The sequence below is a fragment of the Typopeltis vanoorti genome, chromosome 6, assembly GCF_054136105.1.
Source record: "Typopeltis vanoorti isolate ZY-2024b chromosome 6, IOZ_Tvanoo_1.0, whole genome shotgun sequence".
Classification (NCBI taxonomy): Eukaryota; Metazoa; Arthropoda; class Arachnida; order Uropygi; family Thelyphonidae; genus Typopeltis; species Typopeltis vanoorti.
The window spans coordinates 57204000-57716114 of NC_143554.1; the positions used below are offsets into that span (position 1 = coordinate 57204000).

Genomic DNA, 512115 nt, shown 5'->3' on the forward strand with positions numbered 1-512115 from the left:
TGTAAGTCCGTAATTCTTTTAAATTCATTTTGCATGCACTTCGTCATTTTCATCAACTCTGCTTTCTTGGCGGGATCCAATATATGGTAACATGAAGATTCATGTCTTATAATCTGATACAGTTTCTAATGATTCTTTTGGTTACTTTTGCAGCATCTGCAGTAGACTTCACACGGATGCTGTGACAAGGATCTCCAAGGATAATGAATTGACTCATGTATCTTCTCATGAGCGACTTTCTGATCTTGTAGTTGAAGCTGCTAATAATGTACTTCATGATTACACCAAGTAGTCATGAAGTACATGATTGTTTGGTGCAACAGCAGTAGGCAGTCTGGATTTATCCCAAGACATCATCATCATCATGGAGCTACTAGTATAGTACTACTACTACTACTACTACTACTATACTACTACTACTACTATACTACTTTGATGTGAAGGACTAGTAAAAGGTGAAACTGCAGCCAAGCAATAAGAGTGAAAGTAGGTTCAATATCTTGTATCATACTTTGTGCAACTTAATAAGAATAGATAATTTAGGTGCGACAGAACAAGGAAATGATATTTGGCTATCTCCACTTGGCCATGATTCTGTGTTATTTTGTTGAGTGTCGACTAACTCAACAGTATTAAGAATATATTAAGAATATAGATCATATTTTAACTGGAATTAACATCAGACGTCGAGCAAATTGCAAAAAACATTGTCACTGCCTGTGGTTCCCCCATTTCTGTTACTGCATCTTCACTTTGTTGCGATCCTTCTACCTGCACTGAACTCTGCATTGATGAAGTAAGTTCTGAGCTTTGGTAGGATATATGTATACTTGAATGAGAAACAGAAACCTCACTTTGTTGATGATCAGTTCCTGACAGTTCTGACCTTCCTTCGCTTGTGAGCGACTTTATTGCCCTGTTAGTATCTTTTCGTGTGTCTAGTTCCTTCATTCTGCTGATGCATTGGTCTTTATGCCCTTACTATTAGAATTACTAAGAAATCTACTCCGAGATATTTCTCTTTTTGTCGTACTTAACGGTTGCAATTCTTTGATACTTTTTTTTTTTTTTTTTTTTGTGATTGCACGTCAGCAAGTAACAAGGCCTGGTTGTATGAATCGTGTTTGCTCGTCTCCTGAAGATTAATATTGGAAGTATCCAAGTGTGCAATTTCTGTGCAACCTCTGTACAGATCTGAACATTCAGACTTTTAGCAGCACTAAGTAGCTTTGAAATTTGGTTTGCGAAATGTTCACTTCACACTTGTACATGAAATCAATAATATATTATCATTTTTAAATCTGTATTTTATATCTTTGAGAACAACAAATGGATTATATAGAATTATCTTATTTTGATTTATTTCTACGCCGAAACAAGACGATTCCAGTTTTGTCCAAAAAAATAAAAATAAATAAAAATAAAAATAAAAATAAATGAATAAAAAATGATAATTAAAAAAAAAAATGGGGATATGTTTATGGGTGCAGCGACTTTCCTCTCTTTGCTGCAGTTATTGAAGATGTTGGTGCGCTCCGGTTGGCAGGAGGATTTGTTTTTGTTATTTTTCTGAAATGTGTGGAAGATATTTTATGGAATATGGTAGTTTTGAATTGTATTGCTCCTCAACTGTGAATTTGCATTGTTTATTTCAGAAGGCTCTATTTGATTACTTATATTGAAATAACTATAATAGTATGGTAGTAGTATTATAGCTATTTCGAATTTTCTTACTGATTATGCTATGAGTGAACTTATTTGAAATTATTCAATTCATCGTAATCATGACGATACGCAGATTTTTGAAAGTTTTTGGAAACGAACTGTTAGTTATGGTATGTGCTTAAATTATACTTTGTATTCTTTGGTATTTTTTTGGGAAGAATGACTTCTGATAATGAGAAGAATATGAACACTTGGTTTTTACAGACTTCTTTCGATTTCTGTCCATCGAAAATCTTACTGAAAGTAAGTTCTTCGATGATAAATTGTTTCGTATGAAATAATAAGCATACTTATTGCATAATTTTAGAAAATAAAATCCGCGATATATTAAGATCCCCCCCCCCCCGTTGATTATAGCACAGATAACTAACTAGCTTATAGCATTATCAAAGAACAAAAAAAGCTATTCTTTTATTTATTATTTTATTTTATTGTTGATATCGAATTCATGAAATATAAAAATATTTTGATGGTGCTACATATATATCATTTTAAAGTGCATTTAATAAGATAAATACAGTATACTGATAACTAAATTGACTTTTGCTCCCCTTTAAAATAGTAACCAGTGCACTTAAACAGATGGTTTAAAAGCATTTGTTGATTTCAGTGTTATTAGATCTATCAAGTATTTTATAGATCCCATTCAATACAGTCGAAATTTTAGTCATTGTGAAATGAAATACCTTTCTTTTATGGATAGAGTTATTTGGATACAGTATCTATTTTTTTTTTAATATTTATCAGAATGAGCTTTACTTAGTTTCTTTATCAAACTTTAACTCTGCAGCCATTAACCACCCAAACACCCATGTGGATGACATATGTCAGTCATCTTAAACTTGATTGTAATTTTAATGGCTACTTTGCAACCATGGCAACCATGATGTGAATATGCATCAAGGCTGGTTGAGGGTTAGTAAGCATCTGTCTGATCAGTGATTTCTTATCCATTGAACATTTTCACTAGTCCTGTAGTCTATTGGATTATGATTACTCTGCATACCTCTGTGGTTTAGTTGAAAGAATGGTCATACTATTTAGTCAGAAAAAATCTAAAAGGATGTGAGGATCAGTTATAAGAATCTTGGGTTTTGTGAAGTATTCCTAAATATCCACAGTCAGTTACTTTTTTGCATGATAACTTTCCAATCTTATGTAACTTTTTTTTTTTTTTTGTGGAATCAGAACTTACTTATGATATTACCTGATCATCTTAGAATTGTTCTGACTTTTAAAGTATTCCACTTAGGCTTCCCTTGCTTAGACATCCCTTGATTTTTCTCTTGCTTATTTAGAACATTACAAATTGTAATGTTGTAAGTAACGATCACTGATCTTTAGGGTAACATTATATATATATATATATATATATATACACACATACACACACTTCGCAGCACAGTCACTTAAAGCAACAGGCAGATCCATTGATGTATTTCATTTTAGTTGCTTTTAATGGTGCTAATAGCTTGATTTGATTGTCTCCTTAATTGGAATGGTAAGTATTATCAAAGAAATATATTATATTAGAAATACCTGGTAAATTCATTAATACTAGTTTGTTTATTGTAGATAATATTTTTATGAAGCCTTTAACAGAGACATAAGAATTGCCATGTATGCAGGGATGTTTTATGGGCAAGGTAGTAATTAACCTAGTATATTAAGGGAGTACATGCAGAAGGCAACCTTTGGAAATATTTAGATTTCCAAAGGTTGCCTTCTAAATGTTTAAAATCTTTAAAATTTTGGGAGCTTGCTGCTGCATTCATACATTTTTTTTTTTTTTTCTGAGTCAGTTAACGTTTTAATGTTAAAATTGACTGAAGGGAGAGTTTATCCAATTTGTCAACCCCTTCTGGATGTCTTTGGGCAATGCTGTCTTAATTTTATGACCTTTAGGTCATCATCTAAAGTTACTTTAGAGAATGCTTATCATATTACACAATTTGCACAACTTACATGCAATACATAATACAGCATGCATACACAGCTGCAGTCTGTAATGATTCTAATGTGTTCCTTAACACAGGCAGTCATGTCTGGGTCTAAATAAAAGTATTGCTTGTATACATTATATTACATATGTGTATATCCAGAACCTTACTGATGCCCTTGTGTTTTATTAACAACACAGAAAAAAAAAAAAATTAGCAAGTGTAATCTTATAACAAATATGAATTTAAAAAACTTCCAGACATCTAGAAAATTTAGAATTCTTCATTTAAATCAACAAAAGGAACCAGCCATCTTTTACCTGTGCCCAGAGAGAGCATAGACAAAATATTTGAATGCTTATTTAATATTCTTCCACACAGAAGTTTTTACTTCTGCGTTCAGTACTTTTAATTATAACTGAGCAGTAACAATGCAAGTAACAATTTTAAATATTGTTAATTTAGTCTTTTGCACAGTAAGTTACGTAGCATAGCACATGGCACCAGTGCAAAGCAGAACAATGGTGCCCAAGGCATCATTGTTTAAAGAATTTAACCAGAGGGACTTAATGTAGTGCAATGTCTGTGAAATGTACCAAATTTGCATTATCAAATACAAATTTGGTGTAATTTGCATTACCAAATGCAAATCGAATTTGGTTTGAAAGTGATAGTGGTGGTGGGAAAGTATGCTTGTGAGAGGAAAGATCAAACGTATGTCTTGAGTTGCAAGATTAAAGTAGTGGATGGAACTCAGAATATGCTTGAAAATATGTGCGTGTGTGTGTGTGTGTGATTTAATTGCAGATAGGATTGAAAGAGATTAAACATGACACAGTTGAGAGAGAGAGGAAAAATATTGATTGAAAGAATAGCATGACTGATTTAAAGAACGAAGAGTTGGCTGTAATGAGGGATATAGTTCAGTTATGCAGAATGATACACAGGGTGAAGCTGGAGCAAATGCAGAAGTGTGGTGAGTGGGTCAACTGGTAACTTGAATCGTCGTACAAGAAAAAACGACTTGACAAGAGAGAAAGAAAAATCAAGGAGCTAGTCTTATGACGATTCAATCATAAGAGGTTGATTGACGAGAGATTGACAAAATCATGCTTTCCATGTGTGAAAATTAATGATGTTAGTGAGGCTATTAGAGCACAAAAGGGTAAGTGAAGGAGATGATGGCATTGGCCAGAACAAATGATTTGAAAGGAGATAAGTATGGCATGAGAGAGGACATGAAAGAATTACTGGGCAAAAGAAAAGTGAGAGGTTAGGATAGTGAGTCTGTTGCTGCCGTATGACAGAGTAGATCCGAGGAGGGCCATAATAGTGAATGACTCAATGCATAGGTTATGCAGGAGTGATGTGGAGTTTGTGAATGTGTGGAGTGAGTTTTCTGAGTTCAAGGACTTATACAAGAAGGATGGCTTGCATCTGAATGGATTTGGTGTTTGGAGACCCGAAAAAGTGTCGCTGAATGAAGTGTAAGTGGTTATGCAAAATGAGGGAAACTAGAGCTTTAGGGGTAGGGGGAGGGAAGCTGTTGAGTGGATATGCAGACATCATTGAGGCAGTTGAGTGTAAGCATGTGTGTAATATGCCTAAGTTAGTACCAATGGTAACAAACCAGAATGGGATAGTTAGTATAAAGCATCAGGATAGTGGTGAGTCTAAGAGGCTTTTGCACTTGTACACTAATGACAGGAGCATTCTGAACAAGGGCGAGGAATTTTTGAGATTGGTTAGTTCATCTTGGTCAGAGGTTATTGACATTAGTGAAACATAGCTAAAAGAAGATGTAGTTAGTAAGATAAAATGTGAAGGGGTATAGTGTGTGTGTTCAGGGAGGATAGAGAGAAAAGAATGAGGTAGGAGTGTTATTGATGATAGCTGATGAACTGCAACTAAAGAGAGTAGAAGTTCAACTGCAGGCTAGTGAAAATAGCACATTTGAGGCTATCTGGTATGAGATTAAGGCCAGCCATCAGAACAAAATATACAGTTGGATGCTGCTATAGACCAGGGGCTGGAAAAAAATGATGGTGATAGTATGCATTGGCGAATAGACTCAGTGGGGTGGAGGACAGGTAATGATTAGGATTTCAACTATAGGATCATAGATTGGAAAGAGGAGAGGGCATGGGAGGAAGAAAATGGAATTTATGCGGTTACTAAGGGATAATTACCTGAGACAGCATGTGATGGAATATACTTGGGGTTCAAGAGTACTTGATCTGGTAATAATATCTGAGCATTTGTCTATAACAAATATGACCACGTTGCCACCAATTGGTGAGAGTGATCATATTGTGTTTACCTCAAAGGTGGCTAGATGTGTGGAATTTTCACCTAAGATGGTGTATATGTTGAATTACATGGCTGGTAAGTATTGACAAGCTTAGAAGATTGCTTAGGTCGGTGCCATGGCATGTAAAACTGCAAGGGTTTGATTGTGCATGGGAAGTGATAAAGTAGGCTTTGAGGGAAGTAATGGTGGATTGCATACCTAGAGTCAGGAGAGTAAATCAAGTGGGAGTTAAATGGATGAATATCATCCTTAAGCTGGAGCTGCAAAAAAAAAAAAAATTGTGGATGGAATTTAAGGAAAAAGGTGACCAGTAGGCACATGAACAATTCAAGGTACTGTACCAGTAGGGTAAGTAGTGTGGTAAAAAAAGGCAAAAGCAGAGTATGAAAGAAAGTTAGTAATGCAGGCTCAAGATAATTCCAAACAGTTCTTTCAATATTCTGCAAATAAAAGAAAGAATGTATATGACAGAATGATTTTAATGAATGTCGATGGTAGGGAGGTAACTGAATTAGTCGATATAGTAGAATTACTAAATGAACACTTTGCAAGAGTGTATCATCCAGGTGGTGATATTGCAGGAATGAGAGAGGCAAAAGCTTGTATGGAAATGGAGGTAAATGAAATGGAGTTGCATAACATATAGAACCTAAATGTGAATACAGCTGTGGGATTGGATGGTATACCAGCTCGAGTTTTACGTGAAGCTCAGGGAATTGTCAGTGCCCTTTGCCATATTGTTTAAGAGTTTAATCTAAGTCTCAGTTCTGGGTTAGTCCCAAGAAGGTGGAAAGAGGGAAAAATAGTTCCATTGCATAAAGGAGGCTCCAAGACTGATGTAGCAAATTACCGACCGATTAGCATATCAGGAGTTGTTAGAGTATTGGAAAAGTTGGTCAGTAGCAAAATGCAGGAATGGATAGATGGAAATGGGATACTGTATGAAGGGTAGGTCATGTCTCAGTAACTTGTTCATGTTTTATAATACAGTTACAGTTGAACTGGATAAAGGTAATGGTTTACAGTGATACTGCTTGACTTTGCAAAGGTCTTTGACAAAATACCACATGGAATTCTAATCAGTAAACTGCAGCACATGGAGATGGATATAGAATTGTTGATATGATAAGAGAGTGGTTGATGGAGAGATATCAGGAAGTAGTTTATTTAGGAGTAGAGTCCTAGGCCTGTGACCAATGGCATGCTGCAGGGTTCTGTTCTTGGAATGCTGCTGCTGCCTAATTTGTACATTAACAATATAAGGAAAGGATCTGAGAAGACCTGTTCAGTTATTTGCCGATGATGCAAAGTTGGGTAGAGCAATAGTTAATACAGATGATATCAGAAATTTTCAGGATGATTTGGATAGATTGGAAGACTGGCCAAAGGAGAATGGATGTCAGTTTAATGTGGCAAAGTGTAAGGTTATGCATTTTGGGATGAAAAGATTACCAGCTGTATACCATATTGATGGAACTGTACTCTAGGAAATTGATGAAGCCAGAGACTTTGGAGTCTTAGTGGATAGGGAGTTAAAGGTTAGTGGAGCACATAGCAAAAGTAGCTAAAGCAGCTCATCAGATCACTTGGTTACTGAAGAACTTTGATGAGCAGAGACAAGCAGGTTATTGTTCCTCTTTATTGAGCCTTCATAAGACCCATCTTGACTACTGTGCACAGATCTGGATGCCAGGATTTCTTGGTGATCAGGAGGAGGAGGTGGAGAGGATCCAGAGGTTAGTGACCAAGATTGTAGCAGGTCTGTGGAATGAATCTTATGAGAACAGGTTGAAGATTTGTGGGTTACAGAAACTGGTTGATAGGCCAAAAAAAGGGGGGAGGATATGATTGAGACACAAATTACTGAGTGGTTTTTACAAGATAAATTCAGAGGAAATTTTTCAGAGCAGGTCTGGTGATGAATACTAGGGGCCATCCATGGAAACTGAGTAAGAGTAGGTTAGCAGTGGTGTTAGAACTAGTTTTTTTGCATGGAGAGTAGTGAATGAGTGGAATAGGTTGCCCGAGTCTGTTGTGGGTGCCATGACTGTGAATGAGTTCAAAGCAAAGTATGATAGATACTGTGCAAATGTTGGATAGTTCTTGACATGATTTTAGAGTCTCCCTCGGTAAGTCTAAAGACTCCTTGGAGTAGCCCATAATAATGACAATAATAGAAAAATAAATTATATTCTTACTTTAAACCTTTATACAAGTGTAAGCAAAAGAAAGCTTGTGCTTAAAATATGATTATGACTGGGATATTTGTATATAGAGGCTGTTGATTCATATCAATTGCATCATTATCCCATAATACATGGCACATTTCCTTTTGGACATATTTATTGCTGTGTGCTATGGAAAGGGTCACTACCCAGACTAGTTTCTTCCTTTAATAAGGTCTTATCAGTGGTAGCTAGACTCTGGAAGATACTGAAGTTAAATCAGTGGGGAAGTCATATTTTAAAATGGTATATCATCATATTATTAAAGTCCTCTGGATCAAAGAAAGTTGTAGGAAGTTTTTTTGACCTGGCTACAAACTAAGTTATAATAGACAAGAAATTATCTTGTTTTAATTCTTTATCTAAGCATACTTCTGTGTTGTTAATGTGTAGAATTGTAGATAGTGGCATAGCGTGAAGATGAGGATTAAGTAGATTGGATGATGCAGTGTTTTCCTGCTGAACCATTCTTATAATTGGTAATAAACCATTCTTTATTAGCATTCAGAACATATCCACTTATTTATAAGTGAATATGTTATGAATTTGAGCAGAAAAAAATGTGTATTTAAGTTTTACTAATATAAGTTCATCTTCATGTTTAATAGAACAAAAATGGCACAATGAACTAATCAAATATTGGTTTAATAATTCCAGTATTTCTCTATTTCACAGAAACATCATCTGGAATGCAGTATAAAAGTTATAAAATTACAATTGTACATAATTGTGTTTTTACACAATTATAAAACCACAACAGAGCATCCATACAGAGAGTGCCCTTACACTCTTAGGAGTGTAGTACTCCTATTTGGCCTGGGGAAACAATCTTGCAAAGTTTTACATAGGCATGTTTATTTAAATTTATTTATTTATTTATTTTAATCTTCTGCTGCTGATTCTCCCCCCCCCCCCCCCAAAAAAAAAGTCCTTTGTGTTTGTGGTGAAGCATAGTATTTTTTTCCATCTGATTTTACACACTTTCCAAGGCATGACTTCTAGAACTGACTGACATATTTGTGGCAGCAGATAGATTTCTTGTGGTCTTCAAGGTGGGTGTTAGTGCAGGATCTACCACTTTGTTCATAATACAACAAGTTGCAAGAACAAGGGATTTATATTCACCTGGAACAGAGAGTTGATCCTTAGGGGTGCAGATAAGGGCAGCCAGTTTCATATGAGATATGAAAGCAGTTTAGATGATTATATTTCTTTAAAGTTCTGGCTATTTTTTCTGAGGTGTCCTAGATTATTTATGTATATAATCTTTGAGGTAATAGAAACAATTTTTTTTGTTAATCTTTTTTGGAATTGTGTCCAGTGGATAGAAATATGAGTGAATTAATTAAAAAAATGTTGTGAGGGAAGTCTGGTTGGAGGCTCTTAAGGGTTATTGTAATACCATATTGATGGGGTGGGGGCAGTGGTGAGCTATGGAAATTTTAACAACGGGCTCGCATCGTCGAGCAAAAAAAAAAAAAAAAAAAAAAAAATTATTCTTTTATAAAAAAAAAATTTTATAAAAGAATAAAAATTTTTTTATAAAAAAAATTGTTTATTTTTTTATAAAATATAAAAGAATAAAATCTTTTATATTTTATAAAACATTTGATTGGCTACTGGTTTTACCATACAATTGGCTACCAGAAGAGAGAAGGGTAAAGATAGCGCATGCGCTTATTTTATTTTCAAACTTGGGCGCATTCGTTATAGAGGAGTTGAAACAATAATTCCAAATAATCTATAATGCCAAATAGACTAATTTTTGTTAGGTTATAGTATGAGTTTGTCGCTTAATATGTTTCAAAAAAAATAAAAAAGTAAACAAGAAGAACAAGGGGCTCGCAAATTTGAGAAAAATTTAACAAAGGGCTCACCACTGGGTGGAAGAAATGATGGGAAAGTTTGTGTATGTATCTGGTGTATGTAAGTATGTTTTTTTGTAAACTGTGAAAGGAATGTCATTGGAAAGAAGTATGATTAGAGTGTCTAGGAAGAACGATGTTTTTTTTTTTCTATTATAAACTGGATTATAGGATGCTGGCTTTCAGGATGGAGTAAGCCTAATGTCTAATTTGGCTAAATGGAGATTATTTGCTAATATACATCATCAGTCTATCTTAGCCACATAGAAGGTTTGAGAATGACAGTATCAAGAGCATGTTTTGTAAAATGCCCCGCATAGAAATGGGCTAGAGGAAGAGAGAGAGAGAGAGAGAGAGAGAGAGAGAGAGAGGAGAGTTTTGACTTATAATGGGAACATCAGAATGGAATTGAGTACCCCCCCCCCCCACATTGTAAGTCGAGGACCAACTGTTTCATTCTCCAATGTATTGGGCATTTTGTAAGATACTCTTGATACTGCCATTTTTTTCTCAAATTTTCTGTCTGGAAAAGATATATTGATGATGTATTATCTTAGCCAGATATTCTCCATTTGGCCATGTGGATCACCCACATTATTACTCTTTCCTCCATTTCACAATCAGCATCATAAAAAAAGATAATTAGTCTCTGCGCTTTTTTAGATGTTAATCATACTTCTCAACAGTACTTTCTTTTTCAGTTTACAGATAATCTACTCACATGGGTAATGAATACACAAATTTTCCCATAATTTCTATCCCCTTTCCCATCATAAAATTCCTTATTACAGAATCTCCAACTTCTGTTCCAGTGATGCTTTGTTCACATATGAATTCTCCTTTATTCACCATACCTTCTTATCCAGTGGCTATGATGCCAAAAAGATTAACAAATTAATTATTCCTCTGGTCACTTCAATTCCTTTCACAGATTATTAGGATGCTGTTACTTTTCCTTATATCTGGGGTGCCTCAGGGGGAAAAAAATCCAGAACTTTTAAAGAAATATCCCTGGGCTGCTTTTAAATCTATGAGGCTGGCTGCTCCTCTCTGTTCCAGATGTGTACACCTGGAACATAGCCAGATATTCTCCATGAGGCTGGCTGCTTCTCTCTGTTCCAGGTGCATACAAGGTCCCTTATTCTAGTAACGTGTTGTATTATGGACAAACTGGTATATCTATTTACATCCACCTAGAAGACTACAAGAAATATGTCTGCTGGCATAACTATAGTCAGTGTGGTTTTGGAATCAGCAGCATATTTGGGAAACTAATTCTTAGACCACCTACTCTTGTTGAGCGGGTGGTCTAAGAATTAGCACCACCCACTCTTATGACTTTCAGGCTTCTGGTCTAACTTCCACTTATTGTTTGTGTGTTTCTATGTATGATATTACAATTTTTATATTCTATTCCAGATCTCTGTGAATGACAAAATATTGCAACTATTAAACATGTGTTGATTATTTCATTGTACATGAGCAGTTGGAGACCATTGGGCTAAGACGATTAAAAGCTAGCGCTATTCTCACTGAATGTGTAACTATTTTTAATGTATCATCTGAGTGTCTCTATAGAGTCATAGGACTGATTGTAGGTGGCCCACACCAACCATTATTCTTACACATGGTTGATTACTTTTTATTCACATTGTAAAATGAGTGTAAAAACTCACTAGCAAAGTACTCACATTAGAATAGTTACATGAAATCACAGTTGAATGTTTAATTAGCTAAGGCTGATTAAAGCACAAATATTTGTGAAAATGTAGTTCTCATGCCTTTGCTAACTGCACACAACTTGCTGAGATACCCCCCCCCCACACACACACACTGTCCTCTCCCCATCTGGCTGTCATGTGTTGAAAAATTTCCTCTGAATTTATCCTAACCTTCTTAATACCTTTTTCATCATATCCTCTCTTTTTCTGCCTGTTAATTGTGTATACTCTGTCTTAGGAGCATTCCACAAAATGTTCACCATGTCGGTAATCAGTCTCTGGATCCTCTCATCTTCAAGAAATCCAGGTGACCAAATTTGTGGGTAGTATTCAAGATGTCATAACAAACCTTTGTCCTAGTAACAGTTCCTGATCACCACAGATAAGCCCTTTGATAAAATCACTCAATTGTTATAATCACTTTTTGTATTCCCTTACTTTCTCATTGTCCAGTATTATATTAAGGAATAAATGTATTTCGGAATAATTGTTAATTACTATTAATAACTATCAAATTGTTAATTATTGTTTTGTTACAGAATTTCAAAAGTATTGGTCATCACAACACTACACTACAGCATGTTTTCAAAGATGTAAAGTGAGATAATGTCTACTCATCTATTAAAAGAGATCCTAAAAATAAACCAGGTTTGTCATAAAATCTTCTGTCTTCATTTGGCTTTTTTTTTTTTTTTTTTTTGAAATGAGTAGTTTATTCTAGCTGGATACTATCATCTTGACATGAGTTAACGGAATAATCTTAGATCTTGTTTGCATAAATTTCTTTGGATACATGAAGGCATTTATATTTGAACATAGATGAAACATGAAGCAATTTGAACTATGAATAAATGTCTTTTTATTATCATCTATCATCAGAGACCTCCTGGGAGTCAAGTACATGTTGAGGAAGGCCATACATTCTCATCAGCTAACACACCTTTTCTTAACTCATTCACACTTAACTCACCACTTTACCAGGCAAACTGTTCTACTCACTTACTGCTCTGTAACTGCTCACAGACTTAACTTTCACAAATGCTCTACTCTCCATTCCACACAGTGAGGAATTCTTTCAACCAGTATCCTGTAACCTCTTTCAGAAATTTCATCATCATCAAATTCCTGCCATGTACCCTCAAGGGGCGTATAGGATATGATAGTACTACATGAAAAATTTACATCATTACTAACTTCCTATCTACAATTTTCCCTGAGATCAGTCTGTTACTTGTCAAGACTCCAATATTATCAGATCTTATATTTCTGTCGTCTAAGGCACTTTGTACCATATCAATCCACCTATATCTTGGTGTCTTCCCCTGGGTCGTTTTCCTGCCAACCTAGCAGAGAATACTTGTTTTGCCAATCTTTCCTCGCCCATTCTGTTTAAATGACCATACCACCTTAGATTAGCTCTGCTAACGCATTCCTAGATGCTGACAATGTCAAGTTCTTTCCTAATATCCTCATTTTTAATATGATATTGCCATTGATGCCATCTGTTCACGCCACTAATCTTTCTCAGGACTCTCATATCTGCAGTCTCTAGTCAAGTGTTTTACTTCTGACCCAGCTCTCAGACCAATAAGTTAAAATTGGTTTGAATCTTGTATACAGCTAATTTAGTGTTCTGACTAATTTCTCTCTTATTCCATATGAATTTGTTCAATTGACTTCCTACCATACTAGCTTTGTTGATTCTGTTGTCCATTTCCAAATTTAATTTACCATCTTCTCAAAAAATCATGCCTAAGTAGCTGAAATGTTTTACTTGTTCCTCAGGTTCTTTGTTCACAACGCAGTTGACATTTTCAACGATTCTGCCTATTTTCATTGTCTTTGTGTTTTTATTGCTGCCCTTCATACCATATTTATTACAACAATTATTCAATTTAGTCAAGGAATCTTGCAGACTTGTAGCGGATTTATTTAGAAGTATAACATCGTCCACATAAAGCAAAGAGCTGACATTAACATCTCCAATTTTGATATCATATTTAATACCACTTTCCTTCATAATGTGATCCATAGATAACGAATCACAGAAGGGATGATGTACATCCTTGTCTAACACCAGATTTCACATTAAACCATCTTCCTGTACTTCCTTCAATTCTAACTGCTGACTTACAACTCAAATAAAGACTAATTATTGCTTGATACATACATACATACATACATACATAGCTCATGGCAAAAACATGATGTTAAAAAAGAGAATCATGATGTCATTATATATTAACAGAATTGAAGAATTTAAAATATTTTAAGTTAAAACTTTGAAGGAAAACACAGATCTAATCCAAGAAGTTGGAAAATTAAAATAAGAGTTAAAAGTAAAAGTCTTAATATGTTATAATAAGGAAAAGAAACATATATATCATTATAAATTCAGATCTAAGTTCGTAATCCAGGTCACCATTTCAGGAGCCGCTTGTAAAAAGTCATTCTGATAAGCACGGAAGATGCATTCTGTTACAATATGTTGCGTAGTCTGTCGTGGAGCACCACAGTTACATTATGAAGATGTTTGTCTGTTCCATTCCACACAGTGAGGAATTCTTTCAACCAGTATCCTGTAACCCCTTTCAGAAATTTCATCATCATCAAATTCTTGCCATGTATCCTCAAGGGGCGTATAGGATATGGTAGTACTACATGAAAATTGATATAATGCCTTATTGACACCATATAACTGTAGTCTATTGAATAGCTTCTTTCTCTTGGCACATTGTCATATGCCTTTTCCAGATCGACAAAACTTAAATACAGATCTTTGTTATATTCCCATTCTTTCTCAACTGTTTGTCGTAAAGTGAAGATCTGATCCTGACAGCCTCTATTTGGCCGGAATCCAGCTTGTTCTTCACCAAGCTTTTCTTCCACACTTCTTCTCAATCGTTTCTCAAGTATACTTGCATAAATCTTGCCAGGAACATTCAGTAGGGAAATACCTCTGTAATTCTCACATTCAGTTTTATTTCCCTTTTTATAATGGGTACTATGAGAGCTCTACTCCAATCATTGGGAATTCATCCCTCTATCCAGGCTTTCTGAACTATACAGTGCAGCCACTGTAAGACTTTTATACCACTATACTTCAGCATTTCTGGTCGAATAGCATTTACTCCTGCTGCCCTTCCACATTTCAAGCCTTTGATGGCTTTTTCTACATCAAGTATTGATATGTATTCCTCACTGTATGCCTGTTGAGTGTTTTTTACTACTGCTTTATCACTTTTTTTTTATTTAGCAATTTTTTGAAGTAATTGCTCCATACATCAAGGATATCTTTTTCTCTCATTTTCAAGTCACCTTTATCATCTCTAACTCCTTTTACAGCACTCTTTCCTCTATTTCTAATTAGGCTTCTTCAACAACCTTCAAAATATTTTGCCACCTTCTTGATATTTATTTTCTGTGTTCTTGCCAAAGTCATCGTATGACTTTTGTTTAGCTAGTTTTACACAGTTTTTCGCTTTCTTACATTTGTCTGTGTATTCTCTCAGAGCACAAGCTGACTTATTTGCCAGGAATGTTTGATGTGCTTTCTTCTTTTCCTTCACTGCCTCTTTAACTTCCTGTGTCTACCATGGAGTTCTAATTTTTATATCATTGCAGACAAGCTCACCACCTGCCTATCTGGCTGAATCAGTGTTTTCTTCCAGGCTTTCCACTGAATCTCCAAGGTTTGGTTGCTGTTCTCAAACTCTTTCATTTTTTCTTCAATAATCTTTGTGTATTTTAGTCTACAGTTCACATCTGAGAGCTGCTCAACTTTTATTCGCTTTAAAACTTTCTTACGTGTTATTCTTTTCAATATGAAATTCAATTTTATCCTGATCAAGACTAAATAGTGAAATTTCAGAAATTTATAGGTTTCTATCATATCATCCCTCTTTCTCCTGCTTACCAGAGCATGCAGTACACATGCTCTGAATTTGTCCTCATTATCTATGTTCTATAATCCCAACATCTTTGTAACTTTTATTTTTATCCTCTTGACATATTTTTCATCTCCTTGAAATCCAAGTCGACAAAATTAGCATACACTAGTACAGATGCAATTGTATTAAGGCCTTGTAAAGTGGCAAAATGATTTCCTTTATGTTATACATGTTTGTTTCAGCATTGAGATTACCCTCTGAGTTGTATTTTCAATTTGCACTATAACACCAAGATAACATTCTCATCAGTTACTCCAAACATATTCCCACCAATATGTCACTGGAAATTTCATCATGCCAAAGTGCATAACTCTACACCATTGTTCTTCAACTTTCCTTTAGTAATCATCCCCTAAATGACTTTTTTTTTCTTTTCCAGTCAAATTTTTTCCAATCACTCCCTGAACTAAATTTAAAAGAATAACATATATCATACTCATTAATTTTTATTCATTGGGTACCTGTGCCTGGTGATTTTTGCTGAATACCCAGTGTTTGGTTTGATGTTATATAGCTTAATTGTAATGTCTCTTTTTTGTACATATATGAAGTCTGTTTATTTATTTTCTTAAGATTTTATTCACTGAACTAAAACCGCTTTCACCTATATAAGATGTTGGAAAATTATAAGTACTTCAGTTGTTTTAGGCCACATTATTGGAGAAAACAATTGTTTTTTTTAGCCCCACAAATCAGTAATTCCATCTTTTGGTGAAGTTATACCTATATTCTTCATTACATCTTAATTCAATTAGTTCTTGAATTTCTTCATCAGCAGATTCAACATTGCATGTAAAATTAATTTTTGTTTCCCAATGAAACAATTTTCCCCCCTCCAGGTGGCTATATTGCTACCATTGTGAAATCTACTTTGCACTTACCAACATTGAATTGACAGCTATTATCATTTGTCAACAGTTCCAGTCTATTCAAGTCATTCTGTTTATGTATTGCATATCAGTATCATTAATATACATTAATGAACAACAACAGTTCCAGTCTATTCAAGTCATTCTGTTTATGTATTGCATATCAGTATCATTAATATACATTAATGAACAACAACAGTTCCAAGGACTGATTGCCAGGAAAGCCCACTTGTCACTTTAAATTTTAAGTCAATAGTTTATATTACAATCCTATATCCTGTAATTTATGCAGCAGCCTTACATGTAGTATCCTGTCAAATGCCTTGGCAAAGTCCAACAGTCACAGTGTATCTATTCCCTTTATCCAACTCAGCTGTAACATTATTATAAAATATGAGCAAATGACTCAGACATGACTTCCCTTTAGTAAACCTGTGCTATTCCTTACAAAGTATAGCTTCTATGTGAACTCATTTCTGCATTGTTATTAATAACACTCACAACCATGCGAACCTATTAACCTCATACACTCGATCAATCTTTACCACCCTCTCCAGAGATACCAATAGGTCTAGGTGCATCAGGTTTTGCATTACCATTGGAAATGGGATTATCATACATACTTTCCATTTCTGTGGGATCTTTCCTGATCTGAGATTTAAATTATGCAACCAGGTCAAGGGCCTAACCATTTGAGCTGAATATTTCTTTAGTATACTTGCTAATATTCCCTCTATCCATATTAAGTTTTTATCCAGACTATGTAACAGCTCTAGAACCTCCTCACACATCTCGATCTCTTCACGCAATGTGGTGGTAGCACTGTGTGTCATGTTGCATACACCAAATTGATAGATCTTAGCAGAGTGAGCAGTTGCATCTGCTTCTGACATAAGCATACTGTCTGTATTCAGTAAAGTTATTCTCTTGCATTCGTTCTTTCTTTTACTTGCAGCATAATAAAATTCTTTTGGGTTGCCTTTAGCCTGAACAGCCAATTTCTTTTCATATTCAGACTTTGCTTTCTATACAATACTTGAAGCTTTTCAGGCCTGCATCTTATATTGTACTTCATATCTCCTCACCTTTCCATGTGTTAAGTCTTAAGTGCTAGGAGAAACTCATGTTAGAGGATTAATGAATGAAAACAGCACTAAGAAAGGAAAAGGCACCAGTGGGGGGGACCCCCCTTTCGAGTCTTCAAAATTTGACTCATCAGAATTCAAGGAGAACCGACCTTCCAGTCCGGAACTCAGGGGGGGGGGGGGCGCATGGCAGAGCCCCCTAGTATATATATATGACTACTACTATTAACTCGGAGTTGGGATATGTTCATTTTAATATAAACTGACTAAAAATCCGAGAATTATAACAAACTGAGATTTATTTGAAAACGCAACATGTTTCATTGGGATTGATTTCATCAGGCATTAAGAACATAGAAAACTATTAAAAGACACTGAAAAAAAAACATTGAGGCACTCTAAAGCTATACTATTCGACTGTAAATTACAGTTATTATGAACTTGAGCTATAGTCCGTGTTAAAGTTCTATTGTTGTATAGTTGTGTGTGTGTGGAACCACGCGATCTACAGTATCTGATAGTAGAGCTGAAAGAGTCAGGCAAATTATAGCAGAGTTATTGTTCATACGAAGAGGGTCCAAAGTGATTTCTTTTGACTCGACAATGCAGCGTTCTACCTCATCATGGCAAATGTGTAGGTTTGAAGTTGTTGTCCAATTTACTTCATGTTGGCGGCTTTCATTGTTCATGTTTATTGAAAACAGGACAAGAGAACGAGAGCTACTGCCCTATCAGGCCATGTCCTGATAGGGCAGTAGAATATTAAAATGAATATATATATATATCTGAAAATATTAGTTTGAATGACTATAATACTGAGATTAAAAAGAATAAAGTTTAATGCTGAGATACTACTAGTTTCGTTGAACAAAATTCAAGTTCTTCAGGTATCAAAGACAAAGAATCATGTAAAATAACAGAGACATAATAAAATTACATCAACAGAACTAATATAAAAGACCGAAGTACAGTTTAAAACCTAATTTTTTTCATAACATTATCTACCGAGTAAATATGTAAGCCTATATATATATATATATATATATATATATATATATAAAACTATCCATTTTAAAACTTCTGTTGAGAATTTAATGTTAGTAATACAAGTATATTGGTTAGCTTTGATATCACCTCACTCTTCATCACTATTCCCTAACACTTCATCACTTGTTATTACTGATCTGTTTTCCTTTACTATTTATTCTGGATATTTCTCTTGGAAGCACAAAATTTATAAGCAGATAGAGGATACCTCTATTCATTCTCCCCCTCTCATCCCCCTCCTTAGCCAATTTTTTATGGAATATTTTGAAAAACAAGCTCTTCACTTAGCTCCTTTCAAACCTTTCTGATTAAGATATGTGGATGATGTTTTTCCCCATTTGGCTTCATGGCCCATATATATTATTCTCTCCTCTCACCTCAGTAGTCTTCACCTTAGAATTCAGTTTACCATGGAAAAGTAATTGATAATAGTTTAGCCTGTCTTTAGACACCTTGGTAACATGCCTACCCAATAGTAGCCTGTCTCCTTTTCAGTATACAGGAAGCTCACCCATGCATTCACAAACTTTCTCATCACCCCCTCTCAACAATGTGGTATCATTAAAACACTAACCAATAGAACCTATAATCTTCGTTGCAGTGAATCCTCTCTTAGAGCAGAACTTAATCATTTACATGGCATGGTGTATATGATCAAGTTTGTTGTTAATGATACAGTTCCTACAGTATCAAAAAAATAATCAATCCTTCTTCTAATCCTTGACTCTCTCTTGAGAAAGAGTTTAATAATTCTGTATCATCCCCTCTGTCTGAGGCACTTGAGAAAAAATAGTCTTAAAGAAATACATCTCTGCATGACTTTCAAGCCACACTGAAAGCTTGCTACCCTTATTCCGTTCTAGTAAAGATCGGATCCCTCATCTCTCTCTCTCTCTCTGTGTGCCTGGAGTATTTGAAGTGCCCTATTCCTGCAAGTTGACCTATTATGGCAAGGCAAGAATATCAGCCAACATCTGAATGGAAGCACAAAAAAATACACCTGCAGTCATGATTATGGTCAATCAGGTCTTGCAGACCATACTTTAAATACAACTTATAGAATCAATTGGAAAAAGACCATGTGCTCCATTGCAGTAAATTTAGAAGAGAAAGACATTTTTGGAATCTGCAGTTGTTCTCAGAAATCAGCCTAATTTTAATTAACATGGTTTCATTAAACTTCCTAAAATATTGAAAACACTAATACTTGGAAATCCCTGTTTACATCCTAGGCCATCAACAGGTGTCCACCTAGTTAGGACTATGTAGTCTTTTGTTTGTGTTTCACTTAGTTTTGTGTGTGCGTGCATGCACGTGTGTTACAAGTCTCATATTGTACTCCTTGATGATGTCTCAGTGAATAAGATGAAAATATTTTTAATACTTTCTCAGTGCTTTTCACTCTATTAAGCTTCTAACATGAGATCCTCTCAGTGAATAAGATGAAAATATTTTTAATACTTTCTCAGTGCTTTTCACTCTATTAAGCTTCTAACATGAGATCCTCTCTATTATTCTCACAATATTACCTCCGCATCATCGTCTTCTTATTATGATTTCTTGATATGATTTCTTAATAAGGTTGCAAATTCATTTCACTTTACCATATTTGTTCTTTGAACTCTAGAGACACATTCAATACTTCATTTAAGCATTTTTTTTTTTTTTTTCAAGCTTCCCAAACAATGCTGATATCCTTTCCATTTAGTTACTGATATCAGTACAAGTCGTTCTCACTTTACGAATTCCTGCTTTATAAATTTTTATATTTACAAAAATTTTGGATCGGAATTTTCGTTTTAAATTGTATGCAGCAAAGGATGTAATGATTGTATGAATGTAATGATCAGTTAGAATGAGCCTCAGTCACTCATGAGGCTGGGAGACGTGTTGTTATTCATAGTTTTCTTCAGTTACATCTGATTTTTTATTTTGTTTTCTTTTTAACTTTCACTGTGATTGCAATAAGTAAAGCACATTGTCTCAAAGAGACTTTTGAAATGTTAATAGAAGCAACTGATAAAGATGGAAACTTTTCTATCAAAGAATTTTGGAAGAGATTCAACATTTTAGTAATTCATTCAGTTCAACATTGTTACCAATTCGGGTAACACGGAGTGCCTGGCATAAAGCTTCCAAAAAAAACTATGAAAGGAGTATGGCATAAAATTATTATTAAACCTCAGTTTAATGATTATTTTGAAGGCTTTGAAGACCCAACAAAGATTGTGAATTCTGAAACTCAAGCAATCTTAGGTATGGTTAATCAGTTGCAAATGGAAGTTTCAGAAGGTGATGTTAATGAGCAGCTTCAATCTCGCACTATGCAACTCTCACCCAATGATCTTCTTGAATTAGAGGAACAGGAAAGAAACAAAGAAGAAAAAGACAAAGAAGATAATTCATATGAAGCTCCAACTTGGTTTTTCACTTTAAAAGGCCTAGAAGAGGCATTTAAGCTTCACGAAAAAGCTCAAGCAATCTTTGAATCACAAGATTCAGACTTTGAACGATTTAGTAAATTTTCTTGTGAAATGAATAATGCTTCTGCTTGCTATTGAGCTATTTTAAATGAAAAGAAGCGAAAGTCAATGAAGCAGATGACACTTGAGGCCTTCTTTGAAAAAAAAAGATGTACCGAAGCTTCTTAACATATCTCCCACTACCTTGACGGCTGCCAATTCACCCGGTGATATAGAAATGAGTTAATTTTTTTTTCAAAGAATCTTTTTTAATTAAAAATTTTTCTTATGTTATTTTTTAAATATGTAAATCTTTGGGCAGTAAAGTCTTTTCTTATTTTTTAATATTCATTTTATATTTTAGGTATTCCTTCCTACGTACGTAACTATTGCTAATAGCATTATATCTAAGGCAAATAAACTCCCTCTTTACGAATTCCCAATTTACGAACGGTTGCCAAGAACCAATTAATTCATAAAGGCAGGAACTACCTATATTATGACATCAGCCATAGTATTCTTCTGAGTTAGTGATAACTTCCTGCCTTATAGTTCAGTAAGTAACCTTTCCTAATTGGAACATTCATATGCTTATCTACAGTATTTCCCAGATAAGTCCTGGATGATTGCTGTAACCAATTTGTGGCAAAACAATTTCATCCACTTGAGACCACTTCTGATGCTGTGATCAAATCTAACACTGTCTTTGAATTCTCTTTCATATGTTGCTTGAGAAAGTTATCTTGCAACCGTTTAATAAATTCTTCTTTTTATCATGAGTTGTTTTCTCTGCCAACTGGTCAGTTTGGATAATTTGTCACCCACTTAGTGTTCTTTGCGATAATTTGGTGAACTGTGAACTCACTTGGCTAAGTTTCTCTCTGTTACACACATTTACACACATTCTCACTGTTCCTCCTATTTTCCTGACTACATTAGGCTTCATCCCCAATAAATAATTTCTCCATTTACCCCTATTGCCATTCAAGTGCAGGCCAGGCCGTCCATCTTATCCAAGTCTTGGCTACCATCAAACTCATTTCACACATCTAAACAACACTCACCTATTTCTTCTACACAGCCTGCACGTTGAATAATTTGTTATCGCAGCCCTTCTTAACTCAGTACTGTCTCATCACAGTAATAGGCTAAAAATTTTTACTTTCTCACTCTTCTTTCTTGCTTCCAGCAATCCTTTCATATCCTTCTTTGTATTTACCACTACTTAAATCATTTGTTTTTATGAGTACTGCCATCTCTTTTACTTTTCCATTTCTCATTTGCATTTGCCCCATCTTTAGTCTTCATCCCCAGAAAACATGAAGTAGTGACTGTTAAGTGCCAATTTATTGAGCGAACTACCACCACCATATCATCCTCTCTTTTTCTTGCCCTCTGTATGGCTTACCTTATTAATATTCATTTGCATCTTGATAATCTCCCAAGCTTTGCTGTCTCTTATTTTGCTACATATTTTTCTTATGTGATATCACTCCAAGGAATTCAAGGGGTTATTACGGGAAAGTACATTATTCATTCCTCCATCTACCACAAAGCCCTTATACATCATCTACTCTCAAAATACAGTATGTTTTTCTTTCTTTATTTTATTTTATTTTATTATTTTTGTCTATAAATTATATTTGTTCTCAGGTTGATTTACCTGTATGCATCACAAAAAACCTGAGTTTATAGAATAAAAACCCTACTACCTTCCTATGAGATCAATTAACTTGCCTTCAATTGAAAAAGGCCATCTAAAGATTTCTCTTTTCTTGAAGAGAATCAAAATCAGCCCTTTTCTAATTATTATTATTATTACTGGCAACTCCATGGAGTCCTTAGACGGGAAAGTTCGTATATGTATTTACCTGTGTGTGGGGGTGAGGGGTTCGGTAAACTGAGAACGAAAGGGTGTCATTGGGAAGATGTGTGATTAGAGTATCTAGAAAAGGCAGGCTATTATTATTTTCTTTTTCTGTAGTGAACTGGATTCTTGGGTGCTGTCTGTTGAGATGGAGAAGGGAGTCTAATGTGTCTGAGTCATGTGGTGAAATAGAGAACACATCAGATAGAAGGTTTGAGAATAGTAATATCAAGAGCAAGTTTTTCGAAATGCTCTATATTAGTGAGAGGGGAAGAGAGAGGAGAGTCCATGACTGTACCCTCAATGTGTTTATAAATAGTACGTTTACAAATGAAGTAGCCAGAATGATTAAACTTCTCAAGATTTGGGAAACTCTAATTCTTAGACCTCCTGCCCAACACAGCTGAGGCTATCCAACAGTTCCCATAGAGGGTACCCCTCATAGGACTTCAGTCTAATATTTTCCACCTAGTGTTTTTGCAATTTTAATATTGTTTCCCCTGAATGTCTCAGACTGAGTTGAAATATAGGGTTGATTAAACATTTAATTATTTATATGCGCTGTATTTATTCCATTAAACTCCATATTAGTTCAAGCCAGCACATAAGTCTAAATAGTCAATAGTATAAAGCCTTGATCAGACAATATCTGGATTATTGTGCTTTGATCTGGTCACTGGGATTTGAAGGAATGAAGAAACTGGTGCAAGTTACCTCACCACTGCCCTGCATCAATTATAAGGATAACCAATACAGAACATTGGTGATGACCTTTTCTCATTTATTTTAATGATATCCAGTAAGTCAGTAGGAGTTCAATAAAGCAATTTGTGGTGTTGCATCTGATTTCATCTAGAAAGTTATTTTTTATTAAATAAAAAATATTCTATTTTATCTGGTCTGCATTTACTCTCCAGTTGGCATAATGTATTCATGTTAGTGGGCAAGCATTAGGACATCTATCAGAGCATGATGAATAGGAGACAAGGAGTGATATTTGAGACATTTAAGATTTAAGCTGTTAGGAGGTATTTATCTGGATTGGCATCAGATAAGGGTAAGGAACAAGAGGCTATTCCTGGAAGTTGTGGAAGGAAGTAGCAAGTAAGAAGTAAGTTTTTTGCTTGGAGAGTGCTAGCAGCAAGGAATGCATTGCATGAGAGGTGATGAGGTGTAAGACGGAATGAGTTTAAGGAGTGGTATGATACTTGTTGTCTAAGGCAAACCTCACATGATGAATTATGACTAGAATGATAATACTTTATATAACATATATAAAAAAATTGTGTAATCCTTTATATTTTCCTGACTCATTTATGTGGGATTTGATTATTATTTTTAAAGTTTTCAATGGATTTTTGTAATTACCAAAATCCTAATCTTGCATATATTAACTTTTAATAAAAATTTGTTTAACCAGTGTTTATTGTCTTTGAAATATTATGTTCAACAACATGCAGGCATAAAAATTAGTATTTTGTATAATTTCAAATTATACAAATTATTATTATTATTTATTATTATCTGAGACCTCTAGGGAATTCAAGGACTTATTGAGGGAGGTTATACATCACCCAAACCAACTGTCATACTTACCTTAAATTCATTCACATTAGATGCATGCACTATCTTTCAAGGCAAACTATTCCATTCACTCACTGCTCTGTGAGAGTAAAACCTAGCTGTTATCTCTTTCTTGACTGTGAACAAACTTAACTTTCATGGATGCCTCCATGTTCTCTCCCCCACCTTCCATAAAAAAGAAAACTTTCATTACACGATATCCTATAACATCAATTCAGAAGTTTATAGACATCTGTCATATTACCCCTCTTTCTGCTGTTAACTGCAGTCTGTAATCTGCATACTCACAATATGTCCGCATAATCTAAATCTCATAATCTGTATATAATTTTGTTACTCTTCTTTTCACCCTTTCCACAGCTTCTTTATCCCCTTGGAATCTGGGAGACCAAATCTGCACACAACAGTTCAGGTGAGGTCTTATCAAGGCCTTATAAAGAGGCAGAATGATTTCTTATCCTTACAAGTCAAGGTTCACTTCAACATTGCAATTATCCTGAGTTGTATTTGCAATTTTTGCTATTTGACCTTTAAACTTCAAATTCCTATTCACCATTGTGCCAAGACCCTAGCCTCATCGATTTCATGTAGCATAACTCCTCTAGTATAATATTCTGCTGGGAATTTCATCGCACCAAAATGTATAACTTACGCTTTTCATGATTAAATTGATAGCCATTTTTGTTTGCCCAAATTTCCAGCTTATTCAAATCATTCTGTAAGTGCTGGATATCAGTAGCATTCCTGATTTCCTTGCCTATCTTCGCATCATTGGCAAACAATTGGATATCTCCTGTTAGACCCTCCCCAATGTCATTAATGTATAGATTGAACAACAATGGCCCATGGATTGAAGTCTGAGGTAAACCACTAGCCACCTTAAATCTGCTTAATGATAAAATTATGCCAAACATTTTTCAGTAAAATGGATCAATTTATATCAGAATTGAAACTACTGACAAATTTTAGTAAAGATCCCATACCAAATTTAATTAATATCCAGCCAGCCAGAGTGGAATTATGGGTCTGGATAGATAGACAAAATAAATTTGATAGGTAATATATATATATATATATATATATATATATATATATATATTAACATAACATATTCATCATCATTATCAAATTCCTGACATACCCTCAAGGGGTGTACAGATTTATTCACATAAATCTGTGAACACTTTTTAGTCACTTTATAAAACCCTGCTATATAACACTGAAATATTTCCAAAATGGAGACTCAAAATTTCTTTATGAGGGCTTTTATTACCAAGATGAAGAAATAAAAATCAGTAGATTCTGCTAAATAAAAGTATAAAATGTTAGATTTGACACTAAACATGAAACTTCTCAAATAGTAAGCAGTTTTAAATAGTGATATGGATGGATTCAAAATGGGTAATTGGACAGCAAAAGTTATTAGTGCTGATGGTTCCACAAAAGATTTTACTAAGAAAGAAATGAAAGAATTTTTTTATCATTAGAGAAGCTGATTCATATATATATATATATATATATATATATATATATATATAAAAAAAAAAAAAAAAAAAAAAAAAAAAAAAAAAAAAAAAAAGGAAAATTTGGTCCTTGATAGAGATGTAAAAGATGTAAACAGCAGAGTTGGTAGTGGATACCCGACATATGTTTTAGGAAAATATGGAGAAAAGGACAAAGCTAATATGGTAAGTACCTGTAGGATTTCTGTTCAGGACATGGACTAGTCATTATAAACACTATGTCCTAACATATAGGTATACAAGTTCACATATAGAAGATACATGTTCAGGATACACAAGCATACATATCCTGAACATGTATACATATATGGGAAATTTAAAATAGGAAATGAACACCATTTATCATGAAGGTTATTTTCTTGATCATAAATTAGTAAATAATAATATTTTTTGGTTTACCGATCAAGTGTTGATCAATTTTATTAACTGAACCAACTAGTTTCGCCACACTTATCTGTTGGCATCTTCAGGGCTTACATAGAGGTTTAAACAATCTCATAATTATGCATAACTGCAAACTGACAAGAATAACTGTAAAAAACTGACTAGAATAATTACAAATAAAATGGTATCGAACGTGAGTGAAACACGTATCGCGTGTACAAGATCATCTAGCTGTTGCTGAGGAACTTTCTGTAGTTTGTATTAAAGTTCATTTCTTCCGTTTTTAAGGTTCTGATTAGGGTTTTCCATATCTCTGGGAGTATTAGGCCTTGATTTCTGTTAAGGTTGACAGTAGAACGGGCGACTGTGGCTGCCTCTTTGAAAATTCTTGAATGGTAATCTTCCTCTATGTAAGGGGAACAGCTTTTGTCCCACTCGATGACATGGTTAGTTGTAGAGAAATGAGACGATAGGCCAGAAATGTCCTATTTCTGGCCAAATTCTTGATGATTGGAGTAGGGCTCTAGTTCTTATTTGGAAAAAAAAAAAAAAAAAGCATAAAACCGAATGTGAGAATTGAATGTTCCATTGTGAAAGAAAATCATTGAGAAAGTGCAATCTAGGTATATGTCAAATTAGGGTCATTAGGATGAAATATTTGCTTTGCTGTATGACAAATAGTTGAGAAATTATGGGAATATAACCGTGATCTCTATATAAGTTTTGTACATCTCAAAAAATTGAATAAAAAAAGAAAGAAAGGAATACTAGTTATAAGGAGTAAATGGACATCATACAGTTAGTTTGTATTTAAGTTGAGGTCAGCTGTTTGTAGGAGCTACAAGAAGATGGTTGAATGTAAGACAAGGAGGCATGCTATCTACACTGCAATTCATTATATAGATAAATGAATAGCAGTGTTTGAACAACTGGATCTCATTATGAAGGAAAGAGCCATTAAACATGATATCCAAATTGGAGATCTTCCAGTTAGCTCTATTTTCTTGCAAGTGATGTTATACAGTATGGTACAAAAGAAAAAAAAAGTGCAAATTAGTGATGTGAGCAGTAACAACATTAGCTGAATCATGAAAAATGAAGATATGAAGAACTTCAATATTGCTGGCCTTGAAGAATGTACAGGTAGAACTAATGTAAGGTGGTATAATCACTTAAACAGAATGGAGAGGAAAGGCTAGGAGAAAGAGGAGAGATATGATAGAAATCTATAAAATTCTGAAAGGGTGTTGTAGGATATTACTTGATGAAAATTTTCATTATACAGAAAGGTTGGAGAGGATGTGGAAGTTAAGTTTGTGGTTAAGAAAATTGTTCCATTCACTCATAGAACTGTGAGTGAGTGGAACAATTTTCATGTTGAGGTCATGAGTGCATCTAGTGTGAATGTTTAAGGGGGGAAGCTGGTGTGATCTCCCTCAATGAGGTCTTTGATTCCCTGGAGGTCTGATGATGATAATAAAAGTGTTTCATGCCAATGGTAGAAATAAAGACCCAGGCTAGGACCAAAATCCAGCAGATTGATGTTAGAGGTGCATGAGAAGACAACAGGATGATGAGGATACATTATCATAAATTTGATAATGAATATGACATCCTTATGTCATATTCATTTTAAATTGCTGTTTAATTGTCATCCTAGTGAAAGGATAACAATTTTAACTTGATTGTAATATTCTGGCTGAATGCTTTTAACATCATCCAGTCATAACAAAGTTGTCTCTGATATAGCATCATGATGGAAAAGATCTGGATTATGTTGCCGTAACCCTTGCTTATTATTACTGTAGTATTTCTGTCTCTTTATGCATAGATTTTTAATTAAGATTATGAGATTATGAATGTTTTCTTTTTTTGCAAGGATCCAAGTGTGCATTGTTATGCATATTATCTGATTTTTTTATTTTATTTTATTTTTTTTAATATAGAAATGGCCAGTACAGTTGGATCAGAAGATACTCCTTCCACTACGCAAAGCCAAACTCAGGTTGGAAGTGGAGAATCAAACCGGCAAAACAACTTACAGAGGATTGCTCATAAGAAAGCACAAGTGAAAAATTGGCCAAGAAATAAAAAACTTGAGAAGTTAGCTATATATTCTTCCTGTAAAGTATGTTGATTTGTATTCATGATTTATTACATACATAAATGACTCAATATTTTAATGTAGCTTTTCTTTTCTCACAGTTTCCGATAGTACAGCATTTCGTTATTACTGATGCTTTATAACTAGTCTATTAAGTGATGTGTGAATTATTATGGAATTAAGTACTGCATAATTAAGCTTTCTCATCTCTCACACAAAAATGGACAGTGTTATTAAGCAAAAGCATTAATTTATGCATTATATCCTGAATCTATTTAGACATGATTTATCTTATTAAAAAAGTATGAAAAGTATCCAGCCATGTTGTCGTTGATAAAATTAGATTGTAAACAGCATATAAACAGTGCTACACCTCTTTCCAGCAATCTAAGCAAGAAAGAAAGACTACTCACATGAAATTCCTTAAAAACAAGATTTTGATAGCTATTTCAATTTGAATTTCATCTAGGATGCAAAAAACTTTTATAAGACCATTTTAACTGAAAGGTAAGTTTTTTTTTCTTTTGAATACTTGGATTTTTCATGCTGCAAGATAGACAAATCAGCCAGAAGGATGCATACAATTACTTGATATAACAGACTCCACTCATACAGCTGTGACATGCCATTGAGCCTAACATACTGAGATATATCAGGAGATTGATGAAGATAGTGCCACAGTTATACTTTGTTGAAAATGATACTTAGAAAATGAATTTATTAGTATCAGATGCCAATAAAGTCTACTCCCCCTGTAGCAAACTTATAGGGATTATGGAATAGTTTGTTATGCTGGGTAGTTTGCTATTACAAATTCTTCATCATCATCATCAAATTCCTGCCATGTACCCTCAAGGGGTGTACAGGATATGATAGTACTACATGAAAAAAATTACATCATTATTAATTACCTATCTACAATTTTCCTCCAAATCAGCCTGTTACTTGTCAACACTCCAACATTATCAGATCTTATATTTCTATCATCTAAAGCACTTTGTACCGTATCAATCCACCTATATCTTGGTCTTCCTCTGGGTCGTTTTGCTGCCAACCTGGCAGAGAACACTTGTTTTGCTAATCTTTCCTCGCCCATTCTGTTTAAGTGACCATACCACCTGAGATTAGCTCTGCTAACGCATTCCTGGATGCTGACAATGCCAAGTTCTTTCCTAATATCCTCGTTTTTAATATGATACTGCCATTGATGCCATCTGTTCACGCCTATAATCTTTCTCAGGAATCTCATATCTGTGGTCTCTAGTCTTTGGTCAAGTGTTTTACTTCTGACCCAGCTCTCAGATCCATAAGTTAAAACTGGTTTGAACACTGTCTTGTATACAGCTAATTTAGTGTTCTGACTAATTTCTCTCTTATTCCATATGAATTTATTCAATTGACTTCCCACCATACCAGCTTTGCTGATTCTGTTGTCTATTTCTATATTTAATTTACCATCTTCACTAAAAATCGTGCCTAAATAGCTGAAATGTTTTACTTGTTCCACAGGTTCTCCATTCACACACAGTTGACATTTTCAATGATTCTGCCTATTTTCATTGTCTTTGTCTTTTTATTGCTGACCTTCATACCATATCTATTACAACAGCTATTCAATTTAGTCAGAGAATCTTGCAGATTTGTAGCGGATTTATTTAGAAGCATAACATCATCCGCATAAAGCAAAGAGCTGACATTAACATCTCCAATTTTGATATCATGTTTAATACCACTTTCCTTCATAATGTGATCCATATAGATAATGAATAACAGAGGGGATAATGTATATCCTTGTCTCACACCAGATTTCACATTAAACCATCTTCCTGTACTTCTTCAATTCTAACTGCTGACTTACAACTCAAATAAAGACTAAGTATTGCTTGATATAATGCCCCATTGACACCATATAACTGCAGCGTATTGAATAGCTTCTCTCTTGGCACATTGTCATATGCCTTTTCCAAATCGACAAAACTTAAATACAGATCTTTGTTATATTCCCATGCTTTCTCGACTATTTGTCGTAAAGTGAAGATCTGATCCTGACAGCCTCTATTTGGCCTGAATCCAGCTTGTTCTTCACCAAGCTTTTCTTCCACAATTCTTCTCAACCGTTTCTCAAGTATACTTGCATAGATCTTGCCAGGAACACTCAGTAGGGAAATACCTCTGTAATTCTCACATGTAGTTTTATTTCCCTTTTTATATATGGGTACTATGAGAGCTCTACTCCAATCATCGGGAATTCGTCCCTCTGTCCAGTCTTTCTGAACTATGCAGTGCAGCCACTGTAAGACTCTTATACCACCATACTTCAGCATTTCTGGTCGAATATCATCTACTCTGCTGCCTTTCCACATTTCAAGCCTTTGATGGCTTTTTCTACTTGAAGTATGGATATGTATTCCTGACTGCATGCCTGGTCATTGTTTTTTACCACTGTGCTGTCATCACTGCTTGTTTCATTTAGCAGTTTTTCAAAGTAATTACTCCATACTTCAAGGATATCTTTTTCTCCTGTTTTCATGTCACCTTTATCATCTCTAATTCCTTTTATAGCACTCTTTCCTCCATTCTTAAGCTTCTTCAACAACCTCCAGAATATTTTGCCACCTTCTTGATATTTATTTTCTATATTCTTGCCAAAGTCCTCCCATGACTTTTGTTTAGCTAGTTTTACACAGTGTTTAGCATTCTTGCATTTGTCTCTATATTCTCTAAGAACACAAGCTGACTTATTTGACAGGAATTTTTGGTATGCTTTCTTCTTTTCCTTCACTGCCTCTTTAACTTCCTGTGTCCACCAGGGAGTTCTGATTTTTTTATCCTTACAGACAACCTCACCACATGCCTCTCTGGCAGAATCAATCAATGTTTTCTTCAGAGTTTGTCACTGAATCTCCAAGGTTTGATTCCTGTTCTCAAACTCTTTCATTTTTTCTTCAATAATCTTTGTGTATTTTAGTCTACAGCTCACATCTGAGAGCTGCTCAACTTTTATTCGCTTTAAAACTTTCTTACATGTTATTCTTTTCAATATGAAATTCAATTTTATCCTGCTCAAGACTAAATAGTGATCACCTCCAATTTCAAATCCTCTGTACACTCTGGTGTGTTGCACCAGGGAGAAAATATCACTATCAACAATAACATAGTTAATGAGACATTTCTTATTCCTTGCCTCTTCTCTCCATGTGAATTTGTGCACATTTTTATGTTGCAACATGGTGTTAGTAATAACCAGTCCATGTCCTGAGCAGAAATCCAACAGATATTTGCCATTATTATTAGCTTTGCTCTTTTCTCCAAATTTTCCCAAAATACTTTTGTATGTCTCACAATCATTTCCTACTCTGCTATTTAGATCCCCAACAAGTGCAAAATTTTTGGCTAAGTTTCATAGTCATTGTCAATACAATTACAGGAAAACTCAAAAAAGAACAGTTTAATTGAAAGCACGTGATATTATATGCAATATCGGCTGCAGGAGTATAGCTCCATCTGCATTAATAGATATTCAAAATAAACTACAATAAATTTATTTAATTAATTATTTTTAAATTATAAACAAAATTTAATTACAATTATGGAACATGAATGGTGAGTACCGGTTAATATAACTTCCCAAAATTGAGAAAGAAACCTTTTTCAATTTTGGGAAGCAAGATTGAGATAAACAAAGTTTCCTCAGTACCTGGTTATGTCCCTTCCATCATGTGGTCTGTCCTTTTCCATATATTTCCCCTCCCCCCCATGCTCACACTCAGAAACTTAGTGTAATTATATCATTTAAAAAATGATCATCCCTTAAAGTACTAAAGGTCATCAAAAAGGCCATCAATAATGGTTAATAAATTCTATGTAACAGCCTAACCAAAAGGGAAAAAAAATACTAGTTTGGGAGTTGCCATTCCATTTAAGAGATTTCAGAAGAAAATAGCAAAGTACTAATAGAAGTCCAATTTTAGAGTAGTTTGTTTTCAAGTAACTAACCTTCCTCAAAACTTAGATTTATCTGTTCTTCTAACAATCCTTTTTCCCTGTTTGCTTACCCAGGATTTTGTAAAGTCTTTAGCACCTCTTCAATTATCCACATTGACAAATAAAAAGAAAAAAAAGATCTGCAAAATTTCACATCTCCACATGGAGAAGACACAAGAAAAGCCTCATTGACTTAGTCATTGTTGATAGTGATATCATCATACTGGTTGGATACAAGAGTACAGAAGATTTGAAATTGGAAGTGACCATTACTTAGCATTAAGCAGGATAAAAATTGATAACATGTTGGAAGAACAGTATGTGAAAAAGTTTTAAAAAGAACTAAAGTTGAGCAGGTTTTACAGATAAATTGTAGACTTGACTATACAAACATTATTGAACAAAAAATGAAACAAATTGAAAACAAGAACCAAACCATGGAATCTCAATGACAATCTCTGAAGAGGACATTGATTCAACTCGGGAGGTATGTGGTGAAGTTGTCTGCAAGAATAGAAAAATAAGAACACCATGGTGGAAACAAGATGTAAAAGAAGCAGTCCTAGATGAAAAGAATTCTAGTAAATATGTTAGCAGATGCGTTAAAAGAATACAGAAGAAAATTTAATAGAACTAAGCTATGTGTAAAAGTAGCTAGACAAAAGTCATGGGAAGACTTTGGTAAGCGTATGGAAAATAAATACCAAGAAGGTGTCAAAATGTTCTGGAGGCTATTGAAGAAGCTTAGAAATGGAGGAAAGAATACTGTAAAAGGAATCAGAGATGATAAACTTCACATGAAAACAAGATAAGGATATTCTAGATATCTAGAGTAATTACTTCAAAAGACTGTTAAATGAACCAAGTAGCGACAGAACTGTACTAGAAAATTTTCAAGAGGAATGCGAAGCGGAATACACATTAATATTTGATTTAGAAAATAATGTTGAAAATTTGAAATGTGGAAAGGCAGCTGGAGTAGATGATGTTCGACAAGAAATACTTAAGTGTGGAGGTATAAGAGCTTTGCAGTGGCTGCACAACATAATTCAGAGGATCTGGTCAGAAGGTTGAATTCCTGATGATTGGAAAGCTCTCATAGTACCATCTGTAAAAAAGGGAATAAAGCTGATTGTGAGAGTTACAGAGGAATTTCTCTACTAAATGTTCCAGGTAAGATTTATTCAAGCATACTTGAAAAGAGGTTAAGAAAGATTGTGGAAGAGAAACAAACTTAGAGAACAAGCTGGGCTCAGGCCAATTAGTGGTTGTGAAGATCAGATTTTTATTTTAAAACAAATAGTTGAGAAATTGTGGGAATATGACAATGATCTGTACTTAAGTTTTGTAGATCTAAAAAAGGTATATGACAAGGAGCCTAGAAAAGAGTTTTTCAAACACTACAATTATATGGGGTAAACAGAACAACATTATACAGAGCAATACATTGTCTATATTTACTTTGTCAGTCAGCAGTTAGAATTGATGGAAATATAGGAAAATGGTTTCATGTAAAATCTGGCATACGACAAGGATGCAGATTATCTCCACTCTTAATCCTTTCTTTTAGGCTTACACGGTGATCCGAATGAACTCAGACCACGCACTCAACACCTTACACCAAATCAACTGGAAAAGCACCTGCTCCTTACACCACACAAAAACCTGGTACGAAATGAAATTTAAGGAATCCTGCGAAATACTGATAAACCACCCAAATATCAATAACAAAGATGGCATGAAAATTCCAAGGATCTGGATGGCACACATTCAGCCTACCTAATATGAAAGATCCAGCATAAGTCAGGACTCTAGCCAATCCGTAACTAGTATTAGAAACCATTCCATACCAACTGGCTGGAATGATGTTAATATATATATATATATATTAGACAACACTAATAATAGGACTCTAGCGTTGATGTATAATTTTTTATTTTTTATTTTTTATTTTTATTATTTTTTTTTTTTGTTTCACCAGAGGTCAGGCCAACAATTGTGGTAGTGGTTGGTCAGTGTCTTTAACGAACCACTTTGATTGTAGTATAGCTTGTTTCCTGTGTATAGTTGTATTCTCCAGAAGATGACCTTGACATAAAGGTTGAAACGTCGAATGTAGATTTTAGTTATATTAAACTAAAGTTTTTATTCAAACACGGTAGTTGTCTCCATAATTTTCAAAAATGTATCTCCACTCTTATTCATCATCTATATGGATCACATTATGAAAGAAAATGGTATTAGGGGCCTAATATTAGAATTGCAGACGTCCAACTTACCTCTTTGCTTTATGCAGGTGATGTTGTACTCCTAAGAGCACATCTACTGCAAGTATCCAGGATCATCATCATCAAATTCCTGCCATGTACCCTCAGCGGGGGGGGGGGTACAGGATATGGTAGTACAACATGAAAAATTTACATCATTACTAACTTCCTATCTACAATTTTTCTCCAAATCAGTCTGTTACTTGTCAAGACTTCAACATTATCAGATCTTATATTTCTATCGTCCAGTATTTATATTGTCCAGTTCCCCCATTCTCATATTGCACACATTACTCTACTTGAGATTGCCTGGCATTCAAGAAGATTAGCCTCGTATTTTGTGTTTGAATACTATGGCTACTCCTTCTTTTCCTTGATTGTCATTGTCTGAATATAACATTTTGTATATATTGCTCAGAAAGATCTCACCAGGTTTTGTCTTTTTTGTTTCAGTCACACCTATTATGTCGATCTGGTACTTATCTAATTCCTCAGCTAACTCCATTTCTTTGCCATTCAGGCTTCTTATGTTGATAGTACCGATCTTTAACTCTGGTGATGTTGAGTTGGGATATGCTTTCAGATTTGTTCCAGTAGCTGACTTTTCGCTGTTTGCCCTGGTTCCCTGGCAAAAACAATGGGGAGGCCTTGTTTAACTGGACGGCGCCCCAGCCAGCATGAAATTTTGTCATGTTGTACCATCATTTTGTATATTGATGTAAACCAATAAGAATACAATTTGGTTGGCTAAATCCCAAATTGCCAGCCCAACCACGAGAAGGTGAAGATTGGACATTAGGTCAGAGGCCCTGGTCGGTTCTCTGCATTCCTATGTGGAGGTCTCCTCTCAGTTATACCGCTTTGACCCTTAAGCACTCCTTTCTCTTAAGTTTCTAGGATTCTCTGACTAAATTGAATAATAGCTTTAACAAATTTGGCATGAAAATCAACAATAAAAAGACCAAAACTATGAAAATAGGCAGGAGCATAGAAAATTTCAACTGCCTTCTGAAAGGCGATCATATAAAACAAGTGAAATATAGCTATTTAGTCACAGTTTTTAGTGAAGATGACAGTTAAATCTGAAAATAGACAACCGAATAAGAAAAATTGGTATATGATTAATAGCCAGATGAATAAATTTCAATAGAATAAGAGAGAAATTAACCAAAACGTTAAATTAGCAGTATGTAAGACGAAGTTAAAACCAGTTTTAAGTTATAGATCTGAGAGTTGGGTTAGAAATAGAGCACTTGATCAAAGACTGAGACCACATATGAGGTTTCTGAGGAAAATTAAGGGAGTGAACTGATCGTCCCAATGGCAGAATCATATTAAAAATGAAGATATTCAAAAGGAGCAGAATGTGTGAGCAGATCTAATCTGGGGGAGGGGGGGGGGAATGGCCACTTAGATGGAATGGAATTTCCTACCATCAAGCAAAACAGGTGCTTGATGGCAGGAAAGAGACCCAGAAGAAGACCAAAGTCTAGGTGGATTCATTCAGTCAGAAGTGCCTTAGAAGCATGAAATGTTACATTATGGCAATATTGGAGTGCTGACCAGTAATAGACTAATTTGTAAGAAAATTGTGGATAGGAGATTAATAATAATAATATAAGCTTAATCATTCAGTGTTGTTATAGTAACCTGAACACCTCTTGGGGATACATAATCAGGAAATTGGTGATATACAGGTAACCCTCGTATAACACAGATGTCAGGTTCCACAAAAATGCCGTGTTATATAAATCGCATTATGCGAGACTCAGATTACATAGAAAAAGTTGGGTTAGGTTCCGAACCTCCTTTTTTTTTTTTTAAGATTATATGAACAATGACATATGCAACAAAAATATATTTTTATTTAATTCAGGTAATTCATATAAGTTAAGAAAACATATAAACTATGAAACAAATACATAGTATAAAATTATAAAAAATTATAAATTGGACGTAAACTTCATTGCACATAATACATAAATGTTTTAGGCAAAATAAAATAAGCTGCATATTTTAATCATCATCACTCTCTTTAAAACTAACATTTCGTAGATGTTCTTTATTTACGAGTGGCCAGACGTTGTCATCACTTGAAATCTCTTGGACATCATTAGTATAATTCTCATTGCATACTTCGGCTGGTTTAGTTATCAAAAAATAAGTAATAAGACCTTGCTTATCACTATGCTGCAATTTTTTATTAAGTTCATAATACAGAGCTAAACAAATATCCAATTGTTTAAATTGGATATTTGTTTACGGAGCTAATCAAATATCCATTGAGAGATCATTATCCATAAAATAACTTTCTTGCCAAGTCCAATCTTTCTGCTAATTTTTTTAAACTGAATTCTTTAACGGATTCATCACAATCAGAATCTTTGGCAGAACTTTCCTCTGCATTTGGTTTGACATCATCTATTTTGTACCAGTTCCTCCTCATTCAAATCTATTTCCCCATCAAGTAATTCAATATTGAAGAGATTGGAGCACTTATGAAGAAGTTCACGAAGTTTGAGTCTCGTGCTGTTCGAAACCGAATGTATCTTCAGTCTTGTTCATTTGTTACCTTGGCAGTTTACAGTGGGTGGGTTTATCCCTATTAACAAAACGCGTGGATTGCAAAAGCGTTCTAAGTGGCCATTACTATAAAAAAATATATATTTTTTTTGTTACATAAAAAAAAGCATTACATATTGTAATGCTTTTTTGGGAAGAACTCACCAAAAAATAAAGTGCTCAGCTTGAGATTAACACACTTATGATTTTTAATGCACTTTCCTGGCAGAAAATGAAGACTATTTCAACAATAAATACTTTATATGGTAAACAATTGATAACTTTACAGATTCGTGCTAAAGGGTATAAATTCGCTACTTATAACTACATGCGCTATATGGGTAGACAAATTTAACGAAGATAAAATTTGATTTTTAAGTTGCACGTTGAAAAATATATGAAAAGATAAAGGGTTACTACAGTTTGTAGACCATCTTATATTGAAACTGCATTGTATAAAGTACCACATTCAACAAGGGTTACTACAATTTGTAGACTGAGTTATATTGAAACCACGTTGTATAAGTACCGCTGTATATGAGGGTTACCTGTATACATATATATCACTCACTCTAGAAGAATTTAAAAAAAAAATTAAATTGGTCTGCCACTATATAATATCTTGCACTAGTGTTTCATAAGTCACAAAACTTCAGCTAACATAAAATGCATTAAGGATATCTTGCACACACCTCAGATACACCAGTGGGACAGTAAGTGTCTTCAAACTAGATACTTCATCAGTGAACAGCAAGCATATTCAAAAACTGTATTCTTGATAATTCAGGCTATGGTGAATAATATATGGTAGTAAAGCCACAGATAAAGCGTTCACAACTTTCAGTTTAGAAAAATGTCCTTCACTTATAATCCCTTGCCTTTGGTCTATTCTCATTGATTGTTTTGAATTGTTAAGTCCATCATGCAAATTTCCTGATAGCTCAGTCAACAAAGCTAACCACAAAATTTCCAGAATTAAAATTGACTATAGGTCACATCACTCAAGATATATTGCAGACTTCAACCATAGAAATTACTGTTCCTCAAATTAATTCATTTGTCAAAATAACTTTACAGATTTCACAGATTTTATTTCCTTTACAGATTTAGTCTTTATGCACATATAGGACTCTAGGTTGTTTTCCAAATTGTTGTTATTATTATTATTAAATATTCCACCAGCAGATGAGCTCATCCTTTGTTCAGAAAACAGAATTCTTATCTTTTACTGGCATCTATGTTATAAATTTGTATATACTTGTTTGTACATACTGTACTATACTGATACCCCTTGAAACAGCCTCAATATGGAGACTGAAACATAAGTAGGGAAAAGACCACAACCCAGGAAACGGTAAACGAAATTGGAAAAAGGAACACATAATGAAGATTGCAAAATGGAATGTGAGAAGCATTGCACACAAAGAAGAACTTGATAAAAAATTAAACCAAGCTAACATAAAGATATGTATAGTAACAGAAACAAAGAAAAAACAAAAAGGTACAAAAGAAACAAACAACTATATACAAATCTACAGTGGGGTAAAAAAAAGAAGAGAGAGCAAAAGCAGGTATAATGATTATGGTACATAAATCCCTAAAGAACAGTATTGTATATTACAACTATTTGAATGAACGACTAATAGAAATTAGACTCAAGACATTAAGAGGCTACCTAACAATAATTGGTGCATATGCACCAGAAGAGGGAAAAGAAGAAAACAGTAATATATTTTATAAAGAATTACAGAATGCCATAGATAAAACAAACAAAACTGACTATTTACTGCTAGCAAGAGATTTAAATGCCAGAATAGGAAACAAAAAATACAAAACAAACATAGGTAAATTTGGCGAAGATACATGTAATCAGAATGGTCGCAGATTGCGTGATTTTGTTATTTATAATAATATGAGAATAATGAATTCAATGTTTAAACACAAGGAAATACATAAATATACTTGGTCAGCCAGAGGATACAAATCAGTAATTGACTACGTTATCACAAATTTTAAATTAGCAGAGTTAATTTTAGACGTAAGAGCATATCAGAGCTTTGAATTAAACTCTGATCATTATATGGTATCAGCAAAAATTTGATTTAAACCAAAGTGGCTAAAAACACATAGAATTGAAAATTCTTACTAGCCAAGCTACAATATTTCTTCATTACAGGATCCTCAAGTTAGACAACAATATCAAAAATGCACAAACTTAAAAACAGAAACCACACATGAATCAAGTGACATAGAAGATGAATGGAAAAATTTGAAACAAATTCTCACAAAAGCAGCAACAGAAACCTTAGGAATAAAGCACAAATGGATTAGAAAAAGAGGACTATGAGACTGGAACAAAGAAATAGAAAATATAATAAAAATCAAAAAGGACAGTTACCAGAAATGGCTAAATTCCAAAACAATAGAAGCAGAAATAGAGTATAAAAGAAATAGTGCAATTGCAAAACGAGAAGTAAGGAAAAAACATAGAGAAAGATGGAACAATTTCGTAACAGAACTAGAAAAGGATTTATTTAAGCCACAACCCAAAACCTATAAAGTAATAAAATACATGAATAAAGAAATAAAAAAAAAGATAAAAATACAAACAATAGATTTAGAAAAATGGGTGACCTATTTCCAAAATCTCTGGACAGGTGAGAACAATGAAATAAAATTATCATCATCATCATCAAATTCCTGCCATGTACCCTCAAGGGGTGTACAGGATATGACAGTACTACATGAAAAAATTACATCATTACTAACTTCCTATCTACAATTTTCCTCCAAATCAGTCTGTTACTTGTCAAGACTCCAACATTATCAGATCTTATATTTCTATCATCTAAGGCACTTTGTACCGTATCAATCCACCTATATCTTGGTCTTCCTCTGGGTCGTTTTCCTGCCAACCTGGCAGAGAACACTTGTTTTGCTAATCTTTCCTCTCCCATTCTATTTAAGTGACCATACCATCTGAGATTAGCTCTGCTAACGCATTCCTGGATGCTGACAATGTCAAGTTCTTTCCTAATATCCTCATTTTTAATATGATATTGCCATTGATGCCATCTGTTCACGCCTCTAATCTTTCTCAGGACTCTCATATCTGCGGTCTCTAGTCTTTGGTCAAGTGTTTTACTTCTGACCCAGCTCTCAGATCCATAAGTTAAAATTGGTTTGAACACAGTTTTGTATACAGCTAATTTAGTGTTCCGACTAATTTCTTTCTTATTCCATATGAATTTATTCAATTGACTTCCCACGATACCAGCTTTGCTGATTCTGTTGTCTATTTCTATATTTAGTTTACCATCTTCAGTAAAAATTGTGCCTAAGTAGCTAAAATATTTTACTTCTTCCACAGGTTCTCCATTCACAACACAGTTGACATTTTCAATGATTCTGCCTATTTTCATTGTCTTTGTCTTTTTATTGCTGACCTTCATACCATATCTATTACAACAGCTATTCAATTTAGTCAGAGAATCTTGCAGACTTGTAGCGGATTTATTTAGAAGTATAACATCATCCGCATAAAGCAAAGAGCTGACATTAACATCTCCAATTTTGATATCAGGTTTAATACCACATTCCTTCATAATGTGATCCATATAGATAATGAATAACAGAGGGGATAATGTACATCCTTGTCTGACACCAGATTTAACATTAAACCATCTTCCTGTACTTCCTTCAATTCTAACTGCTGACTCACAACTCAAATACAGACTAAGTATTGCTTGATATAATGCCCCATTGACACCATATAACTGCAGCGTATTGAATAGCTTCTCTCTTGGCACCTTGTCATATGCCTTTTCCAAATCAACAAAACTTAAATACAGATCTTTGTTATATTCCCATGCTTTCTCGACTATTTGTCGTAAAGTGAAGATCTGATCCTGACAGCCTCTATTTGGCCTGAATCCAGCTTGTTCTTCACCAAGCTTTTCTTCCACAATTCTTCTCAACCGTTTCTCAAGTATACTTGCATAGATCTTGCCAGGAACACTCAGTAGGGAAATACCTCTGTAATTCTCACATTCAGTTTTATTTCCCTTTTTATATATGGGTACTATGAGAGCTCTACTCCAATCATCAGGAATTCGTCCCTCTGTCCAGGCTTTCTGAACTATGCAGTGCAGCCACTGTAAGACTCTTATACCACCATACTTCAGCATTTCTGGTCGAATATCATCTACTCCTGCTGCCTTTCCACATTTCAAGCCTTTGATGGCTTTTTCTACTTCAAGTATGGATATGCATTCCTGACTGCATGCCTGGTCAGTGTTTTTTATCACTGTGCTGTCATCACTGCTTGTTTCATTTAGCAGTTTTTCAAAGTAATTACTCCATACTTCAAGGATATCTTTTTCTCCTGTTTTCATTTCACCTTTATCATCTCTAATTCCTTTTACAGCACTCTTTCCTCCATTCCTAAGCTTCTTCAACAACCTCCAGAATATTTTGCCACCTTCTTGATATTTATTTTCTATATTCTTGCCAAAGTCCTCCCATGACTTTTGTTTAGCTAGTTTTACACACTGTTTAGCTTTCTTACATTTGTCTCTGTATTCTGTAAGAGTAAAAGCTGACTTATTTGCCAGGAACTTTTGATATGCTTTCTTCTTTTCCTTCACTGCCTCTTTAACTTCCTGTGTCCACCAGGGAGTTCTGATTTTTTTATCTTTGCACACAACCTCACCACATGCCTCTCTGGCAGACTCAATCAATGTTTCCTTCAGAGTTTGCCACTGAATCTCCAAGGTTTGATTCCTGTTCTCAAACTCTTTCATTTTCTTTTCAATAATATTTCTGTATTTTAGTCTACAGTTTACATCTGAGAGCTGCTCAACTTTTATTCGCTTTAAAACTTTCTTACATGTTATTCTTTTCAATATGAAATTCAATTTTATCCTGCTCAAGACTAAATAGTGATCACTTCCAATTTCAAATCCTCTGTACACTCTGGTGTCCTGCACCAGGGAGAAAACATCACTATCAACAATAACATAGTCAATGAGACTTTTCTTATTCCTAGCCTCTTCTCTCCATGTGAATTTGTGCACATTTTTATGTTGGAACATGGTGTTAGTAATAACCAGTCCATGTCCTGAGCAGAAATCCAACAGATATTTGCCATTATTATTAGCTTTGCTCTTTTCTCCAAATTTTCCCAAAATATTTTTGTATGTCTCACAATCATTTCCTACTCTACTATTTAGATCCCCAACAAGGACCAACTTTTCCTTTTTCATTGTGTCAGTTGCTTTTTCTAAAGCCTCAAAAAATTCCTCCACTTCTACCTTAGTAGAGCCTTCTGTGGGACCATAGGCACAAATAAGTCTCATTGTCCAGTTCCCCATTCTCATATTTGCCCACATTACTCTACTTGAGACTGACTGCCATTCAAGAAGATTAGCCTCGTATTTTGTGTTGAATACTATGGCTACTCCTTCTTTTCCTTGATTGTTATTGCCTGAATATAACATTTTGTATTTATTGCTCAGAAAGATCTCACCAGTTTTGGTCTTTTTTGTTTCAGTCACCCCTATTATGTCGATCTGGTACTTATCTAATTCCTCAGCTAGCTCCATTTCTTTGCCATTCAGGCTTCTTATGTTGATAGTACCGATCTTTAACTCTGGTGATGTTGAGTTGGGGTTTGTTTTCAGATTTGTTCCAGTAGCTGACTTTTCGCTGTTCGCCCTGGTTCCCTGGCAAAAACAACTGGGGCCTTGTTTAACCGGGCGACGCCCCAGCCGGCATGAAATTTTGTCATGTTGTACCATCATTTTTTATTTTGGTTTAACCAATAAGAATACAATTTGGTCGGCTAAATCCCAAATTGCCAGCCCATCCTCGTTCGTTCAGTATCAAAGTAGATACCCAACAGGGTGCACCACGAGAAGGTGAGGATTGGACATTAGGTCAGAAGCCCTGGTCGGTTCTCCGCATTCCTTTAAAGGCTATGTGGAGGTCTCCTCTCAGTTATACAGCTTTGACCCTTAAGCACCCCATAAAATTAAATAAAATTTTATAAGACAAAGAATGACCTAATAGAAAATATCACAATGTTAGAACTGAAAAATATAATAAAGAAGATGAAAAATAGGAAAACACCAGGAGAAGACAATATAAATATAGAACTATACAAAAATGCAGGTGAAAAATTTAATGAAAGACTTCTGAAATTTTTTAATATGGTTTGGATGTCTGGAAGAACCCCTAACTCTTGGAAAAAAGCACTGGTTATCCCAATCTATAAAAAAGGAAATAAAGACAATTGCAATAATTATAGGGGAATTAGCCTGCTGAATACAGGATATAAAATATATGCAGGAATATTGAAAGAGAAACTAAGCAGCATTGTAGAAGACAAATTACTAGAAGAACAAAATAGTTTCCGAAAAGGCCAATCCTGCATAGATCCAATTTTTACTTTGAAATTATTAATAGAAAAGAGAAGAGAATTTCAAAAAGAAGCACACGTGGCCTTTATTGATTATGAAAAAGCCTTTGACAAAATTAGCAGACAAAAATTGTTTAAAATATTAACCGATTTAAACATACCAAACCAACTTTTTACCGTCTATTTAAGAAATATATACAGGAAATAAAATAGCAGTTAAATTAGAACACATCTCAGAATGGAAAGATATATCAAGAAGAGTACGACAAGGATGCACCCTCTCACCTCTGCTTTTTCAATATATATATATAAATGAAATATTAACAATCTGGAAACAGCATAACCCATTTGGTATACAAATGACCCTGCAAATGAAGATAGATACACTACTATTTGCAGATGATCAAATAGTATTAGCTACATCAGAAGATGACTTACAAAGATCATTAAATGATATTTCAAAGCAATATAATATGACAATCTCATCTCATCTCATCTTCTTTATACCCTCTTTTTACCTTGCGGTGTCGAGGGTCCATTGATCATCGGACCTCAATCCGTTTGCAGGATAAGGTGGTCAGCCCTATGCCCCGGTATATCCTATGGCCTGTAGTGTTAAGTTCTCAAGGCCAGTTTGCCTGCTTTGCGGGATGAAAAACCCCAGAATAAACTGGGGAAAAAACCCTGCTGTCCACGCCCAAGACTGGCTAACTTGGCTATGGCTGAGGAAGATCCTTCAGCTCCTCACATCACCGACGGGAATCGAACCTAGGACACTCCTTCCCCAGGCATATGGTTGCGAAGCGCATAACCACTAGGCTAACCGCGCGGACTAATAATATGACAATATCTAAAGAAAATACAAAAATAATGGCATTCAAAGGAGAAAACCCAATTAGAAGTAAAATAGTGATAGATAATAAAATACTAGAACAAGTAAACACTTTCAGATACTTGGGATGTGATCTATCTTATGAAGAAGAAAAAGACATAGACACTAAAATATCAAACTTTGTCAAAGTAAATGGCATAATAAATAATATATTTAAGCCATCCCTAGTACAAAAACACACTAGAATCAGACTATATAATGTCTTGTCAAAACCAACTCTACTATACGGAAGCGAAACATGGACCATGAAAAGGAAAGATGAAAAACAAAATCAAACAGCAGAAATGAAGTTCCTCAGAAAAACAGCTGGATATACCAAGTGGGACCACAAAACAAATGAAGAAATCTTACCATCCCTGAAAATAAAATCAATTAATTACTACATAAGACAGTATAAACAAAAATGGCTAGAACATTTAAATCGAATGGACAACAGCAGACTATCAAAAATATTATACAGATACAAAATAAGTGGAAAAGAAGAATCGGAAGACCAAGAAAGAGGCATGAAACCAGAACAGGCCACTTGGCCTAAATTTCATGTTAAGAAGAAGAATAAATTTTATACTCTTAGATTGTAGTTTAATTCATATATCTTTTTTTTTAATGTGTTTTTAGAGATATTATAATATATGACCTCTGGAGTCACTTGACACTGCAGTTGAGATCCAAGTTAAACTTATTCATAAAGCCTTATCTCAGCATTTCAACTTCAGTCACCTGCTCTGGGTGTTTTGATCTTTCATAATAGTTCTAAATAAAAATGTTCCTTGTCTTGCAGTTTTTTTTTAGATGTGCTATATGTGGAATCGCATTAAGAAAAAAAGGTATTAGAAGTTTGACCATAACAAACGTCTTCCTTCCCAAACTTCCACCCATTTAAAATATTAGTGTACAGGTCAGATATCTCGTGTTCAGCACACACACACTGTTATCAAACTGGCCTTATTTGTTTCAGCAGTGATACAAAACATCCCAGATAACAGATTTGTGTATTATAATCAACTAGAAAAGACCTGGCCTAATCACATAGAATGCTATTTTAGGTTTACTCTTATAAACAGTAAAAGCCCAAAATTTTCATGATAGTGATCTGAATTTCATAGCGAATGATGTCACAATCAGTAAACAGAGGAAATTGCAGAGAATAAAACAAGAGACAATTGTGGGAAATAGAAAAAAAGAATTGCTGGAAAAACAAGTGGAAAAGTACAAATGAAAGCAACGGTAATGGTAGACATAAGGAAGAAAACTAGAAGAGTATGGAATTATAAAAATGCAAATCCACAATTAACATTCAAATTTCGAAATGTTACATGAGCTTAATGTTCCTTACCTTAAATCTTTACAACAGACTAAATAAGTACCCACTGGATTTCTGCTCAGTGTACTGACTAGTCATTACTAACACCACATCAAGATGTGCACTAGTTCATGTAAAGAGAGAAGAAACAAGAAAAATAAAAGCTTCACTGACTGTCATTCTTGCTAGTGATGTTTCCATGCTGAGTCAGGATACAAGGGTATATAGAGAATTTTAAATTGGAAGTGAACTACTTACTTTTAATTAGGACAAAAATGAATATCACATTGTAAAGAACAATATGTAAGAAAGTTTTAAAAAGAGTTAAAGTAGGGAAGCATTTAAAGGTAAACTGTATATTCAACTAAAAAACACTATTCAGGAAAAATGAAACGAAATATTTTTTGAATTGAGTTTGGCGAATTGAGAAGATGATCTCAATTTACTCCATCATACCATAGCAGTAGACACAAACTTGACTTTTTCACTGTTCTGTTTTGCTTCTTCTAGCAACTATTTTATATCCCTTTGCATTTGATACTTTTTTATTTTTAAATGATTCAATCCAGCCAACATTAATTTTTTCACTTCTTTGCATTCTACAAGCATCATTAATATCGTTGATCTTTGCACTAGGAAAGCACAATTTTGTCATGCATTTATCAAGCACACTCCAATAATGGAATCACTATGTAATATTGTCTCTTGCTCATTTTTATTTTACTTATTAATACTCTCCTTACTCTTCCCTTATGCTTCTTCAGTTGTTGTAGCTCATGTTTGTTCTGTCATATGAAAGACCCCTTGTAATGGTTCTCTTTCTCTCATTAAAGCCACCATGCTATTCTGAACTTTCACTACTATTTTTTCTAATGTTATCTTTCTTCCAGCTGTCATTCTTATGTTATTTGTACTTTGTCTGTCATCACTCATTTCTATATTCCTCTCTTCATTCTCTACAACATCATGTTTTTTTTACATTCACCATAGAGCTTACTTCTGACACACTTTCTTACCATTTTCACATATGACCACAAACTGGTCATTTCATCATTATTATCATCAAATTCCTGATATACCCTCAGGGAGTGTATAGGATCTTATGATAGTACTACATGAAAAGTTACATCGTTACTAACTTCCTATCAGTAATTTTCCTCCAGAAAATTAGCTTGTTATCTGTCAACATTTCAATATTATCAGATCTTATATTTCTTTCTTCTAAGACACTTCTTGCTGTACAATCCACCTACATCTTGGTCTCCTTCTGGGTCTTTTTTCTGCCATCCTGGCCAAGAACACTTGTTCAGCTAATCTTTCCTCTCCCATTCTGTTTAAAAGGCCATACCACCTGAAATTAGCTCTAACACATTCCTGAGTGCCAACAATGTTGAGTTCTTTCCTAATAGCCTATTTTTTAATATAATACTAACCATTAATACCATCTGTTCGGTCCCCTAATCTTTCTCAGGATTATCATATCTGTGGTCTCCAATCTTTGATCAAGAATTTTTATTTCTAACCTAGCTCTCTGAGATCCATAAGTTAAAATTGGTTTGAACACTGTCTTGTATACAACTAATTTAGTATTTTGCTAATCTCTCTCTCTCTCATTCCATATACATTTATTCAATTGACTTCCAACCATACCAGCTTTGCTAATTCTGCTGTCTGTTTCCAAATTTAATTTGCCATCTTCACTAAAAATTGTGCCTAAATAGCTGAAATATTTTACTTGTTCTATAGGTTCTCCATTCAGGATGCAGTTGATTTTTCAATGTTTGTGCCTATTTCAATTTTGTCTTTGTCTTTTTAATGCTGATTTTCATACTAAATTTAATAGTATAACATCTGCATAAAGTAAAGAACTGAGATCAGCTTCTCCAATCTTGATATCAGGTTTAATACTGCTTTTCTTCATAATGTGATCCATATAGATGATGAATAACAGTGGAGATAATGTACATTCCTTGTCACACACCTGACTTAACATCAAACCATGTTTCTATACCTCCTTCAATTCTATCAATTCAAATAGACTATGTATTGCTTGAAATAATGGCCAATTTAAACCATATAACTGGAACGTTTTCAACATCTTTCCTCTTGGCATCTTCTCATATGCCTTTCCAGATCTACAAAACTTAAATATAGATCCTTGTTATATTCCCATGATTTCTCAACTATTTGTCTTGAAGTGAAAATCTGACCCCGACAACTTCTATTTGGCCTGAACCCAACTTTCTCTTCTCCAAGCTTCTCCACAATTTTTCTTAGCTGTTTCTCAAGAATGCTTGCCTGGCTCTTACCAGGAATACTTGGTAGAGAAATTCCTCTGAATTCTCACATTCAGCGTTATTCACTTTTTTATAGATGGGTACTATAAGCACTCGACTCTAATCATCTGGAATTTGACCCTCTGATCAAGCCTTCTGAATTATAAACTGTAGCCACTGTAAAACTTCATCATCATCAAATTCCTGCCATGTACCCTCAAGGGGTGTACAGGATATGATAGCACTATATGAAAAATTTACATCATTACTAACTTCCTATCTATTGGGTTAGCAAATATAACTGACTAGTATGTATTACATATATTAAATAAAATGTGTTTCATTCCACTCTGAAAAACCGAATGAACTTATTTGCCAACCCAATACAATTTTCCTCCAAATCAGTCTGTTACTTGTCAAGACTCCAACATTATCAGATCTTATATTTCTATCTTCTTAGGCACTTTTTACCATATCAATCCCCAATGTATCTTGGTCTTCTCTGGGTCTTTTTCCTGCCAACCTGGCAGAGAACGCTTATTTTGATAATCTTTCCTCTCCCATTCTGTTTAAGTAACCATACCCATCAAGAATATCTTCATCGGTTTCATGTCTCCCTTTATTATCTGTAATTCCTTTTACAGTAATCTTTCCTCCATTTCTTAGCTTTCTCAATAGCCTCCAAAATCTTTTACTAGCTTCCTGATATTTATTTTCAATGTTCTTACCAGTCTTCCCATGATGTTTTGTTTATCTAATTTTACACAGTGCTTTGCTTTCTTACATTTTTCTCTGTATTATATAACACAAGGTGACTTACTTGCCAGGAACTTTTGATATGCTTTCTTCTTTTCTTTGACTGCCTCTTTAACTTCCTGAGTTCACCAGGGGAGTTCTGATTTTTCTATCCTTGCAGATTACTTTACCAGATGTCTCTATGGCTGAATCAGAGTTTGCTTTAAAGGTTGTCACTGAATCTCCAAGGTTTGATTCTTGTTTTCAAATTCTTTCAGTTTTTCTTGAATAATTTTTGTGTATTTGAGTCTACAGTTTACATCTGATATAGTCCGACCACAGAAGGGAGAGCTCTCGTTGGCAGACTACCAAGAAGAGTGAATTCATGTTGAAGGGGAGAAAGAAATAAGGCGATGAATGAATTGGTCACCAACACGCGAAATCACATGCTTTATACGTAAAATTTTCCAACTGTTGTACAAGCAAAATAGTTACCACTTTAAAAACTACAATGATCATAAAAGAGAAGTTAATTTTCCGACGTGTAATAATAAACAACTCATCCCACAATAGAGATTGATTACCCTATTATCGGAATGGATTCTCCTTCTGTTGACATGTGCAGAAGTGTCGAAGGGGTCTCGTATCTGTGGGCGTACTATAGCTGGTCAACTTTGATTTGTTTGAAAACTTTCTTACACACCCTTTTTAATATCAAGTTCAATTTTATCCTGCTCAACATTAATTGGTAATCACTTCCTATTTTAAATCTTCTGTATACTCATGAGTCCTGAAGCAGTGGAAAAACATTACTGTCGACAATAACATAGTTAATGAGACATTCCTGTTCCTTCCATCTTCTTTCCATGTGAATTTGTGACAGTCAGCAGCCGATCGCAAGTAAACCTATGCCCACTAATGAACTCTGCAATCTAATTGCATTAATGGTACAAGAGTCGCTTGAGGCCTGAAAACAGGGGACTCAATGCCATTATTCTGAACTTTCCAGCAGAAAACGGTAAATGATTAAGAGAAGACGTCAGCAAATTAGCAGGTGAATGCAACTTCGATCCCAGAAATATTGTCAAATGCCATTGTTTCGGACCCATAAACAAAAGAAAGGACCGAACAAACTTTCCACATCTCCATAGAAGGATTGTGCCATTGATTGGGACATGTGTGAAGAGGGCAGAAACATCAGAACTGACTAATAAATCATCTTTTTCCAGTGTGATTCTTTGATTTTATTTACAAAGTGTTGTGTGTTTTTAATATAGGAGGGGCAATGACCTACAAATTCCTTGAGTGTTGACACTAGTTTCTTGGCGAGGTGATAATTGGGGCTGTCTATACCTTCGACTATCAGCCGGAGTGGTGTGTTTTGTTTGTGAATCTTTGGTAGATTGTAAATTCTCAGGGAATGAGTGTAGCACAGAAGTAATTTTTTAATGGTATCTTCGGGCCATGTGGTGACTGATTTAAGTAGCTTCTCTGTTTTCTTTTTTATTCGATTGGTAGGGTCATAGTTAACAAGTTGATAGGTGCTGTTGTCCTATATAGGGGAAACAAGATGCACAATTCCTATCAGAAAAAAGGAACATAAGCGACACATTAAATATAATAACTATGGTCAAGCTGGTCTTTCTGATTATGCCGTGAAACTTAGAAATGTCTTGAAAAGCACTTGTTTATATCACACCAAAACATGGTATAAACATAAATTTAAGGAGGCCTGTGCGATTCTTATCAATCACCCTTACCTTAACAATAACGGTGGTCTAAAAATCCCAAGAATATGGAAGGCACATATTCTACCCACTTAACCTTTCTCCCTAAGAGTCAATTATAAATAGGACCATAGGTAATCCAGGATCCTAAATCTAATATAACAATAGTCATGCTATATTAGGACATCATTTTTACTGTAATAGGAAGAATGTTTCTCTAATGTTGTCTTAAATAGAATATAGCTTTGATGTAGTTAATTTATTTTATTTCATTTATTTATTGTAATTTTATTTTATTTTCACCAGAGGTCAGGCCAGTAGAATAACCATTGATCAAATCATCGTCTTTTCAGCATACTGTGTGAAATGTAATTTAGCTTGTCTCTCTCTCTCTCTATATCTCTCTCTATATATATGTGTATACTCTAGATGATGACCTTAATATGAAGGTCGAAACATCAGCAAATTAAAATCATTATTCATAATATGGTTGTAGAGTCCATAATTTTTATAAAATGAATGCTGATCACTAAGGGAAAGGAAACAACAAAAGGGAAAACAATGAAGGAAATGCAGTCAAAATTCTATGAAGTCATAATAGCACCAACAATATTATATGGTTCAGAAAGTTGGATAGAGAGAAAAGAAAGATGAAAATAGAATACAAGTAGCTTAAATGAAATTTCTTAGAGCAAAAGAATGTACAAGAATGAATAGAATACGAAATGATGAAATAAGATAGGAATGAAAAATACAGGCAATGAATGGTAAAAGGACATCAGAAGATTGGAGAGAACATGTGCAACAAATGGAAGAAGGAAGGCTACCAAAGGAAGTAATAAAATATAAACCTAAAGGGATATCCAGTATATTCCTCTGGATGCTGGAATGGCCCTTTTAGTCTATATCTTAAAAGAATAACAAGAAGACTTTTGTTTAATTTGCATGTGTTTGCTTGCTGCTGTCAGTATACCAGTGTAACCATTCTGTATTTTTCATTAAATTTTGTTACTGAATTTTGTTTTATTTTATTTAAAACAAAAATAAATATTTATTTTAAATAAATTAAACAGGAGTGTCTTAAATTTCAATTATATTTCATTAATAATGTTGTCAGCTTAAAATGTGTAAGAACTATTCTTTTAGAGAAAGAAAATTAAAAAAAAAATTAAATGTTTGGTGACATTAAAAATAGTTGAATTTGATATAATGAGGTAACCAGATTTTTAGCCGAAGGAGACTTTAGGTCAGATGCCCTAGAAACTTCTATATGATATGCTACATATCTTATGCTTTTTATATACAATCCACTGTCACTGTTGTAACAAACTCACGTGTATAACAGAGTATTGAAAATTCCCAGATGAGCTCACATAGGTACAGTGTTAAACTGTCCATTATAACAAGTCATGTGGTTCTATATAGAAGTTTGCTGTACTGAAAGTTCACTGTAACTATATATCATATTTGAGGCAAAAAGTCAAAGTGTTTAATTGGGAAAATTGAGATTAGTAGTGGTTGAGGAAGCTATATACGAATTTCTGTTAAAAAACAAATTTAGGTTTTCGAGTGTAAAGATGGAAACATATCATTGTGGTTGGAACTGACACTCCCATATTTGAAGTAGATCCGGAAGGTTTTAAGAGGTTCCCACTCCCTCACAACTGCTTTTCTAACTTTTTTTCTTTCTTTTTTTCTTTTTTATTTTTTTTTATGGTGATTAGAGATAAGTTGATTTTGCAAAGGATATGAATATGTGCATTGATTAATGCTTCGCTGAGGCATTTACATGGACTAAATTCATTTGTGTGTATGCATCTATACTAAAGTGAATGTAGCTGTTCATTAAGAGTGGTAGTATGTATTGCAAAGGCACTATACTAACAAAACTCCAAATGATATGCTTTGTGCTCTCATTTATAATGATCTATTTTCCAGAAAATATCTGTACCCTTTCATATTAAAAAATATATATCTTTGCAGTGATTTTTTTTAATACAGTGGTATCTCAGTAATCCGAACTAATAAAAACCTTGGTCGTTCGAATTAGCGAATTTTCCCCCAAGAGACAACAATAACTAGCGTTTAAGACAAAAATAATAAGATTCTAATGATACATCAATTTAATTGTGTAAATAAATGTAACTGATAGAAAAAAAAAGTCACTGTACTATAATGTAAAACTTAAAAAATAATACAGTATGCAAGTTTATTTTAGTAAAAAATTCAGTTTGTACATACCTGGATTATTGAGGATTTTGATTAAATAAAATTGCATAGTTCAGTACACAACTTAATTTGCATAAAAAATATCACTTTCTTGTACACAATACAAAAAACATAAAGTTTCACAAAATAACACACACAAAAAAAAGTTTTTTTATTTCTTTGTAAAAAGTCACCGATTTTGTTTTGCTTCTTGGAAGCTAAACTTTTTTCGAATGCTTCTTCTCGGAGCTGCATTAGCAACAAAATTTTGTGCAATGGCGTATCATTCTGCATAGCCCATTCTATACACGTATTAAAACTGTCAACTGCCTCTTCATGTTTTACTTTTTTTTCTTCAAGTTCTTTATCGTCATCATCATCTTCTAATTCATTCTGTAGCGTCATATTTATAATTTCGGCATCTGATTTGATTTCAAATTCGGTGATTCATGCTGTACAGTATAAAAAAGCGAACATGAACACACAATAAATCAAAATAGGCCTACAATATAACCGTACAATCGACAGTATGAAAAAAAATGCTGTACTGTAATAAAAATAGTTAAAATAATAATTGTTAAATAAAAATAATAGTGCATAAAATAATAATAAGTAATAAATAAAACTTTTTTTTTCCTTTCAAACTGCAGTTCTGGAGTACTGGAGGGTTCGGACTTAAAGAGGTTCAGATTAGTGAGATACCACTGTACGTACATGTTATATTAATATAATAAGCAGGTATTAATGTAATAACATTGGTCTTCATATTGAAGAACAGTTTTATCACTGAAAAAATGAAAATTCAAACTCATTTGTACTCAGGAGAAACAAATATAGTTAAAAAAAAATTCTGTGACTTGTATTGGCTTATTCAAAATATAAATATTGTATAGTCTTATTTTTTATTTTGTAGGCTGAAGATGGCTGTAAATGTAATGGCTGGAAGAATCCTAATCCTCCACCAACTCCTCCTCGGATAGACGTAGCACAGCCAGCTAGTTTGAGTGATCCTTGTCGTAGCTGTGGTCATGTTTTAGGTATATTTTTAGTTTTTTATAATTAAGATAAAGTTTTGGTTTAAGTAAGGATGCCTTCTATAAAATTCTAACATATAAATTAACTCTTTCTTGACTATCATATCAACTATGCAAATCCAACTTGTTTTGATAAATAGGCTTGTAATCCAAATCTTGTCGAGTGAGAATTCCATTACTTGTAATAGTAATTTGGAAAATCACACTATGGAAAGTGACCACGTTATTTTCTTTTATGAACCTATACATACCAAAGCAGTGGTTTTTTATAGCCAAGATTTGTGTTCTATCGATTTTCTGGGCAAAAGTATTACCATTTCGAACTAACTCTTTGAAGTGAATTCTCTCTTCCCCAATCCTAATTGTAGGTTCACCATAACAGTACTTCATGGTATGAAAAACACCAGAGGAACAAAATAAATATTTTATTTTGCTGGATTTCTAACTACAGTCGTACCTCGGTTAACGTTACCTCTGGTAACAAAGCCACGATATAATGAAGTCCACAATTTCAAGCCCCATTTTACGTAAAAATATTAAAATTTTAAGGTCAGCGCCTGGCAAACATCCGATTGGTGAACGACGGCGACTCGTCACGCACTCTCAAGTTGTGGGGGGTGTCAGTTTTAACAGTTTCGCGCATCACCTATGTAAATTAGTTGTTGCTTATCCTTCGTAGGGTGTGTTTCAGTGTGGTGCATTGCAATAAATGATGTATGTTCTCTGATAGCATTATTATAGATTTTGTAAATATTAATATTTAGTTAAAATGTCAGAATCAAGGAAAAGAAAAGCAATTTCTTTAGAAGCTAAATTAAATATCGTACAACGTGTTGAAAGGGTGAAAGAAAATCCTATGTGGCACATTCTTTAGGATTAGTGCAGTGAACTTCAACAACCATACTTAGTCAATCAGAAAAAATAAAACAATCTGCTCAGAATTATACAGATGTTACAGCAGCAAAATTAACTTGCTTCAGGAGTCCAATTTTAGAAAATGGAGAAAATGTTAAGTTTGTGGATAGATGATATGTCACAACATCATATGCCTTTAACTCAAATGATGATTCAAGAAAAGCATTATTTTTGTTTAATCACCTAAAATCTAAACAAACTGAAGAAATTGTGGAAAATTGCAGAAAATCTTCTCGTGGTTGGTTTGAGAAATTTAAAAAACAGGCCAGAATTCATAGTGTAAAATTATCAAGAGAAGCTGCAAGTGCAGATGTTGAAGCTGCGAATAAGTTTCCAGAAAAACTAAAGGAAATAATTGAATGTGAAAATTTCACCAAATTTGGTGTTCGATGTTGATGAGAAAAGCAATTTGTCCTGGAAACAGCTACCATCAAAAAGCTTCATTTCAATCAAAGAAAAATCAGCAGCTGGGTTCAAAGCAGCCAAAGACCATTTAACATTACTCTTTGGATCAAATACCTCTGGCGATTTTAGATTAAAATTGTGATTAGTTTCTTAACCATTTTTGTCCAGAAGTGAAACGGTATTGCCCAAGAAATAATTTTGAAGGGAAAGCTCTTTTGTTGTTGGACAACGCTCCAGGACATCCTACTGACCTTAATTGTACGTAGGAATGCATGTGTCAAAGTTGTCTTTCTTCCAGCAAACACAACCTTCCTGATTCAACTGATGGATCAGGGAGTAATAGCAACATTTAAAGCTTGTTATCTGCATGTGGGAGGACATCCTACTGATCTTAATAGTACGTAAGACACATGCATTCCTGTCAAAATTGTCTTTCTTCCAGAAACACAACCTTCCTGATTCAACTGATGGATCAGGGAGTAATAGCAACATTTAAAGCTTGTTATCTGCATGTGGGAGGACATCCTACTGATCTTAATAGTACGTAAGACACATGCATTCCTGTCAAAATTGTCTTTCTTCCAGAAACACAACCTTCCTGATTCAACTGATGGATCAGGGAGTAATAGCAACATTTAAAGCTTGTTATCTGCGTATGGTACATTAAGCAATTTAATTGAACTAGAAGATAAAGAGCAAATGTAGATTAAAGCTTTTTGGACAAACTACACCCTTAAAGACGCAATTGAAAACTTTAATAGCTCTTGGAAAGAAGTCACTCAAAAATGCTTAAATGTAGTTTGGTGCAAATTATGGCCAGAAGTTGTACTAGAAGAAAATAACATTCAAGAGATTAGAAATGAAGTTATCCAGATGGCTCAATCATTAGGTTTCGAAAATGTAGACAAAGAGGACGTAAGAAATTTATTAAATGCAGCAGATGATGGTTTTTCAGTGGAAGATTTAGAAAAACTTGTTAGCAACAAAGCCAAAGAAAATGAATATGAAATTAAAGAAGTTCCTACTGAAAAAAGTGTTAGCAACCAAAGATTTAAAAAGGTGCTTTGAATGACATGCAAAATGTTTTAAATTTTTTCAGTGAAAATGATCCTGATTTAGGAAGAAGTGTTATTGTTAAGCGATCATTGTTAAATGCAATAAATCCATATAGGCAATTGTTAAATGAAAGAGAAAGAAAGCATAAACAATCAACTTTAGATCTTCATCATCAAATTCCTGACATGTATCCTCAAGGGGTGTACAGGATATGATAGTACTACATGAAAAATTTACATCATTACTAACTTCCTATCTACAATTTTCCTCCAAATCAGTCTGTTACTTGTCAAGACTCCAACATTATCAGATCTTATATTTCTATCGTCTAAGGCACTTTGTACCATATCAGTCCACCTATATCTTGGTCTGACTCTGGGTCGTTTTCCTGCCAACCTGGCAGAGAACACTTGTTTTGCTAATCTTTCCTTGTTTAGGTGACCATACCAGCTGAGAATAGCTCTGCTAATGCATTCCTAGATGCTGACAATGTCAAGTTCTTTCCTAATATCCTCGTTTTTAATATGATATTGCCATTGATGCCATCTGTTCACGCCTCTAATCTTTCTCAGGACTCTCATATGTGTGGTCTCTAGCCTTTCATCAAGTGTTTTATTTCTGATCCAGATCGCAGATCCATAGGTTAAAACTGGTTTGAATACAGCTAATTTAGTGTTCCGACTAATTTTTCTCTCATTCCATATATATTTATTCAGTTGACTGCCTACCATACCAGCTTTGTTGATTCTGTTATCTATTTCCATATTTAATTTACCATCATCAGTAAAAATTGTGCCTAAGTAGCTGAAATGTTTTACTTGTTCCACAGGTTCCCCGTTCACAACACAGTTGACATTTTCAATAATTCTACCTATTTTCATTGTCTTTATCTTTTTAATGCTGACCTTCATATCATATCTATTACAACAGTTAGTCAATTTAGTCAGGAAATCTTGCAAACTTGTAGCGGATTTATTTAGAAGTATAACATCGTCTGCATAAAGCAAAGAGCTGACATTAACATTTCCAATTCTGATATCATGTTTTAATATCACTTTCCTTCATAATGTGATCCATATAGATAATGAATAACAGAGGGGATAATGTACATCCTTGTCTCACACCAGATTTCACATTAAACGATCTTCCTGTACTTCCTTCAATTCTAACTGCTGACTTGCAATTCAATTAAAGACTAAGTATTGCTTGATATAATGCCCCATTGACACCGTTTAACTGTAACGTATTGAATAGCTTCTCTCTTGGCACCTTCTCATATGCCTTTTCCAGATCGACAAAACTTAAATACAGATCTTTGTTATATTCCCATGGTTTCTCAACTATTTGTCTTAAAGTGAAGATCTGATCCTGACATCCTCTATTTGGCCTGAATCAAACTTGTTCTTCACCAAGCTTTTCTTCCACATTTCTCAACCGTTTCTCAAGTAAACTTGCATAGAACTTGCTATGAATACTCAGTAGGGAAATACCTCTGTAATTCTGACATTCAGTTTTATTTACCTTTTTATATATGGGTACTATTAGAGCTCTACTCCAATCATCGGGAATTCATCCCTCTGTCCAGGCTCTCTGAACTATGCAGTGCAGCCACTTTGACTTTTATACCACCATACTTCAGCATTTCTGGTCGAATAGCGTCTATTCCTGCTCCCTTTCCACATTTCAAGCCTTTGATGGCTTTTTCTACTTCAAGTATGGATATGTATTCCTGACTGCGTGCCTGTTCATTGTTTTTTTATCACTGTGCTGTCGACACTGCTTGTTTCATTTAGCAGTTTTTCAAAGTAATTACTACTCCATACTTCAAGGATATCTTTTTCTCCTGTTTTCATGTCACCTTTATCATCTCTAACTCCTTTTACAGCACTCTTTCCTCCATTTCTAAGCTTCTTCAACAACCTCCAGAATATCTTACTACCTTCTTGATATTTATTTTCTATGTTCTTGCCAAAGTCCTCCCATGACTTTTGTTTAGTTTTACACAGTGTTTCGCTTTCTTACATTTGTCTATGTATTCTCTAAGAGCGAAAGCTGACTTATTTGCCAGGAACTTTTGGTATGCTTTCTTCTTTTCCTTCACTGCCTCTTTAACTTCCTGTGTCCACCATGGAGTTCTGATTTTTCTATCCTTGCAGACAACCTCACCACATGCCTCTCTGGCTGAATCAGTCAGAATTTTCTTCAAGGCTTGCCACTGAATCTACAAGGTTTGGTTCCTGCTCTCAAACTCTTTCATTTTTTTTTTTCAATAATCTTTGTGTATTTTAGTCTACAGTTCACATCTGAGAGCTGCTCAACTTTTATTCGCTTTAAAACTTTCTTACATGTTATTCTTTTCAATATGAAATTCAATTTTATCCTGCTCAAGACTAAATAGTGATCACTTCCAATTTCAAATCCTCTGTACACTCTGGTTTCCTGCAGCAGGGAGAAAAACATCACTATCAACAATAACACAGTCAATGAGACTTTTCTTATTCCTTGGCTTTTCTCTCCATGTAAATTTGTGCACATTTTTATGTTGGAACATGGTGTTAGTAATAACTAGTCCATGTGCTGAGCAGAAATCCAACAGGCATTTTCCATTATTATTAGCTTTGCTCTTTTCTCCAAATTTTCCCAAAATATTTTTGTATGTCTGACAATCATTTCCTACTCTGATATTTAGATCGCCAACAAGGACCAACTTTTCCTTTTTCATTGTGTCAGTTGCTTTTTCTAAAGCATCAAAAAATTCTTCCACTTCTATTTTAGTAGAACCTTCTGTGGGACCATAGGCACAAATAAGTCTCTTTGTCCAGTTCCCCATTCTCGTATTTGCCTACATCACTCTACTTGAGACTGCCTGCCATTCAAGAAGATTAGCCTCATATTTTCTGTTGAATACTATGGCTACTCCTTCTTTTCCTTGATTGTCATTGCCTGAATATAACATTTTGTATTTATTGCTCAGAAAGATCTCACCAGTTTTTGTCTTTTTTGTTTCAGTCACCCCTATTATGTTGATCTGCTACTTATCTAATTCCTCAGCTAGCTCCATTTCTTTGCCATTTGGGCTTCTTATGTTGATAGTACCGATCTTTAACTGTGGTGATGTTGAGTTGGAGTGTGCTTTCAGATTTGTTCCAGTAACTGACTTTTCGCTGTTTGCCCTGGTTCCCTGGCAAAAACAACGGGGGCCTTGTTTAGCTGGACGCCGCCGCAGCCAGCATGAAATTTTGTCATGTTGTACCATCATTTTCTATATTGGTTTAAGCCAACAAGAATACAATTTGGTCAGCTAAATCCCAAATTGCCAGCCCATCCTTGTTCGTTCAGTATCCAGGCAGATACCCAACAGGGTGCACCATGAGAAGGTGAGGATTGGACATTAGGTCAGAAGTCCTGGTCGGTTCTCTGCATTCCTTTAAAGTCTATGTGGAGGTCTCCTCTCAGTTATACATCTTTGACCCTTAAGCAGCCCAATCAACTTTAGATTCGTATTTTAAAATGTTGTGATTTTATCTGTTTGGTATGTAATATTGACTTTTTTTATTTAATAAAGCTTTTCTTGTTTCAAAAAAAAAGTCTTTCATTTTCTTTATGTACTAACATCCCTATTATGGCCATAGTATTTTTACCTCTGAGAACAAAGTTTCACTTAACAAAGTAATTTCGTGCAACGCATCCTCTTTGTTAATCGAGGTATGACTGTAGTATCTTCCAAGCACAAATTATAACTGGTAAATTATCCAGCACCCAATTAGATTTCTGTAGAACCTATTTAAATTGTAACTGAGAAGGAACGAATGTCCTATCATGTGTCCTCTAGGGGCTGGATAAAAAGTAAAGTTAATTCAGAAAAATCAAGTTATATGTAGTCTTATAATGACTGTGGCATATCTATGGCAAATTAATGAAGGCTAGGGAAGTGTTTTCATAGCTGATTCTCACTCCAGAAATAGTCTCTCAGCTGTGCTGTAGTGACATCCCTCCAGCAAAGTTGTTTTCCATTTAATCATGTTTGAAGTATCTGGAGCATAATTCTGCCAGTACAAGTTTAGAACCACTATGGTTTGTCTTAGTTATGCTATTCTGTATAATCTTCCAGAAATGTTATCGCTTAAGCTTAATTGATTGCATTTTTACTTCATTTTGTGTTAGGCCTTGCAAGTTTTTTCTCATTATTTCTACCTTTAATCTAGTTTGTAGTCTATCTGCAAAAGAAACCTTTCTAGTTTCTGGTTTTGAACTAATTCTTTGAAGTTAATGCCAACTGTCCATAGCTGGTAGTGACTTTCATTACCTGGTGAAGTACCACTACCCTTCTTATTGGCAGCCTCAAGTGGCGAAGGCTATGTTTGGTCGCCACAGCAGCAGTTCTGGTGACTCTGTCCCTCCTTCCCTCTCGTTTTCATTTAGTATGAACGATACCCTTCAAGGGCATGCCAAACGTACTTTGATGCTTGTTGGTTGGACAGACCTGGTTGCAAGTTCTCTTCCATTTTTTTGAGGGTACATTAATAAAATCTTCAGTACTGCATGGTGGCCACCAGTTAGCATATGACCTGAACACTAGCATTATGGTAAAGAGACTGGTCACTCTCTGTATGGGTGTCATTTTCAGGAGTCTATCTTCTCTCACTGTATGTCCCCCATTCTTTCCTTTCATTCAACAGAAATCAAAATTGAAACAGATAAACAGTGATGGTCACACTGTGATCAAAATAAATTTCCTTCGAGTAATCTATTTAAATAAATCAAACCAAAGATAGATAGAAAGATATCAACCAATGCTACTGCGTCTGGGGCTGCAGTCTGGGCTCCTGATGATAAATATGCTATGAGGACTCATATTAACTTTTGCAACTCACTATCAACAGTACTCAGAGAAAAATGGATGAGCTTAAATGCATGCTTTTCAAAAACAATATCCAATATAGCTTGTCTACAAGAAACAAAACTGACCTTCAGCAAAAACTGACAAAAATCTGACCTTCAGCATCAAAGGATACACAGTTCTTAGGAAGGATAGAGAGGAAAGAACAGGTGGCAGGCTTGCTACCCTTTTGAAGACCCCCCAGAAATCAAATTCAAAGAAATCACCCTAAATCAATATTTAAATAATAACAGTTCGACGGAAGCTGACGCTGTTGAAATACACCTACCAAACCATTCTATTTCAATCACAAATGTCTACCACTCTGATAATACAAATATTGATACAGACATCATTGAAAAGCTAAGCAAATCTCCAACTGATACAGCCATTATACTTGGTGACCTAAATGCAAAAAGCCCAACTTGGGGCTCCCCCTATTTAGACCATAAAGGTCAACAATTGAATGACCTCTTTACAGATTTGGAACTCACAACAATTAACAATGGATAGAGCACCTATCTCTAAAACTACAGGAACTGAATATGCTATTGACATCTTCTTCTTCTTCTGCAGCTTCTCCCACTTAAGAGGGGTCACTGTTTGTTATGAGTCTCCTCCACACCTTCCTGTCTTGGGCTGTCACCACATCCAAGTTCTTCATCTTCAAGTCCTCTTCTACCAGCTCCCTCCATCTCTTCTTTGGCCGCCCACGCTTCCGCCTTCCTTGCACATCCATCTGCATGACCCTTCTTCCCACATATTCGTCCTCCCTCCTCATCACATGACCAAACCATCTCAACCTTGCCTCCTGTATTTTCGCTCCTAAGTTCGTAACTTTCACTGTTCCCCTGACATAGTCATTTCTCAGATGATCCTTTCTGGTCACACCGCACATCCACCTAAGCATTCTCATCTCTGCTACTTCCATCCTGCTAATGTTATTTTTCCTCAGGGCCACAGTTTCTATAGCATATGTCATAGCTGGCCTCACTACTGTCCTATAAATTTTGCCTTTCAGATTGATCGGCACCCTCTTATCGCATAACACTCCAGCCATCTCCCTCCAGTTCCTCCAACCTGCTTGTATCCTGCATCCCACTTCCTTCTCACCTCCTCCATCTTCTTCCACTGTCGAACCTAAGTATCTAAAGTCTCTCACCTTCCTGATGACATTTCCTTCCAGCTCCAGGTCTGTCTCCTGGCCACCACCCACTGCGCAACACATATACTCTGTCTTACTTCTGCTCAGTCTCATACCTCTCTCTTCCAGTACTTTTCTCCATCTTTCCAGTTTAGTTTCCGCTTCTTCTCTTGAATCTACACACAGCAAGATGTCATCTGCATACAACATTGTCCAAGGTGCATCTTCTCTCACCTCCTCTGTTACCACCTCCATCACAATATTAAACAGAAACGGACTTAATGCTGACCCTTGATGCAAGCCAACTGTTACTTGAAAACTTTCTGTCTGTCCCAAACAGGTCCGAACACTTGTCTTCACATTTCTGTACATTTCCTGCACCAACCTGACATATTTCTCCGGCACCTTCTTCTCCCTCAGACACCTCCAGACTTCTTGCCTTGGCACTCTATCGTATGCTTTCTCCAGATCAATAAATTCCAGATGTAGCTCCCTTTGTTTCTCTCGATATTTTTCCATCATTTGTCGTAACCCAAAGATAGCATCTGTTGTTGATCTACCAGGCATGAAGCCAAATTGTTCCTTTGCAATCTCCACCTCCTCCCTCAATCTACCATCAAGAACCCTTTCTAGGATCTTCATTGTGTGGGACATCAACTTTATTCCTCTGTAATTTTTACAGTCTTGTGCATCCCCTTTACCCTTGTAGATGGGAACAAGAGTACTCTCCCTCCATTCCTCGGATATATTTTCCTGTTGGCAAACTTTCATGAACAGGTCCCACAGCAGGTCAATTCCCTCTTCCCCCAGTGCTTTCCATGCCTCCACTGGAATTCTGTTGGGGCCCACCGCTTTTCCATTCTTCATCCTCTTCATGGCCTCCGTCACTTCCATTCTTCTGATGTTCTGCACCATCCCCTCAGAAGGCTGCCCATCTCCTCTGTGAGTCCTTGCATTTTCCTCATTCAGAAGTCCCTCAAAGTATATTTTCCATCTGTTTCTTATGTCCACATCCCTCCATAATACTCTTCCTTCAGCATCTTTGATCTGCCTCACATGTAAGATGTCCTTAGCTGCTTTATTTCTACATTTTGCTAGTTGGTAAATTTTTCTCTGTCCTTCCTTTGTTTCTAATTGATCATACAGATCTTGATATGCCATGGCCTTCACCTGTGCCACAACTCTCTTGGCTTCTTGCTTTCTCTCTTTGTACACCTCTCTGTCCTCTTCCACTCTTGACTCATCCCACTTCTGCTTTGCCTTCCTCTTAGCTGTCACTGCCACTTGTACATCATTATTCCACCACCAACCCTCCTTTTGCTCTCTAATCTTTCCAGATGTCTCACCAAGCACCTCGATTGCACAGCTCAGGATTACTTTTGAATTATGTTTCCACCAATCTTGTACACTTTCCAGTCCATCCGAAATCCTCTCTAACACTCTCTCCCTAAAACGATTCCTCACACTCTCTTCTTTTAAGCGAAACCACTTAATTGTCTTCATCCCATGGCAACCAGAAGTTCTTATATTCGATCTTATTTTAAAGTCTGCGCACAGCAGTCGGTGTTGTTGTGCTACTTGATCTGTTGGAATTACCTTACAATTTGTCACAACCTTAAGATGTTTTCTTCTAGTCAAAATGTAGTCAATTTGTGAGCTGTTGTTACCACTTCTAAATGTTATCAAATGTTCTTCCCTCTTGAAGAAAAACGAGTTCACAATTGCCAGATCAAACGCTACTGCAAAGTCCACAACCCTCTCTCCTTCCTGGTTCATCATTCCCACTCCGTGGCCACCATGCACCCTTTCACAGTCTCTATTCTGTCTTCCTATGTGCCCGTTCAAGTCTCCTCCGACAATCACAACTATTAATTATAGCATTGCATCAAGTGCACAATGGAAAATTTTGGGAAATGCCATCAGTGATCACAGACCCATAATAACAACACTAAACTTTAAGATTGATCAAGAACAGCAAATCAAAAGGACATGGAACTTCAGAAAAGCTGATTGGACAAGATTTACTCAAACCTTGGAGAGCCTCTGTCAAGATGAACCTGTCTCTGGAAACCTTGACAGAAAATTACAAATCCTTACTTCACACATCAGTAAAATACCAAGAGGCAAACGAAAAAATACCTGGATACCATACTGGAAAGATCACAATATTGATTCAGTGATTACAGAATTTACACTAAGTGAACTAAATTCATCAATTGAGAAAACTGCACCTAATAAATCTCCTGGTTATGATCTTATCTTTGGTCATATAGTCAAATACCTTGGCAAAAATGCCAAAGAACAACTTCTGGACATTCTCAATACCTCTTGGTGAACAGGCATACTTCCAAAAAGAATGGAAAAAAATCAGTTATTGTATCCATCCTGAAACCTGACAAAAATGCTGTAGAATGTCAAAGCTATAGACCTATCGCATTAACTAGCATACTTTTTAAAATTACTGAAAGAATCATACACTCCAGGCTTATGCACTGGCTAACAAAAAATAAGAAAATCAACTACTACCAAACTGCCTATAGAACCTGTCATTTGCCAACAGATCAATTATTCCACTTCTGCCAAACAATAATAGACTCATTTCAGGAAAAACCAACAAAAAAGACAACTGCCATATTCCTTGATATGACTGCTGCTTTCGATCGTGTTTGGATCAAAAAATTAATACAAACAGTACATGATATTGGAATTAGAGGAAACGCTTTAATCTGGATTGCTGATTTCATTAGAGGAAGAAAGATCAATGCAGCAATATTAAGATTGCAGAGAACCTGGGCTGGTGTTTCCCAGGGCTCAGTACTCAGTCCCAGAAGAAAGATCAATGCAGCAATATCAAGATTGCGGAGAACCTGGGCTGGTGTTTCCCAGGGCTCAGTACTCAGTCCCTTACTATTCCTTCTATATGTCAATAACATTCATCTCTACCTTACAGAAGACACAAAAGTAACTTGCTGTGCAGATGATATAGCCACCTGGCACACTAATGCTAAAATCAAAGAATCAAAGGATTAGAGAAATGGTCAAATGAACTTAAACTCAAAATCAACCCAGACAAAAAAAAACTAAGCACCTTTAGTACAGACAGGAAAAATAGACATTCCTGCAATCCCAAAGTCATGATCGACAAGCTAATCGAAAAAGTCACAAATCCAAAATACCTTGGTATTACACTTGATCAGGAATTACGTTTTGCTCAATACATCTCTAACACTTCCAACAGAGCGCTAAAAAAATTAAATATACTGAAACGGCTTTGTGGAACAAATTGGGGTGCAAAGCCAAAAATCCTCAAACTACTTGCACTACACTAATAAGGTCAATAATGGAATATGCAGCACCTGTCTAGTCACCTTCGGCCTCATCGGTAAAGAAAAAATTAGACAAAATACAAGCAAAAGCATCCAAGATTATCATTGGTGCAGTCTCATCCACTAACAACATCAGAGCCCAACAGGAATGTGGGCTTGACCTGCTGGAGTACAGACGAAAATTTGCCACCATAAAATTCATAAATAATATCAGAAGCTACCAAAGTGATCATATCCCCCTAAAAACTTATGAACATTGGAATCAAAATGCAGACTTCACAGGTCGTCAACTTTACAATATGATGACACTATCAGGAAGGAAATAGGACTTGATCAGCTAAATGCCCACATAAACAAAGAACCTCTATTTTCCAGTCTTTTACCTTCAAATACCTCCATTAATCTAAACCTTACCAAACTCTGTATAAAAAAAGAACCAAAAGAAATGCTCAAAGAAAAAGGCCTAAATACTATCAACCTTCTTTCATCCTCCAAACAGGTTATTTGTTATACCAATGGATCATCAGACACCAATATGATTAATGGAGGCACTGGTGTTCTCCTTCTACTCCCGAAAGGTGAAAAAGTTTCAATAAAAGTTGGATCTGGGAGAATCGCTTCCAATTTTACCAGCAAACTCTACACAATAAATAAAGCACTTGAAGCCTACTTAAAACTATCATCATCTCAACAATCTGAAGGTATTATAATTTACAGGGACTCAAGATCAGCTATGGAGGCAATCAAAAATGGCAATACCAAGCTCACACAAGACATCCATAAATTCTTAAATTAACTAAAGCGTTTAGGAAAAAGTTACATTTTGCAATGGATTCCTGCTCATGTAGGCATTGATTACAATGAAGCAGCTGATAAATTGGCAAAAGAGGCCAGAGAACTCAACCAAGAAACCCACATGATAACTCTTGCTGATGCCAATACACTAGCAAAAGCTAAACTAATTCCACTGAAATCAGTGATACAACATCAAATTCCCAAAATCATTGCTGACAGAAAGATCTCCACCATGATAGCAAGACTACGAATAGGACATTATAGAGGAATGAAGATCAATACAGATGATACGAGAACATACAGAAACTGCCCCAATACTGAACCGATACCCACTCACATCTTTACCTGTCCAGCAATTACAGCAGCCTTGCAAGAAATAGATCCTAATCCTGAACAACAGCTCTATACAAACAATTGTCGACATAGCCAAAGCAGTACAAGGAGCACACGGAAACATCTAAGACTCTTCAAAGGACAAGACAACAACAACAAATCATACCAAACAAAATATTTCAGACCAGAATCTTTATCCCCCAAAAAAATCACTTTTCACATCCACTTTACAAACGTCTGTGACATGCATTCCAACATAGACAACATTCATCACTACTTGTAGATATCCAGACTAGGCTAGACCTCCTGCCCTTAACAAACCCAAATTGCAGCTATATCAACCACAATTCACCTTCAGTGCTCAAATTACTTTTCACAATTCATTTCACCACAAGGGTGGCACCCATGCCTTTTTGTAATCTGACCCAGAAAATGCCATTTAGAATCCCCTGCTTCTGACTTCCTCCTCTGGCACTAGATTTCCTTGCCTTAACTTAATAATATTCATTTGCAGCATTTTTACTAGATTCTAAAAACCACTCTCCTCTTTACTTTCCCCTCAACCATGTACTATACAGCTATACAAATAGTGAAGTAATTTTCCTAAGTAACCTTAATGTCTACAACTGCCACTGGCTCTCCTTCACCACCACCACTTGTCAAGCTGGATGTGATGTGAAGTTTTTGCTATAAGCAATAATTAGCACAAATTGTACATCTACCTACCCAAATTTCTGATAATATGCCTCCCTCCACTTTCCTAATATTTTCTTGGTCTTTTTTAAATCATTTCTTACATATACACCATACAGATTACCTCTCCTCTTGGCAACTCAGATCACAATCTTGTGCAAGTTTCCACTTCAACTTCAACCCCCAACCTCATGTCTTTTACCACTACAAACGTACCAAGTGGACGACCTCTGCAGCTATTACTTTTCCTTTCCATGGCCTCACTATTGCTTCTGCTCTTCTGACCTAGAGCTGCATTCAGCAAATCACAGAAATTATCTTTACTGGCTTGAAGGCTATTCTACCCAAAATTCTCTTTCCCTGGTTCAACAGAAGATGTATGAGAACAGTTGGGAAAAAAAAACCTCATCTTACTGCAGGTGGCCTTGCGATGAGAGCTAAAACTTCATACTCAGCCTATACTGAATCATGCAATAAATGTAGAACAACTATCAGCAAATTCATAGAGACCAGTTTGCTTCTTGTCTAAATGAAAGCTGCTGTGCTTTCTGGTTCCTCACAAAGGCCATTGAATGCAACTTCTACTCACCTGTGCTTCCACTTCTCTCTCTCTCATCCAGATAGCTTGATTTTTCCTCCAATTCCTGCATTGATATTGAAGGCACATCTCCTCTTTCCATGCCAGTAACTGAGCATTATACATCCTGTGGTCTTTCAGCAAAAAGACGAATACTAAATAACCTGAGCACTTCAAAATCATCTGGTCCTAATGGCATCTCTTCAGTTGTACTCACATTGTGCTCCAGAGATAACACCAGTCCTCTATCATCTCTTCTGTCTTCTGTACTCAGCTAGCAAAACATGGAAGCAAGCATATGTCCAATCCATTCCAAACAAAAAGGAGATAAAAGCAAACTGTTCGACTACTGAACAGTTGGCATCATCTCAATCCTTTCCAAAATAATGGAGAAAGTTATCAACAGTCAACCTCCTGGCCAATTAGAAACTCACCAGTTAATTAATCAGCAACCATCAGTATGGATTCAGTTAATCCGGTTCCACCTACATCGGCCATTACTGGGCACATGCATTGAAAAAGTGCAGAGAAACATGTGCTGTTGCCCTTGACATTTCCAGGGCTTTCTGTCATCTTTGGCATAGAGGCCTGCTTTGCAAACCTCTTCATTCAGTCTACCTGCCACCATCTACCAGCCAGATTTTTTTGTTATTGTTCACCACATGTCATTCTGGATTTCTGGATGGCAACCTCTCTTTGAGCATTGCCACCAACTCATGTCTCAGTACATCATAGTACACATAAAGAATGGATTACACCATTTTCTGGGAGATTCTGTAGATATCATTCCTTGTTCAAACTTCTGCACTGTTACTGAGAGCTAAATCACCACTGATTGAGAATTAAATGCTCTTAAAGAATTACAATGCAATAAAACAATGTTATTATAAAAGTAGATAAAAGGCAATGCAACAGTGGTTATGAATTCAGACAAATACATAGCAAAAATGAACTACCTACTAAAATATCAAAATCTCCTCAGCCTTAGACTTGGATCCCATTTGGCGCGTGTGCGCGCTCACACACACACACACACACACACACACACACAAAACCAATGACGTAATTAAAAAGTTACTCAATTGGCCAGAAGAATTGTAGAAATCTCTAACATTAAACATCCTTTAGTCCCAAAAATTTATCATCGTCATCATCATCATCGAATTCCTGACACGTGTCCTCAAGGGGTGTACAGGATGTTATGATAATACTTCATGAAAAACTTATATCATTACTAACTTCCTATCAACAATTTTTCTCCAAATTAATCTGTTATCTTTCAAGATTCCAACATTATTAGATCTTATATTTCTGCCTTCTAAGGCACTTTTTACTGTATCACTCCACCAATATATCTTGGTCTTCCTCTGGGTCTTTTCTCTGCCAGCTGGGCAAAGAACACTTGTTTTGCTAATCTTCCCATTCTATTTAAGTGACTATATCTGAGACTACTTCTGCTGACACATTTCTGTATGCTCACAATGTCAAGTTCTTTCCTAATATCCTAATTTTTGATATATTGCCATTGATGCTATCTGTTCATGTCTTTAATCTTTCTCAGAACTCTCATATCTGTGGTCTCCAGTCTTTGGTCATGTGTTTTATTTCTAACCCAGCTTTCAGTTCCATAAGTTAAAATTGGTTAGAACACTGTCTTGTATACAGCTAATTTAGCGTTTTGACTAATTTCTCTCTTATTCCATATAAATTTATTCAGTTGACTTCCTACTATACCTTCTTCCTTTTCCACTCTTTTTACCTTGTGGGGTTGAGGGTTTTCTATTCATTTAACTGCAACTGTACACAAGGATAAGGTGGTTAGCCCTATACTTCCTGGTGTGTCCTTTGTCTGTAGAAGCATTGAGTTCTCAAGGCCACTTTGCTTGCTTGTAGGATGAAAAACCCCAGATAAACTGGGGAGGAAAAACCCTGCAGTCCATGCCCAAAACTGGCTAACTTGGCTATGTCTGAGAAAGATTCTTCATAATGTGGTCCATGTAGATGATGAATAACAAAGCTAATGATAGTATACATAGTATATGTACACTATCATTAGCTCTGTTAATGATTATGTACATCCATGTCTGACACCAGATTTAACATTAAACCATCTTTCTGTACCTCCATTCTAACTACTGACTTACAGCTCAAATAAAGACTAAACTATTGCTTGATATAATGTCCTATTGTCACCATATAACTGTAGTAATTTGAATAGCTTTCCTCTTGGCACCTTGGGAGGACAATAAAATACAACTAACTACAGGACTATCTCATTGATACCCTTATTAACTTGTTTTTACTATATGAATGTGAGAGTTGTATATTGCTAAAGGAAGATGAGAAAAAGACTATTGGTCTTTGAGATGAAGTGCTACAGAAAACCTTTGAAGATACCATACACATAACAAATGATGAGGTTAATCTGGAAAATCTGCTCTATTGGTAGAACACAATAAAATATTGTCATTAAAATATGTCAGAAACAGCTTTGGTGGCTAGGTCATATGTCCAGATCAGATAGTTTACCTAAAATCTCACTAGAGGGATTGGCTTCTGGTAAGAAAAACACTGGGGTGATCTAAAATCACCTGGATATTAGAAAAAATGGACTAATTTTTGTTCTCCCTTGTTAGGACTGTTACCTTTATTAGTGTCCCAGTGATTGATGTAGACTATGTATGAAGAGGAAAGACGAAAAAAAGATCATAAGAAGAATAGAATTCTTTCATTCAAAATTATATGATGATTCCCAAGACTTAAACCAATATGAAAACAAAAATGCCATAACCCCAAATGGAAGAGGAAGAAATATGCCCTGATCTTTTAAAATAAGTTTGATATGCAATGGGTAACATGAGTAGCAGAAGGACACCAAGTGAAGATAAGATATTGACAAAAGTTCTGAAAGTAGGTGATGAACCAATCATGACTATGTTAAGGAAAATTTATACACTTATGACAGAAGAGAATACCAAACAGTTGGAATAATGCTATCCTTATTACAGTTTCTAAAAAGGAAGACAGAGAAGATACTAAAAATTACTGCCCGATCAATCTCCTTACAACATATACAAAGTTTTTACAAAAACCATTAACAACAGAATACAAAACAAACTAGATTTTTTATCAGCCTCCAGAATAATCAGTATACTGAAAAAACTACAAGCACTATTGATCATACATATATGTAATAATACAAATCATTAAAAGACAAATGAATACTAAAACTAGGTCTAGCATTTATTAATTCTGAAAAGGCATTTGATACAGTCTCAGCATTAGCTATTTTAAAAACCCTAAAAGTTCAAGGAAATGAAAAAACTTACATTGATATGCTTAGTCATATATTTAAAAATTCAACTGCATGTATAAAATCAGTAATCCTTTCTGTTACATGATGATCAGCATTCATTTTAGAAATTATGGACTTTACAACCATGTTATAAATAACTCTTTTAATATCCCGATGTTTTGATCTTCATATTAAGATCATCATCTGGAGCATATACAAATATACAGGACAAGCTAAGTTATATTACATACAGTAAGCTAGAGAAACAATGAATTGATCGCAAGTTATTCTACTGGTATGACTGACCGCTAGTGAAAAAAAAAAATTTATAAACTACATCAAGCTAAATTCTATTTCTGATAACATGAATAAACACTCTTTCTTACAGATAGTTTTTTTTCAGTAACAATGATGTCCTGCTTTTAACATTACAATTGTTATTTTTGATTTAGGATCCTGGATTTTCTACAGTCCTGTTTATAGTTGCTTTTAGAGAGGAAGGTTCTGTGGGTTGAATATATGCCTTCCATATGTTTGGAATTTTTAGACCATCATTATTGTTCAGATTGGGAGTGATTGGTAATCTCACAGGCTTCCTTGAATTTGCATTCATACCATGTTTTGGTGTGATGTAGACAATTAGTGCCTTTTCCAGTCAATTCTTTCTAAGGTGTTCAGGGCATGATCCGAAAGGCTATCTTCACCATAATTATTATATTTGATGTGTCGTTTATGTTCTTTTTGTCTGATAGGAATTGTGCATCATGTTTCTCCTATATATGGTATGTTACAAGTGCAATAAATACGGTATACTCCAGGGTAGGCCAGCGGAGGGAGTGGGTCTTTGGATGAGTTGAGTAAGCTTTTTAATTTTGCAGGAGGTTTAAAGGTGGCTTTGAGGTTGTATTTTTGTAGTATTCTGTTTATTTTATCGGTTGTTCCTTTAATGTAAGGAATGGCTATAGTTTTATTGTAGTCTGGTTTGTCTTTGTTTTTTATTGAGGTCTTGTAGAGAATTTTGTTAATGGTGTTTTGGCTGTACCCATTTTTTTGAAAAGTATTGCTGATAACTTTAAATTCGTCTTTCAGTGCCTGTTCACTGGAGCAGATCTTCAAAGCCCTGTTTTTTAGAGTGAGATTATTAGCAACCAAGGAAGCCTGTGAGATTATTACCAACCACCCTAATCTGAACAATAATGATGGTCTTAAAATCCCAAACATATGGAAGGCATATATTCGACCCACAGAACCTTCCTCTCTAAGAGCAACTATAAACAGGACTAGAAAATCCAGGATCCTAAATCAAAAATAACAGTTATAATGCTAAAAGCAGGACATCATTGTTACTGAAAGAAAACTCTGTATGAATGAATGTTTATTCATGTTATCAGAAATAGAATTTAACTTGATGTAGTTTATAAATAATTTTTTTTTTTTTCACTAGAGGTTATGGCAGTAGAATGACTTGTGATCAATTCATTGTTTCTCTAGCTTACAGTATGTAATATAACTTAGCTTGTCCTCTATATTTGTATATGCTCCAGATAATATTAAAAGGGTTATTTATAACTCGGTTATAAATAACTCTTACTGAAATGACTTAATGATCTCTCAATCTATCCATAATATAAAATTTCCTATTAAAAAAAAGGGGGAGGCAAGGAAGTATTGTTTTGCCTAAATTATTTACAGCAGCTCTAGAAGAAATTTTTAAAAATCTGGGCTAGAAAAATAGAAGAATTGTAACAAATAGTAAAAACTAATCACCTACAATTTGCTGATGACAGCAACATTTTATATGCTTGTTATTGCCCACGAAGGCTCTGCAACCTCCTTTATAATTGTCTATAATTTAAGGGAGTTTTGGTCTAATCCTTCCTTGATGTGTGCTCAAGAAATGAGCACACATCAAGGAAGGATTAGACCAAAACCATTGTTGGAATTTGGACCTCAAGGAGTGGTATTAGTTAGAAGTTGCTAGTTCCTAGCCAGGGACCTACACTGGTCCATGTTCATCAGTTCTCAGAATGGAGGCCATTCCTGACATCGAGAAGATGCCTGTGTAGCTGCAGCTTACTAGCTGGAGACGGTTGCTGTGGTTGATCTTTGGGTACTTCCTTCCTTGCTGACCAGACTTCATGGGTATGTTCCTACTGCTGTGAAGAAAAAGAAAGTTCAGTAACACAGGAAAGATTCACCCTAAGCTCTCAAATACTTTGATCACACTGGGGGAAAGGAGCAAGAAGAAAAGGAGAGAGAGAAAGAAGAAGAGGAACCAGTCTGCAGATAATATAGCAGATGTATATTATGTGAAGTAGGCTTGGTCTTGCATTTTGGCTACCTTGGGTTTGCCATTCCCGTACTTCTTAGAGATGAACTTACTAATATCTTACATATTTTGATACAATACCTTGTATCAAATAATAATACTTACCATTACTTGAAATATTGTTGTCAAGTCTTTTATGGGCTGTTTGTTTAATTGCAGGAAAAATATTGTTTGTGAGAATGATTATTATAATTACATTTTGTTTTTCTGCAACAGGTTGCAATTTTAATTTTTAAATTTATCCAACTTCTGTTAACTTTCTCACTACTGAATAATGAAGTATTGAAATCATTATAAACTTATGAAAAGTACTTCAAGATGATTTTTAGAAGTATCTTTAAAGAGACAAATTTTGTTTATTTGCTTGATTACATTTCATCATGACTACATATCCAGGTCAATTATGGCCTGAGAATACCAATAGTAGAAAAAAAAAGCTACAGAACCAGCAAGTATTAACATTATAGAAACCATTTTTCATATTGCTTTTATGGATTACTATTTTACTAATCACTGATTAGTTGAAGGAAAATAATAAAATGCATTTAAATTTTGTTGCCAGAAATTTGCAAAATTCATGTGACATCCCTAAGGTTGTAATTGGCCCATAATGTAAGTTTTATTGTTATCATATTATGAGTATAAAAACCACAAATATAGGGAAGTATAAGTGTGTTTACAGAATACCAAGTTTCACCTACCACAGAGAAGTGACTGACATTATAAGTCAACTTTAAAGGATGAAAATGAAGTGAAAATATCAGAAGACCATAAAATTCTAACATTTTGGATTATTATGGATCATGTGTCATGGTATGCCTAAAGATTTGTTTTGTTTTCTATAGGAAAAATAAAAAACATAAGTACAGAAACTGTGAAGTGATTTTCAGCTAGGACTGAGTAAACAAAAGGTAGAACGAAGAGGAAACTTTTTATAACTTGGACATATGTCATTAATTTGCACCAAACAAAATTGTTTCATGATTATCTGGAATAAAAAAATTTTTAACAAAAAAATGCACTCAAGTTGTAATTAGGCAAAATTAAAAAAAAAAAAAAAATCATAATTCTGAGATTACTTTTTTAAGGCATTATTTGTGATTACATAACTATTGTATCTTCTTGTATTCTTTTGTCAGTTTTGCATATATCCATTGATGGCTCCTTTATTGAGCAATAAAAAAAAAGCATGCATTTATAGTATGGAAGTTTTTGTGATGCCATTAATTACAAACTAGTAATTACAAGATAAGATGCAAACCAATAATGAAAGGTATAGAAATATGAAAATATACTGTATGTGGTTTAGTCAGTCTAATATAAGTAAATATCTGTATTTATGATATATATCTGAAATAAATGTTCCTTGCTTGTCCATTCTCCCCTCCCCCCTATGGACCAATTACAGCCAAGTTATATGGCTGTAATTGGTATCAGTCCATTGAGTCAAACATTTGAAAAGGAAGTAGAGAAACAATATATATATATGTATATGTATGTGTGTATATATATATATATGTATATATATATGTTAAAATGTTAAAAAAAAAACAAGTTTATAAAATTACTTGGTATCTTTAATATATATATATATATATATATATATATATTATATTACATAAAATCATTTTTAAAATGATAAAACATTGAAAGATAATAAAAGTAGAATGGAAGAAAAATACAGACATGCTTGGCTTTCTGCAATACCATGATCTCTCAATTGTCTACTCATGTTGGGAAGTCAGTTTGCTGGCTGTTTAAGTTAGGGTATGGTTAACTGTTCCAGGAGTGAAGTACAGTTTAACAGAAGGTTTGGTTATTTGAGAAATCACCACACTCTGATTAACAGTGGAAATGTAAACCACTGATGTTATTAATTTCTTGCTCATCTATCCATAATTCTATTATATGAAATTTATAAAATAACTCAAAGATGTCAAGTGAATTACATAATTGTCTTAAATCATCTTATAGGTGCCCATGTATCACATCTAGATACAGAGCCAGAAGATGAACTTAATCGTTTGCTTGGAATAGTTGTGGATATAGAAAATCTTTTCATGTGTGTTCATAAAGAAGAAGATGCTGATACAAAACAAGTCTATTTTTATCTCTTTAAGGTAAGTCCTGTAATTGGATTTTAATTGTACTTGTTTTGCATAAAATAAAATAGTAAATTAGCAAAATTAGATGGACAAAATTCAAATATTGTTCTGAATAGTACTCTTTCAGCAAGTAGAATGAGGTTTGAGAGATGTGCAAGCTTTCTTTCCTGTGTGCAATATGAAATTTTCATCTGTGGCAGGTCTTAGCATAAGTCATAAGGTAAATCTATGCATGTGTGAACATAAGGGTTTACTGCTTATAAAAAAAAATCAGAGATACAATTTTTCATTAGTGTATGATTTTTTTATATATATAATTATATATACACTCATACCCCGACTTACGTGGTTTCTTATACGTATTCCCGTCCACTTCATGCCTCACCATTAGTCATATCTTTCAGGCACCGGCCGCATTTGCCAGTGTCGCACATGCTGTGAACAAGCACTGATGTGTTTCACGCGGTCTCCATTCATAAATGATTTTTATAGTCTACAAACCTTGCGATTGTTTAATGTTATGTTCTTGATAAAAATTTTATCACATAAAAAATAATAATGTCATCCAAAAGAAGCAAGTCCGATTCTTCTACAGCTAGCAAGAAAAGAAAAACATTGACTTTGGAAACAAAACTCAACATTATTAAGGATTTTGAAGGTGGAATGAAAATTTGTGAGCTAGCAAAGAAGTTCAATCTACAGGAATCCACAGTAAGAACAATCATAAAAGAAAGGTTTACAGATTTTGGAGGACATAGATTCTAATGAGGAATGAATTGTAGCCACAAGGCAAGGAATAAAAAAATCATTAGTTTGCTATGAAGAAATTTTGCTTGACAAGAAAAAGACATTATGCCATCAGACGAATCTATTAGATTTTATGACACCATCGACATCGAAATAACTTTCTTTTTTTTTTATGTACGCAAAACTACAATTATGATTATATTTCTTAAAAAATATAGGTGTTTTTGTAAACCTTTGGTCTCAATTGTATGTTTGTATATATAAATTACATGCAAAATTATATCCCGAGTTACGCGAATTCGACTTACTCGCTTTTTGTTGGTCCCACCTACCGCGTAACTTTGGGGGTTTTACTGTATATATATATATACATATATATATATATATATATGAGATCGGCATAAAAAAATTATTATTATTGGAAACCTCCAGGAAGTCAAGGGCTTATCAAGAGACACTACACACCATTTTGTCATACTTTCTCTTAAATGTATTCACACTAGATGCATTCACTGTTTCAATATGCATGTTGAAACACGAAGTTAACTTCCATGGATACTCCATGTCCTGTCCACACACCTTCTATATAACAAAAAATTTCATCAGCTGATATCCTGTAAAACCTATTCAGAAGTTTACAGACTTTATTGTATAACCCCTCTTTCTCTTGTTTACCAATGTCTATGGTCCATATATTCTTAATCTCCCCCTTATAATCTTGATATCATCTTGGTAACTCTTCTTGATACAAAGAGTAACTCTTCTTTGTATCCTTTCCACAGCTTCTCTATCACCTTGGAACCCATGAGACCAAATCTTTTGGTTCCAAATCTGTAGGTTCAGGTGCAGTCTTATCAAGGCCTTGAAAAGAGGCACAATGATTTCCTTATCCTTACATGTCAATGTTTGATTCAACATCACAGTTATTCTGAGTTGTATGTTATATTTGCAACTTTTGCTATTTATGTTTGAACTTCGACTTATCCACCATAACCCCAAGATCTCTATCCTTGTCAGTTTCTCCAAGCATAATCCCAACTTGGAAATCTCATCATGCCAGAGTGCATTACTTTACGCTAACATTGATTGATAGTCATTGTCATTTGCCCACATATTGAACAGCAGTGGTCCTAGGACTGATCTATGGGATCCACTGCTCACTTTAAATCTGGTAGTTATTCCCAACCACACACACACATTCCACTTTCTAATACTTATCCGTCAACCACCAACCATTCAAGTCAGTAGCTTATGTTCTAGTCCCAAGGTCTCCAATTTATACAAACAGCATCATAACTACATGTGATATTCATTATCATCAAATTCCTGACTTGTATCCTTATGGGGTGTACAGGATATCATTTTCAAGTTAATAAAGTCCAAATTTATGTCTGTTATCCGTTAAGACTCCAGTATTATCAGATCTTATATTTTTGTCTTTGTCTTCTAGGACACTTTTAACTCTATCAATCCACCTAGATTTTGGTCTTTTTCTGTTTGTTTTTCCTGCCATCTGGGCAAAAAGTTAGCCAAACCTTTCTTTTCATTCTCTTTAAATGACCATATCACTGGAGATTAGCTCTGCTAACACATTCCTGAATGATAACAGTGGCAAGTGTTTTCTTGATATCCTCATTTTTGATGTGATACTGCTATTGATGCCATCTGTCTGCTCCTCCATTCTTTCTCAAAACTATGATATTTGTGGTCTCTCTCGTCTTAGATCGAGTGTTTTATTTCTAACTTAGCTCTCGGATCCATAAGTTAAAATTGGTTTGAACATGTCTTGTATATGCTGTAGCTAGTTTTGTGTTTTGACTAATTTCTGTCTTATTCCATATAACTATGGAATAAGAGAGCTTAAATGTTTTCATGTTCTGTAGGTTTTTCATTTAGGAGCAGTTGATGTTTTCAATGTTTCTACCTGTTTTCATTGTCTTTGTCTTTTTATTAGTGATTTTCATACCATGTTTATTACAGCAGTTATCCAATTTAGTCACGGAATCCTTCAGACTGCAGTGGATTTATTTAGAAGTATAACATACATAATCAGCATAAAGTAAGGAGCTGAGATTAACATCTGCAATTTTAATATCAGATTTAATGCCTCTTTCTTTCATAACGTAATCCATATAGATGATGAATAACAGTGCAGTTAATGTGCATCCTTATCTAATACCTAAGTTAACATCCAACCATCTTTCTGTAACTCCTTTAGTTCTAACTGCTGCTGACTCACAACTCAAATATAGACTAAGTATTGCTTGATATAGTTCCATTTATACTATAACTTCAGAACACTATAACACTACAGTTATAGTGTTCTGAATAGCTTTTCTCTTGGTATGTTGTCATAGATCTACAAAACAGTTAAATACAGATCCTTGTTATATTCTCATGTTTTTTCAAATATTTGTCTTGAAATGAAAATTTGATCCTAATAATCTCTATTTGGCCTATATGCAGCTTGTTCTTCTCCAAACTTCCCATCCACATTTTCTTATCCCAGGAACACTCAGTAAGGAAATTCCTCTGCATTTCTCTTATTCAGTTTTATTTCTCTTTTTATAGATGGTTACTATGAGAAGTCTACTCCAGTCTATCAGAATTTGAACATTCTGAAATGTGAAGTATGACTACTGTTAAAAACTTTTATGCCTGTATATTCGAACATTTCTGGTCAGATTTCATCTACTCCAGCTCCTGTTCCAAATTTCAGGTTTTTTATGGCTTTTTCTTCTTTAAGTATTGATATGTATTACTGACTGCATTCCTGTTGATTGTTTTCTATCACCATGCTGTCACTGCATGTTTCATTTAGCAATCTTTCAAAGTAATTACTCCAGGCACCTAGAATATCTTTATTTTTCATATCACCTCTGTCACCCCTGATTCCTTTTATAGTACTCTTTCCTCCATGTCTAAGCTTTTTTTTTAAATAACCTCCAGAATATTTTGCAGTCTTCCTGATATTTATTTTCCATGTTCTTATCAAAGTCTTCCCATGACTTTTGTTTAGCTAGTTTTACACATTGCTTCACTTTCTTACATTTTTCTGTGTATTCTCTAAGAGCACAAATTGACTTCCTTGCCAGGAATTTTTGATATGCTTTCTTTTCCTTGACTGGCTCTTTAACTTCCTGAGTCCACCATGGAGGTTCTTACTTTTCTATCTTTGCAGACAATTTCACCACATGCCTCTCTGGTTGAATCCGTCAATGGTTTCTTCAGGGTTTACAAATGAATCTCCAAGGGTCTTGTTCTTGTTTTCAACCGCTTTCATTTTTTTTTTTTAATAATTTTGGTGTATTTGAGTCGACAGGTTACATATGAATTATGCTCAACTTTGATTCATTTTAATACTTTCTTACACATTCTTCTTTTCAGTGTGAAATTCAATTTTATCCTGCTCAACACTAAATAGTATGGTGATCAATTTTAAATGCATATGCTTTTGTCCTGAACCAGTGGTAAAACATTGCTATCAACAATAACATAGTCAATGAGACCTTATTTCTTGCATCTTCTCTCCATGTGAACTTGCACATTAATAACAGGTACTTACCATTATTATTAGCTTTGCTCTTTTCTCCAAAGTTTTTCCCAAAACATTTCTGTATGTCTGGTAATCATTTCCTGCTCTGCTGTTTAGATCTCGAACAAGAACCATCATAGTTACCTTTTTTATTGTCAGCTGCCTTCTCTAATGCCTGTAAAATTTCCCCACTTTTTCCTTTTGTGGGACCATAGACACAAATAAGTCTCATTGTTTAGTTCTCCATTCTAATATTTGCCCACATCAATATCTGATATTGCCTGCCATTCAAAATTATTCTCATGTTTAGTGTTCTGCTCATGTCAAGTTGGGATTTGTTTCTGTAGCTGACTTTTTGCCATTCATTCTGGTTCTGTGCAAAAATAATGGAGGACTTGTTTAACTGGGCAATGCCCTAGCTAACATGAAATTATGTCATGTGCCATCATTTTGCATTATGGTGTTTTATGTGGTATCCTACATTATAATCATTTATGATTGCATAAACTGATCGCTTCACAGATTTTGAAGTAAGACAAAGAATCAGTTCTTTTGTTGTTCCAAGAGATAACATAACTAAAATTTGAAGGAAACAACTTATCTGACTTGGCCATATCAGCAGATCAAATGGTCTACCAATGCAACTTCTTGAAGGACTTATTTCAGGAACTTGAAAAAGAGGCAAGCCTAGAATAAACTGGATGGACAGTACAAAAAGTTGGACTGGCATTTCACTTACAGAGCTGAAAGCAAAGTGTCGATCAAAGACTGAGTAGAAGATTTTTGTGAGGAACATTTCCTAATATGTACTCCACAGTCCTTTGTGGACTAAGGGATGATGATGTGATATCCTATCATAGCATATCCCTTTCCTTGATCCAACTTAGCAGAATAAGATTATTATAAAATATGAGCAAATTCTCAAATGTGCCGCCCCCCAAAGATCAGTAGATTACCTGACTGTCTTAAATTTTCAATTTTTCGAAAAACCACCCACACTGATAGATATTTGCATGGCTCTTCTCATCACTTCCCTCCTCAGAAACTGGTCATCATCTCCACCCTTGCCCATCGAGCAAGATGTCTCACTTCCACAGAAGAAGACCTTCAAACAGAGCTTAACTTTCTGAAAAACACCTTCTTAAATAATGGATATTCATCTCGTAACATCACTAAACGTTTGAGACCACGCCAACAACCTCGACAAGAAGATGAATCCAACCCTATCACTCATATGCAGTTACCATTTATTATCAGCTCTCTTACCCCAAAACTATCTAGGATTATGAAGAAATTCAACATAAAGACCGATTATACTACTCTGCCAAAACTTCGTTCTTTTCTGAGTCGACCAAAACACAACTAACTGCATTTTCCTGGTGTTTATAAAGTTATGTGCGACTGTGGTCGACCTTATTTTGGCCAGACAGATAAATCTGTTTCACTTCGTCTTGAGGAAAATAGACGTGATATCTCCTACAGTAGAACACGAGCGAGTGCCCTTTCCAGTCATGTTCTCTTCTCCGCAAACTCTAACCTCGAAGAACGGCCACACCAAGTTGATTGGGACTGCACAACCAATTTATATATATGCAAGGATGAATTTGAAAGACGAATTATAGAATCAAAAGAAATAGTTCTGGACCCTTCACACTTGAACAACAATCTAAGCTACAATTTGCCTGATTCCCATAGCACAGTAATCCAATATTGGCACTCTAAAATTAGCTGTCACACACACATTCAACTCATGCCAACAGTAGCACGAGGTCACCTATTCAAATATGACTGTTACTATTCTGCTTCTTTTTATTAAGCTGGAAAGTCCATGTTTTTTACCATGTTATTTTTATAAGTCTTATGTTATTTCTTACTCACCTGAAGAAGTCGGAACACCGATGAAACTAGTCGTGATTTTTTAAAGGTTTTTGTTATACTTTCTCCGGTTCTAGTCAGTTAAATTTTAATTTTATAAATGTATACTTCCCGAGTCAATCCTAATTACAACAATATATATATATATATATATATATATATATATATATATATTTTTTTTTTTTTGAGATTTTAATGTTTTCATCTTCGTCCAGATTTCCTTTTCCAATGTTCTGATCTAGCAGGTAGAGATGTCCAGACATTTTACATCACCATTCATCTTACACAAATTGTTCACATGCCTACTATATAACCCCAATCACTCTCCAAACACTCTAGACCTCTTCATTACTATTGACCATACTAAATATGCTTTAATGTTTGTCCTTTTGCATTGATTGCTTCTCCCATAGTGTAACACTCACACAGTCACTCTCATCCATGTTTTGTCTGGCATTATAAGAATGCCATATGAGATGATCTCTGTGACTTCTGTACCTCTTTTTCTTGGTTGGATTATTGTTTATCTTTGGATTCAGACATTTGTACTGAACATATCACCAAAGTAATTATTTTAACATTTATTCCTGATTCCACTTTAAATTCTTGTTCATTATTTAATCCTTGGTACTCCAAGAAGTGAGCCAAGACTATACAAGAGAAGAACCAGGCATCACAGTTGGTTTTTATCACAGCTGTGTTTATTTCCTCTTTATAATGAAGCCTGAAATACTTGAAAGCAGGAAGCTTGCATCATGTTCAAATGACAGTTATTCTTTCTGGTCCTTTGCCAAAGCCATTGCATGCAACTTTAATCTAATGTGCTTCTGTCTCTTTTGATGGTGCCATTGCATCATTACCCACAGAAAACCTTCTGGCTTCATTTTCCTCTAATTCTCGTATAGATAGTCTTCTTAAATGTCTTCTGTCATTCCAAATACACAATATTCAGTTGCCTCTTTGAATTTTTGCTAGAAAAAAGAATCAAAAGAATGTTGTCCAAACTGGATACCAAAAAAGTCTTGTGGTCAGATTTTATTCTTGGATTTATACTGAAGATTTGTGCTCCATAGTTGACTACTCTTCTTTATCACTTTTTTATTCAACTATTTCACTGATATCTGCCCTGTAGCTTACAGATTAAATCGTATTCCATCCAGGGCTTCCAATTTTGCTCAGTAGAATTTTTTTCTAAAATAATGAGAAAACGTTGATGTTCAGTGCTATGTTGAACCCTCTCCACTAACAAATGAATGCCATTATGGATTTTACTAGTCAATCAACAGGGAATCTTCTAGCTTATATCATCCACTTTTGGACAAATGCAATGAAAATTTGGGAATATTAAGTGTTTGCTCTTGATATCTTTAAGGAATTTGATTAGGTTTTCCATAAAGTTTATTAAATAAGCTCCAATCCAATTATTAAATAAGATCTGTATTCTGACTACCACAGCTGGATTTGCCAGTCTTTTGTCTGGATGCATATTTCACATTATGGTGCTTGGAATCTTTATCCCCAAACTTTGCTGCTAATATACATGTGTTCACATGTTTTTATTTACTTTTCTCCTTCCATGCATATATATATTCTTCTTCCTTTTTCATTCTTTTACCTTGCGGTGTCGAGGGTTTTCTATTCATTTAACTGCAGCTGTACAAGGATAAGGTGATTAGCCCTATGCCTCCCCTATGTATCCTTTGTCTGTAGAAGTATTGAGTTCTCAAGGCTGGTTTGCCTGCTTGCGGGATGAAAAACCCCATATAAACTGGGGAGAAAAGCCTTGCAGTACACGCCCAAGATCGGCTAACTTGGCTATGTCTGAGAAATATCCTAAGCTCCTCATGTCAATGATGGGAATCGAACCCAGGATACTCCTTTCCCAGGCATATGGTTGCGAAGTGCATAGCCACTCGGTTAACTGTGCAGACACATATACATATTATTGATGATCTTTCCAATTGACTTGAAATCTTATTCATAGTTTGGCTGATGACACTGCACTCCTCTTTCTCATTTTGACAAGCCTTTCTCTATACATTTCACAAAAACTTCTGAGAATATCAACTTCTGCTACCCTAAATTTTGATCTTCAAACCATTCTTCAATGTGGTTCTGATAATTTTCTTAATTTTCATGCTATTTAAATTGAGATCTCTTTTATTTCTTGTTTTAAAAAAAAAATCTTGTATTACTGTAAAATGAGATTTCTCTCATTAGTTGTTCTGACCTTGAATCTGTTTTAGTATAAACAAATTAGGTTTTTCCCTCTTGCTGAAAGCATTAATTTACCTTTGAACAGTTAATAACTCTCTAGAAAGAAGGCAGAATTGTACCACTACACAGGCATGGTTTGGACAGAAGTTTCCAAATATAGACCAGTCTATAATTACGGTTGTGGTCAAGGTGTTGTAGAGATTGGTTAGGAATAGAATACAGGATTGGGTTGATGGACATAGATTCTTTATGATGGTCAGCATGGATTTGTAAACAGTAGATCCTGTTTTAGCAATTTACTCATTCTCTGATAGGGTAACAGGTGTGTCAGATAAGGGAGAATCATATGTGGTGATATCCTTGGACTTTGCAAAAGTATTTGATAGATTATTTGGTGTAGAGGCTGCAGAGGATAGGAATAGATATCATATTGGTTAGATGGATTGGAGATTGGCTCTCTGAACAATACCAGCAGGTTATGTATGATGAAGCAGTGTCTCAAAAAAGGAGAGTAACCAGTGGCATGCCCCCAGGGTTCTGTTCTTGGACCCTGCTATTTAACTTGTTTGTAAACCATGTTTCATGTGGACTGAGTGAGGATCTTCATTGTTTGCTGATGATGCAAAGTTGGGAAGAATTATAAGTAGCACTGCTGATGTTAATTCTTTTCAGGAAGATTTGAATAGACTTTTTACTTGAACAAAGGAATGGGATTGTAGTTTTAATATCAATAGGTGTTGCATTTTGGGGTGCAGAATAAGGCTGTGCACTATATTGACTGTGCCATACTACAGGAAGTGGATGAGATTAGAGATTTGGGAGTGATGGTTGAGAGTAGGCTGAAATTTAGAGGGCGTATTACTAGTATTGCAAAGGCTGCACATCGCAGTACTGCTACGATAAGAAATACTCTAACATGTAAGGATAAGGAAATGATTGTGCCACTGTGTAAGGCATTGGTCAGACCAAACTTGGACTGTTATGCTCAGATCTGGTCACCTGGTTTTCATTGTGATGTGGAGACATTGGAGAGGGTCCAGAGGTGAATGACTGAGACATTACCAGGACTTTCGACTGCTGGCTATGGAGAGAGAGAGAGAGAGAGGTTGAAAAAATGTGGATTGCAGAGTTTGGTGGATAGGAGGATGTTTGATAGACATTAAAGAGGTGTATGAAAGACATTAAAGTTAGTGAGAGGATTTTATCTGATTAATCTAGATGACATTATAAAAAGAGTATAAGGTGAGAGGGGAAAAACCAGAGGTCATCCATAGAAGTTATGTAAGAGTGTGGGGAAGAATGGTGTGAGGAGTAGATTTTTTACATGGAGAATTGTCAGTGAATGGAACGCATTCCAGAATGTGTTATTAATGCAAGGAATGTTAAGGATGGATTTTAAGATTCGGTATGAAAAATATGTTGTCAGTTGAATGAACCTCCCATGATGAGTCTGCTAACTCCAGTGGAGGGTGCAATAATAATAATAAATACATACAATAATTTAATACCATTCTCACATTTAGGGTTGTTTACCTAATGAGCCCACTAATGACTGAATACAAAGGAGAGCATTTTGGTTAATTAATGATTCATCTCTCACCAATTCGCTCTACATCTCTTTCACAAAGAAAGCAAATGAATTTGTAGGAAATGCATAGCCTACAGATATTTCCATGGATGCTGTTCATCATAATTGGCATCAATAATTCCTCCATTCTGCAAAGACTGTTAAAAATGTGCACCCCCCCCTCTACAGTTGAATTCCAAAATCACAAAACAGAAGCTTTCTTCCTTTTTTTCATTTCATTCTCTCTACTGCTGCATTTTTGAACTGCCTTTCCTGTTATGTATTTTCTAAAACGTATAATCGACAGGTCTTGAAATTTGTTTCTTCTTTCTCCTTGCTTCTGTCCATTCATGGCATTAATGTATTATACGTTGAATACTCTTGTGATGGGATTATGTGATGAACATTAAATAAATAACAAAATAAAAATTAGAAACTCATCTGCATAAAATAAAGATCTGAACTGAATTGCTCCAAGATAAAGGATTGATAATCTTTTATCAATTTTTCTGCCTCTATCTTTCATGCTGTGATCCATGATAGCTGGAGTGGAGATGGTACGCACCTTTTATCTTACATGTGAAATATGTAGCAAGAAAAGAGCATGAAGAGAACAAAAGTGTTTGTACAAATGCAAGTGAAATTCTGAATGGAGATGGTGAACAGATTATAGAGGGTATACAGTACACAAATAATGTTCATATCAGAAACATTTGAAGGGTAGGAAAAATAGCAACCACAGCAAGAAATTTATCGCCTATAAACATTTACAGATACTCACTATAATGAACTTCTAAGGACCACAGACAGTTTATTTTAATGTGCAGAGGTTCACTAGTGAATTTAAAGAAAAGATATTGAACTCATCTCACTCCTTTTCCATGAAACAAAGGAAATGGCAAGAAACAACCAAGGAAATTGCTGGAATTAATAAACATTGAAATCACAAGAAATAAAAACAAAACAATGAAATTGCAAGAAATAAAATAAAAAAAAATGAAAGAAAGAAAACCAAAAAACCTTGCAGGCAACATGATAGCAAAGAAAATCACAGGAAACGGAACAAATGAAATGGCAGGAAAATCATTTATTGATCACAGAAAAAGGATTGGCAGAAACAACTATACTTTAAGTGCACAAAATAACAACATGAAAAAGTGCAAATGATAATGAGAGAACTATAAGAGTATGTAATTATAAAATAAAAGAAAAGAAACCATGAGAAATAAAATAAGAAAGAAAACCAAAAAACCTTGCAGGCAACATGATAGCAAAGGAAAAAAGAAAAAAGTCCGCGTGGTTAGCCTAGTGGCTGTGCACTTCACAACCATATGCCTGGGGAAATAGTGTCCTAGGTTCGATTCCCGTCGGAGATGTGAGGAGCTGAAGGATCTTTCTCAGCCATAGCCAAGTTAGCCAGTCTTGGTCGTGGACAGTAGGATTTTTTCCCCCAGTTTAACCTGGGGTTTATCATTCTGCAAAGCAGGCAAACCGGCCTTGAGAACTCAACACTATGGATGTAGGATACACCGTGGGGGGGGGGCATAGGGCTGACCACCTTATCCTGTGAACGGTTTGAGGTCCGATGATTAATAAACCCTTGACACTGCAAGGTGAAAGAGGGTAAAAGGAAGATGAGATGGGAATTATAAAAATGAAAATGCAGAATTAATGCCGAATTTTGAAATGTTATGCTAGCTTAAATTAATATTATTTACCTGAAATCTTCATAATAAACTAAATACAGGTAACCCTCATATAACACGGTTTCGATATAACGGGGTCTACAAATTGTAGTAATCCTTTATCTTTTCATATATTTTTCAACGCGCGACTTAAAAATCAAATTTCATCTTAGTTAAATGTGCATCTGCCCGTATCGCGCATGTAGTTATAAGTAGCGAAATTATATTAGGAGAAATACTCTTTAGCACACATACATCAATTATTTGCCATATAAAATATTTATTGTTGAAAATTGTCTTCATTTTCTGCTAGGAAAGCGCATTAAAAATCATAACTGTGTTAATCTCAAGCTGAGCACTTTATTTTTTTGGTGAGTTACATACAATATGTAAAAAATGTATTTTTATAGTAATGGCTACTTAGAGCGCTTTTGCGATATGGTTGAAAACAAAATTAACGAATTAATTGATGGAGAAATAGATTTAAATGAATTAGTAGATGACTTCGAACCAAATTGCAGGGAGAGTTCTGCCGAAGATTCTGATTGCGATGAATCCATTAAAGAAATTAGCAGAAAGATTGGACTTGGCAAGCAAGTTATTTTATAGATAATGATCTCTCAATGGAGCGCTCCAGAAAATTCACAAGACAATTGGATATTTGTTTAGCTCCATATTATGAACTTAATAAAAAAAATTGCGGCGTAGTGGTAAGCAAGGTCTTATTACTGACTTCTTGATAACTAAACCAGCCGTTTAGTAAATTCACAATATGCAATTAGAATTATACAAATGATGTCCAAGAGATTTCAAGTGATGATAACGCCCGGCCGTTAGTAAATAAAGAACATCTACGAAATGTTAGTTTTGAAGAGAGGGATGATGATTAAAATATACACTTTATCTTATTTAAGTTAAGGGATTACATCCCATATCGTTTCTTAGCCGAATAAGAAACTCAAGGAGTTTCATGCCGAATATAGCAGAAACTATATAAAGTTCGGCGATTCCAAGCGTTAGCAAATACCTGGATACTGCAGCAACTGACCCTTAAGGTAGTGCAAGTAGAGGCAACTCATGTCTAAGGTGGAGCAAGCTCCGATCACTATTCTTGATATTTACCCATAATGTGAACTTAGCTCCTAGGAGCTGTATTACTGTTCTACATTATGAGAGAAGGTCACTACCCAGACCGGTTTCAACCTTTATTGAGGTCTCATCAGTGAGTAGGTAGACCTAGTTAGTATCAAGTTTGTAGCGAACAGAACTTACAACCCTTCTATGAGTATTGCCGAGAGGTGTCCTAATAAATTATTAGATATATGAAGAGACAAAGGCTTCAATTCGGCAACATATAACTTGTTTAAGTTAAGGGATATTACATCCCATATCGTTTCTTAGCCGAATAAGAAACTCAAGGAGTTTCATGCCGAATATAGTAGAAACTATATAAAGTTCGGCGATTCCAAGCGTTAGCAAATACCTGGATACTGCAGCAACTGACCCTTAAGGTAGTGCAAGTAGAGGCAACTCATGTCTAAGGTGGAGCAAGCTCCGATCACTATTCTTGATATTTACCCATAATGTGAACTTAGCTCCTAGGAGCTGTATTACTGTTCTACATTATGAGAGAAGGTCACTACCCAGACCGGTTTCAACCTTTATTGAGGTCTCATCAGTGAGTAGGTAGACCTAGTTAGTATCAAGTTTGTAGCGAACAGAACTTACAACCCTTCTATGAGTATTGCCGAGAGGTGTCCTAATAAATTATTAGATATATGAAGAGACAAAGGCTTCAATTCGGCAACATATAACTTGTTTAAGTTAAGGGATATTACATCCCATATCGTTTCTTAGCCGAATAAGAAACTCAAGGAGTTTCATGCCGAATATAGTAGAAACTATATAAAGTTCGGCGATTCCAAGCGTTAGCAAATACCTGGATACTGCAGCAACTGCACTACCTTAAGGGTCAGTTGCTGCAGTATCCAGGTATTTGCTAACGCTTGGAATCGCCGAACTTTATATAGTTTCTACTATATTCGGCATGAAACTCCTTGAGTTTCTTATTCGGCTAAGAAACGATATGGGATGTAATATCCCTTAACTTAAACAAGTTATATGTCGCCGAATTGAAGCCTTTGGCTCTTCATATATCTAACACTTTATCTTATTTCGCCTGAAACATTTATGTATTATGTGCAATTGAAGTTTACGTACAATTTATAATTTTTTATAATTTTATACTATGTATTTGTTTCATAGTTTATGTTTTCTTAACTTACATGAATTGCTTGAATTAAACAAAAATATATTTTTGTTGGATATGTCATTGTTTATATAATCTTTAAAAAAAAAAACTTCGGAACCTAACCCTACTTTTTCTATGTGATCTGAGTCTTGCATAACACAATTTATATAACACGCCATTTCTATGGAACCTAACATCCACGTTATACGAGGGTTACCTGTATTTACAATCCGTAGTATTAAAAATAAAGTGTCACCTGAGAACTTCAACAGGAATTCAACTTTATAGTTGGTCACTTTTGATCACAAAGAGGAAGGGAACACAAGTGAACATTATTCTGCTTTAGTATAAGTCAACCTTGAGGAGAGGGGTAAAGGGAGTATTGAGATGGCTGGTGTCTGATGTGAATGTTAGCTTCTTAATTGAACAAGCACAAAGTGTTGACAGCTGATATGTAGTGATCAAAATAAATATAAAAATGGAGGAAAGCTCACGTAAAAATCTTATTAATGCAAAATTTTCACCTAAATCTAATCTTCAGTGCAAGATCATTGAACAGCATATAAATAATAATAGAAAGTTCTAAAAAGTGCCACGTAAATAGTGCTTAGGTGGTGCTTTTTAGAATATGGTCAATAATTTCTTAATTTATGAAAAAAAAAAAAAAACAACACACATATACATAAATGGAATCAGTACTTTTTAAATCTTCTAATCTTTCCTATCTCCTACAAAGGAAATGCACTTCATCTCGGGATTCACTTCACCTTAGAAGAAGTAAATAACCAATTAGCCTTTTTAGATCTTCTGATTCTTTGTCAATTAGATGAAAGCTTACATTTTTCAGTTTTTGGAAGAAGACTATACAGGCCATTATATCCATGCTGAATCTCACCATGTAGTTAAACAGGCTGCAACTGTTAAGACTTTAGTACAATGTGCTCATTCTTTGTTCTTCAGACAAATTTTTACAGAAAGAATTACAACATATTAAATTTGCCCTTCTATCAAATGGTTTTAAGGATTCTTTTTTCAAAAAAGCTTTTAGTATTCCTTCCAGTACTAAAGAAATAACTCTTAATTCTCTCGATTATATGCAAGTCATATCTGAATGCATAGTGAAAGTTTTAAAACCAGTGAATAGTTTTGTTGCTTTTTCTGTCAAAAAAATCTCCATCTTTCTCACTTCTCTTAAGGACAAGTTTCCACCTTTATCATACATCTGGTAGATGTATGGTTTACCATACATCTACCAGATTCTTTGCTCCTGTGGATTATCATATTTTGCACAAACCGGATGACCTGCTTTTCTTGTCTAGAAGAACACGCAAGGTCTTCAAGTCTTATGTTAAATATCATGAGTCTGGACTTGCTGAGTATGCTGTCTGCACTAAACATAGTTTATTGGAACATGATGAGCCCTTCATAAAAGTTGTTTCCTCATAGAACGTCTTTATAAAGAAACATGAAACTTTACTTCATTGTTCTAACTTAAACAGATCCAATAGTATTTGTCTATCTTCTTTGTGGGACATAGTACTTTTTAAATCTGCTAATCTTCCTTAACTTCTTTATTATTAAACGACTGTATTTAGTTATCTTACATTAGCTATTTAGGTGGTGTTTTTTAGACTTGTCTGTTATTGTTTATCTGCCATTCTATGATTCTGTACCAAAGATGGCTATGATACTTATGCAGACATTTTACATTAAATAAGTTTTTACATGGTTTTTTCTTCTATTTTATGTTTATTTTGATTATGCCAACTCATGATATTCCATTAAAATGAAATAAATATAAATTGATACTATTCTTTTAGGAGTGGAAGTGCTGCACAATGTACAGTATTTCTTTAATTCAAAGTTTCAGTAAGGGTTATGAAATTTTTGTAACAGCACATTTTATGTTTGCCAGAATTTTTTATCAATCAAGTAAAAACCCCAAATTTCTGATTTAGAATTTTTGAGGGTTTGACCTAAATTTTTGATTTGAATGGTTCAGTTTGTACATATTTAGTGCATGATGAAGTTGCAGGTAAATGACATTATTTTAAGCTAATCTAACATTTCAAATCTAGAATTAATGCAACATTAATTCTGGAGTTTTGTTTTTATAATTTCATGTTTTTGTGTTTTTTTCTTGTGTCTCGCATTATTATTTGTATTTGTACTTTTTCATGTTGTCATTTTAAGTTAAGGGGATAATAAATCCCTCATTATTTCAGAGCTGAATAAGAAACTTGAAGATCGAAATCTAAGAGTTTCATGCCGAAGAACTTTCGGCAAGTCCAAGCTTAAGTCAACACCTGGTAGTACAACACTAGGGCAACTCGTAGCAAAGGTGGAGTAAGTTTCGATCACTGTCTTTAATATTTTCTCATAATGTAAAACGCAGCTCCTAGGAGATGTATTACTGTTTTACATTATGAGGGAAGGTCACTGCCCAGACCGGTTTTGACCTTTATTGAGGTGTCATCAGTGAGTAGGTAGACCTGGATAATACCAAGGTTTAAGTGAACCGAACTTACATACTTTACTATACGAATTGCCAGAAAGGTGTAAAGTATGTAAGTTCAGTCCACCTTTGCTCCAAGTTGCCCTAGTGTTGTACTACCAGGTGTTGACTTATGCTTGGACTCGCCGAAAGTTCTTCAGCATGAAACTCTTAGATTTCGGTCTTCGAGTTTCTTATTCGGCTTTGAACTAATGAGGGATTTATTATCCCCTTAACTTAATTAATGTTGTCATTTTGTTTGCTTTATGTATGGTTCCCACCATTCCTCTTGTGTTGTGTCATCAGTGTACAATTTCTGCCATTTCCTTTTTTTTTATTTTTAATTTTCTTTTATGTCTTGCAATTTTAATCCCCCCCCCCCACACACACACCACACGCAATTCCATTTACTTCCTTCTGTCATCAGGGTCCAATTTCTTGCTATTTCCTTCATCATCAAATAGTTTACAGCATTTGCTAGGAAATTAAGAAAATTCATTTGCAAAATTCAGTTCGCTGTTGTGAACTGAATTTTGTGCTTTTTCTGAATTTTGAGTTTTTTACTGTTTGCAGTAGCAGATTCAGCTAGCATTGGTTCTGCAGGACTTAGACTAGAAATTTTCTGCATTTTGTTATAGTGGTGTTCTCTATAGTCTGCATCTACAATAGGTGCACACTGTTGTTTGCTATAGTGTGCATCTTTTATAGCAGGAAATGAAAGTCTATTAAAAAACAAATTATAATAGATATGGAATTATATTCTTGTTTTAATAATAATTCAGCTCATTACCAAGTGAAAAAAAATCTTTCCACAGTATATTAAAAACAGTGTTACTTTAGCCTTTGTAGTACTTAAATGTACTTTGAATTTGGCTGTGTACTTTCAATTTATGCCTTTGAACAAATCAACAAAGTAGTCTACTAAAGCAGATTTACTTTTTCTATGGAAAAGCAGGATAAATATATTTTATTGCCAACTGTCACTAGATGACAGCTTTTGTGCACTATAAAATGGTAGTTTTATGAAAGGAACAATAAATGTCAATATTTCATAGCATAGTAATTACAATAAAACATTAAAATTATGATCAAATAGCTAAGGTATCCGTGATGTTATAATTTGTGTCAGTTTTACAAAATCAGATTGGGGAAATTACAATTTAGCATACTTCACATAAAGAAGTAAAACTTGGGGGATATCAGTGTTAGAGTGGGAAGTAACCCATGGATCAGAGGGAGACTCCATAATCAATTAACAATGGAATTTTACTAAGAGACTTCTGCATGTTTAACAATATGAAAAGCAATACTTTCTTCAGGCACAAAAATATACATAAGTAACATGGGAAGCAAGAGAACTAAATCAATAATAGATTACATTATTATTAGCAACAAACTAAATAATAATATCAAGGATACAAGGGTTTTAGAGGGAGCGAAATTGATAGTGATTGCATGTTAGTTGCAAGCAGATTTGAATTTCATAAAAAGAACCACATTCTTCAAAAAAAAAAAAAAAAAGATAACGAACCAACATCTAATAAACAGTTTAAAATTCACCTCCTAGAACAGGAGAATATTAAAAACTCATATAAAAGCAGAATAAGAGATAAAATAAAACCAACCACAAACAATATTGAAATTGACTGGTAAACTATAATCTTCATCATCATCATCAAATTCCGGCCATGTCCCCTCAAGGGGTGTACAGGATATGATAGTACTACATGAAAAATTTATATCATTATTAACTTCCTATTTAATGAGTACGGGTGTAATATTACAATATTGAAATTGACTGGTAAACTATAATCTTCATCATCATCATCAAATTCCGGCCATGTCCCCTCAAGGGGTGTACAGGATATGATAGTACTACATGAAAAATTTATATCATTATTAACTTCCTATTTAATGAGTACGGGTGTGGCAAACCCCAGGTACCTGATGCTGGACCATGCCTTACTTCATGTAATATACATCTGTTATATTATCTGTAGACTGGTCCCTCCTCTTCCTCCCTTGATTCTTTCTTTCTTCTCTTCTTGCTCCTTCCCCCCGAATGCTATTAGAGTATTCGAGGGGAATCTTTCCTATTTTTCTATGTCATTCCGTCTTGTGCTAACAGGACATTATCAAACACTGTAACATGATCAGGCCATCAAAAAATGTTCATACCGCATCGTCCGCTACCAGCACTCCTATCTCAGTATCTCCCATAATGCAAAACACATCTCCTTGCGGATATGTCCAATGTTATGCATTAAGGGAAGGGCCACAACCCAGACTAGTTTCGACCTTTATTGAGGTCTCTTCAGTGGGAGCCAGGCCTAAGTGGAGATACCAGGCAGAAGCATTAGCAGGTCATCTCTACCTATAGGAGATGCCAAATGGTGTGCCACCCTTTTTTAATAAATTACTCTGGATTTAGAGAAAGATGTTGAAAGTTTATTTTTCACTTGGTTAGAGTATAATAAATTTAGTTTAATCCTTCATCCAAGTGCGAGCAAACAAAGTTTGCGCCTGAAAGTATCTTCAGGACTGGGGTAAGGTGGTACAACACCGGACAACTCGTTGCAAAGCTGGAGCAAGCTAATATCGCTCCTATCTCAGTATCTCCCATAATGCAAAACACATCTCCTTGTGGATATGTATAATGTTATGCATTAAGGGAAGGGCCACTATCCAGACTAGTTTCGACCTTTATTGAGGTCTCTTCAGTGGGAGTTGTACCACCTTGCCCCAGTCCTGAAGATACTTTCAGGTGCAAACTTTGTTTGCTCACACTTGGATAAAGGATTAAACTAAATTTATTATAGTCTAACCAAGTGAAAAATAAACTTTCAACATCTTTCTCTAAATCCAGAGTAATTTATTAAAAAGGTGGCACACCAATTGGCAACTCCTGTAGGTAGAGATGACCTTGCTAATGCTTCTGACTGGTATCTCCACTTGGGCCTGGCTCCCACTGAAGAGACCTCAATAACGGTCGAAACTAGTCTGGATTGTGGCCCTTCACTTAATGCATAACATTAGACATATCTGCAAGGAGATGTGTTTTGCATTATGGGAGATACTGAGATAGGAGTGTTGGTAGCTTGCTCCACCTTTGCAAGGAGTGCCCTGGTGTTGTACCACCTTACCCCAGTCCTGAAGATACTTTCAGGTGCAAACTTTGTTTGCTCACACTTGGATAAAGGATTAAACTAAATTTATTATACTCTAACCAAGTGAAAAATAAACTTTCAACATGAGTGATCAGTAGTACTTCATGCAAGAATGTTTGATTATGTGTATTGTGACCATTAATTAATTCAGTTATTACTTAGAAGATTTGTTTTAATGAGTGCCGTTTATTATTTAAAGTGTTTACAGTTACAAAATGTGTTCACATATAAGTAGATGAATAAAGAAGATTATCGGTAAGAATATTCCAACCATTAATATTCCTATGCAGAATTATGTGTGAGTTTCATCCTAGAATATCCTTATATTAACAGTAACTATTGCGGAGATTAGCTGAAGTGTAGATTTAAAAGTGTATGCTTGTGAAGATGTGTTACTGCATTTTTATTGTATTTGAAACTTAAGGAACTATGAGATATTGATGTGAATGATCACTAAGGAACTTTATTAAATTGTTAAATGAACTGTGAGAAGATTGTATTACAGATAACAGATTTACCATTGTCTGAGTTTGTATGACTGTATTATCAGAAAGGCTAAAGTGTTTATAATAACTCATTTAGTGATTTGATCTTAAGTGTAAAATTTGTGATTCTAAATTATATGTTTGTTTTGTTAATCTAAAGTTGTATTTTGCCTGAATCTCTTTTACTGCACCATTCATAAAATATTCGAACCAAAGCGGGTAAATTAAGTAAGTTAAATATACTCGGCCAGTATATATAATAACAACATATAAAGGAAAGGTAGTTGAGATTTGGCTTTTCTTCAATTCTCGAACTAATTCAGATATAAAGTGGCGCAGTCTTTAAATATGAATTTTCTCTATATTTGAATTAGAAATCAACTTGCAACCTATCAACTAGTTAAGAACATCTTAATAACTATATATCGGATCCAAAGTATAGATTAAGACGAAGTAGGATCCAACAGTGTTGAATACTATGGCTACTCCTTGTTTTCCTTGATTGTCATTGCCTGAATATAACATTTTGTATTTATTGCTCAGAAAGATCTCACCAGTTTTTGTCTTTTTTTTGTTTCAGTCACCCCTATTATGTCGATCTGGTACGTATCTAATTCCTCAGCTAGCTCCATTTCTTTGCCATTCAGGCTTCTTATGTTTATACTACTGATCTTTAACTCTGGTGATGTTGAGTTGGGGGGGGGGGTTCAGATTTGTTCCAGTAGCTGACTTTTCGCTGTTCGCCCTGGATCCTTGGTGAAAACAACAGGGGCCTTGTTTAACCGGGCGACGCTCCAGCCTGGATGAAATTTTGTTATGTTGTACCATCATTTTTTATTTTGGTTTAACCAAGAAGAATACAATTTGGTCGGCTAAATCCCAGATTGCCAGCCCATCCTCGTTCGTTCAGTATCCAGGTAGATACCCAACAGGGTGCACCACGAGAAGGTGAGGATTGGACATTAGGTCAGAAGCCCTGGTCAGTTCTCTGCATTCCTTTAAAGGCTATGTGGAGGTCTCCTCTCAGTTATACAGCTTTGACCCTTAAGCTCCCCATTATCAGAACCTGTAAATTTAAATATAGGAGTAAGACAAGGCTGTGGCTTATCTCCAATTTTATTCAATATTCAGAATCCTAAACAGAATCCAAAAAGAATCCAAACTTTTGGGATGGAATTAAACTAACAAATAATATACAGCTAAATACAATACTTTATGCAGATAATCAAGTACTAATTTTTAATTCAGAAGATAAACTCCCAATTGCAACTAACCATCTAAATGAAATATCAAAAAAAATTAAAATGAAAATCTCTTAAACAAAATCAAAAGCTTTGGCAATGTGCAGAAACACCATTCAAAAAATCAAAATAATCTTTACAATAAAATAATAGTACAAGTTATGGAATTCAAATACTTAGGAAATTATTCTCGCAATACAATACTGATTCACTATTGGAAGCAAGACTACAAATTTACAATAGAATGAATGGCATAATTAAAATAAATTTTGGAAAACAAATGACTAAAGAAACTCAATTAAGATTACATAATATGACTTCTAAAACATCTCTCAAATTTGGAATTGAAACTTGGATTCTAAAACAAAGAAACAGACAAAGATTGGAAGCAGCTCAGATGAAGTTGCTAAGACCTCTCCTGGGAATCACTAGATTGGATAAAAAGAAAAACATAGAAATAAGAGAATGATTAGATACAAAAAACATCACACAAGAAATAGAAGAATACCAGCAAGGATGAATAACAGTAGGATTCCTAAACTAGCACTAGAATATAAACCTACAGGAGAGAGGTTTTGGAATTTCTTTGGTCTCATGTTGGTTGAGTAGTCGAGAGATGGAGTGCTCCCTTCCATTTTGAAGGAAAGTGGTTCTTAAATGTTTAAGTTCTTTGGCTAGTTCGTCTTTGTCAGTGATGCGTTCTACAAGCTCTTGCTCCTAGTTTGGAGATACTCAATTTTTGAGGTCTATAATGATGATGGGATGAGACATGTAGATATCTGTCAGTATATGTTGACTTTTGAAATGTAGAGACTTTTAATTTGCCTGATTCCTTAATTAGTAGAAGGTCCAGAAATGGGAGTGAATTGTAAGATGCTAATTCATAGGTGAATTTTATGTTAGGGGTGTTGATGATTCATATATATATATATATATCATATAGAGCTTTTGATGCTATAAAATTTTAAGATATTTTGAATGCAATAGTCAAAAGAAAAAATAAAATCCCAGATAATGAAGATAATCAAAAATTTTGAAAAATCTACGGAATGCTTCTTTGAGAATACACTGAAAGTTTCTGGGTTATAAAGTCTAGTTGAGAGATGGAAAACAGGCTATGATTGAAAGATTGTAAGTTATTAAAGGAATTTTATAGGTTTGGCATAGAAGACATTTTTCAGTACATTCCAGGAAGGGAAAGAAAACAAGGTATCATCCCTGGAAATTGTGTAAGAGTATAGTTAGCAGTGGTGGTGGTGGATTTGCTTGGAGGGTGGTAAATGAATGGAATGGGCAAAAACGGTTAAGAGTACTTCGTTGGTTAAGAAAAGTACTTTATTTTCAGCAGGTTTGCTGAAAGTAGTTATATATGTGGTTATGCATTTTGCACATCTAAAAAACAAACAGTTGAAGAATACCAGCAATGAACAGCATATGTCAATATAACAGTATTAAGTCACAAGATAAGGATAATAAGCAAATAAGTAATATTTAATTATTTGTTAATATTTTGCTGGTATTATGTCCATTGTCTTCAGAGCACTAAAATAGTTTGTCACAGTACATAAATGGCAACAATTTAGTTAACAGTGGAACCAGTTTAAAACATTATAACAGACATCACAAGGAACTAAAGTTCTATGTGGTGCAGAGTTGATATTTAATAAATGTCAGTTCTGCACCACATTTAAACCATGTGTCAAATTGGCAACTCTCATCCATTCACCTAATGACACACTCTCTTTTATCACATCTAGCAATGTATGAAATTCCCTGTATTTGTTACTGAGTTACTGTGGACAGTCAGGAAGAACTGTTGACATCTGCCTCGCCGAACCTAAAAAATACATTTGGTACTATCATTATGGCAAATCAAGACCAGCAGACCATGTCTTGCTTATCCCTTTACACAGGATCAGATGGAATAAAACAAAAGTGCCACACAAAGTCACATTGTTTTTGGAATCAGCAGTGAAAACTTAAAAGCCAAGTATGGCTGTATCAGTTTACCAAAAATCTGGGAGACAGTCATTTTAAGATCCAATTAATACTTTCTCTCTGTTTATCCAATAGATGGTGCTAATTAGGACTTGAGTTCCTCATGTTACAATTTTTTAAACTGGTCCCACTACTTTAAAATTGTTGTTTGTGTACTGTAACAAACTGTTTTTGTTTTCTGAAGGGGCTGGATATAATACCAGTGCAATATCAGCAAATAAGTTAAATGAATATTAATTATTTTCTTATTTTCTCGTGTTGTGAATTAATACTTGTTAAATAATTGACATGAATTTCCAATACAAGCCCTTGCACTCATTTAATGAACAAAATAGCAGATTTATGGAAATGGATTAATTGCTCCATTATTACTAATCTTTATAAGAGATCAAGTATGTTATAGACGATTCAGCCTAAGAAGTACAGGAGGTGTGAAATGGACGAAATGCAGTAGGTGCCTCGGTTCGGTGTTCAGCTTTTAATATTAGACCTTGGCTACATAAGGTACCAAAGAATAAAATTTCAGATACTGTGGGTAAGTAACAAAATATAAAACCATACATCCAAGCAGAAAATAACTAATTGATACGTAAGTAAATATCAGTTAAACCAAGTTAAAAATGTGACATGGAATAAACATGCTAACTATCCTAAATTCTGTTAATTACTTTTCTTTATCAACAGTGTTAGTTATATACTCCTAGAGTGATAGCATTTAATAAAATGCTATCACTTTGTCAGTGATAGCATTTTATTAAATGCTTTGATTTTTGTAACTATTGCACACACACACACATATATGTTCACTTTCTTTCTAGCTTTTGAGAAAAAGCATATTACAAATGACAAGGCCCGTTGTAGAAAGTCCTTTAGGTAATCCACCTTTTGAAAAACCAAGTATTGCTAAGGTGAGAATAATTTAATTTTAATTCCACATATTTCAAGTTTTTATCATGTGAGTGGTTGAACATTTGTAATGTAAATTTCTCTTTGGTATTTAATTATATGGGAGTACAGCTATGTGTATTAAGCAATAAAACTTAATATAATTTCAAGACTAAGATTTCATTTAAGTTTTCACTGATATGTTAGCAGTTTAGTTGTATACTAATTAGGTACATAATAAATCAATTATGAAGTGGCAGAGCTAACATATATGTGAAAAAAAACAACAACAATAACTTGCATGTAAATGCATATGCTGTACAGGTGAACATGCAAAATACAGTTCTCTATATAAACACAGTCTGCCTATATGATCCAGTTGGCATTTGGATTGAAAGGGAAAGTAATCTTGAATCAGTATTTTGGGAATCAGACAAAAGAGGAAACATCAGACATCTTCTCCTTCCTTTCATGTGACACTTCTTTATAAAAATTATTTTAAAAAATGTATGAATTAGTCTGTTTATAAGTGCTGATCAAAAATATCACTGAAAAATTTTTGTAAACCAGTAAAAATATCCAAGTAACATTGAGGAAGACAGATTGTGAAATGCCATTTGCAGTGCTAGTGGATAGGAGGATGAGTGATATGATTGAGATGTATAAGTTGGTGTACCAGATTTTTATGTCTCATATCGGAGGGGGGGGGGTAGAGGCAGGGAAAAACCTGTAACGCATTAGTGTCCTATGTACTACATAACAAGTTGCATAAGAAGAATGTGGATATTCTTCATTGAAAAGCTGGAGGTTGTAGTAGTTGAACAATTTGTGTGGAAGTGTGTTACAAAGGTCAGAGGCAGATGGAATAAAAGAGAAAGAAGCAGGTTCAATGGGTTTGTAAGTGGACTGCAAAGGATGTTGGGCAGCTACTGCTTTTATTTTAAGAGACCTGGTGTCATTTGGAGGAATGGTGATGCCAGTTTGGCAGAGCAGAAAATACTGTGGAAGTACTTATAGAAAAGATAGTTGAAACAGACTTTGCAATAGTGGTGAAGTGAAAGAGGGTTATTATCAACTGTGAATAACCCTTCTGGAAGGCATAAAGAATTTTTAGATGTTTTTGATGCAATATCCAAAACTTAAAAACCAGAAAAACACATCACAGGATGGATTAGTCAGCACCTTAGGATGAAATGTAAGCGCTGATAAGTCTGGAGCCCTGATGAATGATGGATTGATTTGGAAGGAACTTGTTGATAGAAACTAGTAATAGTAAACTTAATCATGTTTACTATTACTTCTGTGCCACATCCCTCAAGGGTATATATCAGGAATTTAATTGTGACAGTAAAGGATCAGTGGCATTTCAAATAATATCACTGTATAAGTGAAGTCATTCTGTAGAGATTGAAGTTTCTGAAACAATATTTGAAATTGTTACTGTTTCAGCTACAAAAATGAATTGGTGTTTTCAGCATTCCTCATCCAAAAATAGTGTTCATGTGTAACTAGAGCTGACAAATGCTAATGTTGTAAAAAAAAAAAAAAACTAAATAGAAGACTGAATTAAAGACTAATCAACAGATCCATTAATCAGGATGCTGTTTATGGACAACTTTAGTTTGGCACACTAAAATATTCATTCTCGATGACACAAACTATCTTTTTCTTGTAGTAAACATAAGTAGAACCTATTGTCACAGTGTCATGGAAGTATAACTTTGCATCTATCATAGTCAAGTAAACAAATGAAAGTATTGACAGATTATTTCTGTAGGATCATTTTTTGCTGCACTTTTATAACAACCAGTGAACAGGCAAATGTTAGACTTCTTTCAGATCCATAATAGTTTGAAAATATATATGTCGCAAGGAAATGATGAAAATAGGGATTTGATCAGATCCCTAAGGGATATGATCAGATCCCTAAGGGATATGATCAATTCACGGAAGATGTTAAAATAACAACTCTGTGGGGTGATTTCCCTGAAGAATCAAATAATAAGGACAAATCCCTTAACTGTTTTAGTGAAAAGATGAAATAATATTGTTTAGATATTAAAAGTATTTATTTAGTAAACCATGCATTATTAAATGTAGTATAGTTAATACAACAATAGTCATTTAAGCTGATATTTTTAAAAACAAAAAGGATATTTTTAGTAAAATTTTAAACATTTTTCGTGGATACAAGCTTCCCTCTGGCGTCCGTGCCGGCCAAACATTACGCGAGGAAGGTTGTGCTCATTTTTATTATTGTTTTCTATATTTCGAGTTTTATCAAGTACCTACCATAGAAAAATGAGTTCAGATATAGAAAAAAATCAAACTCTGACTGAATTTGTATCTGAAGAACAGTTCAATGAAACTGTCAGGATGTTTTTGAACAAGCGGCATGAAAAAGAAAAAAACCTTTGTGGACTCGCAAAAGGATAGAAGAAGCTGTCACAATCATTGAACAATTTAAATTAGCACCACTACTTAAACTGCAACAGACACATAAACAGTACTATTATGGAAAAAAATACGATGTTATAGAAGTAGGTACTAAAAAATCTTTGATTTTGAAGAGAAAGTCTGAATTCGATCCAATTGTGAAAATAGTACCAACAGAAAATTTTTACCACATACTTCGGGAAACCCATCAGTCAACTGGCCACGGAGGAAGAGATAAAATGCTGTATAGTTTGAAATCGAAATACCTAATACCTACTTCAGTTGTACTGGAGTTTTTAAAGCTGTGCACGGTATGTCAGTCTAAAAAAAAAATTTCCAAACAAAGGAATCGTTGTTTGCCCAATTATATCTAGCGACTTCAATCATTGTGACCAAGTCGATTTAGTTGACTTACAGTCGACACCAGATAGAAATTACAAATGGCTATTAAACTACCAGGACCACGCGACGAAATTCAGCTTTCTTCGACCGTTGACTACAAAAAGAGCTGCTGAAGTAGCAATGAAGCTATTAAAAATATTTTTGGAAGTAGGTTGTCCTCATATACTACAAAGCGACAACGGCTGTGAGTTTACGGCTGCTGTCATACAAGAATTAACAAGCCTGTGGCCAATGTGCAAAATTGTAAATGGTAGGCCTAGACATCCAGCTAGTCAAGGATCTGTTGAGCAATCAAATCAAGATGTTGAAGCTATGTTACGTGCTTGGCTAATTGACAATGACACAAAAAATTGGGCTATAGGTTGTTACTTTGTTCAATTCCAAAAGAATTCCTCTTTTCATCGAACCATTAAATGATCACCTTACAAAGCTTTATTTGGAACAGAACCAAGAACAGGACTTCAATCTAGTCATATTTCAAAAGAGTTGCTTGAAAGACTTGTTACTGAAGAGGACTTGGATCTACTTCTTAATCAGCAGGACCATGACATTATTTTAACACCAGAAGACTTACCAGCAGCTTCCTTAGAGAACAACAACAACAACACTTCAAAAAAATCCACCAGCATCTGAATTAATTGATTACAATGCTTCAACTTCAAATGATCTATTAATAGTTAAATCAACCAACAATAACACTTCAATGTCACACGATCTACCGGCAGCTGATTTACTCACCAGAAAGGCTATAAATTTAGAGGATCTACCAGAAATTGAATCAATTTCTTTATTGACAATAAGACAACTCGAACCAGTTAACAACTCTACTTCAACTCCTGCTTCAACAGTTAAAACATCTGTGGTGTTACTTGCATCAGAAGGGGAAGCAGCTGTCAGCGACAGTAAAGCATGTTGTGTTGTTTGTAGACTGGAATCTACTGGAGCCCATTCATGTGACATTTGTAAAAATCCGGTGCACTCAATATGTGGGAATACAGTAGGAGAAGAAGGATATGGATCGAAAATTCTATGCTATTTATACCAAAAAGAAGAGAGCATTAAAGATCAAAGGGAAAATGCTGCAAAACACCTGAAAAGATCAGCTGAAAAAATGAAAGAAGTTTCTTTGAAGAAATTTAAAGACGTGTTAGTGAATTCTACAGTTTTGGTGTATGTACCTAAGGTAGATAGAGGCCCGTTAGATGGAAATAATATCGTGGGGATCGTATTAGATATAAAAAATAATTTATACCAAATTGGTACCTCAGTCGGAATTATAAAAGATTGGCTACCTAGAAACGCTCTTCAAATAGCTACTACAACATTTACCGAAACAGTTCCACAGATTAACATAAGTCTGCGTGAGATTGCAGGAAAATTATCCGTATTTGGAGGTCAAGGATTTAAGAAGTGTTCCTGTGAGCAATCCAAATTACAATGTAAAACAAAAAGATGTGCCTGTAAAAAAAGTAACGTACTTTGTAACTCAAGATGCCACAAATCAACAACGTGTTTTAATAAAAACGAATAAACATTATTATTTATTAATTACATTCACGAAAAATGTTTAAAATTTCACTAATAATATCCTTTTTGTTTTTAAAAATATCAGCTTAAGTACCTATTTCTTTTGTTAATTAGTTTCGAATAAATAATTTGTGTTTCAATGACTATTGTTGTATTAACTATTCTACATTTAATAATGCATGGTTTACTAAATAAATACTTTTAATATCTAAACAATATTATTTCATCCCTTCACTAAAACAGTTAAGAGATTTGATCAAATCACTAAAACAGTTAAGGGATTTGAACAAATCACTTACTTTCTTCAGGGAAATCACCCCACAGAGTTGTTATTTTAACATCTTCTGTGAATTGATCATATCCCTTAGGGATTTGATCAAATCCCTATTTTCATCATTTCCCTGCGACATTATATATATATATATATATATATATATATATATATATAAGTATAATTTCCAAGCTACTGTTCCATTTCAAAACTTTTGCATTAATTAAAAGAAATTTACCGTATTAAAATTAATTTAAAAAAATTGAAAACAAATCTATCAAACTATTTTTTGATATTGTTTTCAGTTAATATATAACTTCCAAATTACTCACAAAAAAACTTCACAGGAACTTTTCACACTGGAAAACTATCTCCACAGTTACTGAATAGCATTGGGAGACCAACTGATGAAATGTTTAACAAAATGATAGCATATATAAAATTTTTTCCTTAATCCAATTTTTGTAATAAGCTTCCATCATGCATTGTGAGAAATGTTCTTGCATGTGAATTTTTCACCATAAAATATAAAATAGCTGTAGAAAATATGGTAAATGTCTTTTACTTGTACCTTTAAAAGAGAGATTATGTATGTATGTATGCATGAATACTGTCTTACTGATAGCTATGAGATGTTCAGATTTTATTGTAAGAAATTAATAAATTGCTGATGCATTGAATTACTTATTATGGTCAAAAGTAGAAAATTCTGCCTGTAGTAACTTCTTCATTGCATCATGGAAGACTTTATATAATTCCTGGAAGAAGTTTGTGATTTGTGTTCCAGTCCATCTTTAAAGCATTAGCAAGTTCCACCAAGTGAAGAGAGCCTTCTCAGCTGATGCAATCCAGTTCATTACACAGATACTCATTTCTGGACTGCATGTCAGATGCTGTAGTTTTGCAGTCTAATTCTATTCAAGCCACATGTTTGCAGTCATCTTTGTGACATAGAACATTGTGTTTGAATGTGTGAGGACTGATATTGTAAATTTGCACCAGTGTTGGATGTGCACAGTTGTTCAGAATATCAGTGTAGTACCCACTAATCATGGTACTACATACTACCAGCAGACCTTATCCATTCCACAAGAAACAATCCTGTGAATGCATCACTAGAGCCTTTGTAACTCAGTTGGTATAGACAAAGCCCTTTGATCGGAAAGACCTGGGTTTGATTCCCATCCGTGACATGAGGAACCTTTACCTGCTCATACAGAGGTAAGGTTTTTTTTTTTTCCATCCGGAAACTTGGTTTTTCATTCCCCGGAACAGGCAAACCAGCTCATGAACACACATCTACAGACATAGAACACACTGGGAGGCATATGGCTAACCACCTTATCGTTGGGTTACAGTTGCGGTTGCAAGAATACTCACCTCGGCACCGTAAAGGTAGAAGAGGAAGGATTAAGTAAGTAATGCATCACTATCAGGATAATTAATCATTCCAGTTAAAATTATCTCCATGCATCTATGTTCAAACATGTCTTTCAGACTGGAAGGCTGAAAAAAAGCACTACTCTAGCATTCTTCTTAGAGGAAATCGCTCACTTACATACTCTCCTTCCCCCCAACTATCCTGTTAACCCTGTTTGAAAAGTGAACTCTGTTTGGATCCAACTTTTTCATGAGAATTGTTTTGACCACTACTACCACCACCCAGTTTTGCATGCCATTCCCATTTTATAATGAGAAGTAATGGGCTATGTTCAAACTCACTATTTTGAACTCCCTTAGGTGGTTTACCATCCCCTTTCATTTATGTCAGAAGTTCTGTTTGCCACTATTAAGTGACCCTTTTCTTTTATACCACTTTACAATCAGATGTCATCATTATGGTGAATTCATTTTCTGTAACAAATTATAAACAAATTAAGTTAATACAACAGGGTATTTACAAAAGAGTAAAGTTCTGTATTGCGAACTTTGCATATTTAGAAAGCATTGAAAATTATTACTTACTGATTGGTTTAAGGAAAATAATTATTTAATACTGTGCTCTCTTTTCAGGGAGTAACAAATTTTGTGGTGTACAAGTTTGGTCATTTAGCAAAGAAAGAATGGCAAACAATGTATGAATTGGCTAAACTGTTTCTTCATTGCTTAAACCATTGGAAATTGGAAACACCATCTGCTCGTAAACAGCATTCTCCTAATGAAGATGTTTCAGCATATAAAGTTAATTATACCAGGTAAGGCTTGTTGCAGAACTAGTAGTGAATTGTTAATTGTTTTGGACTGTATGCCACCCAGGAAATTAACCTGTGGACATGCTGCACCTTATTTTAATCAAATGTATCCATGTGTAAGAAACAGATTAATTATGATGTAACCAAATAAACAAATTCAGTGCTGTTCAATATTTTGAACAACAGTTGAATTTGCTTATCATTTGGACCTATTCACAAGTGTCTCACTGTCTAGGCAGTATTCAGTTGAATGCGATGTGATGTGATAAAAGGGGTGAAATCTTTTGAGTTTTTTTACATTGGTCCATTTTTGAAACAGTTCTGATATCATCAGTTGTTTCATAAACAGGTGATAATAAATGTGTTCTTTGGTTATTTTTGTACTTTATATATATATATTTTTTCATTACTTTATATATATTATATATACTTTACACACACACACACACACACACACACACACGTGTGTGTGTGTAAATTTTAGTTTGGTTCTAGTCATTCAATTCTTTATAAAAATATATATGTTAACCAAGTTAATGATCATTCTTTCATATATATATATATATATATATATATATATATGTATATATACATGTTTAAATCAAGGGGATTTCTTCTCTTTGCCCCACTCATTAATACTTGCCTACTTTTCTAATTATTGTGCATTTTTTAATCTTCTTCACTCTTGTAATATAAAATGATGCTTTTAATCTTAATCTGTGGTATACTACTTAAAGATCTTTAAGGCCCCAGCATATCCAGATTGTCTTTTTTGGGAACATATTTTTTTAGGATAAGCCTTATATCCAGTGGTGAGCTATAAGGGGCTCGCACGAGCCCTTTGTTAAATTTTTCTCAAATTTGCGAGCCCCTTGTTCTTCTTGTTTACTTTTTTTATTTTTTCGAAAAAAAAATTTTTTTTGAAACATATTAAGCTACAAACTCATATGGTAATCTAACAAAAATTAGTCTATTCAGCAGTGTGTAGATTATTTGGAATTATTGTTTCAACTCCTCTATAACGAATGCGCCCAAATTTGAAAATAAAATAAGCGCATGCGCTATCTTTACCCTTCTGGTAGCCAATCAATTAATAAAAGTTTTTGTTTGAAATATGTTTTTTTTTTTTTTCTCAACGATGCAAGCCCTTTGTTAAAATTTCCATAGTTCACTACTGCTTATATCTAAATATATATTTTTGTGTGTAAATTGTGCATGTTCTCAGGCAGACAACACCAGCCACCATCTTGTGACCTTAACACTTGTATTATTATCTCTAATATTCTGAGTTCTATGGTCAATTTTTTAAAATGTGTGGGTCTAAAAACCTTATTTACCTATGGCAGGGATTGACTAACTTGAAAACTGGTTGAAGAAAGGCTTAGGAAGAGTTCCTCTAGTCAGTGACTACAATCAAACTTATAATGATCTTTCTTTGAGTGGCCTATGTGTTCTATGGAAATGTCATTTCCATAGAACACAGATATCCTATTTGTGTGTATGTGTGTAAAACTGAAAATTTATGAGGTCACCTTAGTAATAAAATATTTTTAATAATTAGATAAAATTAAGGATAAAAATAATTTATATCCACAAACTTTTTTCTATTTATTCAGTCTACTTGGTTCACAGATTTTGATTTGCTTCAAGATTACATTAGCAAACATTTAAAGGATGATATTATTATTATTAGACCTCCTTGGAATCAACATGTCTCTCACAATGAACTTTAAAATTCATTAATACTGTAATTTATAATATACTTATTCACGACACATTTCAGCAGGGTATTTCACTAACCTGCCACTATGTAATAAATTACTTTTTTTTACTTTTTTTATCTTACCCTTATAGAACTTCCAGGGACAGTCTCTCATTCTTTGCCTCTTAACCTTTTCTGTGTATATAATCCTTTCTGTATTATATCTATAAAATCTTCTCATTAACTTAGCTTACATTTCCTTAACTTCTTCCCATAACTAACATTTTATAATATTAATATTTCCCTGATGAACTGGGTGACCAAATTAGCACACATGTAATCTGTGTTACATGTGTGTTAATCGTTACATGGTCTTTTACAGAGGTATCACCACCTCCTTATATATGTTGTCAGGTATCCTCCTGATCTTAGTAGCTACGACTAGTACTGTTGTACTAGTCGTAGCAGCTCTTTCTATGTGCCTTTTGAGCTTCATTTATTCTTCATCATCATCATCCCAAATCTCATCCACCTCATGGAACATTTCTGCTACATGGTCTTACACTTTCACATTCCAAAGTGCAACAACTCGAGCTTAAGAAAATTGCATCTCTGCTCATCTGTACAAGCTCAGGCTATTTAAATTTTCTTGAGGGGGAATCTACATCACTCCTTAAAAATCTCCTCAACTTTGTATCATCAGTAGACTGAATAATCCCATCACTTCCCATGAAATATCATAACAAATAACTTGAATGCTGCTTTCCCAAAATAAAACCTTATAGAATTCCACTTGTTGTTTTCCTTTTCTGGGATGTTGTTCCCTCTAGGCAGTTTGCTAGTATGGGTAGTTGGGGAAGGGCAACATGAATAGGACATTACTGTTTAAACTAAGAAGAAGAAGAATGCCTGCCTTCTGTACCTTGGGTTCTCCATATAGTTCCAGATTTAAAGGTTGCATCAATTTCAAATTTTTCTTGAGATCTGTAGGACAAGTGAGCATATTGCATAAAAGATTGTTGATCTCTTCATGATTTGTTTAAATGGGATCATAATCTAATGGAACATAAGGGGAGGAATATGAGAGCAAGAGTGAAATCTTACATTAAATCAGCTGTATCCATGATGATAGTTGAGCTGCCCTTGTTAGCTTTTAGTATTAAAATATCCTTGTTCTTTTTTATATTAGAAAGAGCTCCTTTTTTTTTCCCTGAGGAGTTGATGTTTGCTTTTAGGAGAGCGAGAAGAGAGAGAAGAATCACAGTCTTTAGTCTGATGTCATTTGCAACAAGTTGTGAATGAAAGTAAAGGACCTTCTCTATGTTGCAAATAAAATCTACTTAGGAATGTGTTTTAGCATGATAGCAAAATTGAACCCTTTCTTTAAAATGCTATCTACTGCTTTTCTTGATGTTTACGAACACTTATTCATCAGGTAGGGTGACGTTTGAAAGAGCTCCATGCCTTTCATAGAGGACAACTGCTCTACTCTCAACATAAAAGAATTTACCATGGTTATTTCTTCACAAGGCACACTCAATAGGAATCAAGGATTGATTAAATGTGATATTTGAAAATCACACATTAGATCTTTCTACATGTAAGACGAACTTTTCAGCTAGCACACATTACTAAAGAATAGTTAACCCTTGACAGCTCCCGTGCTCCACATGGTTTCTGTTTCAACTTATATTGTAATAACAGTTCCTACATATTCTGTATTTTAGTAATGTTAGCCTTTTATTGCATTTTTGTTCATCCTAACCCAGAAGAAGCCACAAGTATCTGTTGTGAAACTAGTTGGTTTTAATTTTTATATTGTTACAGCCAAATAAATCCAACATATTTCTCTTGACTAGTTGGTAATCAGAAACATCTATCTCTTTTGATTTTCCTTTGGGATTCTTCCTATTTCAAGATTCATTTAACAACCACATTAGGGATATATTCAATACCTTTGCACATTCCTTTAAAATACGCTGTGATGTATATATTGCAATATGATGAACTTACTTGACATGTAAGTTATTTAAAGAAAAATGCAATATTTAATATAAAACATATTAGAATGAATATGTGAAGTGAGAAAGGGATGACAACAGATGTTACAGAATACTTTGTTTCTATCACTCTCCAGCAAGTTATTAGTACTCTTAGGAACCCATGGAAAACTGTAAACATGATCAGTAACACAGCCATAAACAAACTTAGCCAGTTGGCAATGGAGCACAAGGCTTGTTACAGGGATGTAAATTACAATTATAACTAAGCTTTGTTATTTTTTTGTTAACAGTTAATAATATTTGCATAAAAATTGCAAATATTATTATAACTGTTTATTAAATAGATTGTTCATGTGAAGTGAATATAAAAAAAAAATGTATGTAAAAAAGAATGAATCAATTAACAAATGAATACATGTGAGTGTGTATAAAGTGTGGGTGTGTATTTTCGCCGATATATATGTATGTATGTGTGTGTGTGTGTGTATGTATATATATATATATACACATATATATACATACATATTTATGAGATTAAAATTTAATTGACTATAACCCGAGAAAGTATAACAAAAACCTTTAATAAATCACGACTAGTTTCATCAGTATTCCGACTTCTTCAGGTGAGTAAGAAATAACATAACACTTATAAAAATAACAAGGTAAAAAACATGGACTTTCTAGCTTAATAAAAAGAATATATATATATATATATATATATATCAGGCAAATATTCCAGGTATGCTAAGTGTGTGGTGCTCTTTCACGAAATAGCAACATAACCAATATTATATTTTTGCATTTATTCCCGTTAAAGCCTCCCCTAGTTGTTTCCTGGCTTCGCATAATTCCTAAAATTAAACACAATATATAACGCTTTATGAAGAGGATACTTTTTGATGTGTAAACATCGCATCACATTTGCGTGAATAGCCTGAGTTTGTAGTCACAAATACATACATCTTTGAGCCCTTTCAACAGATGTACGGATGATGCAGCAGGTCAAATTCTTAGCATTCTAGTGATTTTAGCTCACTCTGCCCCACCCAGAAGGTGAGGCAGAGTGAGCGCTGGGACAATAGCACCTAGAAATCAGTGGCTGTGATTGGTTATTGTGGCAACCAATCCAATTGAACATTGTCATTTGTAATGAGTTGCTGTTTTTGCTTTCTCAGTTTCATCTGTTTTGGGTGCATGAAGTGTGAACTGAAGTTTTTATATGTAAAAACAACTTCTCTACAAGTTGTTTTTATATATAATAAAGTCAAGTTTTTAATATATAATTTTACATAAATTTATAACTTTTTTTGTCCATATTTACAATGGGAAACCTTGTTGACATTCTAATGATGTCCTATTTTCTGCCAGAACTCAAGCACCCCTTGCAGAAGGGGTGCTTAAGGGTCAAAGCTGTATAACTGAGAGGAGACCTCCACATAGCCTTTAAAGGAATGTGGAGAACCGACTAGGGCTTCTGACCTAATGTCCAATCCTCACCATCTTGGTGCACCCTGTTAGGTATCTACCTGGATACTGAATGAACGAGGATGGGCTGGCAATTTGGGATTTAGCCGACCAAATTGTATTCTTATTGGCTTAAACCAATATAGAAAATGATGGTACAACATGACAAAATTTCATGCCGGCTGGGACGTCGTCCGGCTAAACAAGGCCCCCGTTGTTTTCGCCAGGGAACCAGGGCGAACAGCGAAAAGTTAGTTACTGGAACAAATCTGAAAACAAACCCCAATTCAATATCACCAGAATTGAAGATCAGTATTATCAACGTAAGAAGCCTGAATGGCAAAGAAATGGAGCTAGCTGGGGAATTAGATAAGTACTAAATCGACATAATAGGGGTGACTGAAACAAAAAAAGATCAAAAGTGGTGAGCTCTTTCTGAGCAATAAATACAAAATGTTATATTCAGGCAATGACAATCAAGGAAAAGAAGGAGTAGCCATAGTATTCAACAGAAAATATGAGGCTAATCTTCTTGAATGGCAGGCAGTCTCAAGTAGAGTGATGTAGGCAAATACGAGAATGGGGAACTGGACAAAGAGACTTATTTGTGCCTATGGTCCCACAGAAGGTTCTACTAAAGTAGAAGTGGAAGAATTTTTTGATGCTTTAGAAAAAGCAACTGACACAATGAAAAAGGAAAAGTTGGTCCTTGTTGGCGATCTAAATATCAGAGTAGGAAATGATTGTCAGACATACAAAAATATTTTGGGAAAATTTGGAGAAAAGAGCAAAGCTAATAATAATGGCAAATACTTGTTGGATTTCTGTTCAGGACATGGACTGGTTATTACTAACACCATGTTCCAACATAAAAATGTGCACAAATTCAAAATGAGAGAAGAGGCAAGGAATAAGAAAAGTCTCATTGACTGTGTTATTGTTGACAGTCATGTTTTCTCTCTGGTGCAGGACACCAGAGTGTACAGAGGATTTGAAATTGGAAGTGATCACTATTTATTCTTGAGCAGGATAAAATTGAATTTCATATTGAAAAGAATAACATGTAAGAAGGTTTTAAAGCGAATAAAAGCTGAGCAGCTCTCAGATGTGAACTGTAGACTAAAATACACAAAGATTATTCAAGAAAAAACAAAAGAGTTTGAGAACAGGAACCAAACCTCGGATATTCATTGGCAGTCGCTGAAGAAAACATTGATTGATTCAGCTAGAAAGGCATGTGGTGAGGTTGTCTGCAAGGATAGAAAAAATAGAACGACATAGTGGACACAGGAAGTTAAAGAGGCAGTGTAGGAAAAGAAAGCATATCAAAAGTTCCTGGCAAACAAGTCAGTTTGTGCTCTTAGAGAATACAGAGACAAATGTAAGCACACTAAACACTGTGTAAAACTAGCTAAACAAAAGTCATGGGAAGACGTTGGTAAGAACATAGAAAATAAATATCAAGAATGTGGCAAAATATTCTAGAGGTTGTTGAAGATGCTTAGAAATTGTGGAAAGCATGCTATAGAAGGAGTTAGAGATGATAAAGGTGATATGAAAACTGGAGAAAAAAGATATCCTTGAGGTATGGAGTAATTACTTAAAAAAAACTGCTAAATGAAACTAGCAGTGATGACAGCTCAGTGATATAAAAAAAACACTGACCATACATGCAATCAGGAATACATATCCATGTTTGAAGTAAAAAAAGCCATCAAAAGTCTGAAATGTGGAAAGGCAGCTGGAGTAGATGATATTAGACCAGAAATGTTCAAGTATGGAGGTATAAATGTTTTACACTGGCTTCACTGCATAGTTCAGAGGGCCTGGACAGAAGAACAAATTCCAGAAGATTGGAGTAGAGCTTTCATAGTACCCATATATAAAAAGGGAAATAAAACTGATTGTAGAGGTATTTCTCTACTGAGTGTTCCTGGTAAGATATATGCTAGTATACTTGAGAAATGGTTAAGAAGGATTGTGGAAGAGAAGCTTGGTGAGGAACAAGCTGGATTCAGGCCAAATGGAGGCTGTCAGGATCAGATATTTTACGACAGATAGTTGAAAAGTCATGGGAATATAACAAAGTTCTGTATTTAAGTTTTGTAGATCTGGAAAAAGCATATGACAAGGTGCCAAGAGATAAGCTATTCAAAACGCTACAGTTGTATGGTGTCAGTGGATCATTATATCAAGCAATACTTAGTCTTTATTTGAGTTGTAAGTCAGCAGTTAGACTTGAAGGAAGTACAGGGAGATGGTTTAATGTTAAATCTGGTGTCAGAGAAGAATGCACATTATCACCTCTGTTATACATTATCTATATGGATTACATTATGAAGGAAAGTGGTATTAAACCTGATATCAAAATTGGAGATGTTAATGTCAGCTCATTGCTTTATGCAGATGATGTTATACTTCTAAAGTAAATACGCTACAAGTCTCCACAACCTGACTAAATTGAATAACTGTTGTGATAGATATGGTATGAAGATCAGTAATAACAAGACAAAGATAATGAAAATAGGCAGAAGCATTGAAAATATCAGCTGCATTGTGAATGGAGAACCTGTGGAACAAGTAAAACATTTCAGATACTTAGGTACGATTTTTAGTGAAGATGGTAAATTCAATATAGAAATAGACAACAGAATCAGCAAAGCTGGTATGGTGGGAAGTCAGTTGAATAAATTCATATGGAATAAGAGAGAAATTAATCAGAACACTAAATTAGCTCTACAAGACAGTGTTCAAACCAGTTTTAACTTACGGATGTGAGAGCTGTGTCAGAAGTAAAACACTTGACCAAAGACTAGAGACCGCAGATATGCGAGTCCTGAGAAAGATGAGGGGCAAGAATAGATGGCATCAATGACCATATTATATTAAAAACGAGGATATTATGAAAGTACTTGACATTGTCAGCATCCAGGACTGCGTTATCAGAACTAATCTCAGGTAGTATGGTGACTTAAACAGAATGGGTGAGGAAACATTAGCAAAACAAGTGTTCTCTGCCAGGTTGGCAGAGAACACAGAATAAGCAAAGCCAGTGTTGGTAGAGCCAGTTTTACAGATAAGAAATAAGAGAGAAATTAGCCAAAACACCGAACTAACAGTATACAAGATGATGTTCAAACCTGTTTTAAGTTATGGATCTGAGAGTTGGGTTAGAAATAAAGCACTTATCAAAGACTATAGACCATAGATATATGAATGCCAAGAATGATTAGAGGAGTGAAAAGATGATATCAGTGGCAGCATTTATGCCATGTGTTCCAATATTAAATTATTAAAAAGGAATTTTGCATTGTTAGCATACATGAATGTGTGTGAGCAGAGCTAATCTAAGGTGGTATGATAACTTAAATAGACTGGTGAGGAAAGTTTAGAAAAACAGGTGTTTTGTAAGAAAGAGACCCAGAGGAAGACCTAGGTCGATTGTCAGAAGTGCCCTAGAAGTTTGAAATGTTAGATATGACAATATTGGAGTGCTCACAAGTAATAGACTAATTTGCAAGTAAATTGTTGATAGGAGATTAATAATAATGTAAACTTAATCATATAGTGCTGTCATAGTTGAACATTCCTTGGGGGGTACATATCAGAAAATTGATGCTGTTATGCTAGCAAGCACGCACTAGCATTGTATACTAGGGTTTCATTATTCATTACACTATAGTAGTGCATACAGTAATTTTATGTTATAATTTGTACTTTGTATTATTTCACTATAAACAGTGAGTAAAATTAGTTAAAAAATATTACAAAAAGGACTGACACACAGTTAACTTCAGGCAGCATGTTAATTGTTAACATATCCTTAAGGTTCATATAGTGATTTCCAACTTACGATGGGATCATCAGAACAGAACCCTGTCACAAGTTAAGGCATGACTGTATCTGCATGCACATATATTGATTCATTGGTTTAGTTATTCATTTTTACGAACCCTTTTTATATTCACTTTATGCATATAATGTAAAATTGTATATATACGTTATATGCAAATGTTTTAATTTAATTTTTATTTTATTTCTAATTTTGTATTTTCATATTAAATTTTCTGTTTGATATGAAACAAGTAACAAGTCTTGCACTCTGCCTATTGGTTAAGTTTGTTTATAGCTGTATTATTATTTAGTATGTTTGCACTTTCCCATGGGTTCCTTACAGTATTGTGAGAGTGATGGAAATAAAGCCTGTTGACATTCTATTCTCACTTCATGTAACTATCTGTTCATTTTTTGTGTTCACTCTGATGATATGATAAGCTACTCTTCTTCTTCTTCCTATCCAGGTTCTAGGCCAAGTGGCCTGTTCCGGACTCAGTTCATCTTCTCCTTGGTCATCCCCTATTTCATGTTCCCCTATGCTTATATGTTAAAATCTTTTTTGGTAATCTTTCTCTCTGCATTCTTGCTATATGGTCTAGCCAGATTTTCCTATATTTAATCACTGAGTCTGTTATGGAATTAATTTTAAGATTTTTAATTACAGGAATACTTCAATTATCGCGATTCTCGATTTATCATGGTTTGTAATTTGATACCAAAATTCCAATTATTGCACTCCAAATTCGAATTATCGTGGCCGCGAGATGTAACCCACTACATATGCAACCGATAACTGGAGAGTCATCACTCTCCAGTTATCGCTCTCTTGTAGCGCTTCGTTTTTATCCGGCGGCGCCTGCTCACCAGTAACTGTCCGCCTTTGCCTGAAGTACGTGTGGATATTTATTTCTCTTCTTATTTACCCCTACAATGAATGCTAAAAGAAATAAGGATGATATCAAGTCTACAGCTATCAAGAAGAAATGTAGAGTGAGCAGCTTAGAAGATAAGTTGCATATGATCAATAACTATGAAGCAGGCATAACCAAAGCCAAAATTGCAAGAGAGTACTGTCTAAATGAATCAACTGGTCGCCATATTTTAGACCACACTGCAAACTATAAGCAACTAGGACAAAGTGCATCGACCTCGTCTGGGTCCCAAACTAGAGAAACAGAAGCCATCTTATGATTGAAATGGAAACGCTATTGTCAGTGTGGATAGAAGATTGTAACCAAAAGAGAATTCCTCTTAATCAAATGACTATAAAAACAAAAGCATTGAATTTGTTTGAAACTTTAAAAAGAAAACAATTAGAAAGCAAAAATGATTCAGCGTCAATAGTAGAAGAAACTTTCTCTGCAAGTTCAAGGTGGTTTGATCAGTTCAAAAAGTGATCGAGCCTTCATAGTGTTCGTGTACAAGGTGAAATTGCAAGTGCTGATGAAAAAGCAGCAGCTAGTTTTCCTGGGTGAATTGCAACAGATCATTGAAGAAGGAAATTATACCGATGATCAGATATTTAATGCTGACGAAACAGGCTTTTTATGGAAAAAAATGCCCACTAAAACATTTTTAGCAAAAAATGAAAAATCACGGCCTGGCTACATGGTTTTGAAGGAGCTTGTAACACTTACTATGTGGCAATGCTTCTGGAGATTACAAGATGAAGCCTCTCTTTATTTATCATTCACAAAATCCTCGCCCGCTTAGAAGTTTAGATAAAAATTTTCTCCCTGTTCATTGGAGATTCAATAGAAAAGCTTGGATGACAAAAACTATTTTTGAGGATTGGTTTAAAAACTGTTTTTGTCCTGAAGCTGAAAGGTACTGCAAGTCATTAAATCTTGATTTTAAAATCTTGTTGATATTAGATAATTCACCTAGTCATCCAACAGCACAATGATTTGTGCGAAAATGTAAAAGTTATTTATTTATCATCTGATACCACTTCCATCATCCAGCCAATGGATCAAGATGTAATCGCATCCTTTAAGGCATATTACCTATGAAGAACTTTTTCACAAGCAATAGAAAAGACTACAGAAGATGAAGCTATGACTTTGACAGAATTCTGGAAGGCATTCAATATCAAAAATTGCATTGAGAATGTCAAGGAAGCATGGAGTGAAGTAATGTGTAGCAACCTGAGAGCTGCGTGGCAAAAGATTATTCCTCATTGTGCAAATGATTTTAAAGGATTTGAAAATGAAGTAACCCATATTATCGATGACATAACTAAGCTTGGCTTCGATCTAGGACTAAAAGAAATTGAAAAAAGTGATGTTCAGGACCTGCTTCAGTCACATGATAAGGAGCTGGATGATGAAGACCTAATTTACCTCAAGAGAGAACGTGCTTACAATGCTCAAATCGATGATAATGACGAACAAATTGATGTGGCACTGAAGGAATTTACCCTCAAAGAAATGGCCGAAATGTTTAGAATTGCTGAAAATTTTAAAGCAAAAAATCTTGAACGGCGATCCTAATCTTGAGCGATCAATAAAGTTCGTCAGGAAATTGAAAATTCCATATCTGTTGCTACCAAATTTTATACGAAGAAATAAGAAAGAAAAAATTCCACCAGACAACTCTACACCAATTTTTATCCAAGAAAGAATAATTGTATGTACTCCTTGTTTTTCTAAATGAACCTTCATTTTTTACTTAATACATTTAACACATTTCTTTTTTACTTCATATATAAAATTTAATTAATAGATTTGAAAAATCCTTGGCAATGATCACCAATTTTATATGCATTATTTATCCCGATTATCACGGATTCGATTATTGCGGTATTTTTCGTAGCAACAATAACCGCGATAATCGAGGTATTCCTGTATTTCACTATTTCTTTTTTTAATCTAATAGGGTTAGTTTTTTTGTTTTTCTAAGGAATTTCATTTCTGCTCCTTGAATTCTCTGTATATATCTCTTTCTCCAAAGGTCCATATCTCACTTCCTTGGCTACTGTTTTCTAGACTCTTAAGTCTTGTGTGTTTCTGTATGTAATTAGGTTTAAAGGTTCTGTTAATTACTCCATGTGATTTTTATAAAGTTTGTCATCTTAAAATCAATATCTGTTTTCATATATGTAAGATAGTTTACAGCCTAGGTATTTGAAATTATTAACTTGCTCAATTATTTTATTATTTATTACTATTTTACTTCTGACAGGGTTATCTACATAAAAAGCCATGACTTTAGTTTTCTCTGTTGATATTTCCAGGCCATATTGTTGTATAATATTATTTAAATTATGGATTGATTTCTGCAGTTAGTCTTCAGTCTTTCCAAAGATGATCTGATCATCAGCAAAGAGTAGCATGTCTATTTGTTGTATGTTAATTAATTTAGAAGCCACATGTATTTACTTCTCTCCATTTTTTGATAATATTGTTCCATATATATATCATCATCATCAAATTCCTGCTATGTACCCTCAAGGGGTGTACAGGATATGATAGTACTACATGAAAAATTTATGTCATTATTAATTTCCTTATCTACGATTTTCCTCCAAATCAGTCTGTTACTTGTCAAGACTCCAACATTATCAGATCTTATATTTCTATCGTCTAAGGCACTTTGTACCGTATCAATCCACCTATATCTTGATCTTCCTCTGGGTCGTTTTGCTGCCAACCTGGCAGAGAACACTTGTTTTGCTAATCTTTCCTCGCCCATTCTGTTTAAGTGACCATACCACCTGAGATTAGCTCCGCTAACGCATTCCTGGATGCTGACAATGTCAAGTTCTTTCCTAATGTCCTCGTTTTTAATATGATATTGCCATTGATGCCATCTGTTCACGCCTATAATCTTTCTCAGGACTCTCATATCTGTGGTCTCTATTCTTTGGTCAAGTGTTTTATTTCTGACCCAGCTCTCAGATCCATAAGTTAAAACTGGTTTGAACACTGTCTTGTATACAGTTAATTTAGTGTACCGACTAATTTCTCTCTTATTCCATATGAATTTATTCAATTGACTTCCCACCATACCAGCTTTGCTAATTCTGTTGTCTATTTCTATATTTAATTTACCATCTTCAGTAAAAATCGTGCCTAAGTAGCTGAAATGTTTTACTTGTTCCTCAGGTTCTTTGTTCACAATGCAGTTGACATTTTCAACGATTCTGCCTATTTCCATTGTCTTTGTCTTTTTATTGCTGCCCTTCATACCATATTTATTACAACAATTATTCAATTTAGTCAAGGAATCTTGCAGACTTGTAGCGGATTTATTTAGTAGTATAACATCGTCCACATAAAGCAAAGAGCTTACATTAACATCTCCAATTTTGATATCATGTTTCATACCACTTTCCTTCATAATGTGATCCATATAGATAATGAATAATAGAGGGGATAATGTACATCCTTGTGTGACACCAGATTTAACATTAAACCATCTTCCTGTACTTCCTTCAATTCTAACAGCTGAGTTACAACTCAAATAAAGACTAAGTATTGCTTGATATAATGCCCCATTGACACCATATAACTGCAGCGTATTGAATAGCTTCTCTCTTGGCACCTTGTCATATGCCTTTTCCAAATTGACAAAACTTAAATACAGATCTTTGTTATATTCCCATGCTTTCTCGACTATTTGGCCTGAATCCAGCTTGTTCTTCACCAAGCTTTTCTTCCACAATTCTTCTCAACCGTTTCTCAAGTATACTTGCATAGATCTTGCCAGGAACACTCAGTAGGGAAATACCTCTGTAATTCTCACATGCAGTTTTATTTCCCTTTTTATATATGGGTACTATGAGAGCTCCACTCCAATCATCGGGAATTCGTCCCTCTGTCCAGGCCTTCTGAACTATGCAGTGGAGCCACTGTAAGACTCTTATACCACCATACTTCAGCATTTCTGGTCGAGTATCATCTACTCCTGCTGCCTTTCCACATTTCAAGCCTTTGATGGCTTTTTCTACTTCAAGTATGGATATGTATTCCTGACTGCATGCCTGGTCAGTGTTTTTTAGCACTGTGCTGTCATCACTGCATGTTTCATTTAGCAGTTTTTGAAAGTAATTACTCCATACTTCAAGGATATCTTTTTCTCCCGTTTTCATGTCACCTTTATCATCTCTAACTCCTTTTACAGCACACTTTCCTCCATTCCTAAGTCTTCTTCAACAACCTCCAGAATATTTTGCCACCTTCTTGATATTTATTTCCTATATTCTTGACAAAGTCCTCACATGACTTTTGTTTAGCTAGTTTTACACAATGTTTAGCATTCTTGCATTTGTCTCTATATTCTATAAGAGCACAAGCTGACTTATTTGACAGGAACTTTTGATATGCTTTTTTCTTTTCCTTCACTGCCTCTTTAACTTCCTATGTCCACCAGGGAGTTCTGATTTTTTTATCCTTACAGACAACCTCACCACATGCCTCTCTGGCAGAATCAATCAATGTTTTCTTCAGAGTTTGCCACTGAATCTCCAAGGTTTGATTCCTGTTCTCAAACTCTTTCATTTTTTCTTCAATAATCTTTGTGTATTTTAGTCTACAGTTCACATCTGAGAGTTGCTCAACTTTTATTCGCTTTAAAACTTTCTTACATGTTATTCTTTTCAATATGAAATTCAATTTTATCTTGCTCAAGACTAGATAATGATCACTTCCAATTTCAAATCCTCTGTACACTCTGGTGTCCTGCACCAGGGAGAAAACATCACTATCAACAATAACATAGTCAATGAGACTTTTCTTATTCCTAGCCTCTTCTCTCCATGTGAATTTGTGCACATTTTTATGTTGGAACATGGTGTTAGTAATAACCAGTCCATGTGCTGAGCAGAAATCCAACAGATATTTGCCATTATTATTAGCTTTGCTCTTTTCTCCAAATTTTCCCAAAATATTTTTGTCATCATCATCATCATCATCAAATTCCTGCCATGTACCCTCAAGGGGTGTACAGGATATGACAGTACTACATGAAAAAATTACATCATTACTAACTTCCTATCTACAATTTTCCTCCAAATCAGTCTGTTACTTGTCAAGACTCCAACATTATCAGATCTTATATTTCTATCGTCTAAGGCACTTTGTACCGTATCAATCCACCTATATCTTGATCTTCCTCTGGGTCGTTTTCCTGCCAACCTGGCAGAGAACACTTGTTTTGCTAATCTTTCCTCTCCCATTCTATTTAAGTGACCATACCATCTGAGATTAGCTCTGCTAACGCATTCCTGGATGCTGACAATGTCAAGTTCTTTCCTAATATCCTCATTTTTAATATGATATTGCCATTGATGCCATCTGTTCACGCCTCTAATCTTTCTCAGGACTCTCATATCTGCGGTCTCTAGTCTTTGGTCAAGTGTTTTACTTCTGACCCAGCTCTCAGATCCATAAGTTAAAATTGGTTTGAACACAGTCTTGTATACAGCTAATTTAGTTCCGACTAATTTCTTTCTTATTCCATATGAATTTATTCAATTGACTTCCCACGATACCAGCTTTGCTGATTCTTTTGTCTATTTCTATATTTAGTTTACCATCTTCAGTAAAAATTGTGCCTAAGTAGCTGAAATGTTTTACTTGTTCCAAAGGTTCTCCATTCACAATACAGTTGACATTTTCAATGATTCTGCCTATTTTCATTGTCTTTGTCTTTTTATTGCTGACCTTCATACCATATCTATTACAACAGCTATTCAATTTAGTCAGAGAATCTTGCAGACTTGTAGCGGATTTATTTAGAAGTATAACATCATCTGCATAAAGCAAAGAGCTGACATTAACATCTCCAATTTTGATATCAGGTTTAATACCACATTCCTTCATAATGTGATCCATATAGATAATGAATAACAGAGGGGATAATGTACATCCTTGTCTCACACCAGATTTAACATTAAACCATCTTCCTGTACTTCCTTCAATTCTAACTGCTGACTCACAACTCAAATAAAGACTAAGTATTGCTTGATATAATGCCCCATTGACACCATATAACTGCAGCGTATTGAATAGCTTCTCTCTTGGCACCTTGTCATATGCCTTTTCCAAATCGACAAAACTTAAATACAGATCTTTGTTATATTCCCAAGCTTTCTCGACTATTTGTCGTAAAGTGAAGATCTGATCCTGACAGCCTCTATTTGGCCTGAATCCAGCTTGTTCTTCACCAAGCTTTTCTTCCACAATTCTTCTCAACCGTTTCTCAAGTATACTTGCATAGATCTTGCCAGGAACATTCAGTAGGGAAATACCTCTGTAATTCTCACATTCAGTTTTATTTCCCTTTTTATATATGGGTACTATGAGAGCTCTACTCCAATCATCGGGAATTCGTCCCTCTGTCCAGGCTTTCTGAACTATGCAGTGCAGCCACTGTAAGACTCTTATACCACCATACTTAGGCATTTCTGGTCGAATATCATCTACTCCTGCTGCCTTTCCACATTTCAAGCCTTTGATGGCTTTTTCTACTTCAAGTATGGATATGTATTCCTGACTGCATGCCTGGTCAGTGTTTTTTATCACTGTGCAGTCATCACTGCATGTTTCATTTAGCAGTTTTTCAAAGTAATTACTCCATACTTCAAGGATATCTTTTTCTCCTGTTTTCATTTCACCTTTATCATCTCTAATTCCTTTTACAGTACTCTTTCCTCCATTCCTAAGCTTCTTCAACAACCTCCAGAATATTTTGCCACCTTCTTGATATTTATTTTCTATATTCTTGCCAAAGTCCTCCCATGACTTTTGTTTAGCTAGTTTTACACACTGTTTAGCTTTCTTACATTTGTCCCTGTATTCTGTAAGAGTAAAAGCTGACTTATTTGCCAGGAACTTTTGATATGCTTTCTTCTTTTCCTTCACTGCCTCTTTAACTTCCTGTGTCCACCAGGGAGTTCTGATTTTTTTATCTTTGCACACAACCTCACCACATGCCTCTCTGGCAGAATCAGTCAATGTTTCCTTCAGAGTTTGCCACTGAATCTCCAAGGTTTGATTCTTGTTCTCAAACTCTTTCATTTTCTTTTGAATAATATTTCTGTATTTTAGTCTACAGTTTACATCTGAGAGCTGCTCAACTTTTATTCGCTTTAAAACTTTCTTACATGTTATTCTTTTCAATATGAAATTCAATTTTATCCTGCTCAAGACTAAATAGTGATCACTTCCAATTTCAAATCCTCTGTACACTCTGGTGTCCTGCACCAGGGAGAAAACATCACTATCAACAATAACATAGTCAATGAGACTTTTCTTATTCCTAGCCTCTTCTCTCCATGTGAATTTGTGCACATTTTTATGTTGGAACATGGTGTTAGTAATAACCAGTCCATGTCCTGAGCAGAAATCCAACAGATATTTGCCATTATTATTAGCTTTGCTCTTTTCTCCAAATTTTCCCAAAATATTTTTGTATGTCTCACAATCATTTCCTACTCTACTATTTAGATCCCCAACAAGGACCAACTTTTCCTTTTTCATTGTGTCAGTTGCTTTTTCTAAAGCCTCAAAAAATTCCTCCACTTCTACCTTAGTAGAACCTTCTGTGGGACCATAGGCACAAATAAGTCTCATTATCCAGTTCCCCATTCTCATATTTGCCCCCATTACTCTACTTGAGACTGACTGCCATTCAAGAAGATTAGCCTCGTATTTTGTGTTGAATACTAAGGCTACTCCTTCTTTTCCTTTATTGTCATTGCCTGAATATAACATTTTGTATTTATTGCTCAGAAAGATCTCGCCAGTTTTGGTCTTTTTTGTTTCAGTCACCCCGATTATGTCGATCTGGTACTTATCTAATTCCTCAGCTAGCTCCATTTCTTTGCCATTCAGGCTTCTTACGTTGATAGTACCGATCTTTAACTCTGGTGATGTTGAGTTGGCGTTTGTTTTCAGATTTGTTCCAGTAGCTGACTTTTCGCTGTTCGACCTGGTTCCCTGGCGAAAACAACGGGGGGCCTTGTTTAACTGGGCGACGCCCCAACCGACATGAAATTTTGTCATGTTGTACCATCATTTTTAATTTTGGTTTAACCAATAAGAGTACAATTTGGTCGGCTAAATCCCAAATTGCAAGCCCATCCTCGTTCATTCAGTGTCCAAGTAGATACCCAACAGGGTGCACCACGAGAAGGTGAGGATTGGACATTAGGTCAGAAGCCCTGGTCGGTTCTCCGCATTCCTTTAAAGGCTATGTGGAGGTCTCCTCTCAGTTATACAGCTTTGACCCTTAAGCACCCCTCCATATATATATGTGTTAAATAATATGGGTGATAAAGAATAGCCTTGAAGGACTCCTCTATTTATTGGTTTCCAAGTAGATATGGTATCATTTTGCTTTATTGCTTTTTCAATATTGTGGTATATATTCAATAGAGCATTGTATAGTTGGTTTGGAATGTGGTATTCCTTTAGAGTTTCCCATAATTTATTTCACAGAATTCTGTCAAACGCTTTTATATAACACAGTCCAACACAATTTTTGCTGACTTTTATATGAGACTTGTTTTTTACTAATTTGGGTGCGCTGATTTCAAATATCAAACCCATTTTTCTCTATCACGTCAGGTTTTTCCTCTATGGCATTTTCTTTTTTCTAATTTGTAAGTTTTTGATAGTTTTAAGGAGGCAGTACTATTTAGAGGATCAAAAAAATCGATTTTTTAATATTATTTTCTGAAAATATGTACTTTTAAAAATCTGTTCCTAACTTTTTATCAAGAAATTCGAAAAATTCCCGAAGATATAGCCTATTATTCAAATCGGTGCGCAGATCAGAATCGGAGTGCTCACCGCTCTCGCTTGTTAGTAAACGAATAAATGCGTAAGAACCTGCAATGGCACGTACTGGTGCTTTGAATGCGAGAGATAGGCCGATAATTAGATACATAACTACTTAACAATATTCATTAAAAATTACAAGAATATTTATAAAAAAATAACAATTTTACTTACACATGAGTTTCAGGGAATAAATTTTTGTTTGTAGCATTTTCTGCTGTGTGTTCTGTTTTGGCAATCCCTTTGAATACTCCAACAGTAGTCGGCCATCATGTGAGAATCCCATCTTCCTTGGTACCGATCTTCTATAGTTTTTAAGTCTTGATGAAATATTTCGCCTTGTTCATTGCTTACAGCACCTAAATTCTCGGGAAATCTATCAAGATGACTGTATAGGAAATGAAGCTTTATGCTCATGTTGCAACCTAGGCGCTGGAAATTTTCAAGCATCGTTTCCACTAGATCTTTGTAATTGCACGCTTTTTTTTTTGTTTTCAAGAAAATTATTCGCAACCATCGTAAATCAAGTCCAGGCCTCTTTCTCAATTTTGTTCATAGAGTTGATGAAATTTGGGTCTCTCATTAAAGTTCTAATTTGCAGTCCATCAAATACACCGGCTTTAATTTTTTTCATAACTAAGTCGTGGAAATTTTTCACATATGTATCGGAAACAGTCAATTTGTAAATCTAAAGCTTTAACATACTGCTTCATAAGACCTAGTTTGATGTGTAGAGGTGGAAAAATGATTTTTTCTCTGTCGATTAAAAGTTGATTTATAACATTCTGTTCTCCAACATTTAAGGATATTCTAAGAGGCCAATGTTTCTGACTCCAGTGTTGGTTTCTAGCAACACTATCCCAGAAGCATAGAAAACATGGAAACTTTGTATATCCTCTTTGAAAGCCAAGGAAAAAGTTCACCATTTTAAGATCCACACAGATGATCCAGTTATGGTCTGTATATTTTAATAACTTCAGGACCTTTTTAATGTCCTCATATGTTTCCTTTAATTGGACTGAATAGCCAATAGGAATTGAGCCATATACATTCCCATTGTGTAGTAAGACACACTTGAGACTTCTGCTTGAACTGTCGATAAATAAACGCCACTCATTTGGATGATATTGTACAACACTCATTTCAGTTAGTAAACCTGACACATTGTTACAGTAAACAAACCCACACTCGTGTTTAAAATGTTGTACAAGATTACTTTCCCTGCTACGATAAAAAGTTATCTTCATATCTTGCTCCAGTAAGTTTTTTTCATTTAATCTTGAAGCTAACAATTCCAATGATTCCTTTGATAGGCCCAAATCTCTTACTGAGTCATTCAATTCCACTTGAGTAAAACGTTGCGGTCCAGAACTAGAAATTAAATTTTCATTGTCTAAATCAACATCTGGGTCTTGCTCTTCAAGTACATCTGGCATATCCTGATCATGCTCGTTCTCAAGTAAAGGAACTCCTTTATAAATTGGCACAGCTATTTCATTGGAATGAGCAATTGGCCGAATTGCTGAGTTGAGATTTGGATACACAATTTTTTTTTTATTCTTTTTATTATATCCAGAAGTCTGAACTAAACAAAAATAGCAATCATCTACGTGATTTTTCGGTTCACGCCAAATCATTGGAATGCCAAAAGCTAATTTTTGGCATTTTCCCTTGCTCCACTGTCGTAAATTTTCTACACATGACTTACACACTTTATTTGGAGCCCATGAATTGTCCTGATCTGCAAATTTTACTTCAAAGTATGCAAAGTACACTTTCTTAATGAAATCAGTGATATTTGTCCTTTGACTGGGAACAGTAAAGCTGCCACAAATGTAGCAGAAGGAATCTACACTATTGACACATTTTCGAGTAGTAGACATGATGTATTTTCTTCACCGCCGACTAACATGCAATTAACAAGACAAAAAAAACCAGACACTTTATTGAAACGTTATAAGCGCTCATCATACTTTCACGATCGATTAACGATTGACTGATTTCGATCGTTCTTTGTCCACTATGACGCATATAGCATTCCTTTGTTTTAGGCAGTTGTCGTTGCCTACTTTTCATCACCTAAATGTATTAGGTCGGTTATCTGCCTCTCTCGCATTCAAAGCACCAGTACGTGCCGTTGCAGCTTCTTATGCATTTATTCGTTTACTTACAAGCGAGAGCGGTGAGCGCTCCGATTCTGATCTGCGCACCGCTTTGAATAATAGGCTATACTTCAGGAATTTTTCGAATTTCTTGATAAAAAGTTAGGAACAGATTTTTAAAAGTACATATTTTCAGAAAATAATATTAAAAAATCGATTTTTTTGATCCTCAATAGTACTGCCTCCTTAAAACTATCAAAAACTTACAAATTAGCAAAAAGAAAATGCCATAGAGGAAAAACCTGCCGTGATAGAGAAAAATGGGTTTGATATTTGAAATCAGCGCACCCAAATTAGTAAAAAAGAAGTGTCAGATCATAATCAGCAGAAAAAAAATTTTTTTTTGTTGGCCAGTGTAATCAATGAGAGCTATGTCTGTTTCAATATTGTATTCTCTGTGTTTTTCTATAACTATTTTTAAAATAAAAGCCAAGTCTATACATGATCTTCCCTTACGAAATCCGTTCTGTTTTTCTCCTAACTGTGATTCTGTATAGAATATTAATTTGTTTGTTAACATCTTTGCATAGATTTTATAACCTGTATTGAGGAGGCTGATGCCACGATAGTTATTGCAATCTGTTTTTTGTCCTTTTTTGTAAATTGGGATCACCAGAGCTCTATCCCAACTTTTTGGAGATTTTCCCTGTTTGTATATTTGGTTTATAAGTTTTAGAAATCTAATATTAAATTCTTTACCTTCAAATTTAATAAGTTCTGTGTTTATATTATCTTCTTCTGGTGACTTGCCTGTTCTGCTTTGTTTGAGGGTGTTTTGTAGTTCTTTGTATGTAAATTCATATATATTACTGATGTTGTATTTCAAGGGGAATTCTGATATCAAGGAGTTATCATGCCATAACCAATGCTAGAAGTATAAGAAATAAGGCGGATGAAATGGTTGCACTAATTGTGTCTGTGCACAAAAAGATTGTCGGAATAAGTGAGACATGGTTAGATGAGGACGACATCCTAACAGGAATAGAGATGGAAAGGTATGATGTGTTTCGTGAGGATAGAAGGGGTAAAAAGGGAGGGAAGTGCTATTGATGATAGAGCAAGAATTATGTCCATACAAGGTAGAGATGCAATAGGGAAATAGGGCCAGTGGTTTTGAGTTAGGTATGGTGTGAAATAGAGGTAAATAGAATCAAATACTTGGTGGGATGTTGCCTGGTAATGTGGATGGTGGTGATAGTGAAATGTATAGTCAAATAAGCCAAGCAAATAAGAAAAGGGTGATCATTATGGGTGATTTTAATTATCGCAATATGGACTGGAATGAAGAGATAGCAACTGGAAGTAAAGAATTCTTGTGTAGAGGCTTCAGTGCTGTGAGGACATTATGTTGGAGGTTTAATGGATTTTTTACAACACTCAGAAAGAATTAAATTAGATTTTAATACTCCTATATTTCGTCCTAGTCACTAGGACATCTACGGGGATTACAAAAACAATTAATGTAACATGCACACAAAAACTTACATTACTATGCCCAACCACGTGGGTGACACTAAAGTCCTATCTAGGTGGAGCGCCCTCTATGGGCGGTAGTAGGTGGCCTGGAATGTAAGGTGGGACCTCTGGTGATGAGTGTTTCCCAAATCTTTGGAAGCTTAATGCAACCGTATTTGTTAAGATTTGGTTGGTTTCTGAGAGCTGCTGCTGCTTCTAAGAAAAGTCTCTCTTTCTTGAATTTGCTATGGTGGAGCATGGTGGTTTTCTTCCATGATACTCTGTGGGTGGTGTCCAAAACATGGTCAGCCAAGCCTGAATGGCCATAGTTGTGTTTAACGATGTACGACTTGTGTTCCTCCAGGCGGATGGATGCTGATCTGCCTGTCTGTCCAAAGTACGCAAGCTTACAGGAACAGGGTACTTTGTAAACTCCAGGCAGAGAGAGAGGGGGGAGCTGATCTTTCGTAGAACGGATAAAGGTAGCAAGTTTGCGGTAGGGCTTATATGCTGTGTGTACGTTATACTTTTTTAGTATCTTGGCTATTTTTTCCGAAGTGCCTCGGATGTAGGGTATGGTGATGGCATTTTTAAATTCTTGTTGACGGGAGGGACGGGGAATGGGGGAGGAATTAATTATTTTTTTGATACTGTGTTCACTGTAGCCATTGGAGAGGAAAGTTCTGTGTATGTGGTTAAGCTCAGTAGTGAGGGCGGTTCCCTGGAACAAAGATTGTGGGCTCTCTTGGTAAGGGTTTTAATGATGCCATATTGTTGTGAGGGGTGGTGGTGGGAGAGTTTGTGAATGTATCTGCCTGTGTGTGTGGGTTTTCTGTATATAGTGAAGGCTAGTGTATCATTGGGCAGGCGCGTGATTAAGGTGTCTAGGAAGGGTTAACAATTGTTCTTTTCCTTTTCCATAGTAAACTGGATTCTTGGATGTAGGCTATTGAGATGACAGAGGAAGGAGTCTAACGTGTCTGGGCCATGAGGCCAAATGGAGAACACATCATCTACATATCTTAGCCAGATAGAAGGTTTGAGTGGGGCTGAGTCTATGGCTCGTTTTTCGAAATCTTCCATATAGAAATTGGCAAGGGGGGGTGAGAGGGGGGGAACCCATGGCGATTCCTTCTATCTGCTTGTAGATTTTGTTATTCCAAGAGAAATACCCAGAGTTGATGTCAAAGGAAAAGAGATCTAAGATGTCAGAGGGGAAAACGTTTTCTAAGAGAGATAAAGTGTCAGTTAAGGGAATATTGGTAAACAAAGAGGAGATATCAAAGCTTACCAATATGTCTGTATTGTTCAAGGTTAAATTTTCTGTGAGGGCTTTAAAGTGGGTCGAGTTTTTTATATAGGAAGCTGAATTTCCGGTGAGGGGGGACAGAGAGTTGGCCAGCTGTTTAGACAGTCTGTAACAAGGTGCATTGGTGGCATCTACTATAGGTCTGAGTGGGGAATTGGGTTTGTGGATTTTTGGTAAACCGTATATTTGGGGGGGACGGCAGCGGAAAGGTTTCAGTTTTTTCGTGACGTCAGGGGGCCAGAGGTTACTTTTTTAAGTAAGATTTTTAATTTCTTAACTTGTGTTTTTGTGGGGTCGTGTTCTAGCGGGATGTAGGTAGCGCGATCGCGGAGGATAGTGTTCATTTCACGATTGTATTCGCTGGTATTAAGCACAACCGTGGCATTACCCTTATCCGCTCTGGTGATGACGATACTTTTTTCTTTGCATAGTTGCTGGAGAGCCATGCGTTGGGCATAAGATAAGTTACTTTTTGGAGGTGAAGAGTGAGCGAGGATGTTGGCAACGTCGAGTCTGATGTTGTTGGCTACCTCCGACGGTAAGCGACCGATCCCCCGTTTGACGTTAACCATTACATCGAGCACCGGCACTTCTTTCGGGGCGACGGCAAAATTACGGCCGAGGCTAAGGGCGCTGACGGCATCCTCGTTGAGCCTTTTGGAAGAGAGGTTAATTACTGTCTGGAGCGGTTGAATTTGTGGTTGTGGTCTAATTTAATTCTTTCTGAGTGTTGTAAAAAATCCATTAAACCTCCAACATAATGGAAGTAAAGAAAATGAGTTTCTTGAGTTTTTGAGGGATAACTACCTCAGACAGTATGTAACAGAGGGCACACGAGGATTAAGGGTCTTGGATTTGGTCATCTCATCGGAGGATGTAATTATAAATGAGGTGTCAAATCATCACCAATTGGTGAAAGTGACCATGAGGTGATTACCTGGGTGGTTGCCAGCAGTGCAAGGACCCCTGTGAAAAAAGGGTATATGTGGATATACAAGGGGGGGGGGATTATGAAGAGCTCAGGAGACAGCTTGCAGGTGTAGCATGGAATGAGGAGTTAGCTGGAAAAGAGATCAATGCGGCTTGGGGGATTTTCAAAAATTATTTAATAGATGCAATGTCTAAATGTATACCACGGGTGAGAAGGTTAAATAAGGTAGTTGTGAGATGGATGAATAAAGAGATTAAGCATGTGATACAGAGAAAAAGAGCATTGTGGAGGCAGCATAAGAGAAGTGGAAGTAACCAATTTCATGAGGTCTACAAAGACCAGGCAAGGAGGGTGACTTGGTTAGTGAGAGTAGCTAAAGAGAGGTATGAACAGCAGTTAGCTAATGAAGCCAAAAAGAATCCTAGGGAGTTCTTTCGATATGTAGCCAGCAAAAGAAAGAATGATTATGGAAGGATGACATTGATTGGAGGAAATGGTATAAAGACAGCTGATGCAGAATGAGCAGTTCATAAAGATCTTTCAATCTTGTGAATGTGACTTCATGGAGAGATTGAGAGCAGTTGATGATGGGGAGGAGAGACTGACTGTAAGTGAGCAAGAGGTGTTTGGGGAGTTGAGTAAACTAGATATAAATAAGGCTGTGCGACTTGATAATATATCACCGCGTATTCTGAAGGAATGTGCCAGAGAGTTGACATCTGCCTTGACATATTTTTTTAATACGAGTCTTGCACTTGGTCAAGTTCCTAAAGAGTGGAAGGAGGGCAAGATTGTGCCACTTCATAAAGGAGGTGATTGAACTCCAGCATCAAACTATAGGCCTATCTCTGTGTCAAGTGTTGTGGTTAAGTTGTTGGAGAAGCTTGTGAGAACTAGGATCTAGAGTTGGGTTGACAACAATGGTATAATCTTTGATAGACAGCATGGATTTGCTAAAGGGAGATCATGTTTTAGTAATCTACTTACTTATTACAATAAGGTGACTGCTTCCTTGGACAGAGGAGAAGGATACACAGTAATATACTTGGATTTCGCAAAAGCTTTTGATAGAGTACCTCGTGATAAGTTGACAGTCAGACTAGAGCAGATGGGGTTGGATATTAGATTAGTGTATTGGGGAGACTGGCTATCTGATAGGTATCAACAAGTTGTGTATGGGGGTGCGATATCCAGGAAAAGGAAAGTCACTAGTGGAGTGCCTCAGGGGTCTGTTTTAGGGCCAATACTATTTAACTTGTATATTAATGATATTGGCGAAGATTTGGATGGAGATATTCAGTTGTTTGCAGATGATGCAAAGTTGGGACGAACCATAAAGAGTAGTGAAGATTTTGTGGCCTTGCAAGAAGACTTGAATAAATTGAGTGATTGGGCAAGCAAATGCGGATGTGAGTTCAATGTTGCAAAATGTAAGGTTTTAAAATTTGGATAACAAAGATTGGATGCAGAATTTATGCTTGGTGAGAATATATTGTTGGAGGTAGAGGAAATAAGAGATCTGGGGGTGATAGGGGATAAAGATCTAAAATTTAGGGGACACATTGCCAAAATTGTGAAGACAACTTCTGGGAATGATGCGGAGGACACTGACATGTAGAAGTAGGAAAATTCTTGTTCAGAGTCTTGTATAAGGCTTTGATTAGGCCACACATGGACTATTGTGCCCAGATTTGGTCACCGGGTTTTCAGAAGGATGAAGAGATGTTGGAAAGGGTCCAAAGGCAACTGACTAAGGTAGTTTCTGACCTCTGGAATGTTGAGTATGAGGAAAGATTGAGAAGAGCAAATTTGCAGTCTAGTGGAAAGATGGAAGAGGGGAGATATGATAGAGACCTATAAGTTGGTAAGGGGTTGTTATAAGATCAATGGTGGAGAAGTTCTACAGAGAATAATGGGAGAAGTTCTACAGAGAATAGTGGGAGATCAGGGGAGAACAAGAGATCATCCCTGGAAACTGTATAAAAAGGGTGTGAGTAGGGGAGTGAGTGGCAGGTTTTTTTCGTGCAGAGTTGTGAATGATTGGAATGCCTTGCCTGAGAGTGTAGTGTCTGTAAGGAGTTTGAGTGTGTTTAAGACATAGTATGATGAGATGTGTGTGTGTGTGTGTGTGTGTGTGTGTGTGTGTGTGTGTGTGTGTGTGTGTGTGTGTGTGTGTGTGATAAAAGGACCTCCCAGATGAGTCTTTGACTCCATGAGGTCTTGTTTAATAATAATAATAATTGTTCAGTACAAAATGTAGAGTACAGTGACAGGTAGATCCATTAGCAAAAGCATTTTGGAACATCAAGACCATATCCGTCTTATCAAACCACAGAAATCTGACCTCGTGCAACACAGAATTGAAAACCCAAACCATAGCATCCATTGGAAAAAACCAAACTTCTACATAGATCTCTATATAAACATGAACATTTATATAAAGAAAGTGCTGAAGCCTTACGTCACAGACCCAACTTATGGAAATACTCCTGCCTGTTTTCTTGTTTGATTATATCGATTTTTGTTCTTTCTTTTAAATTGTTATTCATTTGTTTGAGGATTCTATATGCTTTAGGTCTTTTTAATGTACAGTCCCATTTTAATTTTGCTATAAAATTTTCATACGTTTCTCTAATTTTTTTTCCCCACATGCTTTCTTTGCTATTGCTCTTTTCCTTTTATATTCAATGAATGATTCATCTGTCTTTAAATTTAACCACTGTTTATATGCTATCTTTTTTTCTTCAATTATCTGTTTGATCTCTTCATCCCATTGTCTTAGACCTCTGTGTCTTATCCATTTTCTTTTTGTTCCCAACCTCTCTTTTGGAGCATTTTTTAATATATATTTGATGTTTGACCATTCTTCTTCCACTGTCCTACTTTCCTAGATTTTACTCAACGATAAGCTACTCATTATCAAATATAAGTGTTTTATATTAAAAGACTATTTTTTTTTTTGCATAATTTATGTGTATAATAAGTTAATCATATCTTTAGATTATGTTAGTATTAATAATTAAACATAGAACACTTTTTGAATTTTGCCAAGGCATTTTGACAGGATTCCACACTGCAAGTTGTTATACAAACTCAAGCAAATGAGCACGCAAAATAGGCCTGTGGTTAGGAAGGTGGGTGGCTGACTTACTGACAGATATCACAAAGTAATGTATTAAGGTGCCATGTTAAAAAGGAAGGTGACCCATGAATACTGCAGTTTTCTGCATTTGAGTCATCGTTGTTTAACTTGTATATAAATTTCTGGAAAGTATTGTAAATTATTTGCGAATAATACAAAGTTAGGAAATGATATTATAGATATTTCCAGTACAGAATCCTTACAGGCTGATCTGAATAAACCAGTTCTTTAGGCAGATGGCAGTGAATGTCATTTTGTTGCTAACTGTACTGTAATGCAAATATTATGAAATATAAAAATGTAAGAGAGTACTTGAAGAAATAAATGACTGAAGTCACGTACATTGGAAAGAAATATTTATTAAAAGCCCAATTTTCAGTCTAGTTTCAAGAGTGAAACCACAATCATATTCCCAAATTTATCTCCAAAGTAATTAATAATTTTCACCATCATCCTGTTCCTTTTTGAAATGAAGTTGCAAAAGTCTCCATTCCTTCAAATCTCCTTCCATCTGATTAGCAAATTAAATTGATTCTTACACACTCCTTAGGATAAACATCTGCCTCTCTCCTCTCCAGGAGTTCACAGAATCCCTTACTTATGTAGCCCGTCTTATTATGGGCAGACAGGTCAGTATGCTCAAATACATCTAGAAGAACGTCAGGATTACATCCAGGCTCATGAGTTCTGATGTCAGGTCTTAACATTCATGTCCTATCTATTAGATACAGTATTCATTGGAATAAGACAGTTTTCCACAAAAACAAATTTTTTTATTATAAATATTGAATGAAGAAAACTGTGAAGACCACATTCATTATCCTAACCCGAACAAACATGACTCTTAAAATTTCTCAGTTTTGGGAAGTTGGTTTATTCAGTTCTTTCATGATCATGTTAAATAATTTATTAATTGATAATTTCAATGCCTTTTGTTGAGTTATTATTGTTAGATTGGAACTCTCCTCTTGCAGTGAATATCATGTATTATATTATATCGTGTGTTGTAGTTTTCATTTATTCTATTGTAATTTGTATCTAACTATTCGCATTAATAATAGTCTTGAAACTAGACCATAAATTCTGCTTGTAATAAATATTTCTTTCAGCATAAATGGCTTAATTTATTTTTTAGGATATATAAGATAATGCATTTTGCATGGAAAGGCATTGCAGGAAGGTTGTTATTAGTAATTTGCTATAAGTCATTATTGAAGCCAGGAATGATGATAGAGTTAAAATTTAGGGGCCATATTGCTGAGGTGGTTAAGTCAAATAATAAAATAACTTCTTTATTTCTGCAGGTTAGTTGTATTCAACAATGCAGTTATCCAGCATAATGGCTTTGATAAGACCACATCTTGATTACTGTGCTCATATTATTTTATTTTTATTTTTGATGGAGGACAACTGTGGAAAATCTGTTCTGATAAGAAAGCATATGTACTCATTGTAATGATATTTTGATAAGATTATACTTTTAAAATAGAGATATTTCAGTTTTTGTATTGCAATTTCTTCAGTGTAGAATAAACAGAAAATAGAAAATACCAGGTATTGTCAAAGTCTTCTTTCATTATGTGGCAAATAAAAAGAAGAATGATTACTAATTGAACACTTTACAAGAGTGTATTACCCAGGTGGAGATATTGCAATAACAAGAGAGGCAAGTGTTTATGTGGAAATAGATGAACTGGTGGCACATAGGATATTATAAAACCTTGATGTGAATACAGCTATTGGATTGGATAGTATACAAGCTCAAGTGCTATGAGAAGGTGCTAGAGAATTGCCAGTGCTTTTTGACCACATTGTTTAATTTAAATCTCAGCTCTGGGTTGGTCCCAAGGCAGTGAAAAGAGAGGGAAATAGTTCCACTGCATAAAGGAGGCTTCAAGACTGAGGTAGCAAATTATCAATCGATCAGCATCTTGGGAGTGGTGGTCAAAGCACTGTAATTTGTTAAGGCAGAAATCCAGGCATGGGATAACATATAGGGATATTATCAAAGACTTCTTTCATTATGTGGCAAGTAAAAGGAAGAATGATTATGAAAAAATAATTTTGATGAATGCCAACGACAGGAAGGTAAATTGAAGCAGATGAAATAGTTGAATTCTGAAGGTAGATCATGCCTCACTAACTTTTTATAATGCAGTGATAGCTAAGTTGGATAAAGATAATAGCTATGTGGTGATACTGCTGGACTTTGCGAAGGCTTTTCACAGGATACTAATGAACAGCTTACCTGCTGTGTACCAGATTGTTAGGTTAGGCATTTTTAGGGTGAAAAGCTTATTGGCTGTGTACCACATTTCTTACAAATAAATTGTAGCACATGATGATGGATATGAAATTGAAGTGGATAAGAGGATTGATGGAGAGATACCAGTCAGTATATTATTTAGGAGTAGTTCAGTAGAAGGCCTGTGATTAGTGATGTGCCTTAGGGCTATGTAATCAGGCCACTACTATTTAATTTGTACATTGATCATATAGGAAATATTCATTTGTTTGCTGATGATGCAAAATTCTGTAGAGCAATAAAAATTATAAAATTTTCCAGAATGATTTAAATTAACTGGCAGTATTTGCAAAGTAGAGCAGATGTCAGTTTAATTGGTAGATTGTTAGGTTATGCATATTTAAGGTGAAATGCTTACCAGCTGTGTACCATATTGATGGAGCTTTACTCCAGAAAATTGATGAAGCCAGGGATTTGGGAATGTTAGTGGATAGGGAATATTTAGAGCAGGGGTTTCCCAACCTTTTTGTTTCCTAGAGCACATTCTAAAAATACCAGTAGGGTGACAGACACCATCTATTTTTTCAAGCAAATTTTTTGAATTCTTTTGTTAAATGAATACATACAAAGTTTACATTATAATCAAATGTTTTATTACTTAAAAGTTTACACTATTATTATTATTATGGGGGTTCTTAAGGGTCAAAGCTGTATAACTGAGAGGAGACCTCCACATAGCCTTTAGAGGAATGTGGGAAACCGACCAGTTTTCCCACATTAGCAATCCACACCTTCTTGTGGTGCACCCTGTTGGGTATCTACCTAGATACTGAACAAACATGGATGGGCTGGCAATTTGGGATTTAGCCTACCAAATTGTATTCTTATTGGCTTAAATCAATATACAAAATGATGGTACAACATGACAAAATTTCATGCCGGCTGGGGCGTCACCCAGTTAAACAAGGCCCCTGTTCTTTTCGCCAGGGAACCAGGGCAAACAACGAAAAGTCAGCTACTTGAACACATCTGAAAGCACACCCCAATTCAATATCACCAGAGTTAAAGATCGGTACTATCAACATAAGAAGCCCAAATGGCAAAGAAATGGAGCTAGCTGAGGAATTAGATAAGTAGCAGATCAACATATTAGGGGTGACTGAAACAAAAAAGACAAAAACTGGTGAGATCTTTCTGAGCAATAAATACAAAATGTTATATTCAGGCAATGACAATCAAGGAAAAGAAAGAGTAGCCATAGTATTCAACACAAAATACGAGGCGAATCTTCTTGAATGCCAGGCAGTCTCAAGTAGAGTGATGTGGGCAAATATCAGAATGGGCAATTGGACAATGAGACTTATTTGTGCCTATGGTCCCACAGAAGGTTCTACTAAGGTAGAAGTGGAGGAATTTTTTGAGGCTTTAGAAAAAGCAACTGACACAATGAAAAAGGAAAAGTTGGTCCTTGTTGGGGATCTGAATAGCAGAGTAGGAAATGATTGTCAGATATACAAAAATATTTTGGCAAAATTTGGAGAAAAGAGCAAAGCTAATAATAATGGCAAATACCTGTTGGATTTCTGCTCAGGACATGGACTAGTTAATACTAACACCATGTTCCACCTTAAAAATGTGCACAAATTCACATGGAGAGAAGAGGCAAGGAATAAGAAAAGTCTCATTGACTATGTTATTGTTGATAGTGATGTTTTCTCCCTGGTGCAGGACACCAGAGTGTACAGAGGATTTGAAATTGGAAGCGATCGCTATTTAGTCTTGAGCAGGATAAAATTGAATTTCATATTGAAAAGAATTACATGTAAGAAAGTTTTAAAGCAAATAGAAATTGTGCATCTCTTAGATGTGAACTGTAGACTAAAATACACAAAGATTATTGAAAACAAAACGAAAGAGTTTGTGAACAGGAACCAAACGTTGTAGATTCAGTAGCAAGCCTTGAAGAAAACCCTGATTGATTCAGCCAGAGAGGCATGTGTTAAGGTTGTCTGCAAGGAGAGAAAAATCAGAACTCCATGGTGGACACAGGAAGTTAAAGAGGCAGTGAAGGAAAAGAAGAAAGCATATCAGAAGTTCCTGGCAAATAAGTCAGCTTGTGCTGTTAGAGAATACAGAGACAAATGTAAGAAAGCTAAACAAAAGTGATGGGAGGACTTTGGCAAGAACATGGAAAATAAATATCAAGAAGGTGGTAAAATATTCTTGAGGTTGTTGAAGAAGCTTAGAAATGAAGGAAAGAGTGTGGTAAAAGGAATTAGAGATGATAAAGGTGACATGAAAACAGGAGAAAAAGATATTCTTGAAGCATGGAGTAATTACTTTGAAAAATTACTAAATGAAACAAGCAGTGATAGCACAGTGATAAAAAAACCCTCAACAGGCATGCAATCAGGAATACATATCCATACTTGAAGTAGAAAAAGCCATCAAAGGCTTGAAATGTGGAAAGGCAGCAGGAGTAGATGATATTTGACCAGAAATGCTGAAGTATATATATAAAAGTCTTACAGTGGCTGCACTGCATAGTTCGGAAGGCGTGGACATAGGGACGAATTCCCAGTGATTGGAGTAGAGCTTTCTTAATACCCATATATAAAATGGGAAATAAAAGTGAATGTGAGAATTGCAGAGGTATTTCCCTACTGAGTGTTCCTGGCAAGATTTATGCCAGTATACTTGAGAAACATTTGAGAAGAATTGTGGAAGAACAAGCTGGATTCAGGCCAAATAGAGGCTGTCAGGATCAGATCTTTACTTTATGACAAATAGTTCAGAAAGCATGGGAATATAACAAAGATCTCTATTTAAGTTTTGTCGATCTGGAAAAGGCATATGACAGGGTGCCAAGAGGGAAGCTATTCAATTCGCTTCAGTTATATGGTGTCAATGGGACATTATATCAAGCAATACTTAGTCTTTATTTGAGTTGCAAGTCAGCAGTTAGAATTGATTGAAGTACAGGAAGATGATGTTAAATCTGGTGTGAGACAAGGATGTACGTTATCCCCTCTGTTATTAATTATCTATATGGATCACATTATGAAGGAAAGTGGTATTAAACATGATATCAGAATTGGTGATGTTAATGTATGTGCTTTGCTTTATGCGGATGATGTTATACTTCTAAATAAATCTGCTACAAGTTTGCAAGATTCCCTTACTAAATTGAATAACTGTTGTAATAGATATGGTATGAAGGTCAGCAATAAAAAGACACAGGCAATGAAAATAAGCAGAATCGCTGAAAATATCAACTGTGTTGTGAATGGAGAACCTGTGGAACGAGTAAAACATTTCAGCTAGTTAGGCAAGATTTTTAGTGGAGATGGTAAATTAAATATGGAAATAGACAACAGAATCAACAAAGCTGGTATGGTAGGAAGTCAATTGAATAAATTCATATGGAATAAGGGAGAAATTAGTCAGAACGTTAAATTAGCTGTATACAAGACAGTGTTCAAACCAGTTTTAACTTATGGATCTGAGAGCTGGGTCAGAAATAAAACACTTGACCAAAGACTAGAGACCGCAGATATGAGAGTCCTGAGAAAGATTAGAGACGTGAACAGATGGCATCAATGGCAATATCATATTAAAAACGAGGATATTAGGAAAGAACTAGACATTGTCAGCATCCAGGAATGCGTTAGCAGAGCTAATCTCAGGTGGTATGGTCACTTAAACAGAATTGGTGAGGAAAGATTAGGAAAGCAAGTGTTCTCTTCCAGGTTGGCAAGAAAATGACCCAGAGGAAGACCGAGATATAGGTGGATTGATATCGTACAAAGTGCCTTAGATCAGCGCTTCCCAAACTGTGGGCCGCGGCCCCCTTGGGGGCCATAGGTTTTGTTGAGGGGGGCCGTGAAATAATGAAAACCAATTTAAAATGTTTTAAGACTAAGTAGATTTTTTTTTATTTTAAAAGAAACGTATTTAACTTTTATTATTTATTATTTCTTTTTTGTTATTTTTTATATTTTAATGGAAAAATTCACACATTGGTGTTGGTTCACAAACTTTGCGTCCTGCATATTTCGGTGCTTAATGAATATTAATAAATATTGCTTATTCATATGTTTCATTTCAAAGCAGTGGCTGATTGTATTTACTTCAAATGCTCTCCAGGGAAGCTCCAAATCTTCCTGTCCCTTTCATCAGGCGTTCCTAATCAGGGACTGTTGATATTGACTTTATATACATATCTAAACTCGTTTTATATTATGACTGTCATCCGAGCTAGTTTTCTGTTACCAATAAAAGTTTTGCATATACTTCACACATGAAAAAAAACTTAAAGAAGTTCATGTAGGGAGATAGTAACTCGCTTGTAGTGGTAAACAACACACCCTCCCTAACAGCCACTATACTGCAGAGGCAATAAAAACAAGTACTTTTATTATGCCAGTGAATAAGGTATGAGGAGTCTGTGTAATATATTTCTCAACAAATAGCGCAATTAGAGATAACTGGGATAAAAACACACTAATTAATGAATCGCATGCCCATCATACAAAAATTATGCTGTATAGACTGAAACAAAACCATATGTTGCAGGGGTAAACACAGTAACTAAAAACTATTGTTATTAATTAGATGTGTGTGAGTTCGATTTCCCAAGGCAGCAATAAAATTCAACCGAACGTGTTAAAATTCGTAAAAGTGTTAAAACTAAGTAATATATATATATATATAATGAATGTTATGGCAGTTTCACATATGGAATTCGGTTGAAGAGAGTTAGCATTTCAACTCAATTGTCGGCTATGCTTTTATCTTTCGGTTGCACGATCTTTTGTTAATACCGCACCAATCATATGCACGTTTTAATAACCTGCCTTTGCTGTCTGTTTCGCGTTAGGCTTAATTACCGTAAAGGGAGAAAAGTCACAAAAGAGAAAAATGTTCCGGTCCGGGGATTCCCTTATTCAGGTAATATTCACTAATTTCATGTTATCAGTCTGCGGTGTGCCCAATATCGGTAAGTGGTGATATTATTTGATCTATCCTACATTAAAAAATTTAACCCTGAGATGGATAAGTGGCTGATAAAAAATAAAAAAAAATTCCCACGAACAATCAGAAGAAGCAGAAACAGACTCAAAAAAAAAAAAAAAAAAAAAAGACAGTATTTCATATTTTACCAGAACAGCCCGCATCGTCTTCAGAACCAAATGGTAAGAGGCAAAAAATGTAATATATGCATTTGATTTTTGCAATATTCGCTCTGTATGTTTTGTATTGAATATAAATACAATAAATATTATAATAATATATCTCTCTATTACGATTTTTTTCGAGGGGGGGCGTGAAATATTTTAATTTTTGCAAAGGGGGCCCCGACATCCAGAAGTTTGGGAAGCACTGCCTTAGATGATAGAAATATAAGCTCTGATAATGTTGGAGTCTTGAAAAGTAACAGACTGATTTGGAGGAAAATTGTGGATAGGAAGTTAGTAATGATGTAAATTTACAAGGGGGGGGGCGTGAAATATTACGATTTTTTTCGAGGGGGGCGTGAAATATTTTAATTTTTGCAGAGGGGGCCCCGACATCCAGAAGTTTGGGAAGCACTGCCTTAGATGATAGAAATATAAGCTCTGATAATGTTGGAGTCTTGACAAGTAACAGACTGATTTGGAGGATAATTGTGGATAGGAAGTTAGTAATGATGTAAATTTTTCATGTAGTACTATTATATCCTGTACACCCCTTGAAGGTACATGTCAGGAATTTGATGATGAAGATTACATTATATAAATATTTAAATATATATATGTAAGTTAGTGTGATCTTTGGCATTGCATTTCATTGGCCAGTGCTTCATAATTAAGAGAATATGATGATATTCTAGTTTAAGAACTGGAGTATCATTTTTATCTGGAATAAGAACTGGAATATCATGATGATAAATACTCATCAAGATGCTCATCAGTGAGTCGTGATCTATATTTTGATTTTATGATATTCATGGTTGAAAACAATGATTCGCAGAGGTATGTTGAACCGAAAAACAATTTTATCTTGTACTCTGGTCTTTTTAAGAATGGAAACTTTTTTTTCTATCCACTAGATTCCAGAAGTTTTCATCTGTTATATGGGATTTTAGTTTATTGTCATTCTGAAGATCCAAAATTTCTAGCTCCAGTTCTTCAGCATTTACTTGAACAAGCTTTGCAATGCATGCAACTATTTCCATTATATTTACTTGACAATTATAAGGATTGATAAAAAAGGAGATCATTGGTTCGATGATATTAAATTCCTGAAATCTCTTTTCAAACTGTTCTTTAAGCACTTAAAGATGTTTAACAAATGGTGACAAGTTAAATTCACTGTCGCCTACCATTTTTTTCATTTTTGGGAAATGAACGGGAGTTCCAGTCTGCAGATGTGATATCCACAAATCCAGTTTTGCTTTAAATGAGTTTATAAAGTTTGGAAATGAATGATCTTTCTTGCAGAGTGCAATAAATCCATTGATATTGCCAACCATTGCTGGTGCTCCATCAGTAGTTATCACAGACAGCTTGTGCAAAGGCATATCTATCGACTTGGCGTATATTCTGAATGTATTATAAATATATTCACCCGTCGTTCATCCTTTCATGGGTAATATTTTCAGTAGATCTTCTTTTGCAGTTAAGCTACTAAATGCCATTCTCACCATAACTGCTAACTGTGCTGTGTCTGATACATCTGTTGACTCGTCAAATTGTAAAGAGAACCAGTTACATATTTCCAAGTCACTTTTTAACTGAGTTTGTATGTCCATTGAAATTACATGTATTCTTCTTGTGATGGTGTTATTTGGCAATTGTAAATCTTGTATTGCTGACATAATCTCACATTTGTTAGAAACTCCCTCAAATAAACAATCAGCACCAGTCAAAAATGCTTCTTTTAACAACTCGCCTTCTTGGAACGGTTTTTCTTCTTTGCGAGCATGTGAGAAATTTTTAAAGAAGCAGTGGTGGCATTTTTAGATGTTACCACATGTCTAGTGAAAACCGACTGTTGGGCAGACAGGCTCGATTTTAGTTGATTTATTTTTTTCGTTCTTATTTCAGATTTAAGTGGATAATTCGTATTAAAAGTGGCATGCATTGTCTGGAAGTGACGTTCAACATTATGTTTTTTCGGAATTGTAATGCTACTGTTGCACATTGTATGAGTTTAATACTCATCATGTGTCATTAACGCATGTGTCATGTAGCATGCCATGAATTGTGGCGTGATGTGCACGTGATTATTTTAAACTATATAGCACACGGTTGAACAGCTGTAAGCACACACAAATTGGTCGACGGGCACCATGGTGCATAGGTTGGGAACGCCTGATTTAGAGGATATATTGAAAAATTAGCTAAAACAGCTCATTAGATTACTTGGTTACTGAAGAACACCCTGACAAGCAGAGATAAGTTGGTTATTACATCTCTCTCTCTCTCTCTCTCTCTACGACCTTGTTATGACCACTGTGCACTGATCTGGTCATCTGGATTTCTTGAGGATTCAGAGGCAAGTGACCAAGATAGTGGCAGGTCTGTAGAATGCATCTTATGAAGATAGGTTGAAGATTTACATAAGTTGGTTAATAGGCAGAAAAGGTGTGATATGATTAAAGCATACAAATTAGAGGGTTTTACAGGATTAATACATTGGAAATTTTTCAGCTGGTGGTGTTACCAGTGTCATCTTTGGAAAATAAGCAGGAGTGTAGTTAGGAAGAATGTGAAGACTACATTTTTTGTTTGAAGCATTGCAAATGAGTAGAATAAGTTTCCAGAGACTGTTGTGGATGCCATGACTATGAATGATTTCAAAGCAAAGTATAATAGATATTGTGTGAATACTGGATGAATTAGGGTCTCCCGTGATGAGTCTATGAACTCCATGGAGTTGCCAGTATAATAAAAAATAATGTTAACTCTCTCCTTATTATAATAGCCCTACTTTTATGACCTAATTTGTTCATGGGATGACTGCTGTTAAATGAGAAGTCACTAATTTCCCATAGGGAGTGTCATGAATTGTGGTTATGTTCTTGGAAATAAGTTTCAATATTATTAACTAATATTGAACTAATAACTCTGTAATATAATATTTTTTGTATTCTTTAAGATAGTGTGTATTCCAAGTGTCAGGAATAACGAACATTTGGAACAAGTTTTCTGTCGATTTCATTCTGGATTCTTGAAGGCTGAAAATTTCTCACTTCTTGTAATGATTTCTGCTTCTTTAAGGAATTCATATTCTCAGATTCACTTTTTCCTCATTCTGGACATTTTTGAGGGCATAAATATTTAATTTGCTGTAAATAATTTTAAACTAAATGAACAATAAATGAGAATTCTGTAAATTACAGCAGTTCGTCTCAACCTTATACTTCTCTTCTGCATCTGTAATATGATCTGGGCACAGCGACTCAGTGACAGTTTCATATTCATATCAGTTAAAATGGGTAAAAAAAATAAATAAATAAAAATTCTAACACTTGAGATTAAAAAAAAAAACAATTTGCAGTTAGTTAAAATGGCCAGTTTGTGACCTTGGGAGAAGGAAATCAATCCTGATTGTTTCCCTTCTGTGGTCCAGCATTTCATATAGTCATAATAGAAATTTTTTTTTCCATTTGGAAATGTGGGGGTCATAAAGCAGGGATCTGCTGTATTTTAATTTGTTTAATGTTTTAAATTCTCTTTATTTTTTCCTGTCTTTTGCTTAATGGATGTGATATGTTTTTACTCATCCATCTTGAGATTTTTTGAGGATAAAGTCAGTCATAAAATATTGTGTTAGACTGTCATGGTCTGTTTTAATATCACCTAACTTTTCACTAGTGTATCTTTGACAAAGAGACCCTTGACCTTATCAAGCTGCATTTCTTCTGACATAATTGAATTATTTAGATTCACCATACATGTAGGTTATTTCCTGTGGAAAGGAAAACTATTATTATTATGTGACACCTCTAGTGAGTCAAAGACTCATCGAGGGAGGGCACCTACTCTACAACTATCTCCACCACTCAATTCACCAACTACAGCGAACCACACCTACCATCATCATTTACACCAACACCATCTACTGCCCACCACCACTAGTATTTTCACAGATAATCACAACCATCCATGCCCATAGCAGGATTCGAACCTGCAGCCTTTTGGCTGGAGAGTGGATATACTAACCACTCAGCCAAGGCTGGCTATACAATCAGTGAGAGTTAAATGGGACTGCCATAGGTTCCCCTCTTTCCACAACTCTAGGTAACTTCTATATGGAGCATTTTGAAATCGAAGCTCTTGACACTCATAGTGAAGGATTTATGGAGACACAACACACGTGTTAGAATGATTACTTTACTTAACATTAAGCAAGTATAAATCAACGTTTCGGCCTCTGTATTGAGGTCATCATCAGGAAGCATACATATATACAATATACAAACTACATGCCGTTGCATTTTACAAAAGTAAAATGAATCTAAATGTTTCTTAATCATTTATCCTAGCCTGACCTCTGGTGGGGAAAAAAAACAGCATTACATTAAACAATTTCTACAGTCCTTTTGTATTAAGATTTTCTTCAGTTTGGGGTTGTTCCGGTTGCTATATGGGTTGAAGATGGGTCTTCCATATTCTTGGAATAATTAATCCATCATTTTTGTTCAGATTTAGATGATGTTATGGCATTTCACAAGCTTCTTTGAATTTTCTTTCATACCAGTTTTGGTGCAGTGTAGGGACTTAGTGCCTAACCAGTCAAGTCTGCGGCATATTTGGAGTGCGTGGTCTGATAGGCCTGTTTTTTACCATAGTGGAGGTATTTAGTGTGGCTTTGTGTTTTCATCTTTTCTGATTGGGATGGTGCATCCTGTTTCCCCTATGTAAGGTAGGTTACAGGTACATCGAATTTTGTAAACCTTTGGGTGGGCAAGGTATGGAAGAGTATCTTTGAGAAGCTAAGTAAATTTCTTAATTTTGCTGGGGGGGGGGGTTCGAAGGTTGTCTTGATGTTGTACTTAAGTAGTGTTCTATCTATTTTTTCTGAAATTCCCCTAATGTAGGGTATTCTTGTAATCTTTTTTGATTTTAATGGCATTTTTATGGAGGATCTTGTGAACTGTTTTTTTTTATTGTAGCCATTTTTTATAAATGTTTGGTTAATGATTTCAAATTCTTGGTTCAGAGCAAATTGTTAGGGCTTTGTGTTTGAGGGTACTGATGACTCTAGTTTTTGTGTTGGATGGTGATGCAAATTTTTATGTGTGTGTAAGTTTAGGGAAGACATGTGACGAGTGTCTAGAAAAGGAAGAGAGTTGTTTTTGATTTCAATGGTGAATTTGATACTTTTGTGTTATTTGTTAGGTAGCTTAGGAATGTATTTAATATTTCATGGCCGTGGGGCCAAATGGTGAAAATATCATCAGCATATCTTTGCCAGACTTTGGGTTTTAGTCTGGCTGAATCTAGAGCTTGTTGCTCAAATTCTTCTGTGTAAAAGTTAGCTATTGGGAGGGGGAGTGGTGACCCCATGGCTTTACCTTCTTTTTGTAGGTAAAAATTATTTTGCCACATGAAATAGCTGGAGCAGAGTATGTTGGCGAAGAGGGCCGTGATATCAGGTGGAAATATGTTTTGTAAGAGAAGAATAGTGTCATTGATAGGGACATTAGTGAATGTGTCAGTCAACAAAAATCAGAGCTGCCAAGCTACTTAAATCCCAATATTTGGAATATTCTAGAGAGGATTACAGATTACTTGCCAAAGCAAGTTACTTAAGAACAAAGAAAAATTAATAGCAAAGTTTCAATCACTAAAATAACAAGAAAGCAACAGACAATCCGGACTCTGTTTTTTTTTCCTCACTAGAGGTTAGGCTAGGATAAATGATTAACAAACATTTAGATTAATTTTACTTTTGTATAGTGCAATGGCATTTAGCTTGTATATTGTACATGCATATGTTTCCTGATGATGGTCTCAATACAGGGGTTGAAATGTGAATTGTTACTTGCTTAATGTTAAGTAAAGTAATTATTCTAATATGTGCATTGTGTCTCCATAAATTCTTCACTATGAATTCTGCCCACCATGTGACCTTAAAAAAAAGCTCTCAATACACAGCCACACACACACAAAAAAAAAAAAAAACAGTTTGGCTTCACTGCATTAATGATGTGCTTGCTGTTTAACATCATGGTCCAGACACATTAGATTTTTGGCACATCTTAACAGCCAACATCCTAAAATAAATAAACTTCACTATAGAGAAAGAAAGTGACACTAGTCTCCCTTTTTTTAGATTCTCTAGTGACACAACTTCCTAATGGCTCATTATTGTCCTCTATCTATAGTAAACCCACTCATTCTGGTGGGTATTTACACAATCACACCACCTCTCTTCCCAACAGTTATGGTATCTTCAAGACTCTTAATTACCAAGTCAAGGCTTGTTCAAATTACACGTCACTTGAAACTGAGCTTAGGGACCTTCGCAACACCTTTTTAGCCCATGGCTACAGTTCATATAAAATAGATAAAATATTACATGGTCATCCCTCCCCACCCCTACTACACCTATCATACAGGGTGTGGGAGGGGAGGGATGAGGGTGAATCAAAAAAAATAGCTGAAGTTCATTGTAAAGATGATCTCCATTCTACTTTCATTTTTGTTCTAGGTGTTTATCAGAACTTCTCAGCCCCCCCCTCCAACTCCAAGTATGCCTGAAAGAGAGACTCAGAAGACCTGAGAAGAGCCGCTGGCACCACCATTTTTTTGGTGGTGCCAGCAGCTCTTCCTACCCCCAAGGTCCATGTAAAAGGGCCTATTTTCCAAGGGTGATTGGATCAGGAGGACAAGGCGATAGTCTCTAGTTATTCTGTATATTATATTTCTGAGTATGAGATGGTTTATGGTATCATATGCTGCAGTTAGGTCTACAAAGACTACTCCTGTGTCTAGTTTTTGCTCATAACCATTTTCTATATATTGAGTGAGGTTGAGAATTTGTGATGCGCAGGATTTGCCTGGTCTAAAGCCGGCCTGCTCAACAATAAGATGGGGTTCGATTAGGGGTTGTAGCCTATTCAAAATTAATCATTCATAGAGTTTAAAGAGGTTGCTGAGTAGTGATATAGGTCTGTAATTTTTTGCTTCAGTTGGGATTTTCTCTGGTTTCAGAAAGGCCACCACTTTGGCATGCCTCCAGATAGTTGGTATCCTTAGGGTTCTGAGGCAAGTGTTGTATAGGTTTAATAACCATTCTTTAGTCCTGGTTCCAAAATGTTTAATCTGTTCATTACAGACATCATCAAGGCCTGCAGATTTTCTAGGTTTTAATAGGTTTCTGGTAGCGTTGAGTTCAGTGATGGTGAAATCTGAGTTAATCATATTTTGTTCCTCACTTGGGGTTCTAAGTATCTTATTTTTTGTGTTTTTTAGTGAATTTTCCATTCAGCAGCAGCTGGTGAGCAATTTGATTAGCTGTTACCTGCAGATGCTCATATGGTTTAGTGAAATCCTTCCTGATTCTGTTGATAAAGTTCCATGCCTTTCTGCTACTATGGGTCATATCAGAGCTTCTATTTCTTTTTTCCATGAGGAACACCTTTCCTCTGCCATCTTGGAGCATAATTTTTCTCCTGCTTGGATAGTCTTTTCTGAGAAGGGGTTGGTGTTGTATACTTGTAAGTAATCAGCATACTGGGCTTGCATGTCACTGGAAAGGCCTGGAATGTAGTTTGTGTGGCATCCTCGGGGGTTGTGTTTGGTGGAGATTTTCCTCAGTATTTTTATGAATTCTGGATACTCTTGAGGGTTTGGAGGGACTTCTTCTATGGAGCGGTCAAGATCTTCCATGAAACCATTCCAATTAGCTTTTTGGAAATTAAATTGTCGTCTGTAATGGAAGGTGTTACTATTTTTACTATTTTGTTTATAATTTTATTATGCATAATAATAAGATATGCTTGTCATGAGGTTGCAATCCAGAGATTTACTACTTTAAATACTATTCCTTTTTTTATTATTTCTAGAAAGAATTTTTCTAGAAGAATGTGTTCCAGTGGTAGGGATTTGCAGATTATGTTTACTTTAGCTCTGTATCGGAGTTTTACTGACAGCTGGGACCACACTGTCTATATCATCACACAATGCTGTCATATTGCTCATTGTTAAATTACATTCTTGTATCTGTTTCATCTTTTAAATTAATTACCTTGCTAAATAGACGATAGTTTTTTTGTATTTGTGAAGTGACATGAAGATATTCTATGTTTGATGTTCTATGTGTATGTATATATATATGTGTGTGTGTGTGTGTGCGTGCATGCGTGCGTGTGTGTGTGTGTTAGAGAGAGAAAGGTTGTAAACTTTACACCTGCGGAGATTCACATAAAAACGAAACTCACAATACGATGACTAAAAATTCTTTTCAGTAAATAGTATATTTTTATATGTACTCGGTATCTTTTTTTTCATTTAGCATTATAAAATATCGTGTTTTTAGTCCAGTGTAATTTGCATGGTACAGCAGTGCAGATTTCATATTCTTATATGATAATAAATTATTTATAATGATTATCCTATCCATTAGGTATTGGAAAGAAACCTGTATTATATTTGTGCTATTGATGCATAAGGATTAGATAATCTGGGAACCCTGCTTTGGAGACCAAACGCTTTTTGTCATACCATCTCTCCAATGACCAAGGTGGTTGTGTTACATTGTGCTGTGAAAATTACCTACTTAAATTTATTATTGAATTTTATAATTTCAGTACCATTTATCATATTTTAACTGGTTCTCAAATTATTTTTTCCAAGAGTGTACATGAATGAGGCTGGGTATACACATATATTGTCTTGAAGTCATAGAAGAAACTTGACTGTTTGCAAAGTACTGAAAAATATGGGGGAGGGGAGAGAAAGCTATTGTGAATCATGTTCTTCCTGTCTAAAGTGTCAAGATTTTTTTTTAACCTTAAATGAAGGTACCTCCTTACTACAGTCATTGCAACATTTGTCCCCTCTGACCAACTCTAGGTTCAGATTTTATCTAGTATGTAAGTTAGTCTCATATGGAGGTAGCAGGGCACTTTTCCTCCTGAACACACATTTCACAATACACTTGCCTCTTGTAGTCTTAATTGTTTCAGCTATACTTTCAGCCAGCTCCATGTAGATAAGCCATTATGACACCACTCACATGCTATATCGATAATTTAGAGTTATTGTAATGTTTCCATCTTCACTAATAATAGTGTTCCACTCTTTACATGCCAGTTATAAATTTGGTGACAATGACAAACATTTTTTAGTGTAGTACCATAACAGCTCATCCTAGGTTAAAAAGAAAAAAAAATAATAATAATAAATAAAAATTCTAACACTTGAGATAATTAAAAAATAAACAAAGCACAACACAATTTGCAACCTATCTTTACATTTTTTGTAAAATAACCACATTTTCACAGGCATATATGACACTATATCTCAGGGGTGGCCAACTATGCATTCAGTTTGGAGCCAAAAATAATTCCAGTAAGACTTAGAAGAGCCGCAAACTTTGACCGATGCAGTGGTATGGCAATTAGTGAGTGTGTGTGTGGGGGGGGGAGGTAGATGGTGGGGAGATGTGGATGCAGAAGCTATGCCTGTCCACCACAACACATTAGTTACACTTCCGACACATCTATCAGCATCATTCAACATATTGTTGCATGAGTCCATTGACAGTGCTTGTTATCATCGAACTCTTTTTCAAGTGCTTAGAAATGGCGCATAAAAAACGTAAATATGAAGAGGAACACAGTAGTTCTAGGTCAGAGTAGGAAGAGGAGTTTCTTTTTGTGAAACCACAAAGTAAACCAGTGTATGCCATATGCCAAATAACACTTGCGCAATTCAAAGCCAGCAATCTCAAGTGTGATTATGACACATCACAATAATTTTAGTAAAGAATTTCCTCTTGGCTCTGATCTGAGGTGAACTAAACTTTCAACTTTGAAAGAACAACTCCATGGTCAGAATAAATTGATGTCCATGTTTACTAAAGAGGCTGATGTTACTACCGAGGCTGGTTTTATTTCAGCATTTAATATCGCACAGGCAAAACTTCCATACATGGAAGGAGAATTTGTCAAGAAGCATATTGCACAAATAATTTCAGTTTTAGACCGAGATAATAAAAAACTACTCAAACTGATTGAACAAATGCCGGTCTCCAGTCATACAGTTGAAATGAGTATTGCATTATCAGTGCTGACATTGTAAATAACTTACAACATAGTAGTGTGGTAGTAGGAGAATTAAATAGTAGTGGAGAGGGTGATAATAATGTGAAAAACTGTGCTGCATTTAATCTGGCTTTGGATGAATCTACATATATTTAGGACAAACCACAACTAGCTACATTTGTCTGCTTTGTATTTGTATCTCATGACCTGGACTTCAAGGAAGAGTTATTGAATTTGATAGCGTTGAAAGATACAATGTGGCTCTGACATCAAAGAAGCTCTTGATGTTGCACTAACAAAAGCTTCAATATCGCACAAAAAAATCATCAGCATTTCAACTGATGGTGCTTCGGCTATGAGCAGTAAAACTAAAGGGCTCATAGGGCTCCTTGAGAATGATGAATCATATCCTTGTTTCCTACCTGTATGTTGCATTATTCACAGGGAATATTTAGTTGTCAAGTTTTAAATTTGAATGCATAATGGAAGTAATTCTAAGAATTGTCAATTTTATTCATTCAAGTGCTAAAACACACCAATAATTCAAAAGCTTTCTCAATGAGTTGAATTGTGATGAGATTCCTAATTATGTATCATTGTTTTGCTTAGTAAGGCGGCTTTCAGTTAGCAATGCATTAAACAATTTTTTTGTTGTTGTTAGATCCAATCAAACAGTTTCTTAGAGAGAAGGAGAAATTTTTCCCTCATCTTGAAGACACTCAGTGGTTGTTAGACATGGCATTTTTCACTGATCTTTTCCAACATCTACAGATATTAAACGTTTCACTTCAAGGGAAAGAAAAACTAATAACCGATCTTGCACAGACCGTGCTAAGCTTCCAAAGCAAACTGCAACTTTTCCAGAGAGACTTGGAAAATAAAATTTTTAATCACTTCCATATGTCTAAAGAAAACACTGACAAATCTGCCAGGAGTGGAATTAGAAATGGGATTTTATGTTAGCAAATTAAATGATATGGTCGAAGAACTCAACAATCGATTTTGCGACCTTCGAGAACTTAAGCCAACATTCGCTTTTTTGAAAAATCCTTTCCTCGCGAATGTGCTTGAGTGCAGTTTTCCTATTTCAAAACCAATTGTGATGGATGTTGCAGATACAGAACTGGAGCTTTTGGAACTTCAAGAGGACTGAAGCTACAGAAGCAAAGTGGATGTTCGCTAATTGAGTTTTGGAAGCAAGTTCCGGACCAATGGTATTCAACACTTAAGCAATGTGCCAGAAAACTGATCTCCATTTTTGGAACCACGTACTCCTGTGAAGCACTATATTTGACTTTTAAATTTATTAAATTTAAATATAGATCTGTTTTAAATTATGAACATTTAGCGAGCTTAGGAATTGCTTTAACTAATTAAACACCTAATTTTAAGGAGTTTACTAAGAAAATAGATACAAGGAAGGCCTCTACTAGTAAATAAGTAACAAAATTATTGTGTTTCAACATCAAAATTATTCTAATTGTTCAAAGTAAACTTCATTTAATGTGTTTTGAATTAAACTTTTTATTGCAGTAATTTTTATTAACCCTGTTTTTCTCTCCCTCTTCTCTTTTTTTTTATTTTGTTTTTTCCTCTTTTTTGTTGTGTCCTTCTATTTTTGTTTATTTTTTTTCCTGGTACAGCGTGAAGAGCTGCATGACATATGGATGCGAGCTGCATGTGGCTCACGAACCATGTTGTGGCCACCCCTGCTATATCTAGTAGGTGTGTGTGCGTGTGTGTGTGCATTTATCACATGCAAGTAAACTGATTCTTTTTCTCTTATAGATGGCTGTGCTACTGTCATGTCCCTGCATTCTGTGACAGCTTGCCTCATTATGAGACAACAATGATTTTTGGAAGAACTTTATTAAGGTCTGTGTTTCAAACAATGAGAAGACAGCTGTTGGATAAATTTCGTGCTGAAAAGGACAAAATGCCTCAGGACAAACGCACTCTAGTTTTGACGCATTTTCCTAGGTAATGTTAAATAAGTTTTGAAATAAAATAAATGTAAATAATTATTGTTTTTGCTCCCCTCTTATGCTCTAGCTATAAATAGTCATATGCTAGAATATGAGGATACTTCTAAGAGAAAATTTTTTTCCAACTACAAAATAATGCCAGAAAGTTTTTTACAAACAGAAAGAACGTATTATATCTTAATTTGAGTTTATTGAGCTTAACTCAGAATGAAAATTATCAGTTAATTAGTATATCTATATTAGTTGTAACCCAGTCCTTATATGTATTGCTTGTAAGTAAATCTTAATTGAAAAATGAATTAAAAATGTAGTTAAATAGGTAAAACAACAACAAAAAAAAAAAAAAAAAAAAAAAAAACAGCATGCCTAAATGGATACTGATGTTCAGTTTAGCAAAAACAGTGAACATCAAGAGCACTCCACTGAGTTCTTTTAATGAAAATGACATTAATGAAGCCATGAAGAGTTATGGAAAAACAAAAGTAATTTGCAGTTATTTTCTCACTAACTTGTTAAAATTGCAAATAAAATTAGTGATTGTTCTCAGTTAAACATAACCATTCCCCATAATTTAATAAATTGAAATTACAGCAGCTTAGTCTGTGAATCCAGTATATTAGGTTTGTTAGTTGCATGTTTTCCCTGGTTGGCTTTGTTTCGAAGTTTTTATGTTCTGTTGAACAGGTTACTAAAGGCTCCTCGCATCATTTCAACTATAATTAAGGTGTTGTTTTATTAGGGATGCTTGGCAACAATATCAACAAATTCCTGATATGTCTCTCAGAGGATGTACTGAATAGTCATCATCATCATCATCATCAAATTCCTGCCATGTACCCTCAAGGAGTGTACAGGATATGACAGTACTACATGAAAAAATTACATCATTACTAACTTCCTATCTACAATTTTCCTCCAAATCAGTCTGTTACTTGTCAACACTCCAACATTATCAGATCTTATATTTCTATCGTCTAAAGCACTTTGTACCGTATCAATCCACCTATATCTTGGTCTTCCTCTGGGTCGTTTTGCTGCCAACCTGGCAGAGAACACTTGTTTTGCTAATCTTTCCTCGCCCATTCTGTTTAAGTGACCATACCACCTGAGATTAGCTCTGCTAACGCATTCCTGGATGCTGACAATGTCAAGTTCTTTCCTAATATCCTCATTTTTAATATGATATTGCCATTGATGCCATCTGTTCACTCCTCTAATCTTTCTCAGGATCTCATATCTGCGGTCTCTAGTCTTTGGTCAAGTGTTTTACTTCTGACCCAGTTCTCAGATCCATAAGTTAAAACTGGTTTGAACACTGTCTTGTATACAGCTAATTTAGTGTTTCGACTAATTTCTCTCTTATTCCATATGAATTTATTCAATTGACTTCCCACCATACCAGCTTTGCTGATTCTGTTGTCTATTTCTATATTTAATTTACCATCTTCAGTAAAAATCGTGCCTAAATAGCTGAAATGTTTTACTTGTTCCACAGGTTCTCCATTCACAACACAGTTGACATTCTCAATGATTCTGCCTATTTTCGTTGTCTTTGTCTTTTTATTGCTGACCTTCATACCATATCTATTACAACAGCTATTCAATTTAGTCAGAGAATCTTGCAGACTTGTAGCGGATTTATTTAAAAGTATAACATCATCCGCATAAAGCAAAGAGCTGACATTAACATCTCCAATTTTGATATCATGTTTAATACCACTTTCCTTCATAATGTGATCCATACAGATAATGAATAACAGAGGGGATAATGTACATCCTTGTGTGACACCAGATTTAACATTAAACCATCTTCCTGTACTTCCTTCAATTCTAACTGCTGACTTACAACTCAAATAAAGACTAAGTATTGCTTGATATAATGCCCCATTGACACCATATAACTGCAGCGTATTAAATAGCTTCTCTCTTGGCACCTTGTCATATGCCTTTTCCAGATCGACAAAACTTAAATACAGATCTTTGTTATATTCCCATGCTTTCTCGACTATTTGTCGTAAAGTGAAGATCTGATCCTGACAGCCTCTGTTTGGCCTGAATCCAGCTTGTTCTTCACCAAGCTTTTCTTCCACAATTCTTCTCAACCGTTTCTCAAGTATACTTGCATAGATCTTGCCAGGAACACTCAGTAGGGAAATACCTCTGTAATTCTCACATGCAGTTTTATTTCCCTTTTTATATATGGGTACTATGAGAGCTCTATTCCAATCATCGGGAATTCGTCCCTCTGTCCAGGCCTTCTGAACTATGCAGTGCAGCCACTGTAAGACTCTCATACCACCATACTTCAGCATTTCTGGTCGAATATCATCTACTCCTGTTGCCTTTCCACATTTTAAGCCTTTGATGGCTTCCTCCACTTCAAGTATGGATATGTATTCCTGACTGCATGCCTGGTCAGTGTTTTTTACCACTGTGCTGTCATCACTGCTTGTTTCATTTAGCAGTTTTTCAAAGTAATTACTCCATACTTCAAGGATATCTTTTTCTCCTGTTTTCATTTCACCTTTATCATCTCTAATTCCTTTTACAGCACTCTTTCCTCCATTCCTAAGCTTCTTCAACAACCGCCAGAATATTTTGCCACCTTCTTGATATTTATTTTCTATATTCTTGCCAAAGTCCTCCCATGACTTTTGTTTAGCTAGTTTTACACACTGTTTAGCTTTCTTACATTTGTCTCTGTATTCTGTAAGAGTAAAAGCTGACTTATTTGCCAGGAACTTTTGATATGCTTTCTTCTTTTCCTTCACTGCCTCTTTAACTTCCTGTGTCCACCAGGGAGTTCTGATTTTTTTATCTTTGCACACAACCTCACCACATGCCTCTCTGGCAGAATCAATCAATGTTTCCTTCAGAGTTTGCCACTGAATCTCCAAGGTTTGGTTCCTGTTCTCAAACTCTTTCATTTTCTTTTCAATAATATTTCTGTATTTTAGCCTACAGTTTACATCTGAGAGCTGCTCAACTTTTATTCACTTTAAAACTTTCTTACTTGTTATTCTTTTCAAAATGAAATTCAATTTTATCCTGCTCAAGACTAAATAGTGATCACTTCCAATTTCAAATCCTCTGTACACTCTGGTGTCCTGCACCAGGGAGAAAACATCACTATCAACAATAACATAGTCAATGAGACTTTTCTTATTCCCAGCCTCTTCTCTCCATGTGAATTTGTGCACATTTTTATGTTGGAACATGGTGTTAGTAATAACCAGTCCATGTCCAGAGCAGAAATCCAACAGATATTTGCCATTATTATTAGCTTTGCTCTTTTCTCCAAATTTTCCCAAAATATTTTTGTATGTCTCACAATCATTTCCTACTCTACTATTTAGATCCCCAACAAGGACCAACTTTTCCTTTTTCATTGTGTCAGTTGCTTTTTCTAAAGCCTCAAAAAATTCCTCCACTTCTACCTTAGTAGAACCTTCTGTGGGACCATAGGCACAAATAAGTCTCATTGTCCAGTTCCCCATTCTCATATTTGCCCACATTACTCTACTTGAGACTGACTGCCATTCAAGAAGATTAGCCTCGTATTTTGTGTTGAATACTATGGCTACTCCTTCTTTTCCTTGATTGTTATTGCCTGAATATAACATTTTGTATTTATTGCTCAGAAAGATCTCACCAGTTTTGGTCTTTTTTGTTTCAGTCACCCCTATTATGTCGATCTGGTACTTATCTAATTCCTCAGCTAGCTCCATTTCTTTGCCATTCAGGCTTCTTACGTTGATAGTACCTATCTTTAACTCTGGTGATGTTGAGTTGGGGTTTGTTTTCAGATTTGTTCCAGTAGCTGACTTTTCGCTGTTCGCCCTGGTTCCCTGGCGAAAACAACGGGGGCCTTGTTTAACCGGGCGACGCCCCAGCCGGCATGAAATTTTGTCATGTTGTACCATCATTTTTTATTTTGGTTTAACCAATAAGAATACAATTTGGTCGGCTAAATCCCAAATTGCCAGCCCATCCTCGTTCGTTCTGTATCAAAGTAGATACCCAACAGGGTGCACCACGAGAAGGTGAGGATTGGACATTAGGTCAGAAGCCCTGGTCGGTTCTCCGCATTCCTTTAAAGGCTATGTGGAGGTCTCCTCTCAGTTATACAGCTTTGACCCTTAAGCACTCCTGTACTGAATAGTATGATATGAAAAAAATTATATGATTACTGCTATCAACAGTTTTCCTCCAAATTAATCTGTTATCTGTCAAGACTTCAATATTATCAGATCATATATTTTTTATAAGGCATTTTTATTGTATCAATCCACCTTGATCTTCCTCTGGGTCTCTTTCTTGTCATCTGGCAAAAAACTTGTTTTGCTAACCTTTTCTCTTCCATTCTGTTCAACTGGCCATATCACCTAAGATTAGCTCTGCTAACACATTCTTGATTGCTAACAATGTCAAGTTCTTTCCTAACATCCATGTTTTTAATATGATGCTGTCATTGATGCACTTCTCTAATCTTTCTCAAAACTTTTATATCTGTAGTCTCCAGTCCTTGATCAAATATCTTATTGTAACCCAGCTCTCAGATCCATATGTTAAAAATGATTTGAACACTGTTTTGTATACAGCTGATTTAGTGTTTTGACTAATTTCTTTTTTATTCCATATAAATTATTCACCAAACTTCCTACCATACTAGCTTTGCTAATTCTGTTCTGTATGTTCATATTTAATTCACCATTTTCGTTAAAGATTGTACACAAATAGCTGAAATGTTTCAGCTGCTTAGGCACAGTCTTGTTTGAAATGTGTGAAAATTCTTCTTTGTATTTTTAATCAACAATCTTTATTGTTGATTTTCACACCTACTTATATTTTCATACTATACTAAATAGCTGAAATGTTTCAGCTACTTAGGCACAGTCTTGTTTGAAATGTGTGAAAATTCTTCTTTGTATTTTTAATCAACAATCTTTATTATTGATTTTCATACCAATTTTATTATGGCAATTATTCAGTTTAGTTATGGAATCCTGAAGTCATGTAATGGATTTATTTGGGAGTATAAAATCATCTGAATTAAGTAAAGAGCTTAATTCAGAGTAAAGAGTAAAAAAAAAATTAACATCGCCAGTTTTGATATCAGGTTTAATGTCATCAAACATCTTATGTGATTCATATAGATGATGAATAACAGTAGAGACAATGTGCATCCTTGTCTCACACACATGATTTGATATCAAACCATCTTCCTGTACCTCCTTCAGTTCTAATTTGTGACCTGACTCAAATATAGACTATGCATTGCTCAATATAATGTCCCATTTACACCATATAACTGTAATGTTTTGAACAACTTTACTCTTGGCACCCTTTCATATGCCTTTTCTAAATCCAAAACTTAAATATAGATCGTTGTTACATTCTCATGATTTCTCACCTATTTGTCTTAAAGTGAAAATCTGATTCTAAGAATCTTTGTTTGGTCTTAACCCATCTTGTTCATCTCCAAGCTTCTTTTCCAGTATTTTATTTAGTCTTTGCCCAAATGTGCTTGCATAAATATTATCAGGAGTACTTTGTAGAGAAATTCCTATGTAATTCTCACAGTTTATCTCCCTTTTATGAATAGGTACAAAGAGAGCTTTACTCCAATTATCTGGAATTTGACCCTCTGGTAGCCACTGTAAAACTTTTATATCTCCATATTTGAATATTTCTGGTGAGTAACACCTACTCCAGCTGCAATTTCACATTTAGAGGTTTCTGATGGCATTTTATAACTTAAATATTGATATTACTCCACTTTGCATTCCTCTTAAATCCTTCCTACCACTGTGCATTATTCACTGCTTATTTCATATAGCAATCTTTCAAAGTAATTACTCCAGACATCTAGAATATCTTCAGTTTTCATGTCATCACCTCCTGAGAAAAAACAGAGCTTTTTCAAGCCACTCGGCCTTGCTCTTATATGGAGCACTGAAATTCCATAAAGACATTTACAAACATCCTTGACTATGGTAGGATTTGAACATGTACACTATCCATGCAACCAAATTGGCAAGCACAGAGATTATGATATCATCATTATCAATTTCTGAATATGTACTCACAAAGTGTACAGGCTACTATGACAGTACCACATGATTAAGTTCATATTATTACTAAATCCCTGTCAACGATTTTTCTCCAAATTAGTTTTTTACTTGTCAGTACTCCAATGTTATCATGCTTAACAATTTGATCTTTTAATTCACTTTTGACTCAATCAATCTACATATCTTGGAAACACCTGTTTATTACTTTTCCTCTCCACATGTTCAGATCGGAGTAGTAGCTCGCTCATTGCAAACCTAGCTATCTGGCGACGCAAGCAAAATTACCAGCAATTTCATTCCTGCATGTCATCAAATGTGTCACTTTTTATAACATTTTCTTTGATTTTAACTAACCCTGCATTGAGGAGAGGGGAATAAGTGAAAAGGAATGTTCTTTTCAGAATATATTAAAAAACAGTAATTAAAGAGAATGAAAATATTTGATTATTAGTTACTATACTTGATTTATTAAAATATGTAAAGAATAGCAGTTATAAGGAAGAGAAAGAATAGGCATGAATAAAAATATTTTCAATACTGTAAAATGGATTATGAATTATTTATATCTATGATATTATCGTGCGCTTGTGTTTAAGTATCTGGGAATGGAGTGAAGAATACGTGATCCTATAAACTCTAGACTTTCATATTTGCATTTATGTCATTAAGACAGATTATAAATGCTAACTTCGCTACTGTTTTGATCAAGTGTTTTATTTCTAACTGAGCTCTCAGATCCATAATTAAAACTGGTTTGAACACTGTCTTTATACTGTTAGTTTGATGTTTTGGTTAATTTTTCACGTACACCTTATAAATTTATTTAGCTGGCACCCCATCATACTAGCTCTGCTTATTCTATTGTTCAGATTTAACTTGCCATCTTCACTAATAACTGTGCTTAAATAGCTAAAATATTTTACTTCTAAAGGATCAGAACGCAGCTGAAGTTTTCGGTGTTCCTGCATATTTTCACACTTTTGGTCTTTTTGTTTCTGATTTTCATACAAATATGCTGCGGTGCATATTTGGTGTGATAATCAGAAACAAAAAATTTAGTCAATTGCATAACATGCAATTTACCCTGGAGATTTACACTGTATGCATTTAGGAATACATCATCATCTGCATAAAGCAAAGAGCTAAGTTTGTATCTCCAATTTTAATATCAGGTTTAATGCCACTTCCTTTCATAACGTAATCCATTTAGATAATGAATATGAGCAGAGATTGTGTGTACCTTTACTTGTTTATTTTACACCAAACCATCTTACTGTATTTCATTCAAATCTAACTGCTGACTTGCAATTTGTGTATTGCTCTGAATTATGTTCTGTTTACTTCATATATTTGTAACGTTTTGTAAAGCTTTTCTCTAGGAACTTATCATATTCCTTTTCCAGATCTACAAAACTTGTCCATTTCCTTATTATATTCCCATGTCGTGAAGTGAAAATCTGATTTTGACAATCTCCTATTTGGCCTGAACTCAGCTTGTTCTTAAGTTTCTTTTCCACAGTTTTTCACTGCCTCTTCTCAAGTATGCTTGCATAAATCTAACCTGGAACACTAGTAGAAATATTCCTCTGTAATTCCTACATTCAGCTTTATTCCCCTTTTTATGGATGGGAATTATAAGTGCTCTACTCTAATCACCTTTGAATTTGACTTTCTGAGTAGGCAATGAATTATGCACTTGTAGTCACTTCAAAACTGTCATGCATCTATAATTTCAGTATTTCTGGTTGAATATCATCAACTCCAGCTGCCTTTCTTGTTTGCATTCTTGAATTTTTTCAACTACTCATCTGTCATTGCTTGTTTCATTTAAAAGTCTTTCCATGTAATTATTCCAAATTTCTAGAATATTATTATTATCTTGGACCAGGGGGTAACTGACACCAGATGCACTCACTACTTCAGAGGCATAGTATTCCATTCAGTCACTACTCTGTGAGAGAAAAACCTAACTCTTACTCCTTTCTTGACTGCAAACAAACTTAACTTCCATGGACCCCCCCCCTCCCGTGTTCTCTCCCGACCTTCCATATAGTGAAAAATTTCATCTGACAATATCCTATAACATCCATTCAGAACTTTATAGACCTATCATATTACCCCCCCCTCTTCTCCTATTAACCAGAGTCTGTAATCCACACACTCATAATGTATCCTCATAATCTTAATCCCATAATCCATATATAATCTTTGTAACTCTTCTTTGTACCCTTCCCATAGCCACTTTATTCCCTTGGAACATAGGAGACAAATCTGCGCACAATGATCTAGTTGTGTCTCATCAAGTCCTTATAAAGAGGTGAAATGACTTCCTTATCCTTGCATGTCAAGATTCTCTTCAGCATCACAGTTATCCTCTTGAGTTGTATCTGCAACTTTTGCTATATGACCTTTGAAGTACCAGTACACAGTACACCATTGGTCACCTTAAATCTGGCAGATTCACATCCACCATATACCACTTTTTTTGATATATGTCTCTCAACCATCCACTGATCCAAGTCAAGAGTTTATATTTCCCATATTCTCCAGTTTATGCAACAACCTTTCATGTGGTATCCTATCAAATGCCTTAGCAAAATCCAACAGTATCATAGTGTATCCATTTCCTTTATCCAACTCTACTAACATTGTTATTAAATATGAGCAGATTTCTAAAATATGACCTTTCTTAGTAAATCCATACAGTTTGTTTGTCTACCCATTTCTGTGTGCAAGTTCTTACCAATACTCTAAAATCTGGTGTGGTATCTGGTATCTCCTATCAGATACTGATAGGTCAGTAGTTAGACACATCAGTTTTTGCACCATCCTAGTAAAAAGTATAAAGTCAGCCTGGTTGGCTGAGTGGTTAGCGTATCTGCTCTCCAGCCAAAAGGCTGCGGGTTCGAATTCCGCCGTGGTCATGGATGTTTATGACTGTCTGTGAAAATACTAGTAGTGGTGGTCGGCAGTAGATGGCGTTGGTGTAGATGATGAAAGTAGTTGGTGGATTGAGTGGTGGAGACAGAGAGTTGTGGGAGTAGGTGCCCTCCCTCCCTCGATGAGTCTTTGGACTCCCTGTCATGTAATAATAATAATAATAATAATAATAATGGAATTATCATCCATTCCTGTGGGGTGTTTCTGAGCTGAGACTCAAGTTATACAAACATGAAAGGCCTAGCCAATTTGGTTGAACATTCCTTTAGAAAACATGTTGATATTCTATCTATCCCTATTGACAAATTCTTATCCAGGTTATGCAACAGGTCTTCAACCTCATTTTCATGCACCTCTAACTCTTCATTAAATGTATCAGTAGCACTGTTCACAATGTTACAAACACCTAGTTAATATATCTTAGCAAAGTGAGTCCCCATTAATTGAACAATCTCATTAGCTTCTTCTACTAGAGTGCCATATGCACTCACTAAAGTTATTCTTCCTAATTCATTCTTTCCTTTGCTTGAGGCATAACAATAAAATTCTTTGGATTGCTTTTTGTCTACATAGCCAGTTTCTTTTCATATTCTGATTTAGCTTTCCACACAGTACTCATTACTTTTCTGGTCTGCACTTTATATATATTTTATAATTCCTCTTACTCTTATTCTCACGATATTCTTTCCACATCATCTTCTTGTGGATCCCATGCTTAATGAGGTTGCACTTCCATTTCACTTTCAACCTAATTCATTCTTCGAACACTAGGGATACGTTAAGATGCCACCTAATTTAATCACCTTTTCAGATTTCTATGCATTACTGACATTTTTCCCATTCAGTAACTGATACTGTGGGACCAAAGATAGTATTCTCCTAAGTTGATCTTATCTTCAGTTTTCATATCACCTTTATTGTCTTTGATTCCTTTTACAGTATTCTGTCTTTCATTTCTAAGCTTTTCTGGATGCTCCAGAACAGTTTGCCCCTGCCATATATTTATCTTATCTATTCTTATCGAAATCTTCCCATAACTTTTGTTTATCTGCTTTTACACATAGCTTAGCTCTATTACATTTTTCTCTGTTAAGAGAGAACAGTGTAAGAGAGCTAAACTAAAAGAGCACTAAAATGTTCTTTTAGGACATCGGACATCTTCCATATCTTGAAGTTTGCCCGCCTCACTTTGCTAAGAACTTTTGAATGCTTCTTTAACTTCTTGTGTCCACTATATCAAAGATGTGGTGGACTATCAAAGATAATCATCAATGTTTTCTTCAGAGTTTGCCTTGTGTTCTTGTTTTTGATCTATTTCATTTTTTTTTGAATAATGTTTGTACAATTGCATCTACAAGTTACCTATAAAAGCGTTTAACTTGAAATATTTTAAAAAACTATTTATTTTTATCCTACTTAAAAATAAGTGATGATCACTTCCTAATTCACATCCTCTGTATCTCTTGTATTCTGAACCAGCATGAAGTGCCATTGTGTCACTAATGATTAGTCTGTATCCTAATAGCAATCCAGCAAATACCATTATTGTTAGCTTTTCCCTTTTGTTCAGATTTTTTCGAAATGTTCCCATATGCCTGGTGGGATTCATTTCTACTCTTCTCTTTAGATCTCTAACATGGACCACTGTTTCCCAATTTTTATATCTTCATATTTGGTGCTTGATATCACTACCTTTTCCTTATCTTGATCACTTTTGCCTGAATTTAACAATCTTAAATTTATTAATAAGATTTCACCTGCTTTTGTCTGTCTCAGAAATGCCATTTATGTCAATATGGTACTTTCCAGTTCTTCTGCAAGTTTGATTTCTCCATTAATACTTTTTATGTAGATGGTTACAATCTTTAGTTCATCTAATATCAGACTTTTTTTAGATGTTGAGTTAGAGTTTGTTCCAATAGTTAACTTTCACTGGTTGTCCTGGTTCTCTGATGAAAACAGCATTGGGCCTTGTTTAACTGGGTTACACTTCAGCTGACAGGAAATCTCATGCTGAAGTGTAACCCAGCATGACAAATCTTAAACCAGAAATACAAATCATTACCATCATTTGTACTTCTGTTTTAAGCTAATAGAGAGTACACTTTGGTTGACTAAATCCCATATTGGTAGGTCATAGGTCATCATTCTTCATATAGTATCCTTCATGAAGTATTCAGTGGATACCTACTAACAGGGCATACCACGTGAAGGTGAGAATTGCACATTAGGGCAGATTCCCCAGTTGATTCTCCACATTCCTGAAAAGTGGTGTGTTGGACTTCTGCCGGTTATCTGCATTTGATCCCTAAGTGACTCCTGAAAGATTGTTATGGTTTTTTAAAAATGGCAGCAATATTCAATATCCAAAAATTAAAAAGAGCTTACTAATCTATACGTGTTATGTCTTATGCATACATTGTAGGATAGTAATTTCAGTATTAAGTTCACTGTTGGTTGGGATGCTTAATGGTCAAAACTCTATAACTAAGAGAAGACCTCCTTCTCTTAGTAGTCTTTAAAGGAATGTGGAGAACCAACCACGGCTTTTGACATAATGTCCAATTCTTACCTTCTCTTGGAGCACCCTGTTAGATATCTACCTGGATATACTGAATGAAAGAGGATAGGCTAGTAATTTGGGACTTAGCTGACCAAATTGCATTCTTATTGGCCTAAATCGTTGTGTAAAACGATGATACAACATGACAGAACTTGAACTTCATTCAGCTGGGGTATCGCCTCATTAAACAAGGGCTCATTGTTTTTTCCAGGGAACTAGGGCAAACAGTGAAAAGTCAGCGGCTGTAACAAATCTTTAAACACATCCCAACTCGACATCGCCAGAGTTCAAAATTGGCACTATCAACATAAGAGGCCTCAATAGCAAGGAAATGGGGTTAGCAGTGGAATTGGATAACTACCAGATTGACATAATTGGGATCACGGAAACAAAAAAGACAAAAACTGGTGAGATGTTTCAAGGTGACAAATACAAAATGTTATATTCAGGCAATAACAATCAGAGAAAAGGAATAGCTATACTATTCAACACTAAATAAGAGGATAATCTTGAATGACAGTATCAAGTAAAGTAATGTGGGCAAATATCAGAATAGGGAACTGGACAGTGAGACTTATTTTTGCCTATGTAAAAATTTTCTCCACCTTTACTAAGGTAGAAGTGGAGGAATTTTTTCATTGTGTTAGCTGCTTTCTCTAAAGCAGCTAACACAATGAAAAAGGAAAAGTTGGTCCTTGTTGGAGATCTAAACAGCAGAGTAGAAAATCATTACCAGACATATAGAAATATTTTGGGGAAATTTGGAGAAAAGAGCAAACCTAACAATAATGGCAAGTACCTGTTAAATTTCTGATCAGGACATGCACTGGTTATTACTAGCACAATGTTCCAACATAAAATGCATACAAATTCACTTGGAGAGAAGATGCAAGAAAGAAGAAAACTCTCATTGACTGTTATTGTTGATAGCGATGTTTTCTCACTGATGTGGGACAAACTGTACAAGAGGATTTGAAATTGAAAGTGATCAGCATTTAGTCTTGAGAAGAATAAAATTGAATTTCATTTTGAAACAAAGAGCATGTAAGAAAGTTTTAAAGTGAATAAAAGTTGAGCAGCTCTCAGATGTGAACTGTAGAATAAAACACACAAACATTATTGAAGAAGAAATGAGTTTGAGAACAGGGGCCAAACCTTGGAGATTTAGTGGCAACCCCTGAAGAAAACATTGATTGATTCAGCCAGAGAGGCATGTGGTGAGGTTGTCTGCAAGGATAGAAAAAACAGAATTTCCATGGTGGACACAGGAAGTTAAAGAGGCAGTGAAGGAAAAGAAGAAAGCATATCAAAAATCAAAAGTTCCTGGCAAATAAATCAGGTTGTGCTCTTAGAGAATACAGAGACCAATGTAAGAAAGCAAAACACTGTGTAAAACTAGCTAAACAAAAGTCATGGGAAGACTTTGGTAAGAACATGGAAAATAAATATCAAGAAGGTCGCAAGATATTCTGGAGGTTGTGAAAGCTCCGATATAGAGGAAAGAGTGCTGTAAAAGGAATTAGAGATGATAAAGGTGAATGAAAACCTGAGAAAAGACATACTGTATTTGCCAGCATATAAGATGCACTTTTTTCTTTGAAAACAGGTCTGCAAAGCAGGGTGCATCTTATACATTGATACTCAGTTTTTTATTACTTTCATTTCTGGAAATTTTCTCTGTTTCGAGTTATGCGATTTCTTTCTTGCTTTCTTGCGGTGTGTGAGAGCATTTCAGTTATGAATAGATAAAATTTAGTCTAGGTGGACTGTTGAAGAAGCCTGCCCTGCTAGTATGGGATCAGTTTCATTCTCACAGAACAGAAGATGTTAAAACTAAACTCATGGAATTGAAAACTCAGTTAGCTGTAATTCCAAGAGGTCTGACTAGTTAGCTTCAACCTTTAGATGTCTGTATTAATAAAACCATTTATGGGATTTATAAAGGAGAAGTGGAACAGCTGGATGCAGTCTTCAGATTTTGAGATTGCTCCATCTGGAAGAAGGAAGAGGCCTAGCATTTTGCAAGTTTGTGAGTGGGTCAAAGCTTCATGGGATACTGTGAAAACTGAGACAGTGGTTAAATCATTTAAGATGTGTGGCATTGGTAATGCACTGGATGGTACAGAGGACAATTTGTTGTATGAGTACTCAGATTCTGATTTAGAAGAGGTTTCAAGTGTCTCTTCATTTAACTCTGGAGATGAATTTCTGGGTTTTGATGAAGAAGATTAAAAGGTGGGTACTCTTTCCTAGTTAGATTAGGTATTTATTGAAAGTAGACCTACTTATTACTTTATATTTGAAATACTGTAAATTCATTATAATATTCAGTGATAAAGTTTTTTTTCCTAAAAAATGTGTACAAAAAAGGGGGTGCGTCTTATATGTCGGAAAATACAGTAAACGATATATGAAGTAATTACTTCGAAAAATTGCTAAATGAAACAATCAGTGACAGCAGAGTAGTAAAAAAAAACTCAACTGGTGTGCAATCAGGAATACATAACAATACTTGAAGTAGAAAAAGCCATCAAAAACCTGAAATGAATAGATTATTCGATCAGAAATGCTCAAGTATGGAGACATAAAAGGCTTACAGTGACTGCACTGCATAGTTCAGAAGGCCTGGATAGAGGGAGGAATTCCAAATGATTGGAGTAGAGCTCTCATAGTACCCACATATAAAAAGGGAAATACAACTGAATGTAAGAATTACAAAGGTATCTCCCTACTGAGTATTCCTGGTAAGATTATGCAAGTATATTTGAGAAACAGTTGATAAATACTGTGGATGGGAAGCTTGGTTAAGAACAATGTCAGTGTCAGGATCAGATTTTCACTTTTGACAAATAGTTTAGAAATCATAGAAATATAACAAAAATCTGTATTTAAGTTTCGTACATCTGTAAAAGGCATATGACAAGGTGGCGAAAGAAAAGATATTCAAAACACTACAGTTGTATGGTATGAATGAGGCATTACATCAAGCAATACTTTGTCTTTATTTGAGTTGTAGGTCAGCAGTTAACATTGAAGGAAGTAAAGGAAGATGGTTTGATGTTAACTGTCAGACAAGGATGTACATTATCCCCTCTGTTATTCATCCTCTATATGGATCATATTATGAAGGAAAGTGATATTAAATCTGATATCAAAATTGGAGATGTTAATCTCATTCTTTACTTTATGATATACTTCTAGTTAAATCCTCCAGTACAAATCTGCAAGAATCCCTGACTAAACTAAATAACTTGGTGTAAATTTGGTATGAAAATCAGCAATAGCAAGATAAAGACAATGGAAAATAGGTAGGAACATTGAAAATATCAACTGCATAGTGAATGTAGAACCTATAGAAGAAGTAAAGCATTTCAGCTACATAGGCACACTTTTTAGTGAAGATGGCAAATTAAATGTGGAAATAGACAACACAATTAACAAAGCTGGTATAGTAGGAAGTCAGCTGAATAAATTTATATGGAATAGGTTATAAATAAAACACTTTTATTTCTAACTTTATTTCTATTAAAACACTCCAAAGACTGGAGACCACATATATATGAGAACTCTGAGAAAGATTAGGGATGATGTTATTAATGAACAGATGGCAATATCATATTAAAAAATGAGGATATTAGGAAAGAACTTGATATTGTGAGCATCCAGGAATGTGTCAGCAGAGATAATCTCAGTGATATGGTCACTTAAATACAATGGGAGAAGAAAGATTAACAAAACAAGTGTTCTTTGCCCGGTTGGCATGGAAAAGGCCCAGAGGAAGACCAAGATATATATTGGTGGAGTAATAATACTATTTGTTCTAAACTTTTTGTCAAAAGTGAAAATCTGATCCTGGCATTGACATTGTTCTTAACCAAGCTTTCCATCCACAGTAAAAAGTGCCTTAGAAGACAGAAATATAAGATCTGATAATGTTGGAGTCTTGACAGATAACAGATTAATTTGGAGGAAAATTGTTGATATGATTTAGTAATAATGTGAGTTTTTTATGTAGTATTATCATAATATTTATCCATTGTCAACCATGAAACACACCATGTCACAATATGAAGTTAGAGATGTGGTTGAGACCCCTGCAACCATCAGCTCTTATAGCTACAGGGAATAAGAGCTTGAAACCGGGAATTGTAAGACAAGACCTACTAAGGTAGTGTATGAAGATAATATCCCAAACCCTCCAGGGAGGATATTCTCAGATGTCCTTTGTCTGAAAACCAGGAGCAATCTCTTGAAAATAGTAACATGGAACGTCAGAACACTCTACGAGGCAGGCAAATTAGATAACCTACTCCAAGAATTAGAAGTGATGAAAGCAGATATTGCAGGTATCAGTGAAGTGAGGTGGACAGATACAGGCATAATAATAAGAAAAAATCACACTATAATCTACTCTGACAGTGACTTACACCTTAATGGAGTTGCGCTTGTCCTAAGTAATAGAATTGCAAAATCTCTACAGGGATATTGGCCCATAAATGACAGAATCATAACAGCCAAAATAACTGCACAACCATTCAACTTGTATATTATCCAAGCATATGTGCCAACCCAAGATCACCCAGATGAAGAGTAGGAACAATTTTATGAAGACATCCAAACTGCAATCTCCAGTGCTAAGTCAGATGATGTTATTATAATGATGGGCAACCTAAATGCAAAAGTGGGCTCAGAAAAAATCTCATTCTGCATGGGAAACCAAGGGCTTGGAATCAGAAATGAAAGTGGTGAGAGATTAATTCAATTCTGTGAAACCAATGACCTAATAATTGCCAACACACTGTTTAAACATCCTTCCAGAAGACTATATACCTGGAAAAGCCCTGGGGACATCTATAGAAACCAAATTGACTATATAATAATAAGCAAAAGATTCTGAAATGCAATAACACAAACAAAAACATATCCTGGAGCAGACATAGGATCGGACCACAACCCAGTGATTGCAAAAATCAAAATAAACCTTAAGATACCAAGCCAACCATTCATAAGAGAAACATATAATTCAGACTAACTTAACAACCAAGAAGTTAAAGACTGCTTTATAAAAGAATTCACAAAATCCCTTAATAAGTCTGACACCACAACTCACACAGAAAATAGAACACCAGTTGATGAAATTAACATGAACTGGCAAACATTCAGAATAGCATCAATGAAGCAGTCAAAAATACACTCCCACAATTAAAAAGGAAAAGGAATAAACTTGGATGAATGAAAAAATACTGACGTTGATGGAACAAAGAAAAAAGTTAAAGAACAAACCTGAATATAAAAGCATGAATAAAGAAATAAAAAAAGGATGCAGGAAAGCCAAAGAGGAATGGATTAAATATAAATGTATAGATATAGAAAACCTTGATAGAAAACACAGAAGCAGAGAAATGCATGAAAAGATCAGAGAAATGACAAGCAGGACAAATACAGCAAACCATGCAAGTGTCATTAGAGACTCAAGAGATCATATTCTAATGGATAAAAAAAGAAATCATGGAAAGATGGATTGAATACATAAGGAAATTATATGAACAACAAAGAAATGATATTCCTAAACAGACTGATTTAGAAGGACCATCCATTTTACTCTATGAAGTTGAAAATGCCATCAGAAAACTAAAACCACATAAAGCTGCAGGAATAGATAACATCTTGGCAGAATGGTTGAGGGCTCTCGATGAAGGAGGACTGAAATTTCTAAAAAATTATGCAATAAAATATACGAGACTGGATTTCTACCCAAAGATATTAATCACTCAATTTTCGTTCCAGTTCCCAAAAAAACAAAAGCTACAAGATGTGAAGAGTTCAGGACAATCAGCCTCATCAATCAAGTGTCAGAAGCCCTCCTCTGCATTGAAAGAAATAAAAGAAAAATAAACATAGAAATAAATGATACACAAAGTGGCTTCAAGGAAAATGTAGGTACAAGAGAAGGTATTTTCAACATCAGAACCATCATAGAGAGATATCTAAAAAAAACAAAAAGATGTGTACCTCTGCTTTATAGATTACAAAAAGGCATTCGACAATGACCAACATGAACAATTAATTGAAATCCTTTTAAAAATAGGCATGGATGGAAAAGACATTAGGCTATTAACTAATCTTTACTGGGAACAGACTGCAGTGCATCTTTGAGAATAAATAGAGAGACCTCAGAAGAATTCCCAGTTCAAAAAGGTGTGAGACAAGGCTGCGTCTTTTCTCCGATTCTCTTTAACCTGTACACAGAAGAAATATTTAATAAAATTAGTAACCTCAAAGGAATCGCTGTAGGGGGCAAAATATTAATAACCTAAGATATGTAGATGACATGGTTCTTCTAGCTGATAACAAATATGACCTCAAAACTCTTATAGATGAAACCCTCAAGTATAGCGAACAGTATGGCCTCAGTTTCAACTTTAAAAAGACAAAAATCATGATAATTTCAAGAGAAAAGAAAATAACAAAAAATATGCATCAATATAAAAGGAAATAAATTAGAACCGGTGCAAAAATACATATACTTCGGATACTTGATCACAGAAAATGGAAAGACAGAAGATAAAATTAGAAAAAGGATTGAAATTGCAAGTCAACTTTCAACAGGATGAAAAATCTACTATCATCTAGAGAATTAAATCTGAAAACAAGACTAAGAATCTCCAAATGCTACATATGGTCTACATTATTATATGGAGTAGAGACATGGACACTCTCCAACCTGAGTGTGAAAAAACTGGAGGCCTTTGAAATGTGGATGCTGCAAAGAATTATGAGAATATCATCATCATCATCATTATCATCAAATTCCTGCCATGTACCCTCAAGGGGTGTACAGGATATGATAGTACTACATGAAAAAAAAATTACATCATTACTAACTTCCTATCTACAATTTTTCTCCAAATCAGTCTGTTACTTGTCAACACTCCAACATTATCAGATCTTATATTTCTATCGTCTAAAGCACTTTGTACCGTATCAATCCACCTATATCTTGGTCTTCCTCTGGGTCGTTTTGCTGCCAACCTTTTGCTGCCAACCTGCAGTTTTTCAAAGTAATTACTCCATACTTCAAGGATATCTTTTTCTCCTGTTTTCATTAGAATATCATGAGAATTCTTTCCATGAGAATATCATGGAAAGACAAATGAAGAGGTACTTGAGATGGCAGGCGTAAACAGGAGCCTGATGAAAGAAATTAAAAAGAGAAAAGTCAGATATTTTGGACATATTCTGAGACTGCCTACAAAGGACATTTCTCGAAGGAACTGTTGAGGGAAAGAGGAAGACAAAGACTGGAGTGGATGAAAAATGTAGAAGACTGGGACCTATCTCTCATATGAGGAATGCAGCAGAGAGGTGCAGAATAGGACATGGTGGAGACACATGGTAGTCAATCTCCTGGAGGAAGAAGACACCTGACAGGACAGGATCATAATATTCTACACCCCTGGAAGGTGTAAGAATATTATGTCAGGAATTGGATGAGTTCACTGTTGATTGATAAAGTAAAGTTCCTTTCTTTAATTCTGTAATTGGACTGTTTTTATTGGCATACAATTCAAAATGAATATCTTTTCTCACTCTATTTGAGTTGCTTTTATTGGTAAAATAACTGAATATTATTTGATAACAAATAATAATTCCTTTCAGGCTTGATGGATTTACTGAAGTTTTGTATTTAGCATTACTGTTTAGTTTATCATAATTTAGTTACACTATGTTTAATGGCAAGATTCGACAGAAGGAAAATCTATAAGTAAACGCATCTCTGAACATCAAAACCACATCCGTCTGGTCAAACCACACAAATCTGGCCTCGCTCAACATGGAGCTGAAAACGCTAACCATAAGATCCAATGGAAAAACACCAAGCTGCTACATAGATTCTTATTTAAACATGAGCGTTTATATAAAGAAAGTGCTGAAGCCTTACGTCACAGACCCAGTTTTAATCACAATGACTCTCTCACTATCCCAAAGGTCTGGGAAATTATTATCCTCAATTGAATAAAATAAATTTATCAGATATATTTTAATTTAATTTACGACAGAATTTTTATAATCCTCAAACATGCTACTGTATACATAGAGGGATTCCAATGTAAGCATGCACACTAACTGTTCCTTGGAGTGTAATTCCTAGTATTGTTTGTAATAACTGTACTGATGATGTCTTAAGATGAAATATCTGCATATTATTAAAAATATTTACCACAGTAATTAAAATAATATCCACATATTATTTTAATTACTGTGGTATACATGTGGATTTTTAGTTATGAATACCCCACAGATTTCAACTGTATAATAGAACTATCTATTGCAAACATCCTTCATGTGGGATTAAATGGGGAAAACTACAGTAATACTAGAAGCCATTAAAAATCTGAGAGACCAATTTTTGGAGTCGGCATCAGGCGAAGGACTCCCTGAACCTCAACAAGGATGGCTATATTAAATTATCAAACATTTTGGGGCTAATCATTTCAACACCATCTTCTGCCCAAGAGTAGAGCATATTAAATTCAGCTTTAGAGGACTCTGTGAGGACGTTATTATTTATTTATTCATTTATTCAAATTATTTCTTTTTCCGGTACAGTTAGAATTGTTTGTACAATTACTCAATTATTAATATCTTGTATTGTGACGTGTGTTGTGTTCTGGTTACTAATTATCATATTTGATTGTGTGTTATAAGTTCATACTTATGATGAAAATGGGTTAATTTTAATTATTTATAAGTGTGTAAATTATAAGAATTAAAATAATTAAAACTTAGGAATTGTCTTCTTGAAGAATTTCTATGTTTTTGTAGGTTTTTGTCCATGTTAGAGGAAGAAGTATATGGGGCAAATTCTCCTATTTGGGATCCAGACTTCAAGCAGATTCATTCAAATATACCACAGAATCTTTCTGCAGAAAAAAGTAAACTACATATTTAAAAATTTCCTTTCAAATAATTAAACTGATGTATTTTTTTCGGCTCCTATGTAAGGTATTATCAAGACTGTGTATTGTAGGAAAGGTTTCTGTTAGCCTGAATACCAAATTGATTTTTAATGTGTCAAATACAAGCATTTTAAAATTTTTCTCTGTTTACCATTAAATGTATCAACTGCTGAACTTGAAGAAATTCCAGTAATTTCAACAAGGAACAGCTAACAAGCAAAAATGTTTGAGTACCTCTTAACTAGCCAGAAATCATCTGACCTCAAGATGCAGGCGTTTACAGGTTGTTCTTATAAAGCCTAACTTTTTATGTATAATTTAATATATACAAGGTGTTTCTAATAAGTATCACTATTCAGAACAATCTGTAGAGAGAGAGAGAGAACCAGTAGTTGAAAAAAACTTCAAACTTGGTGTATATATCCTAACCAGGTTCTGAAGATGAGTTTTGGCTATAATAAAAAAAATGGGGCCAAATGGGGAAAATGCTGCAGCAGAATACAGATGCTGTGAAAAGGAAAAATGACACCAAATGCAGTGTGATGCATGGTTTGTCAGTTTGAAGAGACAGGCAGTTTGACAGTCAGCCAGGAAGAGGGCATAGTTCTAAAATTATGCAAATTGTTAAAAACGTTGCAACTGCAGCCAGTTGAGCAGTCAAATGTGAATGCTGTAGGTTCATGCAGTGCATGTGCTGTAGCAAGACAATTAAGTTTGTTACAGTGGTATGGAGAACTGTGTGTCAAATGTTGTTATGCTTCCCATATAAACTCAGCCACAGCCAGGAGTTGCAAATGGGAGACACCAGGGTCCAAAAAATGTTTGCATTGATGTTTCTGGCATGCATAGAGGTGAATGAATATTAGTATGTAACATCGTATGGAATGATGAAGTGCGTTTTCATGTTTCTGGAACAGTAAACACTCAGAACTGCTACATTTGGGCTACAGAGACTCTTTGTGCATTTCAACAAGTAACCTTACATTTGCTAACAGTCACAGCATGGGAAGAATTTATGGCCAAGTTTGTTATCGGGTTGTTTTTCTCGGAAGAAATCCATCGAACCAGACTGTTACGTATGCATGTTATTAAGACATATATTAAGATCAGGTTTGCCATCCTGCAACTGTAGCAAAGAGGGTGTCTGAACATGGAAGGTTTGATGCAATATGGAGCACTTCCCCACATAAGATGTGGAGTTAAACAATTATTGTGTCAACATTTCACAGTGAATAGCATAATTAGTTGCTCATTTTTTATGAAATGGTCACTGCGTTCACTGGACTTTAAACCCTGTGACTTTTAGCTTTGAGATTACCTCAAAAAAGCATGGTGTATTCAGGCAGAGTTCATTGCCTTGCAGATTTGAAAGACAAAATTACACATGACATGCAAAACCTTTCGACATATCAGTTGCATTCTGCTGTAGACAGTGCTGTATGGCAGAATCAGCTATTGTCCTGCATCTCTTCTGGATCTCCTTCACAGCTACTTACAGCATGTCAGCTGCATGTAATAACTTTTTTGTACCACATTATTTAATGAAATTAGTGAAATAAACATCATTGAGTAATTCATTTGTCATTGATTCTGTATCATTTCACAATCGCATATGTCTGGTTTACATTTAATTTTCTCCCACTTACAGTGCTATATTTTCCCTATTGGTCATTTTTGAGCTTTTTTTTTTTTTTTTATTGACAAAATCTTTTCTCAATAATCTGATTAGGATGCCAGGTTTGAGGACATTTTGTGTATTGGTTCTCTCTACAGATTGTTCTGAATAGAGGTATTTTAATTTGAAACACCTTGTATATTGTATGTCTGTTAATATCTTTGCCAGTGGTTTGGTCCCTACAAACATTATTTTAGAAGTCTATTTTGCAGTCGTGCTCATACTTATCTGCACAATATATACTAAGAATATCAGCATTTCAAAGAAGTCTTGGTAATAAGAAATACCTGTGTGTGTGTGTGTGTGTGTGTGTGTGTGTGTGTGTGTGTGTGTGTGTGTGTGTGTGTGTGTGTGTGTGTGTGTGTGTGAGAGAGAGAGAGAGAGAGAGAGAGAGATTCTAGCTATTCCATAGTCAGAATTTCACAAATAAATTGCCAGCCAATATATGTTGGAACAAAATTTTTGCTAAGCTTTTCAAACTGTTCTCAGAACTTTTTGCTTGATGAAAAGTGTCTGTCACCTGTAGGTTGAGTTGCCATTAGGTTTGTATTTCATTGGATATGGGTGACATTTTTGTAAGGTAGTTGACCTTGACAATCAAGAGACAACACCTTGCTTTTTCCAATTAAAGGATCTCTAGATCATGAGAGATATGCCACTAGCTTAAACCACAAAGAAGTGGTGAATGCTGAATCTGAATTCTCACATGGTAATTTTTAACATAACATGCAACCGTTATGGATAAACAGGAATTTGAATTCATCAATCCATATAATGAAGTGATTAATTAAAGAGCATATAAGAAAAGGCAAACCAGCCTGCGAACATACAGATCTACAGGCACAAATACTTGCCCTTAGGAAGATGCAGCAGAGGAGTGCCAGCTGCATTTATTTGTCATGATCCCTAATTAGGGAACTACCCATCCTATGGGACAGATGGGTTGAAGAAGAATCCACATGTTGTTCTGAAATTGATCAGCAATCAAAATCCATTCACGAAACCATCAAGTTGCATTTCCAACTGATGCAAGAGATGGATTTCCAAACAGATGCTCAGCTGAAATATTTATATAGTTATTTAGTGCACTGTTTTCATTGAAATGAATACTTCAGAATCTTTTAAAGTTTTGAGGATAACCCACTTCCTTAAGCTTCTCTGTTCATAGACAGTTTATTCATATAAAATTCTGAAAATTTCAACATTTGGGATCTGTGTTGGAATCTTTAAACTTGAATTTCTCTTTGCTATTGCAAGTTTTTCTCAGTTGTTTCTGGGTGTGGAACACCCATTGTTCTTCCCAATGAACACTGTGTTTATTAACATGACCACTAAAACTGCTACATGCATTATGTGGTATGATATGTATATAGTGACAGATGACACTTCTCTAATACCATCTGCTCTTACTATTATTATGTAGATACCTCCATGGAATCAGAAGATGCATTGTGGAAGATTTATTATTCACACAATACCTTATCATACCTCTAACTAATAACTAATTCACTGATGAAGTTACGTTTTGCCCTGTCATCATTGTTATATCTTTTATCTTTATTCTTTACGTGATTGTCTTTCTTATATATACTTTGGCTTCTATCTGCTATCTTTAACTTCATGTATCCATAAGTCATCTATCTTACTTGAATATGTGATCTTATCGCTTATCTAGCAAATTTCTCAATTTTAGGCCCCCCAGAAATACCTGTTCCCTGATCACTATAAGCTATCCTTATTCACTCAGGCAAATTTATTTACTGCACCAGCCTGGGCCTTAAGGGTAGAGTTAAACTCATCCTAAGGATAGTTATAGGGTATCAGGTGCCACTAATATCATTTACTAAAATTCAGAAGCCTTAGGTTTTTCTAGTTTATTTGCAGTCGTGCCCCCCCCCCCCTTTTCCTTTCTTGATTGGGATATCCCCGCGCACATACATGATCACAGATTCGTAATTTTATGAAGGGTCAGTCAACATGGTCAGAAATACAAGCATAAAAGATATCAAACAATTTTAATGGATTCATTATTAAATATAGTACAGGAACAAAACAGATATTAATAATATTAATACTAAGTTAAACTCTTACTTTCCTCTCACTCTCTCATTCTTAAAACAAACATGGATTCTAAATCTTTACAATTCAATTTCCTCAACTTATTTGACATTTTAGTTTACAACTCATTAGGTCTGCTAGGCATTTAGCACATTATTGGTTTTCCCTGAGTGGGTCACAGCAAAATATCTAATAAACTAATAGTTCTTAAAATTCAGTCCAAAAGTATAGTTATTCACATAAATTTCAATTCTTCACAATTCCTTTTATCACAAATTCGAAATACACTCTCTTCCGTACTGTTAGTCAATTTCTCTAAAAGGGGCTAGAACATTTAAAGTACTTATCTTCACTATTTCGGTTTCTCTCGGGGTTTTCTCTGTCTTTCTTTCTTTCGGAATTCTGGCTATCTTGATTCTACCACCACATGGGATTCACATGCTCTTCCTGAATCGGGCGCTGTTTCTTTGCTATGGATTTACGTCAATGCCTTTTCTCGTTGACGGCCTACGTTCGATCTTGCCGTGTTCTGTGGCGGTGCCATGCTGGAACTTCTTGAAGGTCAGCTCTTAAAAATAAGAACTGAACCACGATGAACACTCGAAGCACACGGTGAGAATACAGAAACAAACAAAATGGGGCAGTTTCAATTCAGTGTTGCGGGTTTTATACGCTCCCCAAGAGCACCACCTTTCTGAGTTTGATTTCTCCTATTGTCCTTCCGATTGGTCCCCGACTGGGTGACCTCACCGATCCTCATACGGGGGCTTTCTAATTCCAGGAATGTATGCATCATGAAATTTTCTCAGACGTAACACCCACGGGCACTTACGCTGCTCTTGTAGCGTTAGGGCGACCTTTGCCCTATCTTGTTGAATAATTTGCATTCTTTTATGTGTAGAATATTACTGATAATTTCTCTTATAACTGCCCCTTTTTTGTTGATTTACATTTGATATATATATGCATTAACTTTATTTTAAACAGTTCTAAATTTAATTTGCAGGATGTTATTTCCTTTAAAAACATAGTTACTCCGTGCTAAATGATAAGTATGTTCAATTTATGGTTAATTTCTGTTAGACTTTGGAATGGTGACATCATGTAGAATGAGGTCGCCTGTTTCAGATCTAACACCACCCTCCAAGCAAAAAAATGTAGTCTTAACATGCTTGCTTGCTTGCTAACTATATTGTTAGACAACTTCCACTGGTAACCCTTTATTCTCTCACTTCTTGCCATGTACTGCCAGCCTGGTTGGCCGAGTGGTTAGCATGTCTGCTCTCCAGCTAAAAGGCTGCGGGTTTGAATCCCGCCTTGGGCATAGATGTTTGTGATTGTCTGTGAAAATGGTTGTGGGTGGTAGATGGCATTGGTGTAGATGATGATGGTAGTTGCGATTCGTTGTAGTTGGAGAATTGGGGGGGGGAGACAGAGTTGTAGAGCAGGTGCCTCTCCCTCGACGAGTCTTTGGCCTCCCCGGAGGTGTTATGTAATAATACTAATAATAATTATCAGTCCTATAAAACCGCTTTAATGTCTCCTTTTTTTTGCCTATCAGTTAATTTTTGAAGCCAACAGACCATCAATCTATTCTCATTGGAAGCATTTCATAGACCTGCCACATTCTTTGTCACTCACCTTTAGATCCTCTCCACCACTTCTTCATTCCCCATGGAATCCATCCAGATATGTGCAGAGTAGTCCAGATTTGGCTACTCTGCACATATCTATGGCTATAAAGCTTTATATAGGGGAACAATATCCTCTCTATTACTGCTTATTAGTGTCTTCTTCAACAACCTCGTAATCTGCTGTGTTGTTTTAGTTACGTTTGCAATATGACCTCTAAACTTCAACTCCCTGGCCTCTTCCAATTTCCTGCAGTTCATTTCCATCAATACAGTACACAGCTTGTAATCTCTTTCTAAAGCACATCAATTTACACTTGGCCACATTAAACTTTCAGCTATTTATCTTTGCCCGTTATCCTAGTCTGTTTAATGTCTTCCTGCATAATCTCTGCATCACTTTCATTTGCCATTGCTCTTTCCAGTTTAGTATCATCAGCAAACAACTAAATATTTCCTGTCAGATCATTTCCTATATCATTGACATACAAATTAAATAACAGAGAAAACACTGAGCCCTGTGGTGCATGACTGGTCACTCGCTTTCTCCTGGACTCAGCTCCTCCATAAACCACTCTTTTTTATATTTCCATTAGTAACTCTCTAATCCAAATCATCAGATTCATATTTATCCTCATTTGCTCTAGTTTATGCAGTAGTTCTGTGTGGAATCTTGTGAAATGTTTTTGCAATATCTAGCATATCACTGAGTAGCCATTTCCCTTATCCAACTCTATTGTGACTTCATTATAAAAAGTATGCAAATTACTAAGTAAGACCTACCCTTCACAAAACCACTTTGTCCATTATAGAGTATCATATTCCTATCTACCCAGTGTTGGATTCTGTCTTTCACCAATTTCTCCAGTACCTTAACTACCACTTCTGAGATGCCGAGTTTGCTACTTATCTCTTGGAGCTTCCTTTATGCAGTGGGACTATTTTGCCCTCTTTTTCACTCTGTTGGCATCCTCCCAGTAGTGAGACTTAAATTAAACAGCTTGGTCAGAGGAGCTGATAATTCACTTACACATTCTCGTGATACATTGGCTGATATGCCATCTAATCCCATGGCTTGCATTTGTCTTGAGGTTCAGCAATATTTTAAGCACCTCAATTTCTTAAACTTATATTCTTCTATTGGTTAATGTCACATCTGGTATTACTGTGCCACCACCTGGATGGTATACACCTGCAAAATGCTCACTCAGTAATTCAGCTATTTTGTTTGGTTCTGTTACCTCACTGCTATCAGCATTTTTTAAAATCATCCTTCCACAGACATTCCTCCTTTTACTTGCCACATAGTGAAAAAAACACTCTTTAGAATTTCTTTTCGTCTCATCAGCTAGTTTTCTCTCATAATTAGCTTTGGCCTTCCTTACCATACTGGTCACTTTCTTGCCTGTGCCTTATACTGCTCATGGGCATGTTGATCACCTCTTTCTTCATAATTCCTACCTCCCTCCACAACCTTTTTTTTTGTATGTAACTCTTGCTTAATGAAACTATTCATTCATCTAACTCCTACCTGATTTATTCTTTTGACTGTGGATATACATTCTGATACTGTTTTCTTCAAATACCCCTTGACCACTGACCATGCACCATCAGCACCTCTCCCATCCAACTTCTTATGCCATGGCACTGCTGAAAGCTGACTCCTCAGTTTATCATAATCACTTGCTTTGTAATTTCACATATATCCCTTCTTTGCAGAAAATTCTGCAAGTCTGGCAATCTCCTAGTTTAAGACTACATGATCTTTCTACAAGTGGAAGCAGCATAGATACATCGGTTAGTGTTAAGTTCTGATGCCATGATCAGATCCAACACTCTCAAACCTTGTATCCCTTTCATTACATGCTGCTTAAGGTAATTATTTCAGCAGCTGTATAAATTCCATTTCTTTTCCTGCCTGTGACCATTTCTCATCCCATTCTTTCTTCCCATAATAATTACTCTACCTGTACTCATCATTTTTATTTGCAAATCCATTTCATCTACATTCTCTCTTGTACCCCTCCAGATTATAGCAGCAACCAGTTACATATTTAGTCCTATTGGCCTCTATTTCACACCAGAAGATAGCTTCAAATGTATTACCCTTTGAATCCCTGTTCCTGATGTATTTCTACTCATTTTGAATTTAATTCTTCTGCTATCATTAGCACCCCCCCCCCATATTGTGTTCCTTCTGTCCTCTCTGAAGACACCATATCCCTTTGCATTCTGTTCTTATGACCATATTATTCTCAGTTAACCAAGTCTCACTAATGTCTATAACTTTTGGTGAACTTATTATTTCTATACTCTTATTTTGAATAATTCTAGCATTAGTATACTTAAACTGTAATACCCCCTTTCATTCCACAACCTAGACCCACACTTACTGCATCCCTCCTACACATTCTGATTTCTCTGACTGTACTTCTGAACTTTCATTAAACAACACTATCTCAAGACTCCTGGCACCAAATCCATTCAGATTCAAGCCATCCTCATTATATAAATCCTCCCATCCATCAAACTCACTCCACACATCCACAAATTCCACACCATTCCTCCTGCACAATCTGTGCCCTGACTCATTCGCAATCATAGCTCACCTCTCATATCGTGGCAATAGACTTGCAACTTTTATTTTCTCACTCCTCTTTTTTTGCGTATACTAGCACCTCTCATATCTTCTTGTATATCACACTTGTCATCTGCTAAATCACTTTTACCAGCCAAAATAAACATCTCTTTCATCATTACTCTCTACAACCTTATAGCATATCTTATAATCTTAATCTTGGCACTAGGAAAATGCAATTTTGTCACACAATCTCTTATCAGTGAATCACCATACAAAATCCAATCCTATTCTTATGCTTTTGTGCTCTGCTTTCTCTTCCCTTTCTTTTGCTTCTATGTCATACCATCTGCCAGGCATTTCTCCAACCACTCAAATCTCATGTTTTGTTCTCTTAAGAAATCTACGTGTAAGTGCACTGTCTTTTCTATTATCATCTGGTGATTTGCACAGTCACTCGTACTACTTGTAACACAAATTACACCAACTGCATTGCCACGTACTTCATCTTCCAACTCGCTGCTAACATTCTTCTTACTCTTCAGACTTCTGGCATTCACTCACTAAATACTTTCAACAAACTTATTCTCCAGTTTCATTTTTCTTCCATGAAGAAGGCCATACATTTTGTACATGTTGCTGTGAACATAGTTATGCACATTAAAATAACTTGCCCTATAGCAAATGCTATTATAACAAACGCACTCATGAGAGACGATTGCAAAGCTCTATAGGAGTGGTGCTATGCGAAGAGAACTTCACTATAATGAATTGTTGCTGTAGTCGTATAAGTTTAAATTAAAGATGCCAAGAAATTATATTCTTGGTTTCATCCTTTATCCAATTGTAAGCAAATAAAGTTTGCATATGAAGTAACTTCATGACTGGGCTATTTGTGCATAGAGGCTAATGACTTCATGAATTGCCTTAGTATCCCATAATTCAACGCACATATCCTTACAGACATGTATTATGCTATGCATCATACATATGCGACTGACCACTACCCAGACTAGTTTTGACCTTGATTCAGGTCTCATCAGTTGGAGACAAACCTAGAAGTGATACCAAGGTTCAAGTAATGCAGAAATCATATTTCCATATACGTCATCATCATCAAATTCCTGCCATGTAACCTCAAGGGGTGTACAGGATATGATAGTACTAAATGACAAATTCACATCATTACTCGCTTCCTATCTACAATTTTCCTCCAAATCAGTCTGTTACTTGTCAAGACTCCAACATTACCAGATCTTATATTTCTATCGGCTAAGGCACTTTGTACCGTATCCATCCACCTATATCTTAGTCTTCCTCTGGGTCGTTTTTCCTGCCAACTTGGCAGAGAACACTTGTTTTGCTAATCTTTCCTCATACATTCTGTTTAAGTGACCATACCACCTGAGATTAGCTCTGCTAACGTTTTCCTGAATGCTGCCAATGTCAAGTTCTTTCCTAATATTCTCATTTCGATATGATATTGCCATTGATGCCATCTGTTCACGCACCTAATCTTTCTCAGGACACTCATATCTGCAGTCTCTAGTCTTCGGTCAAGTGTTTTACTTCTGACCCAGCTCTCACATCCATAAGTGAAAACTGGTTTGAGCACTGTCTTGTATACAGCTAATTTAGTGTTCCTACTAATTTCTCTCTTATTCCATATGAATTTATTCAATTGACTTCATACCATACCAGCTTTGTTGATTCTGTTGTCTATTTCCATATTTAATTTACCATCTACACTAAAAATCGTGCCTAAGTAGCTGAAATGCTTTACTTGTTCTACAGGTTCTCCATTCACAACACAGTTGACATTTTCAATGATTCTGCCTATTTTCATTGTCTTTGTCTTTTTATTGCTGACCTTCATACTATATTTATTACAACAGTTATTCAATTTAGTCAGAGAATCTTGCATACTTGTAGCAGATTTATTTAGAAGTATAACATCGTCCGCATAAAGCAAAGAGCTGACATTAACATCTCCAATTTTGATAGCATGTTTAATACCACTTTCCTTCATAATGTGATCCATATAGATAATGAATAACAGAGGAGATAATGTACATCCTTGTGTGACACCAGATTTAACATTAAAACCATCTTCCTGTACTTCCTTCAATTCTAATTGCTGACTTACAACTCAAATAAAGACTAAGTATTGCTTGATATAATGCCCCATTGACACCATATAACTGTAGCGTATTGAATAGCTTCTCTCTTGGCACCTTGTCATATGCCTTTTCCAGATCAACAAAACTTAAATACAGATCTTTGTTATATTCCCATGCTTTCTCCACTATTTGTCGTAAAATGAAGATCTGATCCTGACAGCCTCTATTTGACCTGAATTCAGCTTGTTCTTCACCAAGCTTCTCTTCCACGATTCTTCTCAACCGTTTCTCAAGTATACTTGCATATATTTTAACAGGAACACTCAATAGGGATATACCTCTGTAATTCTCACATTCAGTTTTATTTCCCTTTTTATATATGGGTACTATGAGAGCTCTACTCCAATCATTGGGAATTCGTCCCTCTGTCCAGGCATTCTGAACTATGCAGTGCAGTCACTGTAAGACCTTTATACCACCATACTTCAGCATTTCTAGTCGAACATCATCTACTCCTGCTGCCTTTCCACATTTCAAGCCTTTGATGGCTTTTTCTACTTCAAGTATGGATATATATTTCTGACTGCATGCCTGGTCAGTGTTTTTTATCACTGTGCTGTCATCACTACTTGTTTCATTTAGCAAATCTTCAAAGTAATTACTCCATACTTCAAGGATATCTTTTTCTCCTGTTTTCATTTCACCTTTATCATCTCTAACTCCTTTTGCAGCACTCTTTCCTCCATTTCTAAGCTTCTTCAACAACCTCCAGAATATTTTGCCACTTTCTTGATATTTATTTTCCATGTTCTTGCCAAAGTCCTCCCATGACTTTTGTTTAGTTTTACACAGTGTTTTGCTTTCTTACATTTGTCTCTGTATTCTCTAAGAGCACAAGCTGACTTATTTGCCAGGAACTTTTGATATGCTTTCTTCTTTTCCTTCACTGCCTCTTGTCCACCATGGAGTTCTAATTTTTCTATCCTTGCAGACAACTTCACCACATGCTTCTCTAGCTGAATCAATTAGGGTTTTCTTCAAGGCTTGCCACTGATTCTCCAAGGTTTGGTTCCTGTTCTCAAACTCTTTCATTTTTCCTTCAATAATCTTTGTGTATTTTAGTCTACAGTTCACATCTGAGAGTTGCTCAACTTTTATTCGCTTTAAAACTTTCTTACACGTTATTCTTTTCAATATGAAATTCAATTTCATCCTGCTCAAGTCTAAATAGTGATCATTTCCAATTTCAAATCCTCTGTACACTCTGGTGTCCTGCACCAGGGAGAAAAACATCACTATCAACAATAACATAGTCAATGAGACTTTTCTTATTCCTTGCCTCTTCTCTCCATGTGAATTTGTGCACATTTTTATGTTGTAACATGGTGTTAGGAATAACCAGTCCATATTCTGAGCAGAAAATCAACAGGTATTTGCCATTATTATTAGCTTTGCTCTTTTCTCCAAATTTTCCCAAAATATTTTTGTATGTCTGACAATCACTTCCTACTCTGCTATTTAGATCCCCCAACACGGACCAACTTTTCCGTTTTCATTGTGTCAGTAGGTTTCTCTAGAGCCTCAAAAAATTCCTCCACTTCTACCTTAGTAGAACCTTCTGTGGGACCATAGGCACAAATAAGTCTCATTGGCCAGTTACCCCATTTTGATATTTGCCCAAATCACTCTACTAGACATTGCCTGCCATTCAAGAAGATGAGCCTTGTATTTTGTGTTGAATGCTATGGCTACTCCTTCTTTTCCGTGATTGTCATTGCCGGAATATAACATTTTGTATTTATTGCTCAGAAAGATCACACCAGTTTTTTCCTTTTTTGTTTGAATCACCCCTATTATGTCAATCTGGTACTTATCTAATTCCTCCGCTAGCACCATTTCTTTGCCATTCAGGCTTCTTATGTTGATAGTACCGATCTTTAACTCTGGTGATGTTGAGTTGGGATGTGTTTTCAGATTTGTTCCAGTAAACCGACTTTTCGCTGTTTGCCCTGGTTCTCTGGTGAAAACAACAGGTGCCTTGTTTAACTGGGCGACGCCCCAGCCAGCATGAAATTTTGTCATATTTCCATATACAAATAGTCAAAAGGTGCACACATTATTCTTAAAATACTCTGGATTAGAGATAAATGTTGAAAGCTTTTTCACCTATTTATACTATAAATTAAAGATGCCAAGAAATTAATATTCTTGGTTTCATCCTTTATCCAAGTTTCCAATTTATCCCGTTGCCACTGCTTGTAACACGAAGTACACCAATTGCATTGTCATGCACTTCGCCTTCCAGTGCACTGCTATCATTCTTTTTACTCTTTGCATTTCTGGCATTCACTCACAATGATGTAATGGAAATACAAGGTGAGTGATTATAACTTTCCTAGGAGACAGCTTGAAGCAGTACCATAGCATAAAACTATGAAGGGAAGGATGTTAGCAGTGCATGGGGGATAGTTAAGAGGGATCTGGAGGAATCAGTGGGGGGAATGAGCCAGCAAGCTCACAAGCAGTATGTTGACCAGACAAGAAAGACGATCAGGTGCTGTAAGGAAATCAAAATCAGATTATAAGAAGAAATTAGCTGAATAGGTCAAAGGAAATCCCAAAGAGTTTGTTCATATTGTGGCAAGCGAGAGGAAGAATAAACATGGAAGGATAGTTTTAACGAATGCTGATGGTAATGAGGTGACAGAAGACGAATTAGTTGAGTTGCTGAGTGACAATTTAAGGGTATATCATGTAGGTGAGGATACTGCTGTGACACAAACTGCTCTGAGCACAGAGGTTGGTGCATTGGAAATACCTAAGAAATTGAAGAATCTTTATGCAAACGCATCTGTGGGATTAGATGTGATATTGGCTTACATTTTAAAAGAACTTGCAGAGACATTGGTTTATGCCTTTTACTAGGCTGTTTGTCTCATCTCTGGCAAAGTTCCAAGAGAGAGGAAAGATGGCAAAATAATTTCTTTGCATGAAGAAGGATCTAACTTTGTTGTAGCAAATTATAAAATAATCAGTATTTCATGAGTGATGATAAAAGTTGGTCAAAAAGAGAATTCAGGAATGAGGATGAGCATGTGTTTGTGAAGCGTAAAACATGCCTTAGTAATCCATTAACTTTTTATAATTAGGTGACAGCTGAGTTGAATAAAGTGAATAGCTGCATGATGATCCTGCTGGATTTTGCAAAGCCATTTGAAAGGATACCCCTTGGTGATATGGATAAAATAGTGGTTCATACAAGATACCAAAAAAGTACACTTGTGTCCAAAGCTAAAACAAACTACATTTTTACCTGTATATGAAAAAAATTTTCATGACTGCAGGCAAATGTGAATATAAATTTATTGCTAGCATGCTAATAGATTATGTTAAACAAAAAATGTGTTATAAATTTTGTACAAATTAAATTGCAATACATTTTTGGCAAAAGTTACGGATTTCCTAAGGATGTAGTGAAGTAATTAAGGTATAGTGCTTACAGAAAATTATGTGGATAAACATTTCATTATGGAATATGTCTACTCCAAACTGCGATGCAGCTCTCACAACATCATACCATGATTAGCACCAAGTAATTGAGGATTTCTTGAGTGAAACTGGCCCACTCAGAGCAAGGATAAGGCCTTGTTTGCTTTCTGGCAGGGAATTTTCAGCAGCAGTACGTCTCCCTATTATGTCCCAAACATGTTCTATAGGGTTTGAGATCTGATAAGCATGCTGACCACTTGATTCGATTAATATCCTCGGCTTCCAGAACTATATCCAGTGCTCGTGTATGATGTGGTGCAGCACTGTCATCCGTAAAAATAAATTCCTTTGCCTACAGCACCACAGAACAATCAAACATGGCATTGAAGAACTTTGCTGCTATATCATTCACCAGTCCCTTTTTTTCAGCACAGGTAGTTCAGTGCATCTATTAAGCATAATGCCTTCCTGCACCATGACCCAGTACCTCTGTATCTATCCCTTTCAAGAGCATTTTTGCCGTGGTAAGCAATACCACTTCATGCCAAAAGAAAGACTAAAATGACTCGCATCAGTAGAAAGAATACTATAAAGAATAATATCCCATTGATGCTTTGACCAATTTTTATGGATACAACACCACCGAAAATGTGTTCTACCATGAACTTTGGATAATAGGATGCAGACTATAGGCCTTTGGGCATTTAGGCCTACTTGTTGCAGAGTTTGCCACAGTTTGTTGAGATATCCTCCTACCTGTGTTGACTTTCAAAGGTGACCTGTTGTGATGCGTCAGTTATGTTTTTGCTGTTATAACTGAAAATTTGTCTTCATGCTCTGTGGTAAAGCGAGGACAATCTCTTAGCAAACATCTGTAACACATTCCATTGGTTTGAAATGCTTCCCAGAGCCTGGATACAACAATATGTGCGATTCCAAACTCTCTGGCAATATCAGTAATTCTGCAACCTTCAAGCTTTCCAATAATTCTTCACATGATATCATCTAGATGATGTCTTTGAGACATTACAAGACATCCAAGTTTGCAACTTTATTCCTTCACAAAAAGAGCTTCCTTGATGTGCAATTTGCTTAGCGTTGCCTTTTATCCTGTTGAGTGCTACCATATGATCCCTTTGCACATGATTCAAAAATTTGAATGTATACCTGCTTTTTACTTGAAATCTACAAATTGCCACAAGCTGATTCTTCTGAATTTGCTGTTGTAATCGTTCGAAACAGTATTTGTCCTTTGGTTCTTGGATGCCAGTGTAGTATATGGAGGAACAGAATCCAGGAGAAGGCAGATGATTAGTGGTGTGCTGCAGGGCTCTGTGCTTTTACCAGTGCTGTTTAGTTTGTACATAAGTTATATAGGAAATAACTTGAATTGAGATATTCAGTTGTTTGCTGATGCAAAAGTTGGATAGGGTAATAGTTAATCAAGGTGATAGAGAGCTTGCTGGATGATTTGAATAGGCTGACAGTATGGGCAAAACGTAACAGATGTCAATATAATGTGGAAAAGTGTAAAGTTATCCATTTTGGGATATGAAGATTATAAGCTTTATACCACATTGAGAGAACTTGTACTCTAGGAAACTGATGAAGCCAAGGATTTGTAGGTAGTAGGTAGAGTTGAAGTTTAGAGGACACATTGCTAAAGTGGCCAGGATAGCTCGCAGGTTTACATGGTTATTGAAGAACATACTAACAAACAGAGATAATGGAATTATCATTTTTCTTTATGAAGCCTTGATATAACCATATCTGTATTACTATGCTCAGGTCAGGTCACCTGGGGATGAGGTAGTGGTAGAGAGGATCCAGATGCAAGTGACCAAGATGGCGAGTGGTCTGTGGAATACTCCCTATGAGTATAGGTTTGTGTGTGGATTGCAAAAGTTGGTTGATAAGCAAAAAAAAGGGGGGGATATGATATAAACATTTAAGTTACTTAAAGGATTTTATAGAATTAAAGCAGGCAAAATGTTTCAACACTTTCTAGAGTGAGAAGAACAAGAGGTCATCCCTGGAAGTTGGGTAACAGTGTGGTTAGCAAGGGTGTTAGGACTAGATTTTTTGTGAGTGGTGAATGAATGGAATGGGTTGCCTGAATCAGTTATCAGTGCTTTGTCTGTTAATAGTTTCTAGAAGAGATGGGATAGATATTGTGTTGATAGTTTGGGTCTCCCACAATGAGTCTTATGACTGCATGGAGGTGCCTGTGCAATAATAATAAATTTCATAGAGTTATCTATGAAATTTATAGATAACTCTATTTTTTTTAAATTTAATTTCATGTCGAATTTTATATAACTGTCATTGTTTAGGCTTCAGATTCTGTGGAGAAAGTACATATTAGAATCTATTTTCTGGTATTAAGCTGCACACGAAGTTAAAAAGAAACTTTTAGTTTGACTAGTTTCGTGAAAAAGCTTTCACTTCATCAGCAATAGCATGAATAAATTAACAACTCCAAGCAAAGTAATAACAGTTAACATTTCTAGTGAAGAATATTTGAAAACATTTAAACAATGGAAAGCATGCATTCACTGTTATGCATGTTCATGGGTTTCTGTATGCTGCTGGTGGATATAAGTGTAAAATCATCCCTAGTTTTTTGGTACACTGTAGAGGATACTTCATCATTCAGATAATTCTTTGAATACTCTTGTAAAAGTGGTAATCAGTGTGGAGCATTTGCCATTCTGCTAGATGTTTTGTATCTGTTGCATATGCTGCCTTTTTTTAAGGAGGTTTCAGATGATTTGAGATTTTATTGACTAGGTAGAAAATGACTTTTAGATTTTTTTGGCAAAGCATTCTGCTATTTTATCTGTGATTGATTGTATATATATATATAGGAGAATTATTGCTCCTTTATATTCTTGGTGTATTTGTTCTTCTGTTTGTTTTGAAGTTTGAGATATAATTTTTTTGACTTATGTTCTGTTGTATCCATTTTTTAGAAGCACATAATTAAGATACTATAGCTTTTGGTTTCTTTTATTCATATTCATGAAAATTCTGTAGGCTGTCTCAATAAGGGACAGACGATGCCTATTTTTCGTGCTGGGTGGTGATGAGAAGTTGTGTGTAGATAATGTCCTGTGTTAATTGGTTTCCTGTAGAATGAAAAGTTGAGAAAAAATTTGCTCTGATTTCCATTATAAAACCAACAATTTAATAAAAAAAAAAATATATATGTATATACATATATCCTGAATTTGCCTGAAGAAACAAAAAAAAGCTTGGAATCTGGGCATCTCCTTGTACTCAAAATATGTGGAATCCATAAACAAAATTTGCCATTGAGATCTATTGTTGATGCATGATTCTCTCCACCTTCTTTATTATCTAAGCATCTGTTAAACCTACTCAAACTTCACATCATACAAACATACTCTTATGTTAAGAACATAATACACTTCATAGAAAATATCAAAGACATCACATTGGCTACTACTGATATAATTGCAATTCTGGACATAGTAAATCTTTTCAGAAATGTTCCAAGAATGAAAACCTGTACAAATACTTCAAGAAATTTTTCCTTCTGACCCAGTGGACCTATTTAAACATTGCATTAATAGCACTTTTTTTCAAATTTGAAGGTTTTTTGAACAGAAAGAAAGATTACCTATGGGATCTCCTATGTTAGCTGAACTGTTCATGGAGTGATTTGAAAAAATAGCCTCTCCCCAGTATCAAGGAACACAGCCAAAAATTTTGGCAAAGATATGTTAATGATATTTTTATCATCTGGCCTGCTTCTACTACCCAATTAGATTTCGTTACCTTCCTGAAGAATATTCATCCTCAAATCAAATTCACAGTTGAATTAGAAAGAAATAAGCCTTTACCGTTTTTGGATACATTAGTAGGATATCAGGATTAACTTTTCAGGAAACTAATTAATTGGACATTATCTACATGTAACACCACCCTGCACTAAAAGTAGGCATTTCTACCCAATCAACAAAATCTCAAATCATCTTAAACCTCCTAAACTACCACATCCACTACTTAATAAAAACAGGTGTCTACGAGATCAGTTGCAGTTCTGGGCTACACTACCTAGGACAAACTAGCAGAACCAAGGAGATACACTGATTGGAACACATCAAGGATGTTGAGAATGAAAGAAAGTACAAACTGGGGATGGCAACACATGCAACAGATACAAAACATTATATTCTTCACTAGAAATGTTAACTGTCATTCCTTTGCTTGTAGTTTTTTAATTTATTTGTGCCATTTCCTGACAAAGTGAAACAAAGTTTTTTTCACAAAGCTTGTCTAATTTAAGTTAGAAGAGTTTTGTGAAATAGTTTCTTTTTGTGTTGTTTTGTGTGCTTTAATACCAGAAATAGTAATTTTTTATATAACTCTGACTTGACCTAATATCAGGAATATTTTAGAGCTACAAATCGACATAGATATCATTGTGTTCTATGAATTAATTTATTGTATTTTTCTTTGATTTATAAAAGTTATATTAAAAATATTATCAACAGTAGTACTGTTTATTCTATGTCCTGATATACTTTAGGGGACATTAAGATTTTTCTGTTGATGTGTATCAGTAGGGTTCAGTAACAATTTTTCTACTTATGGACCACATTACCACATTTACATCCACCTTAATAAAAGGGGGAACCCAGTAGCTAACTGTTAACTAGTAGGAGATTTAAAAAACAGTGAAATAAATGTTTTCAATATTTATTTGAAAAGTATATTTTCCAAGTTACATTTCAAATGAATTTTCTTTTCATCTTTACTTTAATATGCTAGGTTTGTGGAAGTAGATAGGAAAGACTTGTGGAAGTCTTTCCTATCATAGAATTATAATTAATTCTGTGATAGGAAAGTCAAAAAAAAAAAAAAATAGGAAAGTTAATCTCATGTGTTTGTCATCTTTTGTGACTCAGTTGTATTCAGTTCCCTCCAGTTTGTTTTCTCTTGGAGGATGAAAAAAAGTTTCTGGGAGGGAAAAAGTTTTATAATTCTATATAAGACTTGCTAATTCACCTTCTGTTGAAAAGCCCTTATAAAGACTGAATTGAGTCTAGGTCTTTCCAGCAAAAGCTATTATCACTGGAAAGAGTAGGATTTACTGACTAAAGCAAGTGTTTGCAGCCCATGGGTTGTAAGCCATATGTGACAGAGAAATTTTTGTCTCTCTTAGAGATTAGTTTTATTTTTTATTTTTTAATGAAAAGAAATGGAGAACAGTATATCTATTTTTATTTAAAAAAGAGCTTATTTCAAAAACATTCATATAAGTATTTTAAATCAGAAATATCATATCGTTTTCTTTCTTTTATTGCGACCTTTTTTTTTTTTTTTTTTTTTTGCAGGTTTGGATCTTGAGATATTCAGTTCAGTGCTATTTTCTAGTTCGATGCTAAAAAGATTGCAGACTCTTTGATTAAAGGATTGCAAAAATGTTCTTAGCTAGATAAAGAACATTAACTTTTGACTGATTAATAAACAACAGGTAAATTCATTATTATAATCCAATATTTCATCTGTAGTAACTGAAGTATTTTCAAGATGGTAAGGGTAAGCTAAGTAAATTGAACATGAGCACAGGATTTAAGCAAGCATTCAAATATTTTGACTATGTCATCTGGGTACATTCAGAGATAGTCAGTTAATTTTTTAATTGGAGAGTGACAGTTTCTTTCCCATGTATTTGGAAGTTCTTTAGAATTCAGGTTTGTTTAGCTAGGCTCAGAAAAGTTTGTGAAAACGTTTACCCTACAGGGAATGCTTCAAAAGCGAAAAGTTATTTTGAGTACCAGTGCTTGAAATGTTTTAACAAGAATAAAACTAATTTTGTGTGTCGATTTATTACAATGGATGAGACTTGCTTTCACCATTGCACACCAGAATCCAAACAGCAGTCAAAACAGTGAACAGAAGCTGGTTGTTCAGCTCCAAAGAAGACAAAGTCAGTTCCATCAGCAGGAAAGATCATAGCATCAGTGTTTTGGGATGCTAAAGGCATTTTGTTTAACTGGGGAATATTATTTCTATCTTTTAACCAGACTAGATGAGAAATTCGTGAGAAAAGACCTGGTTTGTAGAAGAAGAAAAATCATCATCTTTTTTTATTTATTTTATTTTATTTTTTTATTATTATTATTTTTATATTATTATTATTATCCCATGGTATTATTACACCAGATCATAAGAGGTCATGTATTTTATACAGCACCTTTTCTGGGTTGTTATAGAATTCACATTTGGAAATATTCGTACAGTTTAGCAAATGCATTGGTGATGCTTCCTCGATGTTACAGATTTTGCAGGTGGGGAAGACTTTTATGCCATTACTAAACTTGATTGGTCTTGTGTGGCCGGTCTTGAGGCGAGAGATCATGGTAGTGGCACTGCGATTAAACTTGGAGTTGATGGTAGCTCCTGGATTTTTTGCTGGGTACCAGTGGTGAGTCATGTCCTGAAGAATTGTTCTTTTTATGTTTTCTTTTTGGGTGGTTTTAAAAAGATTGAAATCTGTGGTATCACTTGATGTTGCAGCCAATTTTTCTACTTCATCTACAGTTTCATTTCCCTGTAATCCCACATGGGATGGGATCAATCGGAAGATTATTTCGGAATCCTTATGTAGGGATATAAGGGAATCTGGTTTTAAATATTGGTTTATAAGCAGTTTGTAATTGGTATATAGATATATATATATATATATATTTACAATTTTTCTTCACCCTACATGAAGAAAAACTTTTACCCTAAAAAATCATCTTTCATCAGGACAATGCACCTGCCCACAAAAGTGTTTTGGCAATGGGAAAATTGAGGGATCTGCACTCTGAATTGTGGAACATCCACCCTATTCCCCAGATTTGGCTCCCTCTGACTTCTATCTCTTTCCAAAACTAAAACTCTTCCTCGCTGGTCGGTGTTTTTCTTTGAATCAAGGGTGATTGCAGCTGTAGAGGGATATTTTGCAGATCTTGTTGAGAACCACTACAGGGGATGGGATAATGGTGCTAGAGCGTCACTGGAATAAATGTATTAGTCTTAGGGGAGATTATGTTGAAAAATAAAAATCATTTTGAAATTATAAATTTGTTTTTTTCATTGTTAGGCCGAGAACTTTTCAGGCCACCCTCATATATATGTGAAATATTTAAAGATTTTTTTTTTCCCCCAGGCTCCTGTAATGTAAGGAATTACTACTGTTTTAGAGTAATCTAATTCCTCTATTAGTTTGCCTGTTATTAGGTACAGGATATAATTATCTTTTTATTTTTTAGGATTGTATCCATTAGTCGATTAGCAGACAGTGTGCCTGACACCCTACATGAAGAAAAACTTTTACCCTAAAAAGATTCTGCTTCAAAAGTGAAAGGTTATTCTGGAAATCTGCTTAAGTTGTACAGAACACTGCTAATCTAAACAGATTTGGATGTAAAAGGTTTTCTCAATATTTGGGAGACTGCCATTAAAACAACAACAAAAAAAAAAAAACTGGCCACATTTGACTGTACATAGAAGGCATATTCAGAATACTTGCTTGAAATTTCGTGTTCTTATTCTTACTTTTTTTTATCATTTTTTATTCTTATCCTTGAGAATACCTCAGTTAATGTAAGTGAAATATTGGATTAAAATATTGAACTTTTTATCTGTTGTGTTGTTAATTAAGACCAAGTTTTTTTATTAATAAACGTAGGCTGTTCAATAAGTTATAAGATTATATTTATGCAGAAAACAGATTACCTTTAATCATCATCATTTACATGGTCTTTTTCGAAGTAACTACCGTGAGACACGATGCATTTGTCCCAACGTTGCATCCACTTCTTAAACACATGTGAAAGTCCGTTTTTTGAGAGTTCTTTCAAAACCGCCTTCACAGCTTTTACGCATGATTTGTTGCTTTCGAAACGGCAGCTTCTTAGTGGTTTCTTGAGCTGAGGAAACAGCCAGAAATCGCATGGTGCGAGATCAGGACTGTATGGAAGGTATGGTAGGATATCTATGTTGTTCTTTTGCAAAACGTCCACTACGCAACCAGCAATATGTGTGGCCTTGCATTATCGTGGTGCAATAAGAAGCCATTCTTCAGCAATGGACGCTTCCTTTTGACGTGCTGTACCATTGTCCGTAAAACATCCACATAGTTTGAGCCATTTACAGTATTCCGGGTTCTACAGCGTGTTGGTAAACAATGCCTTTGTAGTCAAAAAACATTATGGTCATAACTTTACCAGCCGATTTTAGAGTTTTTGCTTTCTTGGAGGTAGGCGAAGACTGATGCTTCCATTCACTGCTTTGTTGTTTCATTGTAGGGTCATAGTGATACAACCAAGCTTCATCTGCTGTAATGATGCATTTTAAGAAGTTGTCGCCTTCTTGTTCCAGTCTTTCTTTCCATTCTGTGTGCACATCCACTCGATGCTGCATTTGCTCCGGTATCAAGAGTTTGGGAATCCATCGGGTGCAAACACGTTTCAGTCCCAAATGTTCAGCCATGATTGAGTGAACACTTCCCACAGAAATATTCAGGACAACATGCAGCTGGCATACTGTAATTCTGCAATCCTCCTTGATGATAATCGCTGCTGTGTAGATCATTGTCTCTGTGATGGACGTTGAAGGTCTTCCCTCATGTTCAAGATCTTCCACATTTTGCCTTCCTTCCTTAAAAGTTTTGTGCCAGCGAAAAACATTTGCCTTCGACATTGCTTCATCGTGGAAAGCTTCGCGTATCATGTTAAAAGTGTCCGATGCTGATATTTGCAAACGCACACAAAATTTAATCGCATGACGCTGTTCCAAGGACGCTTCCATTTCGACAACTGGTCGCGGCTCGTAGGCACGCCGAAACAAGCTTGTGTTTAGTCACGTGACACTGGCACATCAGCCCGTATATGCCATCTATCAACCTCTTTTGTTAATACAGACAGCAACATTTCTTTATTCCACAGAAATTAATATTGTGATGAGTGGTTTGGCGACAATAAAATTAGTCTTATTACTTATTGAACAGCCCCCGTATATAACCAACACAAATAAACAAGTAATAATTATCATTACTAATTAAGACCTTTGCATCTTAAGTATTATTTCAGTTTCTTAAGTCTTAAAATGAGAAATAATTGCTCTTTTGCAATTTTATTTTGTGCTTAAGCTAATAGATATTAACAATTTCAAAACAAAAACAGAAAAAAAAATTGGTATACTATATTTTAAAATTATTATGAAAATGATAGCTAGAGGAAAAAATTAAGTGTGTTCTTTTTGATTTGAAGATCATTTAGCCATTTGGGAGAAAAAGCCTTGCTATATGGTTGCAAAGATTATTCCTCCTGCAAAACAACAAACCATCCAGAAGAACAACAATTAACTGACATTATACATTGGCCTCAGACTTAGTCACATTAGCCATAATGCAAACTAATGCATCCTAGCCTCTGTAGTGCCAGGCACCACTATATGCATGGTGGATAATTTTCATTGCCTTGTGCAATACCCATTTTGTTTAATGGAGGAATGTCTTAGCCATTTCATGGCTAAGACATTCCTTGGATTCAAAAGAAAATATTCAGTTTACTTTTTTCCCCCCTATTTCTTCTAGCAAGAAATATGAATGATGTTTTCACTTCCTTTAAATGTCATGGAATGACTTCACACGTGTGATATACATTGGTGTCCAAAACCCAAGGCTGAACACTAATTTTGAATATAACAACTGCAAATTCAGACAAATCAGCTTGTGGCAATTTGTGTAACTGATGATTTCAAGTAGAAAGCAGGTACACATTCGAATTTTTGAATTGTGCAGAAAGGGGACACATGGTAACACTCAACAGGATAAAAGGCAAAAGGCTAAGCTAATTGTGTTTGAAGGAAGCTCTTTTTATGAAGAAATCAAGTTGCAAACTTGGATGTCTTGTAATATCTCATAGGCATCATCTAGATCATAGGTGGCCAACAGAAGGTTCATGGGCCACATGCGGCCCTTAATGTGATTTTGTGCGGCCCACAGCAGGATAAAAATATATTAAATTATATGTATTATCAATTTAGCTATTAGTTTCGACCGCAGATTTTCTATTTTCTGATTGATATACTAGTTATATTCATTATTTCTGATGACGGAAACAAATTATATTCTCAACACAGAATCAAAATTGCTTTAAAAAGATTACTCAATTTATAAAATCTACTTCTCTGTGTGAGTTGTAGTAGTGGGAGTGGTAGATTTCTATGTGCAATGCATCATTGAAAGTCACTTGCTCTGCTCTGGTTACAGTGATCAGTTTCAGAGACTCAGTTTCAAGTATTTTATATTGTTCTTCCAGTAGTAAAATGATTTAACAAATATAGTAATTCAATACATATAACTATTGCCTTGAAAAAATGCAGTTTTATTTTTATTTAAGTTCTGTCTAAAAGTGTGTGGCCCGTGATGCTACCACTCATCATTTGGCCTGCGTATAGAATGAAGTTGGCCACGCCTGATCTAGATGATTTCACGTGGGGAAGAATTATTGGAAAGCTTGAAGAAAGCTGCAGTATTACTGACATTGCCAGAGAATTTGGAATCTCACATATCATTGTATCCAGACTCTGGGAAGTTTCAAACCAATGGAATATGTTCCAGATATTTGCTAAGAGGTTGTTTCCCTTCCATGGACCAGCATAACATAATTGATGCACCATGGCAGTTAAGCTTGCAAGTTGGCTCCATTCACCTACAGGTATTCAGATATTTCATCAAACTGTGGCAAGACATCTGCAACGAGTAGGCCAGCCTATACGTCCAAAGTCCTTTAGTTTGTACCTCTTTATACAATTCATTGTATGTGTAGAGCATGTTTTCTGTGGTGTTGTACCCATAAAAATTGGACAAGACACCAATGGACTAATCTACTCTTTACAGATGAATCATTTTAGCCTTTCTTCTGATTCTAGACAGCACTTGATCTGGTGTGAAAGTGGTATTGCTTACCATTGCAAGCATATTCTCGAAAGAGATAGATATGGTGGTGGTGCTGGGGTTGTGTAGTGTGGGGAGGGGGAGACATTATGCTTAATGGATGCACCAAACTACATGTGTTGGAAAAAGGGACTATGACTGGGGAACAGTATTGCAGTGAAGTTCTTCAATGCCATGTTTGATTGTTCCATCATGCTGTAGGTGAAGAATTCATTTTTATGGATGACAGCGTTGCACCACATTGTACACAAGCACTGGAGATACTTCTGGAGACCGAGGATATTAATCGAATTGAGTGGCCAGCACACTTCCCAGATCTCAATCCCATAGAACATGTTTGAGACACAATAAAGAGATGCATTGCTGCTCAAAATTCCACTCTAGAAAACAAACAAGGCCTTATCCTAGCTCTGAAGGAAAGTGGGTCAGTTTGCCTCAAGAAATCTTGGTGCTAAGCATGGTATGATGTGAGAGCTGCATCGCAGTTTGGGGATGGACGTATTCCATGCTGAAATGTCTCTACATATAGTTTTCTGTAAGGAGTGTGCATTAATTTGTTATCTACGTCCTTAGGAAATCTGTAGTTTTTGCCAAAAACGTATTGCAATTTAATTTATATGAAATTTATAATGAATTTTTTGTGTAACATAACTTATTAGTATGATGGCAATAAATTTGTTCGCATTGCTGTAGTCATGAGAAATTTTTCATACACAGGTTAAAATGTAGTTCGTCCTTAGGTTTTGGCACCAGTGAATGTGCTCATGGATGCACCCACAAAATGGCTATTCTTGACACTGGCTTCTAGCCAGTGTATTGACAAAACGTAATGTTTCATCAAATGAGCTGGCAAGTTATCTTTCTTCCAGTATTCTGTCAGGTATGCCTGGAAGAGTCTGAATAGTAGTATAGTACATGGAGATAACTGCATAGCCCACAATTTACAGAGATGGTGTGAAATTCTTGGTTTAGGAAAGAATCCATCACTGTATATTTCACATGCCTCCTGTTTTTGTTTTACCTTAACTAACAACCATTAAATGTTAAATAAAGAGAAGTAGATTACATGTAGAAAAAAGAGAAGCCTCCCAAAACCTTTAAGATCTGCCTCACAAATATACATGGCATTTTTTATGCGAATTCTATCCATGAAAGTTCATAAACCTATAGTACATTAGTACCATGGGTGAGCTAAGAATTTCTTTCTTTTTTTTTTTTTCCTGTTTTTATTAATTTTTGTAATTTTCATTATTCTTTTTATTCATTTTTTGCCTGGTCCAGGAACTCTGCTCTGGAAACAAACATGGAACTTTTTCAAGCCACTTCATTTAACATTTAACCAGTTTTCTTGTAGTGGGCAATAAAATTCATCTATCGCCTTAATATTCAGCTCAGTCATGTTCCATCTTAATAGAAACAGCTTTCAAACAAACACCATCTCACTTTTTCACAGTTACACACTCTGATTCTTTTTTGTCTCAGGGTGACATTTCTGTGTCAAAGCATCCAACTAGGGATCTTGTCATTTGTCTTCCACGACAAAAATTTTTGTCCTTTCAAATTCATTTGCTTTTCATTCTCTTAATGCCACCAATTCTGAACTTTTTGATTTTTCTTTAATTCCTTTCTACACGAGAGGTTGGTAGATCAACCTATAGTATGTATGGGTTGGGAAAGAAAGTACTTGTTCACATTATATTCGAATGACTGTAGATTATATTCCCTAGGGAACACATCAAGGGGAAGACTGTTCCATAATATAGCTGTTGCAGGGACGAAGGAGAAGAAACTTGTTCTGTCGGCTTCAAGGTGCACTGTGTAGGGATGTTGAGCAACAGCTTCTCATGAGCTTAGTACTAAGTGGGAATTATTGATGCTATTTCGGATGAACATTTTCCATGGAAATATTTGTAGAAGACACATAGTGCAGAGACCAATCGTCTGTGTAAAAGTGGGGGGAGTGAGTTGGTAAGACATGGGTTATTAATAAGTCTGCTCTCCTCTGTATGGAGTCGAGCAATTTGAGGGAGCTTTTGGGAGGCTTACCCCATATGTGGAGCTGTATTCGAAGGTTAATAGCTGTTCAGGGGTGAAGTAACGTCTTGAGCGAAAGAGAAATCCTAGTTTTTTTAGAAGCTGAGGATGCAATGGTTTCATGTTGGAGGCTTAATGGATTTTTTACAACACTCAGAAAGGATTAAAACAGAATTTAATACTTCCTATATTTCGTCTCAGTCACTGAGACATCTTCAGGGATTACAAAAAAAAACTAATGTAACATAAACATAAATAACAAACAATATAAAGCCCAACCATGTGGGTGACACTAAAGTCCTAACTAGGTGAAGCACCCTCTAAGGGCGGTTGTAGGTAGCCTGGAATGTACGGTGGGACCTCTGGTGATAGGTGTTTCCCAAATCTTAGGAAGCTTAATACAACCGTATTTATTAAGATTTGGTTGATTTCTGAGAGCTGCTGATTCTAAGAATAGTTTCTCTTTTTGGAATTTGCTGTGGTGGAGCATGGTGGTTTTTTGTCTATGAGATCCTATGGGTTGTATCCAAGACATGGTCAGCAAGGCTTGACTAACCGTAGTCGTGGTTGCAGATGTATGACTTGTGTTCCTCCAGGCAGATGGTTGCTGATCTGCCTATCTGTCCAAAGTACGCCAGCTTACAGGATCAGGGTACTTTATAAACTCCAGGGACAGAGAGAGGAAGGAGCTGATCTTTTGCAGAACGGATAAGGGTAGCAAGTTTGCGGTGGGGCTTAAATGCTGTGTGTAGGTTGTACTTGTTTAAAATATTGGCTATTTTTTCAGTTATGCCATGGATGTAGGCAGCGGTGAGCTATGGAAATTTTAACAAAGGGCTCACATCGTGGAGGAGGGAAAAAAAGCCTAACTTAGCCCTCATAATACTTATATTGCGACTTTGTAGAGCTGCTGACAGATATGATAATTCCTGTAGGATATCAATCATTAATGATTGATCTTTTAAAAAATTCCAAATTGAGAAGTTAGTTTAAAAAGCCCTTATGTTTATCGTTCGATGCAAAATACTTGCATAAAGCTGGGTAATTTCTCCACAAAGCAAGAGCCGTTCGTAAACTGCAAGCTTCCCATCATAGTCCAAACACACGGTCGATCTTTAAAATTTCGATACCAAGGTCTTTTGCAATCATATTTAATTCTCGTTGATTTTTTGGTGATTGATGATAAAAAGCATATAATTTATCCATAAATATTTCAAAATGATTTATTTTAATGTTTTTTATCAAATCATCTAATGCTAAGTGTAAACGATGAGCGCAATGCCAAATCACAACATTGGGAAATTTTTGTAGAAGTTTGATTGCAACACCTGATTTGTTTCCTAACATTACACTGCTAACATAGCTCCATCAGAACAAAATGCAATGAAATGATTTTTTATATAGTTATCAGAAAAGCCATATGAATTTAAAGTAGCAATTATAGTAGCATGTATACATTCCAAGTTCCACTGGAACAAAGATTATGGGCTCTCTTGGTAAGAGTTTTAATAATGCCATATTGTTGAGCAGGGTGGTGGTGGGAGAGTTTGTGAATGTATCTACCTGTGTGCGTGGGTTTTCTATATACAGTGAAGGAAAGTGCACCGTTAGGAAGGCGTATAACTAAGGTGTCTAGGTTTTTTTTTTTGTAGGTAGAGATGACCTGCTAATGCTTCTGCCTGGTATCTCTACTTGGGCCTGGCTCCCACTGAAGAGACCTCAATAAAGGTCGAAACTAGTCTGGGTAGTGGCCCTTCCCTTAATGCATAACATATCCGCAAGGAGATGTGTTTTGCATTATAGGAGATACTGAGATAGGAGTGTTGGTAGCTTACTCCACCTTTGCAACGAGTTGCCCTGGTGTTGTACCACCTTAACCTAGTCCTGAAGATACTTTCAGGCGCAAACTTTGTTTGCTCACACTTGGATAAAGGATTAAACTAATTTTATTATAAGTTGTCTAGGAAGGGTAAACAATTGTTCTTTACCCTTTCCATCATAAATTGGATTCTTGGATGTAGGCCGTTGAGGTGACTGAGGAAGAAGTCTAATGTGTCTGGGCCATGAGGCCAAATAGAGAACACATCAACATATCATAGCCAGATAGAAGGTTTGAGAGGGGCTAAGTCTATGGCTCGTTTCTCAAAATCTTCCATATAAAAATTGGCAAGAGGGGGGTGAGAGGGGAGAACCCATGTCGGTTCCCTCTCTTTGCTTGTAGATTTCCAAGAAAAATAACCAGAATTGATGGCAAAGGAAAAGAGATCTAAGAAAAGAGAACACATCAACATATCATAGCCAGATAGAAGGTTTGAGAGGGGCTAAGTCTATGGCTCGTTTCTCAAAATCTTCCATATAAAAATTGGCAAGAGGGGGGTGAGAGGGGAGAACCCATGTCGGTTCCCTCTCTTTGCTTGTAGATTTCCAAGAAAAATAACCAGAATTGATGGCAAAGGAAAAGAGATCTAAGATGTCAGAAGGAAAAATGTTTTCTAAGAGTGTTAAGGTATCAATTAAGGGGATATTGGTAAACAATGAGGAGATATCAAAGCTTACCAATATGTCTGTGTTATTTAAGGTTAAATTTTCTGCGGGTTTTAAAATGGGTGGAGTTTTTTATATAGGATGTGGAAAGTCCAGTGAGGTGGGGGGGTCAGAGAGTTGGCCAGTTGTTTTATAGCAAGGTGCATTAGTGGCATCTACTATACGTCTTAGTAGGGAATTAGGTTTGTGGATTTTTGGTAAACCGTATATTTGGGGGGGGGGGGACGGAAACAGAAAAGCTCGAGTTTTTTTGTGATATATCCGGGGGCCAGGACGATACTTTTTTAAGTAAGTTTTTTAATTTTTGAACTTGTGTTTTTGTGGGCTCATGTTCTATCGGAGTGTAGGTCAAGCGATCTCGGAGGATAATTTCCATTTTTCAATTGTATTCCGTGGCATTACCCTTGTCCGCTATGGTGATGACGATTTTTTTCTCTTTCTGTAATTTCATGAGAGCAGTGCGTTGGGCGGAAGATAAATTACTTTTTGGAAGCGAAGACTAGGCGAGGATGTTGGTGATGTCAAGCCTGATATTATTTGCTATCTTCAGCGCTAAGCGACAGATCCCGCATTCGATATTAAACATTGCATCAAGCACCGGCACTTCTTTCAGAGTGACCACGAAATTATGGCCGAGGCTTAAGGCACTGACAGCATTGTCGTTGAGCTTTTTGGAAGATAGGTTAACTACTGTCTGGAGCGGTTGCAGTTTGGCTTTCACCAGGTTGTTATCTTTCTTGATATGTTTATTTTTTATTTTTTGAAATTCTGTGTGGAAGCTTCTGAGATGCCAGAGAGAATAGACCAAAGTTCCGGGTTAAGTACAGCGGAGAGCTCTGATTGTAAGGAGCCAATGGTGGCGTTCATCATAGAAAAAGTACCTTTTTCCAGTCCTGTTGACCACATAACAGTCTTTGCTTACACCATTGCACGCCAAATGACTTCACAAATTGGGTTTTAAATCCAATTTATAAAGTCATCTCAACATCGTAGATTTAGACACATTCACACCTAGTTCTTTCCATGTGAAAATACCTTGCACTTCGAAAGCAGTTTTTCTTCACGACATTCTTCAGTCTCCTCTCAACTCTTGATGTACTGTGTATGTCGGTGTATAGAATGACCAGCATATAAGACGAGGCCTAAATTTTAGGCTATTTTTAGGTTTTAAGCTTATGTCGGTTGTTTAAGACAACCCCCTTCCCCAATTTCTTCTTTCTTGTATTAATGCAATGTTAGGTATTGTTGTTATATCCACTATTTTTATATCTATACATATCCGTTATTTTTTTTGCATAGCATAGATTTAGTAGTATTTAGATTTAGGGATGCTTAAGGGTCAAAGCTGTATAACTAAGAGGAGACCTCCACATAGGAATGCAGAGAACTGACCAGGGCCTCTGACCTAATGTCCAATCCTCACCTTCTTGTGGTTGGGCTGGCAATTTGGGATTTAGCCGACCAAATTGTATTCTTATTGGTTTACATCAATATACAAAATGATGGTACAACATGACAAAATTTCATGCTGGCTGGGGCGCCGTCCAGTTAAACAAGGCCCCCCGTTGTTTTTGCCAGGGAACCAGGGCAAACAGCGAAAAGTCAGCTACTGGAACAAATCTGAAAGCACATCCCAACTCAACATCACCAGAGTTAAAGATCGGTACTATCAACATAAGAAGCCTGAATGGCAAAGAAATGGAGTTAGCTGAGGAATTAGATAAGTACCAGATCGACATAATAGGTGTGACTGAAACAAAAAAGACAAAACCTGGTGAGATCTTTCTGAGCAATATATACAAAATGTTATATTCAGGCAATGACAATCAAGGAAAAAAAGATGTAGTTATAGTATTGAACATTAAATGTGAGGCTAATCTTCTAGAATGGCAGGCAGTCACAAGTAGAGTGATGTGGGCAAATATCAGAATGGGGAACTGGACAATGAGACCTGTGCCTATGGTCCCACAGAAGGTTCTACTAAAGTAGAAGTGGAGGAAGTTTTTGAGGATTTAGAGAAAGCAGCTGACACAATGAAAAAGGAAACGTTGGTCCTTGTTGGGGATCTAAATAGCAGAGTAGGAAATGATTGTCAGACATACAAAAATATTTTGGCAAAATTTGGAGAAAAGAGCAAAGCTAATAATAATGGCAAATACCTGTTGGATTTCTGCTCAGGACATGGACTGGTTATTACCAACATCATGTTCCAACATAAAAATGTGCACAAATTCACATGGAGAGAAGAGGCAAGGAATAAGAAAAGTCTCATTGACTATGTTATTGTTGATAGTGATGTTTTCTTTCTGGTGCAGGGCACCAGAGTGTACAGAGGATTTGAAATTGGAAGTGATCACTATTTAGTCTTAAGCAGGATAAAATTTGAATTTCATATTGAAAAGAATAACATATAAGAAAGTTTTAAAGCGAATATTGAGCAGCTCTCAGATGTGAACTGTAGACTAAAATACACAAATATTATTCAAGAAAAAATGAAAGAGTTTGGGAACAGGAACCAAACCTTGGAGATTCAGTGGCAAGCCTTGAAGAAAACCTTGATTGATTCAGCCAGAGAGGCATGTGTTGAGGTTGTCTGCAAGGAGAGAAAAATCAGAACTCCATGGTGGACACAGGAAGTTAAAGAGGCAGTGAAGGAAAAGAAGAAAGCATATCAGAAGTTCCTGGCAAATAAGCCAGCTTGTGCTCTTAGACAATACAGAGACAAATGTAAGAAAGCTAAACACTGTGTAAAACAAGCTAAATAAAAGTCATGGGATTATTTGGCAAGAACATAGAAAATAAATATCCAGAAGGTGGCAAGATATTCTTGAGGTTGTTGAAGAAGCTTAGAAATGGAGAAAAGCTTGCTATAAAAGAAGTTAGAGATGATAAAGGTGACATGAAAGCGAGAGAAAAAGATATCCTTGAAGTATAGAGTAATTACTTCAAAAAAAAAGTAGAAAAAGCCATCAAAGGCTTAAAATGTGGAAAGACAGTAGGAGTAGATGATATTCGACCAGAAATGCTGAAGTATGGTGGTATAAAAGTCTTACATTGACTGCACTGCATAGTTCAAAAGGCCTGGACAGAGAGACGAATTCCCGATGATTGGGGTAGAGGTCTCATACTACCCATATATAAAAAGGGAAATAAAACTGAATGTGAGAATTACAGAGGTATTTCCCTACTGAGTGTTCCTGGTAAGGTTTATTCAAGTATACTTGAGAAACGTTTGAGAAGAATTGTGGAAGAAAAAGCTTGAAGAACAAGCTGGATTCATGCCAAATAGAGGCTGTCAGGATCAGATCTTCACTTTACGACAGATAGCTGAAAAATCATGAGAATATAACAAAGATCTGTATTTAAGTTTTGTCGATCTGGAAAAGGCATATGACAAGGTGCCAAGAGAGAAGCTATTCAATGCGCTACAGTTTTATGGTTTCAATGGGGCATTATATCAAGCAATACTTAGTCTTTATTTGAGTTGTAAGTCAGCAGTTAGAATTGAAGGAAGTACAGGAAGATTATTTAATGTTAAATCTTGTGTGAGACAAGGATGTACATTATCCCCTCTATTATTCATTATCTATATGGATATATTCCCACTCCTACACTATCTTGAAGTCACTCACCAAATAAATGACTGACAGTATGGATTCTGCTACTGCTGATTAACAGGAGATCTACTCACATACGTCACCCATCTCTGGACGAATGCTATGGAGAGGTTTGGTGAATCTCAAGTGGTTGCACTAGATATCTCCAGAGCCTTTGACTGGGTCTGGCACAAAGGCTTACTAGGCAAACTACCATCATTCGGTCTGCCCCAGGGCTTCTGTAGGTGGATCCCCTGTCTGGACACACACACACACTCTCTGTCTGATGGTGGAATCTCCCTATCCTCTCACCACTCAATGAATGCTGGAATCCCACAAGATTCTGTCCTCTCACCAATCCTCTTCCTGCTATATATCAATGACCTACTGCAATTGACCTCCAACCCAATACACAGTTTTGCAGACGACATCACACTACACTCTTTGCTTGCATTTTATAAGCCTTACCCTACACAAGTCACCTCGACCTACAGAACATCAACCACGCAACCCTCAACTTTGATCTCCAAGCCATCCTCCAATGGGGTTCAGATAACCTCATAAATTTCAATGCCAATAAATCCCAGTTCCGGACTATTTCCCATAAAAAAGAACCATTTTTTCCCAATATCCTTTTTAATGATACCCAAATCTCCAGACAGTTTGAGATCTCACTCCTTGGAATCACCATCTCATCAAACCCCTCTTGGCATAAACATATCTCAAACATTGCATCCTCAGCCTCAAAAAAACTAGGATTTCTCTTTCACTCAAGATGTTACTTCACCCCCGAACAGCTATTAACATTATACAAGTCACAAATCCACCCAACTGTTGAATACTGCTCTCACAAATGGGGTGGGGCCCCAAAATGCTCGACTCAATACAGAGGAGAGCAATTAGACTTATCAATGATCCATCCCTAACCAACTCCCTCCCCTCTTTCCACACAGATGTTTGGTCTCTGCAGTATGTATATTCTACAAATATTTCCATGTGAAATGCTCATCGGAAATGTCATCAGTAATTCCTCCACTCAGTATTAAACTCATTGAAACATGTACAGCTGCTGCACAACATCCCTTCACAGTTCACCTAGAAACAAACAGAACAAGTTTCTTTTCCTCTTCCTTCATCCCTGCAACTGCTGCACCTGTGGAACAGTCTCCCACCTGCTGTGTTTCCCAAGGAATACAATTTAAAGTCATTCAAATCAAATGTAAACAAATTCTTCCTTTCCCAACCCACCACCCATACATGGTACTAATGTAGTATAGGTTGTTATTTTTAGAGGGACCTGTGGCATAGTATAATTATTAAAAAAACAACACGTAAGTCTACAGTAATAACTTTAATTAATAAATAAGGTGGATATTTCGTCTAAAAATAATAGTACATCTTCAGTGTTACAAACAGATAGGAAGATAGAATACGTTACTTGTGTTCTATTCCTGTCTGTTTGTAACACTGAAGATGTTATATTATTTTTAGTACGAAATATCTACCTTATTTATTAATTAAAGTTATTGCTGTGGACTTACGTGTTGTTTTTTAATAATTGTAGTATAGGTTGACCAACCAATGTATGGGCTCAACATAAAAATATATATATATAGATCACATTATGAAGGAAAATGGTATTAAACATGATATCAAAATTGGAAATGTTAATGTCAGCTCTTTGCTTTATGCGGACGATGTTATAATTCTAAATAAATCCCCTACAAGTCTGCAAGATTCCCTGACTAAATTGAATAACTGTTGTAATAGATATGGTATGAAGTTGAAAGTTTATTTTTCACTTGGTTAGAGTATAATAAATTTAGTTTAATCCTTTATCCAAGTGTGAGCAAACAAAGTTTGCATCTGAAAGTATCTTCAGGACTGGGGTAAGGTGGTACAACACCAGGGCACTCCTTGCAAAGGTGGAGCAAGCTACCAGCACTCCTATCTCAGTATCTCCCATAATGCAAAACACATCTCATTGCGGATATGTCTAATGTTATGCATTAAGGGAAGGGCCACAACCCAGACTAGTTTCGACCTTTATTGAGGTCTCTTCAGTGGGAGCCAGGCCCAAGTGGAGATACCAGGCAGAAGCATTACCAGGTCATCTCTACCTATAGGAGTTGCCAAATGGTGTGCCACCCTTTTTTAATAAATTACTCTGGATTTAGAGAAAGATGTTGAAGGTTTATTTTTCACTTGGTTAGATTATAATAAATTTAGTTTAATCCTTTATCCAAGTGTGAGCAAACAAAGTTTGCGCCTGAAAGTATCTTCAGGACTGGGGTAAGGTGGTACAACACCAGAGCACTCCTTGCAAAGGTGGAGCAAGCTACCAACACTCCTATCTCAGTATCATCATCAGTATCAGCTCCCACTGAAGAGACCTCAATAAAGGTCGAAACTAGTCTGGGTTGTGGTCCTTCCCTTAATGCATAACATTAGACATATCCGCAAGGAGATGTGTTTTGCATTATGGGAGATACTGAGATAGGAGTGTTGGTAGCTTGCTCCACCTTTGCAAGGAGTGCCCTGGTGTTGTACCACCTTACCCCAGTCCTGAAGATACTTTCAGGCGCAAACTTTGTTTGCTCACACTTGGATAAAGGATTAAACCAAATTTATTATATGGTATGAAGGTCAGCATTAAAAAGACAAAGACAATGAAAATAGGCAGAATCATCGAAAATGTGAACTGTGTTGTGAACAGAGAACCTGTGGAACAAGTAAAACATTTCAACTACTTAGGCACGATTTTTAGTGAAGATGGTAAATTAAATATGGAAATAGACAAGAATCAACAAAGCTGGTATGGTAGGAAGTCAATTGAATAAATTCATATGGAATAAGAGAGAAATTAGTTGGAGCACTAAATTAGCTATATACAAGACAGTGTTCAAACCAGTTTTAACTTATGAATCTGAGAGCTGGGTCAGAAGTAAAACACTTGACCATAGACTAGAGACCACAGGTATGAGAATCCTGAGAAAGATTAGAGGCGTGAACAGATGGCATCAATGGCAATATCATATTAAAAACGAGGATATTAGGAAAGAACTTGAAATTGTCAGCATCCAGGAATGCTTTAGCAGAGCTAATCTCAGGTGGTATGGTCACTTAAACAGAATGAGCCAGGAAAGATTAGGAAAACAAGTGTTCTCTGCCAGATTGGCAGGAAAATGACCCTGAGGAAGACCAAGATAAAGGTGGATGGATACAGTACAAAGTGCCTTAGATGATAGAAATATAAGATCTGATAATGTTGGAGTCTTGACAAGTAACAGACTGATTTGGAGGAAAATTGTAGATAGGAAGTTAGTAATGATGTAAATTTTTCATGGAGTACTATCATATCCTGTACACCCTCTCGAGGGTACATGGCAGGAATTTGATGATGATGATGATTTAGCATTTACACGAATCACCCTAATTAAAAGTGATTATCCCCAATTTTAATTAATTATTAATTTAGTATTTTTTTAATTTTAGGATTATTAAAATTGTTATCATTTAAAATCATGGAACCAGCAACAAAACAAAAGTATTGAGCTTGATTTAAAATAAGGGTAATTGAAATGCCAAAGCCAACTAATAATTGTGCTGCTGCAAGAAAGTTTGACATAACTGAGAAGATGGTAAGAGAATGGAGGAAGAAAGAAGATATTTAAAAAAAAATTACCAAAGAAAAAATGTGCAAGGAGAACGGAGATCACCCGATGGCTGCAACTGGAAAATCACGTTGCAGAATGGATATTCGAACAAAGGCAAAATGGTTATCTTGTTACAAGAAATATGATTAGGGCATATGCACTAAAATGGTCAAGATTGAATCCAAATGAAAGTATAGAATTTCAATCTACTTCAGGATAGTGTAATCATTTTATGAACAGACAAAATCTGGTCTATTCCCAAAGCATGGAATAAAGTAAAAGTAGAGACTGTAATAAAATCATTTAAAAAGTCTGGTATCTCTAATCTTATGGATGGTACAGAAGATGGTCTGTTATGGGATACTGATGACGATGAAAACAAAATCAATTCATCGGATTCGAACTGGGATCCATATGACAATCATTTAAACAATGAATCTGAAGAACTTGTTTCGACAGATGAAGAAAATTAACATGAAAATTGAGGTTAATAATTATTTGTTTTTTAAGACTTACATCTATTGTAATATTTTAAATGAATTTATGTAACAAAAAATTAATCTGATTTGTTTATAAACACTGCCTATTTTCTTATATAACGATGTATTGTAACTACCTAAATGTTCATCCAAGAAATTAAGCTTTGCTTATTATACTTGCCGTGTAAGACAATCCATGATTTCAAGGGGTTCTCTGTAGTATTTGAAAGTCATCTTATACGATGTTATATATGGTGGTTATTACCTCTCAACCGCTATTGCAGTGATTATTTTGAAAACCCTGGTTATTAGAATACTGTCACAGTACTCTGCTCACTTGTTCTTGAGAACATTTCAATTCCTTAGCTATAAACTATTGAGTTTGGCCTTCTTTGTGTAGAGACACCATACGAAACTTCTTAGCTTCTGATATGTCACTTGTTTGACCCATGTTTAGAAAATGATTAATTGAAATCCATGAGCAAACGATTCCTCACATGAGTCAATCTTGCAGCCTCTGAAATATATGCTATTTTTATGTTTTCCTAAAAAATTCAGGGAGATACAAAATTCCAAATTTCTCCGAGTAGAAATTTGGAATATTTTAATATTCTGAACCTCGTTAAAAATTATTCTAATTTTGTGAATGTTTTCAAATAGCAGTTTTCTTATAATTTATTACACTTTATGTGCTTATATGGTTATATAACTTACAAAGTACATAGATTTAGATGATGCTAATTCATATTTGGTAATAATTATTTTCTATCTAATAAATTAGAATTACAAATCATTCAACATTTTCTTTGATTATTCAAATTTTTTGATTTGGACATGTAAATATTATGTTTCACTGTAGAACGTGAGTAAGATAACATTAACTAGATCAGGAAACCTCATTACCAGAAGAATGTAGCATATGCCAGTGAGTATAAGTAATTACTTACATCATGAATCACACCAATCCCATTCTATTAAAAAAAAAAAAAAAAATCTGTTGCACTAACACAATTTATAAGAGCACAGAAATTTACTACAGCATCTGAAGAACTAAATAGAGAAATAATTTATCTTAAAAGCTTTTCCAAAATCTTCGTAATCACAAGTAATTGATTATGTTGATAAAGAAAGAGCTGTTAACCCCCAAAGTAAAGTATAAACTTTCTGTATGTTTCTGTTTATACACATCTATAAAGCTTTAAAATACAAAATTGTTTTTCACTGGTCATTTTAAATTATCTAATTATTTCAGGCTAGTTAAAAAAAAAAAAAAAACAGACTGACCAAAAAATGGTTCAACAAATTGCTTTCCATATTAACCAGGCTGTGACCAGGTGACTTGCATACATAAGCATTTCTGGGATTGTAATGTTACTTCCAACTAGTTTTCATAAAACTAGAAAAAAGAAAAATAGATACAAATAAATAAAAATCTCAAAGCTGGAACAACTGAAAAAAAAAAAAGTTATAATCCTTGACTTTAATTGCACGTATCCAAAATTATAGCAATCAAAACCAGTAGTAATACCTTAAATATTTAGTGTCAAGAGAATTAGATGAGCACCAGATTGACATCATAAGCGTTATCGCAACAAAGAAAATCAAGTGAGATTTTCCGTGCAAAAAAATACAAAATTCAAGCAATGATTATAGCAGCTATAGTATTCAGCACTAAAATGAGCATAATCTTCAACAGAAGGCAGTATCAAGTAGTGCAATGTGGGCAAATATCAGAATGGAGAACTGGACATTGAAAATTATTTGTATCTATGATCCCACAGAATGTTCTAATGAGGAAGAAGTGGAAGAATTTTTTGAGGCATTACAGAAAGCAGCTGACATACAATGAAAAAGAAAAGTTGATCCTTTTTGGAGATCTGAACAACACAGTAGGAAATGATTATAAAAATGTTTTGAGAAAATTTGGTGAAAAGAGCAAAGCTCATAATAATGCTAGGTAACTGCTAGATTTCTGTTCAGGACATGGACTAATTATTATTAACACTATATTCCAACATGAATAAGTGTACAAATTAACATGGAGAGGAAATATATGTGAAAAAGAAGTCTTCTTAATTATGTTATTGTTGACAGTCATATCTTCTCACTAGTTCAGGGAACAATAGTATGCAAACAATGTAATCACCATTCAGTTTTAAGCAGGATAAAATTGAATATCATATTGAGAAGAAAAGTGTTTAAGAAAGTTATAAAATTAATCAAAGTTGAGCAGCTTTCAGAGGTGAGCTGTAAACTCAGATACACAAAAATTATTTAGTTAAAAATGAAAGAGTTTGAAAACAAGAACCAAACCTTAGATTCAGTGGCAAACCTTAAGAAAGCATTAATTGATTCAGCCAGAGAGTCAGGTGGTGAAATTATCTCTAAGTATATAAAAAAATCACAACTCCAGAATATCTTGCCGACTCAGGAAGGTGACAAGATATTCTGGAAGTTATTGAAAAAGCTTAGTAATGGAGGAGATAGTATTTTAAAAGGAATCGGAGATGATACAGGATGCTACAAACACCTGTATAGGAAAAAGGAGGGAATTTATACTTTGGAGGGCAAGAAAGAGCTTAATTTACAAACTAGATGGACAGTAGACTTTAAGCATAGAGGTTTGGCAAACCATTCACATATTATAGGGAAACTGGAAATGTCTTCTTGAGAAGAACAGTGAAGTCAGTTTTTTTTTTTTTATTATACTGGAGTCGTAACCTTTAGAGATTAAAGTAGCTTTAATAAAATATTCAATTACTTTTCTTAGAAGATAGAAAATCATTGGGACATATGGTATGTGCATTATGCACTAATGTTTTAATGTCCAACTTCTGAGGCAGATGGTGAGAAGTAGTGTGAAAGCCTCCCTGTACTTATTTTCTTCATGTACTGAAAATTAAAGATTGCCATTAGTTTATCTTTGGATTAGAATGTCTAGGGAAAAAAAGGTTCTTTAATAGAAGAGTAAATTTCATTCTTGGGTGGACAGAATTATTTTATGAAGAAAATATAATGCTGAGGTCAGTTGAAGAGGAGATCCAAATTACAAAAATATCATTAACATATTGATGCCACATGAAGGCTTTGGTGAAAAGGTGATAAGTATATTGCTGTTTTAAGTGTTTCATGTAGTTGCTAAGGTAAGAGAAATAGGTGAACCTTTAGCAGTTCCTACAGTTTTGCTTGTATAGTTTATTTTTAGGAAAAACACTTTGTGTTTATAGCAAAGTAAAATAATTTTATGATAGAATTAAAGATCCATCCAAAGCTGAGTCACATATATTCAGCTTTGGTTGGATCTTTTACATCTATTCAACTTTATTTCATAGAAAATATATGTAGAAACTTGAAAGATTTCGAAAATTTGACAGACTAATGAAATACAATCCTCAAAGTCTGAGTTGCCATGTCTTGCACTACTTAAAAGACACACTCTGCCCAGGCATCCATGTTTGCCTTTTATTAGTGATCCAGAATTCTTTGATAATTTTATGATATCTGGAGAAAAGTCATTCTTTAGTAAGTAATGCATTTGACTCTTTGCTATTGTAGACTCTTAGAGATCACAGGAACCATTTATTAAAGTGATTGTTCCAAACACATTGTTCACTATCCAAACACTTGTTTGGATACAAAATAAATTGTTCACTATATATCTGTCAGAGGAATATTTGTGAGGAGTGAAACTACATGAAAACTGATTAAAAAAAATTATTAATAACAATTTAATTCCAGAACCCTTCATTTTGTATCTTATCATTTTGCAGGTAGAATTTGAAGCTGCATGTTTTATTCAAAACTTAACCTGCTCATTCCAATTTAAGTAAAAAAAAGGGAATTTTTGCTCTGTTATTTACTTACATGTTTATTTTATTTTATTTATATCTGACCCACACGCAAAAGGTCACAAGAGCTATAGCATATCAGCACTATGTGTTATCTCTTAAACGTAACATCAGTATTATAATGACATCTAATAAAATATGTGCTGTTGTGATCCAGAATAGAAACCATTAGTTCATGAAGCTTTTAACACTTTATTGCATGATCATTCTATGCCATTGCATCTTCAGAGATGCTACTCAGTTGCAAATAAATGAACTAAATAACCTTTTAGACAAAGTGCAATCTTGGGAAGAAGGCAATTAAAAAAAAAAAGATTGAAGTTCATTATGCTAGACATCCTAGGTTACAGGGTCAATTGAAAAAAATAAATGTTCCCTTAAGACCTATAGTAAAGTAGATTCCATTAGCTGTCCAGTTTACAAACTATCAAAATATTTCTCTGAAATTCCCTTCTCTTTTATTGGTAATCGTCTAACAAAAAAAAAAAAAAAAAAAATCTATATTTTTGTTAACCACACTCTTTTACAATTTCCAGGGTTGTGTGATCCCTTGTTCTCTCCCTTTCTGCCATGTACTGAAAAGTCTTCAGTGTCAATCCTGTAAAACCCCTTTAATAATTTGTATGCTCTTATCATTTTCCCCCTCTTATTTTCCTATCAGCTTGTTTTTGAAACCCACAGACCGTCACTATATTTTCATAAGGAGTATTCTATAGACTTACTGCAATTAGTTTTAACCCTGTCTACTCTTTTTAAAGCAAGGTCTTTGCCATTATGTGAGAAAAGCTTATACAAAAATTCAATGATCTTGGTGAAACCATGCTTTACCAATGAATTTGAACAGAAATGGACTGAAATTATTTCTTTTAGGGGGAAATAGTACTTCTCCACACATTCCATAGACAATGATTTTTTTTAAAAAATTAATACAAGAGGTTTCTGAAAAGTAAGGTAACACTCTTTTTTTCTTAATAATAGTGAATGGGAATGAGATTAAAAACAATGGATAGATAAATCCATTAATAACATGTAAAAAGATCGCCATTGCAGTGTGTGTGTGCTACTGTCACTTTACAACTAATTCCAGTTGTAAAGTGACAGTAGCACTCACACAATTAACTGCAAGATGGCAGTTAATTGTGTGAGTGTGGTCTAAAACAGGTGTCCATGAAGTTGATCCTTTTTTGCAAGCAAAAGAGGCTTCACCAAGTGACATTCATCATGAACTAGTTGCTGTGTACGATGAAAGGTGATGCCAAAGAAGCAGGTGTGTTTTTGGTGCAGTGAATTTAAAGCGAGCTGTGGTGACATTGAACATCGACATCAGGTGAGCAGGCCTTTATCGACCAAGACAGAAGAATACATTTCACACATTAAGGGTATCTTGAAGACCAGGGGGTGAAACTGCACGAAATTGCACAAGTGGTGAACTTGAGTTAGTCTACTGTTTACAAAATTGCTCATAATGTCCTTGGCTTTCAAAATATGTGCTCCCACTATGTGCTCTGACAATTATCAGAGAAGCATAAAGCAACATGCATGGAGATGTGTCTGAAGAATCTGTTACTATACAGATTCTTCATGACACCTGAAAACATCCATAATCTCCTGTTTGCAACTTCCTGCTGTCTGAGAAGTCATGGCCATAGATTTCTGAGAATGCCAGGGTGTTCTCTTTGTGGACTTCTTGCCAAATGGAGGCACAATCCAGTTTTATGAGAATGCCAGGGTGTTCTCTTTGTGGACTTCTTGCCAAATGGAGGCACAATCAGTGCAGAGCTTTACTGTGCAATGGTGGATAAACTGAAAGCCAACATTTGATGCAAATGACTAGGACTCCTGACAACTGGCATGATTTTGGTGCATGAAGTGCTACTCCATACACTGTGCACACTGCTTGTGAGTGGTTGTGCTTTAATCAGCAGGAAACTTCCCCCTCCCCCTCTTCAAGAAACCTTCTTTGTGGAAGGCATTTCACTACAGAAGAGGAAGCTCATCAGGAAATGCAATGTTGGTTCCTGGATGTGGGAATAGACTTCTTCAGTACTGGTATTGATAAACTGATGTATTGCTGAGATAAGTACATCAATAAATTTGGTGAGTTTGTGGAGAAGTAGTGCATATTCATTTATTTATCATTTATTTATTATTGTATAATTTTAACTTCGTATTGGTAAATATCCTCAGAAAAAAAAAGTGTTACCTTGCTTTTCAAAAACCCCTCGTACTTTGTCTCTTGTTTAATTTTGTACAGTTCTACTTGTTTCACCAGAAAACCATACTAAAGATACCTTTTGATACTAAGGTGAAAATTCTATGCCAAATAAAAAATATGTAGGTATTAAATCTATGGTGAGTTGTTATGATAAACTTTTAGTAATATGCTAAATGTAAACCGATCACATTTCTTACATGACGTAGAGAGCCCAAGGAATACCTACCAGGTGCAGTAAAAAAGAAACCTTTAATTCTTCAAGAGCTCATCAAATTTATACACAGGCTAGTAGATCATTACTTATCTTACAGCTGTACAAGGTCAAAATGTTTAGCTTTGTTAAATAAGGACATTGTTTGTCCATGATAGATTAGTTGCAATCCTGTCTCCTGCTTTGTCTGAGGTAGTTCACCATATCAGAGATATGGTGAACTACCTCAGATGTTTTTGCCAACAAGGTCTTTCGTGGCAGAAGCTTATACAGAAATTTGATTGTTTTGTTACCCACCATCAGTCTGTTTTCATTTCTTTTATTTAATTACTTCATTTAATTACTGTCTTCAGCAGTAATTAATACTTCAGACAGACCTCTAACTGTGGGGGTAATAAATGCTCTGCCTAAAGTTCTGGATTTTGGCATAGTTCTAAAAATTCTTCCTGTAATGAATTTTTTCTGTCCATAAATAAAGTGCTACACTATGTTTCCTCAGATATGGCTAACTGCCTTCATTTTTGAATTGTTCAAGTCCAAGCCCCCCCCCCCCCCAGAATTTGTCCTATCCAAGAATGAAGACCTTACTCTCTAAGGAGAAACACTAATTTTCTTATTACTAAAGCTGATAAAAGGGGTAAGCATTAGTAACTCAAGATTGAAATGAATATTAAGGGATGTCTGAAGAAATAGCCAACGTGCTTAGATTACTTCGCCTACAGGTATCCTTTCAACTTATTAACAAGATTTCTGCTTTTTTAGGCAAAAGAAAAATTTCAACCTTTATGGAGCGTATCAAATTCCATGGCAGTGTGAGAACAGTAGAGTAAATTCTCTTGGCCACACTCAATGAACAGCAGCTATTCATCAAAAAGAACACCTTGATTACATTAAATTCCATGAGCTTGAACAGTTAGGATTTGCAGAACATGCCATTTCCATGAAATATCAAATCCTCTGGAGGAAGATTCAAGTCCTTCATAAAAATAATTATCTTATGAACACCTATACAAAAGAGAGTTGTGAAAGCTTGCTTCACCATCCAATCTGAACAGAAATGATAGCAAAATATTCTTTGTTGGCTGACATGGGTTTGCTAAAAGAAGATCATGTTTAGCAATCTGCTTACTATAATAGGGTGACAAATGCATTGAATAAGACTGATGCATACGCAATGGTATGTTTAGATTTTGCAAAGTCCTTTGATAAATTGCAACATGACCAGTTGTTAATTAAACTGGAATGGATGGGCTGAATAGTAGATTAATCTGCTGGATTGGATATTGGCTGTCTGATAAGTATCAGTTATCTGTGAAGGAGCTATATCCCAGAAGTGGAAAGTTGCTGATGGTGGGCCCCAAGGGTCTATTTTGGATCATTGCTGTTTAGCTTGCATGCTAATGATATTGGGAAAGGTAGGCTTGAAATGGTGATATGCAGTTATTTTCATATGATACAAAGTTGTAAACTATGAGGAGTAGAGCAGATGCAGTATACTATACAGTTAGTAGAAATATGTTGGAGGAGGTAGAGAAGATGAGACCTGGGAGTGATTGTGGACATGGACCTAAAATGTGGTCGCAGCACAGCAGATTATGGGAATGACATGGAGGACACGGATATATAGAAGTAAGAATATTATTGGTCCAGTGTGGAATACTGTGCACAGATTTGGTCAACTTGTTTTCAAAAAGATGAGTATGTATTGGAAAGAGTTCAGTGACTATTGACTAAGGTGGTTTCTGGAATGTTATGTTTCCACACATTCCACAGGCAATCTTTTTTTTTAAGCTTGTCTCTTGAAAAAGATTGCCTAAGATCTCTAAGCTTGTAAACTTCTGTGCCACTTTTTATCATGTACATGCATTTTTGCCTTTGAGTCTTCTGGTTTCTCTTCTGATTGTTTAATTTGAAAGTGATATTGAGGATGCCTTTGATACTAGGGCAAAAATTCTGTGCTAAATTTCTCTAATTATGGCTTTCACCATGGAATCCAGAGGATCAGATCTGTATGCAGTTGTCTAGATATAGGCTTAGACACTGGAATAATAACCTTGTCCTTGATTGTCAGTGTTCTTCAACAGCCATGAAGTCTGTGTTGTGCTGTTGTGACCACCTTTACAATTGTACTGTAAATGTCAACTCCCTCTTCACAGTAATCCCCAAATCCATGACCTCATCTATTTCCTGTAGTTCAGTTTCATCAGTATAGTACACTGCTTGAGATGTCTTCATACCAGCCTTACACTTGGCCACATTAAATAGGCAGCCATTTGCTTTTGTCAGCCTGAAGTCATCCTGCAGGTTGATCTTTACATCGTTTCAGTGACTATTACTCATTCCAGCTTTGCATCATCGTAAAACATTTGAATATTTCCCCTTAAATTATTTCCTATATCATGGATGTATAAAAACAAGGCAGAGGACCAAGTGTCGTCACCTGCCTTCTCCCAAACTTAACTTTCCCATCCACCACTCTTTTATATCTGCCTTCAACTACCCTCTTATCCATATCACTAGCTTCATATATGTCCTCATTGTTCCAATTATTCAACAGAATTCGGTGTGGAATCCTGTTGAATGTCTTTGCAAAGTCCAGTAGTATCACTAAGAAGTCATTTTCCTTTATCCAACTCAACTGTCACTTTATTATTATTACAGGCAACTCCAAAGAGTCCTTAGACTTGTCGAGAGAGGCCCTAAACATTATGTCAAGGACTATCCAACATTTGCACAGTATCTATCATACTTTGCTTTGAACTTATTCACAGTCATGACACCCACAACAAACTCTGGCAAACTATTCCACTCATTCACTACTCTCCAAGCAGAAACTTAGTTCTAACACCCTTGCGAACTACACTCTTACCCAGTTTCCATGGATGACCCCTACTGTTCTCAGGTTGAAGATTTATTCTAAGGTTCGTTCCACAGACTTGCTACCATCTTGGTAACTCGCCTCTGGATCCTGTCCACCTCCACCTGATCACCAAGAAACCCTGGAACCCAGATCTGTGCACAGTAGTCAAGATGGGGACTTATCAAGGCTGAATAAAGAGGAACAATAACCTGCTTGTCTCTGCCCATCAAAGTATTCTTCACTAACCAAGTAATCCGATGAGCTGCTTTAGCTACTTTTGATATGTGCCCCCTAAACTTTTAACTACCTGTCCACTAACACTCCCAAGTCTCTAGGTTTGTCAATTTCCTGGAGTACAGTTCCACCTATGTGGTATACAGCTGGTAATCTTTTTACTCCAAAATGCATAGCCTTACACTTTGCCACATTAAACTGACATTCAGTCCAAATCTATCTAAATCATCCTGAAAAATTTTGACATCATCTTTATTAACTATTGTTCTACCCAACTTTGCATCATCAGCAAATAACTGAATGGTTCCTCTCAGATCCTTCATAAATCCATGATATAGGAAATAATTTAAGAGGAATTGTTGTCAGAAGTTTTTCCACTTGGTTATACTATAAATGAAAGATACCAAGAAATTATGTGTAAGCAAACAAGTTTGCGCCTGATGTATTTTCAGGACTGGGGCAACTCATATATAGAAGCTAATAAATTCACATCACTTGCTTTAGTATCCCATAATGCAATCCTGGAAATACTTCAGGCGCAAACTTTGTTTGCTTATACTTGGATAGTAGATTAAACCAAGTCTATAATTTTTTGTTATCTTTCATTTATAGTTTAACCAAGTGGAAAAACTTCCAACAACTATCTCCAATCCAGAGTACAGTGGTGCCTTGATTAACAACGAGTGGCTGTAAGAAAAAAATCTGTTGGTTAACGACTCTCGATTATGCGAACCTCTATCCGATCTAAAAAAACGGAATTTTCCGATTGCACTCAACCACCTGCTGGAAGACGTTGTCAAATAGAGAACAGCCATGCGGCATAGCTGTGAAGCTCAGATATGTTTGACCCATCATAGCCAGCTGTTTACGTTTTCTGTTTATTGTTTCTTTTGTAGTGTACTGTGCTTTTTTTAAAATTTGTGGTTATAAATGCATTTTATTATGAAAATGAGTATTTAAGCATTTATTTTTTATGTGTTGGTTCATATAGACAATAAATCGGCGGGTGCGTGTCACTGTTTGTTCACCATCGAAAGCCCAAATCAAATCTCATCTGTATAATAATCGTTGTATCTATAAGCTGCTTATAAACTTCAGATGAAGGACACAAATTGGTAAAGGATATTGTGGCAACTGCTCATGATCTTAACTTGGAAGTAGAAGACGAAGATGTTGAAGAATTATTGGAAATGCATGACCGAGAACTGACTACTGACGAGCTAAAAGAAATTTTCAAGCAGCAATATGAAGAAAAGGAAATTTCATCTGAAGATGAGGATGGAGAGAAAGAACAAATTACGACTGCTGAAATCAAAAATGTTTTGGCAAAGTGGGAGGAAGTTCAAAATGTTTGCTATCAAATGGAATCCAAACAAATCTGAGGTTATCAGAACTGCAGATCTATTTAATGAAAAGTCCATGCAGTTTTTCAGAAACATTTTTAAAAAAAAAGGCAGAAGCAAACAACCCTAGGCATGTTTTTACAGGTCCATTTGTCAAAAAACCCCAAAGTGAGCCCAATTGTCCTTCTGGTGAAGATTGATAATTAAAAACTGTTTTCATGAACAATTCATTTTATTAATGTTAATTTTTTTGTAGCAAATACATATACTGTATAATAAATAAATGATATTTACCATTTCTAATTATATGATGAGCCAAAGGCTTCATTTCGGAGACATAACTTGTTTAAAAATTAAGAGATATAACATCCCATATTGTTTCTTAGCCGAATAGGAAACTCAAAGAGTTTCCTGTCGAATATAGAAACTATATAAAGTTCGGCGATTCCAAGCGTAAGCAAATACCTGGATAGTGTTACAACTGACCCTTTAGGGAGTGCAACACCGAGGCAACTCGTGTAAAAGGTGGAGCAAGCTCCGATCCTTATTCTTGATATTTACTCATAATGTGAACTTAGCTCCTAGGAGCTGTATTTCTGTTCGACATTATGAGAGAAGGTCACTACCCAGACCTGTTTCGACCTTTTTTGAGGTCTCATTAGTGACTAGGTAGAATGGGAGTTCGTGTCTTTCATCATCGGCCTTTGGAGTATAAAGATTGATGAGTGTGAGCAGGTAGTAATAGGGGAAATTAAAGAAAGGTAGAGTAGGATAGTAGGAGATAAAAAGAGGCCTCAGTCAACCTGTTTAGCTGTATAACCCAGAGGTTGTGGCTAAAAGGTCTGTAAAACATAATCTTCTTACACCTGTTCTAAAAAAAAACTTAAAATTTACATTTCACTTTACCCGAAAAACATAACTTTAGATTACATTAATCCAGGTGTCCGGATACGTCATCTCGTGACCCCTAAAAAAAGAAAAATGATTGTTAAAATTTGGAACTTAGATTATTCTTAAACTATGCCTTACAACTGAAAAAATAACTGCGATAGCGTGATCCGTATTGAGGTGGACTTTATCAACCAGAGAACCAAAGAACCCGTCCCGAGTGATGCAGTCCACAAGGAGCTGCACCGCCTCGATGTAAGCCTTCGCAGCTAGGGTTCTCAGGTCTATCCCCGCCTTTGTGAACTAATAATCATAAACCTGTTGGGGCAAGAGTTTGTTTTTTACCTCCTCCTGCGTGAACTAACTTATTTTTCCTAGCTGTCGTAACCGTTGGAAGTATTTACGTCCAAACCACTCAATGTCTTCTTTGATCTCTGACTCTGTTAACTTTCTCAAAGTTCTGCAGAAGTACTTACTCTCGACCTCTGTCATGCCCAGATGACCCTTTACCTGGTTGGGCACGGCCGTGGCTATGTCCTCGATATAGATATCCTTCCATTGCATACTTATAATTCCTTACCGAAGGAGGAACGTTGACCCATCTTCTCTGCACATTGTTAAGAACACACTGTCTGCGGATTCGATGGGTCCTCTCCATTTCTTTATTATTGCATTCCCATTTAAACATATTTTAACCCATAACTAGTTTGATTTCTTCTACAGAAAAATTCTTCAGCCTCTTTCTGTATTGTTGTTTTGGTCTCCATTTCATCTGCTTCTGATTCTTCCGATGAGATTGTGTTACCTAAGTATTGATTTTCTAATGTTCCCTTCTTCTGGGCTTCGTGACCACTTTTGTGTACCTTCTTCTTTAGTAGTTTCCATTTCTTCCTCTGCTTCGTTTTCTTTCTCTGTATCTAAAGTGGTAGTTTCTTTTTGGTTGCGTTCCTTTATTTCTTCCACTGCGGTTTCTGTGGTGGTGGCTTGATCCTTGGCTGTTTCTTCTTCTTCTATTCTTTCTTTGCTGGTCGTTTCTGCATTCTTAGTTATGGGCGCTTCCTTCTTATTGGGTTTTAGATTACCTGTTGCTATTGTGTTATGTGCAGCCTGCAGGGTTGGGAAGTCTTCCCGTTCTATATCATTAATATTTACTGCTGCTGTTACTGTGGCTGGCGTGATAGCACCTCCCATCCTTTCTGCCTGGTTTCTGGATGGGCAGGTGTCTACTTTGTGACCTATGGTGCTACATTTAAGACAAGGTGCCTCACACTGTGGTAGGGCATGTCCTGCAGCCATGCAGTTCCTGCATTTGTTCTTGGGGCAGTCTTTACCTAGATGTTCCAGAGAACCGCACTTATAACACTGTTTCTTAACTCCAGGGTAGTTAACTACTAACCTGGCAGAGCCTAGAAAGACAAAATTGGGGACCTCGGCCTTCATTTCCATACGGAAAGTTACCTCGCCAGTCTTCCAGTCGGGGAAGTCTGTACCGTTAGCGATTTTTACGTCGCGTACGACTCCCCATTTCGAAAACACTTTGTTGATTATTTCGGTTCCCCCCCTCCAGATATTCTACAGGGAACCTCTCTATTCTTATTGTCTTGAAAACACTCCCTACTACAAAGGGAAAAAATTTTTTCCCTTGACATTCTAGTCCTTTACTTAACTTGTTCTTGGTTTCCACATTCTTTACTACTACATGGAAACTGCCTGCTCCATAAGGGGTAAAGCCAACTATATTTTATGCCCCTACTGCTTCGCTAAGAGCTTTCGCCAACATCCTCTTCGGTGTGTCGGCGTCCGCTTCGATGCCAAGGGTCCTGATTCACGGTGAAAAAGAAATCATGATTTAGAGAATAAAAAAACTAAGTCCCAGAAAGGAAGGACCTTCAAAACCAGGGCCAAGCGTTCCCTGTTTGCAGAAATCTCCTGCTAGACTAGCTAGAGGAAGAAGACTGCAAACAGGCACAAGGCAAAATTAGACAACAGTAGAAAAAAAAATAGATTGCAAACTATCTTACCACTAGTATCAGTGAATGGATTCTGGAACATGGAGTTCTCTCTCAGGGTTGCTGGAAATAGGAACTTCTGGCAATCAGTAGGTAGACATCAGGTAGACCTAGTTAAAATACCAAGTTTGTAGCGAACAGAACTTACATCCCTTTTAGGAGTATTGCCAAGAGGTGTCCTAATAACTTATTAATTATATGATGAGCCAAAGGCTTCAATTCGGCGACATAACTTGTTTAAAAATTAGGGGATTTAACATCCCATATTGTTTCTTAGCCGAATAGGAAACTCAAAGAGTTTCATTCCGAATATAGAAACTTTCGGCGAGTCCAAGCGTAAGCAAATACCTGGATAGTGTTACAACTGACCCTTTAGGGAGTGCAACACCGAGGCAACTCGTGTAAAAGGTGGAGCAAGCTCCGATCACTATTCTTCATATTTACCCATAATGTGAACTTAAACTCCTAGGAGCTGTGTTACTGTTCAACATTATGAGAGAAGGTCACCACCCAGACCGGTTTCAACCTTTTTTGAGGTCTCATCAGTGAGTAGGTAGATCTAGTTAATACCAAGTTTGTAGCGAACGTGTAAAAGGTGGAGCTTGCTCCACCTTTTACACGAGTTGCCTCTGTGTTGCACTACCTTCAAGGGTCAGGTGCTGCAATATCCAGGTATTTGCTTACGCCGAATCGCCGAACTTTCTATATTCGGCATGAAACTCTTTGAGTTTGCTATTCTGCTAAGAAACAATATGGGATATAATATTCCTTAACTTAAATAAGTTCATGTCGCCGAATTGAAGCCTTTGGCTCTTCATATAATTAGAAATTGATTAGGACACCTCTTGGCAATTCTCATAAAAGGGATGTAAGTTCTGTTCACTACAAACTTGGTATTATCTAGGTCTACCTACTCACTGATGTGATCTCAAAAAAGGTCAAAACCGGTCTGGGTAGTGACCTTCTCTCATAATGTTGAATAATAATACAGCTCCTAGGAGTTAAGTTCATATTATGGGTAAATATCAAGAATAGTGATTGGAGCTTGCTCCGCCCTTTCTATGAGTTGCCTCAGCTTGCACTACCTTCAAGGGTCTACCTTGAAGGTAGTGCTGCAATATCCAGGTATTTGCTTACGCTTGGAATCGCTGAACTTTATATAATTTCTATATTCGTCATGAAACAGTATGGGATATAATATTCCTTAACTTAAATAAGATATTTACCATATTTTTATGACATTTTAAATGAGTTTTATCTGCATTTTTAATATGTACTATGGTTGTGGGGAGGAGCCGGAACAAATTAATCGATTTTCAATTAAATCTTATGGGGAATCGTGCCTTGGATAACGTCAGTAATCCTGGAACGGATTACCGTCGTTAAACAAGGCACCACTGTATTTTAATAATAAGGTGTGACATCTTTTGGCTACTCATATATGAAAATATGACTCCTGCATTACTTCAACCTTAGTATCACCTCTGGGTCTAGCTCCCACTGATGAGACCTCAATAAAGTTCAAAACCAGTCTGTATAGTGACCCTTCCCATAATGCATAGCATTATACATGTCTGTATTGATATCTGCTTTGCATTATGGTATACTAAGGCAAGTGATGTGAAGTTATTAGTTTCTATATACAAGTTGCCCCAGTACTGAAAATACTTAAGGTGCAAACTTTGTTTTCTTACACTTGGATAAAGGATTAAACCAAGTGTATAATTTGTTGGTATCTTTAATTTATAATTTAAGAGGAAATATTCAGTTGTGTCAGGATGATGCAAAGATGGGAAGAGTAATAGTCAACGAAGATGTAAAGATCCCACATGATGATTTTAGTCTGACAAAAGCAAATGGCTGCCTGTTTGATTTGGCCAATTTATAAAAAAAGTTAATTACTAAGGCAAGGCCTATCATTAAGGTAAAGGCAAGACCTATCATTCACAAAATCATGCTGCCTTAATATTCTGTCTTTTATGACCAATACCTTAACCACCACTCTTAGCTGATTGGCCCATAATTTGAAACTTCTTTCTTGGAACCTCCTTTATGCAGTGGAACTATTTTATCCTATTTCCACTCCCTTGGCACCTTCCCAGAACTAAGCTTTAAGCAGCTTGGTCAGAGGAGGTGTTGATTCTCTTGCACATTCAATTACATCATCAAATTCGTGACATTTACCCTCAATAGGATATTATGATAGTACTACATGACGAACTTACATCATTACTCAATTCCTATCAACAATTTTCTCCAAATCAATCTGTTATCTATCAAGACTTCAACATTATGAGAGCTTACATTTCTGTCTTCTAAGGCACTTTTTACAGTATCATTCCATCTATATCTTGTTTTCCTTTAGGTCTTTTTCTTGCCAACTTAGCAGAGAATGCTTGTTTTGCTAATCTGTCCTTCCATTCTGTTTATGTGATCATACCACTTGAGATTAGCTCCACTAATGTTTATTAACTTTTCATCTTCCTGGGTGCTACCAAGTTCTTTCCTAATATCCTCATTCTTAACATGATATTGCCAATGATGCCATCTGTTCATGCCCCTCTGTGGTCTCTAGACTTTGGTCATTTTATTTCTAACCCAACTCTCAGATCTATAAGTTAAAATTGGTTTGAACACTGTCTTGTATACATCTAATTTAGTGTTTTGACTAACTTTCTCTTATTCCATATAAATTTATTCAGTTCACTTCCTACATACCATCTTTGTTGATTCTGTTGTCTGTTTCCATATTTAATTTACCATCTTCACTAAAAATTGTACTGAAATGTTTTACTTGTTCTATAGGTTCTCCATTTACAATGCAGTTGATATTTTCAATGCTTCTTCCTATTTTCATTGTCTTTGTCTTGTGACTGTGAAAGGATGACATAACATAAATGAGTGTTTGTGGTAGGGAGGTGACAGAAGTAACTGAAATATTTGAGTTACTGAGTGATTCTAATACATACTGGGCTGATATTCCATCTAATCTTATGGCCATGTTTGCATTAACATTCTAGTCTAGTACAGGAATATCTCTACCTGGATGGTATATACTTTCAAAATGGTCACTTAGTAACTCAACTATTTCATTTATTTCTGTCACCTCTCTATCATAAACACTCATTTATGTTATGTCATCCTTTAATAGTCATTCTTCCTTTTACTTTCCAAATAGCAAAAGAATTTTGAGATTTCTGTTGGCCTCTTCAGCTAGCTTCCTCTCATAATCAGCTTTTGGTCTTCCTTTCCATATAAGTCACTCTTCTTGCTTGTGCTTTGTACTGCTTATGGGCATGCTGATCACTATTTTCTTCATATTCTCTCCGCCTTTTGCTTTTTCTGCAACTTCTGTTTAATGATGCTATTCATCCACAACAGTATACATCTGACGCTGCTTGCCTCACCATTGCCCATTCACTAATAACTTCTCTCCTTTCCAAATTCTTTTGCCATCGCAATACTTTAAGCTGACTCCTCAGTTTATCATAATCACCTGCTGTGTAGTTCCATATATATATCCCTTCGTAACATTAAATTCTTCATGTCTGATATTCTTTCAGGTTAAGACCACATGATTTTCTTCCCCAAGTAGAACTGCATAACTGCATTGGTGACTGCTAAGTTCTCTGATGTTATGACCAGATCCAGCACTCTTGAATGTCATATCCCCTTCATTACATGCTGTCTCAAGTAATTATCTGTTAACATATGTTTAAATTCCATTTTTTTCCCCTCCTGCGGCCATTCTTTCTTTCACTCTTTTTCCCATAGTTGAAGTTCCCCATAATAATTACTCAACCTACACTTATTGTTCTGATTCAGTGGTAGACTACTCATCTTCCATATGTGTAGCCCGGGTTCCATTCTAGGTTCGCAGTCATAGCTCTTTGTCTCATCTCACCTCTTTCATACTCTGACAGCAGATTCACAATTTTTACTTTCATATTCACTTATGGCAGCCACTCATCTTCATGCATACCACACTTATTACCTTGCTAGATTATTAGTTCTGGTCAAAATAATCATCTCCTTCACTTTCTCTCTTTGCATCCTTACACACAGGAGAGAGAAACTGAAAGAGATCCTTACTGCATTGTTTGGATCCTTAATCTTGGCCTCCAGGAAAACACAATTTCATCACACTCTCTCTCTCTCTCTCTCCTCAAGCACTCATCGTATCAGGAATCTCCACATAAAATTCCATCCTTATTCTCCCTTTTTCATATTCTTCTTCCTCCTCACCTCTTATAACTTTCTTTTTATCGTCTCTCTCTCTCTCTCTCTCATTTCTCCTTCCTTTCACTTCTGTTCCATAAAATCTGCCAGGCATTTCTCCGCTCATTCTGTCTCACATTTTGTTCCATAGAGAACTCCATGTAAATATGCTATCCCTCTTATCTAGTCATTCTCTTCATTTTCTACTGTTTCATTTTTGCTATCACTTGTACCACATGCACCTCTGCTTGTATCCAACACTTTACTTGCAACAACTTTGCCATGATTCACACTCATATTTTCTCACCTTTTTCACCTGCTATCATTCTTCTTGTTCTCTCTACACTTAGTACTTGCTCCCAAAACACTTCTGATACACATGGCCACCAGTTTCACTTTCCTTCCATACATCTTTCATTCCACGAAGTAAATATATTTTGTATTTTGCACGTGTTGCATTGAACAAAATCAGATATATTGAAATTATCCACCAACATTCTACTTATATCAAAAATAATGACTCTTAAAACCATACCAACAAGCAAATACTCATAAAAATAATAATCCCCCCCCACCCCTAAATTAAATCAGTTATGGCTAATTATTTTCTAAAACAGCTCATCTTTCATCTTTAAAAAAAAAACTGAAAATTAACCCCAAAACTGGATGCTACTAAAGAAGCTCAGGAATGGAGGAAAGAGTATTGTATTGTAAAAGGAATCACAGATGGTAAATATGAAATGAAAACTAATGGTTAAGACTTTCTGAATATGTGGGGTAATTACTTTGAGAGACTCTTAAATGAAACAAGCATTGACAGAATAATGTTAGAAAATATTGAAGTGGAATGCAGTCAGGAGTACTTACAAATAGACTACTCAAAGATACTTCATGTGCAAACTTTGTTTGCATACATTTAGATAAAGGATTAAAACAAGAATATAATTTGTCTTTTGTGATATGACTAAGTTAGAATAATTACTAGATTTTTATTAACAGTTTTCTTCTAAATTAATCTGTTACTAATTAGGTCTCCAATATGGTCAAAATTAACATAGCATTCCAGTCTTCTGAGGCACTTTTAAATGCATCAATCCATGTGGGTTGGGTCTTTTTTTTCCTACTTTCATAGTTTGGTCTTTTTATTGATAATTTTCATGCCAAATCTCCAAGAATCCTGGAGACTTGCATTGAAAACAAAGAGCTAAATTTGATATCTCTGATTCTGATGTCAGATGTATCATCAATATAAGTCACATTATGAACTTAGTACACACACTTGTGTTACCTGATTTTACATTAAGCCACCATCCTGTACTTCTCTGAAGTCTAACCGCTGCCTTTCAACTTTAAATACAGATAATGTATTACTCTATATAATGTTCATTTTCTCCCATATAACTGAAGTGTTATAAGCAGCTTTTCTCTTGATACCTTTTCCCATATTTTTTGCCAGATCTACAAAACTTAAATACAGATTCTTGTTATTTTATCATGATGTCTCCAACTATTTTTTGTATAGCAAAAATGTTATTCTGATTAATGCCTATTTAGCATGAACCCAGCTTGTTATTCTATAAGATTTGTTCCAAAATTTTTCTCAGCCTCTTCTAAAACACACTTGAAATTAACATAATTAATTCTATTATTAAACAATAAATTACACGATAACCACAGTAATTAACTTTAATGAAATGAAAGTACAGATATTTCATACTGAAAATACAGTACATCATCATCAGTGTGTAGAAACAAGTAAATCAAAGGAATACAGGAATACAAGGTAAGTACATTAGTCAGTGGTTTATCAATCAAAAACCGTTTCTGTGTACTAAAAATTAATATTAATAATATTATATTAAAACTAAGTCCACGCGGTTAGCCTAGTGGCCTTGCGCTTCGCAACCATATGCCTGGAGAAGGAGTGTCCTAGGTTCGATTCCCGTCGGTGACATGAGGAGCTGAAGGATCTTCCTCAGCCATAGCCAAGTTAGCCAGTCTTGGGCGTGGACAGCAGGGTTTTTTCCCCCAGTTTATTCTGGGGTTTTTCATCCTGCAAAGCAGGCAAACTGGCCTTTAGAACTTAACACACAGGCCATAGGATATACCGGGGCATAGGGCTGACCACCTTGAGGTCCGATGATCAATGGACCCTCGACACCACAAGGTAAAAGAGGGTATAAAGAAGATGAGATATTAAAACTATTTTTAATGGTTACATAAGATAAAATAATATAAAATCTAATATTATCAAATATAATTAATACAAAAAAAAATCTGTGATTCATCTAAATTTCCAATCAGTCATTGAAAATTCACCCAACCAGGCTTCTGAATTTGTAATGCAGTCAAATAAAACTTTTATACCTCCATATTTGAGCATTTCTGGTTAATTATCATCTACTTTAAGTGGCTTTCCACATTCAGGCTTTTGATAGTTTTTCTAACTAAAATATTGATAAGTACTCCCGACTGCATTCCACTTCAATATTTTCTACCATTATTCTGTCAATGCTTGTTTCATTTAAGTAATTGCGGCAGACAGGAGACAGATCTGGAGTGGGAAGGAAATGTCATCAGGAAGGTGAGACTTTAGATACTTAGGTTCAACAGTGGAAGAAGATGGAGGAGCTGAGAAGGAAGTGGGATGCAGGATACACGCGGGTTGGAGGAACTGGAGGGAGATGGCTGGAGTGTTATGCGATAAGAGGGTGCTGATCAATCTGAAAGGCAAAATCTATAGGACAGTAGTGAGACCAGCTATGACATATGCTATAGAAACTGTGGCTCTGAGGAAAAATAACATCAGCAGGATGGAAATAGCAGAGATGAGAATGCTTAGGTGGATGTGTGGTGTGACCAGAAAGGATCGTCTGAGAAATGACTGTCAGGGGAACAGCAAAAGTTACGAACTTAGGAGCGAAAATACAGGAGGCAAGGTTGAGATGGTTTGGTCATGTGATGAGGAGGGAGGACGAATATGTGGGAAGAAGGGTCATGCAGATGGATGTGCAAGGAAGGCGGAAGCGTGGGCGGCCAAAGAAGAGATGGAGGGAGCTGGTAGAAGAGGACTTGAAGATGAAGAACTTGGATGTGGTGACAGCCCAAGACAGGAAGGTGTGGAGGAGACTCATAACAAACAGTGACCCCTCTTAAGTGGGAGAAGATGCAGAAAAAGAAGAAGACTCTTTGTATATAGAAGTTTTACTTTCATTAGCATCAGTATCCCATAACAGAAAATACACTTCCTTCTTCTGGGCATGTATATTGCTATGCTTCACAGCATGTGTGAAAACCACTATATACAAATAGACTGGTTGTATATACTTTATATCAGAGGCATAGCTAGAGGGGGGTGGTGGAGTGGGCGGTCCATCCCAGGCAGCTTTGAACATTTTTGAACTTTTGCAGTTAATTCTAAAATACAGTCTCGAGAACTCATTTCCAAACAGTGTAATACTACTGCAAATTTTCCTCACAATTGCTATAAGTGTTGCTAGTTGTGAGAGGAGTTTTTTTAAATAAAATTGATTAAGAATTATCTACATTACTATGAAATAGACTTCACCAATGTCATCGATGATTTTGCTAACAGAAAAGCAAGAAATATAACATTTTAGAATATTGAAATAAAGTTTTACTTCAGAAATAAACATAGCGTTTTAATTTATTTTCCTATACGTCGTTTTGACTTTTTGTAGTATTTTTGGTATGTACTGAGAGGGACAGCAAATTCAGAGACTGCCTCAGGTGGCAAAAGCTCTAGCTACACCACTGCTTCATATACAATCTTTGCTTGTATATGCTTATAAAGAATTAAACCAAGAATATAATTTCTTATAATTTGTCCCAGTCCTAAAACTTTCTACAGCTTTCTGTGATTCTGAGTATTTAATAATATGGTGATCACCATTTATCTACTTGATCATAGGAAAAATATGATTTCTGTATTAATTTAACCTGCATCTTTCTAGCTCCACCTCCTACTAATGAGACCTCAGTAAAGGTTGAAACTAGTCTGGGTAATGACCTTTCCGAACATGCATGTGCATATTTCTATATGGGATAGCTTATATTGCTTTGCATTGTGGGATACTACAATTAACAGCTTCTATATATAGTTAGACTAGTTATGAAGATACTTCATACAGAAACTTTTGCATATTCTTGGGAAAGGATTAAAATAAGAATGTAACACCATATATTCTTCATTTATAATATACTTATAACCCAGTAGAGTAGTAAAACTTTCTACAACTGCCATGTATGTCAGTATCCTATACACCCCTAGGGTACAAATCAGGAAGTTGATAATTTGCATTTAAGTTTTTCTTTCCAACCATGCACAATTAATAGATATTGTTTTAAAGTCTTTAGTGTAAGGCACATATTATTTAAGAGCCCATTTACCTCTAGTAGTTTAGAGGTAAATAGACTCATAAGTAATATGTGTCTTACACTAAAGACTTTAAAATAATTTTTTAAAGTGAAAATGGATGACTAGAACTACCAAGCAAGGGGGGAAAGTGGATATGCGGACATCAATGAGACAGTTGAGTGTAAGAATGTATATAATGTACCCGAGCCAGTACCAAGGACAAGAAATCAGAATGGGATAGTTAGAATAATGCATCAAGATAGGGGTAGTATTGTTCATCAAGATATTGTTCCTAATACTCCTAATGCTAGGAGTATTAGGAACAAGAAGGAAGAATTTTTGGCCTTGATTGGCTCTTCCTGGCCACAGGTTATTGGCATTAGTGAAACATGGCTGACGGAAGATGATATAGTTAGTGGGATAGAATGTGTAGGTTATAGTGTGTTTAGGAGGGACAGAGAGAATAAAACAGGGGGGGGGTGTTATTGATGATAGCTGATGAACTGCAGCCAAGGAGAATTGAAGTTGTATTGCAAGATAGTGAAAAGAGCTCATTTGAGGCTATTTGGTGTGAGATTGAGACTGGCAGAACAAAATATACAGTTGGGTGCTGCTATAGACCAGGTAATGGAATGGATGGTGGAGATAGTATGCATAAACAAATTGATGAAATGAGTGGAAGGAGGGTGATTATTATGGGAGATTTCAACTATGGTAACATTGATTGGATGGTATACCAGCACAGGTCTTACATGAAGCGTCTAAAGAATTATCAGTGCCCTTGACCATGTTGTTTAATCTGAGTCTTAGGTCTGGTTTAGTCCCGAAGGTGTGGAAAGAGGGGAAAATAGTTCCACTGCATAAAGGTGGATCCAAGACTACCATTGTAAATTACCAACCGATCAGCATTTCAGGAGTCGTTGTCAAGGTCTTGGAGAAAGTAGTCAAGGGAAAAATACAGGAATGGATTGATGAAAATGAGATACTGTACAGAGGACAGCATGGCTTTGTGAAGGGTAGATCATGCCTCAGTAACTTGCTCAAGTTTTATAACACAGTGACGGCTGAACTGGATAAGGGTAATGGGTTTACAGTGATGCTGCTGGATCTGGCTAAGGCATTTGACAGGATACAGGATTTGACATGGAATTCTAATCCGTAAACTACAACATATGGGAATGGATATAGGGTTGGTGACATGGTGGGTGGTTGATGGAGATATCAGAGAGTAGTTTATTCAGGAGTAGAGTCCAAAAGACGGCCTGTGACTAGTGGTGTGCCGCTGGGTTCTGTTCTTGGACCACTGCTGTTTAATTTGTTCATTAACGATATAGGGAAGGATCTAAGAGAAACAGTTCATTTGTTCACTGTTGATGCAAAGTTGGGTAGGGCAATAAATAATGAATGCAGAAGATGTCAAAATCTTGCAGGATGACTTGGATAGATTGGAGTTCTGGGCTAAGGAGAATGGATGTCAATTTAATGTGACAAAATATGAGGTTTTGCATTTTGGGGTGAAAAGATTAGCAGCATTATACCACTTTGGTGGAACTGTAGTCCAGGAGATTGATGAGGCCAGGGACTTGGGAGTGTTGGTGGATAGGGAGATGAAGTTTAGGGGGCACATTGCAAAAGTGGCTAAATCAGCTCATCAACTCACTTGGTTGTTGAAAAATACTTTGACAAGCAGAGACAAGTAAGTTATTGTACCTCTGTACCGAGCCTTGATAAGACCTCATCTCGACTACTGTGCCCAGATTTGGTCACCTAGGTTTCTTCATGATGGGGAGGAGGTGGAGAGGATCCAGAGGCGAGTGACCAAGATGATAGCATGTCTATGGAATGAACCTTATGAGAACAGGTTGAAGATTTTTATGTTTGCAGAATTTAGTTGATAGGTGGAAAAGGGGAGATATGATTGAGACATTCAAATTGCTAAAGGGTTTCTATAGGATTAATTCAGAGGATATTTTTGAGATCAGAACTGGTGGTGGGAGAAGTAGGGGACACCTATGGAAGCTGGGGAAGAGTGTGGTTAGCAATGGTGTTAGAGCTGGGTTCTTTATTTTTAGAGTGGTAAATGAGTGGAATAAGCTGCCATAGTCTATTGTGGGCGCTATGACCGTGAATGAGTTTAAGGCGAGGTATGGTAGATACTGTGCAACCTCAAAATCTGAAGACTGCATCCAGCAGTCTTCCGGATACAGTGTTCCACTTCTCCTTCATAAATCCCTTAAATGGTTTATTAATGCAGACATTTAAAGGTTGAAGCTGACTAGTTAGATCTCCTGGAATTACACCTAACTGAGTTTTCAATTCCTTCAGTTTATTTTTAACATCATCTGTTCTTTGAGAACAAAATCGATCCCGTATTAGCAGGGCGGGTTTCTTCAACAGTCCGCCAGAGTGCCTAGACCAAATATTATATATCCATAACTGGAATACTAGAATGTATTCCAGTAACTGGAATACATAACTAACATAACTGGAATGCTCTCACACACACTGCAAGGAAGCAAGAAAGAAATTGCATAATTTGGAACAGAGAAAATTTCCAGAAATGAAAGTAATAAAAAACTGAGTATCGACATATAAGACGTACCCTGTTTTTCAGACCTATTTTCAAAGAAAAAAGTACGTCTTATACGCCGCCAAATATGGTGTATTGTGGAAATTTTATTATTCATTCAGATGATTTTTGTATATTTAGAAATAAGCATTCCAGGAGATTTTAAATTTATCACTAGATTTTGTAGACCACCCACGTTATGCAATATTCACCAGGGAGAGATAAAATTTTGTCTGTTCTTGCTATGAGAGGTTTTTAAATAGTTCCATCCTCTTAATTCAATGGGGGTCTTGGAGAGCAATCACAATTAGCCCCATCTGGGTTAACTTAAGGCAGTTAACCCCAGAAGGGGCTAACCACTTGGGCATCAGTCATCTTTGCACTTTAGTTTCAATTTGTCTTTTGGTTGTTCATCTATATGAGATTGGTGAAACTGATGTTCTTTGGCTATATAATAATATAAAAGAACTGAGGCCTTTTCTCTGTCTCTCATGCTATCTATCTGTCTTTCTTTTTCCTAATACTATCAGGCTCTCTTGCACCCCTAACTAGTCTAGGCCTATGATGAGCAACCCTTTACTTTTTCACCTCAATAAAGAGTTCTGTGTTTGGCTCACACTGATGACATCGAGGTTTTCGGCAAGATAAGTACTTTGGTTTTCTTTTGTTTGTTTTTTACTTTGATTTTATTTTACTGGTGCTAGCGGTGGTTTTTGTCCCCACTAGCACTGGTTTGTTTTAAAGTAATTATTAAGATTGCTGGTAGTGCAGTTAATATCTGCATTACTGGATTACTTTTGGTGGTATCACGGCTGCCATTTTATAGTAGCTCAAATACAGCACTTGCTGGTAGTGTAGAATTATTTCTATATCACAGGATTATTTAATTTTCAGTCTTACAACTGAAAGTTTTTTTTTTTTTTCTTCTTACAATCAAACACAGAGGCTTTAGTCTTTTTCCCCATCTGAGATAATGGTACCAATTCCTCTAAGGGTGCGAACTCTAGGAATTAAAATTCCAGAATGTGAAGAAGCAAGACAGGTGACTAAGGTTTTAAAAGAGATAGTCAGTGCTAGTAAGATTTATTCTTTCACCCCGTATGACAGAGGGAAATATTTAATTGTAGTTAAAGATGTGGAAACAAGGGATGAACTATTATAGGGTTTTACTTTCGAAGACAGCACAGTAATTCCTGTAATAGTGGGAAGCCAGGCTAAAACAGTAAAAATCAAAAGATTTTCAATGGAATATATAGAGAACAGTAATGAAATTCTTATACAGACATTTTAGAAATGGGATAAACTTAGTAACTTACAAAAGGGTTTATCAGGTGGAGATCCAAACTGGTTTCCTGGTGAGGTCACCTTCACAGTGGATGTGAAGATGCCCATACCAAATTTGTTCAACATCAGTACACCCTGACTTATGGTAAACTATCCTGGAGTACAAAGGCAGTCCCTACGTTGTCGTTCATGTGATCACTTGGGTAGTAACTGCCCTAAATCTAAATGCTTCAACTGCATCGAGATCAGACATTTCGCTAATGAGTGTCTCAAACCCTGTCAGAAATGTGAAAGTTCTGAACGTCACGTTAATATTTGTCCTTTTAGAATTTTCACTGAAAGAGTGGGAGCACAGGTAGAGCCAATTAGAACATCAGAGAGGCTTTATTCCTGAAGAAAAATTATGTACCAAGAACATGGATGAAGGCTACCTTAATTCTGATACATAAAAGGTAGAAGACTTGACGAACTACTGACCTATCAGTGGTTTACAAAGTGTTTACAAAAGCTTAGCTCATAGACTTTGTGTGACCAGACCTAGCACAACCAAAAGAACAGGCAAGCTTTCAAAGGGGCTTTAATACAATGGACCATATTTGAGTTGTACGGCAGATTACTGAACGGTGTAATGAATATCAATTACTAATATGTCTTGGTTTTATTGACTATGAGAAAGCCTTTGATTCACTTAAAACTTGTGTAATACTTAAAGCATTACAAAACCAACAAGTGGAGGCGCTATACATCAGGACCATCAAATCAGCATATACCAATGCCCCAGCAGAATTCATTTCAACAGAAACATCTCTGCTGTGGAAATACAGAGAGGTATAAGACAGGGTGACACACTATCTCCAAATTTATTCACAGCATGCCTAGAAGAAATATTCAAACTTCTTGATTGGAAAGGGAAAGGTCAGAAGATAAATAGAAGATATTTAAGATATTTATCAATATTACGCTTCGCAGATGACAGTTATCTTTACTTCAACTGCGCATGAATTACAGACTTGTATCCATGAACTCCAAATTGCTAGCAAAACAGCTGGCCTAAAGAACACCCAAGTTATGTTCAATACCTATGTCCAACCAGAAATAATAAAAATCAATAATGAACAAATTAAACAAGAAGATCATTACATATACTTAGGACAACAGATATCAATTGAACAAAATATCATGGACAAAATTAAAAGATGCATGATGCTTGGATTTGAAAGCATTTGGAAAATTATTTTCAATATTCAAAAGCCAACTACTATTGTGCCTGAAGAGATTTTTAACCAGTGTATTCTTCCTATACTGACATATGGCTGTGAAACATGGACACTGAATGCAAAGGAAATTCGAAAATTAAGAACAACACAATTTATTATGGAAAGAAGTATGCTTGGTATCACAAGACTCTATTACAAAAGGAATACATGGATAAGAAACCAAACCAAAATCTCTGACATCATTGGAAGAGTGAAACATCTGAAGTGGCAATGGGCTGGGCATGTTGCTCTAAGACAAGATCAATGATGGACAAAAGAAGTACTATATTGGATTCCATGAGAAGAAAAATGACCATGATGCTGACCTAAATCATGGTGGGTTGATGATATCACCAGATTTGCAGGACTGACATGGGAAAGGAGAGCCATGGACAGACAGTTTTGGAGTAATCTTGGAAAGGCCTTCATCCAGCAGATCAACAATGGCTGATGATGATATCAGAGAGTCATGATGAAAAGTTCCCAGATCTTCCAATTCAGTCTAGTAAAGACAGGGCTTTTAAACAAACTACATTTGGTAAAATCACAAAAAGCTCGCAACCAAATCAACTAGAAATTAGCCATAAAATTCCAGATCTGAAGGTGCCACTTTCCCAGTCAAATATAGATGGAACAACATCAGTCAAAATTACCAATAATGAATCTGGTGTAATAGCTGAACAGATACAAGATGAAATGCAAAATCATGAAACTGTTTTAAAGGAGAAACTGGAGAAGAAACAGCAAAGCAAGTAAGACAACTGAAAGAGCTTAATATACAGATAAGGTCATCAAAAAGGAAATATGAATTAATTAAGATTGCTGGTAAGATGAATGCTGGTAAAAAAAAAATTGAGAATAAACAAAAAAAAATTAAAAAGAAAAGGAACTATGTCTAAAAGAAAAAGACGTAATAAAAGATGTAAAGATGGAGAAGGTTGCAGATCATCAAATGAAAACTCTTCAGGCTCAGAAGAATTTATGGACTATGAAGAACCATATAATGTTAATAAAGGGAAAATGAGAGATACAATTAAAGAAATATAATAAAGTTTATCGATTCAGCGTTTTCTCAGTACAATTATCATCTTCATGAAAATAAAATAACTAGCTTCCAAATCAAGAATGATAGGCATGAAATTGAAATAACAGAAAGCAACTGTAAAAAACCGGAAAACAGTTTACAAGAAGCAGGCTACACAATTGCGCCTTCATAGGTTGAAGACCTCATCAGGTTCATCAAAAATTTAGAAGCTAAAGACTTACCAGTGATACTTCATTAATCATATCATCTCATTTCTGCATTGCCTCATTAAATATACGAGGATTCTGCAAGCAAATTAAACAAGAAACTATATGGAAACTTATGCTATGCCATAATATCAGGTTTTTGTTTCTCCAAGAAACATACTTCTGCAGATATAAGAACTTTAACAGATAGATATCCACTTCTTTCTTATTGGATCTTTGGAAGATTTAACAGGTCTTAGGAGTTTTTTTTCTTGTCCCCTCCCCCTCCTTGGATCATTGTGTAATATCCAAAGGATGCAGGAGGGAGAATCTTGACAATAGACTGGAAATACTGTGGATGTGTAATAAGGTTTATAAATGTTTATACTCCCTCCATTGAAACAATTAGATGAAAATTCTTCCATGAATTGGAGCTATATTTATACAGTGCCCACTGCATCATAGCAGCTGGAGACTGGAATTGTATTGAAAACCCCATATTAGACAAAATAGGAGGATACCCAGGAGTGGAAAAGTGGGATATGCACAGTTAAAAACATGTCTCGACAATGTTCAACTACTAGACATATGGATGATTCACAATCCTAATCTCCATGCTTGCACATACACAAATCAAAGTATTGGTACCTCTCTTGATTGAATTTATATCTCTTCTTTCCTTATAAGTAGGATAATTCAAATAAAACATCTTGACATCAACATGTCAGATCATAATCCAGTTCTACTTAAGTTCCACTGCATGAAACAAGTAGAATAAGCTCTGGACCATGACATTCTTTCCATTAAAAAAGGTAAAATTTGGTATAAAAAAATCTTGAATCTCTTTTGCTGCAAACTTCCACAGTTTGGTACTTCCACATAAAACTTCCACAGTTTTATTTCATAACTTATTGAAGTTCCAAGGATACCCTAACAGGAGAAATGTTGCTTGGAGAATTGCATATGGCCACCTTCTAGTCAATACCATCAAATAGAGGTACTTTAACATTGGAGCAAACAAAGTTTGCACCTGAAAGTATCTTCAGGACTGGGGTAAGGTAGTACAACACTGGGCAACTCTTTGCAAAGGTGGAGCAAGCTAACATCACTCCTATCTCAGTATCTCTCATAATGCAAAACACATCTCCTTGCGGATATGTATAATGTTATGCATTAAGGGAAGGGCCACTACCCAGACTAGTTTCGGCCTTTATTGAGGTCTCTTCAGTGGGATCCAGGCCCGAGTGGAGATACCAGACAGAAGCATTAGCTAGGTCATCTCTACCTATAGGAGTTGCCAAACGGTGTGCCACCTTTTTATTAAATTACTCTGGATTTAGAGAAAAATGTTTAAACTAAATTTATTTTAGTCTAACCAAGTGAAAAATAAACTTTTAACATTTGAGATTCAATCTGTGACATCTGTTACTGATTGGAAGCAGTAGAACATGCATTCTACAGCTGCCCTCTTGCCCTGTGTATTGGAACAGATTATGTAATGTGTTGGGCATTCCATTACATTTTGGATGATTTAATTCATTAAATGGTATTTTAATAAATTAAAATACCATTTATGGAAGGTTAGAAAGAAAGATGGATTTGAAAACCAGCAATATGACATTCAAATGCTTTATATATTGTATTGTGGAAACTTTATTGTTCAATCAGATGATTTTTGTATTTAGAAAGAAGCATTCCAGGAGATATCAAATTTTTGGCTAGGTGGTGTAGACTACCTAGCCAAAAAAAGTATGCTTATCTACCCCTGGTGAATATTATGTAATATTCACCAGGGGAGATAAAGTTCTGTCTATTTTTGCTATAAGAGGTTTTTTTAAATGGATCTATCTTATTAAATCAATCTGGTCTTATGGTCAATTGCAGGTATGACTGGAGAGCAATCGCAGGCAGAGAAGGCCAACTGAAGGCAATTAACTGGGTATCAGTCATCTTTGAGCTTTAGTTTCAATTCATCTTTTGGATGTTCATCAATATGAGATTGGTTTAAAATGAAAACTGATAGCCTTTGGCTGTATGATGATATAGATGAGCTGAGGCCTTTTCTCTATCTCTCATACTATGTGTCTTTTCTTTCTCCTAATACTATCAAGCTCTCTTGCACCCCTTTAGTTTTTCAACTTAATAAGGGTCAAAACTGATCTGGGTACTGACCCTTCCCATAATGCATAGCTTATACATGCCCATCAGGATATGTGCTTTGCATTATGGGATACTAAGGCAATTGATGCAAAGTCATCAGGCTGTATATACAAGTAGCCCTGTCGTGAAATGACTTCGCATGCAAACTTTGTTTGCTTACACTTGGATAAAGGATGAAACCAAGAATATAATTTCTTGGCATTTTTAATATAAATAACAAACTACTGAAAAGCCTTAACAAAATCTGCATAGGTACAAAAGCTAGTTAAATAAAAAATTATAGCAAACTTTCCACTACGAGAAACAATTTATGTGGTCCTTATAAATTTGCTGTAGTGAGAATCAATCTATATGTGCACATATTTAGATGCTATTTAAGTGAAAATCCCCCCCCCCCTTTTTTTTTTTTTTTGTGAGACAGTAATGTAATTGTTGATGACTTTTAGTACATTTTGCAGCACATGTTAATTTAAATCACCAAGTCAATATATATTATAAGTTAATAAAATCCTAAAGATTCAGCACATATCTTATGATACATAGCAGATTTCCTTCTTGCAGGGAGTTTGGAATCATTGAACCGCCTTGTATAGAGAGTAAGATTATAATTAAATATGGTTATATTTATAAAAATAAAATGAAAATGAGATTTATAGCAGGCTTATGCTACCTCTGTTAAGAGTGATAATTATTTAAACACTGTTAATTATAGTTTCATTGCTGTACATTTTGTAAATGTTTATTTTTAGCAACCTCAGGTTGTACCAACAGTGAGGTGCAGGCAAAATCATTTGAGAAGTTATCAGTATCCACATCTCCTAATCGCTCTAATGAAGGCTTCACTACTTTTAATCTTAGTCCAGGCCTCTTGAGTGTTCCCAGAACTCCGAAGGCGACAACTACTTCTGATGAGCATGGTGATTCAACTTTTACCTAATAAATAATAATAATTTGGATTTAATTTATTTTGTGTAGTAATAAAGTAATTGTTTAGTTATTACTTTATTACTTTGTTAAAAACAAACAAACTAATAACTGTTATATTAGAGAATCAGTGCTAAATATTTAATGATAAAAATGCTTAGAACATTTGTAGAATACTACATGTGCTTATAATGAGTGGTTCTTTTTATTGGTTAAAACATGTAAGAGGAAACTGAAGGCATTGCACTTATATGGATCCTTAGACACTGATTAATGCTTATGTCTTTTTTAGCTTCAAGGAAGAAACATACATCTGGTGGTAATAGTTAAATAAATTTTTATTAAACTATTACCAACATTTCATCTTAGTCTCTAAAGCTTTTTCATAGGTACAGAATATGATATGCACATGCATGCAGACATACAGGAAGGTAAACACTGAATGGATTTAAAATGTAATAATCCTAATGTCCGAACTGCGATTCAGTGAGTGCAGTGAGGAGGATCCTAATCTCTCAGCTGATGGCCTCAAGATGATAGTCAAATTTACTTAGATTAGGTGAATGCTGTAGAGCTGTGGCAGATTCTAAAAATAGTCTCTCATATTTGTAGAGAGGATCTTTTGGTGGCCAACAGGTAATCGTAGCCTGTTTCTGGCAAGTCAATCTGAATATTATACCTTTTCAGAGCATGTAAGTTTTTTTTTTCTTGGGGTTGTCCCAGGTTTAAGGAATGATAATGGAATATTTGTGATCTGGGTTTTTGGATAGGATTTGGTTTGTTGAAAATAATGTAGTTTGTTGATTTTTTGGGGTGGAAAGCAAAATGGTCAGGGATGTGACTGATTTCTGTGAAGAGGCTGTTATGGCTTTCTAAGGATGCTTTTATTTGCTCGAGTTTCAATAACTATATTGTTTGGGAGGGTTGATGGATATGCCTACCTGTGAAAGTAGGTTCCCTTTAGACTAGAAAAGATAAGGATTTGTTCATTAGTCAAGAAATCAAAGTGCCTCAAAAAATTCCTTTGTTTCTTCCATGGAATTTTCTGCGAGATCAGGCAAAAATGTTTCATTGTCCAGTTTCCCATTCTGATATTTGTCCACATTTGATAATATTACTTGCCATTCAAGAAGATTATTCTAATATTTTCTGTTCAATACTATAGCTAATCCTTTATTTCCCATATTCTCATTACCTGAATATAACATTGTTGCTTAGAAAAATGTTTTTTTTTTTTTTATCGTCATTGTTTCAGTAACACCTATTATGTCAATCTGATAGTTCTCTTGATGCTTCTTATGTTAGTATGCCAATCTTGAACTCTGCTAATACTGAGTGCAAATTTGTTGTTTACAAGAATGGAAAACTCCGAATTCTTGGCATTCACAAGAAGTGAAAAAGGCAGTAATGAAAACTAGAAACCATATAGAAATGTTCTAACAACTAAGTCAGTAGATGCCTTGTGGGAATACAGAAAAACGTATGACAGCTGAGCTGTGTACAAAAGTAGCTAAACAAAAGTCATAGGAAGAGAAAGAAGAGGTTGGCAAGAGTAAGATAAATATCACAAAGGTGGCACTCTGTTCTGGAGGCTGTTAAAAAAATCTTAGAAATGGAGGAAAGAGTACTGTAAGAGGAATCAGAAATGATAAAGTGATATATTAAAATTTTCTCAATTCATAGAGTCATTACTTTGAAAGATTATTAAATGAAACAATCAGTGATTGAAAACATTCAAAAGAGATACAGTCAGAGTGTATATTAGTACTTGAGGTAGAAAAGGCCATCAGCAATTTAAATGTGGAAACCAAATGGAGTAGATATATTTGATCAGAAATGCTCAAATATGGAGGTACTGTTCTCACATTTGGAATGGTGCTCATAAGACCTCTCTAAAAATTCTTGTGACTTTTCAGAAGTGAGTAGTTTAGCTGATTGACAACCCTCTCTTAACATATTCTCTTCAGCCAATGTCTCACAGTTTTTGCGCGTTATATCTGTAGTAGAGAGGTACTGTTTAGCAGACTTGGCATCTGTCATGCTTCCCATTTCTTTTAAACCTAGTAACATGACCAACAGCTACCATCCTTTTAGATTTGATTTTCTGACTCGCCAAACCTTCTCCTCCCATTCCCCTTTCATTCCATCTGCCTTGATACTTTAGAGGAAAAGTTGCTTCAAAGTATTTCCAAATGACTAGAACCTCCAGATCTTTAAAAATACTATCAACAGATTACTTTGCTCTTTACCTCTTCCCCCCCCCCCCCCACAACTCATGCCTTGCAGCCTCACATCTGTAGAAGTCATATTAAAAAAAAAAAGATGCTTAAAAATTGAAGAATGGCTGTACTGTATGATTCAGAAGGTTGAACTCATAAAAATGGAAATAAAATGGAATGTGAGAATTACAGAGGGATTTCCATGCTAAATATTTCAGGTAAGATTTATGCAAGCATACTTGAGAAGAAGTTGAGAAAAATTGTGTTAGGGAAAGTTGGGGAAGAACAAGTTGGATTCAGATGAAATATGGTTTGTCAGTATCATTATTAGAACCAGGCAGAATTTAAATTATACAAGAATGTTTATTAACTGGTTTATATTTTTTATATTTTGCTAGATTTTAAACCAGCATTCTCAATGCAAAACAATATGTTACAGTTTTGTATTACAATTTTCTATTACAATTTGAAACAGTTCAAATTATAATAGAAAAAAGATCTAAAGTCCTAATTTAGTACCCTTTAATGTTGTATAAAAGAAGTTCTTATAGTTGTATAAAGAAGTTGATCTTGATGTAGCACATTGGTTTTTTTTCCCATCTAATCCTGTGTGAAGAGGTGTCCAAAGCATGCTTCTTCAGTCTTGACTTGCCATCCATAATAATGGTAGCAAATGTATTTCTTATTTATTTCTTGTTAATGGATCTTCCTGTCTGTCCATTGTAGGCCAAGTCACAGCAAACTTCATATGCTACAAGATGTGCTAGAGGATGTTTTTGTCCTTGGAGAACAAATCAGAGTTGCTTATTTGTCATGTGGTGTGAAGGCTATATTTTATTAGTACTTTGACCATCTGGATATATGGAATAGAAATAGTAATGTTTTGTTCATAAGTCTGGAAGTGTGGAGGGGATTTAGTATTTCATGCATTTTGTAGACACTGTGGCAGTTGGCTACAGTGTGACAAAGAAAGAAAGAAAGTATGACAAAGATAGTTGAGTTTTGTGGAAAGGGCTGAATCATTATAACAAGTGTGTGTGTGTGTGTGTGTGTGTGTGTGTGTGTGTGTGTGTGTGTGTGTGTGTGTGTGTGTGTGTGTGTGTGTGTGTGTGTGTGTGTGTGTGTGTGTGTGTGTGTGTGTGTGTGTGTTGGTTTTCTATAAGTGGAAAAAGAAGATAGTGAGCCATGTGAATGGTGAGTGACTAATGTGTTAAGAAAAGTCAAACAGTTATTTTATTTTTATTATTTTATTTATTTTTTTAATGTGAAGTGAATTTTTGGGCGTTGGCTATTAAAGGTAAATTACAAAGGAATCCAAAGTGTCTTTTCCATGGGGCAGCTAAAATCCCTCAATATCTTTGAATTATTCAAATTTACTATGTACAGATAACTTTACTAGGCCAGGAAAAATCTATTAACAGATTAATGATACTGCAATGCCCCCCCCCCCCCCCCCCGCTGCCCCATTAACCAACTTTTACATGGAGCACTTTGAGAACAAAGTACTTACCAGAGCTACTTTCAAACATGTGGTGTGGTTATAGTTCACTGACAGTGTGGTTGCTATCAAAGTGCTCCATGTAAAAGTTTGCTAATGAGGGGGGGGGGGGACATTGCAGTAGATTTATTAATCTGTTTATAGATTTTTCCTGGCCAAGTAAAGTAATCTGTACATGGTAAATTTGAATAATTCAAAGATATTGAGGGATTTTAGATGCCCCCATAAATACAGGATGGTTTAACATGATTATTTTTAAATTTGTTAATGATTTCTTTCTAGTGGAATTCCCTCTTCTGGATAACGACACACATTTTACTGTGTGGCAAGGCTTATGTGTTCGTCGCACATGTTGATTCAATTTTAGCGGTATAGATGCGGACACAGATTGATAAGAAAATAACTATTATTATTATTATTATTATTATTATTATTTGACACCTCAAGGGAGTTCAAAGACTCATCGAGGGAGAGTGTGCCAACAGCATTGAACAATTGAATCCCTTCCAACTACTAACTGTGCTCAAACTTGCTTAACTTTTTGCGAGCCATTAGTAGCAGAGGCTCTACCAATCGACCAACTTTTGCTTTGGCTATTTATTTATTATTTATATATTATAACTATTTATTAACTTAAATGCTAATATTTCGCTGGTATTATATCCAGCATCTTCAGAGCACACAAAGTTTTTTACAGTAGTGAGACAACCTCAATCCGGTGTAACAGTGGGACTAGTATGAGTAATTGTAGCATGCAACACAAAGACTAAAGTCCTAATTAAGCGCCATCTAGTTAAAAAAAAAAAAAAAAATCCGGTGTAACAGTGGAACTAGTATGAGTAATTGTAGTGTGCAACACAAAGACTAAAGTCCTATTTTTATTTTTTTTTTTAAATTTAGATGGCACCTAATTAGGACGAGTCCCACTGTTATACCAGATTGCGGTTGTCTCGCTACTGTAACAAACTTTGTGTGCTCTGAAGATGCTGGATATAATACCAGTGAAATATTAGCATTTAAATTAATAAATAGTGATTTTCTTTTCAATCTCTGTTTGCATCTATACCATTAAAATCCAATCAACACACATTTTAGGTAGGCTTTTTGATGCACCACTCCCAGTGTGAGAACAGTATTCTAAGATTGGACAAAGTTGTATAGGTTAGGTTCTGTTCAAGTGATATCTTGAACACAAAAACACACCAAGTTATGGGTTACCAGTTCACTATAGCAAAGTGTAAGGTTTTAAAATTTGGGAAGAAGCATAAATGGAATGCACAGTATCCAATTGCATACTGTGCATTCCATCTATTTAATAAGAATAGAGGAAGTGAGCGAACTGGGTGTGATGGTAGACAAGGACCTGAAATTTTGGGAATGCATTGCTAAAATTGTGATGACAGCACAATGGATTATGACAGTGATGTGGAAAAACTGACATGTAGGAGTGAGCATGTTATGGTTCCATTTTATATAGTTTTGATCACATTGCATATGGATTATTGTGCACAGATTTCATTACCTAGTTTTTTCAAAGGATGAAGAGGTAGTGGAAAAGGTCCATAGGTGATTTACTAAGGTGGTTTCTGGTTAAAGCAAAGATTGCGATGTTATTTTTCCTGTTTATAAGGCCTTGATAAGATCTCACTTGGACTATTGTATGCAGGTCTGGTTTCCTGGTTTCTGTTGTGATTCTGATACAGTAGAAAGAGAGAGAGAGAGAGTATATGCAAAGGAGAGTGTTAAAAATTATTTAAGGATTATGGAATACTGACTATGAAGACAGATTGAGAATTAGTAGACTGTAGGCACTGGCAAACAGGAGGAAGAAGGGTGTTATGACTGAGATTTACAAACTTCTGAAAGAATCATACAGGATTTCAGTTGATGGAATTTTTCATTTATGGTGGGTGGGGAAAGGACAAGAGGGCATCCTTGTAAGCTGAGAATGAATGCTGCTATGAAGGGGTGAAGGCTAGATTTTTCTCTCATGGTGTAGTGCATGATTGGAATGGATTGCCATTTGGATGTTGTGTGTGTGCAAGCAGTGTGAATGAATTCAAGAATAAGTATGATAGTATGTGGCTTCCCTCAATGAGTCGCTGATTCCCTGGAGGTTTCTCTTAATAATAATAATGTATGTATGTATGTATGCTAAGGCAACCGTGGCCCTACAGAAGTTAAAACAATTGTGGGGAGATAACAGAATAACAATCACAACCAGACTAAGACTAATTGACACCTTGGTGAATTCTGTCCTCTTGTATGGTTATGAGGCCTGGACTTTATTGAAGGAAGATGAGAGGAGACTCCTCTCTTTCGAAATGAAAACTTTCAGAAGACTTTTGAGAATTCCCTATACCGCTCACGAAACCAATGAAAATGTCCGAAAACTGATTGATTCAATAGATGGAAGAAAGAGGGAAAATATTCTGACAGTCATCAGAAGAAGACAGATGAAATGGTTTGGACATGTGGAGAGGGCTAATGGCATTCCAAAGCAAGCACTAGAAGGAATCATTCCAGGATCAAGGGTTAGGGGCCGACCTCGATTAAAATGGACAAACTCCTCCCTTTCTCAACTGACATCAAGAACAAGAGACTGAGACGACTGGAGGAGGCTAGCAAAGAGTATCACCTACCAGCCATGAATGACTCGACGGTTCATAGTTTCATATATGAAAGAATGATCATTAACTCGGTTAACATACATATTTTTATAAAGAATTGAATGACTAGAACCGAGATTTAAGTAAAAAGGTTTTAATACAAAAACACGACTAGTTTCAGCTTGTAACAGCCTTCGTCAGGTGACATTATAAATGAAAGAAAAAAGAAAAAACACTAAAGCTTAAATAAACTATGAACATCATAGAGAGTCTCTATACATAATTGACACTAAATCATTGTGGTTGTATTTAAAGCTGTTCTTTCGTTAGTTGTATTATTAGGAAAGTGCATGCTAGTAGCATCTTGTGAATGCCAGTACATGATTACGGCTGAATGACAATCTGGGAGGTTGTAACTCAAGTTATTATTTAGATGAACAGGATTGAAGATGATTTCTCTAGATTCCATGATTTTTCTCTCTAGTTCATCATTGCAACGGAAGATGTTAGTAGATTTTTCCCAGCATGCTTTGTGACTTTGGTTTTCATCATTAGGATTAGCCGAGAAAAGGATATGACTTGATAATGCACTGGCTCGCTGTCTCTTGTAAGTAATGTCCCTCATGTGTTCTTCCATATGCAATTCGACAGATTTGTCTGTCTGCCCAAAATAAGGAATATCACAATCACACAATATTTTATATACACCAGGGTATTTGAGTTGATGATGACAAGGTTTTGGCTGACTTATTAAGAAATGGATCTTTGGAAGTGAAGTAAACGAGGTTCTGATATTGTATTTTCTTAGAACTTTTGCTAATTTATGTGAAACTGTACTTATGTAAGGAATAGATATATTGCCTTTGAATCTATTTGTTTCTTCTGAGTGATATCTAGGAGGATTAAGAAGGAATTTTTCAATGATTCTCTTGGAATATCCATTAACTTCGAAAGAAGTTTTCAGATGGTTTATTTCTGTAAGAAGTTCATTTGGGTCATCCAGAAGAGAACAGGCTCTATGTCCCAAGGTGGAAATTATTCCACGCTTATGAGGAGGGAAGTGATGGGACTAACTATGCAGATATCTGTTGGTATGTGTGTGCTTTCTATATATATATATATATATATATATATATCAATATTTTAAGTTTACCAGAAGAGCGAGTCAGTTTGACATCAAGAAAAGGCAAGGAATTATCCGTTTCAAACTCGGCAGTAAACTTAATACTTTGATGTCAGCTATTGAGATGTTCGAGGAAAACCATAAGGGAATCATGTCCATGGTTCCAAATAATTAAGACATCATATACCTAGCATTTCCAAACTTTAGGTGTTAAAATAAAGGAAGACATAGCCTTGTTTCAAAATCTTGTAAGTAAATATTTGCGAGTACAGGGTGTAAAGGATTACCCATAGCCAGTCCATGATTTTATTTGTATATATTATCTTGAAATTTGAAGTAACCGGACCTGATGCAATGTGTAAGCAAGGCTAACATTTTTTTGGATAACTTGTCCTTCAGTAATGTTAGAACTTCATCTGTTGGGACATAATGTCCCAACAGATGAAGTTATGTCCAAGCTAGCCAGGATGTCATCTTCATTAACTGTAATATCCTTGATGTATGTAACAAATTCTGTAGTGTTCTTGATAAAGGATGGTGACTTGCCTGAAAAACTTTTTAGGTATTTGGCAAGATATTTTGAAAGATTGTATGTAGGAGAATTAATACTTTCTACAATTGGGTGTAATGGGGTGTTCTCTTTATGGATTTTAGGAACACCATATATGCGAGGAATTAACAGATGGAGAGTGCATAGAGATAAGCGAACGTTTTGGGATAATTCAGTTGTTGTTTTTAATAATTTGTTTGTACGATTTTGAAGTTCACGAGTTGGATCTCTCTCGCGTATTGAGTAGGTATCATTATGTAGTAATTCAAGCATTTTATTCTGGTAATCTTCAGAGTTGAGGATAACTGTTGCATTGTCTTTATCCACAGGAAGAATAATTATATCTTTGTTGTTTTTTAAACTTTTAATAGCTTTGCGTTCTGTTGAAGTATTGTTATCTGCAGGTGGTTTTGCATTATTGATAATAAAGATTGATTCAATACATAGAAGTTTTGCATCTTGTGGAGGGAGAAAAGAAGTAGCTTTTTCTGTTTTTGTAAGTAGTGTCTCCTATGGTATTAATTTTGGAGAAGGAATAAAGTTTAAACCTTTAATAAGGATGCTTTTTTCTACATCTGAAAGTATATAAGAAGATTTGTTGATAACAACTTTGTCAATATTGATGTGTGGTTTTGAGAAGTTCCTATTATTTTGTATTCTTTTTAATGTTTCAAATTTACTTATAAGATTTACTATGTTATTATATTTTATTGTAGCTGCATGAGATTCACAGTATGTATTAAAGTAATGCCAACTTTCATTATCTAGAGATTCTTCCAGTTTCTCCGCTATAGTTCTTTTTTTATTGAAAAGAAAAGAGTTTGTTTAGTATCCGAGATTCTTTCAGACAGTAGGTCTAATTTAGCTTTATGATAGATTCTCCTCGCACGTTAATATAACAAAGTAAATCTTATAAGTAAATTGGAAGCATTAAAAAGAATACAAAATTATCCTTCCTGCAGATTCATCCTCAACTCTGAAGATTAGCAGAATAAAATGCTTGAATTACTACATAATGATACCTACTCAATACTCGAGAGAGATCCAACTCGTGAACTTCAAAATCGTACAAACAACTTATTAAAAACAACAACTGAATTATCCCGAAACGTTTGCTTATCTCTACGCTCTCTCCATCCGTTAATTCCTTGCATATATGGTGTTCCTAAAATCTATAAAGAGAACACCCCATTATGACAAATTGTAGAAGGTATCAATTCTCCGATGTACAACCTTTCAAAATATCTTGCCAAATACCTAAAATGTTTTTCAGGCAAGTCACCATCCTTTATCAAGAACACTACAGAATTTGTTACATACATCAAGGATATTACAGTTAATGAAGATACATCATGGCTAGCTTGATCATAACTTCTTTGTTCACTAATGTCCCAACAGATGAAGTCCTAACATTACTGAAGGACAAGTTATCCAAAAAAATGTTAGCCTTGCTTACACATTGCATCAGGTCCGGTTACTTCAAATTTCAAGATAATATATACAAATAAAATCATGGACTGGCTATGGGTAATCCTTTACACCCTGTACTCGCAAATATTTACTTAGAAGATTTTGAAACCAAGGCTATGTCTTCCTTTATTTTAACACCTAAAGTTTGGAAATGCTAGGTATATGATGTCTTAATTATTTGGAACCATGGACATGATTTCCTTATGGTTTTCCTCGAACATCTCAATAGCCGACATCAAAGTATTAAGTTTACTGCCGAGTTTGAAATGGATAATTCCTTGCCTTTTCTTGATGTCAAACTGACTCGCTCTTCTGGTAAACTCAAAATATTGATATATATATATATAGAAAGCACACACATACCAACAGATATCTGCATAGTTAGTCCCATCACTTCCCTCCTCATAAGATTGGAATAATTTCCACCTTGGGACATAGAGCCTGTTCTCCTCTGGATGACCCAAATGAACTTCTTACAGAAATAAACCATCTGAAAACTTCTTTCGAAGTTAATGGATATTCCAAGAGAATCATAGAAAAATTCCTTCTTAATCCTCCTAGATATCACTCAGAAGAAACAAATAGATTCAAAGGCAATATATCTATTCCTTACATAAGTACACTTTCACATAAATTAGCAAAAGTTCTAAGAAAATACAATATCAGAACCTTGTTCACTTCACTTCCAAAGATCCATTTCTTAATAAAGTCAGCCAAAACCTTGTCATCATCAACTCAAATACCCTGGTGTATATAAAATATTGTGTGATTGTGATATTCCTTATTTTGGGCAGACAGACAAATCTGTCGAATTGCGTATGGAAGAACACATGAGGGACATTACTTAAAAAAGACAGCGAGCCAGTGCATTATCAAGTCATATCCTTTTCTCGGCTAATCCTAATGATGAAAACCAAAGTCACAAAGTCTGCTGGGAAAAATCTACTAACATCTTCCGTTGCAATGATGAACTAGAGAGAAAAATCGTGGAATCTAGAGAAATCATCTTCAATCCTGTTCATCTAAATAATAACCTGAGCTACAACCTCCCAGATTGTCATTCAGCTGTAATCATGTACTGGCATTCACGAGATGCTACTATCATGCACTTTCCCAACAATACAACTAACAAAAGAACAGCTTTAAATACAACCACAATGATTTAGTGTCAATTATGTATAGAGACTCTCTATGATGTTCATAGTTTATTTAAGCTTCAGTGTTTTTTCTTTTTTCTTTCTTTTATAATGTCATCTGACGAAGGCTGTTACAAGCTGAAACTAGTCGTTTTTTTATATTAAAACCTTTTTACTTAAATCTCGGTTCTAGTCATTTAATTCTTTATAAATATATATATATATATATATATATATATATATATGCAATTCCATTTGCAATCAAATAAAAATTTTTAATTAATTTTTTTATTTTAAATTTGCAGGAGAGAAAAGATCACTAGAAGAACCTCATCTGCCAGATTCTAAAAGACGAAAAATAGAAGGTAAACATAATCATTCTACTTGTGTTATTGAATATATCGTGGTAATCATCATCGTATCATGCTAACATGTATTGAAGTTACATATATAGTATGCTATGGTAATTCAATGCAATTAAGACTTCATTACCAGTTTTCTATCAAAAATATTCTTCTAGATTTTTACTAAAATAAAGAGCCAAAAGGCTTGCGTTCAGCGATGCAAAATTATAAAAGTAAAGTCGATATTAAATTCAGCATTTTTTCAAAGCCAAATGTAGAAACTATGAAAGTTTCATAAAAAATTTGACCAGAGAGCTTATGGGAATACACCCATTGGCATTCATGAGTTGCCTTAACATGGACCACGTAGAAGACATAAACACAGCCCATGCATCTATATATTCACCTTTTATTAAAGTGGATTTAATATCCACTTTACTTATATAATTTTGCATTGCCAAACTGAGGCCTTTTGGCTTTTTATATTAGTAAATACTTTCATGCACCAACTCTGAGTTCGCTTACAAAAAATACTCCTCTCCGACATTTCAAGTTACTTAGTTCTGAATGAGAGTTTTTGCTCTCTTAAGGTTTCTGCTTGGTCTCTTAAGAGAACCAACCAGTTTGAAAAAAACTGTTAGGACAGTAAAACCTTATTAAAATGGACCAATAAAAAGTGAATATATAGATGCTTGGGCAACATTTATGTCTTCTAAGTGGTCTGCACTAATGCAGCTCGTGAATGCTGGTGAGTATATTCCGTAAGCTCTCTGGTCAACTTTTTTACGAAACTTTCATATTTTCTACATTTGGCTTTGAAAAAATGCTGGATTTAATATCCACTTTACTTATATTATTCTTCTATATTTTTTTTATTCCATTGTTAACTTATTTTATCATTTATTACTTTTCCTCCTTCAAAGGCAGTATGTTGGTCTTCCTCTGAAAAAAATAATGAAGAAAGGAGCATGCCAGCAAAGGTTGGTCGATTGGTAGAGCGTCTGCTACTGATGGCTCGTAAAAAGTTAAGCAAGTTTGAACGCGGTTAGTAGTTGGAAAGGGATCAATCGTTCGATGCTGTTGGCACACTCTCCCTCGATGAGTCTTTGGACTCCCTGGAGGTGTCACTTATAATAGTAATAATAATAATTAAAGGTTTTAACTGGGTATTAAATTATAGTTAAAGGAGAATTATAAATGTTCTTCATGTTATTTGTATATCTAGTTGCATACACTGTTTTAAAAGGTTAATGTATTTTAAACTTTAAAAGGTTATGAGTAGTGAAAAACTTATTATCACTTCATCCATGGAATCAACAGACTCATCATTGAAGGTTTACTCAACAGAGAAATAATTATAATATCGAACCTAAAAATTCTTCACACTCTGTGCATTTACAATATATTCTGGTAATGTGTTTTTCATTTACCCACAATTCTCTATGTAAAAAATTTATCCTCCATGCTGTTCTTTACCACACTCTTACACAACTTCCAGAGATGTCCTCTAGTTCTTTCCCTTCTCACCTGCTATTTTTTTTTTATAATCCCCTCTATATATATATATATATATATTCAATAAAACAAATATACAATATATACAATAAAATAAATACAATAAAATTCCCTCACTAACTTAGATGTCTCTATCATATCTCATCTTTTTTTCTCCTATCCATTAAACTCTGTTATTTAATTCCTTTAGCTTCTTTCTCTATCTCTCTCTCTCTTCATAGCAAGCATTCTAAAATCCTGATATTGCCTTAGTCACTTGTCTCTGGACTCTCACCATTGTTTCACACTGAAATGAAACTAGATGACCAAATCAGAACACTAGTCCAAGTGTGGTCTAACTCGTGCTTTATACAGTGGCACAAAACCACCTACTTATTCCTGTGTGTGAATGTACTCCTTATCATAACAGCAATGTGTCTTCTAAACTTCAGTCTGCTTTCATTCATCACCACTAGAACTAAAATCTCATCCACTTCCTGAAGCACAATTCCATCAATATATTTCACACAACCTTATATCTCTGCACTCCAAGCCAGCCTGGTTGGCTGAGTGGATATTATATCCACTCTCCAACCAACAAGTTGTGTGTTCAAATCCCAGTGCAGGCATGGATGTTTGTGATTGTCTTACCTTGTGTACTGCTATAACCTTTTGATGTGGTGCAGTATGAACCTTTGCTGTCAATGCACCATTACCCTCTCCCCTCCAACCGGCCATGGTGTCTATAGACGCCCAGCTAATTCTGGATATGATTCTGTTACACCTGTTGAATAACATGGATAAGAAGTGCAATTTGGTCTCACTATTTGATCCACCTCAGCTGGTAGAGAGGTTAAAACCATAAATCATCATCACCGTCTGCACCCCAAAATGCAATACCTTGCACTTATTAATATTAAAACTATAACCCCACCCATTTGTCCAAGCTAAAAGTATTTAAATCTTCCTGAAGGTAATTCAGGTGTATCAGGTGTACCATCAGCTGTACCCCTTATAATTCTCTCAACTTTGCATCATCAACAAACAGCTGAAGATTCCCAGTCAGTCCATATGAAATATCATTAACAAATAGTTCATAACTTATTTTAATGTTATTGCATCACCAAAAAAAAATTAGCTGGCTTAGATTTCACCGATTTCAAACCAGCATCATCAGAGCAAAAGAACATGTTACAGTTTATATATGACTATGAGTAAGCGAAACAGTTCAACTTGTAATGGACAAAAAATCTAAAGATCTAATTTGAAGACTAGAATTTTGTATAAAAGAAGTTATTGTAGTTGTGTAATAGCCGATCTTAAGACCGTCTCCCAACTTTTTGGCAGATTAATGTAGCCATACTTGTTAAGGTTAAGAGAATGCGTCATAGCCATTGCTGATTCTGAAATAGTTCTCTTTGATTTGTAACAACTTCCATATATCAGATTGGTTTTCTTCCATTAATCCTGAGGGGTGTCTGAAGTAAAGTTGACCAGTCCTGACTTGCCATAATAATGCTTCTCCAAGGTGGACGTTTTAATTGTTTGTATTTGTTGTTGTAATATCACTAAAATAAGTTATTAATAACATTCAAACACCTAAGCCTGTCATCTAAATTAACAAATAAGTTAAACAGAATGGGCCCAAGAACAGAACCCTGAGGCACAAAACTGGTTATCCTCCTTTTTTTTGAAACACTGCTCCATCATACACAGCATGCAGATATCGTTCAGAAAGTCCATCTCCACTTCATCTAACCAATATATTATTATTATTATTTTATGGTATCTCCATGGAGTCTGGAGACTCATCACGGGAGAAGACCCAAATCAACCATCATACACACAAATCCTATCATACCTCTCCTTGAATCCATTTACCATCAGTGAACTCACAACCAATTCTGGCAATCCATTCCACTTGCTCACATAACACTTTTCTCCACCTAAAAAGAAGTCTAGTCCACACACCCATACTAACCACTCACTTATACAGCCTCATGGATGGCCCCTAGTTCTCTGACTATATTTGTCATATATTGAAAATTTTCAATATATGACAAATATGACCCTTTTAATATCGTAAAGATTTCTATCATGTCCAATCTTTTCCATCTATCAACTGAACTTTGTAACCCACATACCTTTGACCTGTTCTCGTAGGGAGTATTCCACAGACTTATCACCATCTTGGTCACTCTTTTCTGAATCGAACACCTCCTGTTCCCGAAGAAACCCAGATGACCAAATCTGTGCGAAGTAGTCAGGTAGTCAAGATATACTATCCATTCCCATCCTCTACAGTTTGTATGGCAACATATCATATGGTAATCTATTAAATGTTTTGCAGAGTTCAAGAATATCCCTATATATGAATTTCCCTTATCTGACAGTTATTATCTTATCATAAAATGCAAGTAAATTGCTAAAATAAGACCTACCCTTCACAATCCCATGCTGACCATCATAAAGAATCCTGTATCCAACAATCCAATCCTGCTTTCTGTTTTAACTAACCTCTGCAGTAACTTGACTACTGCATACACAGACTGGTCTATAACTGGAAACTTCTCTTCTAGTATCATGTTTGCAGAATGGAACTATTTTGCATTCTTTCCACTTTTAGGAACCTTTCCCACTGCAAGACTTTCATTAAATAAGCAGTCAAAGGCATAGCTAGCTGTTTTTCACATTCCTTAAAAATATGTGGGGATATGTCATCCATTCCCACAGCCATATTAACATATAACCTTATCAACACCTGATTCTTTCACCTGTAATTCTGCTGATACTTTTCTCCCTCTACATGCTGCACATCATCATTTACACCAGTATGATATGCATTGATGTAGTACTTATTAAATAACTCCGCTATGTTCATTATATTGGTCACTCAGCTACCATAATTATTCATCCTCTTTCTTGTCATATAGCAAAAGAATTCCTTTGAATTATCTGCAGCCTAACTGCCAGTCTTCTCTCATACTACATTTTTTTCTTTCTTTACCATGCTTGTCACCTTCCTAGTCTGCACTTTATACTCTTCGTTCATCTGATTGCCACCAACTGTCTTGTACCTTCTTCATAACACCATCCAGCACTGCTTATTTGCTTGATTTCACTGTTCATCTTTTTCACTCCATCCCTGTTATTCGCTCAGCTCTTGGTTTGCAGATGTATACTGCTTTATCATTTCCCATGATGTCAGCATGTTTTTTTTTTTTTTTCACAGCTCATCAACTCAGTTTTTGATGTTAATTGACTATGGAGCTTCCCATATTCACCCACCTTATAATCCTAAAAAATCTTTTTTTTTTTTTTTTTTTGCTAGTTATATTTTCTTGTTTCACCAAACAAATACCTCATGATCCTTCTCACCAACTTGCAACAGTGTTCAACACCTCATTAACAGTCACCTCCTCTCAGGATATCACCAAATCTAATACTCTAAAACCTCCAAGTTGCTTCCATCGCAACATACTGCTTCAGATAGTTAGCCCTCAGAAATTCAACAAATTCACTCTCCTTGTTCTCCTACACTATCTCCTCCTTCCATTTTATATTCCTGTAATTAAAATCTCCCCTCAGATGACCTTCTTTTTACATTTTTTTTTGCATGCCCAACCAATTTGCCTAAACATTTCGCAATCAGTACTCAACATTCCATGGACTATAGCAACATCCAATTAGAAATACTATTCTGTTAATTTCAACTTCACACTACACAGATTCATGATGTTCACATGTACTACTACTATTTTCAACTTCTACTCTTTGTGGGCACAGTTCCTCAGCTATCATTAACAGTATGCTCCTTCCTCTTTTCATCTTTATATCCCTCTAAAAAATTGTATATCTTTCCATTTCTTTTCTCAACAGTACATTATCCTCTGCCTTGGGGTATGGTCTTTTCCCCATGCTAGTCCCTAGCCGGATAAAGGAGAAGGATTGGGCACAAGTCTAATCACTATTCTTCATAAAAAATTTCCCTGATTATGGAAACCGAGAGCCCAAGAAAACTATTTTATCAGGTGTGTTGACCTGCAGGATTCCTGATGAGCACTATTCAAGTTAGCAAGAGAATAATGCATAGATGAAGTTTCAAGGGCAAATCCTACAAGAACCTCTGAAACAGATGAGGTCACCCCTTTCACCTAAATAGAAAATGTTAATTGCAACATGGTATGTTAGAACTATAATTGGAAAGACACTAGAAGTTATTAAGGAAATTGGCAAGTATGGAAAAGATATTTTAGGAATAAGTGAGCTAAAATGGACAGGCTTTGAAAGAGTGAGAACTGTAGATGGATATCAAATACTGTATTCATACTCAAATGAAAATCATAAAGAGAAGTGGTGCTTATATTTAGTGCAGAGACAAGTGAAAGCTTGATAAACCAGAATCCCATAAGTGATCAGATAATAATGCTTAGATTATATTCAAGATGTATTAAATTAAGCACAATTCAGGTTTATCCATCAATAAATGAGAAGGTTCTCGAAGAGAAGGAGAATTTCAGCTCACTTATTTCTAAAATATCTTTTCCATACTTGCCAATTTCCTTAATAACTTCTAGTGTCTTTCCAATTATAGTTCTAACATACCATGTTGCAATTAACATTTTCTATTTAAGTTGGCAAAAAAAATAATAAAGATGAGGTAGCAATAGGTAATGAGGCATGTAGTCCAAGAAATGAGAATGGTGACCTGCTGGTGGCATTTTGCAAAGCGAATAATCTTGTGATAGGAGGAAGTTTATTTAAACATAAAGATAAACATAAAATAACCTGGATATCACCAAATGGTAAAACCAAATTGATCATATTGCAATGAAGGGTAACTTTAGGCATTACCTTAAGTTACTCTTGACTGTCACTTATTGACAGCTAAAATTAAATTAAAACTGCATGGAATTTAAAAAATTAGAAATCAGAATGGAAGGATAAAATATATGTCTACATTAAAAATGAATGAGATTAAGAAAAATTTTTCTGTTAGGGAAAAAAATGGATTTGATATTTTGAAAAATGAGAAGCCAGGAAGTGAGAAAGAAGAATGCTTAGAACACATGATTGAAAGCAATGGAAAAAATTTTAAATGGTATACAATGAAATTGCAAGAGACGGTTTGGGTACTTCTTTGAGTGTCATCTCTTATCGGAGGTTGGCCAACCACGTTAGCAAATTTTGAGGCGATCCTCAGCAACTCTGAACAGTCCCCCAGAGCTCATGCCAGTCCACTGTCTGATGTCTTCCAGCCAAGATCTTCTTTTCCTTCCTTGTGCTCTTCTTCCATTTATCTTCCCTTTTATAATCAATAGAAGTATCTTATGTTTTTTTCTTAGAAAGTAGGTGACCAAAATGTGCAGTTTTTCTTCTTTTTATGGTATCTAAAAATTCACATGATTTCCTTATTTGTTCCTCTTCTTGATTGGATGTTTTGCTGTCCATGGGATTTTTAACATTCGTCTGTATAACCAAAGCTGGCAGAAGTAGGCATGTGGGCACTGCCGCAGTGGGCACGGTTCATAAGTTCATTTTTAAGAAACAAAATTTTTATCATAAAAACAAAAAATTCTTAGAATGATCAACATTAAAATAAATAAGTCCAGATACACCGAATAAAAATAAAAATAAACTTGTATATTGCCACCTCTTTGATCAGCCGACTGTTTACAATTTTGCAGTCAGAGCAGGCTAAATGCTTGCCTGCAGAATGTTGTGTCTACTCCAGTCTATCTAAAGTGAAACGGTGAACATTTTTTATGCGCAGAAACGAATTTTCGTGCAAAACATTTGTTGCTAGTTAACCAGTCATACACTACGCATCTCAGTAGGCTACTGACAGCAGCGCAGTACCGACTATTATTTCGTCTCTCTGTCGTGTTGTGTAATAATTTCTTGTGGATATAAAATAGAAATGGAATCAAAAATTAAAAAAAGTTATCCGGTACACAAAATCATAAGTGTCATGTTGCGAAAGAAGCAGATATTAAGAAACAAACTGGGGCTCTTAATAAATTTGTTTAAATATTAAGATATTCTGATGCAGATTGTAACTAACTCGATACATCAGAAATCAGAGTTGAAGAACCATGCATATCATCCGGTTTGCATGAAAGTACTATTGCAACTATTGAACAAGATAACAAGACTCATGATTTAAGTGAAAAACAGTTAGGAGAAAATTTAGTTGTAGTTGACAACGAAACTAACACATTGTTAGTCTCTGTAAATTTAGAAGATCCAGGTGAATGGGGAAATATTGATGAAAAATTACGAGTTGTTTTAATTGAAATGGGGGCCTGTTCAAAAGAAAAATATAATATATCCCAGAGATACACATGGTCGTAAATTTGGTGACACGTATTATAATAAAAAAATGGAAAACGGGGAGCTCGTGCCAAGAACATGGCTCATTTATTCCGAAACTTTAAATTCTGTTTTTTTTGCTTTTGTTGCAAACTTTTTGTACCTACTGAATCAGGTAGTCTTGTAGAAGGTTATAACGATTGGAGAAATGTAAGTACAACTTTGCATAGACATGAGACTAGTTTAAACTCACATGAAAAATTTCTTAAAATGGAAGGAATTTGATAAAACTTTAATAATCAAAACTACTATTGATTGCCAGACTCAAAACATCTATGAAATGGAAAAGAAAAACACTGGACGAGTGTTTTTAGAACGCTTGATTGAAATTATAAAATTCCTTGGTAACCAAACTTTAGCTTTTTGCGGATCATCTGATAAATTATATGAAAGGAATAACGGCAATTTTTTAAAATTAGTCGAACTGTATACGAAGTTTGATCCCGTTATGGAAAAATCATGTTGAAAGGGCCCTACATCGAAGAGTACACTATTTGAGTAAAGACAGACAAAATGAAATATTGGAAACTTTAAGTAACGCAATCAGGGATACAATTTTTTTATCAATTCGAAAATCTGAATATTATTCCATAATTTTAGACTGCACACCTGATGCAAGTAAAACAGAACAAATGACCATTATTATTCACTTTGTTTCCTGTGACAGTGGAATTGTTAAGATCAGGAAAAACTTTTTAGGTTTTGTAGATATATCAGATTCCACAGGATGTGGTTTATGTGCAACAATAATGGAACAACTGGAAAAAATGGAACATCCCCATTGAAGACATGCGAGGTCAAGGGTATGACAATGCGGCAAATATGAAAGGGAAAAAATATGGGCTCCAAAATTTCCTTTTGAACAAAAATCCTTGAGCTTTTTATGTGCCATGTGCTGCTCATACTCTAAATTTAATCATTAACGATGCAGCCAAAGTGAATGCAGATACAATTAGTTTCTTTGCAATTATTCAAGAAATATACAATTTCTTTTCATTCTCTTACAAACATTGGGCAATCCTTTTAAAGTTCGTAAATAATTTAACATTGAAACAGCCATCAAAAACGCGATGGGGAAAGTAAAATTAATGCAATCCGCCCTCGACGATATCAGTTAGGAGAAATTTACGATGCACTTTTTGAAATTTTAAATAATGAAAATTTTAATGAAGAAACTCAGCATAAAGCACAAACATTATGTGCTAAAATAAAGGACTACAAATTTATTTGCTCTCTTATAACTTGGCATGATTTACTTAACAGAATAAACCTGTGAGTAAAATGCTTCAAGACAAAAATATGAACATTACACTTGCGTTATAATCTATCGAAAACTTAAAAATATTCTTGCAAGGGTATCGATCAGATACAAATTTTAAAGAAGTTCTAAAAACAGCAAAAGAACTGAGTGAAGAGGTGGATGGAGAACAAGAATTTAAAACTGGTACAGAAGTATGACGACGAAAGAAGGCATGACAATTTGACTACAAGCATCATGGTGAAACACCACAATTGCCAGAAGATAAATTTAGAGTGAATGTGTTTTATACACTTCTAGACGTTGCAGTGTGTACGTTAATAGAATGTTTTGAACACCTAAAAACATATTAATTTCAATTTCTTGTATAGATTACTACAAATTAATAACGAAGATTTACGAAAAAATCGTGACGATTTAGAGATTCTCTTGAAGTACGGCAAATAAAGACGTAAATGCAATAGAACTATTTCTCGTGGAAAGGCTTAGATGTTGGTTATACCAATACAGCCAATCTGATCTTGCAGCACATATGATAATACACCATAGTATATGCAAATACGAAAGGCTTTTCATGGAATCAGCCTCAGCCCTAAGAAACAATCCAAACCTCAACAAATTTGGTTGCATGAGACTGCCCCAAATTTCAGAAACTTACATCAGAAGACCTTCAGCCCAAGAATACCAACATTGCCCGCTAGGGGGCACCACCAGGACTTTTAGGAGAAAGAATAGCTTCCTGCTTCGTCCTCATTTACTGTTGTGCTTGCTTGCACGTGTCTTGATTTTAAGTTCCTATGAAATTGGCAACGTGACGTTGCCGAAATATTGGAAGTATATTAAAATTTATTTTGATGTATATATCCTAGTATACGTTGTAATTTCCTTAAGCTGTTTTAGTAAAAATGCAATAGAACTATATAACGAGTTATGTGCTTTCTGGGATATTTTTCAGAAAGATAATTTAAATATTCAAAACCCTTTCGATATTCTTAATAATTTATTTTTCCCTAACTTTTCAATTGCTTTAAGAATATTAACCTTACCTGTTAGTTTAGCAAGCGGTGAACGTTCCTTTTCCAAGTTGAAATTGATTAAAAACTACTCAAGAACAAGTATGTCACAAAAAAGGCTTGTTAGTTTGGCATTAATAGCTATTGAAAATGATATATGTGTGGAATTAGACATTAAGACCATTATTTCTAATTTTGTGAATATGAAATCAAAAACCCTAAAATTTTAATTAAAAAATTTCAAGTATATTTATATAATTTTAATTTATTTTCTGTTATTCTGTAAAGATGTTATTTTTTGAATACTTACATTAAATGTTCTAATTATTTCTGAATTCTTTCTTATTTTCTCATATATCTTGAGTTTCTTTTAATTTCCTAAAAGATAGTTCCACTTATAAAAATTATTAAAAAAATTTTACAAGTTACTAAGAATTTACTAACTTGTAAAATGAAAGAATTTTTTAAACTTTAGTTCAAATAAATTTTAACTTTAATTAAAATTCATTTTAATTTTGTTAGCGATTCGGTGAGAAAGCTATAAACCCTGTATCATTATATTCAACGATTAAAGTGAAGTGACTTTGTCAAAATTTGCTTTAACTTTTGAGAATTTTTTGAATATTCCGGTTTTTAACAATTATCCTGCCTAGTCAACACCCCCGGTTCGTTACATTTAGTGAACCAACGTGTGGCTGTTCTGTCAAAATTTATTTAAGAAATTTCAAATAATTTAAATTTTTATTATCGTAAAAGAACCACACATGCCCGGATCATTACAGGGTCGCTTAGATAGAAATTGCATGCGGGCAACAAAGATCCTAGTGCTGGTTCTGTGTATAACCGCATCTCAAAGCCTTCAAGTTTTTTTTTTTATCAATGTTTTTTCAAGGTCCAATTTTCTACTGTACAGTAAACCCTTGCCGAGTGCAGATTTGCAGAACGCGATTTTGCACATACGCGTTATCTTAATTGTTTTCATTTAATTTGTCCAACGCTAGAATTTCATTCATACGCGGTACGCTGCAGAGCGTCGGCCAGCAACCCTGCTTTGCTCTGTCCGCTAGTTGAGTGACCCAGGCCGAGTTGCGATCATTTCACTTACGTTAGCTGAGCTGTAATCACGTATTTATCAGTGCTTATCCTCTTCTCCTTGTGCATTTGTATTTCTTTTAATTTCAAAAATTCAATATGACATCTAAGAGAAAGAATGAAGATGATAAAGTAGCAAAAAGATGCAAAGTTTTGACATTATCTCAGAAAATTGAAATTTTAGATAAGTTGAAAAATGGTACACGTGTTTCATTGCTTGCAAGAGAACTAGCTGTAAACGAATCAAGCAGAAGAACAATATGGGAGAATGAAGAAAAGATTCGGTCTAGTGTCATAGCTTCAGGCGATACTTCGGCAAAGGTTGCTCAAGTTTCAAGAAGAATTCCGCAATTGAAAAAGATGAGAAAAATATTAATAGCCTGGATTGACAATCAAGTAAACAAAAAAAGCTCAGTTGTGGATGGTGTTGCTATTCGAAACAAAGCTTTAGATTTGTTTTCTTTTGTTTTAAATAAAGATGGCCAATCGTCAGAGAAAATTGACTTTCAAGCAAGCAAAGATTGGCTTGAAAACTTTAAGCATCGTTTTAATTTGCACAATGTAAAGCTTCAGGGAGAAGCTGGCTCTGCAGATAAAGAAGCAGCAGAGAAATTCAAACCCCAATTTTTGAAATTCATTGAAGAGAGGGGTTACGTTCCGCAACAAGTTTTCATTGCGGATGAGACGGGCCTATTTTTAAAGCGAATGAACCTACATCACAAAGACACAAAAGGTTGCCCCAGGTTTTAAAGCTTTTAAGGATAGATTCACTTTGCTTTTTTGTGGAAATGCATCAGACGACTTCAAGTGCAAGCCTCTGCTCATTTATCGATCTAAAACGCCTCGTGCATTGCAGGGAAAAAAATTTGAGCAATTGCCCGTTGTGTGAAGTGGAATAAAAAAACTTGGGTAACAAAAGCCCTCTTTAATAACTGGTTTGAAAATTCATTCATTAAAGAAGTCAAACATTACTTAGAACAGCAATATCTGTCCTTTAAAGTTCTCCTAATTCTCGATAATGCTCCAGGCTACGATGCTGAAGCCCTCACAACATTGCATCCAAATGTAGAGGTTTTATTCCTCCCACCTAACAGCACTCCCTTAATCCAACCAAGGGATCATAAAAACATTCAAAGCCAATTATATCAGGCATTGAAAGTTTATTTTTCACTTGGTTAGAGTATAATAAAATTAGTTTAATCCTTTATCCAAGTGTGAGCAAACAAAGTTTGCGCCTGAAAGTATCTTCAGGACTGGGGTAAGGTGATACAACACCAGAGCAACTCGTTGCAAAGGTGGAGAAAGCTACCAACACTCCTATCTCAGTATCTCCTATAATGCAAAACACATCTCCTTGTGGATATGTCTAATGTTATGCATTAAGGGAAGGGCCACTACCCAGACTAGTTTCGACCTTTATTGAGGTCTCTTCATTTTCGACCTTTATTGAGGCAACTCCTATAGGTAGAGATGACCTGCTAATGCTTCTGCCTGGTATCTCCACTAGGGCCTGGCTCCCACTGAAGAGACCTCAATAAAGGTCGAAACTAGTCTGGGTAGTGGCCCTTCCCTTAATGCATAACATTAGACATATCCGCAAGGAGATGTGTTTTGCATTATAGGAGATACTGAGATAGGAGTGTTGGTAGCTTTCTCCACCTTTGCAATGAGTTGCTCTGGTGTTGTATCACCTTACCCCAGTCCTGAAGATACTTTCAGGCGCAAACTTTGTTTGCTCACACTTGGATAAAGGATTAAACTAATTTTATTATATATCAGGCATGTTTACACCTCTGCAAATAAAGCACTAGACGAAGGAAAGCACGACACACTAATGGCTTTTTGGAAGCGATTCAACATAAGCCACTGCACAGAAATGATTAAACTTGCATGGGAACAAGTGAATTCATCAACATTGAATGTTTGCTGGCATCAGCTCTGGCCAGAAGTTGTCAACAATTTTAAAGGATTTCCATCGATTGAAATTGAACCAAAGGAACGTGCGAATTGCAAAAGCAATTGGTGACGAAGGATTTTCAGATATGGAAGAAGGAGAAGTCAAAGAATTAATGGAAAATGACGATCGAGAAATGATATATGAAGAATTGGATGATCTTGTAACACCAGCCGACAGTGAAAGCAGCGATAGTGAAGAAGAAGATAAAGCACCTTTAACTTACAAGAAGTTAAACGAATTGTTAAAAAAGGCACAAGAACTGTCTGATTTTGCAATGGAGATTGACTCAAATGAAGAAAAAAGAGGACACTTTACGAAAGTCATTGAAAAACTCTGCGCCCCTTACCGCGAAACTTTTAAAGAATTGTGTCAGTCATTGTCCCAATCAAAAATCACTAGCTTTTTAAAAAAATAATTGTATCATGTACCTACTTATTAAGCAGTAATAAAAATCCTTTCAATTAACATTTGTTTCATTTTTCCCTTTTAATTACAACAATATTTAGGTTAGTTTAAATTATACATACTGTACATACTTTCTTAATTTGAACTATACCTAACACATTTTTTTCAATAGAAAGTTAACTTTGCAGAACGCGATTTGCCGTGCGCGTAATGTATTAATGATGTAACCCTCGCGTTCGGCAAGGGTTTACTCTACAGCAATACAGACCATACAAAGCATTTAATCATGTATTGCAGTTACATGGTGTTGATTTTATCAGGAGATTTTTATTTGTTTATTTATTATTATTATTTTTTTTTTTTTCATTTCCATTCTAGCTTTTATTTCCATTTCTGGTTGCATTCTTCATTTAACCAGCATCTGAAATTTTAAATTTGGTTACTCTTTCTATTTGTTTCCCACTTAAAAAAAATACTGAATTAAGAATTGGTTTCTTGCTTATAGCCATGAATTTAGTTTTAGTGATATTTATTTTTAATCTCAATTTTTCACTCTCTTCATTCACTAGTTTGAAAAGATTTTGAAGATCCTGAATATTGTCAGCCAGGAGATCTGTGTCATCAGCATATCGGATGTTATTGATGATTTCACCATTTACGTTAATCCCTTCCTCTCTTCCCTTTAAAATTTTTTGAAATATGGCTTCTGAGTATGTGTTAAAAAGGAGAGGCGACAGCACGCATCCTTGCCTTACTCCTCTTTTGATGTTAATGGAGTCTTTAATAATGTCATCAACTTAAACAGATGCCTTCTGGTTCCGATGATCCTAATGTCTTTACCATCTAATCCAGTACCCTTTTTAATAATTCCATCATTTCAGTGTGTTTTTGAATTTGTCAAATGCTTTCTCAAAGTTGATGATGCAAGCAAATACTTCCTTGTTTTGGTCACTACATTTTTGGAATAAGATTTGAGAACAAAAAAAAGAGCCTCACTGATGGTATCTTCACATTTTCTGCATGTTATTTTTTGAATTATTTTCAGAAACATTTTGAGAACATGACTCATTAAATTGATTATTCTGTGGTCATTAGAAGTTTTGGCATTTGCTTTTTTTAGGTAGCATGATGAAGGCTGACTGTAACCATTCTTCTTCTGCAGCTTTTCCCACTTAAGTGGGGTCGCTGTTTGTGGTGAGTCTCCTCCACAACCTCCTGTCTTGGGCTGTAGCCACATCCACGTTCTTCATCCTCAAGTCCTCCTCCACCATCTCCCTCCATCTCTTCTTTGGCCGTCAGCATTTCCTCCTCTCCTGCACATCCATCTGCATGACCTTTCTTCCCACATACTCTTCCTCCCTCCTCATCACATGACCAAACCATCTCAATCTTGCCTCCTGTATCTTTGCTCTTAAGTTCGTAACTTCACCATTCCCCTTACATAGTCATTTCTCAGATGATCCTTTCTGGTCACACTGCACATCCACCTAAGCATTCTCATCTCCGCTACCTCCATCCTGCTGATGTTATTTTTCCTCAGGGCCACAGTATCCATGGCATACGTCATAGCTGGTGTCACTACTGTCCTGTAGATTTTGCCTTTTAGATTGATCGGCATCTTCTTATTGCATAGCACTCTAGCCATCTCTCTCCAGTTCTTCCATCCTCCTTGTATCCTGCATCCCACTTCCTTCTCAGCCTCACCATCCTCTTTCATTGTTGAACCTAAGTATCTAAAGTCACTGACCTTCCTGATGACATCTCCTTCCAGCTCTAGATCTGTCTCCTAGTTGCCATCCACATTGCAACACATATACTCTGTCTTACTTCTGATCCATCTCATACCTCTCTCTTCCAGTACTTTCCTCCAACTTTCCACTTTAGCTGCCACTTCTTCTCTTGATTCTGCACACAGCACGATGTCATCTGCATACAACATAGTCCAAGGTGCATCTTCTCTCACCTCCTCCGTCACTTCCTCTATCACAATATTAAACAGGAACGGACTTAATGCTGACCCTTGATGCAAGCCAACTGTCACTGGAAAACTGTCTCTCCCAGGCAGGTTCGAACTCTTGTCTTCACATTTCTGTACATCTCCTGCACCAACCTGACATATTTCTCTGGTACCTTCTTCTCCCTGAAACACCTCCAGACTTCTTGCCTTGGCACTCTATCGTATGCTTTCTCCAGGTCGATAAAAACCAGGTGTAGCTCCCTTTGCTTCTCTCAAAACTTTTCCATCATCTGTTGTCGATCGACCTGGCATGAAGCCAAATTGCTCCTTTGCAATCTCCACCTCCTTCCTCGGTATTCCATCAAGAACCCTCCCTAGGATCTTCATTGTGTGGGACATCAACTTTATTCCTCTGTAATTCTTACAGTCTTGGGCATCTCCTTTACTCTTGTAGATGGGGACGAGCTTTCCCTCCATTCCTCAGGTATATTTTCCTGTTGACAAACTTTTATGAACAGGTCCCACAGCAGGTCAATTCCCACTTCCACTAGTGCCTTCCATGCCTCCACTGGGATCCTGTCAGGGCCTACTGATTTTCCATTCTTCATCCTCTTTATGGCTTCCTTCACTTCCACTCTACTAATGTTCTGCACCATTCCCTGATTAGGCTCCCCATCTTCTCTGTGAGTCCTTGCATTTTCTTCATTCAAAAGCCCTGCAAAGTATATTCTCCATCTGTTTCTTATATCCACATCCCTCCTTAATGCCCTTCCTCCAGAGTCGTTTATCTGCCTCGCATGTACGATGTCCTTTGATGCCTTATTTCTACATTTTGCCAATCAATAAAGCTTTCTCTGGCCTTCCTAATTGACCATAAAGATCTTGATACGCCATGGCCTTCACCTGTGCAACAACTGTTTTGGCTTCTTGCTTTTTTTCTCTGTATTCCACTCTGTTCTCTACCACTCTGGACTTGTCCCACTTCTGCTTTGCCTTCCTCTTAGCCGTCACTGCATCTTGTACATTATCATTCCACCACCAACCCTCCTTCTGCTTTCTAATCTTTCCAGATGTTTCATCAAGCACCTCAGTTGCACAGCTTAGAATTACATTTGAATTATGTCTCCATTAGTCTTGTACACTTTCTAGTCCATCCGAAATCCTCTCTGATACCTTCTCCTTAAAACGTTCCTCACACGCTCTTCTTTTAAGCGAAACCGCTTAATTTTCTTCCTTCCATGGCTTCCAAAGGTTCTTATCTTTGACTTTTAAAGTCTGTGCACAGTAGCCAGTGTTGCTGCACCACCTGATCTGTTGGGATTACCTTACAATTTGTTACTGCCTTAAGATGTTTTCTTCTAGTCAAAATGTAGTCAATCTGTGAACTATTGTTGCCACTTCTCAATGTTATCAAATGCTCTTCCCTCTTACAGAAAAAGGAGTTCACAATTGCCAGATCAAATGCTACTGCAAAGTCCAAAATCCTCTCTCCTTCCTGGTTCATCATTCACACTCCATGCACCCTTTCACAGTCCCTATTCTGTTTCCCTATGTGTCCGTTCAAGTCTCCTCTGAGAATCACCATCTTGTTTTCTTCCAGTTCCCTCATTTCTTCATCTAGCACATTCCAGAATTCATCTTTCTCGTCTGCTGTACAGCCAACTTGTGGAGTGTATACACACAAGACGATCAGTTGTTCTTCTCCAAGACCCAATTTCATTTGCATGATCCTGTTGTTCCTCCTGCTCACTTCAAGTACGTTGCCCTTCATTCTGCCACACACCACAATTCCGACACCATTTCTTTCCTCTTTATTTGCTCCAGAGTAGAACAGTTTATACTTGTCTCCTAGTTCCTTTGCCTTTTTCCCCTTCCACCTTGTCTCCTGCATGCATAAGATGTCCAACTTCCTCTTCCTCATCATTTCTGCCACCTCTCTTCCCCTTCCAGTCATGCTTCAACATTCTCTCCACTTGCTGGGCTCGCTTCTTTAGCCGCACCAGCCCTTGATGCAGTAGTCCTCGTCCACTTCTCGCAGCTGTAGGGCGATATGGCTGCGCATCGCTTAAGGGGTATGCCCTAGCCCTTGTATCACTTCCTTTTACACTCATCTGATCATAGCTAGAGCTGGCATTGAAGTTTTATGACCTGATGCCCTTCCTGATGTCAACCCTCGCCATTTATCTGGGCTTGGGACCGGCACATATTGGAGCTAGCATTGACCCCCTTCGGTGGCTGCAATAGGCAAAATGACATAGCAAGATAGGAAAATATCACCCCTAGCCCTCGAATACTCTAATAGCATTGGGGGTAAGGAGCAAGAAGGGAAGAAAGAAGGGGAGAGGGCCAGCCTACAAATAATATAACAGATGTATATTACATGAAGTAAGGCATAGTCCAGCATCAGGACTGTAACCATTCTTGAGGGATTATGTCTGTATCGTATATCTTATTAAATAGCTTTACTAATATAGTAATGCTATCGCCCCTTCTAATAACTTTACTATTTCTTCTGGTATTTTATCAGGGCCTAAGATTTTACCATTTTTAACTGAGTTCAGTGCAATTCTGCCTCTGATCCTAGAATGCATGGACTTTCCATCTGTTCATAACTATTTTCTGATTAGTAAAGTGGATTGGTTTTTGTCTGTTATTAGTAAAGAGTTCTACATATTTCATCCATTCCTATATTTTATCATCCTTTTTGGATATTATTTCTCCCTTTTTGTTTAGAAGGATACATAAGTTGTTTTTTCCTTCAATATACCTGAGGTCTCTTTCAGCTTTTTGTGTAGATTAAAACTGTCATGCTTTTCCAGTAGAAATTCTATTTCTTTACATTTTTCATTCATCCAGATTTCTATTGCTTCTTTGATCTTATCTTTAACAATCTTCTTTTTATATTTTGTTGGACTATGATTTGCATTGATCCATAAGAATTTCATCAGTTATCCAATCTTTCTTTTTTACTGCTCTATTAGGACACAAAGTATTGGCACATTTCTCTATGAAGGCAGATTTTAATTTGTCCCATGATTCACCAACCCTCATGGTGTCATTCTTCTTGATGAGTGCTATCTCTTGATTCAGATCTTGACTCAGTTTTTTTTCTTATCTGTAGGTTTTTTTAACTTTCCTAGATCAACAGTACAGAATATCACTCGCAACATATAAATGCACAGCTACTCATGACCTCCAAGCTATACACTGAATTGTGTAAGAATATTTATATTAAACATTTTGCACGTATCTGTCAAATCAGCTGCGAGCTCCGCATGATGAAAGGTGCGTTAATCAAACTCTTGCCGCATATATCAAGGGATTGCCGCAATTAATTTTGCTGCATTAAGCAAAACCGCGTTAAGCTTGTTGCAGTATGTTGCAGCAACATACTGCAACAAACTCAGTTCCCTTATATCTAATACTTCTTACATAAGTAAGAAGTATTACAAGTAAAAAGAAAAAAGAAAAAAAATGCAGCAAAGAACCTTAGAAGAAGCTCAGTAAGCTAGAAGAAGAAGGATATTTGTATACTACTCTGTCCCTAGTGGTGAAAATGAATATAGTGGTATTTTTCAACTATACTAATAAAACAGCATTTTAAATAGTTTATAAGGTGTTTTTTCTTATAATAGTGCTTCATGTTTTTTTGTGCTGGATACAAGTGTTCTTGAGCAGTGTTTGTGTTATTGCTCCTTGTTTTACCATTATCATTGGCATTTGACATTATGAAAATGGAGTCTGTAAGGAAGCACTTATCAGCAGCACAGAAAGCTTCAGCATGATAATCAAGTTCTGTCCTAGATTTTTCTTGGTGGATGTATTACAGGAACTGCTTTATGTATGTGCATCAAAAAACGTAAACAATTTGCGAAAGTGTGAAAATAAGGACATTATCAATGTATGTCGAGAAATGTAATGATAGGTTACAATGTTCAAAACAGGGGCTAGGATCACTGAGAGCAATCAGAAATCAGATGAAAGTGCTAGAGTAGTACAGGAAATGGAGAAAAGCAGAACTCAGACATGAGCTGATGAAAATTAAGAATGAAATGAAGCATCTGGAAGGACTGGACATCTAAAGAAGAGGTTGGCTGATGTGAATGAGAAGGAAGAAGTTAGTAATATGAAAAAAAAGTTTAAGGAGATAATATAACATTGTATAGTGTTGTACAGGAATTCCATCATTAGAGGTAAGTATGGTGAATAACAAGGTACACCAACACGTTTTCCAGGTGGAACAGAAACAAATTACTAATGCTATGATAGGAGAAAAGAACATGCATAAGAATAAGTGGTAGTAGTCCCTTGTACTTCTGTCCTCTGGAACAGTCTCCATTCTTACGGATTTTCTACATATTCTATGTTTACAAGTTTCTTCTTTCTCCTCATCCATGGTAACAAACATACAAATATAAACACCCCACTTTCTTTTAGGTCATCCCACCAACACTATCATCTACTCTAGCTGCTATACTACACTTCTCTCTCTTCAGACTGACCACTCTCTCTCTCTCATTTCTCTGATCTTGACTATGATTGCCATTGTCTCTGCCTTTATGCATTCTATTACTTTGTCCTGCTGTAATCACATCTTCAACCTTGTATCAACTTCCTCCTGTCCTTCCATTAACCTACTTCACAATCTCCCTCTGATTGTTAGCTAACTTCATCTTGAATCAGTAAACAGTAGTTTCTTTAAATGTCTAACAGCATTTCATTTAAATGCAATCCATCAACCTTAAACCACTCCAACTTCCCTTCATATTCACTCCATAAATTCACAAACTGAACACCCTCACACAACTTAGCCATCTTGCAATTCATTATCTCTGCTCTCCTTTTCAACTCACCATTATATGATAGGAGAAAAGAACATGCATAAGAATAAGTGGTAGTAGTGGGCAAAATGACTTAGATAGTGAAAAAGGGAATATGGATAGGGATTCGAGAGAGAGTTGTTGCAGGAGGTAAAGGATAATAGTGTTGTTAGGAAAGTGGTTAGCATGTTGTTCAGAGATGATAATGGTGAGTTGAAAAGGAGAGCAGAGATAAACTAAAACTGTTCAAACGACTCTTGATAATTTCGTTTGATAAAAAAATTGCAGTAACTAATGTAGGTACAAGTATTTATTAAACATTTACTTTGCATTCATTTTTTATCTTTCCTAAAAGAGTACCATATGAAATGAATTATTAATACAGTAATCGATCATGGACGAATTGTAATTTCTTACCATTGATTATTATATTTGATTAATGCAATTTTGATATACGCAGTAACATCGAGGGATTAATTAATCGCCTTAATCAAGGGATACCTGTAATATCTTGAGCAATTGAGATAACTTAATGTTTTAGGATGCCAAGGCCAAGATAAGATATTTGTAATATCTTGATGCAAAGAGTAATTTGGCAAGAAGAGGTATTTCATCTTATCTTGTTGACTTCACCATCAACTGCCTTAGTATCTGCTAATGCAATGTACACTTCCTTCCAGACATGTTTGTTGCTCTGTATTATGGGATGGATCACTACTCAGACTACTTTGTAAGTAATGGGATCTTTACCAAAAACCAGGCAATCTCTCAGATCGCTTGAACCTGAATGAGTGACCCCAAAAAATCATTCTAGGTTAGTTAATGTTGATCACTCCATAGGTGATTGCATTTAGTAACAAGCAAAACGTACCGAGCAGAGAAAGCACCTACTTAGGTGAAGGGTCTTAATAAGACATCATTTGAAGCCATGCCATAATCAAACATCTGTTGGAATTCTTGATCAAGCTGAAGTGATCAAGGTCACTTCAGGATACTAAGGTTGATACTATGCCAGTGTAGGGTTCATATATTTTCCATATACAAGTAGTAAAATAATGTATCATCATCATCTTATTAAATACTCTGGATCAGAAATAGTTATGGAATATTTTTCTGCATGGTTATAAAATATATTATACTGGACAATGAATTCCTTTACCAAGCGTAAGCAAAATTTGCATATGAAGATCTTCATGAATAGTCTACATATACATAGAGTTTGTTCACTTTATGTCAATTACCTTAGTATCCAAAAACATTATGGGAAGAGTCACTATCCAGACTAGTTTTGATCTTTATTGAGATCTCATTGGTGGGAACCAGACCTAGGAAGATACTGTGGTTTATTTTATTGCAGAAGATCTAGTGTATTTAATATGGTAACACACTATTTTATTACTTGTCTATTGCAAATATATGACTTCTGCATTAATTTAACATTGGTATCTTCCTGGGTCTGGCCTCTCACTGATGAGATTTCAATAAAGGTCAAAACTGGTGTGGGTAGTAATTTCCCCCATGTTTTTGCATTATGGGATACTGAGGCAATTGATGCGAAATCAATCACCTCTAGATACAAGTAGACTTGTCTTGGGGATACTTAACATACAAACTTTGTTTATTACAAAGACCTGCAAGTATGACTGCCCTTTGCATAAGATGTCAATTTCTTGCTTTTAACCCTTTCAAAAATTGGTTTTGGATGTGTTCATAATTTGCTTGCAGCTATTTTAAGCTTTGGTATAAGCATCAAAGGAAGATAAAGATTTGGATGAAAGCCTTGGAATATGCCCAGTTCCCCTGCAGCCTTAGCACACTGAAAATGATAGATAAATCTACCAGTGAGAATTGTTTTGATGATATTGACAGCATTGACACCATGTAATTGTAAGGATCTGATGATTTCACTCTTTGGAAAGTTAACCTGGAAGAAATCATTGTTTACAGAATGTTTGGTGTCATCAGGAGAGCAATAGAGATGGCAGATGAATTTGAAAAAAAAAAATGGGGTAGGGAAATTGTCAGCAAAAGAAGATCAAAATGGGAGGTTCTAAGAACAAAAGTTCTGTGATGTGGTACATCTAAGTGAACATATGCAAGTGTTCCTATGAGACAGAAAAAATCTGTGAGCAGTTGGGAATACTGAGGTGAGCAATGCCTGAAGAAGCTGAAATTTTAGTTTCCATTAAGGAAACTTGTTGTCCAGAGATAGACAGCAAACACTGTTTAGGAACTAAGGCTACATATATTTGTGAAGTGATATGAAAGGCCCAGGAATGTTTGTTGTTGACTGTGTGGGCTATTCACAGTGTTTGCACTGTGATGGAGTAGTGCTCAAGCATTACTCTTTCTTTTTTCTTTTTTTTTTCATAGTCAGTTCCCTTGTTCCACTGAGTAAAGGTAAGATCCAGCCTGGCTTGTAGTCACAGTTAGAAGAGGGGGGGGGATGTGATATCCCAGATCTGATAACCTATTTGGCCCTCTGAAGGATGCACTCTGAGAATGCCATTTTATGAATGATGAAAAATTGAAACAAGATCTTTGTGAAGAGCTCTGGTGTTGGTGTAAAGACTTTTAGGAAGATGGCCTATAGCATCTCACTGAAATAGGGAATGATGGAAACTTTTGTTGAAAAATAGGAGGCATTACGTTTATTGTCCCTTATTTTTTGTATAAGATTAGCTAACTTGTTTTCTGTTGAAAAGTTCTGATATAAGTTCTTCATGTCATATACAAGATTCAAACTGATGGAACTGTGGAGGCTCTATGATATATTAGATAATGAAGTGATAAAGTGCTAAAATATATACAGAAAACATGGAAATCAAGTTATCCAGCGTACTGCTTTACTATAGGTGTCCAAATATTAGATTTCTTATATACAGAGTGTTTCAAAAATAATGTCCCGATTTGAAAGCTATCGGCTTGATGTCCGTGCAGCAGGTGGAGGGCACATTGAGCATTTGTAATTCTGGTGAGTGAAACTTTAGGCCTTACTTCATACTTGGCAATTTATTTTGTAACTGTACCACATTTTCATTATTAAATATAATTATTTGAAATCGAGTCATTATTTTTAAAACACCCTGTGTTATAGAGTGCTCGTTTTTCTTTCTTTTTTTTTTTTTAATAGGTGATATTCCAGAAGATGTCATCATTGAAGTAATGCAGACTATTACTGATCCTCAGAAGATGCTGGGTCCAGAGGTAATTAACTTATGGAAATTGGACTATATGGATTTTAATTCAGTTTTGAGATTATTACTAAATTTTGTTGCATAATCTCTCAATTTTAATGTAAATTGGATCACTTTTACTGGTAGAATTAAGCAAAATGTTGAAATGATACAAAATTGAAAAAAAAAAATCAGTGACGAAAAAGGAAAAGAATTAGTTACTCATAAAAAATTGATTCATTTTGGTTTGCTTGCAACACTTTTCTTAATGATGATTACAATCATCTTTTTGGTAGGGGAAGGGGAGAAGCAAGAATGAAATGGGACATAGAGGAGCATTTTGCTATGTTTCTTCAAAAAGGCAAGAAAGAGCGACATAGAAAATATTTTTCATGTCGCTCTTTCTCACCTCTTTGATTGATTTTCATTGATGAGAGAGTTTTTAAATATGGAATAATTTTTGTGCCAGTTTGTATTTGAAATTATTAAGTAGAATGCATATACAGGCAGACAGATTACTATAATAAAATTTAAAAAAAGCATAGGGAGAAGACAAAATTTTTTAAACAAAAGTGCAGAAGTTAAGTCACCAAGAAATTATACAACTTTTTTATTTCTTAAGTGGTGAATGATTTTTGTTACCCATTATTGAAACCTCTAATTGGTATGATAACTAATATTTAAGGAATTGACAGCGTATACTAGAAATATAGATTAAATAAACTTTAATATATACATGTGGACAGACTTAAACGTGTGGACAGACTTATGTGTTCGTCGAACATGTTGTTTATTATTTTAACGGTATAATAGAACACAGAAACTAAGTAAATAATTGATTTATTAACTTGATGCTGATATTTCGCTGGTATTATAACCAGCATCTTCAGAGGACAAAAACACTGTTTGTCACAATACGCGAGACTAAAACAACATGGTGTACATTAACAAAATTGTAGCAGCAACACAAAGACTAGAGTCCTGATTTTGGTGCCCTCTATCTGAAAAAAAAAAAAAAAAAAAACGCTATCATATATTGCTAGAGTCCTAGAAAAGTGCTAGTTTTTCCTTAATATGACTGTCTCCCAGATCTTCGGCAAGTTAATACAGCCATATTTGTTGAGATTTGGAGTGTGTTTTAGGGCTTCTGTCGCCTCTAAGAACAATCTCTCTGATTTATATGGGTTTCTGTGTAGTACTTTTGTGTTTTTCCAGTTGATCCTGTGTGCAGGGGTATCCAGAGCATGGTCTGCTAGGCCCGACTTCCCATAATGATATTTCCGGACGTATCGTTTATGTTCGCTGATGCGGATATTCACAGTTCTTCCTGTTTGACTGTAGTAGGCTTGATTGCATGAGCAGGGTACTTGGTAGACTCCTGGATGTGATAAAGGAGGAATGCTGTCCTTGGGTGAGCGGATGAGGGTGGCTAATTTGCTACATGGTCTGAATGTAGTGCGTAGTTTATGTTTAATGAGAATTCTTGAGATCTTTTCGGATGTGCCTTTAATGTAAGGGATGGTGACTGTTTTGTTGTAGTTCTCTGTGGTGGATGGTGGGATATATACATGATTTAATATATACTGATTTAATTATATACTGATTTAATATATACATTCCGATATTTCGGCGAACGTCACGTTGCCATCTTCTTGGGAACTTACTAAAAGACACGTGCACACAAGTACTAATAACAGCAAATGAGACTGAAGCTAGGAAGCTAGCGTTTCCTAAAGTCCTGATGGTGCCCCCTGGCGGGCTATATTGGTAGTTCTTGGCCTTTGGGCTGAAGTTCTTCTGATAAAAGTTTCCCAAATTTGGGGCAGTTTCATGCATCCAAATTTGTTGAGGTTTGGCATGTTCCTAAGGGCCGAGGCTGATTCCATGAATAGTCTTTCATACTTGAACTTGCTGCGGTGTATTACTGTGGCTTTCTTCCATCTTATTCTGTGGCGTGTATCCAGAGCGTGGTCTGCAAGCCCAGAGTGGCTGTACTGGTAAAATCGGATGTAATCCTTGTGTTCTGAGATTCTGATATTTGCTGTCCTGCCTGTTTGGCCAAAGTAGGACAGTTTACAGCTGCAAGGGACCTGGTATACACCAGGTAGGTCTAGGGGGAGTGGTTGGTCTTTGGTGGAGCGGATAAGGGATGCCAGTTTTCTATGTGGTCTGTAACAAGTGGTCAAGTCATGTTTTTTTAGGATTTTTTTGATTTTTTCCGAGGTGCCTCTGATGTAGGGAATCGTGATAGATGACGAAGACGAAGCCGACATATCAACAAGTTTGATAAATTAACAAAGAACTCGGCGCCCAAACTACAAACCAACACTGTTGTTAACCTATCGTCAGCTACCTTAAAGCCAGAAGCACTCCACGCTCTGTCACGTGGTCACAACTTAGCCATTGCTCCTAGGAAATTACCAGCCGAGGAATTAATGATTCAAATTGAACGCGGGATTCGCCAACTGCCTAACCACATCGCCAACGATATCAGATTGGATGTAGCCTGTGTTCTCAACAAAGCAAAACCTCCAAAATCCAACATATCCAGTAGTGAATGCAAGTCACTACAAGAATTGAAAAGAAACAAAAAAATAGTGATCACCAAAGCGGATAAGGGAAACGCCACTGTGGTACTTAATCTTAAAGATTACACAGGTAAGCTCAAGGCTTTATTATTAGATCGTTCCACTTACCTCCCCATTGATTACAATCCCACCAACTCACAAATTAGAAAACTCCATAGGCTCCTTAAGAAGGTCACTTCTTGGCCTGTGGAGATTACCAACACACTAAAACCCTATAACTCTAGACCCCCCCCTCATATATGGGCTCCCAAAAATACACAAAGAAAATGTGCCATTACGTCCCATAGTTGATATCATTGATTCCCCCACTTACAAACTAGCCAAGCATTTAGCCAAAGCGCTCTCACACTATACTGGCAATACACCATCACACATAAAAAACTCAGCCCACTTCAAAGCCAGTATAGAAAACCTTACACTCCAACATAATGACATAATGGTCAGTTTTGATGTCTCCTCCCTATTCACGAATGTCCCCCTCAAAGAAACCTTAGAGCTAATCCAAGCTAAATTTCCTCCCGATATCTCAGCCCTATTTCAGTTTACAATGAACTCAGGCTATTTCGTTTGGCAGGAAAAATTCTACAAACAGATAGAGGGGACAGCCATGGGTTCACCACTTTCCCCACCCTTGGCCAACTTCTTCATGGAGATGTTTGAAGAGAAAGCCTTAAACTCAGCCCCACAAAAACCTACCATATGGCTTCGCTACGTTGATGATGTTTTCGCTATTTGGCCACATGGCCCGGATTCACTCCTCTCCTTCCTAACACACTTGAACAACCAACACCCTAGAATCAAATTCACCATGGAAAAAGAGGAAAACAATAACCTCCCCTTCCTAGACACACTAGTCACCCGCCAACCTGATGGAACCTTGGTTTTCTCAGTTTATAGAAAACCCACCCATACAGGCAGATACATTCACCAACAATCCCACCACCCCCCCCTCACAACAATATGGAGTTATTAAAACATTATTCAACAGGGCAAAAATAATCTGTTCTAATGATCAAGCCCTAACCACTGAACTAAATCACATCCGTGACACTTTCTCAGCCAACGGCTACCCCCTCCAAAAAATCCAAAAAATACTTAACCCAGTTATCCACAACCCACCACCCCCTCCCCTTCACAAAAAAGATTACTCTAAATCTATCACGATTCCCTACATCAGAGGCACCTCGGAAAAAATCAAAAAAATCCTAAAAAAACATGACTTGACCACTTGTTACAGACCACATAGAAAACTGGCATCCCTTATCCGCTCCACCAAAGACCAACCACTCCCCCTAGACCTACCTGGTGTATACCAGGTCCCTTGCAGCTGTAAACTGTCCTACTTTGGCCAAACAGGCAGGACAGCAAATATCAGAATCTCAGAACACAAGGATTACATCCGATTTTACCAGTACAGCCACTCTGGGCTTGCAGACCACGCTCTGGATACACGCCACAGAATAAGATGGAAGAAAGCCACAGTAATACACCGCAGCAAGTTCAAGTATGAAAGACTATTCATGGAATCAGCCTCGGCCCTTAGGAACATGCCAAACCTCAACAAATTTGGATGCATGAAACTGCCCCAAATTTGGGAAACTTTTATCAGAAGAACTTCAGCCCAAAGGCCAAGAACTACCAATATAGCCCGCCAGGGGGCACCATCAGGACTTTAGGAAACGCTAGCTTCCTAGCTTCAGTCTCATTTGCTGTTATTAGTACTTGTGTGCACGTGTCTTTTAGTAAGTTCCCAAGAAGATGGCAACGTGACATTCGCCGAAATATCGGAATGTATATATTAAAGTTTATTTAATCTATATTTCTAGTATACGCTGTCAATTCCTTAAATATTAGTTATCATGTCTAACCAGCGTATAAGCCTCTCAACTCTAATTGGTAATTTGTAGCTGGTAGTACAACAAAGTCATATGTTTGGTCCCTAGATCTGGATTCCCAAGTTATATAATCCATAGCCCATCTATGGTACTAATCATCCTTTTGTGGGGAGAATCGAGAGGAAAAGAAGAGTTACTTCTCAAGAAATGGATGGGCTTTCTTTTAATGAAGAAAAGCAAATTATGTAGAAATTACATAAAATATGAAGTTTTTCATCCTAGATGGAACAAACTTTCTTTTACCATTCATCTTGTTCAAAAAAAAAAAAAATAATAAAAGTACCTTCAGAACAGCAGAGATGCAGAGTAATGCACGATGGACATGTCCCGATCTAAGTTCCATAGAACCAATTTAAGCTCACAGTTAATCATTAGAAGCAGAAAACGATCACTATAGCAAACTGAATTTCCTAACAAATGGTATCACAACAGGAGATGAAAGAAATGTCAGTAAATATAACAAAAGACATTCTTTCTTTCTTTCAAGGTTGCATGGTCATCAGCATTCATTGTCTAGAATTTATGGAGGTAAAACACTTATGTTGGAGTGATTACTTTATTTACAATTAAGCAAATAATACTCAATGTTTCAACCTTTATATTGAGATCATCATTAGAAAAACATATATATGCACAGGACACAACCTACAAGACACTAAGGCAAGTAAAATTCAAATGCTTTGTTAATCGTTCACACTAGCCTGAATTCTGGTGGGAAAAAAAAATTACAATATATATATATATATATATATATATATATCAAACTCCTTCTTTTCCTTAATTGCCATTTCCTGAATACAAAATGTTATATTTAGGTGCAGTGGCAATCAAGGAAAAGAAGGAGTAGCAATAGTATTCAACACTAAATATGAGGTTAATCTATTTCAATGGCAGCCAATATCAAGTAGAGTGATGTAGGCAATTATGAGAATGGGGAACTGGACATTGAGACTTATATGTGCCTATAGTCCCACAGAAGGTTCTACTAAGGTAGAAGTGGAGGAATTTTTTGAAGTTTTTAGAGAAAGCAACTGACACAATGAAAAATAAAAAGTTGATCCTTGTTGGGGATCTAAATAGCAGAGTAGGAAATGATTGTCAGACATACAAAAATATTTTGGGAAAATTTGGAGAAAAGAGCTAGTTATTACTAACACAATGTTCCAGCATAAACATGTGCACAAATTCACATGGAGAGAAGAGGCAAGGAATAAGAAAAGTCTCATTAACTATGTTATTGTTGATAATCATGTTTTCTCACTGGTGCGGGACACTAGAGTGTACAGAGAATTTGAAATTGGAAGTGATCACCATTTAGTCTCGAGCAGGATAAAATTGAATTTCATATTGAAAAGAAGAAACATGTAAGACAGTTTTAAAGCAAATAAAACTTGAGCAGCTCTCAGATGTGAACTGTAGAACAAAATACACAAATATTACTCAAAACAAAATTAAACAGTTTGAAAACAAGAATTAAACCTTGGAGGTTCAGTGGCAAATACTGAAGAAAACATTGATCGATCAGCCAGAGGCATGTGATGAGGTTGTATGCAAGGATAGAAAAATCAGTATTCTATGGTAGACACAGGAAGTTAAAGATGCAGTAAAAGAAAAGAAGAAAGAATATCAAAAGTTAATAGCATATAGTTCCAGCATCATTATCATCATCAAATTCCTGCCATGTGCCCTCAAGGGGTGTACAGGATATGATAGTACTACATAAAAAAAACTACATCATTACTAACTTCCTATCTACAATTTTCCTCCAAATCAGTCTGTTACTTGTCAAGACTCCAACATTATCAGATCTTATATTTCTGTCGTCTAAGGCAATTTGTACCGTATCAGTCCACCTATATCTTGGTCTTCCTGGGTCGTTTTCCTGCCAACCTGGTAAAGAACACTTGTTTTGCTAATCTTTCCTGGCCCATTCTGTTTAAGTGACCATACCACCTGAGATTAGCTCTGCTAATGCATTCCTGGATACTGACAATGTCAAGTTCTTAATATCCTAATATCTTAATATTCTTAATATTAATTCAAGTTCTTAATATCCTAAGTTCCTAATATCCTCGTTTTTAATATGATATTGCCATTGATGCCATCTGTTCATGCCTATAATCTTTCTCAGGACTCTCATATCTGCGGTCTCTAGTCTTTGGTCAAGTGTTTTACTTCTGACCCAGCTCTCAGATCCATAAGTTAAAACTGGTTTGAACACTGTCTTGTATACAGCTAATTTAGTGTTTTGACTAATTTCTCTCTTATTCCATATGAATTTATTCAATTGACTTCCCACCATACCAGCTTTGTTGATTCTGTTGTCTATTTCTATATTTAATTTACCATCTTCAGTAAAAATCGTGCCTAAGTAGCTGAAATGTTTTACTTGTTCCACAGGTTCTCCATTCACAACACAGTTGACATTTTCAATGATTCTGCATATTTTCATTGTCTTTGTATTCTTATTGCTGACCTTCATACCATATCTATTACAATAGTTATTCAATTTAGTCACGGAATCTTGCAGACTTGTAGTGGATTTATTTAAAAGTATAACATTGTCTGCATAAAGCAAAGAACTGACATTAACATCTCCAATTTTGATATCATGCCTAATACCACTTTCCTTCATAATGTGATCCATATAGATAATGAATAACAGAGGGGATAATCCTTGTCTCACACCAGATTTCACATTAAATCATCTTCCTGTACTTCCTTCAATTCTAACTGCTGACTTACAGCTCAAATAAAGACTAAGTATTGCTTGATATAATGCCCCATTGACACCATATAACTGCAGCGTATTGAATAGCTTCTCTCTTGGCACCTTGTCATATGCCTTTTCCTAATCGACAAAACTTAAATACAGATCTTTGTTATATTCCCATGCTTTCTCGACTATTTGCTGTAAAGTGAAGATCTGATCCTGACAGCCTCTATTTAGCCTGAAATCAGCTTGTTCTTCACCAAGCTTTTCTTCCACAATTCTTCTCAACCGTTTCTCAGGTATACTTCCATAGATCTTGCCAAGAACACTCAGTAGGGAAATACCTCTATAATTCTCACATTCAGTTTTTTTCTCTTTTATTATATGGGTACTATGAGAGCTCTACTCCAATCATCGGGAATTCGTCCCTCTGTCCAGACTTTCTGAACTATGCAGTGCAGCCACTGTAAAACTCTTATACCACCATACTTCAGCATTTCTTGTCGAATATCATCTATTCCTGCTGCCTTTCCACATTTCAAGACTTTGATGGCTTTTTCTACTTCAAGTATGGATATGTATTCCTGACTGCATGCTTGGGCAGTGTTTTTTACCACTGTGCTGTCATCACTGCTTGTTTCATTTAGCAGTTTTTCAAAGTAATTACTCCATACTTCAAGGATATCTTTTTCTCCTGTTTTCATGTCACCTTTATCATCTCTAACTCCTTTTACAGTACTCTTTCCTTCATTCCTAAGCTTCTTCAACAACCTCCAGAATATTTTGCCATCGTCTTGATATTTATTTTCTATGGTCTTGCCAAAGTCCTCCCATGACTTTTGTTTAGCTAGTTTTACACAGTGTTTAGCATTCTTGCATTTGTCTCTATATTCTCTAAGATCACAAGCTGACTTATTTGACAGGAACTTTTGATATACTTTTTTCTTTTCCTTCACTGCCTCTTTAACTTCCTGTGTGCACCAGGGAGTTCTGATTTTTTTATCCTTGCAGAACAACCTCACCACATGCCTCTCTGGCAGAATCAATCAATGTTTTCTTCAGAGTTTGCCACTGAATCTCCAAGGTTTGATTCCTGTTCTCAAACTCTTTCATTTTTTTTTTCAATAATCTTTGTGTATTTTAGTCTACAGTTCATATGTGAGAGCTGCTCAACTTTTATTCGCTTTAAAACTTTCTTACATGTTATTCTTTTCATTATGAAATTCAATTTTATCCTGCTCAAGACTAAATAGTGATCACTTCCAATTTCAAATCCTCTGTACACTCTGGTGTCCTGCACTAGGGAGAAAACATCACTATCAACAATAAAATAGTCAATGAGACTTTTTTTATTCCTTGCCTCTTCTCTCCATGTGAATTTGTGCACATTTTTATGTTGGAACATGGCGTTAGTAATAACCAGTCCATGTCCTGAGCGGAAATCCAACAGATATTTGCCATTATTATTAGCTTTGCTCTTTTCTCCAAATTTTCCCAAAATATTTTTGTATGTCTCACAATCATTTCCTACTCTGCCATTTAGATCTCCAACAAGGATCAACTTTTCCTTTTTCATTGTGTCAGTTGCTTTTTCTAAAGCATCAAAAAATTCCTCCACTTCTACCTTAGTAGAACCTTCTGTGGGACCATAGGCACAAATAAGTCTCATTGTCCAGTTCCCCATTCTCATATTTGCCCACATTACTCTACTTGAGACTGACTGCCATTCAAGAAGATTAGCCTCGTATTCTTGTGCTCTTAAAGAATACAGAGACAAATGTAAGAAAGCTAAATACTGTGTAAAACTAACTAAACAAAAGTCATGGGAATACTTTGGTAAAAACATAGAAAATAAATATCAAGAAGGTTGCAAGATATTCTGGAGGTTGTTGAAGAAGCTCAGAAATGGAGGAAAGAGTGCTGTAAAAGAATTAGAGATGATAAAGGTGACATGAAAACTGAAGAAAAAGATATCCTTGAAGTATGGAGTAATTACTTTGAAAAATTGCTAAATGAAACAATCAGTGGTAAAAAAACCCTCAACAAACATTCAGTCAGAAATTCATATCCATACTTGAAATTCTCATATACTTGAAATGCTCAAGTATAGTGGCATAAAAGTCTTACAGTGGCTGCATTGCATGGTTCAGAAGGCCAAATTCCAGATGATTGCAGTAGAGCTCTCATAGTACCATTATATAAAAAGGAAAATAAAACTGAATGTGAGAATTACAGAGGTATTTCCGTACTGAGTGTTCCTGGCAAGATCTGTGCAAGTATACTTGAGAATCTTGCACAGATCTTGCCAGGTTGAGAAGAATTGTGGAAGAAAAGCTTGGTGAAGAACAAGCTGGATTCATTCCAAATAGAGGCTGTCAGGATCAGATTTTCAATTTATGACAGATAGTTGAGAAATCATGCAAATATAATAAAGATCTCTATTTAAGTTTTGTAGATCTGGAAAAGCTATATGACTAGGCGCAAAGAGAAAAGCTATTCAAAAGGTGTGGTTTTATGGTGTGAATGGGGAATTATATCAAGCAATGCTTAATCTTTATTTGAGTTGTAAGTCAGCAGTTAGAATTGAAGGAAGTATATTAAAATAGGTTGATGTTAAATCTGGTGTCACGCAAGGAGGCACATTATCCCCTCCATTATTCATCATCTCTATGGATCACATTATGAAATAAAGTGGTATTAAACCTGATATCAAATTTGTAGATGTTAATGTAAGCTCTTTGCTTTATGCTGATGATGTTATACTTCTAAATGAATCCCGTACAAGTCTGCAAACTTCTCTGACTAAGTTGAGTAACTGTTGTAATATGGTATGAAGGTCACCAATAACAAGACAAAGACAATGAAAAGAGGCAGAAGAATTGAAAATATCAACTGCATTGTGAATGGCGAACCTATAGAACAAATGAAACATTTCAGTACAATTTTTAGTGAAGATGATAAATTAAACATGGAAATAGACAACAGAGTCAACAAAGATGGTATGTAGGAAGTCAACTGAAAATATTTATATGGAATAACAGAGAAATTAGTCAAAACACTAAATTATTATCATCATCATCAAATTCCTGCCATGTACCCTCGAGATGTGTACAGGATATGATACTACTACATGAAAAAAATTACATCATTACTAACTTCCTATCTACAATTTTCCTCCAAATCAGTCTGTTACTTGTCAAGACTCCAACATTATCAGATCTTATATTTCTATCGTCTAAGGAACTTTGTACAGTATCAGTCCACCCATATCTTGGTCTTCCTCTGGGTTGTTTTGCTGCCAACCTGGCAGAGAACACTTATTCTGCTAATCTTTCCTTGTTTAAGTGACCATACCACCTGAGATTAGCTCTGCTAACGCATTACTGGATGCTAACAATGTCAAGTTCTTTCCTAATATTCTCGTTTTTAATATGATACTGCCATTGATGCCATCTGTTCACGCCTCTAATCTTTCTCAGGACTCTCATATCTGCGGTCTCTAGTCTTTGGTCAAGTGTTTTACTTCTGACCCAGCTCTCAGATCCATAAGTTAAAACTGGTTTGAACACTCTCTTGTATACAGCTAATTTAGTGTTCCGACTAATTTCTCTCTTATTCCATATGAATAAATTCATATGGAATAAGAGAGAAATTAGTTAATGCCTAAGTAGCTGAAATGTTTTACTTCCACAGGTTCTCCATTCACAACACAGTTGACATTTTCAATGATTCTGCCTATTTTCATTGTCTTTATCTTTTTATTGCTGATCTTCATACCATATCTATTACAACAGTTATTCAATTTAGTCAGAGAATCTTGCAGACTTGTAGTGGATTTATTTAGAAGTACAACATCATCTGCATAAAGCAAAGAGTTGACATTAACATCTTCAATTTTGATATCATGCTTAATACCACTTTCCTTCATAATGTGATCCATATAGATAATGAATAACAGACTGGATAATGTACATCCTTGTCTCACGCCAGATTTAACATTAAACCATCTTCCTGTACTTCCTTCAATTCTAACTGCTGACTTACAACTCAAATAAAGACTATGTATTGCTTGATATTATGCGCCATTGACACCATATAACTGTAGCCTATTGAATAGCTTCTCTCTTGGCACCTTGTCATATGCCTTTTCCAAATAGACAAAACTTAAATACAGATCTTTGTTATATTCCCATGCTTTCTCGACTATTTGTTGTAAAGTGAAGATCTGATCCTGACAGCTTCTATTTAGCCTGAATCCAGCTTGTTCTTCACCAAGCTTTTCTTCCACAATTCTTCTCAACCATTTCTCAAGTATACTTGCATAGAGCTTGCCAGGAACACTCAGTAGGGAAATACCTCTGTAATTTTCACATTCAGTTTTATTTCCCTTTTTATATATGGGTACTATGAGAGCTCTACTCCAATCATCGGGAATTCGTCCCTCTCTCCCTCTCTCTCTCTCTCTCTCTCCAGGCTTTCTGAATTATGCAGTGCAGCCACTGTAAGACTCTTATACCACCATACTTCAGCATTTCTTGTCGAATATCATCTACTCCTGCTGCCTTTCTACATTTCAAGCCTTGGATCTAGGAACTGGGTTAGAAATAAAATGACCAAAAGTCTAGATACCACAGATATGAGAGTCCCGAGAAAGATTAGGGGCATGAACTGATAGCATCAATGACAATATCATGTTAAAAATGAGGATATTTGGAAAGAACTTGACATTGTCAGTATCCAGGAATGAATGCCTTAGCAGAGGTAATCTCGCGTTGTATGGTTATGGTCACTTAAACAGAATGGGAGGGGAAAGATTAGCAAAATAAGTTCTCTGCCAGGTTGGCAGGAAAAAGACCCAGAGGAAGACCAAGATATATGGATTGATATGATAAAAAGTGCCGTAGAAGATAGAAATATAAGATCTGATAATGTTGGAGTTTTGACAGGTAACAGGTTGATTTGGAGAAAAATTGTAGATAGGAAGTTAGTAATGATGTAAATTTTTCATGTTGTGCTATCATATCCTGTATACCCCTTGAGGATACATGTCAGGAATTTGATGATGATGATGAAAATCAATTAAGAAACATAAAATAATTTTATATACATAATAAAAGTCTAATGATTAAAAAAAATTATAGTGGAACTACATTAAACACATCTCTAACATCCTCTTAAAGTTTTCTCGTGTTAGGGTTCTGCCATCATATTCTGGATGTAACATCAGTTGTAGAAGGCCCCCCCCCCCCTCTAGATTCTTGGAATTACTAATGTATCATTCTTGTTGAGATTAAGATGATGTTTCAGTATCTCAAAAGCTTCCTTGAATTTTCTTTCAAGCCAGGTTTCAGTGCAGTGTTGGGGCTTGGTGCCTTTCTATTCAATTTAGTAACCTATTTGAAGTGCATGGCCTGATAGGCCTGTTTTACCATAGTGAAGGAATTTAATGTGCTGTTTGTTTTCGTCTTTTTTTGATGGAATGGTGTCCTGCTTCCCCTAGGGTTGGTTGCTGGTACACTGAATTTTGGGAACTCCCAGGTGGTCAATGTAGGGAAGTGGATCTTTGGATGAGCTGAGTATACTTTTTAATTTCCAGGATGTCTGAAAGCTGCCTTAATGTTGTATTTATGTAGCATTCTGTCTATTTTTTTTTTTTTCTGATATTTCTGTAATGCATGGTATGGTTATGGCATTCTTGTAATCTTTTTTGTTTTTCGTGGTGTTATTATGGAGGATACTGTGAACTGCTTTTTTGTTGTAGCCATTTTTTTTGAATGTTTGGCTAATAATTTCAAATTCCTTCTTCAGTACTTGCTCATTGGACCAAATTATTAGTGTTCTATGTTTGAGGATGCTGACGATCCCTAGTTTTAGTGTTGGGTGGTGGTATGAATTTTTTATTTTTTGTATGTATTGGCCTGTGTATGGAGGTTTGAGGTAGACCTTGAAAGAAAGGCTGCCTGAGGGAAGATATGACAAGTGTGTCTAGAAAGAGAAGTGAGTTATTGTTTTCAATCTTGATGGTAAATTGGATACGTTTGTGTTGTTTATTCAGGTATAGCTGTTTTTTGCATGGAAGACTTCGAGCAACGATCTCTAAATTCACAAGCCTAAAGTTCAAAGTCTGACTCAGATATGCTGACAGTATATTCACTGTTTGGTCCCTCAGCCATTAAATATTAAATACATTATTGTCACTTGAACAAACAACATAAATATATCTGATTTACTATCAAGATTGAAAACAATAACTCTCTTCCTTTTCTGGACAAACTTGTTACACGTTTCCTTCAGGTGCCCTTTCCTTCATGGTCTACTGCAACCCTCCCCCTCCCCCCCCCCCCCCCACACACAGGTCAATACATACTCAAAAATTCATACCACCACCCAACACAAAAATGAGGAGTCATCAGCACCCACAAACATAGAACACTAATGCCAAATGTTCATAAAAAATTGCTACAACAAAAAGAAAAAAAAAAAAGTTCACAATATCATCCATCATAATACTACGAAAAGCAAAAAAAACGATTACAAGAATGCCATAACCATACTATACATCAGGGGAATATCAGAAAAAAAAAAAAAAATAAAATAAAATAGACAGAACACTACATAAATAAGGCAACTTTCTAACCTCCTGCAAAATTAAAAAGTATACTCACTTCATCCAAACATCCCCTTTCCTACCTTGCCCACATTACAAAATTCAGTGTACCTGCAAACTTCCCTAATAAGGGAAACAGGACACCATTCCAACAAGAAAAGACAAACACAAACAGCACATTAAATTTCTTCACTGTGGTAAAACAGTCCTATCAGCAATGCATATCATTAGCATACAACTTTAAGTGTAGCAGTCCCAAAATAAACCCTTAAGGTACACTACCAGTGAATTTCCTCTATGGGATATTGCATCCCCCCATTGCCAACTTATTGATTCCTATCAGTTAGGCAGTCTCCAATTTAGCACACTAATCTGCTATCCCACCCCATCTTCTCCAACTTAATTACAAGTTCATCATTCAGCATTCTGTCAAAGTCCTTTGCAAAATCTAAATATAACATTGTTCATCTGTCTTGTTCAGTGCATTTGTTACATTATTGTTATTTATTATCAGTACGTAGATTGCTAAAGAATGATCTTCCTTTAGCAAACCAGTGCTGTCCATCAAAGAGAATGCTGCTATTGTCAATCTTAGTCTTCACTGATTTCTCTAATAATGTAAGAACAACTTGGGATGAACAAGTTGATCTATAATGCAAACTCTTTGTCTTATCACTTTCCTTATGAAACAGAAAAATTTTGTCTTCTTTCCACACTCCTTTGGAACTTTAGCCCAATTTAAGTCTTATGTTTTAAAAAAAAAAAAAACATCAAAGATGTTAATTCCCTGGAACATTCCTTCAAAATATGTGGTGATATATCATCCAGTTATATAGCCTTATTAACATAAATGTTACTCACATCCTCATATACCTCCTGCTCACTCAATTAGTATCCCTCCTCCTTCCGTCATACTACACTCAAGCAGGGCCCATCCGAGAAAATTTCTAGGGCCACCTAAAGAAAATTTAGGTGCCCCTATACATTGTCTCTATATATTTTTCCCCGAACTATGTAACAAAATTTGGTGCCCTGAAGCTTAGCGCCTCCTAAGCGATTGCCTAGGTTCTGTTATGTCACTACTTTCTTTATATTACTTTATTTTTACTTTTATCTTTGCCTTGCTACACTTAAGATTTTAATATATTTTTCTATCTTAACTAACCTCAAGATCTAAATCAATCATTGCCTATCATGCACTATGTAGAAAGGCGGTCTAAAATTCTGGCCAATTCCTAGATTATTCACATGTATCTCTTAACTGATAAAGGTTCTTTCTTAGTTAGGAGCAAACCCTTAATGATTACTGTCTGAGATTGTCTCCTGATCAGACACTGGCAAATTTATTTGATACGCTGCACCAGCCAATATCTTAGGATAGAAGGGATTCTTATCCAAGGAGACCTTCCCAGACTATTATACAGAGGCAAAGAATCTAACACGAAATCTTATTAACAATATACTCTACTTCAGCTATGCAATCGTAGCTTCTAGAATATCATATCCCCCCCCCCCCCAAAAAAAAAAAAAAACTGTTGCTCATGCCTCACTTTGGCTACTTTCTTATAGGCTAGTTACTCTTCTGGCCTGCCTTTATTTCTCATTGTACTCCTCTTACAACTGATTATTAACACTCACTTGTGCTTCATTATCCTGTTCATCCATTTCACACCTATGTTATTTAATTTCTTAATGTAAGAATACATCCAGACATTGCCTCTGTTAAGATAGTTCTTGAGTAGACACAATTAATACTGAGCTTCTTTCTTTCTAATTCTTCATTCCATATATAGCTGTACACTGTTTCCTGAGGTTTCATACCATCAGCCTTAGAGTTCAACATACTCACATATCCCTTTCTCATAGAAGTCCTCGTATGGCAGTCACTACTCAAGTGATTATTTCATGGTCATTTTCATCAACTGTGAGAAAGTTCTTTCCTACGGTGTGAAGCAGAGGTGGATAGAATGAAACACAGTTATCCCTTGACTTACATCCAGGTTCTGTTCCATCTGGCAGGACGTAAGTTGATACATTAAATCAATAGAGTTATAGGGGTTAGGGACTTAACCCTAATAAGTATTGTGTTAAGATCCATCGAGTCGTTTCCGACTCCTGGCGACTCCATGAACATACACTCTCCATTCCGATCTGTCCCTGACCATGTCTTTCAGAACCTCCAAGCGCACTCCAATTGCTTCTTTAACTCCATCCACCCATCTAATTCTTGGTCTTCCTCTTCTCCTGCTTCCATCAACTTTAGCAAGCATCATCATCTTCTCCAGAGTATCATTTGCTCGCATAATATGTCCGAAGTATGACAATTTTTGCTGGATGATCATAGCTTCAAGGGAGTAATCTGGCTTTATTCTGTCTATCACTGATTTATTGGTTTGCTTTGCAGTCCATGGTATTCTTAGTAAGCGTCTCCAAACCCATAATTGAAATGCATCTATCTTTCTTCTTTCACTTTTTCTCAGGGTCCAACTTTCACATCCATATAGCACCACAGGGAATACCATTGCTTTCACGAATCTGATTTTTGTTGTGAGGCTAATATCTTTATCTTTAAAGATCTTGCTTAAATTTATCATTGCTTTTTTTCGAATAATAATCTTCTTCTAACTTCGTTGGTACAATAACCATCTTTATCAATTCGAGATCCTGGGAACACAAAATTGTTAACTGCTTCCATTTTCTCCCCATCTACTTCAAAATCATTAAGTTCACATGTTGCCATAACTTTTTTCTTTTTGAAGTTAAGTTTAAGACCATATTTAGCACTTTCTTCTTTAACTTTCATAATAAGTTCTTTCAAATCTTCTTTGCATTCTGCTAGCAAGGTGGTATCATCTGCATACCTCATATTATTAATATGTTTTTCACCAATTTTAATTTCAACTGATGACTCCTTCAGCCCTGCCATTCTTAAAATGTATTCGCTGTACGAGTTAAACAGGTATGGAGATAAAATGCATCCTTGTCTCACCCCTTTACCTATTGTGAAATACTCAGTTTCTCCAAGATCTGTTCGGAAGTAGCTTCTTGTTCATAATAAAGATTTCTCAGAAGGATAATGAAATACTCTGGGACTCCCATTGTTCTTAACACATTCCACAGTTTCACATGATCTACAGAGTCAAAAGCCTTTGCTATAGTCAAGGAAACAATGGTAGACATTCTTGTGATATTCCTATGCTCTTTCTATTATCCATCTCGCATTGGCAATTTGATCTCTTGCTCCTCTGCCTTTTCGAAATCCTGCCTGTTCATCTGGCATTTCTCTCTTCATGAATGGTTCCAGTCTTTTCTGAATGATCTTAAGTAAGACTTTACTTGCATGAGAAATCAATGCTATAGTTCTGTAATTTTTGCACTCTTGCATCGCCTTTCTTCAATAAAGGTGTATAAACTGATTTTTTCCATTCTCTAGGCCAGGGTTTCTCAAATTGTGTTCTGCGGAAGGTGAATAGGTGTTTCACGATAAGTTCTGGAATTTGTCATTTTAGTTTTCTAAGCATTTTTCATGAATAAATATTTTATGGTAGAAATATTCTGAGGAGAATAATATTCGTATGTCGAAAAGCTCAGACCCAGAACGCCTAATAACATCTGTGTATTGTTAATTTGCACACATCAAAACCTTTCAATATTTGGGAAAGGGAATAGTACTGTTTATGACGAGTCATAAAAATTGCCTGCAAACGGATTATAACAATGGGTGGCATATCCTCTGTTCTCAAAACTGAAGAAAATGACACATCTGTGTAGCAAATGTCAGTGACCAAGTGGCATATTTTTAAACATGGAAATATTTCATGAATTATCGTTCATTTTCACACATCAAAATCTTTCAACAATCGGGAAAGAGAATACCACCGTTTATGACCGATCATAAAAATTGCCTGCAAGCTGATTACAACAATGAATGGTGTGTTCTCAAAACTGAATGAAATAACATCTGTGTTGCCAATGTCAGTGACCAATCAGCAAGGAAGTATAAAGAAAATTTTTCCACTGAAGATCAAGGTAGTCTGTATCCAGTTCTCAAATCTATTAATACTGAATACTTTCTTTGCAAGTTCGTATTGCAGTGTGTAAGTGCTTGTTCTGAAACCGGAGTGCCGTGATTTTTTTAAAAGTAATAGAAATACAGATTTAAATTCAGATATGAATAAGAGGCAAGATTTTGATTTTGGTATTAAGAAATCTCTTATTGAAGGTGTTTTTGACGGACCAGATAGTGAGTCATCCACTAAGAGCGCCTACAAAGCGATCTCCAGGATGTACAAAAGGAGGGGAAAACTACCAGCACAGGAGAAAAAAGTCTGCATCCACTCGTAAGTACTTATAATAATACTATAAGTATTTATGAGTACTTATAATATTATTATATTATAAGTACTCGTTTTGGTGATCAGAATGGAATATATCAATGAAAATCAGCACAAATTAATTTAATGATGGTTTAATTGATTAATTAATAATTAATTACCAATTATTATTTAATAATAAAAAATCAGCTAAATTACCAATTAATTATTAATTAATACATTACAAAATAACCAAAGTGTTCCATGAAAATTTCAGGATTTGTGAAGTGTTCCGTCATAGAAAAAGTTTGAAAAACCCTGCTCTAGGCCATGTAGTTGTGATCCAAATTTGCTTGCATAGAGCCGTTAAATTTTTAACTGCCTCTTCTCCCAGGGCTTTGAGCAGCTCAGTGGGTATTCCATCTTCTCCTGGTGCTTTCTTACTGGATATCTGTTGCAGTGCCCACCTCACTTCACTCTCCACTGGTACTAGTTCCTGTGTATAATTCTGCACTTCAAATTTCTCAGTACTTTTGGAGTCCTTTCTGTAAAGGTCTTCTGTATGCTCTTTCCATCTTTCTTTGATGTCTTCAGCGTCTGTAAGATATCCTTTGTGTTTACTTTTCGATATTGCCACCTTGGCACTAAACTTTCCTGTTAGTTCTCTGATCTTTTTGAAAAGATCTCTTGATTTTCCTTTCTTGTTTTGGTCTTCTCTTTGTTGGCATTCCTGGTTAAAGTATTTTTCCTTGTCTCTTCTGGCTTGTCGTTGAAACTCTGCATTCAAATGCCGTACTTCCTGCAAATTTCCTGTGGCCTTCATTTTCCTCCTTTCCTGAGCAGTTTTGATGGCATCTTCTGCCATCAAAACTGCTCAGGAAAGGAGGCCATTTGGACTTCTTCTTCTTCTTACAAACTGTTGGGATATTCTTCTTTGCTTCTGTTTTAATTATATCTTTAATCTCTTCCCATAGTTCATCTGGTTCTCTTTCACATAAATTGAGTGTGTTGAATCTGTTCTGTATGCTAATATTGCATTCAGCTTGTATGTTTCCAAGATCGTATCAGATAGACATTTGTGCTGTTTTCAGTTTCCATAGTTTCACTTGTATTGTAGCCACTAATAATTCATGGTCTGTTCCACAGTCTGCACCTGGAAAAGTCTTGACAGACTGAATTGCACTTCTCCATCTTCTTTGTCCAAGTATATAGTCAATTTGATTTCTGTGTTGTCCATCAGGTGATACCCATGTGTACAATCTTCTTTTGTGCTGTTTAAAGCAGGTGTTAGCAACAAACAAAGAATTCTCTGCACAAAACTCAACTAGTCTCTTCCCTACAGTGTTTCGAATACCTAAACCAAAACGACCTGTTGTTCCTTGTTCCTCAGTCTCTCCCACTTTTGCATTCCAATCTCCAATAAGTAGCCATAAATCTTGCTTTGGTGCTGCATCTATCACTTCTTGCAACTTGCCATAAAATTCTTCTATGTCTTCTTCTGATGCCTCTGTAGTAGGTGCATAAACCTGAATGATGGTCATATTCATTGGATGTTCACTCACTCTGAGAGAAATGATTCTGTCACTCACTAGATTATAACCCAATACATACCTAGCCATCTTTTTCCTGAGTAAGAAAGATACTCCATTTTTTCGACTTGTCTCATGTCCTGAGTAATACACCATATATAGTCCCCTGACTGAAAATGGCCCATTCCTGTCCATCTAAGTCCACTTATTCCCAATATATCCAGCTTCTTATGCTCCATTTCCATCTTACCTTTGTTCATACTTCTAACATTCCAAGTTCCAGTCCTGTGGTTTTTTGTGAAACAGGGAGGCTCCCTTTTCCAACCAGTATATACTTATTTCTAATAAGTAGCAGTATACTTATTTCTAATAAGTATACTGCTATTTTAATTTTTAAACTTTATTATAAAACTGTACTGTGTGTTACTGCCACTATAGAACAGTAAAATAATCATCCAAATCTTCCTCCACAATCACATCTTCATTACCTTCCCTGTGTGAAGGACCAGGCTGTCGCTCTTCTGGTGCAGCCTTTGTTTTTATGATGAAAATGTCCAATGTGCTTTGCTTATTCCTCTTCTTCTTTTCATCATAAATTTGTTCATAGCAAGCAAACGCATCATGTACATTTGTTTCTATTATTAAGTAGCGTTCAACATTGGGATCCATGTCTTCAGCCATTTTGAGAACATCGCTAACTGCAAAGAACATTTCTGCTAGACCCTTCACTGTACATTGCTTAACTACCTCTTCCTGTTTCTCTTTTCCCCTCCTTTTCTTGTTTTTCCTCTTCTACAATAGTTGTCCTCCAGTTCGACCAATCCTTCAACTCTTCGGGAGGGGAGGGGGGAGGCTTTCTATGAGTTGAATTATGTCGTCATCATTCACTTCGAGATTCAGATTGTTTGCGACTCCCTATTACAAACTTCCAAAATCATGCACAACACTTTTTAATGTCTTTTTCCATATGTCACTCATACATTGAGAGGGCACTTCGTCCCAAGCCACAGCAATATTTTTAATAGCATGATAAATATTGAATGTGTTCCAGAATTACATGAGAGTCTGGTCATTTCCTTCAGTAGCAGAAATGGCTGGTGAAAAAGTTCTCCATAGATAATAAGCCTTAAACACTGCAAGAACTCCCTGATCCATTGGGTGGATCAGTGAAGTAGTGTTTAGAGGGAGAAACATGATCTTGAAGTTGGTGAAGATCATCATGTTAAGACATATAAGATGGATGACCTGGAGCATTATCTAGAATTAATAAAATTTTAAATTCTACATTTTCTTTCACACAATAACTTTCCATTTCACTTGCATAACAGTTAATTAAGGCGTCCTCAAACTATTTTTGAGTCATCCACGACTTCTTATTGCTCCAATAATATACTGGGAGTATGCTTCCTAATATTTTTGAAGATTCGTTGATTCTCACTGTGTCATATCACAAATGGTTTCAGTTTATATCCAGACACATTACCCATAATAGAATCGTAATACGGGCATTAAGAGCTTTAAAATTAGGTATAGATTGTAGCCTTTTGTGGATGAATGTCCGCTCGGGCATTTTTTTCTGAAACAAGGATGTGTCATGCATATTAAATATTTGCTGGGGCGAATAATTTTGCTCCGTAATAATTTTATCCAATTTTTCCACAAACTCCTTGGCAGCCTTCTAAGCACTTGCAGATTCCCATACATTTTCACATTATGAGTGCAAAAATGCTGCTTGAATCTCATGAACCAACTGGAAATAGCATTGAATTCGTGGTCATAATCAGGCCCTGCTTTCTCCTTCAACATGTTGAAGAGACTTAGTGCCTTAGCAGTTATGGTCACAGTGCTGAGGAGCAATCGCATTTGGTTCAGGTCCTCAGTGCATGATGCAAGTAGCTTCTCCATGTCACCGATAGGACCTTATCTTTGCTTCATCACTCTCGTCGATTTAATGGAAGCAGATCCTTTCCCAGCCTCGATGACTTTATCCTTATTTTTCAAAATGGTCATCACTGTAGAATGAGACCATCCGAAGTCATGTGCGATCACACTGACAGGCTTACCAGCTTTACGTTGCTTTATAACTTGAAACTTCGTTTCAAGATCAATTGTTCGCCTCTTTTTCTGTGATTCTTTACTAAGCTTCTTAATTGGGCATGCAGGGGCGATGTTGCACAAAATATTGTGAAATATTTAATGATAAATACACAACCCATTTCTCAAACACAAAATCAACAAGAGGAACGGTTAAAGACACTTGCCGACTGTCGAGAGGGAGATTGCTGCTGAAAACGCTGTTGCCACTGTGCATGCTTAACCTTATGCTCACTTGCGTCTTGTTCAAAAGTATAGCCGAAAATGTTATTTATTCCCTTATGGGATCACAGACATATCTTCAAAAGGACGTAACTTGAATGGACGTAATTCGAGGGATGACTGTATTTAGTTGGATGATTCTACAGATTTCTTAATATGGAGGACAGTGAGAAGGAAATATATAGGCAAATTAGCCTAGCAAATATGAAAAGAATGATCATTATGAGTGACTCATTTTGGTAATACAGACTGGAATGAAGAGACAGGGGTAAAGCTAATGTATTTTTGGAGTTTTTGAGAGAAAACTGTCTTAAGCAATACATAATAGAGGGCAAAGAAGGGTTTGGGATTTGACCACCGTATCAGAGGATGTTATTATAAATGGAGTGTTAAATCTTTTGAAGCAACATCCAACTAAATATTTCATCCTGTCCACCCCTGCCTCACACCATACCACCTCAGACCTACTGTCACTATTTGCTCCTTGCAAGTCCACCTTAAATGGTCATAACTTCTACTAATCAACAGCACTCCTCCTTCCTTTTCATCCTGTCTGTCTTTACAAAAAATGTCACATTCCTCTCATTGTGTCTGTCTCATCCAACTACATCTCACTTATTCCAACAATTTTCGGCGAATGAATTTAGTCAATGCAGTAGTTTTCTTCCCCTTATTTCAATACTTCTGACATTTGTAAAGAAAGATAATTGCTCATTCCTGGTTCCGTAACAAGTCCCTCTGACACAGCTTGTATGTACCTCCTTTATATCTCCCTTCAGTTTGTTCCTCTGTATTATATCATCACCATTCCTACAACCCTCCTCAAACCCAAAAGACTCCTCCACATCACAGGCATTCTCAATCCTTTCTTGTCTACTCACATTCACTTCTCTTGCAGTGTCTCCCTTTCAACACCATCCCCACCCTTCTTTATTTCCCTGTCTGTCTTGCATACCTACCTACTGTTTCATTCCCTTCACTCATTTCAACATTCACAAGCTCTTCTTCAGTTTTTCTGAAACTACTTTCCTGCTGTTACATATCACCTCTTACTTCCTCAGATTTTCGATACACTGCAGTCATTACTCTTTCTTCCAGCAACAGCCTCCCAGTTGACTCACACGAAAGTCATTTAAATGCAGTCCATATCTCCTATACTGTCTCATCCTTCCCTTCAAATTCATCCCACAAGTTCACAAAATGAACTCCTTTCTCTTCACACAGCTCTTCTAGCCTACCATTCATGATGCTCACTTGTCATTCTCATCTCATGGTAGCACACCAACTACTTTTGATGCTCCTGTTTTTTATTACATGTTGCAGCCTTCATTACCTAATGTGACTATTCCTTCCAATAGTTCAAGCTACTGGTGTATGTCACATGTTCATTCTCTTGCATTCTCTTAAGTGAACAGAGAGATTGATTTACTTGTAATAATTTTTAAAATTACTTATATGAAGGTACTTACAATGAGTGAAGATGGTTTGTAACATTATCTTGGTATTCAATAGGATTGGTCTTATTATGAAATGGACTACACGAAACAAATATATTAGAAAGGTATTTTCTGTTTGTTACATTTGAATTGGTGTTCTTTTATCAGTAAGTTTAATTTTTTCCTTTTTTTTTTTTTTTTCAGTTGCTGTTCTTTGTCAATAACACTTTTCAGTTGTCTTTTATCAATAACCAATATTTTCTTATGCATGAGTTTTCACATAGGATTATGCAAATTTAGTTTGAGAGGTATACAAAGAAATTTTTAAGGATGTAATATTTGAATTAGCAAAGTTAAGTTCTTAGAGCAGTCATTGTGAACCCTGAGGTATTAAATTTTATGAAGTTGTAGGTTGCATTTTAAGAAGTACTTGAAGTTCAGATATGGTATGGGTTCAACATAAAGACAGTGGCAAAATTAGTAGTTTATTATTAATCTTAAGATTTCAGATATTTTGGAATAATTGACTATTATTGATTAATTCATAACTACATGAAAATATACATACCAGCCACAGAATTAGAAACCTTTATGCAATGTATTATGCAAAATACCTGGTCATGTGCATCACCAAGCGTTCTAGGCAACTATTTAAGAATGATGCTGCTGCTGCTGGTCAGTAATTGTGAATAGTGTTGATCACAATGGTAAAAAAAAAGGGGGATCTTTTTTGGAGTTCGATCAAGGGCTTGTTGTAGATTCCCACTTGGCTAGAGCCATGATTCGGAAAACAGCTGAATAGACTGGTTTCTCAAAAGGTGAGTTATCCTAGCTGTTTAATCACTAGATAAATAACCCACATTACTTGTCTAAGAGGCATAACTGTGGTCTTAAGATAGTTTGTCGGGAACAAGATCAGCGTCCTCTGAAAAGGCTTATATGGACAAACAGAATCTCCTATTTACAGCAATTGACTAAAACATTTAACAAAGGCAAAGACTGTTCCCGACCCATATCTCACCAAACCATGTTCAGGGAATTGAAGATGATTGGTATTGGCAGTCTTATGTATTACAGAATTCAGAATAGGCTTTCAAGTAATTTAATTCTATGTCTTGGACAACATAAATAAAGCTTCTATGGGAAAAATGTCCTTTCTAGCATGATAACTATAAATTCAGCATCCACATTAGCACATGTCTTGAGCCAAGATTATTTATTCAGTTTCATTACAGGAAAAGTTATACTGAAGAAAAAATTGCATTTCGACATGATTGTCAGACTTCTGTTAGTGTTAGATGGAAAGAAATTTTCAAATGTTTTCATAATGAAAACATCTCTTTGGAGAATAGGAAAGCCATTGTGGTATTTATTTTGATACTGACTGGTTCAATTGCATATTAACACTAACAAGTAAAATCATTGATAATATGAAATAATTTTCATGCTTGTTATGCATAAAGAAAAAACTAGTAAAAAAAAAAAAGATATATTCTACTGAAAAATATAAGAGGCAAGAACATGCCAGCTACACTGTAAAATTCCAAGAAATAAAAACTGCTGGAACTTCATGTGTGTGACAAGCAGGTAAATTTTGAGGTAACTGTTATGTCTTTTACTGGAAATTTCACTTTATTATTATTTTAAAAATGCCAATTTAAGTTGTTGTTGTTTTTTTTTCACAAATAACATTAAACGGATTTAACATACTTTTATATTTTTTATTAGTATAAAATTTTTTCCAAGTTTCAAGGGCATCTTCAATATGACTTTCAAATTAAACAACAAGAACAGACACCAGTATATTCAACAATGAAATGGGCAAACTGCACATTTCATTGTTGAGTGCATAGATTTGGTCAGTATAGCAAGGTCTCACAACTCTATTTGTATAACATTCCAAGAGATTATTACTTTTATGGAGAACCTTCATTTTTTACTGATATTCGTTATGACACAAAGCTGCAGATCTGTTTGGCTGAAATACGATAATCCACACTGAAAAGAAATTTGATTCACTCCAGGGTAAGCTAAACACAGAAGTTTATCCTTAGCTGAGCCTAGAAAAGTAGATATCTTGGTGATAGGATAGAAGGACACTTGTTGGTGAACAAATCTAACTAGTTTGGCTATAACCATCTGAGGCACCTTTAACAAAGGGTGACACAATCGACTGCCTCTGTATCACTATTACAACGAGAGTCAGATGAAAAGGAAACCCTATAATCATTACTTATCTTATTGATTATATGATTTGGTAAAGCGATTATTAAGGAAGGTGGACTTATGTGATTCATTTCTTGGAAGAGCAGCAATTCAGTGAATCATAGAGAGTGTGCTCAATTTAATAAAGTCATAATGGTGCCAGATTTTTGGCAATTATGATGTGAAAGAAAATGAATGTAATGTCCAGTGGTGTGTGTGTGTGTGTGTGTTTTCTTTCTGAATACTGAGAAATGAAGGCTGCCATCTGGTTGATGAAGTAATACAGATCTCTAAAGGCAATCTGATTGTTCTAACTCAAGAAATTTGATTCACTCCAGGGTAATCTAAACACAGAAGTTTATCCTTAGCTGAGCCTAGAAAAGTAGATATCTTGTTGATAGGATAGAAGGGCACTTGTTGGTGAACAAATCTAATGGATACAATGGTGAAAAGTGTTGATTTTATTGATGAATGGGATCTGTACAGGACCCTTTTGCTAAACCATAAAAACATCATCGACATATTTGTACCATAAGAATGGCTTAGGAAGGATGCCATTCACTATCCATTGTTCATATCTTTCCATTGATCTGTCCTTGTTGGTAACGTTCATTTTGGCATGTGAAGGAGCCAGAAAATAGGCTGACAAGATCTGCCTGAAAATCTTGCATGAGGAAATTAAGTGTTTCATTTGAAGGAATATTTGTGAATAAGGACACAAGCCAAAAAGGAGATGACCTGGGCAAAGACAAAGCTCTGATATAGTTTCTTGATTAATGAAGAGAGTTTTCCTATGAATGCCAAAAGCAATTTGGAAACGTATTTTCTAATTTTAATTATCATGTCTTACATTTCTATATATCAAGTTATTTTTTTATTTTTTGAGAAAATTTAACTCTCTCAAGAATTCCAGACTTCTTGCAAAGAGAGAACCTACCTTGTAGTTTCCAAAGAAAGGGGTAAGAAATAGTTTAACAGTATGTCACATATCAGATTTAATAACAATAAATTTATTGGGAAAAGAGTAAGTGGATTATTTGAGTTGCAACTACAAATTGCTTATGGATATAAGAGTTTGCAAAAGTTGACAGAAACATTTTGTGAGAAACAAAGGGCCATATGGAAATTACAATAAAAATATGAATATTTTATTATTGTTTGAAATTTTTGTCTTTCAAATTGTCATAAATCAATAAAACTTAAATCTACGCATGTACACACACACACACACACACACACACACACACACCTGATTTTACTTAATAAGAAATTATATTGCTTTAACTCTTACCAAAGTGTGAACAAATAAATTGTAAAGTATCTTTATGAGTCTGCTTGTATATTAGAGTTCACTGACTTCACATCAGCTGCTTTAGTATTCTATAATGCAAAGCATGCTTCCTTTCAGACATTATACTGCTTTGCATAAAGATCATTACCCAGACCAATTTTAACCATTATTGAGGTCTCTTCAGTGGAAGCCAGACCCAGGAAGATAACATTGAATCAATACAGAAGTCATATATTTTCCATATACAGGTATTTAATATAGTATTTAATAATATGGTATATTACCATATTATTAAATACTCTGGATAAGAGATAATGGTAGCTTTATTAGAAGCTCGGTTTTAAAACAGTCTAGATAGTGGGTAGTGACTTCCTAATGTATTTGCATTATGAGATACTAAAACAATTGATGTGAAGTCAGCAGCCTCTATACACAAATGGCTCAGCCATGAAGATACTCATTTGCAAACTTTGTTTATGCTTAGATAATTAATCAGAATAATATCAGGAATCAAGTATAATATAATTTGTAATCAAGCTGAAAAAGTCACATTGCAAGATTTTTTTTTTTAAGGGAAAGATTATTCTTCATTCAAAGTTTCATTAAAGTATTGAGGAGGATGTTGTATTGTATAATTTTTGTATCTGTAGTTTTTTTAATAAAGAAATGTTAGACAATATATAACTTCAGAAAAATATGTTGCAGAATTAAAGGTAACAGTAGATAAAGAATTAAAAGACTATCAGGAATAAAACATATGATTTATAATCAAGCTGAAAAGGTCACATCCTTTTCAGCTTGGTGAATAACATCAAAGGATATTAAAGGGATAATATTCTCAAATAAAACTTAATAAACTCAAGATTCTCGATCTTGAGTTTCGCTTACTGGCTATATAACAACATAGGATTTTTATCCCTTTAATATCTATTAAGTTGCCAGAAAACTAGCCATTTGGCTTTTCATTTTAATGACATCAAAGGATGTTATTTGCAACATCATCATGTAATTGATTCTGTTTTTGGAAATCTGATGAGTTTGTATTTGCATAAATTGTATGTTTTGATATATATATGTATATATATATTTGCATCTTAAGAATAGCATGGGTTTACTAAGAGAAGACCATGTTTGTGCAGCTTTCTTACCTTTTATAATAAATGTTACTTGTTGAGTTCATCAAAGGGGACGAATACACCATACTTGTGAACTTTGCTAAGGCTTTTGACAGGATACAGCATGGAAGGCTGTTGCAAAGTTGGAAGGTATATGAAATTTAATTACAAACTATTAGCAGGGATAAACGGACAGTGGTGTATAGGGGGGGGGGGTGAGTCTGCAAGATATCAATCCTTGGTCCATTGTTATTCATTTTTTACATTATAGACATTGAGAAGGATTTCGTTGGTGCCATATAGCTGTTTACTGATAATGTAAAGATTAGCAGGATAATAAGGAATGTGACTAACATTAGCACCTGCAGAATGATTTGAATCTGTGAATTGTGAGCATGAGTATGCGAAAATTGCAATCAGTTTCATGATAGTAAATGTCAAGTTAGGAACTTTTGTGTAATGAGATATTCAATGGCATATTATACTTGTAGGATTATGGTAGAAAAACTGATCAATCTAGGGAAATTGGAGTTTTTGCAGAATGGAAGTAACTTCAAAGATCATATAGCAAAGGTTGCAAGTACAACTCAGAGGATAATTGCAATGCTGAAAAACATTGACATGTAAATATGAGGAAGTAATTTTACCTCTTTACAAGACCACGGTATGACCTCACCTGAACTATTGTGTGCATATCTGGTTTCCATGGTAATGGATACAGCAGAGAGGAATGCAAAGTTAAAGATGATGTTGGGATTGTGGAATGTGGATTACAAGGACAGATCAAAAATTTCTGGACTGCAAACACAAGCAACAAGAGAAAGAGAAGCAATATGATAGAGCCCTGCAGACTTCTGAAAGGATTAATTTTATGGAGAATAGGGAGTTCGTGAGAGGGCATCCAGGAAATTGAGAGTCGGTACAGTCAAGAAAGGAGTAAGAGGATTTTTCTCTCATAGAGCAGTGCATGATTGGTATCGATTCCTTTGTGGGGGGAATGAATTCCCTGGAGAAGCTATGTTGAATATCTATTGCTGGGGTTGTAAAATGAAGAGACACAGCTCCTGATGTGACATGGCATTTCCATGCTAAAAAGAAAAAAAAACAGTAAACAAATTAGTTAAACATTTTAAAAAAATCTTTAAAATTAAAGGATATGTTCTGGGGATTTGGCCGGCATTAATATATTTAAAATTCAAACAGTATTTTATTTTTTAACAAAAATTTCAAAAATTAAATAGGTTAGAACTATTTTAAATCTATTTCCCATAATTGGTGTCATATTACAAACTGGCCCACCAAATAATTCCTGTTCATTAACTGGCAAAGAATTGTTTAGTTCCTGCATTTTTAAAATATTAAATTTACATATAAAATTTGAAAAACCATTTTTATTATTCCATTTGTTGTTAATGTATAATTAGCTCAAAGTGCAATATGATTTCATGAGTCAAATTTACATAAATGTATAGGCTAGCACATTCTCAGAAAATTCAGCCCGTGATGAAGCTGCTCGAGCAGAAGAAAGGAGAGGAGTGATTGAATTTCATGTTGTAGGAAACTCTCTTACAAGAAAAGTTAGTGACCAAGCTCTTATTTGGCTAGTTGGTTTGCAGAATGTTTTCTCCCATCAGTTACCACGAATGCCAAAAGAATATATTACACGCCTTGTTTTTGACCCGTAAGTGTGCAGATTTTTTATTTTTTTTTAATTTTCAAAATCACGTGAAATATTACTACGTTTTTGCAAATTGAATTTAATAAATGTTTAAATTAGCAAATAAATGTAATAGCCCATATATACAACAGATTAACTGAACAAAAAATGTTTGGAAGAATTAACTGAATAAGAATCGCATTGTTAGAATTGCAGAGAACATAATCTTGTGTATGCAAATACCATAAATTTCATTTGTGACCTGTAGATTAACCTGATGGTAAAACTTTTCCCGAGTACGGTTACATTTTAAATTAGCTGTCTGATATGGTGCAGTAAATATACGATTTCACCATTCTGCTTTTCCTTTCTTACATGGTATAGAACAGAGTTAATTAAAAAAACATGCTCACAACTCAGGAAGTATTCTTTAAAAGAAGTGACGTTTCTAGTAAAACGAATTGTTGTACCACTTCTTCATGCTATCAGTTGTTTTTTCAATTAGTATTCATTTGTGTTAGTTGATTCATATGCAGTATGCATATTGTTTGCCATTTGACATATTTTGTACAAGCAAGGTGCAACTCGATATCCTTCACCCATAAAGCTCTTGAAACAATAATCTTTACATTCATTTTTGTGTGCTAAGTAGTGGCACAGGAGTAAAATAATAAAAACAATTTTCATGCTAATTATAATACATCACTAGGAATTTAGTTTGAGATTATTGCAGTGGGTACATTTAATAAAAAGTGAATCATACATGAGTTGTACTTGATACTGAAAAATTTTTGGAAGAAGTTAATGTCTATAATTTTATTATAATAATGTTATAATGCAATCAGTCATTATTTATTATTACAAATAATGACTGAATGTGAAGGTTTCATGTTTAAACCTGAAAAGTATGGTCTTTTTAACATGTTAATCCATTTATACACACGAACATACACATGTGTGAAATAATATAAAACCTTAGCATTACAGTACCTTGTGCAGACAAGTATTTAAGGAGAAAGAAAAAACCCGTTAATTTTCTAAATATCCTGCACCTTGAGGTGCAGAATATTTGGAAAACATTGTAAAGAAGGCATTTCCAAAGAGCATAGGTAGATGGAATGAAAGAGATTGTTGATAAGTTGGTTTAGTGAGTTTGAAGCTTAACTGTGTATTTTCCTAATCAGGTGTTCATGTTTTTACATGCTCTGAAAAGAAATTATAATGTCCAGTTTTGCAAAATGGCACCTATAAAAATACTTATAGAAAAGGCATAAGCAGAAAAAGAACATCTATAAGAAAGCAGTGGAAGTGAGTCTTGAGAGAAAGATCATCTGTTAACTGGATTGCCCTCTCTGGAAATCACCATGTATCCTTATGAAGAATATTGGTGTAACACCACAAATGTGAGAACAATATTTTGAAGTTGAGCAGATTTTGGAATTTTTATAATGTTAGTAGCACTTGCTCAGGTGACAGTTATATCTTTAGCAAATGAGCAAAAAAAGAAAAAAAAAAAAGGACACAGTGTTTTTGGACACTGAAGAGACTATGAATGTAGTATGTTTGTGCCAGAAAAGGCATGCAGTGTAAGTCAGTTCAAGAAGAGAATCTGTTCTTAACTGGAGTTCTGAGTATTATCAAAGGTAAGGAAAAGCAGTAATATCTTTCTTATGAGAAATAAGACTTCAATGCCAGCAAAACATATGTTTTCCTAACATTAAAGTTCACCAGGATGTTCTCATCCCATTGGACATTGTGAAAGAGATTCTTTTTAAGGTGGTGATTATGGAAGATCTTGAAGCATGAACTGTTTCATCAATACAAATGAAGAAAGAACAGGTTGTTAATGTATAGGAGGACACATATGGATGGAAGTACAGAACCTGGGTATTCCAATATTGCTTAGAAATCTGAAGAGATTTCTAAGCAATACGGAAGAGATTTCACTGTGTATCATCTACCATGATACATAGCGAAACCCAAAACTGCAATTGATCCAGTTACAAAATGCAGAAGTAAGTCACATGATGGCAGCTTAATAAATAGTCCTCTATTCTGTCTCTAATGAATGACTCTTGAGCACATGAGTGACTAGTATGATCACACAAGTTTCTCCAAACCTTTCCATGGCTCGTGTCCAAAACTAGGTAATATTGGCTAGTAGATATGCTGTTGTATGTCATCATCAAATTCCTGCCATGTACCCACAAGGGGTGTACAGGATATGATAGTACTATATGAAAAAATTATATCATTACTAACTTCCTATCTACAATTCTCTTCCAAATCAGTCTGTTACTTGTCAAAACTCCAACATTATCAGATCTTATATTTCTATCGTCTAAGGAACTTTGTACCGTATCAATCCACCTATATCTTGGTCTTCCTCTGGGTCGTTTTGCTGCCAACCTGGCAGAGAACACTTGTTTTGCTAATCTTTCCTCGCCAATTCTGTTTAGGTGACCATACCACCTGAGATTAGCTCTATTAATGCATTCCTGGATACTGACAATGTTAAGTTCTTAATATCCTAAGTTCCTAATATAATCGTTTTTAATATGATATTGCCATTGATGCCATCTGTTCATGCCTATAATCTTTCTCAGGACTCTCATGTCTGCAGTCTCTAGTCTTTGGTCAAGTGTTTTACTTCTGACCCAGCTCTCAGATCCATAAGTTAAAACTGGTTTGAACACTGTCTTGTATACAGCTAATTTAGTGTTTTGACTAATTTCTCTCTTATTCCATATGAATTTATTCAATTGACTTCCCACCATACCAGCTTTGTTGATTCTGTTGTCTATTTCCATATTTAATTTACCATCTTCACTAAAAATCGTGCCTAAGTAAGTGAAATGTTTTACTTGTTCCACAGGTTCCACGTTCACAACACAGTTGACATTTTCAACAATTCTACCTATTTTCATTGTCTTTATCTTTTTAATACTGACCTTCATACCATATATATTACAACAGTTATTCAATTTAGTCAGGGAATCTTGCAAACTTGTAGCGGATTTATTTAGAAGTATAACATCATCCGCATAAAGCAAAGAGCTGACATTAACATCTCCAATTTTGATATCATGTTTAATACCACTTTCCTTCATAACGTGATCCATATAGATAATGAATAACAAAGGGGATAATGTACATCCTTGTCTCACACCAGATTTAACATTAAACCATCTTCCTGTACTTCCTTCAATTCTAACTGCTGACTTACAACTCAAATAAAGACTAAGTATTGCTTGATATAATGCCCCGTTGACATCATATAACTGCAGCATATTGAATAGCTTCTTTCTTGGCACCTTATCATATGCCTTTTCCAAATCGACAAAACTTAAATACAGATCTTTGTTATATTCCCATGCTTTCTCGACTATTTGTCGTAAAGTGAAGATCTAATCCCAACAGCGTCTGTTTGGCCTGAATCCAGCTTGTTCTTCACCAAGCTTATCTTCCACAATTCTTCTGAATCGTTTCTCAAGTATACTTGCATAGATCTTGCCAGGAACACTCAGTAGGGAAATACCTCTGTAATTCTCACATTCAGTTTTATTTCCCTTTTTATATATGGGTACTATGAGAGCTCTACTCCAATCATCGGGAATTCGTCCCTCTGTCCAGGCTTTCTGAACTATGCAGTGCAGCCACTGTAAGACTCTTATACCACCATACTTAGGCATTTCTGGTCGAATATCATCTACTCCTGCTGCCTTTCCACATTTCAAGCCTTTGATGGCTTTTTCTGATTGCATGCCTGGTCAGTGTTTTTTACCACTGTGCTGTCATCACTGCTTGTTTCGTTTAGCAGTTTTTCAAAGTAATTACTCCATACTTCAAGGATATCTTTTTCACCAGTTTTCATGTCACCTTTATCATCTCTAACTCCTTTTACAGCACTCTTTCCTCCATTCCTAAGTTTCTTCAACAGCCTCCAGAATATTTTGCCACCTTCTTGATATTTATTTTCTATATTCTTGCCAAAGTCCTCCCATGACTTTTGTTTAGCTAGTTTTACATTTGTCTCTATATTCTCTAATAGCACAAGCTGACTTATATGACAGGAACTTTTGATATGCTTTCTTCTTTTCCTTCATTTATCAAAAGTTCCTGTGTCCACCAGGGAGTTCTGATTTTTTTATCCTTGCAGACAACCTCACCACATGCCTCTCTGGCAGAATCAATCAGTGTTTTCTTCAGAGTTTGCCACTGAATCTCCAAGGTTTGATTCCTGTTCTCAAACTCTTTCATTTTTTCTTCAATAATCTTTGTGTATTTTAGTCTACCGTTCACATCTGAGAGCTGCTCAACTTTTATTCGCTTTAAAACTTTCTTACATGTTATTATTTTCAATATGAAATTCAATTTTATCCTGCTCAAGACTAAATAGTGATCGCTTCCAATTTCAAATCCATGTACACTCTGGTGTCCTGCACCAAGGAGAAAACATCACTATCAACAATAACATAGTCAATGAGACTTATCTGATTCCTAGCCTCTTCTCTCCATGTGAATTTGTGCACATTTTTATGTTGGAACATTGTGTTAGTAATAACCAGTCCATGTCCTGAGCAGAAATTCAACAGATATTTGCCATTATTATTAACTTTGCTCTTTTCTCCAAATTTTCCCAAAATCTTTTTGTATGTGTCACAATCATTTCCTACTCTGCTATTTAGATCCCCAACAAGGACCAACTTTTCCTTTTTCATTGTGTCAGTTGCTTTTTCTAATGCCTCAAAAAATTCCTTCACTTCTACCTTAGTAGAACCTTCTGTGGGACCATAGGCACAAATAAGTCTCATTGTCCAGTTCCCCATTCTCATATTTGCCCACATTACTCTACTTGATACTGCTTGCCATTCAAGAAGATTAGCCTCATATTTTGTGTTGAATACTATGGCTACTCCTTCTTTTCCTTGATTGTCATTGCCTGAATATAACATTTTGTATTTATTGCTCAGAAAGATCTCACCAGTTTTTGTCTTTTTTGTTTCAGTCACACCTATTATGTCGATCTGGTATTTATCTAATTCCTCAGCTAGCTCCATTTCTTTGCCATTCAGGCTTGTTACATTGATAGTACTGATCTTTAACTCTGGTGATGTTGATTTGGGGTTTGTTTTCAGATTTGTTCCAGTAGCTGACTTTTCGCTGTTCGCCCTGGTTCCCTGGCGAAAACAACGGGGGCCTTGTTTAACCGGGCAACGCCTCAGTGGGCATGAAATTTTGTCATGTTGTACCATCATTTTTTATTTTGGTTTAACCAATAAGATTACAATTTGGTCGGCTAAGTCCCAAATTGCCAGCCCATCCTCGTTTGTTCAGTATCCAAGTAGATACGCAACAGGGTGCACCACGAGAAGGTGAGGATTGGACATTAGGTCAGAAGCCCTGGTCGGTTCTCCGCATTCCTTTAAAGGCTGTGTGGAGGTCTCCTCTCAGTTATACAGCTTTGACCCTTAAGCACCTCATGTGAGTGGCAGAATCCACATTGATGAAAGTTGGCTGTTCAGCTTCATTATAATTGAGAATTGAAGGGAATTAATGAGCTGGTGATATAAATAATATATCCTCTCCAAGGCTCCCCCCCCCCCAATTCATTCTCATTTTTCAGAGTTTGAATTAATTTTGAATTTTATAATTCCTGGAATGGAATTATAAATAACTATTCTTTGTCTCTTTGCAGTTTGGCTACCCACGATCTTCTTTTTCAGCAGTTTAGCTTTTTCTGGAAATTATTTTGAGTCTTTCAAATATATTTCATGTTATATTTTTACTATATAAAAATTTATGCCATAAAAAGTTAAGGTGAGTTTTGAGTAATACCATTTTCTTTTCTTAAAAATAGTCCCAAATGCTACCACTTCTGCTGCTATAAGTTACCATATTTAAATAAGCACTGTTTTAGAAATACTAGCTAATAATCCTCTCTAATAAAATGTTATGTGTGGAATGTTGCCCTCTATGCAGCTGAAACTTGAACATCGAAGAAAGAAGAAATTAAAAATTTGGAAAGCTTTGAGATGTTGGTTTGGAGAAAGATGGAAAAAAAATCAAATGGACAGATAAAATAACTAATAAAGGGGTCTTCAAAAGAGTAGAAGAAGAAAGAAGTCTGTTAAAGAGGATAAAAAGAAGAAAGTTTGGCTACCCACGATCTTCTTTTTCAGCAGTTTAGCTTTTTCTGGAAATTATTTTGAGTCTTTCAAATATATTTCATGTTATATTTTTACTATATAAAAATTTATGCCATAAAAAGTTATGGTCAGTTTTGAGTAATACCATTTTCTTTTCTTAAAAATAGTCCCAAATGCTACCACTTCTGCTGCTATAAGTTACCATATTTAAATAAGCACTGTTTTAGAAATACTAGCTAATAATCCTCTCTAATAAAATGTTATGTGTGGAATGTTGCCCTCTATGCAGCTGAAACTTGAACATCGAAGAAAGAAGAAATTAAAAATTTGGAAAGCTTTGAGATGTTGATTTGGAGAAAGATGGAAAAAAAATCAAATGGACAGATAAAATAACTAATAAAGGGGTCTTCAAAAGAGTAGAAGAAGAAAGAAGTCTGTTAAAGAGGATAAAAAGAAGAAAGTTTGGCTACCCACGATCTTCTTTTTCAGCAGTTTAGCTTTTTCTGGAAATTATTTTGAGTCTTTCAAATATATTTCATGTTATATTTTTACTATATAAAAATTTATGCCATAAAAAGTTAAGGTCAGTTTTGAGTAATACCATTTTCTTTTCTTAAAAATAGTCCCAAATGCTACCACTTGTGCTGCTATAAGTTACCATATTTAAATAAGCACTGTTTTAGAAATACTAGCTAATAATCCTCTCTAATAAAATGTTATGTGTGGAATGTTGCCCTCTATGCAGCTGAAACTTGAACATCGAAGAAAGAAGAAATTAAAAATTTGGAAAGCTTTGAGATGTTGATTTGGAGAAAGATGGAAAAAAAATCAAATGGACAGATAAAATAACTAATAAAGGGGTCTTCAAAAGAGTAGAAGAAGAAAGAAGTCTGTTAAAGAGGATAAAAAGAAGAAAGGGAAACTGGATCAGACATATTCTGAGAGAAAATGGAATCATCAGAGATGCCATCGAAAGAAAAATAGACGGGAAAAAACCCAGAGGAAGAGTAAGGAAAACAATGCTAGATGGCATGCTGAATGGAGACAGGTACACAACCTTGAAAGAGAAGGCTCAGAACAGAACAGAGGAGAGTGGAAGGAAAGGTTTTGCTACTAAGAGAAGAACCTGCTCAATTGCAGAATACTTAAGAAGAGAGAAGAGAAGAATCCTCTCTTCCCTGTCAGTCAACAGTTTGGCATCAGTCAGGGAAAAAAAAAAAAAAAGACATCCTAAAGAGAAATAAGTGTTTTTTTTTTTTTTTTTGTCAAAATTAATTTATTGAAAAATTAAAATTATTTGATACAATTCTCTTTGAAAGATATAAAGAACAATTTGAAAAAAAAATTCGCATGCTTATAATCAAAATTGCAATTTTTTTTTATAAGCATGCAAATTTTTATAAGCATGCTGAATTTTTAATATTTTCATTTCTTTATTTTCTAAATATTATTATTATTTTATTTTATTTTTGCAGGCAGATTTTAGCCAGCTGTTTGAACTACAATATTTCAGATTACAGTGTATTTTCACCAGAAAATGAAAATGTATAACTACTAGTGTTGCCAAATGAAAATTACTAAAAACAACTAAATCTTAAAAAAAAAAAGAGCTGAAAAGGAGTTAAAAATAAAAATTTGAAGCTAAAATATTCAAGTTGAAGTGATACTTGCATATAAGTGGCTAAATACATCTTCCAGGTGGTCTTCTGTGCTTAATTCACTTTTTTTTCACTTAGATTTTCAGCTTTATTATATGTGGCCATCTTTCCAATATTACTCAGTGTAGATGCCGGTAAATGATAGTCTGTACAGCCAGTGGCAGACCATTGACGTTGGGGGCCTATCCAATTAACCAAAATTAACCCAAGTTTGGGTTAGTTGTGGCAACTCATTTGCCATTTTGTCAAAAAACTTTTTTTTTATCCTTTTTTAATAGAAAAAATTATAGGCAACAGACATTGAAGAACTTTTTTATTTTATTTGATGCACTTGGATATACAAACTTTTATATACAGTTATAATGAAAAAAGGTTTTGTATGCATAACAAACATCAAACATAAATAAAAAAATAAAATATATTAGGTATTACTTTTAGTAACAAACAAAAAACGAAACAACAAATTCTCACGTCAAGAATAAAGACTAAGAAAAAAAATAATACTTATTCTTAAAAATAAAATAAATAAAACATTCCAGGAGTTATATAATGTAAGTTTTTTTAATACATTAAAGAGACATTTAAAGAGTAACTCTTCTGCATTTTTGCGCTGCAAATTTTTTTATTTGATCATCACATTGTAATTCTTTGGTTAAATCACAGTTTATGGAAAGAATTTATAAATAATTTAATCTTTCATTCGTCATTGGTGTCCTATATTTGTTTTCTATATAGGACATCCTGGAGAAGGATCGCTCCGCCTCACGGCTGGTGATTGGCAAAGCCAAAAAAAATTTTTAAGATTGTAGAGAAATTCAGAAAAACATTGACAAGTTTCTTTATATAAATTAGCTTGAATATATCACTGCATGAGTCGTATGAGTCTGGCTTAGTCTATAAGTAGGATTTTAACTGAATGCATTCATTGACTAAATGTTCGTCTATATCATCCGAATAATAATCAATAACATTACACGCACTTTCCAAGTCAATATTTTCAATATTAATGTCTTGCAAATCCATTAAAAATTTGAATCTTTTGCTAAATTCCCTGTAGACATGGCCTCTTCTGTTTAAATTCATAATCAGCTTATCTAATGCAACGTATAGCATATCCCATTTAAATTTTTCTGCTTCATTTAGCGAAACTCTGTAGATTTTTCCAAAAATTTTAAAGTAATATGTCTCTTTTTTAAATCACTATATTCTTTTTCCACGCTAGTACTTAATTTTTTGGCTGTCTCCTCGTATTCGTTTAGTTTCTGATCTGATTGCTCTAGTAAGTTGCTCACGAACACTTCTAATGACGTAATCAATTTCTCATTTTCACATATGTCTAAGCCGGGTGTCTGAACTTTTTTTGTTAACTAAATTGAATCTCTCTAAAATTTCTTCCCAAAAAACAGTTAAAATCACATTTTCAAGTTTTGCCAAATCATTATATAATTTCTGTGCCGCTCTTCAAAAATCAAGTTTCTCATCTATATTGTCACTAAACGTTTTTAATGTGTTCATGATATCACCGTAACTATTTTTTAAAGCTCTAACAGCATCATAGTGACAAGACCATCTAGTCTGGCTTAAACCTTTTATCGAAAATTTTAGTTTTGTTTCACGATTTAGAAGCTCCCACCTATGGGTAGATGCAGAAAATAAAACATATATTTGTTGCACTATTCCAAAAAAAAGTTCAATTTGAGTTGCAACTTTAATCGCTTCTCCTCCAACTAGATTAAGGGAATGCGCAGCACACGACACATAATCAGCGTATTTATTTTTTTGTTTCAGATGTGCTTGCACACATATCGGCCGGACATATTTGCCGCATTGTCAAAAGACTGTCCTCTACAATTATCCAATGGCAGTCCATTTTTTTCTAGAAATTCTTGTAAGGAATTGAATAAAGATAGGCCAATGTGACTACAAATTTTGATGAAAGATACACATCTTTCATACACTTTTCCCTCAAAACAATATCGTCCTATAATAGCTAGTTGGTCATTGTGGGACAAATCTTGTGTCGAGTCCATCACAATTGAGTAGTACTTTGCATCGTCACTATTTATTTCAGCTATAATTCTTTTTATTACTAGTTTTCCCATAATCTCTATTATTTGTTCATAAACTGTTTTTGATAAGTACGAAATGAAAGCTTTGGTCACAGTTCTCATTGTTGGATATGTTTGCGCATGAATGGATCGAACTCTACTAGTAATTCCAGAGCCCCCATAAAATTTTACCATTGTGTGGAGAGCCAAATATTTCCTCGTGACCTCTGAATGCCAAGCCTCTTGCACTTAAATATTTCACAACTGCAATAACACATTTTAGGACATTGTGGTAATATTCCGTATCTTTTCTTAGTTGCTCCTGCAACTGTGTGTCAATAACAGACTTATTTTTTCTACGTGTTAACCATACTAACAATGATTTCCTATGTTCATAGAATTTTCGTGACTTTCTAAACATGGTCCTATATGTTTCCGGTCAGAGAATCCGGTTGTGTATTGAGAAGGGATTTCAGAGAAAAGTTTGCGCACTAGACAAAAAACACTCCCCATACTGGTAGAATAGCACAACCAAGACCTTTCCAGTAATTGACCATTTTTAATTTTTTTTCGCAAAGAACTTATTTGAAAATGATCTGTTTTGTTCTTTGTAATACCTTGTTGAAACTGGATATATATTTTTTGGATCTTTATTTTGGAAATAAGTCATTTCATGTGAGAGACAGTGATTAATATATAGCTGTGTAGGCCACACACCTACGTCAACATATTTAGCAAGCAACTCAGCATTTTTTAAAGCCTCTTCTGTCTCTTTATCACTATCTTCTTGCAAAACAGCAACAGAGACTTCAGAGAGCTGGTCATCATCTAGGTCTTGTATATTTTTATCTGATACTGAATGCCCGTCAACATCAACATTGTTTTTAGAGGTTCTCGCTTGTGATTTTAGTCCTAGTAATTCTTCGTTATTGTTATATACATTTTGTTGTTTTTTCTGTTTCTCTTCAGTTAAGTTATTCTCTCTTTCGCTTATTACTACACCTATATCGTTTAGATTTTCATTTTTATTTCCCAATACAAAAAATTTGAAATTTTGGCACATTTACATCTTTCTTTTTCTCTATTTAATTGTATTTTTCGTTTTTCAGCTCAGCTTTTATATTTTCTACCAGACATTTTTTAGGTATTTATTTAATCTGAAAAGAAATCCGCCACCATATTAGTTTGTTTAACGTTTAAGTATATTTATTTAGTATTTAGTAAACTTTGCCGATACTTACCAGTGAAGAAACGAAACACTTGAAGTACACTTCACCGAACAAATGACTATTTAATATTCAACTATACTGTACTATACATAACTTCAAATGTCAAACGGTGAGAGCAGAAAGTATATATGCGAGTGCTACGCTAAGCTAACAAGCTTTAGATGAGCTGGATGACCTAGACTTGCACTCCCATTCCGATGTTGCTATATTATTTGCATAATTTACAAATGATAAAGTATTTATTTGATTTTACCGACTACCGACAGAGGCGATAGAAGACAGAGCCGTGCTTACTATTTACTGTCATTTAAAACATTAGTATCTGATATTTAATTCAAAATCCAATAATATTGCAAATTAACGATTTTAACGTTACCTGGGTACGAAAAAATTTTGTGTAATTTATTTTTTCTGAAATTTGTAATTTAAATTGTTTTTATTTTTATTTTTTTGACCATGAAGGGGGCCCTTTGATTGAACGGGGCCCTGGGCTGAAGCCCATAAAGCCCATGCCTAAGTCTGCCCCTGTGTACAGCACTTGTTGTTATGCTTGAGGCCATGCTTGACTGACAAAATAGCTGTCAGCATCAGCAATTCCATCTTGTTTCTTAATTTAGTTTTAACTACATTCATGGAACTAAAAATTCGTTCAATTTCCACATTAGAATTTGGCAGTATTAATAAATTTATCGCACACTGAGCAATTTCTTTAAATGGATTCATTCCAGATGCATCTTTATATTCTCATACTTCAGTTCAGAAAACTAAACATAGTTTTCTATGTTTTCTATAGCTCAGTGTTTTCTATATTTGTCCATTTATTTAAGTGGATAGTGTTGTATTGGTATTCAGAAGCAGCAACATCTTTTTCTGTTTTCAGCATTATTTCTAAGATGGGAATAACAGGTTCTTTTATGTGTTTAGGGTATTGTCAATAGAAAAAGAAGGCATTATTCTTAAAATATTCAAGTTTTTAGGCAACCTTTGCGTAAGCTGTTTGAAGAGACCAAGAAGAAACTATCTTGCTCTACTTCTAAGAGTTCGCTCATCATTTTGCATTATTTTCTTTTGTATCATCAACTCTGAAATGTTTCTTTCAAATCTGTACCAAGATTTGGATTTGGATCCAAATAGTCATCAATCTCTGACTCTAGAAGGTCAACTGTGGATGATGGTAGCACTAACATATTAGCAATAAAGTGAATCAAACGAGAACGGTCTTCAAATAATCTCATCTTATCTGCACTGTTAGATTCAAAAATTTTGTTAACTTGCTGAACTTGAACTAGAACAGGATGCAAAAATGAAAGGTACAACAGATTCCTTTCATCTTTGTGCATCTCCCACAAAATTTGAGCTTTGTAACATTTCTCAGTCACATTCATGACTTGGAATTGAGTTTTTAATTCCAACCACAGGCTGAGAATTCTGTCTACTACAGGCTCAATGGAGAGCCACCCTGTTGCACAATTGCTTACAATTTTCAGAGGAGCATCGTTTTCATTGATAGTTTAATACAGCTCTTGGTATGCTGCTTGTCTGGAAGAAGAATGTGAAAAACCACTTATACATTTCGGCAACTAAAAATTCTAATTTTCTTGGGAGAGATTCTGCACAAGTGTCAGACATTGCCAGTTGTAATGAATGGCATACACATCTAATTAAAATTAAGGAGGGAATATATGCCTTCAGTGGTTCATAAATGCCATTATTGACACCCACCATAACACTGGCGTTGTCTGTACCAATTGCACCGAGATTTTTAATGTCCAGTTTCTTTGTCAAGAGCTCTTTTTTCACTGCAGCCACAATACTACTAGCGTCATACTTTTCTAGAACCACCATGCTCAGAAATACATGCATAATTTTGTTGAATTTTTTGCTATAATAAATGATAGCCATTCCTAAAATCTTATTCACTGTGATATCATTCGATTCTTCTATTAGCAAGCTGAAATTTTCATCTCCAATGTCTGCAATTAGATCATCTTCAAAATGCTCGCTTAGAATATTCTTTACAATTGCAGAGCACTTAGTTCAGTGCATTTTTATCTTTGGCATAATTTGACTGTCTGGGATGATATTTTTGCAAAGATCTACTAGATGATCGCAACTGTTGGACGATGAGTGACAACAAAGAAATAATGCTAACCTACCTTTAAAGTTTGCGGTCTCATAAGGCTTTTTCACAAGCATATTTGTAATAGGAACAGCCTTATATGGAACTGCCGCAAGATGTTTCTTAGTTTTGCTATGCTTTACAAGCTGACAATATTTAGCAGCTATATCACATCTGCAAAACTTGCAGCTTTCTTTTGTAGCATCAACAGGAACTTCACACAACCATTTACTAAACATTCCCATTTGCAACCACTCCCTCCTAAATTTTTGCTTGTAAGCTTTATTTTTCTCTTTGCTCATTTTTGAAGAAGAATATACAACTCTTTACTGCAACGAATTACGATCAGTCTTTAAAAACTTCCCACTTGCTATCATAACTACCAACCAGAACACTGTGCAAAGACTAACGTGTAGTGGTGCTGTCAACTTTAAGGCGACAAAATGGCAGACCTGTTGAGCCACGTGACTGACTGACTGCCGTCATCATGCGTTTGAAAAGTGTATGATGCTCGCCGCCCCAAACGTACAATACAATACCTTATGAATGCGAACATCTCGAAAACTTTTAAAACAATTTCTTTAACAGTAAGTTATAAAAACAACTAAAAAGAGCTGAAACTAGTTCTGAAGGAGCTAGATTTGGAGCTAGGTGCTAGATTAAAATTTTTGGAGCTAGGGAAGAAATAAAAGATCTAGATCTAGCTCGGAAAGAGCTAAATTGGCAACAATGATAACTACATGCTCACTTTGGGAGCATATACTTATACATTTTTTAGTGTAAACAATAGTTAAATTATAGCTACTTCAAAAATTCCACATGTTAAAACTAGCAGTAAATCTATTTCTATTTGGAATACGCTTAGAAGTTGACGGTGCAGTGTTGCAACCTTTATTTTTATTTTATTTATTTTTTTAATGTCATTTTTTTGTCTTTGTTAGATGATAGTCTGGGACATTGATGATTACTTTATTGTATCAGGTAAAGAGATTTCTGTTTTTAACTTCTTATTGTAAAGATAATTTAATTTTTTTTTAATTTGTCTGTTTTTGCAGTATGAAAAGGTATGGTTGTATGAGCAACTTAATATATCATCTAATTGATTCCATAGGTCAGTACTTAAGAATACTAAAGCACAATGCAGATCCAGCCATAGTGAATCCACTATGGTTGATCTGTATTGATGTAGATTGAATTCTTTTCTGCAAGAGAAATTTTGTGGCATATGTGCTAGGCTCTTTTTTTTGAATGAATAACTTGTGTAATTAATAGAAATTTAGGAATGATCCCACTGTCATTACATCATTTTAATAAAAGTAAGATAATTCTAAGTCTGCATGGTTAGCCGATTGGCTTGTGCTTTGCAACCATATGCCTGGGAAAGGAGTCTCCTGGGTTTGATTCCTTTCACTGATGTGAGGAGCTTATGATCTTTCTCAGACATAGCCAAGTTATCTGGTCTGGGGAGTGGACTGCAGGGTTTTTCTCTCCAATTTATCTGGGGTTTTTCATCCTGCATAGTCATATGATATTATAAAAACTTAACGTAAAAACTTCTACATACTCTTGTGAAACTCTATTTTCTGCCTTAAATAATATCAAATCGAAAGGGAGAAATAGATTGAGCAATGATTTGAGCGCTGCCTGTGTAGCAACTTTCTACCAATACTCAGCAACAGAAAAGTCATTAAATGTAATGTAAGTTTGTAATTTCACTTTATTAAATTAATTGTATAATATGAATTCATAGATTTTATATCAATGTCCTAATAAATAAATAGCCTAATATGATATGTATAAGTCACCATCTATGATTATGTAGTTGAATTTATAATGCATGTATGCAAGTGACACATCAACAATGCCAATATTTAAAAAAAATAAGATGTTTGACACAAAAAATGTATAAGTATATGCTCCCAAAGTGAGCATGTAGTTATCATTGTTGCCAATTTAGCTCTTTTGGAGCTAGATCTAGTTCTTTTATTTCTTCCCTAGCTCCAAAAATTTTAATCTAGCACCTAGCTCCAAATCTAGCTCCTTCAGAACTAGTTTCAGCTCTTTTTAGTTGTTTTTATAACTTACTGTTAAAGAAATTGTTTTAAAAGTTTTCGAGATGTTCGCATTTCATAAGGAATTGTATTGTACGTTTGGTGCGGCGAGCATCGTACACTTTTCAAACGTATGATGACGGCAGTCAGTCAAATTATAATGATTAAGAAAGAAAATGTAAACCTAAAACGCTCGTTGTTTATAGGCTAGTTACAAAATAAAATAGAAATAAGCTAACTACAAAATAAAATAGAAATAGGCTAACTATAAAATATAATTCTTTCAATTAACCGAAACCTACCTTCGCCTTAACTGAGAGCGCTCTCACACGATTTATCACAGTTTTTTCATCAGAATACCAACATCTTTCAACATCCAAGGTGTGTCACCTGAAACCCTCAAGTGTGTCAGTGCTGACATGCGTTTCATAGGTTCGCCATCACTGACCTAGAGGCATAGGGCTAACCACCTTATCCTTGTGTACGGTTGCAGTTAAATGAATAGAAAAATCTTAACACCATGAGCTAAAAGAGGGAAAAAGGAAGAAGGAGATAATTCTAAAGCCCTGCTTTCTTACATTTCAGAAGAATGTACTTTGGATGATATCTTTATCATCAGGAAGTGTTATGTTGCTGATTTAAACAGCAACATCATGCTGTTAAAACAGTTTTCTAATCTGTCTCAATTCCTTCACCAAAAAATTAAAATTCACCTTGAAATTGGAAAAAAATGGAGGCAAATCACACTTCCTAGACATCCTCGTCTTGAAAACATATGAAAATAGTTTCACATTAGACATTTGCTGCAAGTCAACTCGTATATTATGTTGAGCCCATACACGAGAGGTTGGTTACATGTTAGAGGTTTAATGGAATATTAACAGCACTGAGAAAGGATTAAAACTAATTTTAATACTTCCAATATTTCATCTCCGTCACAAAGACATCTTCAGGGATTACAAAAACGTTTTGTAACAACACACACAAATACAATACAAAGTGAAACTAAAGTCCTATCTAGGTGGTGCGCCCTCTATGGGCATTTGCCGTTGGCCTGGGATGTAAAGAAGGATCTCTGATAATTAAAGTTTCCCAAATTTTGGGAAGTTTAATGCAACCATATTTGTTTAAATTAGGTTGATTCCTGAGTGTAGATGCAGATTCAAAGAATAGTCTTTCTTTTTTGAATTTACTATGGTGGAGCATGGTAGTTTTTTTCCAGGAGATCCTGTGGAATGTATCCAAAACATGGTCTGCAAGGCCGGACTGACCATAATCATGCTTGCAGATGTAAGAGCTGTGTTCTAACTGGATGGATGTTGACCGGATGTTTGTCTGAAGTAGGCAAGTTTAGAGGAACAAGGTACTCTATGTACACCAGGCACTGAAAGAGGAGGGAGCTGGTCTTCAGTGGAGTTGATAAGGGTAGCAAGTTTACAGTGAGGCTTAAAAGCTGTATGGTGGTTGTACTTTTTTAATGATCTGGCTATTTTTTCTGAAGTACCATGGATGTAAGGAATGGTGATGGCATTTCTGAAGTCCTTCTGAAGAGATGGTCAGAGAATGGGGAAACTTGATTATTTTTTTAATTCTGTAGTCATTATAGCCATTGGAAAGGAAGGTGTTGTGTATGTGTTTGAGTTCGGTTGAAAGAGCAGTTTTACTGGAACAAAGATTGTGGGCCATGAGGCCAAATAGAGAACACATAAACTACATATCTTAGCCAGATAGAAGATCCCCTCTAAAACCTTCTATCTGGCTAAGATATGTAGATGATGTGTTCTCTATTTGGCCTCATGGCCCAGACACATTAGATTCCTTCCTCAGCACCTCAACAGTCTACATCCAAGAATCCAGTTTATGATGGAAAAGGAAAATAACAATAGTTTGTCCTTCCTAGACACCTTAGTAACATGCCTTCCTAATGGTAACCTTTCTTTCTCTGTATATAGAAAACCTACTCATACAGGCAGATACATTCACAAACTCTCCCACCACCACCACCACCACCCCTCCCAGCAATATGGCATTATTAAAACTGTGACCGGTAGGGTCCATAATCTTTGTTCCAGTAAAACTGCCCTTTCAACCGAACTCAAACACATACACAACACCTTCCTTTCCAATGACTATAATGACTACAGAATTTAAAAAATAATCAAGCCCTTCCTCATTCCTTACATCCGTGGTACTTCAGAAAAAATAGCCAGATCATTAAAAAAGTACACCCTCCATACAGCTTTTAAGCCTCACCGTAAACTTGCTACCCTTATCTGCTCCACTAAAGACCAGCTTCCTCCTCTATCAGTTCTTGGTGTATATAGAGTACCTTGTTCCTCTAAACTTGCCTACTTTGGACAAACAGGCAGGTCAGCATCCATCTGGTTAGAAGAACACAGCTCTTACATCTGCAAGCATGATTATGGTCAGTCCGGCCTTGCAGACCATGTTTTGGATACATCCCACAGGATCTCCTGGAAAAAAACTACCATGCTCCACCATAGTAAGTTCAAAAAAGAAAGACTATTCTTTGAATCTGCATCTGTACTCAGGAATCAACCTAATTTAAACAAATATGGTTGCATTAAACTTCCCAAAATTTGGGAAACTTTAATTATCAGAGATCCTTCTTTACATCCCAGGCCACCTGCAAATGCCCATAGAGGGTGCACCACCTAGATAGGACTTTTGTTTCACTTTGTATTGTATTTGTGTATGTGTTGTTACAAAAAGTTTTTGTAATCCCCGAAGATGTCTCTGTGACGGAGACGAAATATTGGAAGTATTAAAATTAGTTTTAATCCTTTCTCAGTGCTGTTAATATTCCATTAAACCTCTAAGATGAATTCTTCACAGCACTTAAGCCTCAACACACGTAGGTTGGTTAATCAACCTATAGAACATCAGTACCATGTTTGGGTAGTGGGTTGAGAAAGGAGAAACTTGTTTACATTTGATTTAAAAGCCTGTATATTGTATTCCTTAGGAAACACATTGGGGGAAGACTGTTACACAATACAGCAGTAGCATGGATAAATGAGAAGGAAAAGAAACTTGTTCTGTGAGTTTCAAGGTGTAGTGTGAATGGATGTTGGGCAGCAGCTGCACGGGTTCCAATGGACTTAGTACTGCGTGGGGGAATTATTGATACTATTTCAGATGATGAATATTTGTCATGGAAATATTTATTGAATACACATATTGCAGAAACCAGAGGCCTGTGTGAAAGTGGGAGAAGTGAATGGGTAACAGTTGAGTTATTAATCAATTTAATCTGTATTAAGTCAAACGTTTTAAGGGACTCTTAGGGGGGGGGGCACTCTAAATTTGAGAGTAGCATTCTATAACTGGGTGGAATTGTTGATTTGTATAAAGTTAACAGCTCTTCAGAGGTGAAGTAACATCTTGAGCAAAAGAGAAATCGTAGTTTTTTAGAAGCTGAGGATGCATAATACTGGGAGAAAATGTTTCTTTTTTTGTGAGAAATAAGACAGAACTGGGTTTTACTGGCACTGAAATTGAAGAGGTTATCTGAACCTCATTGGTGGATGACTTAGAGATCACTACACAACTCACCTCAACCACTGGTGGTTGAGGTGAGTTGTGTAGAGTAAGGTTTATCAAATGAAAGGGAGGAGTGCAGTGTGCTGTCATCTGCAAAAGCGTGTATTGGGTTGGAGGTCAACTGAAGTAGGTCATTGATATATAGAAGGAAAAGGGTTAGTGAAAGAACAGTAACTTGTGGAACCCCAGCATTAGTTGAATGGTGAGAGGATAAGGAACCATCCATCATCACACATAGTGTGCATCCAGACAGAAAGCTGGCAATCCAACTGCAGAAGTCCTGAGATGGAATGATAGGAATTTGCTTAGTAAGCTTTTTGTGCCTCAAAAGCTCTGGAGATATCAAGTGCAACCACTTGAGATTCACCAAACTTCTCCATGGCATTTGTCTGTGTTGATCGGCAGTGACAGAATCCATACTGGTGGTCATTTATTAGCTGGGTGCTTTTGAGATAGTGTAGGAGTTGGGAATTGATAGTGCTTTCCATTACTTTAGATAGGACTGAGATGAGTGAGGTAGGGTGGTAGTTTGACAGCAGGGATTTGTCACCCTTCTTGGGAATGGATGGAATAGAGACCAGTTTCCAGGCTGTGGGATACCAGTGAAGTAAGAGAATATATATATATAGGCGACATAAGATAGGAGTAATTTCTGGTGCACAAACCTTCAGGACAATTGGAAGAATGCCATCAGGGCCAGGAGACTTTTTTGTGTCTAATTTGCACAATATTTTTCTGATCTCTTTCTGTCAAAAGGATATAGGGGTATTTACCATTGTCATTTTATGCATGCATTGGAAGCAAATTGTGAAGCCAGAAGATTGGTTTTTTCTGTGGGTGATTATGTAGTAAAGTCCTCTGGGTGCATCTTGATGATGGGGTGGAAATAGTGTTGGGTAGAAGATATGATCAATTGCTTTGGCAAGAGACCAACAAAGTTCAGCTGCCGTTTGGACAGGCTGCTTTTTGCTCCTTCAGCCTTTGTTTTGGAAGCATAGTGTTCTTGTAGCTATTTCAGGCTTTGAGTATAAGCACTAAAGGAGGATGGCGTTCTTGACATAAGCCAGTTGCGGTATGCTTGATTTTTTATTTGTACAGCCTTGGCACTGCTTTTGGAGAACCAGGGTTTAGTTAGGGGGGATGGCAGTTTAGAGTAGTGTGGGAACATATGTTTCCATTCCAGTAAGGATTACTTCAGTGATATGTTTGGGTTGGAAGGCCAGAAAAATAGTGTAACCATGGGAATAAGGAATCGTTGAGGCTGTCCCACTTGGCACTATTATGATGCCAAACTACTCTTGTGTGTGTGTGTGAGTGGCTGTGTAAGCATTGTCTCATGAGGCTAGAATGAATAGCACTTTCTACACAATTTATTTCCTTATGAGCAGGGATTCTGAGATTGCTGCAGACCTTCTCCACAGTTTGGACACTTCAAGAAGTCAAAGATAACTGAAGACTATAGAAAGCCTTGATTTCAAACAAACAAGTAGAAAAGCATGGATCATTTTAAACAAAACTGAGTAAGATTACATGTGGATTCAAGAAACAACCTGAAGTTACACCAAATCTGATCTTCATTCATATCATAAATATTTCAAGATCTATGAGTGATAGAAAGCATACAAAATTTAGTAAAACAGAGCTTCACAAACTTAAATCAATTTGTCTATTAGAATCAGAATTTTCTTCCTTCTATGTTGAAGACATTGAGAGACGTAAAAGCTGGGAAGGCTCTTGATTTTGATGGCATTCATGCAAAATTCCTCCTGAACTTGGGAACAAATGCCAAAATAGCTTGCATGCTTCTTTTCTGATATTCTAAAAACTTGATTCCTACAGAAAACAATTTAAGAAGACACAAATCATTGCTTTACTAAAACCCATAAATGAAAGGATCAACTCCAGAGCTACAGACACATAGGACTACTTAGTTGTACATACAAACTTCTAAAAAGGCTTATTTTCAGTAGAATTCACCATGTTATCATGGATCAAATACCTATAGAACAGGCAGGCTTTAGGCCCTGCTGCAGTGGGGGGCCTAAGCTACTATTAGGTCCAATGTCATCTTTGATGTCATTTATAGAACAGGCTTTAAAAAACAGCTGCAGTATTCATCGATCTCACAGCAGCTTATGACGCTGTTTGAGAGACTGTCTAATATATAAACTTATCAAAGTCATCCCTTGTTTAACTACAATCCACCTATAAACAATATATTAAGTGACTCAAGGAAAAGAAATTAGTAAGCAGTAAAAAAAAAATGGTCTGCCCCAGGGATCATTGTTAGCCCTTCTCCATATTTGATCTGTAGATTTCAGACCTCCTTGATATGCAAGCTAGAAAATTCTGTTATGTAGATTATATCACTCTTGCTACTAGACACAGCTCATTTTAAAATATGGAAGAAACTGACATCCAATGTAGGAACTCTAAGGGATCACTTTATGGAATGGAAATTGTACACAAATGCAGATAAAACTGAAGTCTGTTGCTTGCATTTGAACAACAGGCTTGCCAATACAGAACTTCAGGTCACCTTTGATGGTACTACATTATGATACAGTAGCAATAGGTTTGGTTTTGGCTTACTATTTTGGTCGAGTGCTGCGTGTTTTAACTGTCTCTATGATGTTTAATAATAGTGTTGTGTGTTTATAATAGTGTAAACAAGTTGACATTCATAGTGTTTTATACATTTTGTGGCTATAAAATGGATACATTTGCAAGAAAGCATTCAAAAATATGTACTCTTTCTCAGCACACATCCATGACTCAAAGACAAGTTGCCAATTAGTCTAATGTTGGTTTGGGTACTGTTAATGAGATTTTAAAGAGGTTTAGGGAGACAGGTACTTTTCTCCTGAGAGAAAAGGAAAACTACACTTACTGAAGATCATTAACTAGTTAGGAAAAGCAAAATGAATATAAGATTGTCTGCTATAAACTTAAATAGAAACTTGGCAGCTAGTGGGATTAATATTTCTGACATGACAGTCTGTTGAAGATTGTTGGAAGCAGGGAGGACTGTCTACAGACCAAAAAAAGAAACAACTGTTGATGAAGGCTATGCAAAAAAAGAGGCTGAAGTGGGCAAAAGTTGTATAAAGATTGGACTGTTAAGAAGTAGAAGGTCATATTCTCAGATGAGAGCCATTTCTTTGTCCATAGAGATCAAGTACCCTATGTTCACAAATCAGCAGCTGAGAAGACTTCTTCCCACCTTCAACAAGCTCCTAAACTCCCATCTAAAAAGATGTTCTGGGATTGTTTTATACATGACAGTCCAAAATCACTTGTGCCTATTGACAATATGATGAAAAGTGACCAATACATGAAAATATTGGAAAAACAGAGTGGTCCCACAGATCCAGAAAGACAGAACTTTTCTTCCAGCAGGATCTTACTCCATGCCACACTTCAGAAAAAAGTGAAAGAGTTACTCAAAAATCACAACATCCAATTGCTTCAGTGGCCAGATAACTCACCTGACATTAACCCAATAGAAAATTTGTGGGCTCTAGTGAAAAAGAGACTTGTAAAATTAAGTTGTGATACAATGGAAAACTTAATACAGTCCATTATAAAAGTATGGTGTCAAGATGCAGAAATAAGAAAATGTGTTCTATGTTGGTAGAGTCCATGCCTAAGTGAATTAATGAACTTATTAGGAACAGAGGAGTACATATACATTATTAGATAAAGTTGGAGTTTAATTTTTATACTTATTTTCTTGCAAAATTAAAATTTTTCTTTAAAATGCAAGTGTTCAGATTAATTTGTTCACTACTGTACAACAAGTTTTCCAAGTATCTAGGTGTCACATTGGACTACATGCTATCCTACAAGAAACACTTGGAGAATACAGAGGCTATAATCAAGACTCATAATAACATCGTTCAAAAACTTTGTGGATCCTCTGCTACCACCTTATACTCACTTATCAGCTTTAGGTCTGGTAATCTCTGTAGCTGAATATTGTTCATCCATTTGGCTCAACAGTCTTCTGCACAGGATGCTCATTGATAATCAGTTTAATAACACTGTAGCTGATATCTGATGCAATCAGATCAATGAATACTTATTGGCTTCCTAACTTTGAGCAACATCCTGCCTCCACACCTTGAGCATCAGCTCTGAACATGCGAAGGCAGGATGTTGCGAGTACAAGTAGATAAATAATAATTCTCTTCTCCCTGTGCATAAAGACATTCCAAAGTTGAGAATCAGTCATTTAAAATCTAGACGACCACCAATATGTGAAGCAGAAAACTTAGTTAAAATAATTTCATTCAATAACCTAACCATCCAGCTGTCATACTTATTCTTGAATTCATTCACTCTGCATGCACTCACAACATCTAATGGCAATCCATTCCAGTCATGCGCCACCCTATGAGAGAAAAACTAGCCCTCACTCCTTTCTTAACGGCATTCATTCTCAGCTAACAAGAATGGACAACTTGCTGAAATACAAATACTGATGCTCATCAACTACAAATGTTGTTTTGGGCTATTAGTAACCAGTCTTCTGTTCTTGAACTTCCTCATAAGACATGGGTGACCCTGAATATGATTTGTACAACCATGAGATATGTACAGTCTTGTTATTTAAGTGGGCCTTTTCCTCACTGTGACTGTAGTGCTCCTAAACAAACAATCATGTCACCACTGAATGCATCCTCAGTGTTTATCAAAGGGACTAGTCTGATTTTCTCCAAGCTGCACCATCAGCACTGGAATGGATCAATATCTTAGGCATGCAACTGTAGTTTTTATATTATATTCATGTTCATGTTTCTTGTTCTGTATTGTACTGCATGCGCCAAATGCTCAATAATAATAATAATAATTCTGCACTGTTGAAGAACTGGCAATGCATTTCTGATTCATAGAAACCTTTACAGCAGACTGCATCACTGAGAAATGAAGGAACAGTGGAAAATTTCCTAGCTGCCTGAAGTTGTATAAAATTTTCTATTTTTATTACCCTAGAAAAGAATGTTCCTTTTTTTTAATGCTTATTATTATTTAATTTTTCTCTCTATGCAACTGAATTGATGCAATTCTAAATTGCATCAATAGAAGCTTTGTAAACCGAGGTTCCGATATGCCAATGACTACAAAATCCTTTGGAAATTGGCATAATTCACTATTTTAAATAAATGGTTTTAATGACTAATTAAAGAATTAGAAATTAGAAATCAGTTGCTTAACATTTTTTGCAGTTTGTGTAGCCCTGTAGAAATGACATTTGTATCCATATCATTCATCAACTTGAAGAAAGACCTTATAGATTTTGATTCCAGTTGCTGGCTAATAGTCTTCTATTGATTCCCAAGTTAGTTGATCTTAGGCATGTGCAAGAAGAATGTTCCCTCCCAGAAACTTAGATATTAATCCTGCATCCCAAAAATTCAACCACTATTATTATTATTAAGAGAGACCTTCAGGGAATCAGAAACTCATCGAGGGAGGCCACATATTGCGCACACCAGCTACCATACTTATTCTTGAATTCATTCACACTGCTTGCACTCACATCCAATCCAATCTCTCATCACATCCAATGGTAATCCATTCCAATCACCCACCACTCTATGAGAGAAAAATCTAGCCCTCACCCCTTCTTAGGCATTCATTCTCAACTTCCAAGGATGCCCTCCTGTCCTTTCCTAACTCCATCAGTTGAAATCCTGTATGACCCTTTCAGAAGTTTGTAAGTCTCAATCATATCACCCCTCTTTCTCCTGTTTGCTAGTGTCTGCAGCAATGGCAGCCCGTGAAGCTTTAAGTGTGTGTGTGGGGGGGGGTGCTGCCTATAGAAAATAATTTTAAAAAAATTATTTTTTTCCTAATCAGTAACCAATTTATTAATAAATAAATCTGTAGATTTATTTATTAATAAATTGATTACTGATTAGGAAAAAAAGATTTTTTTAAAAATTATTTTCTATAGGCAGCACCTCCACTTAAAGCTTCATGGGCTGCCACTGGTCTGCAGTCTACAAATTCTTCATAACCAGTATTCCACAATCCTGATATCATTTTTAACACTCTCCTTTGCACTCTCTCCAATATATCAGAATCACAATTGAAGTCAGGAGACCACACCTGCACACAATAGTCCAAGTGTGGTCTTATCAAGGAATTGTAAAGAGACAAAATGACACCTTTATCTTTACATGTGAACGTTCGTTTCAGCATTGCAATTATCTTTTGAGTTATATTTGCAATCTTTGCCACATGGCTCCTGAACTTCAATTTCCTATGTACTAACACTCCAAGATCCAGAGTCTCATTAGTTTCTTCTAGCATAATTCCACCATTATAATATGACATTGGATATCTAGTCAGCAAGTACTGCATATCAACAGCATTCCTGATTATCGTACCTATCTTTGCATCATCAGCATATAGCTGTGTGTCACCTGTCAAATCCTTCCCAATATCATTAATATATAGATTAAATAACAGTGAACCAAACACTGATCCTTGTGATACACTACTTGTTACCTTAAATCTTGCAGACTCACATCCCCTGTATACCACTTTTTGATATCTGTCAGTCAGCCATCCTCTTATCCATGCAAATATTCTATAACCCAAACCCATATTCTTCAATTTATGCAACAGTCTACCATGCTGTATTCTGTCAAAAGCCTTAGCAAAATCCAAAAGTGTCATGGTGTATGTTCCCTTTGTCTAGTTCAATGGTAACATTGTTATAGAATGTGAGCAAGTTTCTGAAGCATCACCTTTCTTTAGTAAACCACGTTGCTCATTGCAAAGTAGAGATTCACTATCAACCTGTTTCTGAATGCAAGCCCTAACCAATTTTTCCAAAATCTGCACCACCACTCCTGAGATACTAATTGGTCGATAGTTGGATACATCAGTCTCTTTACCACCCTTGTGCAATGGTATTACCATACATACAAACAGAATCTTCCCTGTTTTGAGACTCATATTAAACAGCTTGGTCAAAAATAGCCAGTTCAGCTGAACACTCTTTTAGCACATGTGCTGATATCTCATCAGTCCCTATTGCTGAATTCTTATTCAACAATAGGGACTGATGTGCAATTTGTGCAACAGCTCTAATACCTCTTCCTCATACACCTGAGTTTCTTCATTCAATAAAGAGGTAGCAGTAAGCTCAATGTCATGTACATCAGGTTGATAGCTTTTAAGAAAATAGGAACTCATTAGTTCAACGACATCTTCTGCATCCGTAACTCTCATGCCATCTGCATTTAAAAGAGTTATTCTTTCATATTCATTCTTTCTTTCTTTTACTTGCAGCATATTGATAGAATTCTCGTGGGTTGTCTTTAGTACTCTTAGCCAGTTTCTTTTCATACTCAGATTTTGCTTTCCGTACAACAGTTATGACTATTCTAGCCTGCTGCTAATGTCCATTACTTTCATAATGGACATTATCCTTATGCACACGGTATTCCTTCCATGTCACCCTTTTCTTATGAATTTCTGGCTTAATAAGGTTACACATCCATTTGAATCCTACCCTATTTATTCTTCAAACTCTCATGACACATTCTGATATCGCATCATTTAAGTATTGTTTAAATGCTTCCCATGCACTGTCTATATTCTCCCCATCCAACAACCAGTCCCATTACAGTGAACTCAGTATACTCCTCAGTTGGTCAGCATGTAACCTTTTCTAAGTGGAACATTCATAAACCTAGTCACTTCCCAAGTGGGTACCGCATGATCACTGTCACTAACCGGAAGCAAAATAGTTACATCTTTAACTGTGAAACACCCTCTAACACTATAATCAAATTTAACACTCTTTAACCTTGAGTTCCTTCTGTCACATTCTGCTTGAGGAAGTTGTCCCGCAACAGCTCAATAAATGCATTTTTATTCTTCCCACGAGATTTTACTACTACCCAATCAATATTTGGATAATTAAAGTCTCCCATTATGATTACTCTTTTCACTCTCATATTTTTTATTTGGTGATGCATTTCTTCATCACTAGCAACTAACAACATCCCACTATGTAATTGATCTTGTTGGATTCCACCTCACACCAGATGGCTTCAAACTCACAGTCACATGAAAAATTGTCACTAGTATTGCAGTCATAGGTCTCAACTCTAACTGGATTCAAGACATTTGATATCATTAGCAGCATGCCCCCCCTCCTCTCCTATCCTGTCTATCCTTCCTAAAAGTACTGTACCCTCGATACTTGTTAGTATGTCTGACTCTGTTAGCCAGGTCTCACTAAGACCTACAATCTGAGGTCCCAGCATATTGACTAAGGCAACAAACTCTATGCTTTTATTTCTGATACCACCTAGCATTTGTGTACAGACATAATAATCTATCTGCATGTTCTCTTGTATACTGTTGTCTGCAGTCTGCATGACACAGTTGGAAAACTTGAAGATCTCTCTTCTTCTCTATTGCCTCATACACATAGACATCTTTGCACACATTTGATGGGTCCAAACCGAACAAACACAAAGTCAAAATCATTCTCTCCTTGTCAACACTTCCATGACAAAGCCCATTCCCATCATTAACACAGCTATATAACTTGAAAGTTTATTTTTCACTTGATTAGACTATAATAAATTTAGTTTAATCCTTTATCCAAGTGTGAGCAAACAAAGTTTGTGCCTGAAAGTATCTTCAGGACTGGGGTAAGGTAGTACAACACCGGGCAACTTGTTGCAAAGGTGGAGCAAGCTAACATCACTCCTATCTCAGTATCTCCCATAATGCAAAACACATCTCCTTGTGGATATGTATATAATGTTATTCATTAAGGGAAGTGCCACTACCCAGACTAGTTTCGATCTTTATTGAGGTCTCTTCAGTGGAAGCCAGGCCCAAGTGCAGATACATGGCAGAAGCATTAGCAAGGTCATCTCTACCTATAGGAGTTGTCAAACAGTGTGCCACCTTTTTATTAAATTACTCTGGATTTAGAGAAAGATGTTGAAAGTTTATTTTTCACTTGGTTAGGCTATAATAAAATTAGTTTAATCCTTTATCCAAGTGTGAGCAAACAAAGTTTGCACCTGAAAGTATCTTCAGGACTGGGGTAAGGTGGTACAACACCAGGGCACTCCTTGCAAAGGTGGAGCAAGCTACCAACACTCCTATCTCAGTATCTCCCATAATGCAAAACACATCTCCTTGTGGATATGTATGATGTTATGCATTAAGAGAAGGGCCACTACCCAGACTAGTTTCAACCTTTATTGAGGTCTCTTCAGTGGGAGCCATGTCCAAGTGGAGATAAAAGGCAAAAGCATTATCAAGGTCAACTCTACCTATAGGAGTTGCCAAATGGTGTGCCACCCTATTTTAATAAATTACTCTGGATTTAGAGAAAGATGTTGAAAGTTTATTTTTCACTTGGTTAGACTATAATAAATTTAGTTTAATCCTTTATCAGGAGATGTGTTTTGCATTATGGGAGATACTGAGATAGGAGTGATGTTAGCTTGCTCCACCTTTGCAACGAGTTGCCCGGTGTTGTACTACTTTACCCCAGCCCTGAAGATACCTTCAGGCACAAACTTTGTTTGCTCACACTTGGATAAAGGATTAAACTAAATTTATTGCAGTTATGTAACATTGTCGCTCTTACACTCACATTCTCACCAATCCTCCTTTTATAATTTAGTTTCCATGACTGTGTTAGGTCTCATGCCAGTTATTAGTTTTTCTAGACTCCTGATACCAAACGCATTCAGGTGTTGGCTGTCCCTTTTATACAAATCCAATCATCCCCCAAACTCACTCCATACATCCAAAAACTCACATCCATTCCTTCTGCAGAGCCTAAACATCAAATTAAGAATCTTCTTAATTCTATTAGAGACAGCAATATGAATGTTAGGGGTTAGGAGCATGAGGAGGCTAAAATGCTTTGATTAATTGATAGCTTCGGCTCACTCAGCAAAATCTCAGAGGATGGAAACTGGCAGCCCATCTGACTTCAAAAATTTAACTTGTTCGCTGCCAACTATGAGTGTACTCGTAGTTGGTATATGAGCCTCACAAGCCAACTACGAATATTACTTGTATGTCGATTACCACTAACAATGAGATTACTCGTACTGACCTTGAAGAAGTGAAAGTGCTTGGCGTGGGGAGCATGGCAGCAACTGTGTGTATACTCGTAGTTGGTATATGAGCCTCACAAGCCAACTATGAATATACTCATATGTCGATTACTGCTGGCTACGAGATTACTCGTACTGACCTTGAATAAGTGAAAGTGCTTGGCGTGCGGTAACAAACTATGCCCGAGGAACGTAGCAGCAAACATGTTAAATAAGACTGAAGGAGCTCTGTAAATTCCCTTTGGAGAATAAAAGACATTATAGGTCTCTTGCACCATATTATACATAAATCACCACCCGAGAGAAACACTGACCTAAGAACTTCATTGTGTGCTTGCATAGGTATTGTACAAAAATCCTTTGTATTTCAGATCATATAATTAAAATATTTGCTTATTTACAGAATATCATGTATAAATAAAAATACTATCTACATTAATGATCAGAAAGTAAATGAAAAATTAAAAAAAAAAAACCAACATATCATAATCTTAGTACTAAATTAACTTGTTAATGATTTTCATAATTGAAAGCCCACTTGCCATGTAACTTAATATGAACAACAGGAATATGGTCTTTCATGTGTGCATGAATTAGAAGAGGGGGGGGAGGGGAGTTGCAGAGAAGAGTTATACACATTTTCAAGTACAGTATTTCTTGAATTTTCATTTCACTTAAAAATGTAGACATGGTACAGTATCTTTCAATTTTTCTTTAACTCTTTCAGGAAGCATAAAACTCTTGCTCTTATTAAAGATGGGAGAGTTATTGGAGGTATCTGTTTTCGGATGTTTCCAATGCAAGGCTTCACTGAAATTGTGTTTTGTGCTGTTACTTCTAATGAACAAGTAAAGGTAAGTAATACAAACTTTGTATGAAATACTGTAAATTCTGAATTTATACAGTATCATACTATGATTTTTTATGGCCTTTCTGAAAATTGCTTAGTTTATATGATATATGTAACTAATTTTTATCTTTGTATATTTGTATATGCTGCAATTAATATTTTTATTTTAATGCTATCTGTATTAATGTATTTTAGGGCTATGGAACACACCTTATGAATCATTTAAAGGATTATCATATAAAGAATAATATTCTTCATTTTTTGACATTCGCAGATGAATTTGCCATTGGTTATTTTAAAAAACAGGTAAGCTCTTATGTGTTCCTATTACATATAGAAGTAGATGGGCTTTTTTTTTTTCCCTTTTCTTTTTGATAATAGGACTGAGGGTTAGAATAATCAAAAATTATTGGTATTTCTTATTACTATTTATAGATAATTCATCTGAACTATAGATGTTTTTCTTCTTCTTGAAAAAGCAAAGTAAGAAAGCTTTCCCGGCATTGGAAAATTGCTCAGGTTGAAAATACCAATGAAATGAGTGTGTGCCTTTAGGTAAAGTCTAGTTGGTCTGCAACAGTGAAAACTTACACTGTGTACACATTAACATTGGTGAACCTCTTAGTAGTAAATGGTATTCCATCCAGTCTAATTAGGCATTAATCCTATTACCTTTGTGCCATATGAAGGTGTATTCTATTTAGCATACTCTATGATCTCTGTCCTTTCGAATAAGTAATATTAACAATTAATTCAAATTTAGTTATCTTACTGATAGATACCAATATACAAATACTGATTAAAAGCTTTTCATCTATTAGATCTTCAAATTAATGCCGACAACAGTTTTTCCTCTGAAAATCATTGCCCCAAGAAGAGCACTAATAAAATATGCCATTATCAGCCTAATACAATTAGACTATGGGATCAGGATTTTGAAATATTTGACCATAATTCTGTTATTTATCTCTTACTTTCTACTGACTACAAATAGATATTTTGGAGAGGGGGAGAGATTTCATTTCTTGGCTGATGAAAGAACTGAAAGATGGAATTGTGTGTTCTCTCCTGTTGAAAGAATGCAAGTATGACTTATGCAAAAAGTTAGGACTTACTAATGAACATTCCACCTCATTGAACAAAAAGTCATCAGATACTCATTATTATCATTATTATTAGCCTTACCTGTTTTCCAAATTTTCCTGGAGAGCACACCTAAAGAGCAGATTTAGAAATAAATTGCAAACATACAGAAATGTGATTAATTTTTGAATTTGCTCCTTATGACAATTCATTGAATTTCTTCTCTTCTTATTAGGTATTTCTTTAATGAGTAAAGCATAAAGATGTTGCATTTTCCAATTTCCAATTCTGAAATTGTCCACATCACTCTATTTAAAATTACCTGCCATTGAAGAAGTTAATTTTTTTGTTTAACCTTGAATATTTTAACTTCTCCTTTCTTTCTCCAATAATTATTGCTTGACTAAATCATCTTATTGTTATTAGAAGTGTCTCATATGTTTTGTCTTCTTCATATGATCATAGGAACTTGTTAATGATAAGTTCAGACAGTGATACCAGTTAGGGTTAAGAACATGAGATGGTGATCATTGCCATGTTGCAAAATATTAACAGCAGTGAACCTAAAGTTTTACAAAAGTTAGGGCTAAAAAAGTTCAGCATACTTCATTTTGAGAAATGAAAAGGCATTAAAGAATTTTTTTTTGAAAAAAATTATGTTCAAAAAAACAATTCTTATAAAAACAATATATATATATACACACACACACAGTCTTGCCATAAATACTGTTACAGCTTCCACACACAACCACTGCCCACAGAATTGTGTGAGCTCGGTTCTTTTAGTTGTGCTGTGCACACCCAACATTCTCATGATAATGTTGCATTATCATGAGAATAGCTGTATTGGTTATCATGCAGTGAGGAGATTATGAGGACCGTATAGCTGTAATAACCATTCACATAGCAGGTAGCTACATTCCAACAAGGTTGGAATGTAGCTACCTGCTATTTTCATCATGCTAAAAACACTCAGGATCAGTAGAATGCATGTGTATCCAACTATTAACTGTTATAACAATACAGAAGGTGTATCTGACTGAAGAGAACAGATCGACCTAACGTAAGTCCTAACAGGATTCAAAAGCTTGTGAGGGCCATGGAAGCATGCCTCTGTGGTAATCCTGTGAGAACTCAGAGAACAGTGTCGTGTATACTAGCTGATGACCTGGGGCTGAGAGCCTATCGTCGTTCAACTGGACAGTTCCTAAAACCACAACATATATGGCAGAGGGTGATAAAATCAAAGTCACTTCTCCAGTAGTATGCAAACAACAGACATAGAGATATCCTCTTCACAGATGAGATTTTCACCATTAAAGAGTCATTTAACTGTCAAATCTGTAGGGTATATGCCCTGGATGGTTACACAGCACATGCCATAGTACCCACGATTCAGAGAGATCATCACCCCGTATCAGTGATGGTTTGGTGGTAGCGTATTGGGGTATTCAAGTTGCATTTCTGCAAGAAAGGGGTCAAAACCTCTGCCAAAGTGTATCACAACACCATGCTGGAACTGTGGTATGGCCCGCTGAACAATACCTTGTTTCACAGCAGGCAGTGGATCATCCAACAGGACTCAGTCCCTGCACCCAAGGCGAGGCCACACAACAATGGTTGGAGACAAATGTGCCTGACCACATATCACCATCTGATTGGCCATCTGGAAACCCTAATCTGAATCCATTGGACTTCAAATTGTGATTTGAGATTGAGAGAATAGCCTGCAAAAAACAGCACCACAGCATTGTCAGCCAGAATGTGAATTTGGAGCAAGCAGTGGCAGCATTTCCATGTATCTTGTGCATGCTGCCATGTGGTCTCACAGACGTTGGACATCCATGAAGGCAAAAGGGAGACATTTTGAATATCGAGTGCTCCAATATGAATGTTATACATGCGATTTGTATGTGCTGAAAGCTGTAAATGATTTACTGATAGATTATAGGTTTATGCACTATTCAAGTTGTAGCAGTATTTATGGCTAGACTAGGTGCAGTTATTGTATATTGATTTAGTTATTTTAACTTGGTCTGTTATAGACTAAAGTTATGGTTAGGAGTTTTTGTGTTTTTACATTTCTTGCAGCTGAATTAATTTATAGAAAGCAGAAGATTGCTAATACTGCATTTGAATTTTCATTTGGAATTAATAATCCTTAACAGAAGTAGGTGAATATTATTAATTCTTCTTTTTTCCAGTTAGCATGTTAGACTCAGTTACTGTCACAGTAAAGTAACCCAGCTTCATATAAACCTAATTAATGGAAGGATGAATAATCCTATATATATATATATATAGTGGATAAAATTATGCCTAAATAGGTGAAATATTTTACTTGATATATATATCAAGGTTGATATATCAACATCATCATCAATATTTATGGATATGTACCCTCAAGGACCGTTCAGGTTACTATGATAGTACTACATGATTAAGTTTACATTATTATTCTTCTGTCAATAATTTTCCTCCACATTGGTCTGTTACCTTTGAGCACTCCAATACCCTGTCAAATCTAACACTTTTATACTTCTAAGATACTTGTGACTGAATCAATCTACCTAGACTTTGGTCGTCCTCTGGGTCTCTTGCCTGCCATTTTGGCGTCAAACACCTGTTTTGATAACCATTCATCATCCATTCTGTTTAAGTGACTATGCCACCTTAGATTGGCTCTGCTAACACATTCTTGAATGACAATAATGTCAAGTTCCTTTCTAATATCTTTATTTTTAATACGATTCTCCCATTGATGCCATCAGTTCACTCCCCAGTTCTCAGATGCATAACTTAATACTAGCTTAAATACTGTCTTGTGTACTGCTAGTTTGGTGTTTTGACTAATTTCTCCCTTATTCCAAATAAATTTATTCAGCTGACTCTGCCATATCAACTTTGCTTATTCTATTGTCTATTTCCAGATTTAACTTGCCATCTTTACTAAAAATTATGCCTAAATTGCTGAATATTTTACTTGTTCTATAGGATCTCCATTCACAATGCAGCTGAAGTTTTTACCTATTTTCATAGTTTTAGTCTTTTTATTGCTGATTTTCATACCAAATTTGTTATTCAGTTTAGTTAGAGAATCCTGGAGACTTGCACTAGATGTGTACAGGAATACATCATCATCTCCATAAAGCAAAGAACTAAGTTTGGCATGTCCAATTCTAATGTCAAGCCTAATGCCACTTTCTTTCATAATGTGATCCATATAGATGATGAGTAAGAGTGGAGATAATGTACATCCTTATTTTACCCCTAATCTTGCATCAAATCATCTTCCTGTATTTCCTTAAATTCTAACTGCTGACTGACAACTTAAATATAGATTATTTGTTGCTCTGATTTATAATATTCTATTCCCATTTACCAATTGTAGTGTTTTGAAAAGCTTTTCTCTGACACTTTGTCCTATGCCTTTATCCGGTATACAAAACTTAAGTACAGATTCTTGTGATATTCCCATGATTTCTCATTAATTTGTCATAAAGTTAAAATCTGATCTTGACCTTCATTTGGTGTGAACCCAGCTTGTTTTTCTCCTCTAAGTTTCTCTTCCGCAATCTTTCTTAACCTCTTTTCAAGTATGCTAGCATAAATCTTTTTAGTAACACTTAGAGAAATTCTTCTGTAATTCTCACATTCAGCTTTATTCCCCTTTTTTATAGATGGGTACTGTGAGTGTACCTATCTACATGAGAGTACCCAAAATTATATACTAGTTCTGAAGAGAGAATTTAGTTTGATTAACAACTCATCTCACACCAATTTATTCTGCTCTCTTTTGTATAGACATTTAGCTTTATCTGCCTCCATATTCTACAAATATTTCCATATTCGCTGTATTCATCAGAATAAAAGTGGAATTTTTAATTATTTATTTATTTAGAATTTTCTGGACATTAAATTTACTATCTAGTTATATGAAATTTTTGAGATTTTAGGAGAATTATAAAGTGGCAGATTCCCTTAGTTGAAATAGATCCATTGTACTTAGGAGTTGAAGAAAATTTGAAAAATAACAGTGAAGAACTGTATATCTATTTAAATTTACCTTTATGTTAATTTAAATAACTCATAACAGTTTAATTTCTTTGTACTGTTGACCAAATGGAATACAAATATTGAGTTTTATAATTTAATAGTCATACCTGAACCTTAAAAATCATTACTGTATTGATTACTTCAGTATACAAATGGTTCCTCTAATTTAATACATTATTATTAAAAATGAAAAAAAAAATTAAATAAGCAAAAATAATAGAGCATCAACCAAACACAAGTGGTTTGACAGATCCCACTTTGTATATATATTCTTTAAATAAATGTTTTAAAAATATATTGATATTAAAAATGCAACTGGGTATTTTTAATTCCTCTTCTTCTTTCTTCTTTAGCCTCTTTCTATCCACTGCTAGATATAAGCCCTTCCCTTAACTTTCCAGTTCTGTCTGTGTAGCCGGTGTCCATCATCTCATGTCAAACTCTTATAGATTATCCTTCCATTTTATTCTTTGGCAACCCCTTTCCTTCTTGTGATATCCACTTAGTGCATAATTTTGTTTACTTTTCATATTTCACATGGCAGTCTTCTAATATGGCCAGTACCTCTCTTTTTACATTCTTTACAACACCTCACAGTATCTTCTATTCCAGTATTCTCTCTAATTCTAGTATTTCTTATTCTATCCTTTTTTTTTTTTTTTTTTTTTTTTTTTTTTTGTGATGTGGAGCTTTCTTCTCTCCAAGGCTCTTTGGGGTCACATGTAGCCTGTCTTCATGCTTTTAAGTTCATATCTCATTTCAATAGGTAAACACTGGAATAATGCATGTATTGAAAAGCTTCCTTATTTTCAGCATATAGGTGAATCTCCTAACAGATAATCTTTATACAGCCAGAATGCTTTGTTTCCTTGTGCAATTCTTCTATTTATTTCTTTATCTTGTTTTTCCTTAAAACTAATTAATTGACCAAGGTAAATATAGTCCTCTGCCATTTCAATACGATTATCTGTTAATTTTAGTTTGGTTTGACCTGAATTTGTCATCAGTTCAGCTTTAATTAGGTTACCCCCCCCCCCCACCCCAACAGGTCAGGACGTATACAGAATCATATCTAGTAGATAAATCTGGATATGATTCTGTGACACCTATTGAATAACATGGATAAGAAGTGCAAGTTGATCTCACTATTTCATCCAACTCAGCCGGTAGAGAGGTTAATCTTTAAACCTTTTTTCTTTCTTTCTCTATCAAGATCATTTAGCATTTCCTGAGCTTCTTTATTTTTTGCTAAAAGAACAATGTCTTCTTCAAAACATAAATAATTGAGATTTATTTTCATTGATGCTGATTCCATAGTTTTCGCATTACATGTTTTTAAAGACTTCTAATGTAGCAGAAAACAATTTGGGTGATATAGTAGTAAGGTAAGGAGCATTACATCTCTCTCTCTCTCTCTCAATACCAAATTCCTTTCCATAATGCTCTAGCTTAATGCTGCCCATTGAGTTTTGATATACAATAGCCCCCCCCACCCCCCAATCCATGGGAAATACATTCCAACAAGACCCTCTGTTGGTACCTGAAACTGCAGATAATACCAAACCCTATATACGAGGGCTATTCAATAAGCAATAAGACTAATTTTACTGTCGCAAAACCACTCATCACAATATTTCTGTGGAATATTGTGATGGGTTTTGTGGAATAAAGAAATGCTTTATTCCTCAAATGCAATTAATTTCTGTGGAATAAAGAAATGCTGCTGTCTGTATTAACAAAAGAGGTTGATAGATGGTGTATACGGGCTGATCTGCCAGAGTGTCACGTGACTAAATGCAAGCTTGTTTCGGTGCGCCTATGAGCCACAACCAGTTGTTGAAATCGAAGCGTCCTTGGAACAGCGTTATGCGATTAAATTTTGTGTGCATTTGCAAAAACGGCACCGGACACTTTTAACATGATACGCGAAGCTTTCCACGATGAAGCAATGTCGAAGGCAAGTGTTTTTCGCTGGCATAAATGTGGAAGATGTGGACGATCTTGAACAAAATGTGGAAGAGCTTGAACATGAGGGAAGACCTTCAACGTCCATCACAGAGCAATGATCAACACAGCAGCGATTATCATCAAGGAGGATCACAGAATGCCAGCTGCATGTTGTCCTGAATATTTCTGTGGGAAGTATTCACTCAATCATGGCTGAACATTTGGGACTGAAACGTGTTTGTGCCCGATGGATTCCCAAACTCTTGACACTGGAGCAAATGCAGCATTGAGTGGATTGTGCACAGAATGGAAAGAAAGACTGGAACAAGAAGGTGACAACGTCTGAAAATGCATCATTACAGCAGATGAAGCTTGGTTGTATCACTATGACCCCTACAATGGAACAACAAAGCAGTGAATGGAATATCCATCTTCGCCTACCCCCAAGAAAGCAAAAACTGTAAAATCGGCTGGTAAAGTTATGACCATAATGTTTTTTGACTATGAAGGCATTGTTTACCGACATGTTGTAGAACCTGGAAATACTGTAAACGGCTCATACTATGCGGATGTTTTACGGACACTGGTACAGCACATCAAAAGGAAGTGTCCATTGTTGAAGAATGGCTTCTTATTGCACCATGATAATGCAAAGCCACATATTGCTGGTTGTATAGTGGACGTTCTGCAGAAGAACAACATAGATATCCTACCACACCCTTCATACAGTCCTGATCTCGCACTATGCGATTTCTGGCTGTTTCCTCAGCTCAAGAAACCACTAAAAGGCCGCTGTTTCGAAAGCAACAAAGCATGTTTAAAAGCTGCAGAGGTGGTTTTGAAAGAGCTCTCAAAAAAACGGACTTTCACATGTGCTTAAGAAGTGGACACAACGTTGGGACAAATGCATCGCGTCTCACAGTAGTTACTTCGAAAAGACCATGTAAATGATGACGATTAAAGGTAATCTGTTTTCTGTATAAATATAGTCTTATAACTTATTGAACAGCCTACATATACACACACACACACACACACACACACACACACACACACACACACACACATACTGTTTTATTCCTATACATACATACATACCTATGATAAAGCTTAATTTATAAATTAGGCACAGTAAGAGACTAATAACAATAACTAATAATAAAATAGAACATTGAAAATAACATACTGTAATAAAAGTTACCTGAATGTGAATGGAATCTTAGCAATCTCAGCTTATGTTTATTTTTATTATTTATTTATTATTTTATGAAGTCGAGAACTTTCACCTTTTCACTTAAAAGGAAGCACTTGACGGTTTCTCTTTGACATATCTGAATTGCCAGCATCACTACTCTTGCGCTTTCTTGCCATTGTTAAGTAAAATAAAGGTTACTTGAACACAAGCACTGCGATACTGCGACAAATGATCTGATAACCGAGAACTACTCAGAATGGTGTGCAATTTAAACATATGGAATGTTTATTTCTAGAATTTTCAGTTTAATATTTTCGGACGTCTACTAAGTGAGTAATGGCCGGGAAGCGTATATGGTACAGCGTGGACATGCTGGACAAAGAGGTGATTCACGTCCCCGGGCAGGATGGCTTGAGATTTCATCACGTTACTCAGAATAGCACACAATTTAAAATTTATAAATTGTTTATTATTAAAAGAAAGATTTGAAAAAAAAATTTAAAAAAAAAAAAAAAAAGAAAGAAAAATTTTAAATTGCCAAAATGAAGCCATAAGGCTTCATTTCGGCAATTTAAAATTACATAGGCAAAGTGGATATTTGATCCAACATTATTTCAAAACCAAATGTTTGTAGAAACTATGAAAGTTCCGTAACTTGACCTGAGAGCTTATGAGAATATATTGCTCAGCATACCCGAGTTGCCTTAGCTACTTAATTAGTGTAAGCTATGGCAACTCTGGGGATGCCGAGGATTGTATGGTCGTAAGCTCTCAGGTCAACTTATGAAACTTTCATCATCATCATCATCATGCGTATCAAGGATTTAGGTCTAGCATGGCCTCTTCTGGCCTTAGAAGTCATCGTTGAATCATTTAAGAGGATGTCCTGGTTTTCTTTTTCCTAATGGCTTGTACTTTAAGGCTTGTTTTGGTAATCTTTCTGTTTTCATTCTTTGAACTTGTTCCATCCATTTATCTTTTTTAATTTTTTCTATTACTGGTTCTTGGTTTAATTCTTTCATAATTTCTTCATTTCTTTTGTGATCAAATAGGGTATACTTTGCAGTTTTTCTCATAAACTTCATTTCTGCTGTTATTAATCTTTGTTTGTCTTTTTGTTTTATTGTCCAGATTTTGCTTCCATACATTAAGACTGGTAGGGCTAATGTATTGTATACTTTAGTCTGATTTATTTTTGAACTAGGTTTGGTTTACATATAGAGTTAATTACACCTGTTAATTTTAAATATTTTGTAATTTTTACATTTATATCTTCTTTTTTTTTTTTTCATTTTCATATGTGATCATACATCCTAGGTAGTTAAATGAATTCAACTGTTCTAAGATCTTGTTATCTATTACTATTTTAGTTCTTGCTGGATCTTGTCCTTTAAAGGCCATAATTTGTTATTTTTCTGTTGATATTATCATACCATAATCTTTGGCTATCTCATTTAGATCTAAAATAGCTTTCTGTAAGTTATCTTCAGAATTTGTAATTATTATTTGGTCGTCGGCAAAGAGGAGAGTGTTTAAGTTCACTGTAGGAGAAAGTTTAATATCTCGATGTAAATTTTTATTCCATTTTATTATTATTTCATTTAAGTAAATATTAAAAAGAGTTGCTGAGAGGGGACATATCTGTCGGACCCCTTGATTTATCTCTCTCGTATATGATCGCTCGTGATTTAATCTTATTTGTATTTGATTATTTTCATATGTACCTGTGATATCTTTTAGGATATTATTTGGTATTTGTCTTTCTTTTAATATGTTAAATAATATGTTTCTTTTAACTTTGTCAAATGCTTTTTCAAAGTCAATAAGTGCTTGATAGAGAAAGAAACTATGAAACTTTCATAGTTTCTACAAACATTTTGTTTTGAAATAATGTTGGATCTAGTATCCACTTTGCCTATGTAATTATAAATTGTTTATTTCAGGAATTTTCCATTTAATATTTTTGGACCAAGGATTAACTGTGGATAAGGAGGGACTGCTTTAATAATCAAATATACTTTGTTGGAATGGCTTCTTGTTTTAAGCTATTAATTATTTCTGACTGATATTGAGAATCAAAGTTCCAAAACCTGTAAGAACTAAATACATGAAGATTATACTCATTTGCTTTTCTATTACTTGATTAATAGTATGGATGTGATCTACTGCAGAGAATCTTTCTCTGAATCCTGCTTGTGAGTGTATGGCTGTGCATCATCGAAAATTCTTTTGATCTTATTTAATATAATTTTTAATTATATTAAATTGGATTTAATATAGAGTTTTAATATATATTTTAATTAAAACAAAAACAAAAGTGAAATAAAACAAAAGAACATCAGCCAGTGCTCAGAATTCTATATGAATATGTGTAAATATGGTAATAGTATTTTTGTTGCTTGCAGTGATATTTATATTTCTGTTTTTTTTTTTCATTAGCTCTTGATAAGGTAAAAATTCTAGCTTTTATGTTCATAATGCTGACTATACTGAACATAAAGAGAAGTTTTTGCTTTATTTTTATAGAATAAAAATTTTATTATTATTATGTTGCACCTCCAAGTAGTCCAAGAACTCATCATGGGGAGGATACTCTACTCCATTCTGCTACACCCATCGTCCCTGCTCCTTAATTCTCAAACTACACGCAACTACTATCAATGCTGTTTACCACCACAACCACCAACAGTATTTTTTGTCTGTAAATTACATGCATTACTGCTCATACCATGTTTAAAAAATTTAATAATAGCAAAAGTTAAAAGTCATTTCTTTGTGGTTATAGGTTGGATGAATTCAGTTTACCCCCGCCCCCATTCTTACAAAAACAGAACACTATCCCTAACAGTAGGTTTGACTGTCCAGTGAACTATTTTACTAACACTTTATTTTTTCAGTAGAATTTTATTTTAGTGTCATGTGCCTTGGCTATAATTAATTTTTCATGATCATCATCAAATTCCTGACATGTACCTTCAAGGGGTGTAAAGGATATGATAGTACTACTTGAAATATTTACATCATTAGTAACTTCCTATCTACAATTGTCCTCCAAATCAATCTGTTACCTGTCAAGACTCCAACATTATCAGATCTTATATTTTTGTCTTCTAAGGCACTTTTTACTGTATCAGTCAACCTATATCTTGTCTTCCTGTTGATCTTTTTTCCTGCCAACCTGGCAGAGAACACTTGTTTTGCTAATCTTTCTTCACCATTGTGTTTAAGTGACCATACCACTTGAGATTAACTTTGCTAACATATTCCTGGGTGCTAACAATGGCAAGTTCTTTCCTAGTATCTGCCTTGTTAATATGATATTGCCACTGATGCTATATGTTCATGCCTCTAATCTTTCTCAGGACTTCCATATCTGTGGTCTCTAGTCTTTGGTTAAGTGTTTTAATTCTAACCCAGCTCTCAGATCCATAAGTTAAAATTGTTTTGAACACCATCTTCTATATAGCTAATTTAGTGTTTTGACTAATTCCTCCTTTATTCCATATAAATTTATTCAGTTGACTTCCTACCATACCATCTTTGTTGATTCTGGTGTCTATTTCCATATTTAATTTACCATCTTCACTAAAAATTGTTCGTAGGTAGCTGAAATGTTTTTCTTGTACTATAGGTTCTCCATTCACAATGTGGTTGATAATTTCAATGCTCCTACTTATTTTTGTAGCCTTTGTCTTCCTGTTGCTGACCTTCATACCAAATCTATTGCAAGAGTTATTCAAAATAGTCAAGAAATCGTGCAGACTTGTACTGGATTTATTTAAAAGTATAATATCATCCACATAAAGCAGAGAGCTTACATTAATATCTCCACTTTTGATATGAGGTTTAATACCACTTTATTTCATAATGTGATCCATATAGATAATGAATAACAGAGGAGATAATGTACATCCTTGTGTGACACCAGATTTAACATTAAAACCATCTTCCTGTACTTCCTTCAATTCTAATTGCTGACTTTCAACTCAAATAAAGACTAAGCATTGCTTGATATAATTCTCCATTCACACCATACAACTACAGCATTTTGATTAGCTTTTCTCTTGGTACCTTGTCACATGCCTTTTCCAGATCTACAAAACTTAAATGCAGATCTTTGTTATATTCATATGATTTCTCAACTATTTGTGATAAAGTGAAAATCTGATCCTGAAATTTCTATTTGGCCTGAATCCAGCTTCTTCACCAATCTTCCCTTCCACAATCCTCAACATTTTCTCAAGTATACCTGCATAAATCTTATCAGGAACACTCAGTAGGGAAATATCTCTGTAATTCTCACATTCAATTTTGTTTCCCTTTTTTTATATGGGTATTATGAGAGCCCTACTCCAATCACCTGGAATTCATCCCCCTGCAGGCCTTCTGAACTATGCAGTGCAGCCACTGTAAGACTTTTATACCTCCATACTTGAGCATTTCTTTTCGAGTATCATCTACTCCAGTTGCCTTTCCACATTTCAGGCTTTTGATGTTTGTTTGTTTTTGTACTTCAAGTATGGATATGTATTCCTGAGTGCATATCTGTTGAGTGTTTTTTACCACTTTGCTGTCACTGATTGTTTCATTTAGCAATTTTTTTTGAGGTAATTACTCCATATATCAAGGATATCTTTTTCTCCAATTTTCATATCACCTTTATCATCTCTAATTCCTTTTACAGGCTTTCCTCCATTTGTGAACTTTTTTCAACAACTCCAGAATATCTTCCGCCTTCTTGATATTTGTTTTCTGTGTTCCTACCGGTCTTTCTGTGACTTTTGTTTAGCTAGTTTTACAGTATTTAGCTTTCTTACATTTGTCTCTGTATTCTGTAAGTACACAAGTTAATGTATTTGCCAGGAACTTTTTGATATGCTTTCTTCTTTTCCTTCACTGGCTCTTTAACTTCCTGTGTCTCCACCTTGGAAGGTGGATACAGGAAGTCATAGACAACCTCACTACATGCTCTTTGGCTGAATCAATCAACGTTTTCTTCAGGATTTGCCATTGAACCTCCAAAGTTTAGTTCCTGTTCTCAAACTCTTTCATTTTTTCTGGAATAATGTTTGTGTATTTTAGTCTACAGTTCACATGTGAGAGCTGCTTAACTTTTATTCCCTTTAAAACTTCCTTACATGTTCTTCTTTTTACTAGGAAATTCAATTTTATCCTGCTCAAGATAAAATGGTGATCACTGCCAATTTCAAATCCTCTGTACACTCTAGTGTTCTGCACCAGTGAGAAAACATCACTATCAACAATAACATAGTCAATGAGACTTTTCTTATTCCTTGCATCTTCTCTCCACGTGAATGTGTGCACATTTTTATGTTGGAACATTGTATTAGTAATAACCAGTCCATGTCCTGAGCAGAAATCCAACAGGTACAGGTAATCCTGGTATAACGCGTACTTATACAATTCGGTTTCGATATAACGCAGTCTACAAATCGTAGTAACCCCCCTGTTCAATGCGGTACTTATACAACGCAGTTTCGATATAACACGGTCTACAAATTGTACAAACCCTTTATCTTTTCATATATTTTTCACCGTGCAACTTAAAAATGAAATTCTATCCTCATCAAATTTGCATCTGCCTGTATTGCGCATGTTGTTATAAGTAGCAAATTTATGTTAGGGGGGAAATACCCTTTAGCATGCATGTACCTTCGTAAAAGAGTGGAGGAATATTTGTGCCTATAATCCCACCTTCTGTGGGACAATAGACACAATGTACGTCAAATGTTTATAGTAAACGAAGACAATTGAAATTGTCTTCATAAAATAAGTTATTTTACGGATAATGATCCCTCAATGGAATGCTCCAGAAAATTAACAAGATAATTGGCTATTTGTTTAGCTCCATATCAAGAACTTAATAAAAAAATTGCAGCTTAGTGGTAGGTAAAGTTTTATTGCTGACTTCTTGATAATTAAACTAGCCGAAGTATGCAATGAGAATTATACAAATGATGTCCAAGGGATTTGAAGTGATGACGACGTCTGGCCAATTGTAAATAAAGGACATCTATGAAATGTTGGTTTTGAAGACAATGATGATGATTAAAATATGCACTTTATTTTATTTTGCCTAAATTTTTGCATTATGTACAATGAAGTTTACATACAATTTGTAAATTCATAATTTTATACTAAGTATTTGTTTCATAGTTTATGTTTTCTTAACTTACATGAATCCCGAATTAAATAAACAATTTTTTTGTTAGGTATGTCATTGTTGTTGATATAATTGAAAAAAAAAAAAAAAAAAAAAAAAAAAAAAACGATTTCGGAACCTCACCCTACTTTTTCTTTGTGATCTGAGTTTCGTACAATGAGATTTATATAGCGCAGCATTTCTATGGAACCTAACATCCCCCCGTTATACGAGGGTTACCTGTATTTGCCATTATTAATTAGCTTTGCTCTTTTCTCCAAATTTTCCCAAAATATTTTTGTATGTCTGACAGTCATTGCCTACTCTACTATTCAGATCCCCAACAAGGACCAACTTTTCCTTTTTCATTGTGTCAGTTGCTTTCTCTAAAGCTTCAAAAAATCCTCTACTTCTACCTTAGTAAAAGAGTGGAGGAATATTTGTGCCTATAATCCCACCTTCTGTGGGACAATAGACACAAATAATTCTCATTGTCCAGTTTCCCATTCTGATATTTGCCCACATCACTCTATTTTAGACTGCCTGCCATTCAAGAAGATTAGGCTCGTATTTATTGTTGAATACTATGGCTACTCCTTGTTTTCCTTGATTGTCATTTCCTGAATATAACATTTTGTATTTATTGCTCAGAAAGATCTCTCCAGTTTTTGCCTTTTTTTTTTGTTTCACTCACTCCTATTATGTCAATCTGTACTTATCTAATTCTTCAGCTAGCTCCATTTCTTTGCCATTCAGGCTTCTTATGTTGATAATACTGATCTTGAACTCTGGTGATGTTGAGTTGGTGTGCATTTTAAGATTTGTTCCAGTAGCTGACTTTTCGCAGTTTGCCCTGGTTCCCTGGAGTAAACTATGGGGACTTCGTTTAACCGGGCGATGCCCCAGCTGACATGAAATTCTGTCATGTTGTACTATCATTTTATATTTTGGTTTAAGCCAATAAGAATACAATTTTGTTGGCTAAATCCCAAATGCCAGCCCATTCTCATTCGTTCAGTATCCAGGTAGATACTGAACGAACACCTAACAGGGTGCACCATGAGAAGGTGAGAATTGGACATTAGGTCAAAGGTCTTGGTCAGTTCTTTGCATTCCTTTAAAGGTTATGTGGAGGTCTTCCAGTTCTACAGCTTTTACTCTTAGGTTCCCTGTAATTAATTTTTATGTTTATCAATTAATGAGGAAGCAAGAGATCAAGAATAAATTTTTGCCCAGTTTTCAATATTTGAATTTCTTAATGTTATTTCATCCTAGGGTTTTTCCAAAGACATAAAGCTTTCCAAGTCAGCATATACAGGATATATTAAAGATTATGAAGGTGCAACATTAATGGGATGTGAGCTGAATCCCCGTATCATTTATACAGAGTTTACATCGGTCATAAGGAAACAGAAGGAGGTAAGTTAAGCATATTTAACATGTTCTTGGTGCTAACATACATATTCTTAGTACTTAAAGAACTTTTATCACTTCTTCATCAGAATTTAGTAGTTATCAAAAACTGGATAAAGCTGATATTGTATTTTATTTAAACACCATTCAAATCTTTGTGTCAGCTGATAAATAAATCTGGTACCTGTGATTCTTCCCTATATGTATACTGTCTATCACAGATAAGATATCACGGCTACTACATCAACTGACTATAAATGTTACAGTATACCCCACCCTCCTACCCTCAACAAGATCTGTAATCTCTCTAAACAAACCTCCAAAACATTCCCATCCACCACTTAAAAAATCTAGTGTCTACAAGATCAACTGTACCTGTGGGTTTTGCTGTGCAGGACAGACAAGGAGTTCAGGAGAGAGAGAGACACACAAGTTTGGACACATCAAAGATGTGGAGAACAAAAGAAAACATAAAACAAGAGCTAAAAATAAGAACCATAAAAACATTATGGCAACAAACTGAACTGCTTCACATAGATTACTAATTCTTATAATCTGCGAAGTACGTTCCAAAAGTTTCCGGCCTGACATACAAAATTTGCACCAATTTTAAAATTCTATGTGTGATAGATAGCACCATCTATGGGGAGGTTAGTTTACCAGTTTCAGCTCGCTACCTGCATCATTCAGTTGGAGGCACTCATTTGACTAACACATAACATTAAGTGGCTGTCGTGTTAAAAATTAGTACTGTACTGTGATAAAGTTTTTCACCAAATAAGGGTTTTCCTTCAAGTGCTATTAAACAGTGATTGGATGGTATTTATGAGGAAGCTTCTCCTTCGTATTCCACCGTGAAGGAATTGGCTAAACAGTTTCGCCTAAGAAGAGAGAGAGAGCATTGAAGATGATCCTCATGATGGTCAGCCTCTAGAAGTGATGACTGAGGAAAATGTCTCTCTTGTTGAGGAAGAACTGCTCAATGACAGATGGCTGAAGCTCAAAGAAATCAAAGCAAGGCTGGGGTTTTCTGTAACAATTATCTTCTTGCATCATTCATGAGAAGCTTCACATGATGAAGGTCAGTGCAAGGTGAGTGCCCTTGCACTGACCTTGTACTCCTTCTGAATTGAAGAGAGAAGACGTCTCTCTCTTCAATTCAGAAGAAGCATTGTGTGACCTGTTCCTGCAAGATTTTAGAGCTTTGCCAAGGGATTCAGAGAGAAATGCTGGAATCCATTGTCACCAGGGATGAAACCATGGTCCTTTATTATGTTCCTCTTTCTAAAAGGGAATCGATGGAGTGGTGCTAACCAGGCAAAGCACTGCTGAGAAAAGCCAAGATCATTCAGCCCACCAAAAAGATCATGGTAACAATCTTTTGGAATTGTCGGGGAATTCTCTTGATTGACTTCAAGAAAAGGAATACTACCGGGAATGCATAATATTAGCTTCGCTCCTGCACAAAGTGCACGATGCCATAAAGGAGAAGAGACAAGGAATGCTGAGTCATGGTGTTTGCCTGCTTCACAACAATGCTTCCAGGTGATTGAACAGGCAAACACCATGACTCTTTTCAAAACTGAAGAAAGACCTTTGAGGAAGAAAATTTGCAGATAACAATGAGGTGAAAGATGCAGCTTTAGGCCATTTTCAGAACGAAAGTACAGACTATTTTTTCAATTGCATAGAAATGTTAATTCAAAGATGTGAAAAGTGTGTTGAAGTAAAGGGAGATTGTGTTGAAAAAGTGACACAGTTGTTTTCTTTTTATCACCTCTAAAAGTTTGTCAGGCCAGAAACTTATGGAACCACCCTCATATATGGAGCATTTCAAGAACATTCAGGGAATCATTTGAAATGATTAAACACCCTCAACACTGTAACAAGAAATAAGAGATGATTGTACATGAGGTATGGTCTTCTCTCATTAAACACAATACACATACAGTTGCCAGTAGTTCGCAGAAGAGCATGAACCAGCAAATACCTTCATACCACATTCACACTTTCCATTGTTTTCAAATATTTCATTGTGAATATTATATGTTTGTAATCTAATTTTTTAGTTTATTCACTTATTTCTCCTGATGATGTGAAACATATAAATTTTATGAAACCCGTTGAGTAATTAATAAACTATTTCCATTCTAGCTGTTTTATGTGGTACGAATACAGACAGCATGATTGTATTATGTTCTCATTCCACAGACGCCTGTGTAACAACAACATCTATGAGAAAGTGTTGAAAGTTTATTTTCCACTTGGTTAGACTAAACTTCCAACATCTTTCTCTAAATCCAGAGTAATTTAATAATAAGGTAGTACACCTTTTGGCAACTCGTATAAGTAAATATGACCTCTCCATTGCTTCTGCCTTAGTATCACCAATTCTGGGTCTGGCTCCCACTGACAAGGCCTCAATAAAGGTCGAAACTGATCTGGGTAGTGGCCCTTCCCTTAATGCATAGCATTATGTCTTTTGGTCGCTTGGTGTCGCACTGATTAGATCGTCGGCTTGTCGAGAGCTCCTGAAAAGATTAGTAGTATTTTGTGTTAACATTAGATATTTTACTAGAATTTTAAGTAGTATTGTTTGCTTTTTGTTTCTTGGTGTGTCTGTGAAATTTTTGCGTGTTTTCTGTTATTTTAATTATTATTTTTAAGATAAGATAGCATACACATGGCACTGATAAAGAAAAAAATGGTGGCCAGGTCGCCATGTTTGTTTAAGAGTTTTGATGTAAATGAATTTATGCAATGTGCTGTCTGTGAGATGTATGCCTTGCAAAGAGCGGTGGGAGTCTGGTTAGAAAGTGATAGTGGAGTTAATATGTGCAGAAAGTGTAAAGAGAATGAGGATTTCAAGCGTGTTTCGTGTGTCGAGAGTGATATCGTTAACGATAGTCAGAATGTAGAAAATGGTGGTGTGCTAGAGAATTGCGTGGTAGTGCCAGATAGGTGTGAGAGCGTCGCTGAAAGTGTAAATGAAGGTAGAAATACAGAAAGAATGGATGATTTGATCGATAATGAAAATGGTGAGATAAATGCGAGTAGCGAAATTGCCTGTTTGAACGGTGCGATACACAGAGCTAAAAGACAACTGGAGCGTATGGAAAAATGTGTGTTGAACGTACCGACAAATAACCGGCGGAAGTCTGTGACAGCAAATAATAGAATGTTCGTAAACGTCAATAAAATGAAGGAGCGAGTGCTGTATGGGGATTCGCTATTAAGAGGTGTAATAATTGAGAGTTTAACGAAGTCGTACCAGCCGGGTGTGAACATAAAGGACGTCAGCGAATCTATTCAACTGCAAAAACAGAGGGTGAAAGAGATGATAATCGTGGCAGGAACGAATGATTTGAAAGAGGACAAAATGGAAATGATAGAGGATGTGAGGGAGTTATTTGAGGTAGTAAAAGAGAAGAGTGAGAGAGTTAGGATGGTGAGTATCTTACCGCGGTATGACAGCGAAGTGTTTAGAAGGAGGGCCATAATTGCCAATGACTTTATGCGTGGTGCATGGGTTATGCATGGAGAGTGGTGTGGAATTTGTGGATGTGTGGAATGAGTTCGATGGGCAAAAGAACTTATATAAGATGGATGGGTTACATTTGAATGGAGTTGGTGTACGGAGACTTGAAAAAGTGTTGATGAATGATGTGGAAGTGGATGTACAGACTCAGGGAAACTAGATTTATTGAGAGGGGGGGGGGGGGGAGTAGATATGCAGACTTTAGGGAGGCAGTTAAGTGTATGAATGAGTATATTATGCCAGAGCGAGTACGACGGAAAACAAATCAGAATGGGATAGTTAGTATAAGGCATCAAAGTAGGGATGGGACAAATGGGCTTCTGCAATTCATGTACACTAATGCCAGGAGTATTAGGAACAAGAAGGAAGAGTTTTTGGCCACGGTTGGCACTTCCAGGCCACAGGTTGTTGGTATTAGTGAAACATGGCTGACAGAAGATGATAAAGCTAGTGGGATTGAATGCGACGGGTATAGCGTGTTCAGGAGTGACAGGGTGAATAAAAAGCGGGGGGAGGAGTGTTATTGATGATAGCTGATGAGCTTCAGCCAAGGAGTATAGAAGTTGAACTGCAGGATGGGGAAAAAAGCACATTTGAGGCTGTTTGGTGTGAGATAGAATCTAGCAGAACAAAATATACAATTGGGTGCTGCTATAGACCAGGTGATGGAATAGATGGTGGGGATAGTATGCATAAGCAAATAGAAGAAATGAGTGGAAGGAGGGTAATTATTATGGGTGATTTCAATTATGGTAACATTGACTGGAAAGAGGAGAGGGCACATGGGAGGAAGGAATTGGATTTTATGCGGTTATTAAGGGACAACTATCTACGGCAACATGTAGTGGAAAATACCAGGGGGCACAGAGTGCTGGACTAGTAATTGCAACTGAGAATGTGGCTGTAACGAACATGACCATGTTGCCACCAATTGGTGAGAGTGACCATAAGGTCATGACTTGGGAGGTGGCTAAAGGAGTGGAATTTACAATTAAGCCAGGGTACATGTGGAATTACCGGGCTGGCAAGTATGACAAGCTTAGGTGTGTGCTTGGCTCAATGCCATGGCATGTAAAACTGCAAGGACTGGATGTTGATAGTGCATGGGAGGTGGTTAAGAACTGTTTGCAGGAGGCAATGGTTGACTGTATACCAAGAGTCCGAATAATAAATCAAGTAGGGGTTAAATGGATGAATAACACTATTAAGCTTGAGCTGCAAAAAAAAGAAACAATTGTGGAGGGAATTTAAGGAGAAGGGTGACCATCAGGCGCAGGAACAGTATAAAGCTCAGGCCAGGATGATAACAAGGGTGGTAAGAAAAGCAAAAGCAGATTACGAAAGGAAATTGGCCATGCAGGCTAAAGAGAATCCCAAACAGTTTTTTCAATATGTTGCAAGTAAAAGGAAAAATGCTCATGGTAGAATGATCTTAAAAAATGCTGAGGGTAGGGAGGTAACCGAATCAGTCGATATTGTGGAATTACTGAGCGAGCACTTTGCAAGAGTATATCATCCAGGTGGTGACTTTGCAGGAATGGAAGAACCAACAGCTTATACTGGAATTGTGATGAATGAAGTAGAGGTAACTAGTCTATTACAGACCCTCAATGTCAATACATCTGTGGGATTGGATGGTATACCAGCTCGTGTCGTATGTGAAGCGGCTAAAGAATTGTCAGTGCCCTTGACCATTTTGTTTAATTTGAGCCTCAGGACTGGGTCAGTCCCAAGGGGTTTGAAAGAGGGAAAAATAGTTCCGCTGCACAAAGGTGGTTCCAAGGCTGCTGTTGAAAATTACCGGCCAATCAGCATAACAGGAATCATTATCAAGGTCTTAGAGAAAATAGTCAAGAGGAAAATACGAGATTGGATAGAAGAAAATGGGATACTGTATCGGGGACAGCATGGTTTTTGTGAAGGGTAGGTCATGCCTCAGTAACTTGCTCACGTATTATAACACAGTGACGGCTGAACTGGATAAGGGTAATGGGTTTACAGTGATTCTACTGGACCTTGCTAAGGCCTTTGACAGGATACCACATGGAATTCTAATCAGTAAATTGCAGCATATGGGGATGGACATAGGGTTGGTGAGATGGATAGGAGGGTGGTTGACGGAGAGATATCAGAGAGTGGTTTACTCAGGAGTAGAGTCCACAGACGGCCTGTGACTAGTGGTGTGCCACAAGGATCTGTTCTTGGACCACTGCTGTTTAATTTGTTCATAAATGATGTAGGAAAGGATCTGAGAGGAACAGTTCATTTGTTTGCAGATGATGCGAAGTTGGGTAGGGCAATAGTGAATGCAGATGATGTCAGAATTTTGCAGGATGATTTGGATAGATTGGAGGTCTGGGCTAAGGAGAATGGATGTCAATTTAATGTGGCAAAATGTAAGGTTATGCATTTTGGGGTGAAAAGATTGGCGGCAGTTTAATGCATTGGTGGAACCGTGCTCCAGGAAATTGATGAGGCACGAGATTTAGGAGTGTTGGTGGATAAGGAATTGAAATTTAGGGGACACATTGCGAAAGTGGCCAAATCAGCTCATCAAATCACTTGGTTGCTGAAGAATACATTGACAAGCAGAGACAAGCAGGTTATTGTTCCTCTGTATCGAGCCTTGATAAGACCCCATCTCGACTACTGTGCTCAGATTTGGTCACCTAGGTTTCTTCTTGATGGGGAGGAGGTGGAGAGGATCCAGAGGCAAGTGACCAAGATGATAGCAGGTCTGTGGAATGAACCTTATGAGAACAGGTTGAGGATTTGTGGGTTGCAAAAATTGGTTGATAGGCGGAGGAGGGGAGATATGATTGAGACATTCAAATTACTGAAGGGTTTCTATAAAATTAATTCAGAAGATATTTTTGAGAACAGGGCTGGTTGTGGGAGGACTAGGGGACATCCATGGAAACTGGGCAAAAGTGTGGTTAGTAAAGGTGTTAGAGCTGGGTTCTTTACTTTTAGAATAGTGAATGAGTGGAATGTGCTCCCTGAGTCTGTGGTGGATGCTGTGACAGTGAATGAGTTTAAGGCGAGGTATGATAGATACTGTATGAATGTCGAATAGTTGTGATGAATATGATTTGGGGCCTCCCTCGATGAGTCTAATGACTCCCTGGAGTTGCCCATAATAATAGTAATAGTAATAATTATACATGTCTGCAAGGAGATGTACTTTGCATTATGGGAGATACTGAAACAAGGAGTGATGAGAGCTTGGTCCACCTTTACTATGAGTTGCCTCAGTCCTGAAGATACTTCAGGTGTAAACTTTGTTTGCATACACTTAAAGGATTAAATTTGCATACACTTAAAGATAAAGGATTAAACTGAGAAAGTGATTGGAGTGAATCTGTAAGGAGGGGGGGGGGTCATCAGTTAATGAAATTTTCCTCTTCTGGATAGCATCAAACATTCTTAGAAAGGCTTTAGTTCACCACCCCATATATGCAGGTAGCATTCCAAAGTTAGGCAGATTAGGGATTATACAATTAGTAATTGTACAGGTGAGAAGTGGTTTCTTGAGCAAAGAAGTATACAGTTTTTTTAGAGGCTGAAGAAGAAGCTATGAATTAGATGCATTTGTGCCAGGTGTAAGTCAGCTGAAAAAGAGAGGTCTTATCCTATTTGTAAATCTGGGTATTATCAAGTGACAGTAAGTGAAGTTAGATCTTTCTTGCAAGAGAAAAGAGAGAACTTTCTTTTGTTAGCATTGAAGTTTCTGAGGTTATTCTTGGCACCACTGAAGGATAGTAAGATCAGAGTTTAAGGAAAAGGTCATTCAAAATTGTAATGTTTGTATATGACAAGGTTTGTCAGACAAGCAAAAGAAATGGAGTACTATTATCAGCATAGCTGCTGATAGGATTTGAGGTGATTTATGTATAGGAGAAAAGGGGGAAGTGGAAAAATCTGACTAGAGGAAACCAGCAACCATGACACATAGTGAATGATCAGAAATAAGCCATTGATCTAATTGTGAAGAGTGGAAATATACCATAAGATGGTATTTTGCATAGCTGGCCTCTCCAAGCTCAATCAGATAGCCTAGAAATGTCAAGAGTGATTATGTAAATTTCTCCAAACCTTTTTATTACATGTGTTCAGAGGTGGAAGGTAATGGCAAAGCAATCAGCTGTGGAGCAAGAAAAAGTAGTGAAAAGTTGGCTGTTGATGACCCTCTTCAAAATTTTTGAGAGAAGTGAAGTAAGAGCATTTGGATGATAGCTTGTGGGCTGAGTTTTACATCTTTTTAAAGTGGGCTGAATATTGTTTCCATGCCTTGTGGTAGATGCCAGTTGAGTAAGGAAGATGATCAAAAAGGTAGTATAGATATGTAATAGAGGCCACAAGGGCAAAATATATTATTAGTTGTTCCTTTAGACTTGGAAGAGGAGAACACAGAAAGATGCAGGTGCCTTGCATTAGCAAATTATCACAATGAATGCAGATTGAGTAATTATTATGGGAAACTTCAACTATGGAGACAGACAGGAAAGGGCATATGGCAAAACAAAAATGGAATTATAAGATACTAAGAGGTAAGTACTTGAAACAACATGTGGTGGAGGGGACTGAGAGTTTGAGAATGCTGGATCTGGCAGCAACTGCTCTACCTCCAGTGAATTGCAGTCTTATCCTGGGAGGTTGCTTAACATGTGGAATTTTCAGTTAAGAAGGGGGTGGTATGGAACTACAGAGCTTGGAGCAGTGCCATGACATAAGAAACAGCAAGGGAAGGATGTCAGTACCACATGCGAAATGGTCAGGAGCATAAACCAAGTGAAGGTTAAGTGGATGAGTAGTGATATAAAGCAAGAGCTGCAAAAAAAAGAAAACATTGTAGAGGCAAAATAAAGAAAATATAATATAAGGGGGACTGGAAAGTAATCAATTTTTTGAACTACATTTTTAATATAAATTTTATTAAAGAACAAATTAACATTATTCAATTCTATAATTGCCATCGTTAATTATAACCTTATTCCAACGATCTGCTAAGTTTAGAATTCCTTTTTTGAAAAAAGTTTTTTCTTTGGAGGCAAAAAATGATATCAAACTCCTTTGGACATCATCTTGCGAACGGAGGGTTTTATTTCTTATGCTGTGTTCTGAGGACCTGAATAAGTGATAATCACTAGGGGCAATATCTGGCGAATATGGAGGATGTGGTAGCAGTTCCCATCCTAACTGCCTAATTTTTTCTTGAGTCATTCTTGCAGAATGTGGTTTTGCATTATCTTGCTGCAAAATGACCCCTTTTCAATTGACAAGCGCAGGACGTTTGATTAACAATGCTTGATGTAGTCGCTCTAATTGTTCACAGTAGATGGCTGCTGTGATAGTCTTACCTTGTTCCATGAGTTCATAATGAATAATTCCATGTATATCCCACCAAATGCACAACAGAACCTTTTGTGGATGAAGTCCATCTTTAAGTGTTGGAATTGGAGTTTGATTTGGAGAAAGCCACTGTTTTTTGTGTTTATTATTCTTATACAGCACCCATTTTTCATCACCAGTTATGATTCGTTCCAAAAAAGGGGTCATTTTGTTGTCTGGTCAACAATGAATTGCAAATCGCCCATCTCTGTGCTTTATTGTTTTCTAACAGTTCATGCAGTACCCATACACCATGTTTAAGAAACTCCACTCTTATGTAAGTACTCTTGGACAGTTGACCATGATGAATTAAGTTTCTCTGCTAATTCTTGTATGGTTTTGGTAGTAAGACTTATACGTTGGTTAGACATAACTGGTAATTAGTTTACGGAATTAACAACGCATATAAAGTATATTAATTAAAGGTAACTTTAATGAATAACTTCTATATTTCGGCAATGTCACATTGCCATCTTCAGGAACATAAAGATATGGTATGTGCACTCAGGAACTAACACAAAGCAAATGAGGAAGAAAGCAAGAAACTAATATTGTTCCTAAAGTCCTAATGGTGCCCTCTTGCAGGCTAATTTGGTAGTCTTAGCAGTTGGGCTGAAGTTCTCATAATGAAAGTCTTCCAAATTTGGGGCAGTTTCATGCACCCAAATTTGTTGAGGTTAGGAACGTTTTTTAGAGCTGCTGAAGATTCTTTGAATAATCTTTCGTATTTAAACTTGCTGTGATGAATTATTTTTGTTTTCTTCCAACGAATTTTATGGTGGGTATCCAAGGCATGCTCTGCCAGCCCAGAGCGGCTGTACTGGTGAAACCGGATGTAGTCTTGGTGTTCTGAAATCCTGATATTTGTTGTTCTGCCTGTTTGGCCAAAGTAGGACAGTTTGCAGCTGCAAGGGACCTGGTATACACCAGGTAGGTCTAGGGGAAGTGGTTGGTCTTTGGTAGAGCGGATAAGGGATGCCAACTTTTTATATGGTCTGTAACAGGAAGTAAGGTCATATTTTTTGAGGATATTGGTTATTTTCTCAGAGGTGCCCTGGATGTAAGGGATGGTGATAGACTTGGTGTAATCTTTATTGTGGGGGGGGGGGGGTTGTGGTTTACAGGTTTTAGTATTTTTTGGATTTTTTTGGGGTTATAGCCATTGGCTAAGAAAGTGTTGACGATGTGGTTTAGTTCAATAGTCAGGGCCTTGTCATCTGAGCAGATTAATTTTGCCCTGTTATATAGTGTTTTTATCACCCCATATTGTTGTGAGGGGGGGGGGGGATTGCTGGTGAATGTATCTGCCAGTGTGGGTAGGTTTTCTGTAAACAGAGAAAACCAAAGATCCATCAAGCTGGCGGGTGATTAAAGTGTCTAGGAAGGGGAGGGTGTTGTTTTCCTCTTTTTGTAAGGTGAACTGGACTCTGGGGTGTTGGTTGTTTAAGTGTGCTAGGAAGGAGTGGAGTGTGTCTGAGCCATGTGGCCAAATAGCAAACACATCATCCACATAACGAAGCCAAATAGTGGGTTTTTGTGGGGCAGAGTTTAAGGCTTTCTCTTCAAATGTCTCCATAAAGAAATTGGCCAAGGGTGGGGAAAGTGATGAACCCATGGCTGTCCCCTCTATCTGTTTGTAGAACTTTCCTTGCCAAACGAAATAGCCTGAGTTCATTGCGAACTGAAATAGGGCTGAGATATCGGGAGGAAACTTGGCTTGGATGAGCTCAAGGGTTTCTTTGAGTGGGACATTAGTGAATAGGGAGGAGACGTCAAAACTGACCATTATGTCAGTGTGTTGGAGTGTGAGGTTTTCTATACTGGCTTTAAAGTGGGCTGAGTTTTTTATGTGTGATGGTGTGTTGCCAGTGTAGTGTGTGAGCGTTTTGGCTAAATGTTTGGCTAATTTATATGTGGCGGAATCAATGCCATCCACTATGGGACGTAATGGCACATTTTGTTTATGTATTTTTGGGAGTCCATATAATCGGGGGGGGTCTAGAGTTATAAGGTTTAAGTTTGTTGGTGACTTCCACAGGCCAAGAAGTGACTTTCTTAAGGAGTCTGTGGATAGTTCTAATCTGAGAGCTGGTCAGATTATATTCAATGGGGAGGTAAGTAGTACAGGCTAGTACTAAAAAATTTAGCTTACCTTTGTAGTCTTTTTGATTGAGTACCACAGTGGCACTTCCCTTATCAGCTTTGGTGATTACTATTTTTTTGTTGTTTTTCAATTCTTGTAGGGCTGTATATTCGTTTTTGGATAAGTTAGCTCCTAAAAGGATACCTGCTGAAGAAATCATGATCCAAATAGAGCGTGGAATTCGCAACCTGCCTAACCATTTCGCCAACCACGTGAGACTGGATGTAGTCGGTATTCTCACCAAAGCCAAACCTCCAAAATTCAACTTATCCAAAAACGAATATACATGGCAGGAATTTGATGATGATGATGATGTGGTTGATGATGATATATATATAAAAAAAAAGGTTTAAGGACTATTACCGAGAGAAAAGATGACAAGATATATTTAAAAAAGATACTACTAGTTTACTAGTTTCATTACATGAACATCCTCAGGTATCACAATCAAAGAAGTATATAAAAAATTACAGAGACTTAAAATTGTACAAGAACAAGTATAAAAAACAGTAGCGTGTTTGAAAAAAATGCAAGTATGAGTTCCAAACAAAGAGATTGTAACTCAGGCTGTTTTTGATATGAGAGGAATCTAGAGAAATTTCCCTAGATTCAACAATCTTTCTTTCGAGTTCATCGTAGCACACACATGGATGTTAGAAGTTTGATCCAGTTTACAATGTGCTGGAGGCCTTTGTCTGAGTTAGCTGAAAAGAGAACGTGGCTAGAGAGAGCGCTAGCTCTAGTCCTGTTATAGGAGATATCTCTGCGGTGTTCATCCAAACGTAGAAGGATGGATTTAGCAGTCTGTCCATAGTGTGGCTTTCCGCAATCTTCCAAAACTTCGTTCATTACTTAGCAAACATAAACAGAAACATCTTCCTACTCAGTTTCCAGGAGTGTACAAGATTTTGTGTGATTGTGGAAAGCCATACTATGGACAGACTGCTAAATCCATCCTTCTACGTTTGGATGAACACCGTAGAGATATCTCGTATAACAGGACTAGAGCTAGCGCTCTCTCTAGCCACGTTCTCTTTTCAGCTAACTCAGACGAAGGCCGCCAGCACATTGTAAACTTGACTCAAACTTCTAACATCCATGTGTGCTACGATGAACTCGAAAGAAAGATTGTTGAATCTAGGGAAATTTCTCGATTCCTCTCATATCAACAACAGCCTGAGTTACAATCTCTCTGATGCACACGTTGCTTCTGTTCAGTATTGGCACGCTCACGACAGCACGTAGTATTCATTTGTTTGGAACTCATACTTGCATTTTTTTCAAACACGCTACTGTTTTTTATACTTGTTCTGTTAGTACAATTTTAAGTCTCTGTAATTTTTTATATACTTCTTTGATTGTGATACCTGAGGATGTTCATGTAATGAAACTAGTAAACTAGTAGTATCTTTTTTAAATATATCTTGTCATCTTTTCTCTCGGTAATAGTCATTAAACCCTTTTTTTTTATAATATTCCAACCGATTAAAAATGAATTTTGGAAAAAAAAAAAAAAAAAAAATATATATATATATATATATAATATAGAATTTATTAGCTCCTATATATTTCTTCCTTATTACAAGGACGTTCATTTATTAATGGGATATCAATCTGTGCATTACAGGAATGTGCAAGAAAGCTGGCATTTCTTTTGACTAAGCCGTTTAATTTAAGTCTCAGTTCTAGTGTGGCAAGGTCTCAAGGAAGTGGAAAGAGAATAAAATAGTTTCATTACATAAAGGAATCTCCATGATAGAAGTAGCAAATTACATGTCAAGGAGTAATATATGGTGGAGTAGCATTATTACTGTGAATAGTGGAGTGTCACAGGATTCTATACTAGGGCCACTGTTTTTATGTATATTAATGATATACGGAATGATTTGAAAGGGAATATCCATTTGTTTGCTGATAATGCAAAATTAGGGAGAGTAATAGTATAGAAAATTCTTCACAGTGATTTAAATAGATTAGCATTATAGGCAAAGAATGAATGCTATGGGGATGTTGAAAACATATTGACAAATAGAGATAAGTAGGTGTTTTTTTTTTTTTTTTTTTTTTTTTTTAAATAAGGTTTTCATGTGACCCACCTTGACTACTGTGCACAGATTTGGTTGCCTGGATTCCCATGAGCATAAGAAGTAGTGGAGATTATCCAGAGCTGAATGACATGACCAAGACAGTGAAGCATCTACAGAATGCTCTTTTTGAGGACAAATTGAAAGTGTGTGGGTTGTAAAGCTTGGCTGATGGATAAAAAAGATATGATATGATAGAAATGTATATGTTATTAAAGGGGCTTTATAACTTTGATACAGAAGAAATTTTTCAATATGTAATAAGCAGGGAGAGAATAAGAGGTTGTCCCTGGAGATTGTAAAAGAGTATAGATAAAGATATGAGAACTAATGGGAAAATGACTGAAATGGATTCACAAAGGTGATCACGAGTGCTTTGTCTGTGAACGAGTTTAAGCCGATAGGTATTATGTGAATAATAGTAATGGGCCTTCTGTGATGAGTCTTTGGACTCCATGGCAGTCCTGTATAATAATAATGATTTGGAAAGTGGGCAAGGCTAACAATAATGGTAAGTTCCTGCTCAATTTCTGTTCAGGACAAGAATTAATCATGACAATGACTGTTTCATAAAGATTTGCATAAATTCACATGGGGAGAGAGCACACAAGAAAGAAGAAAAGTCTTATTGGCTATTTTTGTCAGTTGTCAATGATATCTTCATATTGGTTAAGGACATAACTGTAGGATGGGACCACCATTTAATGTTAAGTAGAATAAAAATGAATATTATATTGAAAAATATGTACAAAAAGTTTTAAAAGAAAGTCGAGCAGCTTTCAGATGTCAGCTGTAGAGCAAAATATACAAATATGATTAGTGAAAAAAAAAAGTCAATAAGAACCGAACCTGTAGACTCGGTGGTAAATTCTGAAGAAAACATTGATTGATTGATTAAGCCAGGGATCCAATCATGGTGGACTAAAGCAGTTAAAATGCTGATCTACAAAAAAAAAAAAGAAGAAATCATATCAAAAGTTCCTGACAATATGTGTTGTTTTTTAATCAAATGATGTACACATAGAACGTAATAAGAGAATAAACAGATGAACTATTCCATAAAACAGAAAAAGCATCATAGATTAACAATTTAAATTCTGGATCCAAGATAAAGTTCAAGATTTAACATCAAAAAAATCTATTTAAATTCCAGATAAGAGCACACAGGACTGCAACTAATAATATGTTCTTAGTTTTTGCTTAAGTCAGTCCATTTCAATTTGTGGAGCATCTGTTTTAATCTGGTAAAGTGTAGAACATGGATGTCTTTGAAGGTCAAAGCCCTTTCTCATAGTTGAATGGAAAAGCAGCATGTAAGTTAGAGGTTTGTTTTTGTCTGTAACATTTCTAGGCTAATTTGATATCAAAGTCCTTGTGCAACATTTGTATAGCAGTTCTCTATACAGATCGTCTATATTTAAGTCTTTGAGTTAAATCTAGATAACATGCCTAGAGGAGAAATGTGTGGGAGATGGCAGCATGTATGGACAAGTCTCTATTCTTAATCATTTTACTCAGAGACTGCCAAAACCTTCTCTTCCTCCATAATGTAAGAGAAAAATATTACTAAGCATTGGAAGCCAGTAAGTTGGTATTGAACTTATTGTTCCAGAGATAGATTTCATAGCTTGGTTGAGATGAATATCGTCTATATTGAGGTGGATGGGCAGTTGGGTTGCACAGGGCACATTATTCTACTGGAATACACTAATACCTGATCTGTAAAATATGTGCTATCATTTGCACTCCATGAAGAGTGTGCTAGTTTCTGCAAGATGCTATTGTGAGTTTTTAATTTGCAGCAATCTTTGTCAGGTGATCGTCTAGAGTCATTCCAAGACATGTTGGAATTTGATTGTATTTTACCATGCTATTTCTAAAGTGGACTTTGGAGCATAGTTAGATTGACTGTTATTTGAATGAAAAGAGCAGTCAATCTAACTATGCTCCAAAGTCCACTTTAGAAATAGCATGGTAAAATACAACCAAATTCCAACATGTCTTGGAATGACTCTAGACGATCACCTGACAAAGATTGCTGGCAAATTAAAAACTCACAATAGCATCTTGCAGAAACTAGCACACTCTTCATGGAGTGCAAATGATAGCACATATTTTACAGATCAGGTATTAGTGTATTCCAGTAGAATAATGTGCCCTGTGCAACCCAACCGCCCATGCACCTCAATATAGATGATATTCATCTCAACCAAGCTGTGAAATCTATCTCTGGAACAATAAGTTCAAGACCAACTTACTGGCTTCCAATGCTTAGTAATATTTTCCTCCTACATTATGGAGGAAGAGAAGGTTTTGGCGGTCTCTGAGTAAAATTATTAAGAATAGAGACTTGTCCATACATGGGAGATGGCAGCATGTATGGACAAGTCTCTATTCTTAATAATTTTACTCAGAGACTGTCAATATAGATGATTTGTTATTTGAATGGAAAGAGCAGTGGCTTCAGTTTTATTCATTTTATGGATTGTAAGTACCACAGTTTAACTTGGTTGTGAAGTTTTGATTGTCTTCTGTTAGAGTATCCTCTGCTACTTGAAAGGAGCTCTGAGTTGCATTTGCAATGTTACATGCATACATAAAATCCATGAGACAGTGATGAGAATGTCATAATTACAGACTGAAAAGCAATGGAGCTAGCAGAGGCCTTCCTTAGAATCTATTCTACAAAAGTAAATTCTACATGGAATTTGCTTTTGTCAAAGCCATTTTCAGTATAGGTGGCTAAGACTAACACATGATCACATCAACTTCTGTTAGGCTTAAATTTAAACTGCTCTAAGGATATGTTGATGAGGATGATTAGAGAAATCCTATTGTACAGCAAACTTTCAAGGCATTTTTTCAGGGGCAGATGCTTAACAAATCAGTGGATTGATAACTTGTAGCAAGAGATAGATCTTTATCAGTTTTTAAAAATTACTGTTATTTTTTATTCTCTTAAGGAGTGTTGACAATGTTCCTTTCTCTAAGATATCAGCCAGTTAATGACATTTAGGCCAAAGCAAGTACCATGCAAGATAGAATACACATAAAAATATAATAGCTAGCTATCTGTAAAAGTAGCATAACAAACATCATAGGAAGACTTTGGTTAGAAGATATAAGTAAATATCACGAAGGTGCCAAAATGTTCTGGAGGTTACTGAAAAAAGTTTAGAAATGGGGGAAAGCATAATATAAACATAATCAAAAAATAATAAAATTTCAAAAAAAAAAAAAAAAACTGAAGATAGATACATTCTGGTATAATTTGATATATTCTTTCAGAGTAATTACTCCAAACAAGTGTTTGGAGTAATTACTTTGAAAGATTGTTAAATGAGAGTGATAGAAAAGTTGTAGAAAATATTCAAGAGCTATACAATCAGGACCACATATCAATCAATTCATCAGAAATGTTCAAATATAGAGGTATAAAAGTTTTTCAGTGGTTCCACCATAACTAAGAAGCCTTAATCAGAAGATCGAATTTCAATTAACTGGAGTAGAGCTTTCATAATACCCATCTGTATGAAGGGGAAATAAAACTGAATGTAATAATTAGAGAGAAACTTCCCTACTGAGTGTTCCACATAAGATTTATATTATTTATGTTAGATTTATATTTTCTTGCTAAGAAAGATATCTGGGAGAGAAACTTGGAAAAGAACACCCTGGATTCACACCAAATAGGATTGTCAGAATCATATTTTTTCCATAAGATGTTGAAAAAATCGGTGGAATGGAATATAAATTTGTATTTAGGGTTTGTAGATTAGGAAAATGTGATCAAACTGTTCAGTATCTTACAGTTATGGGGTAAGTGCAATGTTATGCAGAGCAATGAATAGAAAGAATTAAAAGAAGATGGTTTGTTGTATAGTCAGGTCTAAAATCAAGTATGCATAGGTGTCTATACTATATTTATCATATGTATGGATCACGTAATGGAAGAAATTGGCATTAAAATTTGATATCAAAATTGATAATATTCAATCAGCTCCTTACCTTATGCAGTTGATGTAACTCTTCAGTAAATCTTGTACAAGTCTTCAGAACTCTTTAAATAAAATTTAATGACTTCTGTACTAACAAGCTAAGTTTACTGGATTTTTATTAAGGATTTCATGATGTGTAGCATCAGTGCATACAGGATACTATTGACAGTAGTACACAATTATGTTTGTATTATTACTAATCTCTTGTCAACAGTTAGTCTGTCACATCTTATATTTCTTCTCTTCTAGAGTACTTCCATGTGCATCAGTTCGCCTTGATCTTGGTCTTACTTTAGGTTTTTTCTAGTGATGCATTCTTCAGTGCTAACAATTGTCAAGTTCTTTGGGAATATCTTCATTTTAATATGATTCTATCAATGATGCCATTGTCTCACTCACCTTATTTTTCTCAGAACTACCATATCTGTAGTCATAGTCACTAGCCTTTGATCATCTGTTCGATTTCTAACCCATCTCTCAGATCTGTAAGATTTAAACACTGTCTTGTATATACTGATAGTTTAGTGTTTTGGCTAATTTCTCTCTTATTTTGTATAAATTTCTTCAACTGGCTTCTCAACATATCAGATTTGTTACTTTACTTCCGTATTTAATTTGCCATTTACACTAAAAATCGTGTCTAAGTAGCTGAAATATTTTACTTATTCTATAGATTCTCCATTCAGAATGACATTTTTTACCCCACGATTCTGCTTGTTTTCATGGTTTGGGCCTTTAAATAGCAATGAATCTAAGTTTCATGCCATATTTGTTACAGCTATTATTCTATTTACTTAAAGAATCCTGGAGACCTGCACTGAATTTGTTTAGAAGTGCATCATCTGCATAAAGCAAAAAGCTAAGTTTGATGTCGTTGATTCTGATATCAGGTTTAACTCTACTTGCTTTCATAACATGCTGCATATAAATGATGAATAAAACTGGAAACTTATTAAGAGAGTCAGGGACTCATTGAGGGAACACACACACACACACACACACACAGCAATTGTCATAATACTTGTTCTTGAATTCATTCACACTCCTTGCACACACAAAACCAAACCTGCAATCCATTCCAGTCATGCACCACTCTATGAGAGTAAAATCTAGATCTCCCCCCCCCCCTCCCCTTCTCAGCAGTATTCATTCTCAGCTTCCAAGGATGCCCTCTCATCATTTTCCCACCCACCATAAAATGAAAAATTCCATCAACTGAAATCCTGTATGATTCATTCAGAAGTTTGTAAATCTCAGTTATAACATCCCCCCCCCTCCCCTCTTCCTCCTGTTTGTTAGTGTCTGCAGTCTATGAATTCTCAATGCCTTCATAGTCGGCATTCCACAATCTTGATATCATTTTTAACACTTTCCTTTGCACTCCCCCCCCAATTGTATCAGAATCACAACAGAAAGCAGGAGACCAGACCTGCCAAAGCCTTGTAAACAGGCAAAATGGCATCCTTATCTTTACACGTTAAAGTTCGTTTCAGCAGTGCAATTATCTTTTGAGTTGTGTTTGCAATCTTTGGCCCCCTGAACTTCAAGTTGTTATCTACTAACACTCAAAGATCCCTAGCCTGATCAGTTTCTTCTAGCATAATCCCACCAATATAATACGACATTGGCTATCTGATCATGCCAGAGTGCATGACTGTACATTTATTGACATTGAACTGACATCCATTTTCCCACGCTCACAATTCCACCCAATTCAAATCATTCTGCAAGTACTGCATATTAGCAGCATTCCTGATTACCTCTTTGCATCATCAGCAAATAGCTGTATGTTGCCTGTCAAATATCCTTCCCAATTTTATTAAAGTACAGATTGAATAACTTTGGACCAATGACTGAACCTTATGGTACACCACTGGTTACCTTAAACCTTGAAACTCGCATCATCCTCCTTATACCACTTTTTGATATCTGTCAGTCACCCATCTCTTATTCATGCTAATATTTTATAATGCAATTCCATACTCTCCAATTTATGCAACAGTCCTCCATACTGTAATCTGTCAAAAGCGTTAGCAAAATCCAAAAGTAACATGGTGTATCTATTCCCCCTTGTCTAACTCAGTGGTAACATTATTATAGAATGTGAGCACGTTTTAAAAACATGATCTTTGCTTAGTAAATCATGCAAAGTAGAGATTTTCTGTCAACACATTTGTGAATGCAAACCCTAACCAACTTTTCCAAAATCTTCACCACCACTCCTGAGTTTGATTAATTGGATATGGTCTTTGCACACACACACCCCCTCCCACCTTGTGCAATGGGATTACCATACATTCTTTCCACTCTTGTGAAATTTTCCATATTCTGAGTCTGAAATTATATAGACCAGTGAAAGAAATAACCAATTCAGCTGAACACTCTTTTAGCATCCATGCTAATATCCCATCAGTTCCTATTGCAGAATTCTTATTCAGTTTGTGCAACAGCACTAGTACTTCCTCCTCATACACCTGAGTTTCTTCATCCAGTGAATTGGTAGCAGTGAGCTTAATGTTACATAAACCAGTTTGATAGCTTTTAGGAAAATGGACACTCATTAGTTGAACAACCTCTTCTGCATCTGTAACCCTCATACCTGTATTCTGTAGAGTTATTCTTTCAAATTCATTCTTTCTTTTACTTGCATCATAACGATAGAATTCTTTTGAGTGATATTTTATCATTCAGAGCCAGTTTCTTTTCATACCCAGATTTAGCTTTCCATGCAACAGTTGTGACACTTCTAGCCTGCGGCTTACAATTTTTATAATGGACACAGTATTCCTTCCAAATGATCTTTTTCTCTTGAATGTCTTGCTTGATAAGATTTGACACACACATTGATTTGACTCCTACCCTATTTATTCTTTGAACTCTCATGACACATTCTGATATTGCATCATTTAAGTATTTTTTAAATTCTTCTCCTGCACTGTCAATATTCTTCCCATCCAAAAACTGATACCATTGTGCTGAACCCAATGGACTCCTCAGTTGGTCATAATTTCCTGCTTTGTAGTTTAGCATGTAACCTTTTTTGAATGGAACATTCATAAACTTAGTCACTTCTCAAGTGAGTACTGCATGATTACTGTCGCCAACCAGAGGCAGAATAGTTACATCTTTAAGTGAAACACTCTCTGACACTAAAATCAAATCTAACACTCTTTGACTTCTAGTTCCTTCTATGACATGCTGCTTGAGGAAGTTGCCCCACAATAACTTAATAAATTCAGTTTCATTCTTCTCATGAGATTTTACTGCTACATAATCAGTGTTTGGATAGTTAAAGTCCCTATTATGATTACTCTTTTTGCACCCCATTATCTTTATTTTGTGATGCATTTCTTTGTCACTAGCAATTGATTCACTAGGTCTGTAATACTATCCCACTTATGTGTTTGATGTTAGATTCCAACTCTCACCAGATAACTTCAAACTCACTGCCACATGAAGAACTGTTACTAGTATTACAAACATTAGTCTCAACACTAACTGAATTCAAGTAATCTAATATCATTAACAGCATGTCCCCCCCTCCTCTCCTATCCTGTCTATCCTTCCTAAAAATACTGTATCCTTTACATTCTATACCAGTTAGTAGGATTCTGATACTCAGGTCTCACTAATGCCTACAATCTGACCAACATATTAACCAAGGCAACAAACTCTACCCCTTTGTTTCTGATACTCCTAGCATTCGACAGACGCCCTCTGTCCAAAAAGAAACCAAACTTTTCGAAACTAAAAGAAACTAGTGGGACCTCCTGTTGTATATTTTTGTTGTCAAAAGCAGCAACCTTCATTAGTGTTGTGTTAACTGTTTATGACATTTGTTTCATTAGAAGCCGAGTTATAGTGCCAAGAGTGACAGTGTGTTTTGATGAACAGTCAGAAAATGAATTTCATACAGAGAGCTGCGATTGACTTTTGTGTTAAACTTGCTTAAAAGTTTTACCGAAAACGCATCAAATGCTTCAAAAAGCATACAGTGATGAATGCTTATCCTGTACTGAAGTTTACGAGTGGTTTAAGCAATTTGAAAGTGGTCGTGAGACGCTTGAGGACGATGAAAAGCCGGGCCATCCAAAAAACTGGACTGAGCGAAGTTAACATCCAAAAAGTGCATGATTTCATCAAAGAAAACCCAAAAACCTTGTGCACAACATTTTGACTAAGAGTTTGGGCCTTCATAAATTGAATTCGCAATTTGTTCCCCACAAGTTGACCGACGACCAAAAAATGTATCGAATTGAACACTGCAAGGACCTCATTAAAACTGCTCGTAAGGACTCAGACTTCCTTGAAACGATCGTTGCTGGTGACGAAACATGGTGTTTTGAGTATGAGCCCGAAACAAAGTGCCAGAGTGCTGAGTGGAGACCAACAGAAGAGGGGCATCTGAAAAAAAGTCGCTTGGAGAAGTCAAAAGTAAAGACAATCTGATTTATTTCTACAATTCCAAGGGACCTATCCACAAAGAATTCCTTCCACCTGACCAAACAGTTAATGGTGAGTTTTATCTTGGAGTTTTGAAGCAATTGATAGCGAGAATTCGTTGCATACGGCATGAATATTGTGATGCAGGCAGCTGGTCACATTTGTACGATAATGCACCATCTCATCGTTCAAACATCATGAGACAGTTTTTGAGCAAAAACCAAGTTCGTGTGTTGGATCACTCGCCATATTCACCTGATTTAGCACCCTGTGACTTCTTTCTCTTTCCCCGACTTCATTTGCCGATGAAAGGAAAGCGATACAACACCATTGAAAACGTTCAAGTGGCAGTAACCACGACCCTCAATAGTATCCCAAAAACCGATTATAAAAAACTCATTTAACGAATTAATTGACTGTGCTAAAAGCTGTATCGAAGCTGAGGAAGAGTATTTTGATTGAAATAAATGATTTGAATAATTATAATTGGCGTGTGTTTTATTTTCTATCAAAAGTTCAGTTTCTTTTTGGACATCATGTATAAGCTATCTGCATGTTCTTTAGTGTAATTTTGTCTCTGTAGTCTGCATAACACATTTGGACAACCTGCAGTTCCAAATGTGTTATGTGTTATTCTTCTCTAGTGCCTTATAAATGAGACATCTTTGCACATGTTTCATAGGTCCGAACTGCACAAACACAAAATTGAAATCATTCTCTCATCATTATCGTTTCCATGATCATGCCTATTCCCATTATTAACACACAGCACCCTTGTCTTACATATTATTTTACATAAAATCCCCTCCTTGTGTTTCCTTCTATTCTGTTAACTTATAACTGAAATATAAACAATTTGTTGCTCTGTATAATGATCCATTTACCCCATATAATTATACAATTCTGAACAGCTTTTCTCTTGGCACCTTTTGGTATGATTTTTTCCAGATTGACAAAACTTAAGTACTAATCCTTGTTCATCTTCAGGATTTTTAACCTGTTTGTCATAAAGACAAAAGCCGAATCTGATAATTCTCTATTTCAACTGAACTAGGTTGTTCTTCATCCTATTTCATTTTCCATTTTATAGATGGGTGTTTGCATTGTAGCTGCTATAAAACTTTTATACCTCTATATTTATAATATAGAAGTATAAAATATTTATACCTCTATATCAAATATATTTCATTTTCCATTTTCTTGTATAATACAAGAAAAAATAGAAAATGTGACATGGAAATAAAAGAAAGGATTAACAAAGGAAAACATGCATTTTATAGCAAGAAAAATTTGTTTATTAATAAAATGAATAAAAATATAAAGAAAAGGCTTAAGTGTTATAGTTGGAGTATGACTTATATGGGTTAGAAACATGGGCAATTGGGAAGAAAGAAACTAAAATGTTGGAGGCATTTGAAATGTGGTTATGGAGAAGAATGGAAAATATAAAGCGGACTGAAAAAATCACCAATGAAGAAGTATTACAAAGAGATGAAGAAGAAAAGAATTTACTAAAGACCATAAGAAAAAGAAAGCATAACTGGATAGGACATGTATTAGTCATCTCCTTCCAAGAGGAAGGAGACAACTAATGATGCTTGATGACATAATGGGCACAAGAGGATATCAGAAAATGAAGGAGGAAGCAATAGACAGAGGAAATTGGAGGAAGAAAATCTGCTGAGATATACCATTGGACCTGTCAAGAGACAGAACACGTGATAATTAAAAGAAACACACATATTAACCACAGTGAAAATTATTTAATTGCAAATATTTCATCCTAAGTATCTTAGGACATCATCAGTACAGTAGTTTAAACAATAATAGGAATAACATACAGTTAGGGCACATGATTACAATAAACTCTCATTAAACGTGCATAACGTGTTAGAGAAGTAAAAATAAAATAAAATAAAATAATAATTATTTTACACAATTTTGTTTGACAATTTCCCATACTTTAGGAATAGTAAGAACGTTGTTGCAGTTTAAATTTGGTCTGTAGTAGGGCTTCAGAACTTTCTTTATATAAACATTCATGTTTATGTAAAGATATGTGTAAAAGTTTAGACTTTTCCCAATGGCCTATGGCTTGGATTTTCTTTTAATTATGATCTCACCACAGGTTTCGTTATTTAAAAAAGAACACATGATGATGATGATGATCAAATATCATCTGCACCAGTTGCCTTCTCAGGCTTTTGATAGCTTTTTCTATCTTTAATCTTACTATGTACTCATTTTTACTACTATTCTGCCACTTTTAATTATTCCATATAATGCCCAATCTGTTTAAAATAATGCATAATTTCTTTAGTTGCAGTTTTCATTTATTTTTAGTTTGATTTTCATTGTTATGAAGATCAGTAATTAAAAGGTGAAAACTGAAAATATATAGGAATATGAAAAAGATCAGCTGCATTCTCACTGAGAACCTATAGAAAAAGTAAAATATTTAAGCTGTTTAGTCACAACTTTTATTCAATATGGTAAGATAAATTCCAGAGTAATCAACAGAATAAGTACAAGTTTGTATGGTGGGAAGCCATTGGAGTAAATTTATATGGGAACCCTACATGATAGTTCTAATGATGATGTAATTATTATTAATAATAATATAATTAATATTATATTCTGAGGTGGGAGGTACTCTCTATTATAGATGTCCCCCTGAGAATTCACTAATTTTTGATGGCCTATCTGCAACAGTGGCTTTATGCAGGTATTTGATAGATACTATCTTTCTGAAAATTTTTCATGTTGCTTCTCTAAAATTCAAATCAGTACAATATAACAAAATTGCTCATATTCAGAAACACCAGTTATTTCTGTGATTAAATATTAAAACAACATAAATTATATATATATATATATTATTATTATTATTAGACACCTCCAGGGAGTCCAAAGACTCATCGAAGGAGGGCATCTACAATTCTGTCTCTGCCACTCAATCCACCAACAAAAGTGATAACATGAAAGCTGCTTTTAGACATATCATATCTTAGGGAAGATCTTTGTGTTCTTGACTTGTTGCTTTTAAAATCTGTGGGACATAATTTTGATAGAAAACATTGGTAGATATAAACTCATAACACAAACTCTTAAAGGGATAATAAATTACAAGAGGAATCAAATTCACGAGAATAATAATTTATAAGAGGAATTAAAAACCTTAAAGTAAATTAAATAAGCATGGAGATTTTTTACCAGAAGGGAATAAAATGAAGATAAAAACATATAAAAAGTTTAAAAAAAAAAAACTATGAAATACATATTGTGACATAATGAACTCCCATGAAGACTGAACAAACAAAAAATATAAAAGTTACAGTGTATGGACCATTTCAACTTGAGTCATCAGAGGAAACTCGTGATTGCTAAAGCAGATAAAAGTGACAGGGTGACCATCATCATCATCAACTTCCTATCTACAATTTTCCTCCAAATTAGTCTGTTACCTGTCAAGACTCCAATATTATCAGATCTTATATTTCTGTCTTCTAAGGCACTTTTTACCGTATCAATCCACCTATGTCTTGGTCTTCCTCTGGGTCTTTTTTCTCCAACCTGGCAGAGAACACTTGTTTTGCTAATCTTTCCTCTCCTGTATCAATCCACCTATATCTTGGTCTTCTTCTGGGTCTTTTTTCTGCCAACCTGGCAGAGAACACTTGTTTTGCTAATCTTTCCTCGCCCATTCTGTTTAAATGTCCATACCACCTGCGATTAGCTCGGCGAACGCATTCCTGGATGCTAACAACATCAAGTTCTTTCCTAATATCCTAATTTTTAATATGATGTTGCCATTAATGCCATCTGTTCATGCCCCTAATCTATCTCAGGACTCTCATACCTGCAGTCTCTAGTCTTTGAACAAGTGTTTTACTTCTGACCCAGCTCTCAGATCCATAAGTTAAAATTGGTTTGAACACTGTCTTGTATACAGCTAATTTAGTGTTTTGACTAATTTCTTTCTTATTCCATATAAATTTATTCAGTTAACTTCCTACCATACAGCTTTTGTTGATTCTGTTGTCTATTTCCATATTTAATTTACTATCTTCACTAAAAGTCATCTCTAAGTATCTGAAATGTTTTACTTGTTCTATAGGTTCTCCATTCACAATGCAGTTGATATTTTCAATGTGTCTACCTATTTTCATTGTGTTTGTCTTCTTACTGACCTTCATACAATATCTATTACAACAGTTATTCAATTTAGTCAGGGAATCTTGCAGACTTGTAGCAGATTTATTTAGAAGTATAACATCAACCGCATAAAGTAAAGACCTGAGATTAGCATTTCCAATTTTGATATCAGGTTTAATACCACTTTCCCTCATAATGTGATCCATATCAATAATAAATAACAGAGGGGATAATGTACATCCTTGTCTGACACCAGATTTAACATCGAACGATCCTCCTGTACTTTCTTCAATTCTAACTGCTAACTTACAACTCAAATAAAGAAGTATTGTGTGATGTAATGCCTGATTGACACCATACAACTGTAGTGCTTTGTGAATAGCTTTCTTTTGGCACCTTTCATATGCTTTTTTGCGGGTCTACAAAACTTAAATGCAGATCTTTGTTATATTCCCACAATTGCTGAACTATTTGTCGTAAAGTGCAAATCCGATCCTGATAGCCTCTATGGCCTTAATTGTTCTTCACCAAGCTTCCTTCCACAATCCTTCTCAACAGTTTCTGTATGCTTGCATAAATCTTATCGGGAACACTAGATAGGGAAATACCTCTGTAATTCTCACATTCAGTTTTATTTCCCTTTTTATATATGGATACTATGAGAGCTCTACTCCAATCATATGGAATTCCTCCCTCTGTCCAGGCCTTCTGGACTATGCAGTGCACAGCCACTGTAAGACTTTTATGCCTCCATACTTGAGCATTTCTGGTCAAGTATCTACTCCAGCTGCATTTCAACATTTTAAGCATTTGATGGCTTTTTCTACTTTAACTATGGATATGTATTCCTGTTTGCATGCCTGTTTAGTTTTTTTTTACCACTCTGCTTTCACTATTGTTTCATTTAGCAATTTTTTCGAAGTAATTACTCCATACATCAAGGATAGCTTTTTCTCCAGTTTTCATGTTTACCATCTTTATCATCTCTAATTCCTTTTACAGCACACTTTCCTTCTTTTGTGAGCTTTTTCAACAACCTCCAGAATATCTTGCCACCTTCATGATTTATTTTCTATGTTCTTACCAGATTCTTCCCATGAATTTTGTTTAACTAGTTTTACAGAGTGTTTAGCTTTCTTACATTTGTCTCTGTATTCTCTAAGTGCACAAGCTGACTTATTTTTCAGGAACTTTTGATATGCTTTCTTCTTTTCCTTCACTGCCTCTTTAACTTCCTGTGTCCACCATGGAATTCTGATTTTTCTATCTTTGCAGACAACCTCATGACATGCCTCTCTGGCTGAATCAATCAGTGTTTTCTTCAGGATTTGCTATTGAACCTCAAAGATTTAGTTGCTGTTCTCAAACTCTTTCATTTTTTTTTAAATAATGTTTGTATATTTTAATCTACAGTTCACATATGAGAGCTGTTTAACTTGTATTCGCTTTAAAACTTTCTTACATGTTCTTCTTTTTACTATGAAATTCAATTTTATCCTGCTCAAGATTAAATAGTGATCACTTCCAGTTGCAATTCCTCTGTACACTCTAGTGTCATGCACCAGTGAGAAAACATCACTATCAACAATAACATAGTCAATGAGACTTTTCTTATTTCTTTCGTCTTCTCTTCACTTGAATTTGTTCACATTTTTAGTTGGAACATTGTGTTAGTAATAACCAATCCATGTCCTGAGCAGAAATCCAACAGGTATTTTCCATTATTATTAGCTTGCTCTTTTCTCCAAATTTCCCCAAAATATTTTTTTGGTATGTCTGACAATCGTTTCCTACTCTACTATTTAAATCCTGCAAGGACCACCGTTTCCTTTTTCATTGTGTCAGTTGCTTTCTCTGAAGCTTCAAAAAATCCTCTACTTCTACCTTAGTAAAAGAGTGGAGGAATATTTGTGCCTATAATCCCACCTTCTGTGGGACTATAGACATAAATAAGTTATTGTCAGTTTCCCATTCTGATATTTGCCCACATCACTCTATTTTAGACTGCCTGCCATTCAAGAAGATTGGCCTCGTATTTAATGTTGAGTACTATGGCTACTCCTTGTTTTCCTTGATTGTCATTGCCTGAATATCACATTTTGTATTTATTGCTCAGAAAGATCTCACCAGTTTTTGCCTTTTTTTTTTTTGTTTCAGTCACCCCTGTTATGTCAATCTGTACTTATCTAATTCCTGAGCTAGCTCCATTTCTTTGCCGTTCAGTCTTCTTATGTTAATAGTACTGATCTTGAACTCTGGTGATGTTGAGTTGGGGTGCATTTCAAGATTTATTCCAGTAGCTGACTTTTCGCAGTTTTCCCTGGAGAAAACAATGACGACCTTGTTTAACCGCTCGATACCCCCAGCCAGCATGAAATTCTGTCATGTTGTACCATCATTTTATATTTTGGTTTAAGCCAATAAGAATACAATTAGGTGAGTTAATCCCAAATTGCTAGCCCATCCTCGTTCATTCAGTATCCAGATAGATAACTAACTGGGTGCACCACGAGACGGTGAGGATTGGACATTAGGTCAAAGGCCTTGGTCGGTTCTCTGCATTCCTTTAAAGGCTATGTGGAGGTCTCATCTCAGTTATACAGCTTTGACCTTTAAGCACCCTGACATGGTGACCATTATAAATAAAACGATTATCACAATAAAAGAGCAGAAATTCTGAATGATTACAATACGTATCAAAAAATACCTAACAAGCCTACTCTCAATCTCATAAGAAAAAATTATTAAGATATTGCTCAAATTAAAATAATCAAAGTAAGATAGATAAAATAATATTGAAAAAAAAAAAAAAATAGTACCCTTGACTACTTGTGCACCATATATATTCGGCCAAGTCAAAATTCATAAAGTAGGTTATGCAATACGTCCCATAATTTCATATAACAATACAACTGCATCATCATCATGAATAACAACAGCTTTATTCAGTTTACTGCTGGATGGAATACTTCTCCATGCTTCTTCCATTTTTGCAGATCCTGTGCTCTCTCCACCATAAATGTCCATAACATCTTGTATTCTCATTGTCCTATCTTACTCTGGTCTACCTGGTTTCCAAAAACCAATTCTTGATGTCCATTCTGTTGTCAGATATTCTCATCACATGTCCTACCCAGTGCTATTTGTTGCCTTTTAATACTAAGGCAATGTCCATTATCTTTGTTTGCTTCCTTTTTCAAGTATCATTATTCTTTATATCTAACCTGGTTATTCCCAAAATAGCTCTTTTCATGTTTCTTTGTATTGTTTTCAGTTTCTCTAGGTGTTTTTGTAGTCAGACTCCAGGTTTCACTATTGAACATAGTTTTCATGCTGAGGTATTTCCACTATACGTTATTTTTGATTTATTGATGTTTATTTGTAGGCCTACACCCAGACTTACTTTATTTAATTCGATAATCATGTGTTCTAGTTCTTTTGGTGATGTTGCTGTTAGGCTGATATCATTAGCGAATTGTCAGTTTCATAAGTATTGTCCATCAATATTTAGTCCTCCTTTCTCTCAGTTCAATTTTCTCATATTCAAGGACTGTAGCAAATAATTTTGGTCAGATAGAGTCTCCCTGTCAGACTTCTCTTTATATTTCCATTTCTCTTTCTTTTCCATTTAAATTTATTACTGATGAACCTCCTTCATATATATGAGTTAATATAAATGGAATCTATTCCTATGTTTTAAAGCTTCAAGCATTTTGTGCAGGTCTGTTGAGTCAAAGGCTTTTTTCATAATCTACAAATGCCAAAGAATTTGTATATTATATATTTTTTTTGTTTCTTTTTTCCCATTACTTGATTTAAGGCTTGTAAATGATCTAAAGTTGAGAAGGATGTTCTGAAACTTGCCTGTTCTTTTTTGGTCGATGAAAATTTAATATATTGTTTATTCTGCCATCTATAATTTTTATAAACAGTTTATAAAGAACTTGTAGAGTGGTTACAGGTCTGTAATTTCTTATGTCAGTTAGGGGTTCTTCCTGTTAGTAAACACTCATAAAATTCTGCTAATTTTATGTGCAAGAGATCTCCCATTTTTTTAATACTTCTATTAGTATTCCATCAAGTCCAGTTACTGTTTCATTTTACATTTTTATAAGTGCATGATGTACCTGTATGTGTTCGTGTGCCTGCAGGTACACATATGTGTACCTGCAGGCACACGAACGGTATAAAGTGCAGGCCAGAAAGGTAACAAGCGTGGTAAAAAAAGCAAAAGCGGATTATGAAAGGAAACTAGCTTTGCAAGCAAAAGAGAATCCAAAACAGTTCTTTCAATATGCTGCAAGCAAGAAAAAAACTGTACACGGCAAAATGATTTTAAGGAATGACGATGGTAAGGAGGTCACTGAATCAGTCGATATAGTGGAGTTACTGAGCGCGCACTTTGCAAAAGCATATCATCCAGGTGGTGACATTGAAAAAAGGAAGGAACCATTAGTTTATATGGGAATTGTGATGAATGAAGTGGAGGTGACTAGTCTATTACAGAACCTTAATGTGAACACATCTGTGGGATTGGATGGTATACCGGCACGGGTCTTGCGTGAAGCAGCTAAAGAATTATCAGTGCCCTTGACCATGTTGTTTAATCTGAGTCTCAGGTCTGGCTTAGTCCCGAAGGTGTGGGAAGAGGGGAAAATAGTTTCACTGCATAAAGGAAGATCCAAGACTACGGTTGCAAATTACCGACCGATCAGCATATCAGGAGTCGTTGTCAAGGTCTTAGAGAAAGTAGTCAAGGGAAAAATACAGCAATAGATTGATGAAAACAAGATACTGTACAGGGGACAGCATGGCTTTGTGAAGGGTAGATCATGCTTCAGTAACTTGCTCAAGTTTTATAACAAGGTGACGGCTGAACTGGATAAGGGAAATGGGTTTACAGTGATACTGCTGGACCTGGCAAAGGCGTTTGACAGGATACCACATGGAATACTAATCCGTAAACTACAACATATGGGAATGGATATAGGGTTGGTGAGATGGATAGGTGGTTGGTTGGTTGATGGAGAGATATCAAAGAGTGGTTTATTCAGGAGTAGAGTCCAAAAGACGGCCTGTGACTAGTGGCGTGCCGCAGGGTTCTGTTCTTGGACCACTGCTGTTTAATCTGTTCATTAACGATATAGGGAAGGATCTAAGTGGAACAATTCATTTGTTCGCTGATGATGCAAAGTTGGGTAGGGCAATAGTGAAAGCAGAAGATGTCAAAGTCTTGCAGGATGACTTAGATAGATTGGAGTTCTGGGCTAAGGAGAATGGATGTCAATTTAATGTGACAAAATGTAAGGTTATGCATTTTGGGGTGAAAAGATTAGCAGCAGTATACCACATTAGTTGAACTGTACTCCAAGAGATTGATGAGGCCAGGGACTTGGGAGTGTTGGTGGATAAGGAGATGAAGTTTAGGGGGCACACTGCAAAAGTAGCTAAATCAGCTCATCAACTCACTTGGTTGTTGAAAAATACCTTGACGAGCAGAGACAAGCAAGTTATTGTACCTCTGTACCGAGCCTTGATAAGACCTCATCTCAATTACTGTGCCCAGATTTGGTCACCTCGGTTCCTTCTTGATGGGGAGGAGGTGGAGAGGATCCAGAGGCGAGTGACTAAGATGATAACAGGTCTATGGGATGAACCATATGAGAACAGGTTGAAGATTTGTGGGTTGCAGAAACTAGTTGATAGGCGGAGGAGGGGAGATATGATTGAGACATTCAAATTGCTAAAGGGATTCTATAGGATTAATTCAGAGGATATTTTTGAGATCAGGACTGGTGGTGGGAGAACTTGGGGACACCTATGGAAGCTGGGCAAGAGTGTGGTTAGCAGGGGTGTTGGAGCTGGGTTCTTTACTTTTAGAGTGGTAAATGAGTGGAATAAGCTGCCAGAGTCTGTTGTGGGTGCTATGACGGTGAACGAGTTCAAGACAAGGTATGATAGATACTGTGAGAATGTAATCGCATAGTTGTGTGGACATGATGTTTAGGGCCTCCCTCGATGAGTCCAAGGACTCCTGGAGCCGCCCGAAATAATAATAAAAAAATAATAATGATTTACTTCATCATCTTTGCCCATATATTCATTACAGTTTTCATGATTCTTTTCTCTATGGTTGGTTGTTCTCTATTACTTTTCCTTTATTTGTATATAAATTTCATCTTTTACACCTGTCATATAAAGATTATTTGCATTATCAAGAAGTTTTATTGTTTCTGTTGTTATTTTCGATTGCTGTTCTTATCATTTTTGTATTGAAATTTCTTATATCCTCTCTTATCTTTTTCCTAATTGTTTTGCAAAGTTCAGTATATTCTTTGTTTCTTACACCATATATATCTTGTTTCATGTTACATCACCTCTATCAAAATTCATAGCAAAATTACTTAAACCATTATTAACCATATCTAAATTTATGATCGAAAACACCAGTAACCTTCTTCACAAAATATCGAACCTAACTTTACTCCAAATGACATCCTAATTTCGCTGATGTGACAGCTGTGTATACCACCATTGATATCCCCAGGATATTAGACATGGTTGATACCTTACCTCTAGAAGACCATACTTTAGACTCACAAAATTAATCAACTAATGATATTTTGGCCCTCATAAAGTTAATAAACTAAGCAAACTTTTTTAAATAAACAATGATATCTCTATCCAAATATTTGGACTCCCGATGGGCCAAAATATTAGCGGACAACTAGCCAAACTATTTTTGTCCCATTTGGAGTCTAGTTTATTAAACCTTTCCCATTCTCTCAGCATTACTTTTTATGGCTGATATGGATGATGTTTTATGTATTGCAGATCCAAAATGTATAACTACCTTACAACCCTCACTTAGTAATAGACTAAGATTCACCGTACAATCAGAATGTGAACATTCATAAATTATCTAAATTTAATGTTAATTAGATCCATTGACCATATAGCTAAAAAAATATTCCATAAACTCACACATATTGGGAACCACCTGCACTTTAACTCCTGTCTCATCCATACTCCATTAAAAAAGCAGTTATTCTCTCACAGTTTATAAACACATAAATTTTCTACCAAAAAATATTTATCTTAATAAAGACTTTAAAAAATCAAAATTATCCTATGCAGTTAATAAATTACACATACCAAACAGCTAAAAATTGATTAACCAGTCCTACAGCCAAAGAAAATTTTCCAACACATGAAATAATAAAACTACCATATATCCAAAATACTTATTTAAATTTAAATACTCATTTAAATATATTTTAAACTCATAGACTATAAATTAGTTTTGACTACAATCACAAACTGGCTACTCTTTTAAAACCCACCAAATTTCACTTGTACAGGGAAATATTGGAATACCACAATGTGGTATAAAATTCCTTGCCAACACAATTGCAAAGTCACTTACACAACCTTGACAATTACTATGGCTACAAGAACATTTTCATGACTGTGACATACCCATTGCCAAATACACAATCTACCAATAATTATCTGGACACCCCCTGTTATTTGAAGTTATGGAACATTCCAGTCTTGTTAATAACATAAAAACTGGTATACAGATGGTAGGAAGCAGTATTTCATCATAGCAGTTGCATACAGGTGGTATGGCAACATGGGCTGTCACAGTGGTGGCATGTCCATACATGCTATTGCTGCTTGCCTGGAGCATCCAAAATTAACAGTTGGCAATGTGATCAACAAATGGAGACGTTCTGGTCACTAGTGCAGGAAAACACTTGGGGCAGCCACTGAAAATGACTGACAATGACAGGAGGGTGTTAAAACAGGTAGCACACAAAAACCAGCTGCAATCGGTTCAACTGTTTCCAATTTGATGGCAGGATGTGGAGGCAGCCTGGTGAATATTCGTTGGCACAGTGTGTTGTACCCACAATAAAGTTTGCTGATGGAGGAGTAATGGTGCGGGGTGCATTCAGCTGGTTTGGAGTGGGATCATTGGCTGTTGTCCATGGTTCTACAAAAGCCGCTCAATACCTTGATATTCTGGATAATTAGGTGCTGTCTACACTGTGGAGTTTTTATGGAATGGACCCGTGTTGCTATCAAGAGGACAATGCCCCATGCCACAAAGCTGCAGTTGTTATGGAATGATATAAAGAGATGGGTGTTAAACGACCTGCCCTGACCTGAGCAGAGTCCTGACCTCAACCTCAATTAAAGTTTAACAGTTGAAGTTTAGAGCAGCACATCTGCTCTCTTTCTGTCGCTGAACTCAGTGCTGCTTTGATGGAGACAAATTCCACCTGATGTCTTTTCACATTGGTGGAAAGCCTCCCTCAAAGGGTGCATGAGGTGATCAAAACCAAAGGTGGACATATGTGATGTTAAGGTTCGCTTGCTGGTATCAGTTGTGAATTACTAAAATGTCTGGACAGTTATTAGTAGATAACGTTTCTAAGTAATAAGAAGAACCAAAACAATAAAAATCAAATAGCGGTAAAACTGAAATCGTAATCCATGCATCTGAACATTAATTTAGTGCAGACTTCATCTTCCATTATTTTCCCTCACTCCTCTGAAGATGACTCCTGGTCAAAATGGCCCATATGCCATAATTTTTATATTTTTTGTTCATTCGTTCTTCATGAAAGTTCATTATGCTGCTCTGCTGTGTGACATAATGAACTTCTATGAAGAACGAATGAACAAAAAATACATATGTATTCCACAGTTTTTTGTAAAAAAAAATTTCCATGCTTTTTTTAATCTACTTTAAGGTTTTAAATTCTTCTTGTAAATTATTATTCTTGTGAGTTCAGATTCCTGTTGTAATTTATTATCCTTTTAAGAGTTCAGGTTATGAGTTTATATCTACCAATGTTTTCTATCAAAATTATGTCCCACAAATTTTAAAATCAACAAGTCAAAAACACAAAGGTCTTCCCTAAGGTATGACTAAAAACATATCCATGTTATCACTTTTTTAATATATGGCTGTATATATAATATTTAATCACAGTAATAACCAGTGTTTCTACACCATGATATAGAACAGTTACAGAGGGTGGCTAGCTCCCATTCTCTGTAATTGGGCAGCTAGCCTCTCTCAACACTATTGTATTATTAAAACCTTATACAGAGCTAGAACCATCTGTTTGGACTATACCTGAAATATAGCTAATAACGTTCCCCTTCCAAAAAAATCAACAAACTCTACATTGTTCATCCAAACCAAATCCTTTCCAAAATACAGATCACAAAAATTATGTAAGTGAAATCTGAGAGAGTGTTTTTTGAATCTACAATAGCTCTTACAATAGTTGCCTAATCTAAATAAATATGGCTGCCTCACTTTTGTCGTAGAATGGTTCAGAGTAGCATATGCTCTTGCCATTTCCAGAGCTTTTCGTTGAATGAGGCCTGCTAAGGAAATTATCATCCTTTGGTCTACCTGCCACCTTCTGTAATTGGGCAGCTAGCTTTCACTGCATGTCATGGTGGATGGCTCTCCCCCGCTTCAAGCTTCACCACCAATGTAGGAGTGCATAAGGGCTCTGTTCTATTTCTATTATGCGCTCTCTTTCTCCTATACATAAATGACTACTACAATCACCACTAATCCTATTCGCAATTTTTCTAATGATGATAATCTGTATTCATCAGCTCTGTAGTAGCAGAGAACTATATAGTTCATATTATTGGCCTCTATCTCACACCAGATAGCCTTACCTGCACTGCATCCTTGTCCTGCTGAACTCCTACTCTCTTTTTTTTTTTTACTTCATTTCTTTTGTTGTCATTAGTCAACCTTCTACCTCAATCCTGTTTCCTCTGTCCTCTATCCTCATGTTTTATTATTACAAGAAACGGATGTGACCGTTGTTACTGAGATGTGTACTCACAGATCTGCCTGTCTGCCAAGAGTATTAGCTTTTACAAGAATGTGGAAATGTGGCAAACTCCTGAGAAAGATATTAGGGTGATTTGTCTTTGGTACAAGAACAGTTTTTCTTTTTAAATTGCTTATTATTTTTTTATAGCATTCACTATTGAAAGGTCCTAAACATTATGGCTTTAGTACTCTGTGTGTGGGTAAAGGATTAGATAACTTTGAGAGTTCTGCTCTGGAAAGCACTTCAGATCTCTGTTAAGCAGGGTGGTGATTTTTACAAGATGAAAATCATCTACCACTTGAAGATATTTACAAATAATTCAAGCGACATCTGGATTCAGGCCTACAGCCTATTGTTTGGAGAATGGTTGACCATCCACTTAACTAACCTGGCTGGCTGGTGATCTAAAGATTGCTTATCAAATTGTACTATCTCTTCTTTGATATAAGGACTGTACTCTTATTGAAGTCTATGGAATCAGAATGAATACTATTCTGACTGTGCAATAGCTCTATAATTAATTGACAATTGTTATTTCAAAACAGATTTGATAGTTTACAAAACTATTTATTTGGTAAAGGAATTGATTTAATTTGTATTGAAAAGTACAGTGGATCAATTTAATTCCAAATTGATTAGCTAATTTGGAATTAAATGACTTTTGTTATATATATATATTAAATAAATATATAGCTAATATTTTTTCTTCATATTTTTCATATTTCATATTCACACTTCATATTTTTTATTTATTTATTTATTTTTACCTTCTTTTTTTTTCCAGCCATAAATGCATTTGTAATCATTACACCTCTGATGACTAAATAACACATGATTAGTATGTCAGACAAAAATATTTGAATTGGAATAACTAGATAACTAGCATTCAGATAATATGGAAATTATTCTGTGTATAAATATTTTGACATATACATATAAATACTATATATGAAAAAGTTGTAATGACTGTTACCGAGAGATAAAAAGATGACAAATATATTTAAAAAGATACTACTAGTTTACTAGTTTCGTTGAATAGATCAACATCCTCAGGTATCACAATCAAAGAAATATATAAAAAATTACAGAGACTTAAAATTGTAATAACAGAACAAGTATAAAAAGACAGTAGCGTGTTTGAAAAACAAATGCGAGTATGAGTTCCAAACAAACGTATACTACGCGCTATCGCGAGTGTGCCAGTACTGAACAGAAGCAACGTGTGCATCAGAGAGAGATTGTAACTCGAGCTGTTGTTGATATGAGAGGAATCCAGAGAAATTTCCCTGGATTTGACAATCTTTCTTTCGAGTTCATCGTAGGACACATAGATGTTAGAAGTTTGAGTCCAGTTTACAATGTGTGGGCGGCCTTCGTCTGAGTTAGCTGAAAAGAGAACGTGGCAAGAGAGAGAGCGCTAGCTCTAGTCCTGTTATAGGAGATATCTCTACGGTGTTCATCCAAACGTAGAAGGATGGATTTGGCAGTCTGCCCATAGTATGGCTTTCCACAATCACACAAAATCTTGTACACTCCTGGAAACTGAGTAGGAAGATGTTTCTGTTTATGTTTGCTAAGTAATGAACGAAGTTTTGGAAGCGTAGTGAAGCAAGTTTTGAAGTTAAATTTCTTGAGAATCTTGGCCAGTTTTGGTGAGAGAGAGCTGATTGAAGGCAAGGAGATGACGGCTCTTGGGGAAGTGGGATCTTCAGAAGTAGTTGAGTGCCTGGGGGAAAAGAAATTTGTCAATTTTCTTTGGAGAGAAACCATTGTTAATGAAAGTTTTTTTAAGAAAAAGGAGTTCATTTTTAATTTCTGTTTCTTCTGTAAGTAATGATTTGGCTTGGTGAGCTAAGGTGGAAATAATACCACATTTTTGTGTGGGATAGTGATGGGAGGAAGCATGAAGGTATCTATCAGTATGAGTAGGCTTTCTAAAAATTGAGAATTTAATGCTCTCAGCACATCTGGTAAGTTTGAGGTCTAAAAAGGGAAGGCAGTCATCTGATTCCAGTTCGAAGATGAAAGAGATTTTTTCATGGCACTTGTTTAGGTGGTCTAAAAATAAATAGAGGTTATTGACACCGTCTTCCCAGATGAGGAAAATATCATCAATATAGTGGTACCAGACTTTTGGTTTAAAGTGAAAGGAATTATAGCTTTTTCTTCAAAATCGTTGAGAAATATATCCACGAGAATCGGAGAGAGTGGGCTGCCCATAGCCAGACCTGAGTTTTGTAAGTAGATCTTATTATCATATTTGAAATATCCTGACTTTATGCAGTGGGAGAGAAGAGCAAAGAGTTTTTTTGATAATTTGTTCTTGAGAAGATGGAGGACTTCTTGAGCAGGTACATTTGTAAAGAGAGAAACAATATCAAAACTGGCCATTAAATCTGTTTTTTTTTAAGTTTGATGTCCTTGATTTTAGAAACAAAATCTGTAGAGTTTTTAATATGTAAAGAGGAACTTCCAGAAAGATTTCTTAGAAAACTCGCAAGATATTTGGAGAGATTATAAGTAGGAGAGTGTATGCCCTCAACTATAGGTCTGAGTGGGCAGTTATTTTTGTGAATCTTGGGGAGACTATACAGTCGAGGTATCAAGGGATGAAGTGACCTAAGAGAAAGCTGAATGTTTCTTTGTAACTCTAAGGTAGTTTTTAATAAATTATTAGTTCTATTGTGTAGTTCCATCGTAGGATCATTAGCAATTTTTGAGTAAGTATCACTATTTAAAAGTTCCAAGATTTTATTATGGTAATCAGACTTGTTTAAGATGACAGTTGCATTCCCTTTGTCTGCCGGAAGGATAACTACATTACCATTATCTTTCAAGGACTTGATAGCTGTCCTTTCAGAGTAAGAAATGTTGTCAGGTGGAGGTCTAGCTTTATTTATAGAGAAAATCGCTTCCATACGGAGGAGGTTAGCTTCTTTGTTTGGTAATAAAGAAGCTGCCTTTTCTATCTTTGTTAAGAGATGTTCTCTAGGGATGGATGTAGGAGCAAGTATAAAAAGACGCTACTGTCTTTTTATACTTGTTCTGTTATTCCAATTTTAAGTCTCTGTAATTTTTTATATATTTCTTTGATTGTGATACCTGAGGATGTTGATCTATTCAACGAAACTAGTAAACTAGTAGTATCTTTTTAAATATATTTGTCATCTTTTTATCTCTCGGTAACAGTCATTAAAACTTTTTCATAATATTCCAACCGAGTAAAAATGAATTCGCATAAAATACGATATATATATATATGCTTATAATTATAATTATAAACATATTAATAATTATTAACTGACTTGAACACCGAAAAAAGTATAAGAGATTTAATAAGGTTTCACTACTAGTTTCATCAGAAATGCCGACTTCGTCAGGTGAATACAGTACCAGGGAGTAAACAACATCTTAAAAAACATTGTACTTTAACAAATACAGAGTTTAGAACCAGTAGTAGCTGTGTTTTAAATAGAGTCTGAGTGTTAGTTCTGGCATGAAGCACTTTGCATGTGAATGATATCATGAGTACACCAAAACTGGATTACAGTGCTGTGTGAATCAGGTAGGCTGTAACTGAGATTGCTGTTCAGATGGGCAGGGTCGAGAGCTATTTCTTTGGATTCCAAGATACGTCTCTCTAATTCATTGGAGCATTTATGGATGTTTGAAGTTAAGTTCCAGTCTATTTGATGTTGTTGACCTTCAACATTGGCATAGAATAAAACGTGGGTGGATAGGGCACTTGCACTGGTTCTGTTGTAAGAAATGTTATTTTGATGTTCTTCTAGGTGGAGAGAGAGAGAGGGAGATGGACTTTTCTGTCTGGCCATAATACAGTTTGCTGCAACTGCAAATGATTTTGTACACTCCTGGGAACTGAAGAAGGTTGTGTTTTACTTTAGGTTGACTGAGGCAAGATCAAAGTTTTGGAAAGGTGGAGAAATATGTTTTTACATTAAATTTCTTCAGGATTTTTGCCAATTTAGGAGAAAGAGAACTTATATACAGTAAAGTGATGTAGAGTGTGGGGTTTGAGTTGTCTTCATTACTTTGTGGACTACGTACACTAAGACGATTATAGATACTTTTAGATTATAGATATTTCTAAGCAGGTATACTTTGTATACCTGCTTAGAAATCAAGTACACATCTTTGTATACCAAGAATATATTCCATATGCTCTTCACAAAAGAAACAAATAATAACAATCACCTCTGATTTTCTATTCTATTTTTGTTTTGTCTGATTTTCTACACCATTTTATTTTATTTTTTTTTTCTCGATGGTGTTCTTTGATACCATGTTATTACTCTTCAAGGTGATGTTTTTGGTCACTAGTGTTTAATGAATATTTGTGAATGAAAACATCAGCTATATGAGGGACATAAGAGAAAGAAAGGAGTCTCATTTTAAAGTCCAGCACTTCATACATGGGCATTGGGATGATAATAGTTATCACCTTTATGTCAGTTATAAGCCAAACTCTAAGTCAAACATGTTATGCATGTTTTAGAGTTATCGTTCATAGTAACATATCTTGGAATCCAAAGAAATAGCTCTCGACCCTGCCCATCTAAACAACAATCTCAGTTACAGCCTACCTGATTCACATAGCACTGTAATCCAGTTTTGGCATACTCATGATATCATTTACACACAAAATGCTTCATGATAGAACTAACACTCAGACTCAATTTCAAACACAACTACTACTTGTTCTAAACTCTGTGTTTGTTAAAGTACAATGTTTTTTAAGTTGTTGTTTACTCCCTGGTACTGTATTCACCTGACGAAGTCGGCATTTCTGATGAAACTAATAGCGAAACCTTATTAAATCTCTTATATTTTTTCTTTGTGTTTAAGTCAGTTAATAATTATAAACATGTCATTAAACTGAGTCAATTACTCTGTGTGTGTGTGTATTTATATATATATGTGTGTGTGTGTATATATATATATATATATATATTCATTTTTCTAAATTAACTGACTTAAAACCCGAAAGCCTTACTATGGGCAGACAGAGAAATCTATCTTATTACGTCTCGAAGAGCACCAGCGTGACATTGCTTATAAGAGAACCAGAGCTCTGTCAAGCCATGTCCTGTTTTCAATAAACACGAACAACGAAAGCCACCAACATGAAATAAACTGGCCATCAACTTCAAACCTACACATCTCCCATGATGAAGTAGAGTGCCGCATTGTCGAGTCAAAAGAAATCACCTTGGACCCTTTTCACATGAATAACAATCTTAACTATAATTTGGCTGACTCTTTCAACTCTACTATTAGATACTGGATTCCACACACACACAGGTGTACAACAATAGAACTTTAACTCGGACTGTAGTTCAAGCTCATAATAACTGTAATTTACAGTCGAATATTATGGCTTTATAATTGTATAGCTTTAGAGTGTGTCAATGTTAATTTCGTGTCTTTTAATATCTTTCTATGTTCTTATTGCCTGATGAAGTCATTCTTGACGAAACATGTTGCGTTTTTTTTTTTTCAAATAAATGTCATTGTGTTATAATTCTCGGGTTTTAAGTCAGTTAATTTAGAAAAATGAACATATCCCAACCCTGAGTTAATAGTACTAATCATATATATATATATATATATATATATATATAGAAAGATTGTTACCTTGGGTATAATATATGTTAAAGATACCAAGCTTGTGTTGGTAAAATATTTATCAGCTCTGTATTACTTAAAACTTAGTATTTCTTAGCCTGGCCCCTTGCCTTTAATACATAGCATCATACATCTCCTCCAGGAGATGTGCTTTGCATTAAAGGTAAATATTAAGAATAGTGATCAGAGCTTATTCTACCTTTACCATGAGTTGCCTTAGACTTGCACTACGTGCAGGGTCAGCTAGACTTGCAACACTTGCAGGTGCAAACTGACTGACTTGTCTGATGACAATTTTGCTTACTTTGGAAATGGAGTAAAAAAACCAGGTTTATATTTAAAATAGGTATCTTTAACACACACACACACACACACATATATATATATATATATAAATATATATATATAAATGTTGTATATTGTTTAGGTTATCAAAAAATTAATAGAGAGGCAACAAGAGATGATGCAGAAAGTTTATCCAGGATTGACATGCTTCAAAGATGGTGTCAGAGAAATACCAGTAGAAAGCATTCCAGGCATTAGTGAGTTTTCTTTTATAATGCTTTTTAATGTTAGTATCTAATTTTCTATATTTTGCATTCACACATTCTTTACTCTTTACTTTGTATATGATAACTCAAGTGATAACTGACTATTAGCATTTAGTAATAATCTGGTCATCATGGCTGACCTGAACAATTCTGGTTGGTTCATTATAACTCTCACTATTACAGACACTACCATAGCAAACCACTGGAAAGTTCTGACAAATGAGCATTCCTTCCCTCCTGAAAATACAAGGTTTTCCTGAATGTCTCTCATTTGACACATTTTAGACAAGTCCTCCACTTCATTCTGCTAATGATATGAAAGACTCAGACTTGCAGAAGTCTGAGTCTTACGGAGTTTATGGTTCCATTGTGTAAGGCCTTGATTAGGCCACATATGGATTATTATGCACAGATTTGAAAAGGATGAAGAGATATCGGAAAGAGTCCAGATGCAATTGATTAAAGTGGTTTCTGCTCTTTGGAAATTGGTTGTGTTAATTATTGAATGAAGAAAAGTTGGGAGAATGCAATTTGCAGAGATTAATGTTGAAGTGATTTTTCATAGATTGATGGGAGATTGGGGAGTAACAAGAGGTCATCTCCTGGATGCTGTATAAGGAGGATGTAAATGAGGGAGTGAGAAACTTTTGTTTAGAGCAAGGCAATGATTGGAATGCATTGCTTGAGTATATAATGCCTGCAGAGAATGCGAGTGTATTTAAGGCATTCTGTGTTTGACAAATGGAACTCTCATGATGAGTTTTTGACTCTAGGAAAGTCATTGATGATAATATTCCTAAAATCCATATTGGTGGACATTGATTGGGTGACAGTTGACGCACATTGTTAGTTGATAGGTGAAAGATTTCCTGAGAGAAAAAAAATAACTTGATATTGTTAGCCTTCAAAAATCTATGAACAGCTAATCTAAGTTGTATGATTATTATAGGAAAACGATGAGAAGTTTGAAACTGTTGTTGACACTAGAAAATTACCCAGAAGAAGACCAAGATTTTAGCATATTGATATAATTAGTATTACTTTAGAACACCAAAATATAAGTTTGACATTATCACAGAGCTAACAAAGAAGAAATTAATTTGGAAGAAAATTGTTGATAGCAAGCTAGTAATCATGTAAATTTAATTATGTAATACTGTACTATAATAGCATTTTATCCCCCTTCCCTTTAGAATACATATCAGAAATTAATGATGCTGATGAGAAAGAGTGATACTCATAATCTTACCGTGTTATTTGTTGGTCAGGCTTTCTTTGACAGAGTAGTTATATCATTGGTAACTGGAAAAGAGATATAATACAAAGTCGAAATTATCATGAATTAATGTCAACTTGTCAATAATCCAGGAATCATGCTGAAGAGATTAAAAATTATAAATTTTAAGTCATGATACTCCTAATAATTCTGTCGGAGTTTTATTAATTGAAACTCCTAGTATCTTCAAATGGTTTCTAATTATTCATGCAAAATTCTAATTGTAAGTTCTATAATCATCAAATTTTCAAATAATTGCCATTGTTATATCCTGAATGAAGGAATCTTGCAAAGAAATCGTTCATTCAGGGTCTAACATACTAAACTACACAGACAAAGAGAAATACCTGCACATCAGCTGAAATTAAAGTGAAACTTCTTCACATATGTGTAAATTTGCATTAATTTTATGTATCATTTACTTTAATCTATTGTGATCATATCAAAATCGAATTAGAGAATGTCTTAAAAGCGGAATTTGTTAATATTATTTAAACCTCACTTTAACTGTATAGAATGATTGTGAGTCACCAGGTAGATATTAAGTAACGATTCATAAAAGTATACAACTACATGTGTCCAGCATAACGCTGGAGGTAGGAGCTTATGTGGAAGGTATGTCGACGCGAATTCCGTGAATACAAGAGTATAACAGCAAAGGGGAGAGCAAGGGATGAACCCAAGGGGAGAAAAGATATAGGTTGTGTGCAAAGGGGGCGCTTGAATGAAGAATATAAGGGAATGAGTGCCGTATCGGCTCTCTCTTGTCTTATTGTTTTCCTGGTTCGGAAGTTAGCCAGTGGTTCGAGTAGGGGGGGGGGGGGATGAAGCATCAGTGCTGCGATGTCAGACGGCGAGCTTTCCTGAGAATGGGGTAGGATTCCACGCAGAGCTGAAGGTGAAATTTCCAGTCCTAGCAGAATCGAGCCCTCGCTGAAAAGTCCCATCAAGAGGAATAGAGATGTTTCCTGAGACGCAAAGAACCAAGTCTGTGTTCGGCAGTAATTATGAAGATAGTGTAGCCTCACACTGGCGTAAGGATAGACAAGAGGTAACCAGGCATACACGTGGTGTTGAAAGACGTCAGAAAATGTTCGGTCAATTAGAATTACTCTATTTTGTGCTTAGAATTCCTTAGAAGAGAGACAATTATTTGTGAATGTAAATTATGAACATTATTCTAAAGGACTTTGTGGACAGACTCTAATTAGATAGTTAGCCTCCTTTTGAGAATAAGAAGAATTGTTTGGAAGAGATCTTTTCTGTTGTATATGATTGATTTAACATAACGAGACTGGGATTGTAGATTTATAGTAACTGAATAATATTAGAATGTTTATTATATTATCTTATGAATTACTTGCAGAAAGGACTTTTGGTTAAACACCATATCATTTGCTATCTATCCCAATTATCAGTTACTGTTTTTTTACATGCTTTATAATCTTTGATTTAAACTTAAAATGTGTTGATCTTTTAACTTGGGTTTCCTTATTTAATATTGAGATGAATTGAATGCATGAAATTCTTTAATGTAATTTGCTTTGATATTCCAATAAACATGATTTATTTGCCTAAACCTGAGTCATGCCTGACTACGAATCCGAATTACCACTTATAAAAATAAAAATAGAACCTCTTTTGGCGGGAAGGAATTAGAAAGTGTATATAATCATAGATTTAGGTCATGACTGCAGTCTGAATCTATACAGCTGTATTAAAGTAAAACATTGTGTAAGAGTGCCTCAGAATCTAGTATTGTCTTCCTGAGTAAGGATCTTTTCTACTATAGGATACTAGCTGGCGCAGCATAATATAAATTTGTCAGTATCCGAAGAGGAAACAATCCTAGATGTAAATATATGAGGCCGATATCTGAAGAAGTAAAATAGAGATTGAAAGATAGAAAGAAAAGATATAAATAATTTAAAAAAAAAAAAATGACATAACACCATGATAATATGTATTCAAAGTATACACAATTTTTTATCTAATAATAGATTTTCTGACTGGCGACATATAAGTGAAAGATTCAAGTCACACGAACGAAATCCAGTGCACATTAAATGCATGTATTCATGGACACAGATGGAATGTAATTTAAAAATCACAATACAATTGATCAGGCAAATCAAAATGTCATAAAATTTGAAACAGAATGGTAAAGAAATGTTTTAAGACGAATAGTAGCAGCAATTCTTTATTTAACCGAACATAATTTAGCTTTTAGAGGTAATTTTGATACTTTGTACACAGCCCATAATGGTAATTTTTTTTGGAATCATAGAATTAATTGCAGAACTTGATCCACTTTTAAAAGATCATTTAATGTGGTGTTCGGGGAAAAAAATTATAGGTAAGAAACAAAATTCGTATCTATCACCCATTGTGCAAAATGAATTAATTGTTGATATGGGAACCAAAATTCAACAAAATATTGTAAATATGATATGACAGGCAAAGTACTATTCAATAATTCTCGATTGTACTCCTGATGTTAGCCATCAGGATCAATTTTCAGTAATTTTTAGATTTTTACATATATTTGAAGCATATATTGAAATTCGTGAACACTTTTTGACGTTTTTAACAACTAATGACACTACTGGTAAAGGTATATATGAAAATATAAAATCACTTTTGAATAAATTAAATCTTAAATCATCAGATTGTAGAGGGCACAGGTATGATAATGGAGCGAATATGAAAGGAGTATATAAGGGAGTCTGTGCTTATATTTTAAATGAAAATGAAAAGGCATTTTATACTCCTTGCGCCTGTCATAATTTAAATTTGATTTTAGAGGATGTTGCAAAATCATCAATTATAGCAATAAATTTTTTTAATGTTATACTAAAAATATATACATTATTTGCTGTCTCAACTTCACGTTGGGACATATTAAAGAAATTTGTTAAACAATTAACTCCAAAACCGTTATGTGATACAAGATGAGAATGTAGAATAGAATCAGTTAGAGCTGTACGTTTTTAAATGCACTAAAAGAATTATCTAAAACTGCATCAGATAATACTATCAAAGTAGAAGTGGTTTCAATATATGAACAAATAGATTCATTTGAGTTTATACTAAGCCTTGTAATTTGGTATAAGCAATTATGAAACATCTGATGAATCACACACAAGTGATAACAAAGATAATTTTAGGATAAATTTCTTTTTTGTAATTTTAGATACTGCTCTGCAATCTGTCAAAAAATGATTTGAATTGTATGAAATTCATGAAAAATCATTTGGATTTCTTTATGATATGAAATTAATAAGAAAAATGACAGAAAATGAATGAAATTTTTGCTGCAAACAGCTGTATCAAAAATTAAATACAGATATTGATGAATCTGAATTTTACAATGAATTAATTATTTTTAGAAATATTGTTCCAGAAGATGCACCCATTAATATGTTAAAATTCATAATTGCAAATAATTTGTTGGATATTTATCCAAATATATTGACCAGTCCAGTTATGGTCGCATCAGCAGAAAGGTCATTTTCCAAATTAAAATTAATAAAAACCTATTTGCGATCTTCTATGTCTCAAGAACATTTGTCGTCCCTGGCAATAATATCTATAGAGCATGAAATTGCAAAAAAATTGAATTTTGATAGCGTTATAAATGATTTTATTGATAAGTGCATTAGGCTAAATAAAATTTAATATATTAAGATTTCTTTTAAATCTTATAAGTTGTTATACATATATTTCATTCTTTATAGTAAAAATGGATTTTTTTTTCATATTTTTATATTATTATTTATATTATTAAATAAATCATTGTTCTGGCATATTTATATGATAATGTGTATTTATATAATAAAATAATATATCATGTACATACAAACATGATATATTATTTTATATCATGTTTGTATGTACATGATATATACATACCTTCCATGATATATAATAAAATAATATATCATGTACATACAAACACATTTATTTTTTAACTAATTTTTTCCCTTTACTTAAATTGATGCTAAAGAGCATACTTATTTATTTATGTGCATAAATATTTTTCATATTTGGTTTAATTAACAAGATATTCTTCCATTTAAAATTTCCATAAACGTTACTAACTTTCAGGGGCCCCACAAAATGTAGACCACAAAATGCTTGACAGCACTACGTGATTAAGTTTACATTATTATTATTATTCTCCTATCAACTTTCTCCAAATCAATCTATTACTTGTGAGCACTTCAATATTGTCATATAATGAATGTCATATGATTCTAATGATGTAGTCAGTGAGGTTTTTCTTATTTCTTGTGTCTTCTCTCCATGTGAACTTGTGCACATCTTTATGTTGAAACAGGGTGTTAGTAATGACTAGTCTGTGTCCTGAGCAGAAGTCCAGTAAATACTATTATTATTAGATTTGCCCTTTTCTCCAAATTTTTCCAAAATGTTCCTATATGCCTGGTGGGTTTCCTACTCTGCTGTTCAGATCTCTAACAAGGATCACTTTTTTGATTTTCTTTATGCCAACTGCCTGTTCTAATAACTCAAAAAATTCCTCCACTTCTTTTTTGAAAAAACCTTCCATGGACAATGAAACAAATAAGTTTCATTGTCCATGTCCCCATTTTGAAGTTTGCCCACATAACTCTACTTGAAACTGCCTTCCAATCAAGAAGTTTATCTTCATGTTTGGTGTTGAATGCTATCACTACCCCTTCCTTTCCTTGATCATTATTGTCGAAAATAACATCCTCTACTTATTATTTAATAAGATCTAACCTGTTATTTTCTTCTTCTAGATGTTAAGCTGGAGCTTGTTCCAGTAGCTGACTTCACTGTTCACCCTGGTTCCCTGATGAAAACAGCCGGGGCCTTGTTTAACTGGGTGACGCCCCAGCCGGCATGAAATCTCATCATGTTGTACCATCATATGCATTTGTGATTTAAGCCAAAGATTATAATTTGTTTGGCTAAGTTCCAAATTGACAGCCCATCCTCGTTCATTCAGTACCCAGAAGATGCCTAACAGGGCACACCATGTGAAGGTGAGGATTGAACATTAGGTCAGAAGCCCCAGTCAGTTCTCCACATTCCTGAAAGGCAATGTGGAGGTCTTCTCCCAGTTATTTGGTTTTGACCCTTAAGCAAGCCTTTTGATGTTCTTGTTCTGCAAAATACGACTTCACAATGGAGGAGGAATTTGATTCAGACAAATGCTGTGCATTTTGCATGATAATGCAAGACCATGTTTCATGTGAAGTATCTCAACTTTGGAAAAGCATAGATGCAAAGTCTTTTCTTATTCCCATCATCATCATCATCAGTTTATTCATATATGAATAGGGAAAGATTTACAGAAATATACATACAATAACAACTCATGAAGATAAAGTCTACTAAATGAAGATGGGCCAAGTTGCTTTGTTATGTGCCAACTGGCTGTTTTTGAAGATGAGAACTCATATGTCCAATGTTTCATATGAGTCTCATCTTCAAAAACAGTTTTACTTATGTATTGCCAGAACTGTTTTCTTAGCTTTCTTCTTCCTCTATGTGCATTAAGTTGATCTGTAGAGAACATGAGCACTGAACATAGGGGGATGGATGTCTAAGTTGGTGTCCCAACTGCCTTAGCTGACTTTTCTGAATTATCCTATTAGGAGACTTTGCTAGTTCTTTCAAAAATGACAGTATTAGGCATATAATCTTGCCACACATATGCTAATATTGATTGAAGGCTATTGATGATATTAAGTGCTCACTGAATAGCATTGTTCCATGTCTTGAAATATATGTAAATATTGCTTGACTGGTAGTTTTGTACAGAATTTTCATGTTTGTGGCGATGAGTTTGGATTTCCAGATATTAGTTAAGCTTTCATGGAACTGAAGAGCATTTTGCTTTCTTTCCACTCTGTCAGTTAGAGTACTGATGTAAGAGCCAAGGTACTAAAAATAAACATTTTCAGTATCTTGGTTCTTACTTCATTTAAAAGTATTGTCATTTAGCTCAATGTTTCTTTGTATATTTTCACTGCTGTTGACTGCCAACCCAATCAATGCTGCATTTTTACATGAAAGTTAGGGCAGCCTGAATGTTAGACACCACAATTATACCATATCATCTGCAAAACAGAGAATGCAAATCTTAAATAGTTATTTCTCTGTGGTATGGTACCAAAGCGTCTCCCTGAAGTTCTACTGAAGTTGAAATAAGAAAGCTCTCAGTTATCGCTCCATTAATCATTACTCTTGCATGGGAATTCTGATATGGCTCTACTATTGCTTTATTTTCATAAAGCAATAACTGAGAATTTTGAGCATTCTTTGTATATTGATTGAGTTGAAGACTTTTGAGAAATCTATGAAGTTTAAAATTAAAGGAAGGTTTTTGTCTGTTGGTCCTTCTAGTGGCCCTCCAAGGCAGTGAATGTGTTTGACAGTGCTTCTGTTTTTTAAGAAACTTGCTTGATTATTTGAGCAGAAGAGGTGTTACATATGGTTCGGTTCAGTTTAGAAGTTCTATTATAGATTTCTAGTATAGCAGAAGTAGTGTGATTTTTCTGCAATTTTTGGATTTTTAAGATTGCTGTTTCTGGATATTGGTATTATAAGGCTGTAGCTAGAGCTGCAGTGCAGATATTTAGTAGTTGATTTCAAACCTCCTTTCCTCCATATTTAATAGTCTCTGCCATTATACCATCAGTTCAGCACTAAAGGAAATACTCACTTTATTATCCAAGTGGAGTAATATATCCGTACCTTTCCATTTCATGATGCTAATAACATTAGACTAGATATAGACCACATTTTAAACCAGCCCAAACTTCCTGAATGAAATGTCTATAATCATGACAAAAGCAGGTATAATGTTTTTGTCATAAAGCTTATCTCCACTAAGAGACCTTACCATCTTTTGCTTGTTGAACTGTGTACCATCACAACACAGATTAAAAATATCCACAACTTCTGAAAAACATGATTCCTAGCTTGTAGCTGTAAAGTTGTTTATTATGTGCAGATTAGTAGGACAGTCAACATAAGATCTCAAAAACAAAGATTACAACTGGTTTGATCACTCTGGCACCCCAAATCTTGCTGACCGTGTTATTAAATACACCTTAAAAAACATGCCTGTATTTAATAGAAACCAGTATAAATGACAGACTTTTCATGAATCCCCTGTGCTCTGACTTAATTTAGGAGACACCCATCCTTAGAACTTTAAAAGTACCCAGCCATGTCCATTGTGTGGCTTTGTTTAGATAGTAAAAAGACTTTAATCCTGCTGATGCATCTGATATATTATTTTTGTCTCTCCATCTTTATGTATGCAAGTTATTCTGGGAACTCTGGCTGAATGAATTTTATTAAAATTGGGGATTTGAAATCCTTACACCAACTTCCATGTAGTAAAAAGATCATCATGGTGGTACCACTGTCTCACATACACATAGCTCATCATGCATATTTTAAATGCAGTCACCATCTCTGCACTCACCACACTCTCAGCCAGTGCATTCCAGTCACACTCTCCATGCAGAAAACCTACACCCCCCCCCCTATCATGCCCTCCTTATACAGCTTCCAGGGATGGCTTCTTGTTTTTTCCCATTCTGTGAAAAACTTCACTCGCATTACTTTAGTGATAACTGCTTACCAACTAAAATGCCTCATATCTCCCTCTGCCAATTGCATTCTCTCAATCTGTGTTCATACTCATCATTCCAGAGAGTTGACCCTTTCCAGTATTTCTTCATCCTTTTGGAAACCTGCTGACAATAATCCATGTTGCTTGATCTAAAGCTTATACAATGGATCCATAACATTTTTACTTCTACATGTCAGTGTCCTCTGCATCATTGCCATAGCCTGACATGCTCATAATTTTTGCAGTGTGTCCCGAAAATTTTAGGTCCTTGTTCACCATCCTGCATCTTCTTTAAGATATCTCCACCAATTGCATAGTATGTATCCCATTTTAGCTTCCAATTTTAAAACTTTACATTTTGCAACACCTTCCTTGCCTGCTCTTTGTACTCCATGCAAACTAATTATTGCCATTGAACTTCTCCTGCCTCCAAAATGCCTTTTCCTTTCATATTGCATGACTGACCTTCTCTTTCATCCATTACATACTTTATTTAACCTCTTGATCATTAAAATGAATTCAGATAATGCCCTTGCCAGATAGTTCTTGCATACAGACCAACCACCATTGATCTCCTGCAAACTTTGTTTGCTTATGCTTGGATAAAGGAGTGAACAAGAATATAAGAATATAATTTCTTGGTAAGTTTAACTTAATTTTTAATCAAGTGAAAAACTTTCTACAATATTAATTTCATTTCCAATATTATTCACTTCTGCAACTACTTATTTGGTTGAACCAATCACAGTGTATTTGGTTAACTATTAAACATCCTTATTTCACACCTGATTTAACAACTGACCATCTTCCTGTAACTTCTTCAATTCTAACTGCTGGTTTACAACTCAAATATAGACCAAGTATTGCTTGATATAATGTTCCATTTACACCATATAGCTCCTGCATTTGAATAGCTGCCCACTTAGCATTTTGTCATATGCTTTTTCCAAATCTACAAAACAAATACAGAATCATTGTTATATTTACATAATTTCTCAATTATTGGTCTTAAAGTAAAAATATGATCCTGACAACCCTCTGTCTGCATGAACCCAGCTTGTTCTTCTCAAAGCTTCTCCTGCACAATTTTTCTTAGCCAGTTCTCAAGTATACTTGCATAAATCTTACCAGGAACACTCAGTAAGAAAATTTCTCTATAATTCCATTTAGTCTCATTCTCACATTAAGTCTAAATAGTCAATTCCCCCATTCAATTTTATTTCCTTTTTCATAGAAGAGTACAAGAGCTCTACTCAAATCATCTGGAAGTCGACCCTCTGACCAGGCCTTCTGAATTACACAGTGTAGCACTATAATACTTTTTTGGTTGAAATGCCTCCATATTTGGGCATTTCTGTTGAATGTCATCTACTCCAGCTGCCATTCTGCATTTCAGGTTTTTGATGGCTTTTTCTACTTCAAGTACTGATATATATATATATATTATATATATATATATATTCCTGATTGTATTCCTGTTGAGTATTTTCTAGCACCACTGTCACTGTTTGTTTCATTTAGCAATCCTCCAGACTTTGATCTGGGAGAATCTTTATGTTCAGTTTTTATGTCACCTTTATCATCTGTGATTCCTTTTACAGTACTCTTTAATCCATTTCAGACCCTTTTCAATAGCCTATAGAATATTTTATCACCTTCCTGATATTTATTTTCTATGTTCTTATCAAAATCTTACCATGAACTTAGTTTATCTAGTTTTACAGTGCTTTGCTTTCTTACATTTTTCTCTGTGTTCTATAAGAGCACAAGCTAATTTACTTGGTACTTGACAGTGTGCTTTCTTCTTTTACTTACTGCTTCTCTAACTTCCTGAGTTCATTAAGCAGTTCTGATTTTTCTATCCTTCCAGATTACCTCACAACATGCCTCTCTCCTGAATCAATCAATATTTTCCACAGGGTTTGCTACTTAATCTCCAATGTTTGGTTCTTGTTTTCAAATTCTTTCATTTTTTCTTGAATAACCTTTGCTTATTTGAGTCTACAATTCACTTCTGATATTTGTTCTTCGAATCATTTCAGAACTTTCTTGCATGCACTTCTTTTCAATATGAAATTCAGCTTTATCCTACTCAACACTAAATGGTGATATACTTCCAATTTTAAATTCTCTGTATACTCTTCTCTCCTGAACCAATAGGAAAATATCACTGTCAACAATAACTTAGTCAATGAGACTTTTCTGATTCCTTACATCTTTTCTCCATGTGAATTTTTACACATTTTTGTGTTGGAACATGGTATTAGTAATATCTAGTCCATGTCCTCAGCAGAAATCTTGCAGGTACTACCATTATTATTAGCTTTGCTCTTTTTTCCAAATTTTCCCAAAACATTTCTGTATATCTTATAATGATTTTCTACTCTACTGTTTAGATCAATTTTTCCTTTTTCATTGTGTCAGCTGCCTTCTCTAATGCCTCAAAATTCCTCTACTTCTTCCTTAGTAGAACCTTCTGTGGGAACATAGGCACAAATAAGACTCATTTTCCAGATCCCTATTTTGATATTAGCCCACATCACTCTACTTGATATTGATTGCATTCAAGAAGAACGGCATCCTCGTATTTAGTGTTGAATACTATAGCTATTCCATCTTTTCCCAGAGTGCCATTGCAGCACCTATCTGTCACCTTCGGCTTCATTGGTAAAGGAAAATTTAGACCAAGTACAAACAAAATTGTCCAAGATTATCATTGGTTCAGTCTCATCCACTAACAGCATCAGAGCCCAAGACACTATCAAGAAGGAAATAGGTCTTGATCTTCTAAAATGCCCACATAAGCAAAGAAAACCTCTATTTTCCAACTGTTTACTTTCAGATACCTCCATATCTAAACCTTACCAAACTCTGTACAAAAAAAAGAATCAAAAGAAATGCTCAAAGAAAAAGGCCTAAATACTATCAACCTTATTTCATCCTTCAAACAGGTTATTTGTTATACCGAAGGATCGTCAGACATCAATATGATTAATGGAGGCACTGGTGCTCTCGGGAGTAGAAGGACCAGTGCTAGCTGGTCCTACTCCCGAAAGGTGAAAAACTTTCAATAAAAGTTGGATCTGGGAGAATTGCTTCCAATTTTACCAGCAAACTTTATGCAATAAATAAAGCACTCAAAGCCTACGTAAAATTATCATCATCTCAACAATCATAGGGAATTATAATTTACAGTGATTCAAGATCAGCTATGGAGGCAATCAAAAATACCAAACTCACACAGGATGTACATAAACTCTTAAATCAACTAAAGTGTTTGAGAAAAAGTTGCATTTTACAATGGATTCCTGCTCATGTAGATATTGATTACAATGAAGCAGTTGAATCTAACAGATAAGCTTAGGTGTTGATGGTTATTCATGACTTATTTTTCATGGTAGTAACAACACCACAAACACTTTTAACGACAAAGATGTTTTATTAACGCTTATATTTCGCTGATTTTCAACTCAGCATCATCAGAGCACAACACACATGTAAACGCGACAGTGAGTGAGTGAAACAATATAATTGCAAAAGACAAAAGATCTAAAGTCCTATTTTTGGCGCCCTCTAACGAGAAAAAAAAAAAAAAAAAAAACAGCAGTTATCCAGGAGTTTTTCTTAGGATAACCGTCTCCCAAATTTTTGACAAATTAATGCAACCATATTTGTTAAGGTTGGGAGAATTCTTCAAAGCCATTGCTGACTCAAAAAATAATCTTTCAGATCTATAACGACTCCTAAATAGCACATTTGTTTTCCTCCATCTAATCCTGTGTGAAGGAGTGTCCAAAGCGTGATCTGCCAGTCCCGACTTGCCATAGTAATAGTAGCGAATGTATCTTTCATGTTCAGCCTATTATGGGCAAACAGGAAGATCAGTGAACATCCACCTGGAAGAACATGAAAGATACATTCGCTACTATTACTATGGCAAGTCGGGACTGGCAGACCACTCTTTGGACACTCCTTCACACAAGATTAGATGGAGGAAAACGAATGTGCTATTTAGGAGTCGTTATAGATCTGAAAGATTATTTTTTGAGTAAGCAATGGCTTCTAAGAATTCTCCCAACCCCTTAACAAATATGGTTGCATTAATTTGCCAAAAATTTGGGAGATGGTTATCCTAAGAAAAACTCCTGGATAACTGCTGTTTTTTTTTTTTTTTTTTTTTTTTTTTTTTTTTTTTTTTTAGAGGGTGCCAAAAATGGGACTTTAGATCTTTTGTCTTTTGCAATTATATTGTTTCACTCACTCACTGTCACGTTCTAACGAGCATCATCAGAGCACATGTGTGTTGTGCTCTGATGATGCTGAGTTGAAAATCAGCGAAATATAAGCATTAATAAAACATCTTTGTTGTTAAAAGTGTTTGTGGTGTTGTTAATACCATGAAAAATAAGTCATGAATGAAGCATTTGATAAATTAGCAAAAGAGGCTGGAGAACTCATCCAAGAAACTGACATGATAACTCTTGCTAATGCTAGCTCACTAGCAAAATCTAAACTAATTCCACTAAAATCAGGGAATTCCCGAAATCAATGCTGACAGAAAGACCACCACCACAATAGCAAGACTGAACAGGACATTTCAGAAGAATGAAGATCAATACAGATAATACGAGAACATATAGAAACTGCAATAACTGCCCTAATACTGAACTGACACCCACTCACATTTTTACCTGTACAGCAATTACAGCAGCCTTGGAAGCAATAGACCCTAATCCTGAACAACAGCTCTATACGAGCAAAATCATCAACATAGCCAAAGCAGTTCAAGGAGCACATGGAGATATCTAAGACTCTTCAAAGGACAAGACGACAACAGCTTATTCAATTCTTTTGCTAGTTCCATTTCTTTTCCATTGATACTGTGTATGCTGATGCTGCCAATCTGTTGATGTCAAGTTGGGATTTGTTTCAGTAGCTTGCTTTCACTTTTCCTCCTTGTTCCCTGACAAAATCAAATGCAGCATTGTTTAATCAGGCAACTCCGCAGCCAGTATAATATTCTGTCATGTTGTGCCATCATTTTGCATTGTGGGTTAAGCCAAAATAAGAATACAATTTAGTTGGCTAATTGTATACTGGCTAAATCCCAAATTGTCAGCTTATCCTTGTTCGTTCAGTATCTGGGTAGATATCTAACAGTGTACACCATGAAAAAGCGGGGGGTTGGACATTGGGTCAGAAGTCCTGGTCAGTTCTCTGCATTCCTTAAAAGGCTATGTGGAGGTCTCCTCTCAGTTACCCAGCTTTGAACCTTATGCACTCTGTGGTATTTAAGGGTCAAAGTAAATATATTTTCTGATTGAAGCTTTGTGCGTACAGGTTTTGAACAGTTACAACTTAATACTGTCTTTCATACTCTTGAAATCAGTTAGAATTAGTGACCAGGATTGTTGTAGTTACAGCATTCAACCTGTCTACAACAATGAATTTTCTATAATTGATTATTTTATATATATACATACATACATACATCTTCAAGGCCCACCTTTCCTAATTGGGTTGTGGGGGCAACAGCTGCAAGAGGAACTTCCAATGGTCACGATCCTCTGCCACCAAGCTCAGGTGTTCTGGTGGTATTCCCAAACGTGTCCACCCAAGGTTTTGGATATAATCTATCCAGCGAGTCCTTGGCCTTCCACGTACCTCCCACCCTCTGGCTTGGCAAAGAGGGCCTGCTGAGGGAGCCTCTCTTGTGGCATTCTGACCAGGTGCCCGTACCAACATAACTGTGATCTCTCAACTCGGAGAAGCAGTGGTTGAGTATTGAGGGTTTCCCGAATTGCAGAGCTTCTGACTCTGTCGAGTCTTGTCAGCCCCATAACCTCCTCGAAGGAACCTCATTTCAACCGCTTGGATTTGTGTCTGCATTCTTTCGGTCATTACCCAACTCTCATAACCATAGGTGAGGATGGGGACATAGACTGTATTGAAGACAGCCGCTTTGTCTTCTGGCTTAACTCCAGCTTCAATACTACCGAACGGCCAAGCTTCCGCAATATTGAGCTTGGACGAAAGCCACATTGTTCTTCCTGGAACTTTGACTCAACTATGCTCCTGCATTGTCTTTCCAAGCACTTAGCATACACTTTCCCAGGCAGGCTGAGGAGATCGATGCCACGATAGTTACTGCAATCCTTCTGGTCTCCCTTCTTAAAGACTGGTATTATTATGCCTGTCTGCTATTGCTTTGGTGCTCGCCCAGATATCCATGCAGCCTGACACACTGGAGTCAGCCAGAGAACACCGTCTCGATTTAAGGCTTTTAGCATTTCGGGCCGAATTTCATCATCGCCAGCATGATGGGACAAGTTTAATAACATTTTCCGTTGCTATGATGAATTAGAAAGGAAGATAATAGAATCTAAAGAAACCATTCTCAACCCCTTACATCTCAACAGCAACCTGAGTTACAATCTTTCAGCCTGTCATTGTGCTACGATCCAATACTGGAGTTCTCAAGATGCTATATGCATGCATACGCCCAACAATGAAGCCAACGAGAGAACAGTTTTGAATGCGTAGACTTCAACGTTGAAATATATACACTAACTTTTCGTGGTGTTTATAGCTATTTCCTCTATGTTTTACTGGTTATTTCTTTTTTAATGTGCACCTGAAAAAGGCTGAAACTAGTTGTGCTATTAAACTTTATTTTCACTTTTCTTGGTTTCTAGTCATTCAATATTTTAAAAAACGTATATCAACCAACTAAATCAATCTTCCTAAATACACACACACACACACACAGACACACATATATATATATTATATATATATATATATATATAATGTATGCTTTTGTATATAGTTATTATTATAATTTAGTTAAGGGGATAATAAATCCCTCGTTATTGTACAGTCGGATAAGAAACATGGAGATCGAAATCTAAGAATTTCATGCCGAAGAACTATTGGTGAGTAAGTCCAAGCATAAGCCATCACCTGGGTAGTAAATCATAGCGTAAGTCATCACCTGGGTAGTGTTACACCCTGATACCTTCACTATGTGGAATTTCCAGTTATCATGGTGTAACATGAAAAGAAAAGAAAATAAAACCCCTGTATAAAAGCTAATAGATAAATTATTTAAAGAAAGAAAAATATTCCTGCATCCAAGTAAAATATATAACAAAAAGTGTTTGTTGAACTAAATAATAAAAGAAGGAATGTATTACAGTTGTGATATGAAAAAATTAGCCTAAGTAAGACAGAAAGGATTAGTCATAAGAAATTGTATGTGAGAGGCTAGAGATTAAAATATTAAGTAAATTCATAGAAAAATTTTGGAGGGGGGGGGGATTAATTTAGAGGCTAGCAAAAGAAAACAATAGACTATCGCTCAGGGTTAATTCCCAGATTGAGATATCGTCACGTGTCAGTCACGTGCTCGCCAGCTGCAGGATGTTTGGCAGAAAATGCCACCCTAATTGGTCGGTGAAGTTGAATCCAGTAAGGGGTGGAGAAAAGAAATTAAAGAAGGTGCCGGTAGGGATCAAGGTATAAAAGGGTTAGAACCCCTCCCCCCCACTAGGCTTTTTCTGAGATAGTTTCTTCACGAGCTCCTTCGTATAGGTTTCACAGGGTTTTCCTGAGTGGCAGGATTGGAGTTATCTCCGTCGTCACAACAAGGAAACAAAAGTGAGCGGGATTTCGATTCCGTATTTCCTATGGTAAGAAACAAGGAATGCCATTTGGTCAAAGGAAAGAAGGTATTGTCTAACTGTTTCATCATCCAGTGACAACTACGAAAAGAAGGAAATCTGTAAAGAAATCGGTGTCCACGTGGTGAGTTTCACAGCCATGGTATAAATGATTCTAAAGTGTGTTCTTAATTCAAGTACGAAAAGTAAAGATCGCATAAGCACAGTTTAATGCCAAAAGAACTTAGGAGTGACCAATTATAGGAGAGATCATACCAGCATAAAATCAATCGGAAAAAGGTAGAGGCCAATATAGAAAACTCAAGAGAAAAAGGTACTGTAAAAGTCTCATGTTAAATAAAAATCGTCAGTAATTGTAATCATTATTCCATTACTGAACTGTTGAAGAGACTAAGGAAATTTATACTAGGACTTTAGTACATGACTGATTATAATGAAAGTATGCTTGTTGATATTAATATTATATAAGTAATTATGTGTCCTGAGATTTATGCATGTGTATTGTAACTTATAGGAAAGTTTTAAATGTCAAAGTTATGTGTTAACACAGTGAAAGGATAATTTAATCTGCATAGTTTTAGATAGTTAAATAGAGTGAGTTGATCACATATGTCCATGTGCTACAGCATATAGCGTATATTCAGACTAATATAGGGTTAACTAAGGTGTTAATTAGATCTGGGATAATACATATGATTGTATGTGTTGAATTTGTTATGGCGGCATGATCGCAATACCCATATAGGATCATAGCCAAATTACTTGTGATAAGCTAATGTTATTTTAAATGTTTTCTTGATATTGAATTGAATTGTACCATACTAATGAGTTTAATAAACCTTTGTTCATTGATAAAACAGTTATCTGAATTGCTGCCCAATGCACCACTTGAAAACGTACAAACCTAATCACGCGGGAGGGGAGAATATTTAAATGAGTAATGAGATAAAGTGTCACGACTGCAATATTGTTTCACATTCTGACATATTTTAGTAATTGCTCCCTGTTTTTGTATTTAATATCGCAAACTAAATGTTCCAAAAGGCGCAGTATAATATAAATATTAAGGACACTAAGGGGAGAAATAGCTTAAATATTTGTATTTTGGGGTGATATCTCATACATAGATAAAAGTTGAATATAGATAAGCAGAATTTCACTAAATGGAATAATAATCATAAATTGGGACACAACAGTAGTACAACACTAGGGCAACTTGTGTCAAAGGTGGAGCAAGCTCCATCACTATCCTTAATATTTTCTCATAATGTAAAATGCAGCTCCTAGGAGATGTATTATTGTTTTACATTATGAGGAGAGGTCACTACCCAGACCGGTTTCGACCTTTATTGAGGTCTCATCAGTGAGTAGGTAGACTTGGAATACCAAGGTTTAAGTGAACCGAACTTAAATATACCCTTACTAACGAATTGCCAGACTGGTGTACCCATATATTATTATTACTACGATAAAGAGCCAAGAGGCTGTTTTTTTCCGGCGGCATATAAATTAAGTTAAGGGGATAATAAATCCCTCATTATTGTACAGCCGGATATGAAACTCGGATATCAAAATCTAAGAATTTCATGCTGAAGAACTATTGGCATGAAATTAGTTCTTGATCGGCATGAAATTCTTAGATTTCGATCTCCGAGTTTCGTATCCGGCTGTACAATAATGAGGGATTTATTATCCCCTTAACTTAATTTATGCCACTGGAAAAAACAGCCACTTGGCTCTTTATCATAGTAATAATAATATATGGGTACACCAGTCTGGCAATTCATTAGTAGGGGTATATATAAGTTCGGTTCACTTAAACCTTGGTGTTCCAAGTCTACCTACTCACTGATGAGACCTCAATAAAGGTCGAAACCTGTCTGGGTAGTGACCTCTCCTCATAATATAAAACAATAATACATCTCCTAGGAGCTGCATTTTACATTATGAGAAAATATTAAGGATAGTGATGGAGCTTGCTCCACCTTCGACACGAGTTGCCCTAGTATTGTACTACCCAGGTGATGACTTACGCTTGGACTCGCCGATAGTTCTTCAGCATGAAATTCTTAGATTTCGATCTCTGAGTTTCGTATCCGGCTGTACAATAATGAGGGATTTATTATCCCCTTAACTTAATTTATGCCGCCGGAAAAAAACAGCCTCTTGGCTCTTTATTATAGTTTTTATTATACTTTGGAATACCAGATGTTTAAAAATATTTACATAGTCTTAATTCTAAGAAAATTTCCTTTCCAGCGGAAGCAGGATGGAAATGTGATAAGAAAATGTAAGTTCTTTGTTACTGAATATTTATTTTAATTGAAAAATAAAATAAATTGTCAACTTATTTGTCACTGTGATTATGGCTATTATTTAGCAGATAAAATACTGACATGTTAAGATCTTCTGCATTTCTGCTTATTACAGTCATAATGAGTAATGCCCTTAGCATGTTCATTTGCATTGGATGGGTTATTAATTTGGAATTTAAATTAAACTTGTGAGCAAATTATATCTAAGGTAAGCAGACCAAGTTTGTGTGTGAATTATCTTCCCGACTAGGCTACTTGTATTTAGAAGCTAATAAATTAATTATTTATTAATTGGCATTTGGGTGAAGTGGAATCCACAGTTCTGCAATGTTGCAGCCACTTCCACAAAACAGTATTTTATGGAAATTGACTGCAGGAATGTTGAAAACAATAGAAATTAAGAAGTTGTAAAAATTAGAATAAAGTCATTGTTACTAAGGTCATCATCATCATCAAATTCCTGACATGTACCCTCAAGGGGGGGGGGGGTACAGGTGTTACTAAGATAAACTAAAAAAAAAAAGATGATGATGATGATGACAAAACAAATGTAGTAAAAGAGTCATCTCTGGAGTAGAGTAGGTAAAACAAGATACATAGTATAATGTTTCATCTTGGTAAACAAAAAGCATAAGAAGAACATTAAGAAATGGGAAGAAATTATCATGATCATCAAATTCCTGCCATGTGCCCTCAAGGGGTGTACAGGATATGATAGTACTACATGAAAAATTTGCATCATTACTAACTTCCTATCTACAATTTTCCTCCAAAATCAGTCTGTTACTTGTCAAGACTCCAACATTATCAGATCTTATATTTCTATTGTCGAAGGCGCTTTGTACAGTATCAATCCACCTATATCTTGGTCTTTATCTGGGTCGTTTTCCTGCCAACCTGGCAGAGAACACTTATTTGGATAATCTTTCCTTGCCCATTCTGTTTAAGTGACCATACCACCTGAGATTAGCTCTGCTAATGCATTCCTGAATGCTGACAATCTCAAGTTCTTTCCTAATATCTTTCCTAATGGTATTGCCATTGATCATATCTGTTCACGCCTATAATCTTTCTCAGGACTTTCGTATCTGCAGTCTCTAGTGTTTGGTCAAGTGTTTTACTTCTGACCCAGCTTTCAGATCCATAAGTTAAAACTGGTTTGAACACTGTCTTGGATACAGCTAATTTAGTGTTCTGACTAATTTCTCTCTTATTCCATATGAATATATTCAATTGACTTCCTACCATACCAGCTTTGTTGATTCTGTTGTCCATTTCCAAATTTAATTTACCATCTTCACTAAAAATCGTGCCTAAGTAGCTGAAATGTTTTACTTGTTCCACAAGTTCTCCTTTCACAACACAGTCGACATTTTCAACAATTCGGCCTATTTTCATTGTCTTTGTCTTTTTATTGCTGACCTTCATACCATATCTATTACAACTGTTATTCAATTTAGTCAGGGAATCTTGAAGACTTGTAGCTGATTTATTTAGAAGTATAACATCTTTCGCATAAAGCAAAGAGCTGACATTAACATCTCCAATTTTGATATCATGTTTAATACCACTTTCCTTCATAATGTACAGCCTTGTTTCACACTAGATTTAACATTAAACAATCTTCCTATACTTCCTTCAATTCTAACTGACTGCTGACTTACATAAATAGAGACTGATTATTGCTTGATATAATGCCCCATTGACACCATATAACTCTAGCATATTGAATAGCTTCTCTCTTGGCATATGCCTTTTCCAGATCGACAAAACTTTAATACAGAACTTCGTTATATTCCCATGATTTTTCAACTATCTGTCATACCGTGAAGATCTGATCCTGTCAGCCTTTATTTGACCTGAATCCAGCTTGTTCTTCACCAAGCTTTTCTTCCACAATTCTTCTCAACCGTTTCTCAAGTATACTTGCATAAACCTTACCAGTAACACTCAGAATTACAGAAATACCTCTGTAATTCACAGATTCTCACATTCAGTTTTATTTTCCTTTTTATATATGGGTACTATGAGAGCACTACTCCAATCATTGGGAATTCGTCCCTCTGACCAGGCCATCTGATCTATGCAGTGCAGCCACTGTAAGACTTTTATACCACCACACTTCAGCATTTCTGGTCAAATATCATCTACTCCTGCTGGCTTTACACATTTCAAGCTTTTGATTGCTTTTTCTACTTCAAGTATGGATATGCATTCCTGCCTGTATGCCTGTTGAGTGTTTTTTACCACTGTGCTATCACTGCTTGTTTCATTTAGCAATTTTTCGAAGTAATTACTCCATACTTCAAGGATATCTTTTTGTCCCGTTTTCATGTCACTTTTATCTTCTCTAATTCCTTTTACAGCACTCTCCTTCATTTCTAAGCTTCTTCAACAACCTCCAGAATATCTTACCATCTTCTTGATATTTATTTTTTATGTTCTTGCCAAAGTCCTCCCATGACTTTTGTTTAGCTAGTTTTACACAGTGTTTAGCTTTCTTGCATTTGTCTCTATATTCTCTAAGAGCATAAGCTGACTTATTTGCCAGGAACTTTCGATATGCTTTCTTCTTTTCCTTCACTGCCTCTTTAACTTCCTGTGTTCACCATGGAGTTCTGAATTTTCTATCCTTGCAGACAAGCTCACCACATGCCTCTCTGGCTGAATCAATCAGGGTTTTCTTCAAGGCTTGCCACTGAATCTCCAAGGTTTGGTTCCTGTTCTCAAACGCTTTCATTTTTTCTTCAATAATGTTTGTGTATTTTAGTCTACAGTTTACATTTGAGAGCTGTTCAACTTTTATTCACTTTAAAACTTTCTTACACGTTATTCTTTTTAATATGTAATTCAAATTTATCCTGGTCAAGACTAAATAGTGATCACTTTCAATTTGAAATCCTCTGTACACTCTGGTGTCCTGTACCAGGGAGAAAACATCTCTATCAACAATAACATAGTCAATGAGACTTTTCTTATTTCTTGCCTCTTCTCTCCATGTGAATTTGTGCACACTTTTATGTTGGAACATGGTGTTAGTAATAACCAGTCCATGTCCTGAGCAGAAATCCAACAGATATTTGTCATTATTATTAGCTTTGCTCTTTTCTCCAAATTTTCCCAAAATATTTTTATATGTCTGACATTCATTTCCTACTCTGCTATTTAGATCCCCAACAAGGACTAACTTTTCCTTTTTCATTGTGTCAGTTGCTTTCTCTAAAAGCCTGAAAAAATTCCTCCACTTCTACCCCTTAGTAGAACCTTCTATGGGACCATAGGCACAAATAAGTATCATTGTCCAGTTCCCCATTGTCATGTTTTCCCACATCACTCTACTTGATACTGCTTGCCATTCAAGAAGATTAGCCTCGTATTTTGTGTTGAATACTATGGCTACTCCTTCTTTTCCTTGATTGTCATTTCCTGAATATAACATTTTGTATTTATTGCTCAGAAAGATCTCACCAGTTTTTGTCTTTTTTGTTTCAGTCACCCCTATTATGTCGATCTGGTACTTATCTAATTACTCAGCTCACTACATTTCTTTGCTATTCAGGCTTCTTATGTTGATAGTACCGATCTTTAACTCTGGTGATGTTGAGTTGGGGTGTGTTTTCAGATTTGTTCCAGTAGCTGACTTTTCATTGTTCGCCCTGGTTCCTTGGCGAAAACAACAGGGGCCTTGTTTAACCGGGCGATGCCCCCAGCCCATCATGAAATTTTGTAATGTTGTATCATCATTTTGTATTTTGGTTTAAGCCAATAAGAATACAATTTGGTCGGCTACCCAAATTGCCAGACCATTCTCGTTCGTTCAGTATCCCAGTAGATACCCAACAGAGTCCACCACAAGAAGGTGAGGATTGGACATTAGGTCAGAAGCCCTGGTCGGTTCTCTGCATTCCTTTAAAGGCTATGTGGAGGTCTCCTCTCAGTTATACAGCTTTGACCCTTAGAGGATAATAAAGTTGATAAATGTTATTCAATTGAAAATTACTATGGTCTGCCGGAATAGTATATTAAAATGAATAACAAGACAGAATGAGAAAGCCTAATGAAGATTTCTTCCGAATTTAATATAAAGATTCAGAGCACTGCCTTTCCACATAATAACATACTTTGGCATAATATTTTGTTTATAATTGATTACCACATAACTAGGTGTTCATGCTTTCACATCTCTCATATATAGATTGTACTAGAGTAATGTCACCCAAAGATAAAACACTGTGTGTGTCTTCTGTTGTTTGGCCAGAAAAATATCACAGGAATACCGAATACCTTTTGCTAGTTATAATGATATCATCCCCTTCCCCGTAACTTTATTCAATACTGATGAAAGAATTAACACCATCAGGTATTGTTTCTTTAAGTTTAAAGTTTAATTTGTCATCTTCCTTAAGCATTTGGATCTTACTGCTGAAGTTAATTTCTCAGTGGGATGACTACTCGAAATGCAGTTGATGTTTTATATTTCCCTGCATATTCCCATATTTTCATAGTTTTAGCCTTTTTTATGGCTGATATTCATGCCATATTTGTCTCAGCAGTTGTTTAATTGGCTAAAGACCCTTGTAATAAGTAGCAGGTTTATTTAAGAAGATAATGTCATCTTTATAAAGTAAAAAAAAAAAACTGGGCTTAATATTCCTCACTTGAATAATCAGGTTTAATATCACTTGGCTTGAGTTAGTGTATAACCTTGCATTACAGCTGAGCTGAACATCAGCTGTACAGAATATCCTTTCCATTAAATCAGTTTAAAAAGTATGCCATTAAATATACAGTTCAGTTACACGTAGGGGATATTTTTGAATATTCTGTATTGTCTTTTCTTGGTTATAAAATAATGCTTCAACTTCTGATTTAGCTGGAAAAAAGTCCTTAAGAGAATGATGATTCATATGCATCATTAGTAAATCCATCAGGGTAGAGAGAGAGAGAGAGAGAGAGAGGGAGGGAGAGAGAGAGAGATTCATTGATATCAATTTCCCTTTTATTAGATTTATTTGACTAAAAGCTCATTAACATGAGGAAGGATTGGTATAAAGGCTACAATTTCAAGTACCTTTGAGAGAAATAGAATTTTGTTCCTATTACTCATTGTTTTCATTTTAGACAAATTATGTACTCTACAACCATATTATAAATAATAATTTTTAATTTCCCAACGTTTCAAAATTCATATTAAAGTCATCATCTGGAGTATACACACACATATATATACAGAGACAAGCTAAATTACATTTCACACGGTATGCTAAAGAGACAGTGATTTGATCAACGGTTCTTCTACTGGCCTGACCTCTAGCGAAAATAAAATAAAATTAAAATAAATAAGCTATATTATATTTAAGACAACCTCAGAGAAACATTCTTTCATTATTACAGTAAAAATTATTACATTATTACAGTAAAAATGATGTCCTAAATTAACATGACAGTTGTTATATTAGATTTAAGATCCTGGATTATCTATGGTCTTATTTATAATTAACTCTTAGGGAGAAAGGTTAAGTGGGTAGAACATGTGCCTTCCATATTCTTGGGATTTTTAGACCCTCATTATTGTTAAGCTTAGGGTTCCATGTTCATACCATGCTTTGGTGTGATGTAAACAACAGGTGCCTTTCCAGTCAATTCTATGTAAAGTGTTCAGGGCATGATCAGAAAGGCCACCTTGACCATAGTTATTATATTTAATGTGTCATTTATGTTCCTTTCTTCTGATAGGAATTGTGCATCCTGTTTCCCTTAAATAGAGCAAATTACAGGTGCAATGAATACAGTATACTCCAGGGTGGGCCAGCGGAGGGAGTGGATCCTCGGATAAGTTGAATAAGTTCTTTAATTTTGCAGGAGGTTTAAAGGTGGCTTTAAGGTTGTGTTTCTGTAGTATTCTATTTATGTATCTGATATCCCTTTAATGTATGGAATGGTTTTTATTGTAGTTTAGTTTATTTTTGTTTTTAAGTGAGGTCTTGTACAGAATTTTGTTGATTGTATTTTGGCTGTAACCATTTTTTAGGAAGGTATTGCTGATAACTTTTAATTCATCTTTAAGTGCTTATTCATTGAGCAAATCTTCAAAGCCTTGTTTTTTAGTGTATTAATGACACCTAGTTTTTGTGTTGGGTGGTGGTAGGAGTTTATGTGTATATATTGTCCAGTATGTGTCGGTTTCCTGTAAACAGCGAAGGAAAGACTCTCAGAAGAAGATGTGTGACGTGTATCTAGAAACAGAAGTGTATTCTGCTTTTCAATCTTAATTGTGAATTGTATGTATTTGTGGTGTGTGTGTTTAGGTATCTGAGGAAAGTGTCTAATGTCTGGTGGTCATGGGACCAGATAGTGAAAACATCATCAATGTATCCAAGCCAGTTTGGGTTTTGAAGGAGAGGAACCTAGAGCACATTGCTCAAAATATTCCATGTAAAAGTTAGCAACGGGGGGGGGGGACTAGTGAGCTCATGGCTGTGTGTTATTTTTGTAGTAGAAAGTGTTTTGTCACACAAAATAGTCAGAACATGGTACACACGCAAAGAGCGCTATGATATTGGGACAGAATTTTTCCTGTAATAAAAGGTTTGTGTCATTGATTGGGACATTTGTGAAGAGGGCAGAGATGTCAGAACTGACTAATAAATCATCTTTTTCCAGTGTGATGTCTTTGATTTTGTTTACAAAGTGTTGTGTTTTTAATATAGGAGGGGGAATGACCCAACTCCTTGAGTGTTGATGCTAGTTTCTTGGCTAGGTGATAATTGGGGCTTACCTATACCCTCAATTATCAGCTGGAGTGGTGCATTTTGTTTGTGAATCTTTGGAAGACCATAAATTCTCAGGTAATGAGTGTAGTGCGGAAGTCATTTTTTAACTGTATCTTCAGGCCACGTGGTGACTGATTCAAGTAGCTTCTCCATTTTCTTTTTTATTCGATTGGTTGGGTCATAGTTAACTAGTTGATAGGTGCTGTTATACGAGACTATTAGATTCATTTTTTCTAAATATGTAATTCGATTTAGAATAACTGTGGCACTGCATTTATTAGCTCTAGTGATTATGATGTCCGTATTTAATTTTAGTGATTTCATTGCTGTCAATTCAGATTTTGTTGGGTTTGTAGTTATTGTTTTCGTAATTTAAATTTAAAATGTTATTGGTTTCCAAACGTATTTTATCTGCCATGGTGGTTGGGCTTCTTTCAATATTTTAAATAAAATCAAGTTTGTTAATCGTTCTGGGTGCCACAGCAAAGTTTAAACTTTTACTGAGTAGCAAGAGTTCATCATTGTTCAGGGCTTGGCTAGATAGGTTGACTACGTGACTGTTCACTGAAGGCAGTTGGTGGCTCCTGTTGTCCCTTGCTTCTGGTTGGTCATTGTTATCACTGGCTTGTGGTTGGCTGTTTTCGTTCACTGCAAACAAATTCAAATATGTCCATTGGTTTTCCAAATATTGTCTATCTTTAAGTCAAAGAAATTTGGATATGAGTCTTGGTTTCAAGGATATGGTTAGTTGAATTGTCTGTAATCCTCTCAAAAATATTCCAGATATCTGGGTTCAAACAACTTGAAAGTTCAGATTTTAAATTCCAGACCTGGTTTTGAGCAAAAGCTAGGTTTTTTCAAGTAGCCTAGATCCGTTCTCTGAGCAATGCTTTCTCCATGTGGTGGTATATTCATAGTGCTTTCCTCAAGGTGAATTTTCTTTTCAGTTTGATGCAGTTTGGAATGATATTTGCTGTCTCTAATAAAGAGAAATTGAGGTTATTAATACACTAAAAAATTTGCTCCAATGAACAAACACTTAAAGAGGAATTAAAAGTTATCAACAGTATCTTCCTAAAAAAATGATTACAGCCAAAATACTATCAACAAAATTCTGTACAAGACCTCACTTAAAAACAAAAATAAACTAGACTACAATAAAACTGTAACCATTCCTTATATTAAAGGGATATCAGATAAAATAAACAAAGTACTACAGAAATACAACCTTAAAGCCACCTTTAAACCTCCTGCAAAATTAAAAAACTTATTCAACTCATCCAAGGATCCACTCCCTCCGCTGGCCCACCCTGGAGTATACCGTATTCATTGCATCTGTAATTTGCTCTATATAGGGGGAAACAGGATGCACAATTCCTATCTCAGAAGAAAGGAACATAAACAACACATTAAATATAATAACTATGGTCAAGCTGGCCTTTCTGATCATGCCCTGAACACTTTACATAGAATTGACTGGAAAAGCACCTGTTGTTTACATCACACCAAAACATGGTATGAACATAAATTTAAGGACACCTGTGAGATTCTTATCAATCACCCTAATCTTAGCAATAATGAGGGTCTAAAAATCCCAAGAATATGGAAGGCACATATTCTACCCACTTAACCTCTCTCACTAAGAATTAATTATAAATAGGACCATAGATAATCCAGGATCTTAAATCTAATATAACAACTGTCATGTTAAATTAGGACATCATTTTTATTGTAATAAAATTCTGTACAAGAATTTTAATACAGTAAAAGTACTGTATTAAAATTTTGTATTAAAAATGTAAAACTATCTATATAAATAATGTTTCTCTGATATTGTCTTAAATAGAATATAGCTTTGATGTAGTTATTTCATTTTATTTCATTTATTTATTTTAAATTTATTTTATTTTCACTAGAGGTCAGGCCAGTAGAATAACCGTTGATAAAATCATTGTCTCTGTATATATATATATATATATGTGTGTATACTCTAGATCAGTGATTTTCAACCTTTTTGATAACTCGGCTAGACTAATTATTAAAATTCTGCGGCAGACTAAAAATATATTCTTTTAATTTTTTTGATGATCTGGCAAAAAATAAGCATAATTTTGATTGATTTACACACACAAGAAGATGGAAGACCAGACACTAATAAATAAATGCTCAAATTATGACATTATTTCTTTCAATTAATTTGTTTTCATAAATCTTGCGGCACACTGGTTGAAAATCTCTGCTCTAATTAATGACCTTAATATGAAGGTCGAAACATCGGGAAATTAAAAATTATTATTTATAACATGGTTGTAGAGTCCATAATTTGTCTGAAATGAATGCTGATCACTGTGTAACACTAAAGATAAGGATTACTCATTGTTCTTTCAAACAATTCCATTAATTTTTATTGAAACTTTTTCTTCATTATCATCAAAATAGTTGCTGAAATGTTTAACCAAAATTTTACTTTCTTCCTTCCAGATCTTCAAACCAGGTAAATGTAAGAAATATAACAGCTTTAGCAATTTGTATTTTCACCAATCTTTTTGTTAAATACATTTTCCTTTTATCTAATAATTTATCTTGTCCAACATTTGAATAGTTCTCTGAAGGCATTAGTTAATACCATTGATGACATCTAGACTATTTATGTTACCTAAAAATTTCCTCCCAAATTTGTAGCTTCTTCCATTTCTTTCAGGAAATTCAGGTTGCTCTCTACATGCTATTTTGTTTGACTAAGTAGCAGGTTTTCTTTTGAAAAATTAATGACAGTTTGCTTGAATTAAGTTAAACTAAGAGAAATTGGATTCTTATTACAAAAAAGTTGTCTTTGTCTTGATTTTCTGTAAACTAGCCTTTTGATTTGCAACATCATCCCGTTTTCCATTACCTTTTTCCTCCAAGTGCATTACTGCAGAATAGTTGCTAACAAGTGCAGGGTTTTCTAAATTGCTACAAGTTTTTTGATTATCTTTCAAACTCCTTGAAACCCTTGTGGTAATCTAGAGTTACTGACAACAGCCTCGTAATGTTTTTTGCATTCATTACAAAATAAATGCTTGTATTCCTTGAGCCCATTGTCTTGGAAAGTGCATATCTTACTTGATGATGCAGCAGTGTTTTTAGCACATCCTGATTCCTTTCCTTTGCCTCACAAAACTAAAAAGTAGCTTGTGTTTCAGTAATTACAAACCAAGCAGAGTAGTTAACCCTTGGTATGAAGATAGATTCACTCTTCACAATATAATATGAAGGGTGAGCCTTTCAGATTATCTAAGTATTGATTAGGTTTCAGAGAAAACTCATGATAAGAATTTATCAAGTTTCTGCAAGATCACACTCTTGAGTAGTGTGATCTTGTAGCGACAAGATCTTGCAGCAAGGAGCATTAGATTTGATCATAGCATTAGAAGAGTTGATAAACAATATATTTTCACTACTTATAAATATTGTTAGAAAGTAGAATGACTGGGAATGGATATAAGTAATGTAATTCATAGCATTAGTTTCATAGTATCAAAGGAAATTCACTACAGCAAACCTTCACTATGAAGACTATTTTTCTTGTTCCTATAAGTTTGCATAGTGAAAAATGACAAAAACAAAAATTTCTATCCACTCAGATCTGTAACAATGTGTTCTGTTTTTAGTACTCAGTCATGAATCATTTTGAAAGGTCAGTACTACCTAGCAGACCTGCACTGTATTATTATTTATTTTTTATGGGCTAATTTTTTAAATAGTTTTTATTTATTTATTTTTCCTTTTTTGCATAATCTGGAAACCCTGCTTTAGAGCCCAAACATTTCCTCATTTGGTCTCTAAAGCAGGTTTCTAGACATGGAAACAAGCCACTTCAGGCTTCCAATAAGTGGGTCAGTGATCTCACACAGAGCAAATAAACTCAGTTCCCATATAAGTTAATACAAGCTCAATACAATGAACTTCCCATATTTAATCAGTTTATAAGATTACAAACTGTTTGCTCACTTGTCTGTATGTTAAAGTCAGAATATATGTTCAAGTATTGTTAATTATTCCTTAATAAAGTTCTATGGATATGATTGGGAATACTGTTTGAAACTATTTTCTTATTCTTTCCTTTGTAGTAAACAAGAGCCAGTTGATCAGGAACAATTATACCAATCCCTAAAAAACGTTTTATCCCAAGTTAAGGTAAGTTAATTGCTTTAAAAAAAAATAGATTATTAAGTTACAATATCCTGACCAACAAATTTTCTGAGAGAAAATTGGTGCCAAAATACTTAATTTTTAATTTGTTTCTGCTACATATCATGCCACCTATTTACCACTCCACTAATAAGAATCTGAATTCCATCTTAAGCCATTCTAAAAACACAAAAATAAATGAATGGCAATGGTCATATATGTATGAAAATTCCCCATTCATATGGGAATGGACATACAAGTATTTTCATTTAAATTCTAAATTAGGAAAAAATACAAGACACTGAAGTAAACTCAGGAAAACTATTCTTTGCTTTGGGCATATACTCAAATGTATTCAGGCAAATATATTCAGACCTATTTCTTCTTTGAATCAAAGAAGAAACAGTTATAAAAATTTGCAGAACATTTCAGAAATTAATAATAGCACTTATATGATTAAATGAGCTTAGTGAGTTTGAAATGTTTCCTTGTTAAAATGTTCTCTCAGTAATTTTTTATTTGCTTGCTAGCTATAACAAACTGTGAAATTTTTAAATTGAACATCATCAGTTGACATAAAATGATGGATACTCAAAGGTGAGCACAGAAATTAAGAAATCATCTTGTAGACTAAGAAATTGATTGACAGAAATGCTGAACTCTTGAGGTGGGTAGTTACACTGTTGCTGAAAACTCCAGATGTCTGCAGAATTGTGTGTAATAAGCAAGTGAATTCACTATGATAAAAATTACAAACTGGAAAACAACTTAACATAAATAGTTTCTATCTTGGCTCATGACAGTTGTCAGCGTAACTGAATAAATGTTTAAGTGTAACTGTGTAAATGGTTTAAAAAACCAAAATAACAATTATAAATGAAACATTGCAAGTCACAAATATATGAGGTGTCATATATTTGAGGAGAGCTTGATCTGTGTACCATTAAAGTCCAAAGTGGAAAAAAACGTAGTTTATAAAATAATATTTAAAGAATACAATGGGGAAAATTTGAGACATTCATTCTTATGTAAATAGGTCATGAATTTTCACCACCTTCTTTTATACAATTTGGGTTTGAGGCTTTATTGACTAAGGATGGATTATTTAATGCTTCTGTATGATAGGTGACTTTCATTTGTTTTATTGAATGTTTTCTTAGATTAATTAGTGTGTTTTAAGTATTTTTTTTATTCTGGTTTTTAATGTGTTTATTGCATTAATGTATTTACTAATATATTTGTAGATATATTGTTAATTTAAGGTAGGGTGTGAAAATAGCACCAAAATCCCCATTCAGAACAATGGAGCAGTATCAAAAGCAAAGATTAATGTTGATGTCACTGATGAGAACTTTTGCCCTGTTAAACAAAAACATGACATAACAAAATTGATCTTCACTAGCAATATCACTATCAAGTGGTATTACTAGTGAAGAGAAGAAAAGGTTTAGAAGTGCAGAAATAGAATCTGATCATTATCTCTTACCAGGAAAATTAAGAATACCCCCAAGATGGGTTTAAAATTAACCAAATCAGCACAAAGAAATTTCCACGAATCTTTTAGAATTCATTCAACTCTTGGAATGATAAAAGTGTTAATTAACTACTTGCAAAGAATAAATGGAAAACTAGAGCAAATAAAACAAAATGATGATATAATGATAGAATGGAATAATTTAAAAAATATATATTAATAAATATAGCAACAGAATACCTCAGAACAAAAAAAAAATATAAGAAAGAGAATAATAAACTGAAATGAAAACATTAAAGCAGCAATAATCAGAGACAAGAAAGAGACATATAAACAATAGATAAATACAAAATCACTAGAAGCAGAAATTAATTATAAATACAAAAGAGCATTAGCAAAAAAAGCATGCTGGCAAAGAGAATAGAGAAACATGGGTTAACTCCATAGCAAAATGGAAAGAGATCTTGCATTGAAGAGACCAAATACATACAAAATTCTGAGAAATATGAATAAGGCAGTAAAAGAAAAAGTGAAACTTGAAATAATCAAAGAGAAAACCTGGCTGGACTTCCAAAACTTATGGCAAGATAGTAACGAATCTAAAACTGATATAACACCACTAACCATACAGTGGAAGAAATAATATTACAAGAAATACAGCAAAGCAAATCAGGAAAATCCCCTCATCAAACAACTTTTAAAATTATTTAACAATATCTGGCAGCAAAAAAAAAAAACTCTCACAAAGTTGGAATAAGGCAATTAGCATCCCAATATATATATATATAAAAAGTATATCTGTGAAAACTACAAAGGAATAAGTCTTCTAAACTGGTTATAAGTTATATGCACAAATATTAACTTCAAAACTTAAATCACATGTAGAAGTAAACTTTCTGCAGAACAAAATGGCTTCCAAAAAGGACAATCATTCAATTGACCCTGCTTTTATATTAAAAATCTTAATAGAAAAACATTACAAATTCAACATAGAAATACACATAGCATTTGTAGATTACCAGAAGGCCTTTGACAGAATCATAAGGAACAAACTGTGGACCATATTCAAGCATCTAAACATTCCAAATCAGTTACTTGCTGTAATAACTAACATGTATCAGAACAACCAAATAACTAAGAATCGATGAAAAAGTTACTGAATGGAAATCAATAAACAGAGGGGTCTGTCAGTGATGTCCAATGTCACCACTCTTATTTAATATCTATATAATGAAATAGTAAAGAAATGGAAGAAAAATATAAAACCAGTATTTAAACTGGATTGTAAAACTATACTTAATGCCCTTTTGTTTGCAGATGACAAGATAATCATAGCAAGAATTGAACTCCAAAGATCAATATACTCCTTAAACGTAATTGCTAAAAAAATTTGGAATGTAAATAGCAAGAGACAAAACAAAAATCATGGCAAAAATACTCCAATACCACCAAGTTGAAGGATATAGAAGTCAGGAAACCAAGGAAAATATGGAATATGACCAGAATAGGCCACTAGGCTTGAATTCCTGAAAGGATGATGAGAAAAAGGTTTAGAAATGTCAAGAGAAACTCAGGATAAATAAGCAGAAACATAACAGATAACTAAGCAGAAACATAACAGATAACTAAGCACAGAAATTAGCAAGATGTCATTGAGTAATAATAATGAGCTTAAGGCAAGGTAGAATGTAAGAAAAAGGATATAATATAGTACAGTTATTTCCTTATTAAATTTCATCTTGACAATAGAATCACTACTACTTTGAATTTTCCAGGTGTGAAAATTAAGACTCACAAATGCAGCCGAGAAACAGAAAAAAATAAAAGAGATGGTAGTACTCATAGGAACAAATGATTTAAGTCATAATAAGTACATTATGAGAGAGGGTATAAAAGAATTGCTGGAAAAAGCAAGAAAAAAAAGTGAGAGAGCAAAAATTGCTAGTCTGTTCTTAAATTATAATCACACCAAGTGTAAAGGGAGGAGTTCATTAGCATATGATTCAACGCACAGGCTGTGCAGATTAAATAAGTGTGAGGTTTTGAATATGTAGATGCAGTTTGATTGTTCAAAGGAAAGCATACGATTCATGCTACAAGCTATGTAGATGAAATAAATGCAAGATTTGAATGCCTACACTTGAATGGATTTACTCTCTCTTTCAGGAGCTTGGTGAAATTATTTATTGGGATGGGACCCAATGCAGGCAACTTAGGCGAAACTAGATTATCATGAGGGGAATGGTGTGAAAATTTACTGTGCATAGGTTTGGTCTCCTCAGTTCTCCGAAGGGATGAAGAAGCTGTAGTGAAGAGTGCAAAGAAGAGTTATAAAGATAGTGTCAAGATTGTGTAATGTAACAATGTAGTAATGAGCACAGAGAGTATGCTGACTGCAGATATTGATAAGTAGGAGAAGGAGGGATGATATGATAGAGACCTATAATTCATTATAAAAATTATGTAAACAACTACCATGTTAGAGTAAAACTTCAGTTTAATATAAACCAAAATAATCACTCGACTTTCAACCTTCACGTTAAAGTCATCTGGATTAAGGTCATCATCATCATCATCTGGAGTGTACACATATATATACAAAGAAACAATCTGCGTGGTATGCTAAGTTACACTGATTTGGTCAACTGTTAAAACTACTGGCCTGACCTCTGGTGGAAAAGAAAAAAAATCTTTCTACATCATTGCTAGGTGGCCAATAAAAGCTGAAATATTTACTTAAGAGGTCCTAAAGTCAAGGTTTGCTAGAAAACTTGAAGAACTAAGTGGGCTGAATATGTGCCATCCAAATTCTTGGGATTTTTATGACACCATTAGTATTGGCATAGTAAGTTTGTTTTTTTTTCACTAGAGGTCAGGTCAGTAGTTTTAACAGTTGACCAAATCAGTGTAACTTAGCATACCATGTAGATTGTAATGGAGCTTGTTTCTTTGTGTGTATATATATGTGTGTGTGTGTGGTGTGTGTGTACTCCAGATGATGACCTTAATGTGATATTTTGGTTTATATTAAACTGAAGTTTTACTCTAACATGGTTGTTGTTGTTTCCATAATTTTTATAATGAATTCTGATCACCGTTTAACCATGAAGGAAAGGATAGAGACCTATAAACTTCTGTAAGGGTGTTATGGGATAATGGTTCATGAAATTTTTCATTGTGGAAGATGGGGAAATGACAAGAAATATCAGTGGAATTTGACTTTGTGATCAATTAAAAAAGGGATGAAAGCTAGATGTTTCTCTCAAAAAGCAATGAGTTATTGGAACAACTTTCTTGTTGAAGTGGGAAGCACATCTAGTGTGAGTTTAAGAGAAGGTATTCATTCATTGTGTAGAATGATGGAGACAAACTCCCATGTTAGAGAAATTACTTTGACTTCAAACTAAGATAAAATAACACTCATTCTTTGGGCCTTTATATCAAGGTCATCATGAGGAATACACACGCACACATACTGGAAAATTCTATCATATTATACCATTATGATGTTGTTTACAAGATCTGATAGTATTGGAGTCTTGACAGATAACAGACTAATTTGGAGGAAAATTGTCAATAGGAAGTTGGTAATGATGTAACTTTTTCATGTAGCACTCTCATAATATCTTGTACACCCTCTGAGGGTACATATCAGGAATTTGATGATGATGATGATATGATATACACTGGGGCACAAACCACATCACGATACAGCATAACTGCTCTTGTCAGCTGTTGATTCTGGTTAAGGAAAGAAAAGAAGATGAAAATTAAATAATAACAAAAGTAATAATTAAGCACTTAAATAAGTGGTACTACATCAGTTGCTGTTGGTTTGAGTTTTTAATTCTCTACAGGCTCATTATTTACCAGTACTTTATTGTTGTCCATCATCCACTGGTTATAAATCTATATTTCTCTTGGTTTCTTATGTTTGGAGGTTTTGGAGTTCTTCCATTATGTTGTTCTATTCTTAGATGCTATATGGGTTGCAGATGGGCCTTCCAGATTCTTGGAATTGTTAAGCCCTCATTCTTGTTGAGGCTGGAATGATGGATTATCATCTTACAGGCTTCTTTGAATTTTCTTTCATATCCTGTTTTGATACAATGTAAGGACTGAATGCGCTTCCAATCAGTTCTATGGCACATTTGAAGTGCATGATCAGAAGGTCTAACTTTCCATAATTAAGGAATTTAATGTGTCATTTGTGTTCTTTTTTTTTATTGCGATGTATGTCCTGTTTCCTATGTAGGATAAATTACAGGTGCACTGGATTTGGTATATCCCTGTGTAGACAAAGGGAAGAAAGGGAGCTTTACAGAAGCTGGGTAAGCTTTCTAATTTTTAAATATTGGTGGTTTAAATATTGTATTTTTGTAGCATTCTGTCCATTTTCTGAGTACTCTTGCAAAAGATTCTGTTTTGGTTATTATATAATGCCTATTTTTCGGAGTCTGCTTATCAGAGCAAATTGTTAGAGCTCTATTTTTGAGAGTGCTAATGATCCCTGGTTTTTGTGTTGGATCTCCAAGTGAGTCTTTAATCTGTTGGCCCGTGTGTGGGTTTACTGTAGCCAGTGAAGGAAATTTACCCTACATAAAGTAGGGTAAATTACATAGAGTAGGGTAAACTTGCACTCCAAATAAGAAAAGAAGAATGCAAACACCACATTAAATTCCTTAATTATGGAAAATCAGGCCTTTCTGACCTGCACTTCAAATGTGCTACAGAACTGTTTGGAAAGGTGCCCAGTCCTTGCATTGTACCAAAACATGGTATGAACGAAAATTCAAAGAATCCTGTGAGATGATGATCCATCATACTATTCTCAACAAGACTAATAGCTTAACAGTTCCAAAAACTCTGGAAAGCCCATCTGCAATCCATATGACATCTAGGAATAGAACAACTAAAGAACAGGATGGAAGAACTCCAAAACCTTCAGGCAAGAAACCAAGAGAAATATATATTTATAACCAGTGGATGATGGACAACAATAAACAGAACTGATAAATAATAAGACTGTAGAGAATTAAATCCACACCAGTGATATTTAAGTGTTTAATTGTTACTTTTATTTTTTGTTATTTAATTTTTCTCAGGCTGGGGTCAACTGTGACTAGAGCAGTTATGCTGCAGCTTACTAAAGTGTATTGCGATGTAGCTTTTACCCTAGTGTACACATATGTGAAACAAATTACATACACATGAAACACCCTGTGTACACATATACAGGATGTTTCAGAAGGAATAGTAAATATTTTGGTATCAGTTATTCTGAATAAAAAAAAAAAGTTCAATAAACATGTGTCCAATTGTCAATGGATGCAGAGACAGCTGTTTGAAACTTACATGTGCAGCTCTCTGTAAATTAGTTAGGTGACCCACACACAGCTCTCTGAATCAGATGTGACCAAGAAGCAGTTATAACCTGATGCAATTTTGTGTTAGAAGTGTTGTTAAGAATGCCCTAGCACACTCAGTTGTACAGAGAATATCGTATTTACTTGAATATAACTTGCACTTTTTTTTCCCAAAATTAAAGTTAAAAAATCGTGGTGCAAAATATATGCTGGAATTTATTCAGTAAGATAAAAGTTCAGTAAAATTCATCTGTTATGTTTACCTATCCCACACTCCAAAGACTACTCTGAAAATAAACAGAAATTAAACCTCTTCATTTTCCTATCCATTAAGCTTGATCTTCTGCAATCCAGCTATCCAAATAATGAAATCATCTTTCTGGTTGATCTCCTTAATGTCTGCAACTCCAAATTGGTCACCTTTTCAGTCACCTGATCAAGGTGAATGTGATGCAGAAGTTTTGCTGTAAGCAGTGACCTAATAATCTGCTGCATTTTCCTAATATGCTTGATCTATTTTTAACCACTTACCCTTCGAAATACACCATAGAGGTTACTTCTTTTCTTGTCAACTCAGATCACAGTTTTATACAAGTCTCCAGTCACATTTCTTGTCCTTTGAAACTAAAAAGGTACCAAGTGGGATGACTTCTGGAGCTACTAATCTTTCTATGCAAATCATATAAATTATCCTCACTGGTACAAAGGCCTTCATCTACCCATTCTACTCAAAATTCTCATCTGCTTTCCAAGCCCTGGTGCAACAGAAGATTTATGAAAACAACTGAAGAAAAAAATTCAGCTTACTGTAGCTGGCTTGCAACAACAAGAATCCATATATATATATATATATAGAGAGAGAGAGAGAGAGAAAGGGATGACTCCTGAAAGTTGCATAAGAATGTGGTTAATAAGGTTGTGCAGACTAGATTTATTGCTTGAAGAGTGTTGAATGAGTAGAATGGATTACACTGGCCAACAAAAAGAAAACTTTTTTCTGCTGATTATGATCTGACACTTGTTTTTTACTAATTTGGGTGGCTGATTTCAAATATCAAACCCATTTTTCTCTATCATGTCAGGTTTTTCCTCTGTGGCATTTTCTTTTTGCTAATTTGTAAGTTTTTGATAGTTTTAAGAAGGCAGTACTATTTAGAGGATCAAAAAAATCGATTTTTTAATATTATTTTCTGAAAGTATGTACTTTTAAAAATCTGTTCCTAACTTTTTATCAAGAAATTCAAAAAATTCCCGAAGATATAGCCTATTATTCAAAGCGGTGCGCAGATCAGAATCGGAGCGCTCACCGCTCTCGCTTGTTAGTAAACGAATAAATGCATAAGAACCTGCAATAGCAAAATTTTTTAACTTTTCCACAAAATCGTTGATGCAATCAACTCTCCTACCTACTTATTGTCAAAGCATCTCTCGAAACTCTTACAGCTACACATCCACAACTCAGAGAGTTACATTAAAAACTCCGGACATTTTGTGGAAAAGTTAAAAAAACATCAAGATATCGGATAATAATCTTCTAGCCAGCTTAGATGTCACCTCTCTCTTTACAAACGTTCCTGTAGTAGAGGTCATTGACATCTTAAGTACCTTGTTCCCACAAGATATAACCTCATTGTTTGCTCACTGCCTAAACTCCGACTACTTTTCTTGGAAAAATAAGATCTATCAACAATTAACAGGCTTGGCAATGGGGAGCCCACTCTCACCTTCATGTGCTGACCTCTTTATGGAAGACTTAGAAAACAAAATCTTATCGCAAATTTTTCCTAAACCTAAAATTTGGTTTAGATATGTGGACGATATCTTCATCGTATGGAACAATAACAAAGATGACATATATGATTTTCTCAAAAAGATCAATGCCTTCCATCATTCTATTAAATTCACTCTGGAACTTGAAAGAGAAAAACAACTACCGTTTTTAGACATCTTAATCAAAAAACAAATTGACGGCAGTATAAATCTACCGGTGTACGGAAAACCGACCAATACAGGTCGCTACCTACATTTCAACTCCTCCCACCACATCTCACATAAACTCAGCATTGTACACATGTTAAAGAAAAGAGCGATTCGCATCACAACGGACAACAAGACCCTTCAAGATGAGTTAAAATTTATTTCCAACAATTTGTACTTGAACGGATATCCAAGAAGACTAGTCAATAAAATCCTTTTCTCTGAACCACCACAAAGAGAACAAGAAGATATTCAATATATAAAAACGATTGCAATTCCGTTTGTAAGTGACATCTCCAACAAGCTCGTCAATCTCCTCAAACAACATAAAATAAGAGTAACATTCAAACCAATAGAATCTATTAGTAAACTACTAAGATCTCCAAAAGACAACCATCCTTTCTACAAATATGCTGGAGTTTATAATATTCCATGCTCATGTGGCTCTAGTTACATCGGACAGACTTTGAGAAGCCTCGAAATCAGGAAAAAGGAGCACATTGGCTATGTCAAAAACAACAGACAGGACATTTCTGGCCTATCGTCTCATTTCTCTACAACTAACCATGTCATCGAGTGGGACAAAAGCTGTTCCCCTTACATAGAGGAAGATTACCATTCAAGAATTTTCAAAGAGGCAGCCACAGTCGCCCATTCTACTGTCAACCTTAACAGAAATCAAGGCCTAATACTCCCAGAGATATGGAAAACCCTAATCAGAACCTTAAAAATGGAAGAAATGAACTTTAATACAAACTACAGAAAGTTGCTCAGCAACAGCTAGCTGATCTTGTACATGCGATACGTGTTTCACTCACGTTCGATACCATTTTATTTGTAATTATTCTAGTCAGTTTTTTACAGTTATTCTTGTCAGTTTGCAGTTACGCATAATTGTGAGATTGTTTAAACCTCTATGTAAGCCCTGAAGATGCCAACAGATAAGTGTGGCGAAACTAGTTGGTTCAGTTAATAAAATTGATCAACACTTGATCGGTAAACCAAAAAATATTATTATTTACTAATTTATGATCAAGAAAATAACCTTCATGATGAACTGACCTAATACATTTAGGTGATGAAAAGTAGGCGATGACAACTGCTTAAAACAAATGAATGCTATATGCGTCATAGCGGACAAAGAATGATCGAAATCAGTCAATCGTTAATCGATCGTGAAAGTATGATGAGCGCTTATAACGTTTCAATAAAGTCTCTGGTTTTTTTGTCTTGTTAATTGCATGTTAGTCGGCAGTGAAGAAAATACATCATGTCTACTACTCGAAAATGTGTCAATAGTGTAGCTTCCTTCTGCTGCATTTGTGGCAGCTTTACTGTTCCCAGTCAAAGGACAAATATCACTGATTTCGTTAAGAAAGTGTACTTTGCATACTTTGAAGTAAAATTTGCAGATCAGGACAATTCGTGGGCTCCAAATAAAGTGTGTAAGTCATGTGTAGAAAATTTACGACAGTGGAGCAAGGGAAAACGCCAAAAATTAGCTTTTGGCATTCCATTGATTTGGCCTGAACTGAAAAATCACGTAGATGATTGCTATTTTTGTTTAGTTCAGACTTCTGGTTATAATAAGAAGAATAAGAAAAAAATTGTGTATCCAAATCTCGACTCAGCAATTCGGCCAGTTGCTCATTCCAATGAAATAGCCATGCCAATTTATAAAGGACTTCCTTTACTTGAGAACGAGCATGATCAGGATATGCCAGATGTTCTTGAGGAGCAAGACCTGGATGTTGATTTAGACAATGAAAATTTAATTTCTAGTTCTGGACCGCAACGTTTTACTCAAGCGGAATTGAATGACTTAGTAAGAGATTTGGGCCTATCAAAGGAATCATCGGAATTGTTAGCTTCAAGATTAAATGAAAAAAACTTACTGGAGCAAGATATGAAGATAACTTTTTATCGTAGCAGGGAAAGTAATCTTGTACAATATTTTAAACACGAGTGTGGGTTTGTTTACAGTAAATGTGTCAGGTTTACTAACTGAAATGAGTGTTGTACAATATCATCGAAATGAGTGGCGTTTATTTATCAACAGTTCAAGCAGAAGTCTCAAGTGTGTCTTACTACACAATGGGTGTGTATATGGCTCAATTCCTATTGGCCATTCAGTCCACTTAAAGGAAACATATGAGGACATTAAAAAGGTTCTGAAGTTATTAAAATATACAGACCATAACTGGATCATCTGTATGGATCTTAAAATGGTGAACTTTTTACTTGGCTTTCAAAGAAGATATACAAAGTTTCAGTGTTTTCTATGCTTCTGGGATAGTGTTGCTAGAAACCAACACTGGAGTCAGAAACACTGGCCTCTTAGAATATCCTTAAATGTTGGAGAACAGAATGTTATAAATCAGCCTTTAATCGACAGAGAAAAAATCATTTTTCCACCTCTACACATCAAACTAAGTTTTATGAAGCAGTATGTTAAAGCTTTAAATTTACAAGGTGACTGTTTCCAATACATATGTGAAAAATTTCCACGACTTAGTTATGAAAAAATTAAAGCCGGTGTATTTGATGGACCGCAAATTAGAACTTTAATGAGAGACCCAAATTTCATCAACTCTATGAACAAAATTGAGAAAGAGGCCTGGACTTCATTTATGATGGTTATGAATTATTTTCTTGGAAACAAAAACGCGTGCAATTACAAAGATCTAGTGGAAACAATGCTTGAAAATTTCCAGTGCCTAGGTTGCAACATGAGCATAAAGCTTCATTTCCTATACAGTCATCTTGATAGATTTCCTGAGAATTTAGGTGCTGTAAGCGATGAACAAGGCGAAAGATTTCATCAAGACTTAAAAACTATGGAAGATCAGTACCAAGGAAGATGGGATTCTCACATGATAGCCGACTACTGTTGGAGTATTCAAAGAGATTGCCAAAACAGAACACACAGCAGAAATTGCTGCAAACAAAAATTTATTCCCTGAAACTCATGTAAGTAAAATTGTTATTTTTTTATAAATATTCTTGTAATTTTTAATGAATATTGTTAAGTAGTTATGTATCTAATTATCGGCCTCTCTCGAATTCAAAGCGCAAGTACGTGCCATTGCAGGTTCTTACGCATTTATTCCTTTACTAACAAGCGAGAGCGGTGAACGTCCGATTCTGATCTGCGCACCTCTTTGAATAATAGGCTATATCTTCGGGAATTTTTCGAATTTCTTGATAAAAAGTTAGGAACAGATTTTTAAAAGTACATACTTTCAGAAAATAATATTAAAAAATCGATTTTTTTTGATCCTCTAAATAGTACTGCCTTCTTAAAACTATCAAAAACTTACAAATTAGCAAAAAGAAAATGCCATAGAGGAAAAACCTGATGTGATAGAGAAAAATGGGTTTGATATTTGAAATCAGCGCACCCAAATTAGTAAAAAACAAGTCTCATGTAAAAGTCAGCAAAAATTGTGTTGGACTGTGTTATCAAAGGTAGTTGTGACTGCCCTAACAGTGAATGAATTTAAGGAGAGGTATGAAAGATATCGTGTGAATAATAGTTAATGTGGGTCTCCCATGATAAGTCTTCTTACTCCTTGGAAATATAGTATAATAATAATATTAAAGACCAATAACAGAAAACTCATCTCCTGTACAAGTGGAAGTCATGTTCTTTACCTTGCAAAACTATCAAACACAACTTCTGCTCACTTTCACTTCTCTTTCTCATCCATTGGCACCACTGTTACAATACCAAAAGATAAAGCCGACCTCCTAGCATCACCATCTTCTGCATAAATGATGAAGGCAAATCACCTCATACCATGTCAGTAACTGAGCACTGTGCGTGCGCGCGCGCGTGTGTGTGTGCATGTGCGCATCATGTGTAGATCATTCCCTCTCTTCAAACTTATCACTAATGCAGGAGTGTCTCAGGGCTTCATTCTACCACCTACTCTTTTTCTCCTATACAGAAATTACCTACTTTCAGTCATCATTAATCCTATTCATACTTTGCTGAGGATAGTACACTATATTCATCATACTCTGTTGACAAAACAAATAATTCTCAGATATACCAAGTTTCACGTTCTTCTGCAACAATGCCTTAATAAACTCCAATCTCCATACCATCCTTCAGCAGAACAAGATAACCTGATTACTTTCAATGTCACCAAAAACACATCTGCCTTTTCTCCCAAAAAAGGGATCCCAGCTCATCATCCCTTACCCTTAGTAATACACAAATCACCAGACAGGATCAGATCTCTTTTCTTGGATTGACATTCCTGAGGCACTTTTGTAGTCTATCCTGTCATAAACAAATCACATCAATAGCTCTCTCTCAGCCTCCAAAATACTTTGTATTATTTCCCTCTCAAGATGCTATTTTATGCCTACCCAGCTACTAATGGTATAAAGTCCCAAATCTGCCCATCATAGAATTCACACTTTTGGGTTCTGCACTTAAAACCTCCCAAAAAAATTATTGTTACTGTCCAGGGAAGAGGCCATTCGGCTCATAGATGACCCTTCTCTCACAGACTCGCTACAGCCTCTATCTGATATATGAGATGATTTCAAAAAAAAAAAAAAATCAGCTAACGCCTTTTTATTCCTGTATACGGGAGTAGGCGAGGCCATTTAGCCCCATCTAACTTTTGGAGACTGAGTGGGCAGTTCAATCTCCACTGGTACCACTCAGAGATAGATGGCCCAAGGCTATCACTAATTAAGCGGTTCACAGTGAAGGGAGACGGCTCAAATGTGCCGCCATCTCGTGGTCCCTAACCCGAACACAATATATTTAATGTCTGAAATAATGTGGGTTCTACGGTCGATTTTCTTGAGTTTACAGGACGAAAAACCCGAGTTTCCGGAAGGAAAAACCCACTTGCCCATGCCAGAGATCGACTAACTCGGGAACCGGTCGAAAAAAGGCTTAGAAAAATTTCCTCTAGTCGCTGACTAGACTCGAAACCAAGTCTTCCTTCGTGCGGCCAAGCGCCATGGTGTGCAAACGCCACATCCACTGAGCTACACAGGCTTCGAGATGATTTCAGATTATCAATAAAGTTTGAAATAAAAAAAAAAACAATATACAAGGAAAACAATTTCTTGTGCATACATGCTGACGTATAAGTTAGAAAGCAACAGCTTGAGTTGGCTTCGGGAAAACACGGGAATGCTAATCTCAGCATTCATTTCAAAAATCAATATTATTATTATTATTATTATTATTATTATTAATACTGACAACTTCAAGGAGTCCTTAGACTCATTGAGGGAGGCCCTAAACATCATGTTAAAAACTATTCATCATTTGCACAATATCTATCATACTTTGCTTTGAACTCATTCACAGCCTTATTACCCACAACAGACTCTGGCAAACCTATTTCACTCATTCACCACTCTCCAAGTAAAAAAAACCCTAGTTCTAACACTCTTACTAACTACACTCTTGCTCAGTTTCCATGGATGGCCCCTAGTTCCCCCTCCACCACACCTGTTCTGAAAAATTTCCTCTGAATTAATCTTGTAAAAACCTCTCAGTATTTCAATCTCTCAATCATATCACCCCTTTTCTGCCTGTCAGCCAGTTTCTGTACCCCACAAAACTTCAACCTGTTCTTACAAAGAAATGTTCTTGTAATGGAATGAATTCCATAGACCTGCTACTATCTTGGTCACTCATCTCTAAATCCTCTCTACCACCTCCCCATTACCAAGAAACCCTGGTGCCCAGATCTGCACACAGTAGTCAAGATGGAGTCTTATCAAGGCTCGATAAAGAGGAACAATAACCTGCTTGTGTCTGCTCGTCAAAGTATTCTTCAGTAACCAAGTGATCTGATGAGCTGCTTTAGCCACTTTTGCTTTGTGCTCCCTAAACTTTAACTCCCTATTCACTAACACTCCCAAGTCTCTGGCTTCGTCAATTTCCTGAAGCATAGTTCCACCAATGTGGTATACGGCTGATAATCTTTTCACTCCAAAATGCATAACTTTTGCTTTTTTCTCCTTTACCCAGTCTTCCAATCTATCCAAATCATCCTGCAAAATTTTGACATCATGTGTATTAACTATTGCTCTACCCAACTTTGCATCATTTGCATCAATAACTGAACAGTTCCTCTCAGATCCCATCCTATATCATTAATGAACAAATTAAATAGCAGTGGTCCAAGATGTTACAGAACCCTGCGGCATGCCACTAGTCACAGGCCTTCTTTTGGTAGATACATTCACCAGCAATCGCACTCCCCCCCCCCCTCACAACAATATGGGATTATAAAAACCCTATATAACAGGGCTAAATTAATCTGTTCAGACAACAATGCCCTAACTACTGAACTTAGCCATATCCTTATGGTTAAGTTTGAACCATAAGGTTTTTGAAGGTTATAGCCAATGGCTATAACCTTCAAAAAATCCAGAAAATATTAAAACCAGTTAACTACAATTCCCTCCCCCCTTCTTAACAGAGATTACACTAAATCTGTCACGATTCCATATATCTGGGGCACATCTGAAAAGCTCACAAAAATCCTAAATAAATATAACCTGACTACCAGTTACAGACCATATAAGAAATTGGCATCCCTTATCTGCTCCATCAAAGACCAGCCACTTCCCTTAGACCTACCTGGAGTATACCAGGTCCCTTGCAGCTGTAAACTGTTCTACTACAGCCAAACAGGCAGGACAACTAATATCAGGATATTCGAACACAAAGACTACATCCAGTTTCACCAATACAGCCACTCAGGACTTGCGGACCATGCACTAGATACCCACCACAGAATATGCTGGAAGAAAGCCACTTTACTACACCGTAGCAAATATAAATATGAAGGATTGTTCCTGGAATCAGCCTCAGCTCTAAAAAACTTCCCAAATCTGAACAAATTTGCCTGCATGAGACTGCCCCAAATTTGTGAAGCTTGCATCATGAGAACATCAGCCGAACAGCCAAGACAACCCAATTTAGCCTGCTAAGGGGCACCTTTAGGACACTATGACCAATGCCAGCTGCCTTCTTCAGACTCATTTGCTTGTTGTTGTTACTGCCTGTGTTCACATATCATAATTTTCTGTTCCCAGAAGATGGTAATGTAACATTGCTGAAATATTGGAAAGTATTGATTAAAGTGTTTTAATTAGTATTTTAGTATATGTTGTTATTTCCTGAAAAATTTAAAGATGGTTCCAACCATTGCATCAGGTTTGTGCCATGTAGTGAGTGAAGAATTAACTCCCTACATGGTATTCACTAAGAAAATTATTGTTTCAAAGGTCAAAAGATGTTTATGTACAGATATTGTTCGATGCTTCATTGGACATTCATAGATGTCATACAAATGACATTAAAAATAAATGAATAACTTGAACTTTGACTTCCTGTCGCATTATCTTATTTTTGTGCATGTTATATTTTATATCAGCTGCCACATATTACTAGTGGCATGTATATCGTACTTTGGGAACCCTTGTGTAGAGTAATCACTGTGAAACTTTTATGCATCCATATTTGAGCATTTTTGGTCAAATATCATCTACTCCAGTTTTTTCTGATAGCTTTTTTTTACCTCAAGTATTGATTTACAGATTTCATGGCATCGTCAGTTTAGTTATACTTTGTCTCATGGTGGAAGGTCACATAATAATAATAATAATAATAATAATAAAAATCGGACTCTGTACGTGGAGCAGCAGTGACAGGACATCCACTAGGCTTTCCATTTTCTGTCCACTGCTGGACGAAGGCCTCCACCAGTTCTTTCCACCTTTCTCTGTTCTTGACAATAGTTGACCAATTTTCCCCAACAAAATTTGACAATTCATCGCTCCACCTTCTTTTAGGATGTCCTCGGCCTCGTTTCCCCTCTTTTGGAATCCAGTTTGTTAGTATGGTGGTCCATCGCTCATCTTTTCTTGGACAGATGTCCGGCCCATTTTTATTTTAGTCTCCTGTGGTGAAGAATGATATCAGTGATGCAAGTCTGGCTTCTTATCCAGATGTTTCACTTCTTATCTTTTAATGTGATGCTTCATCAACCGCTCCATTTTTCTTTGAGTTGTTAATTTATTTGCCAGTGCTTTTGTTAGCGACCAAGTTTCACAACCATATGAGATGACTGGAGGTATACACTGGTTAAATGTCTTCCTTTTTTAAACAGAGTGGTGCTACAAAATGATTAAACATGATTTTAGTTTTTTCTCTGTTTATTTTTAGACATAGTTGAGTTGAAGTTCCAGGAAGAACAATGTGGCTTTCGTCCTGGTAGAAGCACAACTGACCAAATCTTCACTTCACTTTAAGGCAAGTCTTTGAGAAATCTTGGGAATATGCCAAGAACGTCTAAACATGTTTTGTGGACTTGCAGGATAAGCTATGGCAAGTAGTACAGGAGCATGGAGTGGATGGCCAACTATTAGCTGCCATCAAGTCCCTGTATGAATGCCCAGAGTTTTGTGTCAGGGTAAACAGCACAAAGTCTGAACCTTTCACAGTCGCTGTTGGCCTCTGCCAAGGGTGTGTTCTGTCACCCCTTCTTTTCATAATATTTATGGACTGGATTGATAGGCACAGCCGAGGCAGTGAGTGTGTCAGAATTGGAAGATGTAGCATTGGACGTCTGCTTTTTGCAGATGACCTGGTTCTGCTTAGCTCTTCCACAGATGACCTCCAGCAGACCCTGGATAGGTTTGTAGCTGTTTGTGCAGACGCTGGAATGAAGATCAGTGTGACCAAAACTGAAACATTTATGGTCTCAAGACAACCATCCCAGTGCACTCTAAATGTAAGTGGAGTCCCAATGAGGCAGGTGGAGAAGTTTAAATACCTTGGGTCCATATTCACGAATGATGGAAAGTGGGACGTGGAGCTAGATACTCAAATTGGCTTAGCAAGCTCAATATTGCAGAAGCTTGGCCGTTCGGTAGTATTGAAGCTGGAGTTAAGCCAGAAGACAAAGCTGGCTGTCTTGAATACAGTCTATGTTCTCATCCTCACCTATGGTCATGAGAGTTGGGTAATGACTGAAAGAATGCAGACACAAATCCAAGCGGTTGAAATGAGGTTCCTTCGAGGGGGGTTACAGGGCTGACAAGACTCGACAGAGTCAGAAGCTCTGCAATTCGGGAAACCCTCAATACTCAACCGCTGCTTCTCCATGTTGAGAGATCACAGTTATGTTGGTACAGGCACCTGGTCAGAATGCCACAAGAGAGGCTCCCTCAGCACGCCCTCTTTGCCAAGCCAGAGGGTGGGAGGCCACATGGAAGGCCAAGGTCTCACTGGATAGATTATATCCAAAACCTTGGGTGGACACGTTTGGGAATCCTACCAGAACACCTGAGCTTGGTGGCAGAGGATCGTGATCATTGGAAGTTCCTCTTGCAGCTGTTGCCCCCACAACCCAATTAGGAAAGGTGGGCCTTGAAGATGGATGGATGTATGTATGTATTTTTAAACCGACTTTTCTGCTTTCATGATATATAGGACTTCTATTATTATATTAAGGTCTTCTGGGGTGTTTGCAAAAATTATATCATCTGCATATCTTAAGTGTATTAAGTTTCTGTTATTAATTTTTATACCAAGGTTTGTCCAGTTTATATTATTAAATATTTCTTGAAGGACTGCTGTAAAGATTTTGGGTGATAGAGTGTCTCCTTGTCAGACATCTTTTTCAATTGATATTTTATTGCTACTCGTGTGAAGTTGGATTGTTGCTGTTGCAGTGAGGTATATTGCCTGGAGGAGGTCCATATATTCTCCAGGAACTCCCTGATTCTAGAGCTAATGCTTTGATTATTGCATTAGTTTTGATGGTATCAAATGCTTTTTCATAATCAATAAAGGCTAAACAGAGAGGCAATTGGTTTTCTTCTGCTTTTTCTATTTTTTATTTTACTGCATGAACGTGATCAATTTTGTTAAAGCCTTTACGGAATCCTGCTTGTTCTACTGGTTGATTTGAGTCTAGAAGAGATGTTAACGTGTTTGTTATTACTTTTGTGAGAATTTTGTACAGATTGGAGAGAATACTAATTGGTCTATAGTTCTTTACTTCTTCTTTGTCCCCTTTTTTAAATAACAGTATCAGAGTAACATTTTTCTAATTTTCTGATATTTTCCCCTCTTCTAGGCATAGATTTAGTAAGTGTGTGTGACATGGTGAATTATATTGTTTCCTCCCCATTTAATTAATTCTATGTAAATTAGGTCTTCACCAGGACATTTTCCATTTTTCATTTGTTTTAATGCATGTTTTATTTCATCTGAAGTGAATGGGGGGATGAATTCCATATGTGATGGAGAAGAGTTATTTATATTTGATTTATCTATTGAAGGATCACTATAGAGTTCTTTATAAAATTCTTCTGGGCTGCTTAAGATTTGTTCTTTGTTTCTTATTGTTGTTCCATTCTTATCTTTTATTGTAGTTATTTAACTTTTGCCAACTGATAAATGTTTCCTTAGTCTTTTCATATTTTTATTGTTTTCAATTGTTTCTTTTATTTTTTTAGTGTTATAAGATCTTATTTCATTTCTCATCTTTTTCCTTATTGTTTTGCATAGTTCTGCACATTCTATTTTAGAAATGAAGTTTTTGTTTGTTTCATATTTTCTCTTTTTTAGTAGTTGTAAGGTTTCCTCTGAAAGTTTATGGTCTTTTTGTTGGATTGTTGAATTCATTGGCTGCTGAGATTATTACTTCCATTAGGTTTTTGCTTATTTTATTTATATCTCCTTCTTCAAATATATTTATTAAGTCTAGTTTTTGATTGAGTTTTTCTTCGTAATCCTTCTTTTTGTTTTCGATAGGTTTTAAGTCAAAACTTCTTATATTTAGTTCCTCTTAATTAGTATAGTAACCTTTGTGCTTACTAATCATCAGATATGTTGTAGTCTCAAAAAATACTAGCTGATAACTAAATTTGGAATAGACAGACTGAATAAGACACTAATGAGCATAGGTGACCAACTGCCAAACAGGTATTAGCAGACCATGTATGGAGGTGTGGTATCCCAAAAGAGGAATGTCATTGGAAGTTTGCTGCAGGGATCTGTTTTGAGGCCTTCATTGTTTAACTTGTATGTTAATGATATTAAGGCAGGCTTAACTGGAGATATGCAGCTGTTTGCAGATGATGCAAAGCTGGGAAGAATTTTGAAGAGCAGGGCAGTTGCTTTGGCTTTACAGGAGGATCTGAAGAGAATTTTTGAGGGGGGGGGGAGTAAAGCTGTCAGTTTAAGTTATGGATGCACAGTATATGAAAATTTTGAAGAAAATTTTCCCATTAATTGTGTACTGCATACATAAATTTTGAAGGAGGTAGAAAAGATGAGAGATCTGAGAATAGTGGTGGACAGAAGCTTGAAGTTTAGGGATCACATTGCTAAAATTGTGAGACACAAGGTTTATGACAATGATGAGGATGATCTTGGCATTCACCTTCTTTGTTAAAATCTTAATAGACTTGCTTATTTGTATAAGACTTAGTGTTTATTTATTTATATATATTAACTGCGAATTGTTTAATGGTTAGATTAGTTCATATTATATAATTACTGTGAAGAGTCATTCTTTTGAATATCTCGTTGGGAATCACCTGTTGCAGTTCTTACCTTGAAGTAAAAAATGTAAATTGTAATAATTATGTATGCAGATATTGATTTTAAATGCATTTGGATTCTGTATTAATATTAATATATATATATATATATATATATATATATATATATATATATATATATATATATTTGTTGTTTTGTTATGTAGAGCCATAATAGTGCATGGCCTTTTCAGAAGCCTGTTGAAAAATCTGAAGCACCTGATTATTATGATCACATCAAATATCCAATGGGTATGAGGCCAGTTATTATTACTTGACTTAAATAATGAATGTTTTATAGTAAGTTAGAATTCTGTTAACATGTAGGAGTCAGTAAATGTTTGATGCCAAAAATTTTCATTATAGTACTTGTTATTTCTGCACATTTTCTTCATTTTTATTCTACATTTGTTCTCAACATAACTTTGTACATTCAGAGATCTGAAGACTGCCAATGAAATATCAGTATTGCTATTATTTCTGATGTATAAATATATAAGAATGCATCTGAGATGTTTTGACAGTGATCAGATTCACTTTCTTTTAGTTGTTAATATGCAGATGCCACAATGATATTGAAGTATTTTCTATGTAGTTAAAAAATTAGTTAAATTTTATATCAGTCATTTGTGTGTATGTTATTTAAATATATATGTTTATTTATATTTATTAAAAATGCAAGAAGAAAGAAAAATGAATTGTATGGCTTTGAGAATTTCCTTTTTTTTTTTAATTTTATTTTACTATTTTGTATAAACTTAGATAGCAGATGGTTAATAGATTTAATTTAAATATCTCATCATTTGTTTATTTATTTATATATATTAATTAAATAATTTCAAGAAAATTATGTTTCATTTATATTGTGATATTAAAATGTGTAAGCATAATGCCTGAGTGGTATTCCTAAAAGGGTTGTGTGTGCGCATGCGCGCGTGCACATACAGGGTGTTCGGGATAAATTTGACAGTTTCGTAAGGAAAAAGAAAATCTTCTTTGTATCTATTAAATTTAATGAATTGACAAAAAAACATTACAGGCAGAGTTAATTACAATACTATCAACAAGATTTACTCAAAATAACCACCATTAGCATCGATCACAGCTTCAATTCTGCTTCGGAACCTCGAACAAGCTGATGCTACAGTCTCCCTGGGAAGGGCCGCAAAAACTGTTTTAATTTTATCCATTAACTGGGCTTTTGTATTACTGGAAGTGCGATTGGTGTCTTTTTCAACTGCGCCCCATACAAAATAATCCATGGGGTTAAGGTCTGGGGAGTTTGGAGGCCAAACATTTGGACTGGTGAAGTCGTAGAAATTTTCAGACAACCATTTTTGACTTTTCCCAGAGGTGTGGCAAGGGGCCGAATCCTGCTGCCATACATACGGCCTACCATTGGCTACCCTTGTTATCCAGGGCTTGACTACAGTTAGCAACTCCACGAACAAAGCCCGAATTCCAATGCCAGGGTTCTTCAACACCTGTTCCTGCAGATTTGCGAGGAATTCTGCTGTACGAACGCAATCAGATCGTCTGCTAGGGATCTTTCTTCTTGCTACATCCTCGTAGTCACCATTGCAAGTCTCTAGTTCATGCCTGATTGTTTTTACTGTATTCAGGGAGCATTGGGCAGCAGTCGTAATATCCTTATTTTGATGGCGGGCACGAATCATCATGATACAAGTTATTCTCTTCCATGATTCAGGTGGGTTCCAGCTATCCATCCTTTCTGACATCTTGTATATGAATGAAGAAGGGTCCAAACTTTTAAATGAAGAGAAGTGTGTGTTAATACATGTAACTTACGGAAAAATATAATTAATTATAAATATGTCAAATTTATCCCGAACACCCTGTATATCCCTGTCCATGTATTGGACCACTAAAGAATTATGTAATGATTAAAATTTGATATATTTTATATATGTGTGTGTGTGTGTGTTTATTCATTTCATAGAGGCATAAAATAGTGCATGACCTTTTCAGAAGCCTGTTGAGAAATTTGAAGCTCCTGATTACCATGATCACATCAAATATTAAGGACTTTTAAATAAATTCTCAACAGGTGTTTGAGATTGTTTGTTATTGGCCTCAGGTCACCTTATTATAGAACAGGCTTCATGACAAAGACATTTTGTGTCAATATAGTTAAGGGTTCTTCTGCAAAGAATTCCATCCATTAAATTAAATTATGACAAGCTTCTGAATTCATGCACCATGCTGTAATGCCACCTCCAACAAAATTCACTGAAGTACATTGCAGCCTTGTTGGATATTTTACAGCATATTGTATGCTCACATACATTCATCAGGTACACTGCACTTGTTGCTATATTAACTATTGCATGGTTCAACTGCTTTCAATTTTTGCAGTATAACTTATTTGTGATGAGATAGTACAAGATACTCTGTGCTTGTAAAGTATTGTGTTATTAATTGCAAAGCTAATTTTCCAATCCCGAAGAAATAAATCTCAGGGAGTTCTTATTATATGTGACCAATAGAAGATAGAATGATTATGGAAGGATGATATTGATTGGTGAAAATGGTAGAATGATAACCACTGCAGAGAATATAATTGATATATTAAATGAGCAACTCATAAAGATATTTCATCCTCATGATTATGACATCAAGTAGAACATTAATGCAATTGGAAGAGAGGAGATAAATGAGGAATTGAGTAAACTTGATGTCAGTAAGGCTGTAGAGCTTAATGATATATCACTGTTTGTTTTGAGAAAATGCTCCAGGTAGTTAGTAAGAATATTAATGTCTTTTTTTTAACATGAATCTTAGATTGGGCTAAGTTAAAAAGCAGTGAAAAGAAAGTAAAATTGTTCCCCCCTCCCCCTTCACAAGGAAGATGATAAAACTAAGGCTTTTAATTATAGGCCAATCTGTGTTTGGAGTTATGGTTAAGGTGATAGAGGGATAGTCAGTACTAAGGTTCAGACTTGGGTTGATATTAGTAGCATCTTCTTTATTAGATTGCATTAGTTTACTAAAGGAAAGTCATGTTTTAACAATCTCCTTAATTATCATAACAAGTGACAAATACATCAAACAAGGAAGATGCATGTACACACAGGCATGTTAAGGTTTTGCAAAGGCTTTTAATAGATTGACACATGAAAAGCTGGTAATTAAACTGGAATGGATGAACTTGGACAGTAGATCAGTGCACTGGATTGGAAATTGGTTGTCTGATAGGAATCAGGAAGTTGTGTATGGGGGGAAAGCAGTATCCCAGAAAAGGAGTCACTACTGTTGTGCCCCAAGGGTCTGTTTTGGGGCAGTTGTTTGACTTGTATGTTAATGATATTGGAAATGGTTTGAATGGTGATATGCAGTTGTTTGCATATAAAAAGTTGGGAAGAACTATGAAGGGTTGAGCAGATAACACAAATAGACTGGGTGAATGGGGAAAGTGAGTACTCTTTCTAGTTCAGTGTTGCAAAGTGTAAGATTTTAAAATTCGGTAAGCAAAGAGGGGATGCAGTGTATATGTTTGATAAGGATACATTGGAGGAGGTGGAGGACATAAGACATCTAGGATGGTGGATAAGAACCTAAAATTTAGGAGACACATGCTAAAATTATGAGCACAGCAGTTTCTGACTATGATGCAGAGGACACTGACATGTAGAAGTAACGAGGCTGACTCCACTGTGTAAGTTTGTAATCAGACCATATATACATTCCTGTGCACAAATTTGGTCACCTATTTTCATAAGGATTAAGGAAAACTGAAAGCATTACAGAGACCAGAAACCAGAAAAAAGAGTTGGCAGTCAGTCTTCACATCTCACAATCACCATGTGGATTCCCCTGGCATTTAAGTTACAGGAAATGTTGCCTAATCCTAACTAGTTGCTATTTCTATATACTTTGTGGTTAGTATTGCTGAGTTGCATGATTAAAAGCCTGAGTTTCTTCTAGGGAAAAAATCTACTTGCCTGTGCCAAAGACTGACTAACAAAAAAAAAAAGTCTAGAAAAGCTCTTATAGTCAGTAACTAAAATCAAACCTATAATGTAAATTTTTAGCAAAATTTTTTTGCTAAAAAATTACAAGCATATTAACCTCCCAACCGACTGGTGTGGATGAAATAGTCAACACTCTTTAGCTTTTTTCATGGATCAAAACTTCATCGGTATTCTGCCTTTTATCATGCCATTACCTTCCTCCACCGTTAATCTCGTTATGGCTATTCTATAGCCATTAGTGGATTATCTGTTGCTGAGTGACCTTTGTGTCCCCTTCCCCTGTCTTTACGTCTATTGTGTTGCTTAGAATTTCATTTACTCTCCTAAGTGATTTGACCTTTCTTGCCTCTAAATAAAATGATTTATTGTGTCTCTTCCCAAAAATTGAAACGAATTTCACATATGCGAAAAAAATCAATCCTGAAATGACCGCTGATCAGCTTTTGCAATGAATCTGTTCAGTGATAGTAACTTTGGTGTATTTTATTCTACAAATCAGTGCACCGGAAGAGTTGCACTGGTTGTTCTTTCACTTTACATATAATAATTGAATAATTTTTGTTCGAATTTTAGAATTTTCAAATGTTTGCTTTGAAAATATTATGTCAAATATTTATATTTTTAAATAATATTTATTGAAATAAATATGTCCTTTTGCTTTCGTTTCTAGCCAAATAGCATTATATGGATCATCACATTTCAGATTTAGAAACGATTTTTTGTTATTCAATAAAGACAAAATAAAAAAAAAATGTTAAAATGCAAAATTACATTACTCGGTTTCCGATTGTGTCTTTTTAGTATCAAAAATTTATATCCAATGATATTTTAGCAGTGATTCTTCGCCTTCTTCATTTATTTATTTATTTGTATTATGCATATTATGATAATATCTAGTGCCTAACCTCGTGGATATGTTGAAAATTTAATGTGAAAAATATCATATACGGAATGATTTAAAATTTTTGCTCATTTTGAAGATTTTCTAATGCTCCCCCCCCCCCCTCCTTATCCTCTCCTGGAACTCAATTGCATAACTACTCTAAATTTCTATACAGGTTTGAAAGATTTTCTAGACAGCATTCAAAATCAGTTACTTCATTTTACCATTTTGACAAAAGAAATACGGCAATCAGATTGTATCGTGAAGCTTCTAATTCTGTTCTATTTATTTTGATTTGATTTATTTGCAATCTAAAACCAGCTGTTCTACTGTCCGCTGAAATTATGTGAAATTTTAGAAATAATATGCTATATTTTCACCATGCAAAATTGTTTATATGCATACCACACAAAAGAAAGTTCAGTAGTATTATTTCTGTTTGTTTTTCTTTAAAAAAAAATCTAAATATTACTTCTTCTGCTGCCGGAAGCTATTTCTGAAATAATCTACGTCTTATAAATACTTGGTAATATCCTCTTAGCTGGAGGAAAAGTTGAAGGCTTATTACTCTCAGTGCTATTGAGAAGAAAGGGGAGAACACTAAAGTGCCTCAGGCTGTAGTGCAGAATATGTTGAGAATATCTTGTTTCCTTTTCAATTGTTGATTACCTATATCCTAACAGAAATACTGACATTTCGTTTACATGCTTATACATTATTTATGCCCAAATAATTGCTTAATTTATAATGATCAGTTTCACTTTTATTATCAAAAATTAGAAATTAAATCATACAATTATCTTGAAAAAGAGGATTTGAATTATTTTCAAAGAAAAGGTGCATATGCATTTCATAATCTTCTTTTTGTGGGGGGGGGGGAGGTATATACCTAATCAATCTGCGGATATTTCAGATAATTTATTTCATAAATTGTTCGCAAGACAGCTGTTACAAACGTAAATCACTTGGGGAACATACCCATTCATTTTAGTGTAAAATAGTAGCAAAGGTTCAGTTACTTTAGATATCTAATCTAGAAGAAAATGTTATGTCTGCTGAGATTAGAATCTTACGTGAATAATTTTTCTGACGTGATTTCTCTATTCGTTATAATGTAGCCAATTTCCAGATTTTTTCCCTCCTGCAGACTTCATGTTTATGCAGTGATTTCTTCTTTGTACTACAAGAAAAAAAAATCAGATAACAGAAGAAAAATATGTAGTATTTTCTTTTCCACTGGCTGAATTTACAATGTTCTTTCTTTGTATAATAGATTTAGTTTAATCCTTTATCCCAGTGAGAGCAAACAAAGTTTGCGCCTGAAAATATCTTCAGGACTAAATATAGTGTTGTACTATCTTATCCAGTAAGTAGTGCAACACCACTCGTGGCAAAGGTGGAGCAAGCTACCAGGCACTTCTAACCCAGTATCTCCCATAATGCAAAACACATTTCCTATGTGGATATGTATACTGTTATGCATTAAAGGGATTGGCCATCTACCCAGACTAGTTTCGACCTTTATTGAGGTCTCTTCAGTGGGAGCCAGGCCCAGAGCTGGAGATACCAGGTAGAAGCAGTAGCAAGTCATCTGTGCCTATGGGAGTTGCCAAAAGGTTTATCACCTTTTTTTTAAAAATTACTCTGGATTTAGAGAAAGATGTTGAAAATTTATTTATCACTAGGTTAGACTATAATAGATTTAGTTTAATCCTTTATCCCAGTGAGAGCAAACAAAGTTTGCGCCTGAAAATATCTTCAGGACTAAATATAGTGTTGTACTATCTTATCCAGTAAGTAGTGCAACACCAAGGCAACTCGTGGCAAAGGTGGAGCAAGCTACCAGGCACTTCTAACCCAGTATCTCCCATAATGCAAAACACATTTCCTATGTGGATATGTATATACTGTTATGCATTAAAGGGATTGGCCATCTACCCAGACTAGTTTCGACCTTTATTGAGGTCTCTTCAGTGGGAGCCAGGCCCAGAGCTGGAGATACCAGGCAGAAGCAGTAGCAAGTCATCTGTGCCTATGGGAGTTGCCAAAAGGTTTATCACCTTTTTTTTTAAAAATTACTCTGGATTTAGAGAAAGATGTTGAAAATTTATTTATCACTAGGTTAGACTATAATAGATTTAGTTTAATCCTTTATCCCAGTGAGAGCAAACAAAGTTTGCGCCTGAAAATATCTTCAGGACTAAATATAGTGTTGTACTATCTTATCCAGTAAGTAGTGCAACACCAAGGCAACTCGTGGCAAAGGTGGAGCAAGCTACCAGGCACTTCTAACCCAGTATCTCCCATAATGCAAAACACATTTCCTATGTGGATATGTATACTGTTATGCATTAAAGGGATTGGCCATCTACCCAGACTAGTTTCGACCTTTATTGAGGTCTCTTCAGTGGGAGCCAGGCCCAGAGCTGGAGATACCAGGCAGAAGCAGTAGCAAGTCATCTGTGCCTATGGGAGTTGCCAAAAGGTTTATCACCTTTTTTTTAAAAATTACTCTGGATTTAGAGAAAGATGTTGAAAATTTATTTATCACTAGGTTAGACTATAATAGATTTAGTTTAATCCTTTATCCCAGTGAGAGCAAACAAAGTTTGCGCCTGAAAATATCTTCAGGACTAAATATAGTGTTGTACTATCTTATCCAGTAAGTAGTGCAACACCAAGGCAACTCGTGGCAAAGGTGGAGCAAGCTACCAGGCACTTCTAACCCAGTATCTCCCATAATGCAAAACACATTTCCTATGTGGATATGTATACTGTTATGCATTAAAGGGATTGGCCATCTACCCAGACTAGTTTCGACCTTTATTGAGGTCTCTTCAGTGGGAGCCAGGCCCAGAGCTGGAGATACCAGGCAGAAGCAGTAGCAAGTCATCTGTGCCTATGGGAGTTGCCAAAAGGTTTATCACCTTTTTTTTAAAAATTACTCTGGATTTAGAGAAAGATGTTGAAAATTTATTTATCACTAGGTTAGACTATAATAGATTTAGTTTAATCCTTTATCCCAGTGAGAGCAAACAAAGTTTGCGCCTGAAAATATCTTCAGGACTAAATATAGTGTTGTACTATCTTATCCAGTAAGTAGTGCAACACCAAGGCAACTCGTGGCAAAGGTGAAGCAAGCAAGTTTGCCACGGATTTTCCCCTTCGATAGCTTTCCTGAAGCCAGATCTGGAGGCATATCTCGCCTTTTCCGGTTATATTGAAATTTATAACCAAGTTTATAAAATAACTTGGTTATCCTAATATACAATATCCCCAAGTTAAAAAAAAAAAAAAAAAAAAAAACTTATTACATATATATATATATATATATATAGGGTAGATTTTATTTCATTATTTTTTATTGTTTTGGTGAAATACTTTACCTGGAATACTCTTTCCAGTTCCTCTTATATTTTATACCTTCGAAAATATCATTCTGTGTCATAAAAAAGAACTTAAAAATTAGCCTTCAAGATGAAAAAAGAAACAGTACATTCGGGTATCCCTCTATCAATATTTGTAGTCCTGAAAAGGACTGTTTTGATGGCCTTGAAAACAAACATTCTTTATTTCATACTGTTCAGAATTTAAAATTCTTGAACAGTGTAGAACATCTTGAAGCAAGGGTAAACACACAAAGCAGTTTTACACTCAGGGCACCAGATTTTTGTTTCCTTTCTGATACTTTTTTTATTACATACATAGCATTTGCGTGCAGGTTTTTTTTTATTAGCCGTTGGTGGTAGATTTTCGGGATAATGGTTGGAGTTAGCAGCGTTCAACGTCAGATGTCTGGCAGGATTTCCTGTTTTTCTGCTTGCTGAAGAAGGCGCATGTGCATGCAGCAATGCTTTCGCAATTTCTATTCTGTATTCTAGATATGTTATGGTAGACAAACATTTTTTCTTGTGCAGGAGGAAACTGTTCCAAATAACAAAATCCAATACATGTCCAAACACTTTTTTGTAATATTTTTTAAGCTGTTTCCTCATTACAGAGTAGAATGATAGCTGCTGATCGCACCTGTTGACTCCACCCATAGTGTCGTTGTATGCACACACAGCAATGGGTTTTTCTTTCTTCAAACCATGCTTCTCCACGGATTCCATTGATGGATTATGCAGGGAAGACAGCAGAAAAACATCTCTTTTTTCTTTTCAACGTAGTGCAAAGACTTTCCCTCGCTGATAAGCTCGGATTTCCCCCTTCGATAGCTTTCCTGAAGCCAGATCTGGAGGCATATCTCACCTTTTTGCATTTACAGTACCATAACTATCTGTACGATGCTGTAAAAGCAAATCAGCGAGTTCAGGACACATATAGTAATTATCCATTGTAATGCAGTAACCTTTCCCCAATAAAGGGTCTAGTAACTGCATTACTGCACGCATCGACAAGGGGAGATCCGAATATTTATCATGCTCGATTACAGTTTGCTTTCCCGTATAAGGTTTGAAATCCCAAAGATATCCACTTTCCGATTCGCAAAGCATAAAAAATTTTACTCCATACTTTGCTTTCTTTTTGGGAATATACTGCTTACATTTCAGTCTACCTTTGAATGGCATAAGGCTTTCATCGATACTCAAGTCTCTCTCAGGAATGTAGAGTGATCTAAATTTCTGACGGATTTTCATCAGAAAATCATAAATTTTGTTTGAGGACTGGGCAAGGATGTGTTGCCTGATCGTATTCCTCATTATTCTGAAAATGCAAATACTTCATGATGAGACTGAATTGTTTTTCAGTCATAACATCACGAAACATTGGCGTGTTCAGAATCCAGAGCGTAGACCAATACATTTCGAGAGCGGGCTTTTTCACGATACCTTGCACAATCAAGAGTGCTATAAATGTAAGGAGCATGTTGATATCTATTGGGCTCCAAAGTTTACTGCGAGAATGCGGACTGTACTCAACTTGCTGATGTTGTTGGCAAGCATAAAGGTTAGTCTGTTCCACTATGAAGGAAAGAATATCATCATCTAAAAATAGACGGAAAGAGCTTAAAATATTACTGGAGTCAAAGTCTTCAGTAATTCCTGGCTTACCTATGAAGGGAAACCGTGGACAAGCTAGTGTACGTTCAGTGGCGATCACCCATTTTCTGCACGAAGACATATCTAAAGTACAGGCAGAATCGCTATCTTCAGAGCTAGAAAGATTTCTCTCCTCATCGGTACAACAAGAGCTGCTCGAAAGGCGAAGGCTCCAACTTTTCTGCATCCCACGAAGTTTTCTTTTCTTACCATGAGGGTCACTGCTACTGCTGCTGCTTGCCATCTTGTAAATGAATTGTGTCTTGAATATACTTACTAATTATTCTTTTCTGCTCAGTAATTCCTTTCTGCCCAGCTCAAAGCTAATGGAGATTACTAACCCCCCCACTGAGAAACAGAACAATAGAACATGCAGCACACTAAAGAGCCTCAAGCAATATCTGAATATTTTACAGGCAGAAATTTCTTGTTTGGTTTTTCATTTTATTCTGATATTGCATTTGAAGGATGACAGTGATTTTAAATATTAATTTCGCCTATATCCGAATATCACATAATTTCCTGATTTATAATAATCAGGAAATAATATGTATATTTTCTGATTTATAATTTACTAATTTATAATAATCACCACATAGTTTCAGTATCGAAAAATTAAAGTTATGTGGAACAATTACTAGAGAAAAATGACGAATTAAATAAAAACTGTACCTATGTTTCATAACAGTTTTCGGATGTGTGATAATAATGCAACGGGGGGGGTTAAACTATCAGAGGGGAAATAAAGTTCAATTCTACTGTAAAAATACGGAAATGAAATTTCACATTTGATATACATATTTTGAACGATAAAAATAAGCAAATGCATCACTTACTTTAAAAATTGGAGAATAAAATATCTGAATTATGCAGAAAATATAAATATTAATCATAACTGTTAATTTCATTTTGTAATGACCAATTATACAAGGAAACCAAGATTGTGAAAGTACAAAGAACAGTAAATTACTATACAACATGAAGAAAAAAAGAAAAACACAATAGCCTGTGTAGCTCAGCGGATGTGGCGTTTGCACACCGCCGCGCTTGGCCGCACGAAGGAAGACTTGGTTTCGAGTCTAGTCGGCGACTAGAGGAAATTTTTCTAAGCCTTTTTTCGACCGGTTTCCGAGTTAGTCGATCTCTGGCACGGGCAAGCAGGTTTTTCCTCCCGGAAACTCGGGTTTTTCGTCCTGTAAACTCAAGAAAATCGACCGTAGAACCCACATTATTTCAGACATTAAAATATATTGTGTTAGGGTTAGGGACCACGAGATGGCGGCACATTTGAGCCGTCTCTCTTCACTGCGTACCGCTTAATTAGTGATAGCCTTGGGCCATCTGTCTCTGATTGGGTACCAGTGGAGATTGAACTGCCCACTCAGTCTCCAAAAGTTAGATAGGGCTAAATGGCCTCGCCTACTCCCGTATACGGGAATAAAAAGGCGTTAGCTGATTCATGAAGAAAAAATTTAGTAATTTGATTAAAGAATTTCATGTTATTCTCTATAAAGCAAAGTTGCTCCAGCACCTAAAGGAAATCTGTGAAGATTATTCGATTTCGATGGTTTTGTATAAAAATAATATAAACTGGAACGTCGGCAGCCGGTTTTCTTTTCTTTTTTTTAAAAGAATATTTCAAATAATTATCATGAATTAATTTCTTCGAGAACAAAGAAAAATCTTTTGACTAGTAAGCGATTAGAAAAAAATTAGCGTAACAAAAATAAAAAATTAAATTGGTTCTCCAAGGTAAGGCAATATTTAAGTGAAGAAATTATACAAGATCTTTATTTTGTCCAGATATTAAAATTGTATTGTACAATAAAAAGAGAAAACAAAAATATAAATAATTTCTCTATTTTATTCTATCCTATATAACTAAAATCCAGTTACCCAGCATGGAAAAAGGAAGTGCGTTTCTTGTTATAGGCAACTGCAGCTATGAACGCGAGATAATCCGATTAACCGTTCTCTTCAGCGTGAGGGCTTATCACACTTTCTGATGGACATGACAGTCAAATTGCACTTCTTATCCAGGTTCTTTCAACAGGTGGGCTGAATCATATCCGTATTTAGCTGGACGTCCATAGACGTCCTGGCCGGTAGGAAGGTTAAAATAAAGTACAAGCATAGAATGTAATAGTAGGCTAAGTTTATGTTCTTATAACAGTGATGTAATGGACATGAAAATGCATATGACCTAAATTTGATGTGATATTTGAAACTAGGAAAATATAATTAAATCAATAGTTTTATAAAAAAAGTGGAGTGGTATGTATTTAACAGAGAACTCCTTCTCAGGATTGAATTGCACAGGCAATTATGGCCAAAACAACTAAAGTTATGAGGACAGTGTATCATGTCTGTTAATGCATGTGTTATTCTGACTGGTGTGCCTATTTTATGCATTGAAAAACCAAATTTTCAAGAGGGATAACTTGGCCATCTCTATATAAGACTAATTTATCATCACTGGAAATAAAGATTTTCCATGAAATTTTGGCAGAAAAAGGCTATTAAAGCTTTCCTGTTATCCTTTTCTAGTTTATACCATGGAACGCAGGTTAAGTTGAGCAATTAACATGGTAGTAGTGTCGTAGTAGGAGAATTACCATATATGTTGGCGTATAAGACGACTCTCAAATACTACAGAAAATCCCTCGAAATCGTGGGTTGTCTTATACGGCGAGTATAAAAAGGGAAGCTTGATTTCTTGGATGAACATTTAGGTAGTTACAATACATTGTTATATAAGAAAATAGGTAGTGTTTATAAACAAATCAGATTAATTTTTTGTTACATAAATTTATTTAAAATATTACAATAGATGTAAGTCTTAAAAACAAATAATCATTAACCTCAATTTTCATGTTAATTTTCTTCATCATCTGTTGAAAATAGTTCTTCAGATTCATTGTTTAAATGATCGTCATATGGATCCCAGTTCGAATCCGGTGAATTAGTTTTGTTTTTATCATCATCAGTGTCCCACAACAGATCATCTTCCGTACCAGCCATAAGATTAGAGATACCACACTTTTCAAATGATTTTATTACAGTCTGTATTTGTTTATTATTTATTACAGTCTCTATTTTACTTTATTCCATGCTTTGATCACAAAATTGCACAACATATCAAGTGATGCAGCACACATAGATCCACCATTTGTAAATGATTTTTCACCAGTCAACATCCAATTATTCCACTCTTCTCGCATGTGATCTTTAAATGGTTTGTTCAAGCAGACGTCTAGTGGTTGCAATAGAAGTTAAACTACCTGGTATAACAGCAATTTTTGTGTTATTTTTTTCTAGAAGACTTTTAGTATTCTCAGTTAAATGACTGCAAAACATATTATTATGTGACACCTCCAGGGAGCCCAAAGACTCATCGAGGGAGAGTGTGCCAACAGCATCGAACGATTGATTCCCTTCCAACTACTAACCGTGCTCAAACTTGCTTAACTTTTTTTTGTGAGCCATTAGTAGCAGAGGCTCTGCCAACTGCGTTTCTTCATTATACTGCCTGGTCACGTGTTCCACACATTATTTATCCATAATTTCACACAATTTTTGTCCATCCATCCTTTTTCGTGAAAATGTACAAAAACACCTAATGGAAATTTTATCTTAGGTTTAGTTTTACGTTTGAAGATGATCATTGGTTTTAACTTGGTTCCATCAGCCAAACATAACAACACAACCATAAACCTTGTTTTTTCATGACCTGTACTTGGAACTAGCACACTCTTATTACCTTTAGACTCCACTGTTTTATTGCTTATCATATCAAAGCTAATAGGAGTTTCATCCATATTTCCAATATTTTAAAATAGAAATTTATGTTCTTGTCTCAACTGAATAATAAATTTATGGAAAATAGTAAGTTTGTGGTCAAGATCTGCTAGTAGTTTTTGAGCAGTTTTCGTTTTTTGTCATATTACCAGGTTTTACTGTTCATAAAATGATTACACTATCCTGAAGTAGCTTGAAATTCTATACTTTCATCCGGATTCAATCTTGACCGTTTTAGTGCATATACTCTAATCATATTTCTTGTAACAAAATAACCATTCTGCAACATGATTTTCCAGTTGCAGCCATCGGGTGAACCCCGTTCTCATCGCACATTTTTTGTTTGGCAATTTTTTTTAAATATCTTCTTTCTTCCTCCATTCTCTTGCCATCTTGTTATGTCAAACTTTCTTGTAGCAGCACAGTTATTAGTTTGCTTTGTTGGTTCCATGATTTTAAATGATAACAATTTTAATAATCCTAAAATTTAAAAAGAAAAAATGCAAAATTAATAATTAAAATTGGCGCTAATCACTTTTAATTAGGGTAATTCGTGCAAATAGTAAATCTATGTTATGCAAAAAAATAACGGATATAACAACAATACCTAACATTGCATTAATACAAGAAAGAAGAAATTGGGAGGATCGTCTTATACAACCAACATAAGCTTAAAACCTAAAAAAGTCTAAAATTTAGGCCTCGTCTTATATGCTGGTCATCCTATACGCCGACATATACGGTAAGTAGTAGCAGAGAGGGTGAGATGTATTTAGCAAAGTAGAGTAGAGTAGAGTGCCCTCCTGCAACGAGTCCTTGGACTCCCTGGAGATGTCACATAATAATAATAATAATTCAACTACTATTCTATTCTAACTAAAGTTCTAATAATAAAATTTTGTAAGTTGTATTTATTTAAATATTGATTACAATATCTTAACTCACATGTCATTTGTTGTAATATCTGAACAACAGTCATCTAATTCAAATCAATATATGAGTAATTCTTCTTCTTATTCTCTCCCTCCTCTTTTGCCATGTGGTGTCGAGGATTTTCTGTTCATTTAATTGCTACCGTATCTAGAATAAGGTATTTAGCTCTATGCCTCCTAGGGTGTGCTATGTCTGTAGATGTGTGTGTATGTTGCCTGTTCTGGAGGATGCAAAATCCTAGTTTCCAGATGAAAAAAACCCCTACTTCCATATGAGATTGGCTAACTCACCTTTAGTTGAAAGAGACCAGATAAAGGTTCCTAATGTCACTGAAGGGAATTGAACCCAGGTCTTTCTGACCAAAGGGCTTCGTCTATACTGACTGATCTGCGGAGGCTCATATGAGATAATTACACTTATGTATATGATGAACCTTTGAAGAATAGATTTCATTTTGAGTTACTAATTAGGCTACTTTAGCTATGCTGTATTTCTTGGTCAGTTTTATTCAATCACATAATTGTATTTAAAAAAAAGCAATACACACACACACATGCACACACTCTCAATGGACAAAACTTTAAAGATAGGGGTAATGGAAAGTTGATACTGGCGTCCCCCACACGGAGTGAAACTTACCCAAACCAAACATAGATGGTAAACAGGCAGACATTGGTACTTCCCGACAGTGTATCGCAGTCAACCATCGTGGATAAACGTGTTGATCTTAGTGGCTTTGATCATGGACATATTATCACCACAAGACAGGTGGATCATTCTATCGCCCAAGTGGTAAGAACCCTAGGTCTCTTGAGGACACCCATATCAAGGGTCTACTGTGAGCATACCATCAATGGATGAACAAGCACTCAGCGAGCAAGTGGTGGCCAAACACATGCCATCGATGACTGGGATCAACATAGGCTCTCCAGGCTTGTACAGACCAACTGCAGATCAACAGCGGCACAAATCACATACAGTTTCAATGTTTGGAAGTTGAAGCAGCGTTAGCGAGTGAATGGTATGCATACTATGGGCTACAGGAGTCAATGCCCTAATCGTTTACCACTGTTGACAGCCTCGTCATCGGACAGTGCACCTCACCTGGTGTTGGGACTATCAAAACTGAACCTCTGCAGAGTGGACCAGAGTTGTGTGGTCTGATGAATCCCATTATTAGTTATGTCGAGCTGATGGGGGGAGGGTGCAGGTGTGCTGTCGACACTGGGATGCATGAGGCCATGGCCCCTTCATGCCAGGTCAGCTCTTTTCAAGGAGGTGGTAGCTCTGTCATATTTTTTGTTGAAAACATTTGAATTTATGCTTTCTTGCATCTCTTTTACAGACATCGAATTTATGAGATTAGTAATTTAGTAAACCATAACGATACAAGACTGTGTAAAATGTATATAATAGCAGCAAAAACCTGGTGTTTGTAAGAATATGGTTAAGATCATTAGAAAGAAAAGATAACATAAAACTTCATCATCATCATCAAATTCCTGACATGTATCCTCAAGGGGTATACAGGATATGATAGTACTACACGAAAAATTTACATCATTACTAACTTCCTATCTACAATTTTCCTCCAAATCAGTCTGTTACTTGTCAAGACTCCAACATTATCAGATCTTATGTTTCTATAGTCTAAGACACTTTGTACAGTATCAGTCCACCTATATCTTGGTCTTCCTCTGGGTCGTTTTCCTGCCAGCCTGGCAGAGAACACGTTTTGCTAATCTTTCCTTGCCCATTCTATTTAAGTGACCATACCACCTGAGATTAGCTCTGCTAATGCATTCCTGGATGCTGACAATGTCAAGCTCTTTCTTAATATCCTCGTTTTTAATATGATATTGCCATTGATGCCATCTGTTCATGCCTCTGATCTTTCTCAGGACTCTCCTATCTGCGGTCTCTAGTCTTTGGTCAAATGTTTTACTTCTGACCCAGCTCTCAGATCCATAAGTTAAAACTGGTTTGAACACTGTCTTGTATATAGCTAATTTAGTGTTCTGCCTAATTTCTCTCTTATTCCATATGAATTTATTCAATTGACTTCCTACCATACCAGCTTTATTGATTCTGTTGTCTATTTCCATATTTAATTTACCATCTTCACTAAAAATCGTGCCTAAGTAGATGAAATGTTTTACTTGTTCTATAAGTTCTCCATTCACAATGCAGTTGATATTTTCCACGTTTCTGCCTGTTTTCATTGTCTTTTATCTTTTTATTGCTGACCTTCATGCCATATCTATTACAACAGTTATTCAATTTAGTCAGGGAATCTTGCAGACTTGTAGCGGTTTATTTAGAAGTATAACATTGTCCGCATAAAGCAAAGAGCTGACATTAACACTCCAATTTTGATATCATGTTTAATACCACTTTCCTTCATAATGTACATTCTTGTCTCATACCAGATTTAACATTAAACCATCTTCCTGTTTAATGTTAAATCTGGTGTGAGACAAGGATGTACATTATCCCCTCTGTTATTCATTATCTATATGGATCGTATAACTTTACTGTATGTAATATACTGTGTAATAAAGAACTATTTAGTTTGTACTTCTGTAGTTCCACTGGCTATTTACTTCAAAGTCTAAAATATATGGTTAGCTGCACTATAATATTTAATTCTAAAGTTAATAAGATTAAGTTTTATTTAAATGAAGCAGTTTGAAGAAATTGTTGTGCTGTTTGTTGAACTTTTTTAGTTTCATGTCTTTATATATATATATATATATATTATTATTATTATTATTATTATTATTATTGTTGTTGTTATGAGTCAGGATCATCTCCATGGAGTCACAAGACTCATCATATGAGGTCTATCCTACCACTCCTTGAACTCATTCACCATTCGTACTCTCACCACTCATCAGACAATGCATTTCATGGTTCAACCACCTTCCATGCAAAGAAGCTACTCCTCACCCTCTTGCACATGACTTCCTTTTGCAACTTTTAGGGATGATCTCCTTGTTCCACCAAACGAAAGAAGTCCCAACTGTCAACCTTCGACTACCTCTCAGCACTTTAAATGTCTCAATCATATCATCTCTCTTTCTTCTATCTACCAAACTTTGCAGTTCACATTTTCTGTCTCTCCTCATAAAAAACATTGTACAGTTACTTAAATTAAGGGGATATTAAATCCCGCATAGTTTTAAAACCGAATAAGAAACTCAAAGATCGGAATCAGAGAGTTTCTTGCCGAATATAGTAAACTATAAAGTATCAGCGACACTAGCGTTAGCCAATGCAAGTATTCCTAGTATGTAGTACAATACCGGGCAACTCGTTGCAAAGGTGGAGGAAGTTCAGATCGCTATTCTTAGCGATCTGAACTTCCTGAACTAATGAAGCTTATTAGCTCTTTATACTTAAGTAACATTGTACAGTCCTGGTATCATCTTTGTTATCTGCCTCTGCACTCTTTCCAAGATTAATTTATCCCCTTCATATCCTGGAGACCAAATATGAGCACAACAGTCCAGGTGTGGTTTGGTCAGGGCTTTGGAATGACAACTCTTATCTCTGCTGGTCATTGTCCTTCTCAGTGTTACAGCAATCCTCTGGGTCACCTTCACCAACTTTGTGATATGTTCCCTGAATTTCAGGTTTCTATCGGTCATTACCCCCATATCCTTTACCTTCTCCACTTCCTCCAGTACATTTCCTCCAACAGAGTATGCAGCCTCACATTGATGTATCCTAAACTTTAAGTCTTTACATTTTCTTGAATTAAACTGATACCACCATTCATTTTCCCATCTGTCCATTTTATTCAAATCCTCTTGAAGGCTACTACATCTGCACTATTACTAATAACCCTTCCCAGCTTCACATTGTCTGCAAACAACTGAATATCCCCCTGCAGTCCATTGACACTTTCATTGATATAAAGGTTAAACAATACAGGTTAAACAATACAGGTCACAAGTGGGGTCCTGAGACCCCACTTGTGACCTTCTGCTTCCTTGATTTTTTTATATATTTTATGTTGAGCCCATACACGAGAAGTTATTGATCAACCTATAGTACATTACTACTGTATTTGGGTAGTGGATTGGGAAAGGAGGAACTTGTTTACATTTGATTTAAAAGACTGTATATATATATTGTATTCCTTGGGAAACATAAGCAGGAAGACTGTTCCACAATACAACAGTTGCAGGGATGAAGGAGGAGGAAAATGAAACTTGTTCTGTGGGTTTCAAGGTGCACTGTGAGGGGATTTGAGCAGTAGTTGCATGTGTTCCAACAAGCTTAGTACTAAATAGAGGAATTATTGATGCTGATTCAGATGAACATTTCCCATGGAAATAGTTGTAGAATACACATTGCAGAATCTAAACTTCTGTGTAAAAGTGAGGGAGTAGTTGAAAAGAGACAAATCATTAATAGCTAATTAATGATTCGAAATTATTAATTGACTCCCCTTTGTATTGAGTTAAGCATTTTGAGGGAACTTTTAGGGCCACCCCCCCTCCCCATATGCAAGAGCAATATTCAGTAGCTGGGAGGATTTGTAATTTGTATAAGGTTAGTAATGTCTTGAGTGAAAGAGAAATCCTGGTTTTTTGGAAGCTTAGGATGCAATGGTTGTGATGTGTTTATGCCAGGAGAGACTTGATATCAGAGTAATTCCAAGAAGAGAAATCTGAAATTGTCTGGAAATTTGGGTGTTGTCAAAAATAATACTTGGAGAAAATGGTTCTTTTTTTATGAGAAATAAGAGAGTACTGGGTTTTATTAGCATTGAAATTGACTAGGTTATCTGAACCCCATTGGAGGATGGCTTGGAGATCAGAATTGAAGCAGTGATGGTTGATATTCTGTGGGTTGAGGTGAGTTGTGTGGAGTAAGGTTTATCAAAAGAAAGAGAGGAGAGGGGTGCAATGTGCTGTTGATACAAAATTAATAACGGAAAAAAACTCACGTACAAAGATTATTTAACAGTATAATCTTTGTACGTGAGTTTTTTCCATTATTAATTTTGTATCGATATGTCTACTCACGGTATACCTCTTTTAAAACTTATTGCAATGTGCTGTTGTCTGCAAAACTGTGTATTGGGTTGGAGGTCAAAGGTCAACTGAAGTAGATCGTTGATGTATAGTAGGAAGAGGGTTCGTGAGAGGACAGAACCTTGTGAAACCCTGTCATTAGTTGGAAAGAAGATAAGGAACCATCCATCACCACACATAGCATGCGTCCAGACAGAAAGCTGACAATCCAACTACAAAGTTCTTGAGATAGACCAAACAATGGCAGTTTGCTTAGTAAGCCCTTGTGCCAGACCCGGTTGGATGCCTTGGAGATATCAAGTGCGTGCAACTACTTGAGATTCACCAAACTTCTCCATGGCATTTGTCCAGAGATGGATAATATATGTGAGCAGATCTCCTGTTTATCGGCAGCGATGGAATCCATACTGGCGGTCAGTTATTAGACGAGTACCTTCGAGGTAGTGTAGGAGTTGGGAATTGATTTTTTCCATTACTTTAGACAGGATTGAGGTGTGCGATATGAGGCAGTAGTCGAACAGCAGTGACTTGTCAGCCTTCTGGGAAATGGGTTGAATTTAGGCCAATTACCAGACTGTGGGATAGAATATCAGTGGAGTAAGAGAATATATATAGGTGACATAGGATAGGATAGGATAGGAGTCAATTCTGTTGCACAAACTTTCAGGACAATTGGAGGAATGCCATTAGGGCCAGGAGACATTTTTGTGTCTAATTTGGACAGTATTTTTCTGATCTCTTTTGTGTCAAAAGAATATAGGGGACATTGTATGTTCGGCATCTGGAATGGTTGGGGGCATTTACCATTGTCAGTTTTGCATGCATTGGAAGCAAACATGAATCCAGGAGATTGGCTTTTTCTGTGGGTGATGATGCAATAAAGCCATCTGGGAATAGTGTTGGGAAGAAGTTACAACCAATTGCTTTCGTGAGAGACCAACAGGCTGCTAGTTTCCTGCTTTTTGCTCTTTTGAACTCTGTTTTGGAAGCATTGATTTTTATTTTTTTCATCTATTTTGGGCTTGAGTATAATCTCTAAAGGAGGATGGAGTTCTTGATTTAAGCCAGTAATGGTATGTTTGGTTTTTTTCATTTGTACAGCCTTGGCAGCACATCTTTTGGAAAACCAGGGTTTATAGGAAATGGCAGTTCGGAGTAGTGTGGGGATTGTATGTTTTCATGCCCGTGAAGATTACTTTGGTTATAAGTTAGGTGCATATGTTTGAGGTGGAAGCAATAGTCCAATCATAGGAATGAGGAATAGAAATTGCAGAGGCCGTCCCACTTGGAACTGTTATAATGCCAAGCTACTCTTGTATGGGAGTGGCTGTGCCAGCGTTGTTGCATGGGGTTGGAGATGAACACTAGATTAATGGTCAGAATTACCTAAGAGCCCACTACATTCACTGTGTATTTGGAAGGGTCATTGATGAGAAAGAGATCTAGGATGTTTGGGGAGTGGTTCAGGTTATCTGGTATTCTGGTTGGCATCTGAACAACTGAACAAGTTGTGTAAGGTCATTAGTGACAATAAATGTTTCAGTATCTCTGCTTGCAAGATCTGTACAACTGGAGGAGGAAAGCCAGATTAAAATCTCCTGGGAGGATGATTTTGCTGTTGGGAAAGTGGGACCAGAGAAAATCAGTTTTTCAGGAGAGGAAATTAAAGAACTCAGAGTGGTTGGTTGCATTAGGGGAGTGATAGAGACAGCAAATGAATTTGACTGAGTGGGGAAGGGATATTTTCAACCAAAGAAGGTCAAAGTTGGGTGCTCTCTGGCAAGATGTCAGAGCAGATGTAAATGCAGATGCCACCCTTGGGTTGAAAGGAGTTAAAGAGTGTATAGTTTGGAAGATTGAGATGAATAGTGCTGTGGGGGGGGAGGAGATTTGAGTTTCTGCCAGAAAGAATAGGTGGGGTGGACTGAAGATGGTAGCAGACACTATTAAGGTTGGAGTTTAGGCCATGAATGTTGGTGACGTGGATATGCAAGGTTCTGTGAGACATATATTTGATTGCAAGGGTCTTGTGCATTTTCTATGCAGTGCCTGCATACTGGTCTCCATGGTGGCTACTAGTGGTGCTGCTTGATTTTTGCACTAATTTAACTTGTTTGCAGTCAATGATCCAACTGTTGTCTCCATTTTGGCGTTTTTCTTCGAGTTGTCTTTGAAGATGGCATCCTTGTTCACTCTGGGCAAATGTTGGGTCTGTTCAAGCACGTATACGTGATTGGGACAAGTGTCTTTGAACTTGTTGTTGATCACTGTTATTAATTTGATGTGTGTGTCGACATGTCACAAATCACTTTTACAAGGCATGGAAAATTCGTTCTATCCTTTCTTTTATTTATAGGTCCGAAACGATGACACCTGATGATCTTTTTAGAATCATTGTTGCATTCTTCTGCTAATTTGAAGATGTCTTCTTTTAGTGATTTTCCATTTTGTGTCAAAAAGTTCAAAATAACAATGAATTTATTGTTTTTGACCTCCATAGAGTTGTGTACTGTTGATGTGATTCGGTCGCAGAGTTCGTTCATAGGCAAGGGTGAACTTGCATTGTGGTGCTGATCATCAATTAGTTCAAGCTTAGCTTCCAGTGCTCGTATTTTGGAGGAAAAAGTTTCGTTCATAATATTGATGTGCTGTTTGAGGTTTTCAACTCGTTTGCCCAAATTCAGGCGCTGTTTTACAGAAGGGAGTTAGAGCGAACCGAAAAAGGACTGGTTGAGGTCGATAAATAGCTTTTGTGCCGATCCATCTATTTTTCTGCAGGAAGCATGTAGCCAGTGTCAACATAACTCACACCAAATCTGATACAAAAATTATTCGAATTAGTCAAGAAATCTTGCAGACTTGTACTGGATTTATTTAAAAGTATAATATCATCCGCATAAAGTAAAGAGCTAAGATTAACATCTCCAGTTTTATATATCAGGTTTAATACCACTTTATTTCATAATGTGATTCATATAAATAATGAATAATGGAGGGGATAATGTACATCCTTGTCTGACACCAGATTTAACATCATACTATCTTCCTGCTTCCTTCAATTCCAAACTGCTGACTTACAACTCAAATAAAGACTAAGTATTGCTTGATATAATTTCTCATTCACACCATGCAACTGCACTGTTTTGAATAGCTTTTCTCTTGGTGCCTTGACATATGCCTTTTCCAGATCTACAAAATTTAAATACATATCTTTGTTATATTCCCATGATTTCTCAACTGTCTGTCATAAAGTGAAAATCTGATCCTGAAACCTATTTGGCCTGAATTCAGCTTGCTCTTCACCAAGCTTTCCTTCCACAATCCTTCTCAACCGTTTATCAAGTATACTTGATAAACGGTTGAGAAGATGGCAAGATGGCATGAATCTTACCAGGAACACTCAGTAGGGAAATACCTCTTTTTTTTTCTCACATTCATCTGGAATTCCTCCCTCTGTCCAGGCCTTCTGAACTATGCAGTGCAGCCACAGTAAGACTTGAGCATTTCTGGTCAAATATCATCTACTCCAGCTGCCTTTCCACATTTTAAGCATTTGATGGCTTTTTCTACTTCAACTATGGACGTATTCCTGTTTGCTTGCATGGTGAGGGTTTTTTTTTTTTTTTTTTTTTTTTTTTTTTTTTTTTTTTTTTTTTTTTTTGCCACTGTGCTGTCATTTAGCAGTTTTTTTGAAGTAATTACTCCATGCATCAAGGATATCTTTTACTCCAGTTTTCATGTCACCATTATCATCTCTAATTCCTTTCACAGCACACTTTCCTCCATTTGTGAGCTTTTTCAACAATCTCCAAAATATCTTGCCATCTTCATGATTTATTTTCTATGTTCTTACCAGAGTCTTCCCATGACTTATGTTTAGCTAGTTTTACAGAGTGTTTAGCTTTCTTACATTGGTCTCTGTATTCTCTAACTGCACAAGCTGACTTATTTGCCAGGAACTTTTGATATGCTTTCTTCTTTTCCTTCTCTGCATCTTTAGCTTTGTGTGTGCACCATGGAGTTCTGATTTTTCTATCCTTGCAGACAACTTCACCACATGCCTCTCTTGCTGAATCAATCAGTTTTTCTTCAGGATTTGCCATTGAACCTCCAAGGTTTAGTTCCTGTTCTCAAACTCTTTCATTTTTTCTTCAATTATCTTTGTGTACTTTAGTCTACAGTTCACATCTGAGAGCTGCTCAACTTTTATTCACTTTAAAACTTTCTTACATGTTCTTCTTTTCAATATCAAATTCAATTTTCTGCTCAAGACTAAATGGTGATCACTTCCGATTTCAAATCCTCTGTACACTCTAGTGTCCTACGCCAGTGAGAAACCATCACTATCAACAATAACGTAGTCAATGAGACTTTTCTTATTCCTTGTCTCTTCTCTCCCTGTGAATTTTGTGCACATTTTTATGTTGGAATATTATGTTAGTAATAACCAACCCATGTCCTGAGTAGAAATTCAATAAGCATTTGCCATTATTATTAGCTTTGCTCTTTTCTCCAAATTTTCCTAAAATATTTTTGTATGTCTGACAGTCATTTCCTGCTCTGCTATTTAGATCTCCAACAAGGACCATCTTTTACTTTTCCATTGTGTTAGTTCTTTTCTCTAAAGCCTCAAAAAATTCTTCTACTTCTAGTTTAATAGAATCTTCTGTTGGACTATAGGCACAAATAAGTCTTATTGTCTAGTTCCCCATTCTAATATTTGCCTACATCACTCTACTTGATATTGCCTGCCATTTAAGAAGATTAACCTCATATTTAGTGTTGAATATAGCTATCCCTTCTCTTCCTTGATTTTCATTGCCTGAATATAACATTTTGTATTTATTGCTCAGATAGATCTCACCAGTTTTTGTCTTTTTTGTTTCAGTCACCCCTATTATGTCATTCTGGTATTTATCCAATTCCTGCTAGCTCCATTTCTTTGCCATTCAGGCCTCTTATGTTGATATACCAATCTTGAATTCTGGTGATGTTCAGTCGGGGTGTGTTTCAGGATTTGTTCCAGTAGCTGATTATTATTATTATTCATTAATCTTTTTCTGTTATCTCTGCTAATTATCTGATCTTGAATGTGGTTGAGATAATCTTAATTGTGAACATTTCTTGATATGAACACACCAATTATTAAGGATTTGATTGGACTCTGTGTGGGTGGGGGGGTGAGAGAGAGAGAGAGAGAGGGAGAATGAGACATTTTGCTTGCCAGATAGAACTGGAAAAGAGTGGACTCATCAGAATCTTAAAAATGAACTTGGACCAGTTCCATGTGTGGAGGAATTGGAAAATGGTGAGATATCATCAGTGTATGGTTGCTAATGAAGAAATATTTACTAGCAGCAATGGCAAGTTGTATACCTCAAGTGAAAAAGGGAACATAATTTGGCATAAAATAGATGACAAATGAAGTCAAAATGGGAATTGCAAGTGAAAAAGTGATTATGGAAAAGATATAAGGAAAGGGATGGAGAGAAGATGTATGAAGAATATATGACTTAGACCAGTAGAGTGACTAGTATGGTAAGGAAAACAAAATTTGAATATAAGAGAACATTGGTCCTGGGATCAAAGGGAAGTCCTAAGAAATGCTTTTGTTATATGGCCAGTAGGAGGAGGAGAAATTAATGTGGAAGAATGACATTGTTAGACAAATATGGGAGTAGATTGTACTGGTGCAAAGGGCATAGTGGTGTTGTTTAATGAGCACTGTTGGGGTATTTCATCCTGGAGAAGTAGGTTTTTATACTGGAGGGATATGGAGGGTTCCAGGTTTAGAAGTGCAGAGGAGAGTGTGTTTCAATGGGACTGAATGGGATTTCACCATGGCTTTTGAGGGAATGCACTAAAGAATTGTACATCTGCATTGGCTTGGCTTTCAGTAAGAGTCTGGCTACAGGAAAGGTGCCCAAGGAGTAGTTATTATGATTTTGGAGAAATTAATGAGAGATCATATACAGCATTGGGAAGATGATAGTGAAAGTCAGCATGGATTTTTTAGGGGGTGCTTGTGTTTTAGTAATCTGATTGCATTTTATAATAAAGTGACAAGAGTGGTTGTTGAGGGAAAGACATATGCTATCCTCCTTTTTGGATTTTACAATTGCATTTGACAGGGTGCCACTTGAGAAGTTGGTTTCTAAGTTACTGATCATTATTCCAGAGTGGAATGAAAATTTTTTTGTAAATATATATATTTCTATCCTACTGAAAGAGTCGGTGTTTAGGTTCTGATATATATATATATCCATCTTTGAGGATTTAATCTAGAAGAGTGAATTTTTTTCCTCCTCCAATAAATCATTCCAGTCCGTTGCATAAAATTTCCCTCTCAGAAAATAATGCTCCATCTGAAAAAAAAAAAAAAAAAGAAGAAGAAAAAAAAGCACACACACACACACACACTGCTTATATCTTCTCTTATAAATTTAAACTACCAGTATTCTTTTTACCTTGTTAATAGTAACAATAAATAAATACTATATTTTGATTTTTTTTTCTTTCACTATTATAATTCTTAAATTAATTCTGATGCAAACCATTCTGTAATATGATGTTTCACTAACCCGTTTTATTTTCACTACTTTAACAACTTTTAATTTTGTAAGGCTTTCATTAAACAACTGAGTTGTTAATACTTTATCACATTTCTTTAAAATATAAAATGAAATATCTTTCATATTTATAAAATCTGTATATAGTTTACAGCCTATCTTGAAATAACTAAATAATATATAATAAATATTTACTAATTGATTTCAGACTTGAAGACAATGACTGATCGCTTTAAAAATCGTTACTACATCAACAGAAGATTATTTACAGCTGATATGCAGCGCATATTTTATAACTGTCGAGCATATAATAGTCCTGATACAGAATATTATAAGTGTGCCAACATTTTGGAAAGGTTTTTTCAGAACAAAATGAAAGAAGTCGGATTGTCAGATAAATAGTTAAAGTGTGATTTAAAATGTTGTTAGCTGTTTAATATATCCTGGAATAGTTCTTCTGAATAAATACCGTAATTTCATAATATTTCTCCTCTATTTGTGTATTTCTCCTCTGTTTGTGAATTTTCTTAAAATATTGTCACTTAAAGTGTGTGTGTGTGTGTGTGTGTGTGTGTGTGTGTGTGTGTGTGTGTGTGTGTGTGTGTGTGTGTGTGTGTGTGTGTGTGTGTTACTATTATTTATTATTTTTTTATGTAACTTCCACTCGTGAAATATTATAAGTCTGGATGGCTATGTATTTCAAAAAATTATTTAAATTTCTCACTGACATTAATTTGAAAATCTTGCATCATTTGCAATATTTAGAATTCTAAATGCTATGCTATGCTACTTGCTCAAATGCTTTCTTGTAACCACACTTCTTCATTTTCATCAGCATTGCCAGTAAAAAATGCCAGTTAAATACGAAGTATGAGAAAAATTGTTTCCAAACATTTTTTTAAATATAAAATTAGGAATTTATTATTAGTATTCTAATCAGAACCCTGTGTAGTTCAAAAACTCAGTGTATGTGATTCCATTATCATTCATATAGTTCATTATGCCATACTCTTAAATGCGTTCACCATCTCTGCACTCACCACACCTTCAGGCAATGCATTCCGATCAAAATCTTTGCAAAATCTAATTATGCTACTGTATATCATCTCCCTTGTCCATGGCATTTGTCACTTTGTTAAAATAAATAAATAGATTGCTAAAACACATTCTTCCTATAGAAAACCAGCGAAAACATCAAAAATGCGCTGCTGTTAACTGAATTCTGAGTCTTGGTCTTGACTCTCTCTCTCTCTCTCTATCTCTAACACTTTAACCACAAATCCAACAACATAGCTTGGTCTATAATTTAAAGCCTTAGTCTTATCTCCTACCTTGTGAAGGAAAAAATTTTGTACTCATGTTAAAAAGGGACGTCGATGCTGTTATCTTCTCAGAGCATTTCCCTCAAAACACGCAATGATATACACTCAGTAGACAAAACATTAGGTATATGAGTAATGGGAAGTTGACACCGCCATCCCCTGCTCAGAGTGAAACATACCCAAACCAAATGCAGAGAGTAAATATGCAGACATTGGGGCTTCCCAACAGTGTATTGCAGTCAACGAACATGGGTAAATGTGACAGTCTTAGCAACTTTGATCATGGACATATTATCAGCACAGGACAGATGGTTCATTCTATTGCCCAAGTGGTAAGAACTCTAGGACTCTTGCCTGGTGTTGGGACCATCAAAACTGGACCTCTGCAGAGTGAACCAGGTCATGTGGTCTGATGATTCCCATTATTAGTTATACCGAGCTGATGGGAGGGTGTGGCATTGGCAGCATGAGGCCATGGTCCCATCGTGCCAAGTAACCTCTGTTCAAGGATTTGGTTGGTGGCTCTGTGATGGTTTGGGGAGCTTTCCCATGTAACATATTAGGTCCCTTAGTGTGTTCAGAGGTCCTTAAATGCCACAAGCTACCAGAATGTGCTGGCTGACCACCTACACACGTTCACGGCCTTCCTTCGTGCTGATGGTCTGTTTCAGCAGGACACTGTGCCACCCCACCAGGCCTCAACTACCCGGACATGGCTCGAGGAATACTCATCTGACTTTGGAACCATCCAGTGGCTCCAAGGTCCCCGAATTTAAATCCAATCAAATCTCTTTGGGATGTCATAGAGTAAAACATTGTATCCATGTAACCAGGACGAAAGTCTCAGTTGTCAATGCTGCAACAGGTATGGCTGGAATTATCCCCCGACAACCCTCCGGCATCTGGTGGAGTCAATGCCTCAGAGAGTACAGGCTGGTATTTGCGCCAGAGAAGGACTGACACTCTATTATGTAGGTATGTCTAATGTTTTGTCTATTGAGTGTATTATCACACCCTACAGCCTTATTCACATAAGGTTAACTCAATTCCTCATATACTTCTTGTTCATTCACCATCAGTCCCTCCTTCACTCTTCCCAGTGCACTCAAGTTCTCTATAATGTTACATTACAGGTATGAAATACCATTATGAATTGGCTCATTTAACATCTCAAATATCTCATCATTTGCAGTAGTTAGTATTCTACCATTTGTGCCAGCTAATACTCAATATTACTAATACAAATACTAATACTAGGTAGGTATCTCTAATGTTTTATCCATTGAGTGTATTATCACATCCTACAGCCTTATTCACATGAAATATACTCAATTCCTCATATACTTCCTGTTCATTCACCATCAATCCTTCCTCCACCCTTCTCTGTGCACTCAAGTTCTGCATAACCACCATGCTAAACTAGCAAATCTGGAGAGCAAAGAAACAATTTTATTCTTGAATTAAAAATCAAGGCATTCAAGTTTTGGAATTTAATGCTGCAATTATTACCACTTTAGCACTCCTTTTAACTTACTGAGATAAATTTGACCATCAGTTATAGATAATTAATAGATAAACATTTGTTTAATTTGAATTTCATATTGAAAAGAATAATGTGTAAGAAAGTTTTAAAGCGAATAAAAGTTGAGCAGCTCTCAGATGTGAGCTGTAGACTAAAATACACAAAGATTATTGAAGAAAAAATGAAAGAGTTTGAGAACAGGAATCAAACCTTGGAGATTCAGTGGCAAACTCTGAAGAAAACATTGATTGATTCAGCCAGAGAGGCATGTGGTGAAGTTGTCTGTAAGGATAAAAAAATCAGAACTCCCTGGTGGACACAGGAAGTTAAAGAGGCAGTGAAGGAAAAGAAGAAAGCATACCAAAAGTTCCTGTCAAATAAGTCAGCTTGTGCTCTTAGAGAATATAGAGACAAATGTAAGAATGCTAAACACTGTGTAAAACTAGCTAAACAAAAGTCATGGGAGGACTTTGGCAAGAATATAGAAAATAAATATCAAGAAGGTGGCAAAATATTCTGGAGGTTGTTGAAGAAGCTTAAGAATGGAAGAAAGAGTGCTATAAAAGGAATTAGAGATGAAGAAGATGACATGAAAACGGGAGAAAAAGATATCCTTGAAGTATGGAGTAATTACTTTGAAAAACTGCTAAATGAAACAAGCAGTGATGTCAGCACAGTGGTAAAAGACATTGACCAGGCATGCAGTCAGGAATACATATCCATACTTGAAGTAGAAAAAGCCATCAAAGGCTTGAAATGTGGAAAGGCAGCAGGAGTAGATGATATTCGACCAGAAATGCTGAAGTATGGTGGTATAAGAGTCTTACAGTGGCTGCACTGCATAGTTCAGAAAGCCTGGACAGAGGGACGAATTCCCGATGATTGGAGTAGAGCTCTCATAGTACCCATATATAAAAAGGGAAATAAAACTGAATGTGAGAATTACAGAGGTATTTCCCTACTGAGTGTTCCTGGCAAGATCTATGCAAGTATACTTGAGAAACGGTTGAGAAGAATTGTGGAAGAAAAGCTTGGTGAAGAACAAGCTGGATTCAGGCCAAATAGAGGCTGTCAGGATCAGATCTTCGCTTTACGACAAATAGTCGAGAAAGCATGGGAATATAACAAAGATCTGTATTTAAGTTTTGTCTATTTGGAAAAGGCATATGACAAGGTGCCAAGAGAGAAGCTAAGCAATACGCTGCAGTTATATGGTGTCAATGGGGCATTATATCAAGCAATACTTAGTCTTTATTTGAGTTGTAAGTCAGCAGTTAAAATTGAAGGAAGTACAGGAAGATGGTTTAATGTTAAATCTGGTGTGAGACAAGGATGTACATTATCCCCTCTGTTATTCATTATCTATATGGATCACATTATGAAGGAAAGTGGTATTAAACATGATATCAAAATTGGAGATGTTAATGTCAGCTCTTTGCTTTATGCAGATGATGTTATACTTCTAAATAAATCCGCTACAAGTCTGCAAGATTCTCTGACTAAATTGAACAGCTGTTGTAATATATACGGTATGAAGGTCGGCATTAAAAAGACAAAGACAATGAAAATAGGAAGAAACATGAAAAATGTGAACTGTGTTGTGAAGGGAGAACCTGTGGAACAAGTAAAACATTTCAGCTATTTAGGCACGATTTTTAGTGAAGATGGTAAATTAAATATAGAAATAGACAACAGAATCAGCAAAGCTGGTATGGTGGGAAGTCAATTGAATAAATTCATATGGAATAAGAGAGAAATTAGTCGGAACACTAAATTAGCTGTATACAATTTGAACAATAAATTAGTGTTCAAACCAGTTTTAACTTATGGATCCGAGAGCTGGGTCAGAAGTAAAACACTTGACCAAAGACTAGGGACCACAGATATGAGAGTCCTGAGAAAGATTATAGGCGTGAACAGATGGCATCAATGGCAGTATCATATTAAAAACGAGGATATTAGGAAAGAACTTGGCATTGTCAGCATCCAGGAATGCGTCATCAGAGCTAATCTCAGGTGGTATGGTCACTTAAACAGAATGGGCAAGGAAAGATTAGCAAAACAAGTGTTCTCTGCCAGGTTGGCAGCAAAACGACCCAGAGGAAGACCAAGATATAGGTGAATTGATACGGTACAAAGTGCCTTAGACGATAGAAATATAAGATCTGATAATGTTGGAGTGGAGACAAGTAACAGGCTGATTTGGAGGAAAATTGTAGATAGGAAATTAATAATGATGTAATTTTTTTTTTTTTCACATGTAGTACTATCATATCCTGTACACCCCTTGAGGGTACATGGCAGGAATTTGATGATGATGATGATGACATTTGTTTAATATGAAAAATGTGTTTTTTCACATTTGCTATTTTAGCATGGTGGCAATGCTATATCCTTTTCTCAATCAATGCAACAATTTCATTACCTTTATTTTGGATACTTTTGGCTTTCATATAAAAACATAATAGTTCATTCCATGTTCTATAACAAGTCCTGTGGACATCACTTCTCTGGTGTGACTCTCATACCTCCCCTGCCTATTCCTTTCTGTCATGAGTAATTCTACAACCCTTTCCAGGCAAACACTCCCCATTTCCTAGGACATCTCAGCTCTTTCTTGTCCACTCATACAGTCACTTCTAAATCCAGCATGCATACCTCACACAGTGTCTTCCTTTCCACCCAGGCTTCCCCTCTTTTATGATTCTCTGTCTGCGTTATGTTCCTGTCTTCTCATTCTCTTTATTCACACTACTCACTGCAACAATCACAAGTTATCCTACCCTTTTTTCACTAACTCTTCCACATCACCTTCTTATTTCCTCAGATCTTCTATTCACTGCAGTCATTATTCTCTCTTCCAGCAACAGTCTCTCCAACTGACTCACTCCAAAATCATTTTCCTCAAATTCATCCCACACATTTTCAAAATACACTCCTTTCTCCTCACACAGCTCTGCTAGAATACCATCAATTATCTTTTAATCTCCTCAATAACTTCCTGATATTCATTCTCGCATTCTTCTTGTTCTCACTAAAATCATTCATTGCTAATACTATCATCTCTTTTCTCACTCATATCTACTGTCTCAATCAATTACATTCTACCTCCAGAAAAAACAAACTTTGTGCACCTTCTCTTTACAAATAAGCAATTCTTATCATATAAATCAGTAATACCTAAATTTTTGACATATGGAAAATTTCTATATAGTTTTACTTTGAAGAGTATTGAGGGTGTCGCTAACTCGTGGTTTTGTACCAAAAATGGCTGTAACACTTAGTATTTGGTGAAAAATAATCCTTCATTTAATTATTAATTTAATTTAATACTTAATTTAATTAAAAATGCTACAATACTATGTTGACTTAAGTCAACATAGTATTGTCACACCCACACACAAAAAAAAAAAGCAGTGCAAATCATTATTTAACTTTGGTAGTTGTAACTGGAAGCATGTAGGAGTAAGTAAAGGGAATTTCTCATATATTTAGAGATTGTTTCTTAACATTACATATGGTAGAAAAGAACATGAATGTTGGGTGCTCTGATTGCGTCATAACAGATTATGGACTTTTGGAATAAATAATTTAGCTACTCCCCATGAAATTAAATGCATAAGCCTATAAACTGTCAAATGAAGCTTGCACTGAAGATTTTTTGCTGCACTGATTTAAAAAAATTATATCCTTTGGGGGGGGGGGGGGGGGGCTACAAGTATTTCTCACAAACTAGGGAAGATATATACATAAAACAGGTGTTTCCTTATTTTTCATCATTTGTTTATTTTAACATAATAATGATATATGTATTATTTTATGAAATCATGAATAGAGTGATCTGAAAATAAAAGAAAATAATGTTTAATCCTTAATCTCTTTAGAATAAAATGATTATTTTATGGGTTGTGACACACCCAACCATTTCCCTTTTTAAAACCAACAGTAATTTGACTTAATTCTAATATTGCAGTATTTCTTATACCTGCTTTTCAATCTTTTAATTGTGGACCAATTTCCTCATGGAAATACTTTAAATGAGCATGTATAAAATTAACTGTGATGGTGTTATTACAAGCTTAACTTTTTAAACGTAATTTTTTGTATTTGCTTGGACATATTTTCAACTTTGCTTTTGCCTTCAGAATCTGTTTTTTTTCCAAGAAAACAGTAATAGAAATAGCAAAGCTTATTGGGTGATGGAGCTAACTTCTCCAACCAAAGGCAATTTTTTTCTTTTTTTATTACTCCCACACATGAAAGGCAGAAGAGCCTATAGCAGACAAATGCCTTGTGGGCAGGGATCAGAAATAGAGTAATGTGTTGATATTCTTTGTATATATGTGTATATTCCAAGTGATAAGCTTAATGTGAAGGTCGAAATGTCGGGTGATTATTTTGGTTTATATTAGACTAAAGTTTTACTCTAACACAGTAGTTGTTTCCATAATTTTCATAATGTATTCTGATCACCATATAAGCATGAAGGAAAGGTTGATATTATTCTTGAACTGTTAGAGGTTGTAGTCCTCTGGAAATGCTTCATGGGTGGGAGAAGGGGGGGGGGGGCTGTTCCACAGAATTGGAGTGGCAGGAATGAAAGGTGAATGGGAATAGCAGTGTTGATAAGTGTGTATGTGATTCAACTGTAAAGTTCTTGTGGCAGAAATGGGAGGCATAATGAATGGCCATGGAAATATCTGTAGAAGAGAGAAACAGTGCAGAAACTGATCTTCTATGAGAAAGTGGCTGAAGAGAGTATATAAGAGATCTGTCATTAATCAGCCAAGCTCCCCCTTTTCTGAACACAACAAGAATTGCATGAACATAAAAATTACACCTAATACAAAATTTTAATTACCTATTTGGCGGTGTATAAGACGTACCGCCATATAGGATGCATCCCCTTTTTTTGTACACATTGTTTAGGAAAAAAACTTTATCACTGAATATTATAATGAATTTACAGTATTTCAAATATAAAGTAATAAGTAGTCTACTTTCAACAAATACCTAATCTAACTAGGAAAGAGTCCCCACCTTTTAATTGTCAAACCCCAGAAATTCATCTCCAGAGTTAAATGAAGAGACACTTGAAACCTCTTCTAAATCAGAATCTGAGTCCTCATACAACAAATTGTCCTCTGTACCATCCAGTGCATTACTAATTCCACACTTCTTAAATGATGTAACCACTGTCTCAGTTTTCACAGCATCGCATGAAGCTTTGATCCACTCACAAACTTGCGAAATGCTAGGCCTCTTCCTTCTTCCTGATGGCGTAACCTCAAAATCTGAAGACTGCATCCAGCTGTTCCACTTCTCCCTCATAAATCCATTAAATGGTTTATTAATACAGACATCTAAAGGTTGAAGCTGACTAGCTAGACCTGCTGGAATTATAGCTGAGTTTTCAATTCCTTGAGTTTATTTGTAACATCGTCTGTTCTGTGAGAACGAAACTGATCTCATACTACCATGGCAGGCTTCTTCAACAGTCCACCAGGGTGCCTAGACCAAATTTTATCTATCCATAACTTCATTCCTCCTCCATCCATCCAGCCTTTTGCATGAACATGTACAAACACTCCTTTAAGCAGTTTTTCTTTGGGTAGCGTCTTTCTTTTAAAAATCAATAGTGGCGGCAGTTTTGTCCCATCAGCACAGCAGGATAAAACAACCATGCAGTGAATTTTTTGTAGACACTTTTACTGCCCTTGGAATTTATAGTTTTGTTTGATGGCACATCAAAAGTCAGCGGAAGCTCGTCCATGTTTCCTATTTGTGCAAGTTCAAAATTTTCTCGTTTCCTTGTGTTAATGACGAATCGATGAAATTCAATCATTTTTTTTTCATATTCAGCTGGCATCTTTTGTGATATTTTTGTTTTAGTCTGCATACATAGCTGGTTTCTCTTCATGAATCTTGAACACCATGATGTTGATCCAGTAAAGTTGGCGATCCCTCTGTTAGTGACTGTCGCTTTCGCTTGATGAATAATCATTTTTGTAGACACTGAAAGTCCCGCTTTTCTGTTGTTTAAAATCCAAGTATTCAGTTCTGCCTCAGGTTCTGGTTATTTTGCAGTTCCACTTTGTAGGTTATGTTTGCTGTGAGTTGCTCTTTTTAAATCCTCTTCCTGATTCCTCCAAGTTCTTATCATTTTCTCAGTTGGGGTGGTCCAAAATGCCTCTCTGCAGCTCTGATTGCATGTTTTTTAGCATACGCAATCACACGTAGCTTGTATGCAATATTGTAACAATGCCGATGTTTTTCAGCCATAATTTGCCAAGAAATTTAGAGAAAATTTAACGGCAGAAATTTATCACCGTTTACAACTGCAACAACAATTGGAAAGTTTAAATGAACAGGACACAGATGCGATCGTCGATGACAGTGCATGCGCATCCGCTGAACTCTACGGCAGTGTTTCTCAAAGCGTGTTACGCATGCCCCTGTGGTACGTGAAAGGTCTTCACAGGATCTGTGGCAATTTTTGGCTATGCATCATTAACGTATTGAATAAAATTCAATGTATCCGTGAAGTTCAAGATCGTAAAACGTTTCCTATTGTATCACTGAATAAGCTACAGAGACATCTGCAGGTTGTGCAATATGTTTCTCAACAAACAGTGCGATTAGAGACAACTGGGATAAAAACGGCACTAACTAATGAATCCCATGTCCCCCTCCCACAGAAAATGCTGTATGACTCGAGCAAAATCATATGTTGCCGGTGCAACATATGTTTTTGTTTGAGTGAACGTGTTAAAACGAAGAAATATATAGTGAATGTGTTTCAGATATTATATAAGGAATTCGGTTGAAGAGAATTAGCATTTCAACTCAACTGTCGGCTTGTCTTTATCATTTAGTAGCACGATCGTTTGTTAATACCGCACCAATCATATGAATGCAGATGTCTGAAGTTTGAGAAACACTGCTCTACGTAACTGGAATGCTCTCACACACACTGCAAGGAAGCAATAAAGAAATCACGTAACTCGGAACAGAGAAAATGTCCAGAAATGAAAATAATAAAAAACTGAGTATCAGCGTATAAGATGCACCCTGTTTTTCAGACCTATTTTCAAAGGAAAAAAGTACGTCTTATATGCCGGCAAATACCGTATATAAAAGGGTAGTTAAAAAGACACCTGGTTGTGTAATTCTGGAGTGAAACTCGATGAGCCAAAACATACAATAAGAGAAAAGTGTCGAGAATGAAGCTGAATTATGTAAACTTAAATACATACATTTATTAGCCAAAAATGAAGCATGAATATAATCAGTGAGAAAAGAAATTTAAAATTATGGAAACTAAAATTTTGGAAAATTAAAGAGAACAAAGAAACAAAAACTAGTAAAGTATATACAAAACCAGCAATATAATGTGCTGGCTGTTTCATGGGAAAACATTGTGGCCAACTCATTGTGAAGTTTGTGTAAATATAAACTGAATTTAGTAGGAAGTGGTATTGAATGAGCAAAAGATCAATATGTTGTTAATGCAGAAATTTCCTGAAACTTAGTTTTGTGTTTCCCCTGAATAAAAACAATAATAGAAATAGCAAAACTTATTTGGCAAGAGAGTTCCGTTCTCTCCAGCCAAAGGCAAAATTACATCTAACACAAAATATAATACACAACTAGATTTGTCTTTTTAACTACCCTTTTATATAATTAATATTTGGTATTATGTGTAATTTTGCCAGTTAGAGAATGGGATAGCTCCATCATTCTATAGCTTTGCTATTTCTGTTATTATTTTTATTCAAAAACAGCATGAAATTAAGTTTCAGGAAATTTCTATGTTAATATATTGATCTTTGGCTCATTCGATACCCGTTCACTGCTTGCCATTAGACTACTCATCATTGTGTAATCCCTTAAGAATTTTTTTTTATATTGTAAAACCAATAGCACATTGAAAACCATGTGTGGAAGGACAGAATCCGATAAGAGGACTTCATTTGGATCCAAAATTTCACAGAGCATATTTTTTTAAGCCTGTAGTGAAAATTTCTCTCCTTGGCTACAACAGCATTTTTACAGACATCATCCCATTCACAAAGAACAAATGCATTTTTGTATAACTAGATTAATGCCTTGAAGCATAAGGACTTTCAACAAATTTAACTTTTTTTTTTGCTAAATCGAGAAGAATTTCAAGAGATTTATGGGAATCTTTCTTTTTTTTCTAAAGTCTTTCTTAAAATAATTCCTGTGGTCTCTTTTCCAGGAAAGAAGGTCCCTGAAACAAGTAGGCTTTTAGTTTTGAGTCTTAATCCAGAATCTTTGGGTAGACCTAAATCTCTTACTAGATCATTGAATTTGCTTTGTGTGACTGTATTGGTTCATTTTTCACTTCGGGCATGTAGAAGTCACTTTCATTGATATCACATTTCAGATCTGATGAAACAATTGTATTAAGTGGTTCGGTGTGAAGGATGAGTTAGCCAGTCTTGGGGAAGGGGTTGGTCTTCTGGAAACTTGGGTTTTTCGTCCCTCAAAACAGGCAAACCAGCTAGAACACACGCACACAACATAGGACACTTTTGGGAATAAGAATTAACCAACCTATTCCATCAAATATAGTTTCAAGCATCTGTATTGTGAAGTCTTGGTCTATGCATAACCTTAAATCAGAAAGGGTACGAAGGGCCCATGATCTTTATGGTAGATGAAAGATTTAAACAGAAAGGGCTGTTTCTGTCTTTCAGTTTTGCATACTGGTTTAGTACAAATAGCAGTCTTCTGGATTCCCTTTGGTTTTCCAAACCATTTGAAAACTGAAAGGAAGAGACCTCTTGTTATCTTGAATCCCACTTTCTTCAGTTGACCAACATATGTGAATACTTTGTATAGTTCCAACAGTCAGTGTCATGATCTCTACGTATCATGCAAAAGTGTACAGTGCAGTTTTACATTTACAGACAGGACCTAATTCGTTTTCTGGTGTTCTGAACCTCTATAGATGCATTTTTTTCAGTTTCTGCAATATCTCCACATACTACTCTCAACTGATCATGGTACATATCTTTTACAGTAAGGAATTCATTCACTACTCTTTGCTTCATATATGAATCTATAACAGCTGTCATTTTAAATTACTTGTATTGTGTATGAGCAGTCACTGATCACAGTGCCACTCAAATGACTGCTCACTGTGCAAACTATATATATATATAGTTTGCACATTATAGAAAGTTAGAGTGTTATAAAATACTGAAGAGGAATGCAGTTAATAGTAAACACGAGGTGGAAACAGCATGTATTTACTCCTCAGATTGCTTTTCAGTATTTTCTGCCACTCTTAGAAAACATTAGTAACATGAAACAGAAAGGCAACTGGAGTAGATGATGTTCTACAAGAAATGCTCAAATGTCATCATCAAATTCCTGATATATATACCCTCAAGGAGTGTACAGGATATGATCGTATTACATGAAAAATGTACATCATCGCTAATTTCCTATCTACAATTTTCCTCCAAATCAGTCTGCTACCTATCAAGACTCCAATATTATCAGATCTTATATTACTGTATTCCAAGGCACTTTTTACTGTATCAGTCACCTATGTCATAGTCTTCCTCTGGGTCTTATTCCTGCCAACCTGGCAGAGAACACTTGTTTTGCTAATATTTCCTCTCCCATTCTGTTTAAGTGACCATACCACCTGAGATTAGCTCTACTAATGCATTTCTGGATGCTGACAATGTCAAGTTCTTTCCTAATATCCTAATTTTTAATATGATACTGCCATTGATGCCATCTGTTCATGCCTCTAATCTTTCTCAGGAATCTCATATATGCTGTCTCTAGTCTTTGGTCAAGTGTTTTACTTCTGACCCAGCTCTCAGATTCATAAGTTAAAATTGGTTTGAACACTGTCTTGTATACAGCTAATTTAGCGTTTTGACTAATTTCTTTCTTATTCCATATAAATTTATTCAGTTGACTTCCTACCATACAGCTTTGTTGATTCTGTTGTCTATTTCCATATTTAATTTACTATCTTCACTAAAAGTCATCCCTAAGTATCTGAAATGTTTTACTTGTTCTATAGGTTCTCCATTCACAATGCAGTTGATATTTTCAACACTTCTGCCTATTTTCATTGTTTTTGGCTTGTTCTTGCTGACCTTCATACCATATCTACTACAACAGTTACTCAATTTAGTCAGAGAATCTTGCAGACGTGTACCAGATTTATTTAGAAGTATAACATCATCCACATAAAGCAGAGAGCTTACATTAACATCTCCAATTTTGATATGAGGTTTAATACCACTTTCCTTCATAATATGATCCATAAGATAATGAATAACAGAGGGGATAATGTACATCCTTGTCTGACACCAGATTTAACATTAAACCATCTTCCTGTACTTCCTTCAATTCTAACTGCTGACTCACAACTCAAATAAAGACTAAGTATTGCTTGGTATAATGCCCCATTAACAGAGAGTGCTCCATTCTCTCTTGGCACCTTGTCCATGCCTTTTCCAAATCTACAAAACTTAAATACAGATCCTTGTTATATTCCCATGATTTCTCAACTATCTGTCGTAAGGTGAAAATCTGATCCTGATAGCCTCTATTTGGCCTGAATCCAGCTTGTTCTTCGCCAAGCTTCTCTTCCACAATTCCTCTCAACCGTTTCTCAAGTATACTTGCATATATCTAACCAGGAACACTCAGTAATGAAATACCTGTATAATTCTCATTGAGTTTTATTTTCCTTTTTGTATATGGGTACTATGAGAGCTCTACTCCAATCATCTGGAATTCTTCCCTCTGTCCATGCCTTCTGAACTATGCAGTGAAGCCACTGTAAGAATTTTATATCCATACTTGAGCATTTCTGGTCGAATATCATCTACTCCTGCTGCCTTTCCACATTTCAAGCCTTTGATGGCTTTTTCTGCTTCAAGTATGGATATGTATTCCTGACTGCATAACTTGGTCAGTGTTTTTTACCACTGTACTGCCATCACTGCTTGTTTCATTTAGAATGCTCAAATATGAAGGTATAAAAGCTTTATAGCAACTATATGTTGAATTCTAGATGACTGGAGGTAGAACTCTTGGAGAAGCCATCTATAAAAAAGAAAATGATGCTGAATGCAAAAATTACAGTGGAATTTCTCTACTGATTGTTCAAAAATTTGTGTTGAAATACTTAAGGAGATATCAAGAAATATTGTAGAAACTTAGGTAAGAAGGTTTAGACCAAATAATGATTGTCTAAATCATATTTTCACTTTAAAGACAAATCCTAGGGATATAACAAAAACCTGTATTTAAAGTTTGTAAACTTGGAAAATGTGAAAGGTATTTAAAAAATAAAAAAAAAAAACTGTTCAAATGCTTTAATGATGGATAAACAGGATATTTTAGATAGACATATACAATATTTCAGTTGTAAGTCAGTAGTTATTATAATTATTGCATGGGTACCTCTATGGAGTCAAAAGATTCATCATGGGAGACCCAAATTATCCATATCTTTCTATCAAGTGGATAAAAATTGGTATGAAAATCAGCAATAAAAAGACAATGAAAATAGGCGGAAACATTGAAAACATCAACTGTATCCTACATGGTGAACCTCCAGAACAGAGGTGGCCAACCTATGGCGCATGCGCCAAAAGTGGCTCATCGCATGATTAGAAGTGACGCACTGAACCCCAGAGAAAAATTTTTTAAAAAATTTTCTATACGATATATATATATATATATATAAACAAACACAATTAACCTACCACTGAATTCTAGAGTGCGCACTTATTATACTTGTTTGAACTTGAAACAACAGGCACCAGCAAATGCTGACATGCGTCACCAGTTACTCAATCAGTTTACACCTGATTCTCGTGTCATAACATTCGATGAACTTCTGATTCGATGTGACTGAGCAATCCAGTGTTTTCGAACTTGTATGTTTTTATTAACAGTTCTTTAATTTTAAGATAAGATTTCTGTTTTCATGAAGGCTTAATATAGTTCTGTAAATTTAAAAATAAATTTCTTCATTTTGAACGCGTATGTCAAGTTCTTTCCCGCTCAACTAATTTGCTGATTACTGAAACCTGCAATTATTCAGTGTATTGTATGTGTGTGTTTTTATGTTTTTTTTTTTATATACAATATCTTTCCCTTTTATTTGCGTATAGTACATTTATTCCTAAAATTTAACTGATCATCAGCAAAGCTTTCGTAATGATGATGTTTGGGTTGTGTGTGTGATTGCCAGCTGATCGACTGTTTTATGGCAGGAAGCGATCTCGTAAATATTATGTCCAATGAAATAATCTTATTATTTCATTGGACATAATATATTACGAGAGAGAGAGACGAAAACTCTATGAAACACACACACACACACACACATATATATATATATATATATATATATATATATATATATATATTATATATATATATATATATATATATATATATATATTATATATATATATATATATATATATGATTTGTAAACTTATAGAACTGTATTTGGCCTTCTTGAAAACAGGAATCTTATCTTAAACTTGTAGAACTGTTTTTGAATGTTCATAATGTTAAAAATGATAAAATAATTTAAATAAACTATTTAATAATAAGCTTTACTTTTGGGGATATATTTTTTTACAGTCAGTTACCCATTACTTTGCAAAATAAAATGAGCAGAAGGTGATAGCAAACGCCAGTTTAATGAACTGTGGGAAAATGAGTTCTTATTTATTGCGAGTCCTTCAGGAAAACCGTTGTGCATTGTTTGTGAAAGCACTCTCTCAGATAATAGAAGAATGATCTTAACAGACACTATGGAAAACATCAAGCTGAATTAGAAGAAAAACTGAAGTTAGTTCGGGGGTCTGAGTTGCGGAAAGAATATGTGGTTAAGAAAAAGAAAGAAATAAAAAAAGAGACAAAATATATTTGTGAAACGAAGTTGTGAAAGTGTGGCAATGCTGGAGGCGTCTTAGGAAATTGCCTTTGTGTTGGCTAAAAAACACAAGCCTTTCTCTGATGGAGAGGAAGTTGTTAAGCCCTGTCTCAAAAAATTTGCAAAATGTCATGGTGATAAGAACGTTGAAAGAAAAGTAAACCAAATTGCTCTGTCCAAGCAAACTTACAAGACGCATCGAAGAACTTTCCCATGATGTTAATGAGCAATTGAAAGTCCATGTTCATGCTTGTTCTTTCTTTTCTTTAGCCTTGGACGAATCAGCTGACATATGTGATGTAGCTCAATTAAGCATTTTTATAAGAGGAATTGATGGTAATTTTAACATCTTTGAAAAACTTATCGGTCTTGAGTCACTTCATGGAAAAACAAGAGGGTCAGACATATTTGACAAAGTAAAGTCATGTCTAGAAAATCAACCACTAGATCCTAGTAAGCTCATCAGTGTTTGCACTGATGGAGCACCGTCAATGGTAGGTAGAGTTTCTGGGACTTTAACTTTACTAGAAAGGTTTTTAGGTCGTTCTCTATTAAAGTATCACTGTATTATACATGAAGAATCTGTGTGGGAAAACTCTAAATTTGATGCATGTTATGATACCAATTGTAAAGTGTGAATAAAATTAGAGCGAGAGGGGTAAACAAGAGAATATTGTGAACTGCTAGATATGGAATATGGTGAACTCATCCTTCAGTTTGAGGTGCGCTGGCTTTCTAAAGGACAAGTTCTCAGTAGACTTTGGAAGCTGAAAGAAAGTGTTCGTAATTTTCTGGAAGAGAAGGATGAGCTGCATGAGGAAAAAGCCCTGTTGTGTGATGAGAAATGGCTATTTGATTTAGCATTTTTAGTTGATGTTACCAGCCACCTCAATGATCTAAATTTGAAACTGCAGGGCAAGAACAAATTTTTCTTAGCTTAGTAAATGACATCAGTGCATTCAAAATGAAATTAAAACTGTTCATCTCCTAGTTAGAAAATGGGGATTTAAGTTAATTTCCACATTTAAAAGAACATAGTGACTCTGTTGAAGATAATGGCAACTTTACAGAATATACTGAGAAACTCAGATTACTGCAAGAGTCCTTTAACAGTCGTTTTAGCGATTTTGCCGAAGAAGACTGCATACTTGCATTTATAAATCCCTTTTCACTTACTGAACAAAAAATCTTGACGATGTCTAGTAACATACAAATGGAACTTATCTCAGAACTAATTCTTTATTGAAAATGAAATTTAATCAACTTCCATCACTCCCAGATGCTTCTGATATAATTTCTGGCGATCGTTGCCCTGTGAACATTTTCCAGACCTGAGAAAATTTGCTCAGAGTTATATCTGTCGTTTTGGTACTACATACAGATGCAAACAAGCATTTTCATCAATGAAAATGATTAAGAACAAACTACGGTCGCGACTGACTGATTCAAATTTGAAAAACTGTTTGCTGCTGTCTGTAACTGATTTAACTCCAAACACTAAAAGCTTAGCCAAAGCAAAGCAATTTCAAAAGTCTCAATAAAATAATTAATGTCTATCTTGTCTTTATATGAAATCCTTTTATTTAAAACTGCTAAAAGTGTCTATATTACCATATATATAATAAATCATTTACAGTATGTATAACTTAAATATATCCATATTATCATATTTTAAAAGGGCTGAAAAGTGGTATAAGTTTGCATGGCGCATCTTAACTTAAAAATGAAAAAATTGACGCATGAACTATAAAAGGTTGGCCACCCCTGCTCTAGAGCAAGTAAAACATTTCAGCTCTTTGGGCATAATATGGTAAAGAAAGTGAAGGTGGTAAATTAAATATGGAAATAGACAACTGAATTATGGTAAGAGGCCAGCTGAATAAATTTATTCATAAAGGACATCTGCAGCAGCACTTTACAAGTACAGATGCCTAAAGTCTGCAAAAAAGCCCAGTGATACCAACATTGCTACTCATGGTACGTGGATTTGAAGAGAGTTTGACAGTCCAACCAGTAAGAGTGTGTAAATCTGAAATTCTGAAGATGTTACAACTGCAGTTGTTGAATATTTCAACGTGGGGTTTTAGGTTCATGCAGTGGACGTGCTGTAGCAAGTGGATATTAAATCCAACATTATTTTAGTTTGCATTGACATTTCTGCCATGCATAGAGATGAACGAGCATTGGCCTTGGAACATATTATGGAGTGATGAAGTGCATTTTCACGTTTGTGGAACAGTAAATACTCAAAACTGCTGCATCTTGACTACATAGAATTCTTATGAATTTCAACAAGTTCCCTTTCATTCGCTAAAGGTCACAGTACAGTATGAACAGCAAGGATTTACTGCAAGTTCATTATCAGGTTGTTTTTCTCCAAAGAAATCCATTGAACCAGACCTGTGACCTCCATGTCATTTCATCATCTTGCAAGTGCAGCAAAGAAGACACTTGAATACACCAGTGTGAAGTTCAACAATTATTGTAGCAACATTTCACAGAGTACAATAATCAGTCACTCATTTTCTATGAAATGCTAACTGCATTCACCAGACCTTAACCCAGTGGTTAAATTCAGCCAGGGCCTGGCCCCAGAACACTTTTCTGTTTTGTGACTTTTTTCCCTTTACGGTAATTAAGCCTAACGCAAAACAGCGCAATGGCAGATTATTAAGATGTGCATATAATTGGTGCAGTATTAACAAAAGATCATGCGACTAAAAGATAAAAGCAAGCCGACAATTGAGTTGAAATGCTAACCTCTTCGACCGAATTCCAATAATATGTAAAACTGTCATAACAACATTCACTATAAACAGGGTGTTTCAAAAAGAATAACCCAATTTCAAATAATTATATTTAATAATGAAAATGCGGTTCATTAAATAAGCATAGCAGCTATTTGGACGCTAGTAGTGGCATCTAGCGGTCGTCATATCAAACTCTGGGCCAAGGCCGTTCACATGGTACAAGTCGTATTCGTTTTTGGTTCGAGGTTGCAGAGATATATAATTTTCAAATCGCGACAGTCTTTGAAACGTTTCCGAATTTTAACACGTTCAGTTGAATTTTATTGCTGCTTTGCAGCGAGGAGACTCGCATTTAATTAATAACAATGGTTTTTAGTAAGATACTGTGTTTCCCAGTGCAACATATGGTTTTGCTTGAGTCTACAGAATAGTTTCTGTGTGAGGGGACATGTGATTCATTAATTAGTATCGTTTTTATCCCATTGTCTCTAATTGAACTATTTGTTGAGAAATACCGTATTTGCTGGCATATAACATGCACCCCCCTTTTTTGTACACATTGTTTAGGAAAAAAACTTTATCACTGAATATTATAATGATTTACAGTATTTCAAATATAAAGTAATAAGTAGGTCTACTTTCAACAAATACCTAATCTAACTAGGAAAGAGTACCCACCTTTTAATCTTCATCAAAACCCAGAAATTCATCTCCAGAGCTAAATGAAGATACACTTGAAACCGTTTCTGAATAAGAATCTGAGTCATCCTACAACAAATTGTCCTCGGTAGCATCCAGTTCATTACTAATGCCACACTTCTTAAATGATTTAACCACTGTCTCAGTTTTCACAGCATCCCATGAAGCTCTGACCCACTCACAAACTTGCAAAATGCTAGGCCTCTTTGAGATTACACCATCTTCCTGATGGTGTAACCTCAAAATCTAAAGACTGCATCCAGCTGTTCCACTTCTCCTGCATAAATCCCTTAAACGGTTTATTAATGTAGACATCTAAAGGTTGAAGCTGACTAGCTAGACCTGGAATTACAGCTAACTTAGTTTTTAATTCCTTGAGTTGATTTTAAACAACTTCTGTGAGAATGAAACTGATCTCATACTAGCAGGGCAGGCTTCTTCAACAGGGTGCCTAGACCAAAGTTTATCTATCCATAATTTCATTCCTCCTCCATCCATCCAGTGTTTTGCATGAATTCAAACACTCCTTTAAGCAGTTTTTCTTGTTCTTTAGCATACACAATCACAGGTAGCTTGTATGCAATGTTGTAGCAATGCTGATGTTTTTCAGTCATAATTTGCCAAGAAATTTAAAGAAAATTTAACGGCAGAAATTTATCACCATTCACGACAACAACTGGAAAGTTTAAACAAATGGGAACACATTTGTGATCGTCGATGACAGTGCATGCGCATCCATTGAACTCTACGTAACTGGAATGCTCTCGCACATCGCATGGAAGCAAGAAAAATCGCGTAACTCGGAACAGAGAAAATTTCCAGAAATGAAAGTAATAAAAAAAATGAGTATCGGCATATAAGACGCACTCTGTTTATCAGACCTATTTTCAAAGAAAAAAAGTGCATCTTGTATGCCGGGAAATATGATATATTACACAGAGTGCTTGTACCTTATTCACTGGTATAATAAAAGTACTTGTTTTTCTTTCCTCTGCAACCTATTGGGGAGGACATGTTTACCACGGGAGCAAGTTACTATTGCCCCAATGTGAACGTGTTTAAGCTTTTTTTTTCGTGTGCGAGGTATATGCGAAATCTCTTTTTACGACAATCAGGGTTGTGAGTTATATTTGAATCATTACGGTATTTCGACAATGGATATGTACATTGGTACCTTCTTTAAACGGAAAAATAGCTCGGATGACAGTGATAATACAAAACGAGTTTGTGTGTAGTTTCTGAAGAGAGGTCTGTAACAAATCTACAGAAACAGAATTCCCATCAGTTGCAATGCGATAATATTAATATGCTGAATGAAAGGATTCGTTGAATTGCTGGACACTCAACCAGTGGATCGCATTCAAAGGTAAATACAATTCGTTATTTTGTAGGAACATTTTCCTGTTTTGTGACTTTTCTCCCTTTGCAATAATTATGCCTTCATTATTGTGTTATTATTCAACAGTTGTTTACAGTGTTTGAATGTGTATATAAAGTCAAAATCAATAGTCGCCTGGTTATAAATGCGTGATGAAAAGGACAGACTGATTTGGAGGAAAATTGTAGATAGGAAGTTAGTAATGATGTAAATTTTTAATGTAGTACTATCGTATCCTGTACACCCCTTGAGGGTACATGGCAGGAATTTGATAATGATGATGAAAAGGACGGGGAGATTTGGAGCTTCCCTGGATAACATTCAAAGTTAGATACAATTGGATATTTTGTATAGGGCTCGGAACTTATTCGTTCAGAATTTAACCGCTGCCTTACCCCATATGACATTTGACTTTGTAGTTACCTCAGAATATGGTGTATCATGTCAAAGTTCTTCACTTGGCAGATGTGCCCTGATCTGTTGAAAGCAAAGACAAAATTGTACATCAAGTGCCAAACCTTTCAACAGATCAGGGCATTCTGCTGTAGACAATGCTGTATAGTGGTATCTGCTATTGATCCTGCATAAAAGCCAACATACTGAAAGTCACCTCTGTTGATCATCTTGAAGCATGTTAACTCTATGTGATATGTTTTTGTATCATGTTCTTTTATGAAATGAGCGAAATCGCCTCAATCACATGCCACCCGGTTCACATTAATGTAATTTTCTCCCACCCACAGCGCTATATTTTCCATATCGGTCATTTTCGAACTTTTTTTTCATTGTCAAAATCTCATCCCTTCACGATCTAGTTAGGATGTCGACCAAATATTTCATCTCTTAGTTCTCTATACAGATTGCTCTGAATAGGGGGTACTTTAATTTAAAACACCCTGTGCTTAAATCTACAAATGTATATTGCCATCTTTTAGATTGTGGGGATTCCAAGTCGATTTATTTCAATCCTCACTACGCTAAAAAAGGCATGCAAATACTTGCAATTTAATGCTGTAACAAATATTTTACGTTTGAGTACATTCATAGTTCGCCTCCATTCTTAAGGAAACATAATGAATATATTTAACAAACAAAAACATTTATTACCAAAGGGAGTAGGCAGAAGTTTTTTGGACCTAACTTACTTTGGGAAATCAGGTGGTAATTAGCTTTACCCACAGTTATCGCCAGTAGCTGGGATTAGGTCCAGTGACGATTCCAAGACCTAGCAGTGACAGTATACGACAGAATTTGCTGCTCATATTGTCCAGTTGCTGCTGCTGCATTCATGTTTAAGAAATTTTTATGACTGAAAAACGTAGAATTCAAACAGAATTTATTTGACATTTATTTAAAAACTAATATCTGACACATTTCGCTCACGCTGAAACTAGTGGCTTCGTCAGAATTTTAAAAAAAGCACAACGGTGAACTCACAAATAGTACGAGTTCTACCGTAACATTTTTCTGAGTTGTGGCATTGAAAGTGAGTTGCTGAACATAATACCTTACTTTATCAACAGGTGAATATCGAACTTCTCCTCAATCTCCAAAAATTACATAAGGCTAAAACGGCCTTGCCTGCTCCATACAGGAAAATAAAAGATGTTAGTGGATTATTTATACTACATCATGCCAAACATTGACAAAGTCGGCAGCCTGGTGAAGTGTTCTTCCCACTAGTAACTAGAATTCAACGTGTTAACGATTATTCTTCTCGCAGTCAAGCGATATGGAAACAAATATTATCACCAAGTATTGGATCTAGTACTGGCCATAGGATAAGAAGAGCTATCCATGAGCTAGCCAATTAGAGGCAACATTGCCTCTAATTGGCAAAAGTGGCCATGCAGTCTTGAATTGGGACATTGTAAAACATGAGGAATATTCTATCAAGAAGGGATATGAGTGGACTACAAAGTGGGTGATTATGACATATTAGGAAAAAGCTTAAATCTGTACTATGGCATAAAACACTGCAGGTTAAGGATGTTAGTAGATATAGTTCAGGGTTATCTAGAGGAGGCAGCCTAGGGTAAGGACTAACCTAGGTTAATCAGGTAGGAGTTAGACGGGTAAGTGATATCATTAAGAACGAGCTGCAGAAGCAGAAAGTGAGGTGAAGAGTATATAAACAGAAAGGTGACTAGAAAAGTCATTAACAGTACAAGGCTCTGGCAAGAAAGGCAAAATCAGACTATATGTAATCTAAATATAATCAAAATGAGAAGAATCTATCCAAATAGGCCAAAAGAATCCCAGAGTTCTTTTGCTATGTGGCAAGTAAGTGGAAGAATCATTAGGAAAGATTAACCTTAATTAGTGATGATGACGGACACGAGGAGAAAGAAGCTGATAAAATAGTATAGTTAGTGAGCAAACACTTTGCAAGGGTATATCATCGTACTGAGGTTATTACTTTAACCTATGTGATAAGCACTAATGTGGGAACAGAGGTGGATGAATAAGAGGTGCATTGGATGTTACAGAATCTTAATGTAATTGCAGTTGTGGGATTAGATGGGATATCAGCTAGGGTTTTGCAAGAATGTGCAAGGGAACTGGCAATGCCTTCGAATAGTCTATTTAAGTATCAGCCCTGGTAGAGTTCCAAGGGAGTGGAAACAGCAAAATAATTCCCTCGCATAAGGAAGGTTCTAAAACTGCAGTAGCAAATTATAGACCAATCAGTATCTCAGGCGTGATGGTAAAAGTACTAGAAAAATTGGTAAAAAAAATAGAATTCAAGAACGGGTAGATAAAAATATGATACTGTATGAGGGTCAAAATGGCTGTGTGAAGGGTCAATCTTTCATTAGTTACTTACTAATTCTTTATAATAGAGTAACAACAAAGTTTAAAAAAATCAGCTAATGCATTTTATTCCCATAAAGGGAGGTTGCGAGGCCGTTTTAGTCCTATCTAACTTTTGGAGACTGAGTGGGAAGTTCAATCTCCACTGGTAACCCCAAAAAAAGGAAAAACACAATAGAAAATTTTCCAAAAAATCTTTTCCTAATTAAAATTCATTTTTTTTTAATTTATGTTGCGTTGTGTCTTCTATTTCTATACTACTTATGAATTAGCGATCATTGCAAATCGTCTACCCAACTCCCCCCCCCTAAAAAAAAGATTAAATCCTGAATGCTCGACCCCTCCAAGATTAAATTCTGAGTGTGCCACTGCTATATATCAATATCTGCAGTAAATTATTCAGAGAAAACTGGCGTGTCTCAGACGTGGCATCTGTTCTGCTGTAGCGTTAGTTTTTGTTTTGCCTGTATGTGACTTTGTTATTCAATCCTAGTGGTTTAAATTTCATATTTTTTAAAGTTTTACGTCTTATTTTTAAAGCTTTATATCTATCGTTGCAATGTCAAAGTGGCAAAACTGCAGTTTTAATGACGATCTCCAGAAAGAATTCAAATTTATTAAACTGGATAAGCTGTATACTGATAGAACAAAAGTGGTATGCCAACATTGTAGTGTCCATTTTTCAGTTGCTCATGGAGGCAGAAGCAACATCAACCAACATCTACGTATCCAGAAACATAAGGATGTTAAATGACTCTGGTAAAAAAAAAAAAAAAAAAAAAAAAAAAAAAAAAAAATAAGCTAACGCCTTTTTAATCCCGCATAGGGTATAGGCGAGTCCGTTTTAGCCGTATCTAACTTTTGGAGACTGAGTGGGCAGTCCAATCTCTACTGGTACCCAATCAGATATAGCTGGCCCAAGGCTATCACTAATTAAGCGGCACGCAGTGAAGAGAATGGCTCAACAAGTGCCGCCACCTCGTGGTCCCTAACACAATATATTTAATGTCTGAAATAGTGTGGAATCTACGGTCGATGTCTTGAGTTTACGGGTCGAAAAACTCGAGTTTTAGGGCGAAAAAACCCTCTTGCCCATGCCAGAGATCGACCGATTCGGGAACCGGTCGAAAAAAGCTTAGAAAATCCTCTAGTGGCCCACTAGACTCGAAACCAAGCTTCCTTCGTGCGGTCAAGCGTTGTGATGTGCAAATGCCACATCCACTGAGCTACACAGGCTCTAAGACAAGAGTGGCGAACTCAATTGGACCGCGGGCCATTTGCTATAAAACTGTATCTTAAGTGGGCCGCAAAAAATTTTCGACTAAAGAAACCTGCACTAATTGGAATCGAAGGGAAGCGAAAAAATGAGTATAATTAAATTGGAAAATTAATAACAAACATTTTATTACAAGTCATTACAAGACAAAAAAAATAGTATAATGATTATGACAACAAAAAGAAAATAATAATATAAAGAATATTTTTATTATATTAATATTTACAATAGATAGCATTTAATCCAAATTAAACCGAAATTAAATTTTATTTGAATAAATCAAATATTTGTATATTTATACATTCTAAAAAAAAGTATAAATTCTCATTAATAACCATCACAAAAATTTAGAGAGCCACCTGTCAATTTGAAATTTTTTGTGTTTGTGTTGAAATAAAATACTTCTATTTTTTGGGGGGGGGGATCTATATTTTGGAGAAAAATAATATTTTCCGGTTAATAAATATTATATATATATATATACTTGCATAATATAATTATAGTAATTTAATTTCAGTATTTTATTTTTTTCCCAACACTTGACAAGGTTTATTATTAACCAGCCTGCCAAAATTTGGACTCAAAGATTGTGGGCATGCGACCTTCATTATGGCAGAAAGGTTAACGTTGGTTAATCTTGATCTGTGGGCTATTTTGTTACCTTTCATACATGATAATAATTGTTCACATAAATAGGTGCTTCCAAATTAACATAGAATATTTGCTGCAAACTTGTTTATTTCCGGATATATTTGACCTGATGAACTGTATATTTTTGGTAGACCAACTTCTTGGTATTTCACTTTTAGAATGGGATCATTTTGGAAATCGATAAGTTCCATTAATACAAATAGGAGCTTTTTCGAAATTAAAGGAAGAAGGATCTGTAAAAAAGTTAAAAAAAATTCTTCTTGCTCCTTAAAATATTTAAATCGTCTATCAAATTCTTCTTTCATCTTTCCTAGTTTGGAACAATATTGGGAAAAGATAAAACTTTGATTCTTATTGTTTAACTGTTCACACATAGGAAAGTAATTTAGAATATTCTCTTTTAAATGATTTTGAAACAAAACTAACTTACATCTAAAACTTGCCAGTGCATCATACATGCATGCATGTTATTAACTTATCTTTCCCCTGAAGTTTGACATTTAAATCATTCAAATGTCCTGTGATATGAACTAAGAATGCTATATCTTGTACCCATGTCTGATCATTACGAAATGGAACATCGTGATTTTTAATTTCTAGGAACAATTTGATCTCCTCTAAAAGTAAAAAAAAAAAAGCTTTTTAGAACCTTATGACAAGATAACCAACGAATCTGTGTAATAAGGTAGCCCTTCAAATACACTCTCGAAGTCTTTTAGAAATTGTGCAAACTGGCCGTGATTGAGGCCTCTGGATCAGATGAAGTTCTCAGCATTTGCTACAGGCTTGAGTACGCTGCTCATTTCCATCACTTTGGAACACAGGACCTGCTGATGAATGATGCAATGGAAAGATTGCAGTTTTGGAATGTTTGGATACATTTCCTTTAACTTTGCTTCAAGTCTTCACACAAAAACCTTTATTTTTGCCTGTCATTGCTGGAGCACCATCGGTTTTCACTGCTACGAGCCTGTTCAGAGGAAGTTGGTATTTTTCAAAATTGCTCCACATGGCATCAAAAATGTCTGCCATGTAGTGGTTCCATGGATGGGAATCATTTCCAAGAACTCTTCAGTAATATTCATATTGTCGTTGCAAGGCCGAAGAAACAAAGCAACTTGAGCCATGTCGTGAATATCGAAACTTTCGTCAAGTACAATTGAAAAGCATTGTACGTTTGCAGATATTTCTTGCAATTGGTCAAGCAGATTATCTACCATTTCGGTTATTCTTTCCATCGCAGTATTTCTGAACAAAGAAATATCGCTAAATACTGGCACATTTTTGGGAAATACGTTTTCAGCTACTTTTATCATACACTCCTTAACCAAGGAATCGTCACTAAAAGGTTTGGAATGTTTTGCCAATAAATAGCTGATTACATAACTGGCTTTCACTGCTGATTCATTATCTTTCATAATTTTTGAAAATACTTGTTGTTGACTTTGAAGTGAATTCTTCATACCTCTTAATTTTTCTTCTTTCAGTTTACTCTCAAAGTGTGAATATTGTTCTTTGTGAATTTTATCGTAGTGCCTTTTTATATTATATTCTTTGGCGACACTAATTGTTTCGTTACAAGTAATGCACACAATTTTGTCCTTTGTTTCAGTGCAGAAGTCATTTAATTCCCATTTTTCTTGAAATTTTCTCCTCTCATCAACAATTTTTCTTTTTCTTGTTGGCTTGGAAAGCGGCATTGCCTAGGTGAATAAATAAAAAAAATCAGCTAACCCATATTTGTTCCCGTATAGGGAGTAGGCGAGGCCGTTTACCATATCTAACGTTTGGAGACTAAGTTGGCAGTTCAATCTCCACTGGGAGCCAATCAGAGAGATAGCTGGCCCAAGGCTATCACTGATTCATCAGTACGCAGTGAAGAAGGCGACAGGCTAGTGCCGCCATCTCGTGGTCCCTAACCCTAACACAATATTTTTAATGTCTGAAAATAGTGTGGATTCGACGGTCGATTTTCTTGAATTTACGGGACGAAAAACCCAAGTTTCCGGGAGAAAAATCGCGCTAGTCCGTGCCAGAGATCGACTAACTCGGGAACCGGTCGAAAAAAAGGTTTAGAAAAATTTCCTCTAGTCGGTGACGAGATTTGAACCACCAAATCCTTTCTTTGTGCGGTCAAGCGCCATAGAGTGTAAACGCCACTTCTACTGAGCTACACAGGCTCGTAAATATAGTATTAATATTATTAACAATTTTTATATAAATGTTTGAATAAAAACACACAAAACTGTAGACCAGTCCACGATACTATTGCAAATAAAAATAAAAAATTATAATAAAAGGGATTCTCTCACTGGTAGGTTGTCATTGAATCGTGCGCACTGAACTTCAAATATCACAGATTGACTATAGCAGGCAGTTATAAACTCATAGCTGGATTACCATGAGTGGGTATGCTGCGCGTCACTTGAACAGCTGATAGCCAATAGAATTCAACTTTTTCAGTACGCTACCAGCAGCGTGCTGTAAATTAACAATGAAAGCATAAATACAGTTTACGATTGTTTAGGATCGGATCTGACATTGAAATTGCGATATAAATTTTTATTACTGCAATTACATTATAGCAGATCGTTGTATCCATATTGTAACTATAAATGTCTTATGAAAACGAATAAATCGATACCGTATTTACTCGAATATAACTCGCATTTTTTTTCCCACAAAAATTAAAGCTAATAAATCATGGGGCGAGATAATTTTGGGGATTTTTTATTATTATTATTATTATTATTTGACACCTCTAGGGATTCCAAAGACTCATCGAGGGAGAGTGCGCCAACAGCATTGAACGATTGGGCCCCTTCCAACTATTAACCGCGCTCAAACTTACTTAACTGAGCCATTATTAGTAGAGGTTCTACCAATCGACCAACCTTTGACAACTTAGAAACTAAAGTTTTCAGGAAAAAAAACTGAAAATGTGGATGACTTACGAAGAATCTCCTCTTCGTTATAGCTGCTTCAGGCCTCTAGTGCGGTTTCCTTGTGTGCATTGTAATCTTCTTTCCCATTATTCCAAGTAACAAATTACAAGTAATTTCCAAGATTTCAGATACGTAATGAAAACCCTTCACGAATGTCTGAGAAGTGAAAGCAGAACGTAAAATAGACAGCAATGGTAGGCCAGTAGAGATAGAACAGCTACGAAGATGCGGATATGATTGGTGCGGTATTAACAAAACATCGCGTAACCAAAACACAAAGTCAAGACGACATTTTTGAGCTGAAACGCTAATTCTCTTCAACCAAATTTCATATTATATGAAACTCATAACAACATTCACTCTATATGTGTTAGTTTTAACACGTTTACGAATTTTATTGCAGCTTTGTGTTTGAGTTAGTGGGGAAATCACACACATCTAATTAAAAACAATAGATACTGTGTTTTCTGGTGAAATATAGGGTTTTGCTTAAGTCTAAACACCATAGTTAATGGGGGAGGACATGTGACTCATTAGTTAGTGCCATTTTTATACCGTTGTCTCTAATCGCACTAAAGAAATATATTACACATGTTGAGAAATATATTACACAGACAGCAAATGTCTCTATACTTTATTCAGTGGTACAATAAAAATTACTCGTTTTTCTTGCATCTGCAGTATAATGGCAGTTGGGGAAGGCGTGTTGTTTATTACCGCGGGGAGCGGGTTATCGTCCCGAAGTGAAAATGGTTAAACTTTATTTTCGTGTGCGATGTACAGTTCCAGCAAAACGTTTTAATTTCTTTTTTCATAAAGTAAAATCAGGGTACGGGGGTGTGATTCATATGCGAGTGCGAGTTATATTCGAGTAAATACGGTATTTCTGTTTTATTATAAAAAACAAACATCATTTTTTAAAAATTTTTCCTTGGGGCGTCGGGGGAAGCACGAAATTGCTTTTTGTTTGACCGCCAGTTTGACACCTCTTCTCTAAAACTTTAGTTAAAAATATCAGCTCGTTTATAGTGAGAAGTGATGGTGATAATAAAAGCGCATACTGTGCACCACAGCCAAAATTTTTACTCAAATGATAGCTTGTCAACACTGATAAAGAAAATTTATGAACCAAAATTTTTATCAAAGGCCTGAGTAACTCAGTGGAAGTGACGTTTGCATCCTCTGTGCTTGGCCGCCTGAAGTCGCTGACTGGAGAAATTTTTCTAAGCCTTTCTTCGGCCTGTTCCGGAGTTAGTCGATCTCTGGCATGGGAAAGTGGGTTTTTTCAACCCGTAAATAACAAAATCGACCGTAGAACCCACATTATTTCAGAGAGTAACATATCGTGTTAGGATTAGGTGCCAAGAGATGGCAGCAGTTGCGTGCCGGTCTTTTCATGGGCGGCTGCCTATAATTAGTGATAAGACATGGGCAGCTATCTCTGAATGGCTACTGGTGAAGATTGAACTGCAAACTCAGTCTCCAAATTCAAGATATGGTTTAAAGGCTTCACATCCTCATTATAAGGGAATAAAAAGCATTATGTTATTATTATTAATTAAATTTTCTTCAGCACATGCCAAATCAGAAACAATAATTACGATCGTTTTATCATCATACATATTGGATGAAGTAACAGATGATTCGAATAAAACAAAAGAACATTACAGTCAGTTTAGATGCATCAAACATAAAGGACATCGAACTTTTTGCAATCATTGTGCATACGTTTAACAAATTGTAGTGTTCAAGAAAAAATTATAGCCCTTATTTCCTCATGGTGAAACATTCGACGTACAGTGTGCTATGTTGAAGGAAGTAAGTGACAAATTGCCTTACAAAACAAAATTGTTGCTTTCTCTGCAGATAACACGAATACTAATTTTGGTGGTTGCAAATGAATTGGCGAATGTAATGTGTGGCAAAAACTGGAAACTGAACTGAAGAGGCAGTTTGGTGGGGAGGAAAAGATTATACACAATTGTCTACAGTGTGCTGTTGACTGCTTACTAGCTCATAAATGTTTTGCAGTGAAAGTATATAAAAACTTCAATATGTATATATACAATCAGATTTGAAGAACTAAAAAACATTTGTGACTTTTGCAGGAAACAATTACGATAAATTGTTAGAGAATGAAAATACAAGATTTCTGACCTTGGGTACATCAATTGACAGAATTTTAATCATATTTGATGGGCTTCATTCTTATTTTCTGTCTCAAGAAAAATGCCCTGTTATATTGAGAAAATTGTTTGAAGATCCCTATTTGAAATTGTGGTTGTCATTTGCAAGAGATCAAGTCTCTAGCTTCCAAACATTTTTTTATCTACGAATTCCTGCCATGTGTACCCTCAAGGGGTGTACAGGATATAATAGTACTACATGAAAAAATTATATTATTATTAATGTAATTTTTTCATCAATTACAATTTTCCACCAAATCAGTCTGTTACTTGTCAACACTCCAACATTATCAAATCTTATATTTCAATCGTCTAAAGCACTTTGTGCCGTATCAATCCACCTATATCTTGATCTTCCTCTGGGTCGTTTTGTTCCCAACCTGACAGAGAACACTTTTTTTTCTAATCTTTCCTCTCCCATTCTGTTTAAGTGACCATACTACTTGAGATTAGCTCTGCTAACACATTCCTGGATTCTGAAAATGTAAAGTTCTTTCCTAATACCCTCGTTTTTAAGATGATATTGCCATTGATGCCATCTGTTCACGCCTATAATCTTTCTCACGACTCTCATATCTGTGGTCTCTAGTCTTTGGTCAAGTGTTTTACTTCTGACCCAGCTCTCAGATCCATAAGTTAAAACTGGTTTGAACACTGTCTTGTATATAGCTAATTTAGTGTTCTGATTAATTTCTCTCTTATTCCATATGAATTTATTCAATTGACTTCCTACCATACCAGCTTTATTGATTCTGTTGTCTATTTCCATATTTAATTTACCATCTTCACTAAAAATCGTGCCTAAGTAGATGAAATGTTTTACTTGTTCCACAGGTTCTCCATTCACAACACAGTTCACATTTTCCATGTTTCTTCCTATTTTCATTGTCTTTGTCTTTTTAATGCTGACCTTCATACAGTATATATTACAACAGTTATTCAATTCAGTCAGAGAATCTTGCAGACTTGTAACGGATTTATTTAGAAGTTTAACATTGTCCGCATAAAGCAAAGAGTAGACATTAACATCTCCAATTTTTATATCATGTTTAATACCACTGTCCTTCATAATATGATCCATATAGATAATGAATAACAAAGCGGATAATGTACATCCTTGTCTCACACCAGATTTAACATTAAACCATCTTCCTGTACTTCCTTCAATTGTAACTGCTGACTTACAACTCAAATAAAGACTGAGTATTGCTTGATATAATGCCTCATTCACACCATATAACTGTAGCGTATTGAATAGCTTCTCTCTTGGCACCTTGTCATATGCCTTTTCCAAATCGACAAAACTTAAATACAAATCTTCGTTATATTCCCATGCTTTCTCGACTATTTGTCGTAAAGTGAAGAACTGATCCTGACAGCCGCTATTTGGCCTGAATCCAGTTTGTTCCTCACCAAGATTTTCTTCCACAATTCTTCTCAACCGTTTCTCATGTATACTTCCATAGATCTTGCCAGGAACACTCAGTAGGGAAATACCTCTATAATTCTCACATTCAGTTTTTTTCTCTTTTATTATATGGGTACTATGAGAGCTCTACGCCAATCATCGGGAATTCGTCCCTCTGTCCAGGCATTCTGAACTATGCAGTGCAGCCACTGTAAGACTTTTATACCACCATTCATCTGCATTTCTGGCCGAATATCATCTACTCCTGCTGCCTTTCCACATTTCAAGCCTTTGTTGGCTTTTTCTACTTCAAGTACGGATATGTATTCCTGACTGCATGCCTGGTCAGTGTTTTTTTACCAATGTGCTGTCATCACTGCTTGTTTCATTTAGCAATTTTTCAAAGTAATTACTCCATACTTCAAGGATATCTTTTTATTCCGTTTTCATGTCACCTTTATCATCTCTAACTCCTTTTACAGCACTCTTTCCTCCATTCTTATGCTTCTTCAACAACCTCCAGAATATTTTGATACCTTCTTAATATTTAATTTCTATATTCTTGACAAAGTCCTCCCATGACTTTTGTTTAGCTAGTTTTACACAGTGTTTAACTTTCTTACATTTGTCTCTGTATTCTCTAAGAGCACAAGCTGACTTATTTGCCAGGAACTTTTCATATACTTTTTTCTTTTCCTTCACTGCCTCTTTAACTTCCTGTGTCCACCATGGAGTTCTAATTTTGCTATCCTTGCAGACAACTTCACCACATGCCTCTCTAGCTGAATCAATCAGGGCTTTCTTCAAGGCCTGCTACTGAATCTCCAAGGTTTGATTCCTGTTCTCAGGGATTCAGTGGCAAGCCTTGAAGAAAGCCCTACCAAACATACATTAGCTTAATGGAAAAGTATAATATTTCAGCTACAGAATTAGCCATGAACATTGAAAATCTTGTAAACAATCTAGAGTCCAGAAATGTGAAGTGTTTGTAAATACTCATATTAAAAATCAACTGAAAATATGAGTAGATTCAGTAGAAATAAAAAATATAAGTTTTTGAGGTAATTGAGAATTTCTTTGTCAACAAGTGGAAGTTCAGTTTAGGAAACACAGAGACGTTCATGTGTAGGCTGACCATACATACCGTTTTGAACGGCACAGTACCGTTTTGTTCATATTTCCTGTCGTTTTAATAAAAATGTCAGTTTTTTTTCCGTTTTTAATAAAAACTATAAATATAAATATACTTTAATATTGGTCAATCGTAACTTATTATTCATAACGTATAATCGTACATCAATATCATGGATACCAGTAATTTGTATAACCATGGATTCGCATTGTTCGATAGCAAATATCGATATCTGCAGTGATTTATTCAGAGAAAATTAAAAAAAAATGTATGCCGGCAACATTTGCGTGGTTCAGACGCGGCGTATGTTTTGCTGTAGTGTTAGTTTTGTTTTTCCTGTATGCTAACCGTTGGCTTTGTTACTCAATGCCGGTGGTTTAAATTAAATATTTTTTAAAGTTAAGTCTATCCTTGCAATGTCAAAGAGGCGAAACTGCAGTTTTAATGAATCTCCAGAAAGCATTCAAAATTATTGAACTGGACATGCTGTGTAGCAATGGAACAAAAGTGGTATGCCAACATTGTATTGTTCATTTTTCCGTTGCTCATGGATGCAGAAGCAACATCAAACAACATTCACCTAGTCAGAAACATAAGGATGTTGAAAAGACTCTGGCTTTAGTTGAAAACATCAGCTGATTAACAGCTGCTTGTCATACTGTGCGTCACGGCCAAAATTTTCGCGCAAATGATTGCTTGTAGACATTGATAAAATAAAATTTATGAACCAAAATTTTCATCAGAACATAACAAATCAGAAAATACTTGGCAATTGTTTATCACCATACATATTGGGAGAAGTAATAGAGGATTTGAATAAAACAAGAAGCATTTAAAGAAATCAAATTTTTTCCAATTGTTGTGAAGTACATTTTGCCAAATTGTGGTGTTCATGACAAAATTATAGACTTTATTTTCTTACCTGAAATACAGTCCCCCCCCCCCCTCTACGTCTACTTAAATTTTTGTATGGGTTCTGTCACTGAAGAATAATGGTAAGCTCAATATGTTTATGTAAGAAAAATTGTTTTATCGTATTACTTTTTCATAAATACAAAATAATACGTAACCCTCCATCTTGATTTTGCCATCCCAATGTCCCGTTTTTGTCTCAAATAAATATGGTCAGCCTATTCATATGGGTACTACGAAGGAAGACACCTGAATTGAAAGAAATAGGACAGCCTAAACATGGAACTCATCACATGCACAGAAACAGAAGAAACTCGTGTATTTGATTAGTGAACCCTCATAAAATCTATAGTTGTGAGGCAATTGAATACACGGGGAGAAACGCCAAAAACGCCTAGACTTTCAAGACTTTTGTAATAGTGTAAAGTTTATTCTCTCAACAGGTGCTTTACTTCCAGGAAGTAAAGCACCTGTTGAGAGAATATTTCCCTTTATGTATAGTATGTGGTCAAAGGAGAAATCTAGATTAAGCGTTGAAACAATGATGGCTATGTTAGTAGTAAGACAAAATTTTGTCATGGCGTGTGAGATGTTTTATGATAAGTTATTGAAAAACAGATATTTGCTGCATAAGATTACTTAATCGGAGAAATATTCATGGTAAAATCGTGTTGAAATACATTTCTCCCTCTTCTCCTACCTAAATTTTTGTATGGGTTCTGTCACTGAAGAATAATGATAAGCTCAATATGTTTATGTAATAAAAATTTTTTTTAATCGCCATACTTTTTCATGAATACAGAATATTACATAACCCCTGTCCCGTTTTTGCCAAACCAATGTCCCGTTTTTGTCTCAAGGAAATATGGTCAGCCTACATATCGGAATTTTATCTAAGCCCAAATTAATTTTCAGTTTGAAAAATCCACGTTTTCTACTCTGCTTTGGAAATGACTACTATTTAGTTATCAGGAGCTACAAACCATGCAAAGGGGGGGGGGTAGGAATATTTATTATTATTACTCATCGAGGGAAGACACCTGCTCGAAAATCCGGCTGAAATGGATAAGCAGTATCACTGTAATGGGTTTACAGTGATACTGCTGGACCTGGCAAAGGCGTTTCACAGGATACCACATTAAATTCTAATCCGTAAACTACAACATATGGGAATGGATATAGGGTTGGTGAGATGGATAGGTGGGTGATTGATGGAGAGTTATCAAAGAGTAGTTTATTCAGGAGTAGAGTCCAAAAGACGACCTGTGACCAGTGGTGTGCCACAGGGTTCTGTTCTTGGACCACTGCTGTCTAATTTGTTCATTACTGATATAGGGAAGGATCTAAGAGGAAGTGTTCATTTGTTCGTTGATGATGCAAAGTTGGGTAGGGCAATAGTGAGTGCAGAAGATGTCAAAATCTTGCTGGACGACTTGGATAGATTGGAGTTCTGGGCTAAGGAGAATGGATGTTAATTTAATGTGACAAAATGTAAGGTTATGCATTTGGGGTGAAAAGATTAGCAGCAGTATACTACATGGGTGGAACTGTACTCCACGAGGTTGATGAGGCCAGGGACTTGGGAGTATTGGTGGATAGGGAGATGAAGTTTAGGGGGCACATTGCAAAAGTGACTAAATCAGCTCATCAACTCACTTGGTTGTTGGAAAATACCTTGACGAGCAGAGACAAGCAGTTCATTGTACCTCTGTACCGAGCCTTGATAAGACCTCATCTCGATTACTGTGCCCAGATTTGGTCACCTCGGTTCCTTCTTGATGGGGAGGAGGTGGAGAGGATCCAGAGGAGAGTGACTAAGGTGATAGCTGGTCTATGGAATGAACCATATGGGAACAGGTTGAAGATTTGTGGGTTGCAGAAATTAGTTGATAGGCGGAAAAGGGGAGATATGATTGAGACATTCAAATTTCTAAAGGGTTTCTATAGGATTAATTCAGAGGATATTTTTGAGATCAGGACTGGTGGTGGGAGAACTGGGCAAGAGTGTGGTTAGCAGGGATGTTAGAACTTGGTTCTTTACTTTTAGAGTTGTAAATGAGTGGAATAAGCTGCCAGAGTCTGTTGTGGGTGCTATGACGGTGAGTGAGTTCAAGGCAAGGTATGATAGATACTGTGAGAATGTCATATAGTTGTGTGGACATGATGTTTAGGGCAGGGCATCCTTCGATGAGTCTAAGGACTCCCTGGAGTCTCTCGTAATAATAATAATAATAATAATAATAATAATAATAATAATAATAATAATAATAATAATAATAATAATAATAATAATAATAAAAACTCTCCGCTCTCCATCATCTACACCATCGCCATCTACTGTCCATACCACTAATATTTTTTGTCTGTAAATTTCGTGTGTCCTAATGGTCGGTTTACTGTATGCGGAATGAGACACCCAAGTTTCCGGGAGAAAAAGAAAAAACCCTGCTACCTACGTATGAGATCAGCTAACTAACCTTCATTTGAAAAGATTTCTCCCTCCATGTAAAGATTTCTTCCTCCATGTTCCAATCGCGCCTGGGATATGATATATAAAGCAACTACTGAGATTTACACTTGATTAAAAAAAAAAAAAAAAAAATATATATATATATATACTGTATATATATATATATATATATATATTGACATTTCTAAACCAACCTTGAACTTGGAGGATTAAGGAGAAATTGGATAGCCTTACAATATTTACAATAGTGGCGGCGCAGTAGTGTAGGCTCGTTTCTAATGTGCATATCTTTAAATTGAAAAAATTATATTTTATGGCTGTGTATTTCTCAGTTAGGTGCTTCTTTCAAGTCAAGCGTGTTTATTTTGTGTCGAGTATTTTTGCATTTGACATAATTGGTTTGTAGTTGGTATCTGGTTTGGTATTTGGTTTGTATGATTATGCATCGTTGCAGCTAAGCCTAATCTCGGTATTGTGAGAGTTTGTGGCTGTTAAATCTTCTTTGTAGGTACGTATGTAAATCCTTGTGTTAGATATTTTTGGTTATTCATATAATGACGTGTTTGATGAAACATTTTGAGAATGATATGCTATAGTGATCGTGTTCTTGTTGTTAAGCCTAATACTGCCATTCTCTGAGCATATATACTGGATGTTAAATGAAATCTATTGATTATAAGTGTATAATAATGAGAGAATTATTTCACGCAACATATGTAAATTTTGTTAGGTATTGTTTAATGTTGTTTAATATGAGTATTTTATTTTAAACTTAGTTCAGAACTCAATATGATAACAAGATCAAAGACAATTTGTTTGAAAGGGCACAATCACACACAATCACACAATTATCTGTTTTTAATAAATTACTTGCTAGTGAAAGTTTGGTGGATGTAACATTATCGTGTGAAGGAATGACCCCTTAAGGCTCACAAAATAGTACTATCTGCAAGCAGCACTCTTCTGTACAGCTTATTTTTAGAGAACCCAAGTAAGTCATCCTGTTGTGATATTAAATGACATGAAGTTCAACGACTTAAGGTTGATGATCCAATATATATACCATGGTGAAATTAATATTTCCTGGGATATGTTTCCATCATTGTTAAAATCTGCAGAGTTCCTAAAAATGAAAGATTTTTTGGAAGTTGCTAATAAGTACAATGATTCTGTGGAAGGCATACAGCAGAGAGCTTTAGATTACGATTGTCACGAAGCAGGGAAACCGATCATTGTTCACTTGGTTGCTGAGGGCCAACTGTCGAAAGTGTGCATACGGGTGTATTGTCTTGTTCAGTGTCTGATGCTACAGTTGATTCTCACCTACCAGTCACAACCTTGGGTAGTGATGATAACAGTCCTTTCATCAATTCAAGTGAATGTGTGCATAACGGTGTGTTGTCGGTTTCTGATGCTGCAGTTGATTCTTGCCTTCCAGTCACGGTTTTTAGCGGTGATGACGGTCCTTTTATCAATTCAGGTGAATGTGTGCATGGCAGTGTGTTGTCAGTTTCTGATGCTACGGTTGATTCTCACCTGCCAGTCACAATCTTGGGTATGTTATCTGAGTCAGCCATTTTTTCTGTGGTTGCTGGGGATGTCAATCCAGATTACTTAACATCTTAATCATCTTATGTTTCTATAGTATCCCCTCTTGAATATGTTGTCAAGGTAGAAACGAAAGATTGTGTAGTCCATTCCACATCTTCTAATATATCAAATGTTTTGCCTGTATTAAGTGACTCGTATGATCGCAGAAGTTTTAATGTAATATATGATGATACATCTGGTTTGACTAATATCCCAAGTTTAAGTAATCATCAAGACTTCGCAGTTAGCTACCATCAGTCACATAGGAAACATACATGTTTTATACAGCCATATTCCAATGTATCTGATAGAAGCATGTGGAGTAGACTGTGTTGTGCAAGTTCTCCTGAAACAAATGAACGGACATTTTTAAATGACTGTAATATATTTTATAATTTTGATCAGACCAAATTGTATAATCTATCTTTTAGAATTCCAATATGTTCTAATGTTTTTTATGGAATAGGAAGTATGGGGGGATTAAGAATGACAAAGTATGAGAATGACAGAAGTGAATATGTGCATGGAATAAATAGTGCAGAAATAGATACACACATATTGCTGAGTGATATACTAAAGAATGTGAGAGAGGTTCAGGAACAAAAACAAGCATCAGTGGGAGTAAACGATGTCAAGTTAAAAAGAAGCAAAAAAGATGTTGTGCTGTATGGGAATTCTATAATTAAGGGTGTGAAGGATGGTAGAGTAATTAAAGCATGTTATCAAGGGTCAAAGATTAAGGATATAACTGGGGCTGTGAAATTGCAGAAAGATAGAGTGAGTGAGATTATTGCAGTTATAGGGACGAATGATCTACGTAGCGAAAGATTTTCTGTAAGACAGGATTCGAAGGATTTAATGATAGCAATGAATGCAAAGAGTGAGAGTGGTAAGATCATGAGTGTGCTACCACGATTTGATTGTAATGAAATGAACAGAAGAGCAATTATAGTAAACGGAATGGTGTCAAGATTGTGTAAAAGGTTTTGCAAAGAAATGAAACTGAATATTCATTTTATGAATGTCTGGAATGAGTTTGATAAAAGGAAGGAGTATTTTAAGGAGGGATGGTTTGCACTTAAATGGATTAGGAGCTTAGCATTTAGAACATGTATTGATAAAGGACAGAGTAAAGGGTCATAAACAGGGAAATGGGATTTGCTAGGGAGGCAGGTGATAGAGTCAGCTGTAAATAGTACTAAGGTCATTAATCGTTGTGAAATTGGGATTAGTTGTTCACAGAATGTTAACAGTATAGAGAGTAGGGTATTTCGCACACAGGGATATTATGGGAGGAAGGGAGTATTGCAGTTTATGTATACTAATGCTCGAAGTATTAGGAATAAGTGTGAAGAATTTTTGTCATTACTTAATACAACATGGCCAAAAATTATAGGAGTTAGCGAAACTTGGTTAACCAAGATTGATATAGTTCGGATTGAATGTAAGGGTTACAGTATTTTCAGGCAGGACAGAGATGACAGAATGGGGGAGGGTTTTTTTTAATGATGGATGAAACATTAAAACTAAAAAAGATAGAAGTACCTCACTGTGACAGTACGTAGAGGGCATTCATTAGAGGCTGTTTGGTGTGAGATAGAGATTAACAAGGCAAAATATGTAATTGGTTGTTGCTATAATCCAAGGGGAATAAGGGAGAATGTAGATAGCATGTATTGGCAAATTAGCACAATGAGTAAAGGTCAAGTAATTATTATGGGGGATTTCAACTTTGGGGGACATGGATTGGGGGAAGGAATGGTCACAAGGAACAAAGCAAATGGAGTTTATACAGTTGTTAAGAGATAATTACCTGAGACAGCATGTGATGGAAGGGACAAGAGATTCTAGAGTGCTAGATCTGGTCATAACATCGGAGAACATATCAATAAGTAATTTAGTTACAATGTCTCCACTTGGGGGAAAGCGATCATGTGGTCTTGACCTGGGAGATTGAAACACGTGCTGAATATTCTATTAAGAATGGGTATATGTGGAATTGCAAGGCTGGTGATTATGGCAAGCTGAAAAGTCAGCTTTCAGCTGTATTATGGCATGAGAAATTCAAGGGGAGAGATGTTGATGGTGCGTGGGAGGTTCTCAAGGAGTATTTGAAGAAAGCTGTATCAGACTGTATTCCCAGAGTCAGAAGGAGAAATCAAGTAGGAGTAAAATGGATGAATAATACTATTAAACAAGAGTTGCAGATAAAGAAAAGGTTGTGGAGGACGTACAAAGAAAAAGGTGATGACCGTTCCAATGAGCAATATAAGGTACAGGCAAAGAGAGTAACTTGTATGGTAAGGAAAGCCAAAGCTAATTATGAGAGGAAGCCAGCTGATGAATCCAAAAGAAACCCTAAAGAGTTCTTTCGCTATGTGGCTAGTAAAAGGAAGAATATCCATGGAGAGATTCCTTTAAAAAGTGTTGATGGTAGGGAAATTACTGAAGCTAATCAAATAGTTGAGTTGCTTAGTGATCATTTCGCAAAAGTGTACCATCTTCGTAGTGATAGTGCAGTGTCAGATGTGCCATTGACTGATGAGAGTATAGAGATAGATGAAATTGAGGTGCTTAATATATTAAAGAACCTTAATGCTAACACTGCCATTGGGTTTGATGGCATATCGGCCCATGTGTTACGAGAATGTGCAAGAGAATTAGCAACTCCTCTGACCAGAATGTTTAATTTAAGCCTCAGTTCTGGTAAAGTGCCAATAGAGTTGAAAGAGGGGAAAATAGTTCCATTGCACAAGG

At 35.4% G+C, this 512115-nt stretch overlaps 1 protein-coding gene across 3 annotated transcripts; it reads left to right on the top strand.

Annotated features, from left to right (window-relative positions):
* The first annotated feature begins 1487 nt into the window (after positions 1-1487).
* On the top strand, positions 1488-471829 carry Gcn5 (Gcn5 acetyltransferase). 3 transcript variants are annotated; one of them, XM_090394171.1, is made up of 21 exons: positions 1488-1602; positions 12327-12435; positions 28505-28686; positions 53948-54071; positions 75790-75935; positions 100001-100090; positions 106717-106898; positions 153981-154172; positions 174581-174690; positions 243008-243175; positions 254093-254152; positions 277633-277706; positions 307156-307364; positions 337001-337127; positions 337319-337429; positions 352843-352986; positions 394684-394798; positions 413661-413691; positions 424602-424668; positions 445251-445335; positions 471554-471829. In XM_090394171.1, exons 3-21 carry the CDS (start codon positions 28507-28509, stop codon positions 471745-471747), a joined length of 2409 nt encoding a protein of 802 aa, XP_090250297.1. In that variant the 5' UTR covers positions 1488-1602; positions 12327-12435; positions 28505-28506; the 3' UTR covers positions 471748-471829. The 3 variants fall into 3 exon arrangements, with proteins under 3 accessions (XP_090250297.1, XP_090250298.1, XP_090250299.1); XM_090394172.1 differs by lacking the exon at positions 1488-1602 and adding an exon at positions 1611-1835; XM_090394173.1 differs by lacking the exon at positions 1488-1602 and adding an exon at positions 1844-1968.
* Positions 471830-512115: the final 40286 nt, after the last annotated feature.

Bases quoted from the DNA above. Each gene is read 5' to 3' on its own strand.
- Gcn5 (XM_090394171.1), top strand. From the start codon at position 28,507: ATGGCCAGTACAGTTGGATCAGAAGATACTCCTTCCACTACGCAAAGC. The intron at 75,936-100,000 runs GTAAGTCCTGTA...CTTTCTTTCTAG, and splicing joins TCTATTTTTATCTCTTTAAG to CTTTTGAGAAAAAGCATATT. The intron at 337,430-352,842 runs GTAAGCTCTTAT...ATTTCATCCTAG, and splicing joins TTGGTTATTTTAAAAAACAG to GGTTTTTCCAAAGACATAAA.